The sequence below is a fragment of the Nuphar pumila genome, chromosome 3, assembly GCF_984573655.1.
Source record: "Nuphar pumila chromosome 3, dmNupPumi1.hap1.1, whole genome shotgun sequence".
NCBI lineage: Eukaryota > Viridiplantae > Streptophyta > Magnoliopsida > Nymphaeales > Nymphaeaceae > Nuphar > Nuphar pumila.
Window position 1 is genome coordinate 17,521,094 of NC_143251.1, and position 573,726 is coordinate 18,094,819.

The 573,726-nt window shown below is 39.1% G+C and overlaps 7 protein-coding genes and 2 pseudogenes across 18 annotated transcripts; 4 read left to right on the forward strand and 5 right to left on the reverse strand.

Moving 5' to 3' along the window:
• Positions 1–2,456: 2,456 nt before the first annotated feature.
• Positions 2,457–8,068, forward strand: LOC149842158 (putative LRR receptor-like serine/threonine-protein kinase At2g24230 pseudogene; annotated as a pseudogene). The gene is made up of 2 exons (XR_016431041.1): positions 2,457–5,508; positions 7,813–8,068. The product of XR_016431041.1 is annotated as a putative LRR receptor-like serine/threonine-protein kinase At2g24230 pseudogene (transcript).
• A 19,967-nt stretch (positions 8,069–28,035) lies between these two features.
• LOC149842159 (early nodulin-like protein 12) lies at positions 28,036–28,673 on the forward strand. Its single transcript, XM_090000599.1, has 2 exons — positions 28,036–28,207; positions 28,303–28,673. Exons 1-2 carry the CDS (start codon positions 28,036–28,038, stop codon positions 28,671–28,673), a joined length of 543 nt encoding a protein of 180 aa, XP_089856725.1.
• Positions 28,674–40,188: 11,515 nt separating this feature from the next.
• On the reverse strand, positions 40,189–43,175 carry LOC149842160 (S-adenosylmethionine synthase 3-like). The gene is made up of 2 exons (XM_089998949.1): positions 43,104–43,175; positions 40,189–41,570 (listed from the first exon to the last, which is right to left on the reverse strand). Exon 2 carries the CDS (start codon positions 41,568–41,570, stop codon positions 40,395–40,397), a length of 1,176 nt encoding a protein of 391 aa, XP_089855075.1. The 5' UTR covers positions 43,104–43,175; the 3' UTR covers positions 40,189–40,394.
• A 5,962-nt stretch (positions 43,176–49,137) lies between these two features.
• LOC149842161 (S-adenosylmethionine synthase 1-like) lies at positions 49,138–50,263 on the reverse strand (annotated as a pseudogene).
• A 65,212-nt stretch (positions 50,264–115,475) lies between these two features.
• Positions 115,476–116,328, reverse strand: LOC149842162 (early nodulin-like protein 20). Its single transcript, XM_090001297.1, has 2 exons — positions 116,107–116,328; positions 115,476–116,013 (listed from the first exon to the last, which is right to left on the reverse strand). The coding sequence occupies exons 1-2, from the start codon at positions 116,282–116,284 to the stop codon at positions 115,649–115,651; spliced, it is 543 nt and encodes a 180-aa protein (XP_089857423.1). The 5' UTR covers positions 116,285–116,328; the 3' UTR covers positions 115,476–115,648.
• A 22,397-nt stretch (positions 116,329–138,725) lies between these two features.
• Positions 138,726–185,886, forward strand: RDM4 (RNA-directed DNA methylation 4). 2 transcript variants are annotated; one of them, XM_089998953.1, is made up of 10 exons: positions 138,726–138,949; positions 139,057–139,137; positions 150,798–150,886; positions 152,995–153,066; positions 169,111–169,152; positions 184,383–184,546; positions 184,645–184,760; positions 185,266–185,344; positions 185,488–185,561; positions 185,647–185,886. In XM_089998953.1, the coding sequence occupies exons 1-10, from the start codon at positions 138,796–138,798 to the stop codon at positions 185,784–185,786; spliced, it is 1,011 nt and encodes a 336-aa protein (XP_089855079.1). In that variant the 5' UTR covers positions 138,726–138,795; the 3' UTR covers positions 185,787–185,886. The 2 variants fall into 2 exon arrangements, with proteins under 2 accessions (XP_089855079.1, XP_089855081.1); XM_089998955.1 differs by lacking the exon at positions 185,647–185,886 and having other exon boundaries at positions 185,416–185,555.
• Positions 185,887–204,554: 18,668 nt separating this feature from the next.
• ABCC13 (multidrug resistance-associated protein 11) lies at positions 204,555–460,216 on the forward strand. Of its 9 annotated transcripts, none has more exons than XR_016430764.1 (36): positions 204,555–204,617; positions 205,755–205,795; positions 205,920–206,001; positions 215,300–215,470; positions 215,553–215,684; positions 217,192–217,289; positions 237,125–237,194; positions 255,921–256,175; positions 281,310–281,379; positions 281,862–281,922; positions 325,875–325,962; positions 333,899–334,017; positions 335,420–335,517; positions 335,736–335,802; positions 347,587–347,704; positions 347,819–347,935; positions 348,049–348,129; positions 348,217–348,489; positions 380,044–380,145; positions 380,243–380,310; positions 380,476–380,607; positions 380,695–380,842; positions 390,863–391,137; positions 391,229–391,388; positions 402,717–402,892; positions 402,964–403,075; positions 403,301–403,354; positions 433,885–434,007; positions 441,899–441,997; positions 442,224–442,316; positions 442,418–442,528; positions 442,622–442,764; positions 442,949–443,136; positions 443,266–443,455; positions 448,229–448,396; positions 460,011–460,216. XR_016430764.1 is itself a non-coding variant. In XM_089998956.1 (36 exons), the coding sequence occupies exons 1-36, from the start codon at positions 204,579–204,581 to the stop codon at positions 460,089–460,091; spliced, it is 4,419 nt and encodes a 1,472-aa protein (XP_089855082.1). In that variant the 5' UTR covers positions 204,555–204,578; the 3' UTR covers positions 460,092–460,216. The 9 variants fall into 9 exon arrangements, 6 of the variants coding, with proteins under 6 accessions (XP_089855082.1, XP_089855084.1, XP_089855083.1 ...); XM_089998956.1 differs by having other exon boundaries at positions 442,606–442,764; XM_089998958.1 differs by having other exon boundaries at positions 380,743–380,842; positions 442,606–442,764.
• Positions 460,217–463,312: 3,096 nt separating this feature from the next.
• LOC149842165 (transmembrane 9 superfamily member 8-like) lies at positions 463,313–469,207 on the reverse strand. Its single transcript, XM_089998962.1, has 7 exons — positions 468,986–469,207; positions 465,903–466,067; positions 465,507–465,616; positions 465,318–465,426; positions 465,130–465,242; positions 464,877–465,027; positions 463,313–464,791 (listed from the first exon to the last, which is right to left on the reverse strand). Exons 1-7 carry the CDS (start codon positions 469,103–469,105, stop codon positions 463,634–463,636), a joined length of 1,926 nt encoding a protein of 641 aa, XP_089855088.1. The 5' UTR covers positions 469,106–469,207; the 3' UTR covers positions 463,313–463,633.
• A 15,588-nt stretch (positions 469,208–484,795) lies between these two features.
• On the reverse strand, positions 484,796–550,179 carry LOC149842166 (uncharacterized). Of its 2 annotated transcripts, none has more exons than XM_089998964.1 (7): positions 549,920–550,179; positions 549,624–549,828; positions 544,003–544,204; positions 543,234–543,427; positions 542,414–542,567; positions 513,060–513,224; positions 484,796–485,124 (listed from the first exon to the last, which is right to left on the reverse strand). In XM_089998964.1, exons 1-7 carry the CDS (start codon positions 550,071–550,073, stop codon positions 484,936–484,938), a joined length of 1,263 nt encoding a protein of 420 aa, XP_089855090.1. In that variant the 5' UTR covers positions 550,074–550,179; the 3' UTR covers positions 484,796–484,935. The 2 variants fall into 2 exon arrangements, with proteins under 2 accessions (XP_089855090.1, XP_089855089.1); XM_089998963.1 differs by lacking the exon at positions 484,796–485,124 and adding an exon at positions 497,448–498,036 and having other exon boundaries at positions 549,920–550,178.
• Between the last annotated feature and the right edge of the window lie 23,547 nt (positions 550,180–573,726).

A 573,726-nucleotide genomic window follows, 5' to 3' on the forward strand; every position in this document is an offset into this window, starting at 1 on the left:
AGTTTAAAATATAATTTTATCGTAAACACCATTAATGCATAATATAATTTTAACTTTTAGCAATTAAGTTTACAAAAAATGATTTGTGGCACTAATTTTTAGTACAACACCATTAACTAGAGTACAACAAACATAGCCTTTACTTTTTTCTTAACAGTGCTGCTTTTTTTGTTCAGTCAAAATCATGGCACCTGATTTTTTCATAAGACAAGACGACTGATTTTCCTTGGTGGCAAATTTCATGGTTCCCGTTTTTTTCCAGTGACAACTTAGATTAGTAGTTTAACCAAGGTGCATAATTTTTCAGGCGATAAAAGGGTAAAATTGTTAAGAAATAAAACAATTGGTTAGGTTTGTCATATTTTGAGTCATGAATTGACCATGCTTGTTATATTTATCAGTCTCTACCAAAAGTGACATCTACGTCTTTGTCAGTAAAGTTTATTATAAGTATTAAAAAACAATGTAGTAAAACTTGCGTTTTCAATCATGTTACAGTTGTGGGAACAGCTCTCATCCTAATAATCAAGACAATCTGACATTTTTTCCAATATGATATTCTCATGTCATAAAAAAGATATATTTTTTTATATACAAAAGTTTTCATATACAAATTTCACACTCGAAAAATTTCTTTTCTTAATTTTTTTTCACTTACAAAAGTACCCTTGTTTTTTCATGCGAAACTGATTCTCATCCTTTTTTTTTTTTGAGGAAAGAAACTGATTCTTATCAAAGCCGCCTTGAAAAACAGGTAGGGCAAATTTGTGTTGCGATATAGATAATACTTTGTTCTTCATTTTACATTTTGTTATTTTGCCCTGCGCACACTAACTGACCAAAGTTCCTTTTTTTCTATCTAAAGAAACCAGCTGACCAAAGTTCTTCGATATGATTTTCAACGTATTATAGTCAGCAGCATATCATATCATGTTCCTTTCTAGCATGACCATTGACTAACACACTCTTTATTTAAGTTATTTATTGCTGCCCCCAACTCTGTCATACGTTACCATCAACTTGAATACTTTTTTCAGATTGGACGTCCAAGGAGGAAGATTGGAAGAAAAGCGTCACGTTGAGCTAACTAAGTGAAAAAAAATCCACTGCTTGATCGCGTCACGTTATGCAGGTGACTTCGCATGCCTGAATTATGTGCTACAATTAAGGAATATAAATTATCCAAGGACGGTGGTCATGTGCTTTGGATGAATAGCTAGTAATGTGGACCGTTGGATCTCCAACGTGTTGCCAATCTGCATAAAGATCGTGTTTGATGGAGGGCCAGGAAAACATGGACCCCACAATAAATAAAATCGAAGCCATCTGGCTTTCCAGGTGGGGGGTGTGGGGTTCTGTCTCACTGACAGCTAGGTTAGGCAGTGCACTGCTCTGCTTAGCAAAAGAGAGTAACCAATTATGCTAAATATGAAAGGCAATCCGGTCATTGAGCAGAAAATCTTTCTGTCATTTTTTGATTTTGTGAAAACCCGTCACGTACTTCCCATACTTAACTGAACTGCTTCCCCTCTTTTTTATTTTTTTTATGTTATTTACATCAACACACTTGTTTTTTTTTTTCACAGTTCAAATTCCAAGAAAACTTATAATTCAAAACCATGCATAGTTTTATTTTCAGTTATTCAGATTCTTACCATTTTGATTGACTGTTTTTACGTAGATGACAAGGAAGAAAAACAGCAGGAACTAAAATGAACAGCAGCACAGTATCAATAAATGTGAGCATATCTACTCAATACTCATACCGTGGTAACTATTCCCTTTAGTTGATAAATTCAAAACTAACCAGTTTTAACTTTTAACCTTATACATATGCTTCTTTTTGTTCATTTCAACCCCCCCCCTCTTTCTCTCTCTATACATGAGGGAAATATGCTTTTTTTTCAAGTAAACTCATGAATTTGAGTCAAAATACAAAAACCTTGTCATGATTTAGATTGTTACAATTTACAAACTAATTGAGGCATGCAGCTGATTAATTATGAAAATTGTTTGGCCATATTTTTTTAAATAACTTTTTTCTCATCACCTCTATACGAATCACAAGAGAGAGAAAAAAGTAAAGAGGAGGTGGAATTTAATAACTGGAGCAAATTTCCTGCGCCGACGATTGAATAAAATCTGACACTTTCACCCGCAGCATGCATGAAGAAATTAAAATCTACCATTATTAGCAACACCATCATCACCAAACTTAGAATATTTCAACTACCCCAATTTAATGCCCTCTTGTACTAAAAGTATCCACCCGCTCTCAACTTTTAAAGGCTGGAAGAAAGAAAAAACACCAAAAATTTTCCTTGGGAGACAAACAAGACAAGATAATCCCCAACCTATTTTTTCCTTTTTTATATTTTTCGAGACGGGCATCCTCCTAATGCGAGACTGGAGATAGGGTTTAGAACATCTCCTCCCCCTCCCCTTCTCTCACCAAAAAGAAACAAAGAAAAATGTGGAGAGACGCAATCAGGGAGAAGAGAGAAGAAAAAAGGAGAAGCGGAAAACCATCATCCTTCTTCTTTGACCTCTCCTTGTTGATCTAATGAGTCAACACTATCTTGCTTAAAAAGGTATTTAGAGATTTGGCAGAGAAAAGGAGTAGGCTTTTTCAAGCAGAAGCCATTCAGATTTTTGTCTAGAGAGAGAGAATAATGGCCTGTTTCTCATTTTTTCTGTGGCATTTTCCGGTCTCTCTGCTGACCCTTTTCGCTGGCGTTTATGCTTTGGAAGTGCCCAATACAGATGGGTTCTTCGTTACTTCCTTCTTTCAGAAGATGGGCTTCTCTCACTCGGGACTCCGCAACGAGAACTACCAGGACGACCCGGCGGTGTGCTCGCAGAAAGGGGTGGTTTTCTGTGGGGAGGGAGGGCGGGTGACGAGGCTCGTGGCCTCCGGTTTCGGCCTCTCCGGCCCCATTCCGGACACCACCGTCGGAAAACTAAACCGCCTCGAGGATTTGGATCTCAGCAACAACTCTATCTCATCGTTCTCGTCGGATCTCTGGGGTTTGGGAGGCAGTCTCAGAAGACTCAATCTCTCCCGCAACTTGGTCTCCGGTGCCCTCCCGAACGACGTGGGGAACCTGGGCTCCCTTCTGGTGCTCGATCTCTCCAATAATAACCTCTCCGGCGAGATTCCGGGGACCTTCAGCTCGCTCTCCGCTCTGCAAGTCCTGAAACTTCAGGGCAACGCCTTCGAGGGGAGGATTCCGGGAGGGGTCGCGAGTTGTGCGTCGCTCGTTTCCCTCGACCTCTCCTCGAATCGGTTGAGCGGGCGAGTTCCCGACGGCTTCGCTTCTTCTTTGGCGAAGCTCACAGAATTGAACCTAGCCAACAACGGAATCGTCGGGAGGGGCTCCGACCTCGTGTTGAAATCTGCCGTCTATCTCAACGTCTCCGGCAATCTGTTCATTGGCTCCGTCGCCGGCGTGTTGTCCCTCCCATCGCTGCAGGTCCTCGACGTGAGCCGCAACCGGTTCCACGGCCACATCTCGCGGGCGCAGGACGGGTGGCCGGCCAACCTGACCTTCGTCGACATGTCGGAGAATCAGCTCAGCGGGGCGATAGTCGCCGCCGGCGGCCGGTCTCTCCGGCACCTCAAACTCGCTCGCAACAGGTTCGCCCGCCAGAGCTTCCCTTCTGCATTGCTGGAGCTTTCCGGCCTGCAAGTGCTGAACCTATCGAGAACGGGCCTTATTGGGGACCTGCCCTCCGGCGGGGAGCTTGCCAACCTGAGCGGCCTCGCTGTGCTGGATCTTTCGAGCAATTTCATCGCCGGAAGGATTCCCGATGGTTTGGAGGAACTTGCCCATCTGAACCGCCTCGACCTTTCGTGGAACAATCTCTCCGGAGAGATACCGTTGCCCCTCCAAGAGAAGCTGCCCAAGATGGCGGGATTCAACTTTTCATACAATTCCAAGCTCAGCATCTGCTCCCCCACCTTCTTGCCCCAGTTTTTCCCGCTCTCTTTCCTCGGCCTGTCCAGGGGTATCTGCCCGATTGCGGTGAATCCGAGCGCCCCAAAAACGATGGCGGACAGGGCGACTACGAAACACAGAGGACTGAAGCTTGCCGTGGCTGTAGTTTTGGCCGCAGTTTGTTTCATTGTGGGCTTGGTCTGCTTGGCTTTTGCTTGTAGAAGAAAATCCAGGCCGTGGGCTGTGAAGCAAGTCTCTTTCAGGGAAGAGCAGCCGAGCGCTTCGGGACCATTCTCGTTTCAGACGGACTCCATGACCTGGGTTGCAGACGTTACGGTCCCGACCTCCGTCCCCGTGATCATGTTCGAGAAGCCGCTGCTCAATTTCTCATTTGCCGACCTTCTGATTGCAACTTCCAATTTCGATCGAGGTACATTGCTAGCAGAAGGGAGATACGGTCCCGTTTACAGGGGCATTCTGCCAGGAGGGATTCATGTGGCCGTCAAGGTTCTGGTGAATTCGTCGTCGATCGACGACGAGGAGGTGGCTCAGGAGCTCGAGCGAATCGGCAGGATCAAGCATCCCAATCTTGTTCCATTGACTGGTTACTGCTTGGCAGGGGAGCAGAGGATAGCGATCTATGAGTTCATGGATCACGGGAACCTCCACCGATGGCTTCACGATCTCCCCATTGGGACTCAGATTACAGAAGATTGGAGCAATGATACTTGGGAGGAAGACGATGGAGATCGGCAGGAAGGCCTTCCCACCACATGGCGATTCAGGCACAGAGTTGCATTGGGCACAGCCAGGGCCCTTGCTTACCTTCATCATGGATGCTTCCCTCAGATCATTCATAGGGATGTAAAAGCTAGCAGCATCTACTTGGATCCTTCGTTGGAACCCAGATTATCAGACTTTGGTCTGTCCAAGATCGCCAAGATCGATCTCAAGTCCGAGGCTTCGTCCGCAGCATCGTCTGGTTATCTACCTCCCGAGCTGGCTCAGTCGGAAACGTACGACTCTGTGACCCCGAAATCCGACGTTTACGGATTCGGAGTCATTCTCTTCGAGTTGATTACGGGAAGGAAGCCTGTCGGCGATGAGTACCCCGATCAAGGGGATTCCAATTTGGTGAATTGGGTCAGGGATCTTGTGAGGAAGAATGATGCCTCGAGGGCCATCGATCCGAAGATTGCAGAGACTGGATCGAAGGTGCAAATGGTGGAAGGGCTGAGGGTTGGGTATCTATGTACTGCAGATTTGCCTTCGAAGAGGCCTAGCATGCAGCAAGTGGTTGGGCTTCTGAAAGATATCGAGCCCGTTGCAGATAAATGAAGAGGCGTGATGGTTTTTGTTGGAAAACAGGCTCCTCCAAGGTATTTTCCCACCATTGGAAGGCGTTTTGAGGCCGATCGCAGGTAGGGAAGAAATGGGGAAGTGGGAAGAAGAGTGTGGGAACCAAGCATGAAAATCTTTCTCTGGAAGACAGAGGGACCCTTATCGATTATAAGAGATGCCCCCTTCCCGCTTTTGGCTACTGCTGATTTTGTGCATCAATCGGGACGAGGTATGGGAAAACCTTGAGCCTCTCCCACTTCCCTTTCGTTTTCTTGATGGGTGTTTTTTGTGATGGGAGAAATTGTACAGTCGTTAGTAAATTTTGGCAATTTTTTTTCTATTACTGTTCCTTCCATTTGCTTGTGACAAAAAAGACTGATCTGGAAACGGATAATTTTTTTTTTATAATCCATGGAAACCCCCACCCCATCACCGACCTCTCATTGGCTGGCGTCCAGTTGGTAAAACCCTAGAGGTTCCTCCTGCGGAGTATTTCGACCTTTCTGCGATCGGCCTATTGGAAAACTGATGGCAACTTTGATGTTCTGCCTTCTCACTGGTCCATTATCTTCATAGTGTGTCAAGGATGGTGTAACAGCTTGAAAATTCAATTCCGTTTACATGAAGGTTTTCATAAATTTTGTGTTAGCATATGGTTTTGGAAAATTTATCAAAATTTACTTTATATCAGCATGATTAGTAGTATCATTGATTTTAAGGGAACCCGCCGGAAAACCACCACACCTGCCAGAATCCAATGCCTCAGACCCCCCTTCTACTTTGTCCACTGCCGCTCCCATCCAGCGGCTAATGTCGAGTCCTCCTGATCGTCAGAATGTCCGTGACTCGGACCTCTTTGCTTCTCTAATCCCCGTCCTTCCTCCTCTTCTCTTCTCTCGTGATTGGCGAAAATTTAAAGTGGAACGAATGGGGTGCGTCGGATTGTGATAGTAACGTCGAAGCTTTGATGAATGCTCTCTCTCCCTCTCACAGTAAACCTGGGCTGAGAGTATACTCAAGGGAGATGAAGTGCCACGTTTGGCTCCCTCCTCTGTTATCTGCGTTTGGTTCCCTCATCTGTCTGGTGTGCGTGCAGATGAAGGTGAAAATAGTGTTGTAAATGACCTTCAGAAAGTGATGTTACTTCTCAGATTTTCTCTGTGTATCTTGAGTAAGTCGTTTCCTTCTTATAAGGGAGAGATAAGGCCTGCGATTTCACCCTTGTTACTTAGCTCTCTATGGGACTCATAAAAAATCAATAATTGTTTCATTGATTTGAGTTTATAGGTTCAAGCATGCTTCATATAGACAAGGCCCTTTAATGGGCATTTTCACGAGTTAGAGAGAGAGAGAGTGAGCCCACCTCTCTTCTCAGCGGATGAGACTCCGTGAAACATGGCCACCATGGTCATGTATGACCAACATCTCCTACTTGGTCATGTGAAACAAAACATGATGCAGGATTTTACCTTCTATTATTGGATTTTTTTTTCTTGCATCTATATTCTAGTAATGAGTTATATATTTTAGTTAATCATTCATCTATATGTCTTATCAACATATTATCCAACATATCTTAATTCATACATGATATATTTTTTTTAAAATATTTTTTTTTGATATGCCCTTTGTTAAAGGATTAATAATCATATCAGATATAGGTAAGTAACTGACTTTGATTTCATTCATTTCAATTATATCATGAATATAATGGTACTTTATCATTATATGTTTACTTTTAGAATTGTCCGCTCTACTCTTCGTAAGAGAGACGACAACTTGGTTATCATAATAAATTTAGACTGACACATTGGTTATATCATGTTTCAAATAATTAATGAAGCGACTTATCCGAATGACAAATCTGACAGCGGTATTGCATGCAATATATTCTACTTCCTGAGTATGTTGAGCTACATAACCTTGTTTTTTATAAAACTAAAAAACTGGTCTTTCTTCGAAGAGAAAAACATATCCATAAGTAGATTTAATATCATCTCTGCCTCCTGCAAAGTCACTAATTCACTAATTCGAGAAAAGGGAAAAAGTTTTTTTTTAAGTTTTATTATTACTTTTTTCTTATTGACCCAGTCTTACCTGGCACAGGCTCCGATTTGGGGTTTGTGTTCTCCTCTTATATTTTATTTGGGGTCTGTGTTCTCCTCTTATATTTTAAGAACAAGGTTCACCTGATTTCAGCGACCCACTGTGTTTGTGTTTTTTGCCGATCCTTTAATATCTAATGCAAACCCTAGATGGGGTCCGTGTTCTATATTATTATTTTTATTTATATAAGAGATCTTAAAAAAAAAGGTGAAAGGTTTTTGACTTGCAAGGGTTTTCCCTCAATAAAAGAAATGATCGATAAAAAAAAAGTTTATTATTAGGCAGACTCAATTCAAAGCTCTATCTCTCCTTTATTTTTTTTATTTTTTATTTATTTTTAAATACAAATACAAGGGTACGATTTCTCTGATATGCCTTATAAACAAAGATCACTGACCTTTTTTTTTGTTGATTTTCATTTTTTCAGTGACTTTGATCAATGACTCATGGCTCCGAGCGTCATATGGCGATTCAGAGTTGGCACTGCCATGGCAAAGAAAATAAATCGATGGGCTTCCCTGCATCTATCTCGCAGGAAGAGCTGCCACTCAAAGCTTGGCCTCCATCTGGACAAGGACCTATTTCTTTGTCTATCAAGAGTACTATGTAGACGCATCCACAAGGGGACGTTGCTCATCTCAGATCGGCATGTGCTGGTAGTTAATGATATATGTGCTTCCACATACCCTTCTTCTTCTCACATGTGATGGCCGCCAATGATGGATGGTTTGTCATCATGTTAGATAACACAGGAGACACATGGCTCTCCTCTCATGTGTGCAACAATCCTCTGCCTTGATTAGGGATGGTGACTGGTGGTGCAGTAGGTGCAGAGAGCGGATCCTGTAAAACGCCAACCTCTATGGACTCAGCTAGATTTCGTAAAATCCTTTTTAAATTCATTTAAAAGATGTAGGACGCTCATTTCAAGCCTCAGTCGTCCTCTACAAGAAGGTAAAACAAAAGCAAGTAATGATCTCCGCAGCTCAAAGTTTTCTATCAAAAAAGCTTCAAATTCAATATTTTAACTCCTCGTGAAACCAGATATGTAAGCAAGATCGAGTATGTATGAACACTTACGAAACAAATTAAATATAGAAATTAAAATAGATGAATAAACAAGCTGATTGATTTGAAAATCATTTTTTTCTAACTTTGGGGTTTGTTTGTCCTTTATGCAATGATTGACTTTTCTTCCTCGACAACACTTCCACTTAGTGTATGACAATTAAAGGATCAGAAATGAGACAAAGTTAGGGCTCCTTCTCTCTATATTCAACATTAAAAAAAAATTCAAATAATTAAGGTTTTCGCAGTCAAACTCCTGTTCATAAGAATCATGGATGTTTATAAGAATCATGGATGAGATATAGATTAAGGTTTTTTTTAGATTTGAATCCAACCCAAATGAATATGCGCTAATCTCAATCAGAGATGAGGTTCATAGAGTTCTCTTTGGAAAAGACATCTAAAACTAATAGGATAAGATAGGGATAACATTCGATGTACAGGATGGCAAAGTGGTTTGCCATCCCACGAACGGACGACAAAGGCACATTGTTGTCCCAATGCTTGAAAGAGGAAAACAAGATGGGACGACAAAACGTTTTGTCATCCTGCCACTGGACGGCAAACACAGTTTTTTGTCACAACACTGTATGGCAAACTATCACTGGATGGCAAACCACGTTTGTTGTTTTCACATGCTTTGTCATTATGATATTGGATGACAAACAGGGTTTGCCGTCCTACACTAGATGGCAAACCCCGAAAAATGGGTAACTAGTTTTATTTTGGGTATTTTGCCATTTTGGTTGGACTTTCTAAAATTCTAAGAATTACACTTCATTTTTGAGGTTTTTGTTAAACTAGGATAGAAAATGATTAGGTTTTAAGATTTCTTTCAAAAGCACTTTACAACAATATAATCATTTGAGCATCTTAAAAAAATTGTGAAAGTTGATGCTTTTTCAATCTTTCAATCCCAAGGGATAATGCTCAAATCTATTTGCAAGTCGGATCTCATACTTGTTCCTAAACATAATGGATGCAATGACAGAAATGGGGTACAGGCCAATTTTCCCTATTGGTATTGTTTATAAGATTTTCGACAAGGTGCTTGCTAGTCGCCTACAGAAAATTATAGACAAAGTGGTTAGCCCTTCTCAATCTGCTTTCATCCCGGGTTGTAGAATGCAAGATTGTGTAGTCCTAGCTTCGAAGATTATTCATAGTGTATCCACTTCAAGAAAATCAACATTCATGCTCAAAGTTAACTTCACTAAGGCTTTTGATTGCATCTCTTGGGAGTACCTGTTGCAAGCCTTGGAAGCCACAGGGTTTGGCCAGCTGTGGGTCAAGTGGATGAGGGTGCTTATTTGCCATGCATACGTCAGTGTTTGCTTGAACGGTGAGAGAGGCCTCCTTTTCACGTTAATTGTGGGTTGAGTCTGGGTTGTCCTCTTTCACCACTCCTCTTCAATCTAGCAGTTGAAGAAGTGGCAACGATATTCAGACTAGTCTGGAGACTGAGGTTGGGTTTTTTCATCCAGGACATTTCAGGTTTTACCTTTTCCATCTTTAGGTTTGCTGATAATATTTTAATATTTGGGGAAGCTTCTGTTGAACAGATGAGTGGGTAGCCCTTATTTTGAAAGCATTTGGTCTTATTTTAGAGTTGATTATAAATGAAGCTTAAGTGCTCTGTTTCTTTGTTTAACGCCACCTATGTCAGATGGGTGCAGGTGCGGGCCACTTTCAAAAAACTTGGGTGCAGGGGTGTGGCAAATATATATATAGTTCAAAAGTTAGACATAAACGATCCTGGGTGCGATCAACACACTCAGGGTCAGGTTAACCACATCGGGTGCTGCACCGGCACGTGCACACGCATCATGTCGATGTGAGTGCGGCACCCAATTGGCCGAGTCCCTGTGACATAGAACACCACTAAGCAACTTAAGGTGGTGACATCCTTCATCTTTAGATGCTCTAATGGTCACCTTCATCTTTAGATGCTCTAATGTCCATCAAAGCAACTCTTTGTAAGCTGGTTGTGGAATCCATCAAGAAACTACTGCAATCTTGGAAGACTAGGTATATATCTTTTTTTCGGGCCGTGTTGTAGTGATTAGGCATGTTCTAAAGAGTATACCAACATATTTTATGTCCGTTTATACAACAAAAAACAGCAACAACTACGCCTTCATCCCAAAACAATTGGGGTCAGCGATATGAACCAAAAAAAAAATCATTATGGGTCTTCCACATGAATCCTTCTCCTCCAATCATTTCTATCTAATGCCATGTCCTCGGTGAGGTTCAAAGCATTCATATCCTTTCCTATCATCTTCATCCAAGTCTTATTATGCTTACCCCGACATCTTTTAACTAATATATTTTCTCATTTTATGTCCGTTTATATGATCCTTAAAAATGTTGTTAAAGAGCTGGACCAGATCCTACATAAATTTTTGTACCCCTTATTTGCAGAAGTCGGCCCTTATTAGGTGGAATCAAGTGAACGTTTTCACTGATAGAAGAGGCTTGGGGATTAGATCGTTCTTTGAAATGAATCTTAGCCTTATCGGGAAGTGGTGGTGGGAACTTATTAACAGCCTCCTTTTGCAAGTGCAAGTACCAGCTTTGCAGGGACCCTTTTGCTTGGAATTTGGACAGGTCAGCTCGATTGGGCTCTCAGATCTGGGGAGCATGGTGAAGGACATGGCCCTTGTTTAGGGAGCGGCTCACAATAACACAAGATAGTGGCGTCGCTCATGGGCCCATCACGTTTCCTTAGCATTCTTATAGTTCTCCCTTAAGAAACTCGGCATGGACGTAGTCTCCCAATGTTGCCTTTGGGGGGCTGGGCCAATTCCTTGATCCAAGGTACTTGCGTGGGTTTATTATCTTGGACAGGATTCAAACACAAGCTAACCTTTGTTTGAGCATCCCCCGAGTGCTTGCTACCTCTCTTGGAATTCAGAAGAAACTACAACCCATCTATTTTGGCTCTGTTCAAAATCACTTTGTCCAAGCTTGGCTTCAGCTCCGAGCCTAGCTTGTAAGGCGTTGTCCGAACTCGGCTCAGTTCCGAGCCAATCTTAAACAAGATTTATTTAAAAAAAAAATTTGTAAAGGAGGGATTGATTTAACAAGATTTATTTAAAAAGATTTTTTTTACAAAGGAGGAATTTGATACCCCAACATCCTTAGCATTAACTAAGGGACCTACTATTAAGCCAAAACATATCTTTTGATTATTATTACTGAAAAAATTTCTATACATACTAAAAATTCTTGACAGAAAAAGGCACAGAAGGCAAAATTCAAATCCAACATGTTCTTAATAAAGACTAATGCCCTAGCCATTACAGAAACAATGCAATTCTGAATTTTTTTGCAAAGATATTATATATATGAAGGTTTGCAATGAACCAAGCCTTATCGAGGTGGACAGGTTGTTCAAACTCGGCTTGATAGCTCGTTCGAGCTTCATACAGCGGTTCAAGCTTGGCTTATTTACAAAACAAACGAGCTCGAGCTGAACTTTAACTGAACCACCTCGGTTCAGTGTGCATCCCTAACCACTGCTACGTCCACCGTAATCATGGTCATCATCTTCTTCTTTAGCAGCCACCATCATTATCATCCACACATGCTCTCTCTTTCTCTCTCTCTCTCAAATTCTTTTGTCATCATCGACATAGCCACCCATCACCTTATTCACCACTATCATCATCACCCTCTCTCTCTCTCTCTCCACTGTGTGCTCAGCCATGGATTTTTTCTTTTTACCCAGAGAAATCGCTCCCGGTGCAGAGACCCAGTTGTGCTGACTCAGCATGCCATACTTATGGTCTTTGTCCATGTCAGCATAAAACTCCGAGGGCTTACTCGACCCAAGGAGTCGCCAAGCTTCAGCTTAGGCAGGGGATGATGCCCATGAGATTTGAATCTAAACTGCCCTTCAAACGGCCTTGGCCTCATCCCACCATACCAAACCCCTTAGGTCCTTCATTCCTTCTTGAGTAAACTAGTCCTCCCCCCCAAACCCAAACCCAAAAACAAAATCCATCAATTTTTCCTGACTAGAGCTTCTACATTGATGGATATATCTTAGTAAACAATATGCAATACAGTAGCTTAAAAAGAAACACCCCATCCACGAAACATAACCAAGATATAGATCGGGGCTTCCTTGATTAAAGAGTCAAAAAAGAATCCACAACGTTGAAAAACCAATTGAAATTATAGCTCATATATGGAGTATCCCATATGTAGCTTTTTGTATGATGCATCCATACACCCTCAACATATCCAAAATACAGCTCACTGTGGAGTTGTTTGAAATGGTCCGTCATAGGGATCTCTCCCAACAACTCTAAAGATGAAAACATGGAATAATTCCAAAAGATAGTCAACCATTGCATATCTTTGATTGTGAATTTGGGCTCATCGAAACCAACATAGTAACTGCTTCTGAAACAGTAAATCCGGAAGTGGGGGAAATGGATTGAGAAATATCCTGAGAGAGAGAGAGAGAAGCGACAGGAGGATATGGAAGATGAATATGTAGAATCATGTAAACGTCCACTAGGATTTTTTGAGCAAGATGATTAATGTCGACCGGAGATTTTCGAAAAAGGGCATCGTTGCGCACCATCCAAACGAACCACTAAGTGATAAACAACCACGACCTCCAGATTAACCGCCACCGCTTAAAGAGAGAGAGAGAGTTACTAACCCATTTATTCACTATGTGATGGTGGAACCATTTTCAGTATCCTAATACACACAAACCGAGCCAACTTAATTTAATTGTAAAAATTTTGTATCTTGGATATATATATATATATATATATAGTAGTGAACTTAAAACACCACCCTGGGCTGCCAGAGTGGCAGTAGGCTTGGGGAGAAGGTGCTGACTCTTCATCCCAGGTTCGATTCCCACTAGGTGTGCGGGGACCTTTGATTGGTGGGCTCTTTAAGAGCTTAGATGTGGGTGACTCCATCCAGGGTTTACCTGGTTCTCCTTCGTCATAAATAAATAAACGAATTTACCTTGTTGATCGATGCAATCGCCTTGAATCCTTTTGATGACCTAATAAACCTATCCCGTTGAAGGCTGCTATTGTAGGGCCCACTTGCTTTCAAGAGATTGGTTAATTCGGTTCCAGGTCTCCAGAGTGAACCAACCCAGTTTGGTTCTAAAGAAATGCAAGGCCAATGTCGACCAATCTAGTCGAATAAAGCAGCCTCAGTCTGGAATTGTAGCACATGGACTTATCACACTTACACATGGATCTAGATTCAAATGAAGGATAAACCGATCTAGCTGGATCATGACCGACTTTTATGAGTTTTCTCATAGAAAAAATTAAGTGGAACCTTGAGCCTTACTTTGAGGGGCTCCTTAAGGGTGAGTTTGAATCGAAGAATGCACCCGAGCAGGGACAGACCGTCCATTGATCGGGTGCTGTCCCGTTTGATACGCAAGGCGAGCAACATCCTGAACAGCACTCAGCACGTCCTGCATGTTCAACGCCTTGTAAAGCGTCTGCACAACGACTGGCCAGTCCAGGACAAACACCATGCCTACATGGCGTTTGTTATGCAAATGCAAACATGCAAAAATGAAATATGTGATTACGCAGGCACCCTCCTTGATTCTCTGCACCATATGGGATTCAAGTGTGGCTGGATCCAAGAACTGATTTGTTTTTATTCGAAGAAACCGCTTCAGGATCAGAGACCTAGTCGCGCTGGCTCTGCGCTCGTTGATGTGTAAAAAACAGGAATTAGCAGCGGTTTCTGACCACCATGAATTTTCTGAGCGAAAAAAAGACTTTTAGCGTCGCTGATTGCGCATGCCATCAGCAAAGAGTTCAACGTTACGGGTTACTCTAAAGATAATTAATTGTTATACAAACTTAATTTTTATGAAATCCAACTTCAACAAATTCCATAATTATACCAAAACCAACATTAGCAAGGCCATAGATGACCATTGAAACATAAAAATATTCAAAGACACAAGAATGAGTACAGTTTGTTAAACAAAAAATTTATAATCACAATAACGTATATAACAAAATGAAAATAATCAATGACGTAACATATTGAACTATGCAAATATAGAATCGCATATAATATCCAAGTAAAAGTAATAAGATGTCATTTACCAAAAAACAATAAAACTCGATCAATGTAATGAAGAAAATCATTAAAACCATTTACTAAACACTTAAGAATCATCACTCTTCCTATGCAACTAGGGCTGGTAAATGAACCCATCGAGCAGCTAGTGACTCAGCTCAATTCAGCTAGTCATGAACTCGTTTGTGATCAGTTTGTATAGCCGGTGAACGGAGCCTTGAGCAACCCAATAGGTTAAAAGAGTTGAGCCCGTACACATGGTGTTCGACTTGGCATAGAAGAGCGAGAGGGTGGTGTATGTTCACCCCCGATGATTCACTGAATCCCACGTCTGTGTTCGGGGGTCCCAAAAAGCACCACGTATATAAGCACATGAGGCTCATATTCTCGTGTATATTGACATCACTCATCATTGGAGTTTGGTTCGGTTGCAAAGACTTAAGTACCCTTTCTTGCTATTCTTGCCATAAAATGATGGTTTGAGAAAATGACAAAAATGTCCTTCATTCAAAAAAGGAAAACAAACGGTTCAAAAAAAGGACAAACATGTCCATCCAGAAAGTCGAGGATGATGTTGACTCTTCAAAGTCTATACAGCGAAACAAACCTTAGCCGACGATCCGATGGTGATCCGGCGAAACGATAGTGAGCCGACGATCCGATGGTCATCCGACGAAATGAACCTGAGCCATCAAAAATGTCTGTTTGAACTTTTCATTGTCATCTTCTTCTTCTTCCTTCTCTGTAAAACACTGTAAAACCCTCTCTCTCTCTAGAGAAAAAATCAATGAAGGCAAAGAGTTCCCCCTAGAGAAGGTCATGAACATCAACCCTCTCACTCTCTCTCTCTTATCTTTCTACTTCTGTGCACATCCAACAGATGATCCTACATTGCTCCATCAAACACCGATTGACCTGCACACTGACTGTAGCATCGTTCAACTTGATTCGTTGTGAAGCCTGATTCAAAGTTTTTGCCCTTACAGGAGAGGGGTTTGGGGGCTTCTCCTAGCGTGGGTAGCATCGTTCAACTTGATTCGTTGTGAAGCCTGATTTAGAGTTTTTGCCCTTACAAGAGGGGGGTCCGAAGGCTCCCCCCGGCGCGGGTCCCGCAATGATTTATAGTGTTATCCAGCCTTTCAACAATGATTTGTAGTATCTTCTGCAAATCACTATAGTGATTTATAATATTTTTGTGTCTCTAACGAGCCCCACAACGATTTATAGTGTTGTTGGATCTCACTATAGCGATTTGTAGTGTCTTTCGCAAATCACTATAACGATTTGTGGTGTTATTCAGTAAGCAAATCGCTACCCAAATTAGGACCAACTTGTCAGGGCCATATCTCCCTAACCAGAGGTCATATTCTAAATCTGTAAAAAGTGGTGTTTTCGTTATTGAGTCTAGTTTATTTCTGTAAATTTTTAGCAATTTTTATTGTCATTTTATTCCCCATTTTAACTAAAAACCAGGCCCATGTGCAACTCAAATAACACAGAATAATAGGGGTAAAAACTCTAAATCAGGCACCACAATTTATCAAGTTGAACGATGCTATCCACGCTGGGAGGAGCCCTCAAACCCTACTCCTATAAGGCCAAAAACTCTGAATCAAGCTCCACAACTCATCAAGTTGAATAATGCTACCCACGCTGGGAGGAGCCCTCAGACCCTCCTTCTGTAAAGGTAAAAACTCTGAATCAGGTTCCACAACTCTTCAAGTTGAATGATGCTACCCACGCTGGGAGGAGCCCCCAAACCCCTCTTCTATAAGGGTAAAAACTCTGAATCAGGATCCACAACTCATTTAGTTGAATGATGCTACCCACGTTGGGAGGAGCCCCCAAACCATCCTCCTGTAAGGGTAAAAACTCTGAATCAGGCTCCACAACAGTCAATGTGCAGGTCAGTCGGTGCTTGATGAAGAAATGTAGGATCTTCTGCTGGATGTGCACAGAAGCAGAAAGAGAAGGGAGAGAGAGAAAGAGAGAGGGTTAATGTCCATGGCCTCCTCAAGGAGAGATTTCTTTCTCAGATAATCCTGCAGTGCAGAGATTGGGTCTTAAATAATCATCTTCGGGGCACTTAAGTCTTTACAATGACTCTTTTTCTAGAATCGTTATTTTTTTTTGCACCAATGGAGGAGATGGTACTTAAGTTTTTGCAATCGCATCAAACTCCAATGCTAATTAATGCTGACAAACATGGGAATACGAGATGCACAGACTTAAATACGTGGTGCTTCTTGGGACCCCCGAGCATGAGATGCCATGTTCGGGGGGGACATATAACCTGCTTCGCAGGAGAGCTCATATAGATGAAATATATATATATATATATATATATATATATATATATATATATATATATATATAAAATAAATTTTTAGTGTAATATACATATAAAAGAATGCATTGAATATATGTATACAAAGAGAATGATGCACAGAAAATATATACATACAATATACAATATGAATTATTAAGTGTAATATATAAAAAATATACGATTTAAGTATGATATTATATATATATATCTATATATAAAGAGAGAGAGAGAGAGAGAGTAATGGGTAGGGAAGAAATGACCGGTGCTAAATGAGTTTTTCAAGGTTTTATTATTATTTTTTAATTCTGAGTGATCTATGTACTTGATTTTATAAGGTTCAGATCTTAAAGTTTTTTATTCTGACACGTGTGAGTTTTTATAAGGTGCAAAAAAACAACAGTCTAAAATCTTTGTAAATTTTTGTGGCTCCAATATCATTTTTTGCTTTGAAAACACATGATCCAGGTATGGGTCCCTCATAAATCGACCATGCCCAACACATTTACGGGGTCAAAACTGCAAAAAAAACACCCAAAACAGAAAAATCCATTCAGTAAGTATAAATTTGGCACCTACCCATTTCTTTCTCTCTCTCTCTCTCTCTCTCTCTCTCTCTATATATATATATATATATATATATATATATATATAGAGAGAGAGAGAGAGAGAGAGAGAGAGAGAGAGAGAGTGGCAGTTGCCTGACCACTTTCGTGCCTAAACGCTTATCAGATAAATCTCGCTGAAACACCTTTAGCGTCAACAAAAAAGTCATTGCTAAAGGTCTAGTACCTTTAGCGATAACTTTTGTCGCTGCTAAAATTCTGACACCTTTAACGGAGACCTTTTTGTCGCCGCTACAAGTGTTTCAGTGGGGATTTTTTTAGCGTGCGCCCATGTCAGGCAGCAACCACCTCACGCTTTTTGTGCTTACCGCATGCCTACCAAGTTTGGATAGGGGTTTTCAGAATGTTTTTAAAAAATCTAACCCTACAGATGTGTTATGCATGATCAATGTACTAGGAAATCACACTTGGGATCATGTTTTTTGAGAAAAAAATGATTTTTTAAGCATTGAATATTTTTTAAAATTAAAGATAGATAATTTTTTAATCTTATAAAAACCTAACTTGGTGGTGGAATCTGACGATCCAAAAACAGATTCTCACACAATCAAGCATGTAGTTCACATCTTTATGATCAGATTTTAGGAAAAATAAAAGCAATCTTTCCAAAGCTTGACATGCATGCGGTAGGCACAAAAAAATGATTGGCACCACACTTGGATATATATATATATATATATATATATATATATATATATATATCCAAGTGTGGATTCCTCGTAAATGGTTCATGCCCAACACATTTATGGGATCGAAACTGCCAAAAACACACTGAAAAAGCAGAAAAAACCCATTTAGCTAGTTTCATTTAGCACGGACCCATTACTCTCTCTCTCTCTCTCTCTCTCTCTCTCTCTCTATATATATATATATATATATATATATATATATATATATATATATATATATATATATATATATATAACCGGAAATGTTTTCACACGAGCTAACTCATGTTCTGCTCGAGCTTGGCTCAGCTATGCACAAACACGAGCTGAAGGACGACATCATTCCACTGGTAAACGAACTGTTCATGAACATGCCCTCTTGGGTTTGTTCTACTGGTAAACAAACATGTTCGGCTCGTTTACCAGTCCTATCTGCAACCATCCGCACAGGTGGCATCGTCCAGATAAGAAGATGCAATAAAAGACAAATAAAATCTCTGCCAGGGAATCTCTCGATAAATTTGAAAAAAGTGAGAATATTGACATAAATAAAATCTAAAACATAAAAAAATTCACAAGCACATAAAGAAAAAAGTGGAGATATTAAGACTATATAAAAACATTAATATCGTGTTAGTATCACAATAAAATATAATAAATAAAGCAGAAAAAATCACAAGCAATAAAAAAGTGAGAATATTGAATATGGCTACAATCATCTAGTAGGGATGACTTACGAATATCAACCTAGAGAAATGGATAGGAACCCTTTTCTGATTTGATGAATAAGTCTATTCTTAAGCGTAGTCAATCACCAAAAAATATGTAAATGGGTTGGATCTTCAATTCAGTTCCATTGGATCCAGATAATACTTACTTGAATCAGGGTCAGATAAAGGTTGCGTCTAGTGAGACTCGGGTCGCCCGGTAAATAATTATTTTGAAACCGAGCCATGACCAGATTTAACCTGACCCATTTTGCTTACTCTACAAGCCGAATGCGTTGGATTCGTTTTCAGCGGATCTGACGCCACAGCCCACAGACGACAGGGTGTCAGATCCGGCGCCTCAGCGGTAGGATTCTACTATGATATCCAAAGCTGAATCCGGATCTATACTTTCTTTGAAATTCGGATTCAGTGTCGGGTCAAACTTGACCCGAACCTTACCCAACCCACAAATTGCCAAATGGATATTGAACCAAGGCCAACCCTCTACTTAAAAGTAAGGGTGTCAACTGGTCGAATCCGGATCAGATTTGAAGTACTGATATCAGATCTGGATTCAAGTCTAGTCCGACCCACCATAAGAGAAACCGTGTCGGGGCCTATAAAGATGAACCAAACCTGTACCATACCCAATAAAATAATATTTTTTATCTTATATAAGTTGAAAAACTACAGATCCTAATCGGACCTCAGGTAGGGCACGAGTTTAGCGCAAGCCATACCTGACTTCATATATTAATTTAATCTGATTCTTTTAGTTCGACCCGGACCTCCTTCATCACCAACCCCTGATCTTATAGGGCGCGTTTGATGGTGCATCCCGCGCATCACGCGGTACGAAAAACACAAAAATAACACAAATTTTGACAAATGTTGGACACAGGTAACGCCGTCCGCCACATCCATAATAATGTGAATTTTTTCTTCCGTCCCTCTGTTACCAATAGAATAGGGACGGGGAACAAATAGCGACCCTCACTCTCTCTCTCTCTCTCCTGTGCAGCGGCTAGAGGGGCGGAGGCAAGGCTGACAGCGAGATTGGTTTCGTCCTTCTTCCTCATCACGATCAAACCCCTTCCCCCCTCCTTTTCTTGCCCTAAATTATGTCTGTTTCCCCGATTTCTCTGCCAATTTCAGCCATATGTTGCCGGATTTTTCTATCGTCTGCCGTTACTCTCGAACGCCATGTTGCCGATCGCTTTTGATCTTCCTGATCTCTTCCATCTGCGAAAGGTTTGAGGATGGCCGCCAGAAATGTTGATTTGCCAGACGATCTCCTTGTGGTGAAAGCCCCGGACAACGCCTGGATTGCAAAAGGTGATTTAGTTTTTTTTAGGATTTTGGAATAAATAAAGTGGGATTATTCTGGCAATGAATTATGAGGTTTTGTCCATTAAATTATCTACAACAACCCTTCATTCCAAAACAATTGGGTCGGCGATATAAACCAAAAAAGAAAATCATTCTAAGTCTTCCACATGAATCCTTCTCCTCCAATCATTTCTATCAAATGCCATGTCCTCGGTGAGGTTCAAAGCATTCGTATCCTTTCCTATCATCGCCATCCAAGTCTTCTTAGGCCTACTCCGACCACTTTTAACTAATATATTTTTTCATTTCTCCATCCTTTTAACTGGAGCATCATTATGCCTTTATCGAATATGTTCAAACCACCGTAAATTATTCTCTCTCATCTTATTTTCAATGGATGCAACACCTACCTTCTTACGTATCTTCTCATTTTGAATCTTATCTTTTATTGTATTTCCACACATTCATCTAAGCATACACATCTCAGCTACACTCATTTTTTAAAAATGATGTCTCTTGGTTGCCCAACATTCCGTACCATATAGTAAAATGAGCCTAATTGTCGTCCTATAAAACTTTTCCTTCAACCGCAATGGCATTTTCGATTGCACAACACTTTAGTTGCACTTTTCCATTTCATCCACCCAACCTTTATCCTATGATTTACATCTCCATCAATTTCTCCTTACTTTTCAATGATAGATCCCAAATATTTGAAACAGTCATCCACCGATATTTCTTGCTCACCAAGCTTCACTACACTTCCATCACTACTTCGTTACTTACTAAACTGACATTCCATATATTTTGCCTTACTCTTACTCAACTTAAAACTTCTTGCTTCCAATATCTGTCTCCATACTTTTAACTTAGCATTAACCCCAGCTCTAGACTCATTAATCAAAACAATATCATCAGCAAACAACATACACCACGACACATTTTCTTGAATTGATCTCGTAAGCTCATCCATCACTATAGCAAATAGGAAAGGGCTTAATGCAAATCCTTGATGTAACCCAACCGTTATAGGAAAATTGGTTGTCACCCCTCCACAAGTGCGGACATTGGTTACTACTCCTTCGTACATATCTTTAATTATACTAATGTACTTGAGAGAAACACCTTTCTTCATCATTGTCCACCAGAGAACATCCCTAGGTACTCTATTGTATGCCTTCTCCAAATCAATAAAAACCGTATGCAAATCTTTGTTCCTCTCTCTATATCTCTCAGTAAGTTGTCTAAGAAGATGTATAGCTTCTATAGTTGATCTTCCAGGCATAAAACCAAATTGATTCTCCGATATCATGACAACCTTCCTCAACCTATACTCAATCACCCTCTCCCAAAGTTTCATAGTATGACTCATGAGTTTTATACCATGATAGTTTGTGCAATCTTGTATACCACCATTATTCTTATATAAAGGCACCAAAGTACTCTTCCTACACTCATTAGGCATCTTATTTGTCAGCCAAATCTTGTTAAAAAAATTTGTCAACCATTCTAAACCTTTCTCACCCAAGCATTTTCAAGCCTTGATAGGTATACCATCTGGGCCAACTGTCCTTCTTAATTTCATTTTCTTCAAAGCCTCTGCAATTTCTTTCTTTTGAATCTTGCGCATGAAGTCACGAATCATCTCATGAAAAGGAATGGAGAAGTCTCCAAGATCCTGAGCATGACTTCCATTAAATAGCTTATCAAAATAATCTTTTCATCTCTCCTTAATCTCCTCATCTTTGACTAAAACCCTTTACGTTTCATCTTTGATATATCTAACCATACCCAGATCCCTCGATTTCCTATCTCTCATCTTTGCAAGCCTATAAATATCCTTCTTGCTCTTTTTGGTATCCAACTTGTCATAAACCTCCTTATATACCTTATCCCTCACGTTTCGAACTACTTTTTTAGCTTCCTTCTTTGCTATCATATACTTCTCCAAATTCTCATTATCATGACTCTTAGATTTCTATAACACTTTCTTTTAACCTTAATAGCTAATTTGATATCCTCGTTCCACCATGATGTATCTTTACCTAGCGGTGCACCGCCTTTAGACTCACCCAATACCTCCTTAGCCACATTTCTCATGCCACCCGCTATCTTATTCCACTTTAATTCTGAATCCTTCTCGAGACACCAATCGGCTTCCTTGACTACCTGCTCTACAAAAATTCATTGTTTAGCTCCTTTCAGTGCCCACCACTTAATTCTAGGATTATCCTATGTCAATCCCTTTTGCGGCATTTTTAAATTCTAAGATCTAAAATTAAGACTATGTTGTGTAGCTATACTTTCTCCCTGTATAACCTTACAATCAATGCAACAACCCCTATCTCTCTTTCTAAGTAGAAAAAAATCTATCTGACTCGTATTAACCCCACTTTTAAATGTTATTAGATGAGACTCATTCTTCCTAAACCAAATGTTTGCTAAGATCATATCATAGGACAAACTAAAATCTAAAATCATTTCTCTACTTTCGTTTCTTTCTCCTATACCATAGCCTCCATGGATACTCTCAAATTTATCTCTACTAATGCCTACATGTCCATTAAGGTCATCGACGATGAAAAGCTTTTCTCCATAAGATATCCCTTGTACTACTCCATCTAAATCTTTCCAAAATTAACGCTTAATGGAATCATCTAAACCTAAGGTGCATAAACACTAATAATATTAATAATATTCGTACCTAATACTAATTTAATAAGTAAATTCCTATCACCCTTCCTACGAACCTCAACTACATTATCTACAAACTCACGACCAATAACAATCCCTACTCCATTCTTATTTCTATTTATTCATGTATACCAAATCTTATATCCCTAAGGTTCTATCACTTTTGCTTTCTCACCTACCCATTTGGTCTCTTGTAGACATAAAATATTCATCTTTCTCCTACACATAACATCTACTAACTCTACCAACTTACCAGTTAAAGACCCTATGTTCCAAGTGGCTAACCTAATTTTATGGTCTTGAAATATCTTCTTTACCCCCACCCGTCCAACAAAGTGAGGGAACATTTGCCTATTTGACACCACACTCGGGCGCCGGTGTGATGCGTTGCTTCTGGGCGACGACCTAAGAACCCTTGCCCATTTATCACTGCCTCCGGGCCTATAGAGTACAGCACGACGCTCAGTAGGGAATGCCCCAACGAAATTCTCATATTGGTTCATATTCATAGGGTGTGACTAAGTTTTTATGCTGGTTGTCACTGGCCTACCGCAACCCTCCTCCTTTATCCGGGCTTGGGACCGAAAATGTATAACTAAACAGTTATACACAGGCGGAGTTGTCGATTAAATTATCTATTATCGATAACATGTAAAAAATATTAATTATGAATTGTTATTTAAGATTTTTACTAAGTTCAAAATCTATTTTTGAGTTTGGACCCATATGAGAATCCAAATTTGAATATATTCTCGTTGGGTTTAGATCCTTACTAGGATTTAAAAAAAAGATAAAAATAATTTCTGGATCTGGATCCATTTAGACCCAAATAGGCTTCTTTGATGGATGCCTAAACCCACTTGGGATTGGGGTTGGATCCAAGTGGACGCAAACCCAATCCAAAACCTCACACTAAAACCCATGTTGATTTGGGTCCAAATGAGATTGAAAACCCAAACTCTCACTCACACCCTTATATAACCCACTTGGATCGAGTCCAAATGGGACCCAAACCCCAACATTCCCCTCGCTTAAACCTCTCATCACCTTATGATTTGGGGTTGGATCCAAATGGATCCACCCCACTCCGAACATCACACCATCCATCACCCGTCATCCCCTCACTTCCCCATCTTAAGGAGTTGAACGCTTCTCTCCTATGTACTCTCATCACCACTTTTAGCCACCCTAAACCCCATTACACCCCCCCCCCCCCTTTCCTCACCTGCCATGTACCCCACTCTCTCCCCGTGCCTATAAAAGGTACCTCTCACCTCCTTTACTCTCTACACTCCCACCTATCTTTCTCTCTCTCTTTACTTCTTTACAAGAGCTCACCAAGCTTTCTCACTCTCGTATTCACGAGGACACCCAACTGGGTGCTTCTACCTCCGCCGTCCACCATTTTGGCGGAACATTTGGAGTAGCCGCCACCTTATGCCATGTTTCGTTCCACCTCATTGAGCTACACCGATTTATTTTAGGTAGGTTTTTTTATGCAAATTGCATAGGGTTATGAGATATTAAACTACACTTTTTCTTGTATGCAGATCTTACACATCACCTCGAGCAACATTTCAGTTTAAATATTAGTTTTAAAGGAGATAACCAAGGTTGCGAAGCACAAGAGTCGACTCTTACAGGCCAGGGTTGACCCCCTATTGCTTTAAAGAGTCACTATTCATGCTCGAGGGTTGACACCTATTTTTTAAGGGTCAACCCCTGCAATGTATTATGTGAACTTGGACTAGTGAGGGTCGACCCCTATTGTGTACTGTGTGAACCTGGACTAGTGAGGGTCGACCCTTGTTTTTAAAGGGTTGACCCTTGTGTTTTGTTGTTTTCTGAAACCCACGAGGGTCGACCCCTGGGGTTGACTGTTGCTGGGTGTTGACCCTTGACACATGAGGGTCGACATCTGTTTCTTGGGGGCCGACTCTTGCTGAGTCAAAAGTTGATCTTTGAGTGTCTGGGTCGACTCTTGCTCAGCAAGAGTCAATCCCATAACCTTGTGAGTCGACTCTTGATTCTAGGGGTGTCGACTCTTGTGTATTAAATGTTGGATTATTCGATGTTTGGCTATTTTTTCTTGATGAACAATGTTATATGAATTGTCATGTTGAAAAAAAAAACCCTGAAATAAAAGTTAATTTTTCTGAACAAGGTGGACCCTATGTTCTGAAAGAGTTGACCCCTGAGACGTGTCAACTCTTTTGAATAAAGAGCCGACCCTCAACATTGTATGTGTCGACTCTTCTGAAAAGAGAGAGTCGCCCCCCTTACCTAATAGTCGGCCCCATTGTATGTGTCGACTCTTTTGAATCATAATTACCCTAGAGGAGTAATAGAGTTATTGAATCCAAAATTTACCTAATAGTACAGGGCACATGTAATGACAAAATCCTATAATAATAACCCTGAACCCATTCAGATTTATAGTCTACTTGGAGATGTAGGTGGTATAAGCCTCAAGTGACACTATTATGATTTATAAAAGCATGGCGTTCAAATGATCTATAGTCACTCAAAGGTTAGGAAAGCGGGGCTATTAATGTGTCCTAGGTGATCGATCTTCAACTACTTTAGTTAGTACAAGATGCATCATAATTCTTGTTATTCCTTTGTGTAAGCTATCTCTCGACCATGGGTTGTCTGCTTTGGACCCCGGGCAGTTAAACCTTCAGAAAATCTAAACACCCAAAATATTCTCTTCTGTTGCGTCATGTATCATTGAATACCTGAAGGAACTGTAACTAAGAGAAACAAAATCCTTCTTGAACACATCTTTTATGAAAACATGCTTGAAAATACCATATAGATAAGTATACTTGTTGTGTTGTTTTCATTCCATATCTACCAAGCTAATTATTCTCGTGAATATTTGTATTAGAAAAATGTGATGAGATGTATGTTTTAATGTTATATAATTTCTTACAAATTTGGTGTATATACTTGTTAGGTTCTCACAAGTCTGGCCCTTTAAAGGGAATACATGTGAGGAATGACATACTGAGCAGTGCAAACTCGGATGCGAGGCAGGGATGTTGAACCAGGACTTCTAAGCTTGTTAAATTTTTTGAACACTGGATTGTATAAACCTTTCATCCCTTTTATTTTGGAATGACATCGATTTTGCTCGAATTGTCCTTGTTTTACTTACGAGCATTTAAATTACTTTGATTTGTTGAAAAACAGTTTGGTTATGGTTTATAATAGAATCCTAGTGGATAGACCGAAATCCAAGCCTTACGGAGGAATTTGATTCAGGCCTACGTGGTTCACACCTGTAACTTGCCCGAAGTTTGCTAACTTAAAGCCAATAAATGATTTTCGTTGTGCTATAAAATTTGATTTCTAAACCAATGGTTTAATTTTTTTTGAATTTTCCAAGTTAGAGATTTTGAACTATTACAATTTCTCTTTATTTTTGTTATACTTTGGAACCATTTGATGTGGAAAGGTTGCCAGCGTATTTGATCTTTAATGAGCAGAAAATTCGTGTTTGCATCTGATTTTTAGGGTTTCAGTTGTCATTCTGTGATCATTTTTGTTTAGATGTCACGCAAGAAATTCGCGTTTCCTTCCATTTTGGTCATTTTTTTCCTTTTTTGTTTAGGTTATGGTTCTTTAGCCTGTGCTGCTTTGGACGCTTTTGCGGTGTTTGAGGTTCTCATGATTTTTTTTTATTTGCCAAAGTTTGTAAAAATGTCAATCTTCTTTGAGGTATTTGTGATGATATCTTGCTTTTATTTTGAATTGGGCATGAAATTTGCGTATTTTACATTGAATATGACATGTTAAAATCTAATTTGTGATGATATCTTCTTTGAGGTATTTTTATAATTAGATATAATATAACACTTATTAAAACATTTATATATAAAAAAATATCAATTCTTATATATTTTTTCAATTACTCAAATTTTAACCATTTTTAAATTTTTAGATCTAATCTAATATTTGTATTGAAAGTTAAAATCCATAATAAACATGTTAAAAACACTCGTATGGTTAGATGGATCGAGTCATACAATCCAAAACCAAGTAATCTGACCTATTATCCATGACTATCTAAGTTGTTTTGCACAGCGTTATCAAACAACGAACATTTGAAGCACAACATCCGAGTAAGGTCCAAACATTAGGCTTGGTACAGTTATTACAGAACGAAAACAACCAATGTTTTATTCTGGCTCTTTTATTCATTTTCTCCCATTCTGGACAACCCATCAAATATACCCATAAGAGAGTGTTTGAATCTCCACACGCAGAACACATTGAGTGCAGGCCCCACGTGCCTCCATATACACTAGCAAACGCTGGACGTGGTAATGCTGATTTGGTGTATCCTGACGCTGTTCCATGCCCCCTGACAATGGTATATCGACAGAAACTGACAATAAAAATAAAAAAGTTTTTTTTAATGGTGCATAGACAGCACTGGACAGCGCATCCTGGAATTGCGCAAACAGTACCGGACAGGATGCGCTGTCCTGTACACCGGGTTTATTACGGGTTAGATCCCGGTCAAACCAGACCCGTTTACACCCCTAATTACAAGCATGTCATCAATAATATGAAAAAGGGACAAAAAGTACCATGATGACAAGAGAGATGATCCAGAAGTCAAGCTCTGATCAGCAGGGCTGCAGCTCACCGCTGGTCAGAGGACGTTCTGGAGTTAAAATGAAAGTGAAGGACATACTTAGAAAGAAACCACACTGGGTTCTTAAACGGCAGCAAAGACTTTATGGACTTGATTTTCAAACTCAACCAGAAATAAAGAAAATGATCTTCCACTTGCATCTACAAGAATGTCGGTTATGCTTTGGATCCCAAACGTTTGAACGTTGAAAAAAAAAAGTTTCTCAAAATTCGCACCCCACAATAACATTAAAAGTAACGCCTGACACGCGTTGCGTAACCGCAGCCTCGTGTCACCAAGCCCAACGGGTATCCGAACCTAAACCAACGGCTACCTCGACTTTAAGAGCACTATGGGCCTCCCCTCTCTCCACTCATCAAACACCCCCCAACCCTCTCTCTCTCTCTCTCACGCTCTCTTTGAAGTTCTGCTCGAGGGAAGACCGCCCGTTTCTGCAAAAAACCATTTTCTTCAAAATGGCTTCCAGATGCATGGCTATGTGTTTTTCCCTCACCATCCTCCTCCTCCTCTTCTGCTCCTCCTCTGAAGCTCGCCAAATCCCAGTTGGTGGCAAAAACAGCTCCTGGTCGATCCCATCTTCTTCTAAGCTGACCCTGAACGAATGGGCCGAGCAAACCCGGTTCCAAATCGGCGACGTGCTTGGTATTTCCATTATTCCAATATTTCGTCTTTCTCACCAATTCTGAATCCCCTTTCAGCCTTTCTGACGATTCTTTGTTGTGCTTTCTCTGGTGCAGTGTGGAGGTACAACCCCCAGCAGGACTCCGTGCTGCAGGTGACCCAGAAGGACTACCAGAACTGTAACACCTCGAGCCCGATCGCCTCGCACAGCGACGGGAACACCACCGTGACGCTGGATCGGTCTGGCTCCTTCTACTTTATCAGCGGAGCCAAGGGGAACTGCGAGAAGGGGGAGAAGCTCGTCGTGGTGGTGCTGTCGCCGCGGGGTGGAGCGTCGGAGGCTCCCGCAGCTGCGCCGGCGTCGGAGACTCCGGCAACCCCTCCGATCTCTGCTGCGGCTTCTTCTGGCTTGTTTGGTTTCGGGCGCGGCCTGCTGGCGTCGTGCTTTGCTTTGGTTGCTGGCTTGATGGGGCTGCTGGCTATCTGAGGAGAGAGAGACAAAGATGATTGTTCTTCCTCAACCTTTCTATGTTTGGTCGCACATTGGTTTAATTCTTTTTTTGTTTTGTTTTCCCTTTTCTTTTGTTGGCGACGGTAGTGGGAATTTTGTTGGATTTTCTTCCCTTTGAAGAAGGTGTTTTGTGTGTGATTATGTGTGTGTGTGTGTGATTAGTTCATTTATTTGAAATCTCTCTCTCTCTCTCTCTCTCAGATACAATGACAAACTATTCAGAAGCTCAAAAAATTTTGATTTGCAGTATTTTTTATTGTCTAGGTCTAGGTATGACAGTTTTCTCTCTCGTCATTTTCAGCTTGGGGGGATCACAAACGTTGTAATTTGGATGCCACATTTACATGGCTTTGTGCATCAGCTTCCGTAATAAAGTTTAATGGAACAAGAAAGAAAAGAAAAAGTGGAAGAACCTTTACCACCCCCAACAGAGTTGCTTTAGTTTCCACTTTCCACCACTTTTACCTTTTGGCAGGTGCCAAAAGAAAGATTTAAAACAGAGGTCCCCAATGCAAATGCAGCTTTGGAACAAGAAAGAAAAGATTTAATGGAACAAGAAAGAAAAGAAAAATAATTTTCTAGGAAAGAAAAGAAAAAGTGGAAGACAAGACACCTTTACCACCCCCAACAGAGTTGCTTTAGTTTCCACTTTCCACCACTTTTACCTTTTGCAGGTGCCAAAAGAAAGATTTAAAACAGAGGTCCCCAATGCAAATGCAGCTTTGGGAAGTCCCCATCTGTGAGATGTGTACACACAACTTTGATGTGTGTTTCATAAAAAAAGCTGCATCTGTGTCAGATATTCTATAGAAAAAGTTAAAACAGCGAGTGGTTTTCTGTGGAGGGGAAAGTTAATCTAGAAACGGGGACTCAAAGGCGGTCCTTGCATGAATGAAACACACTCACAGTATGGAGGTCAAAACAGGATCAGTCGTCTCCTGGATGTGGCCTCATATGACGAGAATATAATTAAAAAAGCAAATTTTGCTACAGGGAATAGCATATTAAAACTATCAAACCATTCATACACTCACATACGAACACGAATATAACGTGGTTCGATCCTTAGATACGCCCACGGTCTGTTAAACTTTCTGTGGGTTGAGATTGAGATGTGAGAGGTTATGATACAATAGATTGATTATGTCCAGTTTGGTCTGTCTCTACACGTTTTATCACATTAAGACTTATCTAGAACACTCTTTTAATAACACGTCATTTTTTTTTTCTAACGTCATTTTTTTTTTGCTAGTTATTATGGCTAACAATTGCCTCTCCTGACTTTGCTTTTCATTGGACTCACCAACGTGGACTCATCAACGTGTGGACTCTTAACTACTACAGAACTTGGATAACTTAACTTCTATATGGTGATTTGGATTGGCGCTTTAGTGGCTCTAATTCAGATTACTTTTAACATCCTCCCACAAGTTGAATGACATCTGAACCCATTCAGCTTAGCACGAAGCAGAGAAAATTTGGTTGTAAGTGGCAAGTTGATGAGCGAAAGAGATATAAGAAGATTTGCCACATGATTGCGGATGGAATGAACATCGATGTCAATGTTGGATAACTTAACTTCTATATGGTGATTTGGATTGGCGCTTTAGTGGCTCTAATTCAGATTACTTTTAACATCCTCCCACAAGTTGAATGACATCTGAACCCATTCAGCTTAGCACGAAGCAGAGAAAATTTGGTTGTAAGTGGCAAGTTGATGAGCGAAAGAGATATAAGAAGATTTGCCACATGATTGCGGATGGAATGAACATCGATGTCAATGTATTTCATGCGATTGTGAAACACAGGATTGGCTGACAAATACGAGGCACCAATGTTGTTGCACCACAGAGTGGGGGAAACAAGTATTGGACAAAGATCGATATTCAACTTCGATGCTAGAGTGGGCTATCTTATTCTGTTTGGGAGCTGACCAAGATATCAAAGTGCATCCCAAAAAATTGCAGAGCCCCAATAGATTTTCCATCATCAACATTCCCAGCTCAGTCCGCATCAGAGAATGCAGAGATGGGAAAATTAGGATTCTCGAGGAGCAGACAGAAGTCCATAAGTTAAAGTTTGCTTGATGTAACGCAGAATTCATTCCACCGCGGTCCAGTGAACAGAAGTTTTCTAGCACACCTTGTTAACCGCAAATGTCAGGTCCGATCGGGTTAGGGTGAAATACTGCAAAGCACTCACAACCTGGCAATACTGGGTTGGCTCGACCATGGGATCACCATCCTGAGCAGAAAGTTTGGTAGATGAGACCATCGGTGTTCAGATAGGTTTGGATCCAGACATGTTCATACGATCCAACTCATCTACCATGTATTTCTACTGAGACAAATAGAGAAATCAGAAGTACCAATAGCTTCAATTTTCAAAAAATAATGCAACAGATCTAGATCTTTGAGGGCAAACTCCCATGCTAATTGAAAAATAATTTAGTCTAGATACCCTGTAGAACTGCATCCACATAAATGAGTATAGACCTGAATGAACAAAGATGTATAAACTCAAGAACTCACAAAGCCAATACTGAGAAGAAATGAACTTAACCGTTGGTACCATATGTGGGGAGTCTGCTTGAGACCATAGAGTACTTCGTGTAGGTAGGTAATGAGGATTGAAAAAATCTTGTGGTTGAGACATGTAAACCTCTTTCTAGAGGATGTCATAAAGGAAAGAAGCATTATACACATCAAGTTGACGAATGGACCACCCCAAAAAAACACAATAGAAGGTTTTCAAAGTAATCGATCTCTTATTCTTGACTATAACCTTTAGCCACTAAGCAGGCTTTATATCACTCCAAGGTCCCAGCCCATCGTTTAACCTTAAAGATCAATTTGCATCCAATAATATTAGTGTGGGACGTGAGAGAAACAAGACTCTAGGTGCCATTTTGTAACGGAGCATTGAATTCGTTAGACATGGCTTTACGCCAGTGGAAAATTTATGTGCCTAAGAGAAGCAGGTGGGTTCACGGTCCTGATGAAGTTCAGTACGAAGAATCATAGGTATAAGGTATATGGTCACAAAAAGTTTTGGGTTTAAGAGAACCGGTTTGGGAATGGGTCATCATAGAATGAGTCCGCACAAGGGGCAGATCCAAAGTAGTGAAAACGAGAGCAAGTGAGGGAGTTGGCGGTGGTGGAGGGGCCAAGACCGGTTTAGGGGGACTTGATTCTAACACATGAATAGGAGATAGAAGGGTCCAAACTGGTCGGTACAAGTTGAGGTGGGGGAACCGGTAGAGAGAAAGGAGGCTAATTAGGTAGAGGTCGTGGAATAATAGGGAGTGACATGCTGATTGTGGATGGGGTGAGGAAAGGAAAAACTTGTTCATCAAAGTGAACATTGCGACTAATAAAGATTTTCTTGGTCACAGGGTCAAGACAGAAATACGCCTTGTGTTGACTACTGTATCCCAAAAACACACATTTAGTGCTCCAAAATTATAATTTGTGGTAATTAACAGGACACAAGCAAGTATAACACGCACATCCAATAATTTTAGGAAAGTTGTAGTCAGGGATGGTATGAAACAAAGTTTGATAATGAGATTTTTTGTGTGTGACACTTGACGGGAGTCTATTGATTAGGTAAATCGCAGTGAGAAACACATAATCCCAAAATTTGTGAGGTAAGCTAGCTTGAGCTAGGAGAGTGAGCCCGGTTTTCATAATGTGTCGGTGTTTGCGCCTAACGCAACCATTTTGCTCATGTGTGTGAGGGCAAGTGACAATGTGTTCAATACCACAAGCGCGTTGATCTTGCACCCAAGTTTATTTTCAACAAGCTTTTGAAAAATTTGAAAATAAAAAAAACTTGAGACTTCCTTTTAATAAGAAATATTCAAGTAAATCTAGAAAATGAATCCACAAAGTTAACATAATATAAATGGTCCCAACTACCTAAAAATGAAGCAGGTCCCCAAACATCAGAATAAATCAAATCAAGTGGTCGGTCAATTATATGCATAGACGATTCAAAGGGTAGAGCATGACTTTTACCCTTTTGACATGCCTCACAAACAAAATTGTTATTATTGTGCAAAAAAGAAAGACTATATCTACTCAAAATCTGATGGACTAAATGAAAAGCAGGGTGACCCAGTCGTTTGTGTCACTGTTCAACAGAAGTAAACTCTTTGACATAGGCCAATGCAAGAGAAGAACTCAAAGTTGGATGCACTTTGTTGGTGTTTACTTGTATAGACCATGATCATTGGTACCCTACAAAAGAGTTTTCCCCGTTTTGTGATCCTTAACATAACACCTATCAGAGTGAAATTCATGAAATACATCATTGTCTTTACTAAATTTTTGAACGGATAATAAATTTTGAGTAATTGTAGGAACATGCAAAATGTCATTCAGAAGAAATTTAGATTGAGAATAATCAATACTAAATTCCCAACATGGTGAATCTGTAAGGTAGATCCATTACCAATTTTGACATAGTCATGTCCTTGATACTCTGACTGAGGAAGAGGTTGTTCAGATCTGTAGTAACATGATGAGTAGTGCCAAAATCAAGAAACCATGCTTTATTGTCTACATGATCCATCACAGTAGCATGATGGGCTTCAGGGATAACTGAGTCTTTTTTAAACTTAGGCACTGTATCCTTGTTTCTTGCAAGCTTGTCATGTAGTACGATATTGTGCTGCAATATGACCTTGATTACCACATGAATGACATATAATCAGGTTTGCCAAAGTGATCGTGTTACCTTTGTTTTGTCCTGTCCTATTGGAGTTATGACCTCCCCCCTCTTCCTCTTGAATTGAAAAACTGATTTTGGGAAGGACGATTTCCCTAAAGTTGATTTGGATTGGGATGTCTAAAAGTCAGGTTGGCCATAGGGGGTTTTGGTGCTTCAAGTTCATACAAATGGGTTTCATGAACCAATAACATCCTCAATAAATCTTCAGAGAAAATATGATCATCTCTCATGTTTAATATAGTTCTAAGGGATCCATATACACTCATAGGAAATCCCACACAAATATGCATATGAAGATCATCATTAGAAACAGGTTTGTTTGCTATTGCAAGTTGATGGGCAATACACTTGACTTTATAAAAGAAACTGGTTATATTGTCAAACCCCTTTTCAGGTTTTGCGGTTGGGACTTCAGCTGTTGAACCCGAGCTTTGGAGTGAGCAACATAAGTTTTTCTTAGTCTCTTACACATACTATATGAAGTGGTTAATCCGACTATTGGACAGTGAATTATGTCGGATAACAATGACAGGATCCAGCTTAATAGAAGCTTATCCATTCTTTTCCATTCAATGAACTCAGGATTTTTCTTAACCTATTTGCCAAGCTCACTTCTATATTCTTTTAAAAAAGGTTTTGACCCATCAACAAATCTCGTGAGATTGTAAATTTTCAATAGCGGGATGAATTGAGATTCCCACAACAGAAATGTGTATATAGACAATTTTATTGACAAGAAATGTTGAAGACTCCTATGAATAGGCACAAAAGGAAAGGGATTGTTCAAACCTGCTACAATATTTTTGTTTTTAGCCATGATGGTTGATGCAAAACAAGAGAGGACATTGTGCTAAAAGATGCTCATAGAAACTGATTAGGAGGGATGACATGGTTGATGAAGAACACAACTTCGATGAAGGGAGCACTCAATATGATCAAGAGATCAAATTGTCTCTGATACCATATTAAAACTATCAAACCGTTCATACACACACACACGAACACGAATATAATGTGGTTCAATCTTTAGAAGGATCTATGTCCATGATTTGGGAAAACTCTCTCTATCTCTCTCAATAATGTGTGTTGAGATGAGAGGTTCCTTAAATGGTTTAACACATGATACAATCGATTAAATATTTTCAGTTTGATTGATCTCTCTATATGTTTTTCCACATTAGACTTATCTAGAACACTCTTTAAAAACAAGTCGTTACTTATAGATAACAATTGTCTCTCTTAACTTTGCTTCTCATTGGACTCATCAACGTGTGGACTCTTAACTGTTGCATAACTCTTGGATAACTCAACTTTTATATGGTGATTTGGATATGTATCGATTCCTCATGAGTGGCTCTAATCATGATCTGGATTATCCTGAACATGGAAGGACAACGGTCCTAGAACAAATTACTTGGTCCAAACTGAATGGTTATAAACAAAGTAACACAATACAGAATGACACGTCCATAATGCCTCAAGCAGGGCTAGGACCTCAGAACTTATCACGAGGATGTCACTCATCATTGGACGTAAAGGTATCTTTAGAACCGAAAATCTCTAGCCGTAAATCAACTTATTACGACTAAATAAGATCGGTCCAAACAACTACAATTCATTTGGGAATTGAATGTGCATGAGCTTGTATAAATAAACATCATGTTTATGTTGTACACGTTTTCTCTTGTTCTCATTCCTTCTAACAAATTGAGCATCAATGTCTGCAATGAAATCTTTAAAACTAGAATTCTCTGGCTGTAAATCAGCTTATTACGACGAAATAATATAAGTCCAAACAACCACAATTCATTTGGGAATGAAACATGCATGAGCTTGTATATAAGCATCATGTTTATGGTGTACACGTTTTATCTTGTTCTCATTCCTTCTAACAAATTGATTATCCAACATGGTTGTGGTTGCATGTGCACACATCCCCCTCCCATGACCTAACGTATAATCCAAATAGTGTTGGCCTAGCTCAAGTTTGCAGTGGGGCCAACCATAGGCTTACCGAAACTTTTGATAGCAAAATGAATATCAATTATCTAGTAAGTAGCAGTTGGATACTATCAAGCAAGAACTATATGATAAACATCACATAAAGATAAAATGGCCCATCAATGAAGATAATTACACCACTTGGCTATGAATGTGACCATCACAGTAACCAAGAAGTCTATCTTCATCACCAGGTGTGTAACAATCTCAACTCATCCTCGTAAAAAGTGATTTTTTTTAAAACAATTGCAAAAACCAAAAACCAAAGATCCAGGGCATCACAGACTTAACTTCCAAACCGCAAGTTATCTTTATATTGAACCAACCAATCAAATAACAAACTTTTTTAATCAATAAATCAATGTCTGTGAACAAAATTAAATTAAAGAGTGAAATCACATAGCCACATTGTCTAGAAATAACAGAAGTCACGTGATCACACAGGCTCCTTTTGGCAGTCATTCCTATCACTGAGCCCTAGGTCCTGAGAAAAACATTAAAAATACTGAGTAAGAACCAAAGATTCTTTGTATGAATTCATCTAAAAAGATAAACAGATAAGAAAAAAACATAAATCAAATTCATGAAAAATATTCAAAGGAATATAAGAATAACAACCTCACAATTCATTTACCATTCAAGCATCTAAAAGTAAGTATCATGGAATAATAATTTCTCACATGAAACAGCATAAGTAAGAATGCAAGAACTAATGTAGAACAATAAAGATGCATGACTCAGTGCATATGCATGAACAAATTATTAAGTTATTATAATAGTTTTTTTTTGCATGCATGTCCCTATTAAATGCACATAAGTTTAGTTTTACTTCTTATTAAACTCATGGATACTCAAAATGGGCACAACAAATTCTGAAGTCCCAGTAGTAGCTTAACACACAATTTGTATTATATTACCAGGTTTCACACTTGTTCCTCAATCGATATCAGGAATCAATACTATCCATCAAAACATTAGAAATCAACATCTAATGTTGGGATACCAAGAAAATCAACATCCACTCATGCTACTTTCTTGGTATACCAATAACAACAACTATCTCACGACACCACCCCCAAGCAAAGTAGCTGAAATCTTCATAAAACTATAGCCTGAAGGTGAACCACCATATCGGATTTAGGGACACAAATGCACATAAAGTTTTAGTATCCTCACGATTTTCCCAAAATCGTCATCCAGTATTCCCACACTGTGGAAGGGACATCCATGAAGAAAATTAATTACATTGTTTATCTCTTTAACAAAAGTCAAGTTCTTTACACAAGAATTGTTTTGCAAATCAATATACAAAACCCAATACGAGACCTGACCCGTTATAATTTGACAGTACAATTAAATTAGAAGCCAATAATTTTATAATGAATTTTATAATGCATAAAATAAATCTTGGAACAATACATGCTCCTGGCTCACATGGCCTATAGTGGTTCACATCTGACCACCAATGCATCTTGAGAAAAAACCTCAATGAACATGCACACACAGTTATTCAAACATGTCCATAACGCATATTCATACACACACAACGAGAATGTACATATAAAACAATTTGCATATACATACAAACAAATGCTTGCAACATAAAATTTTCATGATCCAACATATGTATGAACTCTCAAATGTACACATAATCATATTCAAGCATGTAATAAATTTCATGAGTTTCCATGTGTAAGACATAAGCATGATAGTCCAATGCATATCATAACCAATATACACTTTTGTCATTCACATGCAACAAATATGGGCATACTACAAGGCTCGGGATACAAAACATACCCACCGAGTCACAACTATGCAACCACAATACACAAAACAACATTAATATGTTGTTGACAACATGTTTCTCATGCAGAAACATGTAGCCAAAGGCAATGGACACTGGACAATAATGCACATAAATGTGCAACATTGTTTTGTACTACAACAGTCCACTGAAAATAAATAAATCACATGTATAATGATGTTGGGCAGACCTTACACAAGTCAACTTAATGGCCATGAATAAAAAAAAATTGATTTGAATAGTCGGTTTTGGAAGACCAACCCCCAAGCACTCGACTAACACACTTAAAGTGACCTGGACAGATCTAAACCAAAATTGTCCACGCTATGTGCATCGGTAGATTGGTTCAGATCTGCAGGTGAATATAGCTGACACTGCCCCATATATATATATATATATATATATATACAACCAGCTCTCAAAAAGTTTTTGCACAACCAACAAAACTTCAGCATAACTGTTATGAATGTTGGTCGCTCAAACCAAGTGCATAAACAAACAACACTGATGTTGAAATCAAGTGCAGAAAAATAGCAGTTATGAATAGAAATTAATATGCAGCACAACATAGTTATGAACAAAAACATGCAGTTACAAATCGACAATGTGCACAATTATGAAAATCAACAACATCATGTAAACAAGTCTGATCAATATATATTCGAGTATGGTCAGCACCCAATACAACATGTATTTGGGTATGATCAACACCTGAAAATAGTGTATTTTTGGGTTTGGTTAGCACCCAATACAACATATATTCGAGTTTGATCAGTCACCCAAAAATAGTATATTTTCGTGTTTGGTCAACACCCAAAACAACATGTAATCGGGTCTGATCAGTCACCCAAAAATAGTGCATTTTCGACAGTCATTGATTGCCAGCACATATATAAATACGTCTTAATGACAATCTTAAGAACATAGTTATTTCAGTTCAGATTTTCATTGAAGAAAACAGTTTATTAACAGTGTAATGGGACCTGTGATGGGTCTGGTTTACAGTCTTAAAACATGCAAATACGCATATTTGTTATTTTTTTAACACTAAAGCACACAAATTAGATTTCAACTATAAAACACAAAATCAGAAATTGTGTTTATGCCAAAGAAATCAATGGCTGATCTAACAACACACACACACACACACACACACACACACACACACATATATATATATATATATATATATATATATATATATATATATATATATATATATATATATATATATATATATATATATATATATATATATATATATATATATATATATATATATATATATATATATATATATATTTGTATTCAAGCTCAAACATTTACTTTTTTCACTAAAAAACTCACATAAACCTGATTTAGACTATTTCTCTCTGTTCGAATCAAGAGAGGAACCCGTACCTTTGATCGAAGATGAAAAAAGAGTGAAAAAATATCGTCGGATGCCCGGAACAAAAGGAGATCCTATTCCCTCCTCCTCCTCCTTCTCCTTCTTCTTCTTCTTGTTCTTTCTTTCCCTTTTTTCCTTTCTCTCTCCTCTCCCACGAGTTTCCCTCTCTTTCTCTCTTTTATTTTTTTTGTGTTATATAGTTGGTAGATTTCTCTAGAGGGTGACACCCCTCTAGAGTCCCCTCATTCGGTTAGGAGATAGAGTTCTACTAGTGTAAAACTCTATCTCTAACCACTTTTCCTTTTTAACATTTTTTTTTTATTATCCCCAACCATATTTAGGGTTTTCTAGAGGACGACGCTCCTCTAGAATCTCATAATTAGGTGGAGTTCTACAAATATGACACTTCTCCATTATCCATAAAATAAAAATTCATAATTTATTAATTATTAATATTTTATTATTTAAGTATTAATAATAAGTTTCAAGAATGTTTTAGAGGGTATCTTCCACGTTTGTGAGTCTTTTTAACATGGGATTTACTCAATTTAATCTTTTATAATGAATTTAAAACTTTAAATGAGTTGGGCTTGAATTTTAGATCTGGATCCGGATCCAAGATCAATCCCTATCTAATATCCATATGGGTCTCACCCTAGACCAGATCCTAATTAATATGGGTCATGAACTGGGTCAAGATCCATAACAACTTGGATCAAACATATCTGATCCAATCCGATTCAATCCAGAACTTGTCACATTGAGGCGGGTTATTTTTGAAAAAACATGATTTTCTGGGCAACCATAGCCCAAATTCAAAAAACTAAAATATCAATGTTTTCAGAATTTCAAGACGCATCTAATGATATATTACCTGATTTTTGCCTTCAAATTTTTCTTGAATTTAACCCAAATTTTGCTCAATTTTAAAGGTTAAAAACAAAAAGTTTTACCAAATCTTATTTGTCTCATTTTGGTCTTGTCAATTGGTCTTGGTCCATGCCCAGACTCAGCTAATGCCACCTAAAATCGAAGATTTCAATCAACTTGCAAAATACTTAGCCAAATTTTCAGAAATTTTAGAATAGAAAAACACACGAGTATTCAAAAAAGATTTTTGCATCATAGGGGGAGTGTTCACATGCATAACACTACATGTATGGATGTCTATGAACACTTGAAAATTTCTTTTTCTTTTTTTCTTTTTAAAAGACTGAACACCTGAAAATTTCAAACCATCATTTTATCCATTCACCAGCTCCAGTATTGGTTACATCTCAAAACTTAAAAACATAGAAATTCTCTCAGGAAATCTATAAAAACTCGAACACTTTGGTTGGCCATGAATATCCATCAAGGAATTACAATCGTTAAAGAAGGTACAATTTGACCTTTCAACCTCATTCCATAAGGGAAGAAATTCAGGCAATTATAGTGCAATATGCAATAAATTAAGATGGCTACGTGCTATTGAGAATCCTAATCATTGACAAGGATAAGAATCTATATAGATTCATAACAAACTACAAAGAACCTACAGACTTGACAAAGACAGAACATTATAATGTTGAAATTTGATCTTCTATTTAATTTTGAGTTTGGTTGCACAAATCTCTTTCAATATGCTTTAGTTGCAAATGGAGAATCCCAATTGCATGATTATTCTCACAAAATACTCAGACGAAAACATAGATAAAAATAGGAAAAGAAAATGACAAAGAGGTTGTATGAACTAATAAGCACCGTGTCATTGAAGTATTGCAATTTATCCTTTTAACCACTTGAGCAGCTTAGTTGTCTCCCATGTGAAGTCTGGATCATCACGGCCAAAGTGCCCATAAGCAGCAGTTTTTTGGTACCTGAAATTGCCCCCTCTCTTCAAATCCAAATTGATAGCAATCATGCCTGGCCGGAAATCAAAATTCTCCTTGATCAGTGTGAGTATGTCCTTATCTGGGATATTCCCTGTCTTGTAAGTATCCACAAATACTGACAGTGGCTCGGGCACCCCTATGGCATACGAGACCTGAACTATGCAACGACGAGCTAGGCCTGAAGCAACCACACTCTTTGCTGCCTGCCTGACTATATAGGCACCACTTCTGTCCACCTTGGTAGGGTCCTTGCCTGAGAATGCACCACCCCCATGAGCACCCCACCCTCCATAGGTGTCAATTATGATCTTCCTCCCTGTAAGCCCAGCATCACCATGGGGTCCTCCAATGACAAATCTGCCAGATGGGTTCAGATGAAATATGGTCCTTTCATCAAGGTACTTTGATGGGACCACAGGCTTGATCACATGCTCCTTCAAATCTGTTGCTATCTTCTGGTTTGTCACAGACTCATCATGCTGTGTGGAGATAAGAACTGTGTGGACTCTCAGTGGGATCATGGCACCTCCTTCGTTTCTGTACTCAACAGTGACTTGTGTCTTCCCATCAGGCCTCAGCCATGGGCAGGTGCCGTTCTTCCTCACTTCAGTGAGTCTTGCACCAAGCTTTGTGGCTAACACATGGGTGAGAGGCATGAGTTCAGGAGTCTCATCTGTGGCGTATCCGAACATGTGGCCCTGATCACCTGCACCAATCTCCTCTGGCCTCTTGGTGAGATGCCCATGCACACCTTGAGCAATATCTGGGCTCTGCTGCTCAATGTTCACAAGGACGTTGCAGTTGTCGGCATCCAGGCCAACTTCTGCAGAGACGAAGCCTATCTCTCTACATGTGTCTCTAACGATCTTTTCATAGTTGATTTGACCCTTGGTTGTGATCTCTCCAAAGACCATGACCATGTTGGTCTTGGTGCATGTCTCGCATGCTACCTTGCTGTCTGGATCTTGTTCCAAGCAGGCGTCGAGGATGGCATCTGAGATCTGATCACACAGCTTGTCAGGATGACCCTCGTTTACAGACTCTGAGGTGAAGAGGAAAGTGTCCATCTGCAGCGGCCAAAATTGTTGACAGTCAGAAAAAACTGATGCAAATGAGAAGCTTTTGAGTGTTATATGCTACACGGGAATCATGATTCATAAAAAGTGGAATCAGAATCATCAAGAATCACGAATCCCAATGATGGGAAACTCAATCACATGATATGAGAAGGGAAACTCAATCATATGATATGAGAACCTCAATTCTCGTGTCTGGGAATCCCGATTCTTTCAAGAATCCATATTCTCATGAATTGAGAATCTGGATTTCATGACTGGGAATCCTAACTTCTCTTTTAGACCGCACGAGAATCATGATTTGTAAAAAGCGGACTGGGAAACTCAATTCGAGGATATGATAATCTCGATTCTCCTGACTGGGAAACCTGACTTTTTCAAGAATTCATTTTAAAAAAAAAACTTTGTTAAAAAATCGTGATTCCCTCAGAAATCTCGGTTCATTTAAGAATTCTGATTCATATGCCCATGTAATTTTACATCACTTCCTAAAGGATTCCTTATGTTGGACCGCTTCCAACTTGCTTCTCTCGACCTCAATCATGATTTCATGCGATTTCCCATTCCCACTCTGGTAACTACAAACATTAGATGCATACGCTTTTATAAAGAAGGTTGAGCAAAAGTAAGAAAATAAAGTTGACAAGTAAACAAGGAAATTTCAATTAAGGTCTTTGCCCTTCATCTCAACCTCCTGGCAGATATTTAGCATTTATAGAAAAGAGAACAAAATAGAGTTCATGAGCGAAGAAGGATATTCAACTAAAGAAGTCGGCCAAAGAGAACACTACTACTCTGTTTGTTCTGGTTTATTTGTGTTATGTTCCTCACCTCTGTGATGGACAGTGAAACTTGGTTGCTGGTGTTGATCAAGGACAGATTACCTCATATGGAGAGCATCTAATGTTAGTTGGTGGCATTGAAAGCACACAGTGACAGTAATGCTCTGTTTTCAGTTGTGATCTGCCTATGTTCTGTTATTTACAACCGTCTTGGACAGAGAAAGTTAGTTGCAAGGATGATATCCATCATTTATGTGTCATTCGACATGCGGAAAGAGAAATTAGTTTGGGGTGCTTCCCATGGACCAATTGTAGCAGACATATGGAGATTTTATCAAAGGATAGTTTTAGAATATATGAACCAGGGTAGGAGAGAGAGAGAGAGAGAGAGAGAGAGAGAGAGAGAGAGAGAGAGAGAGAGAGATGTAAATACAAAAGTAAATTTCAAGATATTGCGATTCTAACCAACAAATAACCAAACAATTGCATGACATAAGCAAATAACCATAAACAGCAGGGAGAAAAAAAAAAGCTTCATCTATTGAAGAGGGACTAAAGTAGGTTTAACTCTACTGGGCCATTAGTCAAATTGGCTTGGTTCAGCACGTCAAACACAATGAAACTTGAAGTTGAGCCAAGCCAACCCAGTCCAATCGGAGTCTTTGAGACTTGATTGGTCAAATCACTATGTGGGGACTTTGAACTCTATGAGTCTACAAAAGGTTAAGGGAAAAGTGTATACCTTCAACAAGCCTGTGTGAAATAAGTACAAATTGAGCTCAGGTAGGAGATTGTGGAGGATGGTGGATGAGGAGGAAGCTGGAGAAGAATGAGTTATTTATAGCTTCTTCTTTGCTCATCAACACTATGAATGGGGGGTTGGTATTCTACCAACCATGCAAGGCCACGTTGTGCAGTCGGCCCTCACTCGCTTTGACTTGTATTCTACACAAATGTGAAGGTGGTTTTTGGTGGAAAGTGGTGGCCCAAGGGGTTTGTTGGGAGGGTTGGTGGATCGATGGAGATCCTGCACATAGTGACAAAAGTTTAAACAGCAATATATCGGCAGCCCAAAAACTTGCGAGAAACAGATTTTTTTTGAAAAACTCGAATTGTTAATCTTAAAAAATAAAAATCTATAAAAAATACAAATAAAATTTACTTAAAAATAGAAATACATGATTTTTTCACAAAAAAATAACGTAAATAACACGTTTAAAGCTTGTATTTTGAATATATCGTGAGAAGTTACTGTTTAAAATGTTTAGATAATTTCTCAGGATATTTTCATGAGATTTTGATAAATTTCACGATATTTGTCATTATGATCATGCCATGGTGGGTTATTCTCTTTTCTCTCCATTTTTTTCCTTTTTATTTGGGTTATTTGTATAAACTTGTTGGTGCATGTAGATGGTGCCATGGTGAATTATTAAAATTTTTTTATTCCAGTAATTTATATACTCTTGACAAATTTTATATTTAACCACCTCATTTCTTCAACATTGAAGATAAACGCTTACCTATTCAAGAAATTGCTTACGTGACCACCTAAGTTACTAACTTGAAACTTGTTAACTCTCAAAGTAACTCTTTTAACATTTCTCTTCTTTAAATTATTGCATCTCACTTTTGTAGCTCCTCATTTATTTAGCTACAATCAGAAGCAGAGCTACATACTGGGTTAGGGTGGGCAAGTGCCCACCATGACCTGGAAATCCCCAATAAAGGGGTTTGGGTCAGGGTCGGTAGTGTCCATCCTGACCCGAATGTTGTGCCTCTCTCTCTCTCTCTCTCTCTCTCTCTCTCTCTCTCTCTCTCTCTATATATATATATATATATATATATATATATATATATATATATATATATCCACCCTAATTTGAGGAATTTCTTGAAAAGATAAGTATATATTTTAAATATTTAGAAACTGAGATGGCTAAACATAAATTCACCGTATAAGCCGCAGATTCAAATTACTTTTTTTTTATTGTCACTACACATGGTAAATATGATTATGTTACCAATAGCTAGGGCTGGTTAAATGAGCTGAGTTTGCCAGTTAAATGAAACCAACTCGAGCTGGCTTATTTACAGAAACTTTTTTTTTTAGCTAAAAGTAATAGCATTATTAAACTGTAGGTTGGTCCAAAGCTGAAAGCAATAAAACTTATTGCTTGCAAACAAAAAACTTCATTCATATATTCTCTACGTTATATTAAATGATATAAGATATATATGATGCGAACAAACACAAAGTAATCTACAAGATAATGAGAACATGAAACGAGAGAAGACGCGATATTTACGCGGTTCGACACTCAGGCCTATGCCCATAAAAGCTAAAAATCTACCATCAAGATGATTAGGGATGGGCAGTGGGGCGGGGCGGGGGACAAGGTCTCCACCCCCACCCCGCCTCAAGATTAGAACCCCCATCCCCACGTCCATCCCCGGCGGGGATGGATTTTAACCTCCAACCCCGCCTTCATCCCCGTTCATGTCCTCCATCCCCGGTTCAAACAGGGATGAGGCGGGGCGGGGATATTGTGGGGAAAAGTGACGGGGACGGGTCGGGGCGGGAATGAGACGGGGTGGGGATATTGTGGGGAAAAGTGTACGTCCATCCCCGCCTCTATCCCCGAACGGGGATGGATTTTAACCTTCGTCCCCGCCTCCATCCCCGGTCCAAACGGGGCGTGGCAGGGCGGGGCCCCGCTTTCCCCCGGTATACTGCCATCCCTAAAGATGATAGGAAATACAATAGCGATATGCAGCTATAGATATGAAAAATTAGAAAAATAAAAAACTAGTCAGTATATGTTAAATAACACTTATTAATCAGCTTAACTCCTTTTTTTTCTAATGAGTAAACACCTAATTTATTGAGAGTAAAAAAAAAAGAAACATGGAACCATAACCACATAGCCAGTGTGATCAAATGGCCTGATTGCAGGATAATGCCATGGAGGAAGTAGGTCCACCTCTAAGAACATGTCTTTATCATTGATTGACTGTTTCAGAACACGCCTTACAAAGATTTTTTTTTCTGTGAAAGAAGACAGGACATGGGGCCAGCTTGGGCCCGTTCATCTTAGATTGATGAATGATCGCTGCAGCTGGCCGCCCTTGTTGGACATGACACCTAACGCAATTGTAATGGCAAGGCCACCAACTCTACGGATTACAGCCCACCAAAGTTGAACTGCTTTCTCTCTCTCTCGTATCCCATCGGCAACCTGAAATGCAACTCTTCAAAAGGTTCAGATTAAAATAACGGCCCGACAATCATCCTACATTTTCGTTGCTGGTAGACTTACTCTCATCAAACACGTTTTAACTACTATGTCAGAATTCTTTATGTCTATTTTTTTTATGCCTATGGGGGTCAATAAGAAGCTCTCTCAGTTGTTGATGAATTTTCTTTGGTCTGGGCGAAGTACCAACAACAAGCGCCACCTGATGGGTTGGGAATCTCTAATGCTTCCTCAGAATAGGGCGGAGTTGGGGATTCTGGATTCCAGGTTAAAAAGTATTGTTTTCGTCGTGAAGCAAAGTTGGCTTGCGCACCAACCGGGGTCCCCATGTGCAAGCTTTCTTCTTGCTAAATACGGATCGGTTGGATCGTTGTTTGTTGACCACCGCGCGATTCGGCAAACCGTTTCGCAGTTGCGTCGCTCATGGATCCAAGCTTAGTTTGTCGCTTTTTCTAATGAGGGAGACGATGTCTCTCATGTCCAATTGTTTCGCCGCACTCTCGCCCCTAACGACTCTTTCCGCACAAGAGCTTGCTACCTTTCTCTCCTTCTTTCGGGGGCGGATTGGTTCCCTGTGCGCCTTATCTGGGGCAAGGGACCTACTCCTCGATCGCGTTTCCTAGCATGGATAATCTTTCATGAACGGGTGCAGATAGACAACTTTCTTAAATCTATCAGTTTTCATCTTCCCAGTAAATATGTTCCGTGTGAGGCAACCGAAGAATCTGCGTTTCACCTTTTCTGGGAGTGCCTTATTTTTCAAATTAAACCTCTTTAAGGTTACCTGAAATAAGCCTGTCGTTACCGTGCGCCAAGAGTCGTTCATTATAGACCTTTTTTGGGGTCCTCAGCCAGTTCGTAGTTGCAAGCACTGGCGAATTATTTGGAGAACGTGGCTTCTCTGGACTTGGTGGGCTGTGTGGATGACTCGCAACAATGCCATTTTTTGGCAAGTTTCGGCAGTTTTCAATAAATTGGTGAATTGTATTTTGACAGATGTGTACGCCATTTTGTGCATTACCATACCCGATCTTCAGCGCTTTTTGTAGCCTTGGACCCCCTCTGAACGAGGCTGATCTAGCCTAATTTTTGTTTATTTTTGTTCTTAGTTTTGTTTCTGTGCTCTCGGTCTGTCTGGGGCCTGTTTTGCGTTGCCACCGGGTTCAATGTTTGTTGACTCTTTTCGTAATGTTGATGTTTATAGTTCGTCTCTCTCTCTCTCTCTCTCTCTCTCTCTCTCTCTCTCTCTCTCTCTCTCTCTCTCTCTCTCTCTCTCTCTCTCGGGATGGTGCTAAATGAAATATGCTATTGGATTTAAGGTATTTTTTTTCAAAATTCCAACCGTATATATATATGGGTTTATATTTGGTACAAATGAATATACCTGCAATCTAGTTTGAATCTCATGATACGAGTTGTTTCAACATGTTTGATTTAGTAGGAATTGACTCTTAGGTCATGTTTTTTTGACGAAAATATGTTTTTATGATTAAAAAAGATTGATGGTTTCGTAGCCGTTGATTTTTGGATCGCTAAAAAAACCTCCTTACAGGAATGATTCTGGAGATTCAAAAGTAGGTCCGTAATAAACTAAATATGTGGCTTACATCTATGGTGTTAGATGTGGGAAAACAACCAAACAAAGGGGAGCACCCCATTTGCTAGGTAGTTTGCACAAGTAATTGTAGCTAATCTTTATATATATATATATATATATATATATATATATATATATATATATATATATATATATATATATATATATATATATATATATATGAGTTAATCTAACATCAAAAGTCTCAACCTCACTACAGGTACACCTGAATTTGGTGAGCTACTTACTATCCCAAGTTGTGTTTAACATTAGATGAATTTAACATTGTTAAAATAACTAAAATACTATTGAGAAAAATGGTATTTTTAAAATACATGGTTACTTTTTTTAGTATATATATATATATATATATATATATATATATATATATATATATATATATATATATATATATATATATATATGTGTGTGTGTGTGTGTGTGTGTGTGTGTGTGTGTTCATGAACTTCCATGTGATATAGATAAACATATTTCAAGTGCTGTTTAGTATTTCTAACCTTAAACATTTGTCCAACATGATTTATTTGCTAGGAATTTGGCTGTTAGATCATGATTTATCGGTGGCAAGATATGATTTTATGAGCCTGAAATTTATAAAAATTCAGAGTCACCAATATTTGAAGCCTCATAAAAACCTGCCCACACTTCATGATTGGATGAGCCAAAAGCCCATTCTTACTAAACAGATTATATGTCATTGTGTAGGGTCAGATTCCAAAAAAAGAAAAGGTGAAAAGATTGGAAAATCAAGAGATCAAATCTCACTCTCTCTTACCAACGGGGCTCCACTTGTCAGATAGGAGCAGCTGGTGCACGTCACCTTGTGTTGGGACGTTGCAAGTTTGAATCCCAGTGGTGTCATTGTATAACTATTGTATAACTGGTAGGGGTTAGCCTAACCCCAACTTGCCTTTCAAAATCTCTCTCTCTCTCTCTCTCTCTCTCTCTCTCTCTCTCTCTATATATATATATATATATATATATATAGTGAGGATTTGTGTAAACATTTGACCACATTTTCAATGAGTGCATATATCAAGTCACTTGCTCCATGCCATCCATCTATGCGATGAACAACATCCCAAATACCATATATGAATTGTTTTTCAGCCGTTCATTTTGCAAACCTTAGATCAATTCATCTAGAGCATCAAAGCTCTAAAAATAAAGGTAGGACCTATTTAGAAGATGCCATGAACGGCTTCTCAAATATCGTATATATGAACTATTTTTCAGCCCTACATTTTGTAAAGCTTAGATGCCATTCATCTAAGAGCATCAACAGCTCTAAAAATAGAAAGCAGGACGGACCCATTGAGAAGATGACGAGTCAAACTTCCGGATCCCAACGAGGCCCACCTGAAGAAGATACTAAAAGGTATTTTAGTATATGAAGACAAAAACGAAAAATTGAAAATAAAATTTATTGATGGAGCTCAGAAATGGTTTCGTTCATCATTCAGATCGGATAAGCGTAGAGAGAACTCAACTCCACCAGAACGCCAATTTCTTCACAGCCCGAAATGAATCACATATATTTTGCTTTATAAAAATTGTAGTCTTTTATAAAATCGTCGATATGGGACTACTGTTTCTTTCAAGTTCTGGACACAGGTCACTCAAAATCAAGTATGGAAATTAATTAATGTGGAGAAATATTGTTGCAAGCATACTCTTTAAATAGCATGTTCATCAATTCCATCTTGTCATTAAATTCATAGTCTGAACAGACTGGTTTTCTCAGCATAACACTCTTTCAATAGACTCAGCCAAATGCAGAATTCAGCTGCATAATTACTCTCACAATAGAATCAAGCGAAAAAAAAGCACTAAATAGGAAAAGAAAATGACATGGAGGTTGTATGAACCAAAAAGCATTATGCATCCTTAAAGCATTGCAGTTAGGCTTTTCCCCACTTGAGCAGCTTAACAGTCTCCCATGTGAAGTCTGGATCATCACGTCCAAAGGGACCATAAGCAGCAGTTTTTTGGTACCTGAAATTGACCCCTCTCTTCAGATCTAAATTGATAGCAATCATGCCTGGCCTGAAATCAAAGTTCTTCTTGATCAAACCAAGTATATCCTTATCTGAGATCTTCCCTGTCTCGTAAGTATCCACAAATACTGAGGCTCAGGCACCCCTATTGCATATGAGACCTGAACTATACAACAACGAGCCAGGCCCGAAGCAACCACTCTTTGCTGCCTGCCTGACTATATAGGCACCACCTCCATGAGCACCCCACCCTCCATAGGTGTCAATTATGATCTTCCTCCCTGTAAGCCCAGCATCACCATGGGGTCCCCAATGACAAATCTACCAGATGGGTTCAGATGAAATATAGTTCTTTTATCAAGGTACTTTGATGGGACCACATGCTTGATCGCATGCTCCTTCAAATCTGCTGCTATCTTCTGGTTTGTCACAGACTCATCATGTTGTGTGGTGATAAGAACTGTGTGGACTCTCAGTGGGATCATGGCACCTCCTTCGTTTCTGTACTCAACAGTGACTTTTGTCTTCCTATCAGGCCTCAGCCATGGGCAGGTGTCATTCTTCCTCACTTCAGTGAGTCTTGCACCAAGCTTTGTGGCTAACACATGGGTGAGAGGCATGAGTTCAGGAGTCTCATCTGTGGCGTATCTGAACATGTGGCCTTGATCACGTGCACCAATTTCCTCTGGCCTCTTGGTGAGATGCCCATGCACACCTTGAGCAATATCTGGGCTCTGCTGCTCAATGTTCACAAGGGCGTTGCAGTGTCGGCATCCAGGCCAACTTCTGCAGAGACGAAGCCTATCTCTCAACATGTGTCTCTAACGATCTTTTTGTAGTTGATTTGACCCTTGGTTGTGATCTCTCCAAAGACCATGACCATGTTGGTCTTAGTGCATGTCTAGCATGCTACCTTGCTGTCTGGGTCTTGTTCCAAGCATGGGTTGAGGTTGGCATTTGAGATCTGATCACACGGCTTGTTAGGATGACCCTCGTTTACAGACTCTGAGGTGAAGAGGAAAGTGTCCATCTGCAATGGCCAAAATTGTTGACAGTCAGAAAAAACTGATGCAAATAGCTTTTGATTTTTTTTAGACCCTAGTTACCAGAATATCGCTTATGCTACATGGGAATCATCACCAAGAATCATGAATCTCAGAGTTACTGAAAGAGATAAGTGGCAAACTTGCTTCCTGAATACTCACTTAAGAAGTGTGATACTCCTCGTTTCAGAAACTTGATGAGAACCTCAATTCCCCAATACTTCTCTTATGCTTTGTCTATTCTTCTAATATGTTCTCTTGCTCAACTTTTCATGTTTTTTTTTGTATTTTCTCTCACTCTTCTCACTCACTTTCATGTGCTTTCCTTAAATTGATAGTCATCTTTTTTAGATTTTGTTAAAAATTTAATTCTTACACTAAAAAAAAATGAAATGTAATATTAGTCACTTTTATTTTAGTTTTTATTTGTGTTTCAATTTGATTTGATTCTCATTCAATTCTTATATTTCTTTTTTTCTATTCTTCATTTCTCACTTCCGCTTCCTTTATCATTTCCTGCTTCTGCTTTCTAGTCTAGCAACCTTGTGGAAAACTCAATCACATGATATGAGAATCTTAGTTCTTATTCTTTCAAGAATCCCTTTTCTCATAAACTTAGAATCTATTTCATGACTGGGAATCCTAACTTCTCTATTCAGAAATTGTGATTCTTTCATAAATATCCATTCATTTAAGAATTTTGATTCTTATGCTGATCTAATTTTACATGTTGCTTTTAAATGATTTCTTATAAACAACAACCCGAGGTAGGACATATACCCATTTGTAGACCTCCGATCATGTGGGCACCCAACCCAGACAACATCAGTATAACCGGCCAACTCATTCTTTTTAGATCTGAATATTTGAAGACCCAAATTGATAGTCTCCTTCAGATATCTCACGATGTGTTTCACCATAGACCAATGAACTTCTTTTGGATCATGCATAAATTGACATGCGTTATTTATAACATATAATATATCAAGTCTCGTAAACATCATATATTGAAGAGCCCCTACCACACTGCGATATTTAATTGGATCCTCGAGGTTTTCGCAGTTGTAGTAGTGGAGATAGGTTCACAACTTTCAATTCATGTTCTAACAAGAAAATCATATATGTATTTCCTTTGGGTAAGTAAAATCTCAAGATTATTCTTGACAACTTCTATTTCCAAATCAAATTTTTGATAGAGAATTCTAAGTCAAACCTGTAGATTAGCCATTGAACTATGGTTGTGAACTTATTGTTATTATTATATCATCAACATACACCAACACATATAAAGTCACATCTTGAGTCATTTAAAAATAAGGATGTGTCGGCCTTAAAGCTATTGAAACCCAATTTTTCAAGACACAAACTTAGCCTTTCAAGCTAAGCTCTTGGTGCATGCTTTAACACATAGAGAGCACAATTTAGCTTGCAAACATAATGTGAAACTTGTTTATTTTCAAAACCAGGAGGCTAATCCATATATACTTCTTCTTTTAAAAATTCATGCAAAAGGCATTATTAACATTGAGTTGATGTATAACCTAGTTATGATTTGTAGCTATTGAGAGAACCATACGCACATTCGTGGGTTTGACAACAAGACTATAGGTCTCAAAATAGTCTATTCCCTCTTGTTGACTATAAACCTTCGCCACTAAACGGGCTTTGTACCTGGCTATGGTTTCATCCACATGTTTCTTGATTTTGTAAACCTACTTACACCAACCTTTATTGGATGTTTTTTAGGTAGAACTCACGTCCAGGTGTTATTTTTAAAAAGGGCAGCATATTCCTCCTTCGTGGCCAAACATCATTTTTTTTAACCGATTCTTCTTGAGTCAATTGGGTAAGGAGACAAAGACCAAAAAAATAAGGTGACGAGTCTACATTCCTAACTTTTAATGATCCAATCTTGATTTCTAGTTACCTTCGGGTGAGTCCATCCATGGACAAGTTGGACAAGCTGTTCAACATGAGCATCATTAGAACTGTTATTATCATGACAATCATTTATGATTTCATGTTCAGTAACATCATCCCCATGACCATCATCATCACAATTGTGATCCTCATCATTAACATGGTTACAAGAGGATTTAACAGACTGATCAAGGTAATCTTGATCTTGGCTTGGCATTAAGACTGAGTGAGCAATGGATGACACAGTTGAAGGATAACCAGTTGGTTGTCATGATGAGTGTTAATTTTAGGATCAATATTGACAGCAGACACGAGTTGAGAGGTCAAACTGATAACAGACATGGAAGAAGTTTCCTTTCTCAACTACTTCGACACCTCTTCACTAGTGACCGGATCTCGAGTTTCCGCAAACAAAAATTTAGCCTCATCAAACAACACATGTCAAGAAATATATGTTTGTTTTGAAACAGGGTCAAAACATAAAGCACCCTTATAAGAAGAACCAACATCAATAAACACACATGCCTTGGACTTGGGATTCAACTTCAAGTTATTGTAAGGCACAAGATAAGGATAACTTGTGCTTCCAAAAAAATTATTTGATCATAACTGGGTCTTTTTCCAATCAACGGTTCATATGGAGTTCGTGTGCCTGCATTAGGATTGGGTAAGAAATTGATCACGTGTACGGCATACTGAAAAGCATCTACCCAAAAAATAGGTTCCAAAGAAGTATAAAACATCATATATAGCCCACTTTCAGTAATGTGTTTATGCTTTCTTTTCATAATTTTATTTTGTTGTGGTGTGTGAGGATAGGTTATCCATCTCTTTATTTTATAGTGATTCAAAACATTATCAAAATCGTTATTTACAAATTCGCCTCCTCCATCATTATGAAATATTTTAATAGAATGGCCCACTTATTTCTTTACCAAAGGAAACAACCAAGAAAACCTCTAGTCCTAGATGATTTATAAAAGAGCATTGGAAGAATGATCAACTTTATTAAAAGGACTCTTATGCATTTTACCAATCATGCACGTAGAGCATAAATTACCATCATCACTGTCAAAATAGTTCAAATAATTGTTTTGCTTTAAAATAAATAAAATCTTTTGAGCTGGACGGTGAAGCCTAGCATGCAAAACTTGAAAAGATAAAAGTTTTTTCACTTCATATGCCACATTGGCTTGATTTAAGAGGTCCTTGAGCATTGGCCAAACATACATCCCGGCCTTAATCTATCCACTTTGGATTATTTTTCCTTTCTGACAATCCTTCACATAAAAACCAAGAGGATGGAACTCAAAAAAATATTGTAATCCTTGGCAAACTTGGAAACAGAGATTAGATTTTTTTCACGTTTGACACATGTAATACATTCTTTAAGAAAATAGAATTATTTTTAGAAGGTAAGAAAACATTATCGATTCCAGATATAAGTATATGGTTACCATTCACCACCATTATTCTTTCTGTACCATGATAATCTTCCTTGTTAGTGAGATTTGAATCATCACCGGTTATATGATGGGATGCTCTACTGTCTGGGTACCAATTTGGGTCCACCATATTGTTTAAAGTCATAGCTGCGAAGGCTTTCGGTATGTTATAACACTGCCGAACCGTATGATTTTTTCTTCTATAGAACTGACAAGTGACTTGAAAATCACCATGATTTTCAGCATTGGATTTATCTTGTTGGCCTCCTTCATTATGGTAGTAGTTTTGATTTCTACAACCATAGTTTTTATTTCGGCCATAACCATAACCACGGTAAAAGTTTTTACAACCTCTTCTCTTTTGGCTAAAGAAAGTTGTGGTAGTATTTTGATCATTGCTTGGAGGCTTAGGGGCTAAGAGTTGCATCCTCTTTTCTTGATTCAATAGCATTTCATACATATCAAAGAAAACTGAAAGAGGAGTCATAGTCGTAACCGTAGTCACGGAGCTCTCATATTCAGACAATAGTACATTGAGAGTAAAACTAATGAGATCATTATCAGAGACTTGTTCAACTATAACACTTAATGAATTTGCCATAAATTTAACTTCATTCAGATAATCAACCATTGATTTCACACCCTTTTTGATATTTTGCAACTCTCTCTTGAGTTGTAAGATTCTTAAACTAGAATGAGAATATGACTGTTCTAATGTAACTCATGCTTCCCGAGCCGTTGGTATGCGGATAGTCTGAGAAAGAATAGATTCACATATCATTGCTTTGATCCAACTTAAAGCAAGTTAATCTGCCCTTTTCCAAACCGTGAACTCTGAATTTTGAGTTTGTGATGAATCGGCACCTTGGATGACCTGGGTATGGGCCTGAGACGTTTCATAAACATATTTTATCAAGTATTAATTAGAGTACATGACATATTCAATCTACAAATAATTGTTGCAATTGAGCTTGATGGAGACAGCTCGAAAAGGCATTCCATTGAATAGCTTGGTTGCGAGAAAGGGATCCTAAGTTCATCGATGAAGATGTCATTGGCTCTGATACCATGAAAGAAGAGATCGAGCTCTCAGAGATATCTGACTCATACACTATTCAAACAAAAACTTTAATCAAAGACGCACACAAGGCTTTCAATTTTTAAGCAATAGCCTACATCCATTAACGTGAGTAGGAGTTTTCTTTAAAGAGTTGATCTTTTAATTACAAAGGAAGAGAGATCTCTTATCAGAATTGGATATCCTTAAACCAAGGCACTTATCTTGGAAACAAGATTTACATTTTAGACTTTCCTTTGAAGGAAGAGTTGTATTTTTACAAAACTCTTTGACACTTTTATCCTTGTTTTTTTGGTTGTTTCCATTTACACGAACTTGCTTAAAATTCAATTCTTTCCTGAGAAGTCCTGGACCAATTAGTTTCTGAACTCGACCAATATATGTACCTGGATAGTGCGGATCTGAACCTTTTTCATTATGTTCTTGAAAAGATAGGCGTATATCTTAGATATTTGAAAACTGAAGTGGCTAAAAACAAAAAATCACCTTACATTTTTAACTAGTTTGAACGAATGCTTTATGGGGCAAACACAAGTTGAACCACAAGCAATTCGACTTATTCTCCAGCCCTACCAAGGATCTCTAACATGACCAAACCTCAAAATTCGTTTTGGTCCTTAATATTAGTGGATCTCTTATTTTTCAAGTTTGTTGGCCAATGGAACCTGACCAAACTTTAGCCAGATTCACGTGTAGGCTTAGGGCTGAAGCTTAATTCAGTACAGACCCAACCAAAAATCTTGAGAACATCGGATTCTAGACTTGAGCCAGGCCCTTGATGGACTCATGAATAGAATTTGCAGAAATTTTGAAATTAAGATTTGAGAAAAGTAGAACACCCTACTCCATGGAAGAGATAGGAACATGGAACTAAAACTACATCACTGATCAAATCGCATCATTGTAGGATAATGCCATGGTGGAATTTGGAAGTCTTCTTAGCACTTGGTCTACGTCTAATAACATGTCATTTTCATTGATGGCGACTCTTTCCAAACACCCTCCTCACCAAGACGTGGGGCCAGCTTGAATCGTTCATCTTAGATTGATGGATGATCGCGGACGCCCATGTTGGACATGGCACCAAATGCACGTGGGCAAGGCCACCAACTCCACTGCCTCCAGCCCACCAGTTTTGTTTTTTTATAGCAAGATGAGGTTAGGCATGCAGAGCCCCACCAGTTAAGCAACGGTTTTGAAACTCCAACTCCCTGAAGGTCAACCAACATGCTCTATCCTCTATCCTATTGGCTTTGAACGATTGGGGGCTCGCTTTCGCCCTTCGTCGCCAAGGTGCCTCTGTTGCCCTGCCTTTTCGCTTATCTTTTCGTGTGTTCTTCTCTTTATCGGAGGCCTTCGCGTCCTGCCTCGCCGCCGGATCACTGCTGGCTCGTGATGTCGGGCGATTCCTCAGAGCTGTTAGGGTGGAATCTCTTCAGGCATGCTCGGTTTGCGCCACTCTTCGGGCTCCGTTTTTCTTCCGTAGGCCGCCCAGCTCGATCGACGGTCGGGGCTGGCAGGAGGTGAAAGCTACCTGGCAGCGGTCTTTCCAAAAAACGCTTTCTCGTTCTCGTCTATCAAAGGCGAAGCCGGGTGACTGGTGGTGCGCGGGTTGCCTTTCGCTCAACTTTCGCAGGCGTCGTGCTTGCCTCCATTGCGCCTCGTTGTTTCAGTCTCGGCGGCACCCAGTGCTCAGGCACTCGTGGGCGGTAGTCCCTCCTCCCTCCATCAGACGAGCCTCTTCGCGAGGTATGCACCACCCTCGCAAAGCTTCATTCGCGCCTTGGGTCCAAATCGGTATCTTGGAAGATCCTTCGTCGTCATTTTTGGGATTCAAGATCGGCTCCGTTTGGGTGTCGATGCGTCCGTCAACAGCTGCACCGATGTCTTTCGCAGGGAAGCATTTCAATCTCAACCATCTTTGTCATGTCCGTACATGTGGCTCGCCTGCCATCTTGGGTCGGGACAGTTGCTGCTCTGCTGTGTCGGGCCCGCCTGTCTATTGTGCTGCCTCCGTCTTTGAGGGTCCCGCGTCCGGTGACTTTTGCAGCCAGGGAGTGCTTGCGACATGCTCGGGGGTGCAGGCGGCATGCTCTGAGGTGCCTGTGTTTTATCCGTCCTTCTCTCCTCAGCGTAGATCGGGGATGCAAGTCGCGTGCTCTGGGGTGCCTTCGATTTATTCTCCTTTTTTTGTTCGACGAAGGTACTTTTTCTCTTCTTTCGCTCTTTTTGATGTGCGAAGAGTTGTTAAGGCCATAGGTGAGGCAAGCAGGCTCTCCCCGATTCTTTCATCGAGATCTCGCCTCTCCTTGTCTTGGTGGTCGTGCTGGCCACTCGGTTTTCAAGCCGTACAGAGATCGGTGGATAGCGTGGGGCCCTTTATCGACGTTGCGAGGTCTTCTTGGGTGAGCAGGGATTTTCTTCGTCCGCTGTTGTCATCTTGCTCTCCTTCGGGGGCATTGGGGTTCGGGCCACCGCGGCTCCTTGGCGGTGTTTGTGCTCCTGTGTCGGCTGGGGGCTTTTTGCAGCCTCGGGGTGCGAGTCTGCTGGCATCATCATCATCATCTGTTGTATCTTCCATTCTGGGCTCGTTGTTCGAAGTGGGGCAGGCTTTCAGGTGGAATGGCAGGTGTGACGAGGCATCTTGGCCTCAATCAGGAAGATGTTGGCTGTCGTGGCTTCTCGGGTGGTCTGAGTATTGGGCTATGTTGTTGCGGATCCTGTTGGTGGATCCTTTCTTCGAGCGTGTTCGGGATCGGGGACCGTCAGGTGTCGCCTTGGCGTCTAAGGATACTCTATGCCTCTCGGCAGGTGCATCATCCTATATTTCGTTTGCTTCGACCTATGGGGCATCTGAGCTTGGGCCTTTCTCGCGAAAGAGGTCTCATCTCTCGGAGGACTCTCTCCTTGCTCGGGCCCACAGGTCTTCTTCTTCCGGAGTCCCGATCCGACAGTGTTTTTTCTTCAAGCTGGTTGATGGACTTTCAGTCTTGGTTTCGTCTATCTCCATCGAGTGCATCGTCTATCCGATTCGCCTGGTCTCCATCAGTTTGGTAAGTGCCCCTCTGTTTGTCGGGTATTGCAGGACGTCGTTTGCATTGAACACCTCCTCTTTCATTCGGGAGGGCGACTTCGCAGGCCTGGAGGGCTCCCCAAACTTGGTCTATCCGTCAATTGCGGGTTCGTCATCTAGGAGTGGTCAACTCTCATCCTTTTTGGGTTTGTCTGTGGACGATGCAGCTCGGCGGCTCAAGCTTGCGCTTTCCCAAGCCCAGCTACTCAGCGTCGACTCTGTTATGCGTGAGTCCTTTGCCGCGATCGCAGATCGTTTACCGACCTTGGTCGCGGATGATGGGCGTATCTCGTCCATCATCTCTCCATCTCCTTCGGTCGAGGGGTTATCTCTTCCTGGGTGGGGTGGTCCCCCAATTAGGAGTCATCGTCGACCTTCGCTATCTCCTTCCGACGAGTCTGGGGTCTCTCCTAGGCGGTCTGTGAGGATCCGCACTCCTCAGGTATTTCCAGACTTTCAATTATGAAGATCTTGTGTTGGAATATTCGGGGACTGAATTGCCCCACCAAACGTCTTTTCCTAGCGAGTTGGATCCGTCAAGAAAAGCCTGACCTTATTGCAATTTGTGAAACGAAGATGGCAGATATCTCGAGCTCCGTCGTCTCCAAAATCTGGCGTGGTGCAGATTTCGTCTTCAAGCCTGCGACTCATTATGCGGGAGGCATCCTCATCCTCGGGAAACATTCTCTAGCCTTTCAACGGGTGGACGAAGGTACATTTTCCATATCCATCACTCTTCCCTTACCTCCTCAGAATATTTCAGCAGTGGTCACTATGGTGTATGGTCCCCACCGTCAAAGCCGTCGGGAGGAGTTTTGGTTGGACTTAAATCGGGTAATTGCTTCATTTGGGGACCAACATATTATCATGGGAGATTTCAACTGCCTTTTGTCTCCTATCGATTCTAGCATTCCGGTTAATTTCTCGGCTTCTATGAGGGGCTTCCAAAACTTTATTCAGACGAACCGGTTGTACCACGTTCCCCATGTTGGTGAAGCTTTCTCGTGGTCTAATCGACGATCTACCCCGTGCTTCCGTCTGCTAGACAGGGTGCTCGTTTCGTCAGAGCTGTTGAGTTCTATTAATGACATCTCTTGTTGCCTTCTTCCTCCATCTGTCTCAGACCATAGTCAGATTGTTATCAGATGGGGTCAAGGCTTCACCAGCGATAGATCCTTTAGATTTGAGCAATGGTGGCTTAAGGAGGCGGGCTTTGAGTCGTTAGTCATTCAATCTTGGAATAGACCTTGCTTTGCAGTCTGGGCGGCTACAAGATGCATGGTTAAGCTTTTTCGACTATCCCGCGATATCAAATCTTGGCTTATCTCCAATAGAATAAGCAAATTCCAAAATCTGGGGGATTGGGAACGAGAGCTGACTTCTATCAATCAGTCTCTCTTGGATACGTCCTATATGAATGCATCAGATATTGAATGTCTCATTGCTAGATCGACCGAGCTGACTCTTCTAGTGCAATCGTGGCATCTAAAGGATGAGATTCGTTGGAAGCAGCGGTCAAGGGTGACTTGGCTTAAAGCAGGTGACGGGAATACAAGGTTCTTTCATTCTTTAGCGTCTCACAGGCATCGAAGACATGTGATTCACACTCTGTATATCAATAGTGTCTCCTTTTCGGGCGATCAGGTAATCAATGTTGTCTCCAACTATTTTTCTAACCTGTATTCCTGCAACCAAGCTGTAGGTGGCAATATGGGTTCAACATATTTTTTGGCCATGGATCGAGCGCTATCCAACTCGATTCAGGGGTTGTTCACCGAAGAAGAAATCGTCTCGGCGGTGCGGGAGTCGTCTGGGTGGAAAGCTCCAGGATTTGATGGGTATCCTGTGAATTTCTTTCGCATATTCTGGCAATGCGTTAAGAGTGACATTCTTAGTGTCTTCGCTGAGTTTCATCGTAATGGCCGATTGCCGGTTCACTCTCACCTAGCAATTGTGTTGCTCATTCCTAAGGAGGAAGCCACATCAGATATCTCGCGATTTAGACCTATATCAGTGTTAGGGAGTTTATATCGCATTATCGCCAAGGTCTTAGCTAACAGGATGCGGTCAATTGCTCCTAGGATTTTTTCGGAGGCACAGTTCGCCTTCATTCCTAACAGAAGACTTCAACATTCCTTCATTCTGGCCACAGAAGTGTTGCACTCTCTCAAGATCAGCGGGGGGGCCTTTTTCACTCTGAAGCTTGACTTTCATAAAGCCTACGACTCGGTTCATTGGTCGTTCCTCTTCAACACGTTGGCAAACTTGGGCTTCGGTAGGCGTTTCTCTAGCTGGGTGCATGAGCTGGTAACCAATGCCCAATCACAGTTTCAGATCAATGGGGTCAAAGGAAAACAGTTCAAACTTGGTCGTAGTCTTCGACAAGGATGTCCTCTGTCTCCGTTACTCTTTAACGTTGTCTCTGAAGGCCTGGTGGTTTTGGTTAAGAGGGCAGTGGAGGGTGATCTCATTGAATCTCTCGGTATTCAAGAGTGTCGTAGTCAGATCCTGACCTACGCTGATGACATAATTATCTTCGGAAGGGCCTCCATCCAACAAATGTTAAGATTCAAGCTTGTCCTTCTTTTTTTCCAATCGTTGTCAGGTCTATCCTTGAACTACGAGAAGTGTTGTCTATCCATGGTCAACGCCCCTACATCAATGTTGGACATGGGCCAGCGGATATTCGGATGCTCGGTTTCGGATAACTCTTTTTCTTATCTGGGTCTGCTGCTTCAAATCAGTCGTGTATCAACGGCAGCCTGGAGCACCACTATCCAAAGGGTTCAGAAAAAAATATCGGGCTGGCAAGCGTCCTACCTTTCTATCGCGGGTAGACTAACTCTCATCAAGCACGTTCTTTCTGCTATGACAGAATTTTTTATGTCTATGTTCCTCATGCCTATGGGGGTTAGTAAGAAGATAGCTCAGATAGTGACACACTTCCTGTGGTATGGGCGAGGTTGCAAAAACAAGCGCCATCTAATAGGGTGGGACACTCTTCGACTTCCCCCAAATAGGGGGGGTTTGGGAATCAAGGATCTCCGGCTGAGGAGTATGATTCTTGTCGTGAAGCAGAGCTGGCTGGCACAACAACCTGGGTCTCCGTGTGCAAGCGTGCTTCTAGCTAAATACGGTGGTGTGGAATCATTGGTGGGGGCCACAAGCGTGCGTCAGCGAACTATGTCTAAGCTTCGGCGGTCATGGATCCAAGCATGGTCTGCAGTTCTGTCACATAATGGCAATGTTGACTCGCAATCTCAGTTCTTTGGTCGTAACCTAGCTCTGAACGGATCTTTCCGCTCAAAAGAAGGGTACCTCGCGCTCCTTCCGTCGGGGGTGGACCGGTTCCCGACGAACCTGATCTGGGGCAAGGGTCCCACTCCGAGATCATGTTTCCTGGCTTGGCTAATCTTACACGATCGGGTGCAGACTGACAACTTCCTCAAATCCATCGGATATCATTTGCCGAGTAAATGTGTGTTGTGTGAGGCGGCTGAAGAATCTGCCTTTCACCTTTTTTGGGAGTGCTCTGTCTTTCAAAACATCTTTAAGGTGACTTGAAATAAGCCGGGGGTCAGCGTGCGCCAGGAATCGTTCGCCAACGATTTGTTGTGGGGTCCTCAACAAGTTCGTCATTGCAACAAATGGCGTATTATTTGGCGAACTTGGATTCTCTCGTCATGGTGGGCCGTATGGATGACTCGCAACAACGATATTTTTCGGCATATTCCGGCAGTGTTCAACAAAATGGTGAACCTTATTTTGGCGGACGTATACGCCATTCTCCACATCAACATCCATGATCTGCAACACCATCTGCCTCCAGGGACCATTCATGATCCAGGATGATGCTCGTCGCCTAACTGTATTTGTTTCTTGTTTCTTTCTTCCTTCTCTCCTTGCATCTCTACTTTTCTTTTTTCCTTTTTTGGGGCTCCTTGGCATGTCTTGGGCCCGTGTTTGGTTACCCGGTAGGTTCAATGTTGGTTGAACCTGTTTTTGTATCGTAATGTTGATGGTTATAGTTCGGCTCTCTCTCTCTATATATATATATATAGATGTACCAAGAAATATGAAAAAACAATAAAAAATGTTACGATTTTTTTCTAAGGGTAATGTTTGCTACCCTCGTGGGTACTAGCAAAAAATTATAATATTTTTTATTTTTTTCATTTTTTTTACACATTTGACTCTTTAGATGTAATCTACATATTAAGTTTAGTGGAAACTGATGTTTGGGCAGATTTTAGGAAGGTTGAAAAATCAACGGCCTAGAATGTACCAAATTTTCAAACCTTGAAACATATTTTTACGTCAAAAAGCATGATTTAAAGATCAATTTCTATTATTTTAACTATGTTGAATACATCCATGAAGACAGATTTGATCAAAACAACCTCTCCCTGTGAGTTTCAATTAGGGGGTCCTTACCCACGAGGCTAGCTAATGTTGTCTTTTTTTTATCATATATTTATTTATTTATGAGTGATTCTTTTTATTTTTTAGAATTTGACCTTGTGGATGTGATCTACATGGTTTGTGTAGCGAGAATTAGCTTTTACATCATCTGATTGTGACTTGTGGGCAGGTTACTATAGTGTTTTAAATATCAATGGCTTAGAATTTTTATAAAATTTAAAGCTTATAAAATCATATTTTTCTTCAAAAACATGATTCAGCAATTGATTTTTGGCAAATGAATTATGCTGAAAACATCTCTTTTTAAATGCATTGTGGGCCATCGATCTTTCATGTTTAGAAAAACATGCCTATATATGACATATTTCTTATTAAATAAATTATAATATGAGGTCTGACCAAAGCACTGGAGTTGGTTGTAGATTTTAGACCTTTCTTTGGTTGGACAGTCCCCCTTTACTATATATATATATATATATATATATATATATATATATATATATATATATCATCTTGGTGCCTATGTGCATATGGTATCAATGAGTTAAACTAACAATATCTTGTTGCTCTTATTTTTTAAAGTGAATCTCATCCCAAAATTATGATCTGCATGGTGTGTTTGGTGGGGATTAACTTGTGAGTTACCAAAATCTAGTATCTTTCAGGATTTTTTTGGTGATTCAAAAATTAATGGTTGTAAATGTACCAAATTTTTATGACTTACAAAGAGTTCTTTTATACATGTTCTAAATATGGATCTCTAACAAATTGCCTATGTTAAAGACATCTACATGGATGGATCGAGTCAAAACCACTTATCTTTGAGTGTTTGTGTGTATACGAGTCTTCTATCTTCTCTATCTCCAACACACCATACACAAATATGGGGTAAAACTGTATTACATTCCAATAGTACTTTAGAATAGATGGAGTTTTTTTTTTTTTCCAGTTTTCACAGTTTTTTGAAGAAAACGTGTTTAAATAGAGTTTTGCTAACTCCGAGAGCTTACCCCTCATTCCTAGGGAGTCGTCAAGCTTCGGCTTACGCAGAGGGGTGAGGCCCATGGGATTTGAACCTAGACTGCCGGTACAAACGGTCTAGCCCCATCCCACTACGGCAAACTGTTAGCTTCTACTCTTCACGGAAAATTTCTTTAGAAACAACAAAAAGTAAGGTTTATATATTTTTGGAGTGCTTTTCTATATTTGATATATAATTTTTATGATACAGCATGAAATAACCAAGATACTGCAATTCTAGCAATCAAATAACCAAACCAATGCTTGAAATGAGCAAATGACCTTAGATACTGAAAAAAAAAACTTTCAGAGGGCACGTTTGATTGACTGGACAAATGCTTCCTGGGCGCGAAAGGGAGTGTTTGCCCTGGAGATGAGATCAAAGGAGTGCCAAAGTGCCATGGCTAAGCATAGCCAATCACATGATATCATTATATAGGGCCCACAGCTACACAGTAATTAATGTGATTGGCTGTGTCGAATAGTCATGGCACTTAGCCGCTCTCTCAATCCCTGCTGGTTTGCCCAGATGCCCCCGCCTTTGAAACGCACGGATAAGCAGGACAAAACACATCCCTTGTCACGCTTTAATGCATCAGCACGGAGCGCAAACGCTACCTCATGTGTCCGGGTGGTGTTTGTCCCAGGAATCAAACACCCCTGAGTGAACAGGGAATTCCTACTTCAAATTGGCTCGGTTCAGCACGTCAATGACACCTCAAACAGAATCATATTTCTGATCCAAGCTCACCCCCATCTAAGACTCCTTGTGGGTGGGCCAATTAAGTGAACCATTTCTCGGCGAGGTCTATTCTGTTTTTCTTTTTTAATGTTATCGTCATATATGATTAACATGGTCAGCTTAGCAACAGCTAGGACTGGTAAAGAAGCTGATTAAGATTCGAGGAAAAGAAAAAGAAATTACCATGTTATCTGGTGATTATTGAAATGTTTATGTTAAAGAACACTTATATATCAGTTTAGGTCCTTTTGTTTTTTGTTCCCTAATTTTTTATTTTTTATTTGTATTTGCATTAATTCTTCGAGCTGTGTTTGGGTTAGGTTGGGGTTGGCTTTTGTCAGATCAATTTTTTCATCAAATGTAAAAGTTAAACCCAAACCCAACTCGATTTTATTCGAATCTGGTTGTGGATCAAGGCATGACTGAAATTGGTGGACCGATGGGAGTTAATCGATTCAGGTACTAAACAGGTGGGTTATAAACGAGTCGGGTCTTAAATAGATCCATCTTTTAAATGGGTCTATAAATTAGATTCAAACACTACCCAATTTTATATTCAGGTCTGAGTATGACTGAAATTGGTAGGCACATAGGGTTAACTGGTTGGGATATAAATCGGGTCAGGTTTAATAGACTACATGCCTAATTTAATTCAGGTTCTAGCTTGGGTCTGGGTATGAGTAACATTACGAGTTAAATGAGTGGGAGTATACATCGGGTGGGGTTTTGACACAAACCTGCTTTTAATCAAGTTACCCTTTATTCTTTAATAAACTTAAAATACAAAAGCAAACTTTAGTATAAACACGTGTAAATTAAAAAGCTTATTGGATTAACACTGATAATGTTTATATACAAGAATAGGTAGCAAATCCGTTATGAAATAGGTTCGGGTTTGTGCTCGATTCTAGTGATGGGTCAGGTTCCAAATGGGTTGGGTTTGGGTCAGGTATATGTTGAGGTGTGAATGTATTGGAGTTCTTATTTCAGGTATAGTAAAATCATTTGGATCGGACCCAACAGGGGCTCCGTTTGTTTGGTAGGATTTGTTATTGCACGTCACCATGTGTTGGGACATTGCAAGTTCAAAACTCAATGGTGTGTTGTGTAACTGGTGAGTCTAATTAACCCCAGCTTGCCTTTCAAAAAACAAAAATCATTTGGGTCGGTGTAAAAATGGGTCAAGTATGGAACATGTTCTGTTTGGTTCATGTAGAAACTGTATAGACCCATTTGGTTCAGGTACACATGCTTGTGGGTCTATATTTTTCATACCCAAGAGCTCACCCATTTTTTAAGTGGGTCCAGATTTTAATCCCAACCCGAGCCCATAGGTCTATCAAGATTGGGTTGGGTCGAGTCTAATCGGTTCATGGCATTAGGTTGGGTCTGATATACAGGACCCAGTTACACCCCTAGCTCTAGGGCACGCTCTTAATAATAAACATGTTTTGCAAGAGTAACGCTAGGCATTGGCTTTATGTGGTAGGGAAACAGGGAGTTATTGGGCCTTTCTCTAGCCTTTCTTAGGTCAGATATTTGGATCGTCAGATTAGTTTGAATAAGGTCTTTAACATGATGGATCCAGGTGAATCTGTATCTGGTCCAACCTTGCATCCAGTTGCTCTCAATGCAAAAAGAAGGAAAAGGAAGTAGGGTAAGATATTGGGTCTCGGTTTGCGAAGCACAAACTGGGCTTCTTATTGGCTCAAGAGAACTCAACCTAGAAGAGTCCAGACACCAATGTAGTTCAAATGGATCTGGGTCAGATCACAAAGGACACCCAATCCATTAGGACCCCATTAGAAGCGTCTTTGACTGTCCATGCTCACTACTATATAAATAAACACTCCAAAATTTTCAGGTCTATTTCGAACACCTCCCCTTTCACAGATGCCGACCCTCTGTAGTATAGTGTAAGATTCTAACCCCTAGGTTTGTCCCAATTGGTGTAATCTCACCCCCCTTTTTATCAATAAAATTACTATTTTACCCCTAGGTCACCTTAGACTAGGGGTGGCAATCGGGTCGGGTTGGCGGATTGGGTCGACGGGTTGGCGGGTCAGCATACCTCAACACGAACCCGACCTGTTTATTAAACGGGTCGGCTATGGCAAACACGAACCCAACCCATTTATTAAACGGGTAACCCGGTTGGCGGGCGGGTTGGCGGGTTGGGTCATCTTTCTGGGGACGTTGGTGCAGTTCCTCACGCAGATCGGGAAGAAGGCCTGGCCTTTAACAAGGTTGTCCCAGATCCTCCCGCAACTCCTCCAAGTAAGGAGACTGTAGTCGTCGATCGTCTTCTGGATGTCTCCAGTGAAACTGTTCTTGCTGAGGTCGAGGAAAGTCAAGTTGGAGCAGTTTGACAGGGTTGAAGGGATCTCAGGGAGGAAGTTGTTGGTTCCCAGGATCAGCACTTTGAGATCCCCCAGAGTTTCGATCTTCGTCGGGATCCTGCCAGAGAGTTTGTTGCTCCACAGGTCCACAAGTTCCAAGCCATGACACCTCGCGATCTCCGGCAGGATCGTACCCATGATCGTGTTCTCCGATATATCCAACATAGTTAGCCCGCACCCGCCGACGAATATCTCTGGCGATAACTTGTCAGAAACATTGTTTTCTGCCAGGGAGAACTCCGTGAGACAGTCGAACCCCTGCCACAGCTGCCCGGTGAACCTGTTTGTGCTGAGGTCGAGGGACTGATGCCCGACACACCCATCGAAGCAGCCGAGTATATCGCCGGAGAAGTGGTTGGACGAGAGGTCAACGGTGACGAGACTGCCACAGCTGGGTGAAAAGCTCGACTTGATCCCCCACTCTGAGCCAGTTCACCGAGATGTCGAGCGTCTTGAGGTTCACCAGCCCATAGACGTGGAGCTCTCCCTCGAAGATGTTGTAGGAGAGATTCAGGTAGCAGAGGGTGGCACCCTAGTCGAGATCGATGGGAATCCGTCCGCTGAGGGCGTTGCCAGAGAGGTCGAGGGAGTCGAGCGCGGTGAGCGAAGAGAAGCGCAGGTAGAGCTCACCCCGAGACGTGGACTAGGAGAGGTCGATCCCAGTCACACGTCCCCCTAAGCACGTGACTCCCTGCCAATGGCAAGGTGACACATCGTCCTCCTTCCACGCCTCGTACTTCCTGCGGTTCGCCGTGTTATTCAGGCTGAGGAACCTCTTGAGGCCTAACCCGTTTATTAAATGGGTAAACCGGGTTGGTGGGTTGGCATACCCTTAACACGAACCCGACCCATTTAATAAACGGGTTAAGCGGGTCGACACGTTTATGACACAAACCCATTTAAGCCAAACCCGAACCCGGCTAAGAAGCGTGTTGGCGGGTCGGGTCAGATTTTGCCACCCTTACCTTAGACCCTCATCAGTTAGATCCAACCAAGCTCATTTTAAGTTTAGAAGAGTTAAAATGTCCATCATTTCTAGCTCACCTGAGCTCACTATGAGTGAACTTAGTTCATTTCAGCTAAATTTGGTTCATCCCGTGAAATGAGCTCATTTCTGGCTCAAATTCTAGTCAATTATTCTGGAGTCAGTCAATTTCAGTCAATCATGTTCCCCTGCGTCTAACTTGAGCTCACCTGGAGTTCAAGTGGTCCAGTTTCAGTTCAAATTTGTTTCCCATATTGTTGGAGTTCACTTTAGTCCAATTCAGCTGAAATTAAGTTAATCCCAACTAGGATTCAGTTTGTCCGAGCTTCAGAATTAGTTCACCTCAGTATAATTAAATATTATCTCAGCTCAAACCCAGTACTCACTTAACTCTACAGTGAATTCTTACCATTTTGTTGAGAATTGTGTCATTTTTCAATCATCTGGTCAGAGAACCTAGTGGAGTCAGTGTCATTTTAGTTCACTCGAGTTCAGAAACACAGTTCAATCCAGTTTTAGTCAGTTCAAACCTCACTGTCCAAGTGTCACTCTTTACCCTGTAGGGGAAAAATCATTTCTTGATCATTTTATTTAGAACATCAATTTTGTCAATCCTCTGAGCTGGGACAATTTTCAATCTGGACTCGGATCAATCCCTTTATCTGATATTCTAACTATATCTGAGATCCAATTGATATTTCAATTTGGACATCGAATCTAATACCAGATCCGATATCCATTCTCTATCCTGAACCTGCATCTTCTATTCAATTCATTCTATTATCCATATCCAGAGTCCAATTTATTTTCTAAACCGGAATTATCTTATCAGAATTCCCAATTCTATCTTTGATCCAGAATCCAGCTTATTCTTTTCATCATCCAGGATCCATTTAAAGTGTTTCATCTTTGATTCAGGATCTTTCATCATTTTCAAACATGGATCCAGATTCATTGTTTGAGATCTAGATCCATTTGTCATTTTAAAATTTCCTATCCAAATCCAAATCTTTTGCTAATTTCAAACTTGGGATTCAAAATTGATCTTTTAAATCTAAAACCCAGTGTTGTACATTTGATTTTTTTGAAATGCTTTTCAGAAAAATATTTTTTTAATATGTCAGATCTGGATTCAGATCAAATTTCGATTTGGATTTTTTATCAAACTCGAGTTTCAAAATGGATCTTAGATCCAATTTATTCTAGAAGGGACCAACCTGGGTGGCGTCACCTATGAATTCCCATTTTTATTTTGTTTTGATTATTTCAGAATTCCAGTTGATTTAGGACTCTATTCTTGTTTTTAACTTTTAGCTTTATTTTCATTTGTTTTTAAACCTTTAAAAAACCTTTATTTACTATTTTAAAAAACTAAATGTGGGGCCCACCTAGGTGGTGCCACATTTGGATTTGTTTCAATAGAGTTTCAAATGGTTTGAAGTTTGAAAAGTCAAAAAGTTAAAAGTGGATTCAATTAGGAAAATCACTCCCCTAATTTTCCCTAATTAAATGATAATTAAGCTAATTATGATCCCTATCTTTAGTTAAAAAATTTTATAAATAGGGTACAAGGGGTGGACATCCAACTCATCACTCTCTCTCTCTCTCTCTCTCTCTCTCTCTCTCTCTCTCTCTCTCTCTCTCTCTCTCTCTCTCCCTTGCAGCCCTTTAGCTTAAGCTCCCCCAAGCCCAAGGTAAACCCTCTTTTTCTTTTTTCTTATTTTGTTTTCTTTTCTAAGGTGCCACCCCCCTCTTTTCTTCTTTCCTTCTTTTTTTTTCGTGTGATATCATCATGGATCGATTCAGCTACAGGTAAACCCTTGTTGTCCATATCTTTCTTTCGTGTTTTTGATGATTGGGTATCGATCTTATTTCAACCACACAAAAGAATAAGATCTGATCTCTCATAGATCGAATCTTTCTTTCTCACGGCTACATTAAAGCAAAATCTCATGTCGTTCTATTTTTTGTATTTTTTTACCTATTTTATATGCATGTTAGGCTTAGTTTTTTACATTATTTTATCCATAAAAACATTGAAAAATATTGCATCTATGCTTTCTTTTATGTTTTAGGCATGTTACATCAAGTTCTTGAATTTCCTTTAACAGCCTTGCGCGAATCTTGATTATGGCCACACATTAACAATGTTATTTCATGTGTATTTTTTTGTCGTTTAGATCTAAATTTTTTATGAGGGTTAGATACATGTGTTTCCACAAATCTGGTAAAATTTTGTGATTTTTGGGCATCAGATAGCCCTTTGATAAATTCAAGAACCGAAACCTATTTTCTGCACTGTCAAAACGCTATGCAGAATCAGGAGCAACTTGCTGGAGTCATATCTCCCACACCGAAGATCATATTTTAGATCCGTAAAATGTGGCATCTTTTTATGTGTATCTAGTTTATTCTGTATAATTTTTGTAATTTTTTACGATCGTTTACTATTTTATTTTCACCCAACAACAAAATCTGTTTTTCTTGGACCGTCAGGCACGGTTCAGATTCTGGACCATCTTGCCAGAGCGATATCTCCCTCACCGGAGATCTTTTTTATGAAATGTAAAAAGTGACTGATTTATATAGTTTCTATGATGTTATTTTTATGAATTTTGACTATTGTTTACTATTTCTTGAAACTTGAAACCAGAATTTGCTTTTCTTGAATTGTCAAGCACGATTCAGATCTTGAACCATCTTGCTGGAGTGATTTCTCCCTAACCTGAGATGATCTCTCTGATCCGTAAAAAATGATCTCTCCTTTTACATGTCTAGTTTCTTTTGTGTAATTTTTATGATTTTTGAAGGTCGTTTAATATTTTATTTTAATCCAAAATTGGGGTCTATTTTTCTTGATTCGTTAAGCGTTGGCCAGAATCAAGTGCATCTTGTCAGAATTGTATCTCCCTAACCAGAGATTTTTTTTTATATGCAAAAAGCACTATCTTCATTGATATGTTTAGATTATCTTTGTCAAATTTCATAAATTATTATCTCTATTTGATATTTTGTTCTGGTCTGACACCGTGATAGGTACAGAATAGCATGTTTATTAGTTTATTTTCTTTTTTTATTTAATATTTATTTCTTAAATAATTCTAAAACTAAATTTTAGATTGTATGATGTTTTTAGGATTGTTAGTAGTGTCCATGTCAATTTTTATAATTTTTAGAAGTCATTTGATATGTTATTTAGTTGTTTCTCAAAAATTGGATGCCCGTAGAGTTCCGTTTTGCTGAAACACGGGAAAATTTAATATTTTTGTATTTATTTCATTATTTTTATGAATTGTTTTCATGATTTCAGACTTTGATCATGTCAGGGTTCTCTCCACCCAATTTGGCATCATTTTAAATCTGTTTGATCCCTAGATTAAACATATTTCAAAGATCTTTTCTGAAAACCCTGATTTTAACTCTGTTCTGCAATTAATATCAATTTTCAAGAGTATTTTGGTTATTATGCCCTCAATTCCAAATTTTTAACTTTATTATTAGTTTAATTTCATATTTTATTAAATCATGCATCATCTTTTAGTTTATTTAGAATTTTTATTTTATTAATGCATGAGAAAAGGCTTATATCTGAATAAATCTTTCAATTTCCAGATATTGTTAGATAAATCCTGAAAAGCTTATATTTTTCTACTAACATATTTGCTAATTTTGCAGGAAAACTCAAGATAGTATTCTCTTTATTTTTTCTTTATTTTATTATTCAATTATTCAATGTAAATTGTAATCAAGTACAAAAAATAGTAGAAATTTACTTTTTCTGTATAGATTAGAGTTGCATTTGCATATAGTTTATTTTTTTAATATTAATTATTATGGTTGGTGATTCATATGCATATTTCAAATTCTACAATGGTCAACACGAATGGCACGTGCACCTTCTTCTAAGAAGTTAATAAACTTAGTAGAGTTCGTATTTATGTCCATAGTAAGAATACGAATGAAACTTAGATTTATCATCTTCTTTTAAGTTACAAATATCCTACACTCTTAGGCTATCTTCAAAAATCATTGCATATTTCCAACACTTTTATTTCAAAACTCTCTTTTTAGGATTTAATGATATATATTCAAAGCATATTCGTGGCCATAGTCAGGGATATGTTGCGAATTTATTTTATTCAAACTCTATAAGGCACAAAAGCCTCTTTTATACAAAATAAATTTCTGAAACAAAGGGGGATTTCTCAATGATTTTTCTCAAATCCTTTTTTTAAAAAGAGTTTTTACAAACGGCATCCATGCATCATTTAGATTTAGGTTACATAATTTAGACTTAGACTCTAAAAATCTTGTGCCCAATCTATTTCTCTCTTCAGAAAATTGATTTTCTCAAAATATATCCTTTCTAAAAGTATTTTTCAACAATTCCAAGCATGCATTGTATTTTCAAACAATATTTTCTAAAAAATTATAAAAAATGTATGATTCTTTGTGCATTCTAGGACTTAGAATAATTTTTTTAGACAGTTAAGCAAGCAAGGCACAATGTTTGATCCTTAGTTCGATTATCCCTGGTTATGGCTCCAGGAATGGTTGATCCTCGCACCGGCAAGCGAGTCTCATTCTCTCTCAATTTCTCTATATTTTCAAAACGGAAGTGAGTTTTTCTTAAATCTTTTCAAAATATCAGTTGACTTGCGAAAGTAAAATTTTGCATGATAACAAGTACCTACTCCCACATACTAGAAATCATGGTCGTAGGTTGTATCCTCTCAATTAAATCTTATGGATATACCAATGGGGGGCTTCACTTGTTCGGTAGAAGCAGCTAGTGCACGTCACCTTGTGTTAGGATGTTACAGGTTCAAAACCTAATGGTATAGTTGTATAACTGATAAGGGTCTGCATAACCCCAGCTTGTCTTTCAAAAAATATTAAACTTTATGGATGTACTCAACATAGTTTATTTGATAAGAATCATACTTAGGACGATGTTTTTTGGACATAAAAATAGGATTTTTTAAGTCATGAAATTTGATACATTGTGAACCATTGATTTTTAAAGATCTTAAAAAACATACATGTATACACTACAATCACATGATCCAAAACTTGTTTTCTACTAAATAATGTTTATAGATCAACAAAAAAGGTTTAAGAAATTTGAAAATCTAAAGTTTCTATTAGGTGGGAGTAGGTACTCCAGGTGCACCTTATAGAAACTTTAGATTTTCAAATTTTCTCAAACTTTTGATATGATCTATAAGCATTATTTAGTAGAAAACAAGTTTTGGATCAAGTGATTGTAGCATACATGTATATTTTTTAAGTCCCTTATCAACAGATCGCAGTGTATCAAAATTTCATAACTTAAAAAATCTTATTTTTATGTTCAAAAAACATGATCCAAAGTATGATGCCTATCAAATAAACTATGTTGAGTACATCCTTATCATTACCAATAAATAAATTTAGTTATTTATTTATTCTTTCTTTCTTCCTAACATACACAATGCATGTACATTTTATATTGTATAAAAAACGTGCAAAATTTCGCATTCTTATCCATGCACAAAATTGTATGCACAAGTTCACAGGTTCTTTGGTTTGGTTTTCGTTTTGGGGTGTTAGTTAACTGGTTTTTATTTTGGGTTCTTTGCTCTACATTTTGTTCATAATCTTTAATAAAAGTAGGGGACCTTCTCCCTCAGCGGGTTCCTTATTCAAAAAAGAAAAACAGGGTCACAAGTTCAAAACCCACTAGTAGCGTCCCTTGCCACAAGGTCGAAGCTGGGTAGTACTCTCTGGTCGGCAAGAGGGATCTCAAGAGTTTTACCAACCGGAGGCTAGCCAATGTACGATGGGATTTTCCAAAAAAAGTTTTAGTTTTGAAACATGAAACAAATAGAAAGAGCGATCGAGTTTGTCCAAAAAATCGTACAAGTCAACGAGCCTCACCGGTCTCGATGACCAGTTTGGGGTATGACTTCGACCGAGTCAACCCTCTTAGTTTGCCACTCATGCTTGGAGCATTCAACAGTCAATATCATCTTTATTGGTGTTAATGGAAAAAAGGTACTCGCATAAGGCGAATGTTTTATAAAAGATAGTCCTATATCGAAGCATTTACAAATTATCTAACCTTTTATAATATGATGTTCTTTAGTTTAACATTGAGCGGTGAAGAAGATGGCGTTCCCCTGGTAAAGAGTTCCACCACGCTTGTCTGATTTGGTTGACTGTATTAAAACGCTTCTGAGCTCTTACCTTTTTATTATTATGTTATTTTGTGTCTTCTCCGCCCTTATGTCTAGATATTAGAAACAATGTCGATGCAAACTTCGATTGCCCTGATTTCTTTCCTTTTTCTTCGGTTGTTTTTTATTAATCCAACAAACAGAGACTGCAAGCTGACAAAAGAAAAAGATTGTTTTTTTTCACTTTCGTTGGTTTTGGGTTATAGATTGTATCTAGTCTTCATCACACTACCATCGGTCTTCTATTTATAGTGAGATATGTTAGGAGGTTCATAATGGGCATGCGTAGATAGTTATGCGACCTTGTGTCTTATAACCCCCAAAACTAAATGTTGTCCCTTGATGTGCCCATGTCAATACGGGTCACATACAAGTTGGATTTGATTCATTCCAATCCAAAAAATCCAACAGGTAATGGATAGTGAAAAATAATCATGACAAGAGCGATTAACCAAGAGGTGGGTGGTGAGATGGTTGGTGGTGGTGATGGTGAGATAGTGGTAGGATGTGGTGAGATGGGTGGTGAAGAGTGAAGCTCACTATTTTCCTTTGGATAGGAAACATTTATCAGTGGGGAGGTGGAGGAATGTTAATTTTTTATTTAAAAAATATAATTTTTAGAAAAAAACTTTCTGAAAGAGAATTTGGACATAAAATTTTAGATACATTTATTTTTAAATAGTGTTTCAATTCCAACTAGATAACCAAACACCACAAAGAAACTTACAATCATCATCCATAAGAACCCAAACAACCTTTTATTTATGAATTAAGAATTAATTTCAAAGACAGTGTTCTACGCAACAGACATTAAAGTAGCAACTAACTAAAATAAAAGAACTGAAAAGAACAGTAGAACTAAACGACAAAAAGAAAGAGTCACTTTGTATACTAGTGAAGCTGTCAAGAACCAAGTGTGACTCTCGTACCCTTCTAGTAGCTGCCAACTTTACTGATCACTTGACTCTGTGAAAAAACAATAAAGTAGGTTGTCAAAACCGAAATCTTGAGCACAACTACTTCTTAGTGAAATAGGTGAGACAAAGGGTCAAGATAAGATATCATGCAACATTTGAGGGAATACATTCACGACAGTTTATAGCATTTAAGAAATTTTTCATGCAACAGTTATAAGTGTTAAGCATGCAAAAACATTAAAGGAGTAACAAGTAACAAAATTTTAACATGCAATAAGAAGTAAACATTACACACTCATCATCACGTAATGATTGAGAGAATAATTAAAATATACATGATCTAATGCATAACAGGAAAATGCATGATTTTTGTGCGATTCATGAATTCTTTTGTTATCTTTCATTTAAGTTCTCAATTTTTCTCTATGCATGCCCTATTAAATGCATACAACTTTAAGTTTCTCTTTTTAATTATCATTGCCCGCGGATACACCAAACGGGTACAATCCCCGAGGTCAAGTTAGGTCCTCAAGGTAGCTTAGCACACAATTTGTATTTTATTACTGGGTTTCAAACTTAGCCCTCGACCGAACCACCTTCGGAACATTAGACCTCCACATCTAATGTCGGGGACACAAGAGACACCCCACACTCACATGTGTCACTTTCTTGGTACCAAAACAATAATTGTATCAAACACACCACCCTCAGTTAAAGTGGCGGACTCTTCTTAAAACTGTAGCCAGAAAAAGGGATCTCAATATCGGGTTCAGGGGACAAAATAAAGCACACGTAGTTTTTGTATCCTCACAGTCTCCCCAAGACCGGATCTCTAAGATCCCCATTCTCCAGATGGGAGATCTTAGAATGTATATTATACTGTTCTTACTTTTTATCTTTTATTAAAAGTTAATTCTTTAAGTTTTGCAATACCATATGCAAAAAGTAAAAGCAAAAGCTCGCATTCACCCCTATAAGAATCCTTTTGGGACTCCAGACCGTGAAGACAACTAGAACAGTGTAGTAGTGTGCAATACCAACATGTGTGGTAGGGGTGGCAAAACCTGACACGACCGGCCAACCCGACCCGCCAACCCGCCTCTTAGGCGGGTTTGGGTTGGGCTTAAGCCAACCCGTTTAATAAACGGGTCGACCCACCTAACCCGTTTATTAAACAGGTCGGGTTCGGGTTGGGGGTATGCCAACCCGCCAACCCGGCTGACCCGTTTAATAAACGGGTTAGGCGGGCGGGTCAACCCGCCAACCAGTTTGCCAACCCGCCAACCCGTCGACTCGCTAACCCGACCCGCCAACCTGACCCACGAACCTGAGAACCCGTTTACCCGACCCAACCCATTTATTAAATGGGTTGGCAGGTCGTGTCGGGTTACCCGTTTATTAAACGGGTCGGGTTCGTGTTTACCACAGCCGACCCGTTTAATAAACGGGTTGGGTTCGGCTTGAGGTATGCTGACCCGCCAACCCGTCGGGTCGACCCGCCAACCCGTCGGGTCGACCCGCCAACCCTACACGATTGCCACCTCTAATGTGTGGTTTAAGTGATGCAATAAAACATATAAGAAAAACAACCAAGTCCACGGTTGTCCGGGCCAGTGATGATTCATTAGGCCATCGATGCATCACACAACAAAACCAAAGTGATGTGTTATATAACATCAGACTAACATGCCAAATGTATGTGTGCCCATGCAAAATGAAGTCAATCATAAGCATGCAATTTTTTACATCATATGCATTTTTGTCATGTGTATTTCCTGCATTCATACACACGTATTCATGTCAATGCATACTCCCTTTAAGTGTGTGTGCACGTGAACAAAACTATTTATTATGCATGTCCATGTTAGGTGAAATCTCAATCATTTAGCATTTACATAACAACATAATTTTCATGATTTAATGCATAACTAATAGCATTACATGTGTCATATTTAAGTTCGGCATGTATAGAATTCACCTTTCTCTCTTTTGTCCAACAGTAATATTTTGCGCATCCTTAAACTACTGGTCGGGTAGGACGCTCCCAGACTAGACAACCTGCTGGTCGGCTAGTCATAACAACTCAACCAAATGGACCTGCCAACCAGTCCAACCGAATCCCTGGCTATATCACCCCATACCCCTATGCTTCGAATATAACTTTCAAGCACATTTATGGTAAATCAACAATTAACAGGGTATGAAGATATAATTATGTACATTAGTTTGACTATCAATGCTTAAATAAAAGCAGAGATAAATTAGGTGCAAAGAAAGTGTAACCATCAGTATTACAAGTACATACATGATTAACCAGAAAGCGAATGCCCGTGGGCCAGCGTTAAACCCCCATATAATTTTTTTTTCACCAAACTATCCAGCCCATACACAACATACAAATTTTCTTTGCTGAAACCAATAAAAATACCGAAATACAAATAGGTAACGGTGGAAATCGTAAATCCACTGCTCCTCCATGGATTTTCATCCAAAGATTGCATGGAACCAAATCTCCACCTGATTTCTCGTCTGTGTCAAGAAGAAGAACCCGTACCTTAAAACCGATGCTTGAAAGAAAAACTCAAAAATGCTGATGGTGAGGAATGACTCAGTCTAGCGTCGTCGGAGTGTCTGCCAAGCACAGAAAAGAGGTCACCACAAGTGAAATGCAACCCTAGCCTGGGTTGCTAGTCTGAGCTAGGCACCGAGTCGACGAGCACCGAGCAAGAATATTGAGGGCGTCGACTAGGCCCCCAATAGAGCCACACTCGGTTGGACTCCAACCGAGCTGAGATTGGCTCAAAAAAAAGGAAAGGGTGGGGTTAAGCAGACCCTACCCGATTACTAGTCAACTTACCACTGGGTTTCAAATTTGCAATGTGCGGTTAAGCGGACCCCTACCAGTTTTATAACTATACTATTGGGTTTTGAACCTTCCACGTCCCAACACAAGGTGGCGTGCACCACCTGCTCCTACCAACCACATGGAGCCCCCGTTGGGTCTCCTCGAAAGAGGGGGGATCAAGCAGAGGAAAACCCTGCCTGTTGGCCGGAACCGAGGGGAAAAAGGGGAGGCAGAGCCCCCCAGCCCTAGCCCCCCTAACGGGCCACAAAGGAGGGGTCAAGGGCGACAGAGGCCACCGGCCACCTGCCGACCCTTGGCAGGGCTCCAGGAAAAAGGAAGAGCGATGGGAGGGGAAGAATCATCACAGGGGAGGTGTCGGCTCCCTGTCGACCTCCCAGTGACCTCCGATAGGCAAAGAGAGGAGGCACACGACAAGGGGGTCATCGGCCTCCTGTGGGTTCCCCAACAACCAACTTAGAGGAAAGGGGAAAAAGTTGTCGTAGGGGGTGCCGTCGGCTCCCTGTCGACCTCGCTGCGACCTCAGAGAGGCAAAAAAGGGGGACTGCCAAGACCAACGGCCTCCCGCCGGTCCCTCGGCAGAGCATAGAGGCACCAACGAGGGGAAAAGGAAATCATCGCAGGGAGGCCTGTCGGCATCCCGGCGATCGCGGCTCAGAGAAGAATTGCAGCAGGGAGCAATCATCGGCCTCCCGACGCATGCAGAAGAGGGAGTTAAGGGAGAAGACAGAGGGACGAAGAGGGGAAGCATACCTGTATCTTGCCGGCACCGTCGGTTGTTGCACGCAAGGAGGCGAACGATAGGGAGGGGGGAGAGGAGTTGCGCGTGAGGGCCTCCTCTCCCTCTGCATTGCTTAATAGGAAGGCACAGGGGAAAGGGGGGAGATTGTGGCCCCGTCGATTACGGGGAGCCCCTTTCGTGTGAGGCGACTATAGGGAGGAAGGGGAAAAAAATTCGGGGCCAGGGTTACGGATCCAAGTCGGGTCCGACCTGGCTTCCAAATTTTTTTTAACACTAATTTTTACACCCTAACTTAGTGGACTGGGGATCGGGTGAAACACCTAGCTCTCAGGAAACTCGAATGTCCACGGAGCTTGTACCACCTACCCTCTCCAAGGTAAACCATGGGTATCTTAACATACACAGTATTTCATGTGTACCTAGAGCTCAAAAAAATCAGTAATCATACGCCTTCTTCCGGGTGTACCCAGAATCTCGAAGGTGTTATATTTATGTTTTATTTAACCTTTTCTTTATAACCATGTGCGAGCCATCGCACCACGAGGGGTCCGGTAACATACACCATCTTTCAGGTGTACCCAGAGCCTCACAACTATATGAATTTTCATACATTTTTACTCTTTGTTTAATTTTGTGTGCGAGCCATCGCACCACAGAGGATTTCCAAAATCCCGAACCCGCAATTGGGTTCGAACATTGTATGCATCTTACCATTTGAGGGGGCTCATAAGTATCGACTATATATATATATATATATATATATATATATATATATATATATATATATATATATATATATATATATATATATATATATATCAGAATTCGGCTTGACCCGAAGCCCATATTTTAACATTTGTTTTCTAAGCTAGGGCATACGCATTCGTACTCACGCGCTATACCATCCATGTGGCATGGTTTGCTTGATATATATATATATATATATATATATATATATATATATATATATATATATATATATATATATATATATATATATATATCTTCATGCGTACTTTTAATAAAAGACTTATTGCACCAAATCAAGCTGCCCTGAGCCCTTTTGTACCATGGCCTCGTGACTGCCACCTCCAGGTAGCGCCATCAACGAAAGGCACTATCCGTCGCTAGCGCTCGGTGAGGAGCCCGACTACCACACCTATGTGTGCCGGCCCAACAAGCACCCGAAGAGGAGTTTTTTCTCTCCCGACCCTTCTGCACCAATGTTAGTTGTGCAACGCCATCTTCGACACAGCTGGTCGCGATAAACCTCTATGGGTCGACTGATCAACACCACAGTGACCTGCGCCACTGCTGCCGCCTATCCAAGGTATGCAGCCCACTGCTTGGTTGTTGTTGATCAACCAGAGGCTGCGAAATAACCAATAGCAGCCTAGATGAAGATGACCAATAGGGTCGACTTGGTTCACGATCATGGGTGTAACCGGAACGAGGCTGGGGTCAAGCCGACCCCAACCCAAACACATGTAATTTTTTTTTTTGATAGAGGCTCTGCTGGCTACAACAGCCCCCTTACAGGTCTGCAGCCTGCAAAGCCAGCGTCCCATAGTTTGGGTCAGCAGCGTGCCCACAGCTCCTGCACATGACGACAATGCCAGCACCACCAACCTACCTACCGCGTACCTGGGTTAACGCAGGTCGATGGGAGGCAGGCCGGTTATGGCTGGAGCTGAACGGTCCAGCCCATTACATTTCATTCAACGGTCCAATAGGACCAGGGGTAGATATTCAAAATACCCCCATCCAATTTACTAAAATCGGTAGATGACTGTTACAACAGATTTTTTTTTTTCATAACTATTTAATCATGCTCAACATGCTAACAGTGTCTTTTTCTCAGCTATAGATGATTAACAGGTTTAACATGCATACATGAAATCAGATTTTTTTTTGTTTGGTTTATGTATTGAACTATGGGTGTGTAGAAATTATGCACTTAGGTATCATCTGATCAACATGTATATGATAAACAACATAAGAGGACTTAGCTATGAAATGAATCTGGACCTACACTATGTATCAAACAGCATCATAGATTTATTCATGCTTTCAACATGCATGTAAAGTTAAAAAAAAATAGAACTACACCAATGTGGTGATTGTTGGTGTCCCTTTCTATTGAAGTCGGACAACCCAACTACATCGATGTGGTGATGGTTGGTGTCCCTTTCTAATGAAGCAGAACAACCCATGCCCCATCATGCCTCATGACGCCGACCACCCCCGTGTTGACATTGTCATCTATCGTCAAATCGACAACACTACAACAAATTTGTGCCGCAGAGCATCTAACACGTACATATAAAATAAAATACTCCTTACTTTTTTGGAGTTTCGAGATGGCAATGGCTACGCTTCTCCTTTTTTATGGAGCAACACGTTGTCACGAAGAGGAAGACCTTCATTGTCCAGAAATGGTGGTCGAGCACAAGAGAGAGAGAGAGAGAGTAGGGTTTAGAAAATCGTGTTTCACGATTTCTAAATTTCCTTCCTATTTTATCTCCACCTTCTTAGGTGGATTTTCAAATCTTAAACTCAAGTGCATCTCCCTCAATCCCACGATTTTTTGGTGGAATCATCTCCTCTTTCGATAATGCCCCTCACTCCATGTAATAAATTTTCTAACTTCCACCATTTTTTTTCTCTACAGTGGTACCCCTCATCCCATGATACATGGGATTCTCCGAATTTTTTTTGGCAAAGTGAGAGGAGTAGCAACTCCTCTCACGGTTTTGGTGGAGAGAGACTAAAATATAGGGCTTCTTTTGAGCCCACATTTTACCTTTTTCAACAAGGTAAAAATCGTAGGTGGTTTGTGCAAAAAGACTTCACGCAGAGGGGGTTTTGAATCGTGGTTAACCACCAGAGGGGCAACAAACCCCACCACTTGTGATATCTTTAATTTCATTATGAAGAGTGCAGAATTAATTGTATTTAACCTATTTGGTTTAAATTTGATTTCCATGTAAAAAGGGAAAATGTTTTTCCTTTCTACATGGGCACATAGTGGGTTTTGAACTAGGGTTGTCTCACAACTAGGCAATACCTCTTGCCATAACACCACTTCACCTCTTGTTGTTTGATTTAGCATAATTAATTTTTATATGCTCACTCGGGACATTTCCCTATTTGGCGGATTTTTGTGTTTCCATGCGGGCTTTCTTGATTTTTTTTCTCATCTCCGCACTAACTTACCTTTAATATGTTTCAAATCTCACACTATAATCCTGGAATATTCAAATTCTTTGAATTAACCTCACGAACCGGGCCGATTTTTTTATTGTTGTCTTTAGAGAAATCAATAGGATTATTCATTTTCAAGAGATGAACAGTAGCAATGGTTTGATGCCCAAGTCACTCATGCCACGTTTCTTTGGAGATTTTCTTAATCTAATTAGCAAGGCAAACTAAAAGACCTTGATCCAACGTGTAGAGGCCTCCTCTCTTATTCCCTGTCACCACTATCATGTTCGTTGGATTGTCCTTTATGACACAATCAGAGGCAAGGAATTCAAAATTATATGGCAGATTAGTAGTAAGCTGACTCACTGATAAAAGATCTTTTTTAATTTTTGGGACATATAAAACTTTTCTCAAAGTAATGGACGACGGTTATAAATTGATTTTTGTGTCACCCATGTAAGAAATGGTTAGTTTTTCTCCATTCCCAACCAAAACACAATCATGTCCATATCTTCTAAGGTTAAATAACTTACCGATATTACCTGTCATATGCGAACTAGCATCGGTATCCGAAAATCAATCTGAATCTTGACTATCGACAACAGTCAAGGCAACAAGGGCATGAGGGATCTCTTCAGATTGGTAAGCATAGTTGAACCGATTGAAACAGTTTATGGCGGAGTAGTTTTTCATGTTGCAAATTTGAAAAATAACATTTTCAAAAAAAATTCCTTTGAACCACTGGATGCACTTTGATTTGGATCATTGGAGTGTTGATTTGGATTTTGACCCTTCTTGTCATTTTCTTTAGGACCACTCTTAGGCCCCTTATTATTATTATTATTATTAAATTTCTGATTTTCCTTCTTCTTAGCAACATTTTGTTGGGCATAAAATGTCACTTGTTGGTTTTTATAAGTTTCCTTCATTTTGTTTCTGCCCTCGTCACTCTAGAGCAAAGGTATAACCTTTGTGTATGAAGGGATGAGAGGCTTGAGCTTGGATGTAACAAAAGACTCATAACCTTGACCAAGCTCCTAAAGAAGCCAAAATACTCTAGCTCTATCCTCACCCGGCTTCCTAATAGTAGCAAGATCATCACATAGGCTTTTAAACTTGCTTATGTAGTCAGTTAAAGGATCATTACCTTTCTTTAGAGAGGTGATCTGCTGCATCAGATGAAACTCCTGCTCTTGAGAGTCTTGGGCAAATGCATCATCAAGAGCGGTCCAGATTTTTCTCGATGTGTTCAATCTTACAATCAAGCCAAGAACGCTCTCATAAAGAGTCCCTGTGATCCATTCTCTAAGGAGTCGATTGGATCTTCACCATGCGAGGTATGTAGGATTCAGTACTTCCAAAGCTTCAAAATTCTCCTGAGGAGCCTGCTTGATAGTAGGCTTAGGTGTGACAATCTCTCCATTGAGAAATTTGTGAAGATCATGGCTCTTAACAAGATCAAGGATCTGAGTCTTCCACAACAAGAAGTTGTGATTTAGCTTCAGTGTCACAAAATTAGACACATTCAAGGTCGTCGGATAGGGAAACAAGGGGGTTGCTGCATTGGAGGAGAAAGATGTCATGATAAAAATTCATGCAAAATACAGAAAAACACCAGAAAATGAGTGATTGTACCTCACTTGAATTGATGCTTTGATACCATAAAGAGAAAAGAGAGAGAACAACAAGCGATTAACGTGGCTCAGTCAGAGACCTACATCCACGGTCTGAAGAAGGCCCTTTCTTTTCTATATCTTATCACTGAGTTACAAGAGACTTATATAGACTAAAGGCATGAAAAAATATGTCAATGTGCAAGAGGAGAGATACGACAACCCCTAATTGATGCCATTTTTGGATTTTGAAACTAATGCAAAGTTGTCTTAGTCAACCCTCTATGATCCTGATTTTGGTAAGACAAAACATTGGCCTCTTTTGTTAAGAAATTTTGATTATTTCCATGTGCTGCAATTTCTTGAGAGACTTACCTTTGCTGGATACTTTTTTGTTTCCTTAACTTGCCTTATTGTTGAGCATGACAGAATCAATCTCACCTTGTTTGAGATTTTCTTTGTCTTTGTTGGCCATATCAAGATCATTAGGATCATTCTTGCCTTGCTCACCTTCTCTAGAATTCCCTGAATTATTCTTTCCTTGTTTTTCATGTTGATTGAGTTGTATCTTTCCTTTTGCTCTTCACGTTGATTGAGTTGTAACTTGTAGTCAGGTTGCATCTTTCCTACTTCTTCACGTTAGGAAGCCTGATTTTGAATTTTAAGATTAGACTTTTCTTCATTGGCAGATTCTTTCTTAATACCAAGGTGGACAAAAGTGGTGCCTATATAGTCAGGCAGGCAGCAAAGAGTGTGGCTGCTTTCAGAGCAGGTTATCTGTTTCCCCCCGAATAGGGCAGTTAGCTACATCTCATGTTCGGGGGTCCCAAAGAGCACCACGTATGTAAGCATGTGTGTCTCGTATCCCCATGTTTGTCAGCATTAATTAGCGTTGGAGTTTGATGCGATTGCAAAGACTTAAGTACCCTCTCCTCCATTGGTGCCAAAAAAAAGATGATTCTTGAAAAGGAGTGATTGTAAAGACTTAAGTGCCCCGAAGATGATTATTTAAGACCCAGTCTCTGCACTGCAGGATTATCTGAGAAAGAAATCCCCCCTGGAGGAGGCCATGAACATCAACCCTCTCACTCTCTCTCTCCCTTCTATTTCTGCTTCTATGCACATCCAACAGAAGATCTTACATTGCTCCATCAAGCACCGGCTGACTTGCACATTGATTGTTGTGGAGCCTAATTCAGAGTTTTTACCCTTATAGGAGGAGGGTTTGGGGGCTCCTCCCAGCATGGGTAGCATCATTCAACTAAATGAGTTGTAGATCCTGATTCAGAGTTTTTACCCTTACAGAAGAGGGGTCTGGGGGCTCCTCCCAACGTGGGTAGCATCATTCAACTTGAAGAGTTGTGGAGTCTGATTCAGAGTTTTTACCCTTACAGAAAGGGGGGTCTGAGGGCTCCTCCCAGCGTGGGTAGCATCATTCAACTTGATGAGTTGTGGTGTCTGATTCTGAGTTTTTGCCCTTATAGGAGGAGGGTTTGGGGGCTCCTCTCAGCGTGGATAGCATCATTCAACTTGATGAGTTGTGGAGTCTGATTCTGAGTTTTTTTCCTTATAGGAGGAGGGTTTGGGGGCTCCTCCCAGCGTGGATAGCATCGTTCAACTTGATGAGTTATGAAGCTTGATTTAGAGTTTTTGCCCTTATAGGAGAAGGGTTTGGGGGCTCCTCTCAGCGTGGGTAGCATCGTTCAACTTGATTCATTGTGGAGCCTGATTTAGAGTTTTTGCCCTTACAAGAGGGGGGTCCAGGGGCTCCCCCCAGCACGGGTCCCGGGTGTCATGGTAAAAAAAATGCATAGGGTATCGTGGTGAGAAAGTTATATTTTTGTTCCAAGCAAGGTTGGAAGAAATCAATGGAAAATCCAACAAGGAGCATGCCAGAATCAAGATGTGGATGTCAAGCGAGAATGGTGTTGTCAACTCAAATAACATAGAATAATAGGGGTCTGGTTTTTAGTTAAAATAGGAAATGAAATGACAATAGAAATCACTGAAAATTTACAGAAATAAACTAGACTCAATAACAAAGACACCACTTTTTACGGATTTGGAATATGACCTTCGGTTAGGGAGATATGACCCTGACAAGTTGGTCCTAATTCGGGTAGTGATTTACAGCGATTTGCTTACTGAATAACACTACAAATCGCTATAGTGTTTCGTTGGCATCTGCGCTGGGGGGGAGCCCCCGGACCCCCCTTCTGTAAAGGCAAAAACTCTAAATCAGGCTCCACAACACATCAAGTTGAATGATGTTACCCACGCTGGGAAGAGCCCCCAAACCCCTTCTGTAAGGGCAAAAACTATGAATCAGGCTCCACAACTCATCAAGTTGAATGATGCTACAGTCAGTGTGCAGGTCAGTCGGTGTTTGATGGAGCAATATAGGATCGTCTGTTGGATGTGCACAGAAGTAGAGAGAGAATAGAGAGAGGGTTTTACAGTGTTTTACGGAGAAGGAAGAAGAAGAAGATGACGATGAAATGTTCAAACAGACATTTTTGATGGCTCAGGTTTGTTTCGTCGGATGACCATCGGATCGCCGGCTCACCATCGGATCGTCGACTCACCATCGTTTCGCCGGATTACCATCGCGAAACGATTAAGGTTCGTTTCGCTGGGTAGACTTTGAAGAGTCAACATCATCCTTGACTTTCTGGATGGAGGACATGTTTGTCCTTTTTTTGAACTGTTTGTTTTTTCTTTTTTGAATGAAGGGCATTTTTGTCATTTTCTCAAACCATCACTTTATGAGAAGAATAGCAAGAAAGGGTACTTAAGTCTTTGCAACAACACCAGAGTCTGATGCAAAGTTATGTCAACATACACGGGAATACGAGCCCCATGTGCTTATATACGTGGTGCTCATTCAAAGCCCCGAACACGGACGTGGGATTCAGTGAATCATCGGGAGGGAACATACACCACCCTCTCGGCTGCTTTAGGCCTGGCTCGTTGTTGCATAGTTCAGGTCTCAAACGCAATCGGGGTGGTGTCTGAGCCACTCTCAGTATTTCTGCATACTAACAAGACAGAAAAGATCCCATATAAGGACATACTCACTCTGATCAAGGAGAACTTTGATTTTAGGCCTGATTGCTATCAATTTGGATATGAAGAAAAGTGACAATTTCAGGTACCAAAAGAGTGTTGCTAATAGGCACCTTGGACGTGATAATCCAGACTTCACATGGGAGACTATTAAGCTTCTCAAGTAGGGAAAAGCCTTACTGCAATGCTTCAAGGATGCATAATGCTTATTGGATCATAAAAGCTCCATGTCATTTTCTTTGCTTTTTTTTCTTGAGACTATTGTGAGACTAATTATGCAGCTGGATTATGCATTTGGCTGTCTATTGAAAATGGGTTATGTTTAGAAAACCAGTTTGTTTTTCAGACTATGAATTTAATGACAAGATGGAAAGAACATACTAATTAAAGAGAAAGCTTGCAACTGTATTTCTCCATACTAATTGTGTTCCATACTTAATTTTGAGTGACATGTGTCCACTGTTTCGAGCCCAACATTAACTTCCTTCATGGCGTTTGAGTCATTGACGCGATAGCAGAAGTTGAAAGAAACATTAATAATCCCATATCAAAGCCGTTTAGAAATTGGCTGGTGGAGGTGAGTTCTCTTTATGCTTGTCCTATTTAGTGACGATTAAAACCGCTTTTGAGCTCAAACATAATTTTTATTTTCTCTTTTCGTTCTTGTCTTCTTATGCCTTTTAGTATCTTCTTCTGGTGTTCTGATGCTCTCGTGTTTTGAATCTTCTGATGTCGTTCATTCATGCGATGAACGACATTTCATATTTTTTTAAAGCCGTTGACACTCTCGATAAACTATTATATGTGATACAAACGATAGGAAAAGCATTCCTAGGACTTGCAAATTTGATACACAAACAAAAAACTAGGGGATTAGCAAAAATAAATAAACGGATTCGTTACTAAAATAACTAAGAAAGGGAAAATAATAACAGGCCAATTATTTTCATAAAAAAAAAAACTCAAAATCCAATTCATAACTCTCGTACACTTATTGTAACAAAAGGTTTCTAATTCTTTTCTACTTTTAAAATGATAGTTTCTATTTCTGATATACTTTAATTGAAATATAATAATTATATTAGATAGTAGGGATGTAAGCAGATTGGATATTTATCTGATTCTCAACTGACCCAAGGTAATTCATGTTGGAAAATAAAGTGTCTCTTCCCAAGCATCATACCTTATGGTACAATGCATGGTGACCTTTCGGAGGTATCCCTTAGATACCTATATATAACACATAATGGGCAGTGGTGTAAGAGGGGAATTTGAAGGCTTACAGAGATCGGTCTCTACTCATCCACTGCTTAAAGGCTTGTACTCATCAACAGGAGTAGTTTGGTTGAGGAGATCATTTGTCTCTCACATCAGCACAATGGCAGGGACAAGTATGTGGCTCTATCCCTTTATATATGTGTTACACAATGTGTATGCTCCATTGATTCTTCACATTATGGTATTAAAGTCAAGATTCCCCATACGGTTTTCCCCATTGCCTTTTTTTTTCCTCTCTTTATTTCTGTTAAAATAGAAAAAGGAAAAAACAGAAACCGGCGTGCCCATTTTTTTTGGACTGGGTCCATTTCTGGAATCAATTCTGACTCAGATCCTTTTGGATTTGAGTCAGATCCAGTTGGACCCAACACAAACAGAGACCCAATTTAACTGAACCAGGTCAGATTGCTCATCTCGGGAATCAAACCATTTTAGTTTGAAACATGAGTCGACGACTCAGCTCAAATCATTTCCCCTTTTCTTCTGTCCCGACCGACTGCATCTGTTGTCAGTCATCGTCGGGATACTGTTTTTGTAAAAAAAAAATTTATTTTAGAGAGGCGAGGGCTTTACGGCCAAGAACGCTGAATCTGGGGTCACCGTGGGTTTACACCGAGGGGAGGAGAGTGCTATCGCCGTCTAGCGACATGCGACATGCAACACTCGAGGAAAGTCGAACAGTTGGGAGTTTTGTCGGTGCTAGGTTCTGTCTGTGGATCGTCGAATCCATTGCCTTTGTTGCATCCGTCGGGACCATCGACCACCAAAAGCCACCATTTTTTTTGGTCGAAGGTCTTCTGCACCTTTTGGATCTGCCCTTTGTAGGTCAATCAAACCTGCCAGAGACACCGGTAGGTTGGGGTCGAGGAGCGACGCCAGGAAAAAAAATTCAGAGTTGCTTTGCACCCCCCCTGTCGGAGACGCCAGTTGCTGGTGGTCCGACTATCGCCCATCGCCTGCCATTTTTTGGTCAGCGGGTTTCTCCCGTTTCTCTCTCTCTCTCAGAAGTTTCAAGGGAATGAAAAGAGAAACCCTAACGGGTTTTATTTAACCCTATGGATCGGGTCTGGAGTTTGCAGACCCGATCTGGGATCCTATCCATACCCGCAACCCAGATTCATTAAGTTTTCTGGATTCAGGTCTGCCACTATTACCGACCCAGATCCATTAAGTTTACAGATCCTGGGTTGGCCGAGCACTTCGAGATTCAAATCCAAGACCCAGATCCATTTGGTTTTCGGATCTCAGGTCCTCAGATTCTTTCAAATTCAGATTTGTTACTCAGATCCATTAGGTATCGGATCATGGAGCCCTGAGTAATACCCATTTTAAGACCTGGTACCCGAATCCATTTGGATTTCGAATCCCTGGTACTGTTTCTCATTGAATCCGACCCGATCTCGTTCACGTTCCGAAATAGTTTGTTCCATGTTGTTCGGAACAAGATGTTCTTCTGTTTGGAACTGGACAAATTGGTTCCAGAACTAGTTCATCAGGTTTTGACCGGTTCTGGGATTGATTCTTTGCGTTCTGAGACCGGTTCGTGACAGTACAGAACCAGTTCGAGGAGTTTGAGGGTCGGTTCATTGTTTTCTAGGACTGGTTCTACCTATTCCAGTCTGATTCATTGTATTTTGGACCAGTTCAAAGCTTTTTTAGACTGATTCAAGGGTTTTCTAGACTGATTCACTATTTTTCTGATCGATTCAGAGGCCATTTTCACTAGTTCACCATGTTCTTTAATATCTTTTATGAATAAAATGACCGGTTTGAATGATTTTGGTGTCGGTTCAATGTTTTTTGGGGCTTTCTTGGACCATTTTGGAGTATCATTATGATTGATTCATTTAGTTTTAGAATCAATTAATGAGGTTTAAGCACATTTCATATATAACACTTAGTTTATTTAACACACATTATGTTATGATGCATGATGTTTCATTTATGCTTTAGAAATATGTATTTTTTGTATATTATATGGATAATATTGACATAAAGTATGATATTTGAATTTTGATTAAGATATATTTGTAATCACCAAAGTCATCAAATGTATTCTTAATTAAGTTATTTTGTACCAATAATGAAATGAGTCAATATTGGAATTGTACCAGACTTAATGAAATGATGGACTGCCCAAAAGTAGTGATGTCATGTTCAAAGTATAGTACGATAAAATGAAAAAAATGTATCCTAGCACATGAAACATGTCGAACCCAAAGGTGACATGTCGACTTGTCTCTAACTACATGTCTTTTCAATTTTGTCAAATAGTGGAAGACGAAGTGCATTTGCGTGTTATGGGTACTCACCAAAGTGGGATCATAATGACCCCTAACACTTGCCTAGAAAAGTGTAAATGATAAAGAGGTCTTATTATTGCATTTACTTTTTCAAATCTCGAATGTGCATGAATATTTATGAATGTTCTTTTGTCATTACAATGTCCAATTCTTTGGTTCATGATGGTCCAAGTTATATATCATTTCTAGATGGAACGAGTTTTAAATGTACAATTCACATTAGGTTATATGGATCTAGATTTAGCTCTGTGCTGAGCCTGCATCGTTAACTAACAATAACATAAAATTGATTTTGATAAGTGAGAGCGCTCAAATATACTTACAGTCGCCATGCCAGCAGCATAAAACTCCAAAGTTAGTACCCCTGCCCCAGGGTTGCTTAGAGGGGCGATGTCGATGAGAATCCAAACTTGACTACCCGTCTAGAAGCCAAGGCCCCACCCCACTACGCCAACCCCCCTTGGGGTTACTGATGTGGTCACTTTATCCATAATAAGTTCTCGGCCCATCTAACATGATCAAACCCGTTTTAATTTTGTTTTGGTTATTAATATTAGTGGGATTCTCTTATTTTTCAAGATTGTTGGGTGATAGAACCTAATCAAACTTTGACCAGGTTCTTGTGCAGGTCAGGGGTGAAACTTCACTCACTGCAGAGTGAGCCAAATATTCTGGAGCTCAGCCTAGAGCTTGATGTACTCATAAAAAGAACTTTGTGCAGTAAAATTTTGAATTAAGATTCGAGGAAAAGAAAAAGAAATTACCATGTTATCTGGTGATTTAAAGAACACTTATATATCAGTTTAGGTCCTTTTGTTTTTTGTTCCCTAATTTGTTTTTTTTGTATTTGCATTAATTCTTCGAGCTGTGTTTGGGTTAGGTTGGGGTTGGCTTTTGTCAGATCAATTTTTTCATCAAGTGTAAAAGTTAAACCCAAACCCAACTCGATTTTATTCGAATCTGGTTGTGGATCAAGGCATGACTGAAATTGGTGGACCGATGGGAGTTAATCGATTCAGGTACTAAACAGGTGGGTTATAAACGAGTCGGGTCTTAAATAGATCCATCTTTTAAATGGGTCTATAAATTAGATTCAAACACTACCCAATTTTATATTCAGGTCTGAGTATGGCTGAAATTGGTAGGCACATAGGGTTAACTGGTTGGGATATAAATCGGGTCAGGTTTAATAGACTTCATGCCTAATTTGATTCAGGTTCTAGCTCGGATCTTTGTATGAGTAAGATTAGGAGTTAAATGAGTGGGAGTATACATCGGGTGGGGTTTTGACACAAACCTGCTTTTAATCAAGTTACCCTTTATTCTTTAATAAACTTAAAATACAAATGCAAACTTTAGTATAAACACGTGTAAATTAAAAAGCTTATTGGATTAACACTGATAATGTTTATATACAAGAATAGGTAGCAAATCCGTTATGAAATAGGTTCGGGTTTGTGCTCGATTCTAGTGATGGGTCAGGCTCCAAATGGGTTGGGTTTGGTTCAGGTATATGTTGAGGTGTGAATGTATTGGAGTTCTTCTTATTTCAAGTATAGTAAAATCGTTTGGGTCGGACCCAACAGGGGCTAGGTTTGTTTGGTAGGAGCTGTTATTGCACGTCACCATGTGTTGGGACGTTGCACGTTCAAAACCCAATGGTATGTTCTGTAACTGGTGGGGGTCTAATTAACCCCAGCTTGCCTTTCAAAAAAAAAATCATTTGGGTCGTTGTAAAAACGGTTCAAGTATGAAACATGTTCTGTTTGGTTCATGTAGAAACCGTATAGACCCATTTGATTCAGGTACACATGGTTGCGGGTCTATATTTTTCATACCCAAGAGCTCACCCATTTTTTAAGTGGGTCCAGATTTTAATCCCAACCCGAGCCCATAGGACTATCAAGATCAGGTTGGGTCGGGTCTAATCGGTTCATGGCATTAGGTTGGGTCAGATATACGGGACCCAGTTACACCCCTAGATCTAGGGCACGCCCTTACTAATAAACATGTTTTGCAAGAGTAACGCTAGGCTTTCGGTTTATGTGGCAGGGAAACAGGGAGTTATTGGGCCCTTTTCTCTAGCCTTTCTTACGTCTGATATTTGGATCGTCAGATTAGTTTGAATAAGGTCTTTAACATGATGGATCCAGGTGCATCTGTATCTGGTCCAACCTTGCATCCAGTTGCTCTCAATACAAAAAAGAAGGAAAAGCAGGTAGGGTAAGATATTGGGTCTTGGTCCGCGAAGCACAAACTGGGCTTCTTATTGGCTCAAGAGAACTCAACCTAGAAGAGTCCAGACACCAATGTAGTTCAAATGGATCTGGGTCAGGTCACAAAGTACACCCAACCCATTAGGACCCCATTAGAAGCATCTGTGACTGTTCATGCTCACTACTACATAAATAAAGAGTAATGCTATAGGGTGCTCCGGGAGTACCTACTCCCACATACTAGAAATCATGGTCGTAGGTTGCATCCTTTCAATTAAATCTTATGGATATACCAATGGGGGGCTTCGCTAGTCCAGTAGGAGCAGCAAGTGCACGTCACCTTGTGTTGGGACTTTTCCTAATGGTATAGTTGTATAACTGGTAAGGGTCTGCATAACCCCCAGCTTGCCTTTCAAAAAAAAAATTAAACCTTATGGATGTACTCAACATAGTTTATTTGATAGGAATTATACTTTGGATCATGTTTTTTGGACATAAAAATAGGATTTTTTTAAGTCATGAAATTTGATACATTGTGAACCATTGATTTTTAAAGGTCTTAAAAACATACATGTATACTACAATCACATGATCCAAAACTTGTTTTCTACTAAATAATGCCTATAGATCAACAAAAAAAGTTTAAGAAATTTGGAAATCTAAAGTTTCTATTAGGTGGGAGTAGGTACTCCAGGTGCACCTTATAGAAACTTTAGATTTTCAAATTTTCTCAAACTTTTGATATGATCTATAAGCATTATTTAGTAGAAAACAAGTTTTGGATCATGTGATTGTAGCATACATGTATATTTTTTAAGTCCCTTATCAACAGATCGCAGTGTATCAAAATTTCATAACTTAAAAAATCTTATTTTTATGTTCAAAAAACATGATCCAAAGTATGATGCCTATCAAATAAACTATGTTGAGTACATCCTTATCATTACCAATAAATAAATAAATAAATTTAGTTATTTATTTATTCTTTCTTTCTTCCAAACAAACACAATGCATGTACATTTTTTATTGTATAAAAAACATGCAAAATTTCGCATTCTTTTCCATGCACAAAATTGTATGCACAAGTTCACAGGTTATTTGGTTTGGTTTTCGTTTTGGGGTGTTAGTTAACTGGTTTTTATTTTGGGTTCTTTGCTCTACATTTTGTTCATAATCTTTAATAAAAGTAGGGGACCTTCTCCCTCAGCGGGTTCCTTATTCAAAATAAAAAACAGGGTCACAAGTTCAAAACCCACTAGTAGCGTCCCTTGCCACAAGGTCGAAGCTGGGTAGTACTCTCTGGTCGGCAAGAGGGATCTCAAGAGTTTTACCAACCGGAGGCTAGCCAATGTACGATGGGATTTTCCAAAAAAAGTTTTAGTTTTGAAACTTGAAACAAATAGAAAGAGAGAATCGAGTTTGTCCAGAAATCGTACAAGTCACCGAACCTCATTGGTCTCGATGACCAGTTTGGGGTATGACTTCGACCGAGTCAACTCTCTTAGTTTGCCACTCATGCTTGGAGCATTCAACAGTCAATATCATCTTTATTGGTGTTAATGGAAAAAAGGTACTCGCATAAGGCGAATGTTTTATAAAAGATAGTCCTATATCGAAGCATTTACAAATTATCTAACCTTTTATAAAATGATTTTCTTTCATTAAACATCGAGCGGTGAAGAAGATGGCGTTCCCGTGGTAAAGAGTTCCACCACGCTTGTCTGATTTGGTTGACTGTATTAAAACGCTTCTGAGCTCTTACTATTTTATTATTATGTTGTTTTGTGTCTTCTCCGCCCCTTATTTCTTCGGTTGTTTTTTATTAAAATCCAACCTTATACATGTTTTGTTCACGACTTGTAAAAAAGCACGATTCAAAGCATCTGTAGTTCTGTACCATAACACAATCTATGAAAAGCGCACGATTTAAACTCTACCCACTCTTTCCCCGTCAGAGGTTTTTGGTAAATGTCACCGTGGCGTTTGATGCGAGAGTGCAAGATGACAAAAGAAAAATATAATTTTTTGTCACTTTCGTTGGGTTTGGGTTAGACTGTATCCAGAAAAAAGAATATTTTTTTATGAAAGGTTTTGAAATGATAACTTTTCTAAATGAAAAGTTTTTACTTGTTTGTTCTGTAGCATAAGAAAAACAGAATGAGAAAATGTGAAAAAAATGAGAAAGCGAGTCGATCAGCCCTTTCTCAAAGAGCGATGGTCGACCATGCTCAAGAGAGAGAGAGAGATCTAAAAAATGGTCGTGGGTGAACAATTGCCCTAATGCAAAAAGAAATTTTGAAAGAAAAAATTTCTTCACTTGGGAGGGGGGGTGGGGGATTTTTCCTATCAAAAATCAAACTTTTCTTTTAAAATTTTTCTCTCATTTGGAACAATTGTCTACCTGCAGCTGTAGAGGTGGAAACAGTAAAACTGAAAGGGGGCTCTACTGCCTCCACAGCCACCGACGGCTGGCCTCAGACGACTAACGGCCATCGTCCTCCGCCATCCACCGACTATGAACAACCGGCCAAAGGGCCTGCTTTGGTCGATTGTGGCTATTTACAACCACAGTCACCAGCAGCCCCCTACGGCTGCCACCGGCAGCCATGGCAGCCATCGATGACAGCTGGCCTCAAGCGGCCAGCCACCACCTATCGCAGCAGGGCCTCATCCGGCCACCTAACAGCAGCAGCTCGCAACTGATGGTGGCGTGGGGCTCCAGTTATCCGACTGAGAACCTATATCTTGCTCATTGACGGCGACCATTGCCAGCCTCCGTGGGGAGATAGGGACTGCGGCCAACCGTAGGTGGTGTGTCGCCGATCAACGCCTCCCCCTACCATCGACTTTCCAAACACCGAACGAGAATCTGGTGAAGGAGAAGAGATGACTGCCGACATAATTTTTCAATGAGCATAGCATGGATGCTAGTGCACCCACACCCCGAGCATACGCAGCGGAAGCATGGTGTGGGCACATAACCCAATGTTAGTATAAATGGATAGTGAAAGAGCTACTTACCGAAAGAGGCTATGGACGATCTGAACAATGCTTTGGTAGAAATGGGTGGTTGGCGTTCTCCTCAATCAATCGACGCTCTCAATGAGCTCAGGCTACAATGTCGAAAAATGAAGAAGACTCCAGAACCCCAAACAGAGTGAGAGAATCGGTTTAACGTATGTAGTCTTCATCACACTACCGTCACTCTGCTATTTATAATGAGATATGTTAGGAGGTTCATAGTGGGCATGCATAGACAGTTATGAGACCTCATGTCTTATAACCCCCAAAACTGAGAGGCCTCTCCTGTGTTGTCCCTTGATGTGCCCATGTCAATACGGGTCACATACAAGTTGGATCTGATGCAATCCAATCCAAAAAAATCCAACGGATGATGGATAGTGAAAATTTATCTTAACGAGGGTGATTCACAGAGAGGTGGGTAATGGTGGGTGGTGAGATAGTGGGTGGTGGTAGGATGCGGTGAGATCGGTGGTGAAGAGTGAACCTTACTATTTTCTTTTGGGTAGAAAGATTTCTCAGTGGGAAGGTGGTGGAATGTTAATTTTTTTTTAAAAAAAATATAATTTTTAGAAAAACTTTCTTAAAGAGATTATATTTTTTTTTGGAAAGGTCAGAAAAATTGTACGGATTTTAAATTTTGTATCACTTTTCTTACATCTTTCCCACTTTCAAACGTGCCCTTAGACTCCATCCTCACCTGATGGCTGATAATGAACATTTTTATCTGTTTGGTTCCCCAATTAGGCTTGACTATATTTATTTTGACCACGGCCCATATTCCAACATGTATTATCCGGTTCTAACAATTTAGATCGGATTCAGTTCGGAATCAGGTCACAGCTCTGACCCATTTGCATCTCTAGTATTGGAGGGCTGGAAGCCAACCCCACCACTTGTACATATCTCACACCTATAAAGCCCACTGGGTCACTTTAGTGGATGAGCGAGCATATATAGTGCTAGCCTCGGTGTGGCTTATTTAGGCAAATAAACGAGGCTAAGCTGAGCCTTGACGAACCGCAGGGCGAATTTTCCACGAATTCTTCAGATTTTATGGCAGCCCCACCGACTACCAGCGCCATTTTTTTTTATCTTTTGGATGCTTATAAAGAAAACTTTTGAAACATGATACAAGTTAGACGACAGAACGAACTGAATCGGTCCAAAAATTGCATTAGATACCGAGTTTTGGGTTGAGGTCCGAAACATGATGGATTTTTTTTTCTTTTGAAAGGTAATCAAACACACGCCAAGTGACTTGTGTACATGCTAAGGTTTTCACATTATCAAAAAAGAAAAATATCAGTATATAAAATAGTAAGTTTTAGTTTTCTCAAATCTTAATTCAAAATTCTTCTGTGAAAATTCTATTTATGAGTCCATGAAGGGCCTGGCTCAAGTCTAGAATCCGTTGTTTTTTAAAGATTTTTGGTTGTCTATACTGAATTAAGCTTCAGCCTAAACCTACACGTGAATCGCAAAAGCTTGGTCAGGTTCCATTGGCCAATGAACTTGAAAAATAAGAGATCCACTAATATTAAGCACTAAACAAATTTGGAGGTTTGGTCATGTTAGAGATCCACATAAGCTGTTGGTAGGCCTGGAAAATAAGTTGCTCAACTTGTGTTTTGACTCGTAAAGAATTCGTTCAAACTTTTGAAATAGGCTCAACAAGCCATAGTTGAACAATAGGTGTTCAACTCAGTTCAGCTTGTTTCATATAAACTTGTGTAGGATATTTTAGATACATTGTTGTGGGTTTCTTGAATTCTGGAGCTTTTTTCCTTTTTTGAAAGGCAAGCTGGGGTTAGGCAGACCCCTACCAGAACAGCCCCTCGATCCATGTGGCAGAGGGATTCGATCCTGGGCCTTCAGCTTGACACAAGACCCTGCTTACCACATGGGATACACCTCGGTATTTATGAATGATTACTCTGCAATATTGCAGCTGAGGAATAGTTATAGAGACTAAAAGTTAAATGTAACTATTATCAACAATTAATAAGGATATTGCACTTTACGTCTGCTGTCTGTTATCCAGATCCTGATTTTTCTAGGCCGATTGTGGGCGATGAGGGATTTGAACCCCTGACACTAAGGTTCGTAGTCATGTGCTCTAATCCTTTGAGCTATAAGCCCTACCCCGTCTTTGCTGAATTCATTCTAGGATTACCAAAAGGAACCTTCTTTTTCCTCAGCCATTTGATTTCGGAGTACGTAAGCATATGTGAAAGCATGTTTCTCTCTACTCCATGAGAACGAAGTGTTGTTCTGAGGTGTGAAGTGAGAAAGAGAATGTTATAATTAGAGGATGGGGATTATGCTGCTTCGTTTTTGTTAGATCTCTGTTAGGATCTTCCAAAAATCATAGTTTTATGTGTTATGTGAGATCTAAACCATTGGATATATTTATCATTGCTTATTTATTAAAAATAAACTTTGTTTTGAATTGATTTGATGCGAAAATGTAAATTCTTATCATCAAATTTTAGTGCAATGTCAACCATTGAATTTTTTACCTCTTTAAAATACATATGCGAAGATATTTAATAAAGAACATGTTTTTAATGAATAAACACATCTAATGGGTATGATCTATAGTATAAAACATCTAAAAGTAAACATATCTTTAGGGTCTTATAACAGTGAGCATATATAAACTCTCTCTCTCTCTCTCTCTCTCTCTCTCTCTCTCTCTCTCTCTATATATATATATATATATATATATATATATATATATATATATATATATATATATATATATATATATATATATATATATATATATATATATATATATATATATATAGTCACCTTCTTTTGGAGTGGGTATGAGGATTTTCTTGGTGTATTGGAGATTAAAAAACAGATAATTTTTCTTGGATGCTCTTGACGATGGACGCTATCCATGGGCACATCTTGGCAGATGTATTTCAAATGATGGTTGCTTCCTTTTAACGGGGAGAATATATCCTACTTGTGGCTCATATTCCTTGTGACAATATCTTAGTGCAGTGGAAAGGATTATGGGAGAGTGAAGCAACCTGGGAGAAAACATTCAGCATGAGGAAGCATCACTCTGATCAAGGGGAACTTTGATTTCAGGCCAGGCATGATTACTATCAATTTGGATATGAAGAGAGGGGGCAATTTGAGGTACCAAAAGAGTGCTGCTTGTGGGCAATTTGGACGTGATGATCCATACTTCACATGGGAGACTGTTAAGCTTCTCAAGTAGGGAAAAGCCTAACTGCAATAATTCAAGGATGCATCATGCTTATTGGATCATACAACCTCCATGCCATTTACTTTGATTTTTTTTTTTGAGAATATTGTGAGACTAATTATGCAGCTGGATTCTGCAGTTGGCTGTCTATTGAAAGCGAGTTATGTTGAGAAAACCAGTCAGACACTACAAGAAAAATGTTAATTAGCGACAAAAATTTAAGATGAATTATTTTTGTCTTAAATTTTCGATGGATTAGCTAGAGAAAACTAGTTGTCCTTAAAATTGAAATTAGTTGCGAAATTAATGACAAAAAAATTTGTCTCAAAATCCACCGCTAATTAGTAATGGATTAGCGACAGAACAAATATGTCTCAAAATTTGTCGCTAATTAGCAACAGATTAGCGACGAAAATATTTTGTCTCAAAAGCCATCGCTAATTAGCGACGGATTCACGACAGAAAAATTTCATCTCTAATTTGTAGTCGAACATTCATATTGGTTGCCATGTTGGCAATCCGTGTGCGGCAATGTTCTACCAATCGGAGCATTGAGCACCTCAAACCTATATAAGTATATCGTCATCTTCTGGTTCTCCATCGTCGGTGTCCCGATCGCATAAGGCTGAGCCCGTCATCCTCGTCGCCGACGACAATGAGTCTGAGAACACCTGTTGGTAGGAGCTCTCGCTAGTCCCGATCTAGCTCCCTCCACCACCACTTGATCGTCTCTGCCTGCTTCGTTGATGTCTCGCGGGCCTCAGCGCACCTGCGTCACACCTCTGCAATTGGCCATCGCTTCCCTCGTTACTGCAGATCGATAAGCAGCTCTTCGTCGGGCACTTCTCCATTGATTCCAGCAAGACCACCGAGTTGGAGAGGTCCATTGGTGATGATCCGTCTTCATCTCTCGGCTTCGCTCGTTCCTTGAGGTCGGTGGTGACCCATTTCAGATCATTGGTGTCTCCGAGATCCCATGGCGGATAGGCCAATTGCTCCAAATCCTGCAGCATCAAGCATTCGGCCACGATCCTCGACAACCCGGTATCGAGGGGCGGCCCCTCGTCGATCAAAAATGCCCTACCCTCATCGTCGATCAGGCCAGAGACGTCGACCAACCTGAGTTTCCAAAGGTTGGGGCACCCTCCAGCGAGTACCCTCAATCCCCGATCCAGTGACTCTGGTGACAACCGCCTAACCTCGCCAAGAAGCCGGCCAAAAATATCAAAATTCGACCAATCGAGGGGGATGGTGACCATGTTGTGGGTGAGCACCAACCCCCAATTGCAGGTGGGTGTCCTCTTGATGCAACCATTGATCAGGTCCACATCTGTGAGGTTGGGAAACCTGGAAACAAGCCTGCCATGTTCTAGAAAGTTTCAATCACAGAGCTTTAATGATTTTACTGAACGAAGAAAGAAAAGAGCAAGGAAATTTTTTTAATTTTTAATTTTGTTTTATTTTGCGATGGATTAGCGACGGATAATATCCGTCGCTAATATTCATTGTTAATTTAGCAACGAATCAGGGACGGATATTTATTTGTCGCAAAACCAAATTTAGTGATGAACTCGCGACGGGTCATGTCATTCGTTAATCCGTAGCAAATTAGCAACGAAAGTAGCAACAGATCAGTTTTGTCGCTAATTAGGGATCAAGAAATTACCATGAATGCTATTCATCGTTAATTCATCGTCAATCCATCGCTAAAGCAAATTTACGACGGATTAGCATCCGTCGCTAATACACATTTTTCTTGTAGTGAGACTATGAATTTAATGACAAGATAGAAAGAAGAACCTCTAATTAAAGAGAAAGCTTGCAATTGTATTTCTCCGTACTAATTAAGTTTCATACTTAATTTTCAGTGACCTCTGTCCGCTGTTTAGAGCCCAACATTATCTTTCTTCATGGCGTTTGAGTCATTAACGCGAGAGCAGAAGTTGAAAGAAACATTAATAATCCTATATCGAAGGTTTCATAAAAGATTGCACTTCTTATAAATCAAGATGCAGCGTAACATTAATCGAGCGGTGAAGAAAATGGCGTGCTGGTGGAGTTGAGTTCCCTCCACACCTGTCCTATTTCGTGACGACCCAAAGCGCTTCTGAGCTCATTCATACTTTTTATTTCTCTTTCCATTTTTGTCTTCTTATGCCTGTTAGTATCTTCTTCTGGAGTTCTGATGCTCTCGTGTTCTGAATCTTCTGATGCCGTACATTCATGCGATGAACGGCATCCCAAATTTTTTTAAAGCCGTTGACACTCTAGATGAACGGATCATGTGTGATGCAAACGACAGGAAAAGCATTCCTTGGACTTGCAATTCCGATACACAAAAAAAACTAGGGGAATAGCGAAAATAAATAAACTGATTGGTTAATAAAATAACTAAGAAAGGGAAAATAATAAACAAGAAAATGATAACAGGCCAGTTATTTCAATAAAAAAACTCAAAATCCAATTCATAAATCCCGAACTCTTATTGTAACTAAAGGTTTCTAATTCTTCTCTACTTTTAAAATGATAGTTTTTATTTCTGATATACTTTAATTTAAATATAATAATTATATTAGATAGTAGGGATGTAAGCAGATTGGATATTTATCTGATTCTTAACAGACCCAAGGTAATTCAAGCTTATATGATCCATTAAAGTGAGGTATGCTTTATAAACGGGTCAGACACAAAAAACAATCAGATTCAGTCAGCTCCGGATCAAAATCAGATTAATACATGGAGTAATAACTAGGACCAACCCAACCTGTTTTATATATTTTACAAGAAAACATATATACTTAACCTATTTTCTGTGGATCCAATGTCGAAGGAAGTCTAATCAGCCATATTCAGCACTGTATCATGTGTTTCAAGTCCGACCTAAAGCCAGAAACCGCCGGACCCACTCATTGAAGTCTGGATCCAATATCAGGTCGACCCATTTGCAACCCTTTTAGATAGTGAAAGAAATTAATTTCAAGTGGTAGTCACAAATATGGCCACCTCTTTCCAAAATAAAACAATAAAATCAGAATATTTTCAAAAGATAATATTATTACCGAGAAAAACAGGATATTATTAAACATCACCTACTTTGAAAATATCATGGCTTTAACCAAATATTAAAATACAAAAAAAAACGTTTTCCTATATTCTTATAATATCTACATTTTTAATTTTTATATATTTATGTAAAATGTTATCTTTCCCAAGATCCTCATGAGAAAATGCACTTTTAAAAAATAATATGATGAAGACCTTAGACGCGATGAAGGGTGGTTTAATCACAACCTCTAGCTTTTCACTCTTTTGATTTCTATATTTCAGATATTCACGATGCTATGTAAATCTGACTCCTAAATCCCTTCTTATAAACCTAAAAGGGCATTGGATTGAGGCATGTCCAATAGAGAAGTGTCTCTTCAACTCAAGGATTGCATCCTTTGGATTCACAATTACTTGTTTCTTGGGAGATCGGAGGTGGCCGTCTCCAACGATTACCTTATGGCTATATATTTTCAACATCTCCCACTAAGCCATAAAGGACAATTTGTACTATCAAGTTAATTATTTAATTATGGGACATAACTCACGTGCTATGAAATTATCTCATGATATTAGTTATTATGCTAATTATTATCAATATACTTCTCATAGACACGTAGAATTTTATATTCATCCTAAACTTGCCATTCTATGCACAAAACAATTTTTTATAATATCTTAGACTTACTATTATTAAGATATATAAATTTTTATGTTAATATGCATATTAATGATTGAGACTTATTCACATACACTCTGAATTTTTTAAGACAACATGAGGTCTTTTACTAGCATATCACCATCACGATCTATAAGGCATGACTATCTCATGTAAATATATTAAACTTTAAATCATTCTTTTATCTTAACCTTTAATGCAAATAATGCATCAAACTTATGCATTCAAAATCTTAATAAAACAACCAAACATATACTCTTATCTAGAGTACCACCATGATGAATTTTCATCATGTTTTTGTTCATCCATCACATATTGACAACGTTATTTTATCTCATATAATCAATTCTTCATGAAGCTCATATGTATAAATTGGTCAACTAGGGTCTCTTATGACTCTTCCATAACCTTAAGACATCTTGCACCAATATTATAAATAGTTTATACTAAGTTAATATAACATATCTTAATTTATAGATAACAGTTATATGCACATTAGCGAAAAATATTCATTACTTGTAAGGATTCATGACGAATATACATATCACTTTTACTTGTAATCCAAACTCTCACTATCCATTTTCATCATTCAAAACATAAAAAAAAATCAATATTATGTGAATTTTCATACATACATTTTTTATTTATCACATATTTACAAAATTTGTTCTAATCAGGCATATCGCCTCCTTATTATTTTTTATCGATATATATTCAGATCCAAATCATAATGAATTAGACTATCTAATCCATGTTGCACATCATGCATAAGCCTTATGATATTCAAATAGTTTTTTATACAACAAACCATTTAAACAACATCATTAATTATGATTATTTATCATCACTGCCAATCAAGTATTCACATGTAAAAGCGAAACTGAATTGCACTCTCATTTTTTCCATACATATTACTTTATCAATGCAAAACATCACATGTTAAACAATGTATTATTTTTTAGGGCAAAATATAAGTTCTTTAGTCAAAGTCAATTTGATATGAATTAGATCCAAACCTGATGTAAGATTTTTTTCTATCTCATAACACTAAATATGTCAAAGGTTGTAAACATATTTTACAAGGCTCTTGACATATCAAAACTCAAATAAACACATGAACTTTTAAAATATTAGTTTAGATCCGTATATAGATCTAAGAGCAAGTTCAACTGATTCAATTCATATCTGAATTTGACTTACGATATTCTCATCAAGCCAAGCAAGATATGCATCAAGTTTATATCAAAATACAACCATGTATCATACAGAAGTTGACTTATCGTCTAAATCCATATCATTATCATCTAAGTCGAATGGATATAATATCATATTCAAATATATAACATATCTACTTGTTTATGCATTCAATCATGGGTCATACAATTCACTTGAGATGTTATCATCAAGTTAAAATTGGATCTTCATGCAAGGCTAGATAGCTCAAGCAAAACCACGGGTTATATAGGATTTGATTATAGTCTAAAATCATTATATATGTGAATATAAATATATCAAACATCCAACTATTCAAATCCATCACATAATTTTGTATTAAATTATAGACAATTCACCCCAAAGGGGTTTGGTTTAGGTTCAAATTCCATGGGTGTCACCCCTTGTGCAAGTTGAAGCGTGGTGACTCCCTGGGAGCAAGGGATAAGCCTACAGAGTTTTACACTACTAGGATAGTGATCGTAACTATGGTAAGCAGAACCAGTGCAGCTAGGTCTCTAATCTTGGGGGTGGTTTCTCACTGTAAATATAAAAAAAATATCATAAAAAAATCATAAAACATAACCCTCAAAATAGTTTTGAATCTCATTATGTTATTCTAAATTTTACATATCCACATCAATTTGAGATATTATTATCAAGACATTCAAAATAGGCTTGATACAAGCACAGAATATTGCAATTCTATGAATTTGAACTAATTATGTATCAAGTTCATTAATTATGAGTCATTATATTTTGACTATAGTCATAATTCATACATAATTAGGCTCAGAACTTATCTAATTTTACCTTATTTAAATTCATCATAAATTTTGAATTAAATTGAATTCATGTATCAATAGGATCTAAGCATGGATCACCAATAAAGCATATCTAACAAAACATGCAGTGAAAAAAACATAAAGCAATCATGGATCTCATATTGTCAATATGGATCCATATCCTACAAGATACTCTTTTGATCTAACATAAAATTTAGACCACGACTATTCACAATACATGGGTAAGTAAAAACATTCTTTACTTTCATTATGCTTATTCTGATCCATCTTTAAACTTACTTGTGTGGGTAAGTATCTTGACTAGATCCTAATATATATTGCATGAGTTTTAGCCAAAATTTCAGTTTCTAATTTACATGGGCAAACACATGAGATCTAACTCATTCATCAATATTAGTTACATTGACTAGATCTAACCAATATAATCAAGATTAATTACCATTCATTTGAACCAACCAATGTGGATGGTTAAGAGGAATTCAATTAGATCAAATTGGATTCACTTTGGTTTATCTAATTCAAACCAAGAAGATCTAATCCTCAAGGGCTGAATTCAATCTAGTCCAACTTGACCAAACATATTCAACTAGATCAATCTGTATCAACTAGGTCTATTTAAATCCAATCTGATTTGACTGAATCTAATTCAGTTCATACAATCTCGAGCAATCTATTAAGGTCTATCTAGATTGAATCATCAGAATGGGTCTAAGTAAACTTGCAATGATTCTTATTCAATCACAATAAGCATAATTGAGCCTCATTCAAACAGATTTTATATTCAATACATCAAGTTTGAACTAATATGTTGAATCCATACCAATTCAGTATGAGTTGCATGAGTCAAATAAGTTTGATCAGATCTTTTTAAGTTCAACCACATCCCCACATATCCAATTTAGTGTAAATAGGTCCAAACAAGATTCACTAGATATGATATGATGTAACCTTGAACTAACTCAACCAATATTGGATCTATCATGTTCAAAACTGAGTCATCAATACTCCCAATTTTACATGACCTAATCTAAATGGATCAAATATAATTCATCATGTCTGATTAAGACCGATCATTTTATTGATCTAAACTGCATCACCTTGACATAATCTAAAATAGTTTCACATGATATATCCAATTTGGTTACTAATATAATTCAATGGTTATGATTATGTTCGGTTTTATATCAATATATATACAATCCAATCTAAAATGCATGATTGATCCAAAATAATGAAATTAATCAAAGCTCAATAAGGTGTTTTAATTTTGATGAATGATTACCTAAGTTGTTCATTAAGACCAACCCAATTGCACATATGTTACATCCACAATGCATCTCATCAATCCATTCATCTCATTTTGGGCTAGGATACTTAAGCATATGAAATTTTTTCATAGTATGCAATTGCAAATCCTATATTTGATGACTCATTCTCATTATAATTCATTAAGATACTTGAATAAATATTTCCTTAACACCATAATATAAAAGAAAAACTTTTAACACATAATCTTGTATAAGCACCCATCAATTAATCCTATTAAAATACCAAACAGGAGCATGTTGCATCATATAAAACATAATATGGATTTGATTATAATATATTTCACTAATTGTTTAAGGTTTGGTTAATCACATATATGAACCCAAATCTAACAAGATACATACTCACAATCAATTATATTCTAGTTCAATATTGGTTGTCTTACTAAAACTATGATTATTTTGTTTGTCATTTTGCCTAAACATACATAAACATTGGGATTAATAAAACGATATGTCAATTTGTAATTCTCAAAATATATCCTACCAAAATAATCAATTTAAATGTTTTGTGTTTCTATTCTAGTCAAGGCATGCAACACGAACCTCTAAATGTAAAAAAATAAACAAATAAAACTAAGTTACATGCAATTTCATCAAAATAAAGCACTATGAGGTTTTTTTTAAAACAAAACCACTTTTTTATCATATCAGAAAAGTCATAAGGTTGTTCTAAGCCAAACCTTTGAGCAATAATTTTGAAACTTTCTAAGTTAAACGTTTTTTTGTAATATCAAAAAAGTTAGAATCCTTTGTGTGCAAAAAATATCAAACAAAAACCATGAAACTGCAAATATGGATGTTTTTTTAGTTAAACAAAAAGTTACGAGCACCTTTATGTAATTTTTGAAAAACAAGGAGTCTATTTTGAAAAATGACAGACTCAAGCTCTGTCTTGGAAAATTCCATAATATAATATTGTTTATGGAATTTCCATACAGAGGGTCATAAACATAATAAGCATTAATTTTATGGACTTTAACAGTAAATATCATATTAAATAGTATTAAACTACTTTTAAAAGAAAAAATTGAGGTTTCTCGACCCTTCTGCTCCTACAACCGACTTTCAGAAACCCTAAACCCTTCTCCCTTTTTTCTGACAATGAGACTCCCTCAAGACTAGTTGCTCATCGATGGCACACAATCTTAGAGGTAGAGAACAGGGTTCTCTCACCTCGACTTGAGATAATTAAGCCACCTCAACTGCTTCAGTCAATTTTGATCGAGAATGAGGATTGTTCCTAGTTTTTTTGGTGTGCTTGTTCTGAATGACCAGTTGGCGGTTTCAACTGAGGTTGCTTCCTCCTCTAATACGTTGACCTTTTCGATGAGGCCCCTCTCTTTCTCTATTATGGTTCTTCTCTTTTTTAGGGTTTTCCCCTTTTATGCAAACAGGTAACGTACTGTTACTAGTGGTTTTCATATTACTTCAGGACTCTACTTGGAGTTCTTGCTCGTAAGCGATACATAGTGACTTCCAACGATGCATAGAGATTTTTTTTTCTCATATTTGGTCACATCCTTCTTTTCTTTGATTTTTTTTAATGCAAAGATAAAGAAGGTAGGATTGTGTCGCCAAAGAGACTTTAACAACGCTTTCCCGATGGCCGAGTCCAGCGATCATCGGCCACCAAAAATTGGGTACATATTAGTACCCTTATGTGATTTCAGTACTCACTCTTTGTAAATCAAAATAATTTAAAGGGTACATACTAGTACCCTTATGTGAGCACCAATAGGGTGGGGAACCGCCTCGCTCTGATACTACTGTAAGAACTTAGACATGTAGAATGTCAGACCCATGTTGAAGGGTATACACTATTATGCAAGAACTCGCCAAGGACAATGTTTTGATCATAAGCTCAATTCTTTTACTCTTTTGATTTATATATTTCAAAAATTAAGTAACACATTGCAGTTGTTGTAAATCTGGCTCTTAAGGCTCTTCTTGTAAACATGAAAAAAACCTAAATTAGGACATGTCTAATGAAAAAAATCTCCTTTCAACTCAAGGGGTTGCATCCCTTGGATTCACAATTACTAGTTTGTTACTTATTTCTTGGGAGACATGTAACCTTTGGATATGGCCCTCATCAATTGTTACCTTATCGCCATACATTCCCAATAAACAAGATTTTTTCCTTTCCATATTCTCTCGAGAATGAGAATTGTGACTATGTTTCAAATGCTTGTTTCAACATGAAAATGGATCTGGATCTTTGTTAAAGGATTTGAATCCCACACAATGATTGGGCATATAAAAATATAAACAGTTAATATAAGGACCACCAATTTCCAATCTAAGACCAAATTTTGACTTTAATAAACAACTGCAAATGTAATAAACTTGGTTTCGGATTAGTGGGAAACATATTCAAACCAATCTCCTCGTATACACCATATTTTTAATTTTTTTTCTTTTTTTTTAATACTTTTGTTAGGTGATGCAAATCGGCATATGTAAGATAAGGTGATTGGAAAGAGAATGTAATGAGGAGAATTCGTGGTTTAGGATTTCAGTGTATAATAACTTTTTTTTTAAAAATTCTAGCTGAGATTAGGCAGACCCCTGCCAGTTATACAACTATAACATTGGATTTTGAACCTACCAGACAAGTGGAGCCCCCCCGCCCCATTGGTCAATGATAGTAATAATTACTTCTTATGATTGAGGGCAATTTATGAGAGGGTATTATGTGTTCTCCCAGAAACACACATTTGTGTGTTTCAGTGTGTATGAAAGAATATCTTGGGACCCACAATAATTCATATGCCAATGTTGCCCACGATAGCTTTATAATAAAATAACATATAAAAAAGGTAGATATGCTTTTGTCGGAAATGTCCTCCTGTATGCCCACGATAGTCATTGTTATATGCATCTTGAATAAATCATAGTAAATGTATGCGCTGGCTAACGTAAATTGATATTTTGCTCATGACAGTGTTGAGCATATCAACTAGTTGCAGTGAAGATGTTGTATCTCAATCATTGGAAAGTCATGGAGCAACAGACATTTGTACTATCAATGCACCTGAAGAAGTGAATATGTGCACTAATGATGCACATGATAAGAAAAGTGCAGGCATTGGATTCACTCTGGACATGAATATTTCAGCCGACGAAATGCAATTCGATAATGAGGTAGACGATTATGACAGTGCACTTGACAAAGGTGCAGGCACCTCAAGCCTACATGATAGTACACTTGACTATGTTCCCGTAGAGGGAATGCAGTTTAATAATGAGGAAGCTGCATACAAATTTTACATTGATTATGCCTTAAAACTTGGCTTCAGTGTTAAAAGGTAATCTTGGGCAAAAAATGCACAAGGTGTCGTAGTGAGAAAGGCATGTTTGTTTTATTTGTTAATATCGATTTGTAAGTAATTATGCTGAGTTTTTGTATCGATTTGTAATATATGTTGCCATATGTACATCGATTTGTAAGATTTTATGTATTTTGTAGAGTCAATTTGTAAGCTATTATGCTGAATTTCCGTATTGATTTGTAATATATTATGCAATATGGATATCGATTTGTAAGATATTATGTGTTTTCTAGTATCGATTTCGTTCACAAAGAAAGAGTTTTTGGATGAAGCCATTTTCATGAATAGCGAGCCACAAAAATAAAATTGTTAATATTTTTTTGGATCACCATTCATGAAAATGGTTTTATTCAAAAAGCTATGGAACACAGGAATGGCGTGTGAATTCTGTTTAATAATGTATCATTCACATGTATAAATCATTGTAATATGTATATTGTTGTCTGATCTAGCCTACAGAGTTACAATTTTGATATCATAGGTAAATCGTTGTTGCTCAGTGCTTATATAATCAGTGAAAATCATTGTCGCATCTAGCCTTCACATATACAAATCGCTATACATAAACTGTAGTTGAATCGTTGCTTAAAAACCATACTTCATAGTTGGAAAAATATATGCCTAATCTTTGATATACTTCATGATAAATATGCTACAGTCAGTATCATTATTCACTCAGTATATGCAATGTATTGCAAGTCGCAGTTGTAGTAACATTCTACTCATTTGTGAGATATTGTTTTGTTTGTTAATATCGATTTGTAAGCTATTATGCTGAATTTTCGTATCAATTTATAATATATTTTGCCATATATACATCGATTTATAAGATTTAATGTGTTTTGCAAAGTCGATTTGTAAGCTATTATGCTAAATTTTTTATCGATTTGTAATATATTATGTGATATGGATATCAATCTGTAAGATATTATGTGTTTTCTAGTATCAATTTTGTTCATAAAGACAAACAAAGATATATCGTTGTCACGGTAGCTGCTTAAATTGATTTATACTTTACTAAGTCTAAACATCGTGTCGATTTGGGTACACATGCGTAAAACCCTGCAAAATATAAAAACCTAATATAGATATATATAAAACCCGACCCAACTCGACCCAACCCATTGTCCAAGTGTAAAACCCTAGTCTATTTAACCTCTCTTCCTCTTTTCTGCGGCAGCGCAGCTTCTTCTTCTTCTTCTTTGTTCTCCTCTGCCTTCAGTTTCTTCTTCTTCTTGTCTTTCTTTGACATTTCCCTCAAACGCATATCTATCTTTTAGATACTCTCATTTTTACAGAAGAGATCACCAAAACATCCATATCGTTCATCATCGAGTTCATTTCCTGCTGCAAAGTGATTCTATGTGTAGCTGCGGATACATCATTTTTAAGAAAATGAGCTCATTAGTAATGGTAGTCCATTGTACCATTTTTCTCAGACTAAGATGATTCTTAGAGGCTCTAGCATTAGTGCACTCTTGAGAATATGCTTCACAAACTTCAGCTCAGGCACTATCCCTTTGAAGGAGCCGATGAGCTACATCATAAATCGCTTTTACATATTTGTCTTTGATATACTTCATGACAAATATGTAAAAGCAATTTACGATATACTTCTCACAAATCGATACTAGAAAACACATAATATCTTTCAAATCGATATACGACAATTCAGCATAATATATTACAGATCGATATTAACAAACAAAATAATATCACACAAATCGACACTATGAAACACATAATATCTTACAAATCGATATATGGCAATTCAGCATAATATATTACAAATCGATATTAACAACCAAAACAATATCTCAAAACATGTGTGCCATATTATATCAATTTTTAAGATATGTCGATTTGCAAGATATTTGTATTATGATTTTGAAACGTGTGCCTCCGGAATTTACATTGTTACGATTTACGTGCTTAAGGTGGCGATTTGAGTATTCAAAACACATGTGCCAGGTGTGTAATTTTGGTTTACAGTTGAGGTTTAGGGTTTTAGTGTTTAGGGCTTAGGGTTAGGGTTTTAGGGTTTGGGGTTTAGGGTTAGGGTTTAGGTTTATGGTTTAGGGATTAGAGTTTAGGGTTTAGGGTTTAGGGTTAGGGTTTAGGTTTAGGTTACGGTTTAGGTTTAGGTTAGGGTTTAGGGCTTAGAGTTTAGGGTTAAAGGGTTTAGGGTTTAGGGTTTAGGTTTAGGGTTTAATAATATATTAAGGGTTTAGGGTTTAGCGTTAGGGTTTAGTAAGATATTAAGGGCTTAGGGTTTAGCGTTAGGGTTTAGTAAGATATTAAGGGTTTAGGGTTAGGGTTTAGGGTTTAGGGTTTAGGTCTAGGGTTTAGGTCTAGGGTTTAGGGGCTTAGGTTTAGGGTTTTTGGTTTAGGGTTTAGGTCTAGGGTTTAGGGGTTTAGGGTTTATGATTCGGGTTTAGGTTTTAGGGTTTAGGGTTAGGGTATATGGGTTTAGGGTTTATGGGTTTAGTAATATATTATGGGTTTAGGGTTTAGCATTTGGGGTTAGTAAGATATTAAGGGTTTAGGGTTTAGGGTTAGGGTTTACTAAGATATTAAGGGTCTAGGGTTTAGGGTTAAGTATAGTAATATATTATGTGATATGTGTATTGATTGGTAAAATATTAAGTGCTTTCTAGTATCGATTTGTTAGATATTTGTAGTATGTAATTGAAACCTATGCGTGAGGAATTTATATTGTAGCGACATGAGGTGGTCATTTGCATGTTCAAATCGTTGCTCATTTAGCGATTTCTATGAAAATTGCTTCAACACGTCGTACATGTAATTAAATAGTTGTCACGTGAATCGCTATCGTCAACAAGTATAAATCACTATTGCATCAAACGTATAAATCATTCTGCTTTAAACATAAATAATAAATCATAATCTCATTGTTCATTATATTTTGGTACTTTACATAATCCTCATATATATCGGATTGGCGGATGATTGGTGACGGGTGAGGTGGGAGAAAGAGAAACTTTGGGCGTGGGATGCGGGGTGGGAGGCACAACATCGACAAGAAGGGATGGTGGTGGTTGGAGGCTGAGAAGTTGGGAGGCACATGAGGCGTCCTTGCTTCTTAGAGTTGCCACAGGTGACTTATGTGGTGGCATTGCGGTTGTCCTCTTCATTTCAGACATCATTATCGTCGGAAAGAGAAAGAGAGAGAGAGGGCGGTTGGAGAGTGATAAGAGGAAATGTGTCTAAAAAAGCCAGTGTGATATAGCCGTTACAGACAGAAAATAAAATATTGTGGCTTTTCTCCCCTGCCAATTCAAAATTTTAAATCGATGTCATGTTCTCAACGGACAACACATAAATTTAACCACATCATTATATGTTACAACCGCCTCCCCAACTATATATTATTACAAATTATCACATTCGTTACACAATCACCAACATTACAAGTCACTGCAATATTTGGCTTCATAAGTAAATATCGTAGTACAATTTAGCAAAATTAAGTACAAATTGAGGTAACTTTATAATTACACATTGCTACTGTATCAAACATATAAATTGTTGTTGCTTCAAACATACAAATCGTTGTACAAATTGCACCCTTCATAAGCACATATCGTTGTAACGTTTTGGCTTTATAACTAAACATCGTAGTACGATTTAGCAAACTTAAGTACAAATCGTGGTAACTTCATAAATCATAAATACACATGACTATTGCTTCAAACGTATAAATCGTTGCTGCATCGAACGTACAAATTGTTGCTTCAAACATACAAATCGTTGTATAAATCGAACCCTTCATAAGTACATATCGTTGTAAATCATAAATCGCTACTCATTAAATGTATAAATCGTTGCTGCTTTAAATATATAAATCATGAATCATAAATCACTACTGCTTAAAACATATAAATCGTTGCTACATAGAATAAATCACTACTGCATTTAATGTATAAATCATTGTTAAATTCAAACTTACAAATCATTGTAGAAATTTAGCCTTCATAAGTACATATTGTTGTAATGTTTGGCCTTCATAAGAACAAATCGTGCTAACTGTTTTTCGACGCCCAGAAGGTGGATATGTACAAATCGATTTATTTCAGTATGAAAATAGGTGTTATTTATCATGAACAGTACAACCAGTTGTAAGATTTAGCATTCAATTTATAAATCGATTTGTTTACATAAAATTCACTAAAAGGACATAAGTTTTGCTAATTCGACAGTGGAGGAGAAACATCTAGAAGATAGATGCAGCCGATGGTGGGAACGGTGCTCCAAAATTGCTCTGACGGCAGCAGACGACAAAAAGGGGTGCTTCGACGACAGCAGACGATGGCAAAGGGGTGCTCTGGCGGCAGCAGCCGACGACAAAGGGTGCTCCCACGGCAGCAGCCGACGTCAAAGGCTGCATCATCAAAGGGAGCTCCTGTTACATCAGATGGTGCATCGTCAAAGGGTGATTCAGAACTATAAGGGATAACCCTTTCTGGCGGGAGGACATTTCGGTCCTTTACTCAAAACATCATTTTATGGCGCTAATGGCGGAAAAGGGTACCTAGGTCTTTGCAAATGCATCGGACTCCGATGCTAAGTGATGCTGACACACACGGGGAAATGAGCCCCACATGCTTACATACGTGGTGCTCATTCAGACCCGACAACACGCACCTGCGTGTTGGGGTGTGTGTGTGTGTGGGGTGGGGGGGGGGGAGATATAACCTGCTTAGGTAATTTATATATAGGCACCTAAAGTGTGATAAAATTATGCCTAGACATTCAAATATTTAAGATAAATGGTTAACTTTATATGAAATTGCTCTGGTGATTGTCTGAGTTATTTTTATTTCGCTTAATTTTAGTTCCCTCTTAAAAAATGATAGTTTTAAACTCTCTTTTATAAATTATTCAATTTTTGGCTTTCAGGTTTTCTAATTAACCGTAATCAAGGACGAATAAGTAATTTAAGAAAGTTAAAGTAACATGGGAGGCCAACTGAGTAATATTTAGAAAAATCTAAGCATTTTTTCTGTGGGCCACTAGATTATGTTAAACCTAAAATATGCACCGAGCCTAAACTAGGCATTTTTTACTTTTTTTTTCAGAAATATGCATATGTGTTTGGCACAGTCTATTTGCCAGGAATCAACTTTTAGGTCTTGTTTTATAACGAAAGAAACTGTAATCTTCGGATGCTTGAATGTTTACGAAAATTCTAAATCATTGATTTTCAAGCCTTAAAAATTCTTCGCATCGAAATTCTAGATCACATTCGTATTGTAAAATTTAAGAGAAAAACAAAAAAGTCATAAAAAATCCTTGTTCACACTCTGGTTGCGATAGTTCCAATCAACAAATTCTAGTGGCACTTTCTTCTAAATATTTGAAACCTGAGGCGGTTAAATATATATATATATATATATATATATATATATATTATATATATATATTTATTTATTTATTTATTTTTATTTTTATTTTTTTTTTACGACGAGAAACCTTGGCTGAAGCTAGGAAAAGCCGGGGTGAGGCCCCACGACCACCACATTTTGCGCGCTGAAAGCTACGGACAAAATTGACCATATGCTAAGTAGGTATATTTGGATTATCTTTTAGCATGTTTTTGCAAGCACTTGTGTTTCAAACTCAAATAGAGTGACGTGCGCATCATGTGATATTTGCCGATGGTATCGGATGCTTATCTAGTAAGAGCAACTCATGAACTTAACCAAGTTCAAGGGACCTCAAGAATTCAAAAACTCCTTTGCCGCAAAGCTGAGCTGGTGGTTTTGCCCCATTGTCCCAAAAAAAGTAATAATATTGGATGCAGTTTTACCACTACACTGACTTTGAATTATACCATCCACCACCAATTTAGAGAGCACCTGATCTGCCAAATCACTTTAAGTGATTTGGCATCCTCACTAGGGGGTGTCAACGGGATGAGTTTGATTTGGACCCAGTGGAACCAGACTTGGATCCAATTTGTGAGTATGATCTTCTTATTTATTACCATACCCAAACCCTATAGGGTTTGGTTCGGGTCGGATCTGGGTAAACGCCGACCCATTGATACTCCTAATCTTCACCATCCACTAATCGCATAAAAACAATGGGGTCCTTGTGGGATGAAGCAATGGACGGTGAAAATGTCAAAATCATTTAGGGTTTGTTTGGAATCTGATAGTTAGGATGGGCGTTTATGAATTTGGAATGAGAAGTAAGGCCCTTTCTCCTTTGTATTTACACCAAAGAATGGATTTGGCAGCTGCCACTTATTCAAATGCATAAACCCATGTGATTCCATCCAGCTACCAGGTTCCAAACAGGGCCTTAAGTGATTTGAGGGATCACTTTATCTGCTCTCACCAATTTCTATTGCCAACATTTTAGGTTATGCTCATGCTAGGTTGGCTTTTATTTTTTTTCCCTATAGTCAAGCTAGGTTGCTTCTACATAACCATTTTTTACTAAATTAATACGAATTAAATTAATATGAAAGGTTGAAAGTTGAAACAATGTTGACATGGTAGCTTATAATAAGCTACTTTATGGCAAGTTTTCCCTACAACTAGTTTGCTGAATATGATAAGATATAGGTGACTTGCTAGGTGCTAGTTTCTAGTTGCTATCCTTCTCAAGTCAAGGGATGCTCCTTCCCTTCAATTGTGCCTAATTTCATTCAGGCTTTGCTTGAGATCTTACAATCTTAAAAGAACGGCGATATTTTGAAAATATCGCTTTTTTATCTGGGCATTAAGGAGAATTCAGTTAAAAGGTTGGAGAAATGGAAAAATATATTAGTTAAAAGAGGTCGGGGTAGGCCTAGGAAGACTTGGATGGAGATGATAGGAAAGGATATGAATGCTTTGAACCTCACCGAGGACATGGCGTTGGATAGAAATGATTGGAGGAAAAGGATGCATGTGAAAGACCCAAAATGAATTTCTTTTTTGGTTCATATCGCTGACCCCAATTGTTTTGGGATGAAGGCGTAGTTGTTGTTGTTGTTTGTTGTATTAAGGAGAATCCCATTGACAGAAAAAGCATTTGGGTAATTTCACGTTACGGTAACATAAAAAAAATGCCGGTACAACTTGTTTCTAGCCTTACAGCTGTTCAAAGATCAACCGCCCTTTAAAAAAGAAGAAAAGGACACTACAACCCCTACATAAAGAGATAAATGCCACATGTGTCCTCACCCAACAGAAGGTCGGTTTTATCAAAGCAAGCCGCCGGATCCAGCCCAGGCGAGCACGGCGGAGACGGCGAGCGACGCGACAGGGGCGAGCCATCCTCCGGCTCTCCTCCACCGCGAGAGGGACGATCCGGCGGCGGATTTAGTGGAGGCGGTGCCGTTGGGCGGAGAGCCGGCGGTGGGGAGGTTGTGGACGAGGACGGTGATCTTCATGCCGGACAAGCACATGCCGTTGCCGCAGATGAAGTAGTAGCGCTTGGACTGGTTGAGTTCGATGAAATCCTTGCCGCTGCTCCAGTTCCCAAGAGCCCCCTCCGTCGTGCAGTTGTCGTACCCCGTCTCGTTCACCATGTACACGTTGTACTGCCCCGTCTTCGGGTACCGGAACGCTGAAAACACACACAGAAGAGAGAGAGAAAGAGAGAGAAGAGGGTTAGGGAGAGGTATACGGAGGAAAGAAAGGGGTGGTTTGGGTAACTTACAGATCTCATCGCCCACGTAGAAGGTCTGGTTAGCGGCCCAGGCGGTGAAGTTGACACCGGAGTTCCAGCCACTGTTGGCTCCCACAATGTGGTCGGTGGCGAGGGAAATATGGGGATTTTCGAGGATGAGGAGGGCAACGAGGAGGAGCAGCAGGGAGCCGAGGGGGCGGAGATCCATGGGGCTCCTTCTAGAGGATTCTCTGTTTCTCTCTTTCCTTTTGTGGGAGGGAGAAAGACGGGACGGGAGAGTATAATGTATAAAAGCGACGATTGAGTGAAGTGGGGGAGGGAAGTACATTCCCAAAACTGCCCTCTGGTTTTCACGACCAGGATGAAAATTAAACGGCCTCTTTTTTTAATCTCGAAGAAAGACAAAAAATGATTTTGAAAACAAGTTCCGAAAGGACGTTTTGCCACGTGTAACAGCAAAAAGCTACGGAACCATTGAGCTAGAAACCGTTGGTGCATTTTATGGAGAAAAAAATTTCTTGGGTGCAAGATGTAGTATCGAAGGCTCAATCTGACCAGGTAGATGTGTTCAACATGATTTGTTGAGTGAACATTGGATCTCGAATGGTCTTTTTTTTATTATAAAAATATTATATTTTAAGTTTCCGAGTTTTTTTTTTTGTAAACTCGTTGAAAAATCTGCTTTTATGTTTTTCAAGCTGCGTTTAGGCAGACCCCTACCAGATATCTCTTAAGCCCCATGTGGCAGAGGGGTTCGAACCTGACCCCACTTACCACATGCTCGGTAATCTGCTTGCACGTTACAATCACATGATTTTAAACCCATTTTCTACATGGTATATCACATTTATAAGGTCTATTAAACCCATTTTTAAATTTTTTGAGAAGAGGATGAAAGAACATTGACAAACGATGGTTAAGGTCTATTAAATATGTTTTGTGCATAGTCAAATTTGTTCATTTTTTATCCGTGTCATGGGGTACTCCAACGTACCTACGTGTCATGTTATTTATGATTTTTTTATAGTGAAAATTACAGGAAATGGCATGCCCACCTGTAGTTTTAGTAGTGTCCTTATGACAACTTTTTGCTAAAGAGTACCACATTTTCAGGAAGTGTTAAGTGATTGTTGGCAGTCAAGTCGTTTTGGGATTGCACTCTGCAAAATGATTGGTAAAAGTTATTTTTATTGGAATAAACAAGCTAGAGCCCTAAACATACATTTGACCTAAGGGCGTGTTTTTATTGTTTGTTCGTGATTGAATGAAACAGCATAATATAATAGACAAAATGCATGTCATGTTTGTTTCATAAGAACTGTACTAATTTCAATGATTGTTTCGATTGCACAAAAAGTTGTGTTACTTATGTTTATGTGATGCAGGATTAATAATGATCCATTTGAATCTAATTTAGTTTAGAGCTTTTTATTTGAATTGTTTATTTAGTATTGTATTTTTATGTAATAAATCTATCTCGTATCCAAAGTAGACTTAGGGTTTAGTGTGATAAGTACTCATTATAAGGATTTATGAGGGACACCGAAGAGTTTGATCACCAACTGATGTAAACTGAGAGGGCTTGATTTGCAATAAAATAGTGTTTTATACTACTACTGAATTTGTGCTACGAAAGAAGAAAAAATAAAAAATTAGAAGAAATAATTCATACACTCAAGAAAAATACTAATTTCATTCATCAAACTCTTCAGTGTCCCTTAAAAGTTCCTATAATAAGTTTTTATAGGAAAACTGAGTAAACCCTAGGTCTACTTTGAATTTGACATAGATCCATTACATAAAAAAACCGATAGTAAATAAGAAATTCAAATAAAAAACTTTAAATTAAATTAGATCCAAATGAATCTTTATCGACCCGAAGTCTTCGGCTCCTCTCTTGCACCATTCTCCCTGAATTAGAAAAAGACTTGCCCTCAAGTCTTAACCCGCTTATGCTTCTTCCGATTGCGCTCTAGCTGTAATATATACTTATTTATTGGATCCTCTGGAAGACATAGATATGCTAGTACTGGTGTGATCTGACCTGAAGAGTGCTCTAAGTCTGAAATAAAGAACTAATCCTCCACTGGCTGGTGGAGCATGTAACCAAATGGGTCTCCGTGTATAACATCACTCAAACCAGAAAGATCCATCTTAGGATGCACTTGGATCCAAGTAGAATCAACAAGATCCAAGTTAATTTTAATAGGATCCAAATGGGTTATGGTAGGTCCATGGTCAAATGGATGGGTTAGTTCAAGTTGAATTGGATCTGATATGAGTTGGGATGGATTTGTTTCATAGGTCCGATTCGGGTTTGGCTGGCTTGGATAATGGGCTTGGTAAAGATTTGGTTGGATTATGATCGGATCAGAAATATATTGATTCGTCGAACCTAGAATGGGTTGGGTCAGACATTGTATCAAAGTTTGATGAGGATAGGTGTCGTTTAACCTTGATCCAGATCTAAAATATGTATGGGTCTGATTTTGACCCCAGTCTAGTTAGAAACTGAAGTTTCATTCGGGTCCGAGTAGGTCTAGTTTGGGCTTTGGATCGGATAACTCGTACCAAAATCAAAGCATTGGGCCCAATCCAGAGGTGGGACCCCTTGGGCCGAACCCACAAGACCCAGAAATAGTTAAAAATTAGTCTGAATCCGAACCCAAAATGCCCAGAAATGGGTTATGTGGAGGATAATCGGGTTGTGCAATGGTTCCTGAGACGAACCGGTTACAAGAACCTGTTTGGCCCACTGTCCCACCCAGACCCGGGTTTTGTATAGAACACCCAGGTTCTGTAGAGAACACCTGAGTTGGTTCATCCCACTTTCTCATGGGGTGCCCTGATCGTTTCAGGAAACAGTGGGAGGGTTTCTTGAAATGACCTAGGCAGGCGGTGGCTCCCGTCCACCGCCGTCGAAATTAGTGGCTGCTTGGGAAGGGATAGCCCTCGTCGGCTAGTCCTGTTTGGCAAAAACTTGTCAAACAGTGACTGGCCATCGATGGGGACTCCCACAGACATTCTTTTTGTCAATCTTAGGGTTGACAGGACGGTGAAGCGAGGTCCACCGTTGACCACCCTTGATGGTGGGGTGGGTCCCCGTCGGCCTACGCCCCCTGGCAGAGAGGTGTTGGGTGAGTCGAAGGCGACAGGGGGGCTGGTTAAAGTTGTGTTGGTGGTGGTCGTTGGTGGGGGAGCAAGGGAAGGAAGGGTTGAGGCCCTCCTCCTCTGATTTCTTGCACCATGAAGGAGGTTGAACTTGCACCTGACGATCAACAGCGCAATGTCGGTGCTCACCAGAGCACCCTCTCTGCTGAACACCAGCTTTAGATCGATGAGCGTTGATTGATGGGCGAAACCCTGTGAAAATAACAAGACAGGGAGCGTACCTGGATTCACCATTGTCAGTGTAGGTAGTTCGGCGTTCTCCTCAGCCGGTCGACGCCCACAATGAGCCCAGGCCTAATGTCGACGGTGAGCAGGACCCGTTCTGTTGCGCCTGAATGCAGAAGTGAATTAGGGCAGGATATGGCTATGAACTCTCATCAACTTCGTAGCCCCTAATCCCATATTTATAATGGAGAATTGGGCAGTTACGTGAATGTGGTCTCTCCACATTCACGTAACTCCCACCCACTACCTCCATTATTCAGTCACTTACGTGACCCACTAACATGGTGTCAAACCGGGTCAGACTGCGGGTTGGACCCGTAACCCATAATGTCCAACATTCTCCCACTTGACCCATTGACACCAAAAGTGTACTAAATCGAGGTGTATATCGTTATCTCGATTCAATTCTTCATGTGGGTTCACATGCCACCCTTTATCACAAGGATGAATCGTATGAGTCAAGGATATGAACACCCCTTTGTGAAATGTCATATTTCCTTGTACTACACTACAATTCACCTTCAGTGCTTAGGCATGTAAAGAAATTACCTTTATGAATAGGTTGGTCTCTTACCTATTCTATTGGTCCTTTAATATTGTTATTCTGCTATTCTCTCTAACCCATATGAGAGATCATTTATGCAAAATCAACAATAACTCAAAACCTTAGAGAATCAAAACATAAACACAAATGTGATTACATAATGTATTGTCATACATCAGAAGGAATCAAAAAAGACCCATCCCCTTTACATGTTGGGAATACAATCCCGGTGCTAGCTCTTTAGTAAGGGGATCCACAGTCATTTCCTTCGTCCCAATTGTATCAATACATACTAGATGATTCTCAGTCCTTTCTTTAACAACAAAATATTTTAACTCCATGTGTCGACACGATGTTGAGCTCTTGTTGTTATTTGAAAAGGACACGGCTGCTTCATTATCACAAAAGATCTTTAGTGGTCTCTCAATAGAGTCCAGTATACCAAGACCCATAATGAAGTTCCTTATCCAAATAGCCTGTGACGAAGTCTCGTATAGAGCAATAAATTCCGCCTCCATGGTATGAGCAGCAGTGGTAAACTGCTTTCCGCTTCTCCATGAGACAGCACCACCCGCTAGAAGGAAAATGTATCCAGTAGTGGATTTTCAACTGACAATACATCCTCCTAAGTCTGCATCAGAGTATCCAATGACCTCTAGGTGGTCAACTTTCCTGTAGGTCAACATATAGTCTTTCGTTCCTTGTAAATAGCGCATGACCTTCTTCGCTGTCTTCCAGTGCGCAATGCCTGGATTTGACTGATATCTACCAAGCATTCCCACAGCAAATGCTATATCAGGTCGAGTGCAGGTCTGCGCATACTGTAAACTCCCAACTGCTGAAGCATATGGGACAGCATCCATCTGAGCCTTCGCAATATCATCCTGAGGACAGTCCTTCAAGCTCAATTTATCCCCTTTCACTATAGGTGCCGAACTAGGAGAACAATTCTCCATCCCATATATTTTAAGAACCTTAAGGATATAGGATTTCTGAGATAGGCCAAGGACACCCTTAGTTCTGTTACGACGGATCTCGATTCCAAGGACATAAGTGGCCTCACCCATGTCTTTCATATCGAAATGAGAGGAAAGAAAGTCTTTTGTTTCATGTAAAAGACTCAAATCATCAGTTGCAAGAAGAATATCGTCAACATATGAAACCAAAATTATGAACTTACTCTCACTAGTCTTAATGTAAATACACTGATCAACAATGTTTTCAGTGAATCTAAAGTTCATTATTACCTGATTGAACTTCTTATACCATTGGCGGGAGGCCTGTTTAAGTCCATAAATTGACTTATTCAATTTGCAAACTAAGTTATTTGAGTCATCTATACTGAAACCAGAAGGTTGTTGCATGTATACCTCCTCATCCAGATCCCCATTCAGGAAGGCAGTTTTCGCATCCATCTGATGTAGCTCTAAATCAAAATGAGCTATGAGGGCCATGATTATCCTTAATGAATCTTTAGTTGAGACAGGAGAAAAAGTCTCATTATAATCAATGCCCTTTATCTGTGTGAAACCTTTTACAACAAGCCTAGCCTTGTACCTCTCCACATGACCTTTAGAGTCTGTTTTGGTTTTGTAAACCCATTTACAACTTACAGGTCTAACTCCATCAGGTCGAGGTACAAGATCCCACACTTGGTTCTTTGCCATAGAGTCAAGCTCTTCTTTTATGGCATTGATCCAATGTGTTGATCTTTCACTTTCAATGGCTTCTGCAAATGTGAAGGGATCTTCATCAATGTCTATGAAATCATTTGACTCTTGTAAATACACCACATAGTCCGGATGGATAGCAGATTTCCTAATTCTAGTGGACCTCCATACAGGTGCTACAGGTGGTTCAAAATGAGCCTCTGTATCCTGTTGTAGTTGTATATCCTCATCAACAATCGGATCTAGTTCGGATTGATGTTCATTGACTAGACTTTCTCTTATATTACTCGAAGGAACAATGATAGAGAAAATCGGGTCATTAACCTCAGCAGGTGTAGAACCTGAATCCTGCATTTCCTCAAAATCAATATTTTGAGATGCATCTATACCAATAGAACCATTCTCAAGAAATCTTGCTTTATCTGTTTCCACTATCTGTGGTGTATGAGATGGACAATAAAACCTAAAGCCTTTCGATCTTTCTGGATAACCAATGAAGAAACCACTAGTTGTCCTAGGATCAAAAGCTTTTATATGTGGGTTATACAATTTAGCTTCTACTGGACATCCTCATATGTGCATATATGACAAAGAAGGTTTTCTACCTGTCCATAACTCGTAAAGAGTCTTTTGAACAGCCTTCGTAGGAACCTTATTCAAAATATGCACTGCAGTCCTAAGAGCTTCACCCCACAAGGTTAAAGGAAGGTTTGAGTGATTCAACATCGCTCGAACCATTTCTTTAAGCGTACGGTTTCTCCTCTCAGCTACACCATTCTGATAAGCACTACCAGGCATGGTATACTGAGGTACAATGCCTTCCTCTCTTAGAAATTGTGCTAATGGACCTTCCTTTTGTCCCATCTCAGTTAAACGACCATAATATTCGCCACCTCTATCTGACCTGACAACCTTAATAACTTCACCGGTTTGTTTCTCTACTTCTTTCTTGAAGTCCTTAAAAACCTGAAAGACTTCTGATTTTTCAGATAATAAGTAGAGATACATATACCGTGAGTAATCGTCTATAAAGGTAACAAAATACTTTTAACCCGTATAACACGGTGAAAAAGGGCCGCAGACATCCGTATGCATTATCTCTAACTTTCCATTGCTGCGTTTGGCATCTTTCTTATATGTGTTAGACTACTTAGACTTTATGCAGTCAACACATGGCTCTATATTCGTAAAATCAAGGGATCCAAGGATTCCCTCTTTCACGAGTCTTTGGACTCTCTCTTTCGATATATGTCCTAACCTCCGATGCCAAAGCAAATAGGATTGATCATTCTTTAGACCACGTTTATTGTCAATCATTGTGTTCTCAATGGAGTGAGATTCCTGAATTTGGAGTTTGGTTCTTAATCGATACAAACCATCACACATATATGTATAACCTATATTCATTGAATTTTTCATAATAATAAGTTCAGATTTTTCAAATTTAAACACAAAATCAAACTTATCAAGTTTTGAAATTGAAATTAGGCTCCGACTATAAGATGAAACATAAAATGTATCAACCAAATCCAACATGAATCCCGACTCCAACACAATTCTGCAGGTCCCAACGCTCTTGACATGCGAACGCATCTTATTTCCTGAGAAGATGCTTCTTTCATGCTCCGTTGGTTCCCTTTTGTTCAGAAATGCCTGTAAAGAGTTGGCAATGTGCACCGTGGCACCAGAATCAATCCACCAACTATGCAATGGAACATGAATTAAATTGCACTCATGAGAAACGAATGACTTATTACCTTTATTTTCAAGCCATTTCTTGAACTTCAAACAATCCACCTTCTTATGCCCTTTCTTTTTGCAGAAGAAACACTTTATAGAAGAGCCACCAAACTGGGATTTGGCTTTCGCCTGAGAGTTTGAACTCTCCCTACTGGCTCTCTTCTGATTCTTCCTTTTGAAGGAGCTTTTCTTTGGCCTTGTCCTCTGTTTATCCTTATGAGAGGCCATATGTGCACTTGGCACCCTCTCACCCTTCAATCTCTCCTCTTCCTCAACACACTTACTCATGAGGTCATTAAAAGACCACTCATCATTATGTGTGTTGTAGAAGATTTTAAAGGGTCCATACTCAGTAGGTAACGAGGTTAAGATCAGATGGACTAAAAACGAGTCAGAGATGGTGAACTTCATGTCATTCAGTTGAGTCGCAATATTCCTCATTTCCAAAATGTGCTGTCGGATGTGACTGTCACCAGCATATTTCATAGACACTAATTTGGACATGAGGGTACTGGCCCTTGCCTTATTAGAAATGACGAATTGAGCCTCAATGGCTCCCAGAAATTCTTTCACAGTCCTACAGTGAGGAATAGCGCCTCGAATGTTCTTAGCCACCCGAGATTGCAAAAGCAACAAGCTAAGTCTGTTCGAGCGCTCCCACTTCTCAGAGGCAGCCTTCTGATCGGTTGTACTCTGCTCTGTAAGAGTAGGAGGTTCGTCAATTCTAAGGGCCAGATCTAAATCCATATAGCCCAAAGTGAATAACACAATTTCTTTCCAATCAGAAAAATTTGATCCGTCTAAGATAGGGATACTACTAGAATCGTCGATATGGAAGGAACCTGATAAATCAAAGGAACAAAAAAATGGAAAAATGTTACTATTATTGCTCAAAAGAGACTCGTGTTGAAAAGGTAAAAGTGAGACTCTTTATTTTCACCTTTTCTGAGACAAGCATAATTGAGCCATTATCGTTTCACTTTGGTGAAAACGATAATACTCATAATTGCTTTGTCTCTTCAATTCTCAAGGAATTGACTTCAGTTGGTGAAACTAGTAGATCATGAATCCAGAGGCAATTCAGCACTGTACCTTTGGGTACGAACATGCTTCATGGGCTGGAATACACATCTACTATTACACCCTGTGTAAATTTGGAACACAACGACCTACCTTTAGGTAGAATCGATGTTTCATAAATTCACACACAATCATAATTACGAATCTTAATACGGTCCAAAGAATCCTCAATTAACACGACTCATATCACTTTGGTGATTCATGAATCGGTTAATCAAAATCTTTTACCGAAAATCCTATTCGTATTATGGAGCACACCCATGCACACATTTTAATGCATGTATATTCATGACATAATATCAGTTCATACTACAACACAAATGCATAAACTAATTGTCATAAATTTAGTTATAATTCATGCTTAAAATTATCATGCATAACTTAACCAACGCTAAATATATGAATTAACATGCATAAGTCATGCATTATTCAAAATAAATACTTTATAAAGCATAAAAATAACAAAAGCATGCTCATATGGGTAAAACCCAGAGTCCTCATGCAGAAACCGGTCTAAAAACACTCTGAACCGGTCTGAAACCGCCCCGAACCGATCATCTAAGGGTCCGAACCGGTTCTGAACCTTATAAACCGATACTTAATATGAACAAAAGATCATAAAACCCAATAACCGTATGCCAAAATCCCTGTATTTCTTTATATTTATGAAAACAGAGTCTCAGCATCCCGGAACCGGTGAAAAACTGGAAAGAACCGGTCAAAAATGGCGCCGAACCGGTTCCGGAAGGGGTCAGATCAGGTTCCTGATCCGATTCAGTCTCAATAGTGTTTGGATCCTGTTTTTATGGATCCAACCCAGTTTCAAATGGGATCCGGGTCTGACCCGACCCATACTTAATACGGGTCGGACCCGGCCCGAACCAAAACCCGGGTTAGACTCGGTCCGAAACAGGCCCGGGTCGGACCCGGTCCAAAACAGATACCGGGTTCGACCCAGTCCAAAATGGATACCGGGTTCGACGCGGTTCAGACCGGATACCGGGTTCGACCCGGTCCAACATGGACCCGGGTACGACCCGGTTCAAACCGAATACCGGGTTCGACCCGGTCCAACATGGACCCGGGTATGACCCGGTCCTATATGGACCCGGGTATGACCCGGTCCTACATGGACCCGGGTATGACCCGGTCCAAACCGGACCCCAGGTACGACCCGGTCCCTTATGGACCCGGGGTCGACCCAGTTCTTAATGGGTCCGGATCGGACCCGTTCCAGAATGGATCTGGATCGGACCCGATGTAAATGGAGACCCGACCCTTTTTCGGATCAGACCCAGACCCGGTCCCATTATGGGTCCGGGTTAGATCCAAAAAAAATAATAGCAGGCCCGATCCATTTCGAGTTTGGATCGGGCCTGATATCGGGTCTTCACACGGGACCCGATCCGGTCCCCAGATTGAAATTAAATAGAAACCCGATGGGTTTCTGTTTGAAATTTCAGGGAAACTGAAAAGGGTTTCCGCCCTTTTCGGTTCCACGGCGACCCACGTCGCCGTAACGGCGACTGACGCCGGTTGCCGGCGACCGGCGTCACCCCACGGTGACGTCGGTCTGGCGACAACCCCCTCGATAGAAGACGTCGCCCCACGGTGATGATGGTGGCTGCCATCCGATGGCTGAAGTGCACGGCAGCGCCTGCCAGTCCGGAGGCAGCCCCGGCAACATCAGCAAGGATGCTGCCGATCAATGGCTGCCCTTGCCGGCAAAAAGCCCCACGGCGTGACCCCGGCGAAACCCACCTCCTCCCCGACGACAGGTAAGGGTTAAAAGAGATTTTTTTTTATTGTCGGCCTCTCGCCCGATGACGAAAAAGGAAAACAGAGAGAAAAGGGGGTTTTTAAACCCCTTTTCTACATCTGCCGATGCAGTTTCAGGCGAGGGCACCGGCGTTAATCCCGGCGACGGCAAAAACCTCCCTGCAGCCCAACGGCCACACGTTTTGCCTGAACCGGGAATTGATGTCGCCCTTTTCTGTGACAATAGTCGGTGAAGACTGTCGCCCTACAGCGACAGTCTGCGGCTTACCGGTGGTTGTCACCCCACGGCAACTCCAACGCCGCTAAAACGTCGTTACAGCCTACACGGCCACGCGCAGCGGAAATGCGTGGTGTCTGTGGGCCCATAACCCATTGATGGGCGAAACCCTGTGAAAATAACAAGACAGGGAGCGTACCTGGATTCGCCATTGTCAGTGTAGGTAGTTCGGCGTTCTCCTCAGCCGGTCGACGCCCACAATGAGCCCAGGCCTAATGTCGACGGTGAGCAGGACCCGTTCTGCTGCGCCTGAATGCAGAAGTGAATTAGGGCAGGATATGGCTATGAACTCTCATCAACTTCGTAGCCCTTAATCCCATATTTATAATGGAGAATTGGGCAGTTACGTGAATGTAGTCTCTCCACATTCACGTAACTCCCACCCACTACCTCCATTATTCAGTCACTTACGTGACCCACTAACATGGTGTCAAACCGGGTCAGACTGCGGGTTGGACCCGTAACCCATAATGTCCAACATTGATGCCACATCATCGATATCTTTTGGGTGGTTCTCCTCTTCCACTGGCTGCTTATCTATATGCCATTCAAAACAATCGAACGATTGATCCATCTTCGTAAATCGATGATTCAATGTGTTTTGCATTAGATGTGTCTTCTGAGTGATCAACGAGACATCTTCACTTGGTCAAAAAAATATTGTCCTCAATAATATTGCTTCTTTGGGTGGATCTTGGCTTTCCACCGTGATTTCTTTCATGTTTTTTTTATTTTCGCTTTTCGATATCGTAATGATGACGCCTCTTAAAATCAATAGGATCATCCCTCGAATGAAATTGAGATGAAGAATTGATTTTAGGTTGTGTGAACAACTTGGACATGTATGGATAATGAGTAGGGCAAGTTCATTTTGGATGGTACAACTCGATATGCCCCACCATATGCGTGTTTTAACATGTTTATTATGGATTTTAACTTCAAATATGAATCTTATATTTTTTTAAAAACTAGAAATATTTAAAATTTGGGTAATTTGAGAAAAATAAGAATTGCTATTTTTTTATATTTAAATACTTTATTTTAGCCCTGAATATGTATCTCAAACTAGATCCAAGTGCAAAAAAATGTTTAATTTTTTAAAATTTTGAGAAAAAGTATGAATTCATATTTTTATATACAAATACAAAAAGCATAAATACATAATAAAACCCTAAGATCATTATATCAAGTATGCCAAAAAGAATTTAAAATCCAAGGCATCTAGGTGCGCCTATAATGGATCATTGCAATTAACACTAATCCTTGAGCTCCCATCACTATCCCACTCAACAACATTGGTGACGGTTATTGAGTCAAAGGTGTGTTGCAGTTTCCCTCAATGCCCTCGTGCTCTTTGCTATGTAGCAACAATCTTGTTGTCAAAACACTGCATTTTAAATGGAGTTGGCAGCCCTCGGCACCATTCACCACAATAAGAGGACATTGGGTGAGCCTACAAGTGCTTTGCACACTTACCTATGTGGGTCAGTTAAGGCATTCAAAAAAAAAATTAAAGGAAAGAGTAAACTATATTTTATTAATTCAGAAATAGTACATAGCTTAGATCATAAAAATTGTGCATGAACACTTTCAGTCTTTTCTCTATTTTTGTGGGCATTTTATAAACTGACATGAAATGAGAGGGCAACGCCTATACCACTGACTTAATAAGGGTGAGCCTTGATAAAATCCCTATGTAATTCACTAGCAATGTCCTGAATGATGATGCCTTGTATCTTGCTAGCAAGGACTTTAGATAGAATGTGGTATAGGTCCCCTAGGATGAAGATTGGAGGAGATATCCATTGCATCAGACACCTTAGAGATAATAACCATCTCAGATCGACCGAACACCTTCAACATGTTGGCATTGTGACAGAACTCTGCGAAGAAAAGTTATAAAATCGGACAGTTCTAAAACCATAAAAAGAATTCCACGGGATATCCATCGAGTCCTAGGGACTTAATGCAAGAGAGGGCCGAGACCGCGTCATGTATTTCCACCAGTTGGAATGGGGATTCCAGGGTCGAAGCCTGTGCTTGAGTCAAGTGTGCATCATATATGGATCCGCCAAGGGCAGTAGTCACGCCGAAGATTCGGCGAAAATAAGAGGTGATGGTCAGAAGCAGATGGGGACCCTCAGTGGCAGTCTCCTAAATTTGCATGAACTCATGCATGTTGGTGACGCTTCATGTCTGAAGCATATTTATGGAAAAAATGGGTGTTATGGTACCCATAATTAAGCCAGAGCACCCAGGAATGTTGGTGCCATTTTTGCTCTTATATAATAAGCCATTCCTTGATGTCGACAATGAGATCCTTCGTAGAGTCCCCTCGCCCTGTCGTGTTCCTATTAACCAAGACCAATGATTATGAAATGCAAGCAATTCAGACTCTCAGCCTTAAATTAGGTGGAACTTTGAGACACGATGTTACCTGAGCCATAGCCTAGTGTCCCCGCGAAGGCAAAAAAGCTTCTGCTTTAGATGAGAAGTCGCTCAGGTCCGTGCTACCTGTATCAAATTAAATTAAAATAATTCAAAAAAAATCATAAAAAACATTCTAGAGATCTTTTTCACATTTTTAGATTTTCTGAAATATCCGGTAACACTCACCCAGAAGGCTGTATCCATAAGTAATTTGAGTATTTCATATTCGCCCTTGGTGCACGCAGCAAGAGGGGATGTGCTGGTATCGGGTTAGTAGGAGGGAATGAGGGTTGTACACTTGTACGATGAAGACGAAAGTTGAGTCCCACACCGAACATCAAGGCAAAGAGGGAAGGAGAATGATGGCAAGAGGGTGGGGTCGGGATGATGGGTGTCAAGCAGAGGGCCAGCAGGTCCCACCTGCTAGGGAATTGTAAGTCCCTCTGTTCGGCACAGGCAAGGGTAGGGGTTTCAAGGTAGGTGCATAACATGGCGCAATCAGGGGAGACGAGAGGGGTGAAGTGGATAGGTCGTAGGGGATAGGTAAGTCCGGAGTCTGTGTCGAAATAGGCCCAACTAGATCCATGAAAAATCCCAAATGAGGGTCAAGGCTAGGGGCACAAAGAGGCTCAATCCAATGATTATGGATGAGGTACTTGGGGAGGGTAAGGTCATTGTCCCCTCGTGGAAGACCACTAACCCCCTCGAGACAAACACCAACCTAGGACAGTCCGAAATTCAGGGCCATATGGGCAGCGTCCCACCTTGACCTGGGTCAGGATTCGTGTCTGATCCGGGTTATAGGCCGAACAACAAGCGAAGAACCTCAGTGTCCTGCACCACCACCACCCTGGAAATCGGCCACGGAGAAGACGTAGGTGACGTAGGAGGTGCAGGAAGCGGCAACAGCGATGGTCGGGTTGGTGGGGCACTCGGCCCCAACAAAAGAGTAGGCGTCAGTGACACACTACAGCCATGGCAGTTGATTGGTACCCATTGTGAACCCACAATGAAGCTCATGGTGTGCGCATCAACCGAATACATGGTGTTAAGGGGGTTGAAAGAAACCCTAAGGTCGTTGGCGGCGTGTGTGACAAGGCAGGAACGAGAAGGCGACAATGTGTTGTAACACAAGCTAAAAACCAAGGCGGAAACCTAGACTCAAGATGACGACAAAGGTTGTTCCGACGACAACAGACGACGGTAAAGGGTGCATCGTCAAAGGGAGCTCTTGTTCCAGCAGATGGTGCAAAAGTTTACTGCTTAGGGCGAAAACGAAACGTTTGAACTTTGAAGAGTTAACATCATCCTCGACTTTCTAGATAGAGGACATTTTTGTCATTTTCTTGAATCATCATTTCTCTTTTTTGGATGGAGGACATTTTTGTCCTTTTCTCAAACCATCGTTTCATGGCGAGAATGGCGAAAAAGGGTACTTAAGTCTTTGCAACCGCATCAGACTCTGATGTTAAGTGATGCCGATACACACGAAAATATGAGCTCCATGTGCTTATGTGACGCTCATTCGGACCCTCGAACACGCACGGTAGCAAATAGTGCGTCTTTGGGGGAGAACACGCAACACCCTTCCAGTTTCTACTAAACTTAATAAGTAAATCACACGGGACATATATGCAAAAGAAAAAAAATCAAAATATTGCATTTTTTCACTAGATGGTTCTTTACCCACGAGGGTAGCAAACATTACCCCCGAATAAAGTAACTAGAAATTAACCCATATCAGGGCTATTTCAAAACTCTTAGATCTCATCTATGTATAGATGAGGAATTTTACTCCGGAGTGAATCACACTTCCTATTTTGATAAGCACCTAATTAAGAAAATATTATAATTCTAATAAACTTCTAAAATCTGGTAAAGGATTAATTATATAAATCCAATATCCATTACACAAGTCCCAAATGAAGGGAAAGAATCTAAACTAGAAAATGGATCCAAACAGATCCTATAAACACAGATAGTATCTTGCTTGCGCTGTGCACCATTACTGCATAACATCAAGGACATAAAATGGTCGCTGGAGTTTCATGCATAAAACCTACACCCAAGCTCAATACATAGGCAGCTTGATCTTTACAATTTGATGTTTGTGACTTAATCATATCAAGATATGGTTTTGATTTATCACTTTTTATTGGACCATGTTTCTGATTGGCACATTGTGTCTAAAACGAATTCGCTCAACCAATTCCATGAACAAACTTGTGTTGGATTAACCACCACTATTTACGTGGTGGTTATTCACCACGATTTACGTGGTGGTTTTCCACGATGTGGATTCATCCCCACATCAGGGATGATCTCTTCTGATAAACCTGCATAGGATCAAGGGGGAACGGTTACGCAAACTGTTTCCCACCCTATGCCCTATATAAGAGGGTGTCATGAGCGGCCCTCATTAAGGTGAAATACAGAGAAATCGAGAGAGAGGGTTTTCTTCCAAGTTCTTACCTCTCCATACAGTTGATTTCCATCAAGAGGGAAGAGGTCTACTCACCGGTTGCATAAGGGAATCTGCGCTCGTGGTGGCTACAACCCGGCTGAGCGGAGATAACCCTTTTGGCCTGAACGACCATCATCCTCCCGTAACGATCTCCTCTGCTCCAGTCGAACCCCACCTCCGTTAATAGCAACCGACAATGGCTGCCTTGGCTACACAACACTTCCCATGTATTTTATTGTTTTACATAACAGTTTCTCTGGTTTTTCCCTGTCACAGGGGAGGCGATCCCAGACAACCCAACAATGGCTTATGGGCCCACACCCCGCATCCGCTGCGCGGGGTGTGTTTCTGGTCGTCTGGCTGCGCAGATCGTCGTGGGACGATGCTGCAGCTGGTCGCTGGCACCGGCGACTATAGTCGTTGGGCAAAAAAAAAGATGGACTTACCTCAATTTTTGAGGGGTTTTCAATCGGGCAGGGTGTGTCGGCTGCCCGTGGCCTCCTTCTTCTTCATCTGGTGTTGCAGAGCCGACACTACTATCGTCGGTGACTATCGAGTCGTCGGAGCATGGCAGCATGCCTGACAATGGTTGGTTTTGCCCCACTGTCGAAAGAAAGTGATCGTTGGGTCACTAACGGTGGTGGAACTACACCTTTTGCCTTCAGATCACCAGCAATCGTCGGATTGTCGAACCGCCGGGGCCGACGACGGCTTCTTCCTCTGTAACCGGAGAAGAAAAATGAAATAGGGCTTGAAAACCCTATTTCATGTTTCAGTCCTCTTTTAAAGTCTTCGGTTCATGTTCAATCTATGAACCAGACCCGCCACACCTGAATCTGATCCATAAAGTTTTATGGATTGGATCCGGGATAAAGTTATTAAAATAGTCAGGTCTGATAAAGGCAGCGAATATTATAGTAGGTTTACTGAGATAGGGCAAAGGGAATGACCATTAGCGCGATTTCTAAAAGAAGAAGGCATTGTGCCTCAATATACCATGCCTGGTAGTGCCTATCAGAATGATGTAGCTGAAAGGAGAAATCGAACGCTTAAGAAAATGGTCAGAGCTATGTTGAATTATTCAACACTTCCCATTAAGTTGTGGGTTGAAGCCTTAAGGACAACTATGCATATTTTAAATAAGATACCTATAAAATTTGTACATAAAACTCCTTATGAGTTGTGGACAGGCAGAAAACCATCTTTGTCTTATATGCACATATGGAGATGTCCTGCAGAGGCTAAGTTGTATAACCCCCACATTAAAGCCTTTGATCCAAGAACAACCAGTGGATATTTTATTGGTTATCCAGAAAAATCAAAAGGATATAGGTTTTATTGCCCATCTCACTCACCATAGATTGTTAAAATGGATAAGACAAAATTCCTTGAAGATGGTTCAGAGGGATTAAGTGCAGTTCAAAACCTTAGTTTTGAGGAAATACAGGATCCAGTTTCGTCACCTGTTAAGAAAAACACCGAAAGATATTGTATTATTATTCCTAATGATGAGGTGGTTGATCATTTTGTTGTTGATGCACAAATCCAAAGTGAACCTATTATGGACAATGCGAAAGAGCATGAATAGGATGATCAGGTTCAATCTGAACCTGAAGAACGACCTGTTTGAAGATCCACAAGGATTAGGAGATGTGTTATACATCCTGATTATATGGTGTACCTTCAGGAGACTGATGATTTCATAGATATGGATGATGACCTGTTGACTTTTATGGAAGCTGTGAAAAACAAATAATCTAAACACTTGATAGAAGCCATGAAAGAAGAGTTAGACTTTATGGCTAAAAATCAAGTGTGGGATCTTGTCAAGTTACCTAAGGGAGTAAATCCCGTAGGGTGTAATTGGGTCTTTAAGATCAAGGACTCCAAAGATAACATAGAGAGACATAAAGAAAGATTGGTTGCTAAAGGATTCACCCAGATGAAGGACATTGACTATAATGAGACATTTTCTCTTGTCTCAGCTAAAGAGTCAATGAAGATAATTTTGACCATTGTAGCTCATTATAACTTGAAGCTACACCAGATGGATGTGAAAACAACGTTTCTCAACGAGGATATGAATGAAGAGGTATGTATGGATCAACCTCTTGGTTTCTCTGAAAATGATTGTCTGGTTTGCAAGCTCAACAAATCAATATATGGACTTAAACAGACCTCCCACCAGTGGTATATTAAATTTTTTCAAGACATTATGACTTTCGGGTTTACAGAAAATATTATTGATTAATGTATATACCTTAAGAAAAGTGGGAATAAGTTCATTATATTGATGTTGTATGTGGATGACATTTTACTTGCAACCAACGATATAAAGTTCCTTTCAGACACAAAACAGTTTCTTGCATCACATTTTGATATGAAAGATATAGGTGAGGTTGCTTATGTTCTTAGCATTGAGATCCGTCGAGACAGAACAAAAGATTTTTTGGACCTCTCCTAGAGATCCTATATAGATAAGGTGTTAAAACGATATGGGATGGAGAATTATTCTTCTAGTTCAACACCCATATCAAAAGGTGACAAGCTGAGCCTAAAGAATTGTCCACAGGACGATATTAACAAAGCACAGATGAGTGCTTATTCATGTGCATCCGTTGTTGGCAACTTACAATACGCGTAAACATGTTCTCGACCAAATATTTCTTTTGCAGTAGGGTTGCTTGGCAGATTTCAGTTTAACTCAGGTTTACCCCATTGGAAGTCTGCCAAGAAAGTCTTGCGGTACTTGCAAGGGATAAAAGATTATATGTTGATGTATCATAAAGTTGATCACCTCGAGGTCATTGGCTACTCAGATGCGGACTTAGGAGGATGCCTTGATAGTAGAAAATCTACTACTGGGTACGTCTTCTTACTTGCTGGGGACGCGATCTCTTGGAGGAGTGAGAAGCAGACGACCACTGCTGCCCGCACTATAGAGACATAATTCATAACATTGTACGAGACTACCTCGTAGGCTATATGGTTAAATAACTTCATATCACAATTAAATGTGGTTGATTCCATTGGGAAGCCACTGAAGGTCTACTGCGATAATGAAGTTGCAGTGTCCTTTTCGAACAACAATAAAAGTACTATGTCATGTAAGCATATAGAATTGGAGTATTTTATTGTTAAAGAAAGGACGGAGAATCATTTAATGCATATTGTTAATATTGGTACCAAAGAGATTATCGTTGATACTCTTACTAAAGGACTAGCACCAGGATTATATTCTTAACATGTAATGAGAATGAGCTTGTTAAACTCTTTTTGACATATGCATATAAATAAAGTGATCACTTTCAGTTCATGATTCTCAATATTTTTGTTGTTAATCTCATAAGGATTAGAGATTCAACTAAGGACCTATAGAATAGAATAAAAAAACTATTTTATTCATCAAGTTATTCCCATAAGGTTTTCTGGTTAAAAGGTTTATGGTCGGATCAAGTGGGAGAATGTTGGATTAACCACCACGATTTACGTGGTGGTTATTCACGATGTGGATTCATCCCTATATCAGGGATGATCTCTTTCGATAAACCTGCATAGGATCAAGGGGGAACAGTTACACAAACCGTTCCCCACCCTATGCTTTATATAAGAGGGTATCATGAGCGACCCTCATTAAGGTGAAATACTGGGAAATTGAGAGAGAGGATTTTCTTTCAAGTTCTTACCTCTCCATACAGTCGATTTTCATCAAGAAGGAAGATGTCTACTCACTGGCTGCCTAAGGGAGTCTGCGCTCGTGGTGGCTGCAGCCCGGCTGAGCGGAGATAACCCTTTTGGCCTGGACGACCATCATCCTCCAGCAACGATCTCCTATGCTCAAGTCGAACCCCACATCCATCAATAGCAGCCGACAATGATTGCCTCAGGTACGTAGCACTCCCCTTGTGTTTTACTGTTTTACATAAGAGTTTCTTTGGTTTTGCCCTATCACAGGGGAGGCGATCCCGGATGACCCAACAACTTGCACATTACCTCGATGATTGCATGCACACACAAATACAGGTATAAAAAAATATAGCTCAAAACACTTTCAAAGATGTGAGGGCCAATTAAATATTTTGTAAATATTTTGTATTCTTTTATTCAAAAAACATAGCAATTATGATAGGATGAGAAATTTCGTTTGTGACATGGGCTTTGCCAAGAAAAAGGCTATTCTTTGTATTGGACATCCAAGATATCAACTGAACATGGTGATATATTTCCAGTGGGCACTTACAAATGAATTCGATGCGCATAACATGAATACATGCAAAAACTTAAACTCTTTTTCTTTATTTTTACTCAGAGAAACAGCCTCAGGAACATGGGTCTAATCGTGCTGGCTCTGTCTGGCGTACTTACAGCCATTGTCCCAGCAGCGTAAAACCGTGAACTTGACCCCCCAACACTTCAACTCATGTTTGAAAGCCAGAAAGATGTAGGAAAAGTGATGCAAAGTGGAAAATCAGTACTGATTTTATGACCTTTCCAAACGATTTTTTCACTGAGATTTTTTCTAAAAAGTACACTTTTTATAGGAAGCATTTCTCCATGGGGGGAGGAACTTTTCCTACCAAGAGAAAAATTATTTTTAACTCCCCACCAAACCACCATCCTCCTCCTCTCTCTCATATTTTTCACATTTTCCCACTGTTTTTTTCATGCTACACAAATTCTTTTGAAAAACTTCTCATATCAAACCTCTGGTTGGCAAAACTTTTTTTTCCAATACTAGTTTTTCTCTCTTTCAAACCTGCCATTATAAATGCCAGTTTTGTTTCTCATGTGTGATTGTTTTGGTTTCCCCACAAAGCTTCACTTTGTTTGAAAGCTGTTACCAATTTCTGGAAATGCCAATTCTCGCTGGAATCTTATGAGAGCTTCCCAATCAAGACACTTGAACACCAAGTTTTTAGCTAGATCTCTTATTTGTGAAAACATGAATTTGCCATTTATGTCCCAGCTACCAAGGCATAAAGCACAGCATAAACTTAGATCAACAAAACATGATTTGATGAACTAACGAAGCTAGGTCTAGAGGATCCGAATATTAGTTGGATCTGAAATCTGGTTTGAATGCCCATAAACTTACAGTGGATCCATGTCCAAATCCAACCAATGCGTGGGCTTGGTCGACCGACAGATCCAGTTTTATATCCAACGGACACCTCTGCTATTTGTGTGAAAAAATGGGGTTTGGCCTGTAAATCGCAATATATAGGCTTTATCCATCCAGACCTGGAAATGCCAAAGCTACACAAACTTCAACCTGAGCCAACCCAGCACAAATACCCAAGTTGTCAGTATCGTTTCAAATTGGCCTGAATCGGTCAATTCGTCTCGTATTGTCAGAAAATCGATACGAAACTGACCTGATTCTGCTTATTTTTAAGTAAGTCCCTGTTCGAAAGCATGTTGCCGGAGTATTTATAGTGTAATTGGAAACAATTATCTGATTTGGCACTCATCTCACGGATTTGGCTGCGGTTTGGGAGGAGTTAGAGCGAGTCAACATTTTAGGCTAAGAATCAGTTGACTCCAACTCCTTCAAAATACTCAGTTGAACTCTTCTTAAAAAGAGGAGGTATTTGCAACTCCTTAAATCACAAGGATTGTGGTGGGTTCTTATATTTTCCATCATTCAAAATTTTTATTCCGTTTAGTTCAGTAAATCTTTTATTCACCTATTTTACCTCAATAAACAATAAGATTTTATTTCAGTAAATCCTAAATTTTATGTTATACATACTATGAATACATAATATATATATATATATATATATATATATATATATATATGAGCTAAGGCCTAATTTATAGGCCCTAGCCAAACCCAAATACCATGCTAGGGGTTCCCAAACATTAGGGTAAATCTTAAAACTGGTTTAAAATAGTTTTTAAATTTTAATAGTTTTTAATACTTTTTATGAAACATGTCATTTCTCGGTTGAAAGTTGGCTGATTCAGTTCTATTCAGCCCCAATTCGGAGTTGCCCAATTCCCTGAATCTATTTGAATTCAGGGTCCAAGACGATTCTTACAACTTTGCATATATACCTCTAAGCCTGATGCCAGTCTCTAGTGGAAGCCATGGGTTGCCCTGTGAGTCATATGAGCCCTAATCTGAACCTTCCCAGGTCGAGAAACCGGACAAGGGCTTTATATGACCCATTTACACCTTTGACACTTTTTCTTATACAGGCAGCTATGTTTGGATTCGGGAGTTCAGTGGAATTAGAATCCAAATTCAATAAGGCTGTGCTTGTAAGTAGGGGCGGCAAAACCTGACATGACCCGCCAACCCGCCTCTTAGGCAGGTTCGGGTTGGGCTTAAGCCAACCCGTTTAATAAACGGGTCAACCCGCCTAACCCGTTTATTAAACGGGTCGGGTTCGGGTTCGGGTTGGGGTATGCCAACCCGCCAACCCGGCTGACCCGTTTAATAAATGGGCCAACCCGCCGATCCGCCAACCTGCCAACCCGACCCACCAACCCGCCAACCCGTTTTCCCGACCCAACCCATTTATTAAACGGGTTGGCGGGTCATGTCGGGTTACCCGTTTATTAAATAGGTCGGGTTAGTGTTTGCCACAGCCGACCTGTTTAATAAATGGGTCGGGTTCGGGTTGAGGTATGCTGACACGCCAACCCGACCCCATTGCCACCCCTGCTTGTAAGGTATTTGAAAGGTTATGAATGGAGTTGAGGAAAATCAAATCACAGGAATTCAAGGGTTGGTTTTGAAGAAAAATGTAGATTCTGTTGTTCTGTTTGGAAGCGCTAGGAACTCAATTAAGCGAGTTTGGACATTTTGTGTTCATGCGGATGCGTGACACCTCTTTCATAGAAACACTTGCACGTCGGAATCCTTTTTGAATGAAGAGTTGTAAATACCTCTTCATTCATAAAGAAGTTGAAAATAATGAAAATCAGGGATTTGGGAGCTCATTCCTAACAGATATTTTATGACTCCTTCAAATCCATTTTTCCAAACAGCAGGCAAATACATTGTAAAGGCTTAACTGCCTGTAACTGCTTCCGATGACCTCACATCCCCTCTGATGCCATCCTCCCAAACACAACCTAAGTTTCCTTTTACAGCTAGAAAATTGGCAAAGGATATGGTGGGATTAGATTCCAACCTAACAGAAAATTCCGAACCAAACAGACCACAGAAAACGAAGGGCATTTTAGTCTTTCCACCAGGGGGAGGAAAAGAGGGCTCGTATATAGCAATATTTCGAACTCCTTGGCTTCTCTCTCTCTCTCCTTAAAAAAAACTTGGATTGATCGCGTGGGGGCTTTGGTTTTCTGTGTCAGAGAGACGATCCTTCCAATGGAAGTCGGGGAGAGCTCGTCTGGTGGTGGTGGTGATGGCGGCAGCGTTGCTGTTGTGTCCTCTTCTTCATCCTCTGTGGTTGACAAGAATGGAAAGGCTGTGGTTGTTAGGGTCAAGAGGAAACGTGCCCAAGCTCCCATCGAGGCCTTCTGTTGAGTCGATTTCTCCCTCCCTTTTAACTGTGCAAAATTTTAGGCCAATTCGAGTTCTCTCTCTCTCTCTCTCCTCCAATATTATCTTTGTTATTTGCTTTGGTAGGGCTGGAAATCAATGAAAGGACGCAGAAGAGAGCTGCACTTGATCTCAGCAATTTGACGATCTCAGAGTCTGGAGATGCAGGTAGGCTCTTCCCTGCACTGATTTCAGAAAGAATATGGATTTCTTTTTCACAAATTTAAACTTGGGTTTGTGGGATTAAACTTTATTTGCATTAGGAATATTGTGGTGCATTGCCTTTATTTAAAGTACTCAATGTTTGCGTATGTATTCCTGTTTGTGTGTCGGAGAGCTGCTCTTTCACATCAAATTTACAAATCTGACAAATTTAAAACAGACTTGTGAGTAGATGCACAGAAACTCTGTTATAGCCATTTATGTACATTCAATGTACTCTACGGATAGGGGAATACATAGAGTTAAACATAGTAAAATAAGGAGTTGAAAGATTTCAATGAAATTATTTGCTTGGAAATTTCCAGAATTGCTAATCATAGGTTCTTTTCTCCATTTGAACAATAGGGCGATTATGCTCGTTACTAGACTCGTGGAAGAGATGAAATATAAGCAAGGTAATTGTCTGACATAAATCTGATCTAGGATCTACAGGAAAATTCTACTGGAACTACAACTTATCTATGAAAAACAAGAAATAAGAAGGAAATTGCAAGAAGAAAAACAGAAATAAGCTGAAAATTAAGGGAAAAGAGAATAACTGATTTCATATTCCATTCAACTCTGATTTGACATCTAACCTCATTCCTTTTAAAGATGAAGGTTTCCTAATTCTAAAAAAAATAAACTGCCTATTAAGTAACCTTCTAAAAAGATTAAACTTATCCTAAAATATGGATATGATATAATGATCTAAATGCAAAAATGTCCTAAATAGAAAATAAAGATCTAAAATACAAATGGATCCAAATGGACCCGGGTCTTCTACTCCGCTCCTGCATCATTCTCTTTGGGTTGGAGAAGACTTGGCCTAAAGTATGGATCCCGCGAGTGTTTCTTCCAATCTCGTTCCACCCTGCAGATTATGGACCCACAATATTGAATTGGGTTTGTACTTTGTTGTAGAAGCTGAATGGACCAAACAGGGTTTGCCCAACGTGTATACTGAAGCTCGAAACATTCTTTCTGAACCATCCAAAATCATCACGTGTGTCTTCATACTGGTCTGGATCGAACGGATCTGGAGCAAAGGGTTGAGATAAAATCTGGATCCACTTAGAAGGAATCTCATCCATAGGTAACCATGGAAATCCATACTGATCCATTTTGAGCGATTCTAAGGTCTTGAATGGGTTTGGGTTAACGACTATGTCACCTGGGTACGGGTACGGGTACAGAGGGTATGACACGACAATTCCAAAAAATGTGGGTACAGGGACACGGCTAAATATATACTGAAAATTATATTATATATCTAAAATATATACTGAAAATATATGTTATGTATCTAAAATATATATTATATATTGAACATATAATATAATATAATATAATATAGGACACGGCAAATGCCGTGTCCAGGTACCAGTACCCGTGTCGACACGGGTACGGCACCCTAAGTGCTGTGTCGCAGTAACATAGGTTAACGAAGATGGGTATAAGATGGTTCTGGATTTGGTCATGGGTATAAGGCACTTTTGAAGATTTTTATTTTAGCGATATTTTGAAAATATTGTGAGATTTTTCCAATATTATTGGATACCTTAAAATATCAGAATTTCTAGCGATATTTTCAAAATATCACCAATATTGGTGACACTGGTATGACGATAGTAAAGGAAGCACTTTGAAAGTTATTATAGGTTTTCAATGTACATCTAAATAAATGTTTACAAAATTATAAACATGATCTTGGCAGTGACAACTAATTCATAAAACTACCACATTGCTTTTAAGAGTTATAATATCATGGAAAATTGTTTTATACACACATATATACGCCCACTGATTCAAGCAATGAGATCTAGATGAAATTGTTCATGAAGTTATATTGATTTGGATAGTTTCCTTATAGTCATATGGGTGCATGAGTTTAAGAAAATTATTAGGTGAATTCTCTGAGAAGAGCATAGTATCTGTTGAAATATAAACTGTACTAATGCATAGGAGGTTGTTATACGTTAACAAAATTAGTACTGAAAATAACTGATTGTCTGGTATGGAATGAACTTCCCATCTTATGATGGAGTCAATTCCACCATGATGTTTTGGGTATACACATCAATTGAAATAAACTATCATATATTTTATTAATCAATCTTGACTTCTGCTTGTTGTTGATAATATTTGTGTGAGAGGAAGAATGAGAACAAACCTCAATCTTCACCAGATATAATGCTCATGTGTTGCATCTGGATCATATCCTAGTTATACATAGGAAAGAAGTTTTGTTCTCATTTGATTCAAAATATGCTTGTGTAGTCCATGAGGTTCACATAGATTGAATATATTTGGTGGTAGTAGTCATACAAAGGATAGAAGGCAGAAGCAAACAATTTTTTTAAAATTGTGGGATGATTTCGTTCAATTGGCCTAGGCGAGGGAACCGCTAGGGTGTTTACTAACATTAAAAGAGTTTTATAGTATGTAGAGAATGAGTCAGTTCCATAAACCATAAAAAGGGTCTATATGTTATGGCATTAGGGCCCAAATCCTAGATATTACTTGGTTCCTATTCAACCTAGGTCTCAACTAGGGAACCCTGAATCACAAATTCTAGTACACACACATGACACAAGATTTATGTACTTTGGTGTTATGCACATATCCACGAGCAGGGTTTGAAATTGATTTTATTAATATGAAATCAAGCACCAAGATTTACAATAGATAGAAATATAGAATAAGCAAACTAAGACAAATAAAAACAACCACACATGTCCTTCGCTCTACAAATAGGATCAATGCTTGCAACCTTAAAATACACACATCTTCTTTTCTATTTGTCCACGAACCAGCCAAAGTTTGGCTTTATCTTTCTTGTTTTCAATGAGAAAAAAACCCTAGCACATCTTCTCTTTTTGTTTTTCTTGGTAATGGAAGCCAAAAACAAAAACACCCCTAATAACCCTAGCATCTTTCCCTAAAAAATACAAATCCCTACCATAAAAAAAGAGTTCACATTTTGATCTGTTCTTTGTGTATTATTAGCCTGAATTTGGCTATAGTACTGTCCTCCTCTTTGTATGGATAGAGGCTTATGGATTATAGTCTAGGGACTGCAAGTTATAGATCAACCGAAACGATTAGATGTCAATTTGGGCCTAACCTGAATTGGATACTAGTGCTGCAATATAAAAATGTTCTTGTTCTTTTGGTAAAGAAGAAAACTGAAGATAAGAGAAAGTTAGGAAATTTCAACTTCGGATATGCTCCATGCTATGTCACATAGACACTTTACTTAGCGTGTGTATCCTGTGTTGACAGAACATAATCACAAACACACACACGTGTGTGTATGTATGCATGTATGTATAGGAAAAATATTTGCTACTAATGAAGGCATGAAACCATTGAGTAGAAAATTAGAAATCACCTTGTTTTCAAAACCTTTTGACTTTTTTGTAGATCAGACCTTACAGATGTGATCTACATAGCTTGTTTAGTAGAAATGGGTTTTAAATCATGTGATTATAGCATGTGAGTAGGATTTTCAAGGACATAAAAAATCAATGGCCCATAATATTGCAAAAATTCATGGCTCAAAACATCATGTTCTTATGTCAAAAAATTATGGTCCAAGGTCCAACTCTTAGCAAACAAACCATGTTCCATGTTGAATACATCTGTGGTTGAATTGAGTTGGTACAACTTGCACCTATGATTTCCTTCTCATTAGTTTCATATACATATGCATGTGATTATGTATGTGTATACACACAAACATGAAACTATTGAGGCAAAAATCATAGGTGTGGGCAGGGGTGCCCACCTTGACCCAAAAACTTTCCCAATTGTTCAAGGTGGGCAGTGCCCACTAGGGATGGCAGTGGGGCGGGGCGGGGGACAAGGTCTCCACCCCCGCCCCGCCTCAAGATTAGAACCTCTATCCCCGCCTCCATCCCCGGCGGGGATGGATTTTAACCTCCACCCCTGCCTTCATCCCTGTTTCATGTCCTTTATCCCCGATTCAAATGGGGATGAGGCGGGGCGGGGCGGGGTGGGGATGAGGCGGCGATGAGGTTGGGATCGTGGCGGGGCCGAGCGGGGAAAAGGGTACGTCCATCCCCGAACGGGGATGGATTTTAACCTTCGTCCCCGCCTCCATCCCCGTTTCATACCCTTCATCCCCGGTCCAAACGGGGCAAGGCGGGGGCAGGGCCCCGCTTTCGCTCGGTCCACTGCCATCCCTAGTGCCCACTCTGACCCAAGAAAACGTTAGGTTAGGGTGGCAATTCCAACCATGACCCTATGAAAGGTTGGGTCAGGGTGGGTGAAATGGAATGAGGATCTTCCAAACACGAACTAAGATCCGTAAGAAAGAATGTCTTAAAATGACACTTAAGCATAACCCTTAAAAAAGGGTATAAAAGGAAACAAAGAGAATAAAATATATTCTTTATTGAAGCGGAAAAACACAATGCTTAAGAAGCATAGGAATAATTTTACAAGAGGGGTTGCACCCCTATATATACAAGTTTGAAAAGGGAAAAAGAGGAGAGCTCTTAAGGAGCTCTCCTTGTAGCTGTTGGAATGGTCTAACTGTTAGAAATGTGACCGTTGGACCATTCCAATAATTACCTTTCTAGTTAAGTTCCAAGTGGAACTTAACTAGATAAGGTTAGTCTAGTTCTATTAGAACTCGACACTAAAAAATACAGAAAAATAAAATAAAATTACAAATATATATATATAATAATAATAATATAAATATTATTATTATACATATGTTTTACATTTTAACACTCCCCCTCAAACTTATGGTACAATGAGCGAAAGTTTGTCTAACAGGAAGTGAAAACGAGGAGCAGCGAGAAGCTTTGTAAAGAAATCTGTTAACTGATATTCTGAAGTAACATATGGCAAATCAATTGTCCCATGTAGATATTCCTCTCTGACGTAGTGATAATCCATTTTGATGTGTTTTGTGCATTCGTAGAATGTTCTGTTATTTGCAATGTAGATCGCACTTTTGTTGTCACAACACATTTGTGAAGCTTTTGTTGCTTCAGCTCCCATGTCAGCAAGCAGACGCCGGAGCCAAACTACTTTTATGGTCATGGTTGCCATGACTCTGTATTCAGCTTCGATGGATGATAGAGAGACCTTTTGCTATATTTTGCACCTCCACGAGATTAATAATTCACTTAAGAAGAAATAAAAACCAGTGGTTGAGTGTCTGTTATTGGGATTACCTCCCCAATCAGCATCAGTATATGCAATTAAATCAAGGGAGGAGGAGGAAGACAAGAAAAGTCCCTGTGAAAGAGAGGACTGAATGTATCTGATAATACGCATGACTGCTCCCATATGAACAAAGGTGGGAGCGTGTTGAAACTGGCTTGTAGTGCGAACAACATGTGCTATGTCTGGTTTGGTAATGAATAGATAGGAAAGTGCTCCGACAAGCTGTTTGTAAGGGGTAGGATCTGCAAGAAGTTCTCCATCATCAATCTTCATTTTAACATTCACAACTTCTAGAGTGTCTACTTTCTTGTCATCAGTAATACCAGACCTGAAAACAATGTCAAAAGCAAATTTAGTTTGAGACAATAAATATCCTCTAGGAGAATAGGCAACTTCAATGCCTAAAAAATATCTCAATAAGCCTAAATCAGTCATTTCAAAGTGAGATTTAAGAAATGTTTTGATCGTTTCAACTCCCTGTTTATCGTTTCCGGTGATGATCATATCATCCACATAGAGAAGAAGCACAATGATTTCTGCATCAGAATTCTTAATAAACAAAGCAGTGTCAGTTAAACAAAATTGAAAACCAATATCAATCATAACCCGATTAAACCTATCATACCAAGCTTTTGGTGCTTGTTTAAGTCCATAAAGGGTTTTTTCTAAGCGAAGGACTTTACCCTTAGGAATACTGAAACCTGGAGGGGGTTCCATGTATACTTCTTCAACTAGCTTTCCATTTAGAAATGCATTTTTGGCATCCATTTGAAAGATGAACCATTTCTTGATGGAGGCTAAGGCAATTAAGGTTCTGACTGTTGTCATATAAGCCACAGGGGCAAAGGTTTCTTCATGATCAATGTCATATTCTTGGGCATACCCTTTGGCTACTAATCGGGCTTTATATTTTTCAAGGGTGTCATCACTCTTGGTTTTAATTTTATAAACCCATCGACATTGTATAGTTTTCTTGTCTGGAGGAAGATCTTGAATAGTTCATGTAGAAGCCTTTTCGAGTGCATCTAATTCAGCTTTCATGGCTTCTATCCATTTGACATCATTTTTTGCTTGAAGATATGTAGATGGTTCTTTGTATGAGTGAATTAATGCAATGATTGCCCTATACGTAGGTGAGGACTCGTATGACACAAACTTTCATGGAGGCCTCGAGACTCGGGATGACCGTCTAGTTGGAATGTCAGAATATCTTTCAAGTGCACATGGAAGATAGGCTCTCGTCGCCTGGAGTACTGTATACTAGTGTCTTTATGAACTTCTTCATTGTCAACATTATGATCAAGATCAATAATTCCTTGATCATTATCAAAGTTATAGTCAATATCATATTAATCAGATTTTGATGTCAGATCTAACAAAAAAGAATACTCAGTGACTTCCTTTGGTTTTTCAAAATCAAAGAAGCTCTCCTTTTCGAGAAAGGAAACATTTCTAGACACATATAATCTATTATTTTTGAGGTCAAAACACCTATAACCTTTTTTATTTTCAGCATATCCTAAAAAGGCACAAGTAATCACACGAGGAGAAAGTTTATCATTTTTGTCGGTAAAAATGAAACACTTGCATCCAAATATTCTCAGTATAGAGTAATCTTGAGAAACGTTCATAAGTTTTTCAATGAGAGTTATATTTTGCAAAGAAGAGGATGACATCCTATTAATCAGATAGGTGACCGTTAAGGCAACTTCTGCCCAAAAATCTTTTGGGACTTGATTTGCCATTAATAAAGTCCTAGTGGTTTTCATAATATGACGATGTTTACGTTCTGCCAGCCTATTTTGTTGTGGTGTGTATGGACAAGACCTTTGATGTATGATGCCATGTAAATTAAGATAATTTTTAAAATCTGTGGATAAAAATTTTCTCCCTGAATCTGTGCGAAAAATAGTAATATCATTTTGAAACTTGTTTTTAACCATATTATGAAATGTTTGAAAGTATGAAAATACTTCAGACTTATGTTTAAGAAAGTAAATCCACGTATGTCGGAAAAAATCATCGACAAAAATAACGTAATAAGCAAGTCCTCCTTTAGAAATTACTGGTGTAGGACCCCAAACATTCGAGTGTACTAATTCAAGTGGTCTTGAAGAGATAAAAGTTTTGTTCTCAAATGGTAATCTTTTCATTTTGCCAAGAATACAGTCTTTACAATCAAATGATTCAGAGTTAGAAAATTTCTCTAGATTTGGAAAATGTTGGATTCTGGCTATATGTGGATGACCAAGTCTTTTATGCCACAGTTCCAACTCAATTTTCTGAATGTTATAGCAAAAGACATTCTTCAGCATTTTCAAAAAATCTATGTAATAGAGTCCTCCTTCTCTATGGCCTTCCCCAGTCAGCTTTCCTGACTGGCGATCCTGAACCCAACAACCATGAGAAGAAAAAGAAATATTACACCCATAATCAGATAATTGAGATATAAATAAAAGATTTAAATTTAATTTGGGAATATATCTAACTTCTGGGATAGAAAATTTCTTAGTTTTATAATTTTTTCAAAATTTTCCATTCCTTCTATTTCAAGAGAAGTTCCATCAGCTGTAAAAACTTTTGACACACTTATTTTATTTTTAACACATTCAGATAGACTTTGATTATTTGGGGTCATATGGAAAGAAGCACCAGAGTCAAGGAGATAAAGAAAGTTACATGGATCAAAAAAAGATGAGGCAACTGCGCCAGTTGAAGCTTCAGATGAAGAGGAGGCTCCTTTGATGAGAGGTTGGAGAATCTCCATTAGTTGAGCTATGGAAACTGGTGCATCCTGATCTTTGGGCTCCGATCCGGCAATCACAACTCTTTTCTCTCTCAGCTCCTTAAACTTGGGACATTGTGGCCTGTAATGTTCAGGTTCATGACAATGATGGCAAATAACCTTTTTCTTGTCATAGTCACCACTTTGTCGGTTAAAATGAGGAGGTCTATAAGATCGTATATGATTCCCCGGTCTAGATACAACTAGAACAGAATCATCTTCAGTCTTTGGAGTATTCTTCTTGATTCTATTTTCTTCCATAGTTAATTCCTCTATAGTATCGACAATAGAGGGAACTTATCCCTGATGAAGAAGGGCCGACTTAGTCGATTCGAATTTCGGTCATAGACCGTTTATAAATTGATAAAAGTGCTCCATGTCAAGTTGCTTTTGCCGGAGCTCAATGACCTCGAGACAATGCCATTTTGGCTCTAAAATAGCCAATTCACCCCAAAGTTTCGATAGTTCATTATAGTGTTCACGTATAGTTTTATCACCTTGGGTCATTGATCTCACTCTTTCTTGAAGATTGCACACATGTGCAATATCTTTTAGGGAATACATATTCTTGAGATATTCTCATGCCTTATCGGTATGCTCAAACTTGGCGAGACTAGAGCATTTCTTTATGTCAACACTACTAATTAGCCATGAAATAATTTTAGCATGCACTATTCGCCATTCCTTTCAATTTTTTTCAAAGTTGGCTAAGGCTTTGCTTTTCTCCTCTTCGGTTAAGAGAACTTCTTTATCACCTTCTATTTTGGTGAGGACAAGTTTAGGTTCCGAATCAGAACCATCTACTATGCCCCATAAGCCTTTTCTCCATATGTGGTGCTTCATTATTGAAGCCCACATTACATAATTTGTGTCGTTTAGCTTCATGGGTATGATGGTGATTTTATCTTGATTATCCATCTTTTACAAAGGTGATAAAAGGAGAAAGAAAAGAAATAAAGAGGAAGAGAGAGTAAAAAAAAGCAAATGCAAGATTTTGATGCAATGAGCCTTCCCCTTTTCTCCTTTCTTCAAAAGGGGCTTCAAAGAACCCAACCAAGGTGATAAAACGCCTTTGTAAGCTTGGCATAGAAAACGAGGCAAGAAATCCTCGCGACGTAGGATGAACCTTGCTTTGATACCATGAAATGGAATGAGGATCTTCCAAACACGAACTAAGATCCGTAAGAAAGAGTGTCTTAAAAAGACACTTAAGCATAACCCTTAAAAAAGGGTATAAAAAGAAACAAAAGAGAATAAAATATATTCTTTATTGAAGCGGAAAAACACAATGCTTAAGAAGCATAGGAATAATTTTACAAGAGGGGCTGCACCCCTATATATACAAGTTTGAAAAGGGAAGAAGAGGAGATCTCTTAAGGAGCTCTCCTTGTAGCACAAAAGGACAGATAATGGATGAGGATGGATTTGAAGAAGTGTCTCTTATGAAAAAAAACTTTCTTGTTCCTATACCAAGATGCATGTGAACAAGGAATATTTCTACTAGCAGTTTGAGTTTTGCCTCCTTTTTAGTTACTGACCAATTGATAGAGAGAAACATTAAAGATAGTTTTTTTAGTATTCTTATGTGATCATTCCCTTGATCTATGTGAATTGATATCAATGCAATAGGAAAATCTTAAGATGCATATGAATATCATAGTGCAGACAATCACATTGTATGATGTAACAATATACTTGACTTTCTTCCACCTTTTCTTTTTAGTGTATGTTTGTGCCTACCCTAGTTTAGATTCCTGGCTCCTCCCCTGGGTGTAAGCTGCGTCTAATAGTTTTGTGTGTGTGCATATATATATGGGTGCTTCTATGGTGGTACATGCTTGATCTACATAGATCTAAGCTCCAAATGAAAAATCTAGCCTTTGGATCATGTTTAGCATGTTCTATTTACTATTTCCATGTATTAAAGTTGACTGAAATATGATGTTTTATACCATTTCTAGACCACCCTTATTTTCATGAATTATGATTTGTTGATTTTTAGTGCCTCAAAAAATAGGATCTTATGATGCATTAGACATGATAAAACCTTATAACAAAGTAAATGAACCATGCTAAACACATCTCTCCGGTTAGATCTACCATTTGGTGGCTAGATCCATACAAACAAGTGTGTACCACCATATGGTATCATGGTACAGAACCACCTTATATTTTCCAAATATATATATATGGCAGGGGGGGGGGAGAGATGCAAACATGATAAATGTGTTTTTTGGGGCTTTTTTTCATTTTATTTTTAAACTCTGACTGTACAGATGTGATCTATGTACTTGATTTTATAGGTATCAGTTCTTGGAGCATTCTATTCCAATAGGGGAGAGAGAGAGAGAGGGAGAGAGAGGCAAACATGATAAATGGTTTTTTTTGGGCTTTTTTTGTTTTATTTTTAAACTCAGACTGTACAGGTGTGATCTGTGTACTTAATTTTATAGGTATCAGCTCTTGGAGCATTCTATTCCGACACATTGGTGGGCTTTTATATTGTTTGGAAAAAACAAGTCCAAAATCTTTGTAAAATTTTTAGGCTCCAAATATCAGTTTTTTTTCATCAAAAACACATGTTTCAGGTGATGATTCATAGCAAATCGAGCCAAACACATCTATGGGGTCAAATTGTGAAAAAGGCACTGGAAATGCTAAAAAAACCATTTAGTATGTTTGCATCACTCACTCTCTATCTATATGGATTTATCTAACATTAATTTAGTTGTATTTAACATTAGATGCATTCAACTTGAAATAACCAAAATGTCTTTAAAATTAATGGCATTTTTTAAAAAATCTATTACCATTTTTCGGGTTAAAAAAATAACTTTGACTTTTCATGTTTAAAATTTTTAAGTACACTTTACTTTTTTGAAAAAGGTGTTTGACTTTTTATTTCCCTCCAAATCCAAAAGACTCGTAATGCTACAGAAAGTAACCATGCATTTTAAAAAATGCTATTACTTTCAAGGGTATTTTGGTTATTTTAATGGAATGTATCTGATGTTAAATACAATTACTTTATTGTTAGATCACACACACACACACATATATATATATATATATATATATATATATATATATATATATATATATATATATATATAAAGGAAATGAAAACCTACAAAATGGACACCGTGCCAAGTGAAACATGATATTGGATTTACGATGTTTTTCTTTTTTAATTCCTACCCCTTAGATGTGTTCAACATGATTAATTTACTAGAAATCGATACTTGAGTCATGCATTTTGGATATAAAAAATGGTATTTAGAGCCTCAAAATTTTGTGAAAATGACATGCCGATGATTTTTGAAACCTTATAAAACCCTATCCATGCATTGGAATCAAATGCTCCAAGAAGTGATTCCTATAAAAACAAGCATATAGATCACATCTGTATGGTCAGAATTTTGGAAAAAACTCTGAAAATATGATAGCATGTTTTATTTAGCATTGTTCCCATTTTGTGGCTTTCCAGTTCCCTATATATATGATATGTGTTTGTATGTTGAAAATTACATTATATACCTTGCATGTTCCTTTCCTAGCTGCATCTTTTGTGTTTCAGGTTGATTCTCTTTCATTTATCTTACTCTTAAATTGCATCGTGATGTTGTTGGAATACTAGGGGTTTTGAAGAACAAAATGTACCTAGTTCGGCACGTGGAAACAGTACGGAGTTCAGACGAGGTCAAAGATATCTTGCAATCAGTCATGGTCAGTGCATCTTCTCATCATGGCTTTTCTTTAACCACTTCATACACACTGAAAGATAATTAATGTTTTAAGAGTATATGTCGAACAAATAGAAAGTAATCCACAATCTCTCAAAGCAAATGAACTGAAAATGCTATTTCAGATGCAATTTGATTCTAAGATTAGTGATTACTAATATTTGTATTTGTATTTGTATTTGTATTTGTATTTGTGTTCGTGTTCGTGTTCGTGTTCGTGTTCGTGTTCGTGTTCGTGTTCGTGTTCGTGTTCGTGTTCGTATTCGTATTCGTATTCGTATTCGTATTTGTATTTGTATTTGTATTTGTATTTGTATTTGTATTTGTATTTGTATTTGTATTTGTATTTGTATTTGTATTTGTATTTGTATTTGTTGTGAGCCCATATTCTTTTGTCCTTTCACTCGATATAGTCCTATCTTGTTGTAGGCACAAACCTTTGGATTCGATCTAATGAAATAGTCTCATAAAAATCAGCTTAGTTCAATTCATTATAGTTGCATCACAATTTTTAGCTGCTCCAACTGTTTGTTTCTGTTGTCATGGTAAATATTTTTCTCATTACTTTTTATATTTTCTTGCTTTTTAGATATTTTAAATAGAATTTTTACTTTATACAGTATTTTATTTGTAAAATATATACAAAATAGAAAAATTCCCGAGCCATCTGAGTTGACTCATCCAGTCACGAGTCCAGACCCTAAACCGTTTTTTGTCCTAGCCACCGGTTGGGCCAACTATGGTTTTGAGTCTTTTGACATTTCATCACATAATGGTTTAATCATTCATAGTCATTACTATTTCCTTCCTAAAAAAGATAATGGTATTACTATTCTATCTGCATGGTATTAGTAATCATGTTTAGGCATTGTTTGGGAGATCTAAATGTTGCTACTTTGGGTTTTGTAACTGATCCCTCGTAAACCATAAATATGGCTTGCTCTAATTACTGCATCACATTGGGAAAAGAAAGAAATAATTAGTAGTTATTATACATCAGGAAACAAGGAGAGAGAGAGAGAGAGACATGAGCTCAACTGTCACCCCCTTCACCGTTTCCTTCTTAAATACTCATGACCAACTGGGCTGAGTCATAGTTTATTAACCGGTTTACAACACGTTGAAGCTGGGCTTGGGTAAAAAATGAGTTAATCCCAACTCGTAACCCAGTTGGGTGCCAACTCGAACCGAGTCAGGTGGTCTGACTTGGTGAGGTCTGACTCGGTTCGAGTTGGCCAACTATGGTCAAAATAACCCCTTATTGGAAGGAATTATAATGAAGAAACCTTTTTTTCTAAGGACTAAAATGTTAAATATATCAATAGTGGTGGCTACAGGATCCATATATAGTTTGTCTTGGGTCTAATCTATGTGGTGAGATCTGGTTTTGGTTTTAGACAGATTGTGCAAATCCCAGAATCTATTTTCTTAATGTGCATGCTGGTGGGCAAATATACTGTTAGTTTAAATCCAACCCAAATTTGCAAGTTCATTGTCATGGCTTGATTTCCCATGATGCACAATAGACATGAAATGGCAGATCATACCTACCTTCCCATCGTACAAAACCATGCGAAGATAGTTCATGTGAATCCAAGTCATGTGATTGATGTGTATTGAGTTATTCACAAACCTGATAATACATCCAACCAACTTCTTTCAATACATGGCACTGTTTCTCATGGTGAAAAACAAGCAGAAAATGGTAGATCATAATAAAGGATTTCTTGTATGTGAAGCAAAAAGAGTTGAAGTTGAAGAGAAGGAGAAGGTTGCTGCTGTTGTGGAAAGAGACCCCAAAAGCTGACTGCTGGGGCATCCAGTTATCCTTTATATAATGACAATAATGCCCTTTGAATCCAAAATAAGAGCATGTGGCACTTTAACATGGCAATTTACATCAACCATTACAAATATTTAACTCATCTTATCAATATTCACTGATCTTTATCATAATATATAATGAATAAAATGCCCCTATCATGATAAATTATGAAAATGTCCCTGCACATCCATCTCTTTGTTTTAAGTGCATATACACAATCCTTGAACTCATTATCTAATTTAGCTTGTTGGGTCTTTGTCAAACAGCCAGATTCTAATGACGCGATGGCACTTAGAAAAAAGTTGGAAGAGAGAAGGCAGGCTTTCAAGCAAGGAAAAGTAAGTTCTTGTTCACTACAAAATTGTGCACCTCTCATGTGTGCAAAATTTTATTATTTCATCATTGCAATTGTAATCACTTGTTTTTTGCTCCACTTTTCTTATCTCAAGTAGGGGCATATGGAGGTATACTTGGTGCTATATTTATTTCTTCTTTATGCATAGTATTTTTTTCTGTATGAACTTAGAGGATGAATCAACCTCTATTAATTTTGTTATAACTGATATCTTGTGATGAACCAGAATATAAGCAAACAAGAAGAAGAGGTTGAGGATTGGTGCTGTTGTTTCTTCTATTCCAATGATTCCCAATGAGAGATCACGGACTGCAGTCCTTCACATTATATAGAAAACAATACACGATACAAGGGAGCTTTCCATGTTTTCCCATAATACAAACTTTACAAAATAGCAATCACAAAGGGCAATATTGGAAACAATAATAAGGAAATAAAATACATAATAGGAAACACAACATAACAAGGAAACCAGGGTAACGTCAACTGTATTGGATCTAGGTTTTGGATTTGGATCCAAAACCTATCTAATATTGTTATCTCTCAATAGGCTCCCTCAAGTTGTACATGGTAATCACCATGGACAACTTAGAGTTCAAATGCCAAAACCTTTGCTTTGTCAACCCATTGGTAAAGAGATCTGCAATCTAATTTTATGAACTGATGAATCTGGCTTCAAGTTCACCATCTTCAATTTTACTTATGAAGAAGTGTTGATCAATTTCTATATGCTTGGTCTTTACATGATAAACAAGATGCTATGAGATTTTGATGGCACTGTGATTGTCACAAAATAAAATTGATCTAAGGACTGTCTCATCTAGTTCATGTAACAAACTTATTGTCCATGCCAACTCTGAAGTTGTTGTCATTAGCTCGGTATTCAGCTTTAGTACTTGATCGAACTATCGCCCTTTGTTTATGACTTGACCAAGAAACTAGATTATCTCCAACAAACATACTGTAACGCCCTGAAATTTTAACCCATTTTTTTTAAGATTTTTTTTATATAACAGCGGAAACAACCATTTCATTGGGTTAAGCATTCAGGCGCATTACAGGAGTGTAACAACATTTATTTTATTCTAAATAAATAATGACATCGGAGTTTCCAAATAACAGGAATAATAATAAATTGAAATTTAATATGAGATTGTCCCGGGAACACAACAAATCAAGCATCTCGATCAGCACTCCATCCCGCAACCGCTCTAGATATTCTACTCTTCACCTGAAAATGGTAAATTAATTGGAATTAGACTACAACTGTCTAAGTAGATAATTATTGTAAATTTGACAAATATACTAATTAACAAGTATGCAAGAGATTTGTTTAATTACATGTAATAATGCATAATACTAAACATAGCATAAGAATATGAACATGACTAAACTGCTGCACATTGTCACATTAAGTTTCTAATTAGTATATATAAACACTAACATGATCAATCAACAATCACAAGAATAAAGAATTTATTTCATGCTAAGTTAACTAATGACAAGTGAAAACGCAAGGTAAATAACATGAACTAAAGTACTACATCAACAATTTCTAAGAATCTAACTAACATATGTGAACAATAGCATACTCAAATCAAACTCATAGATATACTAAATTTATTTTATGCTAATTTAAACAATCACATGCTAAAGTAACTATTAACATGTTAAAGTGCAAACCTGTCAACTCTCTGCTCAACTGATGTACACAAGATATTTTTAGTTAGCGTTTTTCTTTAATTATCCCACGAGTACACGCGGGCCAAGGCAACCATTTCAGAAGAGAACATTCGGGGGTTTATTATTCATTGGTGTTTTATTAACCCGAATATTCTAACTGAAACTGTAAATCTTAAGGGAGCGGTTAATAACCGAGAGAACCTCCCAAAGGCCTAAAATGTAATACCCGTGAATTTTATCAGACAAATAAACTTGAAATTTAGGTCGTTAAGCTGGTACGAGGTTATTTTATTGTTTTAATTGTTTATTCGTAATTGGATCGCGGATAACCTATTTGGATCTTCAATGTTGGATTCCTAATATCCTGTTTAGCACCCTGATATCCCATTCAGATCTTAGATATCGGATCACGAGCCTTAAATTGAATATTTAATAATAGATTGGATCCTTAAAGTAAGTCGGATTTTAATGAGAAAATTTCTACAACACTTTAGTGGGAATTGGTATAGCTTAAGGCGATGTTCGGATCCAAAATATTGCATTTGGATCTTCGATATCTGAACTTCAATATTAATCTGGATCCTTGTATCGAAACCATAAGGATCAATGTACATTTAGTGGGATCCATAATAATTCATTTGGATCCATAGTTCCAAATCAGAGTATGATCAAAACTTCGGATTCCTGGATCCGGATTTATTAAAAGGATTTACGAAGCACAATGGATCCTAGACCCATAATAAGTTATGCCAATTTTTGGTTAACGTAAATGGATCCATATTAACCTATGAAAGACCCACAAGAACGTATCGAAGAATAAACCAAATGTATTAAGAATATAGTATTTTAAAGCTTGTAATATTTTGAATCCTCAGACGGATCCAAATTGCCCAACTGGGTGGTTTCATTAAAGATTTGGGTTGCGGGTCTCGGTGGTGGCCAAACCAAAACCGTACCCAATTGGGGTGTAATATATATATAAAAGTTAGTAACAATAGTACAAAATATAAATAAATATATATGGATCCACAGTTGGATCCGTATGGGTTCAAATTGCGCACCCAAATCGTAGGCAAACTACGGATACACACTGCAGTTGGATCGTGGGTCACGGACCCGATCCCAAGCCGTGCCCCCCCCCCCCCCCCCCCGAGCATGTTACGTGGAAAAAAAAATGAACCCTGGTTGGATTCGGATCCGACCCAGACCCGTTAGGGTTAAAGCTGAGGGGCAAGAGTTCTTCTCCCCTCTCGTGCGCCACACTCTCCCTTTACGAAAAAAAAGGGAAACCCTTTTTCGGATTTCCTGAAATGCACCCCTTGTGATTTAAAAACACGCTGGGGAGAGGAGGCCTCACCCCGTAGCCCCTCTCCTCCACTTTCTCTCTCGTTCCCCCTCTTTGTTGCATCTCCAACGAGCCCTGCACAATCCCTCCCCCACAGCCGTCGACGACCGTGCCCATCGGCGACCCACGACCAAGCACCACTGTCGGCCAACGTTCCCTTCTCCGGTAGCCTTGCCAGTGACCCCCCAACAGCGTCAGCCTCCTCCTCTCTCCGGACAAGGTAGGATTCTGATAGTTTTTCTTGTTAAGTATCGCATGAATCCGGGTGGGATGTGGGGGTTTTGACATGAAAAGAATGTAGGATTTCCTGTTTTTCTTCTTTAGGGTTCTCATCTGTCGAGAGATGTGGGTGGGTTCCGTGAATGGCAACACGAATTGTTATTTTGGGGATTTTCAATTCCGGTTTTGTGGTTGCTAGAAATACTCAGTGAAAAGGAGATTTGGGGGTACCTTTCGATTTTTGCAAACCGAGCTGACTTCGGCAGCTATGAAAATCCGAGTGAATGGAGGCAGGGAATCCGAAATCCCAAATCTGCAATTTTGGGGATTTCAGATTTTCCTGACAGAAGGGTTTGGGTCCCTGTTATGAACTATAGAAAAACAAAAAAAAATGTGTGAATCGCGTACACGTGAATACTTAGACTTAAACCCATGAACAATAATGCAGTTCATATTATAGTTTTATTTCAGTTTTCTTTTGGTATCCATCTGGTAGTTTTTGATGTGATGGTCTTATTAGTATTCCCTGAATTTTAGAAGTGTTGCTTCTATCTTACAGTAACATTAACATCATCGTATGACTGATATTTAGCTTCTCAGTACACTCTGTGCACTTATTGAATTATAAATGTTATGGTACACTAGTATAAGAATTTGGTAGTTCCGGTTAAACAAATTTTTGTGATCTCAAGGATCATGCAAATATGTGTTGTGTCTGTGCATGTCAATGCATAAAAGATATTCTCGCCCACATATGAACTATTGCGTTCTTTCCTTCAGAGAAAAAAAGGAGATTAGCAGTCTGCATGTTTTTTTATTGGGCTAGATTGTTTTTCTGTATTATTTGCAATGTCACGTCATTACTTGTATGATCTGTTACTTAATTCCTACATATGAATACCAACAGTATGTGCCGAGTTCTGTATTCAGACATACTTTGAATGGTTATGTGTCGTGTTCTGCAGTATGGATATAAGTTGAAAATCTTATTTTCCTGTAAATGAAATGAGCAGCAAATGTTGTGATTCTACATAGATTTGTTGTACTTAAATGTTATTTCTTTTTACATACTAATACAAACATAAGGTGCTTGTGTTCTACTTTTGGATGATCTTTAAAGTGCTATTCCCGCCATTGAATGTGTGCCAATAGGTTATTTAAGAAAAGATTGCCCTTATATGGTGGAACATTAAAATTTTGGCCAATATATATGAGATTGATCTGTTGGTTGCCGGATGTATGCTCTGAAGGGTGTGTTTTCAATTGTAAACCCGTAATCGAACTGTGGTTTAGGTGGCAGGTTACGTGAAAAATCTAGTCTGCAAATTAGATGAAATGAAATCTAGAATCCTTTTATAGGATTTGCCTTGTAACATGATCATGTCCTGCGTAAATTGTTTAAAGCACATTTGCTTATTCATTCTATTTAATACATAAAATGTAAATTCTCATTAGGATCTAGCTATTACAATACATGAAATCAAATTTACAACTCCAAATAATGTTCCCTGCAAAACAACTGGGTTAATATGAAAATAGAGGAAAAATTGCATATATCACATGAAGGTCAATGGTAAAATGTTCATATGCCAAGATATATATGATGGAGTGATATATATAGATATATGTGTATATGCATATATATGGATATACATATATGAGTATATATATATTAATAGCTTGTGAAGACATATGGGTATATAGACATATATATGTATATGTATCTGTATATATGTACAGAACATCTAAAATCCATTCAGAATTTTGCTTTTGGGTGAATGAAAAAAATGTGCATTTACTCAATTTTCATAGAGATTCAGCAAATATGTAAAATAACAAGTGTGTAAATATTGGAGAAGAGACCAGTGCATTGATGGTAGATGAGGGTGAGCATGTAAAATGAACATACAGCTGTGATGAATGCTGGATATGCAGGTTTTTGCAGAGATAAAACTGGGAAATGGATGCTTGTAAGATAGTGGATGCAGGGTATAGCCTAGGTGGAAGGGGTATGGAGCTGTTGATGCTGAAAGGTGGAAAGAGATGTGCTGTGCAGCAGTGAAGTGTTAGTGAGGTGGTGGGGTTGGTGTAGCAGCTGTGAAAGGATGATATGCTACAAATGGTAGCAAAGGGGATGGTAAATGGCAGAAGTGGAATGAAAGGAAAGTAGTGATATGTGTATTGTTACCATGAAGGCAACAAATGTAATAGATAGAATATGCACAGGATAAAGGGTGATGAATGAGGTCACAGTAGCCACTGTGCATGATTATGTCTAAAAGTGCTCTAAAGGTAAAAAGTCACATCAGCCATGGGCTGTTATGAATGTGAGGTTATAAGTGGTAATGGAAATGATGCTGCTGGGAAATGGAGCTGTGACAACTAAGGTGTTTATAGCGCCAAATGTTGGCATGTTAGCAGGGCACTGAAGAGGTGATGTATAACAGATGGCCGGTGGCAAGGGGTAAACAACGAGTGTAGTAGTGAAGTGCTGTACACAGGAAAGTATAGGTGCCGCTGGATGCTATTGGGTGCTGATAGTGAAGTGGAAAATATAGGAATGAAGGGTATAGTTGGTACTAAATGCTAGCCGTAAGTTACAGCAGGCATTAAAGTTAATGTCTACATTGAGTTGGGCCCAATATGGCTAGATGCCATGATGAATAGTGTTACCTACAGGAAGACACAACTATATGACAGGTTAAGTGAATGAATGTGAAGGGTAATATGGGGTGTAAGGGTATTGACACAAAAAAAATGATATTAAGCCTAATATGCTTGGAATGCAAGTGATGACATGATTGGTGATGATGCAAGGTGTGTAGTGGGGTGCGAAGTGGGGAAAACATTGTGTATTGAGTGAGTGCATAGATGGGTATGTCAGAGGTTACAATAAAATACATAATTTCCACTTCTTCATGGTTCTAAAGTCTGCTCATGATAACAATGGGAACTTGTAACAAAAGCCAATGGTTACCATTAACAATGCCAGATATATAAAGGCACATGTTGTCTCTCTTGTCTGCAATATCTGTATCCTTGACTTTATTCAGCTCTTCATCTCTGATTTCATCAGTGGCAGCATCATGCTTTGATGAAGAAGGTCCAACACTAATATTAGTTTCTTTGGGGCTAGACTGGTGGTTACTGCTGCAAATCTTTAAATATTTCATCTACTTGAAAACTCTTGGATCAAGAGGATCAGTTATGGTACACCAAATGTACAGGGAGTATACATTCATGACCAGAAGGATGTGGAGTAGTTATAACAGATGGTGACAACAGGTACTATATGCAAATGCTGAAGGTAATGCAGGAATCAAATTAACAGCCAAGAAAGTGGGCATTGTTGGCACTTTCATATTTGAATTCAACAGTTGATGGATGTGATGGCAAAGGAAAATAAGGGTGCTAAACTTCTTGAAGTATATTTTTCCCATGTCTTTGTGCATCAAACAAAAAGGTAGATGCCGGGACAAAAGACAGTGCATATTACCTGAATGTGACTAACTTCGAGAAACAAAAACTTTCATTCACAATTGGCGTTGGCAACTCAACTGAAAGAATGCTGAGAATTTTTTTCTCTGCAATTTATAGAGAGGCATAATTCCAAGGAGATGGAAGCATATTCTAATGACTACTGCAGTGGCCTCACATAACAATAATCTACTCGTCTCTTCCTCAGATCCCACCACCCTGCATGTGGAATAAAATTTTGTGAAAATTTCTGACGAGTTGTACAGGTACTCGCATAATGTGTTTGGGAGGAGATTGGTGAGACCATCCTCAACTATCTCGGAAAATTGGATCAAATGAATGCCTAAGATCCGTTCATTATCATGCACAATATGGATCTTTCCTCCCTTACTCTTCAGCTCCTCTATGTCTTTACCAGACTTCCTTATAATAGAACAAATACGAGCATGTGCATAAAGAAGGTATACAACAGTATTTCCTCGAACATCCAATATCTGGTTAAAACTAAATGTGTAATTAGTCAGCCTATTATTCTTCAAGTCAGCGTACCTGAATCCAAAACGCAGACGATCCAAGAGACCAAAACCTTGAAGTTTAGAAGATGCGTATTCTGTATTTTAGAGAAATCAGGTGAATGGGACCTAAAAAGCCTGCCCTCAGCAACTATAAACAAGACAATGGCATGGTTAATCAAATCCTGATATGCAGCGAAAGGGGAATTACAAATTCAGAGAGTGTCTATTGGAACTGATGTGACACAATCAAGCTAAAAGCTTATGTAAAATAAAAAGATGAAAACAAAAATTATAATAAACGACATGAACAGAGAGTAGATCGCGACGTTGATCTCTGCATACTTGACCTTGACAATATTGCATCAATCACAGCTTGGCTCATTGGCGATTCCAGTCTTATGATTTTATGACAAGGAATACTGGGTGGCGGGGTGATCCACCTTCAGTTATTAGAGCTTCATAACATAATCCATAATGAAGTTCACGATAGACTATTCACGATGGACTTTTCACGATAGATCAGAATGGATCTAGGTGATTATCACTCAAACCAACTAAAATAAAAAAAAGAAAAGGAAAAAAAGAAGAAAAAAAAAAGAAAAAAAGAGAAATCATAACACAAAATGATGGCGAAGAAGCAGGTGAAATAAAGATGAATCGGATGTAAATACTGAATTTCTGAAGAAACAAATAGGAGGAGAACCAAAACATAGAACAGATGCCATACAAACTGATGTACAGAGTAAAAAAAAAATCACCGAAAACAGAATCCACTGATGCAAAAGCTTACCTGATGCAGAAAAAAAAAAAACGATCCAACACACTGGAACAAAATATAACAATGACACTCAAATAGACCTGCGATATAACACTTTTTGCATTTGAAACCTTAGGTTAACACTATAGCACTTTCGACTTTGCATCAAAAGTCAGAGCGGTCAGCGATGCTCAAACAGATCAAAAAGGGGAATTAGAGTCTGTCACCTGGACGAACCATCGTGATCAGATCTCATATAGAACTAATGGTGACTAACATGGGGTGTTTATGAAAAGTATGCAGGGATTAATGGTGAAATGGTTATATATAGGAAAACAGTTATAAACCAGATATATGACGCATTATGCTGTGTATATAATGAAGGAATGTAGTGCACGAATGGGTGCTATACACAAGACCGATGCTGTGAATGCAAAAGCAGAGGCTACCTATGAAGTAAAAGCAAGATGCAAATGCAATATGAACGATGGGATGTACAATGCGTTAATTTAAAGACACACGAATGAAAAAGAATCGTAAAACAGCAAATGAGAAAGATCTAATGTAATTACAGTTAAAATGTAGGAATAGGAGAATACCAACTTCAGCAACATGAACAAATATTCAGAGGCGTATATAAGCAAGGGAAATTCGATAATAAACTACAAAAGAAAAATTAACAGAATGTTGGAATAGAAATATTCCGGTGATATCGCCGTATGTAGGCCAACACTGCTATACGCAGATTGGCGCTACCAGTAGGCTTGCTGTAAAAATAAGGAAGAATAAACCAGAGAATTCGTGCAAAATAGAAAGGAGGAATGAAAGGGAATAAGAGGAGAATCACTTACTGTGGGTTTTGCAAGAATCCTGGAAATCGGAGAGGGGAAGCTCCCTCTTCTACGGTGGGGACTCTCTTCTTCTGAAGGAATCGAGGGGAGCCACCAGGGGAGGAGGAACCAGGAACTAGAGAGAGGTACGTGGTATGGAGAGATCGAAAATGGATGCCCCCCTAGAAAATGGATGGGGGGTCTCTTCTTAAAGGGAGCAATGGATGATTCGAGAGAAACCTGTTGAAGATGGAAGGTGAAGAATAGAGGGGTCAGTTTGAGATCGACGATGGAGAGAGGAGAAGAGGGAGGCGCGGGAGCAAACCGTTGGAATTTTCCCCTTTTTCCATAAAGGATGTCCTCTTTTAGGAAATTTTTTGAAAAATGGTTTAAAAATGAGGTTTTTAGGAAAAAATAACTTAGAAAGCTTCAAAAAACCATTTGTTTTCCTCGTAATAAATTTTTTTTTTCAATTTTTTTTTTGTTTTTGTGTTATTTTTCCATTTTTTGTATTTTTAGAATAAAATCCTAAGATTTGCGAGAAAACAAAGATTAAAAGCTGTTTTTTTTGTATTTTTGCAAAATATTTACAGAAGAGAGTTTTTCTGAGAATTCAAAGCTATTTCTCTGAAAAATTCTTTAAAAAGTGAATTTTGACCCAGAATTTGAGGTGATATTCGAGGTTTGGACCTCGAATCGAGAAAATATAAAATAGTGGATCCAAATGGGTGCCGAATGAGCTATTTGAGCCATTCAGAAGATGTTTTTGGTATTTTATAATTTCAATTTGTAAATTGAGTAACGAGGCTCAAATTTGGACCTTAAACACCGGGTTCGGTTCCGAAATCGAGTTTGAATGAAATTTGATCTAGAAAATTTGAAGAACAACTGAAAATTAGCTTTGATTTTCTCAGAAAATGGGGTCAGGGGCAAAAAGGTCTTTTTTATAAAATTTTGAAAAATTTGGGGTGTTCACAATGTCTTCATGGATCCTTGATTCGTGAGTCTTCTTTCATATGACACCTCATGAGAATGGTCTATATGATTTATGCACTAACTCAAAAACTACCTATGTTTCCACTACCGATGGAACATTTTTGCAAATTAAAAGTATTGAAACCTTAAATTCTTTTCAAAATTTTTGTGTACCAAAAGTTAGGGTTCCACAACTAAATTTAAATATTTTTTCTGTTTCTTAAATTTTCGATCATGGATGTAAAATCTCCTCTTCTAAGGGTTGTTCCGTGCAGGATTTTTGGTCCGGAAAGCAGATTGGGCAAGGCCATATGTGGGGAGATTTCTACTTAATGAATTATCTAAATCTTTCTTCAAATTCTATTTGTAATTATGTTCAAGATAAGGATATCGAAACTTGCCATAAAAGACTTGGACATCCATGTTACTCAAAGATGTATCTTCTTCCTTTTGAAAAAAAAAATTGTAATGAAAGAGATTTAATTTGCAAATATTATATCTTTGGAAAGATGAAATCCATCCATTTTCCTAATATAACTTTTGTCTCTAAGAGACTATTTAAATTAGTGCATTCGGATGTTTTGGGACCTTCTCCCATCGTATCAAAAGGAGGATATTCATATTATGTTACTTTTATTGATGATTTCACTAAATATGTGTGGATCTACTTAACTTCAAATCTGATGTGTTCTTTTTAAAAAAAAAATCATATGATTGTCAAAAATCAATTTCAAATCAATATTTATATTCTTATATCTGATCCAGGTAGTGAATACTTATCAAAGTGAGTTTCAAAATTATTTAGAACAAAATGGGATTTGTCACCAAAAGTTATGTCCTAAAACTCTCCAATAAAATATGGATTAGTCGAAAGAAAACATAGGCATATTATAGAAACCACTAGAACACTACTTATTTCTAAAGATATTCCAAAAGGTTTTTTGGGCCGAGCCCGCTCTAACATCAACGTATTTGATAAATAAAATGACCTCGTCATTCTTAAATAATGTATCTCCTTATGAAAAATTATTTGAAAGAACACCTGATTTCAAGCGGTTGCGAATTTTTGTTGTAAGTGTTTTGTACTCTTACATAAAAGAGATAAATTGTATCCAAAAGCTATTGAATGTGTATTCATGAGTTATGGAGAAAACCAAAAAAGATATAGATGTTTTAACTCTAAGAGTAACAAACTACATGTTTTTAAAGATCTAACTTTTTTAGAAAATGAAAATGGTTTTGAGAGAACCAAGGAAAACAAGAAAGTAAATTATTCTTTTCTATTTGACCTCTTGCCACAAGAAGAGTTGACTTCTTGTGATGATTCTTTGAATGATAACGGTGATAATACCTTGAATGATAATGAAAATTGTGATAATATTGTGCATTCAGATGATGAAAATGCAATATCGCCTATAAAAAATGATGATATTATTGATAAACCCATACAAATATAAAAGCGGCGTGAGCAAATGAATCCTCTAAATGCTTTAGAAAAATATTCACAAAATTCGTCTTTAAAAGAAACCTCACTTAGAAGATTCATTCATGTCTCCAACCCACTAAGTAGGTTTATATCTTATGACACATTGACACCAAATTATAGAGCATGTATAATAGCTTTACATTCTTATCATGGACCATTGCATTATAATGAAGCAAAAAATCTTCCACAATGGGTTGAAGCAGTGAATAACAACAACAACAACAACAACTACAACTACGCCTTCATCCCAAAACAATTGGGGTCGGCGATATGAACCAAAAAAGAAAATCATTCTGGGTCTTCCACATGAATCCTTCTCCTCCAATCATTTTTATCCAATGCCATGTCCTCGGTGAGGTTCAAAGCATTCATATCCTTTCCTATCACCTCCATCCATGTCTTCCTAGGTCTACCCCGACCTCTTTTAACTAATATATTTTCCCATTTCTCCATCCTTCTAACTGGAGCATCATTAGGCCTTCGCCGAATATGTCCAAACCACTGTAAACGATTCTCTCTCATCTTATTTTCAATGGGTGCAACGCCTACCTTCTTACGTATCTCCTCGTTCTGAATCTTATCTTTTATTGTATTTCCACACATCCATCTCAGCATACGCATCTCAGCTGCACTCATTTTTTGAATATGATGTCTCTTGGCAGCCCAACATTCCGTAAATCCCTTGAAAAGGCTAAAACATGAGAAATAGTTTTGTTACCCATAGGGAAGAGATTTATAGGATGTAGATGGGTTTTAAGGTTAAAACCAAGAGTGATGGGACTGCAAAAAGATATAAAGTTAGGTTAGTTGCCAAAGGGTACTCTCAAGAATATGTAATTAACTATGAAGAAACTTTTGCCCCAATAGCTAGAATGACTAGTGTTAGGACATTCATAGTTGTTGCATATATTAAAAAATGGCCCATATACCAACTAGATGTTAAAAATGTTTTTCTAAATGGTAAATTAAATGAGGTTTATATGGATCCTCCGTCGGGGTTTTGTATTGAAAAGGCAAAATCTTAAACTTAAAAAAAACTTTGTATGGTCTGAAACAAACTTTTAAAGCTTGGCATGATAAATTTAGTAATGTAATGACTCATCTGGGTTTTCATTCTTGCTATACTGATATTGTTCTTTTTGTTAAAAATAATGTTCTAAAGTTGTTATTTCTTCTACTTTATATAGACGGTATGATTATCACCGGAAGTGATAAGCAGGGAGTTAGTGATATTAAAAATATTTTAAAAGAAATTTTTGATATGTCTGATTTAGGCTTTTTAAGATATTTCTTAGGTATTGAAGATGTGTACTCTCTCAGAGGGTACATTTTTCTCAAATGAAACTTGTTGATATTTGTACTAAGTCTGACATTACGGATGATAAAAAAATATAAACCCCAGAAGTGATTAATGTTAAATTAAGGCTAGAAGATAGGACACTGCTTGAAGATCCTAAACCTTACTGCCAACTAGTTGGATCACTCACTTACTTGTCTATCACTTGGCCAGACATAGCTCATGCAATTCACTTGGTGAACCAGTTTCAGCCTTAGTTGTTTAAGGCGCTAGGCGAAGCCTAGGCGGTGAGCCCTCTAAATAGCCTGGGCGAGGCCTAGGTGGGGCCTAAGCGGTCTAGGCAATACCCCAAATAAGAAAAAAAAAAAAAATACAAATATGTAAACAAACTATTAAAATTAATAACAAACATGTATACAACATAAAATCAATCAATAACAAAACAAAATATGTCGTTGAGCGCTATAAGACAATTATATTAAATAACTTGCTTAATACATTGTCCAGCACAAAACATTTAACATTTACCATTTAACAACACAATACATTTAACTAAACATAGAGGTCAAAAACATGTCTATATATTAAAGTCATCTTCATTCTTCACTAGCAAACTTCATTTCAACGATTTCCTTCATTTATTGCATCGTTTAGTGTATTGAGATGATGATAGTGGGTCATCTTCATCTTCTTAATTAGGGACCACCTCTGGCAATTTCTGCCCCACAAATGTTGCATGTACTTGTGTCTTTCTCTCATCATCTTCTCTAAAACTAGTAAGAATCTCAATACGAATATCCGAATGAATGCTATGTGTACATAAGTTTATCTCTATTCTTGTCAAAAAAGACACTTGATATGTTGTTTGATACCTATATTTAGAGATGGGAAAAGAGCCACCTGGCCATAAGTTTCTACTTTGTAGCTTCAGCTTGATACTTAACTGAATCACCTCACCAATGCCAAGTTTTAGTAAAAGAGGATGTCCAATCCAAGTGTTGGTCCAGAATTTGTTTTCTCTACAATTCCTGGTTCTCCATGACACTCTATTCCTTATCTCATTCCACCTTTTCAAAATCCCTCTCCATCGTAAGATAATAACCAAGCCAATGAAGGTTTGGATGCAGCCATTTAGCTTTGGCATAGGCCAAGATGTCAATCAGAATTTGCATATGAATTATTTGAGGACTCACTTTCCGGCTCTTGAAGGTAACCAAACTAACCACCAGCTTCAAATGGTGTGTCATCCTTTGCTCCTACAAATTCTTTCAAGTTATTTTGTCCTTCTTGCTACTCAGTTTTTAATCATCCAAAATCTGATGCAACTCCAGCCGATCAGTTACCTCTTCCTCAAGGTTTCTATGGAATGTGATGTTGTAGCCTCCATTAGGTAGCCGGCACTCTCACACACGACATTCAGGCTGCTTCACAATGGAGTAGGGAATTTGCCTGCCAATGCTGATTGTTCACACCAAATGTCTATCCAGAATTTCAGGCTTGAACCATCTGCCTATGATGCCGTTGTAAAATTCTTGCTTGCTGGTGTTGGCCCATTTCTAAGAACATATGGTGACCTGATATTTTGTTTTTAGGAATCTAGTCCATGGGTTACCCATTACGCATAACTCCCTTCACCACTTCACTAGCAGAACTAGAGCCTTAGCCCCTAAATCCCAATCCGACTTTATCTCAAGGCAGTGACAATGTTGGAATAGAAGCTATTATGCACTTGGTGATCATCATGTTACCAGCAAAAGAGTGGTATTTAGCGGTCCACCCTTGGATTCTCTGTAACTTGGTTTTGACTTCCTACCCTATGGAGATATCTCACATAACACTTACTGGGTTGAGAAGCCAAAGTAGTCACTTGGCATACCTCATGCCCACATCCATATTTACAAGTAGCCACTTCGGATGATCCAGGTGGGTCTAGGACTAATCCGGATCATCATTTGGGTCCATAAAGAGAACAAACTGACACATGCAACTTCAACAGACCATAACCTTGTCATCCAATATCGGAATTTGATGATTCTTGAGCCTTGGAAAGCTTATTTTGATGGATGCAGCTGGAAAATGATCGGAGATTGTTTTGCTGCTGTTTTCGGGCCCATCTGAGCTCATTTAGTGGGTTGAACAGGCAAGTCAAAGTTTTACATACTATATATTAGTAAAGTTTGACCAAGACTTATCTCCTTATCCGAGAAGAGTTCAAAGGCGATTCAAAAAGCAAAGTGGATGTAGTCAATGAGTTCTACACATATATGGACTCATAATTTGAATATGTAACTTGCCTAATGGGATAAGAATTCTCCTTTGTAATTAGTAGCAGGATCCCACCCTAATTAGGAAAGAAAAGAATAGGCTAATTAGAAGGCGGGGTACCCACTAGTATAAATAAGGTTCCATGTATCAAAGCAAACATGGTGAGAGTTTTGGAGATTAATGAAAGCAAAGAGGGTCTCAATGCCCTACTTTCAATTTTTCCCAATTTTATTGTGAATCTTCTTTTGATTTTTCTATCTTTTTGTGATCCGGTTTGAGAGGATTTGAGGAAGAGATTTTTCCTCCTAGTTTCGGATTATCGGACAAGCCGGTCAGTTCTGGACACAGTCATAGCACATTCTTCCTCATTACCTGAAACCATTGTGAGAGTTTAGAATAAGCCATAATCTCATTATTTGCATTGTGGAATCTGTCTTAAAAATGAGGAGAAAATTCGTGAATTGAACTAAAGATATGTTTCCAAGCCTGATAAGGTGATGCCTTCAATAAACTTGACCTCTCTTGCTTTCTTCAGCAGAACCGCCAACTCTTCACATGCTTTGCTGAAAAGATACCATGATAGTTGGGCATCCTTCCTCAGATTCCTCTTGATGATGAAAGGGGCGTGTTCTGAACCATTGATAGAAATGGTTAGAGAGGCATTAGAAATTAGGTTGAGATTCTTGTTAACCATTTACTCCCAAGCCCATTTGCAACATATAATCCTATAGATATTCCCACCAAATGGAGTCAAAACTCAAGCTTTTTCCAGATCCATTTTGAGTAAAAATGCAGGCTTATTTCATTGGTCATCAAAGCACACTCTTTGTACAGGTCTCCATTTTGAGTAGAAACTCAATCTTCTCCCTAGAGCTCAATAATGTTATTGTTTGTAACTTTGTACAGGTCTTTTTGGTCCAGTTTTAAGGAAATTGACAGGATCAAGTGGTTCAATGCACTATAGTCATTGCTCCAACTTTTGTTATTGTTTGTTAAGTTTCACTTATTGAATTGAGCGCCATCTTTCTCCAGTGAGACTTCATATTTCTTTTTTGAACTTGCCTACAACTTTGTGCTTATTCATCATATTTCCTAGTTTCCATGTGTACTTTTAGTTTAGATTGTTCATAATTCATGTGATCTACTCTTATTTACATTTCTTTTTGTGATGCATACAGATTCAGGATCGTGTATTGTCAACAGCTAGAAAAAATCATGAGGTACTTTATTTTCTGTGATGTATAGTGTCTTCACCAATTCTATCCGCTGTTCTAATTGTGCTTTTGTGAAACATTGATCGGGTTGCTCACTTATTCATTTATCGATCTTGCAGTCTGTGTTGTCCTAAATTTTGTTTTAGATTTGATCTTGTATCCTTCATGTTAGGAAGCCAATATATAAACCACCAGGGACATTATGGTCTTTCTAATTATGAATGGCAGAGTTGTAAGTATTATTAGTTATTATGTTAAGCTGGTTGTCCCTCATGGGATATGGGTTGTAATCAAATGGAAAATGATGCCCCATAAATTAAAACACTAACTAGGGTAAGTAGTTATGCATATAGTAATAAAGGTGCTGCCCTCTATGGGCAGTCTTTTCATTCAAGAGTGCTGAATTTCCTCTTCTCATTCTTCTTGCTTCTTTCTTTCTCTCTCACATTGGCTATGGTGCAGGTCAGACTTCAAGTGTTTTCACTTCATGGATAATTTCAAATCACAACTTGGATTGGGATCTGTGGCAGTTGTGAGTTCAATTGCTTCTCAAGTGAGCTGAGACTGTTGTTGGTGCATGAATATACAGCAGGCAGTTGCTTGGTTCAACTTATCTTCATTATGGAATGAGACAATTGGATTTAGTTCCTGGGATCCTGTCCATGTTTCATATGAACTTGTCACTTGGGATCAATGCACAAATTCTTGGTTCCTTTGTTGTTACTAGACATGATAGTCAATGATTGACATGGTAATTGACTTGTCTAATATTGGGATTTTTTTATAGTCTTACAAACCTTTTTGCACTTGGCCGTATCTTTTCTGTGGAGGTGTGTTGTAAACCAGAGCTAGGATTTCAAGATGCACAAATTCAATTGCTGAGCTCTATTAATTTCATTCACCATATTTTATTGAAAAAGAAAAAGTTCAGTATGCCATTAGACAATATATTACTGGTAGAACATTTATGACAATTGATAATTACCATCCCACCATGGTAAAGCACCTTTGACAGATGGCAGTTAAAGAGGATAAAGATGGTAATTTTAACTTGGAACCCTCTATGATTAGTTCTTACCCATAAACCCTAATTACCAGGGATAATTTCAGCTGTTTCTTCATTGAACCTTGGTAAAAAAATCATTACTACTTGGCTATCCCCAGTTTTAGAGTCCAAACTTATATTACACTCAGGGATACTGCTCCATAATCTTAGGAATGTGCCTCCATTTGAAAACCCTACTTCTAGGAGCTCTACCTAAAAACGAACTTATCATTACCCTGTTCTTCCTTAACCCTTTGGAAGTTATCTCAACACCCTCCTTGCTTATAGACTTCTGTGCGTGCCTTTACATATCCCATAGCCTTCCAAACCCATATTCAAATCTAGTCTTACCTATCCTAGCTAAAAGGCAAAAAATGTAAAATATGAAATATAAAATAATATATATTTATATATAACACCCCCTCAAACTTACGGTGTCACAACCAAAAGTTTGTTAAGGAGAAAATGAAATCTCAAGGATGGAAGACCTTTGGTGAAGAAATCTGCCAATTGATGCGTCGAGGTCACATATGGCAATGAAATGTCTTCTTAAAAAACTCTTCACAAGTATAATAATAATCCATCTCTATATATTTGGTTCTCTCATGAAATGTGTGATACATAATCTTGAAGGTTCCGCTATATGAACTCTCATGTCTTGTAATAGTTGCCTCAACCACAATAGTTCCGAAGTAGTAGTTGTCATAACCCGATACTCCACTTTGATCAATGATAGGGACACCTTTTGTTGCTTTTTGTACTTTCATAAAATCAGTGAATCATTTACAAGCATACAAAAATTTGTGGTTGAGCATGGTTCATTTGGGTATTCTCTCCATTAAGAATCAATATATGCAATTAAGTTTAGGGGAGAAGTAGAGGATAATAAAAGCCTTTTACTAATAGATGTGTTAATATATCTAACTATTTGTAATTCAACACTCATATAAATAATGATATGTGTATGTTTAAATTGACTGGTTGTGTGGTAATTGAAAGATAAGAACTCAAACTAATTGTTGATAAGGTGTTGGGTTCTCTAACGGTTCCCCATCATCACGCCTCATTTTGGCATTTATTATCATAGAAGTATCCACTCTTGTCATCTATTATTCGTGACTTGACAATAATATCTGCTGCAAACTTAGTTTGAGATAATAAGTAACTACGAAGAGAAAAGGCCATCTCAGTTCTGAAGAAATAACATAATTATCCTAAATTAGTCATTTGAAAGCTTTTTTAAAAACCATTTTAATATTATCTACTTCTCTTGTAACGACCCCAACTCATCCCCGTTGAAAAGTGAATTTTTTTATTTTTTTTTAAACAATTGCAGAAATCATATCCAGAGATTCGGTGCCTTACAGACATAACACAATTCAAACGACAAGGGATCTTACATTAACCATCAACCAAACTAAAATAACTTTATTCATCAATAATTCAAGTTTAAAAACATAATCAAATAAATATCCAAAATTATAGAGTCATACTGTCTCAAACAAAATATCACAAAGTAGTCACGCAACCTCGTAAGCCCCGTATAGCAGCTGTCCTGATCACTGGGCTTCAAGGTCTGTGAAAAACATAAAGCGCACAGCGTCAGAATCAAAGATCCTGCATACGAATTTCTCTAAAGATACAAATAGGCAAGAAAATCATAAATCAAATCCATGCAACATTTTTAGAGGAACATAACTATAACTATCTCATAATCTAGATAGTCATTCATACATTTAAGGACAATTATCATGCAACAACATTATATCACATGTAAAAGAACAGGTAAGGATGTATGAACTAATGCCGAAAAGTTATTATGCATAATATCAATGCACATGCATAACTTATTAACTTATTATCAGAGTTTTTTTATATGCATGTCCCTATTAAATGCACATAAATTTAGTTTCACTTTTCATTAAAACAAGTGGATACTCAAAATGGGCACAACAAATTCCCGAAGTTCATGATAGGTTCTCATAGTTTAACACATAATTTATATTTTATTACTGCGTTTCACACTTGGCTTTCAACCGATATCAAGAATCAATATCATCCATCAGAACATTAGAAATCAACATCTAATATCGGGATACTAGAGAAATCAATATTGACTGATGCCACTTTTTTGGTATACCAATAACAACAGTTGTGTCTACACACCACTCCAGGCAAAGTGGCAGAATCTCCCTAAAATCGTGGTCGGGAAGCAAACCACCATATCGGGTTCAGGGGGACAATCGCACACGGAGTTTTAGTATCCTCACGGTTTTCCAAAACCGCCATCCAGGATTCCCACATTGTGGAAGAGACATCCAGGAAGAGAACATTAATTACACTTTTTTTATCTTTTTTACCTTTTTATCAAAAGGCAGATTCTTTCCAAAAGATTAGTTTTGCAAATCAACATGCAAAATACAACACGAGACCTTTGCCCGATGGATTTTGCAATGCATAAAATAAAACTTAGAGCAACACATGTTTGTGGCTCATATGGCCTACAGTGGTTCATATCTGACCACTGGTGCATCTTATGCAAAAACTACCATCACACAATTATCCAAACGTGTCCAAAAATGCACATTAATTCATACACAATACGAATGTACATTAATAAACAATTTACATATGCATATAAACACATGCCTACAATATACGTTTTTATTTTCATGATTCATCTGATGCATATCATGTAAACGTTCACATGATCATGCTAATGCAACAACAATGTAAATTTCAGAATTTACGTGTTCACTATATGCATATTTAGGCCAGTATAATATTAAATTTCATGAGCATATGTAAACAACCACATCTTTACCAAATTCGGGCATGCTCGGGTTACCAATCAAAACATACCGGGTCCGAAGCTATGCTGCCTTGTACATGGGATAGCACTAAGATCTCATTGGCAATCGGTTGGGCTAGGCAAAACCATCTCAGCCCCAACCGACAACCATATGTTGTCTCATATTGATTTCTGCACATATGTGGTGTATTTTTATGACACTTAACCATATAAAAATTTTGTGACATTTTATGACACATGAACAGTCACATAAAAGCATGCATAATTAGTCACATAACATGTTTTTAGTAACCTTCATAAGGCATGATAGTCCTGTATAAGTGTGCATAATCGTCATATAGAAGCATGCATTATGTAACATTTTATAAAGCATGAACAGTTTTATCATGACATACATGAACTGTCACATGATTATGCGTTTAAGGAGCCTTATAATTTGTCATGTAATAGTCTGAAAATCAATTATATGATAGGTTGAAATTTTTGTTATGTAACAGGCTATAAATTGACTATATGACAGGCTGAAAATCTGCCATATATCAGGCCAAGAATTCGGTCATGCACAGGCCAAAAAATCAGTTATATAATAGGCCAAAAAAAATCAAACTTATGACGGTTCATGTGGCAACAACAAAACAAGTCACATTCAATCTAACCGTGGCAGTATAATCTTAACTTAGAGTTCAAGATGAAACTTTAAAGGTGGTTTTGATGTTGGCCTGAATGACATCAAACAAAGTTGGATAGGGGTCCTAGCCGATGACAATCGGCTGGGCAAAAACCCACTGACATCAGCCCCATTTCATCATATTATTATTATTTTTGTTTGTGTTTGAGTCTACCCCAGCTGACTGCAGTCGGCTGGGGTGTACCACATGAGATCTGCCCAGTTGACTGCAGTCAGCTGGGCTTGACAGGCTTAGAAACTGCTTAGCCGACTGCAGTCGACTGGGCATGACAGATTATAAAATATGCTCAGTTGGTTGGGCATATCAGTGTCCCGTATTTTTTTTTTAACCCTGCCTAGCTGACTGGGCGTGTGTACTGGAGAAACTGCTCAGCCGACTGCTGTCGACTTGGCTGTTCACGGTCCATAAAAAAAACTGTTTTGAAATAAATTTGAAAATCAATCCTAAAACCAGAATTTACGAAATTTGGGTTTTGGTGACACTATGTGCAACAAGAACAGTCTTATATCATGCATTAAACATTTATATTAATATGTTATATGACCAATCCGAACACTTGTGATGCCACAGGCCGAAAACTAGTCATATACAGGCCAAGAACCGACCATATAACAGGCCAAAATTTTAGTCATGTGCAGGCGCCATAAATCAGCTACATGACAGGCCAAAATTGTAGTAATGTAATAGGCAAAAGTCTGTCATGTAACCTGCAAAAAATCTGGCTATGTGACATGCTGAAAATCTGTCACATAACAGGCCAAAAATTCAGTCATTCACATCCGCAGATTTGGACCAGATCTGCACGTCTGTGAGGTTCGTCAGATCTGTCCAGATTTGTTCACCATTGCAGTGGGCAGATCTGTCCCTGCACATGGTAGGACAGATCTGCCCTTGTGAACAGTGGAACAAATCTAACTATATACACCCAAAACCGAAACATTGTGCACAGGCTAAAAGAATAAAACTTATGGACTGTTTTAATATTTCATATATATATATATATACCTAGTAAAATTGGATTCTCATTATTTTCTTCTTTTTCCATTCCACTAAAAACATTACATAAACCTCAGCTATGCTATTTCTCCTCATTTGAATCAAGAGAGAAGCCCGTACCTTTGTTTGGAGTTTAAAAAATACCAAAAAATATTGGATGACCGGAGAAGAAGAAAGATTTCTTCCTCCTTTTTCTTTCCTCCTCTCTCTCTCTCTCTCTCTCTCTCTCTCTCTCTTCCTTTTTTTTTTGAATTTTTATAATGGGGGGCCCTCTAGAGGGTGATGCCTGTTAAAATGTAAACTGTAATGCATATAATACATATATATTATTTAATATTATTATTATATTTTTCTTTTTATTATTTTCTTTTTCTATTTTCCTTTATTTTCTTTTTTAGCATCTAGTTCAATAGGAACTAGATATTTGATCCAGACAAGTTTATGTTGGAACTTGACTGAGCAATAGTTGTTGGACTCTAGTCTAACGGCTATAATAAGAGGCGTTGGACTAGAGTCCAACGTCTCTTTTGGAGAGCTCAAAATGAGCTCTCCTCTCTCTTCCACTTTTTTGTATATATAGGGGTGAACCCCTTCAATGTAAGAGATAATGCTTCTTAAGCATTTTGTGCATGAATAAAGTATTATTTATTTTTCAAGTGTTCTTCCTTTTATACCCTTTCAAGGGTCATGCTTGTAGTGTCTTCAATACACACTTGTTTGTGAGTTATTCGTGCATTTGTGGAAGACCATCATTTCATTACATGGTATCAAAGCTACGGAATCCTTAGATCTTGAAGTGCTTCCACCTCGATTTTTGTAGCACATTTACAAAAAGGTGTTTCATCACTTTGTTCTTAGCTTAAGAAAAATTGTTTGGAGAAAGGACTTGTGCTACAAAAAATGGTTTTGTATCCTCTCTCTTATTCCCTTGTCTACTCTTTTTCTTTCTTTCTCTCATCCTATCTATTTCTCTCTTACCCTTGTAAAAGATGGATGACAATGATAAGATCACCATCATTCCTATGAAGCTAAATGATACTATGTAATGTGGGCTTCGATTATGAAGCACCACATTTGAGGAAAAGGTTTATGGGGTATAGTGGATGGTTCTGATTCGGAATCTAAACTATCTCTTACCAAGAAAGATGGTGATAAAGAGGTTTCTCTAACAGAGGAAGAGAGTAAGGCGTTAGCCACTTATGAAAGGAAATGGAAAGAGTGGAGGATAGGATATGCAAAAATTATGTCATGGCTAATCAATAGCGTAAACATTAAAAAATGCTCTAGTCTAGCTAAGTTTGAGCATGCCGATAAGGCTTGGGAATACCTCAAAAACATGTATTCCCTTAAAAATATTGCACATGTGTGCAATTTACACGACAAAGTTCGGATAATGACTGAAAAAGATAAAACTATTTAAGAATATTACAATGAGTTGTCCGAACTTTGGGAAGAGTTGGATCTTCTTGAGCTCAAATGGCATTGTGCTGAAGATATCGAGTTTCGCCAAAAGCAACTCGATATGGAACATTTCTATCAATTTTTGAATGGTCTAAGGCTGGAGTTTGAATCCACCAAATCAGCCATTTTACATCGTAGAAAAAATTGTTCTATTGTTGATACTATAGAAGAGCTCATTATGGAGGAAAATAGACTTAGAAAAAGTACTCCAAAAGTTGATGATGACTTAGTTTTAGCTGTGTCTAGATCGAAGAATCATATTCGTACTTACAAGCCGCCTCATTTTGGAAGGCAAAACGGTGACTTTGATAAAAGAAAAGTCATTTGTCATCATTTTCATGAACTTGTATCTATAGGCCTCAATGTCCAAAGTTAAAAAGAAGAGAAGAAAGAAGAGTTGCATTTGTTGAATCCGAGTGAAAAGATCAAGATGCACCTGTATCTATGGCTCAACTTATGAAAATCCTTCAGCCTCTTCTCAAAGGGGTATCCTCCTCAACTGGAGCGGTTGTTGCATCTTTCTCCGGTCCAGGTAACTTTCTTTGGCTTTAAGATTCTGGTGCTTCTTTTCACATGACCCCAAATGTTAATAGTCTATCCGAATGCCTTAAAAACAACTCAAGTGTGTCAAAAGTTTTTACAGCCGATGGCACATCTCTTGAAGTAAAATGAATAAGATGTTTTAAAAATCTTCAAAAATCTAAAAAAAAAATTATCCCAGAAGTTAGATCCCTAAACTTAATTTGAATATCTTATTTATCTCGCAAATATCTGACTATGAATGTAATATTTCCTTCTCTTCTCATGGTTGTTGGGTACAGGATCGCCAGTGAGGGAAGCTGATTGGGAAAGACTATAGAGAAGGAGGACTCTATTACATGAACTTTTTGGAATTACCCAAGAATGCATTTTGTTATAATGTTCAGAAATTAGAATTGGATTTATGGCACAAAAGACTTGGCCATCCTCATATGTCTAAAATTTAATATTTTCCAAGTTTGAAAAAATTTTGTAATTCTGAAAATTTTTCTTGTAAAGACTGCATTCTTGGCAAAATGAAAAGGTTACCATTTCTTAGTAGAACTTTTGTTTCTTCACGACCACTTGAGTTAATACATTCGGATGTTTGGGGCCCCGCACCAGTTATTTCCAAAGGTGGTTATATATATTGTCATTTTTGTTGATGACTTTTCTAGACATACTTAGATTTATTTTCTTAAACATAAATCTGAAGTCTTTGCTAACTTCTAAATATTTCATAAAATGGTTAAAAATAAGTTTCAAAATGATATTTTCATTTTTCGCACTGATTTATAGGGTGAGTTTATATCCAACGAATTCAAAGACTATCTCAATTTACATGGTATTATGTATCAAAGATCATGTCCACACACTCCACAGCAGAATGGCCTAGCCGAATGCAAACATCGGCACATTATGGAAACTGCTAGGACCTTGCTAATTACAAATCAGGTTTCAAAAAGTTTTTGGGCTGAGGTTGTCCTAACTGCCACCTACCTCATCAATAGGATACCATCTTTCTCATTAAAGAATACAACTCCAATAGAAAAACTTGTTAATTTAACTTCAGATTATTCTAAATTAAGAGTCTTTAGATGCAAATGTTTTGTTTTCACCAACAAAAATGACAAACTCTCTCCTCGTGCAATCTCATGTGCCTTTTTAGGATATGTTGATAATAAAAAAGGCTACAAGTGTTTCGGTTTTCAAAATGACAAATTATATGTGTCAAGAAATGTATCCTTTTTTTTAAAAGAAAGCTTCTTTGAATTTGAAAAATCCATGGATGTCACTGAATACTCGTTTTTAATTTATCCAACTTCAAAATTCAATGAATGTGATTTTGAATGTGACCTTGACAATGATCAAAGTCCTATTGCTCTTGAAAATGATGATAATGAAGAGCAAATCCATAAGGATGTTAGTCTACAATATTCAAGACGTAGAGAGCAAAATCTTTCATGTGCATTACAAAAATACTCCAAAGTTCCATCCAGAAGAACATCTAGAATCTCTAGACCTCCTGACAAATTTGTCTTACGAATCTTTTTCACCCACATATAGGGTAGTCATTACATTAATACTATCATATGTTGAACCATCATCCTAGTCTCAAGCCAAAAATCATATAGAATGGATAGAAGCCATGAAAATAGAATTGGATGCATTAGAAAAGGCCAACACCTAGACGATCCAAGATATCCCTCCATGTAAGAAACCTATAGGTTGTAGGTGAGTATACAAAAAACCAAAAGTGATGGGACTTTGGAAAGATATAAGGCCCGTTTAGTGGAAAAAGGATATGTCCAAGAGTATGATATCGATTATGAAGAAACATTTGCTCCTATGGCCCGTATGACCACTTTTAGAACTTTAATAGCCTTGGCCTCTATTAGAAAATGACCTATCTTTCAATTAGATGTCAAAAATGTTTTTCTGAATGGGAATCTCATTGAAGAAGTATACATGAAAGCCCTGCCCGGTATTAGTATCCCTAAGGGTAAAGCTTTTCGTCTAGAAAAGACTCTTTATGGTCTTAAACAGTCTCCAAAAGCCTGGTATGACTGATTTAGTCATGTTATGTTTGATATTGGTTTTCAATCTTGTTTAACTGACACTGCTTTGTTTGTTAAGAAATCTAATGCAGGCATCATTATTCTTCTTCTCTATGTGGATGATATGATCATCACCGGAGGCGATAAACAGGGAGTTGCAAATATCAAATCTCTTCTTAAAACTCACTTTGAAATGATTGATTTAGGTTTATTAAGATATTTTTTAGGCATTGAAGTTGATTATTCTCCTCGGGGGTATTTGATATCTAAATCTAAATTTGCTCTTGATATTGTTTTCAGGTTTGGAATTACAAATGATAAAAAAGTGGACACTCTAGAAGTTGTGAATGTTAAAATGAAAATTGATGATGGAGAACTTCTTGATGATCCTACTCCTTATAGACAGCTTATTGGAGTTCTTTCTTATCTTTTCATTACTAGGCCAGATATAGCTCATGCGGTTTATACAACCAGTCAGTTTTAGCATGCTCCCACCTTTGTGCATATGGGAGCAGTTTTGCGTATTATTAGATTCTTAAAATCCTCTCTTTCACGATGACTCTTCTTGCTTGCTTCATCTTCATTTAATTTAATTGCATGTATTGATGCTGACCGGGAAGGTGATCCCAATAATAGGCACTCAACTACTAGTTTTTTTGTGTTCCTAGGTGAAGCCTTAATTTCGTGGAGGTGCAAGAAGCAACAGATCTCTCTTTCCTCCACCGAAGTTGAATACAGAGCCATGGCAACCACCACTATGGAGGTTGTTTGGCTCAGACAATTGCTAGTGGATATGGGAGCTGAAGCAATGCAAACTTCAAAGATGTGTTGTGACAACAAAAGTGTGATCTACATTGCAAGCAACCAGACATTCCATGAGCACACTAAACACATTGAGATGGACTGTCACTATGTCATAGATAAATACTTGCATAGAACCATTGATCTGCCATATGTTACATCAGAATATCATTAGCAAACTTCTTCACCAAGCCTCTCGTTGCTCCTAGATTTCACTTCTTCGACAAACTTTCGCTCATTGTACCATAAGTTTGAGGGGGAGTGTTAAAATGTAAATTGTAATACATATAATACATATATATTATTTAATATTATTATTATATTTTTCCTTTTATTATTTTCTTTTTCTAGTTTCCTTTATTTTCTTTTTTAGCATCTAGTTCAATAGGAACTAGATATTTTGGAACTTGACTGTGCAATAACTGTTGGACTAGAGTCCAACAGCTATAGTAAGTCATTGGACTAGAGTCCAACGTCTCTTTTGGAGAGCTCAAAATGAGCTCTCCTCTCTCTTCCACTTTTTTGTATGTATAGGGGTGAACCCCTTCAATGTAAGAAATAATGCTTCGCATTTTGTACATGAATAAAGTATTATTTATTTTTCAAGTGTTCTTCCTTTTATACCCTTTCAAGGGTCATGCTTGTAGTGTCTCTGATAGACACTTGTTTGTGAGTTATTTGTGCATTTGTGGAAGACCACCATTTCATTACAACGCCCCTCCCCCCCCCTCTTTGGAATCCCATATGGGTTGGAGATAGAGCTTTCCCATATGAGACTCTATCTCCAACCTCTTTTCCTAATCCCATTCAAAGATTTTTGTTGACTTTTCTAACTTCTACTTCTTTCTTTTTTTTCTTTACTTATTTGCTTTCTTTCTTGTTTACCCAACCAAATTGGGCTCTTTTAGAGACCCCACCATTTGGTAACTACTTTATTAACAAAAATTCAGAATTAATTAATTTTTAATATTAATTTAATTAATTAATAAATATCCAAAAAAATTCAAAAGGTGCCTTGTCCCTCTATGAGTCTTTTTAACTCTAATTTTCTTTAAATTAAACCTTTATACTGAATTTAAAGCTTTAATTTCGTTGGACATGGATTTTGGATCTAGATCTGGATCTAAGATCCAAATTCATATCCAATATCCATATGGATCCTGAACTGGTTAAGATCCTAATTAATATGGGTCTTAGAATGATGCCAAATTTGTATTAACTTGGATCATATGGATCGGATCGGATCGGATATGATCCAACCCAGACCTGGTCTCATTGAGACGGTTTTTTTTTAAAAAAAAATGAGATTTTCGAGCCAACCGTAGCCCGAATTCAGGAAAATAAGATATTGTTGAATTTAGCATTTCGAGGCACATCTAATGATGTATAACTTGAAATTCGCCTTCGAATTTTGCTTGAATTTAACCCGAATTTTGCTTGATTTTAAAGGTCAAAAATAAAAGTTTTTATCATATCTTGTTTGGCCCGTTTAGGTATTGTCAATGAGACCTGGGCCAAACCCAAACTCAATGGACGCCACCTAAATTTGAGGATTTATCGATTTTTCTACAACACTTAGCCAAAATCTCAAAAGTCTTTGAATTTAACTAAATGTAAAAACACACGATATACCAGGAGAAAGTGTAGCTACACAACATAGAGTCTTAATTTTAGATCTTAGAATTAGACAATGCCGCAAAAGGGATAGACATAGGATAGATCCTAGAATTAAGTGGTGGGCACTGAAAGGAGCTAAACAAGGAATGTTTGTAGAGCAGGTAGTTAAGGAAGTTGATTGGTGTCTCGAGGAGGATTCAGAATCAATGTGGAATAAGATAGCGGGTGGTATGAGAAAAGTAGCTAAGGAGGTATTGGGTGAGTCTAAAGGCGGTGCACCACTAGGTAAGGATACATCATGGTGGAACGAGGATGTCAAATTAGCTATTAAGGTTAAAGAGAGAGTGTTATAGAAATCTAAGTAAGAGTCGTGATAATGAGAATTTGGAGAAGTATATGATAGCAAAGAAGGAAGCTAAAAAAGTTGTTCGAAACGCGAGGGCTAAGGTATATAAGGAGGTTTATGACAAGTTGGATACCAAAGAAGGCGAGAAGGATATTTATAGGCTTGCAAAGATGAGAGATAGGAAATCGAAGGATTTGGGTATGGTTAGATGTATCAAAGATGAAACGCAAAGGGTTTTAGTCAAAGATGAGGAGATTAAGGAGAGATGGAAAGATTATTTTGATAAGCTATTTAATGATAGTCATGCTCAAGATCTTGGAGACTTCTCCATTCCTTTTCATGAGATAAATCGTGACTTCATGCGCAAGATTCAAAAGAAAGAAATTGCAGAGGCTTTGAAGAAAATGAAATCAAGAAGGGCAGTTGGCCCAGATGGTATACCTATCGAGGCTTGGAAATGCTTGGGAGAGAAAGGTTTAGAATGGTTGACAAATCTTTTTAACTTGATTTGGCGAACAAATAAGATGCCTAATGAGTGGAGGAAGAGTACTTTGGTGCCTTTATATAAGAATAAGGGTGATATACAAGATTGCACAAACTATCGTGGTATAAAACTCATGAGTCATACTATGAAACTTTGGGAGAGGGTGATTGAGTCTAGGTTGAGGAAGGTTGTCATGATATCGGAGAATCAATTTGGTTTTATGCCTGGAAGATCAACTATGGAAGCTATACATCTTCTTAGACAACTTATTGAAAGATATAGAGAGAGGAACAAAGATTTGCATATGGTTTTTATTGATTTAGAGAAGGCATACGATAGAGTACCTAGGGACGTTCTCTGGTGGACAATAATGAAGAAAGGTGTTTCTCTCAAGTACATTAGTATAATTAAAGATATGTATGAAGGAGTAGTAACCAATGTCCGCACTTGTGGAGGGGTGACAACCAATTTTCCGATAACGGTTGGGTTACATCAAGGATCTGCTTTAAGCCCTTTCCTATTTGCGATAGTGATGGATGAGCTTACGAGATCAATTCAAGAAAATGTACCGTGGTGTATGTTGTTTGCTGATGATATTGTTTTGATTGATGAGTCTAGAGCTGGGGTTAATGCTAAGTTAGAATTATGGAGACAGACATTGGAAGCTAGAGGTTTTAAGTTGAGTAAGAGTAAGACTAAATATATGGAATGTCGGTTTAGTAAGCAACGAAGTAGTGATGGGAGTGTAGTGAAGCTTGGTGAGCAAGATATACCGGTGAATGATTATTTCAAATATTTGGGATCCATCATTCAAAAGTATGGAGAAATTGATGGAGATGTAAATCATAGGATAAAGGTTGGGTGGATGAAATGGAAAAGTGCTATTGGAGTGCTGTGCGATCGTAGAATGCCATTGCGGTTGAAGGGAAAGTTTTATAGGACGACTATTAGACCCGCTTTACTATATGGTACGGAATATTGGGCTGCCAAGAGACATCATATTCAAAAAATGAGTGTAGCTGAGATGCGGATGCTTAGATGGATGTGTGGAAATACAATAAAAGATAAGATTCGGAACGAAGAGATACGTAAGAAGGTAGGTGTTGCACCCATTGAAAATAAGATGCGAGAGAATCGTTTACGGTGGTTTGGACATATTCGGCGAAGGCCTAATGATGCTCCAGTTAGAAGGTTGGAGAAATGGGAAAATATATTAGTTAAAAGAGGTCGGGGTAGGCCTAGGAAGACTTGGATGGAGATGATAGGAAAGGATATGAATGCTTTGAACCTCACCGAGGACATGGCGTTGGATAGAAATGATTGGAGGAAAAGGATTCATGTGGAAGACCCAAAATGAATTTCTTTTTTGGTTCATATCGCTGACCCCAATTGTTTTGGGATGAAGGCGTAGTTGTTGTTGTTTGTTGTTGTTGTAAAAACACACGATATTACATCTCTTTTATCTTTTCTCGATGATAATCATGTCATTTAAGTATAGTAGCTAAATGATGTGCATCAAAATTCTTAATAAGCAAAGCAATGTTAGTAAAACAAGACTTGAAACCAAGTTTTTTCATCAAACCGCCAAATATATCATTAGGCTTTTGGGTTTTGTTTTAAGCCATGTAAAGCTTTGCATAAACAAAAAAGCTTACCTTTAGAGAGGTCTAGACTTAGTGGGGCCTCCATGTGCACTTCCCAGAGTTACTAGTCGAGGAAGCGGGAGCGGGAAGCTATACGGGAAGCGGGAGCGGGAAGTGAGGCACTTTCAAAAATTTAGGAAGCGTGGAAGCGTGGGACCACTTAGAAGAAAATTATGAACCGTCTCGGAAGCGACCTAGGAAGCGAACCGGAAGCGAGGGGGAAGAGTGGGGGAAGCGCGCTTCCCAAAAAAAGGGAGGACGCTTCCCCACGCGTTTCGGAAGCACGACATTTCGCGCTTCCGAAGCGCGTATCGGGGAAGCGCGCTTCCCCTTACGCCTAGGCGCTTCTGGTAACTCTGGCACTTCCTCATTTAAATCACCATTAAGGAAAGCATACTGAGCAGTGACTGATAAGATGCTTGCCATTCTTGTTCTCAGCGAGAAATCCAAATAATTGTGGATATATGATCTCAATGCTCATAGGATCTTTATGGAGACTGTTTTGTAATTGGATGTTTTTTAACCAACATTATTAGAACTTTAATCCCTTTATGCTCATTTTCTGTATTTCTGCCATACCTATGTATAATTTTCCTTTTTTCTTCTGTGATTACTGATTTTTTCTGTTTCCTTTTGGGATTCCTGATTTTACTAATGTTATCTTCTACTGATGGTAAGCTAGAGCAGACTTTGGTAAGAAAATAAAAAAGTGCCCATAGAGATGTGCAACTTGTTTCGTCAGCATGCTGTTTTGTGTTTCTCCCAGGATCTTTCAAAAACTGCCCGATTTGAACAAATATGGAAGAGCCGCCGTAAAGGATCCAAAGAGCAAAATGATGATGGTTCAGTGCACAACCACTGTCAACTCTATGATATTGTACGTGTTGATGATGAGGAAATGCATGACATTTCAATGCAAGAGGAGAGTAGGTAATCTGGGAAATATTATTCTACATTGTCTATTTTTATATTTTTAGAACATGGGTTACCACCTCCAATTGTTGCAATTAGAACCAGTTTTTATGCAGGACTGCCTCCTCAGATTGTAACGAGATGCTTAGTTACCTTCCCTTGTTAAGGGAGTTTATTCCTTCTGCTGCTAAAGAAATTGAAGCTGACATAATGGCATATGCATCAAACCAAGGTCCTTTCCATCCTTCCAAAATCCTACACGTAGTGCTGTCAAAATTTTTGAGTAGTACCTAACTTAATCCTTCAGAATATCAGAAGTTTTTTGGTTTTCTTTTTGCAATAGGTTCAATTTAACATGAATTCCTTCCAGACTTTTACTTAGAAATTGCTTGGCATTGGTTTTCAACTGAAGAAATAAACCCAGTATTTGTCCAGGTGCAGTTACAGTTTGAATACGTATAAGTATTTAACATTGTTATTCATCTTGTTGAGAATAGCACCCATGTGTCAGGTGTTTTCTGCCTTTCATCTTTGTAACGTGTATGTATCTGGATGGCTGAGGATCTTAGTGTGTTCCCTTCCTTTTCAGAACATCTTGTGTACGTCAAAGGCCTCTACCTTGGTTAAGCAATCAACTACCAAGATGCAGTGCCACATTTAAAAGTTGTGTGCGTCTGTGAGGAAGGGATGATTTATTTATTGCTTTGTGTAACGCTAACATCTCCAATGGCTGACAGATGATTATGAATATGATCTTTATACTGTAGAGGACGATGCAAAATTAGACTACCACGATGCTTCTTGCAGTTATCCTCTGTAAGAAACTCCCACTACCCCCCTCCCTCTCTCTCTCTCTCTCTAAAATGTGTATCTGCTATCTACTTCAGGGATCAAGTTGAGGATGATGATTTTTTCTATGACAATCCACTGGGCTCTGACTATGAAACTGTCTGATTCAGGGTTCAAGTCGAGGATGATGACTTTTGCTATGACAAGCCACTGGGCTCTGACTATGAAACGGACGATTCAAATGGTAGTTGCATAATCATTTCTATTAATCTGATGTCCTGCCACTTGAAACAGCTGTTTACTTACGTTTTCAAGTGCATGGTCTGCAGCTGAAGACAACCCCCTATTTGATTATCCTGACGAACCATCAGAGGATGAATATGGCAGTAATGATACTTCATGCCCTTCAGAAGATTCTGACGGTGTTAATGACCGAGAGGATAGTGATGATGACTACTATGGTGGGTAAAAGGAATTTGTTAGATTCAAATATTGATGAGGATATCTTGTATCTCAATTGCCAACTCAGTTTCTGCTGTCGAGAAAGATATTTACTCAGTTTCACCGAAGGTTGTAAGTATCGTATCATTACCTGTATCGGTCGGGCCCAAAGTTACACTGTATCATATCGTACTTATTGTAAAATTTTAATAAAAAAAATTACAAAAAAATCAAAAAAATAGAAAAAAATAGAAAAAATTAGCATAAATTATAAAAAATTATGTCATATAAAACACTGATGAATTGCACAAAATACAACCATAAATTCACATATGAAGACAACTACATAATTTAAGTTAATAGCAAACCATGCAACTGATAAGTGATAACTGACAATATAAATAAAAGACAACTGTATAATTTAAATTTTAAACACAATCAAAGCCATACATTTAACCAATAAAAAATTCATGATAACTAAAAACATTACATTTAACCAACCTCTTACATGCCAATCTTCATTTCTAAAGTTCTAAAACTCTAAAGTTAAACTATAAAGATACTAAAACTAAATTATTTTCTAGGATCATAGTATTTTCTCAGTTCTACATTCAATTGTCGTTCGATGATCTTTTTATGTTGGGCATTTTTTTTTGCAAGTGGGTCATCATCATCATCATCTTCAGAATCTGGAGTAATGGTTGGAAGTGCTTCATTTTTGTATTTTTGCAAAATTCTCCTTTGAGTTTTTTTTATTTCAGCAACAACATCAGCACAAAAAATTGCAGAATAAATGGAGAATGGCATTGACGCACATTTTGATCTTGACTTGCAATATGTTGCTTAAATCTATGCAACCCACCTTTAATAATAACACTACAAAACAAACATCTCAAATTCAATGGTAATCCTAGTCGTGGTACATCATAATACTTCTGCAGGATCATCAACGTGAAGACGACATCGAAATCTAAAATAAAACAAAATCAATTAAAAAACTCAATAAAAAGTAAAAAATAAAAAAGCATTAACACACATTTTTTCAAAAACACTCAATAAAAAACCAAGAATAGTGATTTTATATATTAACCCACTTGAGTGAAAAAAATGATGAAAATGCATTCTTAATAAAATCGCAAAAGCCCTCTCTCTTATGCACGAATCAGCCCCAAAATTGATCTTACTGAACTTAGAGTGTGTGGGTTCCCTTCTAACGAACTCTAGACGTATGAAAAACTTTTAAACCCAAAATAAAAAAAGACAACTTTCGATTTTTTTTAAATGTGGCAACACTGCATCATACGATACATGAGTGTACCGCACGATACACCCGATATGGATACGTTATATATCGCAAAAAACAAAAGTAACGATGTGTATACAACCATGGTTTCACCTATTTTTTTGTATTCATATCCAATCTATTATGAAAATGTCCATGCTATGGGTTGTTAATTACATGAGTTGTTTTGGAGGAACCTTATTGTCAATTGGCCATAGTTGATGCGCTGCCAAATACTGTCTGCATTTGTAAAACTTTCTTCATTTTGTTCAAAAGGTACTCTCTTATTGAACTCCTTAAGAGAGCACAATTTCATAAAAAGTGCTGATCCTGAAACAAATGTCTCCTTAAGAAATCATTTTCCTCAACACCAACCAGCATTTTGTTTGTAGCAGAGGGCCTAATTCACTCCAGAAGAATCACTTGGCCTGCAGAGCAAGAAGATATTGGCCAATTCATGATCAACTGGGGCTTATCATGTGGCAAGAATTAGCATAGATCTGAAGAATGATCAATTAAAAATGAAGAAAGTTGGATCTATAGCCATGGCAGGATTTATGGAATTTCTCTGAAATTCTGGAATCGGTTTATCATGCTGGATGCACTGGGTGGATGTCTACACTTTTATTGATCAATGTTGTTTAAGTCTCCAAATTTAGATTTTAGCTGTGGATAGAGTTCTAAGAATGAGTCCCCAAATAGAGGACAAATTAACATGGTAAATCACATGAATGTGTTTTATGCATATGTGCATGATTTTCTGCTTTGCATTTTGTCGTGTACATCTTTTGTGTTTATTAGACATTACATTGCCATCATGTGTAAAACATACAAAAGTAATTCTGAAAATGATCATACTTTATGGGTAATTTGACCCTGTTCTTTAAAAATCTTACAATTTTTTATATTCTCTTGATGTCTAAAATCATAAATATTTGACATTGTTAGGACCATTTTACCCTTTGCAATTGCGAATTTAGGTTTTTTGCGATAAAATTGTACCAACCATCGGACAACACCCACTTAAATACAGAATAAAAGTTTTTTTATACGAATTTAGATCTCATGAACTCGCATAAATTTATTTGTGAAATTTTGGTGAAATTGAAACCATAAAAATCGTAAATATCTTGCTCTTTCACATATAATAAAATATTTTGCATAAATATATTTGCAAAACATCTCATAAATATCTTATTGTTTTGCATATATGTTTCGAAATCACATAAATTTATGTGTGAAACACTTATCACTAATTTTGCAAATAGCTTACTTTTTTGCATATATAGCGTGCTCTTGCATGAAGTTAATTGTGAATCTCTAGATATTGCAAATACCTCACTTAAATATTTTTGAAACTATAACAAATATGTGATATTTTTTATTTTTGTTAATTTTAAAATCATATATAAATCCGCAGTGGTCTCTAACCCGCTTATTTTCGTATAATTTAAAGGTTTTTTTGTCTTTTCTGCTCAACCAGTGGTACCCAACCTACTTTCTTTTCGACAACTAATTTCGGCAACTATTTTCAACTCATTTGCATATATCATACTTATTTGCATATACGTTTTAAAATCTCGTGAAGTATATTTGCAAAAATTCTACTGATCGGCAAAAATCGGGCAGTTTTGGAAAACTATTTCTTTATGTATAGACAAGTAAATATGATTAACATAAAACTAAATAGAGCTAGTTTGCACGAAATGAGATAACTTGAAGTTTAACAATTACAAAGTTGTATTCAATATATGAGCTTCATTACAATGTTATAGTCAAAGTTTAACTTGATCATTAAATTACAAAGTTTAACTTGATCCGTATGCTTTTTCATTGCCTTTCGCACTCTTAGAAATCCTTTTTTTCATGTGCTTGTAGAACTTGGATCATACAATTCCTTATATATGTGACATCTTGCTGGAAATAACCTTTTATTAGCAAACAACTAACTACAACAAACATCTCAAACTAGTAAACAACGGACATATAAATACATACCTATGTGAAGTTTAATCTTTAGTTCTTGCCCAAGTATTGCAAATACTGTATGACAAATATACGATAATCATACTTATAAAATGAGAAAATTCCAAGTAAAAATATGTACATGTGAGTTAACAAACAATTGCAAAGTAATTATCCATTCTCTTGTTGAGGAATACCCTCAATCCTCTACGTTGTTCAATCTTTCTAACACTCAAACCCAAATTACAGTAAAAAAATTAACCTGCATCGTATATACACGAAAAAGAGATAACAAACATAAAAAAAAGGGAGATAACAAGCATACATAAAAAATTGGGAGTATATTATTAAGTTATGTTATTATCATGTTTTTTGAGGTTTTTATCTACTAAATATGTATTCGGCATAAAAATGTACAACCTGAAGTCCTTTTTCTTTATGTCCATTTTCAAATAACCCAATGTTTGTTGCCCCAGTTGAAAAGAATTAAGAGTTGTAATATAAATCTAGTGTAATGTTGTTGTGCATATGAAAAATTATATATAAATATGCAAAGTAGTGTAAAAACATTTATGAAGTTACAACGACAACGATATATCTTTGTTAGTCTTTGTGAACAAAATTGATTTGTATTTATAAAGTTACATCAATTTATATCGTTGAATTATTCGCGATTTGTTCTTACTAAGTCTATACATCGTGTGGCTTTGTTTATGAACGATTTATTCTTGGACAATACCGGATGTTGTAGAGGCCCTCCCATACAATATGGATGATACAGTTTATATATAATGATTTGTATATGTGAAGGCTAGATGAGAAAATGATTTTCACTAATTGTATAAACACTGAGTTCACATACAATTCCCGGTTTTCATTATTTTCACTAACTACGGTTTATACATGTGAATGATACATATTACAATAATTTATACATGTGAAAGATATATTATTAAATAGAGTTCTATTTTTAATACATGTGAAAGATACAGTTCTATTTTTGTGACTCACGATTCATGAAAATGACTTCATTCAAAAACTCTTTCTTAATAAGACCATCCAGTGTATAAGCATATTCACCTCCTATTTTGTTAAACAATTAACAAATCGGACAATGTGAAAATTGGGTCATGCAAAGAGGCAAGACAACTAACTTTATGGTAAGACTTAAACAGAATTCACACGTGATTCCTGTATTCCATAGCTCGCTTTCAAATTGATCTCAGTATGTCATGAAATAGAACAATATAAGACACTATATTAAGTTTTACAAGAAATACAAACATCCTCCCAACATTGATTACATACTAAAAGACTTGTAAAACTGAAGCTATCATTCTAGAAAAAATGGTCGGGAGGATTGAAGGTTACAATGTTGGGTATTGATGCATGTTGAAAATTACGTCCTTAGGGTATTGTTGCATGTTGGAAATTACACAAGTTAAATATTGCTTCACGTAATGCAATTTACATGGAAAGCAATATAATTTCTTACATACCTATTCATGCGAAGGGCTTGGTTGCTTTTGCTTAGAGGTTGGTTGTTTCTTAGACCTTTTCTTGTGAACCAATTCTAGTCCACCCTTTGTCCTCCGACGACTGTGATCAGAGGCATATTTTTTTTTATACCCTTTGCTAGGTGAATTTTTTCATCATAATCTACAATGTTCACTCTTGACTTGTTGAAGATGATGTTTACGCTTCAGCGCAATTTCTCAGGAGTGTCAAGGGAAGCATGATTTTCACCTCCGTTGTTCGCTACCATTTTCTTCGACTGGTCTTCATGAGCTGCAACAGACTGATGGTGAATTAACTGTACGTTTTCAAGTAACTCCCTTGATGCTTTTCTCATGCATACATAGGTTTCTTCACTTTTTGATGCCAAATCTGCAACATGCATAAATGACCTACACAGCTGTTGGTAACGGGAGGATGTGTGGCACTTCTCATCAACACCAAACTGAGTGACATTATCTATATTCATCAGTTCAATCTTTGTTTGTCTCCTCCATCTTCGCATTAAATATGACATAGGTATTTCTCGTATCTTCTCTTCACTAAGTGTCTTTAATGCATGACGACATAAAATACCTTTGAATTCACACTTTTTGCACGTACATTCAACTATTTCGTTGTCAATATTGCATGTAACATGTGCTTATTACTTTTTCTGATGCTCTTCACCATCCCATACAATATGGTATTTGTGCATATTCTTGGTTTGCACGCATCCTTCTATGTCGCAATTCATGACCTGTATAACCTCCTTAATTCATTCAAATACAGTTAGTGTATACAAATCTACATGTCACATCAATATTTTCATGCACAAAGTTATAGGGCATGTATTGAAGCATTTCACATCTTGTTCAAGCTCATTCTGTCTAAGACCATTTACAAGTAATTCATATTATTCCATGAAGCGAAACATTGTTAAACATGAATACAGGGTTTTCTTTAGTGTGGCATGCATAGATTTTGCTCTTTGTGTGCTTATCATACCTGCATAAAAGTATCGTCTTCTATATGACAATGCCCACTTCTCTTTTTATGCATAAAAATTTTGTAACCACAAACAGTCTTCAAGGTCGTATATCTGAATAATCTCCTCACAATCAGATATAAAGGTGATTTCGTCTACGCTCTCAAGTACACACCTAGTAAACTTTTTGTCAAACCCTATCTTCTGATTAAATATATGTCCTATGTTCTTTGCTGCATTTTGAAAAATATGCCACAAACATAGGTGATGATGTGCATCTGGCTACACATGAGACATTGCAGTTGCAATTGCGTGAACATCATCTATAAGTACAGTTTTAGGTTGCTTCTCATTCATTGCCTGTGTAAATACTCTGAACAACCACTCAAAGCTTTCCTTAGTCTGGTCATATAAAAAAACGCCGCCTAATATACAACTTTGTGAGTGATGGTTCACTCAGACAAATTGCGCAAATGGCCACTGTTCAGTATTAATCTTCACTGTCGTATAAAAAATAAGAACAGCATTGAAGCATTCATAATCTACTCTTGACTTTGAATCTATCCAAAACATATTCACAACATATCCATCTTCATCCAGTTGCATTGCACTAAAGAAACCACGGTCAATGCTTGATTTCTTCTGTAAGTAATCAATCAAAGAACATATTTCTCTATTCTTCATGTTATATGTCATCTTTCTTCTCAAGTGGTTTCTTAGATTCATAGGTGTGAATGGCACATTCTTGGAACCATCATCTATGTGCGCAAACAAATTGTATATCTTCCTTGGTGCAATGCCGACGCTATCAACTATTTCAGCAATTGCAACATACGCTTCAGTTACTTTACGATGTGACCTTAACATAAGAGTCATAAATGAAACAGATAAATCATTATTATGATCATTGATTAAAGTACGAACTACGTAGTTCTCATTCAGAAGTCTTCTTAACACCATTCTCATTGGACATCTACATCTTGATTCCGGCATGCTCCTTATTGAATTTCCACTTGACTTCTTCCAACCTTCCTTAGAACAAACGTATGTCTTGCTCACCACGACACCCTGTGCACTTTTTGACCAAGAATACCTTCTAACACTGAAACCAAATTTTAAGGCATAATCATTGTAAAATTTATATGCAGCATCCTCATTATTAAACTGCATTCCTTCTACGGAAACAGAGTCAGGTGTACTATCATGTACATTCCCAGTGCATACACCTTTATCAAGTGTATTGTCACGATCATCTACCTTATTTTTGAATTGCATTTCTTCTGCTGGAACATTCAAGTCAAGAGTGAATCCAATGTTTGCACCCTTGTTATCAAGTGCATCATTAGTGCACATGTTCACTTTTTCAGGTGCATCATTAATCAAATGTTCACTTCTCCATATCTTTCAAATAATTGAGATAGATCATCCTCTTTATAACCAGATGATAAGCTCACAGTTGTTATAAGCAAGATATCAATTTGTGTTAGCAAGCGCATACATTTACTATGATTTATTCAAGATGCATATAACAACAGATACCGATAAGGTTAAGCAAGTCGAAAAAATGATTGAATGAATCACAATATAAAAGCAACGGTGATTTGTTATTTGTTTAAACTATGCATCGAGTTGTTACTTACCATGCCAATAAAAGAAACAATTTGTCGTATATGTGCATTGACGATAACGATTTAATTATATCTATGATGTTGTGAAGTGATTTCAATAGAAATCGCTAAATGAGCAGCGATTTGAATACGAAAATCACCACCGCAAGCGCGTAATAATGTATTTCTTCATGCACACGTTTTAAAAGTCTTTCTACAAATATCATACAAATCGATACTAGAAAACGCATAATATCTTACAAATCGATATACATATCGCATAATATATTACAAATCGATACAGCAATTCAACATAATAGCTTACAAATCGACACTACAAAACACATAATATCTTACAAATCGATATGCATATCGCAAATATATTACAAATCGATACAGAAATTCAGCATAATAGCTTACAAATCGATATTAACAAACAAAACAATATCTCACAAATCGGTAGTATGTTATTACAACTGCGATTTGCGATAGATTGCATATATTGAGTGAATGGAGGATACTGGATGGGGTAGAGGCCCTTCCTCGCATTTGTAAACAAGCATTCTTGCCAACAGGTCCTAGCGTCTTACAAATATCGTTAAGTTTTCAACCATCGAAAGGACAAGATCCACCTGCAATAACAAAACAATGCTTTAATGATACTCACGACGACATACGCTCTTCAACGATAGCATGATGACATAAAAAGGTACTCACGATGCCTTAATGGCACTTGTTGAAATATTTGTGCGTCATTACTTTCTTCCATAATGCCTAACAACAACGAAAAAGAAAAGAAGATTGTAAAAAGAGATGACCGACAAATGCCCTATGACGCCCACCAATGATCGAACTAGTCAATCGTGAACCCGAAAATGTTTTGTAACGCAAGGTAGGAACGAGAAAGCGGTAATGTGTTGTAACACAAGCTAAAAACCAAGGCGGGAACCTCGACTCGAGACGATGGCAAAGGCTGCTACTCCGGTGGCAAAGTTTGTGTCGTCAAAGGGAGCTCTTGTTATAGCTAATGGTACGAAAATTTATTAGGGCAAAAATGGAACGTTTGGACTTTGAAGAGTTAACATCATCCTCGACTTTCTGGATGGAGGACATTTTTATCCTTTTCTCAAAACGTCGTTTTTTTTTTGAATGAAGGATATTTTTGTCATTTTCTCGAACAATCGTTTCATGCCGAGAATAGCAGGAAAAAGTACTTAAGTTTTTGCAACCGCACCGGACTCTGATGCTAAGTGATGCCGACACACACGAGAATACGAGCCCCATGTGCAGTGTGGCTAACGGGAGAACACGCACCACCCTAATTCATGAGTCATGAGCACATCACTTCTCTGTCTTTTATGGTTGAAAAAAAAAAGTAGTCATGAATACGAGCAAATGACACCCTCATCACACTCAGTCATCAGGATGACTAAAAGCACCTAGTTCCAAAAACAAACTATTATCAAATTCTGAAAAGTTTGTCCTTTATTTCTTTCTATTGTTTGTTTCACTAGTCTAGTGAGCATTATAAAGTTCTTTTGCAATGACTAGCTAGTGGGTGGTCACAATCTCATATGCAGCTTTTCTAAAAGCAAAGCTTTTCTAAAAGAACATGGGCATTCTCTTTGCAGAAAAAGTTTAAAAAAAAAAGGCACTCCTTTAGCCTTTAGGATATTGCATGTACGTTGTCTGCCATGAGAGACGCATTAATGCGTTCGGAGCCAAAAAAGTGTAATTGATAAGGATCAGTGGTCAGTATCGAGTTGAATAGACCCAGACCTGACCCGACCCAGACCTGACCCGACCCAGTCCAAGGAGCAAGTTGGGCTAGCTAGCCGCAGGTCTGGACCAAATATCTTTTAAATGGAACCTGGGCCAACCTGACCTAAGCCCGGTTTGACTACAGACGCATTGAGCGTTGCAGGTCTTGGCCCCGACCGAGGCTCAACCATGCGCGATCAGTGCTGAGTTCCGCAAGTGATGGATCATGCCCTTTCCAGGAGGCCATTTGTTTTAGTAATGGGGGCAAATGAAACGGGTTCACCGTGTGAAACACAACAATTTAATACGAAATTGTTTCACTCCGACAGGAAAATGCCCTTTTTCATAAGAAAATGTCATTGATTTGAGTGAGCCAAATGAGCCCTAATTGGTCTAGCCCCTCTAGGGTTCAGATTCAGGTTTTTTCAACAGAAGTTGGATAGTCAAATAGTTCCGTTCATTTGATGGGCACGACTCCTGAGCATCTCGCCAATCTAAAGGAAAGTCACGAGTTCGAAACCCATGAATATACGTCCTTTGATACAAGAACTAAGTTAGCTTACTTTCTCGTTGGAAAGAAGACCAGGAATTTGGATTTTTTGTACGAATGAGCTGGCGAATGAGTGAGGTGGTTTCAATGTTGTCAGTATCAACCTTAACAGAGCTGAATCGCCCGATATGTATCATACCTGCAGAAAATCGATAAAGAACAGGCCTGAATCGGCTAATTTTCAAATAAATCAAAAATTAATTTAAAATGTTTTTTTAATGTTTTTTTTAACACTTATCATTTTCAGGTTAAAAGTTGGGATGTGATTCAGCTCTGAATCGTTATTGCCCGATTTACGTAAAACGATTCAGGGCCCGAGACGATACTGACAACATTGGGTGGTTTTGCCCCAATTATTCAAAAAAATACCAACTCGGGGGAGGGGGGAGAAAAACAAACAAACGACTCGTCTCAAGGACCAGCCGATTTGAGAATCGGTTTTGGTGGTTGTCAGAGAATTTATGCTCGAATGAAAGAGACAGAACAACTAATACTGTCACAACTGCACCAAGTCGAGGGCATTGAATAAGGCTGCTTCATCGTCAAAGAACCCCCACGGCCCCAAGGGCTACAAAAAGAAAATGACGAAATTCTCCTCATTGTATAAAACAATGTGGATTTGGACCAAGATCATGAACTCCCATAACTTCAAAGAAAATGCGGTCATGAACTTGTTCATTTTCGTATCCATCTGTAGAAGTGAAACAAGCAGACTGGCGATCAAAAACACAAACTACATCATATAATTAATGCAAAAATAACGATTATTGTCCAAGGCCAAGGGTGAAAAAAGATTGTTGGACCTGATAGAGCCACGCTGTCTTTACTGTGAGGAGTGTCCTCCCAACCTTGGCTATACTAGTAGCAGGTCAACTTAGTATGTGGACCAAGAAAACCAAGTCAACTTGGTGCTCATACTCGAGCTTGTCAAAATAATGAGAATCGCTTGTTGGCTGACTAATCAACCTTCACGGCTGGAATGAAAGCAAAAGAATTAATGATATAAAGAGACTTGCTATTTTGAAAGGCAAGTTCAATTATGATTGGTCAAAAATGGCCCAAGTTGGCATGCTAGAAGGGCTTGATACTTTGAAGTATTCCTAGTTAAACTTAAAACCATAGTTGCAAGAGTAAGAAGGTGCATGAAGCCTAGAGAGTATAGAAAGCATAAAAAGAAGCAAGTGAAAAAGCAATAATAGAAGTAACTACAAATTAACCCCCAAAAGACTCCCTTTAATGATTCATCTAGGCAACCCATAGTAAGACTCTTAACATGTCTAGGCAAGGCTAAGCAAGGTAAAGTTGGATCATGTTTGTTGAGCCAGGTCTTGAAAGGTAGGGTGGGCATATTGAGCCAGTACAGCAACAAGGAAGGCTCTTGTATCAGGAACCCGGACCAGTTGACCCTTGGCCAATGGCCCAAGCAGTTGCATACTCAAGCATTCTGTAGAACAAGACAAGGACACATTGATACCATAGTTATCTATCAAAACGCATTTGAAAATGCTGCCACGTTGGTCATTTATTGCATAACCGTACGTACCAATCTCTTTTATTACATTAATAAATAATTCGTGTAATTAAGAAACCAATATGACCCTATATCTTTTTTTGAAGAAACCTTATGAGAATATCTTTATGAATTTTGCATATGCTTGTGAAATGATTGAATGTTCAATGTCTTTTCATATTTTTTTGATTTTTTTGCACATTAAACTCTACGGACGTGATCTATATGGTTTGTTTAGTCATAAACAAGTTTTTCGTCATTTGATTGTAGTTTTCCAAGATTTCAAAAATAATAGCCCGCAACACACCAAAATTTGACGACTTAAAAATCGCAATCCCAAATTGTGATTCCTAACAAATGAATTGCACCATATGCACTTGTGGAGTCAAATTAATCAGAAAATGGCATAAATAACACATTTTTCAAAATGCCCATAATTTTTTATATCAGCTCATGTCCAAATTAGCAAATGCCCTACTTCTTTAAGATCTTTTTACCTTTTGCACCAACGCACCTCTTGAGGTTCACATGATATATCGGTATGCTCCTCTAGTATCACAAAGTCTCACTGATCTGTAGATTCACACAAAATTTTTTTTTGCAAACCTCACGAAGTTCGCATAACTAAATTTGTGAACCTCATGTAACTAAAACGTGCATAACTTCGCAAATACTGACTAAATTCACAGACACACACACACACACACATATATATATATATATATATATATATATATAATAAGTTTGCACTCTAAAATGACCATCGCAAATAAAGTATTAAATTCACATATATAGTACGACATTCGTGAGATACCATGCAAACCTCTTTTCATTAACTGATCCTCAAGAAGATATGCAAATATGTGTGATCTGTGCATATAACATGTTGCGGATTTTCGTTAAGTTCACACTAAAAAACAATCATCGCAAATAAGGTACTAGCATTCGAATTTTCAGAAATTCGCATGTTTGTTGAATCATATATAAAGTTTTCTTTTTTTGTTTATGGAAAAAAACATTAACCCTTTTCCCTCTAAAACTCTCAACATTTTACCTCTCCCCTTGTGGTGATTCCCGTAAAAAAATTTATTGCATTCCGACGAGGTTAAAGTATCCTTCTCATCGACACCCCCCCTAGTTAGGTTGAAAGGTGAGTTCCTTACAAATAATACATATATATATATATATATATATATATATATATATATTTCATTTCATACTTTTTTTTATAGATATGAACATTTAATAGCCCCATGGATATTTGTGTTTGATTGTTGTTGTATATGTTTTTTGTATTTTATTTAATATTTACCATTAGATTTACAATTTAGGGTTTACTACGTTTAGGTTTTTTTCATAAATATATATTTGTTTGTGTTGTAGATGATTTATGTTTTTTTGCTTGTCCTTTAGTTAATATTCAGTGTATATGGATGGTCTTTTCTTACGTGCTATTTTCATTAGATGAATGATATGTTACGTAGTTAGTGTAGACATTTAATGATGACCTCTAAAAAAGTTAATATATACTACTATCGTACGAATCACCTTACTTGAAGATCTATAGTGGTTTAAAAAAATAGTAGCTATAAGAAATTTGTAGTTTTGATGTTACGTAAAACCGGATATGTGGAAGAGTCAATGATCCTTCAATATAGTTGTTCTCCAAAATTAGATGGCCAACATATATGGATAGATGTCTTGGATGATGATGATGTTGAATCGATGCTATTTAATGGCGAGGTTTACTTAGTTGCTCGCAAAGTTAAAAAGGTTGTTGCTTTCGGAATTAAACAAGAAGTAGTTGATGAATGAAATAATAAAAATCCTATGAAGAATGTGCATCCATCTCCGACACTATCTATCGAGCTCAATCATTTGTCAAACATCCAACTGTTCCAAACAGTGAACAATATTAATGTCACAAACATTGAGTTCAGGCACACGGAGGGCATGCAGTTGCCCAAACTAATTAGGGATATATATGTTCAACGTGCAGGCAATAAAAAACTTTCATGAAGAATTGATATTGTAGATGATCATATGATCCTTTTAGAGGATATGGAACCACGTGGGCAAACCATTGTTAGTGATATCTAAGTAGTCAATAAAGAACTTCAACGAAGAATTGATGTTATACATGATTAGATGATTCTTGCAGTAATGTGGATGACATCTAGCCTTTTAGGACAGATTATATCTAGCCTACTCTGTGCATTATAGTAAGAAGGATCACCAAGTGAGTAATTTTTCTTATTTGACTCTTTCTGTTGTTTTACAACATCAGCAGATGATGTGGGTGTGGCCCCCTCCGAGATAGTTTTCTCCATCGCCATATTGTTATAAAAAAATCATAATTTCCTACAATAACAAAACAAAAAATATAGTTAAACATGTGGGCAATAGAGACAACACAAAGATTATTGATAAAGCATTGCAAAAAGTAAACATAATAGCCTATTGACAATACAAGTGTTTGAATCGTTAAGAAAAAAAAACAATGTTTCATAATCATGTTTATAATACAAGATACATAACATATAAACAACCAAATTGGAGCATAGAGGCATATGAATCGTTGAGAAAATAAATGATTTAGGATAACTAGTATGACACTCACACATAAATGATTTAATAAAAAAAAATAGAATAGGCTACTGAACATGCAAAGATAACTTGAAAACTATACAATTCTTCCACAAAATAACTAATGCATACTAATGTTTCAAAAAATAACTTACTTAAGTCATTGTTTAAAAATAATAATTGTTTCAACCATTAAAGATATGCTAAATGAAAAAACTCGCCGTCAATGATTCAAAAAAACTCGACAATGAAGTGTTGTTGATGAATCACAAAAAAAAGTTGCAGAAAACTGTCGTCGAAGGAAGTTCATTGGAGATGACAAAAAACTCTAGTTTATGCGAAAATAACCTTGGGATGTTGACATACGTTTTTTAAAATCGAAGGGTTGCATTTAATGCTTATACAAAAATCTAAAAACAAGAAGGAAATTCAAACTGTATTCATCCCCAATATTTATGATGTTTCGGCAAATCCACGTATAAATATCATATTCGCAATGACTTATTTGTGAAGTTAGTACCTTATTTGCAATGGTCGTTATGGACTATGAACTTCATACCCAAAATCTTGAACTTGTAAATTTTAGGAAAATTTTAAAATTTTAATGATCAATCTTTTTTCAGAGTTGAAAAATGATAATTCAACGGAATACAATGTTGGAAAAGAACAAGTCGGCGAACCTTAGGCGGATTACAGGCAAATTTTCATCCAACAAATTAGGTCTCAAAATGTCTTGGATTTGAATCCACATTTCCATACATTTATTCAAAACCATGAATATTGAAAACAAGGTTTTAGGTAGAAAGAGTTATTACAAAAGCCCTTATACAAAATTATAAAAAAATGTGTTCAAGAGAGAATAACAGAGAAAGTGGTGTTTTGATATCATTGCATTATCGTACCATCGCCTGCAACATCAGTCCATTTGTCACTTGTATCCCATAAAATGGGTCAAACTCATGAAAGCCTGGTAGGTGCATTGGTATCATACATCAAAACAAGACTAATATATGCACTAACATATTTTACATTATTCGGTTTCAAGAGAAGCAAAGTGAACATCATAATCTTGTTTCGATAATTAATAACCTGTGGGTACTCACAAGACAATACGTACAAACAATTGCGACCGTTCGAGGGTTTATTATTTCATATATTTTAATACCCCATATGACTAGCTGAATCTGCTCCAAAAAAGGATGGTATAAAGATCGAGAGAGAATTTCTCAGCAGCTACTTGTAAACGGGAGATGCATTCAAACTTTTGTAGAAGTCAATGGGATATACCTCTAAGAATAATATTTGGTAGCGCAGTCCCCTAACTCTAATGACTAGAGACGCTCAGCCATTGTTACTCGAGGAGCATAGTTATTAACAACTTGTCCATCAGAGTTTATACCTCCCATCATCTCTCTTTATAGAACCAAATGATGAATGAGTATGTCAGGTCTTATTTTATCTAACAACTCATTCAATATGCTCTGGTTTTTTAAACCCAAATCTAGCATCTTACCTGTGAAGGCAATAATCTCTGTTTATATAATTTTCTATAACATGATGCATTATTGCACTACGAGGTTATCATAAACCTTTAGTATATTCATCATCGTACTAGCATGTCGTGCATATCTGATAGTACTACAATAATGAGAACGATATTAGTTTCCCAGAAAGAAACTCAAACACAACATTAAAAATCACGATATCCCGCGCCTTAGGCTTGAGAATCTCTTAGTCATTCCTGATACAGAAAAGATAGACTTGATGTACGTATCACTGAAGGCTATGTAGTTGAAGTCTTTTTGTTATGTTGGTTTGAAGAGAAAACTCAATTGCAAATTCCTGAGTCATGCCAATCTCAACTTATTTTATGGTTCGAACCAAGTTGAAAAGGTGTTTTGAAGAACACCCCAATGCTAAAGAGTTGTCCGATAAGCACGAATGCGACAATATTGATGCATGCTAGCACGGGAGCCTTGTTTTATACGTAGGATAAGCGGCGCATGTGAATGTTGAATATCGTGAATATGCGAACACAAAACACTTGTTTTATTTTTTGAGACAACGGAGCATGCGAGCTTGAAATCTCGCATATAGATTATTTTAAAATTGAGTTTCAACAATGATACGCAAATCCACATATTTAAATAAGTAAATACTGACATAATATAAAGTAAGTAGGAGTACACAAAACTGCGTACTCAAAATAGATGAGTGCATAATTGAAATAGAGTAAAAGTACTAAAAATTGTGTACCCTATATAATTTTATATATGTATATAGGTGTTACGGGCCTACTTCTTCATTAGACTTGCGCGGTGCGACAATCCTTCCTTACCGCATCAAGCCTTTCAGTCGCTCACTTGCCGTTGCGAAAGCTTTGGTAATTGAGAGTGTAAGAGAGCGAGAGAATAGAGAGAAAGAAAAATCACAATCACTCGAAAGCAATCACAACGAGGGTGAACAAAAGAAATCTCTTTGCATTTACATCCATTCACATTTTTGCCTAAGAGCACATTATAGTTCAAATCTACGGGCCGACCCTTCAGGGTATTTATCAATCTAAACCAAAGTACATGGGTGGCCCAGAGAAAGTTGCAAGTGACTCGACACTTTACATCAAGACTCAACCAAAGAAAATTAGACTCCAGATACAACTGTACAAAGTAGGTCGCAGGGAAACAAGCTTCCCCCTTCAAACCATGCACCGCCCTTAGTGCCATGTGCTTTGTGGTAGGCCCTGACTTCGACTGGATAGCGGCTCTTCATCCGAAATGTTGGCTCCCACGTCGGCGTCTCCTCCCACTGCACCAAATACTTCTTCACTTCGCCCAAGTAGTTGACCTTGTGACGAAAGATCTTGCTGAGACGCTTCTCGACCCATTGTGTTGACGGGGCCCTCTGCAGGATAGGAGTGTATTTTGGCATGCTATGTTCCATATCCCTCTCGTCTGCATGAAGTGCTTTTAGGTTAAACACGTGGAACATTAGGTGCACCTTGAAGTTTGGGGGCAGGTTCAACTTGTACGCTAGGTTGCCCACTTTCTTGATGATGGTGAATGGTCCCTCGTACTTCTTGATCAGTCTGTGGTGTCATCCCAAAAAGATGCCTGTATGATCTGGGTAGAGTTTCACCAACACCTGATCCCCAACACGGAACCCAGCAGGACGACGGTGTTTATCCGCCCATTTCTTCATCCTCTTGGTCGCATTATAAATAAATGAGTTCGCCAACTCAGTCTGCTCATGCCAATCTCGAACAAACTGATAGGCAAGGGATGGCCTTCCCTTCTCGTTCAGTTGTCTGCGCAGCTCATTTAATTCAGCCGACCCCATGCGATATGAGACCATGGTAGGGGGCCTTGCTTCAAGGGTCAACCCTAACTTGTAGCCGACCTCGCATCTTCGCGGCAGACGCTTCGACAGTTCCGGAGGCATCACTCCCCAAAACTCAGCCAATAGTATAACACCCCAAAATCTAGGACTTGTAACTTTTTATGAAAAGTTTGAAAGCTTTGTAATCATTCATTTATCAGAGTTTTTAAATAGTGTTTCAACATAAAATAATGTTTGACATAACAAGTCAATGAACCTTGGGTGCATTACAGCGCAAACTTTCGTTCACAAACAAATTTGAAACTCCATACATCTAAGAAAATAAATGCATTTTTTAATAGTTTAAGACTTGTACAGAAGAGAGATTTTCAAAAAAACCTTTATGCAAATTTATTGAAGTGTTCTTAGGAGCGAAACGTCAGAGAAAAAGCCTCATCTTGATATTATCACGTTATCATGCCATCACAGTCCGAAACGTCACATGCCCATAAAATGGGTTAGTTTCACGAAAAACTGATAGGTGCACAAGTGAGACAATATGGAACTAAAATAAACAATTATAACAAGTAATGAGTTATGTCTAGCATGATTAATAGCCTACACAATTGAACAAGTACTTCTAAAATGAACAATTGAGTATGCAAACAAATAAAGGTTTTCAATGTGAGCAATTAATTATAAAGTCGAGTGATCTATCAACTATCATAAGGTAAGAGTTCATTCAATACAAGACGCGCATGATTTCACGGCAAGTAATTAAATTAATTATAAAATGTAAGCAATTACACCATAAGCAGTTCTATTAATCACAAGGCGTAATCCATAAGCTATAAGTAATTGCAACATAAGCAGTTCATTTAATCATAAGATATAAGCAACTTATAAGACAAGTAGTTATATTAGTCGTGGTTGTAAATAGTTCATAGAATAAGAGTTGTACGCAATCATATTAGTCATAAGAGACTCGAGCCAACAAGTGTTGTGAATAAAATATTTATTGTTTCGATATTAGCTGGCTTTGCGGGTACAGATAAGGCACGATCCGTAGAAACATACTAGATCAATCCGAGGACGGTCAATGACCAAGAGAGGATTGCCCAAAGGCCACTTGTTCAAAAGATGCTTTTGTAGAAGTGCCTGAAGCTACATTTTGTAGTTCATTTTTTCTAACTCTGATGACTGGAGAAGTCTAATCTTTTGCCCGAAATATTGTGCGAACCTAAGGAAGTTTGCTCTTATGAAGGGTAAAAAGGTTGTAAAAAGTCATGCATTTGTGCATTTGGACATGAGGCGAATCTCAAAAATTGTGAGCCATTTCAGGAAATTCATCATTTTTTGTGGTATAGTATGATCATTTTTTGTAAATTAATGAGTTTGTTTTTATTAGAGAGTATGACACGATCAAGTGTAGCCAATATTTTCCCTATATAGAGGGCTTATGTTTGGTACAGTTTGTACCATACTTTATAGCAAGAAGTCATGGGCTTTGTCTGGTCAAACGGACCCCAATCCAAACCTAGTCCTTCGCACGTCCATATCCTACCTGTTGTATGTGAGCGTGGTGATCCATATCCAACCCGTACAAGCAAAAGCACTGGGTCAAAGGGCATTTCAGTCAACTCACAATTTCAACTCCACGTCCGTCATCTTGACCCTGTCCAACGGATAGTTTCGTCATCCTATCGTCTAGATGAATCGCCACTCCTTCGGTTTTGTTGATTTCGCGCGCTGAACTCGCAAGATGCCGTTCCCTGCGTCCATTTGCCCTCGGACTCCCAACGTAAGCAAGAAAAGAGTCCTTCCTTCCTGGAAATCTCTGAGTTATTCTCTTTTCTAGGTTTTTTTCTGATAAAAGTTTTTCGTTTGTTTTCTTTTTCCTTTTCATTCACCATCCTTGCTTATATCTTTCGTCAAAAGTTTCTGATTTTCTTGGTTCTGTTTTTGATGCATAATTGGATACTTGAACATGTTATCGAGGTTCTTGATTTTGGTTAAAACAGTCTAAGGAGAAAGCGTTTATGTTGAACGGATTATGAATTGATGGACTGAAATAGTGGAAACGGTTGCTGTCTGCAAATAGGGAGCTATAGAGGAAGCTATTTCTGCGTTTGTAGGGTTTAGCGGGTTCGTTGTTACGGAACTGTTGGGTTTCGAGATGGTTCTTGTTCCACCAAGTTTGTTTCACCGGAATTTCTACAAGTTGAGTTTGAAAATCTTGTTCCAATTTGTGCTTGGAAGGCTTTTTAGTAGATTATTAAGCAGGAGATTGATTTATGGAGTAATGAAGGTCCTCGAAAAGGGGATCGGAAGAAGATTGGACTTATGTTTGAAACTCGGGCTCGACCTGATTTTTTGGGTGGTTTGATGGTGAATATGTTTTGAAACTTGTGAAGACCGGACATCACTATCAAGCTCACTCACCAACCAAGCACTTCCCTTTCTTTTTACTCTTCTTGCCTTTCCTTCACACATTGAGGGCGTTGAGCCCTATCATAGAGGCTTAATCCCTTTCAAAGTGTTCAGTGCTCGTTGTAGTACTTATTTAAGGAACCACCACCTTGTTTACACTTTTGGATCCTACCCATGAATCAGTAAAGATGTAAATTCTCATGCACTTTTTATTCCACCTTAATTTCCTACTCTGTCAAGTTGTTATGATACTTTCCGCACCATCTAGAAATCAAGGCTGTGTGAATTCTGTCGCTACTGCCACATCTTAGGGTATTTAATAGAGGAAAATTTCTATCATAACGTTAATAATTCTCCAGCAATTGTACAGTTCACATTTGCAATTTGCTTGTGCTTTTGTCTGTAATTTTTCATCTTTTAGCCGTTTTTTTCCTGTAAGCAATGCATTGTATCTCTGTCTAAAACTGCTGTTTACCTGATAATTGCTATGTTCTTTCTTAACTCATAGGTGTGGGATGTAATGGGCTTCTCAACATGCTTTGGAGATATATATCCTTTGCTTTTTGTATGTCACTTGTAATCTTTGCTAGATATTCTAACTTATGTTGGGAGCTAAGATATTTCGCCATGATATAATGCCATCAAAGTTTTTATTTTCCTTGACACATTGCACAGCATTTGGTTTTGGTGGAAATATGTTGACCCTTTTTCTTCTGGCTGTTCTTGTTCTGAGATGCACTCATTTAAAGGATCGGGTATCATCTCTTCTTTTAGACTTTGTGCAGCTCTAATATCTTTTTCTTATTGAGTTTCTAATTCATATAAAGTGTATTGTGTAATGTACAGTAGCTGATTCCATTGTGAGGTTATCTTTACCAGAAAGGCTACTGCTGTAGTTGAACAACTTTCAAGATTTGTTAAGGTGTACTTTCAATTATGAAGGACCTCATGTTCACTATAATTTTTCTTCATAGTGTCTGTTGATGAGGGTTTATTAGTAATATGTTGCTGAGCCAATGTTGAGCTTGCTAGGCTAACCCAATATAAGTCATGAGTCTTCCAAGCCAGCTATAGTGTCAATTTGTATGCAACTTATATACATTCACCATTGCAAACTTTGATTTTAGTATAGTTCTACTTTATGTGAAATCTTGTTCACTTATTTTTTATTTAGGGTAGAATTGGAAAATTATTGGAGCAATTCCTTGCATGCTCAACAAAATAATCTAGAAGCTATTTCGCATGGGTACATATCCACAAGTAACAAAGTAGATCTTATAGTGTTGAACATATCCACAATTCCTTGAAACTGCAACCCATATGAACTAATTTGGGAGCACCCTGTAACCCAACTTACTACTTTAACTTCATAAGCTTTACCAAGTGCCATTGCCAGTAATGAGCCTATCATCTACATAGCGTAGAAGTAACATGTGTATGCATAGAGTAAAGAATGAAAGAACGAAAGGTGATAATAACTTTGTTCAAAGGGGATAAATGTCACAACTGAAACTAAGTTTCTCAAACCAAGCTCAAGGGGCTTTCTTAAGCCCACATAATGTTCACCAAAGTACATAGAGTGTAATGACCCCAAACTGACCCTCAAAAAAATGCAAATTTTTTTTAACGAATAAATGATTTTAAATAATTGCGGAAAGGTAACCCCATGCATCTGAGGCACATTACAGTTTTTATATCCAGCAAACCAACATCCATTCCAAACATAAATTTATTCACCCCATAAATTTAAATTGAATGTAATTAACTCAATAAATCAAATTCCAAGTTCAATAAGTTCCCAAAAACATTAGACTCCTACAACGGTCAGAATCTGGTCCACCAAATTAGAAACCGTCGCTCCCTCCAGCAAGCCGGTCCTGCCATCACTTTGCTCAACTAGTATGAACTTCAATACCTGAAAAAAGATAAAAAAAAGGTAAGAACCAAAGTTCTCGTACGAGACTCTCTCAAAATCCAACAGTAAGAAAAGAGACATATATCAAATCAAACATAAGTTTAAGAGGGCCTTAAAACCCAACTCATGCCTAAAACAAGCTTGCAATATAAACCAAAGTAATTCAGGCAGTCAAAATCATATACTACACAACTCATTGTGGATGCATGAACCAATGCAACTTTCATGAATGACTTTTTTATTTAATTATCAAACATATTTTTTGAATGCATGCCCATACTTAATGCAACACATTTAAGTTTCATCTTGCATAAAACCCGCAGATACTAAAACCGGGTCAAATCTCGATGTCTAAGGTAGTCCTCAGTTTGTACCTTAACCACAAAATTGTATTTTATTAATTGGATCTCACACATGTCTTTCGATCAACATCGAAGAATCGTCACCCTAAATCGGAATATTAGGAATCATCACTAATGTCAGGACGACAAAGGCATCATCACCCTTCGACGCCACTTTCTTGGTATACCAATAACTGCAGCTGAGTTAGACAATACCACCCCCAGGCAAAGTGATGAAAGTTCCTTACAACCGTGGCTAGAAACACTAACCACTCATTGGGTTCTTGGGGTAAACAATGCACACAACGATCAATATCCTCATGGTCTCTCATGACCGTCATCAAAGCATCCCACCATTTCAGAGGATAACCAAGGAAAAACAATTAATTACATTGTTTGGTCTCTTATAACGTTCTTAATTAATTAAGGGTTCTTCATACAAGAACAACATGCAAATCAACATACATTATCTGATCGGGCCTTTACCCCCGTTAATTTTAACAGTGTAATACTTATGCTACATTGAAATTAACTCAGAAGCATTATAAAACAATGTATCAATGCATTTCCAATTCATTATTTTAAGAACAACGCTAGGCTCACATGTGGTTCAACCAAAACCACTATACAATTTAATACACTTAAATAACATCACAATTTAAGTGAACACTAAACTCACATAAACAAGAGAATACTGATTTGCATTCACATTAATTTCACCTGAAACAAACATGCTGATGCATATTCATGACTAAAAATTGAATGCACATTGTAATAAAACTCAGATACCTATCCCAGCCGAAAATAGGATTGATAACATGATTGAAAACCAGATTTTATAACGGACTACGATAAGAGATTTTATAACAGGCTAAGATCAGATTCTATAACATACTAAAACCAGATTTTTTTACTTTAATTAATTCAAACTTACATTATTTTATAAAACTTGGATTTGTATTCAACCTAAAGCCAGATTTAAGCCCACTCTTAAACTCTTAATTTAAAGTTTGTTCAATTAGATTCTAAAATCAGTAGTTTAGTTTAAGATTCAGCCCAAAAGTTAATTTCCTAATGGTAAAAAAAATCAGATTTTTTGTCCAGTTACTTACATTTCAAATTTGTATTAAATCTGAGGCCAGATTTTGAAATCGAACAAAACTCATGTTTTAATAGTCGACTGCAAAATTTACATCACGTTTTAAATGAGACTTCAAGTTCTTGTATTAAATCTAGACCTTTAAGCCTTCAACTATATGTATTTCTGATTTAAAACCTACTCGACTTAAATCTGACATAAAAATACAGATTTAATACTAACCAAAACCAATCAGATTTAATTGAATCAACTAAAAACTCAGATTACTAATAAATTTCCAAACCAGATTTGACCAATCAATGCCGCTTCAGATTTATTAAATTCTGGGCAAAACCGATTTGGATTTGTCAGAAAAACTCAGGTTTTTATCTCTTCAAAATACCAGATTTAATTGGATAAGATAAATTTAGATTTAGTTAAATCTAAAATCAGATTTTATAGCTTAAATTCCAACTTAGATTTAATGCATAAAAATCCAGGTTTGCTTACCCAAACTAAATCTCAGATTTAACGTGTATTTAAATCCTCCCATTTTCACAAATCCAAAACCTAGCGTAAATACTCAATATAAACGAAATTTGAAACATGGCATGAACAACAGTTTAAAGCTTGTCAGGATACGACAAAACACAAAATAAACAATGTGGGCGTGCATCCAAGAATTATTTTAACCTGAATCAAAGCATGCGTAAATCCAGAATATATATACAACTAACTCCAAACGTCAGATCTTATTCATTTAAACAAAACTGGTTCAGGCTAATAAAACCCAAAGAAAATGCAGATAAATAACCAAACTTTACATTAACCAAGGCTATGTAGGACGATAATTTGACCATGCTTAAATAAAATATGTAAATCGTGATATCAAAATCTGCAAAGGTTATATGCTGCTTCTAATAACAGTCGATATGAGTAAGTAAAGAAGATAAATCATATGTGCGTGCATAAAAGAAAAAACATTGATATAGGATAATCCGAGTCTATACAGAATACCCATGGTGTAACGCCCCCAAAATCCCAGACTTGTAACTTTTTAGGAAAATTTCGAAAGTTTTGTAATCAATTATTTTTCAGAGTTTAAAATAGCAGTTCAGCAGAAAAATGGTGTTTGAAATGACAAGTCAACGGACCTTTGGGCACATTACAGGCGAACTTTCCTTTACACCACAGATTTTTAACTCCGTACATTCATTAAGACTAAATAGATTCAAAATGAGGTTTTAGAGTTTCTACGAAAAGGAAAATTTCAAAGAAACCTTTATACCAAAATACAAAAATGTTCTCAAGAGCGAAACGTTAGGAAAATAGTCTCATCTTGATATCATCACGTCATCATGCCATCGCTTGCGGTTCCAACCTAATCATCACCTGTACCCATGAAACAGGTCAAATTGATAAAAATCTGATAGGTGCATAGATATCAAAATTCAGAACAAAACTAACATATACGTTGTCCCTTACGTGATGTGTTATTCAACATAAGTAAAATAAACATGATAACTTTGTTTCAATATTAACTGCCCGGGGGTTTGTTATGCTATGTATTTTGATACCCCGGACAACTAGCTGAGTCCCCTCCTAAGGGGACGACCAATGACAGAGAGAGAATTCCACAGAGACCACTCGGTTAAGGGGATGCATCCATACTTCTACAGAAGTCATTGAGACCTACCACCTAGGATAATTCTTGATAGCTCAGTCCCCTAACTCCGATGACTGGGGACACCGAGTCATTTGCTCGAGGAGTATAATTGTTAACAACCTGTCCATCGGAGTTTTTGTACCATCCCATCCTCTCTTTTGACAGAACCATAACGACAAATGAGTATGTCAGGTTCTATTTTAACTGACGATCCATTCTACATGCTCTAGCCTTTCAAACCAACTCTAGCATCTTGCCTGTGAAAGCGATGATCACCATTTATGTGATTTACTTTTCATCATTGTGCATTTGCATGCTACGAGGTTACCATAAACCTCTCATCCAATCATCATAGTACTAATATACCGCGCATATCTGGTAGTACCCTTACGATGAAAGGGTATCAGTTTCTCAGAAAGAAACCCCAACATCATTTAGAAATTTCAATGTTCCATTTATCACTATTTATGTGGTTTCTTTTTTATCATTTTATATTTGCATGCTACGAGATTACCATAAATCTCTCATCCAATCATCATAGTACTAACATGCTACACATGTCTGATAGTACTGCTATGATGAAAGGAGTATCGGTTTCTAAAAAAGAAACCTTAACTTTGTTTAGAAAATCTCAACGTCCCATGCTCTAGACTGGGGATATCTGAGTCATTTTTGGATATCAAACAAAAGATGGTACATACCTCTTAGGGCTACGCAGGGTTGAGGGAAAGACTTGGTTGCGAATAAGCAACCGCCAGATATTCGTTTTCGCTTTTCAAAATAATGAATATTACAAGCATTGAAATCTCGCATGAAATTCCCTTTTTCTTTAAAGACTTGGCGAGCATGTGCAATTCTGCATCTTTAAATGCAAGCCTAATGCAAGATAGGCTGGAGTACACAAAACTGTGTGCCTTACAAAGTTATTTTTATATGTATATATAATACATATATATCAAAACATAAGTCTCTGCACATTGCAGCGCGATGGTAATGTAAATGACATAAAACAAGACTAGATGTGTGAAACCACACATCGAGCTAAATAAACTGCGTAAGCGATTCACGATATACACAACCGTACATCGACTAAATAAAATGCGTAAGCAGTGCACGATGTACGAAACCGTACATCAGCCAAATAAATATTATAAGCAGTAGCCTGTGCACGTAACAACGCGACGACAAAGTAAATGACATAACGCTAGACTCGATGTGCTAAACCACACATCGAGCTAAATAAACTGCGTAAGTGATACACGATGTACGGAACCGTATATCGGCTAAGTAAATTGCATAAGCATTAGCCTGTGCACGTAACAACACGACGACAAAGTAAATGACATGAATTTAAATGGACAAGAATGCGCAAAAAATATGTATATATATATATACGTATAAGTTAGAAATATTTTGTCATTTGTCCTCGTATGCAACTTTTCTCTACCTTATAGATGGTAAGATTCACTAACGATTCTGAGCGTAGGTTATCAAGGGCTCGTGGTTTGGTGCATGTGCCACGACCATTGCGCCGATGGGGTGCACTAAAAAATATTTCTTTTCGTGTTGCGAAAGAATGATAAAAAAGTTTTAATTTAATATAATAAGCAATGCTCGTGTCGTAAGGGCCAAATCCGAACCCAAACCCAGCTCGAGCCGACGGGACCGAGCTGGGCTTGGAGGAATCGAATTAGACTCGGCGCACACGAGTCGGCTTGGGTTACGAGGCTGACTTGGGTTGTGCTCGGTGATAGCCGAGCTGGGTTTGGCCCCCAAACAAGATAGGACCGTGCCTAGGCTTGGTCCTCCTACTGAGAGAACCGGGCTGGGCTCGTTTCAAACCAAGCTTAGCTTGGTAGGCTGACCCAGGTGAAGTCGACATGGGAGGTCGACAAGGGAGGTGATTGCCTGACAGAAGGGGCGACAGGGGAGCGATCTCAGCCACCCGTTGTCGGTAGTCCCTACCATAGCAGCAACAACCATAGGCTGCTGCTGGAAATCGAGAAGGAAGAGGGTGCGGGGCATCCTCTTTCCTGGCAAGCCAGAGCCACCACCTGCTGGTGGCTCTCGTCAGCAGTCACAAACAGAGAAATGAGAGAGAGAGGCGCATCGCAGACCTGCTTTGAGCACACTAATTTCTTGAAAGTAACAGTACCAGAGGCACGACTCAGCTAGTTAAGGCCAGGAACACATCGCCTGTAGAAGGGATGAGACAACCGGTGCACACCCAGAGGCGGGCCGGTCGTACCCCGATCCCGAAAGCCAACATAATAGGACCAAAATCCTGTGTTGTTATCCCATGCTAATGTATGCAGAGCGTAGGCCTGCCTCAGGCTGGGCGGCCTGCCCGAATCAGAGAAGAAGGGGGAGTGGCCAGGGTGGTCGGTGTCGGTAAGGCACATAGGCCGGTGCGGGTGGCACTTGGTGGTTGCTACCGTCAGCAGGGAAGGGGTCGGATGACATCTTCTGTGAAAAGGGGTGGGGGGGGGGGGGAAGAAGATGAAAGAAAGAGGGAGAGAGAGTGACAAAGGGGCAGGAGGGTGGCGCCCTCTTGCTGACAACAGAGAGAATGAGCGAGGGTGAGAGAGCAACAACTGAACAGGGAGGGGGAGGGAAACAAAAGAGGAAGAAGAAAAAATAGGGACGGGGAGGGAACATACCTGAGGGGGGGAGGAGGTTGCGCCGGCATGACTCAGGCGAGTGTCGGGAGGGTTGGGGTCGTGCACCGACGTGACTCAGGCGAGGGAGGTGGTGTCGCATCGGGGGACTCGGGTTGTGCTCTGGCAAGGTGTAGGGAAGAGCGAGGTGAGTCGGGTGAGGGAGAGTCGGGGAGAGAGAAGCATGAGGGTCTGAGTTGCGTTAAAAAGAAACCCCCCCATGTGGGGGGTTTAAATAGGCTAATCGAGGGGGGGGCGCACCCGAATCCGATCGGATCCAACTTGGATCCAAACCTTTTTTTCTTCTTCCAAAAACACGAGTCTTACACATGGTTCAACAATTAGATTCATATCTCACGATTTCTGAAAACCCATGACATGCATATGCAGACATAATAAACTAGCATGCATGAACAAATCTAATAAACTAACCAGCATGAGCAGATTTAATAAACTAACATGCATGAGTCAACGTCAGCATACCCCCACGATTTTTATAAAAAGACAAACCATGCTTAGCACCAAAAATAATCAAAACGTTAGATAAACATGAAAGCATAAATTTAATTCGAACCCGGGCAACAGAGGAATAAAGTCAGATTTTCTTTTAGACGATTAGCCCAAGTCCAACAAAAACTTGCATATACCCACGACAATTTTCCTCTTTTTTATATTCTAAAGATTCCAATAAGAACACATATATTAAAACAAAATTTCTGTTATAAGATCGTGCTTTCTTTAAACCTTATGCTAAATTTGACCCATGCTACCTTCCTAGCACAACGAATCAAGAGAGGGAACCATACCTTATTGCTATTGATTGATCTCCGAAGAAGAAGAAAAATATGATGATGGAGATGAAGAAGAGGCACAATTCAGCCTGCTCTTGTACCGATCACGCTGCCCTTGCCCTCTCTCTCGTCACCCTTCTCTCTTCCTCTCTATCGCAATCCTCTCTTTCTCTCCTTGTTACCCTCTCTTTTCTTCTTTTAAGAGAGAGGAAAGGAGACCCCTTCCTCTTATAGAGGAAACGTCCCCCTCCCCCCCTCCCCTCTTTTTCTGTAAACCCTTAGGAAAATATGACATTTCCTATTTAGTTCTAAAACTTGTTTATTTTTATAAAACTACCCTCTCTAAAATTCCCTAATTAGCTTCTAAATTTATAATACTTACTTTGGACCTTGGATCTTCTCCACACGGTCCACGACCCACTCTTAAGATCCACGCATATGCTAATCCCCTAAAATACATTTAAATAATATTATTTATTATTTACTACAGAAATTGTTTATAATGTTATTAATTGATTTTTTTTTGCCTGGAAAATTATGAGATATTACATTAAGTCTATCATTTGGGAAAATCAGCAAGTACATAGAGTCTCTCTTGTAAATCTCCATTTAGAAAGACACTACATCATTTACTCCAACGAGAGTTTGAACAATCATCATATGTGCTACAAAGGCAAAGGTCCCAACAAAATCAATTACAATTTGTTGATTATAGTTTTTGGTTACAAATACGATGTTTGCTTTGTTTTACTTTGTATCTCGTAGCAGTCTTTCTAGAAAGAAGCAAAAACAATTGCAATGAATGTATGCTATTAAGTGTAGCTAGTCTTTTTAACATAGGTTGCTGCCCTTCAATTTTTTTAGTCAAATTTATATGATTGAGCTTTAACATCAAAATATCAAAGGCAAAGAAGGATATGAGCAGAGAGACAATCTACATAACAAAGATGTCCAATATCTAAATAAGATGTTTTTTTTCCAATTTTTCATAAAAAGATATAATTTTAGAAAACATGCTAATATTTTCATGGTTGAATGAGCTTTCCAAAGATAGTGCAAGCTAGGAAGGGAAATTTTGTAGTACTTGGGTGTTGGTCAACAAAGAAGTGATAGAAGAAGGTGCATGCAATTATGATGCATATGAGAACAAAGGATAGGACAAACTGTTTGCATTAGAACAAGCTTAGACATAGCCCTAGTACATGAAAAAATTGAGTATCATTTGACATAACATGGGCCTGTTATGAAGAGATCTGAAACAACACTAGTACAAAGGTGTGATGATACACTTGTTGAAGGAATGGGGGAAGGGGTAAACTGATAAAGACTTGTGAAGAGTAATATTAGACATAGAAAATTGAGGAGTGACACAAACTTTAGCTTTAGTTCACAGAGAGTGCATAGATGAGACAAACCATGATATGAAGAGGTGGTTGTGAAGGACTTATTTTTGGCAGATATCAAGGTTAAATAATACAGGTTTTTATTTATTTTTATCTCTCAGTGCACTAGATAATCCTTTTCTTCGTTTACAGGTGGTTCAGACATATGCAGAAATTCAATGCTGTATCGACTAATCATATGTTTCCCTATTTGGTTTTGTAGGTCGCACACACATGTATATTGGGGAAAGTGAAATGGTGTTTACTTAGTTTATCTTGTTTGGAAATTCTTTTGCCTTTGTGTTATATGCTGTTTCTTTTGAAGGAAAATTTTCAAGGCCAAGCTATCAAGTATTGCCAATGGCTTTACAACTGTTCTCAGTTAATTGCATGGGTATTTATCTTTGCCACAATTTGGAAGCTTTTAGAGAATAATGGGTTAAAACTTCTTATGATATTTTTCTTGTGAATTGCAGGTAGCTATTGCGCTGACCGTGGATTCTAGACTATGTTGCCATGTACTTCACAATCGAATTTTGTGTTTTTGGTGCATTGTGAAGCCTTTCATGGAGCTTCCTCAATTTTATGCTGCTTTATGCTCACTGGAGGTATCTTTTAGTTTGTAAGTTTTAGCTCTAAATAATGGTTTATTGGACTATGTATATAGAACCACCTCCTTAAATCATTCTTATTGAAGAAATCTTTGTTAGTTAGGCGTTATTGTCTATGTCACAGGGACATGCTATTTTGGTGGTGTCCCTGGTAACATGACCGGACATACTCAGGCATGATGATACAAACACTAACATGTATAATGTTATTTTGATATTTTTAATAATTTTGAATGACTTTAAATAGTATTTTACTAAAATGCATTTTATGTGCTAAAATATCAAAAAATAGTTTTTTATTGATTAAAAAAATCCATGTCCTCATGTCCTTTTTTCGAACAGTTTTTGAATTTGCATGTTGTACATGCATCACGTGTTGAGTTGTACCTGTGTCTTTGTGACATAGGTTATTGTTATACTTGTACCTGAGGACTCTTTTGTATTCTAGTTAAGTCACCCATTATGGAGGGAAAGTGTGCAATATGTAAGCATTTCCAACCTTGTTTTGTAATCACCCCAAGGATTCCTCCTCAAGTTAAGGTTTTCATGGTATTAGAGTGTCCGCTGGTGTGATCAAGGATTAGTGTCTTATTCTCCAGTCCATTTCAATCTTTAATCCCTTCTTGCTCCATTTTTTGTGTTTGATCTCATTGTCCCATCTTCATACCCTTTATCAGCCCTATTCCCATCTTCTCAGATCTGCTCCTGTAGTGTCCAGTAAGGCTTTCTGCCTGATCCAAATTTGAATCTGAATCTGGATTTTGTGCAGTTGATCCAAATCCGAGTCGCAATCCGAATAAGATCTGATGATGAAAGATTGAATCCGTGCCCAAAATATATGTGGTGATACTGGATTCGATAAAAGAAGACCAAAATCAAGCATTTTACATTTATGTGCAAGCGGATCATATTTGTTTCGAACCCAACATAGATCTGATATAAAACACTGATCGGAAACCAAACATGATACAAATGTGTAAATCTGACCGGACTACTCTTTTGGATCTCTCAAAAGATGACCCAAATGCGTAAATCTGACCGCAATACTCTTTTGGATCTTACTTTAATGATCCATATCCATAATAATGATTTTGTGCCTTATGTCGGAAGGTTCCTTTATTGGTGATCTTCCATGCCTTACTTTTTTTCCTTTTTCTCTGTAGAAAAAAGCCTTACATATGAATTTGCATATTATTTTAAAATCTGGCCACCAAGGTACCATTCTTTTTTGAACATGGTTGGCGTTGCTTCTGTAATTTCTATCATGTTTATGAGATTTGACCATCTTTGGGACAATATTGCCATGTGAAATTGTGGACAGTATTACGTTACTTGCTAGTTGCTGCTATATCCTCTGTTTTCCAGTCTGAAGAACATCTGATTCATGACAGTTTCTACACTATAAAATAGTGTTGCTGTTATATAGTTTTTTCTTGCAATAATGAAGTGAAATTTCATACACTTATATATTTGTTCTAATGTAATGAGAACTTTGTTGTGGCAGGTGCTGTATACATTGAAGTATGGCTGTTCTCTTCTAGCCACAATTGTATTTGTTATCTTTCTGAACATAATTAGAATGGACGATGGCCCTAGAACAAGGTATTGATTCAGCATTTTGTTTTTCAGATTGTTATCTCTTATTTACTGATCTTGTTGTACAGATTGTGCTTTTTCACATCTTATACCGTAATACCTATTATTGATCAAATGTATAGTATATTTGAGAGTGGAGGAATAAAGGAAGCAAGAAATAATGAAGGGTACAATTGAAGGTGAGAGAACGACTAATCTAAAAGTGTGAAGTAGTCTCATTTTAGGTTTATAAAAGAACAACATATGATATCCTATATATTCATACAAAGAAACACAACCTTGGCATAATACAACTGCGAAGGACGAATATGATGAATCTGTCTTTATCTGCATGTTGGAGAAATATCAGTAATGATCAAAGTCAGTAGCAAGTTTAATACAAACCTTTGCTATTGTCTTGTATTTTCTCATGCATAGAAGCAAAGTTTTCAATATGCTAACCATGCGAATAGAAAATAAGTTTCTATCCTCTCAGAAGAAAATTAGCAATCCTCTTCTACTGGGTTGTTTTTATTAGCGTGAGGCTGGATCTGGATCAGGATCCAAATCCATATTGTTTATTATTATTTTTCTTCTTGACCTAAATGCCCCTCCTTAGTATTCTTTGTATCATATGCAAATGGGGGTATTTTCGGTATGTAACTTATCACAGGTTAATATAAAAGAAAAGCAAGAGGCACGATTTCCCATATAGGGATTCGTGTGTTTTCAGCCCCATATGTTGTTTTCTTTTCTCTCTGCAGGGAACTCAGAAACCCTAATTCTAACATGGTATCAGAGCCATGATCCAGAGCAGGATTGGTAAATCTTTGTGACCCTCAAGATCTGATTTTTCTTTGTCCAGGTAATCATCTATTCTCTTCAACTTCTTCTTCTCCTTCAAAGTTTCTTCAAATTGGACCTTTCTTCTCAAATCTGCATTTATTTCCTCTCATTATTCTTGATTCCCATAAATATTACTTGTTTTTTCTTCTCTTAAATTTTTGGGTCACATTCCTCTAAAAAAAAGTGTTTGGATCTTTATCTTCCTAACACGTTACTCTCTCTCAAAACGGCTTGGGTCACATTTTTGTCTAAATAATACAAACAAACTTGTTTGGTATTATTGCTTCCTATTCTATTTCTTTTTAATTGAATCTGATTCCTTTGCATCACACGATATTTGATATTTGACTATGGTGTGATCGCAACCCAACATCGATATCGATATGTTGGTTTGCTGAAAAATATTCTTGGTGATTACTGGTAATCATGGAGTTCTGGTTTAATCTGATCCCGAAAAAAGAAAAAAATTTGTGGCTTATTGTGTGACGTTTTTGCTTGTTATCATTTCCTGCACGTGATTTGTCATGTGATATCATCTTTTTTATTATCATCCGTAGCCGTGGTTTTATCGTTTGTGCTCATGGTTTTATTGTTTCATACTCGTGGTTTATCGTTCGGTCTTGTTTCTTTTCATTTATCTCTCATGGATCCAAATTCTTCTCAAGGATCTATCTCTGCCAATTTTCTTAGTCAATTGATCTCTGAAAATCTCAATAACCCCAACTTCCTTACCGAGAAAAGGCAAATCATTCCTTTTATTAGGAGCCAAGATCTTGTTGGTCACTTAGATGGATCAGTAGCTGCTCCACCTGAGTTTCTTTTGCAGGAAGTTAAAGATGACAAAGGGGCTATCACTGCAACTAGAACAGTTAGTAATCTAGATTACACCATCTGGATGAACCAGGGAAGTGAATAGGTTGCATGCCAAAGAACAGGGATATACAAATTGAGAAAAAAGGTAATGCACTCGTCACCTCATGTCTACTTCGATCCCTAGTATCTGAAGAACATTTATGTATCTTCAAACAGTCAAGAAAGTGTAGGAGGCAGTGGCCGCTGCATATTTAAGATTTTTTTTTTTAAGGAATATTAGCTACCAGATAATATTAGACAATATTACAGAGAAAGTACTATAGGATGAATTATGTTATTTCATCAAAATAGATTGTCGGCACATGTCAAGAAGAAAACTTGAGAAATTTGATCCAATGTTTTAAAACTCAGTGAATCAGCTTGTTGACTTGTCTGACTTGGCCCGGCTCATCCACTTGCTGGGTTAGCCCAGTGAATGGATTTGAGAACCAGCAAAACTAGGTAAGACTCGGCCAAGTCACAGCTTGAGCATAATATTGAGAGAGAGAGAGAGAGAGAGAGAGAGAGAGAGAGAGAGAGAGAGCATCCAAATGCCCTTAAGAAATCACTGGAATTGATATTCTTCCCTAGCATAAACGGCTTGGTTAGTGGAAAAGTAGATAATGATAGAAGGTAATTTTCTGTGGAACAGTTTTAACAATAATGTTAAAACTAATTCTAGAACTAAAAGTTTTTTGTGCTTTTGTGCCATTTTGGAATTTTGTGACTGAAGAAACAAAGATGTAATGAAGAGATAGATTGAGGATGGAAAAAAGTGTTAAAATATGTATATATAAATATGTATATATATATATACATATATTCTTCATTTCTCAATTCAAATACCCGATAGGGGTATTTTTGTAATTCCCTATGTACTTTTTCACTTTTAGGTTTTTCTTTTTATTTTTAATCATTGTAATAGGACCACTAGGGGCCCCACTTTCTAGTTGTTGGGGCCCCAACGGTCATTAATATGACTGTTGAGGCTCCCAACGACTAGAAGGGAGCCCCTATGTTGTCCCTCTCTCTACCTTTTCTCCTCTATAAAAAGAGGGCTCTCCCTCTTGCATTGTAAAGGTTTTTTCAGCCCACTTTTTCTTTTTTGCCTTTAAGGCACTTTACCCCTTAGTGGGTTATTTGCGCCTTGTTTGACTCTTTTAAAGAGTTCGTTGGATCATTGGTGCTTCTGCTATTTTCATTGCATGGTATCAAAGTCATTGGATTTTCTATATTCTTGAAAGATCTTTGGAGCTCTTCATATTCTATCCTTCCCGTCATCAATGGAGCATGAATCAAGAGTTGAGCTCTCCTTCAAACTCGATGGCGCAAACTATCTTATATGGGCATCGGCTATGAAAAATCATCTAAGAGGTAAGAAGTTGTGGGGCTTTATGATGGGCACCACTCTTGAACCCACCTTAAAGCTCACCAAAATTGAAGGAGGCCTTGAGAGAGCTCTAGATGGTGATAACCGCATCGAAGCCATTGATGAGCACCAATCCAAGGTAGAAGATTGGGAAAGTAACCATGCCAAGATTTTGGCATGGTTCATGAACAATGTTGATATTAAAAATTGTGCCAACATTGCTAAATTTAGGAGAGCCAATGAAGAATGGTTCTTCCTTAAGGGTATGTATACTAAAAAAGATCTAGCTAGACAATTTTTTTGACAAGAAAAAAATTAGATCTACAAGATAAGAGGACATGAGTGTCCGTGATTATTTTAGTGCTATAACCCCTCTTTGGGATGAGCTCGCTCTTCTTGAACCCAAATGGGTGGCTTCAGAAGATATTGAGCTTAAAAGAGAACAAATTGAAAAGGAGCATTTCTTTCAATTTTTTCATGGGCTTAGGCCCGAATTTGAACAAGTTAGGGCATCTCTTCTTCATAGAAGTAAAGCCTTACCTATTGAAGATGCTCTTGCCGAAGTATGTCAAGAGGAAACTTGTCTTGGCATAAATCTTAAGAATGGTGAAATTTTAGCCGTTACTAGGCTGGGAACAAATGTTAAAGCTTATAGACCGCCCAATTTTTCAAAAAATAATGGGTATAGAAAGGCGGTGATTTGTCACTATTGTAATGAACCGGGGCATATTAAGCCGGTTTGTCCTAAGCTTAAAGGAAAGGTGGCCGTGGTTGAAGAAAACACTCCAAAGAATGAAGAAAATATCAACGAAGGAGATATCAACGAGACCCTTTGCCAAATTTCTGAAGTCCTCCAACATCTTTTCAAGACTTCTTCAACATCTACTTCTGGAGCCTCCATAGCCTATTCATCATCACCTCCAGGTATGTTGGTAGTAGACTCCGATGCTTCCCTTCATATGACATCTCATAAAAATTCTCTTTCGAATGTTTTTTCCGACCCTATACATCTTTAAAAATTGAAAGTATCAAAACACTTGACTTGAAATCCTCTCAATTTTTTTTTGTCCCTAAAGTAAGAGTTGTTCCGAAAGTCAACTTAAATCTTTTTTTGGTCTCTCAAATTACCGATGAAGCTGATTGGGCAAGGCCATAGGAGGGGCGATCTTTATTACATGGATTTTTTGTCTCTTCCATTAAAGTCATTTTGTAATTTTGTAAATGTCAAAAGTATTAAAGTTTGGCATAAGAGACTTCATCATCCGAATTTTTTAAAGATGTCTCTTTTTCCTTTTTTGGACAATACTTGTAAAGACAAACACATGACTTGTAAAGATTGCATTTTTGGAAAATCTAAAGCTATTCCATTTCCTGAAAGAAATTATGTTTCCACACGACCGTTCGAACTTGTTCATTCTGATGTATGGGGTCCTTCTCGTGTTATATCCAAAGGAGGCTTCTCATATTATGTTGTCTTTGTTGATGATTTTACTCTATTTACATGGATTTACTTCCTAAATCGTAAATCTGAGATTTTCTTTTTTTTTTTTCAAAAAATTTCATGCAATGGTTAAAAATCTTTTTTTAGGAAACCTTTCAATTCTTAGATCTGACTCGGGAGGTGAATACATGTCCAATGATTTTCAAACATTTTTGAAAGAAAATAAATTTTTTCATCGACGTTCTTGTCCAAACACTCCGCAACAAAATGGTCTTGCGGAAAGAAAGCATAAACACATAATAGAGACAACAAGAACTCTATTAGTTTCCAAAAATATTTCAAAATCTTTTTGGGCCGAAACTATTCTGACGTCAACATATTTAATTAATAGAATACTTTCAACTTCTTTGAAAAATATTTCTCCATTTGAAAAGCTTTACAATATGTCTCCCGACTATAAAAGACTAAGAGTTTTTAGATGTAAGTGTTTTGTTCTAACTCACAAGAAGGATAAACTTTCTTGAAGGGAAATTGAATGTATTTTCTTAAGATATGGCGAAAAACAAAAAGGTTACCGCTGCTTTGACTTACTAAATAACAAACTTATATCTCAAAAAATGACACTTTTCTAGAAGAAGAAAATGTTTTTTTGCATAACCTAAATGAAAATATTGATTATTCCTTTTTGTTTGACTTGTTACCTCAAGAAAAATGCATTGATAATCATGTTGAATCTATTGATCCTCCTGAAGTTGTCATTAAAGATCATATCGAACCTCAAAATAATGAGCAACATGATTTACATGAAAATCTAAATGAAAATATAACAAGTCACACACAAGTTTATACTAGAAGAAATGAAAGTAATCGTCCTTCTTTTGAAAAATTCTATCAAAATGAATCGTTAGAAGAATTCTCTCAAAGAAGATCAAATCGTATTTCTAAAATACCTAATAGATTTGTATCTTATGATTCTTTTTCTCCTAATTTTCGAGCTTGTTTGTTAGCTCTTCATTCTTTTCATGAACCATCCCATTATAATGATGCCAAACAATATGCTCATTGGAATGAAGCAATGCAACTTGAACTTAATGTACTTAACAAAGCACAAACTTGGGAAATCATTGATTCTTCTAATAGCAAGAAACCCATTGGATGTAGATGGGTTTTTAAAGTAAAAACTAAAAGTGATGGTTCTTTAGAAAAATTTAAGGCTCGATTAGTAGCCAAAGGATATGCCCAAGAATATGGGGTGGATTATGATGAGACTTTTGCCCCTGTTGCTCTAATGACTAGTCTTCGAACCCTTATTGCAATAACCTCTATTAAAAAACGACTCATTTTTCAACTTGATGTCAAGAATGCCTTTTTAAATGGAGAGCTGGGTGAAAAAGTCTATATGGAATCACCTCCTGGTATGAATTTAAATGGAAAAATCTTGAAATTGAAAAAGGCATTATATGGCCTTAAACAAACCCCCAAAGCTTGGTATGACAAGTTTAGTAATTGATTAATCAAATTGGGTTTTATTTCTTGTTATACTGACACTGCTCTTTTTGTTAAGAAAAAAAGTGACTCCATTGTTATTCTACTTCTGTATGTTAATTATATGATCATCACTGAAAGTGACAAAAATGTAGTAAATGATGTTAAAACTATGCTAAAGAAAACTTTTGATATGTTTGACTTGGGGTTTTTGAGATATTTTTTAGGAATTGAAGTGACATATTCTCCTCGAGGATACATTTTATCTCAAATGAAGTTAGCAGCAAACATCTGTACCAAATCAGGAGTTTCAGATGAAAAGAAAGTTGAAACTCCTAAAGTTATAAACGCAAAGTTGAGACTTAAGGATGATGTTCTTCTTGAGGATCCTACTCCCTATCGACAATTAATTGTGTAACGCCCCAAATTTCAAACTTGCGAATCTTTTCAGAAAAACAGGCAAGAGACTAGAAATATCTCTTTCCTTCAGAGTTTGTTTATGAAATCAACAGAAGATTTTTCTTTTGTTAAATCAGAAGGCAAACTGACAACTTTGGGCACGTTAGCTAAAAGAACCAAAACTCACAAAATTAGGGTATCTTAAGGAAAATCCGTTACAAACCCAAAGCGTCCAGGACGAGAGCTAAGAGCAGGAGGAAGAAGTCCTAAAGCCATCTTACAATCGCGCCATCACCCGTGGTGTACTTAATCATCACCTGTACCCATAGAATGAGTTAGTTTCGCGAAAAACTAGTAGGTGCACAAGAGAGACTACATGAAACTGAATTAAATACATTTAATTCAGTATGTTGAGCAGTTTAAAGCGGATATGCAGTTAAACAGGTAAGCAGTACAACAAGGTAAGCAGTGCAAACAGGTAAGTAGTGCAAACGCGTAAGTAGTGCAAAACGTAGCAAGAACGATTCATTTGATCGTAAGATATGAACTACCACACAACAAACTTGTTCTCGTTTCTAGAACGGGGTCTCTGCATCTAATCATTATCAGGACATCGTTTGTCGCTCTCACTATTTCTAACAAACTCTTTGTCCTGAACAACCTTAAACTATTCTCATCTCTCAAGGCCTTACGCGACCACCTGTCACCGATTAGGACTCACTAAGGCGTCATGCTTTCTCCGAAAAGCCCACCCTTCCGTAGAAGGTCCAAAATATGATCATGATCTAAAATCGCTAAAGATCTGATTCTCACATCAGGGATCAACATGTAATCATGCTAAAGCAGAAAGCCAAAATCTCAAACAATCTCAGAAGATCATCACAGCTCACCATAACTTTTTATGGTAAGCAAAAACACAAGATCCACGTCGGATCGCTCGGTCCGGGAGATATACGACCTGACAAGGAATTACCGCCCTAGAGGGTATACCTGATATTGGACCATACACTTCCTCACAGGAGTTCACCGACTTTGCGGCTACCCGTTCGTGGACAGTATACATCCTCACAGAGATTCTACCGCTTTAGCCGGATTACCCGATCTGAGAAATGTACAACCTCACAAGGAATTCTGCCCTAGATGGTATACCTGGTCTTGGACCATACACTTCCTCACAGGAGTTCACCGTCTTTGCAGCTACCCGTTCGTGGACAATGTACTTCCCCACAGAGATTCTACCACTCTAGCCGGGTCACCTCATCTGGGAAATGTACAACCTCATAAGGAATTCCGCCCTAGATGGTATACCTGGTCTTGGACCATACACTTCCTCACAGGAGTTCACCGTCTTTGCGGCTACCCGTTCGTGGACAATGTACATCCTCACAGAGAATCTACCACTCTAGCCGGTTACCTGATCTTGATCATACACGCCCTCGCAGATAATCCTTTGGAGATCAGGTCCTCAACAGACACCCTACTCAGTGATACATGCATCAATACAGTCGACTGCTCCGAACAATTGACCGCTCTTGGGTCAGCAACCACAATATGGGCACAAGCATGTATATCAGCAATATGCATCGTATCACTTCACATAGTAAAACAAAACACAGGGTCATACATTCCTCCAATAAGGTTCCATGAACCATGAACATATTATCGCATACTTCCAACATTCTTATCGTGTGGCATAACAATCACATCACATAAAAGTATAAAATCCTACGCATCGTATTATTGCTACAAGGAACATTGCAATCCTCAAATAGGACCTCAAAGCATGCGTAAACGACAACACGAGAACATGCAGATATGGCAATCCAGCTGATTCTATAGGCGAAGAGTAACTAACTCTATCCGCCAACCAAACAAAACAATTGAATAAGACAAACACTCACAACAATGCTCGTAATACATACAATTACCATCAAATGGCTCAGTCCATCAGCAAGTAATTAAATTAATCGTAAGGCATAAACCATTGCATCACAAGCCATTCATAAGCAATCATACGACAACAATTATATCACAATATGTAAGCAGCTTATAAGACAAGCGGCCACATTAATCCTAGTTGCCACCAGTTCGTAGATTACGAGTTGTATGCAATCACATCAATCATAAGAGATGCAAGCCAACAAGTGCTACGTTACAATAAGCACCAACCAGTTCGACCAAGGGATAAAACAAGTCACATGCTAATATGTAGCAATTGGCATAATGCTATTATTATAAGCATTTAACTAGTATGAGAAGCTAGATGTTACTTAGCAAAGAACTGCGTAAGCAGTTTAGCAAACTAGAGTAACGCCTCAACAGGTGGGTACAACTCAACGAGTAGCATACTGAACTACCGAGCAAGCAAGCAATCGACCAGTGTGAACAAACTTTATGTTTCGATATGACTGGCCTGCGGGTATGCGTAGGCAAAACGTAGAAACAACTGAGACTAGTTCAGGCGTCTATTATTCTATGTATTTTCAATAACCCGAATAGCTAGTTGAGTCCGCTCCAAAGGGGACGACTTTAGCCAAGAGAGGATTCCCCAGAGGCTGATAAGCAGTGCCATGGATGCATCCAACTTCTGCAGAAGTGTTGAGCTAACTATTGTAGCCCCTTTCCCCTTAACTCCAATGACCGGGGAGGCCGGATCATTGCCCGTGGGGTGATTGTTAACAACTTGTCCATTGGAGTTTTGTATCGCTCTGTCCTCTCCCTTGACAGAACAACCAAAAGCGAATGGGTGCATTAGGGGTTGCTTAACTAACGACCCATCCTATGTTGTGGTCTTTAAACCACTCAAGCATCTTGCCTGTGAAGGGGAATGTGAGGCCATTTATGTGATTACAACATTGTGCATTTAGCACTGTTTGAGGTCGCACGACCGTCTCATCCGATCATCACACTACTAGACGTGTCGTGCACGACTACAAGTACTCTAGGATGAAGGGGGTATAGCTCCTCAATAGAAGCCTCAACAGGAGTGTTTCACAAAGGCATAATGTTTATCTTTTGAAACAACAGTACCTTGTGCCAACATTATGCATGCGATTTTCTAGAATCTTATCAGCTATCAGGGTATCTACATGCCTCGCATGACTCGATACCGACCTCGATAGACGGGATATAAGTTTCTCAACAGAACCTTTGCTAAGTAGTTCGCTCGAACCCCAACTTGTATGCAGTACTGCATACTCGAAGAGTCAGGATCCTTGTAAGGTATCCCTCTCCTTAGACGAGGATGTAACGCTAGCTCCCAACTCAACTCTCGTCGCAAGAGAGAGAGTGGTAAATGCCCCTTGCATCCTCCACAAGGATGACTTTAAGCCATACGCAAAGAGCAAGAACCTGCACGTCATCTGCAATAGCAAGGCAATACCAACACATATGCAAAAGCAAGAGCCTAGGCGCAAAGCGCGACAAGAAGGTAAATGCGGTAAGCAGAAGTGCAACGCTAAACCTCGACGCGATGCGTGACAGCAAGTAAAAACTGTAAGCAGAAGTGCAACGCAAGATCTCGACGCGATGCGCGACGACAAGTAAAGACAGATAGAAGGTAAAGGGCAAGGATCGCGAAACCGCGTCCTTGAGTGAAGTGCATACTCGTATATATATATATATATTCATTTAATGATCATTTTTAGTTTAATTGAACTTAATTTAATTATCCAAGTCTTCCGTGCAATCTTCCCCTACCTTGAGGGGTGACGGTACTCGTATGTCAACTACATAGGTAAGCACGAGCTCAAGCCATGAAGGGCAAGCATGATCCACCGTTCAACCTGTGATGCTAAAAAGGTTAGCATGCCAAAATACAAATGAGAAGTGGGTCCGGTAAGACCTGCAACAGTACCGGACCCCGATACGAGGGTAGGCAGGGAGCTCAACTCCCTGCAGAATGCAGAAGAGCAACAGAGACAGCAAGATAAGGCAGAGGGGCGAAACCCCCTACCAGAAAACAAACAAGGTGAAGGGGGCAATGGTCCCCGCCAACGTTGAAGAAATGCCAGACAGGGTCGAATAACCCTTACTGCCGAAGAACAGATGCAGGCGACAGGGGGCGTCGCCCCTGTCGACAAAGGACAGGCAGGGCTCCAGCCCCTGCCGACCTACCAGAAATGACAGGCAGGGGCTTTAGCCCTTGCCGATCCAAAAGTTTCAGGCGACAGGGGTGATGCCCCTGTCGTCCTGCCAAAAGACGATAGGTAGGGGCCACAACCCCTACCGGCCAAAGGTAACAGTGTAATAACCAATCTTTTTTTTTTTAAAGTTTGGATTCGGGTCGGATCAGGACCCGGACCCGACCCGGACCCGAATGGAGGCACCGCCTCCCGTGTTTTTAACACAGGGAGGCAGGGGTTTCAAAGAGAACCCCCGCCCCCTTCTTCCTCTCTCGTTCTCTCTCCCCGATTCTCCCTCGTCTTCGGTGATTTGCCGAAGAGGACTGTTAGGCTGTCGCCGGCGACAACCCCCCTCTGCGACCACGCCGACGCTGCCGCCACCTGCGACCTGCCACCGACGCCGCCGCTGCCGCTGCCGCCGTCGGCGACCACCAGGTACGCCCTCTTTTCCTCGCAGTCTCTTCTCTCTCTCCCTCACCTCTCTCTGTGGCCACGGGAGGGGTCAAATCCCCTCCCTGTGCCCCCTTTTTAGCAGGGGAGGGGCACGACACTCCTCCCTGCCTCTTGTTACGGCAGAGGAGGGGTTCGGCCCCCTTCTCTCTACTGCTCTCTGTTACGGCAGAGGAGGGGTTCGGCCCCCTCCTCTCTACTCCCTCTGTCACGGCAGGGGAGGGGCCGAGCCCCTCCTCCCTGCCTCCTGTTACGGCAGAGGAGGGGTTCGGCCCCCTCCTCTCTGCTCCCTCTGTCACGGTAGGGGAGGGGCCGAGCCCCTCCTCCCTGCCTCCTGTTACGGCAGAGGAGGGGTTCGCCCCCCTCCTCTCTGTGCCCTCTGTCAAGGCAGGGGAGGGGCCGAGCCCTTCCTCCCTGCCTCCTGTTACGACTGAGGAGGGGCTCGGCCCCCTCCTCTCTGTGTCCTCTGTCAAGGCAGGGGAGGGGCCGAGCCCTTCCTCCCTGCCTCCTGTTACGGCAGAGGAGGGGCTCGTCCCCCTCCTCTCTGTCCCCTCTGTCACGGCAAGGGAGCGGTCGAGCCCCTCCTCTCTGCTCCCTTTTAGGCAGGGGAGGGGCTGAGCCCCCTCCCTGCCCTTTCGTTTGGCAGGGGAGGGGCTGAGCCCCCTCCCTGCTCTTTGTTTTGACGGGGGAGGGGGTTGAGCCCCTCCCTGCTCTTTGTTACGGCAAGGGAGGGGGCCGAGCCCTCCCTGTGCCTCTTTTCTCGTTAGGCAGGGGCATCGCCCCTGCCTTCGCTGTTTTTCGGCAGGCCGGGGCAAGCCCCCTCGCCTCACTTTTTATTGGCATCGGGCGGGCCTCCGTTCGTTGTTGAAAGGCAACGTGCGGCCTCCTGCTTCCCCCTTAGTGGCTGGCAGGGAAGGGCCTCGCTTCCTTGCCCTCTTGGCTGGCAGGGAAGGGCCTCGCTTCCTTGCCCTCTTGGCTGGCAGGGCGAAGCCTCCCTCGTTGTCTTCTTCGGGCAAGGGTGCGACCCCCTGCCTCCCCGTTGTTCGCTGACAGCATGTCAGCAGGGGCTCGTGGCCCTGCCCCTGCTTCTTGCGCTTATGGCAGGTGCGCATGTGCACAATGCCCCTGCCTTTGCTTCCCTTAGGTCAGGACGATGATAGTGCCCCTCACTTTCTATTTTGGTATTAGCTTGCTAAGATCGTTATTTTTGCAGCTCGTACGACGGACCCTGCTCGCGCTCCGCAACCCGAGCCGTCAATCACGTACATCCACAGACAACAGCAAGCTTGCAACTCTCAAAGGTAGGGAAAGATTGCACAAAAGACTTGGACAATTGAATTGAGTTTAATTAACTAAAAAGGACAATTAAATAAATATATATGCATATATATATCATATATATTTATACGAGTACACATTTAACTCAAGGACGCGATTTCGCGATCCTTGCCCTTTACTTTACCGTTGCGCATCACGCACAGGTTTTGTGTTGCACTCCTGTTTACAGTTCCTTTACTTTGTCGTTGCGCATCGTGCAAAGGTTCTGCGTTGCACTCCTGCTTACAGTCTTTACTTGTCGTCGCGCGTTGTGCGAGGGTTTGCGTTGCACTTCTGCTTACCGCCTTTACTTTGCCGTTGCGCCTAGGCTCTTGCTTTTGCATATGTGTTGGTATTGCATTGCTTTTGCAGATGACGTGCAGGTTCTTGCTCTTTGCGTATGCCTTAAAGGCATCCTCGTGGAGGATGCAAGAGACATCTATCACTCACTCTTGCGACAAGAGTTCAGTTGGGAGCTGGCGATACACCTCCGTTTAAGGAGAGGGATACCTCGCAAGGATCCTGGCTCTTCGTGTGCGCAGTCCTGCAGAGTCGACTTGAGATTTTAGGGAGCTGCGCAAAAACATCAAAGACTAGTCCAAATCGAAGCATTTGGAAGGATGTGACTAGCTGGCTTTGCTCGCCTTCTTGGCTTATCTCGGGTGATCCCGAATTGGGGGTTCGAGCGAACTTCTTAGCGGGTGTTCTGTTGAGAAACCCGTATCCCGTCTATCGAGGTCGGTATCGAGTCATGCGAGACATGTAGATACTCCGATAGCGGATGTGATTCGAGATAATCACATGCATAATGTTGCCATAAAGTACTGTTGTTTCAAAAGATAAAGTAAAGTTGATAAACTTTACATCTTTGTGAAACACTCCTGTTAAGGCTTCTATTGAGGAGCTATACCCCCTTCATCCTAGAGTACTTGTAGTCGTGCACGACACGTCTAGTACTGCGATGATCGGATGAGACGGTCGTGCGACCTCGAACAACGCTAAATGCAAAATGCTGTAATCACATAAATGGCCTCACATTCGCCTTCACAAGCAAGATGCTCGAGTGGTTTAAATACCACAGCATAGAATGGGTCGTTAGTTAAGCAACCCTTAACGCACCCGTTCGCTTCTGGTTATCTGTCAAGGGAGAGGACAGATCGGTACAAAAACTCCAATGGACAGGTTGTTAACAAGCACCCCACGGGCAAAGATCCGGCCTCCCCAGTCATTGGAGTTAGGGGATAGGGGCTACACAAGTTAGCTCAACACTTCTGCAGAAGTTGGATGCATCCGTGACACTGCTTTTCAGCCTCTGGGGAATCCTCTCTCGGCTAATGCCGTCCCCTTTAGAGCGGACTCAACTAGCTATTCGGGTTATCGAAAATACATAGAATAACAGACGCCCGAACTAGTCTCAGTTGTTTGTATGTTTTGCCTGCGCGTACCCGCAGGCCAGTAATTATCAAAACATAAGGTCTGTTCACACTGGTCATGGGTCGTGAGATTCACTTGCACTACGGATTCGCTTGCACTACTGATTCACTTGCACTACTGATTCACTTGCACTACTGCTTCGCTTGCACTACTAATTCGCATGCTTGCTCGATAGTTCAGTATCCTACTCGTTGAACTGTGCACGCCTGTCAAGGCGTTATTCTAGTTGGTTAAACTGCTTACGCAGTTCTTTGCGGAGTAATAAGGAGTTTCTCATGCTAGTTAAATGCTTATAATAATAGCATTATACCAGTTGCTACATATTAGCATGTGACTTGCTTTATCCCTTGGTCGAACTGTTTGGTGCTTATTGTAGCGTAGCACTTGTTGGCTTGCATCTCTTATGATTGATGTGATTGCATACAGCTCGTAATCTACGAACTGGTGGCAACTAGGATTGATGTGGCCACTTGTCTTATAAGTTGCTTACATAGTGTGATATAACTGTTGCCGTATGATTGCTTATGAATGACTTGTGATGTAATGGTTTATGCCTTACAATTAATTTAATTTTAATTACTTGTTGATGGACTGAGCCATTTTATGGTAATTATATGTTTTACGAGCATTGTTATGAGTGCTTGTCTTATTCATTTATTTTGTTTGGCTGACGGGTAGAGTTAGTTACCCTTCGCCCATAGAATCAACTGAATTGCCATATTTGTGCGTTCTCATGTGTCGTTTACACATACTTTGAGGGCCTATTTGAGGATTGCAATATTCCTTATGGCAATAACACGATGCGTAGGATATTATGCTTCTATGTGAAGTGATACGATGCACATTGCTGATATGAATGCTTGTGCCTATATTGTGGCTACTGACATCGAGAGTAGTAAACTGTTCAGAGCAGTCGATTAATGATGCATGCATCACTGAGTAGGGCGTCTGTCGAGGACCTGATCTCCAAAGGATTATCTGCGAGGGTGTGTATGATCAAGACCAGGTACCCGGTTAGAGTGGTAGATTCTCGGTGAGGATGTACACTGTCCACGAACGGGTAACCGCAAAGACGGTGAACTCCTGTGAGGAAGTGTATGGTCCAAGACCAGATATACCATCTAGGGCGGAATTCCTTGTGAGGTGATACATTTCCCAGACCAGGTGATCCAGCGTTGTTCTTGTCGTTTGTATTAGTGGCTTTTGACCCCGAGAGTGGTCATTTGTGTTGATACGTGTATCACAATGATTTTCATTAGATATGGCATTTGGTGGGGATCAACTTCCCAAAGGTTTCGCTGTGTGGGTATGTATGATCAAGATCAGGTGACCCGGCTAGAGCGGTAAATCTTTGTGAGGATGTACACTGTCCACGAACGGGTAGCCGCAAAGACGGTGAACTCCTGTGAGGAAGTGTATGGTCCAGGACCAAGTATACCCTCTAGGGCGGTAATTCCTTGTCAGGTCGTATATCTCCCGGACCGAGCGATCCGATGTGGATCTTGTGTTTTTGCTTACCATAGAAAGTTATGGTGAGTTGCGACGATCTTCTGAGATTGTTTGTGATAGCCAACTATGAATTCATAGTTTCGACTTTCTGTTTTAGCATGATTACATGCTTGACTCAGGTGAGAATCAGATCGTTAACGATTTGAGTTAGTGATCATGTTTTGGACCTTCTACGGAAGGGTGAGCTTTTCTGAGAAGTATGATGCCTTAGTGAGTCATAACAGGTGGCAGTTGGCCGCGTAAGGTTTTGAGAGATGAGAATAGGTTAAGGTTGTTCAGGACAACGCGTTTGTTAGAAGTAGTGAGCGACAAACGATGTCCTGATGGTGATTAGATGTTGTGACCTCGTTCTAGGAACGAGAACAAGCTAGTTGCGTGGTGGTTCACAGCCTACGATCAATTGAATCGTATGCTGCGTTTGTCAGTTGCACTGCTTACTTGCTTTGAACTGCTTACTGTTTGCACTACTTACGCATTTGCACTGCTTACTCGCTTGCCCTACTTATTCGCTTGTACTACTTACGCGTTTGCATTGCTTACCTGTTTAACTGCTTATCTGCTTTAAATTGCGTAACCTACTGAATTAAATGTACTTAATTCAGTTTCCTGTTAGTCTCTCCTGTGCACCTACTAGTTTTTCGCAAAACTAACCCATTCTATGGGTACAGGTGATGATTAGGTACACTACGGCGATGGCGCGATTGCGAGATGACTTCAAGACTTCTTCTTTCTGCTCTTAGCTCGCGTCCTGGACGCTTGGGTTTGTATCGGATTTCCCTTAGGATATCCGAATCTTGTGAGTTTTGGTTCTTTTAGCTAACGTACCCAAAGTTGTCAGCTTGCCTTATGATTTATCAAAGAAAAATCTTCCGCTGATTTCATAAACAAACTCTGAAGGAAAGAGATATTTCTAGTCTCTTGCCTGTTTTTCTGAAAATGTTCGCAAGTTTGAAATTTGGGGCGTTACAAACAGAGAGAGTGAGGGGCAGGGGCTGGAAACCCCTGCCAGTCGATCAACAATAGGCGGCAGGGGGGCATCACCCCCTACCAACCAGTCGGACACAGGCGACAGGGGGCGTCGCCCCTGCCGGCCTGCCGAGTGAAAAGGAGAGAAGAAGAAGATGATGGTGCAGGGAGGGGGCTCGACCCCTCCCCTGACCAAAAGAGGCAGCAGGGAGGGTTCGACCCTCCCCTGCCGTAATGAGATGCAGGGAGCAGGGAGGGGAGCTCGACCCCCCCCCCCCCCCTGTCGTAACAACACATAGGGAGGGGCTCGACCCCTCCCCTGCTAACAGAGGCATCAGGAGGGGGCTGGGCCCCTCCCTCGCAAAACTCATCGCAGGGAGGGGGCTCTGCCCCGTCCCTGCGATTTGAAGGCAGCAAGGACGGGGCTTTGCCCCTCCCTTGCGATTGAGGGAGGCAGGGAGGTGGCTCAGCCCCTCCCTGCGCAACAGAGAAGTAAGGGAGAGAGAGAGAGACGGACGAAGGAGGAGTGTACCTGGAGGGTCACCAGAGCGAAAGGCAATGGCGGTGCTGCCGATGCCTTCACAGAAGAGGGAAGAAGGTGGTGGCCGACGCGTGGGGGGAAAAGGGGCTCCTCGACGTTGGGATTTCGGCGAGATGCGATGCCGGACGCGGAGCGCCGATGGAGAAGCCGCCGGTACGCAGGGTCAGACGAGAGAGGGGGGGCAACAGGGAGGCGGTGAGGGGGTTTCAGGGAGAGAGAACGAGAGAGGAAGAAGGGGGCGGGGGTTCTCTTTGAAACCTCTGCCTCGCTGTCTTCAAAAGACACGGGAGGCGGTGCCTCCCCTTTGGGTTCGTGTCGGGTCCGGATCCGACCTGAATCCAAGCCCTTTTTTTCCCCGTCATTACAGATTGGATCCCTTACTTATCCATCACCCGTTCAGATATTGCTCATGCAGTTCATCAATTTTAGCATGCTCCTACTACAGTTCACATGGCGGCCGTGATGCGAGTTGTGCGATACATTAAGAGCACCATTTCCAAAGGGCTTTTCTTATCCTCTTCTTCATCTCTTGAATTAACTGCTTTGCTGAATATCGGGCCATAGCGATGACAACTATAAAAATTGTGTGACTTAAAAGTCTCCTCTGTGACATGAACGTTCTCATTTCTTCTTCCACCAAGATGTGTTGTGATAACAAGAGCGCAATTTGCATCGCAAACAATCATACATTCCACGAGCGTACCAAGTATATTGAAATGGATAGTCACTATGTTCGAGACGAATTTCTCAAAGGAACCATCACACTACCATATGTTACTTCAGAATATCAGTTGGCTGATTTCTTCACCAAAGCGCTTCCAACTCTGTGTTTTTTGTTTCTTCTTGGCAAACTTTCGGTCTTCTCCCCGTAAAGTTTGAGGAGGCGTGTTAAAATATGTATATATATATATATATATATTCTTCATTTCTCAATTCAAATACCTGATAGGGGTATTTTTGTAATTCCTCATGTACTCTTTTACTTATAGGTTTTTTTTGCTTTTCTTTCTTCTTTTTTCCTTTTTATTTTTAATCATTGTAATATGACCACTAGGGGCCCCACCTTCTAGTCGTTGGGAGCCCCAACGGTCATTATGACCGTTGGGGCTCCCAACGACTAAAAGGGAGCCCCTATGTGGTCCCTCTCTCTACCTTTTCTCCTCTATAAAAAGAGGGCTCTCCCTCTTGCATTGTAAGGGTTTTTTCAGCCCACCTTTTCTCTCTAATATATTTTTGCCTTTAAGGCACTTTACCCCTTAGTGGGTTATTTGCGCACTTTACGTGCTTGTGTTCTTGGCTCCTTGTTTGACTCTTTTAAAGAGTTCGTTGGATCATTGGTGCTTCTGCTATTTTCATTACAAAAAGGTAGAAAAATGATTTGGCAAATATAAAAAGTCTTCCATGACAGAGATGCTTTGGAACAGCTTTTTGCTTACATGACCAACTTCTGTTAATGGAAAAAATAAATGACTGTTGCTCATGTATTCCTGTCATATGTAAGATGTGATTGTGGTTTACCTATAATATCTGGAATTGGGGATGACAACAGACACACAATAGGAGGAGCTTGGAGCTTCTATCTCAACTGCAGAAGAATCCTGCTACTATAATTTTACCAGTACATGCAAAGCTTTAGTAGTGCTGACAGAAGTGCATTAGAAAGGTTCAGTCAGGTTTATGATTTGAAAATACATGATTTAATGGTTAAAATTGTGATCAGTTGTTTCATTTTGCAAACACATTTAATTTTAAAAGTCTGCAGTCTTAAGTGACTGAAAGATAATTGGAACCAAGTCTTTGAGACTACCATTTATATGTCAAGAAGAAAAACCAGTTGAGTTGAATTTACGTGTCTGATTATGCATGGCCTGTATGATAGGTTCATGAATAGATGTCAGTGAAAGCAGAAGAGGAGACCATGCTTTTGTGCTTATTGTATCTTGATCTTTTCTTCAACAGCATTGATCACATAAAATCTTGACTCTTTTTCTTGGCTATATAGTTGCTTTCTCGTCCGTTTTGATCTTCAAAGAAGCAGATATGGTGAGAATCTTTGCTCTCAGTTACAGAATCTATGATTATCCTCTATCCTCCTCTTATCTGGCAACATTTCATAGATTTCCAGATATGCTGCTTCCAAGATTAGCTGCAGTTGCAATTGGATTTAACAATGTTGAACTTCATCTGAAGCGAAATATCTTGCTTTCCATAATCTTAAAGGGGGTTATGATCAGCTATATTCTTCAACTTTTCATCTTTGTCATTTAAGAATGGTAGCTATGAGATTTGAAACATTATTTTCATCACTGGCAAAATATAAGGTTGTGCAGCAATGTTTGATGGAAATTCTGAACGAGTTTATAAGCAAAGCAGGGGTTATCATATACAATACAAGTCTAGATGATAGAATACATCTTAAAACAAAAAGCGCCCCCTTTGGAGAAAAAGAGACCATACATAGAATAATTTCAAACATAAAAGTACAAAGCAAGTGTTGGCATAAGTGGAAAACTATCTGAAAATAAGTACTCGTACACTACAAAAGAAAAATGCACACCGACTATGTAGATCCTGTTCTTGCTACATGGATGCCTGACTATGAATATCAGCAGTCAGTTCTAAAAACATAGTTCAAGAAACAAAACAACCACTATACATTGGGTTTTATCCAAGAAATGTCAAGAAATCTGAATTACTCAAGAGCTAAAAAGCATGAGAAGTTATGTGTGCTACCGTGTTAATGAAAATAGAAAACACAATAAAGGGAGTTTCATGCTTTATTTCAAGGCAATAAGTTCACAAGCTGAAGAAATTAGAGGCAAATTAGGACAGCCTGAGGCTTGCTCTGAGCAAAGTCCTGAATAAATTAAACTAAACGACCTGACCCATTTATGTGGAAATGGAACAAAGTAACTGATATCTCTTCTTAAACTTAGTTTTTTTATTTAATTAATTTTATAGTATTTTCTCTCTATATTTCGATCTATGTAATCATTTCCTCTAAAATGGGATCATTAAGGACCAATCACACATTGAGTTGTGAGTTTATATTACGTGTTTAAATGTAAAATTGCTTCCTGTACTCTCACTATCATATCTTGATTTTTTGAATATTTGCTTCTCTTCCAGGAATCTTGGCTTGTTAGAAGAGGCACTTATCCCATCTGAAGATCTAGAGGAAAATCTTCAAGTAGATAAAGTATATATTTCTAGAGATGTTACATATTTCTACATTTTTGTTAAATTTATATGTTTACAAATTAGCGAAGTTTTTCTTTCCGTAAAGAACTCAGAGTTAATAACACATCTCTAGAGAAACTAGAGCACAAATCAATTCCAAGAACGACATGTAGGAATGTGAGTTTACTGTGTAGTCGCTTGTGTCATGTGAACCTGTGACAATCTATCTACCAGCATATTAGCATATTACATCATAAACAGAATTATTGATGTCAAATCCTTTTATTTTTGCTTTATGCCTTTTTCAGATATGATGATTCATCAATCATTACAGTTGGGACTGGACATAGAATGATTGTAGAATAATGGGAATCATGTATGCACTGTTCCTACGGTTTTGATGTGGATTTTTTAATACCTCTGTGCCTTTGTATAAGGTTATCCTTTCTCTTTGTTCACTTAGATCACATATACAGTGTCAGATTGAGTCGAAACAACTTGCACCTATGAGTTTCAACTCATTGATACTGTACACATGTCTACACCAAAGACTTCCCCCTACCAACCCCCTAACACACACACACACACACACACACACACACACAATCTCTTTCACCGTGGTGCTACCCAGCTGCTTTCCAGCTTCAGCTCATCTTTTAGTCATGGCAAGGGCCTGGAAACTGAATAGTGCCCTCTGATAAGGACGATGCCCTCATAATATATTTTGGTCATGCTTGTGGCCAAATTCTTGCTAGAAAGGCCTTTTCTCTTTTCCTTTTGTGGCGACAACCAAGGATAGAAGCATGACTCCACAGTTTTTGTCTGTTGACAATGATGAAGAGATGTTTCTGGCCAAAAAATGGATGAGATAAACAAAACTCGAAGATAGAATGTTACAACTGTTGAGGTGTAACAAGGAGGTGGTGCTGCCTTTGTTGGACTGCACCATTCCCCATTATTTTTTGGCCATCACTTCAGTGGGAAACATTGAAGTGAGAGGTCATCAATTGTTTGCTTGCATATGATTGGGTTTCAAGTTGTGCACACTCCTTATGGATACAATGTAATATCTTGATTCTTGATCCTAAGACCTCATCTTTATACATATCTTTGCCTACAAAGGTCTGAATAAACATCTCTTGTCTACATATAATGACTCTCAAAACAAGTGTATCACTGACTAGAACAAGAGCATAATCACAATGCCAACGATGGGCTAAAATCACATACGAAGGTGTGAATAAATATCTTTTGTTTATATATAATGACACTAAAAGGTCAAGTGTATCAACGACTAGATCTAAGTGTATAATCATAATGTTACTAATGGGCTAAAAATACACAAAAGTGTGAACAAACATTTCTTGTCTACATAAAATGATACTTAAATAAGAAGCATAATAGGAGAAAACACAAAAGGTAAGAGAGCTTGTAATGAAAACAAACTAATGCCATCAATTTGTACAATGTTTCGAAAGACCATGGTTTCAAAAATAGATAGCTATCATAAATAAATATAATTATGAGCATCCAACATAATAATGACCAAATAAACAAATGAGTGATACAATACACTCATAAAATCAAAGATCAAACAACCGTCAGTTAGAGCCAAACTATAAGTTAACAATCTAAACTGACATAAATGAGATGCACGCAACTCACCCCCACAAACAAACTCTGGTTCAACAATAACAAGGCCAAGAAAAATGATGCATCATATAAAAAAATTCTGCGATGGACACAAAAAAATGCCATAAGAAGGCAATAAATACTCACGAAAATCATTTTCTAAGTAAGTGAGTTCAAATATAAGAATAGAATTGAAAGAACAAAGTTTCAAATCAAATCTAATAACGATAAATGAAAAACTTAGATTGAATATAGTGCAATCATATGCACAACAAGATGTCAATTGATGCAATCATATGCAATGCAATCATAAGCATCGTAAATATAAGCAAGCTATATAAAGAGATAGCTCAATCTAGATTATAAGTCTACTATGATACGATCAATGCCATATATCATTAAAGAGGAATAAAAACATATATAGAGATTCTCAAAGAATCATATAGAAAACCAAGTGCATACACAAGTATAACTAATATAGATACTCACAAAGAGATTAAAACAATTCATGTATATGCAATAATCTAAATAACTTAAGGCTATATATCTTATACAAAAGACATGCATAAGAACAAATTTAAGCATATATGCAGGCGATAGATTTAAGGCACTAAGGGCACAATAAGTTTTATATTTTATAAATAACAAGTATGCAATGAATCAAGAGTCTTTAATCAAGGACACACGTCCACCAAAGATCTAAGTGGATAAACACGTCCATCAATAATAGACAAGTACTAAAGTGAACGATGAGGGAAACACTTATAACACCCACAAAGGGAAAACACAAAGAAGTTTCTCATGATTCTCAACCTAATATGTTATTAAAAACTAAGTGTTCAATATAAACATAATATTTAAATCCGGTGCAAAACATGTAAGATAATGTTCATTAAAGAGCCATGAGACTAAGAAAATAACATAATCATAAGGACCACAAAAAGCGCAACAAGAGAAACACCCAATATCATAACTATTGTCCCAAAAAAAACCCATAAAAGGCATTTATTAAAGTGAATGACTTTCCATAAGAAATTATGCTTAATACCTTATGCACGAATAAACAATCTTATTCATCATGTAAGGCAATTATAAGTGCTTAAGGATCAAATATCAATATAAAAATTATTTTTTCATAAGCTAAATCATAATTTGTAAGACTGTATATGCTAATTTTAATACACCAAAAGTAGAGAGAAAAATTTAAACCAAGTTTAAGCCAAATTTCATAAGATCATACTTATAAATACATACAACACCATTATTTTAAAATTTCTTGAATTATTTTTAAATATATGACAATTTTTCAAGAAAGAATAAAACAAAGTTCTATAATAGAACAAAAGCCAATAAATGGTCAAGCATACAAAATTGTATACATATATATCAAATAAAACAAGTTTTTGAAAAATTAAGATTCAAACATGATTTCAAAAAACATACATATATCTTGTTTCATAAGATTAAACAAATAAACCTTATAAGAATAAGTCCAACAATAATAAAAAAAAATTCAAAGCTTTTTTTGTTTTAATAAAAAGAGGCAAACATATATATATATATATATATATATATATATATATATATATATATATAGATTAAAGAAAATATGTAATGCCCCATAATTTCAACTTGTAATTAAGGAAAATATTTAGAGAAGACCTTTCAACATTCAAAGTTTTGATTTCAAAAGTCAGCGGAAACATATTTTCCTTTGAAAGAGGAACAAGTTGACGATTCTGGGCGCATTAACACAAGAACCAGCAAAATTATTCTTAGCAAAATAGTTAGCGAGCAAAAGGTATATTTCACTGATAGAATTTCAGTCTGTACAAAATTAAGGGTTTTTCCCCATGAGCAAAAGTACAAAGCCAAAATAGGTAGTCAGTATGCCAGTAAGAAGAGTGAGGTCTCGAGCCATGTTGCATCGTGCCACTGGTTGTCTGAAGAATCTAATCGTCACTTGCACCCATAACATGGGTAGGTACGCAAAAGACAATAAGGAACAAAAGCTAATGCAAAGCATGCTCACAGGATAAGCAATTATAGAAATTAATGACAAAATTAACTACGCGTGCAAATATTCATGATCAATTGATTCTACAGGCAGACAACAACTAGCTAAAACAAAATAACTAACACAGGATGAAATTAAGCATAGTAAGCAATTATGAATCTCAAGGTGTGTAACTAAACAGTAGTGTGATCAAGATATTTTTAGTTTCGATATTAACTGGCCTGTGGGTACTCACAGACGCAAAACGTAGAAACAACCAAGACCGGTCCGGGGGTTTATTATGCTATGTATTTTATGATACCCCAGATAACTGATTGAGTCCGCTCCTAAGGGGACAACCAATGTCTGAGAGAGAATTTCCCAAAGGCATTCGTGACTTATGGATGCATCCAACTTCTGCAGAAGTGCCTGGAAACTACCACATAGGATAATTATGGTAGTCCCTTTCCCATAACTTTGATGACTGGGGAAGCCGAATCATTTGCCCATCGGGGGACCCTCCCTGCCTGACGGAGAAACACAGCGGCAGGAGGGCTCCGCTCCGTGACTGGCGGAAAATAAAAGAGGCAGGGGGCAGAACCCCCTGCCTGCCGAAAAATAAAAGAGGCAGGGGGCGGAGCCCCATTGCCTGCCAGAAAAATTACAGAGGCGGGGGCTTCACCTCCTTCCTGACGGAAACATTACAGAGGAAGGGGGCTCTGCCCCCTGCCTGACGAAAAACCCGAGCGACGAGCCCCCTGCTTGACGAAAAACCCGAGCGGCAGGGGTCTCGGCCTCTGCCTGCCGAAAAGCCCGAACGGCAAGGCCGAGGCCCTTGCCAGACGGGAGGAGGCAGGGCGTCGCCCTGCCTATCGGAAAGCCCAGAGCGGCAGGGGCCGAGGCCCCTGCCTGTCGAGAGGACCGAAGAGGAAAAAGACAGTGAGAGGGGAAGGGGTTACCTGAAGACTGGCGCAGTGTAGCCGGCATCGGGGCCGCGGTGGCCGGAAATGCGGAACGAGAGGGCGAGGTCGGGTGTTGTCATCGATGGCGGTGGTCGGGAAAAGGCGAAGAGAGAGAGAGAGAGAGAGAGAGAGAGAGAGAGAGAGAGAGAGAGAGAGAGAGAGTCGGGCGAGGTCGCCGGTGAGGCTGCCAGAGAGGGGGAAATGTAAGGCGATGGTGGAGCCCGACCATGGGTTGCTGGGAAGGAAAAGGCCTGTCGGTCGGTGGGTCGCCAGAGCCCAAGGGCGAAGAGGGCGAGGGAGGAAAGAGAGCCAGACGGGGAGGAGGGAGAGTGCGGCGAGGGGTTTTGCCCCTTGTTGACTCGGCCTGCGTCTTTTTAAAGATGTAGGCTCAAACCTTCTTGAACCCTAATCGGGTTCGGGTCCAGGTCGGACAAGTCGGCCGAATCTGATACGTTGGACCCGGATTCGAACCGAGTCCGACACGTTTTTTTTTGGGTTTTACAAAATAAGTGCTTCCTCATGCATAATGCATGAAAAAGATAACACAAGAAGTACTTAAAGATATAAGATACATACCAGGTCAAGTTTTTCCTTGAATCCAAGCCACACAATGATCATGAATCCTTCACGAAGTACTAACTCGAAGCAAAGAATACCAAGACTCAAAAGAGGCAAAATGCCAAAAAGAAATTCTTGGTTATGATACCATGTAATGAAATAATAGAAAATACAAAAACAATGCCACTAAGGGCTTTACAAGATCACGATCACAAGAGTACGTAAGCACAAACCAATGTCACTAAGGCCTTACAAGATCACAATAATAATGTGCACAATCATAAGTCCACTATAGGACAAAGCAATAGCCAACAAGGGGCAACAACACACGCACTAAGTGCATGTAACACATTAAGGAACTAAATAGAAAACCACAAAATATAAAAAATATTCATCTTTATTGAACATAAATGCTTAAGAGAAGCATCGGTTACAAGAGAGGGGTTGGAGAGCATGGGGTCTATTGGGGAAATCCCAATAGAGTCATTGGGAGCTCCCAACGGTCACAAATGTGACCGTTGAAGAGCCCCCAACGACTCTATGGTGTTTTGACCATATAGCCCATGCTCTTTACAAAAAATCCATTAAATAAAAAGATAAAAAATAAATAAGAGAAAAACTATTCCTAATGAACAGTACTATTACACGGTACAACAACAACAACAACAACTACGCCTTCATCCCAAAACAATATGGGTTGGCGATATGAACCAACAAAGAAAATCATTCTGGGTCTTCCACATGAATCCTTCTCCTCCAATGATTTCTATCCAATGCCATGTCCTCGATGAGGTTCAAAGCATTCATATCTTTTCCTATCATCTCCATCCAAGTCTTCCTAGGCCTACCCCGACCTCTTTTAACTAATATATTTTCCCATTTCTCCATCCTTCTAACTGGAGCATCATTAGACCTTCGTCGAATATGTCCAAACCACCGTAAACGATTCTCTCTCATCTTATTTTCAATGGGTGCAACACCTACCTTCTTACGTATCTCCGCGTTCCGAATCTTATCTTTTATTGTATTTCCACACATCCATCTAAGCATACGCATCTCAGCTATACTCATTTTTTGAATATGATGTCTCTTGGCAGCCCAACATTCCGTACCATGTAGTAAAGCGGGCCTAATAGTCGTCCTATAAAACTTTTCCTTCAACCGCAATGGTATTCTACGATCGCACTACACTCAACCTTTATCCTATGATTTACATCTCCATCAATTTCTCTATACTTTTGAACGATAGATCCCAAATATTTGAAACAATCATCCACCGGTATTTCTTGCTCACCAAGCTTCACTACACTCCCATCACTACTTTGTTGCTTACTAAACCGACATTCCATATGTAGAAGGTAAGGTGAGATGCGTAGAAACCGAGAGAGAGAGAGAGAGAGAGAGAGAGAGAGAGAGAGAGAGAGAGAGAGAGAGAGAGAGAGAGAGAGAGAGAGAGAGAGATGGCTGCATAATAAGAGAACTCGTTAAAATGAATTAGGGCTAATCTCTATATTAAATAGAGATAGTCCAAGGAACAAAATTACACCCAGGTCCCTCATTAAATATTAAGATTCAAATAACCTCTAGTTTAGAAAAACTTAGTTTAGAAAAACTTATTTACTAAAAGCCTCTTACTCTCAACACTCCCCCTCAAGCTGGAGCATAGATATCAATCATGCTCAGCTTGTCACAACATTTTGAGAAATTTGGTCTTGCCAGGGCTTTGATAAAAACATCAGCTACTTGATCTTCGGAAGATACATGATCGGTGCAGATATACCCAGCCTGAACCAAGTCGCGAACATAGTGATAGTCAACTTCAATATGTTTAGTCCTTTCATGAAACACTGGGTTGTTGGCAATATATGTAGCAGCCCTATTGTCACACATCATCAACATAGGTAGGGATACTTTCTCCTGAAGTTCGGTCAAGACTGATTTTACCCACATAATCTCAGCTGCAGTCTGGGCCATTACTCGGTATTCAGATTCAGCACTCGACCTGGCTACAACGGTTTGTTTCTTACTCCTCCAGGTAACAAGATTTCCTCCCACAAACACACAAAATCCAGATGTTGACTTCCTATCTTCAACAGATCCTGCATAATCTACGTCAGTGTAAGCAACAACGTCCAAAGATGGATTTCGTTGAAACAACAGACCTTTACCAGGAGATGCCTTTAAGTACCGAAGAACCATCATAGCTGCATCCCAGTGAATTTTTGTAGGTTTGTCCATGAACTGACTGATTTTACTTACAGCTAATGAAATGTCAGGTCTAGTAACAGTCACATATAGCAACTTACCCACCAAGGATCTAAAGCTGGCACTATCCACATACTCAGACTTCTCATTGAACATGTGAGTTTTGGGATCCATTGGAATATTAGCTGGCTTAGCTCATAGCATTCCAGTCTCTTTTAATAAGTCCAACACATACTTTCTTTGAGACAACACTAAGCCCTCTTTGTTTCTTGCAACTTCGATACCCAGAAAATATCGAAGGTGACCAAGATCTTTAGTAACAAAGTGTTTCTGAAGATGATCTTTTGTGGCAGAAATATCTTGGGCACTGCTACCTGTTAATATGATGTCATCGACATATACCACCATAACAACAATTCCAGCACTGGTTTTCTTGATAAACAAGGAGTGATCTGAAGCTGACCTGACAAAGCCAAAACTCGACATTACCTCAAATAATTTGTGAAACCATGCCCGCAGACTCTGCTTCAGGCCATAAATGGCCTTCTTCAACTTGCACACCTTCTGACACTCCCCCTGAACCTCGAAGCCTGGGGGTTGTTGCATGTAGACAGTTTCATTCAAATCCCCATACAAAAAGGCATTCTTGACATCCAACTGAAACAGGGGCCATCCATGGTGCACAGCAACAGAAAGAACGAGACGAATAGTGCCAAGACGAGCAACTGAGGAGAAAGTTTCAAAAAAGTCAACACCATACGTCTGAGTGTAGCCTTTTGCAACCAACCGGGCTTTGTATCGTTCAATCGACCCATCCGAGTTATATTTAATGCTATATACCCATTTGCAGCCTACAATATCTGCATCTGTGGGAGGATCAACCAAGTCCCAAGTGCTTCGAGACTATAGGGCATCCATCTCATCACACATAGCCTGCATCCAGTTGGAGTCGACTAGAGCTTGACTGTGATGAAGCAGAACAAAGGAGGCAGACAGAGCAAAAATAAAATTCTTCATAGATGCCCCAAGATTAACTTCTGATACAAATTGCGAGATGGGATAAAGAGTGCACTGTCTCTTTCCCTTGCGCAGAGCAATGGGAAGATCATCATCAGATGTAGGGACAACAGTATGCTCAGAAATACTTACCTGAGGAGAAGGAGGTGATGGCGACATGGAGGTAGGAGGAACTCTGTGAGTGTATACTATGGGAGGGTTTCGGAAGCGAGACACACCTGACGATGGAGACAAGGACTGAGGAGAAAGCGACTCTAACAGAAAGGGAGGAATCGACAGAGGAAGGATATCACCAAGGCTCTCCTGTAGTCTTGGAGTAGTACTTGAAAAATAAGGAATAGACTCAAAGAAGGTAACGTCCGCACTGACATACTCTTTATGAGATATAGGGTCATAGCAACAATATCCTTTTCGGTTCTTAGGATACCCAAGGAAAACACATTTAATAGACTGCGCAACAAGTTTATCTCGATCAGGACCCAACTTATGCACAAAACACACACATCCAAAAACTTTAGGGGGGATAGAAAAGAGAGGAGCCTCTGGATGGAGAATTTGAATTGGGATATGGTCTTCAACAGAGCTTGACGACATGCGATTTATAAGAAACCCGGCTGTCAAAACCGCATCGCCCAGCAGGCATATTGGATTGAATCATAAGGCACCGAGCAACATTAAGGATTTGTCTATGTTTCCTCTCAGCCACCCCATTTTGCTGGGAGGTATGGGGACATGTAAATTGAGGTTGAATCCCATTAACAGAGTAGAATTGAAATAAGTCTTTGGATTTGAACTCAAGAGCATTATCAGTGCGATCAATTTTAACACATACGTCAAATTGAGTTTTTATCTCTGCAATTAAAGATTTAAGAATGACAGGACCTTGAGACCGATCTTTTAACAGGAACACCCACGATAGCCTTGAGAAGTCATAAACAATAACTAGATAATAACGACACTGAGACCTATTCGGAATCCTACTCGGACCCCACACATCTACATGAAGAAGATCAAACAATCCTTGACTTGACGGACTCTGACTGGAGGGAAAAGAGCTTCGACAATGTTTTCCCAATTGACATGTTTCACACTGAAAAGAAACTGAGGGAGGTATATGAGGAATGACACGCCGAAGTTTTGTCACTGGAAGGTGACCCAAACGATGATGCCACAATAGAGGACTTGAGGATGATGTAACAACAGAATAGGCCGAAACCTCTGATTGGTGTAGGAAATACAGACCACCTTCCTCATAGCCGCCACCAATCCTTCTCCCTGTCAGCAAGTCCTGAAAGGTGCACCCCATAGGATAAAAAATCACTCTACAATTCAAATATTTTGTCATTCGACTAACGGATAATAAATTCTGTGGAAACGAAGGAGCATGAAGAACATGCGACAATTGAAGAGTAGGGGTAATAGACATGTTTCCCTGCCCTACAATTGGGGAAGAGCTACCATCAGCAAGACGTACCCCTTTTTGACCAGTCACAGGTTTTAAACTCAAAAAGTTACTCGAATTTCCGCACCTGACCAGTGGCTCCAGAATCAATGATCCACCTACCACCTTGACCAGATGGGCCATCACCTGTCGAACACACAACCTCCGCAACAGAAGACTTCAAATTGGATGATCGTAAAGCAAGGAGCTCGTCATATTCAGGCCTGCTAAGAGTTACATAATCATTGGAAGAATCTGCATCTGATTTAACCACTTGAGCCATAATATAAACTAATGGGCTTGATTCACAAAATGCAGGAGCAACCACACGCGCACACCCACAATCAACTACGAACCCGACTATATCAAGTTTTGACTTTACCAATGAAATCTGAGAAACACGACCTTCGACTGTTCAGATCCAAACTTCAAATATAATTTTAAAGAAACTTGACCAAAACCTTCCACCTCAACCAAGGATGGCTATAGGCTGCAAATCAAGATCACACATCCAACACGACATAGCGTGTGTTACCATCACCCATCAGCCACTACTACAACCAGTAGCAGTACTCAACACAAAATCCCACGATAAAAGAAACGATTCCCACAAACAGAATATTTTTTAACACAGCAGGGAATCACGCCTACTGATTCCAAAAAAAAATTATATTAACATGTTGCTACCATGCCTGCTGAGTTAAAAAGATCACGACACAACACCCAGTTGCTTGCTGAGTTAAAAAGATCACGACACAGCACCCAGATGCACAACCGACAATAATATGAGCACGCAGAGACTGCTTTCAAGCCTGCTGAGTCAAAAAGATCACGACACAACACCCAGCTGCTTGCTGAGTCAAAAAAAATCATGACACAACACCCAGATGCACGACCAACAATAATATGAGCACGCAGAGACTGCTTTCAAGCCTGCTGAAAAAAAAATCACGACACAACACCCTGCTGCTTGCTGAGTCAAAAAGATCACGACACAACACCCAGATGCACGACCAATCAATACTATGAGCACGCAGAGACTAGAAATCACGACAGCTGCTCACCAAATAGATTCTGAGCACAACCAGCGATAACATGAGCACGATTTTTTTTTTCAACTCACGACAACTGCTCCCAGCCATATACATCATGACAGCCAAAACACAATCAGTTTCACGACTTTTGCATAACACTTGTACTTATCAACATGGATAAATGTATTCACGACAGCTGCTCCCAGCCATATAGATCACGACAGCCAAAATAAAATCAGTTTCACGACTTTTGCACAACACTCGTACTTATCAACATGGATATAGATATTCACCATAACCATTAGATCTGATTACAGATCTGAGTCATGACATTTGTCAGATCTCAGATCTGTATCACTTATTTCAAAACAAAGATCGATCACACCTTTTCCGTAATCACTCGAACTTGGCGCAGGGCACGAGATCACGCTCCCAAGATCGACTGCTCTGATACCATGTAGAAGGTAAGGTGAGATGCGTAGAAACCGAGAGAGAGAGAGAGAGAGAGAGAGAAAGAGAGAGAGAGAGAGAGAGAGAGAGAGAGAGAGAGAGAGAGAGAGAGAGAGAGAGACGGCTGCACAATAAGAGAACTCGTTAAAATGAATTAGGGCTAATCTCTATATTAAATAGAGATAGTCCAAGGAACAAAATTACACCTAGGTCCCTCATTAAATATTAAGATTCAAATAACCTCTAGTTTAGAAAAACTTATTTACTAAAAGCTTCTTAGTCTCAACACCATATATTCTGTCTTACTCTTACTCAACTTAAAACCTTTTGCTTCCAATGTCTGTCTCCATAATTCTAACTTAGCATTAACCCTAGCTCTAGACTCATCAATCAAAACAATATCATCAGCAAACAACATACACCACGACACATTTTCTTGAATTGATCTCGTAAGCTCATCCATCACTATAGCAAATAGGAAAGGGCTTAAAGCAGATCCTTGATGTAACCCAACCGTTATAGGAAAATTGGTTGTCACCCCTCTACATGTGCGGACATTGGTTACTACTTCTTCATACATATCGTTAATTATACTAATGTACTTGAGATAAACACCTTTCTTCATCATTGTCCACCAGAGAACGTCCCTAGGTACTCTATTGTATGACTTCTCCAAATCAATAAAAACTATATGCAAATCTTTGTTCCTCTCTCTATTTCTCTCAATAAGTTGTCTAAGAAGATGTATAGCTTCCATAGTTGATCTTCCAGGCATAAAACCAAATTGATTCTCCGATATCATGACAACCTTCCTCAACCTAGACTCAATCACCCTCTCCCAAAGTTTCATAGTATGACTTATGAGTTTTATACCATAATAGTTTGTGTAATCTTGTATATCACCCTTATTCTTATATATAGGCACCAACGTACTCTTCCTCCACTCATTAGGCATCTTATTTGTCCGCCAAATCTTGTTAAAAAGATTTGTCAACCATTCTAAACTTTTCTCTCCCAAGCATTTCCAAGCCTCGATAGGTATACCATCTAGGCCAACTGCCCTTCTTGATTTCATATTCTTCAAAGCCTCTGCAATTTCTTTCTTTTGAATCTTGCGCATGAAGTCACAATTCATCTCATGAAAAGGAATGGACAAGTCTCCAAGATCCTGAGCATGACTTCCATTAAATAGCTTATCAAAATAATCTTTCCATCTCTCTTAATCTCCTCATCTTTGACTAAAACCCTTTGTGTTTAATCTTTGATACATCTAACCATACCCAGATCCCTTGATTTCCTATCTCTCATCTTTGCAAGCCTATAAATATCCTTCTCGCCTTCTTTGGTATCCAACTTGTCATAAACCTCCTTATATACCTTATCCTTCGCGTTTCGAACTACTTTTTTAGCTTCCTTCTTTGCTATCATATACTTTTCCAAATTGTCATTATCACGACTCTTACTTAGATTTCTATAACACTCTCTTTTAACCTTAATAGTTAATTTGACATCCTCGTTCCACCATGATGTATCCTTACCTAGCGGTGCACCGCCTTTAGACTCACCCAATACCTCCTTAGCCACCTTTCTCATGCCACCCGCTATCTTATTCCACATTGATTCTGAATCCTCCTCGAGACACCGATCAACTTCCTTAACTACCTGCTCTACAAACATTCCTTGTTTAGCTCCTTTCAGTGCCCACTACTTAATAATAGGATCTATCCTATGTCTATCCCTGTTGCGGCATTGTCTAATTCTAAGATCTAAAATTAAGACTCTATGTTGTGTAGCTACACTTTCTCCCCATATAACCATACAATCGATACAACAACCCCTATCTCTCTTTCTAAGTAGGAAAAAAATCTATCTGACTCGTATTAACCCCACTTTTAAATGTTACTAGGTGAGACTCCCTCTTCTTAAACCAAGTGTTTGCTAAGATCATATCATAGGACAAACCAAAATCTAAAATCCTTTCTCCACTTTCGTTTCTTTCTCCTATACCATAACCTCCATGGATACTCTAAAATCCATCCCTACTAAAGCCTACATGTCCATTAAGGTCACCGCCGATGAAAAGCTTCCCTTGTACTACTCCATCTAAATCTTCCCGAAATTGATGCTTAATGGAATCATCTAAACCTACTTGAGGTGCATAAACACTAATAATATTAATAATATCCGTACCTAATACTAATTTAATAAGTAAAATCCTATCACCCTTCCTGCGCACCTCAACTACATTATCTATAAACTCACGACTCATAACAATCCCTACTCCATTCCTATTTATATTTATTCCTGCATACCAAATCTTATATCCCAAAGGTTCTATCACTTTGGCCTTCTCACCTACCCATTTGGTCTCTTGTAGACATAAAATATCAATCTTTCTCCTACACATAACATCTACTAACTCTACCAACTTACCAGTTAAAGACCCTTTGTTCCAAGTGGCTAACCTAATTTTATGGTCTTGGACTAACTTCTTTACCCCCACCCGTCCAACAAAGTGAGAGAACCCTTGCCTATTTGACACCACACCCGGGCGCCGGTGTGACGCGTCGCTTTCGGGTGACGACCTAGCAACCCTTGCCCATTTATCACTGCCTCTGGGCCTATAGAGTACAACGCGTACCTTAGTAGGGAACACCCCAACAAAATTCTCATATTGGTTCATATTCATAGGGTATGACTAAGTTTTTACGCTGGCTGTCACTGGCCTACCGCAACCCTCCTCCTTTATCCGGGCTTGGGACCGGCGGTGTATAACTAAACAGTTAATGTTATACACAGGCGGAGTTAGTACTATTATGCAGTAAAATAACAAAAATACTCCTAGAGTGTATTTACCCATTACATCATTATATATATATATATGTACAATATGAAACAAAATTGTATGTATGACAATACATGCATATATAATACATGTATAACTTAACATATAAACCATAAAAGCCCTTAATTTACAAATGCATGCTAAATGTATTATGTTCTATCAATAACATAATCATATATACTTACACTCAATGATCCATTTTGATGTGTATGGTCCACTAACTAGTATCTTTTTGGTACATCAATGGTATATTTCAATATGCATGGTCCACTCATATGGAGTGTCTTTTTGTTTCCTTGTATGGAATCAAATATGAAACGTTTTATCACATTAGATAAAGGGTGATAATATGCAAAGAGTGACTACCATATTTGCTGGTAGGTCTTTGACTTTTTGGTGCACTTTACAGTGGTAAAGGTGATGGTTCAATGTTTTTCACTAAACATTAGAGGAAACTTTTAGGGTGCTTTGGTAGTTGCTTGGGAATCCGTGAATTACCAAGAAAAATGCTTGTGCAGTGTAACGCCCCGAAATTTTAACCCAGATTTTTGAGGATTTTTTTTAATGCGGAAACAACTAATAATTCTAGGGTTAAGCATTTCAGAACGATACAGGAAGGTAAAAGCAAACCACACCATTTATTTTTATTTCAATAATAATAGAATCCAACATTAGAGTTTTCACATTATGAGTCTCAAAATAAAATTTTCAATCCGAAAGAAAGTAGGACTGCCAGGGAACAAGTAGATCAAGTCTTGGTCAGCGCCTCATCCCGCGTCACTCATAGAACTACTCTGTGCCTGAAAATGATAAAATTTTTAGGAATTAGACTACCACGTCTAAGTAGGAAAGACTGTACTCTTAATGTAGGCATGTCATGAATCTAGTATGTGATGTGTGAATTTTTTCAGCCTATTAAGAATCGCACAAAGCAGACTATGCATCAGCAGTAACAGACATATATCTAAGCAAGCATACAGATTATACAACAGTTATAATTAAGCTATTTAAACATTTTATGCAACGACAACAATTAAACAAGGCATTAAGCAATTAAAACATTTTATGCAACACAATAATAGTCATGTATAACATTCGTGTAGTAGTCCCAATACGAATTTGATTATCTCATATCTACACATTGCAGGACGTCATTTTTTCACAAGCTCAGAACATGCTGGAAGAATATAAACCGGTCTCCCTAGTAACTTCACTCACGGTGATACCTAACATGTTCTAATTTATGTTTATCTTGTCTTATCCCGTGGGTACACACGGGCCGAGGCAACCATCACAGAAAAGAACGTTCGGGGGTATATTATTCAAAGTTGTTTTATTAACCCGAACATTCTAACTGTGATTGAAATCCCAAGGGAGCGGCCAGTGACCGAGAGAAACTCCCAAAGGCCAAACCAAAAACATGATGCATCCCTAACTTCTGCAGAAGAACAAAGAGCTACCACCTAAGACATATTGGTAGTTCGAGTCCCCCAACTTTGAGGACTGGGGACCAACGAGTCACTTTAGCTCGAAACAGTAAACATGTCCCCGGAGCTTTGTACCACCTACCCTCTCCAAGGTAAGCCCGAAACTGAGTGAGTTAATCTTTTCATTTAATTTATTTCCCGAAGTACAGGGCATTTACCCAACTTCCTTCTACTACCACAGGAGTAGAATTCCCAACCTTAGTCAATTCACCAAGGGTATAGAACAGTTCCAATCCTTTGTCATATTGATTGCATAACCCACCCAAAGTGCTCCGGTGCCTTTAACCCAGTCAAGCAACAATATTATATTTTCATTTTCATGTGGATTCACATCATAACTTCGATGGCCTATGCAAGACCCTCAATACACTGACTGGACATTCATATGTCCACAACAAACCGACCCATAGATTCGGTTGTCGAATTATTATTATTATTATTATTGATTTATTCTTTAATAGTAAATTGCCGCCACACCTCCATGTATAAAAAAAAAGTGGCATGTATTTAAAAGCTCGGCCAACAAGCAAAGACACGGTTGGTGTCTTGAGATTCAGTGACACTACTATATACATTTCTCTCAATACACTCTCATTTGAACATTCCACAAGATATGCAGTTTTTTTTTTTTCATTTGATACTTTCAGCAATTATGTAGGGTCTGACAATAGTACCTCAGAAAAATACACAGTTTCACATGCATAGGAACATTGACGAATAAGCCTCTAAATGGCCATTCGAACCTTCTAGATGATGTACACATAATAAACATTGGAATATTTTAAGGAATATGAAATTGACCATCATAAATTATGCAACAACTAAATATCAATTTATCTCTCAAGTTACTATGCAGTGAACACCAAAATTTGCATGCAGCTTAATATGCAACTAATCCTCAATTTAAATTTACCAGTTACTATGCAGCTTAATATGCAATTAAACATCCATTTAAATTTACAAGTTACTATGCAGTTTAATATGCAACTAAACATCAATTAAAATTACTAGTTACTATGCAACTTAATATGTAACTAAATATCAATGTAAATTTACAAGTTACTATGCAGTTTAATATATAACTAATCATCAGTTTAAATTACTATGCATACGGTTGCTGATATACTCATTTCCTAGCTTGAATGTGCAAGTCTATGAATCTGTGCTTAACTATTCAGTCTAGAGATCTCATTAAAAATATGAATCTTAAGCAGGTTACAGTGAAACCTTATTTCAACAACTAGACCTAAAGAAACATTCTAACTATGTGTTTCCCTGTACAGCTGGGTAGAATATAGCCATTGCGTAAATGGAAGAAAATCATCATTTCATGAAAGTAGCCAACCTAAAAGTGTCAGTTTTTGCATTAACACAGCATAACATAATCAATATGTTACTTGTCGACCATAAGGTGCTACTACAGTCAAGCAAGTAATAACAATTACAATAATTCAAACACAACTGGATGTTCCTACCGGCAAATCAACATCCAACAGGAATTTCGTTTTTATGATCAGCGATAAGATGGCTGTTGGAGATATTAAGACCCAAATTTCAGAATTTAACAATTGTCATAAATATAGCCGATTACCCTTAATTTTATTTTTTTTTGAAATAAAAAATCAGCACATGCAAAAAGGATGGAAACAGAATCTAATGACCAACATGAAAAGAACGAACTCCTCGATTATGAGTTTTTATACATCCAGAAATCAGACTTTCTTTAACATAAGATTGAGCTAGAAAACTCAAAATTCGAGTTTATTCCATGCTAAGATTGAAAAACCCCCAAATCTAAAATGATTTCACGCAGTCATCGGAAAAACCCCCAAATGCAAACCCCAATTTATGCGATAATAAGCTTTCTTTCTTGACCAACCCACATACCCGGATGCACTCAACACCAAACAATAAAAGTACTGAACTCCTACCATTTTCCGGCGAAGGTGTTGCGGCAGCCACGAGAGGAGGTCGGCGTCTCCTGACAAGTCTTCGAACAGCAGGCCAAAGCACGGAGGGTGATCCGAGGGTTAGAGAGATAGAGAGAGAGAGAAAATGGGATAGTGAGAGAGGGAGAAAGAGGGGTTCGGGGGTCCCCCTTTGTAAGTGGGTGGCCTCCCGAAAAGGGAGGAAATCCTACCTTCTCGGCAGCTGCGGTGTGCTCCCCCACCTCCCCATCTCTTGACGCGTTAGGGTTCCACTGAACCCTAACTCTCGATATGTCGGGGGAGGGGTTTTTCTCCCCTTTTGTTATGTTTATCGGGCAACCCATATCGGGTTGCCCCCCCCTTTTTATCCCTCCCTGTATTAAAATTTTACAGGGAGTGGGTCGGGTCCGGGTCCGACCCCCGACCCGCGATGCTGGATCCAATTGCGATTTGGATCCGGGTCGCGTGAATAGCAGTGGATCCAGGGGTTGGATCCACTTGGGTGCAACAGTGGATTTGAAAAATTTATTATTAGTTATTTATTTATATAGTATTACTAAAATACTCTAATATGCACATTTTTCTTTTGGATCCGGTAACCGATCCCAGGCCCAATTCACGTTAATTAAATAAATATGTATATATATATAAATATAATTTCTTTATGCTGCATAAAATTTGCGATTATTACATGCAGACCATTGGTCATTGGCTTTGTCATCCTAATTAGAGCATGCTGTGATTTACGAAGGCAACAAACGACAAGAACAAGTGTCTAGACAAAAATCACGCTAATTGATTGAGTAAAAACAACTATCTATAATGCGGTGGGAGCATGATTACAGGCATCACCATGCCTTAAGAGCTTATCATGAAATTCAATGTTAACAATACATCAGTTGTGCATTCTAGTTAACTATAGTCTTTGTGAAACAACTTAATGATATTTAGTTTAACTAGAACAATGTTCTGTATACCATTATTTTCTATTCTTGATGGCTAATGATTGGGTTGAGTCCATTTCCTCTGCTTCAAATAGAGGTTTAGCTGCTTGTACACTTTCTTTCATACGTCTGATGTAGATGCAGCTTACTTTGTTCGTTTCTTATAATTGGTTTGATGGTTCTTTTGTAAATTAAGTATAGTAATATGTGTTTATTCTAGATTGCTAAAATTTCTTTTGTATATAGGATGGTAAGGGTCTCAGCTATTGGCATCTCCTCACCTTTAAATTTGTCAACCCAATGCTACAATGTGGATCTACAAAACAACTTGACTTTGGGGATTTAATCCAATTGCCTATTGAGCTGAATCCCTCTACTTGTCACGATACGTTATGGCAAACCTGGATCTCTGAACAGAGAAAGAATTTTGCTCACGCATCCCTATTTAAAGTTATTTGTTTGGCATATGGCTGGCCCTATTTGAAACTTGGGGTGCTAAAGGTATTTGCATCTTTTCATTGTGATTTTTCATTCATGTGAAACAAAGGCTCCAACTTGCTGCTTCTCGTTATTGTGCTACATGTGAAAATTAGTTGACTTTAGTGTAATATGTTCTTTAACAAATACCACTATTCTGTAATATAAATTAATACCACTAAAAGTGCAGCTCTGAGTATTCTTTTGCCTATGAGACATTATTCATTGATCTGAAAATGATAAGATATTTCTTTGCCAGTTTCATGGTTTCAATGCAAATTTTTGGATGCAAGTTGTCAAAATTTTTAGAGAATGCATTTAGTGTAATAGTTAATAACACATATTTGCCTGCTGTCTATTTTAAGAATGTACATATAGTAATAAAATAGAAATTGGGTAATATTATTTGATCCTCTTATCATATGCATTGAGCAGTAAAAATACATAAAATATGATATTCCATCAAACTCATCAAACATTAAGAAGGGATAGAATATGGTGAATTTCATATCAAACTATCTTATTCTCTCTCATTACCTTATAGTAATACAGATATTGAACAGTTGATTACAATAGAGAGGGTTTTGGTAGCTATGGAAAGGAAGTGGATGAGATTCTCGGTAATCTCAAGTGGTTACTGCAAGATAAAAACAGGTCTATGGGTGTTCAAGAGGTGCCCACTCAAGATCCCTAAAGAAGATTACATCAGGAATGATAAATAAAAAGAATACAAGAGAGTCAGAGAATCGGTCAATTAATGATGGAGGGATAGTGGACTTCCTACCTTTTGTTTGAGTGAGAAGTCCTCTTTGAAAAATATCAGAAATCATTTGCTGGTAGAGATCATGCACTGTTATGTTTGTTTGTTTGTTTTTTCATAAGTCAACAACAAGACCTGTACACCTAAATCAGTGGGGTGATACCTTTGAATTTTGTGCAAGGTTGTGGAGAGTGATTCTGTGTTGTCTATGACTGACAGGTAACCTACCATTTAAGAGGTACATCTTTTCACTAGAAACCCTTATAATGATTTATGAGCCAAAGGAACTGAAGCAAGTTTGCTGTCATTGGTCTTTTCTCTTCTCACTTGTTTAATTGTGCCTTTTTGTCTTTTTATCAGAGCAAATATTAAATGCTAATATGTGACCTGTCTCAGTGGCTTTCACTAATTTAGACAATTACTTGCAACAGTAACACAATGGAGAAATTACATAATGGCTGAACCTTCAAATTTTATGGTCAACATACAACAAACAACAACAACAACTACGCCTACATCCCAAAACAATTGGGGTCGGCGATATGAACCAAAAAAGAAAATCATTCTAGGTCTTCCACATGAATCCTTCTCCTCTAATCATTTCTATCCAATGCCATGTCCTCGGTGAGGTTCAAAGCATTCATATCCTTTCCTATTACCTCCATCCATGTCTTCCTAGGCCTACCCCGACCTCTTTTAACTAATATATTTTCCCATTTCTCCATCCTTCTAACTGGAGCATCATTAGGCCTTCGCCGAATATGTCCAAACCACCGTAAATGATTCTCTCTCATCTTATTTTCAATGGGTGCAACGCCTACCTTCTTACGTATCTCCTCGTTCCGAATCTTATCTTTTATTGTATTTCCACACATCCATCTAAGCATACGCATTTCAACTACACTCATTTTTTGAATATGATGTCTCTTGACAACCCAACATTCCATACCATATAGTAAAGCGGGCCTAATAGTCGTCCTATAAAACTTTCCCTTCAACCACAATAGCATTCTACGATTGCACAACACTCCAGTTGCACTCTTCCATTTCATCCACCCAACCTTTATCCTATGATTTACATCTCCATCAATTTCTCCATACTTTGAATGATAGATCCCAAATATTTGAAACAATCATCCACCGATATTTCTTGCTCACCAAGCTTCACTACACTCCCATCACTACTTCGTTGCTTACTAAACCGACATTCCATGTATTCTGTCTTACTCTTACTCAACTTAAAAACTCTTGCTTCCAATGTCTGTTTCCATAATTCTAACTTAGAATTAACCCCAGCTCTAGACTCATCAATCAAAACAATATCATCAGCAAACAACATACACCACGTCACATTTTCTTGAATTGATCTCGTAAGCTCATCCATCACTATAGCAAATAGGAAAGGGCTTAAAGCAGATCCTTGATGTAACCCAACCGTTATAGGAAAATTGGTTGTCACCCCTCCACAAGTGCGGACATTGGTTACTACTCCTTCTTACATATCGTTAATTATACTAATGTACTTGAGAGAAACACCTTTCTTCATCATTGTCCACCAGAGAACTTCCCTAGGTACTCTATCGTATGTCTTCTCCAAATCAATAAAAACCATATGCAAATCTTTGTTCCTCTTTTTAGTTCTCTCAATAAGTTGTCTAAGAAGATGTATAGCTTCCATAGTTGATCTTCCAGGCATAAAACCAAATTGATTCTCTGATATCTTGACAACCTTCCTCAACCTAGACTCAATCACCTTCTCCCAAAGTTTTATAGTATGACTCATGAGTTTTATACCGCGATAGTTTGTGCAATCTTCCAGGCACCAAAGTACTCTTCCTCCACTCATTAGGCATCTTATTTGTCCGCCAAATCTTGTTAAAAAGATTTGTCAACCATTCTAATCCTTTCTCTCCCAAGCATTTCCAAGCCTCGATAGGTATACCATCTGGGCCAACTGCCCTTCTTGATTTCATATTCTTCAAAGCCTCTGCAATTTCTTTCTTTTGAATCTTGCGCATGAAGTCACAATTCATCTCATGAAAATGAATGGACAAGTCTCCAAGATCCTGAGCATGACTTCCATTAAATAGCTTATCAAAATAATCTTTCCATCTCTCCTTAATCTCCTCATCTTTGACTAAAACCCTTTGTGTTTAATCTTTGATACATCTAACCATACCCAGATCCCTTGATTTCCTATCTCTCATCTTTGCAAGCCTATAAATATCCTTCTCACCCTCTTTGGTATCCAACTTGTCATAAACCTCCTTATATACCTTATCCCTCACATTCCGAATTACTTTTTTAGCTTCCTTCTTTGCTATCATATACTTCTTCAAATTCTCATTATCACGACTCTTACTTAGATTTCGATAACACTCTCTTTTAACCTTAATAGCTAATTTGAGATCCTTGTTCCACCACGATGTATCCTTACCTAGCGGTGCACCGCCTTTAGACTCACCAATACCTCCTTAGCCACCTTTCTCATGCCACCCGCTATCTTATTCCATATTGATTCTGAATCCTCCTCGAGACAACAATCAACTTCCTTAACTACCTGCTCTACAAACATTCCTTGTTTAGCTCCTTTCTGTGCCCACCACTTAATTCTAGGATTTATCCTATGTCTATTCCTTTTGCGACATTGTCTAATTCTAAGATCTAAAATTAAGACTCTATGTTGTGTAGCTACACTTTCTCCCGGTATAACCTTTCAATTGATGCAACAACCCCTATCTCTCTTTCTAAGTAGGAACAAATCTATCTGACTCGTATTAACCCCACTTTTAAATGTTACTAGGTGAGACTCCCTTTTCTTAAACCAAGTTTTTGCTAAGATCATATCATAAGACAAACCAAAATCTAAAATCCTTTCTCCACTTTCGTTTCTTTCTCCTATACCATAGCCTCCATGGATACTCTCAAATCCATCCCTACTAATACCTACATGCCCATTAAGGTCACCGCCGATGAAAAGCCTTTCTCCATAAGATATCCCTTGTACTACTCCATATAAATCTTCCCAAAATTGGCGCTTAATTGAATCATCTAAGCCTACTTGAGGTACATAAACACTAATACTATTAATAATATCCGTACCTAATACTAATTTAATAAGTAAAATCCTGTCACCCTTCCTACGGACCTAAACTACATTATCTATAAATTCACGACTCGTAACAATCCCTACTCCATTCCTATTCCCATTTATTCCTGTATAATAAATCTTATATCCCCAAGGTTCTATCACTTTTGCTTTCTCACCTACCCATTTGGTCTCTTATAGACATAAAATATCAATCTTTCTCCTACATATAAAATCTACTAACTCTACCAACTTACCAGTTAAAGACCCTATGTTCCAAGTGGCTAACCTAATTTTATGGTCTTGGACTAACTTCTTTACCCCCACCCGTCCAACAAAGTGAGGGAACCCTTGCCTATTTGACACCACACCCAAGTGCCGGTGTGACGCATCGCTTCCGGCCGACGACCTAGCAACCCTTGCCCATTTATCATTGCCTCCGGGCCTATAGAGTACAGCGCGTCGCTCAGTAGGGAACACACACCCCAACGAAATTCTCATATTGGTTCATATTCATAGGGTATGACTAAGTTTTTATGCTGGCTGTCACAGGCCTACCACAACCCTCCTCCTTTATCCGGGCTTGGGATCGACAGTGTATAATTAAACAGTTATACACAGGCGGAGTTAAATTTTATGGTCAACATAATGGAACAAAATACATCTTATACCTAATGCATTTTTGATGCTAGAATATCATATGCACATGACTGGTTAGAAAACTAAGTACTGGTACCTTTTAAGTGGCATCCTTGTATTATAATCTGTTGCTAATGATGGAACAAATTAGTTGACAGGGCCTTAGAGCATTACTGGCTTTTCTTCCATTGTCGTTTTCTTCTTTGTTTTCATTCTACCTCCTTTGTATCAATCTTAGTATTTTCAGCCAAGCTTAGGAGTGAGCAATTGACTCTCATTTGGAGGTGCTGACTGTTCATTGCATGGTGAGCTGTATGGAGGGAAAGGAATAACCACACCTTTAGGAAGTTTTTTTCAAACGCCATGTTAAATTGTACATATATATATATTTGTATATATGGTATTGTATATATGTATATGTACATATGGATATATATGTACTTGTATATACATATTATATGTATATACTTTTTCTCTTGTAATATATTGGGAGAGAGTGAAACTGTTTTGGCTTTGTCCCCAACGGCTAGAAATTCTAGCCGTTGGAGCAAGTCAAATCAGTTTGACTTGCTCCAACGGCTAGAATTTCTAGTAGTTGGGAGCTTCTCTCCCACTTAGTAATGCTCTCTCTCTTTTCTACTCCTCTCTCCTCCTCCTCTTGTGTATAAATAGGGGTGTTCTCCCCATTGTAACATATGCTCTTTGGCAGATTCTATTCATTGAATAATATATTTTTTATAGTGTGCCTTGTTGTGTATCCTCTTTTGTGGGATTTGTGAGTGTGTTCTTTAGAACACGTGTGGTTCCCTTTGTGGGATTTTTGAGTATGTTCATTGGAGAACACTTTTGTTATTCACTCAAGTTGAATATTGGTGGACACTTGGTTCATAATTGAAGATTCCTTGATTCTTTACGGGGTACCAGAGCTTGGCTCTTTCCTTTTGCTCATTTAAGTATTCTTGGTAAAGACATTGGTGGAGTGGTTCGTGAGATCGTGATTGTGCAAGTGCTTGTAGATCGTGATCGTGTTCGTGCATCATTTGAAGATTCAAGTGATTGTGGTGAAGTGCTCGTGTTTCATTCCTTTTGTTTTATTTTTTTCTTCTCTCTTCTCTTTATCCCTCTCTCTACCTATTCCTTGTAAAATGGGTGACAATGAAAATGTCACCATTAAACCCATAAAACTCAATGATTTTAACTATGTAACATGGGTTTCTATTATGAAGCACTTCATTTGGGGAAAAGGGTTGTGGGGACTAGTAGATGAGTCCGATCCGAAACCCAAGCTAGTTCTCACCAAGGTAGAAGATGAGAAAGAGATTCTACTTACTAAAAGTGAAAAAATCAAAGCCATTACCAACTATGAGAAGAAGTGAAAAGAATGGAGAATGAGACATGCCAAAATCATGTCTTGGCTTATTAGCAGTGTGGATATTAAAAAATGCTAGCCTTGCAAAATTTGAACATGCAAACAAGGATTGGGAGTACCTCAAGAGAATGTATTCTCTTAAAGACATTGTACATGTGTGTAATGTGCAAGACAAAGTTCAGACTATGACCCAAGGTGAAAAAAGTATTAGAGAATACCATAATGACTTGTCCAAACTTTGGGAAAAATTGACTCTTTTGGAGCCAAAATGGCATTGCCCTGAAGATATTGAACTCCGTAAAAACAAATAGATGTTGAGCATTTTTATTAATTTATCAACGGTTTAAGACCAAAATTTGAAGCCACTAAGTCTATTCTTCTTCATTAAATAAAAGTTCCCTTGATTGAAGACACTATAGAAGAGCTGAGCATAGAGGAAAATAGGTTGAAAAAGCATGTGACAAGAAATGAATATGACTCAGTCTCGGCCATTTTTAGATCAAAAAGTTATGTTTGTGCATATTAACCACCTTACTATAGAAAACAAGGAAATGACCATGATAAAAAGAAAGTCGTTTGTTATTATTGTCGTGAATCGGGATACACTAAACCCCAATGTCCTAAACTAAAATGGACATTTGAAAAGAAGGTTGCTTCGGTTGACTCTCCACTAGAACCAAGGGACATTCCCACATCCCAAGAATCATCCATTGGAAGCATGCTTCTAGCTCAACTAGTGGAAGCACTTCAACCTCTTCTCAACGGAGCATCGTCTTCAACTGGAGCCGTTGTTTCACCTTTTTCTGACGCCGATAAATTTTCTTGGCTTCTCGATTCTGGTACATCATTTCACATGACCCCAAACCATGTTATATTGTCCAAATATCATAACAACTCAAGTGTGTTAAATGTTTTTACGACCGATGGTACATTTCTTCAAATTGAAGGTATAGGGAATTTTAAAAAAGAATCTTCAAAATCTAAAGATTTTTTATTCCAAAACTTTGACACATTCCTAAGTTAAATCTAAATCATTTATTTGTATCTCAAATATCCGATTATGATTGTAATATTTCTTTCTCTTCAAATGAATGTTTGGTGCCCTGATTGCCAATCAGGGAAGCTGACTCAGCAAGGCCATAGAGAAGGAGGGCTATACTATATGGATTTTTTAGAGATACGTAAAGATGTTTTTTGTTGTAATATCAAAAAATTATATTTGAATGTATGGCATAAAAAATTGTGACATTCAAATATATCAAAAATCCAATATTTTTAAAATTAAATTTTTTTTGTTATCTCAATGATTTCTATTCTTAAGATTGTGTTCTTAGAAGAATGAAGAGATTACCATTCAATGATATAACTTTTGTTTCATCTGGACCACTTGAGTTCGTTCGTTCAGATGTTCGAGATCCACCACCCATATTATCTAAAGGCGGATATGCATACTATGTCATATTCGTGGATAATTTTACTAGACACATTTTGATATGCTTAAGCATAAATCTGAAGTTTTTTTTCACTTTTAATTTTTTTTTGAAAATGAAATTTCTATACTTCGTACTGATTCAGGAGAAGAATTTATATCAAATGATTTTAAAGATTATCTTAAACTTCATGGCATCACTCATCAAAGATCTTGTCCTCACACACCACAACAAAATGGTTTAGCCGAAGGAAAACATAGGCACATCATTGAAACTTTAAGAACCTTGCTTATTCATAGTCACATGCTTAATATTTTTTGAGCAGAAGTTGTCTTGACATCTGTTTATCTTATAAATAGAATGCTTTCATCCTTTTTACAAAATATTTTACCTATTAAAAAACTTCTTAAACTCTCCCTTGACTATACTAGATTTTGAATTTTTGGTTGCAAATGATTTGTATTAACCAACAAAAATGACAAGTTTTCTTATAAAGCTATTCCTTGTACCCTTCTTAGTCATGCCGACAACCAAAAGGGATAGTGCTATGATCCTAAAATTGGAAAATTGTATATTTCTAAAAATGTAGCCTTTTTGGATTTTTTTATAGAGATCAAGCTAAGGAAGTGTAAAACCTGAAAAAAAATTTGATTCGGGTTGGATCTGGACCCAACCTGAGGCCACCGCCTCTCGTGCCTTCTAAAGACAGCGAGGCAGGGGAGGGGTTTCAAAGAGAAACCCCCCTTTCCCCTTTCCCCTCTCGCTCTCTCGTCTCTCTCTCCCCCGACCGTCTCTCCCACTCTCGCGTTTGCCGAGTAGCCACCACCGGCGACCCCCTCCGACAAGCTCCTCTCCGGCGAGCTCCCTCTGACAACCCCCAGGTACGCACTCTCCTCTTCCCCTTTTCTTTTCTTTCTCTTCTGTCCCCCCTCCTTTTTTTTTCCTCGGAGAGCCGACAGGAGGCCGATGGCCCCCTGTTGTGCTTTCCCCCTCCCTCTCTGTGTTTTCTTCATGCCAGGGAGGGGTTGAGCCCCCTCCCTGCGTTCTCTTGTTGCAGGGAAGGGGAAAAGCCCTTCTTTGCACTCCCAGTGGCTAAGGGAGGGGTCGAGCCCCCCGCCCTATGCCACTATTGGGAGGGGAGGGGTCTAGCCCCCCGCCCTGCTCCTTACTCTCTGTGTGGCCACAGGAGCGGTCAAACCCCCTCCTTGTGCCCACTTTTAGCAGGAGAAGGGCCGAGCCCCTCCCTGCTCCTTGTATCGGCAAGGGAGGGAGTCAAGCCCTTCCCTCATCCCTACTCCTATTGATGACAGGGGTGGGGGGGGGGGGGTCGAGCCCCTCCCTGCTCCCTTTGACGGCAGGGGAGGGGGTCCAGCCCCTCCCTGCTCTCCTTTTTTCGGCAGGGCAGGGGTCGAGCCCCTCCATGCACCGTCGTTATTAAGGGGAGGGGTCGAGCCCCCTCCCTGTTCTCTCTCCTTTGGCGTCAGTTTGCGTGTTCGACAGGCAGGGGCGAAGCCTCCTGCCTCTCCCTTTGTGTCTAGCGGACAAGGGCCTCGCTCTTGCCTCTTTCCTCTTTCGGCAAGCAAGGCGAAGCCCTGGCCTCCCTCGTTGCCTTCATCAGGCAGGGGTGCCGCCCCCTGCCTCCCCGTGGTTGCTGACAGTAGGTCAGCAGGGGCTCGCAGCCCCTGCCCCTGCTTCTTTCGTGTTCAGCAGGTTCGCAGGGGCACGGTGCCTCTGCCTCTGCTTCTTTCACGTCAGGACAACGGCAACACCCCTGTCCTCTTTACCTTTCTGATTGAGATAGCATGTTGACGTCTCGCTTTTGCAGCTCGTACGATGGATCCCGCTCGCGCCCCACGACTCAAGCCGTCAATCGCTTACACCCGCAGACACCAACAATCTCGCAACTCTCCAAGGTAGGGGAAGATTGCACAGAGGACTTGGACAATTGAATTGAGTTCAATTAACTAAAAAGGATAATTAAATAAATATATTTGCATATATATATATTTATACGAGTACGCATTTAACTTAAGGACGCGGTTTCACGATCCTTGTTCTTTACTTTCTGTCATGTCTTTACTTTGTCGCTGCGCTTTGCGCCCAGGCTCTTGCTTTTGCAAATGTTTCGTTACTGCCTTGCCATTGCAGATGACACTCAGGTTTTCGCTCATTGCATGTGCTATAAAGGCATCCTCGTGGAGGATCGAGTCATGCGAGGCATGTAGATACCCCGATAGCAGATGAGATTCTAGAAAATCGTATGCCAAATGTTGGTACAAGCTGGTGGCTGTTTCAAAAGATAAAGAATGTCAAAAATAAAGTTTGAGAAACATTACATTTTTGTGAAACACTTTTGTTGAGGCTCCTATTGAGGAACTATACCCCTTTCATCCTAGAGTACTTGTAGTTGTGCACTACACGCTAGTACTGCGATGATCGGATGATACGGTCGTGCGACCTCGAACAGTGCTAAATGCACAATGTTGTAAACACATAAAAATGGGATCGCCTTCACAGGTATGTTGCTCGTTTGGTCAAAAGACCAGAGCATATAGAATGAGTCGTCAATTAATTTACCCCTGACGCACTCATTCGCTTCTTGTAGTCTATCAAGGGAGAGGACAGAGCGGTACACACTTCAATGGACAGGTTGTTAACAACCACCCCACGAGCAAAAATCCGACCTCCCCAGTCATTGGAGTTAAGGGAAGGGACTACCAGACATTATCTTAGGTGGTAGATCCCATGAACTTCTGCAGAAGTTGGATGCATCCGTTGCCAAGTACCTGCCTTTGGGGAATCCTCTCTCGGCTAAAGCCGTCCCCTTAGGAGCAGATTCAACTAGCTATTCGGGCTATTGAAAATACATAGAATAACAGTCGCCCGAACTAGTCTCAGTTGTTTCTATGATTTGTCTGTGCATACCCGCAGGCCAGTAATATCGAAACATAAGTCTGTTTACACTGGTTGATGGGTCATAAGACTTTCGTGTGTTTTGGGTATGTATTTTTGTCAAGTAAAGGCTTATCGATGAAATTATGTATATGACTTTGGTATCTCCGAGATTCTTATGATTATGATGCTTTTTTTAGTAAATGACATGTCACGCCTATATGGTTGTATTGCAGAAGATTGCATTATGATTGTTTGTGTGAATATATCATACCTGTATAACATGATTGATAAGTATCATGAATATGTGATTAAAATATCTTGAAGATATGTGCTTGAGTTACGTGCTAGAAAGGTCGAATGCGATGTGCTTTGAGATAAGAATTGTGAATGCATATGATGATGAAAGGATTTGAATATTTGCACATATAACTTGAATCCTATATAAATTTATTGAACTACGTAGAAGTTATATATTTTGATGTTTAGATGATTCATATTATTTAATCTGCGTGTTCTCATATGTATAAAACTCATACTTTGTTTATGCATGCTTTGATGTCCTATTTGAGGAATGCAATGTTCTTTTGGCAATGATACAATGCGTAGTATAATATGCTTCTGTATGATGTGATTGAAATGCCAGGTGATAAGAAATGTTGAAAGCATGCGATAAATGTTCATGGTTCATGGAACCTTATTGGAGGAATGTGTGATCTTATGTTTTGATTTACCATGTGAAGTGATACGATGCATATTGCTGGTATACATGGTTGTGCTCATATTGGTGGCTACTGACCCCAAGAGCAGTAAATTGTTCGGAGCAGTCGATTGTATTGATGCATGTATCACTGAGTATGGTATCTGTTGATGACCTGATCTCCAAAGGATTATCTGCGTGGGTGTGTATGATTAAGATCAGGTGACCCGGCTAGAGCGGTAGAATCTCTGTGAGGATATACACTGTCCAAGAGCGGGTAGCCGCAAAGACGGTGAACTCCTGTGAGGAAGTGTATTGTCCAAGACCATGTATACCATCTAGGGCGGTAATTCCTTGTGAGCTTGTACATTTCTCAGACTAGGTGATCCATCGTTGATCTTGTTAATTATAGTAGTGACTATCGACCCTGAGAGCGGTCATTTGTGTTGATACGTGTATCACAATAATTTTCATTGAATATGACATTTGTTGAGGATCGGGTTCCCAAAGGATTCTCTGTGAGGGTATGTATAATCAAGATCTGGTAAATCAGCTAGGGTGGTAGATTCTCTGTGAGGATGTACACTGTCCAAGAGCGAGTAGTCGCAAAGACGATGAACTCCTGTGAGGAAGTGTATTGTCCAAGACCAGGTGTACCATCTAGGGCGGTAATTCCTTGTGAGGTCGTATATTTCCCAGACCAAGCGATCCGACGTGGAACTTGTGAATTTTGATTACCATAAAAAGTTATGGTGAGTTGTGATGATCTTCTGAGATTGATTGAAATAGCCAGTTATGAATCTATAATTTTGACTTTATGTTTTAGCATGATTATATCCTGAACCCAAATGTGAGAATCAGATCTTTATTGATTTTAGATTATGTTTTGGATCTTTTATGGAAGGGTAGGTTTTTCTGAGAAAGTATGACGCCTTAAGTGAATCATAACAGGTGACAGTTGGCCGCGTAAGGCCTTGAGAGATGGGAATAAATTAAGGTTGATCAAGACAAAGAGTTTGTTAGAAATAGTGAGGGCGACAAACGATGACCTGATAATGATTAAATGCAGAGACCCCGTTCAAGGAACAAAAAAAAGCTAGTTGCATGGTAGTTCACAGTTTACGTTCAAATGAATCGTCATGTTGCGTTTGACAGTTGCGCTGCTTATTTGCTTTGAACTGCTTACTTGCTTTGAATCGTCTACCTGTTTTGAACGACTTACCTGTTTAACTACATATCTACTTTAAACTGCTTAGCATGCTGAATTAAATGCTCTTAATTCAGTTTCCTGTAGTCTCTCTTGTGCACCTACTAGTTTTTCGCGAAACTAGTCCATTCTATGGGTACAAGTGATGATTAGGTACACCACGGGCGATGACGCGATTGCAAGATAGATTCAAGATTTCCTTTTTCCTGCTCTTAGCTCGCGTCCTAGACGTTTTTTGGGTTTTGTAACGGATTTTTCTTGGGATATCCGAATTTTGTACTATTTGGGAGCTTCTTTTAATGAAAGTGGCTCTTCCAAGTGTTTTGCAAGTAACGTGGATTGTGAGTTTTGGTTCTTTTAGCTAATGTGCCCAAAGTTGTCAACTTGCCTTTCTAAATTCAACAAAAAAATTATTTTTCGCTGATTTCATAAACAAACTCTGAAAGGAAAGAGATTTTCTTTTAGTCTTTTGCTTGTTTTCTGAAAAGTTCGCAAGTTTGAAATTTTGGGGCGTTACAGCGCTTTTATTTGATCTTGGTTCCAACCAAGATATCGATGATTGTGATTGTAACGATGATTTTGAAAATGTCATTGAATTAAGAGATAAGGAGTCTCTTAATGAAGCTACTCAGGGTGATCAAACTTGTTTACAATACTCTAGACGAAAATGTTCTAAACCTCCATGTGCACTTGAAAAAATCTCTAATTTAAATAAAGAACTGCAAACTAGGAAATCATCTACAGTTTCAAAGCCTCCATCAAAATTTGTTTCATATGATTCTTTTTCGTCTAAATATCAAGCATGCATAGCCTCAATTCACTCATATGTTGAACCATCTTATCATCAAGCCAAAGAGTACTCCAAATGGGTTAAAGCCATGAAGATAAAACTAGATGCATTAGAAAAAACTCAAACTTGGTCCATTCAAAATCTTCTTCAGGAAGTAGATGGGTATACAAGATAAAAATCAAGAGTGATGGGACTCTTGACACATATAAAGCTAGGCTAGTTGCCAAAGGATATGTACCCGAATATATAGATTATGAAGAAACCTTCACGGTTAGAACCCTCATTGCAATTGCTTCAATTAAAAATTGGTTTATATACCAAATGGATGTCAACAATGCCTTCTTGAATGGCAATCTTATGAAAGAAGTGTAACGCCCCAAAAATCCCAGAATTATAACTTTTAGGAAAATTTTTAAAGCCTTGTAATCATTCATTTATTAGAGTTTTAAATAGTAATTCAGCGGAAAATGGTATTTTTGAAACAAGTCAATGGACCTTGGGCGTATTACAGTGCCAACTTTTCTTTAGACAACGGATTTGAAACTCCGTAAATTCATTAAACCCAAATAGATTCTAAAATGCATTTTTAGTAATTTAGAGTTTATACAAAAGAGAAATTTTCAAGAAAACCTTTATGAAAAATTATAGAGATGTCCTCAGGAGTGAAACGTCAGAGAAATAGTCTAATCTTGATACCATCACGTCATCATGCATGCCATTTTAACATGATAAGCTACTTTACCAAGTAATAAACTATATCTTAGTATGAGCAACTGATTACACAAGCAAATAAGCAGTTAATTATTACAAGATAAGCAGTTCATAATCACAAGATATAAGCACTTAATTAACATAGATAAACAATTAATTAACACAAGAGGCTCAATCACAAGTATTGTGGATAAAGCTAATATATGCATTAAATGCATTCATGATACGCAATTCAATAAGTTAACGTGAACAAATCTAGATTCGACAAGTAATATGAACTAATCTAGATTCAACAATAATGTGAGCAAGATAACTTTTGTTTCGATACTAGCTGGCCTTGCGGGTACGCAGAAGGCACGACATGTAGAAACAACTGAGACTAGTTCGAGGGTCTATTGTGCTATGTATTTTCATTACCCCGAATAGCTAGTTGAGTCCACTCCTAAGGGGACGACCAATGACTGAGAGAGAATTCTTCGAAGGCATTCGTAGACAATGGATGCATCCTACTTCTGCAGAACTCTATGAGATCTATCACCTAGGATAATTTTTTATAGTTCCGTCCCTTAACTCTGATGACTAGGGACACCGAGTCATTTGCCCGAGGGGTGGTTGTTAACAACCTGTCCATTGAAATTTTGTTCCAATCCATCATCTCCCTTATGAAAATAGCGAGTCGAATGGGTGCGTCAAATGTTATTTAACTGAAGACCCATTCTATGTGCTCTGGTCTTTCAACCCACTCGAGCATCTTACCCGTGAAAGCAAACATCACCATTATATGATTTCAACAATCTGCCATCATACATTTCGAGGTTACCACAGACCTCTCATCCTACTCATCATAGTACAAACATATCGTACCTATCTAAAAGTACGACTACGATGAGAGGGGTATTGGTCTCTCAAAAGAAACCCTAACTGTAATATGTTGCAAAAATAAACAATGTAATAATTCTAGTTTAAATTTGACAACCTCTGGTCCTTTAAAACAATACGAGCATATTGCCTGTGGAGGCGAACATTATCATTATGTGATTACAATAAACTGCCCATCACACGTTTCGAGGTTACCACAGACCTCTTATCCTACTCATTGTAGTACAAACATACTATACCTGTCTAAAAGTACGACTACAATGAAAGATGTATGCATTTCTCAAAAGAAACCCCAACAACATTGTTTCGCAAAAGAAGTGATACAACAAATATTTAGTTTGACAAGATCGTCTTTTAACCACTTGAACAACATTATGTAAAATGTAGGATACGAGATTGTTACGGATCTTTCATCTAATATATCACAACATCAGCTGTAACGACCCCAACTCATACCCGTGAAAAAGTGGTCATTTTTTTTACAGGTGCAAAAATATTCTCAGAGATCAGAGCCTTTACAGTACAACACATCCACAACCACAAGGGATCTTATACTTATCTTTCAAACCAACCCAAACCAAACTTTATTTAATTAAAGTACATATAGTATGAGACATAAACAAATGAAATGTAAATAAAGTAAGAAGAAGAGCCACACTGTCCAAAAGGGTCTGCCAAGCAATCGTGTGGTCCCCTCGTAACTCCTCTCAAAAGCAAGTCGCCTCACTGGGCATCTGAGGCTGTGAAAAACACAAAAGTAGGGGTGTCAGAATTCAAGGAATCCTGCGTACGAATCCTTCTAATGAAATAAAAAAAAAACATAAATAAAATTCATACAATATTTTAGAGGGATGCAATTATAACAAGTTTATAACTCAATTAACTATTCATGCAATAGGGAACAATTATTAAGCATAAGGGGACAATTCAATAAACAACATGGACCAAACAATAAAGATATTTAACATGCATTAGAGAACAAACATCATTCATTCACCAATATATCACAATTAAGGAAACAAGTAAAGATGCATGATCTAGTGCATATCTGAAATATGCATGATTTCTATGTACTTGCATGAATAGATTATTAATTTTTATTGGAGTATTCTTTTCATATGCATGTCCCTATTAAATGCATACAATTTAAGTTTCTCTTTTTAATTACCGTTGCCCGCTGATACTCCAAACGGGTAAAAGTTTTTGAGGTCTAGTAGAGTCCCCAGGGTAACTTAGTACACATGTATTTTATTACTGGGTTCCAAACTTAGCCCTCGACCGATATCAGGAATCAACACTATCCATCGGAATATTGAAAATCAACAACCAATGTCGGGATACTATGAAAATCAATAACCATAATGTCATTTTCTTGGTATACCAAAACAACAACTGTGTCTACGCACTACTCCCAGGCAAAGTGACAGATTCTCCCTAAAACCGTGGCCAGGAGAAGAACCTCAATATCGGGTTCAGGGGCAACAACAACGCACAAAGTTTTAATATCCTCACGGTTCTCCAAAACCGCAATGTCCAAGATTCCCATATTATAGAAGGGACATCAAGGAAACGTAGATTACACTGTTTTTAAATTTTTTTTATCTTGTTATTAATTTATCTCTTTTAATTTTGCAATTCAGCATGCAAAATTAATAACATAAGTTTGCAAATGAACATCGAAGCTCTTCACGGGACCACAACTTGTGGCAACATAGAACAGTGCAATAAGAACAATAATATCACATTTGATTTTTGCAATGCATAAAACAACTAAAACAAAGAGCAACACATGCTCAAGGCTCATACAACCCATGATGATCCATTTTGATCATCTATGCATTCATATGCAAAAATCATGAATAACATGCCACTATGCATTCACTTCATATGCTTTCAAATGCACATTCACACATATATTAAACAAGGATGTGCATAGATAAAACTTTCATATGCATTCACTTACATATTCGTGCATGATACAAGTCTCTTTCATGAGTCCTTTCATGTCCAAATACGAATGAATATGCAATTGTATATAAGCAAAACAACAAAAAATTTAGAACTTTTGCACATGGCAGCAAGATGTACAAGTTGACAACATTGCATTAGGGACATGGTCATGCATAGCTAATTCCTCACAAGCATGTGAAACTCACTTCTAGCAGGAGCATAACCAAAGAAACCATTACAACCAAAGAAACCATTACAGGCGAAATCTAGAAGTTTAGTGCACTTAATTAAAATTTCAAGAACATAATACAACATATCAACTATGCCCAAATTTGAACATTACATCCACCTAGTCCGATTCACGGTCCGTATTAAAACTTTTAAAACATGCACAATCATAAATTTGCAGTCACTACATATGATTTTTTTTTTCCAGATTTCTAATTCAGTACAAACCCCAAGTTTCCTTTTTTTTTTGTAAGACATAGTCCAACACTCAGCCGTGTAGCTACACAACATAGAGTCTTAATTTTAGATCTTAGAATTAGACAATGCTGCAAAAGGGATAGACATAGGATAGATCCTAGAATTAAGTGGTGGGCACTAAAAGGAGCTAAACAAAGAATGTTTGTAGAGCAGATAGTTAAGGAAGCTGATTGGTGTCTCGAGGAGGATTCAGACTCAATGTGGAATAAGATAGCGGGTGGCATGAGAAAGGTGGCTAAGGAGGTATTGGGTGAGTCTAAAGGCGGTGCAACGCTAGGTAAGGATACATCATGGTGGAACAAGGATGTCAAATTAGCTATTAAGGTTAAAAGAGAGTGTTATAAAAATTTAAGTAAGAGTCGTGATAATGAGAATTTGGAGAAGTATATGATAGCAAAGAAGGAAGCTAAAAAAGTAGTTTGAAACGCGAGAGATAAGATATATAAGGAGGTTTATGACAAGTTGGATACCAAAGAGGGCGAGAAGGATATTTATAGGCTTGCAAAGATGAGAGATAAAAAATCGAGTAATTTGGGTATGATTAGATGTATCAAAGATGAAACACAAAGGGTTTTAGTCAAAGATGAGGAGATTAAGGATAGATGGAAAAATTATTTTGATAAGCTATTTAATGGAAGTCATGCTTAGGATCTTGGAGACTTGTCCATTCCTTTTCATGAGATGAATCATGACTTCATGCGCAAGATTCAAAAGAAAGAAATTGCAGATGCTTTGAAGAAAATGAAATCAAGGAGGGCAGTTGGCCTAGAGGCTTGGAAATGCTTGGGAGAGAAAGGTTTAGAATGGTTGACAAATCTTTTTAACAAGATTTGGCGGACAAATAAGATGCCTAATGAGTGGAGGAAGAGTACTTTGGTGCCTCTATATAAGAATAAGGGTGATATACAAGATTGCACAAACTATCGTGGTATAAAACTCATGAGTCATACTATGAAACTTTGGGAGAGGGTGATTGAGTTTAGGTTGAGGAAGGTTGTCATGATATCGGAGAATCAATTTGGTTTTATGCTTGAAAGATATAGAGAGAGGAAGCTATACATCTTCTTAGACAACTTATTGAGAGATATAGAGAGAGGAACAAAGATTTGCTTATGGTTTTTATTGATTTGGAGAAGGCATACGATAGAGTACATAGGGAAGTTCTCTGGTGGACAATGATGAAGAAAGGTGTTTCTCTCAAGTACATTAGTATAATTAAGGATATGTATGAAGGAGTAGTAACCAATGTCCGCACTTGTGGAGGGGTGACAACCAATTTTCCTATAACGATTGGGTTACATCAAGGATCTGCTTTAAGCCCTTTCCTATTTGCTATAGTGATGGATGAGCTTACGAGATCAATTCAAGAAAATGTGCCGTGGTGTATGTTGTTTGCTGATGATATTGTTTTGATTGATGAGTCTAGATCTGGGGTTAATGCTAAGTTAGAATTATGGAGACAGACATTGGAAGCAAGAGGTTTTAAGTTGAGTAAGAGTAAGACAGAATATATGGAATGTCGGTTTAGTAAGCAACAAAGTAGTGATGAGAGTGTAGTGAAGCTTGGTGAGCAAGAAATACCAGTGGATGATTGTTTTAAATATTTGGGATCTATCATTCAAAAGTATAGAGAAATTGATGGAGATGTAAATCATAGGATAAAGGTTGGGTGGATGAAATGGAAAAGTGCAACTGGAGTGTTGTGCGATCGTAGAATGCCATCGCGGTTGAAGGGAAAGTTTTATAGGACGACTATTATGCTCGCTTTACTATATGGTACAAAATGTTGGGCTGCCAAGAGACATCATATTCAAAAAATGAGTGTAGCTGAGATGCGTATGCTTAGATGGATGTGTGGAAATACAATAAAAGATAAGATTCAGAACGAGGAGATACATAAGAAGGTAGGCGTTGCACCCATTGAAAATAAGATGAAAGAGAATCGTTTACAGTGGTTTGGACATATTCGGCGAAGGCCTAATGATGATCCAGTTGGAAGGATGGAGAAATGGGAAAATATATTAGTTAAAAGGGGTCGGGGTAGGCCTAGGAAGACTTGGATCGAGATGATAGGAAAGGATATGAATGCTTTGAACCTCACCGAGGACATGGCATTTGATAGAAATGATTGGAGGAGAAGGATTCATGTGGAAGATCCTGAATGATTTTCTTTGTTGGTTCATATCGCCGACCCCAATTGTTTTGGGATGAAGGCGTAGTTGTTGTTGTTGTTGTAGTCCAGCACCCAGTCGACCCAGTAGTCTGGGGCTTGGGTCTAGCCCAACCAACTGGCTCGACTGGGCCTGGCAGGGTACCACACAACCCAAGCTGGGCCTGTGCACCGCCTGCCAGTCAACCCAAACCACGGAAAAGGTTTGTTGTATGCCTCTAACGCAAAGATAAACAACCCATAGAGTTTTGAAGTAAATAACGAGGTTAGAGAAAAGATGAATAGCAATGAACTGAAGAAAGAAAAGATGTCTGCCTGTCCTACTGTAAATGGACACACCTATACCATGGACTGATCTGCAGAAACATCTTTGGCAACGACCACTAAGCTGAAATATGATGCATATCTGAATTTGATTCTTCAAAAATTAAGATGTCTAATAGAGATAAACAAAGGAGAAAATTTCCAGCAGCAAGTTTAATTAATTTCAGTAGTAGGATTCAAAGTCAGACCTAGTTAAGCTGCAAATCATTTACATGGGTGCAGCCTGTCAATTTCAGTTCAAGGAAAATCTGATTTCCCAAATTGGAAATTTGATCGAATCTACTGTGGCCAAGAAATGAACCTTAGAAAGTTTCTGAATTGGGACAACACCATGTTGACTAAGCTCCTAACTGACTGAGCCTAGACTACCTTGTTTGATAGGTTTGGAGTCATATACGACTGATCTACATGTTCACATTATCTAATCATGCTTTGTACAGCTTAACCAAGTGGTTCTAAAGGCATATATCAAAGGTTAAGATCTAAAGTGTGTGCAGCCAAGTCAAACAGATTCAGAATTGATTTTAAAATCCACTTCTACAAAAACCCCATTACATAAATCCCTTTATCATGAAATATGCCATTAAACATACCATCCCATCATGGTAAAAATTCTGTTTTAATATAAAAACAATTATAAACAGCAAATATGCATAAACAAAACAAAATACATCTACATGCAAATCGCAACACACTTTGCTTTTCAAAACCTCAAAACCCTAGATATGTGTCACATTAGATATATCTCTACTTACATGTATATTTTTGTTCCAAAATAAATTTCGAAAAGAAGGAAATACATTGATTTCCACCATGAATCTTAAATTTTCAGATTTACTCTTTTCTCATGGGTTTCAACTAAAACATTGCATGAAAATCGAATCTATGCTCTTTTTCTCATCCGAAACAAGAGAAAGGCCCGTACCTTACGCAAAGATCGGAAATAAATATGGATTTGATGGTGAAAACGATGGATGATCGGAGAAAAAGCTCCATTTTTCTTCCTCTTCCTCTCCTTTCCTTTCTTTCCCTCTTTCTCTTTTTTTCCCTTCTCTTTCTCTTTTTTTTTTGATCTATTTATAAGGTTCTAGGGTTGGGGGGGGATGCCCCCCCCCCCCTCTAGATCGGTTGGAGAAGAGAGTGCAGACCCATCTCTTCTCTCTTAGAGTTCCGAAAATTTTGAAACTCTCCAAGTTGACTTTTTCAAAGTTTTATTTCATTTGAAACTCTATGTTTCTTAAAGCTTCTTAGATGCTTCTAGGTGTGTTTAAAGGATCTACTGAGAGTCCTAAACAAATGTCAAATTAAATTTTCGGAATTAAATTAATTAATTAGTTATTTAATATTAAATAATAAATGAATTCCCAAAAGCTTCCAAAATTTCCAAATTAACTTGGGAGGCTTCTTAACATTATTTAACTCCAAATTAAAGGTTTCTAATGAATTTAAAGTTGGAAAAATCGTTGGGCATGGATTTGGATCCAAATCCAAAATCCAAATCCAACTCCAAAAAAATCCAAATAGGTCTTGAGATGGATCAATACCAGATTAATATGGGTCTTGGATAGAGTCCAAATCCATATTAATTTGGATCAAATTCATCAGTTCCAGTCCGATCCAAATCCAGATCCAAACCGACAAACTGCTTATTTTTCGAAAGAAAATGATTTTCGGGCCAATCGTATCCCGGATCAAGGAAAATAAAATATCGTTACGCTAAAAAATTCGAGACGCATCCAACGATATATAACTCGAATTTCGCTTTCGAAATTCGCCCAAAAAAAACCTACATTTCGCTCGAATTTAAAAGTTAAGGATAAAACTCTTTCTCATGTTTTAAGTGGCTCGTTTAGGCATTGACAACGAGACCTGGGTCAAGCCCAGACTCAAAAGCATTGGCCTAAAATCGAGATTTTACCGATTTTTCTTCTATACTTAGTTAAATTTGAGATTTGCTAAGTCTGAAAATATGTGATATTACATCAGCATGTTGCGCATGTCTTGCGATACTACTAATGATACAAGTTTCTCTGCAGAAACCTCGCCCAAACACATGCCCATGCCCCTAATCGGGGTTATCCGAGTTGTATCGGAATCTCAAACCGCAATTGTAAAACACTTTTCTCAAATGTGCCGACTTGGGAAAACTTAGTTGTTATTTCGCAACCTATAGGCTCTCAAACTTTACTTTGCAAAACTGTATATTTGGAAAGCTTGATTCATGAAAAGAAATCCTTTTCTTAAGAATTTTAGTGCTCACGTGCAAACCTGTATCTTTAAAAAAAGAGCATAAATAGAATACGCTGTAACCAAATATCTTATTTTGACATGATTTATCCTTCAAACCGTGGGTACAATATTGTGTAACTCGCACGAAACAAGATCGTCACAGATCTCTCATCCGTCTATCGCAGTATCTGTATGCTGCGCATATCTTGCGATACCCCGTTTTGATAAACGAGGTAAGGGTTTCTCAACAGAACTACACCCAAACACATGCTCGTGCCCCTAATCGGGGTTATCCGAGTCGTATAAGATATGCAAACCAAAGTAGTAAAAACACTTCTCCCAAATACGTCGATTTGGGAGACTTGGTTGCAATCTCGCAAAAGGAAGGGCTTTCAAATTCTGCTTTACAAAACTACGCATTTGAAAAAATGGATTCGTGTAAGGAATCCCCTTTTTAGAGAACTGAAGTGCATAAGTGCGATTCACATCTTTTTTTAAAACAAATGAGCGAAATGTGATAAACTCAAGGTTGTACTTATGTAAGTGCAAATCATCAAAATGCGAGCCCGTGCACATTACAGCACGACGACAAGGTGTAAGCAATACTCGTTGTGCGAAACCGTGCATTGAGCGCAAAAATGTGTAAGCAGTGTAAGAGGTACGAAATCGTACCCCAGCCAAATAAATACACAAGCAAAGAAGAAGACAACAGAGGGAAGGAGGGAGAGGGGTTACCTGAGAGGTGACTGGGGTGGGGGAGCCCAGGGACGCCGACGACAAAGAGGGACTCAGGCAGGGTCGTGTGCCGGCGAGAAGGTCTGGCGAAGGGGGTAGTCGGGTCCCGTCGGCAAGGTGGGTCTCTGGGTCGAGCAGGGGTATCGTGGAGAGAGAAGACAAAGCGGTGGGAGAGAGAGAGAGAGAGCGAGAAGGTCGGGGTTCGCTCGCAGGGGGAGAGGTGGCCGGAGAAGGGGTGTCGGTCGGGGTTAGGTGCCCGACGAGGGGGCGTCAGGCAAGGTTGCCGGAGAGGGAGGGCGGTCGGGCGAGGTGGGAGAAGAGGGAGCTGCGGCGGGAGGGGTTTTCCCTTTTCGTAAAAGGGAGACCCCTCCCCTGCGTTCTTATAAAGAACACCCGAGGGGGGGGGGGGTTAGGGTTGGATCCGGATCCAACCCGAGCCTAATGATTTTTTTTTTTCAAAAAAATGTGGGTTTTATAAGAAGTGTACATGAAGGCACTTTCAGTTATGTATATACCTCAAGGAAATGATCTTTGCCTGCATAAGGCATTATATGGTTTGAAACAAGCTCCCAAAATTTGATATGATAGATTTAGCATTGTTATGTTTGATATTGGCTTTAGATCCTATGTAACTGACACTGCTTTATTTGTTAAGAATTCTGATGCAGGTATTGTCATTCTACTTCTCTATGTTGATGATATGAAAATCACTAGAGACGACACACAGGGAGGTCAACATATTAAAAATATTCTTAAAACTAGTTTTGAAATGACTGATTTGGGTACGTTACTTTCTAGGAATAGAAGTTGCTTATTTTCCTAGAGGGTATTTATTATCTTAGTCTAAGTTTGCTTCTGATATTGTTCTCTCTGGAATATCAGATGATAAGAAGGTTGACATTCCTAAAGTAATGAATGTCAAGATGAAAATTGATGATAAGGAGCCTCTAAATAATCCAACTCCCTATAAACAACTTATAAGAGCTCTTTTCTACTTGACTATTACTAGACCTGATATAGCAGACATACACATCTAGTCAATTTCAGCACCCTCCAACATTTGTTCATATAGAAGTTGTTTTGTGTATTATTAGATATCTTAAAAATAGAAGATATCTTAAAAATTCTATTTTTAGAGGCTTGTTTATGTCCTTCTGCATTAATTTTACTTGCATATACACACATAGTGATCCTAATAATGGACACTTAACCACTGGTTTTTATGTTTTCTTAAGTGAACCATTGATCGCATGGAGGCATAAAAAGCAATAGAAGGTCCCTCTTTCCTCAATTGAAGCGGAGTACCAGCCATGACTACCACTACAATGGAGGTGGTGTGGCTGAGAAGATTGTTGGATGATATGGGAATCAAGATTCTAGGAGCTTCAAAGATGTGCTGCAGTAACAAGAGTGCTATTTACATTACCAACAACAATACTTTTCACGAAAGGACAAAGCACATCGAGATGGACTACCATTATGTTCGAGAGGAATATCTTCAAAGAACTATTGATTTGCCTTATGTCACATCAGAGTACCAGTTGACAGATTTTTTTACCAAACCTGTCTCTGCTCTTAGGTTTCACTTCCTTTTAGGCAAACTTTCAGTTATCCTGCCATCAATTTAAGGGAGAGAGTTAAATTGTACATATATTATGTATATATGGTATTGTATATATGTATATATATACTTGTATAATATATATTATATATATATATATATTTTCATATATAAATATATATAATATATTATTGGGAGAGAGTCAAACTGTTATGACTTTGTCCCCAACGGCTAGAAGGTTCTAGCCGTTGGATCAAGTCAAATCAGTTTGATGCTCCGAATGGCTAGAATTTCTAGCAATTGGGAGCTTCTCTCTCTCTCTCTCTCTTTTCTCCTTCTCTTTCCTCCTCCTCTTGTGTATAAATAGGGCTGTTCTCCCCTTTGTAATATATGCTTTTTGGCACATTCTATTCATTGAATAAAATATATTTTTAATATTGTGTGCCTTGTTGTATATCCCCTTTTGTGGGATTTGTGAGTGTGTTCCTTGGAGAACACTTTTGTTATTCACTCAAGTTGAATATTGGTGGACACTTGGTTCGTAATTGAAGACTCCTTGATTTTTTACTCGCCATAAGTACCACAAGGCTATTCATATTGATGTTTTTTGTGCCACTACTAGGTGGCCTAGTCAATCTATCTTGGTTGGGACCTTGTTTCCCTATAAACTGAGCAATGTTACTGCACTCAGTGGTCTGGCACATTGTCACCTTGCATGTGGATACAGATTTGTACTCTATTTCTATATCTAAATATTTCCTTATTTCCAAGAAAATCATCTAAATATTATGAATAATACAAATAATATTTTCATAATATGATTTTATTTTGTGACTAAAATAATACATATGATGGAAAATCAGTACATCCTTTTCACCATTGAATAAGGAAAACTTTAGTACTTGTAGAAACCATTTGGGCAATATGAAATTATGTTCATGTGGTAAGGCTTATCAATGCTACTTATCATTCTATTCGGTTATGATAAAGAGGGAAAGGATGTTGAAAGATAGAAATATATAAAAAAAATAGTGCAATTTCTTTTTCAATGAGCATCATCATGTCTTGAATTGTCTGATAGCAGTAAACCAAGCTGGGATCGTGCACTCATTGTTCGTGCTTTCGTATTGCACAATGTTGATTGTTCGTATATGCTGCATTTTTTCTTCATACAGTGTTCACATGTCACCATTACCAAGATATTTAACATTGTGATCTGATGGATGCATTTTCCCCAGGTACTGAATGATTCGGTCGGTTTCTTGGGACCATTGCTTCTTAATAAATTAATTTGGTTCCTACAAGAAGGTCTGCCTAGAAAAGCTTTCATGGTGCATTTGTCCATTATCAATATTAACTTGATCAGTTCTCTATTTAATTGTGATCATTGTGAACTTAGGCACTTTATATGAAGTGCATAATGGCCATTGTTTAAATTTCCATTAACAGATGCAGTGTTTCTTAAGGGCGCGTTTGACGCCGCCTGGACAAGCCAGGCAGCATTTGTTCAGAACGCGCCAGTAGCACCATAGGGTGTGGGATTGGCGTGTCCCTTAATATCTAACACAGAAGAACGAAGCGGTCCGCTTTGTTTCGCGTTTCAAACATGGCACAATCCCACACAGGGCCACGGTGTACCTGCCGTGTGGGATTGTTCCGCGAATCAAACACGCCCTAAGCTGACATTTCTGTTCCAGTTGTAAAGCTATGATGGTGATTCACATGGTGGATATTAACGTAATTAAATTATTTGGTGTAATGTAATGATTCTTTTGTTCTTTTTTTCTCAGGTTCCACAAAGTTGGATGGATTTGCATATGCTTTCTTACTAGGTCTTTCATTTGTCTTCAAGTAATTCCTTTTCTTCTGCTGGCAGAAATGGCTTTCTATTTCTTGAGATATAGCTGTGCTTTATTTTATATTTCATAAGGGCTTTGTGATGTTTGTGACATAGATCTAAGGGAAATGGAAAACTTAGTGTCTTTGTTTGCTATGTATATTTACGACCAGATTAATGGGTGATGGTGTCTGTGAATCAAGATTCTTGGACTTAGGAAGGGTTTGATATCTCTTGTTTATTTTATGCTTCTTGATTAACTGGTATTCTTCCAAATCTCTATCACGGTGTCAAACATGTGGAGTTAATGTTCACAACCATTCAAGAATGATGAAAACCAATGTTTCTCGGGCATACTTGAATATCTTCCAAAATCATTTTTTTGGGAATATGTGGCCATGTTTGTATTTTTACATGAATATATGATGCTTGCAATATACCTGCTTGAAAGCGGAGTGCCTGTAGAATGTACTGGTCATGTCATCAACACAGTACTGGAATGATATTCGATACACTGTGTGTCCTGAAAATGTTCATATATATATATATATATATATATATATATATATATATATATATATAGAGAGAGAGAGAGAGAGAGAGAGAGAGAGAGCATATTAATGATTTATATGTAATTTTTCTTTTCTCTTACCTTTGTCTTATATCATAAGTTATGTGCTAGGGTAGGTAGATTTTTTTTTCCTTTATAAGCTCGAGTGGCTGGCCATTAGAGAGTCCAACTGCTAGCTATACTAGCAGTTAGGACTCCCCAACAGCTAGCTCTTTTTGGCTTGTTTATATAGAGGGGCTATGCCCCATTTCATATATGCATCTTGCTTGCATTTGATGTATAATAAAATCATTTATTTTTTATGAGTTTTGACTGCTCTTTGTGACTGTCAGTGATTTAGCTCACTTTATTTCAAGATCTTTGTAAATATTGTTTGTGGATTTCTCCAAAAAGGTTTGAACTTTTACTTTGTACCATTGTTCCTTACATGGCATCAAAGCTATATGCTATTCAATCTTTGGGACTTTGCTCGTGCTCTTCCTGTTTATGGTGCCAATTTCGGAGGAGCTTCTCTGCCTTCATCCTTTGTGTTTGTGGTGCCAATCTTGTTGGAGCCCCTTTTCTTTCATTTTTCTCTTCTTTCATCCTTCTTCCTTGTGCCTTCTTATTCTCTTCATTATGGCTGATAAGGAGCCCATTGTCATGCTTTCGTTCAAGCTTAATGGCTCCAATTACTTGAGGTGGGCTGCCGCCATGGAGAACCACATTGTGAGTATGAGTCTTTGGGATATGTTGAAGCACCCATGACCGAACCCCAACACAAACTTAGTAAGATGGAATGTGTCCAAGTTAAAATTCTTAATGGAAAAGAAAATGACAAAACGATTCAAAAGTTTGAAAAGAAAATGATTGACTGGAGAATGGAGAATGCCAAATCTTGTCTTGGTTCATGAATAGTATGGATCTTTTCATTTGCACCAATCCTGACAAGTTCAAGAAGGCAAGTGAAGCATGTCAGTTCCTTAAAGGAATAAACATGCAAAGGGACCTTGTTTATAAGTATTTTCAAGAAAAATTATTGAGACATGATTGAGTTTGGGTCTGGATCCATGATTCGATTCTTGTGTAAAGGGTTATGTTGTAATGTGTTTGTAATATGTTTTTACTTTCCATTATTATCCCATTTCTATTATTTTTTATGTATATTAGTTCAAGGGTGTTTTTCTACTAGTACCATTGTTATTAGTTTCTTTTTAATAGAGAAAGCATTCACATGATCTCTCTTATTGGGAATCGTGCAGCATTTGCAGCCTCTTGACTATTGATCTTTGTTCTTTCTCATGCATCATGATTCTGGTGTGAACCCAAGGCTCAATATGATCTTATATATATATATGTATATATATAAAACTTAACACTTTCCCTGAAACTTATGGTGTGATATACCAAATTTGGAAATACAAAAAAAGAATCATTGGAAGCTATGTCACAGACCCGCGTCGACGCGACTCGACGTGGGTGCGGTCAACCCGATCCTGGGTGCGTTGACCGCACCCAGGATCATTTAGGTCTATTTTTTTTTTTTGATTTTTTTTTTTTAAAAATTTGCCCAAATGGGCTGCGATTTTTTTTTAAAAAAAAATTATGCAGCAGCTGTCTGTCAACTGCTGACAGCTGCAGCAGCTGTTCTGTCAGCAGCTGATAACTGCGAAATTTGAAAAAACCCGCGTGTTCCCCCGACCCCCTTTATATATATATATTTTACATTTTTGCCCCTGCCGCACCCCTGCACCCTACACCCTGGTTTTTTGGAAGTGCCGAATCCCCGCACCCGCACCCGCACCCGCACCCGCGTCCGCACCCATGTGACATAGATTGGAAGGATTCAAGCCTTCAAGTGTCTTTAATGGAAATCTCCATCTTTATGACGCATTAGAGAATTTTGCAAATACATGTCTTCATTAGTGATTATCCCCAAACGCCTCCATTAGCTATCTCCATCTTCATGGTATGATGCATTGAAGATATTTTTTTCTTGATCCATCGCATCTTTAAGAACCTGTAGAGAGCACAAAACAAAAGTTTCAGCTACACAAAAGAAAATATTTTAACCAAATAGTTATAAGGTTTTAAACAAGAAAAAATTCCTCAGCAAGATTTTCTAAAAATTTGAGCAGCACCTGCTCTATTTTTTTACGAAAAACCTAGAAATTATTTTGGAAATTTTAACAAAAGTTTCCCTAATTTAAAATGATAAATTTAAGGAATCTTCTAAAAATTTTGAAAAAGCTTATGCTATATTAGTATGGAAGTTTAAAAAATATTTCTGAAAATTTTGCCAGAACCTCCCCTATGCGGGAACATAAATAGACTAAAATTTTGGCAACATCACCGCATTTTATTCCTTAAAAAAATCCCTAAGGTTCAAGAGAGAGTTAGGAGGTCCTCATAATTTTAAGTTTTTTAGAAACATTAGTAATAATTCAAGCAAGAAGAGCATGCCTCAAAGATAATTTTTTATAAAATCAACATTAGACAATCATAAACCCAAAATCAACTTATTTTTTGAGAAAACATAAATATTGATCACAAACGAATTTAATTACTAAAGAACATATAAATTATCAAGAAGAGATAAACAATCATACATTAATAATATCCCAAAGCTTTAGAAAATCACTTAAAATAAAACAAATCATCAACTACATGCATATAAAGTATAATAATTCAAAAAAAAAAGATCCCTTAAGAAAAGGAGTTAATTAAATTTATGCATACAATAATGTGATCAATATAATACCAAACATATGTATATGAAATTAAAGCATATTTAATGCACATAATAATGAATGAGAGCAATCTCACAAATCACAACCCATTATGATTCACTCACACAACCTAGAATAGGTTTAAGCACAGCGGACTAAATAACAAACTTAATATATATATATATATATATATATATATATATATATATATATATATATATATATATATATATATATATATATATGAAATGCACATAAGATGTATGAAATTTTATCAATAAACATTTTTACATACAAGGAAAAACAAGTATAAAAAAGGTTTAGAAATTTCATGTTGAGATTCTTTAAAAATCCCATATAACAAAATGAATGATATTTACAAATCTCAGCAATAGATCAACCACTACAGGAAATCACCTCACTAGACCTCCAAACCTCAATATTCAAGTCTATCAGCTACTAGAACAAGAGCACATATGGGCTAAACAAACACACAAAATGTGTGAATAACCAATGGGTGCACGTAACTCACCACATTGAAAAAAAATCTCTTCTCTACATAAAATGACACTCAAAATTCAAGTGTATCAACTACTAGAACAAGAGCACAATACCAATGCCACTTGTGGGCTAAACAATCACACTTTAAACAAACACACAAAAAGTGTGAATAACCAATGGGTGCACATAACTCACTACATTGAAAAACATCTCTTGTCTACATAAAATGACACTTAAATAAAAGGAATAATAGGAGAAAACAAATGAGGTAAGAGAGCTTATAATGAAAAAAAAAACTAATGTTACCAAGAAGAATAAGGATACCAATTTTAACAATCTTTCGAAATACTATGGTTTCAAAAATAGATAGTCATCACAGATAAACATAATTATAAGCATCCAATATAATAATAATGGTCAAATAAACAGATGAGTGATACAACACACTCAATGAACCAAAGATCAAACAACTGTCAGTTAGAGTTGAACTATAAGCCAACAATCTAAACTGACAAAAAATGAGATGCATACAACTCACACCAACAAATATCTTCGGTTCAACAAAACCAATATGGATCTAGAGGCCAATCAACTATCAATCAGATCCAAGACTAGTGTCAATAGAACACTCATCAACTTTGATAATTGCAGACTAATAAGATAACTTGAGGTGTGTAATAAAGTAAGCGGAAATAGATAGGAGAAATGCTAAAGCATACCCAATGTCCTAAAAAGGACAACCACAAATGCAATAGCAATGAACAAATCCTTGAAGGACAAATACTGTAAAACCCGAAAAAAATAAAAATAAAAATACATCTTGGATTCGGGTCGGATCTGGACCCAACTCGGACCCAATGGAGGCACCGCCTCCCTCGTGCCTTCTAAAGACAGCGAGGCAGGAGAGGGGTTGCGAAACCCCTTCCCCTCTTTGCTCTCTCGTTTCTCTCCCGATCGACCCCCCCTACAGATCTTGCATTCGACGAGCACGACCACCGGCATCCCACCACCGACGACCCTCCTCCCCTCGGTGAGCTCTCTGGCGACCTCTAGGTACGCACCCTTTCCCCTCGTTCTTCTTCTCCTTTTCCCTCTACCGCCTCCTCTTCCTCTTTTCTTTTCTTCTCCCTTCCGTTGACAGACAGGGGCAAAAGCCCCTTCCTGTCGGTCTTTTACAACAAGGAAGGGTCGTTTGGCAGGGGCTTTAGCCCCTACCAGTTTGCCGACAGGTCTGCAGGGGTAAAACCCTTGCCGCCTCTGAGAAGGGTTCTGACAGGGGGTTTTGGGGCCCCTGCTTGCCCTTTTGTCTTCACCAGGGAGGGTCGAGATCCCTCCCTGTCTCCCTTTTCACAGGGAGGGTCGAGCCCCTCCCCGTTTCCCTATTTAGGTGCACGGGGGAGGGTCTGACCCTCCCTGCCTCTATTTATCGTAGGGAGGGGCTCGAGCCCTCCCTGCCTTCGATCTTCGCAGGGGAGGGCTCAACCCTCCCTGCCTTCGTAGTACGTAGGAGGGGTCGAGCTCCCTCCTTACTCTCTCTAGTTTCTGGGAGGGGTCGAGCCCCGTCCCTGCTCCTTGTGCTCCCTGCGACCAAGGGAGGGGTCAAACCCCTTCCCTGCACCATCTTTAGTAGGGGAGGGGCCCAACCTCCTCCCTGCTCCCTGTTACGGCAGGGGAGGGGGTCGAGCCCCTCCCTGCATCCCCATTGTTTAGGGGAGGGGTTGAGCCCCCTCTTCTCTGGCGTCAGGCAGGGGCTTCGCCCCCTGCCTCTTTGCGTATTCGGCAGGCAGGGGTGAAGCCCCTTGCCTCCCCCTTTTTGATCAACGGGCAGGGGCCTCGCCCCTGCCTCCTTGCATGCTTGTCAGACAGGGGTGAAGCCCCCTGCCTCCCCTTTATTGTTGACAGGCAGGGGCTTTGCCCCTACCTCTGTTCTACTTTGTCAGGCAGGGGCGCAGCCCTGCCTGCCCTCGCTTTCTGAGGGCAGGGGTGTAACCCCCTGCCTCCTCGTAGTTTGCTGACATTAGGTCAGCAGGGGCTCGCAGCCCCTGCCCCTGCTTTTTGCGCTTATAGCAGGTGCGCAAGGGCACGATGCCCCTGCCTTTGCTTTCTTCACGATAGGTCCGCGACAGTGCCCCCGACCTTCTGTTTTTGGTGTTAGCTTGCTAAGACTGTCGCTTTTGCAGCTCGTACGATGGATCCCACTTGCGCTCTGTGACCTGAGTCGTCAATCGTTTATACCCGCAGGCGCCAACAAGCTTGCAACTCCCCAAGGTAGGGGAAGATTGCACGGAGGACTTGGACAATTGAATTGAGTTCAATTAACTAAAAAAGGACAATTAAATAAATATATATGCATATATATATATCATATATATTTATACGAGTACGCATATAACTCAAGGATGCGGTTTCACGATCCTTGTCCTTTACTTTCTGTCATGTCTTTCCTTTGTCGTCGCGCTTTGCGCTCAGGCTTTTGCTTTTGCAAATGTTTCATTACTGCCTTGCCATTGTAGATAACGCTCAGGTTTTCGCTCATTGCATTTGCTATAAAGGTATCCTCGTGGAGGATGCAAAGGCATTTACCACTCTCCCTCTTGCGATAAGAGTTGAGTTGGGAGCTTAACGATACATCCTCGTCTAAGGAGAGGGATCCCTAGTAGGGATCCTGGCTTTTCGAGTGAGCGGTCCTGCAATGTAGACTTGAGAATTTAGGGAGCTGCGTAAAAGCATCAAAGACTGCCCAAATCGAAGTATTTGGAAGGATGTGATTGACTGGTTCTGTTCGTCTATTCGACATATCTCGGGTAACTCCGAATTAGGGTTTGAGCGAACTTCTTAGCGGGGGTTCTGTTGAGAAACAGATATCCCGTTCATTGAGGCCGGTATCGAGTTATGCGAGGCATGTAGATACCCCGATAGCAGATGAGATTCTAGAAAATCACATGCCAAATGTTGGCACAAGCTGTTGGCTGTTTCAAAAGATAAAGAATGTCAAAAGTAAAGTTTGAGAAAGATTACATCTTTGTGAAACACTTTTGTTGGGGCTCCTATTGAGGAACTATACCCCTTTCATCCTAGAGTACTTGTAGTTGTGCACTACATGCTAGTACTGCGATGATCGGAGAGACGGTCGTGCGACCTCGAACAATGCTAAATGCACAATGTTGTAAACACATAAAAATGGGATCGCCTTCACAGGTATGTTGCTCGTTTGGTCAAAAGACCAGAGCATATAGAATGAGTCGTCAATTAATTTACCCTTGACGTACTCATTCGCTTCTTGTAGTCTGTCAAGGGAGAGGACAGAGCGGTACACACTCCAATGGACAGGTTGTTAACAACCACCCCACGGGCAAAGGTCTGGCCTTCCCAGTCATTGGAGTTAGGGGAAGGGACTACCAGACATTATCCTAGGTGGTAGATCCCATGGACTTCTGCAGAAGTTGGATGCATCCGTTGCCAAGTACCTGCCTTTGGGGAATCCCCTCTCGGCTAAAGCCGTCCCCTTAGGAGGGGACTCAATTAGCTATTCGGGTTATTGAAAATACATAGAATAACAAACACCCGAACTAGTCTCAGTTGTTTCTACGATTTGTCTGCGTGTACCCGCAGGCCAGTAATATCGAAACATAAAGTCTGTTCACACTGGTTGATGGGTCATGAAACTTGATTATTGCGTGGTAGTTCACAGCTTACGATCAAATGAATCGTCATGCTGCGTTTGACAGTTGCATTGCTTACTTGCTTTGAACTGCTTACCTGTTTAACTGCATATCTGCTTTAAACTCCTTAGCATACTGAATTAAATGTACTTAATTCAGTTTTCTGTAGTCTCTCTTGTGCACCTACTAGTTTTTTGCGAAACTAACCCATTCTATGGGTACAGGTGATGATTAGGTACACCACGGGCGATGGCTTCAAGATTTCTTCTTTCTGCTCTTAGCTCGCGTCCTGTACGTTTTTGAGTTTTGTAATGGATATTCTTTGGGATATTCAAATTTTGTACTATTTGAGATTTTTTTTAATGAAAGTTGCTTTTCCAAGTGTTTTGCAAGTAGCATGGATTGTGAGTTTTGGTTCTTTTAGCTAACGTGCTAAAAGTTGTCATCTTACCTTTCTGAATTTAACAAAAGAATAGTCTTCCGCTGATTTCATAAGCAAACTCTGAAAGGAAAGAGATTTTTTATGGTCTTTTGCCTGTTTTCTGAAAGGTTCGCAAGTTTGAAATTTTGGGGCATTACATGAGGATTTCCATTCATTACCATGCATAAGGGTTGTAAACAACCACACTTAGAGAAATCCGGAAACTTTCATACACAACAGAACTTGTTTCCAGATTTCCATAATCATGAGCATCACCGAAAGATCAAGTATTCAAGTTGGCCCTTATACATGAACTGAGCATACAGCTATTTATGAAAATCTGAATATTTTGTTACACATGTAACTTTAACATTCAGGTCGCACTTTCAACCCTCTAAACGCAGCATATACATTTTTTTTTCTTAAAAAAAATACAGAATCCTGCCCAGCCGACTCGGCTGGGCTCCAAAAAGCCTGGCAGACCGGGCCAACTATCCTGGTTCAGCTGGGCCAGCTGCCTTGACAGAATGTGGCCAGGTCTACCTCACAGGTATGCATATATATGCATACTTGAAATCTGTCAAGCATGTTGAAGTTTCACTTTTAGCATGGGATAAAAACCAAAACGTATACACTTACCAAAACTGAAAATTTCAAGCATTACTGAGTGTTCATATATATATATTAAAGGGCCTTAACACCCAGTCAGCTCGATCCAGATCAAGCCCAGCCGACCCTGGTCGGCTGGGTCGGGTCTGGTCAGACCGCAGCTGGGCCTGGCAGGAGGGCTGCCAGGCCTATGCCAGTCCAGCCAAAAGGCTGGCCTGGGCCTGTCAGAACCCTGCCAGCTCAGCCGAGGCCACTCGGTTGGGCCTGACAGACCGAGCACCAGCCCGGCCTGGGCCTGCGTAAATGCTGTCGGGGGCTGGCAATCAGCCGAGCCCCACATGGCTGGCTGCTAGCCAGTCCAAAACAGAGAGAGTGTCTCTGTTTTTTTTTGTAAGGGTGCCCAGACCTGTCTGTAGCCCTTACCAAAAAGAGGTTAAATATCTTTTTTTTTTGTAGCCACCTGCTGCCCGGCCTAGCCCACTCGGCTGGGCCCTGCAGCACCAAGTCAGACCTGTCAGAACAGGCCCGGCGATGCTGGGCAAGGTGGCCCGGTCGGGCCATAAAGCCCTCAAACCTTCCAAATAACTCTTTTTCTCATTTTTTTTTCTTTTCAACTTGTACAGACCCAGAAATCTGTGTATGCTTTGATTTGCATGGATACTGTCAAGCATGCGTTCATACAAGCTTCAAAACTTATAAACAAGCATGGACATCAGAACACATGTTAAGATTTATTAACTACAATTATTGATACACGAACTTTGATGAAGAATGTGTTGAATCTATCAGGCCTAGATTCAATTTGAGAGAGAGAGAGAGAGAGAGAGAGAGAGAGAGAGAGTTCTCTCGATTCATTAACCCTAATCACCTATTTAAAGAGGTGATTAGGTGGAACAAAAATTACAAGTAGGCATACGAAATTATGCTTAATTACGTATGACCACCCCAAGACTTATGAATATTACTTTTAACACTCCCACTCAAGCTTGGGCATATATATCTATCATGATCAGCTTGCTGCAACATCTTGAGAAACTTGCACTTGCGAGAGGCTTGGTGAAGACGTCTGCAACTTGGTCTTTAGGCGTCACATGACTAGTAGAAATATACCCCACCTGTACTAAGTCACGTATATAGTGACAATCAACTTCAATGTCTTTCGTTCTCTCATGAAAAACTGAATTGTTAGTTATATAGGTAGCTGCTTGATTATCACACATCATCAACATTGGGGATGGAATCATCACTTGTAGATCTTTTAGTATAGACCTAACCCACATCATTTCAGCAACTGTTTGAGCCATAGCTCTATATTCTGATTCAGCACTGGAACGAGCTACCACAGTTTGTTTTTTACTTCTCCAAGTAATTAAGTTTCCTCCGTCAAACACGCAGAACCCTGTGGTGGACTTTCTATCATCGTTGGCCCCTCATAGTCTGCATCTGAGTATGCAATTATATCAAGGTCGGAGTTTTGTTCATATAGCAATCCCTTTCCAGGAGAGGATTTCAAATACCTGAGAATCATCATAGCTGTATGCCAATGCACTAGAGTAGGTTTGTCCATGAATTGGCTTATCTTGCTCACGGCTAAGGAGATATCTGGCCTTGTTATAGTGACATAAAAGTTTACCAACCAAGGATCTAAAACTTCTACTGTCAAAAGGTTCTGCTTCTTTATCATACATATGCAGTTTAGGATCCATTGGTATATTGGCTGGTTTGGCGCCTAACATTTCTGTTTCCTGCAGTAGGTCAAGTACATACTTTCTTTGTGATAGAACTAACCCCTCACTGTTTCTTGCCACCTCTATGCCCAAGAAATATCTAAGAGAACCGAGATCTTTTGTGACAAAGTGCTTCTGAAGATGAATCTTTGTGTCTGAGATGTCCTTTGAACTACTCGCTGTAAGAATTATATCATCTACATATACAACCATAACCACAATACCAGCGGAGGTTTTCTTGATAAACAAGGAGTGATCTGAAGATGACTTGTTAAAGCCAAATGCAGACATAATTTCAAATAACTTCTGAAACCATGCACGAGGACTTTGTTTAAGACCATATATAGCCTTCTTTAGTTTGCACACCTTGCTACACTCCCCCTGAACATCAAACCCGGGAGGTTGCTGCATGTACACAGTCCCAGACAAATCTCTATATAAGAAGGCGTTTTCACATCTAACTGACATAAACTCCATCCATAATGAACAACTACAGATATGACCAACTGAATAGTCCAAAGATGGGCTACTGGAGAAAATGTCTCAAAGAAGTCAACTTCATATGTTTGAGTATACCCTTTAGCGACTAACTGGGCCTTATACCTTTCAATTGAGTCATCCGAGTTATACTTAATGGTGTAGACCTACTTACATCCAACGATATCTGTATCAGTGGGAAGAACAACCAAATCCCATGTATCGCATGAGAGCAAGGCATCCATCTTAACCTGCATCGCTTGCTTCCACTTAGGATCTAATAACGCTTGATGATGATTAAGTGGGACAAAAGTGGCAGATAAAGCAGAGATAAAATTCCTCAAGTGAACCCCAAGCCGTGCCTCAGTAACAAACTTGGAGATAGGATGTAATGTGCATTGTCTTTTACCTTTTCTGAGAGCAATAGGTTTGTCATCATCAACATTAGACATCTCAATATTTTCAGGAGAACTCACTTCTGAAGAAGGCGGTAGTGTAGGTGCAGATTCAGGTGGTGATCTGCGAGTGTACACCAGAGGAGGATCATGATACCGAGCAAATGTGGGAGACTGAGAATGAGAGATAGTCTTAGAAAACGACTCCAAGGGAAAATGAGGAATGGGAAGAGGCAGGGCATCACCTTGTTCAACATGCAGTCTGGATGCAGTGGTAGAAAAATAAGGAACAGATTCAAAGAAAGATATATCTGCACTAACATACTCTCGACGGGAGATGGGATCATAACACCGGTAGCCTTTTTGATTTTTTGGATATCCAAGGAATACACACTTGATGGCTTGGGCAGATAATTTATCACGGTTAGGTCCAAGTTTATGAACAAAGGATACACATCCAAATACTTTGGGAGAAATCGGGAACAAAGGAGCATTAGGATAGAGAATTTGCAAAGGGATTTGTTCTTCCAAAGATGAAGACGACATACGATTAATGAGATAACAAGCAGTGAGAATAGCATCCCCCCAGTATGAGGGTGGCATATTTGATTGCAACATAAGAGTGTGAGCTACATCTAGAAGATGCTTATGTTTTCTCTCAGGAACGCCATTTTGCTGAGATGCATGGGCACAAGTAGTTTGAGGACGAATGCCACGATTTCGATAAAATTGTAACAATTCATTGGACTTGAACTCGAGAGCATTATCCGTGCGGATAATCTTGACGAGAGAATGAAACTGAGTCTTTATTTCAATGATTAAAGACATAAGAATGGAGGCAACCTCCGACCTTTCTTTTATTAAGAAAATCCATGACAATCTGGAAAAATCATCAACAATAACTAAGTAATAACGACACAGAGACCGACTAGGTACTCTACTAGATCCCCATACATCAACATGCAAAATCTCAAACATTGCTTGACTCGATGGACTCTGACGAGAAGGAAAGGAGCTTCTGTGATGTTTGCCCAATTGACAGGCGTCACACTGAAATGAATCAGATGGAGAAATCTGAGGAATAAGTCTACGAAGCTTTGGCAAAGGAACATGATCAAGACGAAGATGCCACTGATAGCTACTGAAAGATGGCTCAGACACAGAATTCATGGATCCAACCGGCTGATGTAAATAATAGACACCACCCTCCTCATGGCCTCCACCAATCCTCTTCCCCGTCAGCAAGTCCTGAAAAATATAACACACATGATCAAATATCACCCTACAATTATATTAGAATGTGAAATATGGATTGGATATGGATCCGATAAAGGATCCATATCCATTCACGAGTTTTGCTTTAGTTGTGTTATAATGTAACATGTGTTACTAACAAGGGGCACTTTTGTCCTTGTAAAAAGATCTTTGTAACCCTATTAAGACTAATGAAACACTAGTGCAGCAATAAGAAAGATTGACTGCCGATTTCTGAAACCTCTTCTCTTCCCCTCCTTTTCTCACACTTTCTGCAGATCACGTCAGTTTATTAGCAGATTTATCATGGTATCAGAGCAGGGTTAATCTTGTGGGTGATGAATACATAAGGCTCGTGCCTGGTCAGCGTGAAAAAGTTGGCAGTTCGTAGATCTGAAAGCAGGCTGCTCAGCGTGAACAACTTCTGACAGATCGTGAACAACTTCTGACAGATCTGAAAATCGCAGATCTGAAACCTCCTTTCCTCTATTTCACAGAGCCCCTTTTTCAGCGTGAACAGTCTTCCAAATCACGTGCCTCCTTTCTTGCTGGTTAGCGTGAACAATCTTCCAAATCACATACCTGCCTGGTCATTCCTTTTTGCGTGAAAGTTGGTAGGTCACGCAAGGTTTTCCTCCTTTTTTTTTCTGTTATTTACATTTCTTTAAATGTCGATCTGTTTCTTTTCTTCCATTGTTCTGCAAATCTGAAATACTTTCAGAAAATATCCCTTTTAGCGTGAAAGTTGGTAGGTCACACAACCTTTGTTTTTCCTCCTTCTCTCTCTGTTATTACCTTGTAAATCTGAAATACTTTCAGATTTATAATCTTTGCTTATCCTTCTTCCCTCACTGTCGCAAATCTAAAAGTGGCGACAGATCTGCCATCAATTCTTTCTCCCATTTCTAAAGATCATTGTCTGATTTAAGCCTCTTCTATTCCTCGCAGATCTGAAATCCCTTCAGATCTGCTATTCTATCTTTGTCCTTCGGCACTTTCAGCCCCATAAAGTCAAGTTCAATACTGCTGCCATTCTCAAATCCATTTCCTTCGACCTACTTATTTTCATTTATCTTAATTCTTTGTTAGCCTTTTATTCTATCAATGGATTCTTCAGGGAATTCAGGTCTCTCTTCCAGTTTCTTAGGGCAGTTAGTGTCAGAAAAGTTAACTACCAACAACTATTTGACTTGGAAGAGACAGATTGTCCCTTTCATTCGGAGTCAAGATCTTTCAAGTCACTTGGATGGATCGACTCCAATGCCTCCAGAATTTATCACAATCGAAGCCAAAGAGGATGGAGGATTGCCAAATATTATTCGCAACCCTGTTTTTGTTGCTTGGATGAAGCGTGATCAGACACTCGTCGCATATATCACCTCCACATTGTCACAAGAAGTCTTGATCTCCATTCCTGATAATTGCACCTCTAAGGTTTTGTGGGATGCTTTAGCTCAGACCTACTCTCAGATATCAGAGGCTAAAGTGCTGTTTCTTAAACGTGAATTTCAAATGTTAAAAAAGGGTGCAATGAGCATTATTGAATTCTTAAATCAAGTCAAAAGCATCACAGATCAATTAGCTATGGTTGGATATCCAGTCTCAGATAAAGAAAAGGTGCAGCAAACACTGAATGCCCTGGGATCAGAATATCATGTTCTTGTTACATCCTTATTATGCTTGCCTACGTTGCTCTCCTTTGAGGAATTACGCGCCAAACTTTTTCAGTAGGACAACCATCTACGCATGAGGTTCTTGCCACAAGGGTGATAGCTGATCGTGCACGAGGAGTACGTGGCAGAGGCAAGGGAAATCCAATCCAGGGTGGACGTGGGATTCTACCTACACCAAATTCTAATGTCAATTTTTCAAAGAATATTCCCACATGCTTTCAGTGCAACAAGCGAGGTCATATCAAGGCCAACTGCTGGTTCAACCCACAAAATCAGAATAGAATGCAAAACGCCAGAAATGTTGGTATATCAGAAACTGCAGGTACATTTCGAGTCAGTGAAGATGCTAAGGATCTCCTTCTATTTGCTATGGCCAACTTGAATCTCAAGCAAAATGATGATGGAATATGGTATGTTGACTCTGGGGCAGCAACCCATGTCACTGGTAATGCAGGTAAGTTCTCTACTCTGACTCCCTATTTTGGAAAATCTAATATTGTAACCGGAGATGGGACTCACCACCCTATTTCAAACATAGGCAATGTCGTCATTCCTTTGTCTAAGTCATCTATTCCTTTATCTGATGTTGTTCATGCACCAAATATAAATAAAAATATTGTATCTGTTTCCAAGCTTGTTGATTCTACCAATTCTTCTGTGGAATTTACTCCTACTTTTGTCTTTGTCAAGGATCTTCAAACGAAGGAGATGTTCGCTAAAGGAGAGCGACGTGGAGACATGTATGTCTTTAATGAAGATCCAGCCTCCAGTGTCCTGAAGCCCTAGTCTGATCTCGTCTCCAAAAGTGTCCTAAGTACATCCAAGTGTAATAAGTCAGATCTCTGGCATTCTCGTCTTGGTCATTGTAATCAAGTCTTTATTGAAAAGTTAGTGTCCAATGGTCTTCTTTCGGAGTCTACTTCACCTTCATTGAGGAATAAAATATGTCTCAGTTGTCAGGTCTGCAAAAGTCATGTACTTCCTTTTCATCAAATAAATAAAAGAACTTCTATACCTTTTGAAATAATATGTTCAGATGTTTGGGGCCCATCTCCTAATCCTTATCTTCTGGAAGTAAATATTATGTATCCTTTATTGACAGTTTCTCTCGTTTTATCTGGATATTCTTTATGAAACACAAATCAGAGGTCTTTTCCATTTTCCGTCACTTTCATGCCTATGTTAAAAATCAATTCTCTCAAAATATCCAAATTCTCCAATGTGATGGAGGTGGTGAGTATTCCTCCAAAGAATTTTTAGATTTTCTCCAAGATAATGGGATGCATTGTATAGTTTCTTGCCCGTACACTCAACAACAAAATGGAATTGCTGTAACGCCCCAAATTTCAAACTTGCGAACCTTTTCAGAAAAAAACAGGCAAGAGACTAGAAATATCTCTTTCCTTCAGAGTTGGTTTATGAAATCAGCGGAAGATTTTTCTTTCATAAATCATAAGGCAAGCTGACAGCTCTGGGCACGTTAGCTAAAAGAACCAAAACGCACAAAAATTCGGATATCCTAAGGGAAATCCGATACAAACCCAAGCGTCCAGGATGCGAGCTAAGAGCAGGAAGAAGAAGTCTTGAAGCCATCTTGCAATCGCGCCATCGCCCGTAGAGTACTTAAACATCACCTGTACCCATAAAATGGGTTAGTTTCGCGAAAAACTAGTAGGTGCACAAGAGAGACTAACAGGAAACTGAATTAAGTACATTTAATTCAGTAGGCTACGCAGTTTAAAGCAGATATGCAGTTAAACAGGTAAGCAATGCAAGCAGGTGAATAGTGCAAACACGTAAGCAGTACAAGCGAATAAGGCGTGCGAGCGAGTAAGTAGTGCAAACAGTAAGCAGTTCAACGCAAGTAAGCAGTGCAACTGACCAACGCAGCATACGATCCATTTGATCGTAAGCTGTGAACTACTACGCAACAAGCTTGTCCTCGTTCCTAGAACGAGGTCTCTACATCTAATTACCACCAGGACATCTACTTCTAACCAACGCTTTGTCCTGAACGACCTTAATCTATCCTCATCTCTCAAAGTCTTACGCGGCTAACCGTCACCGGTTATGACGCACTAAGGCGTCATACCTTCTCAGAAAAGCTCACCCTTCCGTAGAAGGTCCAAAACATGATCACTAACTCAAATAGCTAACGATGTGATTCTCACACCTGAGTCAAGCATGTAATCATGCTAAAACAGAAAGCCGAAACTATGAATTCATAGTTGGCTATCACAAACAATCTCAGAAGATCGTCACAGCTCACCATAACTTTTTATGGTAAGCAAAAACACAAGATCCACGTCAGATCGTTCGGTCCGAGAGATATACGACCGGACAAGGAATTACCACCCTAGAGGGTATACCTGATCTTGGACCCTACACTTCCTCACAGGAGTTCACCGTCTTTGCGGCTACCCGTTCGTGGACAGTGTACATCCTCACAAAGATCTCCCACTCTAGCCGGGTCACCTGATCTGGGAAAAGTATAACCTCACAGCGAAACCTTTGGGAGATCAGTCCCAAACAAATGCCATATCCAATGAAAATCATTGCGATACACACATCCACACAAATGACCGCTCTCAGGGTCGATAGCCACTAATACAAACAACAAGATCAACGCCCGGATCACCTGGTCCGGGACATGTATAATCTCACAAGGAATTTCGCCCTAGATGGTATACCTGGTCTTGGACCATACACGCCCTCGCAGATAATCCTTTGGAGATCAGGTGCTCGACAGACACCCCACTCAGTGATGCATGCATCAATAATCGACTGCTCTAAACCATTGACCGCCTCGGGGTCGGTAGCCACAATATAGGCACAAGCATTCATATCAGCAATGTGCATCGTATCACTTCACATAGAAGCATAATATCCTACGCATCGTGTTATTGCCACAAGGAATATTGCAATCCTCAAATAGGCCCTCAAAGTATGTGTAAACGACACATGAGAACGCACAAATATGGCAATTCAGTTGATTCTATGGGCGAAGGGTAACTAACTCTACCCGTCAGCCAAACAAAACAACTGAATAAGACAAACACTCATAACAATGCTCGTAAAACATATAATTACCATAAAATGGCTCAGTCCATGAACAAGTAATTAAATTAATCGTAAGGCATAAACCATTACATCACAAGCCATTCATAAGCAATCATACGACAACAGTTATTTCACAATATGTAAGCAGCTTATAAGACAAGCGGCCACATCAATCCTAGTTGCCACCAGTTCGTAGATTACGAGCTGTATGCAATCACATCAATCATAAGAGATGCAAGCCAACAAGTGCTACGCTACAATAAGCATCAAACAGTTCGACCAAGGGATAAAGCAAGTCACATGCTAATATGTAGCAACTGGTATAATGCTATTATTATAAGCATTTAACTAGTATGAGAAACTCCTTATTACTCCGCAAAGAACTGCGTAAGCAGTTTAACCAACTAGAGTAACGCCTTCACAAGCGTGCACAGCTCAACGAGTAGCATACTGAACTATCGAGCAAGCAAGCGAATTAGTAGTGCAGGCGAAGCAGTAGTGCAAGCGAATCAGTAGTGCAAGCGAATCTCACGACTCAACGACCAGTGTGAACAGACCTTATGTTTCGATAATTACGAACCTGCGGGTACGCGCAGGCAAAACGTAACACCTACTGAAACTATTTCGGGCGTCTGTTATTCTATGTATTTTCAATAACCCGAATAGCTAGTTGAGTTCGCTCCAAATGGACGGCTTTAGCCGAGAGAGGATTCCTCCAAGGAGGCTGTGCCACAGACGCATCCAACTTCTGCAGAAGTGTTGAGCTAACTAATGTAGCGCCTTTCCCCTAACTCCAATGACTGGGGAGGCCGGATCGTTGCCCGTAGTGTGGTTGTTAACAACCTGTCCATTGGAGTTTGTACTACTCTGTCCTCTCCCTTGATAGACACAAAGAAGCGAATAGGTACGTTAGGGGTTGCTTAACTAACGACCCATTCTATGCTGTGGTATTTAAACCACTCGAGCATCTTGCCTGTGAAGGCGAATGTGAGGCCATTTATGTGATTACAGCATTGTGCATTTAGCACTATCCGAGGTCGCACGACCGTCTCATCCGATCATCGCAGTACTAGACGTGTCGTGCACGACTACAAGTACTCTAGGATGAAGGGGGTATAGCTCCTCAATAGAAGCCTCAACAGGAGTGTTTCACAAAGATGTAAAGTTTATCAACTTTACTCTATCTTTTGAAACAACAGGACCTTGTGCCAACATGATGCATGTGATTATCTCGAATCACATCTGCTATCGGGGTATCTACATGTCTCGCATGACTCGATACCAGCCTCGATAGACGGGATACGGGTTTCTCAACAGAACACCCGCTAAGAAGTTCGCTTGAACCCCCAATTCGGGATCACCCGAGATATGCCAAAAAGGTGAGCAGAACCGACCAGTCACATCCTTCCAAATGCTTCGATTTGGAGCAGTCTTTGATGCTTTTGCGCAGCTCCCTTAAACCTCAAGTCGACTCTGCAGGACTGCACACACGAAGAGCCAGGATCCTTGCGAGGTATCCCTCTCCTTAGACGAGGATGTGCCGCTCGCTCCCGACTGAACTCTTGTCTCAAGAGGGAGAGGGGTAAATGCCCCTTGCATCCTACAAGAGGATGCCTTTAAAGCATACGCAAAGAGCAAGGACCTGCACCTCTGCAATAGCAAGGCAATACCAACACATGCAAAAGCAAGAGCCTAGCGCAAAGCGCGACGACAAAGTAAAGATTGTAAACAGAAGTGCAACGCATATCCTTCGCGCGATGCGCGACGACAAGGATCGCGAAACCGCGTCCTTGAATTAAATGTGTACTCGTATAAATATATATATATTTCTATATATATATATTTAATGGTCCCTTTTTAGTTAATTGAATTTAATTCAATTGTCCAAGTCTTCTGTGCAATCTTCCTTTACCTTAAGGGGTGACGGACCTCGTATTGCAGCTGTGTAGGTAAGCACGATCTCAAGCCATAAAGAGCGAGCAAAATCCACCGTTCAACCTGTGATGCTAAAAAGGTTAGCATGCCAAAATACAAATGAGAAGTGGGTCTGGTAAGACCTGCAGCAGTACCGGACCTCGATACGAGGGTAGGCAGGGAGCTCAGCTCTCTGCAGAAGAGGGACAGAGGTAGCAAGGCCTCCTGCCTACAGGTGGCAGAGGCAGGAACGCTGCATCCGACAGACAAGGGTGCCAGAGGCAGGGGCCTCAGCCCTGCTTGGCAGCAACAACAGAGGCAGGGAGCAAGAGCTCCCTGTCTGCCAGCACAAAGAAAGGTAGGGGAGGGAACAGAGGCTCCCTGCCACGCCTGCTGTAACAAGGCACGGGGGAAACACCCCCTCTCAGAACACGAGACAGGGGCGCAACCCCCTGTCGGCAGCAAGAACAAGGCAAGAGGGCAAAGCCCCTTGTCGGAGAACAAATAAGATGCAGGGGGCAAGCCCCTGCTCGAAAACAGGAAAGCAGGGGGGCTTCGCCCCCTGCCAGCAAAACGCAGGAGGCCGGGGGACAGAACCTCCTGCCGAGGAGCAACAGGCGAGCTGGGGGGGGCTCCGCCCCCTGCCGGGACAACAACATAATGCAGGGGGTGAAGCCCTCTGCCGAAAAAACAAGAGCAACGACAGGGGGGCCTCGCCCCTTGCCGGGAAACAAAAGAAGGTAGGAGGCTTGTCCCCTACCGAACACAGAATGAGGTAGGGAGGCAAAGCCCCCCCCGACAGAGGACCCCAAGAGGCAGGGGTGAAACCCCTGCCGAAAAACAACAGGGGGGTTGAGCCCCCCTGTCGACCCACTGCAAAGAGGCAGGGGGTTTTTGCCCCCTGTCGACAAGAGGCGATAGGGGGCTCAGCCCCCCTGTCGACCAACTGCAAAGGGGCAGGGGGTAACCCCCTACCGACAAGAGGCGACAGGGGGCTCAGCCCCCCTGTCGACCAATTTCAAAAAGGCAGGGGGGGGTAACCCCCTGCCGACAAGAGGCGACAGGGGGCTCAACCCCCCTGTCGACCTACCCTACACAAAGGAGGAGGAGAGGGGAGGGTTTACCTCTGAAGATCGCAGCAACGGGGTCGTCGAAGGGGTTCTCGGGAACAGGGGAACAATGGCGGCTGGAAGGATGTCGATGACTTCGATCGCCGGCAGTAGCAAATGTGGAGGGCCGACAGCGAGTTGTCGGCGTCGGCTCGAAGAGGAGAAAGGCCGACGGGAGCAGAAAAAGGGGATCGGGGCTCACCGGAGCTTAGAGGCTGTCGTCAGCGTCAGTCGCCGGCTGACGAAGGTCGCCGTCGAGGTCTGCAACAACCCAGACAAGGGTGGCGGCCGACGGCGAGTCGTCGGCGTTCTGAGACACAGGAGACAGCGAGGGGTTTTTGCGAAGAGGTGGCCGGCAACGAGTGGCCGACGTCGGTGGCCGCAGGGAGGATCGCTGGTCGTCGGGGAGGCTTGCCGGACTGAGAAAATGGAAGAGACGAAAGGGCGAAAGGGGGAGTCGGTCGGGGAAGAGAGACCGAGAGACGAGAGGGGGAAGGAGGTTTCGAGAGCCTCCCCCCTTCGTCGTTGCGTGCTTTTAAAAGCACGCAGCCGACTAACTTACCCGGGTCAAATCCGGGTCCGGATCCCGTCCGGATCCAAAAAAATTTCTTTTTATCCGATTATTACAATTGCTGAACGTAAACACAGACATATTGTAGAAAGTGCAATGAGTATGATGCATGGGAGTAACTTACCCATTAGTCTTTGGACTGAAGCTTTTCACACTGCCACTCGTGATAAACCGTCTTCCTATGCCTATTCTTGAAAATCAATCTCTCTATTATGTTCTCTTTGGTGCACATCCCGATTATAATGAGTTACGAGTTTTTGGATGCACATGTTATGTTCATATTGACAAATCCATGAGGACTAAATTCTAGGACAAAGCCTCTATATGCCAATTTGTAGGTTATGCAGATGAACACAAGGGTTACAGATGCTATGATCCTGCCAGTAAGAAGATTAGAATTTCCAGAAATGTTGTTTTTGATGAAAACAATTTTATGAGAAAAGAAGCGGAGTTCAACTGGTATAATGCTATTATTATAAGCATTTAACTAGTATGAGAAACTCCTTATTACTCCGCAAAGAACTGCGTAAGTAGTTTAACCAACTAGAGTAACGCCTTCACAGGCGTGCACAGCTCAACGAGTAGCATACTGAACTATCGAGCAAGCAAGCGAATTAGTAGTGCAGGCGAAGCAGTAGTGCAAGTGAATCAGTAGTGCAAGTGAATCTCACGACTCAACGACCAGTGTGAACAGACCTTATGTTTCGATAATTACGAACCTGCGGGTACGCGCAGGCAAAACGTAGAACCTACTGAAACTATTTCGGGCGTCTGTTATTCTATGTATTTTCAATAACCCGAATAGCTAGTTGAGTTCGCTCCAAAGGGACGTATTTAGCCGAGAGAGGATTCCTCAAAGGAGGCTGTGCCACAGACGCATCCAACTTCTGCACAAGTGTTGAGCTAACTAATGTCGCCCCTTTCCCCTAACTCTAATGACTGGGGAGGCGGATCGTTGTCCGTAGTATGGTTGTTAACAACCTGTCCATTGGAGTTTGTACTGCTCTGTCCTCTCCCTATACAGACACAAAGAAGCGAATAGGTACGTTAGGGGTTGCTTAACTAACGACCCATTCTATGCTGTGGTATTTAAACCACTCGAGCATCTTGCCTGTGAAGGCGAATGTGAGGCCATTTATGTGATTACAGCATTGTGCATTTAGCACTATCCGAGGTCGCACGGCCGTCTCATCCGATCATCGCAGTACTAGACGTGTTGTGCACGACTACAAGTACTCTAGGATGAAGGGGGTATAGCTCCTCAATAGAAGCCTCAACAGGAGTGTTTCACAAAGATGTAAAGTTTATCAACTTTACTCTATCTTTTGAAACAACAGGACCTTGTGCCAACATGATGCATGTGATTATCTCGAATCACATCTGCTATCGGGGTATCTACATGTCTCGCATGACTCGATACCGACCTCGATAGACGGGATACGGGTTTCTCAACAGAACACCCGCTAAGAAGTTCGCTCGAACCCCCAATTCGGGATCACCCGAGATAAGCCAAGAAGGCGAGCAAAGCCAGCCAGTCACATCCTTCCAAATGCTTCAATTTGGAACAGTCTTTGATGCTTTTGCGTTGCTCCCGACTGAACTCTTGTCGCAAGAGGGAGAGGGGTAAATGCCCCTTGCATCCTCCACAAGGATGCCTTTAAAGCATACGCAAAGAGCAAGGACCTGCACCTCTGCAATAGCAAGGCAATACCAACACATATGCAAAAGCAAGAGCCTAGCGCAAAGCGCGACGACAAAGTAAAGATTGTAAACAGAAGTGCAACGCATATCCTTCACGCGATGCGCGACGACAAGGTAAAGGACAAGGATCGCTAAACCGCGTCCTTGAGTTAAATGTGTACTCGTATAAATATATATATATATATATTTCTATATATATATATTTAATGGTCCCTTTTTAGTTAATTGAACTTAATTCAATTGTCCAAGTCTTCTGTGCAATCTTCCTTTACCTTAAGGGGTGACGGACCTCGTCTGCCAGCTGTGTAGGTAAGCACGATCTCAAGCCATAAAGAGCGAGCAGAATCCACCGTTCAACCTGTGATGCTAAAAAGGTTAGCATGCCAAAATACAAATGAGAAGTGGGTCTGGTAAGACCTGCAGCAGTACCGGACCCCGATACGAGGGTAGGCAGGGAGCTCAGCTCTCTGCAGAAGAGGGATAGAGGTAGCAAGGCCTCCTGCCTACAGGTGGCAGAGGCAGGAACGCTGCATCCGACAGACAAGGGTGCCAGAGGCAGGGCCGCTGCATCCCACAGACAAGGGTGCCAGAGGCAGGGGCCTCAGCCCTGCTTGGCAGCAACAGCAGAGGCAGGGAGCAAGAGCTCCCTGTCTGCCAGCACAAAGAAAGGTAGGGGAGGGAACAGAGGCTCCCTGCCACGCCTGCTGCAACAAGGCAGGGGGGAAACACCCCCTCTCAGAACACGAGACAGGGGAGCAACCCCCTGTCGGCAGCAAGAACAAGGCAAGGGGGCAAAGCCCCTTGCCGGAGAACAAATAAGATGCAGGGGGCAAGCCCCTGCTCGAAAACAGGAAAGCAGGGGGGCTTCGCCCCCTGCCAGCAAAAAGCAGGAGGCCGGGGGACAGAACCTCCTGCCGAGGTGTGAAAACACGTGAGAGAGAGAGAGAGAGAGAGAGAGAGAGAGAGAGAGAGAGAGAGAGAGAGAGAGAGAGAGAGAGAGAGAGAGAGAGAGAGAGAGAGAGAGAAAAGAACCTTTTGAGAAGTCGGCAGCATGTTGAATATCTGTTGCTGCGCCAGTACCTTTATTGCTATAGGGTTACAAATTACCTTTTACAGGGACAAAACTGCCCCTTATAAGTAACACATGTTACATAATAATACAACTAAAGCAAAACTCGTGGATGGATATGGATCCGATATCAGATCCATATCCAATTCATATTCCACATTCTAATACCCTCCCTCAAGTTGTGCATGGGGTTGAACCATGTGCAACTTGTTCTTCAGATACCAGAAGCGATGACTTGTAAGACCTTTTGTAAACATATCGGCAACTTGGTCTTCTGAAGGCACATAAACTGGTTGAATCTCTTTGTCGGCTATCTTTTGTCTGATGAAATGTTGATCGATTTCAATATGTTTAGTCCGACTGTGATGAACAAGATTGAATGCAATTTGTATAGCACTTCTATTATCACACATAAGTGTCGAATTTGAGATATCCTCTCCCATCTCTGTAAGAAGATGCCTAATCCAGGTCACTTCTGCTGTGGTAGCTGCCATAGATCTATACTCTGCCTCTGTGCTATATCTTGCCACAACCTTCTGTTTTCTGCTACTCCATGAGATAAGATTTCTTCCAATGAAAACACAGTATCCTGAAACAGACCTCCTCTCATCTGGATCCCCTGCCCAGTCTGCATCTGTATAGGCCAGTATGTCATGCTTCGGTGATTTCCATGAAGATTGAGTATATGTGAGTCCATCACCCACCGTTCCTTTTAGGTAGCGAAGGATGCGTTTGACAGCATCCATGTGACCAGTCTTTGGTTCATGCATGAATTGAGATACTTGATTGACAGAATACACAATGTCTGGTCTAGTGAAGGTAAGGTATTGTAACATACCTACTAAACTCCGATACTTGACTGCATCAGGATATAACTCACCATCACAAATACTGAGCCTTTGGTTAACAACACTGGGTGTGGGTAGAGGTTTACAATCTGTCATTCCTGCTTTAGCTAGAAGATCAAGAGTGTATTTATGTTGAGTTAATGACATGTTATCACCTTGTCTATCTACCTCTACTCCAAGAAAATATCTCAGCTCCCCAAGGTCTTTCATTTTGAACCGCATACTCAATAGAACTTTGATTCGCTGAATGTGGTCTGGAGCGTTACCAGTGATAACAATATCATCAACGTATATGAGTAAGAAAACCACAGTGGTATCGTTCCTATATATGAACAAAGAATGATCAAGTTGGGAACGAAAGAAACCATGTTTATGGATTTCTAAGGAAAAACTTTCAAACCATGACCTAGAAGCTTGCTTCAATCCATACAAAGCTCTGGTTAACTTGCATACATATTCTTTTGGGCTTCCCTCTGCATAACCTTGAGGCTGCTCCATATAGACTTCTTCCTTTAAGTCCCCATGAAGGAATGCATTCTTAACATCAAGCTGACTGAGGATCCACCCATGTTCAATTGCCCGGCCAAGTATAATGCGAATAGTTCCCATTTTCACCACTGGGCTGAATGTCTCATCATAATCCTGACCATATTCTTGAGTGAAACCCTTGGCCACAAGACGCGCCTTGTACCGTTCAATGCTACCATCCGGTTTATATTTAATTTTATAAACCCATTTGGAACCAACAACATTTTTGTCTGGAGGACGGTTAACTATCTCCCATGTTCGACATTCATGTAGTGCCTCGATCTCCTCATTCATCGCTTCAATCCATTTGTTGGATTGGATAGCTTGATGAAAACCAAGTGGTTCATCATGTTTTTCAATCTGGGATAGAAAGATCTGAAAGTCCATAGAAAAGTTGTCATAACTAACCCACTTTTCAATAGGATGCCTTATCCTGCCTGATCTTGTTGGTGCTTCTCTGTCATTAGACGATGCAATGTGTTCTTCAGTAGGTACATTCGTTTGCTCTCTAGATCTCCTGGTATACACATTTCCTTTGTATCTTAGACACTCTGCTTGTGATGCATCATCTGAAACTGTCTCACCATGTATGCTTTCAGGAGACAGAATAGTATGCTCGTCAGCATGTGAAATAAGTTCAGCACTAAGCCATGGATCATACCAATTAACAACTGAATCAGTAGGTTCACGATTGGCATCTGTTTCTTTTCCCAGAAAATTACTCTCATCAAAAACATTTCTGGAAATTCTAATCTTCTTATTGGCAGGATCATAGCATCTGTAACCCTTGTGTTCATCTGCATAACCTACAAATTGGCATATAGAGGCTTTGTCTTGGAATTTAGTTCTCATGGATTTGTCAATATGAACATAACATGTGCATCAAAAAACTCGTAACTCATTATAATCGGGATGTGCACCAAAGAGAACATAATAGGGAGATTGATTTTCAAGGATAGGCATGGGAAGGCGGTTTATCACATGAGTGGCAGTGTGAAAGGCTTCTGACCAAAGACTAATGGGTAAGTTACTCTCATGCATCATACTCATTGCACTTTCCACAATATGTCTGTGTTTACGTTCAGCAATTCCATTTTGTTGTGGAGTGTACGGGCAAGAAACTCTACGATGCATCCCATTATCTTGGAGAAAATCTAAAAATTCTTTAGAGGAATACTCACCACCTCCATCACATTGGAGAATTTGGATATTTTGGGAGAATTGATTTTTAAATAGGCATGAAAGTGACGGAAAATGGAAAAAACCTCTGATTTGTGTTTCATAAAGAATATCCAGGTAAAACGAGAGAAACTGTCAATAAAGGATACATAGTATTTACTTCCAGAAGAGGAAGTATTAGGAGCTGGGCCCCAAACATCTGAACATATTATCTCAAAAGGCATAAAAGCTCTTTTATTTATTTGATGAAAGGGAAGTACATGACTTTTGCAGACCTGACAACTGGGACATATTTTATTCCTCAATAAAGGTGAAACAGACTCCGAAAGAAGACCATTGGACACTAACTTTTCAATAAAGACTTGATTACAATGACCAAAACGAGAATGCCAGAGATCTGACTTATTACACTTGGATGTACTTAGGACACTTTTGGAGACGAGATCAGACTAGGGCTTCAGGACACTGGAGGCTGGATCTTCATTAAAGACATACATGTCTCCACGTCGCTCTCCTTTAGCGAACATCTCCTTCGTTTGAAGATCCTTGACAAAGACAAAAGTAGGAGTAAATTCCACAGAAGAATTGGTAGAATCAACAAGCTTGGAAACAGATACAATATTTTTCTTTATATTTGGTGCATGAACAACATCAGATAAAGGAATGAATGACTTAGACAAAGGAATGACGACATTGCCTATGTTCGAAATAGGGTGGTGAGTCCCATCTCCGGTTACAATATTAGATTTTCCAAAATAGGGAGTCATAGTAGAGAACTTACCTGCATTACCAGTAACATGGGTTGCTGCCCCAGAGTCAACATACCATATTCCATCATCATTTTGCTTCAGATTCAAGTTGGCCATAGCGGATAGAAGGAGATCCTTAGCATCTTCACTGACTCGGAACGTACCTGCAGTTCCTGATGTACCAACATTTCTGGTATTTTGCATTCTATTCCGATTTTGTGGGTTGAACCAGCAGTTAGCCTTGATATGACCTCGCTTGTTGCACTGATAGCATGTGGGAACATTCTTTGAAAAGCTGGCATTAGAATTTGGTGTAGGTAGTATCCCATGTCCACCCTGAATTGGATTTCCCTTGCCTCTGCCACGCCCTCCCCGTGTACGATCAGCAAACATCCCTGTGACAAGAATCTCATGCGTAGATGATTGCCCTGCTGAAGCATCAGATATGCTTTTCAAAGACATCTCGTATTGGAAGAGTTTAGCACGTAATTCCTCAAAACTGGGCAACGAAGGCAAGCATAATAAAGAAGTGACAAGTACATGATACTCTGATCCCAGGGCATTAAGTGTTTGTTGCACCTTTTCTTTATCGGACACTGGATATCCAACAAGGGCTAATTGATCTGTGATGCTTTTGACTTGATTTAAAAATTCAATAATGGTCATTGCTCCCTTCTTTAAAAGCTGAAATTCACGCTTGAGAAACAACACCTTAGCCTCTGATATCTGAGAGTAGGTTTGAGCTAAAGTTTTCCACAATACTTTAGATGTGCAATTATCAGGGATAGAAATCAAAACTTCTTGCGACAGTGTAGAAGTGATATATGCGACGAGGGCCTGATCACGTTTCATCCAAGCAGTAAATACAGGATTGCGAATGGTGCTTGTCATTGGTCCATCCCCTTTTTCTTCGGTCGTGACAAATTGCGGAGGTATTTGAGTAGAACCATCCAAGTGACCTGAAAGATCTTGACTGCGAATAAAAGGGGTAATCTGCCTTTTCCAAGTCAAATAGTTATTTGTATTCAGTTTTTCCGAAACCAGTTGCCCCAGGAATTTGGAGGAAAGACTAGAATTGCCTGAAGAATCCATTTGTGGACTTATGACAGAAATGTGGCAGAAAACAAAGAATAGATTGACGCAGCTTATGACAAAAATCGGTACCAGAAGAAATGAAAACAGTGAATGAATAAAAAAAAGAAGTGACCAACTGTAAATGAATGAAGTAGAAGAAGGGACCTGCAGTATGTGAATTAAGAGGACAAATTCAGCCTCTTTGTGTAAGCTGTGAATGAATGAAGAAGAAGAAATGACCAACTGTGAATGAATGAAGTAAAAGGAGAGACCTGCAGTTGCTGTGTGAATTAAGAAAATGAAGTGCAGTTGCTGTGTGTGAATTAGGAGGAATAAACAAGAAAGGCTACAGCAGTTGCTGTGTGTGGATTAAAACAAACAACCACAGCAGTTGCTGTGTATGAATTAAGAGGAATAAGAAAAGGAGACAAACAAATCAAGTAGCAGACGCTGACAAAAATGAATAGGGGAAGAATAGAACCTGATTCACGTGAACTAATTCACGTTGAACTGATTCACGTTGACCTGATTCACGTGAACTGATTCACGTTGCTGAGGAAGACAGACGTGAGGAAGACAGATCCACGAGTTCTGGAAGAAACGAGGAGAACTCGACCTTTGCTGCAGCAGATCTTGGCGTGTACCCGTGAACTGATGTCGAGGGATAGGATTTGGCTGTTCACGTTGCTGAGGAAGACCCTTTTTCACCCAGGAATACAGCGTGCTCTGATACCATGTGAAAACACGTGAGAGAGAGAGAGAGAGAGAGAGAGAGAGAGAGAGAGAGAGAGAAAAGAACCTTTTGAGAAGTCGGCAGCCTGTTGAATATCTGTTGCTGCGCCAGTACCTTTATTGCTATAGGGTTACAAATTACCTTTTACAGGGACAAAACTGCCCCTTATAAGTAACACATGTTACATAATAATACAACTAAAGCAAAACTCGTGGATGGATATGGATCCGATATCGGATCCATATCCAATTCATATTCCACATTCTAATACGAGGAGCAACATGCGAGCAGGGGGGGGGCTCCGCCCCCTGCCGGGACAACAACATAAGGCAGGGGGTGAAGCCCTCTGCCGAAAAAACAAGAGCAACCATAGCGGGGCCTCGCCCCCTGCCGGGAAACAAAAGAAGGTAGGAGGCTTGTCCCCTACCGAACACAGAATGAGGTAGGGAGGCAAAGCCCCCCCCCCCCGGACAGAGGACCCCAAGAGGCAGGGGTTTCACCCCCTGTCGACAAGAGGCGATAGGGGGGCTCAGCCCCCCTGTCGACCCACTGCAAAGAGGCATGGGGGTTTTACCCCCTGTCGACAAGAGGCGATAGGGGGCTCAGCCCCCCTGTCGACCAACTGCAAAGGGGCAGGGGGTAACCCCCTACCGACAAGAGGCGACAGGGGGCTCAGCCCCCCTGTCGACCAATTTCAAAAAGGCAGGGGGGGTAACCCCCTGCCGACAAGAGGCGACAGGGGGCTCAACCCCCCTGTCGACCTACCCTACACAAAGGAGGAGGAGAGGGGAGGGTTTACCTCCGAAGATCGCAGCAACGGGGTCGTCGAAGGGGTTCTCAGGAACAGGGGAACAATGGCGGCTGGAAGGATGTCGATGACTTCGATCGCCGGCAACAGCAAATGTGGAGGGCCGACAGCGAGTTGTCGGCGTCGGCTCGAAGAGGAGAAAGGCCGACAGGAGCAGAAAAAGGGGATCGGGGCTCACCGGAGCTTAGAGGCTGTCGTCAGCGTCAGTCGCCGGCTGACGAAGGTCGTCGTCGAGGTCTGCAACAACCCAGACAAGGGTGGCGGTCGACGGCGAGTCGCCGGCGTTCTGAGACACAGGAGACAACGAGGGGTTTTTGCGAAGAGGTGGCCGGCAACGAGTGGCCGACGTCGGTGGCTGCAGGGAGGATCGCTGGTCGTCGGGGAGGCTTGCCGGACTGAGAAAATGGAAGAGACGAAAGGGCGAAAGGGGGAGTCGGTCGGGGAAGAGAGACCGAGAGACGAGAGGGGGAAGGAGGTTTCGAGAGCCTCCCCCCTTCGTCGCTGCGTGCTTTTAAAAGCACGCAGCCGACTAACTTACCCGGGTCAAATCCGGGTCCGGATCCGGCCCGGATCCAAAAAAATTTCTTTTTATCCGATTATTACAATTGCTGAACGTAAACACAGACATATTGTAGAAAGTGCAATGAATATGATGCATGGGAGTAACTTACCCATTAGTCTTTGGACTGAAGCTTTTCACACTGCCACTCATGTGATAAACCGTCTTCCTATGCCTCTTCTTGAAAATCAATCTCTCTATTATGTTCTCTTTGGTGCACATCCCGATTATAATGAGTTACGAGTTTTTGGATGCACATGTTATGTTCATATTGACAAATCCATGAGGACTAAATTCTAGGACAAAGCCTCTATATGCCAATTTGTAGGTTATGCAGATGAACACAAGGGTTACAGATGCTATGATCCTGCCAGTAAGAAGATTAGAATTTCCAGAAATGTTGTTTTTGATGAAAACAATTTTATGAGAAAAGAAGCGGAGTTCAATCGTGAACCTACTGGTGCAGTTGATAATTGGTATAATCCATGGCTTAGTACTGAACTTATTTCACATGCTGCCGAGCATACTGTTCTGTCTCTTGAAAGCATACATGGTGAGACAGTTTCAGATAATACATCACCAGCAGAGTGTCTGAGATACAAAGGAAATGTGTATACCAGGAGATCTAGAGAGCAAACGAATGTACCTGCTGAAGAACACATTGCATTGTCTAATGACAGAGAAGCACCAAGAAGATCAGGCAGGATAAGGCATCCTATTGAAAAATGGGTTAGTTATGACAACTTTTCTATGGACTTTCAGATTTTTCTATCCCAGATTGAAAAACATGATGAACCACTTGGTTTTCATCAAGCTATCCAATCCAACAAATGGATTGAAGCGATGAATGAGGAGATCGAGGCACTTTATGAGTGTCGAACATGGGAGATAGTTGGCCGTCCTCCAGACAAAAATGCTGTTGGTTCCAAATGGGTTTATAAAATTAAATATAAACCGGATGGTAGCATTGAACGGTACAAGGCGCGTCTCATGGCCAAGGGTTTCACTCAAGAATATGGTCAGGATTATGATGAGACATTCACCCCAGTGGTGAAAATGGGAACTATTCGCATTATACTTGGCCTGGCAATTGAACATGGGTGGATTCTCAGTCAGCTTGATGTTAAGAATGCATTCCTTCATGGGGACTTAAAGGAAGAGGTCTATATGGAGCAGCCTCAAGGTTATGCAGAGGGAAGCCCAAAAGAATATGTATGCAAGTTAACTAGAGCTTTGTATGGATTGAAGCAAGCTTCTAGGTCATGGTTTGAAAGCTTTTCCTTAGAAATCCATAAACATGGTTTCTTTCGTTCCCAACTTGACCATTCTCTGTTCATATATAGGAACGGTGACAATATGGTTTTCTTACTCATATACGTTGATGATATTGTTATCACTGGTAACGCTCCAGACCACATTCAGCGAATCAAAGTTCTATTGAGTATGCGGTTCAAAATGAAAGACCTTGGGGAGCTGAGATATTTTCTTGGAGTAGAGGTAGATAGACAAGGTGATAAAATGTCATTAACTCAACATAAATACACTCTTGATCTTCTGGCTAAAGCAGGAATGACAAATTGTAAACCTCTACCCACACCCAGTGTTGTTAACCAAAGGCTCAGTATTTGTGATGGTGAGTTATATCCTGATGCAGTCAAGTATTGAAGTTTAGTAGGTATGCTACAATACCTTACCTTCACTAGACCAGACATTGTGTATTCTGTCAATCAAGTATCTCAATTCATGCATGAACCAAAGACTGGTCACATGGATGCTGTCAAACGCATCCTTCCCTATCTAAAAGGAACGGTGGGTGATGGACTCACATATACTCAATGTTCATGGAAATCACCAAAACATGACATACTGGCCTATACAGATGCAGACTGGGCAGGGGATCCAGATGAGAGGAGGTCTGTTTCAGGATACTGTGTTTTCATTGGGAGAAATCTTGTCTCATGGAGTAGCAGAAAACAGAAGGTTGTGGCAAGATCTAGCACAGAGGCAGAGTATAGATCTATGGCAGCTACCACAGCAAAAGTGACCTGGATTAGGCATCTTCTTACAGAGATGGGAGAGGATATCTCAAATTCGACACTTATTTGTGATAATAGAAGTGCTATACAAATTGCATTCAATCCTGTTCATCACAGTCGGACTAAACATATTGAAATCGATCAACATTTCATCAGACAAAAGATAGCCGACAAAGAGATTCAACCAGTTTATGTGCCTTCAGAAGACCAAGTTGCCGATATGTTTACAAAAGGTCTTACAAGTCACCGCTTCTGGTATCTGAAGAACAAGTTGCACATGGTTCAACCCCATGCACAACTTGAGGGAGGGTATTAGAATGTGAAATATGGATTGGATATGGATTCGATAAAGGATCCATATCCATTCACGAGTTTTGCTTTAGTTGTGTTATAATGTAACATGCGTTACTAACAAGGGGCACTTTTGTCCTTGTAAAAAGATCTTTGTAACCCTATTAAGACTAATGAAACACTAGTGCAGCAATAAAAAAGATTGATTGCCGATTTCTGAAACTTCTTCTCTTCCCCTCCTTTTCTCACACTTTCTGCAGATCACGTCAGTTTATTAGCAGATTTATCAAATTATTCTCCTTAGCAATACAACTAACAGATAGTAAGTTCTGAGAAAATGAAGGAGCATGAAGGACATTAGTCAATTTAAGTGTGGGGGATATAGGAATGTTTCCTTGGCCTACAACAGGAGAAGATCTCCCATCAACAAGTATAACATTGCGAGGTTCTGCAATAGGATGTAGCTTAGAAAAATTATGGGAAGCCCCACACAGGTGTCTAGAGGCACCTAAATCAATAATCCATCTACTACCTTGATAACTCAGGCTATCACCTGTAGAGCATGCCACATCAACAATAGGCATAGGAGCACTCGAACTAGGAAGCCGGTGAGACACCAATTCATCATAGTCTGCACGACTGAGAATCACCGAATCGCTGGAGGAGGTAGTGGGGTTCTCTGCCTCGAGTTTAACAACTTGAGCCTTGGATGCATTCGGTTTAGGTGATGGGATAGGAGGTCAACCAGTCTTATCCCAGCACCTATCTTCAGGATGTCCAAGTTTACCATAATATGTACATTGAAGTCTTCCTCTACTTCATGTACTGTGTCCTCGACCTCTTCCTCGAAAATTCAAGAAAGTACCTCTTCCACGACTTGAGGTGATTGCTAGGGCAGATGCTTGTGATTCAGATTGAGTTTGAGGAAGAGTGATGACAAGCCTACTCAGACGATTATATGCTTCTGCAGGAGTAAGAACCAGAGTTACCAGTCGAGGAAGCGGGAGCGGGAAGCGATACGGGAAGCGGGAGCGTGAAGCGAGGCACTTTCAAAAATTTAGGAAGCGGGGAAGCGTGGGACCACTTAGAAGAAAATTCCGAACCGTCTCGGAAACGACCTAGGAAGCAAACCGGAAGCGACCTAGGAAGCGAACCGGAAGCGAGGGGAAGCGAAAAAATGGAAAAAATGGGGAAGCGAGGGGGAAGCGTGGGGGAAACGTGGGGGAAGCGCGCTTTGGGAAGCGCGCTTCCCATAAAAGGGGGACGCGCTTCCCATAAAAGGGAAGCACGCTTCCCAAAAAAGGGGGACGCTTCCCCTCACGCTTCGGAAGCGCGACGTTTCGCGCTTCCGAAGTGCGCTTCGGGGAAGCGCGCTTCCCTTTTTGCCTAGGCGCTTCCGGTAACTCTGGTATGAACATCAGAACTAGTTAGCATTTGGACTTTGGCAACTGAGAATTCCGATGACAACCCTGTAAGAAAACGGGCAACCATAGTCTGCTCCTGATGGATCTTCTGTTTGGTGCAACATAAGGGTATGTGTGCATTTAGCCTCTCAAAAGCAGATTTAACTGAGGCATAGTATTAGGCTAAAGTCTGATCTCCTTACTGCAACTGATAAATCTCCTGTTCAACTTGTAGAATACGACTCACATTAGTTTCATGAGAATATGTATCACGGAGATTGTCCCACATTTGTTTAGCTGAGGTGTAATAAATCAGTCCATCAACTATATATGGTTGTACACTGTTCATTATCCATGACATCACGATGTCATTGTCTTCATCCCAGGTGATATATTTTTCTATACTTTGTTTCCATATCAGAATAGTGATCAGATCACTACCACGACAACAAAATATTAAACAACGACTATCAACTTCGAGATTAGAACAACTACCATTTAATCTTCCAAAGCAATGATCTGATCGCAGACATTCAACAACGACTGATCACTATTTTTAGATCTGATCGCCGACTGCAATAGTTCAACTGCAACACAACAACAACAACAACTACGCCTTCATCCCAAAACAATTGGGGTCAGCGATATGAACCAAAAAAGAAATTCATTTTGGGTCTTCCACATGAATCCTTTTCCTCCAATCATTTCTATCCAATGCCATGTCCTCGGTGAGGTTCAAAGCATTCATATCCTTTCCTATCATCTCCATCCAAGTCTTCCTAGGCCTACCCCGACCTCTTTTAACTAATATATTTTCCCATTTCTCCAACCTTCTAACTGGAGCATCATTAGGCCTTCGCTGAATATGTCCAAACCACCGTAAACGATTCTCTCGCATCTTATTTTCAATGGGTGCAACACCTACCTTCTTACGTATCTCCTCGTTCCGAATCTTATCTTTTATTGTATTTCTGCACATCCATCTAAGCATCCGCATCTCAGCTACACTCATTTTTTGAATATGATGTCTCTTGGCAGCCCAACATTCCGTACCATATAGTAAAGCGGGTCTAATAGTCGTCCTATAAAACTTTCCCTTCAACCGCAATGGCATTCTACGATCGCACAGCACTCCAGTTGCACTTTTCCATTTCATCCACCCAACCTTTATCCTATGATTTACATCTCCATCAATTTCTCCATACTTTTGAATGATGGATCCCAAATATTTGAAATAATCATTCACCGGTATTTCTTGCTCACCAAGCTTCACTACACTCCCATCACTACTTCGTTGCTTACTAAACCGACATTCCATATATTCAGTCTTACTCTTACTCAACTTAAAACCTCTAGCTTCCAATGTCTGTCTCCATAATTCTAACTTAGCATTAACCCCAGCTCTAGACTCATCAATCAAAACAATATCATCAGCAAACAACATACACCACGGTACATTTTCTTGAATTGATCTCGTAAGCTCATCCATCACTATCGCAAATAGGAAAGGGCTTAAAGCAGATCCTTGATGTAACCCAACCGTTATCGGAAAATTGGTTGTCACCCCTCCACAAGTGCGGACATTGGTTACTACTCCTTCATACATATCTTTAATTATACTAATGTACTTGAGAGAAACACCTTTCTTCATCATTGTCCACCAGAGAACGTCCCTAGGTACTCTATCGTAAGCCTTCTCTAAATCAATAAAAACCATATGCAAATCTTTGTTCCTCTCACTATATCTTTCAATAAGTTGTCTAAGAAGATGTATAGCTTCCATAGTTGATCTTCCAGGCATAAAACCAAACTGATTCTCCGATATCATGACAATCTTCCTCAACCTAGACTCAATCACCCTCTCCCAAAGTTTCATAGTATGACTCATGAGTTTTATACCACGATAGTTTGTGCAATCTTGTATATCACCCTTATTCTTATATAAAGGCACCAAAGTACTCTTCCTCCACTCATTAGGCATCTTATTAGTTCGCCAAATCAAGTTAAAAAGATTTGTCAACCATTCTAAACCTTTCTCTCCCAAGCATTTCCAAGCCTCGATAGGTATACCATCTGGGCCAACTGCCCTTCTTGATTTCATTTTCTTCAAAGCTTCTGCAATTTCTTTCTTTTGAATCTTGCGCATGAAGTCACGATTTATCTCATGAAAAGGAATGGAGAAGTCTCCAAGATCTTGAGCATGACTATCATTAAAAAGCTTATCAAAATAATCTTTCCATCTCTCCTTAATCTCCTCATCTTTGACTAAAACCCTTTGTGTTTCATCTTTGATACATCTAACCATACCCAAATCCTTCGATTTCCTATCTCTCATCTTTGCAAGCCAATAAATATCCTTCTCGCCTTCTTTGGTATCCAACTTGTCATAAACCTCCTTATATACCTTAGCCCTCGCGTTTCGAACAACTTTTTTAGCTTCCTTCTTTGCTATCATATACTTCTCGAAATTCTCATTATCACGACTCTTACTTAGATTTCTATAACACTCTCTTTTAACCTTAATAGCTAATTTGACATCCTCGTTCCACCATGATGTATCCTTACCTAGTGGTGCACCGCCTTTAGACTCACCCAATACCTCCTTAGCCACTTTCCTCATGCCACCCGCTATCTTATTCCACATTGATTCTGAATCCTCCTCGAGACACCAATCAACTTCTTTAACTACCTGCTCTACAAACATTCCTTGTTTAGCTCCTTTCAGTGCCCACCACTTAATTCTAGGATCTATCCTATGTCTATCTCTTTTGCGGCATTGTCTAATTCTAAGATCTAAAATTAAGACTCTATGTTGTGTAGCTACACTTTCTCCCGGTATAACCTTACAATCGATGCAACAACCCCTATCTCTCTTTCTAAGTAGGAAAAAAATCTATCTGACTCGTATTAACCCCACTTTTAAATGTTACTAAGTGAGACTCCCTCTTCCTAAACCAAGTGTTTGCTAAGATCATATCATAGGACAAACAAAAATCTAAAATCCTTTCTCCACTTTCATTTCTTTCTCCTATACCATAGCCTCCATGGATACTCTCAAATCCATCCCTACTAATGCCTACATGTCCATTAAGGTCACCGCCGATGAAAAGCTTTTCTCCATAAGATATCCCTTGTACTACTCCATCTAAATCTTCCCAAAATTGATGCTTAATGGAATCATCTAAACCTACTTGAGGTGCATAAACACTAATAATATTAATAATATCCGTACCTAATACTAATTTAATAAGTAAAATTCTATCACCCTTCCTACGGACCTCCACTACATTATCTATAAACTGACGACTCATAACAATCCCTACTCCATTCCTTTTTCTATTTATTCCTGTATACCAAATCTTATATCCCCAAGGTTCTATCACTTTAGCTTTCTCACCTACCCATTTGGTCTCTTGAAGACATAAAATATCAATCTTTCTCCTACACATAACATCTACTAACTCTACCAACTTAACAGTTAAAGACCCTATGTTCCAAGTGGCTAACCTAATTTTATGGTCTTGGACTAACTTCTTTACCCCCACCCGTCCAACAAAGTGAGGGAACCCTTGCCTATTTGACACCACACCCGGGCGCCGGTGTGACGCGTCGCTTCTGGGCGACGACCTAGCAACCCTTGCCCATTTATCACTGCCTCCGGGCCTAGAGAGTACAGCGCGTCGCTCAGTAGGGAACGCCCCAACGAAATTCTCATATTGGTTCATTTTCATAAGATATGACAAAGTTTTTATGCTGGCTGTCACAGGCCTACCGCAACCCTCCTCCTTTATCCGGGCTTGGGACCGGCAGTGTATAACTAAACAGTTATACACAGGCGGAGTTGCAATAGTTCAACTGCATCCATTAAAAATATTTTAAACCCAAGATGATGTCAATCCGATCTAACTGTGATCTATGATTTTTTTCTCGATCCAGACACGATCTACAACCAGCAGCTGCAGTGTCTTCAAGCCACAATCAGTTCACGATTTCAGCAGCTTCTCCACGATCAACACCAGCAAATGATCACGATCGACAAGTGACCTCCACACCAGCAGAAGGAAACACGATCACAGAAGCAACACACGACCTGCACTGCTCACGACAGCACGTCACCAGCAGTAGGAACATGATCACAACAGCACAAAATTTTTTTTTATCTACAACAGCAGCGTCATCCGATCCACGACATCCTGTCCTTCTTCACGATCAGCGGCAACAACGTCATCCCAGAAGGGAGACCCCCTCTGATACCATGTTGAATCTGTCAGCCCTAGATTCGATTTCAGAGAGAGAGAGAGAGAGAGAGAGAGAGAGAGAGAGAGAGAGAGTTCTCTCAATTCATTAACCCTAATCACCTATTTAAAGAGGTGATTAGGTGGAACAAAAATTACAAGTAGGCATACGTAATTATGCTTAATTACTTATGACCACCCCAAGACTTATGAATATTACTTTTAACAAAATGCATGCATATCAAGATATTTTATCAATATTATCATGCATCTAACAGTCCATAATACGGACCATCCATGAAAATCGATGTTCGCCCAAAAGAAGGCTGTAAATGAACACTTACACCCTAAAAAAAATTCTGATTGACCATGTACAAAAATTTATTCATTTGAAACGATGAAAGAATCGAAACCCCTTTGTGGAAATCGATAATATCATGATACAAGCGCATACAAGCTATTCTTATTATGATATAAATTCTGTTTTTTTTTACATAAAAGACAGCATACACCGTTTTTTTTTTAAAAGGGTGAATGAAATCGAAAATGAATCCATGAATCCTCTTTCATGTATTATAGAGTAGGCATATGGATCTATTCCTTTTTCTATGGATTTACATCTAAATCATGCATGAAAAATCTATCTACATTCGATTTCCCACTTAATTCAATAGAGGAGACCCACACCTTTGCAAAAATTGAAAAAGAATAAGAAAATGAAGGTTGGATGGCTGGAGAAGAGGGCTCTCCCTTCTTCTTCCTGCTTCTCTTTCTCTTTCTCTCTCTCTCTTTTCCTTTTTCTTTCTTTCGCTTTCTCTTTTTTTTACCTCTTAAATAAAGTGAGAGGGAAATGATGCCCCCCCTTCTCCAGCCCTCTTTAGATGGGTTGGAGAGGGAGAGCTTCCCTCTTGGGCCCTCTCCACTTTCCTTTCTTCAAAATTTTCCAAATTTCAAAATTTGACTTTTTGGTAGTTTTCATTTTTCTTTAGAGCTCTTTCTTAAAAACTTCTCAAGCCTTATTAGTCATGAGTAAGGACTCTTTAAGAAGTCCAAAACCAACCCTAATTAAAAATTCAGAATTGATATTATTTAATTATTTAATTATTAATTAATTAAAAATATCTAAAAACGTCCAAAAATAACCAAATTAACCCTAAAGGCTTATTAACCTTAATAAAACTCAAATTAAGGCTTTATATTGAATTTAAAGCTGAAAAAATGTTGGTCTTGGATTTGGATCTGAATCCAAGATCCAAACCCATACCCAAAAAAAAAATTGGAGCAAGACCTGGATCAAATCCAGATGTGAGTAGTACCTAAATAGAACCCAAATCCATAAAAATTCGGATCCAACTCTAGATCCATTTCGACAAACTGCTCAATTTTCAGAAAAAAACGTGATTTCTAGGCAAACCAGAACTTGAATTTTGGAAAACAAAATATCGTTGCGCTCAGAATTTTGAGACGCATCCAACGATATATTGCACACATATAAAATTCTGAATTTTGCCCAAAAATAACCCGAATTTCGCTTGAATTTAAAGGTAGAAAATAAATTTTTTTATCTCGTTTCCATTGGCTCACCTCGACCTTGTCGATGAGACCTGGGTCAAGCCCAGACTCAAAGACATCAGTCTAAAAATCGAGCCTCAAACGATTTTTCTCCCATACTTAACCAAATTTTCGACAAAAATCAAATTTAACTAAGTATGCAAATACGCCACAACAACAAACAACAACAACAACGCCTTCATCCCAAACAATTGGGGTTGGCGATATGAACCAACAAAGAAAATCATTCTGGGTCTTCCATATGAATCCTTCTCCTCCAATCATTTCTATCCAATGCCATGTCCTCGATGAGGTTCAAAGCAGTCATATCCTTTCCTATCATCTCCATCCAAGTCTTCCTAGGCCTACACCGACCTCTTTTAACTAATATATTTTCCCATTTCTCCATCCTTCTAACTGTAGCATCATTAGGCCTTCGCCGAATATGTCCAAACCAGCATAAACGATTCTCTCTCATCTTATTTTCAATGGGTGCAATGCCTACCTTCTTACGTATCTCCTTGTTTCGAATCTTATCTTTTATTGTATTCCCACACATCCATCTCAGCATACGCATCTCAGCTACACTCATTTTTTAAATATGATGTCTCTTGGCAGCCCAACATTCTGTACCATATAGTAAAGCGGGCCTAATAGTCGTCCTATAAAACTTTTCCTTCAACCGCAATGACATTCTATGATCGCATAATACTCCAGTTGCACTTTTCCATTTCATCCACCCAACCTTTATCCTATGATTTACATCTCCATCAATTTCTCCATACTTTTGAATGATAGATCCCAAATATTTGAAACAGTCATCCACCTGTATTTCTTGCTCACCAAGCTTCACTACACTCGCATCACTACTTCGTTGCTTACTAAATCGACATTCCATGTATTCTGTCTTAGTCTTACTCAACTTAAAACCTCTTGCTTCCAATGTCTGTCTCCATAATTCTAGCTTAGCATTAACCCCAACTCTAGACCCATCAATCAAAACAATATCATCAGCAAACAACATACACCATGACACATTTTCTTGAATTGATCTCGTAAGCTCATCCATCACTATAGCAAATAGGAAAGGGCTTAAAGTAGATCCTTGATGTAACCCAACCGTTATAGGAAAATTGGTTGTCACCCCTCCACAAGTATGCAAATAAGCCATGTTACATTAATGGTCACATCTATTAGACTTTGAAGTCAAATCTATCAAGAATGAATATTCGGTTACTTCTTTGGCCTTTTCAAAATAAAAAATCTTTCTTTTTCCAAGAACGATACATTTCTTGATACAAACAATTTTTCATTTTTACTATCAAAACACCTATAACCTTTTTGGTTATCTGCATAACCTAAGAAAGCACAAGAAATGGCACGGGGAGAGAGTTTATCATTCTTGTTAGTGAAGACAAAACATTTGCATCAAAAAACTCTTTAGTAATCAGGAGATAATTTAACAAGTTTTTCAATTGGGATTATATATTTCAAAGAAGAAACTGACATTCGGTTAATGAGATAGGTAGCATTTAGGGTTGCTTCAGCCCAAAACCCTTTTGGTATTTGGTTTGTTATCAATAAGGTCTTAGTAGTTTCCATAATGTGTTTGTGTTTTCGTTCAGCCAAATCATTTTTTGTGGTGTGTAAGGGCAAGATCTTTGATGTGTGATGTCATATAAATTGAGATAATCTTTAAATTCTTTTGACAAAAATTCTTCTCCTGATTTGGTGCGAAAAGTGAAAATATCATTTTGGAATTTATTTTTAGCCATTTTGTGAAATGTAAAAAGACCTTTGATTTGTGTTTAAGGAAGTAGATCTAAGTATGCCTAGAGAAATCATCAACAAAAATTACATAATATATATATATATATATATATATATATATATATATATATATTTATATCTGCCTTTTGATATGACTCGTGCGGGACCCCAAACATCCAAATGTATTAACTTAGGTGGCTTAGATAAAACAAAAGTTCTATCATGAAATGGTAATCTCTTCATTTTACCAAGAATATAATCTTTACAAGCAAAATTTTCAGAATTGCAAAATTTTTCTAAACTTGGAAAGTGTTGGATTTTGGATATATGAGTATGACCAAGTCTTTTGTGCTATAGATCCAAATCCAATTTCTGAACATTATAACAAAAAACATTCTTGGGTAATTCCAAAAAATTCATATTGTAGAGTCCTTCTCTATGCTCTTTCCCAATCAGCTTCCCTGATCGACGATCCTGTACCCAACAACCATGAGAATAAAAGGAGATGTTACACCCATAATCAGATATTTGAGAGAGATAAAAGATTTAAATTTACTTTGGGAATATATCTAACTTTTGGGATAAAAAATTTTTGGAGTTTTGAAAATTTTCAAAATTTCCTATTCCTTTTATTTCAAGAGATGTACCATCAACTGTAAAAACATTTGACAAACTTGAGTTATTATGATATTCAGATAAACTATTATTATTTGGGATTATATGAAAAAAAGCACCAGAGTCAAGAAGCCAATGAGAGTTACCAGAATCGGAAAATGATGAAACAACTGCTCCGGTTGAGGCTTCAGTTGAAGAAGATGCTCCTTTGAGGAGAGATTGAAGAATTTTCATTAGTTGTGCCATAGATATGAGTGCATCTTGATTGCCTTGGTCTTTTGATTCTTGTGATGAATCGACTGATGCAACTTTCTTTTCATCTCTTCTCTTTAATTTTGGACATTGAGGCCTATAATATCCCAGTTCATGACAATGGTGACAAACCACTTTCCTTTTGTTATAATCATTGCCTTGTCTACCGAAATGAGATGGCCTATAAGTGCGTATATAGTTCCCCGGTCTAGATACAGCTAGAACGGAATCCTCTTTGTTTTTTGGAGTATTCTTTTTTTAGCCTATTTTCCTCCATAGTTAATTCCTCAATAGTATCAACAATACAGTGAACTTTTCCTCTATGTAGAAGAGTCAATTTTGTTGTTTCAAATTCCGGCCTCAAACCATTTACAAATTGGTAAAAGTGTTCCATATCGAGTTATTTTTGGCGAAGCTCGATATCTTCGGGATAATGCCACTTTGGCTCAAGAAGAGCAACTCTTCCTAAAGTTCTGACAATTCATTATAGTATTCTCTAATACTTTTGTCCCTTTGGGTCATAGTTCACACATTGTCATGTAAATCACGCACATGTGCAATGTCTTTAAGGGAATATATATTTCTAAGATATTTCCAAGCCTTATTGGCATGCTGAAACTTTGCAAGACTAGAGCATTTCTTGATATCCACACTATTAATTAGTCAAAACATGATCTTGACATGCCCCATCTTCCATTCTTTTCACCTTTTCTCATACGTAGCTAATACCTTAGTTTTCTCTCATTTCGTGAGAGGTACCTCTTTCTCATTTTCAATTTTTGTAACAATTAGTTTTGGTTCTGAATCAGAACCATCTACTAAACCTTGTAACTCATTCCCCAAATGTGGTGCTTCATAATTGAAGCCCATATCACATAATTGGTAACATTTAGTTTTATGGGCATGATGGTGACTTTATCATTGTCATCCATTCTTACAATGGTGAAGAAGAGAGAAAGGAAATGAGAAGAAAAAATAAAGAAGAGGAAAATATGAGAGAAAGAAGAAGGTGCAAGAGCACAATAATGATTCCACGATCTTGAGTAGTCAACAATCTTTCAAACCACTTCTTTCTTCAACTATGTAGGCACAAGAGTACTTGAATTACGAATAAGGAGACAAATCAACTTCTTGCTAAAAATAACACAAAAAACGAGACAACAACTTTTCAAGATCTGGAAGCTTCCAAGCTCTGATACTATGTAAGGAAATGAGGATCTTCCACGAAAGCACAAATGCTTGCAACAAGTGTATGTTAAAGACACCTTAATCATAACCCACAAAAGGGCACAAATGAGAGAACTCAAAAAGAAAAATAATAAACTTATTTCATTCTAATAAAATGCTTAAGAAGCATAGACACAATGAGAGGGGAGTTACCCCTATTTATATACATAAAAGAGAGGGAGAGAAGCGCCTTTAGAAGGCTCCCAAAAGAGTCGTTGGAGCTAGTCCAACGGCTCTATTTGTAGCCGTTGGACTAGCTCTAACGTCTGTTCAAACTAGTCAAAAGGTTGACTAGTTCGAGTCTAGTTCAAAATGAACTAGACAGCCTAAAAGAACAAAAATAAATAAATAAAGAAAAGAAAAGAAAAAGAAAAATATAAAAATATAAAAAGTATATAAATATATTATATATAATTATACATGTATGTATATACACTTTTTAACACATTCATCAAATATGAATGGCCTTCATTTATTTCCTAATAGTAGTAGAAAGTAAATATTTTGTGCCAACCTGCACCTAGTAACCTTTCTTGCTAGTGTTACTCTATACAATATTTTACATTTGTTCCTTATATAAAATGAGTACCCTTTTTTGACCTTTTAGTCTGCAAATGGACCATAGTGTGTTTATGTACTTACTGATTCTCATCTGTTCTACTCATTGCTCCTTGAATTGGTTTCAGGTCTTTTTTGGATACACAATACACCTTTCAACTTGCAAAACTTAAGCTGAAGCTAAGAGCAAGTATAATGGCGATTGTCTATCAGAAGGTAATTACCATTTTTACTGTAGTTCTAAAACCTGATGTCTTTGAACATGAAAACACAAAAACCTGCTGTCTTTCACCTGTGCGTGTAAGTATTGGCTTATTTAGGAGTTGAGTGGTGGAATTCGTGTCACTGTGTCCCTAAAGACAGAGCCTTAATGTTGATATGTAAGAAATTATGTTCCAGGAAACAATAATATCTTTTCTTCTCAATTACTATTGGAAATTTTGCATTCAATTACTATTAGGAATGGTTATGCAATATAATAGTACAGGATCCACAAAATGTCTTGTACCTTTTCAATTTGCAGTTAGCAGTACAAAACGGCTGGTCCTAAATATGTCTTTTGTCCAACTTACCATTGACTGGATTGTCTAATATGATATATATTCTCTCTGTTAATATCATTAAGGTGCATCATGTATCAAAAGACCACTATGAATATCAGATATTATCTCTGCAGTCTTTGTTTTTCCAAAACATTGCTATGTAGGAACTTTACCTACTAGTTTGTAAAAACACGGGATGCCATCAGTCAGATGACATAAGTTATAACTCATGCTATTGAAAAGATAACGTCAGTTTTCTTTTGTATGTATCTTGGACTGGATCCTTAAGATCCAGATCCAATCATTTATGCTTAATATTCCAGACGTCACTTGTAGGTGGACATGTTATAATTTTTTAATTATTGTTAAGGGTAAACTTGCTATAGTGATGGATGAGCTTACGAGATCAATTCAAGAAAATGTGTCATGGTGTATGTTGTTTGCTTATGATATTGTTTTGATTGATGAGTCTAGAGCTGGGGTTAATGCTAAGTTAGAATTATGGAGAAAGACATTGGAAGCAAGAGGTTTTAAGTTGAGTAAGAGTAAGACAGAATACATGGAATGTCGATTTAGTAAGCAACGAAATAGAGATGGGAGTGTAGTGAAGCTTGGTGAGCAAGAAATACCAGTGGATGATTCTTTCAAATATTTGGGATCTATCATTCAAAAGTATGGAGAAATTGATGGAGATGTAAATCATAGGATAAAGGTTGGGTGGATGAAATGGAAAAGTGCAACTGCAGTGTTGTGCGATCGTAGAATGCCATTGCGGTTGAAGGAAAATTTTTATAGGACGACTATTAGGCCCGCTTTACTATATGGTACGGAATGTTGGGCTGCCAAGAGACATCATATTCAAAAAGTGAGTGTAGCTGAGATGCGTATGCTGAGATGGATGTGTGGAAATACAATAAAAGATAAGATTCGGAACGAGGAGATACGTAAGAAGGTAGGCGTTGCACCCATTGAAAATAAGATGAGAGAGAATCGTTTACGGTGGTTTGGACATATTCGGCGAAGGCCTAATGATGCTCCAGTTGGAAGAATGGAGAAATGGGAAAATATATTAGTTAAAAGAGGTCGAGGTAGGCCTAGGAAGACATGGATGGAGATGATAGGAAAGGATATGAATGCTTTGAACCTCACCGAGGACATGGCATTGGATAGAAATGATTGGAGGAGAAGGATTCATGTGGAAGACCCAGAATGATTTTCTTTTTTGGTTCATATCGCCGACCCCAATTGTTTTGGGATGAAGGCATAGTTGTTGTTGTTGTTGTTGTATTGTTAAGGGTAAACTTCTACCCTAATATGTCTTGTAATACCTATATGTTCAATGAGAAAGGACGCCCAGCGTGCGTGTTCCCTCTCTGTTTCGTGTATTCCTCTTTTCCTATTGTCTTTCTGTTTTCTACAGGTAAAAGATTGGAGATCTGAAAATCTGACATGGTATCAGAGCACGTTAGATCTGGGCATGAACGTGATTTCCAGAAGGTATGACTGAAGAGACTCTTTATTCTCTAAGTCAAAAAATTTCTTCCGCAGTCTTGTCTCTCTTCCATTAAACCTTTATTAAAAATTTCCACGTCCTAAAATCCTTCCTCTTCTCTGTTCTCTTTTGCCTGTTTTTTTTTTCTGCGACAGTTTTGCTCTATCTTTTCGTTTCAGCCTGACACATATCTGTTTTTGACTTCAGATCTGTATCGTTCCAGGCTGTCGCAACCCTATTTTTTTTCTGATCTATAGTTCTCTTCCTGGGTCAGATCTCCAGATCTGGAACTGTGAATCCCAGATCTGAAATCATTGCTTTTTGCATCTATATTCCCCTTCACTGAATATCGTTCCTCTATCTTAACGTTTTCTGCATTTCTATTTCTGCTGAGTCAAAAGATCACCAGATCTAATTATTATCAAATCTGCCTGTCACCCCATCCTGTTTTCTTTCTCAAAACAAAAACAAAAAGGCTCTAAGGAGGCAGCTCAGATACTTCTTTGTTTTTTGCTGCACTTAACGACTGATTGAAAGTTTTTTTTAAAAGGGTTCCAACTGTTTTGTCAGGAATCTGTCTAGTTCAAAAACAAAAAAAAAACAAAGGAAAATCGAGAACCACAGCTCGATATATTGAAGTGCAGCATCTCTCTCAATTCTTTTCCCTTTCCAATATTCTTTTATCTACTATGGATTTCCCTGCTGCACAGTCCAGTCTTTCTGCGAGTTTCCTTAACCAACTTGTGTCTGAAAAACTACACACTTCCAATTTTTTGACCTGGAAAAGACAAATAATTCCTTTTATAAGGAGTCAGGGTCTCCTCCATCATCTTGATGGATCCGTGCCAGCCCCTCCAGAATTTGTATCTCGTGAAGATAATGATGACAAAGGGGTAACATCTACTATTCTCATTTTGAACCCAGAATACCTTAGTTTGGAAAAAACGGGATCAGTTGCTTGTGGCCTATATCACTTCGACCCTATCGCAGGAAGTTCTCATTGCCATTCCAGATGATTGCACAACTGCACAGTTATGAGACAGATTGGTTCACACATATTCTCAAATTTCAGAGGCTCGAGTGGTATTCCTTAAGCGTGAGTTTCAGATGATGAGAAAGGATTCTTTGACCGTCATGGCATATTTGAATAAAATGAAAAGCGTAGCTGATTAGTTAGCCATCATTGGATGCTTCGTTAGTGATAAGGACATGGTTCAACAGATTTTGAATGGATTGGGGGCTGATTATCATGTTCTTACAACTTCATTGCTGTGTTTGCCTGAATTACCAAAGTTTGAGGATTACGTGCTAAGTTGATACAGTATGAGATGTCATTGAAGGGTTTGCCACAGGAATCTCATACACAAGGAAACAATCAGGAGGTTCTTGCTACAGGAGTCAACTATGGACGAGGGAGAGGAGGATATGGTTTTCGAGGACAGGGTAGAAACACATCAGGGGGACGTGGGCTTTTACCCACTCCTAATGCTCTTCTGAATTCTCAAGGACAGAGAAACGTTCCTACATGCTACATATGCAACAAAAGGTGTCATGTTAAGGCCAACTGTTGGTTTAATTCGCATAATAAAGGGAATCGCCAGCAAGGAGAGCATAAGAAAGGGACTGAACCGAATGGAGAATTAAAAGAATTGCTCATGTCAGCTCTAACAGCGTTGAATTTAAATTAGAATGAGCAGGGAACATGGTATGTTGATTCTGGGGCAGCAACCTATGTTACTGGAGACGCAGGTAAGCTTCTTAATCCTATTTCTTATTCTGGTAGAAACTGTGTAGTCACTGGGGATGGATCCCATCACTCTATTTCTCATGTTGAAAATTCGGTTATCCCTATGTCAAAGTCCGTTCTCAAACTTTCCAGTGTTCTTCATGCCCCAAATATTAAAAAGAATATTGTTTTTGTTTCCAAGCTTGTTGATGATAATCATGTCTCTGTTTAATTCACTCCTCCTTCTGTTCATGTGAAGGATCTTCATTCGAAGAAAACATTCGTTGAAGGCAAGCGACAGGGTAACATGTACGTTTTCAAGAGGATCCTCCTGCATGTCGTCAGCCAATCAGTAATGCCTTGAAGCCTCCGTCTGTGTCTTCCCTTGTCTCATCTGATTTTGTTTTCAGTATCTCAGATTGTAATAAGCCATATCTATGGCATGGTCAATTGGGTCACAGTGGTGGTCATTTTGTTAAAAAGCTTGTCACTAATAATCTTATTCCTAGTAAGAGTCTGAGTCTTGAAAAGAATAAACAAAAATGTTTTAGTTGTCAACTATGTAAGAGCCATGTGCTCCCTTTTCATACTATCAATAAAAGAGCTTCAAGGCCTTTTAAAATTGTTTGTTCTGATGTCTGGGGACCTGCTCCAGTCAATTCTTGTTCTGGTACTCGATATTATCTCATTTTTATTGATAGCTATTCTCGTTATACGTGGATATTTTTCATGAAGCATAAGTTAGAAACTTTCTCCTTGTTTCAAAGATTTCACTCTTTTGTCAAGAACCAATTCTTCGAAAATATTCAGTATCTACAATCCGATGGGGGAGGTGAATTTTCTTCTAGTGACTTTATTAGTTTTCTCCAGAAAAATGGAATAGGAAGAAAGGTGTCCTGCCCACACACCCCTTAACAAAATAGAATTGCTGAGAGGAAGCACCGACACATTGTGGAAATGGCAATGAGCATGATGCACGATAGTAATTTACCCATAAATTTATGGACGAAAGCCTTCCATATTGCAATTCATATTATAAATAGATTATCGATGAATATTTTGGAAAATAAATCTCCATATTTTTACTCTACATGGAGTCCATCCCAATTACCATGATCTACGTGTGTTTGGATGTGTTTGCTATGTTCATGTTGACAGCTCATTAAGGCACAAATTTCAAGATAATGCTCTAAAGTGTAGATTTGTAGGATATGTAGATCACTACAAGGCTTACAGGTGTTATGATCCAAGGACAAAGCGCATCAAAGTCTCTAGACATGTCATTTTTGATGAGGTGAATTTTGATTCTCATCCAGGCTTCACAGATTCATCGTCGAGTGCCTGTTGAATTCTACTATCCATGGTTGAGCTCAGAATTATTTACTGAAGCCGATATCAGTTGTCCTGCAGAATGTAGGCAGGTAACAAAGAGAGTTGAACAACATGACAATTTGAGTCACCAGGAAAATGCAGAAGCCTCACCACAACCCGGCAAGTACAAGGACATTGTATATACTCGACGAGAACTGCACAGGCCAACAACCTATGTCACACGGACTCGGCTAAGGAGGTGCCGCACCCGAGTCGACACGCCCCGACACGGGTGCGGACTCGGGTGCGGCTTCGGACTCGGCCCGGACTCGGTCAACGCCGAGTCGGATTCGGTCAACGAGTCCAGGCCGAGTCCGTCCACATTTTGGACTCGGTCAACTTTGACCGAGTCCAAAAATGTCCCTAAAAAACTAATTTTTTATATTTTTTATTTAAAAAAATATATATAAAAAAAGGCACAGTGCAGATTGTGACTGTGCTGCGTGACTGTGACTGTGCACAGTCACAAACTGTGCACAGTCTTTGCAGTGTGCACAGTGCACAGTCTGTGACTGTGCACAGACACACAGACTGTGCTGTCAGCTGTGGCATTTTAAAAATAAAATAAAATTATATATATATATATATATATATATATATATATATATATATATATATATATTTTTTTTTTTTTGCCGAGTCCCCGTGTCCAAAAATTTTAAAATTGTGTCGCACCTGTGTCGCACCCGCACCCGCACCCGCACCCGCACCCATGTGACATAGCCAACGACCAATATGCTTGGTCATGCATCCTCATAAAATTCTGATCTTAGAAAGTCCAATCGAATTCGACATCCAGTTGAGAGATGGGTTAGTTACGAGAATTTCTCCATGGATTTTCGATTATTTTTAACTGCTTTGGACAAAGAGGATGAACCCATTACCTTTCACCAAGCAACACATTCTAGACGGTGGGTTGAGGCCACGAATGATGAGATGGAGGCACTACATGAGTGTGGAACTTGGGAGATTGTTCCAAGACCATCAAATAGAAATGTTGTTGGGTCAAAATGGGTATACAAAGTCAAATACAAGCCAGATGGCACCATTGAAAGATATAAGGCGAGGCTTGTGACCAAAGGCTTCACCTAAGAATATGGACTAGATTATGATGAAACTTTTAGTCCTGTTATAAAGATAGGGACAATTCAACTTATTCTCTCTCTAGCCGTTGAGCATGGATGGGCACTAAGCCAACTTGATGTTAAAAATGCCTTTCTTCACGGTGATCTAAAGGAGGAAGTTTACATGGAGCAACCCACAGGATATGCTGAAGGAGATCAACAAAGGTATGCATGTAAGTTAAGAGGGGCAATTTATGGATTGAAACAAGCATCACGTTCTTGGTTTGACAGTTTTTCGGTAGCAATACAGAAGCACAATTTTTCACGATCACTCTTAGATCATTCTCTGTTTATATTTAGACAGGGAGATGTAATCACCTTGCTGCTCATATATGTTGATGATATTGTTATTACTAGGAACTCTAGAGATCATATTGAAAAGGTCAAACAACTTCTAAGTCAAAGGTTTAAGATAAAAGACTTAGGGGAGCTACGGTATTTTCTTGGAATTGAGGTTGACAGAAAATCAAATGCCCTAAGTCTCACTCAACACAAGTACACCATGGATATCTTAACAAAGGCAAGTATGGAAGAATGTAAATCTCTGAACACTCCATGCATCCTTCACCAGAAGTTAAGCTCAAAAGATGGAGATTTATATGAAGATCCTACACGATATCGAAGCTTGGTTGGCATGCTCCAGTATCTCACTTTTACTTGACCTGGCATAGTTTACTCGGTCAATCAGGTCTCATAATTTATGCATGAACCCAGGGTAGGGCATATGGAAGCCATTAAAAGGATCCTTCGATATTTAAAAGGGACGATTGGAGATGGTCTTCTGTATAAACCGAGCCTGTCAAGAACGACCAAACATGAGATTGTTGTCTATAATGATGCTGATTGGGGAGGAGATCCAGTTGAACGAAAGTCAATTTCAGGTTATTGTATTTATATTGGGCTGAACTTAATATCATGGAGCAGTAGAAAACAAAAGGTTGTTGCAAGATCAAGTACAGAAACCGAATATAGATCAATGGCTGCTGCCACTGCTGAAGCCACTTGTATCAGACATATATTGAACGAAAGTCAATTTCACGAACACTCTTATTGTGTGACAATCAGAGTGCGATTAATATGTCTTTCAACGCCATTCATCATAGTCAGGCTAAACATATTGAAATAGACAAGCATTTTGTGAGGCAAAAGGTAGAAGACAAGGAGGTTGAACCTCAATTTGTGAGAACTGAAGATCAAGTTGCAGACTTATTCACCAAAGGGTTAACGAAGGACAAGTTTTGGATACAAAAAGGCAAGTTGTCCATGGTACAAGGCCACGTACAACTTGAGGGAGGGTGAAAAGATAACGTCAGTTTTCTTTTGTATGTATCTTGGACTGGATCCTTAAGATCCAGATCCAATCATTTATGCTTAATATTCCAGACGTCACTTGTAGGTGGACATGTTATAATTTTTTAATTATTGTTAAGGGTAAACTTGTACCCTAATATGTCTTGTAATACCTATATATTCAATCAGAAAGGACGCCCAGCGTGCGTGTTCCCTCTCTGTTTTGTGTATTCCTTTTTTCCTATTGTCTTTCTGTCTTCTACAGGTAAAAGATTGGAGATCTGAAAATCTGACAGCTATATGATTCAATTATTGATTTTTTTCTGGGCCATTTTGCTTGACAGATTTATGAATTTGTTTATGGACATTTTTGTACTCTGCTAATGGGTATCATGGGCACTGCTTTAAAATTGGATTCTTTTTCTTTTTTTTTTTTTTTTTTTTTGAGAGTAAGCTTCATTTACTTGTATTTTCCTTCGTGCAGTAACTTGTGTTGGATGTATGAGTATTATTGATTCTTCACCAAAGCAGTTGGTTTTGGGGTTTTGGATTTGATTATTTTTTATAGGCTTTCTCTAATGGTTTTCTTTTCATGTTTAATTTGCAGTGCCTTGCAATAACGATGGCAGAGTGTTCAAACTTTTCTGAGGGGGAAATTCAAACACTAATGTCTATTGATGCTGATAGGACAGTGAACCTGTGCAACAGTTTTCATGATTTGTGGAGGTAAGCATCAACATTGGCCGATGTATGATTAACATAATTTTTCTTTTGCTTACCCTCCATTTGTAAAAATAGTAGATAGGTTGTGTCTAGGGACATCCAATATTTTCATATTCATGATGTATTGTTTTTGTAAATATGTATAGTTAGTCTTTTTTTGTCATTCTTTATTCATGTTAGAGGCATTCTAGTGCTTGTCTAATTTTTTGCTTTGTGACCTCATGTTATCATTTATAGGTCATGAACTATGATTCAAGATTGAAGTAGTTTAGAGTTAGGACAATTGATTGTATGGTTTTATTCTGTTTGATATATTAGATGATTTGTGTTTTTCTTATGTCATGAATGTTATCTACTGCTTATTATCTTGGTTCTTGGGTGTTTTTATGTGTTTGATTTTTTTTTCATGAAGGACAGGGAAACCACCCTCGGGATCAGAGACCTAGTCGCGTTGGCTAAGTCTGCCATACTTACGGTCGCTTTCCTGATGGTGTAAACCCGTGGTGCACCCCTTGCCCCCAGGAAGTAGCCCAGCTTTGGCTGAGTAAGGGATAAGCAAGGGCTTACCCCTTGACTTTTATCCCTTGCCCTCATTAATGCAAGGGGTTTGGCACTTATGGGAATGGAACTCTGACCACCAGTCTAGTGCCCAAGGCCCCTTCCACTGCACCAAACCCCTTGGGGCTTGTGGTTGATTGTTATTTGTTATTAATATTTTGGCTTGGTTTTGTAGATAAAAGCATTGTTTCTTACATTCTACATATTTTGGATTTTTTGGCATTTTTTATTTGTTTGAACTTTTTTTTACAAAATCTTTATGATTTGTCATATGAATATGATACATATCCTTTTTTGGGTCCAGCTGATATGGGCATCAATATGCTTTTTACAACTTTGATTAGTTTCCCTAGGTTCTAGTGTTTCCAGAGTGAGACAATTGCATCTAAAAACTTTTAGAAGGATTTATAAAACCAGAGGCTAGCTTCAGGATTTGAAATCCCAAGTGCCAGAAAGAATTCTATTAATCAAGTGTAGAACACAAAATACAATATCTAAACACCAGGTGTCATGGATCATACTTTTATGTGCATTGATGTTTCCTGTATCATATAGGAAATAATTGTGTACTCTGCTAGGTTACACACACATATAATAGATGCATTGATTGATAGATGAACTGTATATATCTTTAGCTGACCTGTTCTTTGTTTCCCTGAAACGAGTAGCATAATCTTTTGTTCATCTTCTCCATCCGTCAAATCCTGTGTTTGACTTGGTCTACTTTATTCTTCAAAATCCATTTTGATTTAACAAGATAATGTAGCATTTTGTTGTGCTTCATTTGTTACTGTTGCACATTATCAATCACTTGACTTGGTGCACCTTATTTTGTTTGTGGTTTTAGCCTACCATTGCAAATTGGTGTAGCTCTCTTTCTCTTATACACACAAGTCAAAGTTGCATTTGTTTCTGGAATCGCAATAACCATTTTGCTAATACCAGGTATGTAGTTGAACTTTAAAGTGGGTGTAAGAATGCTTAATTATAGGGTTCATAGTTCTTTGCACCTAATTTTCTAGTGGCTAATCTACTTATTGGCGTGTTGGATTACGTTCTCCAAATATCACAAAAATACAGTGAAGTGGCTAGTATAAGCTGATGTAATATTCTTTCCTTATTTTATCACCTTTGCCAGATTTGGGCCTTTTTATTATTTGCAGTGAATCGATGGATTTCTGGGTTGATTGCAAATGCAACAGAGCAAATGATGAAACAGAAGGATGAAAGGTGTGTGTTTGGCTTGAGTTATTGTGAATACGAACTAGAAGAACACCCATACGACACATAGATGCTCATTTCCAGTTTTCTCAATCTTGAATTGTATTTCTAGAATATTAGAAAATAATGGAAATCCACCATAAAATTCAAAGGATGACTAAATGGCCCTAAGAACCTTAATAAACTACAGTCATGTTATAAATAAAATTAATAACTAAAATTGCCTTCCATTACTACCTACATACAAGAATATCCATATTCTTTTCCTCTGCACCCCCCCTCCTGCTCTTGAACTTTACATGCATCGAGAGCATGAGGACTTTGGACTTTTGGTGAGATATATCAATTATCCTTAACTTGCACATAATCTCTTCAAGTCTGGACATGCTTACAGCTTTAGTGAGGATGACTGCAAGTTGAAGATGAGATCTCACATCTGTAACTGTTTGGCTTCGACTCTCTCTTATAAAGTGAATCTATATCTATATGCATCTCACATCTGTAACTGTTTGGCTTCGACTTTCTCTCATGATAAATTATGTTAGAGGTTATCCAGATGGTTGTTTTCTGTAACTAGACGAGGTAACTGGAGTTTTTACATTTATTTCTATCTTTATGAGTAATGATATTAACCAACCTTTCACACATACCAAGTGCCAAAGGTTGGAATCTGGATTGGATCAAAATCCATATCCAAATTAAAAATTTCTTTTTATTTTTTATAAAACAAAAAAAATCAAAATTTTAACCATTTTTTCCCTAAAAAGGGAGGGTGGAGATAGAGCCTTTCTTCTCCCTTATTAGTGAGAGGGCCCCACCTTCATTAATGAAAAAAGGGAAGTTGCATAAAGTGCCTCCCTCTCATTTTTCAAAAAAATAAGGGGGCTGTTGTACCCAAACCCTTCATAAATGGAAAAGGGGGCTACTATACCCAAACACCCCATTAATGAAAAACGGGGCTGCTGTACCCAATCCCATTTTCACCCTCTCAATTTTTTGAAAATGGATCAAAGGAAGAGAGGGAATCTCCCTTCATATTAGAGAGGGCTCCCCCTCATTAATGAGGGGAGTGCTCATTTACAAAAAAAGGGCACAATTCCCTATGACCCTTTCCTCCCTCTCATATATAAAAAAGAGAGGAGGGGTTACAAAAACCCCTTTCCCTGTTTCCTCTCTCTCTCTGTTGTCCATATATGTTTTAAAGTGTCAAACACTTGACACTCGATGTCCAGATTTCTAACACTTCTGCCTTAATGGCTTGTCGGTGATATGTTCAGGCGTGTCTGTGTTCATGTCAGTATTCAGATGTGTTGACACCGACACTTCAGCCTAGTTGAAGTGTCCATGTAACACGGCACTAAACGCTAGATTCAGATACCACAACTTGTTTTTACTCTTCTATGAAAACCAAATTTCCTCCAACCGATATAGGTTGGCATGAAGTAGATCATCGATCTTCCAAGGAGCCTGCCCAAACATCAATATACACTTCAATATTGAAGTGTCCATGGTTTGTGTACAAGATCCCTTTCTCTGGCTTTCGTTTCAAGTATCTCAACGTACAATCCACGACCATCATATGTGCAATAGTAGGAGCATGCATGCATTGACAAACTACACTCACTACATAAGATATATCAGGCCTAGAAAAATGGTAAGATAGAATATCTCACCCACAAGTTTTTGATATCTTCCAATATCTTCAAACCTTTTCCCATCATTGGGCTTAACATATGATTTTGTTCAACTGGGCTGTCAATGCTTTTTCACCTTAGTATTCTAGTTTTTTTTGAGATAGGAGAATTCATTTCTTGGAAGTAAGCACCTGTATACACAAGAAATACTGAAGCGGCCCATGGTTTTTTATGTCAAAGAATTTGTGTAGGTATCCTTTTAGATTTGAGATCTCTTCAATGCCGTCACTTATGATCACAACATCATCAATCCAATTATTTTCTTAGTCGCAAGGTCCTGAAAAACTCAATGGTCAGGTGGAAAAGCTATGATCATTTAAGGGTTTTTATCAAAGAACTCCCAGAAATGAGATTAACAGGAAATGCAGGATATGTAGCATTGAGGGTAAATTAAACATAGAGGGTGGTAACTGGTAACATGTCTTTTTTGCAACATAGATCAGTGCCACCTGAGTCAATAATCCATTTTCTACAAGGAAAGAAGGTAAGATGCCTTTACCTGGAGTAGTATGCGAAGAATGGGCTAAGGTCACCAAATAGGATATTGGCATCAACTTATAATCTTCACATCCAATTCTTCAACATGTTTCCTCAAGTATTTTAGCACCTTTTCTTTGAGAAGCATCTAAACTAGACGAGTACAAGATGCTACTTCTTTTAACATTCGATCTTCCATCATGGACTTGTTGAAAATGAATGTACATATATATATATTTATATGTATATATTTACATATATATATATATAGTTATATGTAATATAACTAGATTGTAACTAGGATTAGATTTTTTAGTTTTTGCTTTTTAGTTTTGAACTAGTCAACATTAGTTGATTAGTCAACATAGGGAGTTGTTGGGCTCCCAACGTCTCTATTTAGAGCCATTGGGACCCCAACGACTCTCTATGAGTCTCCTTCTCATTATGTATAAATATGGGGCAAAGCCCTTCTTTAATGCATTCTTCTTGCATGGTCTTGATCAATAAAATATTATTTTTTATTCCTTGTGTTTGCCTCTTTAGTGGGTGTTTGTGTGTGAGCCCTTTTTGTAGCTTGTGAGTGTTCTTTTGGTACTTTGGTGGAATTCTTTGAATGTCCACCTTGTTCTCTTGGTGAATATATTTTGGAGAATCTTGTTTCTTTTCATGGTATCAAAGCTTGGAGATCAAGCTGATTTTTGGTGCTTTGGGAAGCGTGCCATTCAAGATTTTGAATAGATAGTCTCTTTTGCAAAATTTATTCAAGTGCTTGTGAGATTGTTGTGTCCTCTTGGTGGTGGAGTGCTCGTGTGTTCGTGATCTTCATTAGAGGTGCTCTCTTGGTGGTGGAGTGTTTGTGTTCTTCATTGGAGGTGCTCTCTTGGTGGTGGAGTGCTCGTGATACTTTTTTATTATCTCCTCTCTTTTCTTATATTCTTTCTCTTAGCCCTTGTCAACATGGATGCCAATAATAATGTCACCCTAAAACCCATCAAACTCAATGACAAACTTTGTAACATGGGCTTCAATAATGAAGCATTTCGTATGAAGAAAGGGTTGTGGGGATTAGTGGATGGGTCGGATTTAGAACCCAAACTAATCCTTACTAAGATAGAAGGAGAAAAGGAGGTACCCCTTACGGAGGCGAAAAAACCAAAGTTATGGCCACATGAGAAAAAATTGGAAGAATGGAGAATGAGGCATGCCAAGATTGTCTCTGCTCATTAGTAGTGTTGATATCAAGAAGTGCTCGAGTCTAGCTAAATTTGAACATGGAAACAAAGCATGAGATTATCTCAAGAGAATGTATTCTCTTAAAGATATTGCTTATATTAGCAACTTATAAGATAAAGTATGCACTATGACTCAAGGAGAAAAAATATTAGAGAATACTTTAGTGAGTTGTCTAATCTTTAGAATGAGTTAGCTCTTCTTGAGCCACAGTGGCATTGTCTCGAAGACCTAAAACTCTGTCAAAGACAAATTGAAGCAGAGCATTTCTATCAATTCATCATTGGTCTAAGACCGGAGTTTGAGTCTACCAAATTGGCTCTTCTTCATAGAGGAAAAGTTTCTTCTATTGAAGATACTATTGAAGAGCTAAATATGGAGGAAAATAGACTAAAAAAGAAGATATCTAAAGAAGATGACTCGGTTCTAGCTGTGTCTAAACCGGGAAACCATATCCATGCCTACAAACCACAATATTATGGGAGACCAAACAATGATAACTATAGAAAACAAGACAATGAGTTTGAGAAGAAAAAAATTATTTCTTATTTTTGGCGTGAATCGGGACATGTCAAGACATATTGTCCTAAATTAAAGAGGCCATATGAGAGGAAGGTAGCATTGGTTGCACAAGAGTCAAGTGAGCTCAAAGTTACACAATAATCAAACATTGAGAGCATGTCCTTGACTCAACTTATAGAAGCTCTCCAACCTCTTTTCAAAGGAGCTTCATCAACTGGAGCTACGGTCTCTTCTTTTGGCATCTCTGACCCCGGTAAGGCTCTTTGGCTTCTTGACTCAGGCACGTCGTTTCATATGACACCAAATAGTTATCATTGATGCGAAGAATGACACTCATGTGAATCGTTGTGAGAGCATGTTGAAATTGACTGGCAATATGAATCACACCTAACAAATTAGGTCATGTGATGCTAAGATACATCAACGAGCCCACCAATTGTCTGTAAGGAGTAAGATTGGTCAGAGGAATCCCGTCATCGATCTTCATTTTCGAGCCCACTATTTCAGGAGTTTCATAAATTTTGTCATCTGAGATTCCTAACCTGTCAATAATCTCACAAACAAGTTTAGTTTGAGATAGAAAATAACCACGTTGGGAGTAAGCAACCTCAATACTCAAGAAATATGTCAGAAACCCTAAATCTGCCATTTCAAATTTCGAAGTCAAGACAAATTTAATGTTCTTGACTCCTTTGACATCATCACCTGTTATTTACATATCATCAACATATAATAATAATATGACAATACCTTCATCGTATTTTCTGGTAAATAAGGCAATATCTGTATAACATGAAGAAAAATCATTTTCTAACATTACATTGTTAAATCTGTCATACCAAGCTTTGGGAGCCTGTTTTAACCCATAAAGAGCTTTTTGAAGACGAAGAACTTCATCTTTAGGAATTTTCATACCTGGTGGAGCATCCATATAAACTTTTTCATTAAGGTCACCATTTAGAAAATCATTTTTACATCCATTTGAAAAATATTCTATTTTTTAATAGATGCAATAGTGATAAGACATCTGACTGTAACCATCCGTGCTACAGGTGCAAATGTCTCTTCATAATCAATTCCATATTCTTGACCATTATGCCCTTTCGCGACCAAGCGAGCTTTGTACCTCTATAGAGATCCATCGCTCTTAGTTTTAACTTTAAACACCCAACGACAACCTATAGTTTTCTTTCCAGAAGGTAGAGTTTGAAATTCCCATGTGTAGCTTTTCTAAGGGGTTTGAGTTTATTTTCTATAGCTTCTTGCCATTCGAGACAGTTTTTTGCTTCCCTAAAATTTCTTGGTTCAAAATAAGAATGAATGACACTAAGACAAGCTCTATATTTAGGTGAAAAAAGTCAAAAGAGACAAATCTTGTTGGAGGCTTCCTATTTCTTTCAGATCGTCTGGTGTCGTGTGTGGGAATAGAATCACTATATTGCTCAATTGCACTTCTGAAAGTATTTCTATCTCTACGCAAATAGGTTATTGGGTCATTTGTTGTTTTGTCTTCTTGAGTACTTGATGAGTCAAAGTTATTAATGTCTGCTTCATTGTCATTATCATGCTTTGATGATATTTCATCATCACTAGTCATATCATCATTACTAGATAATAGTTCAAATAAGAAAGAATAGTCGACATTTTCGTGATGAGAATCATTCTTTTCAAAACCACTCTCATTTTTTAAAAACGTCACATTTCTTGAAACATATAACTTATCATTTTTAAAATCGTAGCAACGAAAACCTTTTTGAGTCTCGGAATATCCAAGAAAGGCACATGGAATAGCTTTAGGTGAAAATTTATCATTCTTATCTGTAAGAACAAAACATTTGCAACCAAAAAATCACAATCTTTTATAATCTGGTTCCCTTTTATATAGGTTTTCAAAAGGAAATATTTTACCCAAATTTCTAGATAAACGATTGATAAGATAAACAGATGCAAGAGCCGCTTCGGCCCAAAAGTTTTTTGGAATATTTTTTGAGCTATAAGAAGAGTTTGAGTGTTTCAATGATATGCCTATGTTTTCTTTCGGCCAACCCATTTTGTTGAGGGGTTTTAGGACATGATCTTTGATGAACAATACCACTATCTTCAAGGTACTTCTTGAATTCATTTGAGAGATACTCTCCTCCAGAATCAGTTATAAATATTTTTAATTCGCTATTAAACTGATTTTTGATCATTACATGATACGATTTAAAGCATGAAAAAACTTCATGCTTATGTCTAAGAAATATATCCAAGAGTACCTAGAAAAATCATCTACAAAAATCACATAATAGGCAAACCCTCCTTTTGAAACAACAGGTGCTGGTCCCCAAACATCCGAATGAATAATTTCGAAAGGTTTAGAAGTAAACATGGATCTTTGTTCAAAAGGGATACTTCTCATCTATGTCATATGGGTGCGGGTGCGGGGATGCGGCACTTCCAAAAAACCCGGGTGCGGGGGTGCGACAGGAGCAAAAATGTAAAAAAAAATTATATATATATATATATATATATAATTTTGAAGTTTTAACAGTTTAACATTTAACAGTTAACATTGTCATAATATCATTCATCATGCATGCAGTATATCAACCTAAATATCAAATTATCAATCAAATAAGTAAATGCTCCCACCTCTGTTTTCCTCATTTTTTGCTCACGTTGATCCTGCAAGTCGAATACCAAATATAGCTTCAATGGAACAAATAAACAGACCCCATAAAGTGAATGCCAAATATAGCTCAATGGAACAAATAAACATATCTTATAAGCCGAATACCAGATATAGTTCTCAATGCAACAAATAAACACATTACTATAAGCCGATTACCAAAAATAGCTCAATGGAACAAATAAACAAAGCGGTCAAAACTCTAAACAAATTCAACATCCCATAATATAACCAACAAATCACCACATGCACCCCACATTCATAAAAGAGCTAAGCATAAAGCTTGAATATTAAACAATCAAAGAAAGAACATACGAAAAGAGGAGAAGGAGGGGGGAGGGAAGGGGATGAGTTTTTACTTCATAGTGGCAGGTCCGCAACTGCACTGAACGCAATGGCTAGCAGTAATGGCGTAGCTCCCGTTCGCGATGATCAATCCGACGTCGGAAGCGTATCTCGGAAACCCAGAAGTACAAGCTACATTCAATTCAAACCCCAAAATTTTCACCGAGAGAATACACAAAAGGGACTATACTCTCTCAGGAAAAACGAGAAAGAAATCAAGGAAAACAAAACGAGAGCGACTGGAACATGCCAAGGGGACGACGAGGATGTCTCCGGGGGCGATGGCGGGGGAGCCCATGGCATTGACGACCTTGAGGTCGGAGAGGGTGGTGTTGTACCTGGCAGCGATGGTCGGGAGGGTGTCGGGAGGCTGGACGACGTAGGACAGGTAGACGACGGGGAGGTCGTTATCGGAGGAGTTGAAGCAGGCGCAGGGGAGGGGGATCTTGAGGGGCTGGCCGAGGTCGATGAGGGTGGTGGCGGAGATGCCCCTCACCTGTTGAAAACAGAGGGAGCGAGAGGGGGGGCTCGACCCCTCCCCTGCTGACCCAACAAGAGAGCGAGAGGGTGCAGGGGGGGGGGGGGCTCGGCCCCTCCCCTGCCGACACAAGAAGAGAGCGCGAGAGGGTACGTACCTGCGAAAGGAGAGCAGGAGCCTGGGAGGTGGAGCTGGGGCGTCGGTAGGAGAGAGGAGAGATTAGGGGCAATTTTTTTTTTGCCCTAATCCTCCTTTTTATCGAGATTTTTTTTAACGCCAAAAAGTGGACAAAAATGACCCTGGGTGCATTGACCGCACCCGGTGCCGCACCTGCACGTGCACCCGCGTCGCATCGCATCGACGCGGGTGCGACACCTGTTTTGTGGAGTCCTTGTGACTTGGCTTCTCATTTTTCCAAGAATGCAATCTTTACAAGAGAATGTATCTTTATAAAAAATTTTAGCAAAATGTAAATAAGATAACTTGGTGATATTGGGATGACCAAGTCTTTTGTGCCAAACATTTATATCTTTATGTTGGACAACATTACAAAAAGAAGTTTTAGGAACTTGAAGAGAATCTATATAATATAAGTCTCCCTTCCTAGAGCCTTCTCCAATCAATTTCTCGGACCAGCAATCCTGTTATAAACATTTATCAGAAGAAAATTTAACATCACATCCATGGTCCGAGAGTTGGGAAACAGAGAGAAGGTTCAAGTTTAATTTTGGTATAAATCTAATTTTAGGAATGAAAAAGTTTTGAGTTTCAAAATTCTCAACTCCTTTAATTTCAAGAGAAGTCCCATCAACGATAGAAACAAAAGATGGAGAACTATTTTTTGAATATTCGGAAAGAGAATACATGTTTGGGGACATGAAAAGACGCATCCGAATCCAAAAGCCAAGAAGTTTTACCTGGAGGAGAGAAGGAAGACACGACGGCTCCCGAGATGGCTCCCTTGAGAAGAGGTTGAAGAGCCTCTATAATTTGGTTTAGAGAAAGAGCTCCACTTGAAGAGGTCTCCTCCTTTTGCGGTGGAGAGGTGGTGGCCATGACTAATAATTTCTTCCACTTGGGGCAAACGGGTTTGATATGCCCCGATTCTTTACAAAAATGGCAAATAATTTTGCTATAATCCTTTTTTCCACTTTGTCCACCATTTCCTCCTTGATTTTGATTCTTAAAATGAGGGGGATGATAGGCCCTCAAATTGTTTCTGGGCCTAGACACCGTATTGACCCCATTATTGTCTTTGAAATTGGATGGAACCGTAAGCACATTAGACCCTTGCTTACTTATGCCCATCCAGATTTCTTCTCCACTTAATTTGGTGAGAACATCCTCAAGGGAAGGAGTAAAAGATGACAAAAGAGAAGACCTTATTTGCTCAAATTCGGGCCTTAGCCTATTCAAAAAATTGAAGAATCAATCTTCTTCTAATTGTTTGTGTCGAAGTTCAATCGCCTCTCTACTCCATTTTGGTTCGAGCATAGCAAGCTCATCCCAAATGGAAGAAAGTTCGGCGAAATATTCCCTAATGATCATTTCGCCTTGAAGAAGAGTTAGAGCCTTCTTTTGAAGATAATATTTATGGGACAAGTTCCTAGAAGTATACATTTTCTCAAGAAACTCCCATGCTTGAGAAACTTTTTTGAATTTGATAATATTTGCGTTGATTTTGGTCTCAACGGAAGAAAAAATCCAAGACAATATTTTAAAATTCTTCATTTCCCATTCATCATGCTTTTTCGAATATTTCTCAAGGGCTTTGGTTCTCCATCAAGGTGATTTTTGGTTCCGGTTACAGGATTGTGCCTTTCACGTAACCCCAAAGACCTTTTCCTTTTATGTGAGCCTCCATGTTTCTGTCCCAAACGTGATAGCTGGAGCCATTGAGTTTAAAACCAAGAGAGAAGTGAGACTTTTTTTACCCATTAGAGAGGAAAGATGAAAGAAGGAACACGTACCGCAACAAGATTTTTAGATCTTACTTGTCGTAAAGCCCTTCTAAAATAATGAAGGAAGAGACGCCTCCACTCCAATATTCAAGAAGCCAAAGGCACGTTTTTCGAGGCACTCAAAAAATGACGAATCACACAATCTTCAATCTTTAACCAAGCTTTGATACCATGTAAAATTGTCTTCAATGAGACAATACACATACAAATGCTAAATCCTCACAAGAGATGTGCACAAAAGGCACTCAAAGAACACTTGAACTAATATGCACAAAGGCATAAAACAACACGAACATGCACAAAGGCATGTAATGCCACAATATATTAGAAAAATGGAAATGCTTGAGCTCTCAAGCTTGAATACAACAAAGGGGAAATACCCCTATTTATTAGGAGTCAAAAGGAGGCCTTGGAGGGGCCTCCAACATAGTCGTTGGAGCCCCTCCAACAGTCACAAATGTGACCGTTGGAGGGGTCCAACGACTATATTGCCCCCCCCCCCCAAGGTTTGACCAAATAAAAAAAAGAAAATAATAAAAAAGAGAAAGAAAATAAAGAAAAGAAATAGCAAAAAAATAAATACAACATATTCCTATTGGAATATGCGCAAAATGAAAAAGACAAAAATACGCTTGTCGGGTTTTATAAGATTTACTATATATATAATTATACATATATATAGATACATTTGCATATATACATGGTATATATGTAAATGTATCTCTCTCTATATATATGTATAAATATATATATTCATACAAATATGAGACTACATTTTAACAGGGGACACCAGGGACCACCCACCTATAAGTGCCACTTTTCTTGGTATACCAAAACATAAGTTGTGTCTACACACCACCCCCAGGCAAAGTGGCAGACTCTTCTTAAAATCGTTGTCAGAAAAAAGAACCTCAATATCGGGTTAGGGGCAATAACAATGCACACAGAGTTTTTGTATCCTCGTGGTTTCTCCAAAACCGTAACTCCAAGAGTCCCGTACTCTCGACGAGACATCTTAGAAAGTACATTACACTGTTCTTTTATTTTCATTAGATTATTATTACCCCATTTTTTTAATTTGCAACTCAGCATGCAAACAAAGGCAACAACTCAGATCTACCCCTGCTAGAGCCATCACGGGACTCTCGCCCGTGGAAACATATAGAACAGTGCAAAATATTAATGTGATTTTTGCGATGCATTTAGAATAAATAAATGAGCAAATCACAGCTCGAAGCCCACCCGACCCACGATGATTTCATATATACCAATTTAACCAATTAAAAATGTGCATGGAATATAGCATCCATATGCATGTATTTGCCATTCCATGTGCAAGTGTATTAAGTCTGGTCATTTATGCATATGCTTTTATGCAATTCATATACTTATGACAAGTGCACGCTTTCACTAAATGCACCATATTCACGTCATTGCATACTTCTACCTGTGAACATTCATGCAACCGTGTACCTGAAAACCCTCATAAATTTCATGTATACTCAAGCATTGGAAACACACTTCATATTAACTTTTTACTTAGGTCATATCTCATCAAGGCAAGTGAAAAATCACATTCACAATCTAAATGAGAATCAAAATGCATGCTTACAACAAAATTTGAAAATCTTATGACGAAGCCGAACCCATTCGCTCTAGGTTTGCACATGCATTGATAACAATATGGAAGTAACATAATACTAAAAACATGTCGTGTGAAGCTAGAACATGTGAATAGGGCATTTCCATTTTCGGCACGTGCTCAACTCAGAATGCACACCTTTTATGGCTAATCCTGTTTCATAACTCCCTGTCAACACATCATCTTTAGTCTTAAGTCTGAACGTTGTCAACTCAGTTGAAACTAATGGCAATCTTCCTTGGAGGCAACAGAAAAAGGTTCCAACTTTGATTCTCCTGAGGGCATTACATCTTATCATAGCTTGCTTCTATTTTGGTCATGAGATGTCTTCTTTGTATGATTATGGTTTAATATAGGGATAGACTAGAGCAAGAGAGAGCAAGAAAGGCTGGATGTTTTGTAGAAAATCTGGATGAGGGGTTGAGTGTTTAGAATCACAGTGTGTCTCAGATGATTGTGCACATCAGGTGTTGTAGACTTGTGGGCTCAATGATGAAAAATACTCACCTTTCAATTGTTCATAGCTATGTTTGAAGTGGTTGCACACTTTGTATTTTTGTAACTCCTGACTAATTCCCTCCTTTTTCTTATGCAATTCATGGGTACTTTTGTTAGGTTCTGATGATGCCACACTATGTCATTAGTTTTGTTTGAATACTTGAATGAAGAATTTTATTTTTCCTTTTATCATCCTGATGATCTTTATCGTTGTTGATCATTGATTATTGAGTTTACTTCTGTACTTTTCCTGTTTCTGACATAGCTCTGTTCAGAATACGACGGGCTGGAGAGCTTTTAGCATATATTAGAACTTTGAAGATGTATTCCTGGGAGCTCCTATTTGCTGACAGGCTGATGGAAGCTAGAGAACTTGAAGTGAAACATCTATCTGTATGTAACTAATCATATTCTTGCTTGGGTAAAATCTTTTTCTTTATTTGAATTTTACATTTTGACTTTGTCCATATTAAATGGCCTCAAATTTTTATTCTTCTATGCCAACAGACTCGCAAGTATTTGGATGCATGGTGTGTATTCTTTTGGGCCACAACTCCAACATTTTTCTCGCTTTTTACCTTTGGTCTTTTCACTTTGCTTGGGCATCCACTCAATGCTGCTACTGTAAGAAGGATGACCTTTTACTCCTGATAATCTTATTTTAAATGCTTAATTCATGTCTTTTGTCATTTATCTTGTGGTTCGTACATAAACTTTTCATCATGATTCTTTTGCAGGTGTTTACATGTGTTGCATTGTTTAATACTTTAATTTCTCCATTAAATTCATTTCCTTGGGTGATTAACGGTTTGATTGATGTGAGTTGATCTCATGTTTCACAAGTATTACCTACTATATACTCCCCTGCCGTGGCCAGGTCTAACTTCTTATGAAATGCATTGCAGGCAGTAATATCCACTAGGAGGCTGAGCAGATTCCTCTGTTGTTCCAGTCCCTTTCCTGAGCAAAGAGAGCGATCCTTTGGCCAGTTTGGAAGGACAGTTGGTTCATGTGCAGATCCTTATAGAAATCAGCAAAACGATATTCATAAGAATATGGCAGTCGTGATCAATGATGCTAATTGTATTTGGTCAAGCAACAAAAGTGAGGAGAATATGGTCTTGAATCATATAACTGTTGACATTCCTTATGGTTTCCTTGTTGCTGTTGTTGGAGAGGTTTGTTCCTATATTTGTTGCTTGCCTTTTTATGAGTTCATCTCATCGTAGGAAATCAAGTTGTACATTTCTCTGCATGTTTCTGTTAACTTGTGTAGATATATGAATGTATATGTATATGTGTTGATATACATAATGTATATATATCCTTTGGATTTCTATGTATTTTTCTTTCTCTTTGTAATAGGTCATGCCCATTAGGGAGCATTCCCTTCATCACTACGTTGCTTTACAAAGTTTGATTCGGTGAAATGAGAAGGCTTATAGGTATTAGTGTTGGCTCCGGATCTTAAGATGGCACACATTATCCTTGACTTCTGGGCTCGGACATTGTTTTCAACATCGTCTCTTCCATGCAAACTTCGGCCAAGACTTCATATAGAGGTGGTGGCTCATCTTTGTTACAGTGGGTAATGGTGACCCTTGTTAATATTTGGGTCCAAGGCCTTGCATAAATTGAAAGAATTTCTCTTCTAATTTAGACGAGCATCATTAAATGTATCCCAAATAGGCTCAAACTTAGTCATTTGGTCACAAAGTCTTTTCAAAGATCCATAGTATTCTCTCACACTCTTGTCATCTTGTTTACAATTATGGATCTTGTTGCGAACTTCTAATTTATGGACACCATCCTTTTGAGTGTAGCTTTGTTTGATAAATGTCCAAGCTTCATCCGCTCTCTCAAATTCAAGAATGTTCTCACATGGTTTCTCACATATGCTTCTGATGCAACCTTCAAAGGGCTGTGATGAGATCAGTGAAGACTCGGCTTGTCGAGTCTCACTCCAGTTTCCACGCTACCTTGATGAAGGCTGGACAGGCACGACTGTGCATAATCGGATGCTGAACAGTCTTATAAAGCAATAACTCTCACCCAAAAGATGAGTGAAACTGATCTTATTAAATACTCAAAGTCTCTGGCAGATTACTGATAAACAAGTGAATAAAGAATGAAGAGAACTACGAACTGTGATAAAAGTAACGAATGAAAGGAACAAAAGAAAAAAAACAAGGCTGCTGAGGAAAGAAAAGACGCTGTCGTTATTCTCCAAAAACTGCCTCACGCAGCCCTAGGTTGTGCTTTTTTAAAGATGGTCACTGGATCCGGGTCTGGACCCGGACCCGAGAAGTCTTCAATTCTAGACTGGATCGGTGCTGAGCCGGGTCTTCCCTTTTCTGGAGTAGGTGTGCGTTATCTTCCTGCATCGAGTCAACTCATCTGGGGTCGGACCTTGCTGCTGGGTCCGATCGTCCATTCCCACTGGTGGATCGGGTTCCCTGGCCGTGCCAGGGTCACTTGGTACTGGTACTGGTACCGCCTGCTCTGCATCATTCTCCCCTGGTTGGGAAGAAGTCGGCTCCGACGACTTGTTGTCTCCACAGTAAGCATATAGATCAGACACATTGAAAATTGGGGAAATGTTCCAATTGGGAGGCAGTTCTATAAGTTAGGCATTCGACCCTAAACGTCGTAGGACCTAGAAGGGACCATATTTCTTAGGACTCAGTTTATTATAGGTGCCCACGGGAAAACGCTCAGGACGCAGGTAGACCCAAACAAGCTGACCGACTTGAAACTGAATGTCGCGACGACCTTGGTCAACGAAGGCTTTGTACGCTTTGTAACTCTCAATGAGTTTGGCCCGGACTTGCCTATGTATATCACGCATGTATTCAACAACATCAAAGGCGTCTGGGGCGGGGTCAGGGAGACTGGACACTGGAGCTAGATCGACGACATGAGTGGGCGACCGACCATAAACCACTTGAAAAGGAGACTTGCCTGTGGACCTATTGATGGAACTATTATACGCAAACTCGGCTTGAGGCAAGACTAGATCCCAGGTTTTAACATTTTCCCCTACTAGGCTCCTTAACAAGTTTCCTAAGGTGCGGTTCACAACTTCGGTTTGGCCATCGGTTTGGGGGTGATACGCACTACTGAACTGAAGCTTGGTCTTCAACAAAGCCCATAACGATTTCCAAAAATGACTCATAAAACGCGTGTCACGATCAGAAGTGATTGTGTGGGGTAAACCATGGAAGCGAGCGACGTCCTTGAAATAATAGGACGCTACTAAAGAGGCATCGGTGGTTCGCTTACACGGGACGAAAATAGCCATTTTGGAGAACCGATCAACCACGACTAAAATTGAATCAAAACGACGTGGCGTTCTTGGGAGGCCCACGATAAAATCCATGGATACGTGCTCCCACGGTCGTTCAGGAATGGGTAATGGAGTATACAGACCACTATTCTGACGATGACCCTTGGACACTTGACACACATGACACCCTTGGATGAACTTGACAACATCTTTGCACATTTTAGGCCAAAAGTATCGTTCATCTAACAGAGCGAACGTCTTATCATGCCCGAAATGCCCTGCTAACCCTCCTTCATGTAATTCAGAAATCAACTGAAGCCTAAGGGAGAAATCAGACACACATAATTTGTTCCCACGGAAGAGGTAACCATTATGAATACTAAAACGGGGGTCGAGGGTGCGATCAGAAGAAATGCACCCCTCCCAGACTTGTTGAAAATCCGGGTTCGTGGGATATAACTCTTTGCATTGTTCGAACCCTACGACCTGCACTGACATAGTCATCAGGATGCTGTTTTTCCTGCTAAGAGCGTCAACCACCTTGTTGAGGGTACCAGATTGATGGCGAATTGAAAAGGTGTACTCTTGCAAGAAGCTGACCCACTTAGCATGACGAGCACTCAACTTCTTTTGACTATTCAGATACTTAAATGCCTCATGGTCCGTGTACAAGACAAATTCCTTATAAATGAGATAATGTCTCCAATAACGAAGAGCTTGTACAACAGCATAAAACTCAACATCATACGTGGAATACTGACACCTGACATGTGTCAGCTTCTCACTAAAGAAGGCAATAGGTTTGCGATTCTGACTCAAGACTGCGCCAATTCCCACCTTGGAGGTGTCACACTCAACCTCAAAGACAACACTAAAATCAGGAAGGGCTAAGACAGGGGCACTGGTCATTTTCTCTTTGATGATAGAAAAGGCTTTTGCCGCAGCAAGCGTCCACTGAAAACTAGTACCCTTGAGGCACTCCGTGATGGGGGCCATGAGGGTGCTGAAATTTCTCACGAAACGTCGGTAAAAAGTGGCCAAGTCGTGAAAACTACGGATCTCTCCAATAGTCTTTGGGACAGGCCAATCGACAATCGCACGAACCTTCGCGGGGTCTGCCTTAACTCCATCAGATGACACAATAAAGCCTAGGAAAACAACACTGGACGTCATGAACTCACACTTCGTCGCATTGACATACAATTTTTCTCTCCTTGAAATTTCTAAGACCTGACGCAGGTGACTCAAATGGTCCGACAAAGACGAACTATAGATAAAAATATCATCGAAATATACCACGACAAATTTCCCTATACAAGGACGTAGCACTTGGGTCATCATATTCATGAAAGTACTTGGGCATTGGATAACCCAAACGGCATGACTAACCATTCGTACAACCCATCACGTGTCTTGAATGCCGTCTTCCACTCATCCCCCTCTCGGATACGAATCTGGTGATACCCACTTTTTAAATCGATTTTGGAGAAAATGGAAGCACCAGCCAACATATCAAACATATCATCCAAACGAGGGATGGGAAAACGGTATTTGACAGTTATGTGGTTTATGGCTCGACTATCCACACACATGCGCATGGACCCATCCTTCTTAGGGGTGAGCAAGGCGGGTACTGCGCAAGGGCTCACACTTTCACGAATAAAGCCCTTTTACAGTAACTCCTGGACCTGCCTTAATAACTCGGCATGCTCGGAGGGGTTCATACGATACGCGGGGAGATTGGGAAGACTCGACCCTGGCACAAAATCAATAGCATGCTGCACGACACGCATGGAAGGAAGACCATCTGGAAGGTCATCCGGCATAATGTCGCTAAACTCTTCAATAAGGGGTTTGATGTCCGTAGGAACTGGTAATGACGTACTCACTGAGGGTTTAGCCACTACAGCATAACAATAACCATCCTCCTGACATTGGTTCAAGAAAGACCGATAGGATAGTCCGGCCAGTCGGGGAACTCGCTCAGGCTTATCTACCGTGGGAAACCCCATCTCCTTGATGGGGAGAAGGATTATCTTATGACCTTTAAAGATGAACGAGTACGTGTTCCTACGGCCACCATGAATGGTTTTACGATCAAACTGCCAAGGACGTCCCAACAGGATATGACATGCACTCATAGGGGCCACATCACACCACACCTCGTCGTGGTAGTGCTCCCCCATGGAGAATCGGACTAAACAACGTTGGGTGATGGGAACCTCGTTTCCCTTTTTGAACCATGCCATCTTGTAGGGGTGAGACAGTTTCTCGGTTCTCAGGTTCAAGGTAGACACAACACTCTCGGACACCATGTTCTCACAAGCATCAGTGTCGATAATAACATCACATGCGTGACCCTCACAGTTGCATCGGGTTCTAAAGATGTTGTTCCGTAGCCATTCGGCAGGGGTCGACTCACGAGGTGCGGTCAGGACATGACGAATGGATAATAGATTGTCGACATTGCCGTCGAACTCTACGACTTCCCTCTCATCCTCATCCTCGCCCAAGGACTCACTCTCACTCTCGGATGCTGACTCCACAATACCTTCGACGAGATGGGTGTTTTTGGCCACAGTGGGACACCTAGATGCGACATGCCCTAGCTCCTGACACCTAAAACAACAGATGGTAGACTCACTAGGTTTGGTTTTAGACCGGGTATTGAATGCGGGTTCGGACGGATCAGGTTTGCTAAATTCCGCTCTAGGGGTAGACTTTGAGTCCTCCTTCCTAGGGGAGCTCGCTCCCCTAGTTGGAAAACTCGACTTGGGTCGACTCGACTGGTCACTACGGGAGGTCCTATATTCCTGCCTCCGTCTCAACTTTTCCTCAACGTTCATGGCATAACTGCTGGCCTGATCTAATGTCTCAACCGTGATACAGCTGAAGTCGTCAGAAATAACAGGACGGAGACCAAAGACGTACCTCGTGACCTGTTGGCAGGCAGTTTCCTCGATCTGCACCCATAGAGAAAGACGATGGAACTCGGCAGTGTACTCCGCCACAGTACGAGTGCCCTGACGCAGGGTTAGATACTCCTTATAAGCTCTCTCAGCGTGATCCGAAGGCACGAATTTTGATTGCATCAGTCTTTGCATCTCCTCCCACGACTGTACGCGCCCTAGCCCCTGCCGCTCCCTCGATCGCTGCAACTCCACCCACCATGTCTGTGCTAACCCTCTCAACCGAGTGGACGCTAAAGAGACACGACGGTGCTCTGCTACGGTGTGGTAGTCAAAGAAAAACTGTACGGCATATGACCAGTCAAAGAACTGCTCGGCGTCGAATCGTCCTGCAAACTCCGGAAGGTCCAGTTTCACTCCATACGTGGAGGGATGCTCCGCTGCTCTCTGTTGTCGAGCCTCCACCATTCCTGCAGGATACTCACTCCAGAACGCGTCGTCGTTCCAAGCTGCTTCATCGTCCTCTATGCGGTACTGTTCGCCGGGATGCTGGTGCTGACGGACTCCACCGAGGGGTGGTCGACGCTCAGGTCGCGCCGCTCCCTGCTGAAATTGTCGCGGCCGGGTTTGCCCGCGGGCGGGCGCCGCCTGTGGCTGTCGCTGTGGTACTGGTATGTAAGGGGGTCCTACTAAAGGTGGGGGGTTGGGTTGGGCCTCTGGCTCTAAGTAGGTAGGAAAGGGGGAGTAAGGGTTTGGGTTAGGATAAGGGTGTAAGGTCGGGCGAGGTACTGGGTTTTGGATCGGGAAGGGGTTATTGGGTTGGTTAGAGTTTGGGTATCTAGTTGGGTTGGGGTAGGGCTGGGATGGTTCGCCCGACTGGATATGGATCGGGCCTAATCCTAAACTATTCGTCGGACCCAGATTCGGGTAGGCTGGATCGGGGATCGAGTTGTGGGGATAAAAGGTTTTGTTCGAACTCGATCCACGGTCCATATGAGTATGGGTCTGGTTTTGACCCGACTCAAGATCAAGCTGGAGTTCCGTCCAGGTCTGATACAAGCTCGGGTCGGTATGGGATCCATGTTGGGTTTCAAACATCACGGGTTGGGTCGGATTCGGAGCGAACTGCGAACCAAACCCAACTGGGTAGGCTGGGTATGGGGCTGCCAGACCCGGACCCGCTCCTGAGAACCCAAAGGGTGGTCCTCGGTAATCGAATCCGGACCCGAATAAAATAACCTCCTGACCGGTCCTTGAGGGTTCATGTCCGGACCACAGGGGATCGGTCCCCTTAGTTTTCGAGCTGTCGGCAACCACAACCCCGCGCGCAGGTGCCAGGAGGGTTGACAGACCCCTCCCTGCACGAACTGATGCGGGCACACCCACGGCCTGAGTTGGTGTCAAACCCAGGTCTTGCAGGCCAGGTCCAGCCTGCATTACCAAGTGCGTGGGTCGATGCCAGGCCTGCTGGTTTGCGCCAGTGAGGGGAGGATCTCCAAAAGGTCCCGGGGTCGGCTGCATCGCAGTCCCACCAGAGTTCAGGGGGGGTGTACCTTGCTGACGCACTTCTCGACAGACGGTCCGGCGCAGGCCTTCTCCAAAACCCTCCTGAGTCACCGCAGGCTGGGGACCCACTTGGGCTGTTTCGTTCATGGCAGCCGTGAGGATACCAGCGTCGCCCACAGGGGCCTCCACTGGTTGGGTCGTCGCCGGGTTCGATCCTGGGGTCGATTCAATGGCGACGAGTCGACAGTCAATCCCGTCCATCCTCTTTGTGATTCCAGCCATCTCCCGGTTCAGGCGCAGCATATTCTCCTGCATCTTTGTCATCATCTCCATCATGCGCATCATTGGGTCCTCGGTAATGACTTCGTCCCGTTCCTTGCCGCATGCTGGGTCGTCCCTCGTCTCTTGAGCCATGCGGCTGCTGACGGAGGATGCCCGGGCTTTGATACCACGTTGATGCAACCTTCAAAGGGCTGTGATGAGATCAGTGAAGACTCGGCTTGTCGAGTCTCACTCCAGTTTCCACGCTACCTTGATGAAGGCTGGACAGGCACGACTGTGCGTAATCGGATGCTGAAGAGTCTTATAAAGCAATAACTCTCACCCAAAAGATGAGTGAAACTGATCTTATTAAATACTCAAAGTCTCTGGCAGATTACTGATGAACAAGTGAATGAAGAATGAAGAGAACTACGAACTGTGATAAAAGTAACGAATGAAAGGAACAAAAGAAAAAAAACAAGGCTGCTGAGGAAAGAAAAGACGCTGTCGTTATTCTCCAAAAACTGCCTCACGCAGCCCTAGGTTGTGCTTTTTTAAAGATGGTCACTGGATCCGGGTCCGGGTCTCAATTCTGGACTGGATCGGTGCTGAGCCGGGTCTTCCCTTTTCTGGAGTAGGTGCGCGTTATCTTCCTGCATCGATTCAACTCACCTGGGGTCGGACCCTGCTGCTGGGTCCGATCGTCCATTCCCACTGGTGGATCGGGTTCCCTGGCCGTGCCAGGGTCACCTGGTACTGGTACTGGTACCGCCTGCTTTGCATCAGCTTCCAATAAATTGAGAGAGAACTTTGGCATGACCTACTTCCCATGCTTTATATTCATTTTTATAATCTGAGAGAGCCTTTTTTCTCACTTTCCCTTTAAGATATTCTTCTTTAGTCTCACCATCTTCTCCCATAATATTTTTGGTGAAAATAAGTTGAGGTTCCGGTGTGAAATCATCAATTAAGTGCCATAGTTCTTTTTCCACTAGGATTTGTTTTGCCGTGGTGGCCCACATGTTGTAGTTGGTCTCATCAAATTTGATGAGAACAACGGTTACAACTTCTTTGTCTACCATGGAGGTAAAGAAAAAGATAGAGAGAAAATAGAGAATAGAAGGAGAGAAGAAGAAAAGATAAAGAAACTTGATGGCACACTTCTTAAAGCAACAAACGGATGCTTCTCCGATCTTTATGGTCCACCACACAATCTTCAAGAACACAATACAATGATAGAGCACCAAGGCTCTGATACCATGTAATGGAATGGAAAATGCACAATAAGGTGCCTCTTATGAGCTTACAATCATTTAGAGAGAACACAAGCAAGACCACTTATAGCGGTTGGGAGCATCCCAACAGCTATAATGGTCAATGACCATTAAACCCTTACAAGGAAAATAAAAGACATAAACAAGAGAATAAAAATAAGAACATACAAAGGACTAAAGTGTCCCTAGTGGACACAATCTATTACATGGACTAAAAGACCAAAAATACCCCTAATGGGTATAACCTATTACAATGACAATGTATATATATATATATATAAATCCTAATATATACAATTTAACAAGTCTAACATCTAGTCCCACTAGCCTCTCTTGTGGTGTATGCTGCCTATAAATATGGGTTCTTCCCATATGTTGTGTAATGACCCCAACTCATCCCCGTTGAAAAGTGGATTTTTTTTTAAACAAATGTGGAAACCATACCCAGAGATCCGGTGCCTTACAGACATAACACAATCCAAACCACAAGGGATCTTACATTAACCATCAACCAACTAAAATAACTTTATTCATCAATAACTCAAGTTTAAGAACATTAATCAAATAAATATCAATAAAAATAGAGCCACACTGTCCCAAAACAAAATGTCAAAACCGTCACGCAAATTTCATAGACTCCCTATGGCAGTTGGTCTCATCATTGGGCTTTAGAGGCTCTGAAAAACATAAAGAACATAGGGTCAGAATCATAGATGTTGCGTACGAATTTCTCTAACAATTCAAATAGGCAAGAAAAACATAAATCAAATTCATGTAACATTTTTAGAGAAACATAACTACAACAATTTCATAATTCAAATAACCATTTATTCATTTGAGAACAATTATTATGCAACAATCAATATATCACATGTAAGAGAACATGTAAGGATGCATGAACTAATGCAGAACAATTAATATTGTAGGATATCAGTGCATATGCATGAATAACTTAATACCAGAGTTTTCTTTTGTATACATATCCCTATTAAATGCACATAAATTTTAGTTTCACTTTTCATTAAAACTCGCTGATACTCAAAACATGCACAACAATTCTTGAAGTTCAAGATAGGTTATCGGTTGTAGCTTAACACACAATTTGTATTTTATTACTGGGTTTCACACTTGACCCTCGGTCGATATCAGGAATCAACACCATCCATCAGAACATTAGAAATCAATATCTAATGTCGGGACAATAGGAAAATCAACATCCACTAATGCTACTTTCTTGGTATACCAATAACAACAGTTGTGTCTACACACCACCCCCGGACAAAGTGGCGGAAAGTCCTTAAAACCGTTGCTGGGCGGTGAAACACAATATCGGGTTCAGGGGCACAATCGCACAAAGAGTTTTAGTATCCTTACGATTCCCCAAAACCGCCATCCAGGATTCCCACACTGTGGAAGGGACATCTAGAAAGAAATATTAATTACGTTTTGTCTCTTTTATCTTTTTATCAAAGACAGGTTCTTTAAAAAAGATTTGTTTTGCAAATCAACATGCAAAACACAACACGGGACCCTGGCCCGTCTCAATATTTGACAGTGCAATTAATTAGGAAAACCAATAAATTTATATAGATTTTTGCAATGCATTCAACAAAGCTTAGAGCAACACCTACTTGCGGCTCACATGGCCTACAGTGGTTCACATTAGATGTAACGACCCCAACTCGTACTGTAACGCCCCAAAAATCCAGGACTTGTAACTTTTAGAATAGTTTAAAAAGCTTTGAAATCATACGATTATCAGAGTTTAAATAGTACTTCAGCGGAAAATGATATTTTTAAAACCACAAGTCAATGGACCTTGAGCGCATTACAGCGTAAACTTTCCTTTATCGAATTCCGCACAACTATTAAAATCAAATGGTTTCGAAATGCAGTTTCAATAATTGAGAATTTGTTCATGGGATTTTACAACTCATTTGTTGAAACCAAAAAGAAGTTTACTAAAACAGTTTTAGTAACTCAAGGTTTAATTAAAAGAGAATTTTTGAAATACACTTCATATCAAATTTACCAACATGTCCTCAGGAGCGAAACGTCAGGGAAAAAGCTCTATCTTGATCTCATCACGCCATCGTGCCATCGCAGACTGTATCACCTATACATCACCTGCCCATAAAATGGGTCAGTTTCACTAAAAACTGGTAGGTGCACATACAGGACAATATAGAACATAATTGAGCAGAATAATTTAATATGTCAAATAGACAGACAATTATATAGCAATTTAATTTCAACAGATTCATGGAGTAACTATCATGAGCAAAATGTTAAAACTATTACAAGCATTTCACTGGCATAAGTAGGCTAATTATTATAAGCAAAGCATTGCATAAGCAAGCAAAATACGATGCTACATCAACCATACACACAATTTCATAAGTATTGAAACTCGTTGCCTGCTATAACTTTCATACGTGCATAACTCAACAAATTGTGTGATCGAATTTAAATTATGTTTCGATATTAACTGGCCAAGTGGGTACGCACAAGACACGACTCTAGAAACAACCTAGACTGATCCAGAGGTTTATTATGCTATGTATTTTAAGATAACCCGGATAGCTGACTGAGTCCGCACCTAAGGGGACGGTCAGTGACCAAGAGAGAAATTCCCAAAGCAGCATAAACAATGGATGCATCCCGAACATGGAGAGCTACCACCTAGGATAATTATGGTAGTCTCTTTCCCCTAACTCCGATGACTGGGGAAGCCGAGTCTTTTGCTCGTAACTGCCATTAATGGTTTGTCCATCGAAGTTTTTGTACCTTCCCGTCCTCTCTCCTGACAGGAGTCAGCGGTTCGAATGAATACATCAGGGGTAGTTAACTGAAGACCCATTCTACATACTCTGGTCTTTCGACCCAACTCGAGTATCTTGCCGGTGAAGGCGAAAATCATCACTTATTTAGGTGATCTCAGCATTTTGTTATTTGCACTCATCAAGGTTGCCACAACCTACTCATCCAATCATCGCAACGTAAGAAGACGTACTTGTCAAAAAGTACGGATGTACTTGTCAAAAGTACGACTACGATAAAAGGGATATGGTTTCACCAAAGAAACCCCAACAGATATTATCTGCATAAGAAGTAACACAACACAATTTGACAAGATAAGTCTTGAATTCATTTCAACAATATTTTGCATATTTCATGATACAAGGTCGTCTCGGATCTCTCGTCCGATCAACAAAGTACTTAGCATGTTGCATGTCTAAAAGTACGCTATACCAAAAAAAAAAAAGGGTGCATAGGCTTCTCAAAGAAACACCCAACACACAACTTCATAACGATCCAAAGAATATAGGAGTGCTCGTTTGACACGATTCATGCTTAAAAGCCGCAATACCACATTGAGTCATTCACACAAGGCACATCACTATCAATCTTGCATCCAAAATTTATCTTAGTATTGACATGATTCGCACGACATGCGACACTAGATTGATAAATGAAGAATGGGTCCTTCAACAGAACCCCACTCATTCATAGGCTCATGCCCCTGATTGGGGTTATTCGGATTGGGTCGCAACTCGAATCGGGGTTATAAAATATTTCTCCCAAGTGTGTGGACCTGGGAGGGCCCAAACGTGACTTCGCAATCCAACAGGACTTAAAACTTGACTTTGCAAAAGCTGTGCATTTTGAAGAGCACTGGGTTTGCAGAAGGAAACCCTCTTTAAAAGAACTATAACGCACAAGCCCAACTTCTAGTGTTTTGAAAACAACTGAAATCAGGTTAGGCACAAGATTACATTTATGTAAGTACATATTTACCATAAATGTGAGCATATGCAGGTTATAACATGACAACAAGCAACTCTCGACTTGCGATGCCGCACATCGAGCGAAAAACACATAAGTAACACACGAGGTACCAAAACCATACCTTGACCACTTAGATAGGCAAACACATAAGGTCATAGGTAATACACGAGACACAAAGTCGTACCTCACTCAACGGAAACATGCAAACAAAAATGTATGCAAGCAAACAAGGGCATATGTACTTCAAGAAGTATGAAACCACACCTAAAACTCATAAGCAACTATGCAAAATAATGATCGAAGAATGAAATTGTACATCAACTCATAGGAACGTACATGTAAGTATATATGCAAGCAATTAAGAAGCAATATAAATCTCGACTCATAAATATGCAGACCAGAAAATGTGCAATGCAGAAGCAATATAAATCTAAGTACATCTAGCATGGACATCTTAATTATTTCAACTTAATTAGGTTCATCAATTGCCCCTCGTGTGACTTTATCCTACCTCGGGATGTCGTGCAGCTGTGTACGTCTACGGGTGTGGATCATACGAGGGTCGGGCCGCAGAGCGAGAATTGGACTCGTTGTGTAAATATGCAAGAGTGTGAAATATTCAATTATGCTAATATAATTAATGGTGCGACGGGGGCAAGGGTAGAATTAGGCGATAGGAGACTTCGGCCCCTTCATGACCGAACAACAAATGGCAGGGGCCTTGGTCCCTGCCTGACGAAATAGCTGACAGGGAGTGAGACCTTGACAGTCGAAGACAGCGAGGCGACAGGGGACGAGCCCTTGCCGACGGCACTAAGGCACAGCAGCGAAGCGGCAGGGGGAAAAGCCCCTGCCAACGACAGTGAATCGACGGGGGGGGGCAGCCCCTGCCGACGGCAGCGAATCGACAGGGGTCGAGCCCCTGCCGATGGCGACGATTCGACAGGGGTCGAGCCCCTGCCGACGGTGGCGAATCGGCAGGGGTCGAGCCCCTGCCGATGGCAGCAAATCAGCAGCCCCTGCCGAAGAGAGAGGGATCGGGGCGGCAGGAGCCATCAGCCTCCTGCCGATCCCTTCGCAGGTCATGGCAGAGGGGAGGGTGACAGGGGCCAAAGGCCCCTGTCGGGCTTGAAAAGAAATGGCAGGGGCCATCGGCCCCTGCTGGGTTTTAAAAGAAGAGGGGCAGGGGTCGATGGCCCCTGCCGGAGGGTAAGCAGAGAGAGAGAGAGACACAGGGGAGAGGGGGTGTCGCAGGGACCATTGGTCCCCTGCCGTCACTCCGGCGATCCCCCAGAGAAAAAAAAGGGGACGACAGTGTCCCCGTAGGCCACCTGTCAGGCCTCCGATGGGCACAGGGGAGGTGGGAGGCGCGGCAGGGGTCGTGCGCCGCCTGTCGGCCTCCCGGCGAGGTGACAGAGAGGGGGGTGAGGGGGAGAAGAGGGAGGAGACGACATACCTGGGAAGAGGCCGGCGTCGTCGATCGGCGTCGGCGTGGGTTGCAGCAGCGGCGGCACTGGAGGTGTGCGCAGGGAAGAAGGAGACGCAAGGGGGAGGTGTGCCTACCCTTGTCCTCCACTAGTGCTCTTAAAGAGCTCGGGGGAGGAGGCGTGAAATCGGGAAACCCCGATTTCCATCCTTATTGGGTCGAAAAAAGGGGGTTGCGGCGCACAAGGGAAAGGGTTTTTCTCAAAACCCTTTCTCCTGTGTCGGGTTTTAAAACCCTAACGATGACGAGCCTGGGTCGGGTCCGAACCCGACCCGGCCCGGGTCCGATTTTTTTTTTCAAGTGGGTTTTACACGTACCCATGAAAAAGTGACATTTTTTTTTAAACAAGTGCGGAAACGTTTCCAAAGACCCGAGGCCTTTACAGTTACAACACATTCACAACAACAAAGGATATTATACTCATCTTTCAAACCAAACCAAATCAAATTTTATTTAATTAAAGTCTATGTCACACGGACTCGGCTAGGGAGGCGCCGCACCCGAGTTGACACGCCCCGACACGGGTGCGGCTTCGGACACGGCCGAGTCTGTAACGCCCCAAAATCTTAACCCAGATTTTTGAAGATTTTTTTTTTTAATACAGCGGAAACCAATCTTACCATAGGGCTAAGCATTCCAGAACATTACAGGTGGAGCAAGACCAAAACATTCTTTTCATTTTAAGATCAATGAAAATTAAGATCAGAGTCCTCACACTATTCTTAGAACAGTAAATCCAAAATCTCGATCGAAGCCTCATCCCGCAGCCGCTCATAACTCCAATTCTTCACCTGAAATTTATAGGAATTAGACTACAACTGTCTAAGTAGGAAATCCGTAACTTTTAATGTGGTACATCATGAATCCATTATGTGATATGGGGGTCAAGTATGATGTTCAGTATATACCAAAAATAAACAAAGGTATATACTATGACAATCAACAATTTATCAGAAGTTAACTGACAGGTAACATTAATAGCAGTATTTATATATATCCCACCACCACAATATGAATCCACACAATTATTCAAAAAAATGCAATTATGACAATTCATAATTCAGGTACGTATTCACACCACAAGGTACATCCATTATGCATAAAGAAACATTAAACCATACCATGATGCACAATTTTAGTACAACAAGACATTTAACATACATTGAAAGTTAAACATCACGCATCCACCAAAGATATAACAATTAAGAAAAACAGATAATGTATGCATGTTCTAATGCATAACAGGAAAATGCATGACTTATGTGTAATGCATGAATCCTCTTATTATCTTTCCTTAAGTTTCCTTTTCTATATGCATGCCCTATTAAATGCATACAATTTAAGTTTCTCTTTTTAATTACCGTTGCCCGCGGATACACCAAACGGGTACAAACCTTGAGGTCAAGTAGGTTCCCAGGGTAGCTTAACACACAATTTGTATTTTATTACTGGGTTCCAACTTAGCCCTCGACCGATATCAGGAAACAACACCATCCATCGGAACATTAGACCTCCACATCTAATGTCGGGGACACAAGGGACACCCCACGCCCACAAGGGCCACTTCCTTGGTACCAAAACAAACTCACAGCTGTAACCAACACACCACTCCCGGGTAAAGTGGCGGACTCTCCCTAAAACCGTGGCCAGGAGAAAGAACCTCAATATCGGGTTCAGGGGACAAAATTACAGCACACGAAGTTTTTGTATCCTCACAGTCTCCCCAAGACCGGATTTCTAAGATTCTCATACTCCAGATGAGATATCCCAGAGCGTATATTACACTGTTCTTATTCATTATCTTTTTATTATGAGCCAATTAATGAGTTTTGCAGTTCCACATGCAAAAACAAGGCAAAAGCTCGCATCAACCTCTGCGAGAACCATCACGAGACTCCAGCCCGTGGAAACACATCGAACAGTGCAATATAGAACAATAATATAAAGTATGATTTTTGCGATGCATTTAAACAATTAAAGAAAAAGCAAACCCAAGCTCAAGGCTCTCCAGGCCTGTGATGATTCATCTAGACCATCCTTGCATCGTATGCAAAAATCATAACAACTTGCAATGTATGCAATAATACCAACATGATTCCAAATGCACATTCATTCATACCATGTTAACAATGTGCATAAGCTTCCACAATCATATACATGTGTTCACCATCCATGTGTAAGTGCTTTCATGTAATCACTTAACACACATGCATTCATCCATCATCCATAAGCACATAAGGACATTTATACCTGATTTTACATGCTAAACACACATCGATTTTGTGTATGCACATGTACTCAAAACAAATCCATAAATGCACGATAAATAAACAAGTTCCATCAATATAGGCACAGGAAACCTTTTCATGTGTTAACATCCACACACATGAACATAACCCAGATTCAGCAATTGAAACTTCAAGGCTGCACCCATTCATATCATGTATGCGCCTATATCAAAACAACTTTGCCATGACCTATTAATAGACATCAAATACCACACATGTTACAAACTATAAAGCATGCTAACATGTGCCAAATGCATGTGCACTCATGCAACCCTAACACAACCATAAGCATGTCATATCTCAATCATATGCATCTTCACTACGTGTGTCACCTACATCATATACACGTATTAACCAATGCATATCTCTTTTGAGTGTGGGGGTGTACATGTAAAATTTCATATCCACATCAAGCATACATGCTCAAATAAAAATGTTAATAACTGAACCATGATCACCTTCATGATTGCACAATCGGTATATTGAAAGGCTAAGATAACATTTTTCATATACATCCGACAGAAAGATGAGTTTCTGCATATGCTAGGGACGATAGTCGCTTTACCAATCCCGAACCCGCTATCCTCCTAGCTAAACATCCAACTAATTCCCAAAATTTTCTTGTCATATGTTATACCCATTGCTCCCCATATACTAAACATGAGTACCCATCATAGTTATCTATATGATAAATATGACTCAGTTGCTCTGTTAACAAAAGTATCATATAACTTAAGATTTTGTTCTAACCGATTTGTTTCCAGCTAAATATCTTTTCAAAAATAGCAATTAAGCTATCCTGAAATTTGTGGTAAACTATCTTTTTGCTAACAACTGTTCAATATAGAATGCAGTTAAACACAGAATCAGTTCAGAAACACACCTCGGTGGAATTTAAAAGAAATATAACATTTTATGCATAAGAGTGCAGTATCTAATCGAACTAATTTTTAAAGAAAACAGATAACATGTTACTTCTTCAGCCAGATTCAATAATCAGTCACAACCAAAATAAGATGAGATCTGATAACAGCTCAAAATCTGCCAATATTCAGTTCATTGATGAAATGAAATAATCTCTTACATACAGCTAATGTCCACTATTAGAATTAAACCAATAACCCTATCAAGAACGACTGAGCATGCAATAGGTGTGCTTTTTTGACCGACCCACAACACACACGAGATACAATCAACCCCAAACAAGAAAGTGCAGAAATCCTACCTTTTCTGGTGCTTTTTCCGACGATCGGAGACAGCTATCGCAAGACGATGGTCGGCCGACTCCGGTTGCTTCTGCCGCCGTGAAGGGCGCGATCGGGAGGCTGCTGTCGATGGTCGGCCTGTTGTTTCCACAGTTGCGATGCCGGTCCGGCGAGGAGATGTGGTTGTCGCGGTTGGCGAGGTCGCCGGCATCGATTGCTCCACTGTGAGGGAGCCGAGAGAGGTGGAACGAGAGAAAGAGAGCGTGAGAGAAAGAGGGCGAGACCCTCTCCCTTCCCTTTTATCGAGCGAAGGCTCTCCCTCAGCGAAAGGTGGAGTCGGTTACGCCCTCTGTAACCTCCCCCTCCCCTTTCGATTTTGCAAGAATCGTGCCCTAGGCACGATTCTTGTTTTTGGGTGTTTTATAAAATAAAGCCCGGGTCGGAACCGCGATGTCGGGTCCGCTATTATAGTGGATCTGGGTCGGCAATGCGTGGCGGATCTACATGGATCTGGGTCATCCGTGAGTGACAGATCCACATGGAGCCGGGTAATGGATCCATTTTTGGAGCTGATTGTCTCCAATGTGGGTCCAAACCCAAATCACCCACTACCTTATATGGATCCTGGTAATGGATCCTAGGCCCAAAACGCATAAATTCTACTTAATTGCATAAAAATTCGCATAAAATATTCGGTTATTACAGAGTCCGTCCTTGTTTTGGACTCGGTCAACGTTGACTGAGTCCAAAAATATCCATTTTTAGGGCAAAAAACAAAAAGAAATGATCTTTTTATATATTTTTAATATATATATATATATATATATATATATATATATATATATATATATATATATATATATATATATATATATATATAGCATGAGTCTCAAGTATAAGCCCCAGAAAAAAAAATTTTGGGGGGCGCTGCCCCCTTACGCCCCCCCCCCCCCCTAGACCCTCGCCCGCACCGGGGGGAGCCCTCGGACCCCCCTTTTTGCAAGGGCAAAAATACAATTTGCAAAGTTTGTAAAAACACTCATGTTGGTGCCAAACTTTAGAGGACAATACCCACATATATGCACACACTGGATATATTATATATATATATATATATATATATATATATATTTAAAAAAATATTTATATATATAGCCGAGTCCCCGTGTCCAAAATTTTTTAAATTGTGCCACACCCGCACCCATGTTACATAGATTAAAGTGCATATAGTCTGAGACATAAGCAAATAAAATGTAAATTAAGCAAAAAAAAGAGTCACGTTGTCAAAAAGAATTTGCCAAGCAATCGTGTGGTCCCCTCGTAGCTCCTTTTAAAAGCAAGTCGCCTCACTAAGCATCTAAGGGTAGGGGTGTCTGAATCCAAAGAATTATGTGCATGAATCCCTCTAATGAACCAAATAAGTAAAAAGAATACAAATAAGATTCATGCAATATTTTAGAGAGATACAATTATGACAAATTTATAACTCAAATGACTTTATGCAATGAAAAATAATTATTAAACAACAAGGACCACAAATTAAGCAATAAAGATATTTTACATGCATAAAAGAACAAACATCATGCATTCACCAATATATCATAATTTAGGGAACAAGTAAATATGCATGATCTAATGCATAGTAGGAATATGCATGATTTCAGTGCAATGCATGAATACATTATTAACTTTTATCAGAGTTTTCTTTTCATATGCATGTCCCTATTAGATGAACACAATTTAAGTTCCTCTTTTTAATTACCATTGCCCGCGGATACTCCAAACGAGTAAAAGTTTTCAAGATCAAGTAGGGTTTTTAGGGTAACTTAGCATACAAGTTGTATTTTATTACTGAATTCCAAACTTAGCTCTCGATTGATATCAGGAATCAACAACCACAATGTCACTTTTTTGGTATAACAAAACAGTAGTTGTGTCTACACACCACCCCCAAGCAAAGTGGCGGACTCTCCTTAAAATCGTAGTTACGAGAAAAACCTCAATATCGTGTTCGGGGGCAACAACAACGCAAATGGAGTTTTAGTATTCTCACATTTCCCCAAAACCGCAATGTCCAAGATTCACGTACTATAGAAGGGACATCAAGAAAACATAAATTACACTGATCTCTTTACTTGTTATTAATATCAATTTCTATTATTTGCAATTCACCATGTATAATTGATAACATAAGCTCGCATATCTACATACGAAGCTCTTCACAGTCCACCCGTAGCATCCATAGAACAGTGTAATTTGAATCACACTATCAAATGTGATCTTTGCAATGCATAAACAAGTAAAAGAACACACCGGCTCAAGGCTGCCACAACCTATGATGATCCATCTTGATCATCTATGCATTCATATGCAAAAATCTTAAGAAACATGCCAATGCACTCTTTTCATATCACATGCCTTTCGATGCACAATCATGAATGACAATTTAGAGATGTGCATGAAATAATAATATTCATATGCATACACATGAGTTCACATAATCATGTTAATTACATGTTTTCATTCAATACACATTCCTTTCAAATGCATGCTTTTATTCATAACTCTATTCACTTTCAAATGCATGTTTTTATTCATAACTCTATTCAATTAAACATTGTAAGCACTCATGCCACTGTGTACATGAAAAAACGTACCAAATTCATGTATGCACATGCATAGGGAACAACTATGCATTAACACCACACACATACATGACATAACAAGCATAAGCATGTAAGAAATTTCACTCTTTTGCATGCATGAGGCCACAACTAATACCAACAGCAAAATCTAAAAATTTGCATGACTGAAAATTTCACATGCTAAGTTAATCTTCATATATGCATAAACTGATCATGCAATGCACTGTAATGAAATAAGCGGAAGTAACCAAGAATGCTAAAGCATTCACTATGTCCCACACGGACAAGTGCAACAAGCACAAGAGAGAAAATCCACTAAGGGATATACAAAGGGCCTTATAAAAAGGCTACACACATGAAAAATAATATCACTATTATTGAAGAGGAGCTCTCAAGAGCAATACCACATACATGGGGGGTTCCCCCTATTTATAAGAAGAGGAGACCAAAGGGGCTCCCAATAGAGTCGTTGGGGGCCCCAACGACTCCATTGTGGGGCCCCTTTTCGGTATCCAAAAAATACAAAAATAAAATTAAAAGGAAAAATAAAAAATAGTGAAATACGAGAAACAAAATAAGTACCCCTATGGGGTACTTTGTGAAAGGACCATAATACCCCTATCGGGTATTATGGTATTATTACATATGTTTTAACACCCCCCCTCAAACTTTACGGGGGAATGACCGAAAGTTTGCCAAGGAGGAACAAGAAGCGAGGAGCAGGCAGGGCTTTGGTGAAGAAATCGGCAAGTTGATATTCTGAAGTGACATATGGCAGTGTTACTGTCCCACGAAGATATTCATCACGTACATACTGACAGTCCATTTCAATATGTTTCGTCCTCTCATGGAAAGTGTGGTTGCTGGCAATGTAGATAGCACTTTTGTTGTCGCAACAAAGCTTCGAAGCCCCGGTAATTTCGACTCCCATATCTTGAAGAAGACTTCGAAGCCACACCAGCTCCATTGTAGTGGTTGCCATAGCCCTGTATTCTGCTTCAGTAGAAGACAATGAGACTTTCTGCTGTTTCTTGCACCTCCAAGCAATTAGCGAATCTCCTAGGAACACACAAAAGCCAGTAGTTGAGATTCGATCATTTGGGTTTCCTCCCCAGTCAGCATCAGTATAAGCTAGTAAATCTAAGGAAGAGATTGAGGATAGGAATAGCCCTTTAGTCAAAGTATTTTTAATATATCGAATGATCCGGAGCACAACACTCATATGCACAGATGTAGGAGCATGCTGAAATTGGCTTGCAGAGTGCACAGCATGAGCAATATCGGGCCTGGTGATAGTCAGATAGGTGAGGGAGCCTATGAGTTGCCTGTAGGGCGTAGGATCATCCAGCATAACTCCATCCTCCAGTCGTAGTTTAGCATTGATAACCTCGGGAGTCTCCACCTTTTTATCATCTGAAATCCCAGATTTGGAACATATGTTGGCAGCAAGCTTCATCTGTGACAGTATATACCCTCGAGGAGAGTATGCAACTTCTATACCAAGAAAGTACCTGAGAAAACCCAGATCAGACATATCAAAATTATGTTTTAACATATTTTTAACTTTAAGAATACAGCTTTCATCATTGCCAGTGATGATCATATCATCAACATAAAGCAGAAGGATGATGATACTATTACCTGCATTTTTAACAAAAAGAGCAGTGTCAGTATAACATGAGCGAAATCCCAATTGTAACATGATAGCACTAAATCTATCATACCAAGCCTTAGGGGCTTGTTTAAGACCATATAAGGCTTTTAATAACCGAAGGGTTTGACCTTGATTAACACTGATTCCCGGCGGAGGGTCCATATATACTTCTTCATTCAACTGACCATTAAGAAAGGCATTTTTAACATCTAATTGGAATATAGGCCATTTCTTAGATGATGCTACCGCAATTAAAGTTCTAACGCTTGTCATGCGAGCCACGGGAGCAAAAGTCTCCTCATAATCGATGCCATATTCTTGTGAGTATCCCTTAGCAACTAATCTAGCTTTATAGCGCTCTAGGGAACCATCACTTTTTGTTTTGACTTTGTAGACCCATCGACATCCTATAGCTTTCTTATTTGGAGGAAGGTGAACTATTTCTCAAGTTTTAGCTTTATTTAAAGCATCTAGTTCAACTTTCATTGCTTCAACCCAATGAGGTATACTTTTTGCTTGATTATAATGGGAGGGTTCATAGTAAGAATGCAAGGCTATTAGACAAGCTCTATATTTAGGTGAAAGAGTTTCATATGAGACAAACCTATTAGGTGGAATTGATTCTCTAGAAGAACGCCTAAGGGAGGTTTCTTCTAGGGGTTCATTAAGCCGCAAGAATTTTTCTAAAGCACTAATAGGTTGGGCTTCCTCACGCCGAGTGTATACTTGGAGATTGTCACCATTAGTTGGTGATACATCATCATCATGAGAATCATGAGTATTTTCTAAAATTTCCGGATGACTCAAAGAGTCATCATTTGAATCTTCTAAAAGATCATTGATAAACATATAATCAATTTCATTTGATTTTTCCAATATGTCAAATCCATTTTCATCTTCTAAAAAGGTTACATCTTTGGAGACAAATAACTTATTGTTTTTATGATCAAAGCATCTATAGCCTTTTTGATTTTCACCATATCCTAAAAATACACATTCTATTGCTTTAGGTGACAATTTATCTCTTTTATGTAAAAGAACAAAGCATTTACACCCAAAAATCCGAAGACGATTATAGTCGGGTGTCATATTAAAAAGTTTTTCATAAGGAGAGATATTATTCAATTTTGAAGATGGCATCATATTGATTAAGTAGGTGGAGGTTAACACGGCTTCGGCCCAAAAATTTTTAGGAATATTTTTAGAAATGAGTAAGGATCTAGTGGTTTCCAAAATATGCCTATGTTTTCTTTCCGCTAGACCGTTTTGTTGAGGAGTTCTTGGGCAAGATTTTTTATGACAAATGCCATGTTGTTTTAGATATGCTTGAAAATCATTTGATAAGTACTCTCCACCCGAATCGGATCTAAGAATGGATATTTGACTTTGAAATTGATTTTGAATTTTTGCATGGAATTCTTTAAAGAAGTTAAAAACTTCCGATTTAAAGTTAAGAAAATAAATCCATACATATCTAGTATAATCATCAATAAAAGTAACATAATATGAATAACCACCTTTAGATAGAACCGGAGATGGCCCCCAAACATCGGAATGCACCAATTCAAAAGGTCTTGTTGTCACAAAGGATCTAATAGGAAAAGGAGTAGACTTCATTTTGCCAAAAATGCAATCTTTGCAATTGATATCTTTTTCTTTACAAAACTTGTGTCCAAAAGGAAAAAGATACATTTTAGAGTAACTTGGATGTCCAAGCCTTTTATGCCAAGTTTCAATATTTTTGTCTTGGACATAAGTACAAAATGAGGTATTTGGAAGTATTAAATTATCCATAAAATAAAGGTCGCCCTTCATATGGCCTTGCCCAATCCGCTTCCCGGACCGGAGATCCTGCACAAAGCACCCTTGGGATGAGAAAGATATTTCACATCCATGGTCGGCTATTTGAGAAACGGAAAAGAGGTTAAGATTTAATTTTGGAACTATTCTAACTTTTGGTACAAGGAACATTTGAACATTTTTAGAATCAAGAGTTCCAACACCATTTATTTTGAGAAAAGTTCCATCGGCCGTAGAGACACAAGACATTTTTGAATTGGTGTGCACATTGGTTAATGCATTTTCATGAGGGGTCATGTGAAAAGAAGCTCCGGAATCTAAAATCCAAGAGTACGTACCGGGAGGTGATGATGAGGCAATGGCGGCACCGGAGGTGGAAGAAGTGACCTTTAAAATTTGTTGAAGAGCCAAGGAGATTTGTCCAAGAGTATCTTTGAGATCCCCGTTCTTGCCGTCATCTTCTTTGGTGGTGGATTCTTCAACGGAAGCCACCTTTGGCTTGAATGCTGCATTTAGCTTTGGGCAAACGGGTTTAATATGTCCCGGCTCATAACAATGGTGACATATAATCATTTTTCTTCCACCACTCCCTTGCTTACCAAAATGAGGTGGTTTGTATGTTTTAACATGATTGCCGGGTTTAGATACGGCAAGAACTTCCTCTATGCTTTTACCCATGCTATGCCTAGTCTCTTCTTGAGTAATCTCGGCAATAGCTTCTTCTAAGGGAGGAAACGTGGATCTATGGAGAAGTGAGGATCTCACTTGTTCAAATTCGGGACGAAGCCCAAATAAAAATTGAAACAATCTATCTTGTTCCATTTGTTTTTGTCTTAGAACCACATCCTCCATAGATACCCATTTAGGCTCTAAAAGAGCCAATTCATCCCACAAAGGATTTAGAGCACTATAGTAATCTTGTATGCTCATGTCTCCTTGTTTTGTGGTTCTTACTTTTTCTTGCAAGAAATAAGCTCTTGCAAGATCCTTTTGGGTAAACATACCCTTCATAAAAAACCAAGCTTCATTTGCCCGACGGAATTTTGCAATATTTGCACATACCTTAAGTTCGACATTATTCATAAACCATGCTAGGATTTTTGCATGGTTGCTCTCCCAATCTTCCATTTGATGATTATAATCTTCAATGGCCTTGAGACGAGCATCGTCTTCAAGTGCTTTCTCTTGATCTCCTTCCATCTTTGTGAGCTTAAGTTGGGGTTCCGGAACGGTTCCCATTACATAACCCCAAAGCTTCTTGCTTTTGAGATTATTCTCCATTGCGGATGCCCACATCATGTAATTTTTTCCATTGAGTTTGAATGATAGATCGATCTTGACTTCCATTGCTACACAAGGAAGATGTGAGAAAGAAAGGAAGTAGAGAGAGACAAGATTTTACCTTTAGAAGATCTTATGGCTCTGATACCATGTAATGAAATAAGCGGAAGTAACCAAGAATGCTAAAGCATTCACTGTGTCCCACACGGACAAGTGCAACAAGCACAAGAGAGAAAATCCACTAAGGGATATACAAAGGGCCTTATAAAAAGGCTACACACATGAAAAATAATATCACTATTATTGAAGAGGAGCTCTCAAGAGCAATACCACATACATGGGGGGTTCCCCCTATTTATAAGAAGAGGAGACCAAAGGGGCTCCCAATAGAGTCGTTGGGAGCCCCCAACGGTCACATATGTGACCGTTGGGGGCCCCAACGACTCCATTGTGGGGCCCCTTTTCGGTATCCAAAAAATACAAAAATAAAATTAAAAAGAAAAATAAAAAATAGTGAAATACGAGAAACAAAATAAGTACCCCTATGGGGTACTTTGTGAAATGACCATAATACCCCTATCGGGTATTATGGTATTATTACATATGTTTTAACATGCACATGGACAGATCTAGGCCTTTAAGCTTGCACAATATATATATATATATATATATATATATATATATATATATATATATATATTCAAAACATATTTACATGAGTGCAGTGATGTTTAGTCCACATGCTTTTCATGAATTCAAATGTACATAATCATGCATAAGCATCCTTATCATTAGGTATGCATATTTACAAGCAGGTTGTTTACAGGTATGCACGTATACTCACCTTTGGAATCACGTACACTCAGATTCATAAAGCAAACCATATGCTAATACAATGATTATCCTTTGTTTACACAAAAACATACATGCACTCCACGATTTTGCCTTAAAATTTCCAGATTTCACGTGCCTTAAATCTGGGCCAGATTTGCACATACTTCAAACATGGCAAATCTGTCCCGATTTAGGGTTCCACGATGTCAAGCATAAAAATATAAATTTCCTTCAAAAATAAAGTTCGAAAAAGAGGGATATCAAACACCAATTGGAGTAAATATCTAGATCCACTCCTTTTCTATGTATTTTTACCAAAATATTGCATGGAATCCAAATCCATGCTCCTTTTCTCGTTTGAAACAAGAGAGAAACCCATACTTTGATCATGAATTGAAAAGAAAACAAGAACGATGGTGGAAAACACTGGACGATCGAAGAAGGAGCCTCCTTCCTCTTCCTCTCTATTCTCTCTCTTTTATTTTTTCCCTCTCTCCCTTTCTCTTTCTTTTCCTTTTTTTTATTTATAAATAAGCCAAGAGGGGGGGATGCCCCCCCTTCTCCCGCCCCTTCTAGATGGGCTGGAGAAGAGAGTGCAGCCCATTATGGCTCTCTTCTTTCACTCAAATTCCCGATTTTTTCGAAACTCTCTAAGTGTTGAATTTTCCAATTTGAGTGTTTTTAAAAGTCTTTCTTAAAGCTTCTAAGGCATGAACAAGGGCTCTATAAAGAGTCCTAAACACTCTAAAAAAAATAAATCTCGAAATTAATTAATTAGTTAATTAATTATTAATAAATAAAAAATACCTAGAAGCTTCCAAAAGTTATTGTATTGAACTAAAACACTTCTTAAGTGATTTTACATGGTTTTAAGGGCTCTACTTAAAGTCCTAAACCAAAACTTAAATCAAATTTCGAAATTGAAATCAATTGATTAATTAATTAATTATTAATTGTTAATTGTTAATTAATTAATAAATATCTAGAAATTTCCAAAGGTTATTTTAATAACATAAAAGACTTCTTAACACTAAATAACTCCAATTTAAAGCTATCTAATGAATTTAAAATTTGGAAATTCGATGGGCATGGATTTTGGTCTGGATCTAGATCTAAGATCCAAATCCATCTCAAAAATCCAAATGGGTCTTGGGCTAGATTAATATGGGTCTTGGATAGAGTCCAAATCCATATTAATTTGGATCAAATCCACTCTGATCCAAATTCGGATCTGAACCGACAAACTGCTTCTTTTTCAAAAAAATGCGATTTTCGGGCCAACCGTAGCCCGAATCAAGGAAATTAAAATATCATTACACTCAGAATTTCGAGACGCATCCAACTATATATAACTTGAATTTCGCTTCCGAAATTCGCCTGAAAATAACTCTAATTTCGTTCGAATTTCGCTTGAATTTGAAGGTCGAAAATAAAACTTTTTCTCACATTTTGAGTGGCTCGTTTAAGCCTTGACAATGAGACCTAGGCCAAGCCCAGACTCAAAAACATCGGCCTAAAATCGAGAATCTACCGATTTTTCTTCTATACTTAGCCAAATTTTCGAAAATCTCCAATTTAACTGTGTAAAAATACGAGATATTACATTAGACCACTGATGCACCTTATGCAAAACCACAATGAGCATGCAACTTATGCAATTATTCAACATGCTCACAAATGCAAATTCATGCACACATAATAAGAATGTACATGTATAATAATTTCATATGCATATGAACACACGCTTGGAACATATATCTTGTTCTCATATTTTGTATCATGCATATCATTCAAGCATGCTCATGACTATGTTGATGCAACAATCAACAAACCTCGAAATTCATGTGTTTATAATATGCATGTTTATGCTAACAATGTATTCAATTTTATGAGCACATGTGAAGCACAACTAATTTTGCCGCCTTAAGCAAGCTCGGGATATCATTCAAAACATACCGAGCCCACGTTTATGCTGCCCTCATGCACAGGACAACATTAGCATGGTAGCCACATAAAAAAACATGCCTAACAGTTACATGAAAGCATGCATCACATTCACATGAAAACATGCATAACAATTCAATCATAAAAATACATAATTAGGACATGGGCGAAAACACACAAATCTGACTATTCAACATGCATAAATCTGCACATTCAACATGCCTAAATCTGAACATTCAATCTGAATATTCAACATGTAAAAATATGAACATGTAACATGTGTAAATCTGAATATCGAACATGTAATATGTAAAAATTTGAATATTTAACATGTAAAAATCAGCATATGGGACATGTATAAATTTGAACATTCGACATGTATAAATCTGGATTTTTAACATGTATGAATCTAAGCATCTAATCATGGGATATATATATATATAGCCTTTCTTTTTTTATTTTTTGACAATTGCCCAACCGATTGCGGTCGGCTGGGCGTACTAGTTTATGAATCTGCCCAGCTGACTCAGCAGTTTTAGAAATTGCCCAGCCGACTTCTGGTCGGCTGGGCTTAACATCTTTAGGATCTGCCCATATATGTTGGGTCTGACCAGTACCCGAACATAGTACATTTTCGGGTCTGGTCAGCACTCAGTTCTGCACAAAGTTTGGGTCTGATCTGTACCTGAAATTAGTCAATTCTTCGGGTCTGATCAACACCCATCCCTACGCATGACAGGGGTCTGATCAACACCCATCCCTATGCCTGACAGGGGTCTGATCAGCACCCGAAATCAGTCAGTTTTCGGGTCTGATTAGCACCCCATAACGTCACGCATAGTACAAAAAAAAAAGAAAGCATTCAATATGATATTTCACAGGAAACCCATTCGATAGACAGTATCTTAATAGCACGTTTCATATGACAGATCAAAGAAGACAGAAAAGGAACATATATATATATATATATATATATATATATATATATATATATATATATATATATATATATATATATATTCGACTATCATAAACAGCATGCGGGGGATCTAACATTGGATTCACATGCACCCATCAATACGCATATCTAGACCTGATCTGTGCACCCCCTTAAAATCGGTAGATCTGTCCACAAGCACAGTGGGACAGATCTGTCCAGATTTGCCCTTTTGAACAGTGGGATAGATTCCATTATGTTCACAAAAATCAACATCCTGCATTGTCATTCTGTATTTTTATTTCATGTATATATAAATATATATACGCATAGACGTATATATATCAATATATATATATATACATCTATTGGTAGGGAACGACAAGACGTCATCTCATATGCATATATGTATATAAATATATAGAAACATAACCATTGTAACGTTATGTATGCATATATTACATATTTTAAATTGGATTCTCATTCTTTCTTTCTTTTCCCTTTCCACGAAAAACATTACATAGAATTTACTTACAATACTTCTTCCCGTTCGAGTCGAGAGAGGAACCCGTACCTTTTTCGAAGCTCAAAAACGACCGGAAAATCTCGGATGACCGGAGAGGAAGAAGGCTTCTCCTCCTTCTTTTCCTCTTATTCTTCTCTTCTCTTCTCTTCCTCTCCCACGTTTTCTCTTCTCTCTCTCTCTCTCCCCCTCTCTTTCTTTCTTTCTTTCTTCTTTCTTTTTTTGTAGTTTATATACTAGAGAGGGTCTCTAGAGGGTGATACCACCCCCTCTAGGGTTTATCATATGAGGGATGGAGATAGAATTTCCATATGGAATTCTATCTCCAACCTACTTTCCTAATTTTTTCTACATTTTTTTCATTTGTTGACTTTTCCAACTCTTTCCTCTTTCAAACACTTACCACTTTTCTTTTTTTCTTTTTTTATAGTAACTACAAGACTCTTCTAGAGAACCCTAATTACTTTTTAACTACCTTATCTGGAATTTTTGAAATTTAGTACAACAACAACAACGCCTTCATCCCAAACAATTGGGGTTGGCGATATGAACCAACAAAGAAAATCAATCTGGGTCTTCCACATGAATCCTTCTCCTCCAATCATTTCTATCCAATGCCATGTCCTCGGTGAGGTTCAAAGCAGTCATATCCTTTCCTATCATCTCCATCCAAGTCTTCCTAGGCCTACACCGACCTCTTTTAACTAATATATTTTCCCATTTCTCCATCCTTCTAACTGGAGCATCATTAGGCCTTCGCCGAATATGTCCAAACCACCGTAAACGATTCTCTCTCATCTTATTTTCAATGGGTGCAACACCTACCTTCTTACGTATCTCCTCGTTCTGAATCTTATCTTTTATTGTATTTCCACACATCCATCTAAGCATACGCATCTCAGCTACACTCATTTTTTGAATATGATGTCTCTTGGCAGCCCAACATTCTGTACCATATAGTAAAGCGGGCCTAATAGTCGTCCTATAAAACTTTCCCTTCAACCGCAATGGCATTCTACGATCGCACAATACTCCAGTTGCACTTTTCCATTTCATCCACCCAACCTTTATCCTATGATTTACATCTCCATCAATTTCTCCATACTTTTGAATGATAGATCCCAAATATTTGAAACAATCATCCACCGGTATTTCTTGCTCACCAAGCTTCACTACACTCCCATCACTACTTCGTTGCTTACTAAACCGACATTCCATTTATTCTGTTTTACTCTTACTCAACTTAAAACCTCTTGCTTCCAATGTCTGTCTCCATAATTCTAACTTAGCATTAACCCCAGCTCTAGACTCATCAATCAAAACGATTTCATCAGCAAACAACATACACCATGACACATTTTCTTGAATTGATCTCATAAGCTCATCCATTATTATAGCAAATAGGAAAGGGCTTAAAGCAGATCCTTGATGTAACCCAACCGTTATAGGAAAATTGGTTGTCATCCCTCCACAAGTGCGGACATTGGTTACTACTCCTTCATACATATCCTTAATTATACTAATGCACTTGAGAGAAACACCTTTCTTCATCATTGTCCACTAGAGAACGTCCCTAGGTACTCTATCGTATGCCTTTTCCAAATCAATAAAAACCATATGCAAATCTTTGTTCCTCTCTCTATTTCTCTCAATAAGTTGTCTAAGAAGATGTATAGCTTTCATAGTTGATCTTCAAGGCATAAAACCAAATTGATTCTCCGATATCATGACAACCTTCCTCAACCTAGACTCAATCACCCTCTCCCAAATTTTTGAAATCTAGTAATTTTAATATTAAAATAATTAATTATTTATAAATTAGTAATTATCCAAAAAATTCCAGAAGGTGTCTTATCCCTCTAGGGGTCTTTTTAACTTTAAATTTTCTTAATTTAAACTTGTATTTTAAATTTAAAACTTTAATTTCGCTGGATCTGGATTTTGAATCTAGATCTATATCCAAAATCCATATGGATCTTGAACTGGATCAGATCCTAATTAATATTGGTTTTGAAATGAGTCAAGATCCATATTAACTTAGACCATACGGATTGGATCCGGTTCGATTCAACCCAGACTCGGTCCCATCGAGACGAACCTTTTTTGAAAAAATATGATGTTTGGGCGAACTGTAGGCCGAATTCAGAAAAATAAAATATCGTTGAACTCAGAATTTTGAGGCGCATCTAATGATATATAACTCGAATTTTGCCTCGGAATTTCGCCTAAATTTAACCCATATTTATCTTGAATTTTGCTTGATTTTAAAGGTCAAAAATAAAAGTTTTTATCACATTTCAGTTGGCTCGTTTAGGTCTTGTAAATGAGACCTAAACTAAACCCAAACTCAAATATCCTAATCTAGCATCGGGCATTTTACCGATGTTTCTACAACACGGCCAATTTTTCAGAAATTTCAAAGTTTAACACAGTATAAAAACATACGATATTACATGTGATGCTTGTCTCAAGCACTCTCCTTGTCAATATATTTATTTTTTATGTTGTTGTTCTTGCCCATTACTAGCTTTGTGATCTTGTTTTGTATTGGCCCATAAATGGCTCTTTGTTTGTGCACACTTTTTTATGCTTGTAAGCCCAAAAGTGGCATTTATTTGTGCACTTTTACATTTAATTACAATTACAACTATGCCCCTACTACATATTTTCATAAAAGGTATCCTATGCATGTTTAAAAATGCATTTGAACATATGTACATATTCTCAATAGGACAAGTTTGTCCATTTCTCTTTACTTATACTTACTCTGTTACATTTGTTTGTTCACTGTTTTACCAGTTGATTAAATAGTTTCCACTTTTACAAGCTCCCTATTTTTGCTATGAATTATTCTGTCAAATTTACTGTTGTAAGTTTGTGATGTCTCAGACTATTTTCGGTTAGTATTTTATGCAGCTTTCTGTCAGTTTATCTTGTTCTATATTAATTTTGTTTTTTTGGTTTTTCTGGGTGAAAAGGATAAATTAAGTGGTGATATTTCTAATTAGTTAGGAAGTAGTGGGTTATGAATGGATTTTCTATGGTTTCATGCTGTCAATTTTAATTCACTTTTTATTCATAAACAAGGGCCACATTGTCTCATTATTCAGGTTGGTTCTGGGAAGTCATCTTTACTAAATGCCATTCTAGGAGAGATGCAGCTTGTCCATGGTTCAATATGCTCTCGTGGAACGGTAGCATATGCTTCACAGGTTCAATGGTTTTGTGTATAGCATATCCTCATGTCATTATTCTGAAAATATGAAGCAAATACTTCTGCTGATATTCGTTAAATGATCTTGATTATAGATTCCATGGGTTCTATCAGGAACAGTTCGAGACAATATCTTGTTTGGAAAACAATATATTGCAAAAAGGTTTGCAAGGAGTTGAAATTTTACATCTGCTTTCTGGATACATAAGAACCATATCTTTCTGGCTGGCTAGTGAATATTTTGATATCAATTATTTAGCTTTGCTATATATGATTTTCTTATTTGCAATCTTGATCATTTGAACCTTCAATTCACACATTGTAACAGATATAATGATGTAGTTCGTGCCTGTGCTCTAGATTTTGATATTAGTTTAATGGTTGGAGGTGATCATGCACATGTTGGGGAGAAGGGGGTAAAGTTATCAGGTGGACAGCGTGCACGCCTGGCACTTGCGAGGTAGCATCTTCTGTTTCAGAGGCATATCTGTGTAATCCATGTGAGACAGTTTGAAGTGTGTAAGATGACATTTTTAAGTATATGCAGGGCTATTTATCATGGTGCTGATATATATTTGCTCGATGATGTACTCAGTGCTGTCGATACACAAGTAGCCAGCTGGATTGTACAGAATGCTATCCTGGGTCCCCTGATGAACCAGAAATCACGTATTTTGTGTACCCATAATGCTCAGGTTTTTTTTCTTCCAATATTTCTGTAACTTCTATTGCTTTCAAACTTTACTCCTAGACTCTTCTGATGAATTATCATGTATAAATCAAGACAGATGATGCATGAATGCATTTTCATGACCTCAAGGAGTTGTTACTAGTGGATGGTGGACTCTAATGGCTAACCTGTAATGTTGCACATGGGCTCATAGAATGTCAAAAACTTCCAATATAGAGCTAGTTATTATGTATTGGATGTCTAAAAGAAAATTCATATTAGGATTTATACATGGATTTATTAATATATTTGTAGTTGCTGTCGGAAATTGGATCTTAATGAGATAAAAAGTTCTAGTAATCTCTCAGGACACTCTTGGCCTTTCTAGCTTCGTGTGTTGTACTTATAGGGAAGCTGGTACCATGTATGTAAACTACATGTCAAAATTGGGAAATAGTATGGATGTGCAAATGTTACAAAATTTGTGATTCTCAGCTCAAATTGTCTTGCATAACTACCTTTCAGTTTCAAGATAGAAAACTGCTGTTTTAGATCTACTGCAAAGCTTGTTATAGCTTCTCTGTTCAAGATGCTTCAAAATTTATTCCTGGAATCACCAAATTATGTTGTCAAAGCACTGCTGCTTGTTAAACTGAAGAATAGATTACTAAAAAATCTCTTTGCGAGATCTTACATAATAGCTGCATGGAGTTGGTTGCATTCTGTTGTTTCTTTTCCAAACTCAGATGATACTTAATGATAGCTTACCACATCGACTGGCACACCTTGCAAAGATATAAAGCCAAGTTAAAATTCAGATTAGCACAATTCTGGCTTCAAAGTCTTTTTATACAGGATGTGGTCTGTATGATTGGCATGAGAGGTTAGCTGTTGGATGTGAGTCTGCATAGAATTATCACTGGTTAATGTGATCTGGACGAAGTTTGTTCAGTGTTAAGCTACAGTTTCTGTTCCCTTTCTTCTTCCTTTTTCCACTTGTTCTTTATTTTCTTTGGGTTATCACCCATTATGCTTTTTGGCTCTCAGTTTTACATCTTTAGGGATACCTGTAAAAACCTAAAAAAAAAGGGCTTGGATTCAGGTCGGATCCGGACCCTGACCCAACGGAGGCACCGCCTCTCGTGCTTTCTAAAGACAGCGAGGCAAGGGAGGGGTTTCAAATAGAAACCCCCTTTCCCCTCTCGCTCTCTCGTTTCTCTCTGTACACTCTCTCCCTCGACCACCTCTCCCACTCTCCTTGCTTTCGCCGAGCAGCGGCCTCCGGCGACACACACATGCCAGCGACCTCCCTTCGGCGACCTCCAAGTATGCACCCTTTTTCTCTTCTTCTTCTCCTTTTTCTTCCGTCTCTCTCTCCCTCACTTCTCCGTTTGCGCAGGGAGGGGTTGAGCCACATCCCTGCGTCTCTCAATCGCAAGGGAGGGGCAAAGCCCCCTCCTTGCTGCCTTAAATCGCAGGGGAGGGGCAAAGCCCCCTCCCTGCGATGTGCTTTGCGAGGGAGGGGGCTCAGGGGAGGGGTCGAGCCCCTCCCTGCGTGCCGTATTTGGCGGGGGAGGGGTCGAGCCCCCTCCCTACGCCTCCTTTTGGCAGGGGAGGGGTCGAGCCCTCCCTGTGCTCCCTGCGGCCAAGTGAGGGGTCAAACCCCCTCCCTGCACCATCTTTAGCAGGGGAGGGGCCCAGCCTCCTCCCTGCACCCTTTTACGGCAGGGGAGGGGGTCGAGCCCCTCCCTGCTCCCTTTTTCCGGTAGGGGAGGGGTTGAGCCCCCTCCCTGCACCCTCGTTGTTCAGGGGAGGGGATGCGACCCTCCGTGCACCTTCCATCGACAGTGAAGGGGTGGAGCCCACTCCCTTTACCTCCTGTATGCAAGGGAGGGGCTGAGTCCCTTCCCTGCGTACCCTTTGGCTGGGATGGGGCCAAGCCCCTCCCTGTGCACTCGTTTTGCAGGGTAGGGGCCGAGCCCCCTCCCTACGCCTTCTCCTTCTAGTAGGCAGGGGCGTCGCCCCTGCCTCCGCTAATTTTGACTGGCAGGGGTGAAGCCCCCTGCCTCCTTGCTCCTTCAGCAGGCAAGGGTGAAGCCCCCTGCCTCTCTTGTTTTTGTTAGGCAGGGGCGAGCACAACCCCTGCCTAGTCTCATTTTCGGAAGGCAGGGGTGCAACTCCTGCCTCTGTCTGATTTTTCGGAAGGCAAGGGCGCAACCCCTGCCTCTGCTTGAACCGTCGACAGGTAGGGGTGCAACCCTTTGCCTCCTCGTTGTTTGCTGACAGCAGGTCAGTAGGGGCTCACGGCTCCTGCCCCTGTTTCTTTCGCGTTCAGCAGGTTTGCAGGGACACGATGCCTCTGCCTCTACTTCTTTCACATCAGGACAGTGGCAACGCTCCTATCATCTCTACCTTTCTAATTGAGATAGCATGTTGATGTCTTGCTTTTGCAGTTCGTACGACGGATCCCGCTCGTGCCTCGCGACCCGACCCGTTAATCGCTTACACCCGCAGACGCCAACAAGCTCGCAACTCCTCAAGGTAGGGGAAGATTGTAATAACCTTAATTTTTAAGTTTTTATTTAAATATATTATGATATATATTTCATAACAATGTGATTTGGGCTCGGGATCCAAGTCGCGGATCCGGGATCCATAAAGGGGTCTTTATATATATATTTATCTCGTAAAACATATATGTAATTACATAAGTGCAAAAATTTTCAATTTGGCGAATTATTTAAGAAATAACTACGTATATAATGTATGTATGGGCTTGGGATCCACATTTCAGATCCGATACCCAGATAGGATCCATATAGATATAGGTAAAATACCCTATATATTCGTATATGGGATTAAATATATATATAAGAATATATAATATATGAGTATTTTTAGGGGATCCACGATTGGATCCAATCCATGGATCCATACCTAGTGGAATGCAAGAGTCCGGTCGGGTTTGGACCTTGAGCCGCAGGTCGCAGACCCGGACCCGGCCCTCCCGTTAAAAGAAAAGAATAAATAAGATTTAATTTAAAGGCAGGAAAGCTTTTGGACCCGGGTCGGACCCGACCCAGATCCATAACCCGATAGGGTTTTTAAAACCCTATATCGGGCTGCAGCCTTTTTAAAAATTGGGGAAGAGCAAGAATCGTGCCTAGGGCACGATTCTGCTGTTTCTAAAGAGGAAGGAAGGAAGGGGGGGTCGGCTGGCGTAACCGATCCCCACCAATCTCGGCATGGAAAGGGGGGGGATCAGCCGATAAAAGGGAAGGGAGAGGGGGTCTCTCCCTCGTCTCCCTCGTTTTCTCTCTTCCCGCGTCTCTCTCTCTTTCTCTCTTCCCTCTTCCCTCGTCCCTCTCTCTTTCGGACTGTGTGGGCACGTTTTGGGGAGGTGGAGGTCGCCGGAAAACAACACCCACCGCAGCCACGGTGGGTACCCCTGTCACAGCAGCCGCAAGGGACGCGCCTACAGTTTCCGATCGCCGGTAAAATCGCCGAAAAACCAGCGAAAAAGGTACGGGTTTTCTTTTGGGTTAAATGAGGAAAACGAACATGGATTCGATTTCCATGAAGTATTTTAGTGTAGAACTATGTGGGTGAGTAAATCTAAGCATTTACTCTACAATCCATTGATGAAATCCATGTGTTTCATGGTCTTTTGTTTTAGGTTATTTGAAACAACGTACATATGAATGCATTCTTATAGTAAAACAGAATTTTTATCTGTGCAAAATTGGGATTGTCATGTGTGTGCCCATGGTGATGTTAATTTTCTTTGAAGAACCCATGTTGCCGATTAGTAAGACATGTAAATCTGGAAATAAGGCAAAAAAAAAAAAAACTTTGGTGAACGTATGTTTATGACTGATATTTTATTTCATGACATGGCTATGAACTTTGTAAATATGTGTATACTTGAGTTATGTGAGCATACATGCTGTTCTGAAACTATTTAGGAAATTTGGTATGCTGTCAAAAAAAAAAAAACATATTTTAATGTGGGCTGTTGGCCGCAGTAGGGTGCCTGGCAGCCCAACCGAGCTGGGCTCGGTTGGGGCAGCTGTCGGCCCTGCCAGGCCAACCAAGGGCAGGCCTATTGCAGGTCTAACAGGCATGCCAGGCCAGCCAATCGGCTGGTACGCTTGGCAGCCTTTGGCAGACATTTTACACAAGGCATTTTCTAGGCACATTTGAGTCTGTTTCAGTTTATGCATAAAATTTTCAAATATGAATGAGACTCACCATCCACTTAGTGAAAAAATTTAACTGCATGAGTATTATCTATCTTGACATATGGGCAATATTTCTTTAGGATTTGAGATACAGTATGTTTATGTGCTTTCAGTTGAGAACATTGGTGTTGAGTGGTATGTTTATCCCCTTTGGAGTACTTGTAGAAAAAGTCTGGATGCAAAGGCCTATGCAAGCCTGTGGGGCTATGAAGTGTACCCACAATAGTTGTCATAGTTTCGTGTCAGGTGTGCATGATTGGTCATGGTGAATGTCATTGGAGCACCTCGTTTTAGATCACATATTAAAAAGTAGCAGTTTTGGAAACAAATGGGTTGATCTATTGTGCAGGACTGACCTGGCACTGATACTTATTTCCCATCGGTTTTATAGTGCATGTTCCCAGTTTATGTTATTCATAATCTTTTATTTTGTTTGAGTCAGGAATTTATCTCTACATGTTTATTTTATTCGATTGGCATGGTTATTTCCTGTTTTATGTGGTTGTCTCATATTTTTCTAATTTGTTTCTTGAATTTGTTTTGTACATTAATGTCAAAGGCTAAGTTGCATTATTTCTCTAGACATATAGCATTTTTTTTTTCTGTATGGTTCATACTTATTCGTTGTTAACTTAAATCCTTCCTTAAACATCATAGGATGGATGCTGGTCAGGCTGAACCAGACCCATCTTCGTACCAGCTGGACACCTGGCAGCCCAGCCGAGTGGGTCGGTTGGGGCATGCCAGGCCCTGTCAGGCCTAGTCCAACCCGGTTGGACTGGTGCAAGCTGGGCAGCATTCTGCCAGGCCTTAGCAGGGTGCTCACTGGCCCAGCTGGGCGTGTATGGTGACTGCCAAGCTCAGCCGACCGAGTAGGCTGGGCTGGAGCCGAGTCCCAGCCGACTGTTTGTCAGCTGGGTGCTGGGGCAGTCTCCCGTTTAAAAACACACACATATATATATATATATATATATATATATATATATATATATATATATATATATATATATATATATATATATATATATATATATATATATATATATATACATCTATGTATATATATATATAAAATATATATGCAGTTTGGTATTGGACAGACCCAAATTCTCTGTTTATGAAAAATGAATTGGTTAGGCTATGCCTGCAAATATTTCAGATTATGTTAAGTGTATTGAGCTTAATCATATGCACACAAAAGGGGTGCTTTTCCTTATGTGAATGAACTTGTTGTGTGATACTTATTTAAAATTGTTGTTGCAAGCAGGCTTACTTGTGCAGGTACATATACGAAATTTAGGTGCTTTTACAAGATCAAAATAGCATGAGTGTTCGTATGTTTTAACTGAAATAATTCATTAATGAAATCATGCATTTGGCAGGGATTGTGCAATGAATGAAAGTATGCATTGCATTGTTGGTGTGGAAACTCGTGCTCATGTATTAAAATATTATTGATTTTGGTCGCAGAAGAATGTGCATTGAAAAGTGTGTGATAAGAATGCATAAGTGACATACTCTTGATGATTTTTGCTTATGAAGGCATTGATGGTCATTTGCATCATAAGGGGCTGGGTGAGCCTCGAGAACCAGTTGTTCTCTATTTTAGTTATTTTTGGTGCATTGCAACAAATCAAATGTGATATTATTTTACTGCACTGTTCTATGTTGTCACGGGTTGTGGTCCCGTGAAAAGCTTAGCATGCTGATGTGCAAGCTTATATTATTAATTCTGCATGTAAATTTGCAAATGTAAAAGGAAATGAATTAATAACCAGATAAAAGAAAATAAAGAACAGTGTAATTCACTTTCTCCTTGATGTCCCTGCTTTAGCGTGGGAATCTTGGATATTGCGGTTTAGGGGAAACCGTGAGGATACAAAAACTCCGTGTGCGTTTTGTTGCCCCTGAACCCGATATTGAGGTTCTTCTCCTGGCCACGGTTTTAGGGAGAATCCGCCACTTTACCCGGGAGTGGTGTGTTGGTCACAGCTGTGAGTTTGTTTTGGTATACCAAGAAAGTGGCGCCAGTGGATGCTGTTTTCCCTGGTGTCCCCGACTTTGGATGTTGTTTTCCAAGGTTCCGATGGATGGTGCTGTTTCCTGATATCGGTCGAGGGCTAAGTTTGGAACCCGGTAACAAAATACAAATTGTGTGTGAAGCTACCCCGGGAACCCTACTTAACCTCGGGGATTGTACCCGTTTGGTGTATCCGCGGGCCACTGTAATTAAAAAGAGGAACTTAAGGATGTGTGCATTTAATAGGACATGCATATGGAAAGAGGAAAACTTAAATGGAAGATAATAAATGGTTCATGCATTGCACACAAATCATTCATATTCCTGCTATGCATTAGTTCATGCATATTTACCTGTTCAGTTAGTTGTTTATGTTGATCATTGTATGATGTTGATCTATTTTACATTTAATTGCCTTATTGATTAAGTTATGATCAATGTTGCATATTTCGTGTTCCCTCCTGTTAACTGTTTAATTATGCATGAATGGTTAATTGACTTAAGAATTGAGTATAATTGTATTCCTCAAAATATTACATGGATCTTATTTATGCTCTTTTTCTTATTTGATTCATTAGGGAAACCTGTACGCAGAATTCTTCGGATTTCTGACCCTCTTATTTTATTGGTTTTTCCCAGGCACAGGTATCAGTGAAGTCGACTAGCTTCTGAGAGATACGAGGGTCACATTTGTTTCAGACGACTTCACTTACGGACAGAGTGGCTCTACTGTTATTTTCTTTTAGTTCTTCTAATTTCCTGCAGTTTGATATTTCATTTTTGACATGGAACATATTACTCTTATGGATTCATTAATAAAAGAATTCAGTGGATTGGTTATGATTGATAAATGTAAGTTGCTTTGTGGTGTGTGGTTATCCAACTGAAATTGGAACTGTAGGGACCCCAGGTCTCTGGGAAGTTTTCCGCGACTCTTTTAAAAAAAAAAAAAATATTCCGCATTTTTCAAAGGTAGGAGTTGGGGTCGTTACAAAGATTGCACGGAGGACTTGGACAATTGAATTAAGTTTAATTAACTAAAAAGGAGAATTAAATAAATATATATGCATATATATATATATATATTTATACGAGTACTCATTTAACTCAAGGACGCGGTTTTGCGATCCTTGTCCTTTACTTTCTGTCATGTCTTTACTTTGCTGTTACGCTCCACGCTCTGGCTTTGCGTTTGCACTTTTGTTCACAGTCTTTACTTTGTCGTCACGCTATACGCCCAGACTCTCGTTTTTGCAAATGTTTCGTTACTGTCTTGCCATTGCAGATGCCGCTCAAGTTTTCGCTTATTGCATGTGCCATAAAGGCATCCTCATTGAGGATGCAAGGGGCATTTACCGCTCTCTCTCTTGCGATTAGAGTTGAGTCAGGGGCTTAACGATGCATCCTCGTCTAAGGAGAGGGATCCCTAGCAGGGATCCTGACTTTTCGAGTGAGCGGTCCTGCAATGTAGACTTGAGAATTTAGGGAGCTGCGCAAAAGCATCAAAGACTGCCCAAATCGAAGTATTTGGAAGGACGTGATTGACTGATTCTGTTCGTTTATTCGATATATCTCGGGTAACCCCGAATTAGGGCTTGAGCGAACTTCTTAGCTGGGGTTCTGTTGAGAAACTCGTATCCCGTTCATCGAGGCCGGTATCGAGTCATGCGAGGCATGTAGATACCCTGATAGCGGATGAGATTCTAGAAAATCGCATGCCAAATGTTGGCACAAGTTGTTGGCTGTTTTAAAAGATAAATAATGTCAAAAGTAAAGTTTGAGAAACATTACATATTTGTGAAACACTTTTGTTGAGGCTCTTATTGAGGAACTATACCCCTTTTATCCTAGAGTACTTATAGTCGTGCACTACACGCTAGTACTGCGATGATCGGATGAGACGGTCGTCCAACCTCGAACAGTGCTAAATGCGCAATGTTGTAAACACATAAAAATGGGATCGTCTTTATAGGTAAGATGCTCATTTGGTCAAAAGACTAGAGCATATAGAATGAGTTGTCAGTTAATTTACCCCTGACGCACTCATTCACTTCTTGTAGTCTGTCAAAAGAGGACAGAGCGGTACACCCTCCAATGGACACATTGTTAATAACCACTCTACGGGCAAAGATCCTGCCTCCCCAGTCATTGGAGTTAAGGGAAGGGACTACCAGACATTATCCTAGGTGGTAGATCCTATGGACTTCTGCAGAAGTTGGATGCATCCGTTGTCAAGTACCTGCCTTTGGGGAATCCTCTCTCGGCTAAAGCCGTTCTCTTAGGAGCGGACTCAACTAGCTATTCGGGTTATTGAAAATACATAGAATAACAGACGCCCGAACTAGTCTTAGTTGTTTCTACGATTTATCTGCGCATACCCACAGGCCAGTAATATCGAAACATAAAGTCTGTTCATATTGGTTGATGGGTCATAAGACTTTCTAGTTGCGTGGTAGTTCACAACTTACGATCAAATGAATCGTCATGTTGCGTTTGACAGTTGCACTGCTTACTTGCTTTGAAGTGCTTACCTGCTTTGAACTGCTTACCTGTTTAACTGTTGATCTGTTTTAAATTGCTTAGCATGCTGAATTAAATGCTCTTAATTCAGTTTTCTGTAGTCTCTCTTGTGCACTTACTAGTTTTTCGCGAAACTAACTCATTCTATGAGTACAGGTAATGATTAGGTACAATACGGGTGATGGCAAGATGACTTCAAGATTTTTTTTTCCTGCTCTTAGCTCGCGTCCTGGACGTTTTTGAGTTTTGTCACGGATTTTCCTTTGGATATCCGAATTTGGTATTATTTGGGATCTTCTTTAAATGAAAGTGGATTTTCCAAGTGTTTTGCAAGTATCATGTGTAGTGAGTTTTGGTTCTTTTAGCTAATGTGCCCAAAGTTGTCAACTTGACTTTTTGAATTTAACAAAAGAATAGTCTTCTGCTGATTTCATAAACAAACTCTGAAAGAAAACAAATTTTTCTAGTCTCTTGCCTGTTTTCTGAAAGGTTCGCAAGTTTGAAATTTTGGGGCGTTACAATACCTGTTGCAACTGGATCCAGGATCCAATTTTTTGTTTGTATATAGGTAGATAAGGATATTTGAGTCTTTTATTCTTTGTTGACCATTGTAAATTAACAAGGACCGTTAACCAGTGTAATTAGCAAGAACATATTTGTCCTATTTTGTTTCTAACTGTTGTAATGGGGCCTATTTAAGGACCAACAACATTTACTATTCAATCAATGAAAACTATTTATTCTTCTCAACCTGGTCTCTTGTTCTGCTGCACTGATACGGTATCAGAGCAAAGGACACCTGAATGAGAGAATTTTTTTTGCCGGACAACAATATACTTCTTGAAGGTTCTGGTTCTGGCTGAGATTCACAAGCTCAGCATCTGGTTCAGCTGAGTACTGCTGGAGCTTTAGAGAAGTCTCAACAACTGGTCATTGCTTAGAGTAATTTTGTTTGGGTTCATCTAAATCTGGTAATCTGTTAATTTTGAGACTTTCAATTCATCTGACCCAGACAGAATTTGTAGAAGAATCTGGTGGATTTTGTGAAATTCAACAATTTAGTTTCTCCAATTGATCACTGGGGAAAATTGACCCATTATTTAGTGAATGGTATAACCACATTTTGTTGATGATTTCTTAAATTCAGCACTTTCATTATAATGTTCATGTTAGGATTTTATTGTTCTTCTGAAATCTTTTATGTTTTAGTTTGTTTTGTCCATGTATTCTGTAAAACATGAATTATTTTTTTCTTATTATGCAGACAATTTCTTCTGCTGACATGGTTATAGTTATGGATAGAGGGCATATTAGGTGGTCGGGAAGTTTAGCTGACTTCGTACTTTCCTCATTTGCAACTCGTTCTCTAACAAACATTGAGATCTGTGCTCAAAAGAAAAGCATCATGGAAAGTGCCAGGATAACTAACCAGACACTAGAATCAGAAATAAATTCTATGGCTGAATCCTTGGAAGAAGTAACGGAAACAGTAGAGGAAGAACTCCGGAAAGTGGGTAAAGTTGAATTTTCTGTATACAAGTGAGTGCGTAAATTTTGCAATATATCTTATATCTATCTATTACAGTTAGAACTGATTATGTGAAATTTCTTTCATTCTTTGCTTTTCTAGGAGTTATGCCAAATTCGCTGGCCTGCCAGTTGCTGTGGTTATCTGTTTGTCTGTATTTTTAATGCAAGCATCACGAAATGGCAATGATTTTTGGCTAACGCATTGGGTTGACACTTATTCATGGAGTCATCAGTCGAAGCCATCTGTGCATTTTTACCTGGTATGTGACATTTCGGATAGCAGAATTGCTATAGCATTCATGGCCATCCAAATGGACAAGATAATATAGATTTCATGGCGATGCTGTTTCAGAAAGCTTTGCAAGTTTGCAGTATATATTTCCAAGATCAGGTTGACATTATTTAACTATCGGTCATAGTCCAAAAAGTTGTGGCTGTTGATGATTAGTGCAAAAATACAGTTTATATTATAAAAGGTATGTGAGAAAAAACATGTATGCACCAAAGAGATAGATAACGCTTTACAAAACAATTTTGCATAACCTTGATTGTCACCATTATTTTTTTATGTCAAAAGACATGATTGGGACATAGATAATGCATCAAAATGATTTCAACAATTTTGGAATATCAAATTTTCTAAGTTCTTGACACTAACAACCATATTTAGGACAATGTTTAAGGAAATATCATTTCCATGAAGTGTTGGATTTCTTGTATCTTTCCTTGATAATCAAAAAGTTTAGATGTTGGTTTCTTGATATTGGAATATATAGGTCATAGTCTTGAGGACCTCACCTTTTCTGCCAAAAATGCAACCAAATAAGCCCCTGTTATGTGTTGCTGCCATTGGAACAAATACACAAAATTTCAGATATTTTGAAATTCTTTGTTCTCCAAACTCCAAAGTCTATCCAGAACTGTCACATTCATACAGGTGTGGTCATGTAACATGGGTGCTTCTGCTCACCCCCCAACCCCCAAAAGCACATGTCACACCTGCGCGTATATAACATAGGTGAAAAATGGTTCAAAGTTAAAAACTAAAACTTTAAAAAATTTATTGAATAATTATAAATGTTATCATGCATTCTATGGAGTGTGTGTAGGAAAAGGGTAATGTCGAATGCGACTTCCATCGGATGTGCCATTGTGCACCAGGTGTTGCACAAAAACACCCTTTAGCACTGACTGCCACTGAAGACTTTTTTTCACAATATGTGTGTGTACGGACACACACACACACACACACACACACACACCTCACCCAAGGTTCTTGAGAATGTTGTGTATCAAAATGTGAAGAAAAGCGGGAGTTTTATCTCAAATGCTCAAAAAAAGGAGTTGTGAAGATCTTTTACTTCAACCTTTCTCGCACAAATTTGGCCTCTTACATGTGAACTCCAAAAATCCCCAAAAAACCACTCTTGAAAGTTGAAACCCTCAAAACCCTCACACATTCTCTCTCACATACACAACAATGTGTAAAGGTGTAAAAAATGACCCCTAAGCATTTATAGGGTCCAGACAAAAAGGGTCAGACCCCTTAAAAATTCCAAAGGAATCAAATCAGTGCTAAAAAAATATCGGTATACGTATGATATATCACTGCATCATAAGATAGATACAATACAGGGCAGATACAACCCTGAAACTAGGCTTTAGGGTTGTATTTGTTAAGACATATGTAATAATATGTAATAATACATCTATATATATATATAAATATAGATGTATTTACCATAATACCCGATAGGGGTATTATGGTCTTTTCACAAGTACCCAATAGGGGTACTTGTTTTATTTCTTTTATTTTACTGTCTTTTATTTTTTGTTTTTTTGTTTTTAAATGTATTTGGGATACCAAAAAGGGGCCCCACAATGGAGTCGTTGGGGCCCCCAACGGTCACAATTCTGACCGTTGGGGGCTCCCAACGACTCTATTGGGAGCCCCCTTTGGTCTCCCTTCTCTTATAAATAGGGGGAACCCCCCTTGTATTTGGCATGGCTCTTAGAGAGCTCCTCTTCAATAAAAGAAATATTCTTTTATGTGTGTAGCCTTATTATAAGGCCCTTCGTATATCCCTTAGTGGATTTTCTCTCTTGTGCTTGTTTCATTTGTTCGTGTTGGACATTGTGAATGCTTTGGCATTCTTAAATTCTTCCGCATACTTCATTACATGGTATCAGAGCCATACGATCTTCTAAGGTAAAATCGTGTCTCTCTCTACTTCCTTTCTTTCTCACATCTTCATTTTGTAGCAATGGAAGTCAAGATCGATCTATCATTCAAACTCAATGGGAAAAAATACATGATGTGGGCATCCGCAATGGAGAATAATCTCAAAGGCAAGAAGCTTTGGGGTTATGTAATGGGAACCGTTCCGGAACCCCAACTTAAGCTCACAAAGATGGAAGGAGATCAAGAGAAAGCACTTGAAGGTGATGCTCGTCTCAAGGCCATTGAAGATTATAATCACCCAAAGGAAGATTGGGAGAGCAACCATGCAAAAATCCTAGCATGGTTTATGAATAATGTCGAACTCAAGGTATGTGCAAATATTGCAAAATTCCGCCGGGCAAATGAAGCTTGGTTTTTTATGAAGGGTATGTTTACCCAAAAGGATCTTGCAAGAGCTTATTTTTTGCAAGAAAAAGTAAGAACCACAAAACAAGGTGACATGAGCATACAAGTTTATTATAGTGCTCTAAATCCTTTGTGGGATGAATTGGCTCTTTTAGAGCCTAAATGGGTGGCTATGGAGGATGTGGTACTAAGACAAAAACAAATGGAACAAGATAGATTGTTTCAATTTTTATTTGGGCTTCGTCCCGAATTTGAACAAGTTAGATCCTCACTTCTCCATAGATCTACGTTTCCTCCCTTAGAAGAGGCTATTGCCGAGATTACTCAAGAAGAGACTAGGCATAGCATGGGTAAAAGCATAGAGGAAGTTCTTGCCGTATCTAAACCCGGCAATTATGTTAAAACATACAAACCACCTCATTTTGGTAAGCAAGGGAGTGGTGGAAGAAAAATGATTATATGTCATCATTGTTATGAGCCGGGACATATTAAACCCGTTTGCCCAAAACTAAATGGGGCATTCAAGCCAAAGGTGGCTTCCGTTGAAGAATCATCCACCAAAGAAGATGACGGCAAGAACGGGGATCTCAAAGATACTCTTGGACAAATCTCCTTGGCTCTCCAACAAATTCTAAAGGCTACTTCTTCCACCTCCGGTGCCGCCATTGCCTCATCATCACCTCCCGGTACGTACTCTTGGATTTTAGATTCCGGAGCCTCTTTTCACATGACTCCTCATGAAAATGCATTAACCAATGTGCATACCAATTCAAAAATATCTTGTATCTCTACGGCCGATGGAACTTTTCTTAAAATAAATGGTATTGGAACTCTTGATTCTAAAAATGTTCAAAATTTTCTTGTTCCAAAAGTTAGAATAGTTCCTAAATTAAATCTTAACCTCTTTTCCGTTTCTCAAATAGCCGACCATGGATGTGAAATATCTTTCTCATCCCAAGGGTGCTTTGTGCAGGATCTCCGGTCCGGGAAGCGGATTGGGCAAGGCCATAGGAAGGGAGACCTTTATTTTATGGATAACTTAATACTTCCAAATACCTCATTTTGTACTTATGTCCAAGACAAAAATATTGAAACTTGGCATAAAAGGCTTGGACATCCAAGTTACTCTAAAATGTATCTTTTTCCTTTTGGAAACAAGTTTTGTAAAGAAAAAGATATCAATTGCAAAGATTGCATTTTTGGAAAAATGAAGTCTACTCCTTTTCCTATTAGAACCTTTGTGACAACAAGACCTTTTGAATTGGTGCATTCCGATGTATGGGGACCATCTCCGGTTCTATCCAAAGGTGGTTATTCGTATTATGTTACTTTTATTGATGATTATACTAGATATGTATGGATTTATTTTCTTAACTTTAAATCGGAAGTTTTTAACTTCTTCAAAGAATTTCATGCAAAAGTTCAAAATCAATTTCAAAGTCAAATATCCATTCTTAGATCCGATTCGGGTGGAGAGTACTTATCAAATGATTTTCAATCATATCTAAAACAACATGGCATTTGTCATCAAAAATCTTGCCCAAGAACTCCTCAACAAAACGGTCTAGCGGAAAGAAAACATAGACATATTTTAGAAACCACTAGATCCTTACTTATTTCTAAAAATATTTCTGAAAGTTTTTGGGCCGAAGCCGTGTTAACCTCCACCTATTTAATCAATAGGATGCCATCTTCAAAATTGAACCATATCTCTCCTTATGAAAAACTTTTCAATATGACACCCGACTACAATCGTCTTCGTATTTTTGGGTGTAAATGCTTTGTTCTTTTACATAAAAGAGACAAATTGTCACCTAAAGCAATAGAATGCGTATTTTTAGGATATGGTGAAAATCAAAAGGGCTATAGATGCTTTGACTATAAGAACAATAAATTATTTGTCTCCAAAGATGTGACCTTTTTAGAAGATGAAAATGGATTTGAAATTTTGGAAAAACCAAATGAAATTGTTTATATGTTTATCAATGATCTTTTAGAAGACTCAAATGATGACCTTTTGAGTCATCCGGAATTTTTAGAAAATACTCATGATAATGGTGTATCACCAACTAATGGTGACAATCTCCAAGTATACACTCGGCGTGAGGAAGCACAACCTATTAGTGCTTTAGAAAAATTCTTGCGGCTTAATGAACCCCTAGAAGAAACCTCCCTTAGGCGTTCTTCTAGAGAATCAATTCCACCTAATAGGTTTGTCTCATATGAAACTCTCTCACCTAAATATAGAGCTTGTCTAATTGTCTTGCATTCTTACTATGAACCTTCCCACTATAATCAAGCAAAAAATATTCCTCATTGGGTTGAAGCAATGAAAGTTTAACTAGATGCTTTAAATAAGGCTAAAACTTGGGAAATAGTTCACCTTCCTCCAAATAAAAAAGTTATAGGATGTCGATGGGTCTACAAAGTCAAAACAAAAAGTGATGGTTCCCTAGAACGTTATAAAGCTAGATTAGTTGCTAAGGGATATTCACAAGAATATGACATCGATTATGAGGAGACTTTTGCCCCTGTGGCTCGCATGACAAGCGTTAAAACTCTAATAGCGGTAGCATCATCTAAGAAATGGCCTATATTTCAATTAGATGTTAAAAATGCCTTTCTTAATGGTCAGTTGAATGAAGAAGTATATATGGACCCTTCGCCGGGAATTAATGTTAACCAAGGTCAAACTCTTCGGTTATTAAAAGCTTTATATGGTCTTAAACAAGCCCCTAAGGCTTGGTATGATAGATTTAGTGCTATCATGTTAAAATTGGGATTTCGTTCATGTTATACTGACACTGCTCTTTTTGTTAAACGTGCAGGTAATAGTATCATCATCCTTCTACTTTATGTTGATGATATGATCATCACTGGCAATGATGAAAGTGGTGTTTTTAATGTTAAAAATATGTTAAAACATAATTTTGATATGTCTGATCTGGGTTTTCTCAGGTACTTTCTTGGTATAGAAGTAGCATACTCTCCTCGAGGGTATATATTGTCACAGATGAAGCTTACTGCAGACATATGTTCCAAATCTGGGATTTCAGATGACAAAAAGGTGGAGACTACCGAGGTTATCAATGCTAAACTTCGACTGGAGGATGGAGTTCTGCTGGATGATCCTACGCCCTACAGGCAACTCATTGGCTCCCTCACCTATCTGACTATCACCAGGCCGGATATTGCTCATGCTGTGCACTCTGCAAGCCAATTTCAGCATGCTCCTACATCTGTGTATATGAGTGTTCCTACATCTGTGCATATGAGTGTTGTGCTCCGGATCATTCGATACATCAAAAATACTTTGACTAAAGGGCTATTCCTATCCTCACTGTAACGCCTCGAAATTTAAACCCAGATTTTTGAGGATTTTCTTTTTTGAAGCGGAAACAACAAATGATTCCAGGGTTAAGCATTTCAGAACGATACAGGAAGGTAAAAGCAAACCACACCATTTATTTTTATTTCAATAATAATCGAATCCAACATCAGAGTTTTCACATTATGAATCTCAAACTAAAATTTCCAATCTGAAAGAAAGTAGGATCGCCAGGGAACAAATAGATCAAGTCTTGGTCAGCGCCTCATCCCGCATTGCTCATAGAGTTACTCTGTGCCTTAAAATGATAAAAGTTATAGGAATTAGACTACCACGTCTAAGTAGAAAAACTGTAATTATTCTTGCAAGTAGATCATGTGTCAGGTGTGTGATGTGAGTGTCGTATTTGATTTTCAGTTTAAACATAAACACATAAGGAAGTCGATGCAACAACAATAACAGACATATATCTAAGTAGAAGGGTAGATTACGTAACAGTTATACTTAAGCACGAAAAGCATTTTATGCAACTACAACAATTAAGCAAGTAAGGTATTAAGCAATTAAAGCATATTCTGTAACAGAACTTACACTAACATGAATAACATCTATATAACATTCATAATATGAATTCAATTAACTAATATATGCACAGTTTAGGATGTTGTTTCATCATAAGCACCGAATATAAAGCATGATGAAAGAGTATGCAAATGTCTCTTTAATGACTCCAACACAGTGATACCTAACTGTTCTAGTTGATGTTTATCTTCTCTTATCCCACGGGTACACGCGGGCCAAGGCAACCATCTCAGAAGAAAACGTTCGGGGGTGTATTATTCAAGGGTATTTTATTAACCCGAACATTCTAACTGAGACTGAAATCCCAAGGGAGCGGTCAATGACCGAGAGAAACTCCCAAAGGTCAAAACCAAAGCAGGATGCATCCCTAACTTCTGCAGAAGAACAAAAGAGCTACCACCTAGGATATATTGGTAGTCTGGGTCCCCCAACTCTGAGGATTGGGACCAACGAGTCGCTTTACGCTCGAAACCAAAACACGAGTCCGCAGAGTTTTGTACCACCTACCCTCTCCAAGGTAAGCCCGAATTTGAGTGGGTTAATCTTTTCATTTAATAAATTTCCCGAAGTACAGGGCATTTCCCCAACTTCCTTCTACTACCACGGCAGTAGAATTCCCAACCTTAGTCATTTTACCAAGGGTATAGAACAGTTCCCATCCTTTGTCGTATTGATTGCATAACCCACTCAAAGTGCTCTGGTGCCTTTAAATCAGTCAAGCACAAAAGTTATTATTTAATTTCTTTACCAATATACTTGAACCAGCCCACGTACCTTCATTAGGTACTTAACCCGTATCGCCCATTGGGCAAGGTTTCCCAAACAATCCCCTAGCAGGAGGGGATAACCCTGACTAACTTAATCATTTACCCATTTAGTTTACCACTAGATTATTTTCTTTCAATTCACAATGCACCAAGGAAAAAAAATTCACATAATCTGAGTACATGCAATACACAATGTCAATACATAACCTCTCTTTGATATGTCTCACTCAATTTCTACATAAAGAGATCAAGGATTTATCTTAAGAGTTGAAAACTATCATTGAGCCTAAAACAAGCAACCTCACAGTCCTTAAAATTAACTCCTAATAATTTATGTCAGTAAGAAGTTCCAGCCACTATCTTGAATGCCAGCTCTCCAATTGTCATTGCTTTTAACAGAACAACATGTTGATACAAAGGTACGCAATATCCAATAATAGCTAAAGAATGAGCCGCAGATGAGCTAATTTGATTACTGTACTTATTCAGCAACTACATATATGTTTTCGTGCAATACCAGGTACAATCAAATAGGGCATAATCTGAACATATAAGTGCGCAATGTAAAATCAAAAACATGTATATGTGCGATTTATGAAATAGAATATAACAGAAAACCTCTACTCTGTGTTGGGCATGAAGTAACATATAACCAGAACTCGAGCAGGGCCTGTACTTTGATTTAAAAATGAATTAAATGAAAACACTGGAATTAAGCATGCATTCTACATTTATCGATCAGATGACAAAAGGTCACAAGGCTTGTACATCTGCCTGCAGTATCGCACAATGATTCATCAATTGAAAACACTAAACTTACGCATGCATTTCAGGTTAACTAATTAGAATATACCAATGTATGCAGTTATCATAAACTAATTAGAATATCTCAATGCGAGCAGTTATTGTTAACTAAATTGAACGAATCAATATAAACAGTTGTTGTTAACCAATTAGAATATATCGATGTATGCAGTTAATGTTAACTAATGGGAATACAATAAGACAAAGCCCGGTTTATATGTGAAAACCCAAATAAAACTTATTAATTAAGTACACAACTCTAATTAAAATTATGTAATCTGATTGAGTGCCCTCTCTGTACGTTATCAACAAGCTAATAATCCTACTAGTTAATCATTTGGTTTAGTAATAACAATATCTCATGTACGGATCCCTTTTTTTTTTGTAATTTAGCATGCAGGGTTTTCACAACAGCCAAGACGCCATTCACATTATGCCTAGAGGATATGCATATGAGCCACCATTTCCCACAATTCATGTTATTTAAGCCCACCATAAGAACCAGATTTCTAAAATGCAGAAAATAAGGGATTCACATTCAAAAGAACAAAATGTAAGAACCACATAACCTATGGGTCATCTGTATGACATATTTAGCTAACAAAAGAGGATATATTACTAAATCATATCAGATGTAATTAACCATTTTCCCCTTCTTCTTCTTTTCAAAACAATCTGAAACCCTCAAATCGTAGATTTGGGGTTTTCGGTTTGGGGGTGGCAGACAACCCCAAATTGGGGATTCCCCCCCCCCCCCACAAATCGACCGATTTGGGTTTTGGACAACCCACATCCCACCCAATCCATGATCGACCCGAAAATTTTTTTTACAGAAACCCTACCATTTTCCGGCGAAGTTGTTGCGGCAGCTACGAGAGGAGGTCGGTTGCGTCTCCTGACAGGGCTTCGAATAGCAGGCCCGAGCTCGGGGGGGGGGGGCGATCCGAGGGTTAGAGAGAGAGAGAATGGGATAGTGAGAGAGAGAGGTTCGGGGGTCCCCTTTTGTAGGAGGGTGGCCACCCGAAAAGGAAGGAAGCTCCTCCTCCTCCCGGCGGCTGCGATCTCCCCCAACTCCCATACTCTTTGCGTGTTAGGGTTCAGCTGAACCCTAACACCCGATATATCGGGGGAGAAGGTTTCCCCCCCCCCCCCCCCTTGCATTTTTATCGGGTTGCCCCTTAATTTTTATTTTTAACCTCCACTTGTTTCCTTTTGCAGGGTGTGGGCTGGGTCCGGGTCCGAACCGCGACGCTGGACCCGGTAGCGATTTGGATCCGGGGAATTAAAAAAAATGTGGATCTGGGTCGCGTGAATATTAGTGGATCCATGGGTTGGATCCACTTGGGTCCAACGATGGATTCGACAAGTTTATTTGCTATTATACTTTAATACCCATATATTTTTTTTCTTTTTGAATTCGGGTAACGGATCTTAGGCCCAAATCATGCTAATTATAAAATATATATATATACACAAAGTTTCTAGGTAATTGTATAAAATTTGCGATTATTACACTCACTCTCTTCCTTAGACTTACTGGCTTATACTGATGCTGACTGGGGAGGAAACCCAAATGATTGAATCTCAACTACTGGCTTTTGTGTTTTCCTAGGAGATTCACTAATTGCTTGGAGGTGCAAGAAACAACAGAAAGTCTCATTGTCTTCTACTGAAGCAGAATACAGGGCTATGACAACTACTACAATGGAGCTTGTGTGGCTTTGAAGTCTTCTTCAAGATATGGGAGTCGAAATTACCGGTGCTTCGAAGCTTTGTTGCGACAACAAAAGTGCCATCTACATTGCCAGCAACCACACCTTTCATGAGAGGACTAAGCATATTGAAATGGACTGTCACTATGTACGTGATGAATATCTTCGTGGGACAGTTACACTACCATATGTCACTTCAGAATATCAACTTGCAGATTTCTTTACCAAAGCCCTGCCTGCTCCTCGCTTCTTGTTCCTTCTTGGCAAACTTTCGGTCATTTCCCCGTAAAGTTTGAGGGGGGGTGTTAAGACATATGTAATAATATGTAATAATACATCTATATATATATATATATAAATAGATGTATTTACCATAATACCCGATAGGGGTATTATGGTCTTTTCACAAGTACCCAATATGGGTACTTGTTTTATTTCTTTTATTTTACTGTCTTTTATTTTTTGTTTTTTTATTTTTAAATGTATTTTGGGATACCGAAAAGGGGCCCCACAATGGAGTCGTTGGGCCCCCCAACGGTCACAATTGTGACCGTTGGGGGCTCCCAACGACTCTATTGGGAGCCCCCTTTGGTCTCCCTTCTCTTATAAATAGGGGGAACCCCCCTTGTATTTGGCATGGCTCTTAGAGAGCTCCTCTTCAATAAAAGAAATATTCTTTTATGTGTGTAGCCTTATTATAAGGCCCTTCGTATATCCCTTAGTGGATTTTCTCTCTTGTGCTGGTTTCATTTGTCCGTGTTGGACATTGTGAATGCTTTGGCATTCTTAAATTCTTCCGCATACTTCATTACAGTATTGACCCTGGGCTGTTAAATTCTCATACTGTATCGTATCATATGCATTATTTATAACTATGGCTAAGTGAAGTGTCTTTGTGAAGATATCACTACTCCCAATCTCATCTCTCATTCTACCATCTCTATACTCTTTTTTTTCTCCTATTTGTTTCTCTCGTCTCTTCTACACTTCTTCAAATCCCCTTCCATTCACCCCACTAACCTTCTAAGAACCTTAAGCACACAAGAAAGAACATATGGACCCAACACTCAAAAAAGATGTACAAACAATCCCAAAAGCTGTGTCACAGGAACACTGGTTTTTCATTTTACCCACATAGGTCTCTTAAGACACACATACTTGGTCATGGATAATGGTCAAAAGTTGCCATGTGCCCCCAAACCCTAATAAGCATACTTGTGTGAGTGTATTCATTTCTCTGTGGGTTGGTAAAATGTTCAGTACAATTTCATTCTTGCTGATGCTTCATCTTCCACATGAACATGGATATTGTAATGTACGTCTTTGTTACTTTGTTTGTTTTTGGTTGCTGCTCGTATGTTTTGCTGTCTGTATAGAGGTTGTATGCTAGCGACCCTTGACATGGGATGTCGGTTGCAGATTGTGGTTGTGACTGTACATCCGAAACTGATAAATTATGCTGCATGCTATAGATTTAAGTTGCATTCATCATTCATATTACCCTGTGGTTGTCATTGTTGCATTTATTCCTTAAGATGGCAACTTGGTGATTTGAATTTTTAACATTTTGAGTTATTAATTTATTGATTATAACAGTTTGTATTTATATCCTTTTGTCCTAGTTTGATGAAACAGCCATGCCGCTGATTGAATGTTGCTCAACTGCATTATAGAAGAAGCACAGCTCAACTCAATTACAGCTGTGCCCTTAAAAATTAGAGAGCAGAATGTTTGACTACTGAAGATATTTCGAACTTTGTTCCTTACTTTCTGTATTTCATATTTTCTAACAATTTGTTTCTATGTAGGTTGTACTATGCATATTTGCTGCTGTAAATTCTGTATTGACTTTGGTGAGGGCGTTTTCATTTTCTTATGGGGGTTTACGTGCTGCAATGCAGGTGCATAATAAGCTTTTGAACAAGCTTATGAATGCGCCTGTCCATTTCTTTGACCAAAACTCAAGTGGAAGAATACTGAACAGGTGAATATATGGGTATTTTTCTCAAATCCTTGTGCTATAGTTAACACATTTGTTGGCTGTTCATGTTGCAGGTTTTCTTCTGATCAGTATGCAATTGATGATTCTCTTCCCTTTATTCTTAACATTCTTTTAGCAAATTTCTTTAGCCTACTGGGTGTTGTAATTGTTCTATCTTATGTACAGGTACTGCCGAGTTTCCGAGTACTAAGCATTAGAAATGTGTATATTCTACATTTTAATGTTTTTGAACTCTAGAGATTGCTAGTTTTAGCTATTAGTATTTCCTGCTGTGTTAATAATGGGTTTTTTTGTTATTTTATTCTGCTATATTTTGCCTTTAGTTATTGTTGGCGTAAGTATAGTTTGTGCAATCAAAATTCCGTGCTTAGTCAGTGATGGTCTTTGCAGATCTTCTTTATTCTTCTACTCTTGCCATTCTGGTATATATACAGCAAATTGCAGGTACCTATCCACTATATTTTGCTTGTAAGTTTTCTTTATTTTCTTAAACAATTTAGCATTGAAGATGTTCTTTTTTTGTCTTGTGTTTATTAAATAAGCTGCCATCATGTTGCACTACTTTTGAACTGAATATTTCTGTTTCTCACTTAATTTAAGATTTGTTTTCCTCCACAAGTAAAAGATATGGATCTAGGAGTGTTGGATCATTGAATCTTCTATATACAATCTAAGGAGAAGAAACTAATTACTCAGAAGAGACTTTTCCTGCATGTGTCAGATTGATCTTTGTTCAACTTATGATAAATGCCAGGAGACCTTCTTTTACATGAATATTTAGGTATTTGAGGGTCGCTATCATTTTGTTCATAGGCCACTCTTGGCCTAGTGAGTGTGTAAGATCCGACTCCCTTAAAAAAGAAAAAAAAATGGATCCCGGTTGGATCCGACTGGATCCAACCCGAATCCAAACCCGGCAACCCCCCCCCCCTCTGTTGTTTCTCTCTCCCCGATCCCCTGCTCTCCTCGTTCTCTCCCCCTCTCTGCGTAACCTCCGACCATTGCCAGAGCTGGAGCCCTCCCTACTTCTGCTATGGCAGGGGAGGGGCGTTACCCCTTCCCTGTCTCTCTTTTCTCGTCTCAGCAGACAAGGGACACCGCCCCTCCCTGTTTCCTTTTTTTTTAGCAGGGGAGGGGCAACCCCCTTGCTCTCCCTTTTTCCGGCCGGCAGGCAGGGGAGACGCCCCTGCCTCCTGTTTTCCGGCAGGCAGGGGCGATGCCCTTGCCTCCTCCTTTTCCGGCCAGCAGACAGGGGCACCGACCCCCTGCCTTCACCTCTCTCCTCTCGCGGCTAGCCGAGCTCTGCTAACCTCGGCCCCCTGCGACGAAAACATGATACCAAAAGCATGTACTGTTTTAAAAAGAGTTCCATTGTTTTTAATTGCGCAGTACAACAAACCCTTAGTGCACCCCATCGATGCAACGAATTTTACGCGTGCCCTGAGGCACGAACCATTTATCACCTACGCCCGAAAACATCAGCAAAACCGACATTCTCCAAGGTAGGGAAAAGTTGCACAAAGGACAATGGATAGACAAATCTTAAAACTTGTAAATTAAATATATATATATATATTATATACATTATGCATTTAATTCAAGGGCGCGATTTCGCAATCCTTGTCCTCTTTTCTTTATGTCATTTACTTTGTCGCCGCGCTATCACGTGCACAGGCTACTACTTACCCATTTATTTAGCCGATGTACGGTTTTGTACCTCGTGCACTGCTTACACAATTTATTTAACTTGATGTGTGGTTTCGCACATCAAGTACTATATGTCATTTACTTTAGTGTCATGCTATCGTGCACAGGCTACTGCTTACGCATTTATTTAGTCGAGGTACAGTTTTGTACCTCGTGCACTGCTTACGCAGTTATTTAGCCGAGGTACGGTTTTGTACCTCGTGCACTGCTTACGTATTTATTTAGCTCAATGTGCGGTTTCGCACATCGAGTCTTGCTTTATACATTGTTGTCGCGCTATAACGTGCACAGGCCTGCATTATGCAATATATGTATTATTTGTACATATATGCAATCTCGTAAGATTCACAATTGCGTATTCCTTCCTACCCTGTAGCTTGCTTGCGCTTTTACAAAAAACACGGATTTTTGCATGGGTGCTAAAACTTTAAAGAAAAAGGTTTTCTTGCAAGAATCCAGCATTCAAATATGTGTGGTTTTGAAAAGCAAAATCGAGCACTTGAAGGTTGCCTAATTGCAACCAAGTTTTTGCCAAACCGGCATGATAGGAGGAAATGTTTTAACTTCGGTTTAATATCCAATATGATTCGGATATCCCCGGTTGAGAGCATGAGAATGTGTTTGGTTGGGGTTTCTTTTAAGAAACCCATACCCCTTTTATCGTAAGCAGCATCGCGAGACATACGCATCATGTTGATACTACGATAATTGGATGAGAGATTCGTGGTGATGTCGTATCGTGCAAATTGCACAATGATATAAAAATAGTTGGAAAGACCAAATCATATCATACTAAACTAAAATGGTTACATTGTTTCTTTTACGAAACATTGGAGTTGGGGTTTCTTTTGAGAAATCGATACCCCTCATTTTGTAGTAGTACTATCAGACATGCACGACATGTTAGTACTATGGTGATTGGATGAGAGGTTTATGGTAACCTCGAAGTGTGCAAAAAGCATTTTGTTGAAATCATATAATGGTGATGATCGCCTTCACGGGCAAGATGCTCGAGCTGGTTTGAAAGACCAGAGCATGTAGATCCGTCAAGGGAGAGGTTGGGATGATACAAAAACTTCGATGGATAGGTTGTTAACAACCACCCCTTGGGCAAATGACTCAGTGTCCCCAGTCATCGGAGTTAGGGGACGAAACTACCAAAAATTATCCTAGGTTGTAGATCGCATGAAAATCTGCAGAAGTTGGATGCATCATTTGCCATGAATGCCTTTGAGGAATCCTTTCTCGGTCACCGACCGTGCCCTTAGGAACAGACTCAGCTAGTTGTTCGGGGTATCAAAAATACATAGCATAATAAACCTCTAGACAATTTCTCCATACTTTTGAAGTATATGATAGCAAAGAAGGAAGCTAAAAAAGTTGTTCGAAACGCGAGGGCTAAGGTATATAAGGAGGTTTATGACAAGTTGGATACCAAAGAAGGCGAGAAGGATATTTATAGGCTTGCAAAGATGAGAGATAGGAAATCGAAGGATTTGGGTATGGTTAGATGTATCAAAGATGAAACGCAAAGGGTTTTAGTCAAAGATGAGGAGATTAAGGAGAGATGGAAAGATTATTTTGATAAGCTATTTAATGATAGTCATGCTCAAGATCTTGGAGACTTCTCCATTCCTTTTCATGAGATAAATCGTGACTTCATGCGCAAGATTCAAAAGAAAGAAATTGCAGAGGCTTTGAAGAAAATGAAATCAAGAAGGGCAGTTGGCCCAGATGGTATACCTATCGAGGCTTGGAAATGCTTGGGAGAGAAAGGTTTAGAATGGTTGACAAATCTTTTTAACTTGATTTGGCGAACAAATAAGATGCCTAATGAGTGGAGGAAGAGTACTTTGGTGCCTTTATATAAGAATAAGGGTGATATACAAGATTGCACAAACTATCGTGGTATAAAACTCATGAGTCATACTATGAAACTTTGGGAGAGGGTGATTGAGTCTAGGTTGAGGAAGGTTGTCATGATATCGGAGAATCAATTTGGTTTTATGCCTGGAAGATCAACTATGGAAGCTATACATCTTCTTAGACAACTTATTGAAAGATATAGAGAGAGGAACAAAGATTTGCATATGGTTTTTATTGATTTAGAGAAGGCATACGATAGAGTACCTAGGGACGTTCTCTGGTGGACAATGATGAAGAAAGGTGTTTCTCTCAAGTACATTAGTATAATTAAAGATATGTATGAAGGAGTAGTAACCAATGTCCGCACTTGTGGAGGGGTGACAACCAATTTTCCGATAATGGTTGGGTTACATCAAGGATCTGCTTTAAGCCCTTTCCTTTTTGCGATAGTGATGGATGAGCTTACGAGATCAATTCAAGAAAATGTACCGTGGTGTATGTTGTTTGCTGATGATATTGTTTTGATTGATGAGTCTAGAGCTGGGGTTAATGCTAAGTTAGAATTATGGAGACAGACATTGGAAGCTAGAGGTTTTAAGTTGAGTAAGAGTAAGACTGAATATATGGAATGTCGGTTTAGTAAGCAACAAAGTAGGGATGGGAGTGTAGTGAAGCTTGGTGAGCAAGATATACCGGTGAATGATTATTTCAAATATTTGGGATCCATCATTCAAAAGTATGGAGAAATTGATGGAGATGTAAATCATAGGATAAAGGTTGGGTGGATGAAATGGAAAAGTGCTACTGGAGTGCTGTGCGATCGTAGAATGCCATTGCGGTTGAAGGGAAAGTTTTATAGGACGACTATTAGACCCGCTTTACTATATGGTACGGAATGTTGGGCTGCCAAGAGACATCATATTCAAAAAATGAGTGTAGCTGAGATGCGGATGCTTAGATGGATGTGTGGAAATACAATAAAAGATAAGATTCGGAACGAAGAGATACGTAAGAAGGTAGGTGTTGCACCCATTGAAAATAAGATGCGAGAGAATCGTTTACGGTGGTTTGGACATATTCGGCGAAGGCCTAATGATGCTCCAGTTAAAAGGTTGGAGAAATGGGAAAATATATTAGTTAAAAGAGGTCGGGGTAGGTCTAGGAAGACTTGGATGGAGATGATAGGAAAGGATATGAATGCTTTGAACCTCACCGAGGACATGGCGTTGGATAGAAATGATTGGAGGAAAAGGATTCATGTGGAAGACCCAAAATGAATTTCTTTTTTGGTTCATATCGCTGACCCCAATTGTTTTGGGTTGAAGGCGTAGTTGTTGTTGTTGTTTGTTGTAATAAACCTCTAGACAATCTCAGTTGTTTCTACATTTCGCTCATGTGCGTACCCGCAGGACAACTAATATCGAAACAAAGTTATCTTGTTCACTTATGTTGAATTGCATATCGTGTATGAAATAAATGCATATGTTAGATTTGTTCTAAATTGTTACTTGGTGTTTTGTGTATTATCCCATGTTGGGTTTGTAATAGTGCATGTGCACTTTGTTTTTGTATTTTTGCATACTTCATTACATGGTATCAGAGCCATACTACTCTTGAAATTATGGAGGGTGCCAACAAGTGTTTGTGTAACAACCCCAAACTAGCCCTCAAAAATTTTGTAGATTTTTTTTTAAATGAATCAATAATTTCAAAATATTGCTGAAAGATACTCGTCATCACTGAGCTTCAATACCTGAAAAGGTTTTAAGAAAACGAGTAAGAACCAAAGTTCTCGTACGAGACCCTTTCGAAATCCAACAGTAGGAAATATAACATAAATCAAACCAAATATAAGTTTAAGAGGGACTTAACAAATAATTCATACTTAAAATAGACTTACAATATAAACCGGTTTAATTTAAATCAACATAAACCACATGACACATAAACATTTAGGGATGCATGAACCAATGCAACTTGCATGAATGACTTTTTAATTTAATTATCAAGTATTGCTTTTGAATGCATGTCCCTACTTAATGCAACACATTTAAGTTTCATATTATACAAAACCCGTGGATAGTAAAAATGGGCCAAATCCTGAGGTCCTAGGCATTCCCTGGTGCTATCTTATCACACAGTTGTATTTTATTAACTGGATCTCATACATGTCCCTCGACCGATATCGAGAATCATCACCCTAAATCAAAACATTAAGAATCATCACCTAATGTCGGGATGATAAGAGCATCATCACCCTTCGACGCCACTTTTCTTGATTTACCAATTTCTCCAGTTGAGTCAACAACACCACCTCCAGGAAAAATGGTGGAAGTTTCCTACAACTATGGCTAGAATCACGAACCACTCATCGGGTTCTTGGGGAAAGCATTGCACATAACATTGAGTATCCTTACGGTCCTCCATGACCGCCAACCAAGGATCCCACCATTTCAGAGGGAACCAAGGAAGAACAATTATTACACTGTTTAGTCTCTTTTACCATTCTTAATTCATTAAAGGTTATTTACAAGAACAATTATGTAAATGAACATGTATTATCTAATTGAGCCATTGTCCCATTAATTTCAAAAATGTAATACACATACTACTTCTAAATTAACTCAGAAGCATAATAAAACAATATTGCAATGCATTTAAGACTTCCCATTTCAAGAACAACACACAAGCATCTGGCCTTCAAAGGCTCGCAAGTGATCTAACTAAAACCGCTATGCAAATATAATATGCTTAAATAACATTGCAAATTCAAGTGAACACCAATCACACATAAATAAAAGAATACCAATTCGTATTTAGAATACTTTTGTAACGCCCCAAAATTTCAAACTTGTGAACCTTTCAGAAAACAGGCAAGAGACTAGAAGAAAATCTCTTTCTTTTTAGAGTTTGTTTATGTAATCAGCGGAAGATAATTCTTTTGTTGAATTTAGAAAGGCAAGCTGACAACTTTGGGCACGTTAGCTGAAAGAACCAAAACTCACTACACATGATACATACAAAACACTTGGAAAATCCACTTTCATTTAAAGAAGTTCCCAAATAGTACAAAATTCGGATATCCAAAGGAAAATTCGTGACAAAACCCAAAAACGTCCAGGACACGAGCTAAGAGCAGAAAAAAGAAATCTTGAAGCCATCGCGCCATCGCGCCATCGCTCGTGGTGTACCTAATCATCACATGTACTCATAGAATGGGTTAATTCGCGATAAACTAGTAGGTGCACAAGAGAGACTACAGGAAACTGAATTAAGAGCATTTAATTCAGCATGCTAAGCAGTTTAAAACAGATCAACAGTTAAACAGGTAAGCAGTTCAAAGCAGGTAAGCACTTCAAAGCAAGTAAGCAGTGCAACTGTCAAACGCAACATGACGTATCATTTGATCGTAAGTTGTGAACTACCACGCAACTAGCAAGTCTTATGACCCATCAACCAATATGAACAAACTTTATGTTTCGATATTACTGGCCTGTGGGTACGCGCAGACAAATCGTAGAAACAACTGAGACTAGTTCGGGTGTCTGTTATTCTATGTATTTTCAATAACCCGAATAGCTAGTTGAGTTCGCTCCTAAGAGAACGGCTTTAGCCGAGAGAGGATTCCCCAAAGGCAGGTACTTGACAACGGATGCATCCAACTTCTGCAGAAATCCATAGGATCTACCACTTAGGATAATGTCTGGTATTCCCTTCCCCTAACTCCAATGACTGGGGAGGCCGAATCTTTGCCCGTAGGGTGGTTATTAACAACGTGTCCATTGGAGGGCGTACCGCTCTGTCCTCTTTTGACAGACTACAAGAAGTGAATGAGTGCGTCAGGGGTAAATTAATTGACGACTCATTCTATATGCTCTAGTCTTTTGACCAAATGAGCATCTTACCTATAAAGACGATCCCATTTTTATATGTTTACAACATTGCGCATTTAGCACTGTTCGAGGTCGCACGACCGTCTCATCTGATCATCGCAGTACTAGCATGTAGTGCACGACTACAAGTACTCTAGGATGAAAGGGGTATAGTTCCTCAATAAGAGCCTCAACAAAAGTGTTTCACAAAGATGTAATGTTTCTCAAACTTTACTTTTGACATTATTTATCTTTTGAAACAACCAACAACTTGTGCCTACATTTGGCATGCAATTTTCTAGAATCTCATCCGCTATCGTGGTATCTACATGCCTCGCATGACTCGTTATCGACCTTGATGAACGAGATACGGGTTTCTCAACAGAACTCCCGCTAAGAAGTTCGCTCAAGCCCCAATTTGGGGTTACCCGAGATATGTCAAATAGACGAACAGAACCAGCCAATCACATCATTCCTAATACTTCGATTTGGGCAGTCTTTGATGCTTTTGCGCAGCTCCCTAAATTCTCAAGTCTACTTTACAGGACTGCTCTCTCGAAAAGCCAGGATCCCTGCTAGGGATCTCTCTCCTTGGACGTGGATGTATTGTTAAGCCCCCGACTCAACTCTAATCGCAAGAGGGAGAGCGGTAAATGCCTCTTGCATCCTCCATGAGGATGCCTTTATGGCACATGCAATGAGCGAAAACTTGAGCGTCATCTGCAATGGCAAGGCACTAACGAAACATTTGCAAAAGAGCCTGGGCGCAAAGCGCGACGGCAAAGTAAAGACTGTAAGCAGGAGTGCAAACGCAAAGCCTGGGCGCAAAGCGCGACGGCAAAAGAAAGACTGAAAGAAGGAATGCGTAAGCGAAGCCTAGGCGCAAAACGCGGCGGCAAACGAAAGACATGACAAAGTAGATGACAAGGATCGCGAAACTGCGTCCTTGAGTTAAATGCGTACTCATATAAATATATATATATATATATATATATATATATATATATATATATATATATTTATTTATTTAATTATCCTTTTTAGTTAATTGAACTCAATTCAATTGTCCAAGACCTCCATGCAATCTTCCCTTACCTTGGGGAGTTACGAGATTGCTAGCGTCTGCGGGTGTAAGTGATTGACGTCTCGAGCTGCGGGGCGCGAGCTAGATCCGTCGTACGAGCTGCAAATGCGAGACGTCAACATGCTATCTCAATCTTAAAAGTAGAGAAGACAGGGGCGTTGCCGCTGTTCTGTCTTAAAAGAAGCAGAGGTTGGGGTAGCGTGCCTCTGCGAACATGCTTTCAGTGTAAGAAGCAGGGGCAGTGTAACGCCCCAAAATTTTGAACTTGCAAACTTTTAGAAAATAGGAAAGAGACTAGAAAAAATCTTTTTCCTTTCAAAGTTTGTTTATGAAATCAGCAGAAGACTATTCTTTTGTTGAGTTTAAAAAGGCAAGCTAACAACTTTGGGCACGTTAGCTAAAAGAACCAAAAAGTACACAATTCAGATATCCAAAGGAAAACCTGTGACAAAACCCCAAAACATCCAGGACGCGAGCTAAGAACAGGAAGAGGAAATCTTGAAGCCATCTTGCAATCGCGTCATCGCCCGTGGTGTACCTAATCATCACATGTACCCATAGAATGAGTTAGTTTCGCGGAAAACTAGTTGGTGCACAAGAGAGACTACAGGAAACTGAATTAAGAGCATTTAATTCAGCATGCTAAACAGTTTAAAGCAGATCGACAGTTAAACAGGTAAGCCGTATCAAAACAAGTAAGCAGTTCAAAACAAGTAAGCAGTGCAACTGTCAAACGCAGCATGATGATTCATTTGATCGTAAGCTGTGAACTACCACGCAACAAGCTTGTTTTCGTTCCTAGAACAGGGTCTCTGCATTTAATCATTATCAGGTCATCGTTTGTCGTTGTCACTCGTTCTAACAAACTTTTTGTCCTGAACAACCTTAATTTATTCCCATCTCTTAAGGCCTTACACGGCCAATTGTCACCTGTTATGACTCGCTTAAGGCGTCATAATTTCTTAGAAAAACCTACCCTTCCATAGAAGCTCCAAAACATGATCATGATCTAAAATCAATAAAGATATGATTCTCACATCTGAGTCCTGCATGAAATCATGCTATAACAGAACGCCAAATCTATAAATTCATAATTGGCTATCAATATCAATCTCAGAAGATTATCACTATTAAATTATGTATATATAAATATATATTTATACATATACTTATATGTATAAATACGTATATATATAAGTATATATACATATATGTATATATATACATATTTCTATTTTGTTTTCTTGTACCCAAAAAACCTGATAGGGGTATTTTGGTAAATCCCCATGTAATCTTTTTTTTTGTATTTTTCCTTTTCTCTCTTTTTTTACCTTTTCTTTTTCTTTTTTTTCTTTTTTCTTTTTCATATTGTAAGACCACAAGGGGCCCCAACGGTCATATTTATGACTGTTGGGGCTCCCAACGACTAGATGGGAGCCCCCTTGTGGTCCCTCTTCTTTAGTTTCCTCCTCTATAAATAGAGGAGGCTCTCTCTTGTATTGTAATGGGTTTTTCACCCTCTTCTTTTTTTCTTCAATAATATCCAACTTATGACTTTTAGGCACTTTTCCCTTTAGTGGGTTTTGTATACACTTTTAGTGTTTGTGTTCTTGGTTCTTGGCATCACTCTTTTAAAAGAGTGGTTTGCTTTATTGGTGCTTCCGCCCATTACATGGTATCAAAGCAAGGTTGGTGATCGTGTCTTTCTTCTTGTTGGTGCCTTGGGACGCATGCCTCTCAATTTTGTTTGAAAAAAGAAAGGCTATTTTTTGCATTCATACAGCACGAATCTAAAGTGGCGCTCTCTTTTAAGCTCAATGGATCCAATTACCTCACGTGGGCCTCCGCTATGGAAAATCATCTAAGAGGTAAGAAGCTTTGGAATTTTGTTATGGGAACTACTCCTAAACCCTTTCTTGTTCTCACAAAAAATGAAAGTGGAGTTGAAAAAGCTTTAGATGGTGATGAACACATCAAAGCTATTAATGATCACCAATCCAAAGTAGAGGATTGGGAAAGTAACCATACCAAAATCTTGGCATGGTTCATGAAGAATGTTGACCTCAAAAATTGTGCCAACATTGCTAAATTTAGAAGAGCCAATGAGGCATGGTTCTTTCTTAAGGGTATGTATACCCAAAAAGATCTAGCTAGACAAATTTTTTGTCAAGAAAAAATTAGATCCACTAGACAAGTGGATATGAGTGTTCGTGACTATTTTAGTGCCCTAACCCCTCTTTGGGATGAGCTTGCTCTTCTTGAGCCTAAGTGGGTGGCTCCGGAAGATGTTGAGTTAAGAAGAGAACAAATTGAAAAAGAACATTTCTTCCAATTTCTCCATGAGCTTAGGTCGGAATTTGAACAAGTTAGGGCATCCCTTCTTCATAGAAGTAAAGCCTTACCTATTGAAGATGCTTTTGCCGAAGTATGCTAAGAGGAAACTCGTCTTGGCATAAGTATTAAGAGTGATGAAATTTTAGCCGTTACTAGGCCCGAATCAAATATAAAAGCTTATAGACCTCCTCATTTTAACAAAAATAATGGATATAGAAAGTGAGTGATTTGTCATTATTGTAATGAACTATGTCACAGGGATTCGGCTAGCAGGGTGCTGCACCCGCGTCGACGCGACTCGACGCAGGTTCGGGTTCGGGTGCGGCATCGGGTGCGGTCAACCCGATCCTGGGTGCGTTGACCGCACCCAGGATCATTTAGGTCCATTTGTTTTTTGGATTTTTTAAAAAAAAAAATTGCCCTGTGAAATGGGCTGCGAATTTGAATTTTTTTTTAAAAAAAATCTGTTGTCAGGGCCCTGACAGACAGCTGCTGTCTGTCAGGGCTGACAGGCCGCTGCTGTCTGTCTTTAAAAAAAATCTGCCTGTCAGGGCTGACAGACAGCTGCTGACAGACACCTGCTGTCAGCTGCTGACAGCAGCTGACAGCAGAAAAACCCTGATCCCCTTATATATATATATATATATATATATATATATATATATATATATATATATATTTTTTTTTTTTTTTTTTACATTTTTGCCCCTGCCGCACCCCCGCACCCGAGTTTTTTGGAAGTGCCGAATCCCCGCACCCGCACCCGCGCCCGCACCCGCACCCATGTGACATAGGTAATGAACTGTTGCATATTAAGTCGGTGTGTCCTAAGCTTAAAGGAAAAGTGGCCACGGTTGGAGAAAATTCTCCAAAGAAGGAAGAAGAAAATATCAAAGGAGGAGATATCAAAGAAACTCTTAGCCATATTTCTGAAGTTCTCCAATATTTTCTCAAAACTACTTTATCTTCAACATCGGAAGTCGTTGTAGCCTATTCTTCATCACCTCCAGGTATATGGATTTTAGACTCCAGTGCTTCTTTTCATATGACATCTCATAAAACCTCTCTTTCTAATGTCTTTGCCGAACCCATATCCTCTTATGTTTCAAACCGATGGGACATCTTTAAAAATCGAAAGTATTGGAACTCTTGATTTAAAAACCTCTCAAAAATTTTATGTTCCTAAAGTAAGGGTTGTTCCAAAAGTTAATCTAAATATTTTTTCCGTATCTCAAATTACAGATCATGGATGCCAAGTCTCTTTCTCACCTAAAGATTGCACCGTGCAGGATCTCCAGTCAGGGAAGCTGATTGTGCAAGGCCATAGGAGGGGCGATCTTTATTTTATAGATTTTTTGACTCTTCCATCCAAGTCATTTTGTAACTTTGTAAACGACAAAAGTATTGAAGTTTGGCATGAGAGACTTGGTCATCCAAGTTTTGTTAAAATGTCTCTTTTTCCTTTTTTGGACAATACTTGTAAAGTCAAACACATGACTTGTAAAGATTGCATTTTTGGGAAATCTAAAGCTATTCCATTTCCTCAAAGAAATTATGTCACCACTCTGCCATTTGAAATTGTTCATTCCGATGTATGGGGACCTTCCCCTATTTTATTCAAAGGAGGTTTTTCATATTATGTGATCTTTATTGATGATTTCACTCGATTTACTTGGATTTACTTCCTAAATCGCAAATCCGACGTTTTTTCTTTGTTTAAAGAATTTCATGCAATGGTTAAAAACCAATTTCTAGGAAACTTATCCACCCTTAGATCCGATTCGGGAGGCGAATATATGTCCAATGAATTTCAAATGTACTTAAAAGAAAACAGAATTTGTCATCAACGTTCTTGTCCTAACACTCCTCAAAAAATGGTCTTGCGTAAAGAAAACATAGACACATAATAGAAACCGCAAGAACTTTACTTATTTCCAAGAATATTCCCAAATCCTTTTGGGCCGAAGCGGTTCTAACCTCAATATATTTAATCAATAGAACACCATCTTCCGCTTTGAAAAATCTTTCTCCATTTGAAAAACTTTATAATATGTCTTCCGACTACTAAAGACTAAGATTTTTTTGATGTAAATGTTATGTTCTAACTTACAAAAATGATAAACTTTCCTTAAAGGCAATAGAATGTATTTTCTTAGGTTATGGCGAAAAACAAAAAGGCTATCGATGTTTTGATCTATTAAATAACAAACTCTACGTCTCAAAAGATGTTACTTTCTTAGAAAAAGAAAATGGTTTTTCGCATAAACCAAATGAACATGTTGATTATTCTTTTTTGTTTGACTTATTGTCTCAAGAAACAAACATAGATGATCATGTTGAAAATATCGAACCTTGTGAAGAACATATTGAACCCCCGGTTAATGAGCAACATGACCTTCATGAAAACTTAAATGAAAATATACCAAATCACACACAAGTTTATTCCAGGAGAAATGAAAGTAATTCTCCTTGCGATCTTGAGAAATTTTCTTAAAATGAGTCAATTGAAGAATTCTCTCAAAGAAGATCAAATCGTATTTCTAAAATACCTAATAGATTTGTATCTTATGATTCTTTTTCTCTAAATTTTCGAGCTTGTTAGCTTGCTATTCACTCTTTCTATGAACTATCTCACTATAATGATGCTAAGCAGTATGCTCATTGGAATGAAGCAATGAAACTTGAACTAAATGCACTTGAAAATGCTCAAACATGGGAAATCATTGACCCTCCAAATGGCAAGAAACCCATAGGATGTAGATGGGTTTTCAAAGTAAAAACTAAAAGCGATGGTTCTTTAGAAAGATTTAAGGCTCAATTAGTAGTCAAAGGATATGCCCAAGAATTTGGGGTGGATTATGATGAGACGTTTGCCCCTGTTGCTCGCATGACTAGTGTGCGAACTCTTATTGCAAAAGTGTCCATTAAAAAGTGGCCTATCTTTCAACTTGGCTTTAAGAATGCCTTTTTAAATGGAAATTTGAGTGAAGAAGTTTATATGGAACCACCTCCGGGTATGAATTTAAATGGTAAAATTTTAAAATTAAAAAAGGTTTTATATGGACTTAAGCAAGCTCCTAAAGCTTGGTATGACAAGTTTAGTAATGTAGTAATCAATTTGGGATTTATTTCTTGTTATACTGATACTGCTCTTTCTGTTAATAAAACAGGTGACTTCATTGTTATTCTACTTTTGTATGTTGATGATATGATCATCACTGAGAGTGACAAAAAGGGGGTAAATGATGTCAAGTTCATGTTAAAGAAAACTTTTGATATGTCTGACCTTGGATTTTTGGGATATTTTTTAGGTATTGAAGTGGCTTACTCCTCCCGAGGATACATTCTATCTCAAATGAAATTAGCAGCAGACATTTGTACCAAGTCAGGAGTATCTGATGAAAAGAAAGTTGAAACTTCTGAAGTTATCAATGCAAAACTGAGACGTGAGGATGGTGTTCTACTTGAGGATCCAATCCCCTATCGTCAATTAATTGGATCTCTTACCTATTTATCCATCACCCGTCCGGATATAGCTCATGCGGTCATGCTGCAAGCTAGTTTCAGCATGCGCCTACTTCAGTTCACATGGCGGCCGTGATGCGAATTGTGCGATACATCAATAATACCATCTCCAAAGGGTTTTTCTTATCCTCTTCCTCATCTCTTGATTTAACTACTTTTACGGATGCTGACTGGGGAGGAAATCCCAATGATCGTATCTCAACTACTGGTTTTTGCATTTTTTTATGTGAATCTCTCATTTCGTGGATATGCAAGAAGCAACAAAAGGTCTCACTATCATCCACTGAAGCTGAATATCGGGCCATGGCAATGACAACTATGGAAATCGTATGGCTTAGAAGTTTCCTTGGTGACATGGGCGTCCTCATTTCCTCCTCTACCAAGCTGTGATGTGATAACAAAAGTGCGATCTATATTGCAAGCAATCATACTTTTCACGAGCGGACAAAGCATATCGAAATGGATTGACATTATGTTCGAGACGAATATCTCAGAGGAACTATCACATTACCATATGTTACTTCAGAATATCAACTGGCTGACTTCTTCACCAAAGCGCTTCCAACTCCATGATTTATGTTTTTTCTTAGCAAACTTTTGGTCTTCTCCTCGTAAAGTTTGAGGAGACGTGTTAAATTATGTATATATAAATATATATATATATATATATACATGGAATGTCGGTTTAGTAAGCAACGAAGTAGTGATGGGAGTGTAGTGAAGCTTGGTGAGCAAGAAATACCGGTGGATGATTGTTTCAAATATTTAGAATCTATCATTCAAAAGTATGGAGAAATTGATGGAGATGTAAATCATAGGATAAAGGTTGGGTGGATGAAATATAAAAGTGCAACTGGAGTGTTGTGTGATCGTAGAATGCCATTGCGGTTGAAGGAAAAGTTTTATAGGACGACTATTAGGCCCGCTTTACTATATGGTACGAAATGTTGGGCTGCCAAGAGACATCATATTCAAAAAATGAGTGTAGCTGAGATGCGTATGCTTAGATGGATGTGTTGAAATACAATAAAAGATAAGATTCGGAACGAGGAGATATGTAAGAAGGTAGGCGTTGCACCCATTGAAAATAAGATGAGAGAGAATCGTTTACGGTGGTTTGGACATATTCGGCGAAGGCCTAATGATGCTCCAGTTAGAAGGATGGAGAAATGGGAAAATATATTAGTTAAAAGAGGTTGGGGTAGGCCTAGGAAGACTTGGAAGGAGATGATAGGAAAGGATATGAATGCTTTGAACCTCACCGAGGACATGGCATTGGATAGAAATGATTGGAGGAGAAGGATTCATGTGGAAGACCCAGAATGATTTTCTTTTTTGGTTCATATCGCCGACCCCAATTATTTTGGGATGAAAGCGTAGTTGTTGTTGTTGTATATGTATATGTATACATATTTCTTTTTTGTTTTCTTATACCCCAAAAATCCGATAGGGGTATTTTGGTAAATCCCCATGTAATCTTTTTCTTTTTGTATTTTTCCTTCTCTCTTTTTTTACCTTTTCTTTTTCTTCTTTTTCTTCTTTTTCTTCTTTTTCTTTTTCTTCTTTTTTGTTTTTTATATTGTAAGACCACAAGGGGCCCCACTCATCTAGTCGTTGGGGCCCCAACGGTTATATTTATGACCGTTGGGGCTCCCAACGACTAGATGGGGAGCCCCCTTGTGGTCCCTCCTCTTTAGTTTCCTCCTCTATAAATAGAGGAGGCTCTCTCTTGTATTGTAATGGGTTTTTCACCCTCTTCTTTCTTTCTTCAATAATATCAAACTTATGACCTTTTGGTACTTTTCTCTTTAGTGGGTTTTGTATACACTTTTAGTGTTTGTGTTCTTGGTTCTTGGCATCACTCTTCTAAAAGAGTGGTTTGCTTTATTGGTGCTTCCGCCCTTTTCATTACATATCACAGCTCACCATAGCTTTTTATGGTAATCAAAATCACAAGTTTCATGTCGGATTGCTTGGTCTGGGAAATGTACGACCTCACAAGGAAATTATTGCCCTAGATGGTATACCTTGTCTTGGACCATACACTTTCTCACAGGAGTTCACCGTCTTTGCGGCTACCCACTCGTGGACAATGTACATCCTCACAGAGAATCTACCACTCTAGCCGGTTACCAGATCTTGATCATACATAACCTCACAGAGAATCCTTTGAGAAACCCGATCCTCAACAAATGCCATATCCAATAAAAAATTATTGTGATACATGCACCAACACAAATGACTGCTCTCAGGGTCGATAGCCACTATTATAATTAACAAGATCAACGCCGAATCACCTTGTCTGGGAAATGTACAACCTCACAAGGAATTACCGCCCTAGATGGTATACTCGGTCTTGGACCATACACTTCCTCACAGGAGTTCACCGTCTTTATGGCTACCCGCTCGTGGACAGTATACATCCTCACAGAGAATCTACCACCCTAGCTGGGTCATCTGGTCTTGATCATACACGCCCTCGCAGATAATTCTTTGGAGATCAGGTCCTCAACAGATACCATACCCATTGATACATGCATCAATACAATCGACTGCTCCAAACAATTGACCGCTCTTGGGCTCTGTACCCACCAATATGGGCACAAACATGTATATCAGCAATAGGCATCGTATCACTTCACATGGTAAAACAAATCACAAGATCACAGATTCCCCCAATAAGGTTCCATGAACCATGAACATTTATCGCATGCTTTTGACATTTCTTATCACGTCACATATCAATCACATCATACAAAAGCATATAATAATACGCATCGTATCATTGCCACAAGGAACATTGCATTCCTCAAATAGGACCTCAAAGCATGCATAAACAACATATGAGAACATGCAGATTACATAATATGAATCAACTAAACATCAACATATGTAATTCCTACGTAGTTCAATAAATTTACAAAGGATTCAAGTTATATATGCATGTAAGACAATTCAGATCATTGCATCATCATATGCATTCACAATTCTTATCTCAAAGCACATCACATTCGACCTTTCTAGTGTGTAACTCACGCACATATCTTCAAGGCATTTCAATTAAATCAAGATACTTAACAATCATGTTATACAGGTATGCTATATTCACTTAGGCAATCATAACGCAATTCTCTGCAATAAGACTATGTAGGCGTGATGTATCATTCACCTAAATAGTCTAAACTAATCATTTGTCGGTGTGATATGTCATCCACCTATATGCTAACATAAGCATCATAATCATAAGAATCTCGAGGACACATAAAGTCATACGTAATTTCATCGATAAGCTTTTACTCGACAAAAAAATACGTAACCAAAACACACGAAAGTCTTATGACCCATCAACCAATGTGAACAGACTTTATGTTTCAATATTACTGGCCTGCGGGTACGCACAGACAAAAACGTAGAAACAACGGAGAGAGAGCGGCACCATTGGGAGTCCCAACAAGGTGTCGTTGGGCTCCCAACGGTCACAATTGTGACCGTTGGGGGTCCAACGACTCTTTGTTGGGGCCCCCAATGTGGGTGCATTTAATGCACAAAAAAAGAAAATAAAAAATAAGAAAAAGAAAAAAAAATGGAAAAAAGGAAAAAGGTAAAAGGTAAAAAATACTACAATGCCCCTATTGGGCGAATTTACAGAAATACCCCTTATCGGGTATGGATGAATATACCTATATATATAAATATATTGATTACATGTATTTTAACAAAATTATCTCCCAAGGCAATTGAATGTGTCTTTATGGTATATGGAGAAACACAAAAAGGATATAGATGTTTTGATTCTAAAAATAACAAACTTTATTTGTCCAAGGATGTGACTTTCTTAGAAAAAGAAAATGGTTTTGATAAATAAAGTAACAAAGAAGTATCCTGACACTACTCTCTTTGTTAAGAATAGAGGTACAAATATTATGATATCATTGTTATATGTTGATGACATGATAATTACAAGAAGTGATAAAAAGTGAATTAGTGAAATTAAATTTGTTTTAAAAGAAAATTTTGATATGTCTGATCTTGTTTTTTTGAAATATTTCTTAGGTATTGGGGTTGCATATTCTCCCATAAAATATATCTTATCATAGAGATGAAGCTGACATTTGTGCTAAGTCAAGGATTTCTGACGACAAAGTGGAAACTCCAGAGGTTGTCAATGCAAAGTTAAGACTTGAAGATGGGACTTTTCTTGAATATCCTACACCGTATAGACAGTTGATCGGATCCCTCACCTACCTATCCATTACCAGACCCGACATAGCCCATGTGATTCATGCAGTCAGTCAGTCACAGTATGCTCCAACGACTGTGCACATGAGTGCAGTGTTAAGGATTATTCGATACATTAAAAACTCAATCAGCAAAGGGATTTTTCTATCCTCATCCTCCTCTTTAAATGTGTTGATTTATATTGATGCTGATTGGGGGGAAACCCTAATGATAGAATCTCAACTACTGGTTTTTGTGTCTTTTTAGAAGATTTTATAATTTTGTGGAGGTGCAAGAAGCAACAAAAAATATCTTCGTCTTAAACTGAAGCTGAATATCATACAATGGCTATGACAACAATGAAGCTTGTGTGGCTAAGAAGTCTTCTTAAAGACATGGGAGTGATCATCTCAAATCCTTCGAAGATGAGTTGCGATAATAAGAATGAAATCTACATTGTAAGCAACCATACCTTCCATGAGTAAACCAAACACATTAAGATGGACTGTCATTATATATGCGATGAATATCTGGGAGGAACTATTGAGTTGTCGTATGTTACATCGGAGCACCAACTTACAGATTTCTTTACTAAAGCTCTTGTTGCACCTCAGTTTATTTTTCTCTTTAACAAACTTTCAGTAATTCACCGTAAGTTAGAGGGGGTGTTAAAATATATACATACATATTTATTTATTTATTATGTAATAAGTAATACCTACCAGGGATATTTTCATCTTTTTATACATTTTAATAGTTGTTGTTCACTAGGGACATTTTTGTAGTTTTATCATTTTTCTTCTTTTTTAGTATTTAGGATATTATGTAGGGGCTCTATGGTCATTGAGACCATAGAGTCGTTGGAGGCTCTCAACGGTAGCATTGATGACCTTTGGGAGCTCTCAATGTGTAACGCCCCAAATTTCAAACTTGCGAACCTTTTCAGAAAACAGGCAAGAGACTAGAAATATCTCTTTCCTTCAGAGTTTGTTTATGAATTCAGCGAAAGACTATTCTTTTGTTAAATTCAGAAAAGCAAGCTGACAACTTTGGGCGCGTTAGCTAAAAGAACCAAAATGCACAAACCATGCTACTTGCAAGACACTTGGAAAAGCCACTTCCATTAAAAGAAGTTTCTAAATAGTACAAAATTCGGATATCCCAAGTAAATCCGTTACAAAACCCCAAACGTCCAGGACACGAGCTAAGAGCAGGAAGAAGAAAGTCTTGAAGCCATCTTGCCATCGCGTCATCGCCCGTGGTGTACCTAAACATCACTTGTACCCATAGAATGTGTTAGTTTCGCGAAAAACTAGTAGGTGCACAAGAGAGACTACAGGAAACTGAATTATGTACATTTAATTCAGTATGCTAAGCAGTTTAAAGCAGATATGTAGTTAAACAGGTAAGCAGTGCAAGCGAGTAAGTAGTGCAAGTGCGTAAGTAGTGCAAGCGAGTAAGTAGTGCAAACGAGTAAGCAGTGCAAACGCGTAAGCAGCACAACTGTCAAAACGTAGCAAGACGATTCATTTGATCGTAAGCTGTGAACTACCACGCAACAAGCAAGTCTCACGACCCAACAACCAATGTGAACAGACTTTATGTTTTCATATTGCTGGCCTGCGGGTACGCGCAGGCAAAACATAGAAACAACTGAGACTAGTTCGGGCGTCTGTTATTCTATGTATTTTTAATAACCCGAATAGCTAGTTGAGTCCGCTCCTAAAGAGACGGCTTGAGTCGAGAGAGCATTCCCCAAAGACAGGTAAGCAGTGCCACGGATGCATCCAACTTCTGCAGAAGTGTTGAGCTAACTATTGTAGCCCCTTTCCCCTAACTCGAATGACTGGGAAGGCCGGATCATTGCCCGTGGGGTGGTTGTTAACAACCTGTCCATTGGAGTTTTTTACCGCTCTGTCCTCTCCCTTGACAGACAACAAGAAGCGAATGAGTGTGTTGGGGGTTGCTTAACTAACGACGCATTCTATGCTGTGGTCTTTAAACCACTCGAGAATCTTGCCTATGAAAGCGAATCAGTCATCATTTAAGTTATTACATCATTGTGCATTTAGCACTATTCGAGGTCGCACGACCGTCTCATCCGATCATCGTAGTACTAGCGTGTAGTGCACGACTACAAGTACTCTAGGATGAAGGGGGTATAGCTCCTCAATAGGAGCCTGAACAGGAGTGTTTCATAAAGATGTAATGTTTATCAAACTTTACTTTTGACATTCTTTATCTTTTGAAACAGCTAGCAGTTTTTGCCAATATTTGGCATGCGATTTTCTAGAATCTCATCCGCTATCGGGGTATCTACATGCCTTGCATGATTCGATACCGGTCTCGATAGACGGGATACGGGTTTCTCAACAGAACCCTCGCTAAGAAGTTCGCTCGAACCTCAAATCGTCTGCAGGACTGCGTACTCAAAGAACCTGAATCCCTGCTAGGGATCCCTCTCCTTCGACGATGATGAATCACTAAGCTCCTGACTGAACTCTTGTCGCAAGAGGGAGAGCAGTAAATGCCTCTTGCATCCTCCACGATGATGCCTCTAAAGCGTATGCAATGAGCGAAAACCTGAGCGTCATCTGTAATAGCAAGGCAGTAACAACATATATGCAAAAGCAAGAGCTTGAGCGCAAAGCGCGATGGCAAAGTAAAGACTGTAAGCAGGAGTACAACGAAAGGCCTCGACACAATGCGCGACGGGTAAGTAAAGACTGTAAGCAGGAGTGCAATGAAAGGCCTCGACGCAATGCACGATGACAATAAAAGACATGACAGAAAGTAAAGGACAAGGATCGTGAAATCGCATCCTTGAGTTAAGTGCATACTCGTATAAATATATATATTTGTATATATATATTTATTTAATGATCGTTTTTAGTTTAATTGAAATTCATTCAATTATCCAAGTCATCCGTGCAATCTTCCCCTACCTCAGAGAGTTGCAAGCTTGCTGGCGTCTACGGGTGTAAACGATTGACGGCTCAGGTCGCGGAGCGCGAGCGGAATCCGTCGTAACTGCAAATATGCGATATTAACATGCAACCAAGACAAAAGCAAAAACAAGAAGACTCAACTTCTCTGATACATAGGGCTGGGGTAGGGCCGAACGACTCTTGCCGCCAAAAGAACAGGTGCAGGGGCCATCAGCCCCCGCTGGTTATTTAAAAAGGCAGGGGCCTTCTGCCCCTGTTGGAAAGGTACAAAGGGCAGGGGCCGATGGGCCCTACTGGAACAACAAAAAGGGATAGTAAAAGGGGCAGGGGCCTTTGGCCCTTGCTGGAACAGTAAAAAGGGGCAGGGCCGATGGCCCCTGCCATGAAAATGAGCAGAGAGAGAGAGAGGCGCAGGTGCCAACAGCCCCCCTACGGCTTTTGGGAGAGGTGGCAGGGGGGCAAAGGCCCCTGTCGGTTTTCTTAACAGGGAAACAAGACAGGGCACAAGAACAGGGAGCGGAGCCCCCCCTGTCAACCAGCGGTGACGGTAGGGGGCTTCGACCCCCTGTCGACCAACCAAGGACAGTGGCAGGGAAGAGAGAGACTGCTGCCGGCAAAACAGGAAGGATAGGGGGAGTGGAGCCCCCTGTCGATGAGCCAAACGAGAAGGAAGAGAGGGGGAGAGGAGAGAAAATAGGAGAAAAAGAGTGAAGTCATACCTGGTGGTCGCCGGTGGCGGCGGAGGGAGTCGCCGGTGGCGGTGGTTCATCGACGGTCGCCTGTGTCACTCCCGACAGTAGGAGAGCCGAGAGAGATGCAGGGAGGAGACGAGAGAGAATCGGGGGGCGGGAGAGTGCAGAGAGCGACGAGAGAGAGTCAGTGAGGGAGAGAGTCGAGGGAGCGTGAGGGTGAGAGAGAAGAGACGAGAGAGCAAAGAGGGGAAAGGGAGGTTTCAATAACCTCCCCTTCTTTGCCTCGCTGTCTTTAAGAGACAGCGAGGGAGGCGGTGCCTCAGTTGGGTTCGGGTCGGGTCCGGATCCGACCCGAATCCAAAGTCAGTTAATTTTTTTTTTTTAGTTTTACATCCTACCCTCCTTAAAAATAATTTTGTTCGCAAAATTTCTATTGCATATATTGGTCAGAATACAAGTTAGGGTATTTTTCTCTAATATCAGACTTAGGCTCCCATGTACATTCATTTGTTCCATGGTGTTGCCAACGTACTTTTACAAGAGAAATCGTTTTTTATCTGAGCACTTGGTCTTGACGATCAACGACTGCCACAGGTCTTTCCTCGAACGTCAAGTCTTTTTGGATATCCACATCATCGTAATGAATGATGTGCGATGGGTCGTGAACGTATCTTCTCAACACAGATACATGGAAGATGTTGTGGATCTGAGCGTACTGAGGAGGCAGCGCAACACGGTAAGCCGCCTCACTGATCCGATCCGGGATCTCAAAAGGTCCGACGAATCGGGTTCTCAGCTTTCCCTTCTTCCCGAACCGGAAAACGCTCTTAGTAGGAGATACTTTAACAAAAACCATATCTCCCGTTGAGAACACGAGCTCTCTACGTCAATGATCGGTGTAACACTTCTGCTGACTTTATGCGGTACGTCGACGTTTCCTGATCATCTGCACTTGTTGAGTATAGTGTTGTAGCACTATTGGTGAACCCTGCGTCCGTTCACCAACCTCGTCCCAGTAGACAAGTTATCGACAAAGCTTCCCGTACAAGACTTCGTACGGGGCCATACCGATGCTCGCATGATAACTGTTATTATACGCAAATTCTGCCAATTCAGTATGAGAGTCCCATTCTCCCTTCCAGTTCATCATACAAGCTCGCAACATGTCCTCCAAAGTCTGAATCGTGCATTCAGACCGTCCGTCGGTCTGAGGGTGGAAGGCATTGCTGAATTTCAGTTTTGTGCTCAGGGCCAACTGCAGCTTCCCTCAAAACCTGGAGGTAAACCTCGGGTCACGATCGGAGATGATTGACACAGGAACACCGTGCAATCTCACAATCTCCCTGACATAGAGGTCTGCCAAGCTGTCCAATGACTGACTGAGCCGTATAGGGAGGAAATGCGTCGATTTAGTGAGTCGATTCATGATCACCCAAATCGCATCGTGTTTCCTCCGCGTCCTCGGCAAACCGACGATGAAGTATATTGTGATATCCTCCCACTTCCATTGTGGAATCTCCATCTGCTGCATCACTCCGCCTGGTCGTTGGTTTTCGATCTTAACCTGTTGGCAAGTCAAGCACTTTGAAACGTACTCGTCTACGTCTCGCTTCATTCCGCTCCACCAATACCTGTGCTGCAAATCTTTGAACAGCTTCGTGCCGCCCGGGTGAATCGTGTACTTGAACTTGTGGGCTTCTGCGAGAATCTCTTCTCTCAAAATAGGATCTTCTGGCACCCAGAGACGATCCTTATGCCATACACTTCCTTCCTCACTCAGACGGAAGGAGGTATCGGCCCGCTGCGCTAGAGCCTTCAGCTTTTCGTATTGCGCATCGATCTTCTGACTGACAAAGATCTTTGACAATAGCTCAGGTTGGGCTACCATGCTGGAAAGACTGATCGAATCTTGAGTGACCGCAAATGGTTCCCACGATATCAGATCCTCGATCAGCTTCCACCCAGCGAATAACAAATTAATGGAAATGCTGGGAGACTTGCGGCTCAGAGCGTCGACTACGATGTTCGCCTTTCCTGAGTGGTAGGACAAGGTAAAGTCGTAATCCTTGAGGAATTTCAGCCAACGCCGCTGCCTCATATTCAGCTCCTTCTGCGAGAACAAAAATTTTAGGCTCTTATGATCTGTAAAAGCCTCCAACTGCTCCCCGTACAAATAGTGTTGTCATATCTTCAATGCAAAGACCACCGCTGCTAACTCCAAATCATGAGTTGGATAATTCTTCTCATGTATTTTAAGTTGGCGCGATGCATAGGCGATCACTCTATCATTCTGCATTAAGACGCAACTCAAGCCTGTCCCGAAAGCGTCGGTGTAAGTTACGAAGCCGCCTTGACCCGAAGGTAAGGCTAGAATAGGAGCAGTCGTAAGACGTTCTTTCAACATCTGAAAACTGCTCTCGCACTTGTCGTCCCACACGAACTTAGTTTCTTTCTTCAAGAGCTTCGTCATAGGTAGAGAGATCTTAGAAAAGTCCTGGATAAATTTTCTGAAATACCCAGCTAATCCAAGAAAACTCCGGATGTCACGAACATTCCTCGGCTACTGCCAACTGAGTACAACCTCTATCTTCGCTGGATCCACGGACACATTTTCCTTGGAGATAATATGTCCCCAAAACATGATCTCCTCGAGCCAAAACTCGCACTTAGAGTACTTAGCGAACAAACGCTTTTTTCGCAAGGTTTCGAGAATAACTCTCAAGTGCTCACGATGTTGCTCCTAGCTCTTTGAATACACCAGGATGTCGTCAATGAACACGATCACGAAGGTGTCTAAGAAGGGTTTGAACACCCTATTCATGAGATTCATGAACGCTGCAGGAGCGTTAGTGAGTCCAAAGGGCATGACCATAAATTCGTAATGCCCATACCTGGTCCAGAAGGTCGTCTTGGAGATATCATCTCCCTTAATTCTGAGCTGATGGTACCCAGATCTAAGGTCGATCTTTGAGAAGATCTTGACCCTCTACAACTGGTCTAACAGATCCTCGATGTATGGCAACGGGAACTTATTCTTTATTGTTGCTTGGTTGAACATCTGATAATTGATGCACAACCGCAATGATCCATTCTTCTTTTTCACGAACAAGACAGGAGCTCCCCAGGGCGAGACGCTGGGGTGGATGAATCCCTGATCCATCAACTCCTGTAACTGCTTCTTGAGCTCTTCAAGCTCGATTGACGCCATCCGATATGGAGCCTTAGAAATTGGAGCAGTACTCGGCAGCAACTCGATGCTGAACTGAACCTCACGAGGTGGAGGAAGGCTTAGCAGTTCCTCCAGAAAGACGTCTGAAAAATCTCGAACAACCTCCAAGTCTCCCAACGGGACTCGCGTCGGCTCAGACTGGACGACACTGACCAAAAAGACAGTGCATCCCTTCTTTAAGTAGCTTCGCGCCTTTAGCAACGAAATCAACTTGCTCGCCCGAACGGGTTTCACGATCTTAAATTCCACCTTGGGCATTCTTGGTGGAGATAAGACAATCCTGTTATCTTGGCAGAAAATCTTGGCATGATACTTGTGCAGCCAATCCATTCCTAGGATGACGTCAAATTCCGTCATCACTAGCAGGATAGCACAAGCCGGTAAATGTCGATCTGCCAAGACTACGTCCAACTCTGGTACGTAGGCCGCACAAATAGTGTTTTTCCCAATCGTGTTATACACTTCAAGGGTATTACGCAAGGGTTTTACAGGTATGTGCAAAAACTCGGCAAAATTTACCTAAATAAAAGGGTGTGTGGCACCATAATCAAAAAGCATAAAAGTCGCTTGGTTAGCGACAAAAAGGGTAACTTGCACTAGGTCGCCCTTGGTCAACTGCTCGGCCTTGGCGGTGTAGACGCATCCAGATGATGCCCTCCTTTGACCGCTCGACTGCGGTTGTGGCGACTGATACTGATGTCGCTGCTGTAGTGGCCGAGGGAGCAGAGGTGCTCCGCTGTTCTGCTTGGAGTTATAAGCTTCCTTTTTGCGGCAATCGCGGGCATAGTGGTCCATCTTGCCACAATATAGGCATCCGCCTGTCTCGAGCAGGCGCGCCTGCCCATAGTGAGATCGTCGGCATCCGGGGCATACATTCCAGTCTACTGCCTGGCTGAAGGGTTGCCCTGAGGCCGTTGACGCTTCGAAGGAGGATACCGTTTCTTTCCTCCTTCGCTCTTTATAGGAAGGAACAACCGTTTGCCTGGGCCGTCGGAAGGTATTTTCGGCTCACCACCCGCAGCGGGTGGCTTCCTGCCCTGAGTACTCCTAGAGCGCTCCCAAGCTTCACTCAAGAGGGTGGCGACAGCAACTGCCGCAGAGAAGGTCGAGGGCATGTTGGTTAGGACCCGATACATGAGCCCCTCTTTCAGTCTCTGAATAAACTTTTTTGCCCGCTCATGATCATCAGCGAAAAGATTTGGGCAGTAGGGTTTTAAACTCTGGAATTTGGCGATATAATCCGTCAAACTCGAATTGCCCTGGCTGAGCTCCAAGAACTCCACCTTCTTCTTCTCCCTCGCATGAGGCGAGAAGTAGTTCTCCAAGAAAGCCTTTTTGAAAGCTTCTCAAGGAATGAGAGAAATTCCCGGAAACTGCACACCCCAGGCCATGTCCCACCAACTGCGGGCATTGTCCTTCAGCCTGAAGGTCCCGAATAACGTCTTCTTACCATCAGGGACTGACAAGACCTCAAACACTCGTTCAACCTCCTTCACCCAGTTATCGGCCATGTCTGGGTCGGGCTTGCCGTCGAAGGTCAGGGGGTCAAGCTTCAAAAAATTCTCATACGTCACTGCGGTATGCGAGCTCGGCTCAGGAACGGGCGTTGGTTCTCTTTGTGAATGAATCTGGTCTCGCATAGCCGCTGCCAAGGAACTTAGGGAATCCATCACGAATCCCTGTTGATCTGACCATTCGTCAACAGACTCTTTATTTGAGTTCCTTACCATCCTTGAAGTAAACAAGGAATACCAAAAATTAGAAATTTCAGGAAGCTCGTAATAAAAGCCAAAAACATAAGTACTATTCATGCTTAACATGAGTAGTTTACAAAAACCCAGCAATGCTGGTACATAAACAGAACGTGTCAAGTCTCTTAGCTTAACAAGGCAAAAATACACCTACTAAGCAAGAGGAAAGGTATACTCACAGTGCGATGCGGATGCTCAATGGTCAAGAATCTTTGCTTCCCTTAGATCTGATACCAAGTTGTAACGCCCCAAATTTCAAACTTGCGAACATTTTCAGAAAACAAGCAAGCGACTAGAAATATCTCTTTTCTTTAGAGTTTGTTTATGAAATCAGCAGAAGACTATTCTTTTGTTAAATTCAGAAAGACAAGCTAAAAACTTTGGGTGCGTTAGCTAAAAGAACCAAAACGCACAAACCATGCTACTTGCAAGACGCTTGGAAAAGCCACTTCCATTAAAAGAAGTTTCCAAATAGTACAAAATTCAGATATCCCAAGGAAAATCCGTTACAAAACCCAAAACGTACAGGACACGAACTAAGAGCAGGAAGAAGAAAGTCTTGAAGCCATCGCACCATCGCCCGTGGTGTACCTAAACATCACTTGTACCCATAGAATGCGTTAGTTTCACGAAAAACTAGTAGGTGCACAAGAAAGACTACATGAAATTGAATTATGTACATCTAATTCAGTATGCTAAGCAGTTTAAAGCAGATATGCAATTAAACAGGTAAGTAGTGCGAGCGAGTAAATAGTGCAAGCGCGTAAGTAGTGCAAGCGATTAAGCAGTGCAAATGCGTAAGCAACACAACTGTCAAAACGTAGCAAGACGATTCATTTGATCGTAAGCTGTGAACTACCATGCAACAAGCAAGTCTCACGACCCAACAACCAGTGTGAACAAACTTTATGTTTCGATATTACTGGCCTGCGGGTACGCGCATGCAAAACATAGAAACAACTGAGACTAGTTCGGGCGTCTGTTATTCTATGTATTTTCAATAACCCGAATAGCTAGTTGAGTCCGCTCCTAAAGGGACGACTTAAGCCAAGAGAGCATTCCTCAAAGGCAGGTAAGAAGTGCCACAGATGCATCCAACTTCTGCAGAAGTGTTGAGCTAACTATTGTAGCCCCTTTCCTCTAACTCTAATGCCTGGGGAGGCCGGATCATTGCCCGTGGGGTGGTTGTTAACAACCTGTCCATTGGAGTTTTTTACCGCTCTGTCCTCTCCCTTGACAGACAACAAGAAGTGAATGGGTGCGTTAGAGGTGGCTTAACTAACGACCCATTCTATGTTGTGGTCTTTAAACCACTCGAGCATCTTGCCTGTGAAGGTGAATCAGTCACCATTTAAGTGATTGCAGCATTGTGCATTTAGCACTATTCGAGGTCGCACGACCGTCTCATCCGATCATCGCAGTACTAGCGTGTAGTGCACGACTACAAGTACTCTAGGATGAAGGGGGTATAGCTCCTCAATAGGAGCCTGAACAGGAGTGTTTCATAAAGATGTAATGTTTATCAAACTTTACTTTTGACATTCTTTATCTTTTGAAACAGCTAGCAGTTTTTGCCAATATTTGGCATGCGATTTTCTAGAATCTCATCCGCTATCGGGGTATCTACATGCCTTGCATGATTCGATACCGGTCTCGATAGACGGGATACGGGTTTCTCAACAGAACCCTCGCTAAGAAGTTCGCTCGAACCTCAACTCGTCTGCAGGACTGCGTACTCAAAGAACCTGAATCCCTGCTAGGGATCCCTCTCCTTCGACGATGATGAATCACTAAGCTCCTGACTGAACTCTTGTCGCAAGAGGGAGAGCAGTAAATGCCTCTTGCATCCTCCACGAGGATGCCTCTAAAGCGTATACAATGAGCGAAAACCTGAGTGTGATCTGCAATAGAATGCAGTAACAACACATGCAAAAGCAAGAACCTGGGCGCAAAGCGCGACGACAAAGTAAAGACGGTAAGCAGGAGCGCAACGAAAGGCCTCGACGCAATGCGCGACAGGCAAGTAAAGACTGTAAGCAGGAGTGCAACGAAAGGCCTCGACGTAATGCGCGACAGCAAGTAAAGACATGACAGAAAGTAAAGGACAAAGATCGCGAAACCTTGTCCTTGAGTTAAGTGCATACTCGTTTAAATATATATTTATATATATATATATATTTTTATATATATATATATATATATATATATTTAATGGTCGTTTTTAGTTTAATTGAACTTAATTCAATTATCCAAGTCCTTCGTGCAATCTTCTCCTACCTCGGAGAGTTGCAAGCTTGCTGGCGTCTGTGGGTGTAAACGATTGACGGCTCGAGTCGCGGAGCGCAAGTAGAATCTGTTGTAACTACAAATATGCGATATTAACATGCAACCAAGACGAAAGCAAAAACAAGGAGAAGACTCAACTTCTCTGATACATAGGGTTGGGGCTGGGCCGAACGACTCTTGCCGCCAAAAAAACAGGTGCAGGGGCCATCAGCCCCCGCTGGTTATTTAAAAAGGCAGGGGGCCATCGGCCGCTGCTGGAAAAGTACAAAGGGCAGGGGCCGATGGCCCCTGCTAGAACAGCAAAAGGGCAGCGGCCCCTGCGAGGAAAATGAGCAGAGAGAGAGAGGCGCACGAGCCAACAGCCTCCCTGCGGCTTTTGGGAGAGGAGGCAGGGGCCAAAGGCCCCTATCGGTTTTTTAGAGGAATAGGGAGCGGAGCCCCCTTGTCAACCAGGGGTGACGGCAAGGGGCTTCGACCCCCTGTCGACCAACCAAGGACAGTGGCAGGGGAGAGAGAGACCCCGTGTCGGCAAAACAGGAGGGATAGGGGGAGCGGAGCCCCCCTGTCGATGAGCCAAACGAGAAGGAAGAGAGGGGGAGAGGAGAGAAAACAGGAGATAAAGAGAGAAGTCGTACCTGGTGGTCGCCGACAGCGGCGAAGGGAGTCGCCGGTGGCGGTGGTTCGTCGACGGCCGCCTGCGTCGCTCCCGATAGTAGGAGAGTCGAGAGAGATGCAGGGAGGAGACGAGAGAGAATCGGGGGGCGGAGAGTGCAGAGAGCGACGAGAGAGAGTCGGTGAGGGAGAGGGTCGAGGGAGCGTGAGGGTGAGAGAGAAGAGACGAGAGAGCAAGGAGGGGAAAGGGAGGTTTCGAGAACCTCCCCCCCTTTGCCTCGCTGTCTTTAAGAGGCAGCGAGGGAGGCAGTGCCTCAATTGGGTCCGAGTTGGTCCGGGTTCGGATCCGACCCGAATCCAAAGTCATTTAAAAAATTTTTTTTTGAGTTTTACACAATGACTCCTTTGGGAGCTCCCACTTCATGTGTAGCCTATATATATGGGACCTCTTGTCCTCATTTGTTCAATGCTTCTCTTAAGCATTTTATGTGCAACAAAGGATATATTTTTTATGTTGTTGGGTTGATCTTTTTGACTCTTTGAAGTCTTGTATGCACTTTGTGCTTGTATAGTGCTTTAGTGCTTTCTGTATTATCCCATATTGGGTTTGTAATAATGCATGTGCACTTTGTTTTTTCTATTTCCGCATACTTCACTACACTTTCAAGGTTAGATGTATTAGTGGCACATGCATGGTCTATGATATCTTGTTCAAAACCTTTGAATAGGAACTTCAGATGCATTTCTGGTGTTCTCTTTGTTGATATGATTATGTCCTTTCTCTGGAGATGAACAATTGACAACCTCTTGGTCTGATACGCTAATATATTTTTACTTTTTCCTTTTGCAGTTCTATTATCGATGTACATCTCGCGAGCTGCGAAGGCTTGACAATGTCTCCCGCTCCCCTATCTATGCATCTTTTACAGAGACATTGGATGGATCTCCAACTATAAGAGCATTCTTGGCAGAGGTATACATATCAAGTCTGGATGAGTTGTTCTTGCAGTCATATTGTTCCATTTTTTTTTCTAAATCATTTTGTAAGTACTTTTTCCAGTGGTCATAATATTTTTGTTATCTCCGATAATGTAGCATATCACCTTCTATACATACACGCATGTACACATGCACACATCTACATACATGCATGGGGAAATGTGCAAAGTTTCTTGGAATTTTTGCCCTGTGAAGGCGTATAGAAGTGGAAGGAGAAGGGGATGATAAGACAACAGAAACCAGCAAAGTTGTCCCTTTAGGGGTCTGACATTTTCAATTATCAAGAGGAGTCACATTAAAGTTTAAACTACAAAAATATCACTATATACAATAATAACGAAGACACACACCCCAATCTAACTTGAAAGACAAAATAACCCCTGCGCTTAATACACAAGTACAACATAAACACAAGTTATTCTCAACACTCCCCCTCAAGCTATAAATGGGTGAGAACCATGGACTATTTGCTCTTCAAAAGACAATGCCTAGTGATTGACAATGATTTAGTACCCACAACTTGATATTCTCCTTGAATAAATAATGATTGTATGTCTTTGTCGTCAACCTTTTTTGCGAACAAAACACTAGTCAAAATAGAAAAATGTCTAGCAGTGAGGATGCCCCATCTGTTAAGACTCTTAATATAATAGGGTTAGATGAAGAGATAACAAAAATACCTTACACAACGTATATACTTTCTTAATGTAGAGGCAATGAAAAAACAGAATATTTTTACACTATTGCCATGAATGAGATATAATGTGGGGTTGTCAACTGCATGCTTTTGGTTGCCGATAAACCTGGCATGGCTGAATATTGCAGAAATGCCACTGGATGCTAGAACAGTCCCAGAAGTGCTGAAACATTATCTCTAATGCTTTACTCTAATCGTTAGTAGGCTCACATCAACTAGCGAAAATCCTGAGGCCCAAATCTCCACACCTGGCCCTCATCTATGCTCTGGTACCATCTCTAGGAATGTTATTATACATTTTGAGAGTATTAGAGATGCTAGTAGTGCAACAACTAGTTCAAACAAGATATAATATATATATATATATATATATATATATATATATATATATATATTATAATATCATTATATATTATATAATATATGTACAAAGGATATACATATATTTGTATACATGTATATACGTATGTACAAACAAGTATATATATATATATCAAATATTAACAGTCTCCAGATACTAGTGTTATTTATAAAATTATGTGAGACAAATACCAAAGTGTTATTTATGTAATATACTAGGGATGCAAACAGATTGGATCCGGATCAGCTAAATACATGGGAAAGTCGGATCAGGTTGGAACAGCCAAAAATCATAAAAGTGGCATACTGGATCTGGTCTGTTTGCATCTCTATAGCATACTGAAATTCTAAACTCATTCACTTGTACCGTGGTTATTGGCATTAATGTATTTATGCAAGTATTTTTAGAAAATTTTATTGCTATTGTTGTACAAATGTGTTACCTCATGTAAGTTCATTCAGTCAATAAATTGAATAAAGTAAAGGGTTTTCATTTCATCAATGAGTCTGATAGTTTGGAAGTTTCAGATTAGTACAATAGTTACAATGTTATATAGACAGAGTATAGTTAAGTTATTGCTTATTTACCTTCTAATAATAATGAAATTGTGCATGGCATCATTCAACCATAACTGAAAAAGATATAAGCTTATTGGCAAGAATGGAAAATGTATAAATTTATCGGCAACAAAGACACTATTGTTATACCTAAGACTTTTTTTCCCGTGGATGCAATAACAATTAGGCCTTGTTTGTTTCATGCTATACACGGATACTCCATTTTGACTCCCGTTCTGTATCCCCTTGTATATTAGTTACATTGAAAACTTCATAAAAATGGCCATATCCTCATATCTTCAATTGTACCTGTAACGCCCCAAAATCGTGGACTTGAAACCTTTTATGAGAAAGGTTGAAAACTTTGAAATCAATCATTTATCAGAGTTTGAAACAGAAGTTCAGCGGAAGATCAGGTTTAAAATAGCAAATCCCTAGACTTTGGGCGCATTACAACACAAATGCAATCTTCCCCTTATAAACTGATTTGCAATTCGAATATATATTTTATTGAAATGAAAAGAATAACCACGTTTTGGTAATACAGTTTTAGTAATTCAGAGTTCTAATCAGAATAAATACTTTCAAAGAAACTTTATACCATATCTATGAAAAGTGTCCCCAGGAGCGCAACGTCATAAAAGGGGCCTTGCCACGACATCGTGCCATCGCAAGCTGTATAGCCTGTTCACCACCTGCCCATGAAATGGGTCAGTCCCACAACAGACTAGTAGGGGTGCAAAAGGCAAGAAAGTACAAATGCTGCAATAAGCAAGATATCTGCTAGATCAAGCAGGAAAAAGCAAGACTAGCAGACCTAACCAAACGTACTGTGTAGTAAGCAAAGCTCTAGTAAGGCAAATAGCTACATACAAGAGCAGTAAGGATCATAGTGCTAAACAAGCAACTATAGCAATCCAACAGATACTATAGATGAAGAGTAACTAACTTATCCACCAGTCAAACAAAGCAATTGCATAAGACAAGCATTTATAACAATGCTCGCCATGCATACAAGTACCATTGGATGGATCAGTCCATCGGCAAATAACTACATTAATTGTAAGGCACAAGCTATTGCATCAGAAGCAATTCATAAGCTACATATAATAAGCAATCATACGGTAGCAGTTATATCACAATATGTAACAACTAGCATAATGCTAGTATTATAAGCAACTGACTAGTAATGAGAAGCTAGTTATCATTGAGCAAAGAACTGCGTAAGCAGTTTAACCAACTAGAGTAACGCCTCGACAGGCATACATAGCTCAACGAGTAGCGTACCGAACTACCTAGCTAACAAGCAAGCAAGCAATGCACGTCATAACACGCATATCTAATAATCATGTGTGTGAGTTATATCTTGTCTCATTATGAGTTCGTCGTTGTGGGTACGCACAAGGCAAAACGTAGAAACAATCAGAATTGATTCGGGGGTTCATTATGCTATGTATTTTATTATACCCCGAATGACTGACTGAGTCCGCTCATAAGGGGACGGCCAGTGACCAAGAGAGTAAATCCCCAAAGGCAAACAAAGGCCCAATGGATGCGCATCCGAACTTCTGCATAAGTGGCCTGAAGGATTTTCCCTAACCTCCGATAACTGGGGAAGTCGGATCTTTGCCCGAGATTGCCATTAATGACTGTCCATCGGAGTTTTGTATCATCCATCATCTCTCTTAATGAACCGTCCCGAATGAGCACGATGGAGGGTTTTTTAACCGCCGTCCCATTCTACATGCTCTGGTCTTTCGACCCACTCGAGCATCTTGCCTGTGAAGGCGCATGATTATTATTTAGGTGAATTATACGCGTCATTGCGCGTTCGAGGCAACCACACACCTCTCATTCTACTCACCGCAGTACGCAACGTACCTGTTCGAAAGTACAACCACGATAAGAGGGGTCAACTCATAGTGAGGGTAGAAACATCACTCTTGTGATCTCAAACGTGTGCCATTGCACGTTCGAGGTAGACATAGACCTTTCATCCTACTCATCGTAGTACGCAACGTACCTGTTCAAAAGTACAACAACGATGAGAGGGGTAAGGATCTCTCACAGGAAATCCCTCAACACTTCTGCTTTACAGAAGTCACAGTGAACTCATTCAAGTTCCAACATATCGTGCTCGGGTCCTTTAGACAATCGCAAGCATTTTGCCTATTAGGCGAATATCAACATAGCAGGATCTAGCTTAAAGTGTCAATACACGTTTAGAGGTTACTACAGACCTCTCGTCCTGCTCTTCGTAGTCCAAACATATCGTACGTGACTAAGGATACAACTATAAGAGGAGGTACATGGATTCCTCATAAGAAATCCAACAACAATACATTCACGAAGGAAGGAAGGCGCTACTATCTTGGTTGGACCAGAAAGCCTAGAACTAGGTCTCGCATTAGAAGTGATGTAACGCCAATCTAGCGATGGCGCAAGTACCTCAATAGGATTCCCGCCCTACTCGTGCAGAGACTCCTAAGCAATGTTATTTGAATCGTATCGGATAGACGAACTGAGGTTGCAACACACTTCCCCCAAATACATCGACTTGGGGGAACCATCCGCTATCTCTACTTTACAAAGCTATACATCTTTGAAAATAGGTTTGCACCTAAATCATCTTTGGAGAACTGAAATGCATAAGTGTGTGTCGTGACTTTTTAAGACAAGTGAAACAATATACACTATACACTCGAAACTACACTCAAGGAGTGCAAGCTGGCAAAGGACAAACCCGTGCACATACCAATACAATGAAAAAACAAGGGGCAAGACTCGATGTGCGAAGCTGCACCGCGAGGGTAGAACGCTAGAGCTACACACGAGGTATGAAATCATACCTCAATCATCGAAACACACAAGCAGGCAACTGCGTAAGCAACTCACGAGGTATGAGATCCTATACTGACTAAGCAAGTGTAAAGGACGACTCACGAGGCATGGGGTTTCACCTTGATTAAATGACAAGCGTAAGCAAGTAAAGAAGCATACGACAGAGATAAGAATACATGCATGAGCAAGGCATATACACGAAGTGTGGCAGCAAGGTAAAGACGAAAACATACAAAAGTAAGTGCGACAGCCAACATCACAGCAATAGAAAAGTAAAGTACGAAGAGTAAAGCAAGTAGCATGGCGCATAAAGCGCAGGGCAATAAGTAAATGCAAGAAAGTAAAGTGCGAAAACGTAACGGAGGACCAGGATTGCATCCTGGAGAACAAGGCAGACATATACAAGTAAATGTCATGGCGCAAAGCGCGGAGCAGCAAAAAAGTAAAGTACGAAAAAGTAGAGAGGACAAGGATCACGAAACCGCGTCCTTGAGTTAAAAGACATGAATGAAAAGCCTGGGCATATATAGCGCGGCAGCAACAGAAAAGAAAGTGCAAGAAAGTAAAGAGGACAAAGATCGCGAAACTGCGTCCTTGAAGGTAAAGACATACATATATATATATATATATTATACGTATACACATATCATCCTCTTTTAGTTATCTTTTCTTATTTTAGCATTTATCTGTTCATTGTCCTTTCACGCAAGAATCCCTTACCTTAAGGGGTTGCGGGTCCGCGTACGCCAGCGGCGTAGGCAAACAAGAGCTCGAGCCACAGAGGGCGAGCTAGATCCACCGTTCAACCTACAATGCTTGGAACGTTAGTATATGCCGTAATATAAACGAGAAGCGGGTCCGGTAAGGCCTGCAATGGTACCAAACACGAGAATAGGCAGGGAGCTTAGCTCCCTACGGAGAAGCAACAAAGGAAGCAAGGCCTCTCGCAGGCTGCAGTGCCAAAGGCAGGGGCCTCAGCCCTGCCTGGCAACAACAACAGAGGCAGGGAGCTGCTCCCTGTCTGCCAGCACAAAGAGCAGGGGAGGGAGCAGAGGCTCCCTGCCACACCTGCCGCAACAAGGCAGGGGGGAACACCCCCTGCCAAAACACGAGACAGGACAGCAAGAACAAGGCAAGGGGGCAAAACCCCTTGCCGGAGAACAACCGAGGTGCAGGGGGCTTCGCTCCCTGTTGGGAAACCAAAGGAGGCAGGGGGCAGAACCCCCTGCCGAGAAGCAACAAGAGTGCAGGGGGGCTCCGCCCCCTGCATGGAAAACGACTGAAAGCAGGGGGGCCTTGCCCCCTGCCGGCAAACAAAAGAAGGCAGGGGGGCGAAGCCCCCTGCCGAGAAGTAAAACAAAGGCAGGGGAGGCCTCGCCCCCTGCCGGGAAACAAAAGAAGGCAGGAGGGCGAAGCCCCCTGCCGAGAAGCAAAACAAAGGCAGGGGGACCTCGCCCCCTACCGAGAAACAAAAGAAGGCAGGAGGGCGAAGCCCCCTGCCGAGAAGCAAAACAAAGGCAGGGGGACCTCGGCCCCCTACCGAGAAACACAGATCAGGGGGGCGAGGCCCCCTGCCGAATACAGGATGGGGGTAGGGGGCAGAGCCCCCTAACAGAGGACCATAGGAGGCACGGTGGCAAAATCCTATGCCGAAAAACCACCAAGCGACAGGGGGTAGAGCCCCCTGTCGACGAGAGGCGACGACAGGGGGCTCAGCCCCCCTGTCGACCAACTGCAAAAAGTCAGGGCGGGGGGGGTAACCCCCTGCCGACAAGAGGTGACGTCAGGGGGCTCAGCCCCCTGTCGACCAACCCCTCACAAAGGAAAAGAAGAGAAGAGGGTTTATACCTCAGAGGACCGCAGCAACGGGGGAGTCGTCGGTGGCTGGAAGGAACGGGAGACCGCCGATCGAAAGGTCGAGGTAACGGGGGTTGTCGGGGTCAACAGCGTCAGCCTCCAACGAAGGGGGGTGTCTGCCAAGGTGGGTGCTAGAACGCGAGCATAGACGAGCGCAGCAGCGGACGTCGGCTGAGCTGCCTCGGCAAGGGTGGCGATGATCGGGAACAGAGGGTGCCTGACGACGGCGCTCGACGGGAAACACAGCAAAGAAGGAGCAAACGGTGGCTGATGGCGAGTCGCTGATGCCAGCTCGAAGAGTGAGGTGGCCAGCGACGGGTCAGGAAAGGCGTCAGGGACAGGGAGTCGCCGACGCTCAGAGATCGTCGAGGCTCGAAGGTTTCCGTCAGCGTCGGTCGTCGGCTGTTGAAGGTCGGTAGCTACGAGGAACTCAGGCAGCTAGGGTCGTCGGGTTGTCTGCTGAGGCAATCGACGTAAGAGAAGAGAGGAGGCAGAGAGGGTTGCCGAAGCTCGAAGGTCACCGACGTCGGCCTCGATCGCTGGCGTCCTATGACACAGGGGACGAAGAGAGGGGTTCTCGGGTCGTCGATGCACGTAAGTCACTGTGGCTCCGATCGTTGGCGTCTGCCAACAGGCTGCCGGAGACGGGAGGCAGAGAGGAGGTGGTCGGAGGCACGATCGTAGGCGGTTGCAACACCCAGGACGAAGGCGATGGCCGGCAGCGAGTCACCGGCGTCGATGGCCGCAGAGAGGGACGGAGACGGGAGAGGTAGAGAGAGAGTGGCGAGGGGGTTTTACCCCTCGCCCGACTGAGCCTGCATCTTTTTAAAGATGCAGTCGCTCGAATGTTCGAGAAACCAGGGTCGGTCAGGCTCGGGTCCGGTTCGGACCCGGATCCGGGCCCCACACAACGGACCAAACCTCGACACGTGCAGGGCACATGTATGACACGATTTTTTTTTCAGGGCTTTACAGTACCCATGTGACATAGGTTTCATGCAACTTACATGGGAAAGGGTTGGGTTGGTAATCCTGATGTAATTCTTTCCTACCATGAATGGAATATGGTCCTTTTTATTGGAACTTTGTTCCTATTTATTTTGAAAGTTCCGTGCTGTTAGAAGTGGGCACCAGTTTTTCCCACCTCCTTCCACTTTTTGTGTAAATCCTTTTATAACTTCCCCCCCATGAAAGCTTTCACATAGGAGGGCTAAGCTGGCAGGGTTTTTTTAGAAATCTGTGCCCATTCCCATGTAAAGCATTTCATTTACATTGGAATGAAACAAACAAGGCCTTAGATTTTTCCCAGAAAAGATTGTGCCACTAAAGTTATTGGCAAGAAAGACACTATTGTTATACCTAAGATTTTTTTTCCCTGTGGCTGCTGTAACACTTGGATCTTTCCCAGAAAAGATTGTGCCACTTCTTTTCATATTTCAATTTTTGTTTTTGTTTTTCCTCTTTTTTCTTTTTTTCTTCCCTTCAGACATATCACTGCACCGTTTTATCATTTGGATTATCAATCTGGTTTCTGTTGCTTGAAAATAAGCAGGAAAAGTTCATGGTCCAGTTCATTGAGTTGATTATGCTTTATCAGAAAACTAGTTATTCAGAGGTAACTGCAAGCCTGTGGCTTTCATTGCGCCTCCAGGTATGACTTTGAATTCTTTTACTAAATTATACCATGCTTTCTGATAATTGTATTATTATACTTTTCTCTTTTAACTAAAGAGTTGAAAATATTCATTTTGAAGCCTTCCATTCCTTTTCTTTTCCCTGGTCTTCTGTGTGCTTGTTTTTCATGTCTGTGCTCATCTCTGTTAAATTATTATGTGGCATATTGATGAAATATGGTTTTTCCAAATGCAATATACCAGTTGCTTGCAGCATTTATAATATCATTTATTGCTGTAATGGCTGTCCTTGGTCATTGTGGTGGTCTTCCTTTTAATTTAGGCACTCCTGGGCTGGTAAGCATCTCATATGCTCTCTGTTTCTAGCATAACTGTTAATGTTCTTTAATCTTCATGTTGCTTATATACATAATTGGAGGTTATATACATCGTTTTAGGTAGGATTGGCCCTCTCATATGCTGCTCCAGTTGTAACTCTGCTAAGCAGTTACCTGGCTAGTTTTACAGAAACAGAGAAGGAGATGGTTTCAGTTGAAAGGATAATTCAGGTAGGTTCGGGGGCTTTATTTTCGTCTCCCACTGACATATCAGAGTATGCTATTAGTATTTAAAGTACCTTGTCTAGTACATGGATATTGCAGAGGAAGTCCACGGTGGCATAACAACCAGTGCAGATTGGCCTGTGAATGGACATATTGAATTTGACAACGTTACACTGAGATATATGCTATCTTTGCCTCCAGCACTGCAAAATGTGTCGTTTTCTGTCCCTGCAGGAAATCAGGTTAGTACTCATTAAAGGAGATTCTACAACATGTATTTGATATCAGCATAATGACATTGTTATAATTTATGTAACCGAGATTTGAGAGAATACACCAATAACAAATTCTACCATTGATCTCTTGATGTTTCTCTACCATGACTATCCACATGGCCAATGCTGTGACTGATTTACTGGAGGTCAGGTTGGAATTGTTGGAAGAACTGGTGCTGGTAAATCTAGTGTGCTGAATGCTCTATTTCGCCTTAATCCTATCTGTGAGGGGCGCATCTTATTGGATGGTGTAGATTTAGCTTCTGTTGCTGTAAGGGGACTTCGCTCAAATCTTGCAGTTGTTCCACAAAGTCCGTTTTTGTTTGAAGGGACTTTAAGGTATCAGTCACCCTTTAAAATTTGACACATGAATCATAATACCGCGCTTTTCTCTTCTTCTTTTTTATTCTCTTGGCTTTCAAAGGTTTACTTCTCATGTATAGTGAAAATAGTTGTTTTATTTGTCAGAGACAACCTAGATCCTTCCAAGGTGGCAAATGACTCAGATATATGGCAAGTGCTTCAGAAATGCCATATTAAAGAGGCCATAGAAGCTGCAGGAGGACTGGAAATTCAAGTAAAAGAGGCTGGTACATCATTATCTCTTGGCCAGCGGCAACTTATTTGTCTTGCTCGTGCACTGCTCAAATCTTCTAAGGTGAAACTCTGTCAAATTCAGTGCTGTAGATTGTTGTTTCTCCTGCATAAAGTAAAATAAGCTGTTTAACAAAGTAAAATCTGGTGTTTATATTATGTGATTCTTTCCTTTTGTGTACAAACAAATTGTCACTTATCAAATATTTGTTCTCTCACTTACCAAAACAATCTTAGTTTCAATTAATCAAATCATTATTCTGATCAGACATTTTTTCCTGTCTGATGCAAAGAATAGGATTTGAGCCTAAAATATAGTCGCCAATATTGATCTTGCGTTAGTATCAAAACTCAGAAGGGATTGTCTTAAGATTTAAAGATAAGTGGTTTTCTATGAACAACCTTTAGAATTTTTGAACTAAAATAATAAAATTTTGAAAATACACTTTTTGAAATGTTAGAATTTTCTTTTATCATATATATTTATTCTTTTTCTCAAAGGCCGATTAAATGCACAGTAGATTCAAACATACACTAATATTAGTGGTTATGCTGCAAGAATAGCAAATCCTTGTCCCAAAACCTTTAATTGAATCCATTCAATTCCTTTCACTGATCTCTCTCTAAGTTTTGATACTACCATTTTGAACTCTTCTAAAATTTTCATCATCACCTATGTCACAGGGATTCGGCTAGTAGGGTGCCGCACCCGCATCGACGCGACTCGACGCGGGTGCGAGTGCGGGTGCGGTACCGGGTGCGGTCAACCCGATCTTGGGTGCGTTGACCACACCCAGGATCATTTAGGTCCATTTTTTTTTTGGATTTTTTTTTTTAAAATTTGCCCTATGAAATGGGCTACGGAATTTAAAAAAAAATCTGCTGACAGCTGCTGCTCTTGTTTTATAAAGGGGCACTTTTAAAACCATCTAAAATTGAAGAGCCTTTTCAATCCAGATCCTTCTTTTTCGTAAAGGATTTTCTCTCTCCATAATAAATGATAATGATGGTGGTAGCCTTGCTGGCTATTAGTATTCACTGTTCTCCTGACGAGATGGGTGCTCTAGCTGTAGCCTTGTGTAGACCTCTCTTTTCCACATGTCCAATCCAATAAATTTCTTTTAGCTGTCGTGCAACTGTATATAAAATGAAATTTGAAGAATCCTATGGCGTGGCAGTGGAGTTGTAGGCCTCATGAAGACTCTCTCTCCAACAAACCACATCAAACCTTGCGCTTATATTTTTTTTCGTGAAGACCAGGGAATTTCAGACATGATTGAATCATGACAGTCAGCAGAACACAGCAGGCTGGGTCAATCGGATTGCCAATCCTTTCGTTTCATCAATTTTGTCCCGTTGCCTCAAAGTACACAACAAGCAGAATGTGGGTAACGAGTCTTCAAACAAACACACCAGCAAAAAAAATTGGACCCCCAACCCGCGTCGGGGGAACTCCCGGACCCCCTTATATATATATATATATATATATATATATATATATATATATATATATATATATATATATATATATATATATATATATATATATATATTGCATTTTTGCCCTGCCGCACCCCCGCACCTGGGTTTTTTGGAAGTGCCGAATCCCCGCATCCACACCCATGTGACATAGATCATCACTTAAAATACTCTTCAATTTCATTATTGCTCCTTCATCGACTCTTTTTCTTATGTTCAGCAATCCAGATATTTTAAGAACCATGCTTTAACAGTGGTTATCAAATCAAGTTTCTCAATCTTTTCTTGAGCTTAGCTCTATAAAAGCTCTGCCGAACTCAATCTTGAATCTGTCAATACAAGCCCAAGCAGGGATCTTGAGTTTGATAAAGTGATCAACCATCTCAAGCAGCATCGGGCTTGGTGTAGTTCATGAAATTAAGGAAATGTTTATATGGCCACTGCCTATGTTGATAAAAGCAAGATTTATCTTTTGACGTCTCTACCCTTGAATCAAAACTTTTCAATTGACAAGTTGGCTTCTTATAGCTTGATAGCTTGTTTTGCTTATGAGGCTGCTATGCTATTTTGGCTTATATTTGTAATGAAATAAGAACCAGGCAATGGAATTGTAACGACCCCAAACTGACCCTCGGAAAAATGCAATTTTTTTTTAATGAATACATGTTTTAAATCATTGCGGAAAGACAATCCATGGATCTGGGGCACATTACGAATTTTATATTCACCAAACCAACAACCATTCCAAAACATAAATTTATTTAAAAATCCATAAATTTAAACTGAATATATTTGACTTAATAAGACATGGATGGAGGTGATAGGAAAGGATATGAATGCTTTGAACCTCTCCGAGGACATGGCATTGGATAGAAATGATTGGAGGAGAAGGATTCATGTGGTAGACCCAGAATGATTTTCTTTTTTGGTTTATATCGCCGACCCCAATTGTTTTGGGATGAAGGCGTAGTTTTTTTTTTATATTTGACTTAATAACCCAATTTAAAATTCCATAAGTTCCAAAAACAATCAACTCCTATAGCAGTTAGAATCCGGGCTACCAAATCATAAATCCTCGTTCTTTCCAGCAAGCCGGTCCCTCTATCACTTTGCTCAGCTAAGATTGAGCCTCAGCACCTGAAAAAGGTTTTTAAAAAACAGGGTAAAAAGTGAAGTTTTTATACGAGACCCTCTCAAAATCCAAAAATAACGAAAGAAGCATACTTCAAATCAAACATAAGTTTAAGAAAGCCTTAAAGCATAATTCTCAATTAAAAAAGACTTGCAATATACACCAACTTAATTTAAGGCAACCAAAAATCACAGGTCACATAACCAATGTTGATGCATGAACTAAAGAACAATCGATGCATGAATCAATGCAACTTTCATAAGTGGCTTTTTAATCTAATTATTAATCATCTCTTTTGAATACATGTCCATACTTAGTGCAACACTTTTAGGTTTCGTCTTGCATAAAATCTGCGGATGCTAAAAATGGGTTAAAATCCCGAGGTTCAAGGCAGTCTCCAGTTTGTATCTTAATCAAACAATTGTATTTTATTAACTGGGTCCCACATATGTCCCTAGACCAATATCAGGAATCATCACCCTAAGTCGGAACATTAGGAATCATCACCTAATGTCAAGACGACAAGGGCATCATCACCCTTCGACGTCACTTTTCTTGGTATACTAATAACTGCAGCTAAGTCAGACAACACCACTCCTAAGCAAAGTGGTGGAAGTTTCCTACAATCGTGGTTAGGAACAAGAACCACCTAACATGTTCTTGGGGTAAATGGTGCACACGGCGTTCAGTATCCTCACGGTCTTCTCATGACCGCCATCCAAGGATCCCACCATTTTAGATGGCAACCAAGGAAAAAAAAAATAATTATATTGTTTAGGTCTTTTATATCTTTCATAAATTATTAAGGGTTCTTCACACAAGAACAACATGCATTATCCGATTTGGGCCTTCACCCCATTCGGTCATAATATTGTGGCATATGTGAAATTAAATCATAAGCATTTTAAATCATCATGTCAACGCATTCCAAAAAAAAAATTTATTTCGGCGCAACAAGGATCACCTATGTACTCTACTTCCAAATCTTAATGGCGATCAGATCATCACCCCAACCACAAACTGAAAATATTCTTTAGCAATGACTATCTACTTCAAGATTGAATTTTTTTTTTTAGCAAAGATGACCAACTTCAAGACTGGAACACCTACCAGTTAATCTTCACAATAATGATCTGATCACCGACGTTTTTCTTATGCAACACGATGATCAGACACAGACCCACAAGCAGATCATGATCCATAGCATCCAAACCTTCTTCACGCTTCCTGATCAGCAGCAGCGTCATCAGATCCATGGCATCTGGTCCTTCTTCACGATCAGCGGCAGCCTCATCACCACGATCAACACCAGCACACGATCACAGTCGGCAAGTGACCTCAACACCAGCTGGGAGAAACACGATCACGATAGCAACACGCAAACACCACTGGTCACGACAGTACAGTAACGGTCACAACACCAGCACGCACGACTTGCACTGCTCACGACAGCACGTCACCAGCAGTGGGAACATGATCACGGCAGCACAAAAAAAAAATTAATCTACAGCAGCAGCGTCATCCCAGAAGGGAGACCCGCTCTGATACCATGTTGATTTCAGTCAACTCTAGATTGTATTTTAGAGAGACGAGAGAAAGAGAGATGGACGAGAGAGAGAGAGAGAGAGATACTTCATTAACCCTAATCACCTATTTAAATAGGTGATTAGGTGGAACGAGATTACAAGTAGGCATATGTAATTATACAAAATTACGTATGACCACCCCAAGATTTATGAATATTAAAATTTAACACTTTAACACAAACCATGTAAATCACTTGTAAGGCTAGATTCACAAAAAGATGTGAAAAACATGGTGTTTTTACTAGATGCTACATACTATTGACAGTTGCAAATATTTGCCCCATATATGCATGACACAAAAGTATGTACCCAGATCACATTAACTACAGCTAAAAGCACAAGTGCCTTAAGTCCATATAAAAACAAACATGAACATTCAGCCTCAAGCTGGGCCAAAGATGTTGATCGTCCTTGCAGGTGGCATCTGTTAGCATTGAATTTTGAATAACCTTAGTAAATGCTCATTCATCAATAATAAAAGAGTAAATCATCCTTTTTCCTACCACAACCATGCAATCTTTCATGTGCTGCCCATTTTCCAAAATAATCAATCACCTCTTTCCTCACCAGTTTTATTATTTTCTTCTCTTTATCAGCGCCATTCCTGTGATTAACAAAAAAAATTCAAATTGATATGCAGGTGCTTTGCTTGGATGAGTGCACAGCAAATATTGACTTTCAAACTGCATCCACATTGCAGAAGACCATCTCCTATGAATGCAAAGGCATTACAGTGCTTACAATAGCACACCGAATTTCTACCATGTTGAACATGGACAATGTTTTAATTCTGGACCAAGGGATACTGGTAAGAGTAGCCATTTATGTTAATGTCACTTTTGAAACTATTTTCCCTTATTGCTGGTTTATTCCATTTGAACCTTCATGCAACATAAAATGGTTTATTGATTTTCATTTTTATTTTATTTGGTGTATGTGAGTTGTTATATTAGCTTGTCCAAGTTCCAATTTATGATTTCATTTCTTTGGCCTTGTTTGAGAGTTATCAAAACATGGCAGTTTTGTAGAGATAGGGATCAGTTTCAGAAAACCCACTAGCATTTTGTGGTAACTATACCTTTTTAATGAGAACATGTTTGTCCTGTACTGACTGACCTGATTTCTTTGTAGTTTTGACAAAGGATACATTAATTTTGATCTCATTGTTGTTGCAAGTTATGAATAGGAAGAATCTAATTTTTAACCTCAGGGTTTTACAGTTTGTCATGAATCTGAATGGATTTTATTTGTGTACATAGTAGTAACTATATGTTTTCAGCATACTTATATTCTTCTCAGGATACTTATATTCTCCTCCTTGATCAATCATGTTCTCTCTTGTTTTCCCTCTCTTATCTTTATTGTTCTTTTTCCTTACCTATCGCTTGTTTGTTTTCTCTTCTTCATTTTTCTTTATGAATCTTGGTTTCTTTTGCTGCAAGTTATCTTATTTTTCCATCTCTTTTCTATAGAAGTCTTCATCCTAAAGGTACTTTCTTCCACAAGATCTTGTATTTCTGCAGAACTTGTTCTGCACTTTTCTAGCCATAATCTTTGATTCAGTTCAGATCTGCCTTTGTTTGGGTGATGTCATCTCATGACATCATCACCTTGGGAATCGTAGAGCATGACCCTGGAGCTCATATTGACCCAGATTGCAGCAGTTGCTGCTGCATAACTGAATGCCTATGCTTGAAAAAACAGAAGGAAAAGGGGAGTCACTATCTATCTTTTGGGTCAACTGACATTGATTTTATTACACGATGGCTTCTTCTTGTAATAATTCTTCCTCTTCCAATTCTCTGACATTTCTTGAAGCTAATATCAAATTGATTTCCTCCAATTATATTGTTTGGAAAAGGGTAGTATTACCCTATGTAATCCAAGTTTACCACTGAGATTATTGAAAAGTTTGACATTACATATGAAAAGATGGTGGATACTCTTAAAGTTATGAATGCAAAGATGAAAATCGATGATGGAAGACCCCACTCCTTATCGGCAGATTATTGGGGCTCTTACCAATTTAATGATCACCCGACTTGATATTTTTCATGCAGTGCATACAACAAGCCAATTTCAACATTCTTCTACAACTGAGCACGAGTGTTGTTATGCACATTATTAGATATTTACAATTTTTTGTCTCTAAAGGATTCTTTTTGTCTTCCTCTTTTTCACTTGAATTAATTGCATATACTGATTCTGGCTGGAAAGGAGACCCTAACGATAGGCGCTCAACTACCAATTTTTTGTGTTTATAGGTGATTCACTGGTATCCTGAAAATGCATGAAACAACAGATGTCTCTATCGTCAACGAAAGCGGAGTATCGCACTATGACCACCACGACATATGAAATCGTGTGGTTGAGAAGATTAATGGAGGACATGGGGATGCATTTGCAATCACCTTCAAGGTTGTGTTGTGACAACAAAGGTGTCATTTACATAGCCGACAATCATACATTCCATGAACGTACCAAGCACATCAAGATGGATTGTCACTATGTTCATGAAGAATATCTTAAGAAGACTATTATCCTGCCCTATATTGCATCGAAATTCCAGCTAGCTGACTTCTTCACAAAAGCATTTTCATCTTCTCAATTTTACTTCTTACTTGACAAACTTTCAGGGATCACATTGTAAGTTTGAAGGAGAGTGTTAAGTTGTATCATATGTATATATGATCATATATGTATATACATACAAAGTATATATATATAAATATATATAGATAGATAGATAGATAGATATGATACATATGTTCATGTCATTGTAATAGGTAATACCCAATAGGTGTATTTCAATCTTTTCGATGTATAGGTTGTGCCCACTAAGGGCACTAGTGTATTTGTATATTTTTAGTTTCCTTTATTTATTTATTTTGTTTTGTAAGTTCTTGTTTTTGTAATGGACAATATTGTCATTTCCCAAATATAGTTGTTGGGATGCTCCCAACAACTATATTGGCTCTCCTTTGTGTATATATAGGGATGTTTCCCCTTAGATGGGAATTTCTTTCTCAATCACCCAATTTCTCAATAATATTAATTATTTTTACTTGTGATTCAAGCCCATAAGTGGCTTATGTGTACGAGTTTTGTATTGACCCATAAGTGGTCATTGTGTTCTTGTAAGCCCATAAGAGTCATCTATTTGTATCTTTTGCTCTTTCATTACAGGAGGGAGGTCCAACTATACTCTCTCTCTCTCTCTCTCTCTCTCTCTCTCTCTCTCTCTCTCTCTCTCTCTCTCTCTCTCTCTAAGAGAGTGAGAGAGAAAAAGAGAGGATTGGCCTAACGGCTAGTTGGAGGAAGGTGTAAGACTCGTGCATTAAAAAAAAGTTTTGGATCCAGAACTGGATCCAGGTCGCAGGACCCACCTCCCGTGTTCTATTTAAACCCCCACAGGGGGGTGGTTTCTTTTAAGAACACCCGAAACCCCCCTGAGCCACCTCTGCTCACCTCCGAGCCCCCAACTCCCGACTCGTCGGCGCACCCTCTTGTCTCCCTCTCTCGCTCGTCGGAGCCCCTCCTCACGCCAGTGCAACTCTCTCTCTCTCTCTCTCTCTCTCTCTCTCTCTCTCTCTCTCTCTCTCTCTCTCTCTCTCTCTCTCTCTCTCTCTCTCTCTCTCTCTCTCTCTCTCTCTCTCTCTCGGCTCCTTGTCATTCATGTCAGAGCTGCCTGAAGCCTCAGGTAAGTCGCTCTTCCCTACTCCCTCTGCCTCTCTTTCTTTCCCTCTTCTTCCTCTGCTTTCTCAGAGGACAACAGCAGTCGCTGGCTGTTGGGTGCTGACCCTGTGGGGCGGCAGAAGCCTCCACCCACTCCCCCTTCTCTAATTCCGGCAAGCCGCCCGCCTGACCCCCCTCTCCTCCCCCATTCCTTCTCCCTCTCTTCCCTTTCTTCTGTCGGCAAAACCAGAGCCACCACTGCTGGTGGCTCTGGCTTGCCAAGAGGGAGGGTGCCAAGCACTCCCCTTTGCTTTTGTTCTTTTTCCTGCCAACCAGGTGGGGCGGCTGAGGCCGCCACCCACCTTCCGATTTGAGACAGGGACCCTCGTGCCCAGCCTTCTGGCCAATGGAACGGGGGAAAGGTTTCATGTGAACGATATTTGCATATGGATTAGTCGATCCTAAGAGGCAGGGGAAGGTCTTTGGATAGCATGGATCACGTGAACCTCGTTAGATAATTGGGTTAAAATTCCCAAACCGGGCTTGGGCAACACTCGGTTTCCCTTTTTTTTTCTCTTCCCTATTTTTGTCAAGCTGAGCCCCGACAGGGCCAGCCTCTGTTAACACCCCCCCCCCCCCTTCTTTGTTGAAGGACCGAGCAGAGAGCTCGGACCTATCTCATAACTGGGACCAGGTCGGGCTCAGCTTGACCACCGAGCCCACCCCCTCCCGTTGGTCGCGTAGCCAGCTGAGCTAAGCTCGGCTAGGACCGAGCTCAACTCAGTCCTTGCTTTCAGATCGAGCTGGCTTAGTTAGCAAACTGAGCCTGGCTCAGTCGAACTTTACCCCCTACCTCTTTTACTGAGCCTGGCTCGGTCTAGTCGGCTCGAACTAGGTTCGGGTTCGACCCCTGCGACACAAGCGTCACTTATTTTGTTAAATTAAGTTATTGCATTGTTCTTTTCGTAGTATGATAAAATATCTTTTAGTGCACTACATCGGCGCAACGGAGGCGACATGCTTACCAAGGCATGAGCCCTTGAAAACCTACACTCGGAATTGTCAGCGAGTTCGACCATCTCTGAGGTAGGGAAAAGTTGCATACAAGGACAAATGACGAAATACTTCTAACTTATACATATTATATATATACATATATAGATATATATGCTTTTAACTCAAGGAAGCAATTTTTTGTATTTTTGTCCATTTAAAATTGTCATTTACTTTACCATCGCGTTGTTACGTACACAGGCTACTACTTACGCAATTTATTTAGCCGATGTATGGTTTCGTATATTGTGTATTGCTTACGCAATTTATTTAGCCAATATACGGTTTCATACATCGTGTATTGCTTACGCAATTTATTTAGCCGTTGTAAGGTTTTGTACATCGTGCGTCGCTTACGCAATTTATTTAACTCGATGTGTGGTTTCACACATCGGGTCTTGCTTTGTGTCATTTACTTTGCCGCCACGCTGTAATATGCACAGGCTTACGCTTTATTATATATTTATTCTATATACATATATATATGACTTTATAAGGTACGCATACTCATGCCTACTTCAGATTATGCGTACATTTTAAAGACGCAGAATTGTGCATCCTCACCAAGTCTCTATTTTTAAAAGGTTTTCACATGCGAGATTTCAAAGCTCGTAATGTTTGTTGTCTCGAAAAGCAAAAACAAGTATTTGGCTCTTACGTATTCGCAATCGAGACTTTCCCTCAAACCTGCGAAACAGAAAGGCTTCGACTACGTAGCCCTATGTGGTACGTACGTTTGGTCTGTTGTTTTGGTATTTAAAATGACTCGGATATTCTCCGGTCTAAGGCACGGAACATTGAAATTTTTAAAGTGATGTTGGGGTTTCTTTCTGAGAAATCGATATCCCTCTCATCATAGTGGTACTATCAGACATGCACGGCATGTTAGTACTACAATGATTAGATGAGAGGTTTATGGTAGCCTCGTAGCGTGAAAATGCACAATGATTAAAGGAAAATCACATAAATAGTGATGATCACCTTTACAGGCAAGGTTATCGATTTGGTTTGAAAGACCGGAGCATGTAAAATGGGTTGTTAGTTAAAAAAGAACCTGACATACCCATTCGTCCATTTGGTTCCATCAAAAGAGAGAATGGGATGATACAAAAACTCTGATGGACAGGTTGTTAACAACTACACTCCTCGAGTAGCAATGACTCGGTGTCCCTGATCATCGGAGTTAGGGGATTGGGCTACCAAAAATTATCTTAAGTGGTAGGTCCCAATGACTTCTACAGAAGTATGGATGAATCCCCTTGAACAATGACCTCTACAGAGTAGACTCAACTAGTTGTTCGGGGTATTAAAATTCATGGAATAACAAACCCCCATGTAGTCTCAGTTATTTTTACATTTTTTTTTACCCTCAAGACACGTAATTATCGAAATAAGATTATCATGCTCATTTTGTTTATTCTGAACTGCACATCACGAAAGAAACAATGTATCTGTTAATTTTGTTCTGAATTTTGATATCTATGCGCCTACTAGATTTTTATAAGTCTAACATGTTTTATAGGGTATAGGTGATGATTAGGTCGGTATGACAGGCGATGGCGCGATGACGTGATGATATCAAGATCCCACTCTTTCTCTTACGTTTCGTTTCTGAGCACGTTTTGAAATTTTGTATAAGGGTTTTCTTTGAAAATTCCTCTTTTGTATAAACTTTAAATTATCAAAAACCTTTTTTTAAATCTATATGGTTTCAATGCTTATACGGTGATGTAAATCTATTGTGTAAAGGAAAGTTCACCTGTAATGCACCTAACCGTTGACTTGTTATTTCAAACACCATTTTTCACTGAACTGCCATTTTAAACTCTGAAAAAGGATTGATTATAAAGCTTTCAAATTTTTCCTAAAAAGTTACAAGTTCGGAATTTTGGGGTGTTATAAAAGGTCTAATGGTTAGTTGGTCAAAACAGTTTGATAGAAAAAGAAAAATATAAAAATACAAATACAAATGAAAATTCCTATTCTGCCCCTAAAAGCATAAATTGAGTATACTTAATCTAAAGACTAAATACCTAATAGGTATACCAAGGATATACCTAAAATACAAAAAAATTATAAATAATTACAAATACAACGAAAGCACCGAAAAGTATACCAAAAATACCTTTGCCTCTAATAAAGATATTGCATTTTTAAATTTTATAAGAATTGTATTATGATATAAGATTTGTATTTTAATCTAATTAAAATAGGTCAACTATGATATTATTATAGGAACATAATGTTAAATCATGTTGTATATGTTAGTTAATATATATATATATATATATATGTGTGTGTGTGTGTGTATATATACCTGTGTACAAATGTAATAGGTACTGCCCATTAGAGGCAGATTTGACTTTCTTTATTTTTCCTTTTTTTTATTTCTTTTTCTTTCTTTATTTTAGGTTTGGGCTTTTTGGTCAAAAGACCATAGAGCCGTTGGGGAGCTCCCAATGGCTCTATGGGCCCCTTCTAAAGTCCTTGTATTGTCTATTATATAGGGGATTTTGTCCCCTCTTTGATGTATTCTTAGCTTAAGCATTTTATGAATACAAACATTATTATTATTTTTTACTTGTGAGCTCTCTTTGATTCAATTTTATGAGTGTTTTGTGGCTCTTTGTATTTTCCCATTAGTGTCCTTTGTTTTAGCCTTGTGTGGCTTTGTATGTATGTACACTTTGTACTCTTTTAGCCCTTAGTGGCATTTACTTGTGCACACTTTAGACTTTCATTACACATAATTCATTGTTTATATAATTATATGTTTTGCTAGTAAAAGTTCAATTCCCATGTTAAAAATTTAAAGTCCTTGGCAGTGCGCTGCTTATGGTAAGGGAGGCAAATTTTAGAAGCACTTGGCTTTCAACTTACAAAAAGGTTCCAGAGAAGCGAGCTTTCAAAGATAGGTAGAAGCTTCTAGTAACCATGGTCTAGCCTGGGTCAAAGCTCAAGAATAAAGCCTAAATCTGGCAGTGCCTGACCAGGCCATAGACTGCCTGTAGGCCACCACAACCTGATGCCAAACCCTCTTCACATTCAAACATATTAGACTGGATGATAATTTAACCAAATTGAGATTTTAACTAGATCATGATATTCAATTGCACTGCACCTGATATGGCATATGCACAATGGTTAGTCTTAGAAAGTTGGTATCATTATGTAACAAAATCAAGAATTATCTCTGATCTGGCAGTCATTGTAATATCTTGTATTTTTCCATGATTTTTAAAACCGATAAATATTTTTTTTAATTATAGATTTAATTAATTGATAAAATCATGGGAAAATATATTATTTTATAGGTGACGTCAACTGAGTTTGGGCGTGGCCCAGAGCCCACTGACAAGACCTAGTTAAGCTAATTATAGTTTGAGAATTTTTTTGTTTTTAACCTTTAAATTCGAGCAAAATTCAGGTATGTACACCGTTAGATGTGCCTCGGAGTATTGATCGCGTTGGAGGCCTGTTTTTTCAAATTCGGATTATGGTTGGCCTGAAAATTGCATTTTTCAAAAATGTCTTGCCTCTATTTTTGCCTTTTTCTAGATCGAATCCGACTGGATCCACTTTGTCTCATCTAAGTTAATATGGATCTGGACCCAATCCAGGATCCATATTGACTAGAATCTAGTCCAGGTAGGATCCATATCTTGATCTGAGATCCATCAATGGCCAATTTAAAATGTTAAAATCAACTTTAAATTAAAAGAGAATGAGGTAGTACAACTCTACCCCATAGAGACTTCCAGAGGGGGGTGACACCCTATGAAATATTCTTAGAATATTATATTAAATAAAATATTTAATAATTAAATAAAATAAAATATTTAAGTAAAGGATAATGTAGAGTTCTACATGAATTAGAACTCTATTTAATAAAGGCTCTCTAGAGGGAACGTCACCCTATCTAGAAGCCATTAAATTAAAATAAGAAAATAAAAATAAGATAAAAGTATTAGAAAACATATAAAGAGGGTAGATCTCTCCCTCTCTCTAGAACCCGTGTTCTAGAGAGAGAGAGAGAGTGAGTTAGAGAAAAAAAGAAAGGAAAACCCCAAAAATCGTGTGGGGAGAGAGAGAAAGAAAAAGAGAAAATAAAAGGAGAAAAAAAGGGAGAAAATTTTGGTTTTCCATACATCCCATTGATTCTTTTCTGGTCTTTTTCCACGTTATGATCAAGTTACGGGTTTCTTTCTAAGTTCTTAAGGGAATAAATAAGTATAAATCTGATTTTATATATAAATATTAGATGAAAAAAGGGCAAATTTGATTCTTTATGTATATATATATATATATATATAAATACATAGTGGAGAATATATATATATATGTAGAGTTATTGTTTTTGTGGATGGCTATTTCTCATATGAATAAAAAAAAGTTGAATATGTATTTATCGATCTATTGATTCATGCATCATACATATTCAGATTTGACAATTTTTCAGTTAAAATAGGCATGTCAATTTCCTGTTTCATGGCCTATGTATAGCAAAAGCATTTATGATGCATAAAAATCAGACTTAGTAATTTTTATTGTTCATACCATGGAATATATATATGGTTTTGTATATGTTCAGATTTTCGGTCATGCATTAAGGCACATGTATTTGGGTTTGTTGGCTTTATTAATTCGCATATAAAAATATGCATGAAATTTTAGATTATCAATTTTTTATATTTATATAGCTGGATATACATGCTTGCCAATTTCCTTTTTGTTGGCCATTCATGCTGAATATATATATATATATATATATATATATATATATATATATATATGTATATATTGCCCTATCGACCCTTTTGATCATATAGCTGAATACGTGCATATAGCCATGTGTGATGAGTTTTTTTTTAGCATTATTTCTAAAAGAAAATTTTAATGTATTCAATTATGTTGGAAGTCTCGTGCATACCGATCTGCACATGTGGACTGATCTATCAACTGCAAGTGTCGACAGATCTGTCGACTGCATGTGTCGACGGACTTGGTCCAGATCTTTCAAGTTTCCCATGTAGGCAAATCTGATCAGACTTTCCGATTTTTCTTATGTGTGCAATTTGATCAGACTTGCCGATTTTCTTTTTGTGTACAAATCTTATCAGACTTGCAGAGTTTTGTTTATGTATGCAAATCTTATCAGACTTGCTGACTCTTACTTGTATGCAATCTGATCAGACTTGCTGATTTTTATATGTAAGTAAATCTTATTAGACTTGCCGAGTTTTGCATGTATGCAAATCTAATCAGACTTGGCAAGTTTTGTTTGTATGCAAATTTTATCATACTTGCTTACTTTATATGTATGCAAATCTGATCTGACTTGCCGAGTTTCATGGGTACGTAAATCTGATCAGTTTCGCCAAGTTTAGGCAAACTGTTATGGATCAGATCTATCGAGTTTATGCATTAGGCAGATCTGGTCCAGATCTACCGAATGGATGATTGATTGATTTGTGAATTCATATCAGCCTCAATTGTTGGCCCGATAAGAAATTTTTGCATAGTTGAATTAATACCTGAATTTGATCATGTTTAAGATTGATATATGCATTTTTTTTAAATGATACATAAACATAATTCTGATTTGATTGACTTGTTGTGCATATCATACACATGAATTTGAAACTTATTTGATGTTTGCATAAATATGGCCATATGCATGTTTGGATGTTTATGCATGGAATTGATCATGTTAATGTGTTCTGTGAGCATCGATTGGCATGTGTATGCGTTTGGTTTCATATGCATTCATTTATATGTTTAAATATTCATTGTGAACATGTTTTGAAACAAGGTGTGTATTGCATGTTCACTAAAATTTTGCAAAAGATGCATAAATCACTTTTGAGATGTATTGGTGGTCAGATGTGAACCACTGCGGGCCGTGTAGGCCAAGAGCATGTGTTACTTCAATTGATGTTCATTTTATTTATGCATTGCAAAATTTATTTTATGAAAATTATTGGTTTTTCGAAATTAATTGCATTGTTAAATCGTGCAGGCTAGGTTCCAAAGTTGGTTTTGCATGTGGATTTGCAAAACGGTTCTTGTGTAAAGAACTTGAAATTGTTTAAAAAGGTAAAAGAGACCAAACAGTGTAATTAATTTCTTCCTTGATGTCCCTTTTACAGTGTGGGAATCTTGGATGGCGGTTTTGGAGGACCGTGAGAATACTAAAACTCCGTGTGCGATTGTACCCTTGAATCTGATATAGTGGTTTACCTTCTGACCACAGTTTTAGGAAGATTTCAACCACTTTGCTTGGGGGTGGTGTTGTTAACTCAACTGTAGTTTTTGTATACCAAGAAAGTGGCATTAATGGTTGAGGATTTTCATTGATGTCCCGACATTAGGTGAGGATTCTTGATATCGGTCGAGAAACAAGTGTGAAACCCAGTAATAAAATATAAATTGTGTGTTAATCTACAACTGAGAACCTAACTTGGACTTCGAAAATTTCTACCCATTCGGATTTAAGAAAAAGTGAAAATTAAACTTGTGTGCATTTAATAGGGACATGCATGCAAAAGTAACTCTGATAAATGATTTAATAAGTTATTCATGCATGTTCATTGAATCATGTATATTTACTGTTCAATATTAGTCCATGCATTTATGTTTAATCTGTTTTGCATGATAATTACTGTATGATATTTTATTTAGATGCTTGAATGGTAAGTTGATTGTAGTAAATGTTAATTGTGATATTCCTCTTAAATTTATGCATGAATTTGGTTTATGCTATTTCCTATATTGTTTGGATTTTTAGAGGAATTCGTATAAAGGACTTTGGTTCTTACCCGTTTTCTTAAAATTGTTTTACAGGCTCGGAGGATCAGTGATGTCCTAACTAGCTGGCTAGAGACTACGAGTTGTATGACTGATTTCTAGTTCATGACAGAGTGGCTCTACTGAGATAGACGATTTTTTTGCGTCTAGACTATTTGACATTATTTATTAAGTTAATAAAGTTTGATTTATTCTTCATTTGATTCAATGCACAGTGATTTGTGGTTTGGTATATAAAATATGTGAGGCCCCGGATCCTTGGGTTAGTTTCCACAATAATTAAAAAAAAAATTACACTATTTTTACGAGGGTAAGTTGGGGTCGTTACAGTCATTTTGCAAATGACTTGGTCTCGGTTCTGACCTTTGTCCAATCCAACCAACAATATTTAAAATGTTGATGAGGTTCAGGTTGGTACAAAGACCTGTTCTATGTATTCACATTCCTATCGAGCTTGCTAGATGATGATCTTGAATGCTTCATCTCTTTTCTCTTTTGATTTATATACTCCTTCAACTTTGTATTTCCATATAGAACTCTAGCGTGGCACTAATATCCTAACTCTGTTGTGTCCTGTAATAAATTGCAATTTTGTTTTCTTCAGTCAATTTGAACCTAATTGCAAAATATCGTTTGAAAGAATTTGTCAATGGATCTAGTACCCTCGTTTTTAATGCTTTGCATGCATTTTGACTGCATATGCCATCTAACTAGCGAACGCATCTATCATTACTTCAAAAAGGTTGCACTTTCAATGTCTAGCTTGCGTAGTTTTTTTCCCAACATATTTTAAGGTTATATGATTGAATATAAGGCATGGTAATCTTTTAAGTGATTTTGCACTTCATCTTCTCAATACCTTAACAACTTCCTTTTCTCTATACTAGGTTGAACAGGGAAACCCACAGGCCCTGCTGCAAGATGAGTGCTCCAGATTTTATTCTTTTGCTAAAGCTTCTACTGTGTGATTGGTTGTCATGTTAGGTTTTTGGCTTGTATGCTTTTACATAACAAATATTCTACTGCTTTACTGAGTTCGTTTAAAATATTTCCATTTGGCATTCATTTCCAGAAGGATACTTATTTTGGTCTGAAGATTTCTATTATTTAATGGTGCTGAATTTTTGTGTGGATTTTTTTTTTGGATAGACAAGATGATGTGTGAAAATTATTTGCAACAAAAGTTTGTGTACAAACCCCTCTGGATTACCATGTCACAGATTGTTTGATCTAATCAGATCTCATAGATGGATTCAGAATGTCCAAAATAGTAGGGGTTGGCTTTTTAATAATGTTTTTCAACGAAGAAACATGATTTTATGACCTAGGAAACTACTGCACATTGTAGGCAGTTGATTTTTGAAACCATATGGAAATTTGCCTACTTGTCATAATCAGACAATCTAAGAGCTGATTCCCATTTAGAAAAACATGTACATCACATATGTAAGGTTAGTTTTATGAAAAACAACCAATAAATAAAAAGTACATTTGTTCCTATAAACGACTGACAAATATGGCCCTTATATATATATATATATATATATATATATATATATATATATATATATATATATATATATAATGGGAACGGTTCTAAATGAAACATGCTATTTGATCTTTTGAACTGTGCTGTTTTTATAATTCCCCACTACATGATGTGATCAGTCGTGGGATTATGTTTATTGACTGTAACCAAATTTCCTTGGAGGAATTTCGGACATCACCTATAATGCTTCTTATGTTACCCATCAAGTCAAACTCAAACAGGCTGTTTCATTAGATTCAATTTTTTGAATTAGGATTTATGAATTGGATCCATGTGTCAGCGGCTTCTGGGCTATATTCAGTCCATATATACATCAGATCTTTAGCAGGTGACATTGGAACTAGATGGAGTGTGAATCAATTTGGGTCTATCATAGTTTGGTTTGGGATCAGTTAGCAAGTAATGGTTCTGGCAAGTTCAAAATCAGGGTACAACATCTTTTGTGAAAAAGTCCCCTAAAAATTGAAAGGAAGATTTTTAAGCAGTTTTTCATGTGGCAACGATGTTATATGAACATTTATCCAATGTAATTTCAAAAAAAAAAAAATTTGTGACAAACTCTTTAGCATTTTATGAAGCTAATGATATTGTAACTTAACCAGATCTCTCCCTAATACAACTTTTGTCTTCCTCATTTGGCAGCCAATAGAAAGCAAAAGGAGCATTTGTAGATGCCTAGTTTTTTATGTTCTTGACATGGTTTGATCATGACTTGATGATTAAGAAAATTGGTTTGGTTGTTTATCTTGTATGCCTTGAGTCACTTGGGCATTGCATACATTACATTTTGCGTGGGTCTCACTTGGGCACTCATTGCATACATAGCATACATTCTGCATGGGCCTTTTTCCCTTCCGTATTTACTGTTTGGGGCACTGCTCTTAAGGAATAGAGTTGTCCCCCAGTCCTTTGGAAAAATGGTGATAGGACAGCGGGGAAAGTAGATTAGGATATAATCACCGGTTTTGTATATGCATCCAGAAACAATGTTGACAAATACCTCCTTGGCAATTACGCCTGCAGGAGGAGGCATTTGCCAATCGTGGGAATTAGAGGCCTTGCTTTTTCAGAGCTTCATCCAATTTCAACCTTATATTTTATGTATTTACTTCGCTTAAACTTGCAAATACAATCACGGTGTCTGTATTAAACTGCCATTGCAATACTGGCGCTCCATCATTGTAGGAGCGATCACAGTTAGATGAACACTTACATCTTGAAAATTAGTACAGAAATTCCACATAAACAGAATCAATTGTACCATGCCACCGTAATTTAGGCCAGTTATCTTGAAATGAATCTTTTCAAGGGTGTGTTTGTGTGTGTGGAATGTTTTTTGTCTAAATTACGTGAACTCCAGCATTTTTCTTGGCCCCATCCAGCATCAAATTGAACAGAAATTAGTAGTGGTATCAGTCACAACAATGGGTTTTCAATTGGCCAAATCAAGTCTAAAATTGACCTGTCATATTATATGTAGGCTACAGCATGGCCGAATATTGGCCAAGGACGTCTGGCCCTTCAAGATTTGATGTCACCATTGTTAGATAATGTTGTGTCCTCTAATGGCTGTCAATGGGTCGTATCAGACCTGAACCCAACTTTTCATTGTTTTCGAGTATAGGTATTAAAACGCCGAGTCGAACTCAAACCAGACAATATATAGGCCAGATGTGATGTGCCTTTTATCTGACCCAACTCCAGTATTTAATGAGTACGTTTTAGAACTATATATTCTCAGTACTCTTTAAATTACATGGGAAAGGTTTGGGCTTCGATTTTCTCGACTTAAGACATAATCTGAACCTGCTAGGCAAGTTCCTGTACAACTTCATGAGTAGTGTGTCAAAGCCATTGACGGCCCTAATTCATATATACTCAAAGTGTGTAAATAATGTTTATCCAATACGCACGCCCTCCCCAAACAAACCCTCCTATAGAAGGGTTGAATATACATACTTTGTAAGGGATTCTTGCCTAATAAATCTTCCAACGAAATACTCAAAAAAGAAAAACAAGCTCAAATCTCTAATTAATAGATTTTTTTATTTTTTAATAATACAGAATAATCATAAAGTTACAATAAGAAAAAAGGTAATGTGGATTGCATTTCTAAAAAGATGTTGGTAGCCCAGTTTTAAACAATTGACCGTAAAGTACAGCAGGCATAGCCAGCACGATTAGGTCTCTACTTCGGGGGGTGGTTTCCCTGTTCCTCATAAAAAACAATTGACATTATAGCCCAAAAAGTTGTCTTTTTTATATTTTAATAAAAAGCATTTTTTGCACCCAAATACCCTTGAATCAAATTACCCACAGACAGCGAATCCACAAGAGTAGCTAGCCTTTGGAAAAAGATAAGAAAACAATGTTGCATGCAGTTGAAAACATTATCCTCGATTTTACTGAAGGCTTCAAATATACGACAGCTATTCCTTCAGGATCTCTATCCATTACATGCCAAAAATTCAGCAAATAACTCATTGTGACTTGAATACATTCTACAAGGCTGAATAGGGAACTCTCATGCATCAAGCAAGGATCAATCAAATATACCGATGAACATAAGTTACTAAAAAAAAGAAATGACTGAGTTGGACGGTTGCAGCTTGTCGCTCATGTAATTTTTCAATGTTTCAAGCCAACCTGTTAAATTTTTTGCTTCATTCTGCAAAAGCCAAAGCCAAAATAGTCCATATAACTATCCAATTGTAAGAACAATTTCGTTCTTGAATAATAGTTACAATAACAGTAAAAAAAAGGGGGGGAAATTAATCCTTTTTGGGCTACCGCAGAAAAGGCTCAAGGCTAGACCAATGGCAAGCAGCATTAAATGAGACTAATAACATAAAATCCATCCCAGATGCTCTACTAGACGTGGAAGAGGGGCACAGGATCGACCACATCCAAGATGCTTAGCCACATACTACTACTAAAAGGAGACACTGCAATAACCGCCAATCAATCTATCTTCACAGATGAATATATGAGCCTTGTGAACCAGAAGCAAGCATAAAAGCCAATGGTGCCTGTTAGCACGAAGAAGGCGTACGAGACAATAAGCATATGCCCAAAATACAACACGCCAGAGATTGGCTTCGTGATCTCGAGCTTCGTAAAAAAGTAGAACGTGGCATACAGAAAGAGATAGAGAGCTGAAGATCCAGAAGTCAAGTAGGCCCTCCACCACCACAGGTAGTCCTCGCTACATAGTTGAAAGTAGCAAAGCACAATAGTAATCTCGGCGCAGGTGACGATGAGGATAAGAAAAACTATGAAGAGGAAGCCGAAGATGTAATAGAATTGGTGAAACCAAATAGATGTGAGAATGAAGAATATCTCAATGAAAACAGCTCCAAACGGAAGTATGCCTCCTATCAAAATTGAGAAGACGGGATTCATATACCATGCCTGTTCGGGGATCTGTCTAGGAATCTTGTTTGTCTTCACTGGATCTTCAATAGCAGGTTTCTTGAATCCTATATAGCTCCCAGCAAATACAAGGGGCACAGATATACCAAACCAGAGGAAGACCAATGCAAACATGGTTCCAAACGGGACAGCACCCGAAGATTTCTCTCCCCAGATGAGTGCATTTAAGATGAAGAAGATAGTAAAGACAACTCCAGGAAACATAAAAGCAGTCTTGAGAGTGTTTTTCTTCCATTCTGTTCCCTTGAACATCTTATAGATACGGGAGGAAGAGTAACCTGCAAATAAGCCCATGAAGGCCCAAAGCAGAAGCATTGCAGTCATCAAACCACCTCGGTTTGATGGAGAGAGGAATCCGAGCATAGCAAAGATCATCGTAACAAGTATCATTCCAAAGAACTGCACTCCTGTTCCAATATACACGCATAGCAGGTCAGAGTTGTTTGGTGGCCTGAAGACATCCCCATGTACCAATTTCCACCCTGTTTCTTCTTGAGCTTCTTCTTGTGTCTCTAACTGGTTGTACTTGGAAATGTCACGGTACAAGGTCCGAAGCATGATCATTGCCACCATTCCAGAAAGGAAGAGAACAATCATTAAAGAATTGACGATAGAAAACCAATGGATTTGATCATCAGTCATCAAAAGGTATGTATCCCATCGAGAGGCCCACTTAACTGGACTCTCCTGCAAAATCAATGTGATAAAGAAAAGTGTAAGGAAATTAACCAGGCTATAGAACTGTGTCGCTTATCAAGTATTGGATCCCTACCTGGAAATCCACATCATACGTGAATATGATTTCCTTGTTTTCTTCAACTTCTTGAGGAGAATCATTCTCTGAAACAAATCGTTGAGCATGTGGATTGCATGTTGACAAGGTAATCTGTTCGCTCCATTCACCTTCATACTCATGCTTAACACTGCACAGATCAATAAGATCAAGAAATAAGTCACATGCCAACGTACGTACACATTTTTATTGGAAATACTTCAAAGATAAATGTTTTAACAACTCTACTGACCTGTAAGGCTTGACCTCAAACCCAACTATTCTTGCAGTATCTATTGCCACGTCCTTGTGGTACTTTACAGTAAAATGAAGATGATTGTGGATAAAGTGTCTTTCTTCAGTAGTCTGCATGAATAAACCAGGCCTTATTGTCCCAAATCAAGTAGAAAACATGAATGGTGGCCTCTGAAGCCTACTTACTCCTGAGTACTGGCCTCTGAAGCCTACTGGAAAACCATGTTGATATATGATAGTAGATTCCTGATCTGGTCGTTTAATTGGAACAACCAAGGGAAGATTGTCCAGAATCCTGTTTTGCGCAGATGCACTTTAATGTATAATTGCTTGGAACCAGGAAAATGTTCAAGGGCTAAGAAAAGTGCAGCTTACATGTTAACCCGATACTCGTCATCTATTTTTTCCTTGAAGTACTTTGCATCCTTTACAGTCAGTACTTTCCTGCATGCAACTTTGCAACTCTGTGGCTCCCTCATGTTAAACTGGAAAAAGGTATCACGGTCATGTACCAAAAAGCTAATGATGGCTCGTCATCAAAAGGGAAATGATTGCACGACCATTATCTTCAATTGAAAAAAATGAACCCCCAAAACCAGTATGACAGGTACGACAGTTTTCACCCAAAATCATGTGTTCTTTTAATACCCAAAGCACCAATGACTTTGTACATGTGGCAGCAGGCTACTGCTAGCTCAATTTTAGATTTTATGTACCATTAGAAAAAATTAACTTGAAATAAGTAGAGATAGATGGAGACAAATAGCACACCACATAAACAGAGTTTTCAATTCTATCACCACGAAGAACTTCACCAAGATTCTCAGTACTGTCTATTATCTTCTCCGGTGCACAGTAAGGAAGAGAATAATATGAATAAGGAAGCTGAGTTTTTGTAGATGTCAGCTTGTTTACTTTCACCTTGAGCTCACTTCCCTGCAAATACAACATGTTCATCACGCTATAGTAAAGGAAAAGACTGAAGCAAGAACCACCACATGCAGTAACACATATTTCTGTTCTGATCTACAAGAGGATCAATAAGCATAACAAAAAAACACTTGAAAAGTGAACAAGCAGAGGATCTCACCACTAAAGGTTACTAAATCACATTGTAATTGTGATTCCCCATGCTAATGTAAATAGGGAACCAGTTATAGTTATCATTAAGTGCCAGCTCCAAGATTACTGTAAAAAACAACTTTACAAATAGGGAACCAGTTATGGTTATCATTAAGTGCCAGCTCCAAGATTACTCTCAAAGACAACTTTCAAAGTTCCCGAACCTTTACAGAAATCTGTTAATCTCATGACAGATTCTATCTAATAAGTTGTATAGTAAAAGGATCAGGACTATAAAATACATAGATTTATCCTTGTCTTCTCTTTCTTTTCCTTCTTTCCGAAGCATAACCAATGGTTAGAACTTAGAACAAACTAAAGGCAAAATAGTTAATCAGGATACAGTCATTGTGCTTAGGTCTTTGTGTGATACATACCGAGGTACCTCCATCTAGTTAATATTCTAGCACTGTCACCTACATGGATTTCATAGCCAAATATCATTTTGAATAACGAAAAAGACATAAACTTTTCCTCAATAAAAAGTTATATAAATGTTTCCTTTTACTTTGTCACAAATATTGTTATCAGGAAAATATCGACAAGGAAAAATCTCACAATATTGTGAAAAACTAGATTTTCTGGGATTATCTTTAGAAAATACAGGTATATAAAAAACATATAATACAAAGAAAATTATAAATAATATAAAAAACCCAGCAAAAAGTGTATTATGTTGTTTATATCATGTTTTTCTTATATAATATCGGCCTTTAAAAATATTGCAACAAAATTGTGTGATATATTGAAAAGATATTTGGGAATACGCTTTTACTAATTTTAATAAATTATGTCACTATTATGATAAAAATCAAATTTTCCAGAAAATTCATCCTATTGCTTATAATATAAATCACTACAAGTAACCATATCTTAGCACACAAAGCTGACCTCCATCAACACAAGTTTGATTTGGATCCACTTAAGACTAGGTTGGACATACACATTAGATAGGGTTTGACCCGTACCTATCCGCAAGGAATTTAACAGATTGTTCTTAGAATCTTCCACTCAGCAGCTATGTGCATCTACAGATGAGAAAGAGGAAAGGAAGAAGGGAGGACACAAGATCGGCTGCACGTTAGGACCCAAAAACCTCACTGATGGATGTCCTCTGTACTTCTTAGCATATATCTGTTAAGGCTTGGTAATTTACCAAAATACCACTATTATAAAAGTGATACTGTAAGTGTACTCATTAATTATAATTACAAAACAACATAACAAGTGAAATTATACTACAGGCATGCCATTGGGCTAGTGCATATTTCCTACATTCCTCATCAAACTGAGAATGCTCTATGACCAGGGAGACCAGAAATTTTGACACATAAACAACAATCAAGAAAATGTGAAACTAAAAATTTATCCATAGGCTTTTTTCAGGAGGCAGACAGTTCCATGAGAACTATTCCAATGTCACTTACAGGAATAATTGGGAAAAAGATTTGCAACTCAAATGGCTGCTAGTCATACATCTAAATTTAAGATACATGTACAAAATGAATAACATGAAAACTATAGACGAGATAATCAATATAAATTAACCATGAAAGTAGGTCGCAGTTGAAATGTTCTCGTCTAAAAAATGATCAAAACAAAAAAACAGTGGAAGTTGCCGAAAGTTCCAAATCAGAAGAAGCACTGCTCCACAAGGAATCATGGATACAACAAGATAGTAGGTCCTTCGGCGTTAATCCCATGAGATTTATCTATTCTGTCAAACCAATGTATAAAAACCATAAATTTGCAATATAATACATATCCGCTCAAAAGAAATATTAGAACAACATAATCACAAAAACAGGCATGAAATATAAGTTAAAGATTGCCACAAATTAGCTGAAAGAAAATCGCATCATCTTTTCTCTTCTTTCTTCTCTCTCGCTTTGTGACAGCTAAGAGATGGGTACCCCAATTCCAAATGGCAACCAACACCCTTGTGGACAAATCCAAAATTTACGAATCCTGGTTGGCCGGTACAACCCCAACTCCAACTCCAAACTTAAAAAAAAATCAGATGGCCAGTTAACAAAGTAAATCGGACGATTGATCTCAAACTACGAGATGGGTGGCACCGAAAACTAACTAAAGTGATAGATTTCCCGAGATGACAAAACAAGCAACATATGTATAGGACTCGCATAAACTAGACCAAGTTCTTCCATAAATTCATTGCGTCATATGTATTACAGTCTTTAAAACCTAAATCTCAAGCAGATCTAATAACTAAAGCATCTCCGGCTTATTATGGTACACTTGAAATCGCTAACCAAGTATAAGCAAAACACATACACTGAATCTGTTTTTTTTTGCACCATGTAATACAGAATAACTCAAAGGGATTCATTTGACGTCTGCTCTCTACATCTCTAACACAGACACACACACACATCCAAAATAGTCCAATGACCGAAGTAAACCCTAATTTTTCGGAACAAGACACTTCATAAAAACCTTCAACAAATATCTCCACCAAACAGGACCAAACATGCAATCATTGTTTTCCGAACATACTCTGGGGAACACAATAAGAAAACCCTTCGTAGGCACAGAAACTCAACAAAACGCAAGGAACAGAATCAGATCTACTAAAAACACGTCGGATCGATCAAATCAGGGCTGAAAAACAACGACATCTAGAGCTAAAATCACAAACGCAGTTCGAGAAGATCCAGAATCTTGAACGAGGGAAAGGGGTAGGGGGGCGGGTAAAAAGCAAAAACCAGAACCTTTTCGAAATCTTCGGGAGCGACGCCCGGGAGGTAGAAGGAACGGACTCCACCGATCAGGCAGTGCATGAGGAGGATCGGCATCCACAGACGCACAGCGACGGATCGGCGGGTCGCCATGAGAGAGAGAGAGAGAGAGAGAGAGAGAGAGAGAGAGAGAGAGAGAACAAGGACAGAGGGAAGGGAGTGCGAGAGCGGGTTTTATGGGAGAAAGAGAGATCCAGATTCCAGTTTGAACGAGACGCGAGAGAGAGAGAGAGAGAGAGTAGAAGAAAAGAATAAAATGAAAAAGGAATGGTCCCCATGTTTATATTTTAATAAAAATATTGTGACATTTTGCATTTTGTCACTGTGGTACAAATCAATGTTGTTAAAATTGATCCGAATCGATCCAGATTGACTAATTCAAATCGAATCAGTTATTTGTCAAAACAATATGGGGTCAATTCGAAACCCCCATAAAAAATCGACCGACTTTTTGTTGATTTGGGTCGATTCTGCCTTGAATCGATTCACTCACATTTTTTTATGAAAAATAAATTTAATAAAAAACCAGCTTTAAAAAGTTAAAAAACGATTCAGATATATCCAATTTAAACCGATTTTATTGTTTTAATGAAAAAACCCATTCATATAGTCAACCGCTTTTAACAACCTGGTTATCAACTCCCTTCAAAAGCCATATATGGAGTATGGAGTACTAAACAACAAAGAAATTCATCTCACATTATCATGTACAAATTGAAACTTGTTTCACATGCTTTATTATTTCAAAAAATGAAAACTACAAATTTTAGTGTAGTTTTGCTATGGTTGGTTCTTAATAGTTCTTATAAACTTAAAAGTATACTGCATATTAATAAAATGTAAATGAAATAAAGTGAACTTTAGAGCTATAAATTGAAGGATGGCGTAGCAGAGGCACGTAGCAGCAGAAGAAGCGAGAGGAGTTCGAGCAAGAGCAAGAGGAGAAGAAGAAGGTTTGTGTGTTTTAGGCTTGACAAGGTTTGCTTCAAGAGGCTTTTTCTTGTGTTGTTCACACACTCGACTGCTGAGCATGTCCTCCTTTTATAACTTTCATCTCTCGGTTTTCTTTTGGCTCAGCTTTGCAGATAATCTCAGCGAGATTGTTGGAACGGGCATTAAACAAAAATGATTTTCTAAAAGTTTATTTGAAATTGGTTTTGATAACTGCCCAAGCATATCCACGAACAGACCCTTGTTCGTGGATATGCCGAGATGTGCGGATAATGGTCACACATCCCAACATCTCTCACTTGGCCATATATCTGTCGGCTTTGATTCTACTATTGTGGGCTTTTCATTCAATGATTATAGATTTTTCATAAGAATTTGCCTTGTAATCACAAGTATCTTAATCCCATATGTGCCACATGTTTTGTGAACAGATCCTCAGGGATCCCTTTCGTAAGAGGATCTTCTACCATGCCTGATGATGGTAGATAATCAACAGTTATCTCATTTTGTTCAATCATATCATGTATATAGTGGTAAAAAAAGCTTTTAGAGCTATCTGCTCCACTTTTCATCAAAGAGATAGCAGCCTGATTGTTACAAAAAAGGTGTACAGGTTCAAATACATGATCTAGTTTTAAATCACAGATGAACATTCTAATCCACACTGCAAAGGTTGTGGCTACATTACAAGCAATATACTCAGCTTCCTGAGTATGCAGGGCCACACAACCTTGCTTTTTACACGACTAGGCTACTGCACCTCCTCCAAATAGGAAGATATAGCCAGAGGTAGACTTACTGTCATCTTTGCATCCTGCAAAGTCATCTGAGTACCCGATCAAATCAAGTTTGTCAGATTGAAAACTCAACTGTAATCCTTTTGAGCCTTTCAAATATCAAAAAATTCTTTTGACAGACTGCCAGTGAGGCCAACTAGGATTACTTTGATATCTGCTAACAAGACCTACTGCAAAACTTATATCAGGTCTTGTACAGAGCATAACGTACATTAAGCTTTCAACAGCCTCAGCATAAGGCACATCTAGTCTTTGTTGGTTTTCTCTTGGACAATCACTTTTGCTTAAGTTCACCCCTTTAGCAACCAGAGTCCCAATGGGTTTCGAGTCATGCATTCTATATTTCTTTAAAATATAGTCAATATATCTTTCTTGACTCAAGTTGAGAATTTTTATTCTCGATTTCTGGTAATTTTGATTCCCAAAATGTATAAAGCTTCACCCATATCTTTCATTTTGAAGTTGGTATACAACCAACTCTTTGTATTGACTATCATATTATTATCATTTGCAGTCAACAATATATCATCAACATAAAGAGATAAAATGCAAAAGTGACTCCCACTTTTCCAGACATATCATATCCAATCTTGGTTATTACTTTATGAAAAACCAAATACCACTGTCTCGGTGATTGCTTAAGCCCATACAAGGATTTTTTTAACTTGTATACTTTATCATTATCTGTGACATATCCTTCTGGCTGAAACATATAAATGGTTTCTTTTAAGTCATCATTCGAGAAAGCAGTTTTTACATCCATCTGCTACACATCTAGATTATAATGAGCTGCTATGGATAATATTATCCTAATGGATGCAAACTTAGCAACTGGTGAGTAGGTTTCAGTGTAATCAACACCTTCCCTTTGGGAAAAACCTTTGGCTACCAGTCTTGCTTTGAATTTGTCTATTGACCCATCAGCCTTGTACTTCTTTTTAAGAACCCATTTACAACCGACTGGTTTTCTTCCTTCAGGAAGATCAGTTAATTCCCAAACTTGATTCTTTTCAATGGATTCTATTTCTTCATCCATAACCTTTTTTCATTCTGTTGCTTCATGTGATTTAATAGCATCAGAATATGATAGATTGTCGGTCATTTCATCTATATCTACTGAATAGCATAACTCTTCAGTCAGATACACATAATAATCATCCAGATAGGATAAAGGAGCTTTAGTCCTCTTATGACCGCTTAAACTTTGAGAAGTAGAGGAGCTTGGATCAGTTGGTTCATTGCCTGACTGATCCACAGTTGGTTCATTGCTAAACTGTTCATCTTGATCATCAAAATCATCTAGTAAATCAAAGAGATCCTCAATAGGATCACTAGATTCATTGTTGAGTCCTTCTAGGAACTCAACATCTCCACTCTCAATCAGTCCCAACCTTTTGTTGTATGACCTGTAGCCTTTTGATCCTTTAGGATATCCGATAACAATACCTCTAATAGATCTATTGTCCAACTTATCCATAGTTGGATCCAAGATCTTAGCAACCCCATCTCCTAAGATGGCTCAAATTTGGTTTCATACCCGTCCAGCTTTCATACAAAGTTGTTGGGACAGCTTTGCAGGGCACTCTATTCAGGGTATACATTGTTGAATTTATGGCTTCACCCCAAAAAACTTTGAGTAATTGTGCTCCTGCCAACATGGTCCTAACCATGTTCAAGAGGGTTCTATTGCACCTCTCTGCAACACCATTTTGTTGTGGTGCTCTTGGCATGGTTCTTTACATGTTAATGCCAAGATCTTTACAAAATTCACAAAACTCATTCGATGTGTATTCACCTCCCCTGTCTCACCTAATTATTTTAATATATCTTCTAAGTTGTCTCTCAACTTCGCTTTTATATTCTTTAAATTTTTTAAGAGCTTCTTATTTATGCGTAATCATGTATAAGTAGTCGTATCTTGAGAAATCATCAATAAATGTTATAAAATATAACATTCCGATGTGAGTTTGAACTTTAAATGGTCCACAAATATCAGTATAAATTATTTCTAACAATTCTTTAGCACGTACAACATTTGATGGAAAAGGTTTCCTAGTCATTTTCTCATATATACAAGTTTCACATTTTTCAAAGTGTGATTCATTAAACGTAGTAATTATTCCTTATTGTGCTAAATTTTTCATTTTCTTTATGCTTATATGTCCAAGTCTTTTATGTCATGCATTTATATCAATGTTAAAGACAATATCAATATAAGTGGAAACTGATTCTTTATTATCACATAGCTTAAACATACAATGTTCTTTGACAAAAGTTCCTTCAAATATGACTCTGCTATGTTTTCTTATTATGACTTTTCCAGGAATGAATCTGACATCAAAACTTTTTCCAGTCAATGTCGGGACAGAAACTAAGTTCCTCCTCATTGAGGGTACATAAAGAACTTCATTAAGAAGGACACTTGTTCCACCTACATTAAGTCTATAAGACCCAATTCCATGTACATCACAATAGGTGTTATTTCTCATGTATACCTTGTGTTCTCCTGAACCTAATTCTTTCATGTTTACAGATCCATTTGTGGTTTTAGCTATGTGTTGGGTTGATCCAGAATCAACCCACCATCCTAAGAGTTCCTCGTTTGCAAAGAGGCATTCAGACACCACGCAGACAACTTCTTTATTATCAGGTCTTCTTTTGTTGTTCTGTTTCTCATGTTGTCCATTGTTCCTGTTGAAGGTCTTTGTCTTTCAGTTCCTTTGGATGTGTCTCATCTTTCCACATTTGAAGCACTTTACTTGGGGTCCATTTCTCTAAGGCCTTCTAAAGTTTATGTCATGTCCTTTATTGAACTTGTTGTTTCCTTTTCCTTTAAAGTTATTGTTGTTTCTTTTAAAGGGTACTTGATTGTTGGATGGGACATCTTGAGCTATCATGAATTCTGACTTTTTGTCTTTAGCTATGTGTTCTTGTTCTATTGTCAGTTGCAGAGGTAACTCATTAGGGTTTAGACTTTTAGTATTCAGTCTAAGTGTTGTGGTTACCATCCTCCAAGATACAGGTAGACTATTCAAGATAGTTGAGATTTGCATCCTATCAGGTATCACGTTTCAGCTATTGCTAAGTCTTTTGCCATGACCATCATACGGTTCACATGATCTACTACGTTGTCTGACTCTTTCATTTTATATGAATTGTATTGTTCTAATAGCAGTTAAACGTGTACTTCGGATGTAGTATCATATTTAGATCCAATTGCTTCCATCATTTCATTAGTTGTTTTATAGTCTTCAAAGACTCTAATCAGGTCATCATCCATATATGTTAGCATAATTGTTCTATCTATAAGATCATCTCTTAAATATTTTTCATATTTTTCTTTCTCCTCTTTTGACTCTATTTCTCTGGGATTTTCTATTTGTTTGTGTAATACATATTCCAAACCCTCAAGTGTAAGAGCTAAAGGTATTCTTCTTTTTCAGATTAAAAAATGTGTTCCATTTAACTTGTCAGTTTTGGCAAGTTCAGAAGCACACACACACGGCTCGTCATCTTGTCATGCTTTTGTATATTTTAATTTATAGCAATTTATTTATTGTTATTATATTTTATTTATTTTATTATTATTATTATTTTTTTTTTTGTTAAGAAACGAAATAGTAAACCATGAATCAGTATCGACCTATAAAATGTTACACCGAGAAAATAAGAATAAAAAATAATAATAATAAGCGGTCTTTAGCCAAAATTATGAAAAAATATTAATACTAAAACAGAAAAGCATGTTTCTATAAATTTAAACATTCTCGGGCTTTATAATGGAATTCTGGTAAAATCAAACACACAAACCTCTTTTAGAAAATATTTTTAAAAAAAGTATGCAGGTTAAAATTTTAAAAATTATAACAGGTTTTTTAAATAACCCGCAAAACAGAGAAGCAATATTATATTTTTGCACCACAGGGTATAAATACCCTAAAGTCGACTGAAAATTTTATTTTTCATTCAACTTTCTCTCTCTTCTCTCAAAAGTTCGCCAGAGATGTCAAACTCCTCTTTCGAGTTTCTGGCCAGGAATTCCGACGGAAAGCTCTGCCGAGTGTTTGGGTCGGTGCTCCCAGCTCAGATTTATCTCTGAGAAAAAACCCAAACCAAACTGGTAGTCGGACGACCGACTTTCAATGTTTTTCTTTTCCCAGGATTTTCTCAAATGAGTTTTCTGGTATACTTTTGTTTTGTTTTGCCTTTTCAGGAACGTCGGTGGATATCTTTCCTACCGGTTACAGATTTAGATAAGGAGAGAGAGAGAGAGAGAACAGGAAAAGTTGGTCAAAGGTCGGGGCCGCTGATAAAATAGCAGTGGTCGCCGGAAAAGAAAACCGACGGCAGATCAACGAAGGATAGTGTTTCTTTTTTTTTATTTGATTTGTATTCTTATTGTAGATTACTATAGATGAAAATAAAAAAAAAATCTCACATATATGATTATTTTCAGATACATAGAAGCAGCACATAACTCAGAAGGGTCTCTGCTCTTAGAGTCCCTCAAGCAAAAAAAAAATTTATGTGTTTGTGCAGATTTACAGTCACAAAAAAAAAGAGGGCTTCCTGAAGCCCGACTAACCTATCACGCTTTCCTTGCAGGTTTCGATAGGCGGAAGAAGAATGATGCAGCAGACTCCAAGGATCTCAACTATGCTTTGATACCAATGAAGGATGGCGCAGCAAAAGAAGCGAGAGGAGTTCGAGCAAGAGCAAGAGGAGAAGAAGAAGAAGGTTCAGTTGTTTTAGGCTTGACAAGGTTTGCTTCGAGAGGCTTTTTCTTGTGTTGTTCACACGAGCATGTCCCCCTTTTATAACTTTCATCTCTCGGTTTCTCTTTGGCTCAGCTTTGCAGATAAGCTCAACGAGATTGTTGGAACCGGCATTAAACAAAAACGGTTTTCTAAAAGTTTATTTGAAATTAGTTTTGATAACTTTCCAGGCATATCCACGAACGGGCCCTTGTTTGTGGATATGCCGAGATGTGCGGGCACATCCCAACATAAATGACTTTATGTGCTCATTATGTATAAAAATTGTATACATAATACCCCTCTCATCTTCTTTTTAGCATAAATTGCAAATTATTTAGGTGTGAATTCATTTGGGTTTGCAAAGCTAAATTAGTCTTTTGATAATTGTGCATGATGAAATTAAATATAAGTAAACACACTAATTATTACATAACTTTGTATAAAATAAATGATAAGGTATTATTTTTCACAAAATAATACAATTTTATTAGAAACTCATAATATCAAGTTTTTCTGTAAACCATAGCTACACGGACTTATGTGAAGCCAATACCTTTGAGCATGTTTTTTTTTTCTTTTAGATTTTACTTCTGGGGCTGAAACTTGAAAATTGGAAGTGTGTTCCTGATGGTTTTGTTAATGCCACTCATGTCCCTACAGTTTGGCAAGACCGTTAATGGGTCAGATTCGGGGATGGGTCCGATCGTTCTGGCATTGAATCTGACGTCTGAACAGTTTTTGAGGATCTATTCGGGTCGGACATGATCCAGCTTTCTCTGGTTCGGTTTACTAATACACACACTATCTAAGATCGATCCAAGTAGACTATTGGACCTGTTCCTGAAAGTCCAGATCCGGTTACTATAAGGCTAGTCAATATTCTTTTAGGCCAGCAACCAGTGCCGGACTGAGTTGAGCCCATGTCTGCTCCTTACGGATTCTTTTTTTTCTTTTGAGAAAGAAAGAAAGAAAGATAATAAAATAATAAAAGCTTGGTGAAAAAATAATGAAAGTTCCTTATGGATCCTCAGGATGTCCAATTAAGGATCTGGATCTGGCTGGATAGACCTAATAAGTTGTCTAGGCACCAGTATGTAAACTACCCATAAATAAGCATAAACAATATTGACTTATGTGAGGAAGTCGTTACTGGATCTATGCCTGCCCAAGACATGACAAATATGACCCGGTTCTCACTAACAAATCAGAAGACCCAACAAGCCATTTGGACCCAGGATCGAATCGTTGGACCAGTTGGAGCTGCACTATCTTAAGCAAGGGATGTTGGGTTCGAATCCCACTGAGGGAAACCTCTATTTGACTGTATTAAAATTATTGAAAAAAAAAATCATGAGAGTCCTACTTGGTGGATCTTTGTCTTGGACATGTGGATCCGAGCAACTGACAATTGATAGCCCTAACATTGTCCGTCTTCAATCAGTTCGGAGAGCCAATTTCACCTCCATATTTGACTAGGTATCAATAAATTAGATTAATAATTGAATTCGGATTTGGTTTGTGATCTGATAACCCAATTCGATGGACATCTTATTTTAATGGATATTCCAATCTGATAACATGTATTTAATAGGATTCACTATTACCTTTTCTCCATCTGAATTCAAATCTGCTTAGCTAATAAGCTAATATTCGGATCTGCTATTGGTCACATCTGACCCGAATCCGAGCCGTTTACATCCCTATTCAGGTACCAACTTACCTTGTAGGTAAAATCCCCATGTTTCCAAATTGACACACATAAGGACACCTGCGTATTGAACTAGAAAACAACATGGCCAATTTGACAAAAAGCTTATGTAGAATTTGGATTTGTATTCAAATTCAGATTTTAAATATATCAGAACCGAATCCAGGTTCAATCCGATTTCTGACTGGAATCTGAACCGTTTGCATTCCTGTTAAATGTTAATAGCTTACAACCAAAAAATACCCCAATCCAAAAGTTGGGCAAATTTCCTGATTCAGTGCCACCTTTTACCTAACATTAATTTTTATGTCAGATACCAACCTTTCCCAAATCACAAATCCCAGACTTATTGTTTCTCAAAAAGTGCCAAACAAGAACATCTGGTTAACCTCCTCCATACAAAAGGTGGGAAACTTTTGTAGAGTTCATATTTTGCCTCTATTAGAATCACATAATGGGTTGGTGGAGAAAAAGAAGGGGTGAAATGCATTTCCGTTATTTTACAACATTTTACTTTTGTTTAGGACAGTGATAGCTCCTTCACGTCATACTGGTGTTAGGCATTATCAAAGAAACTTAGGTTTGTATCAGAAAGTTCAGAAAGGAGACCACTTTATGAAATTATACACAAAATGTGAGCCTCTAAATAAAAATCTCCCTAAAATTAGCCGTTACGATAATGGAACCCACAAGCCTGTCACTTGTCAAGATATATGGTAGGTATGGATTGTTAGGTTAGGTCACAACTGCCACCGTTGAGGGCCGTTAGATGGGTCCCACATTTTTTTTTCGGAGCAATTGATGCCCTGAATATCGGCATCTAAGGTTTTCAAAATGAACGGCTGAAAAAGTAGTTCCCCCATGTTAATTGGGATGCCGTTCATCGCATGGATGAACGGCGCCAGAGCAAGCACTGACGGGTACGCACTGTACTTTTATAATAACTGCTCTATCTGTTATTAGTATGTCACATAATAATTTAGATATATTGCAGTACAGTTTTTGAGTTGTGTGAAAATGGCGACTTTTTTAATAATTTATAGAGGCATCTCTTTCTCTTGTATTCTACTTTTTTTTTTTAAATGGAAACCATTTCTTGATTTTTTTTTTTTATATTTACTTGGAGAAACCGTCCTAGACCCCTTGCCCCCCAACGAGTCACCGCGCTTCGGCTTGCGCAAGGGGTGTCCCCCATGAGATTTGAACCTAGACCACATGCCTAGCAACCTAGGCTCCATCCCGCTATGCCAAACCCCTTTGGGGCTTACCCATCTCTTGATTTAATTTAAGTCTTCGGCCATATATTAGGTTACATAATTGACTGAACTTGGAGAAACCATCAGCACTTTTTGTAAGTCTAATCTGTATCAAACAGTCTCAATATGAATTAGCTGTGGCGAGTCAACACTTGCTTTCTTTGTCAGTCCCAACCCCTTCATTTAGATGGACCCACACTCAGGAAATCTACCAACATCCTATAGCAGACAATCTACAACAACCTTATTCTAAATAATTTGAAAAGCAACCCCTTACCATATTTTATTGAAATAATTATTTCCTTCACTTTTTTTCTTTTTTCTTTTTACAATGCAAGCTCAACCTGCTTTGCTTAGTATGACAATGATTTTTTAAATTGCAATTAACTTATTTAAAGACTTAAAGTGGCTATCACGTGTGATTGGTAGGCTTGGACATCCGTACGGTGCAGATGGTTTTAGTTTCCCATGTTTGTTCATAGTTTATTTAGTAGAAAGCATGTACTAGCTTATAGAATTTTTTATGTTTATACACGGTTAAAAAGCAATTTAAGAAATAAGAACCCATAATGCAACTAAATTTTATAATAAAATTTTCAGATTTTTTGTTGAAATATTTGGACACAAAGGCACGTTTCATAGTAAACAATCAATGATAAAAAACACATGTCCACGTTCATATTAAGTAAAATCTCATCTGTAAAATTGAAAACTAAAACCGTCTATACCATACAGACCTCCACACCTACCAATCACAGTGGTTATTACTATTTAACTATTGCATTGCTAAAACATCGTTTTGTGATAAGGGTACTTATCACCTTTTCACTTCCACAGCTGTAGGATGGCAGCTGCTTGGCTGACCTTGGAGTGTTTGATCTCCATCCAGAGAGAGACTGCCATCTATTGCTGAGAATCTCTTTTTTCCATAAGCAAACAAAGAAGCCAATAGCCCCGAGGGGGGTTGGCGTAGTGGGCTGGGGCCTTGGCTACTAGACAGGCAGTCAAGGTTCAATTCTCATAGGTGTAACGAAGTATGCAAAGAATGCTTAAAAGGCATCCACAATGTCCAACAATAGACAAAAACACAAAGAGGATGATAGCCAAGTCCACTATGGGACAATACACATAAGCTTTAAAAAAAGCACAAGCTAAAATATAAAATCTCTTTATTGAGAGAGAGAGAGCACTAAGGCTTGAAGAAATACAAGGGGATACACCCCTATTTATACAAATGAAATGGGATAAAAAAATGAGGCCAAAAGGGGGCTCCCAAAGAGTCGTTGGGAGCCCCCAACGACTCTATTGTGGGGCCCCTATTTGGCATGAAATAAAATAACACAAATAAAAAAATAGAAAATAAAAAAAACAAAAAATAATTGTTTAATAAAACAACTGTAAAAAGACTATAATACCTCTATCAGGTATTATAGTATTATATATGCATTAATACATATGATTTAACACCCCCCTCAAACTTTACGGGGAGATGACCGAAAGTTTGCCAAGGAGAAACATGAAGCGAGGAGCGGGAAGAGCTTTAGTGAAAAAATCTATTAACTAGTATTCTGATGTAACATATAGCAGTGTAACTGTTCCACGTAGATACTCATCGCGAATATAGTGGCAGTCAATTTCGATATGTTTGGTCAATTCATAGAAGGTGTGATTGCTGACAATATAAATTGTACTTTTGTTGTCACAGCAAAGCTTTGAAGCTCTAGTAATTGCAACTAGGGATGGCAGTGGGGCGGGGCGGGGGACAAGGTTTCCACCCCCACCCCGCCTCAAAATTTTATCCTCCACCCCCGCCCCGCCTCGGCGGCGGGGATGGATTTTATCTTCCACCCCCGCCTCCATCCCCGTTTCATACCCTTCATCCCCGGTCCAAACGGGGATGAGGCGGGGCGGGGCGGGGATATTGCGGGGAAAAGTGGTTGGGGCGGGGATGAGGCGGGGATCGTGGCGGGGCGGGGAAAAGTGCACATCCACCCCCGCCCCGCCTCCGCGGCGGGGATGGATTTTATCCTCCACCCCCGCCTCCATCCCCGTTTCATACCCTTCATCCCCGGTCCAAACGGGGCGAGGCGGGGCCCCACTTTCCCCCGGTCCACTGCCATCCCTAATTGCAACCCCCATATCTTTAAGAAGACTTTGAAGCCAAACAAGTTTCATTCTAGTGGTTGTCATATCCCGGTATTCAGCTTCAGTAGATGATAGTGAGACTTTTTTTTGCTTCTTGCATCTCCAAGCAATTAAAGAATCTCTTAAAAAGACATAAAAGCTAGTAGTTGATATTTTATTATTAGGATTACCTCCCCAATCTGCATCAGTATAGGCAAGCAAATTTAATAAAGAAGATGATGATAGAAATAGCCATTTAGTTATGGTGTTCTTGAGGTATCGGATGACCCGAAGCACAACACTCGTATGCATAGTTGTAGGAGCATGCTGAAATTGACTAGCAGAGTGAACAACGTGAGCGATGTCAGGTCTGATGATAGTGAGATATGTGAGAGATCCAATGAGTTGTCTGTAGGGTGTGAGATCTTTTAGAAGAACCTCATCCTCCAACCTTAATTTTGTATTTATTACTTTTGAAGTCTCCACCTTTTTATCATCTAAAATGCCAGACTTGGTACATATATCTGAAGCAAGCTTCATTTGTGACAAAATATATCCTTGAAGAGAATATGCAACTTCAATACCAAGAAAATATCTAAGAAACCTAAGTAAGACATGTCAAAGCTATCTTTTAGCATATTTTTAACATTAACAATATTATTTTGATAATTTCCTGTGATAATCATGTCATCAACATAAAGTAATAAGATAACAATATTCATCCCTACACTTTTCACAAAAAGAACAGTGTCAGTATAACAGAAACGAAATTTCAATTTAATCATGATATCACTAAATCGATCATACCAAGCCTTGGGAGTTTGCTTAAGACCATATAAAGCTTTTAAAAGTTTAACGGTTTGACCTTGGCCAATGTTAACTCCGGGTAGCGAATCCATATATACTTCTTCATTTAAATTCTTATTTAAAAATGCATTTTTCACATCGAATCGATATATGTCATTTTTTGGTTGATGCGACAACTTTTAAGGTTCTAACACTTGTCATTCTGGCTACAGAAGCAAATGTTTCCTCGTAGTCAATCACATATTCTTGTGAATATTCCTTAGCAGCTAATCTAGCTTTATATCTTTTTAAGGATCCATCGCTTTTGGTTTTAACCTTAAAGACCCATCAGCATCCAATAGGCTTTTTATGTGAAGGTAGTTTGACTATTTCCCAAGTATTGACCTTTTTCAAGTCATCTAATTCTATCTTCATGGCATCAACTCAATGTGGTATAGTTTTAGCTTGATTATAATGAGCAGGTTCATAATATGAATGTAGTGTTATCAAATAAGCTCGATAATTAGGTGCAAGGGACTCATATGACATAAACCGATTGGGAGGAATTGATTCTCTAGAAGATCTCCTAACATGAGTTTCTTTCAAAGATTCAGTAAGTTGAGAAAACTTTTCCAATGCACTAATAGGCCTTTCTTGTTCTCTTCGGGTATAAACATTAATATTTTCATTACTAATATCACTATTACATGGTGAGATATCAATATTGGATAAATCACAAGTATCCTCTATATTTTCAGGATGATTTATAGAATCATCACATATATCATCTACAAGGTCATGCAAAAATAGGTAGTCAATCTCATTTTGTTTATCTAGTTCTTCAAATTCATTCTCGTCTTCCAAAAAAGTTACGTCTTTTGAAACATATAGTTTGTTATTTTTGAAATCAAAACACTTATAGCCTTTTTTATTTTCTTCGTAGCCTAAAAAGACATACTCAATCGCCTTTGGGGATAACTTATCTCTCTTATGTAAGAGGACAAAACATTTACAACCAAAGATATGAAGGCGATTGAAGTTGGAAGAAAATTTAAAAAGTTTTTCATAAGGAGAGACATTCTTTAGTTTAGAAGGCATTCTATTGATTAAATATGTTGAGGTCAAGACGGCTTCGACCCAAAATAAAATTGGAATATTTTTAGAAATAAGCAATGTTCTAACAGTTTCAATAATATCTTATCTTTTCTTTTCGCTAGGCAATTTTGTTGTGGAGTTCTAGGGCATGATTTTTTATGACAAATGCCATTTAGTTTTAAATAATTTTAGAATTCGGTAGATAAATATTCTCTATCGGAATCAGATCTAAGAATTGATATATTGCTTTAAAATTGATTTTGCATTTTCATATGAAACTCTTTAAAGAAGGAAAATACTTTCAATTTATGACTAAGAAAATAAATCCAAACATATCTAGTAAAGCCATCTATGAAAGTGACATAGTAAGAGTAACCACCTTTAAACATGACCGGAGATGGACCCCAAACATCCGAGTGCATCAATTTAAAAGGTCTTGTAGAAAGAAAAGTTTTAGTGAGAAATGGAACAGACTTCATTTTCCCCAAAATGCAATCTTTGCAATTAATGTCTTTTTTCTTACAAAATTTGTTTTCAAATGAAAAAAGATACATTTTTTAATAACTTGGATGTTCAAGTCTTTTATGTCAAGTTTTCATGCTTTTATCTTGGACATAAGTACAAAAAGATTTTATAGGAAGGTTTAGGTGATCCATATAGTAGAGGTCCCTCTTCCTATGCCCTTGTCCAATCCGCATTCGGGACTGGAGATCTTGCACAAAGCATCCATTAGATGAGAAAGAAATTTCATATCCATAGTCGGCGATTTGGGAAACAAAAAACATATTTAAATTTAGTTTTGGAATAACTCAAACTTTTGAAACAAAAAGATTTGGAGAATTTTTAGAGTTAAGTGTTCCTATACTTGTGATTTTTAAAAAGGTTCCATCAGCCGTGGAAACACATGAACTTTTTAAATTGGTGCATACATTGGTTAATGCATTCTCATGTGGGGTCATATGAAAAGATGCTCTGGAGTCTAAGATCCAAGAATACGTAACGGGAGACAAAGTAGATGCAATGGCCGCACCCGATGTGAAGGAAGTGGCTTTGAGAATTTGTTGTAGAGCCATAAAGATTTAACCAAGAGTTTCTTTGAGGTCGCCGCTCTTGCCATCATCTTCTTTGGTGGTGGATTCTTCAAGGGAAGTCACATTTTGCTTGAATGTTCCATTTAGCTTGGGGCAAGCGGGTTTAATGTGAACCCACCTCATAACAATGATGACATATAATCATTTTTTTTTCTCCACTATAGTTTCCGTGTTTTCCAAAGTGGGGTGGTTTATAGGTTTTGACATTGTTGACGGGTTTGGATACGGCAAGCACTTCATCAATATTCTTACTCATGCCAAGCCTAATTTTCTCTTGTCTCATTTTGGCTATGGCATCTTCTATTGGAGGAAAAATAGACCTATGGAGAAGTGATGACCTCACTTGTTCAAATTCGGGGCGTAGCCCAAAAAAAATTTGAAATAATTGATCTTGTTCCATTTGTTTTTGTCTTAGTTCAACATCCTCTATAGCAACCCATTTTGGCTCTAAAAGTGCCAACTTATCACATAGTGAGTTAAATGCACTATAGTAATCTTGTATACTCGAATCACCTTGTTTGGTGGTTCTAATCTTTTCTTGCAAAAAATATGCTCTTGCAAGGTCTTTTTGGGTATACATACCCTTCATAAAGAACCAAGCCTCATTGGCTCGGTGAAATTTAGCTATACTTGCACATACCTTGAGTTCGACATTGTTCATGAACCAAGCAAGAATCTTGGCGTGACTGCTTTCCCAATCTCCAACTTTCCTCTGATGATTTTCAATGGCTTTGAGGCGAGCATCTCCCTTAAGAGCCTTTTCTTGGTCTCCTTCAATCTTGGTAAGCTGTAATTGGGGTTTCGGAATAGAACCCATTACATAACCCCAAAGTTTTTTACCTTTGAGGTTGTTTTCCATTGTCGATGCCCACATCATGTAGTTATTCACATTGAGCTTGAAGGATAGATCGATTTTGGCTTCCATAATGCCACCAAAGTGTTTGAAGAAAAAGGACAATGACTAAAGAGATGAATGTCACACCTTTGCTTCTATGAACCGAATGGCTCTGATACCATGTAACGAAGTATACTGAAAGATAAAAAATGCTAAAAAGGCATTCACAATGTCCAACAATGGATAAAAACACAAAAAAGATGATAGCCAAGTCTATTATTGGACAATACACACAAGTTTTAAGAAAAGCACAAGCTAAAATATAAAATCTCTTTAGTGAGAGAGAGTGTAACGCCCCAAAAGTTCAACTTGAGATAAGAAAATTTAAATGAAATTCCCTTTGAAAGTCAGAGTTTGCAGCGAAGATTTTCAGTGATACAAGAGGTTTTCAATAAAAAGCACAAGTCGATTCTTCTTAGTACGTTATCCAAAAGATCCAACAAAAATCCATTTCCCAACTGAATCAGACAGTGAACAAAAAGATAGAAAAGATTTTATCTAAAAAAGGTTTAGCTTGTACAGAACACGGGTCATCCACCCTAAAAACAAAAGTACAAAACCCAAAGCAAAATAGCCAGAATGTCAACAAGAGAGGTGAGGCCTTGATCATGTAGCATTGCACTGCCGCCTGTGAGGAGAGCCTACCTGTCACCTACACCCATAAAAATGGAGTCAGTCCTGTAAAAACTGGTAGGTGCGCAAAAAAAACAAGAATAACAACAACTAATCTAAAGCATGCTCATATCTAAGCAGATAGAACCTTATGATAGAAACTGGTGCAACAGGCAGAAAGAAGTGACTAGCCAAGATTGTAGCAAAGCTAACATAAGTATCATCATGAGCATAATCAGGTTAATCGTATAGTGATAACCAATCTAACTATAATCAGTTGCAACAAGGCTAATCATGCATACTTTTTAACTATCACAAGTAGCAAGGTAAAACGTGCAGTCAGGCTCAAAAGCAAAGAACTATTGTGACATCACTAAAGTGACAATCAAATAATATTGTGAGCATGTCATATTTTGTTCTGATTATTAGTTGGTCATTGTGGGTACGCACAAGGCATGAAACGTAGAAACAACCGAGATCGATTCGAGGGTCCATTATGCTATGTATTTTATTATGCCCCGAATGACTGGCCGAGTCCGCTCCTAAGGGGATGGCCAATGGCCAAGAGAGTAAGTCCCCAAAGGCGGACAAGGCATATGGATGCATCCAACTTCTGCAGAAGTGTCAGGCGACTACCACCTACGATACTTATGGTAGCCCCATTTTCCCTACCTCCGATGACTGATAAAATCGAGTCTTTGCTCGAAATAGCCATTATTGGTCTGACCATAAGAGTTTTTGTACCATCCATCCTCTCCGATGATGAACCATCCCGAACAAATATGATGAGGGGTTTTTTTTCATCGTGGCCTTGTTCTATATACCCTGGTCTATTCGACCCACTTGAGCATCTTGCCTGTGAAGGCGCATGATTACTATTTAATGAATGTCCACAATTATGCTTTATTGCATGCCATGAGGTTTATCCACCTCGTGTTACTCATCGTAGTATCACACATCATCGTCAAGGGATGCGACTACGATGATAGCCAAGGGCCACAAGGAGGTACCCAAAACAAGCTCAAACAAATCAGCATTCTTAAGAAAAATCTGGGCAACAAAGGCAATGGTATAACCGCAATTTATATGACGTAGGCAAGAAATAAAGCAGTAAGAGCATAAACAAGCAAGTCAAGAACAAAGCCAAGGCGCGTAAAACGCAGGGCAACAGAAAATAAAGTGCTGAAAAGTAAATATCCAAGGCCCATAAAGCGAGGGGCGACAGAAAGTAAAGTGCTGAAAAGTAAATAGCCAAGGCGCATGAAGCGCAGGGCGACAAAAAGTAAAGTACTGAAAAGTAAATAGCCAAGGCGCATAAAGCGCGGGGCGATAAAAAGTAAAGTGCTGAAAAGTAAATAGCCAAGGCGCATAAAACGCGGGGCGATAGAAAGTAAAGTGTTGAAAAGTAAATAGGACAAGGATCACGAAACCGCGTCCTTGAGTTAAAGGCAAAAAATCAAGCCTAGGTACATAAAGCGCGGCGGCAACAGAAAGATAAAGAGGACAAGGTTCTCGAAACCGCGTCCTTGAGTTAAAGAACGTACATATATAACTTATATGTATACGTATATAATCGTCATCTTACTCGATTATCTTTTCTTTAGTTAGTTTTGTTCATTCAAGGTCCTTTTACGCAACTTTCCCCTACCTTGGGGGGTTGCAAGTTCCCGAACACCTGCGGGCGTAAGTGCGAAAGGTCTCGGGCCACGGGACACGAGTGTGCTCCGTCGTGCAACCTGCAAGCGCAAAAAGGTTAGCGTGAAAGCCAAAGTCAGAAACGGGTCTGGCAACACCTGCAACAGTACCGAACCACTAAGACAGGCAGGGAGCTCTGCTCTCTACGAGAAGGCAGTGGAGGGAGCAAGACAAGGGGGACATGGGGAGCAGAGCCCCTTGTCAACAAGAAAAGAGGGACAGGGGGAACAGAGCCCCCTGTCGACACAGCAGATGGCAGGGAGGAGTGGAGACCCCCTGCCGACACAACGAATGGCAGGGGGACGGAGCCCCCTGCTGACACAACAAAACGAGAAGGGACGGGGGTTTTACCTGGGAGCTATCGACGACGACTCTGGTGTCACCGGCAGACGCAGAGGAAAAAGCGGTGGCGTCAGGGACGTCGGCCGAGGTCGTCGAAACGAAAGGTGGAGGCGGTGGGTCGTTGGCGCCCACGCAGCAGAGAAAGGAAGAAGGTGGTGGCCGACGGCTTCAGTCGTCGGCGCTCGCTCGAAGGGGTTGATGACCACACCTAGGAGGACAACGGTTGGAGTCCGTCAGCGCGATCATCGGAGAGAAGAGGTGGCCGACGAGTTTGGTCGTCGGCAACCGAGTTTGGTGGCCGCAGCGGGAGGAGATGGGAGGAGCAGAGAGGAGAGAGAACGGGCGAGGGCTTTTGCCTCTCGCCCGAGGCGCCTGTGCCTTTTTAAAGGCACAGGCTTCTCGAATAATCAAGAAGCCAGGTCCGGGCTGGGCTCAGATCCGGATCCAGCTCGAATCTGACACCGCAGATAGATTGAGGCACGTATCTGACACGTGCCTAGCGTGTGTCTGACACGTGCCTAGCGCGTGTCCGACACGTGCCTAGCGCGTGTCCGACACGTGCCTAGCGCGTGTCCGACACATGCCTAGCGCATGTCCGACATGTGTCAGACTCATTTTTTTAAGTGGCCTTTACATTCTTCCCTCCTTAAAAGAATTTGGTCCGTGAAATTTTATTGCAATCGAAGTTGGGAATACAATTCGGGGTATTTCTCTCTGATATCAGCGTCGGGTTCCCAAGTACATTCATCAATGCCATGATGTTGTCATCGAACCTTTACAAAAGGTATCGTCCTTGATCTCGTCACTCGATCGCGATAATCAACAATCTCTATCAGCTTTTTCTCGAAGGTCAGGTCATCGCGAATATCAATGTTGTCAAAACAAATGATGTGGGATGGATCGTGGACGTACTTCCTCAGCGTGGACACATGAAAGACGTGAATCTGAGCATATTGAGGGGGTAACACCACACAATAGGCTGCCTCACCAACCCATCCTAAAATCTCAAAAGGCCCAACATATCTGGGACTTAACTTTCCCTTCTTTCTGAAACGAAAAACACTCTTTGTCGGAGATACTTTAACAAACACCATATCTCCAACAATGAAAGAAAGTTCACAACAGCGATGATCGGCATAACTCTTCCGCTGACTCTGCGCCAAATAAAGCCATTCTTGAATCCGATATACCTGTTGTGTATAGTGTTGAAGCACGATGGGTGAATCAAGCCTTCGCTCACCTACCTCATCCCAGTATACTGGTGCTCGACACGGCCTTCCATACAAGGCTTCATAAGGAGCTATGCCGATACTAGCGTGGTAGCTATTGTTGTACGTAAATTCTGCTAAACTGACGTGGGAATCTCATTTCTCCTTCCAATCTATCATACAAGCTCGTAGCATGTCTTTTAGAGTCTGTATAGTGCGCTCTGACTGTCCATCAGTCTGAGGATGGAAGGCAGTGCTAAACTTTAGTTGGGTAGCCAATGCTTGCTGAAGTTGTCCCCAAAATCTCGAGGTGAACCTTGGATCACGATCGGATATGATAGAGGTCGGCACACCGTGCAATCGCATGATCTCTCGGATATATATATCTGTTAGGCTGTCCAGCGATTGACCGAGACGAAAAGGCAAAAGTGCACTGATTTGGTGAGTCGATCGACAATTACCCAAATCGCATCGTGCTTTCTCCTTGTCCTAGGCAAACTGATAACGAAATCCATAGTAATATCTTTCCATTTCCATAGCGGAATATCCATCTGCTGCATGACTCCACCCGATCGTTGGTGCTCGATTTTGACCTGCTGGCAAGTCAAACATCTTGAAACGAACTCCGCTACCTCACGCTTCATGCCGCTCCACCAATAATTCCGCTACAGATCCTTGAACATCTTTGTACCCCCTGGATGGATGGTGTACCTGGACCTGTGTGCTTCAGTCAAGATTTTGTTCTTCAGGACGGGATCATTAGAGACCCAAAGACGATCTTTGAACCATATATTACCATCTTCCCTTAGACGAAAGGGAGTATCATCCTGTGCTGCTCTTGTCTTCAACCCTTCGTAGAGTCAATCATCCCTCTGTCCGGCAATAATTCTGGCGGACAAATCTAAGTGGACCATGAGATTTGACAAACGTAACGAGCCTGCTGAGGAAGCGAAAGGTTTCCACGAGATAAAGACCTCGATCATCTTCCATTCAACAGCTAACGCGCTAACCAAGACCCTAAAAGATTTACGACTGAGGGAATCTGCCGTAATGTTTGCATTTTTGGGGTGATAGGAGAGGGAGAAATCGTAGTCCTTAAGGAACTCGAGTCATCGTCGTTGACGCATATTTAGTTCCTTCTGGGAGAAAATGTATTTGAGACTCTGGTGGTCAATAAAGGCTTCGAACTGTACTCCGTACAAATAATGTCGTCATATCTTCAACACGAAGACTATGGCGGCTAACTCTAAATCGTGCGTCAGATAATTCCTTTCGTGTGGCTTAAGCTGACGAGAGGCATACACTATCACCCTACCATTTTGCATAAGAACACCACCAAGGCCCGTACCTGAGGCATCAGTGTAAATCACGAATCCTTCCTGGCCAGAAGGCAAGGCCAGGATAGGGGAAGTAGTAAGCTTCTCTTTTAAAGACCGAAAACTTGCCTCACAACTATCGCCCCAAACGAACTTGGTCTCTTTCTTCAACAACTTGGTCCTTAGCTGAGCAATCTTGGAGAAGTCATGGATAAACCTTGGGTAGTACCCAGCTAACCTAAGAAAACTTTGAATATCGCGAACATTTCTCGGTTGCTGCCAGCTCAACACAGCCTCAACCTTTGCAGGATCTACGGACACTCCTTCCTTCGAAATGACGTATCCCAGAAACATTACCTCTTCGAGCCACAACTCACATTTCGAGTACTTGGCAAACAGGTGCTCCCTTCGCAGGGTCTCTAAGACAATGCTCAAATGTTATCAATGTTGCTCCCAACTTTCTGAGTATACCAGGATGTCGTCAATGAACACGATCGCAAAAGTATCTAAAAAAAACCTGAACACCCTGTTCATAAGATCCATAAAAGTCGTTGGGGCATTCGTGAGTCCAAAAGGCATAACAGTGAACTCATAATGCCCGTATCGAGTTCGAAAGGCCATTTTTGAAATATCATTCTCCTTGATCTGGAGCTGATGATATCTGAATCTAAGATCAATCTTTGAGAAGATCCTGGCTTTCTGCAGTTGATCGAATAGGTCCTCAATTTGTGGTAGCGAGTATTTATTCTTGATCGTGGCTTGGTTGAGCATCCGATAATCGATGCACAACCTCAAATACCCATCCTTCTTTTTAACAAATAAGACAGGGGCTCTCCAAGGCGACACACTAGGGTGAATGAAACCCCTAAACCAAAAGCTTCTGAAGTTGCTTCTTGAGTTCCTCAAGCTTCACAGGCGCCATACGATATGAGGCCTTCGAGATTGATGCAGTACCGGGCAACAAATCAATACAAAACTCCACCTCTCGGGGAGGAGGAAGACCTGACAACTCCTGGGGGGAAACATCTGGGTAATCACGTACTACGTCCAACTTGCCAAGGAGAGTCAGTGTCGTAACTGATTGAATAACTCTTACAAGAAAGGCAATACATCCTTTACGCAAGAAACTCTGCACCTTTAGTGTTGAAATCATCTTGGTCTCGCGCATCGATCTCGAAATTCAAAATTCCACCGTTAGAAAGCTTGGAGGAGACAAAACAATTTTGCCCTCGCGGCACAAGACCTTGGCATGGTATTTGTGCAACCAATCCATGCCTAGGATAACGTCAAACTCAGTCATTTTGAGTAAAATGGCACAAGCAGGTAAGTGTCGCTCTGCCACGATTACGTCTAATTCTGGCAAGTATGCGGCACAAACCGTATTCTTCCCAATGGGGTTGTATACGTCTAAGGCGGAGTCCAACCAAGATACAGGTAATTGTAATTGTGCAGCAAAACTTATAAAAATAAACGTATGGGTGGCACCATAATAAAAAAGAATGAAAGTTGCTCGATCTGAAACTAAGATCGTACCTTGCACGAGATCCCCCTTTGTCAGCTGCTCGATTGTAGCAGTATAAACTCATCCAGGTGCTTTCATTACATCGCTAGTTTGCGGTTGCGTCTACTGCGGTGCCTGCTACTGCAGTTGGGGAGGCTGGGATGCACCACTAGCTTGCCTAAGGTCATCTGTCGCCTTCTTGCGACAATCTCGAATGTAATGGCCCATCTTGCCACAATGTAAGCAGCCACCTGTTTCGCGGGGATAGGGCTGACCGACATGCGATCCCCCGCACCTTCTGCAGGTACCTCTAGAGGGTTGTCGTGGTTATGGACGATATTGGTTTCACAGTCTCTTTGCTGGAGGACCCAACTGCTTCACTCCCTCGTTCTTGATGGACAAAAACGGTTGATTTCCTTCCTCGATCTTGACGGGCAGAAATGGTTGCTTAGCCTGGACGTGGGGCTGAACCTTCTTCCGATCGCCACCTGCCGCAGGTGGCCTCCTGGCCTGAATGCACTTCGTATGCTCCCAGTCCTCATTGAGAAAGGCGGTTGTTTCAACAGCCGCAGAGAAGGTTGCAGGCATACTCGTAAGAACCTTAGGTCTCAGCCCTTCCTTCAGGCCACTCACGTTCGTCTTCAAAAAGATTGGGACAGTGACGCTCCAACTGCTTAAATTTTGCTACGTACTCGCTCAATGATATGTTGCCCTGGCATAGTTCCAAGAACTCAATCTTCTTTTTCTCCTTCGCATGAGGGGGAAAATAATGATCAAGGAACGCCTTTTTGAAGGTCTCCCAAGGCACCACCCCCATGCTAGGGAATCACATCTTTCGAGTGGTATCCCACCAAACATGTGCCTCGTCCTTCAGCCGAAAGGACCCAAACAAAGTCTTCTTCTCATTGGGGACTGAGAGGACCTCGAAAACTCGTTCAATCTCGCTGACTCAATACTATGTTGCGTCCGGGTCCACTCCACTGGAGAAAATCGGAGGGTCCAACTTAAAAAAAAATCTCAAAAGTGACCCTCTGCTCAAAGGAAGGAGCCTGATCCCTCTACGCAACCACCTTACTCCGAATTGCTTCTGCCAACGAATTGAGAGAATCCATAATGAATCCCCTACGCTTGAACCCGTCTTTGGTCGAATCCTCGTTCGACTGTCGCGCCATCCTTAACAGTAAACATAATGTACAAGTCATAATGCACCAAGACTGATAAGAAAAACAAAATACTTTATAAATCCTTAAGTCATTACATATACAAAATCCCAGCGATGCTGGTGCACAAGCGAAAAAGAAGAACTTATCCACACTGGAGTCCGCAGACTCCCCTACAAAAACTGAACAAAATAGTGCAAGCACTATCTCCCTCTAGGGACGGTTGAATTGTCGAAGGTACTCCCTTTTATCACTCGTGCGCCTAAACCTGCGTCGAGGGGTGAAAGGAAGTGGCTCATTGCAAGGAGTCTCTACTCTATACAGCGACGTCGAAGGCATGTAGTCAGGTGAGCCTGAACCGCTCGTAGTCGAATCCAAAATGTTTATCGAAGAATCAACATGCAGTGGGGGCACAGGGCCCTCCGGGATCACTGGGGGCAATGGCCGCTCGAGGATCACCAAAGGTAGATCTGACATATTCAGGTCTGGGATGGCAGCTTCAGCAGAATCCTGGGCCGCAAAAGCCTTATCGTGCTCCACCTTAAAGAGACAAGAGTCTAGGGTGTGCACCAACTCACCACAAAAGACACACTCAACTGGGACCTCGAGAGGACCATCACTCTTTGATGCTTCTGGCGTAGCCTACTGATTCGCCTGAATTTGCGTAGGTATATGCCCGCCCATCCAAGCATAAACTGAGGACCAAGTTGCTGCCAACAGTATCTGGAAATCTGACAGTAGAGGAATACTCATCTCATCCGTAAAGGTCGGTGGGGGTGGGCGGTTAGCCCAGTAATCCTCCCAGGACACCCTAAGTCATCCCCTTTCTACAAAGAGGCCCCTACCCCTAACCGAACGAGCACACATTCTTCGTGCACCTCTGCCATGACAGCCACTAGGACCAGCCGACGGATCCATCAGACAAAAGTACTGATCAAAGCAAACATAATACTTTAGTTTATCAAATCCAAATATCTAATGATAACAAAGGTATACTTACAGTGCGGTGGAATGCTCGATGATTGAGGCTCAACACTTCTCGTTCTGGCTCTGATACCAAAAGTTATAACGCCCTAAAAGTTCGACTTGAGATAAGAAAATTTAAATGAAATTCCCTTTGAAAGTCAGAGTTTGCAGTGAAGATTTTCAATGATACAAGAGGTTTTCAATAAAAAGCACAAGTTGATTCTTCTAAGTACGTTAGCCAAAAGATCCAACAAAAACCCATTTCCCAACTGAATCAGATAGTGAACAAAAAGATAAAAAAAAAAATTTATCTGAAAAAGGTTTATCTTGTACAGAACACGGGTCATCCACCCTAAAAACAAAAGTACAAAACCCAAAGCAAAATAGCCAGAATGCCAACAAGAGAGGTGAGGCCTTGATCATGTAGCATTGTACCGCCGCCTGTGAGGAGAGCCTACCCGTCACCTACACCCATAAAAATTGGGTCAGACCTGTAAAAACTGGCAGGTGCAAAAAAAGAACAAGAAGAACAACTAATCTAAAGCATGCTCATATCTAAGCATATAGAACCTTATGATAGAAACTGGTGCAACAGACAGAAAGAAGTGACTAGCCAAGATTATAGCAAAGATAACATAAGTATCATCATGAGCATAACCAGGATAATCATACAGTAATAACCAATCTAACTGTAATCAGTTGCAACAAGGCTAAACGTGCATACTTTTTAACTATCACAAGTAGCAAAACAGTAGCAAGGTAAAACGTGCAGTCAGGCTCAAAAGCAAAGAACTGTTGTGACATCACCAATGTGCCAATCAAATAATACTGTGAGCATATCATATTTTGTTCTGATTATTAGCTGACCATTGTGGGTACACACAAGGAATGAAACGTAAAAACAGCCGAGATCAATTCGGGGGTCCATTATGCTATGTATTTTATTATGCCCCGAATGACTGACTGAGTCCGCTCCTAAGGGGACGGCTAGTGGCCAAGAGAGTAAGTCCCCAAAGGCGAACAGGGCCTATGGATGCATCCAACTTCTGCAGAAGTGTCAGGCGACTACCACCTAGGATACTTATGGTAGCCCCATTTTCCCTACCTCCGATGACTAGCAAAAATGAGCCTTTGCTCGAAATAGCCATTATTGGCCTGACCATCAGAATTTTTGTACCATCCATCCTCTCCCTTGATGAACCATCCCGAACAAGTACGACGAGGGTTTTTTCTTCATCGTAGCCTTGTTCTATATGCCCTAGTCTATTCGACTCACTTCAGCATCTTGCCTATGAAGGCGCATGATTACTATTTAATGAATGTCCATAATTATGCTTTATTGCATACCATGAGGTTTATCCACCTTGTGTTGCTCATCGTAGTATCACACATCATCGCCAAGGGATGCGACTACGATGATAGCCAAGGGCCACAAGGAGGTACCCAAAACAAGCTCAAACATATCAGCATTCTCGAGAAAAACCTGGGCAACAGAGGCAATGGTATAACCGCAATTTATATGACGTAGGCAATAAATAAAGCAGTAAGAGCGTAAACAAGCAAGTCAATAACAAATCCAAGGCGCGTAAAGCGCAGGGTAACAAAAAGTAAAGTGCTGAAAAGTAAATAGTCAAGGCGCATAAAGTGCAGGGCGACAGAAAGTAAAGTGCCGAAAAGTAAATAGCCAAGGCATATAAAGCGCAGGGCGACAGAAAGTAAAGTACTGAAAAGTAAATAACCAAGGCGCATAAAGCACAGGGCGAAAAAAAGTAAAGTGCTGAAAAGTAAATAGCCAAGGCGCATAAAGCATGGGGCAACAGAAAGTAAAGTGCTGAAAAGTAAATAGGACAAGGATCGCAAAACCTCGTCCTTGAGTTAAAGGCAGAAAATCAAGCCTAGGCACATAAAGCGCGGTCGCAATAGAAAGATAAAGTGCAGAAAGATAAAGAGGACAAGGTTCGTAAAACCGCGTCCTTGAGTTAAAAGAACGTACATATATAACTTATATATATACATATATAATCGTCCTCTTATTCGATTATCTTTTCTTTAGTTAGTTTTATTCGTTTAAGGTCCTTTTACGCAACTTTCTCCAACCTTGGGGGGTTGCGAGTTCCCGAACGCCTGCGGGCGTAGGTGCGAAAAGCCTCGAGCCACGGCTTAGCGTGAAAGCCAAAGTCAGAAATGGGTCCGGCAACACATGAAATGGTACCAGACCACTAAGACAGACAGGGAGCTCTACTCTCTACGAGAAGGCAATGGAGAGCGCAAGACAAGGGGGACAGGGGGAGCAAAGCCCCCTGTCAACAAGAAAAGAGGGACAGGGGGAACAGAGCCCTCTGTCGACATAGTAGATGGCAAGGGGCTCTGCCCCCCTACCAACAACAAAAGAGGGACAGGGGGAACAGAGCCCCCTGTCGACACAGCAGATGGCAGGGGGCTCCGCCCCCCTGCCGACAACCAAAGAGGGACAAAGGGAACAAAGCTCCCTGTCGACACAGTAGATGGCAAGGGGCTCTGCCCCCCTGTCGGCAACCAAAGAGGGACAGGGGAATGGAGCCCCCTGTCGACACAGCAGATGGCAGGGGGCTCTACCCCCCTGCCAGCAACCAAAGAGGGACATGGGGAACGGAGCCCCCTGTCGACACAACAGATGGCAGGGGGAGCGGAGACCCCCTGCCGACACAACGAATGGCAGGGGGATGGAGCCCCCTGCCGACACAGCAAAATGAGAAAGGACAGAGGTTTTACCTGGGAGCTACCGGCGATGACTCTGGTGTCACCGACAGACACAGAGGAAAAAGGGGTGGCGTCGGGGACGTCAACCGAGGTCGTTGGAATGAAAGGTGGAGGCGGTGGGTCGTTGGCGCCCACGCAGAAGAGAAAGGAAGAAGGTGGTGGCCGGCAGCTTCAGTCGTCAACGCTCGCTCGAAGGGGTTGACGACCACACCTAGGAGGACGGTGGCTGGAGGCCGTCAGCGCGATCGTCAGAGAGAAGAGGTGGCCGACAAGTTCAGTCGCCGGCAACCGAGGTTGGTGGCCGCAGCGGGAGGAGACAAGAGGAGCAGAGAGGAGAGAGAACGGGCGAGGGCTTTTGCCCCTCGCTCGAGGTGCCTGTGCCTTTTTAAAGGCACAAGTTTCTCGAATAATCGAGAAGCCGGGTCCAGGCTGGGCTCGGATCCGGGTCCAGCTTAGATCCGACACCGTAGACCGATTGAGGCATGTGTCCGACATGTGCCTAGCGCATGTCTGACACGTGTCAGACTCATTTTTTTTAAGTGGACTTTACAGAGAGAGAGAGCACTAAGGTTTGAAGAAATACAAGAGGATACACCCCTATTTATACAAATGAAATGGGATAAAAAAAATGAGGCCAAAAGGGGGCTCCCAAAGAGTCGTTGGGATCCCCCAACAGTCACATTTGTGACCATTGGGGTGGCCCAACAACTCTATTGTGAGGCCCCTATTTGGCGTGAAATAAAATAACAAAAAGAAAAACAGAAAATAAAGAAAACAAAAGATAGTTGTTTAATAAAACAACTGTGAAAAGACTATAATACCCCTATCAGGTATTATAGTATTTATATTTATATTTATATTTATATTTATATTTATATTTATATTTATAGATAAATATATATATGAATTAATACATATGATTTAACAATAGGCATCACCCCTCCGTGCAAGCCAATGCTTAGCATAGGCCCCTGAGGCAGGGGTCCTAGCCTCAAAGTTTTACGCTGCCGGCACGATGACCATAGGTATGGCAGGCTGAGCCAACGTGACCAGGTCTTCGTGCCGGGTGCAGTTTCTTTGGGTTATAAATTTTAAAAAAAACAAAGAAGCGAATAGTCTTTGCCACTATAAGGATGCAATTGTCTTGCAGTTTTGCCCTTGGTCCAATCTGGATCTAAAGCCTAAACCATACGGAAGGATATGGGTGAACCATATCCGAACCCAGGTCTGGATCCAACCTCATGGGGTTGGTGATGTGCTTATAGTTTACAACACATCATGAAATAAAGCAAACCATTGAATCATGATTGTTTCGCTCCTTAGATGCTAATTATTTACTTAGAAGCCTTGAGGTAACTTGAAAATGAATCAAAATAGAAATGTCACAAGCTTCTTGTCTCAAGATTTTCCATTGCAATTCACCCCTGCAAAGTCAATCAATTGGAATATAATTAAGATCGTGCAAAATCAAGAACCTGGATCTTGAAAAGTATCTCTGGAGGAAACAAACATGAAATAATGTTAATTATTTTCCAATGCATTTGTTGTTGGAGATGAGTGACATTTTGTTTAATCTGTCATCCAAGGCCTGACTAGGGGTTCAACTGGAACAGCATATGGTGAATTCCAGTCTGCATCAAAGATCTCTTGCAGCTGAGCAACAATGGCAGGATGATAAGTGCCAAAGCTCACACCTGCTGTTGTAAAAAAGTAGTCCCATAATAGATTGCTGGTCCCAATGTGAGCACGCACATCACTAACCACATATTTTCCATGGTTTACCCTAGAGTAAGCTGGATAAATATTTCCAGTCTTTTTCCCTTGCTTAATTGCTGCTCCAGTCATGTTGAATCCAGGCACCTTGTAGTACCTCACCTCTACTTTACCTGCACATCTGTTGTATCTTGAAGAGGCACAGAGAATGTTGCTGTAGAGCAGGGACTTCAAGTACTGGTCTGTGTTGGCGATGTTGTGTGCCCAATAGGCCACCAGAATCTTTACTGTTGCTTGCTTGGAGAAAACCACCTGTTTTTATAACCTTTGTTACAGAGGCTAAACACAAGCCCGAAGAATATACCAGCAACTGGCCAGAAAAATGAAAAGGGCTGAGCAGCGTGTGACAAGGATTACAACAGAAATATAGCCAGAAACTGAAGCTGCGAATATTGGATTCCTTACCTTCTATTTTTTCTAGTAGTTTTCTTATCTCAAATTTAGCTAGACACGTAATTGCAGTTATCCCTTAAAGGACATCAAGTGATTCCTCACTATTGATGCCTTTTGATATCAGTTATGTTTTTGCTGATCAAAAGGCACATACTTGATGAGCTTTTCCAATAAGGTTGATAATGACAAGTACAGGATAATGCAGAAAAGGCTCTTCCCACAAAGGCTGCATATTTGGTGGAAGCTCCAAAAAGGAGAATCAAATCCAGATAAGGACTCACATCAGGTAAAAGAGTTCCAGAGGAGATCCAAAACCTGTCTTATGCAAAGTACATAAAATAAAACAGATGTTCAATACAGTCATAACAGGAACTGGACAGATTGGTTCCAGATCCAGTGTATTTTATCCAAGTGGACACATTATGATGAGCATTGACAAAGCTTACAGTAGAAAAAAATGCCCTCACCATTACATCTTTCTTTATTGATATGTTCATCATCGTCAGCTAGAATATCAAAGGATGCACAATAAATAGTTCATGATAAATTAATATTGAAAATAGCAATTTATGAACATAAAACATAATTAGTTTTTTATTCTTTTTTAAGCAATATACTCTCTTCTGATGTAGAGTTAGATGGCTGGGGGTGTTTTTAATGAAATACAAAAACACAAGAAGATGCCACTTATGAGCTTACAAGAACACAAGAGCACAGTGTCCACTTATGGGTCAATACAAGAGCACATACAAATGAGCCACTTATGGGCTTCAATCACAAGTAAAAAATAAAGAATATCATTGCCAAAGAATGCTTGAAAAAACATAATACAATAAGGAGATTACTCCCCTTTATATAGAGAAGAGGGTCCTCAAGAGCCATTGAGAACCACCCCAACGACTATAAATATAGTCTTTGGGGGAGATCCCAACAGCTCTAGATGCTAAGGACATAATCTATTATGTCCTTAGCTGAAAAAGAAAACACAAATAAAAAAAATAAAAAGAAAATAAAAAAGTACTAAAGTGCCGCTAATGAGTACAACTTATTACATAATATGAAATGACAAAAATACCCTTAATAGGTATTACCTATTGCAAGTACAAGAAATATATATAAACACATATTTATATGTATATATATACACAACCATATTATATAGGTATATACACTTATATATATATATATATATACACAATTTAACAATCCCCTTCAAACTTAAGGTTCAATCACCGAAAGTTTGTCAAGTAAAAAATGAAACTGGGGAGAAGGAAGTGCCTTTGTGAAGAAGTCAGCTAGCTAAAATTCTAAAGCTACATATGGCAGGATGATAGACTTCTTGAGATACTCTTCACAAAGATAGTGGCAATCCATCTCGATATGCTTGGTCCTTTCATGAAAGGTGTGATTTCTAGTTATGTAATTGGTGCTTTTATTATCACAACATAACTGTGAGGGTAACTACATAAACACTTTCATGTTTTTTAACAATCTTCTCAATCACACGATTTCAGATGTCGTGGTGGTCATGGCGGGATACTCAACTTCAGTTGATGATAACAATACTTTTTCCAATGTTGTAAGTATCGCACTGTATCATATGATACAGGATGTATCGTAAGATACATGTCTGACACACTTTAAAAGGGCTGAAACTCGATTTTTTAATTTTGGGTTTTAAATACCTCCCTAGAGACAATTCTCTCATTTGTGTAGATACCTTTAGAGGAGAACCTACATACCCTAAGAGGCATGAGAGCGATTTGGGGGCTGATTCATGCGTAAGGGAGAGGGATTTTACGGATTTCTCACGTAAGAGTACATTTCCATCATTTTTTCACTCAAGAGAGTGAGCTAATGCAAAAAATCTGTATCCTTTGCTTCCCATCGAATTTTTTGGGGAAAAATGACATCAAATGATGCACTCAAGTAGTGAGTGAAAACTGATTGAAAATCAAGTGCAATTATTGTCATCATATTGTTTCGAGTGGTATCTCTCGGTTGAAGCATCATTTAGCTAGTACACATCATATTGTTGCCCTTTGCATGTTAAGGGATTATCCGGATGTCGTGAAATGGCAATGCCGGCAGCTACTCACTGGTCTGAGAGAAAAAAGACAAGAAAAATATGTGTGAGGCAAAAATGGGGTGTGTGTAGCCTTGGGAGGATGTGTATGATGAAGATGAGCTCTCTACTTCTTATCCTACAACCCCTAGCATAACATCTAGAGAAGAAGAAGAAGATAATGATGATGATGATTGTGGTTATATTTTCTAAGCTTGGTTATTTAATACAAGTGTTCATAAACTTGATTATTTTTTTTTTGTTTATATAATATGAAAGTATGTCTTATGACATGTTCTTAATTGCAAGATATTTAATATTTTGTATTGTTCTTGTAAGATGTGTGTGCAATATAATCTATATTAGTTAATGTTTATGATGTCTTATGCAGCTCATAGAGACATAAATGCTTTATATGTGATTTTATGGTTGTATTTTGTGCAATTCATAATTTTTCATGTGTTATGATTTTTTTAAAATTTATGCTATTTTTTTATTTTTCTTGATTTTTTAGAAATATTTTATTAAAAAATTATAATTTTTACGATATATATCTATCTTTGGATCAACCGATACTCGTAATGATACACTACTTACAACCTCGCTTTTTTATGCTTCTTGCATTTTCAAGACACCAACGAATCACTTATAAACACACAAAAACTCGTAGTTGAGCGTATATCATTAGGATCTCATCCTTAGTCAGAGTCGGTATATGCAATTAATTCAAGTGGAGAGGAGGAAGACAAAACAATTTCTTTATAAACAGAATTTTGTAAATATTTAATAATGCGCATAACAACACTCATGTGCACAGTTGCAGAATGTTAAAATTGGCTTGATGTATGCATTGCATGAGAAATGTCAAGTCGGGTCATCGTTAAATAGGTAAGAGCCCCAATCATCTATCGATAAGAAATGGGGTCATCCAAGGGGGTCCCATCATCAATTTTCATCTTTACGTTGATAACTTCAGGAGTATCCACCCTCTTTTTATAAAAAATGCCAAACTTGTCAATAATCTCAGAGGTAAACTTTAATTGAGTTAGAAAATAACTACAAGAGAAATATGCTACCTCAATCACTAAAAAATATTGAAGGAAACCTAGATCAGTCATTTCAAAACTTTGTTTCAAAATATTTTTTATATAACTTCAAGTTTTATCTCCTCCAGTAATGATTATATCATCAACGTAGAGAAGAAGAATATCAACACCTGTATCTGAGTGTTTAACAAACATAGCGGTGTCAGTATAATAAGACTTAAAACCAAGTTTAATCATAATAGAGCTAAATCTATCATACCAGGCCTTAGGAGCGTATTTCAAATCATACAAAGCTTTAGGTAAATAAAAAACCTTTCCTGCTGAAATTTCATATCCTGGTGGAGGATCCATATATACTTCTTTTAAATCACAATTTAAAAATGCATTTTTGACATCCATATGATAGATATGCCAATTCTTAATGGAAGCTACAACTACAAGAGTTCAGACAAAGGTCATTCTAGTTACTGATGCAAAGGTTTTGTCATAATCTATTCCATATTCCTGGGAGCTTTATATCTTTCAAGGGAGCTATCACTCTTAGTTTTAACCTTATATACCCATCTACAACCTAAGGAATTTTTTCTCTTAGGTAATTCTATCATTTGTCATATGTTCATAGCCTTTATCCATTTAAGATGGGTTTTAGCTTGTTTATAAGAATTGGGTTCGAAATAAGAAAAGATTTTGGCTAGGCATGCCTATATTGAGGGGAAAAGGACTCAGAAAATAAATCTATCTGGGAGTCTAGATTCCCTAGCGGCCTTCCTAGGTCCTTGAGACTCAAGACTAGAATATTTGTCTTAGGCATTGGGTTGACTATCATTGCTCCTTTTGTTGTATTAAAGGATAGAATGGTTACCTCTATCTACATCAGGGATCACATCACTAGGAGTATTTAGTTGAGGTTCTACATTCAAACTATCAATACTTAAAGAATCTTCTTTATCTTTAGGAAGTAATTCAAACAATAAAGAATAATTACTAGCTTTCTTAGGCACATTTTGATAAAAAAAACTTTTTTTTCAAAAATATCACATTTCTAAAAATATATAGTTTATCATTATGAAGATCATAATATCTAAATCCTTTTTTGGTTTCTTCATATCCAAGAAAAACACAAGGAATCACACCAGGAGACAATTTGTCATTTTTATTGGTAAAAACAAAACATTTTCATCCAAAAGGTCTCAATATAGAGAAATCATATGAAGTTTTACAAAGTTTTTCAAGAGGGATAATGTTTTGAAGCTTGACAGAGGGAATACGATTTATAAGATAAACAACGGTAAGAGCGGCTTCAACCCAAAATTTATTTGGGACATTTTTTGAAATGAGAAGGGTTTTAGTAGTTTCTATGATATGCCTATGTTTTCTTTTTGCCAAACTGTTTTGTTGAGTATAAGCACAAGATCTTTGGTGAACAATTTCATTTAGTTCTAAATACTTTTTGAAATCATTTGACATAAACTCTCCTCCTGAATCAGAATGAAAATAGAAACATTGGACTCAAATAGATTTTTGAATAAGTTATGAAAGGATTTAAAATTTTCAAATACTTCATGTTTGTACCTAAGAAAGTAGATCTATGTGTATCGAGAATAATCATCAACAAAGATTATATAATAAGCATATCTACATTTAGATACAATTGGCGTCATACCCCATACATCTGAATGCATTAATTCAAGTGGTTTAGTAGCAAAAAAAGTTCTCTCTTAAAAGGGAATGACATTCATTTTTCCAAGGATACAATCAATGTAATCAAATTTTTTCATTACAAAATTTTCTCAAATTAAGTATATTGAACATTTTAGATATGCTAGGATGACCTAGCCTTTGATGCCACAAAAAAATATCCAAGTCATGAATTATTATAACAAAAAGTATTTTTGAGAATTATCAAGTGAATGATTATTTCAAATATTTGGGATCCATCATTCAAAAGTATGGAGAAATTGATGGAGATGTAAATCATAGGATAAAGGTTGGGTGGATGAAATGGAAAAGTGCTACTGGAGTGCTGTGCGATCGTAGAATGCCATTGCGGTTGAAGGGAAAGTTTTATAGGACGACTATTAGACCCGCTTTACTATATGGTACGGAATGTTGGGCTGCCAAGAGACATCATATTCAAAAAATGAGTGTAGCTGAGATGCGGATGCTTAGATGGATGTGTGGAAATACAATAAAAGATAAGATTCGGAACGAAGAGATACGTAAGAAGGTAGGTGTTGCACCCATTGAAAATAAGATGCGAGAGAATCGTTTACGGTGGTTTGGACATATTCGGCGAAGGCCTAATGATGCTCCAGTTAGAAGGTTGGAGAAATGGGAAAATATATTAGTTAAAAGAGGTCGGGGTAGGCCTAGGAAGACTTGGATGGAGATGATAGGAAAGGATATGAATGCTTTGAACCTCACCGAGGACATGGCGTTGGATAGAAATGATTGGAGGAAAAGGATTCATGTGGAAGACCCAAAATGAATTCCTTTTTTGGTTCATATCGCTGACCCCAATTGTTTTGGGATGAAGGCGTAGTTGTTGTTGTATCAAGTGATCCATATAGTAGAGATCTCCTTCTCTGTGGCCTTCCCCAATCTGCATCTGCACCAAACATTGGTCCAATGAAAATGATACTCTACAACCATAATTGGCTATTTGAGAAATGAAAATAAGATTTAAATTGGGTTTTGGGACAAATGTAATTTTTTGTATAGAAAAATTTGAAGAATTTTTAAAATCACCAATCCCTTTTATATCAAGAGAAGAGCCATGAGTGGTAAAAACATTAGATCTACTTGAATTATTTCTACATTTGGAAATTAGTTGATTATGAGGGATCATATGGAAAGAAACATCAGAGTCCAAGAGCCAAGAAATTTTACCTGGAAGAGAAGAAGAAGATAAAACGACACCCGTGATGAAAGGTGATGAATATTTGAGAAGCAGTTGTAGAGCCTCAACCAATTGGGATAACTGTAATGCCCCCAAATCCCTAACTTGTAATCTTTTAGGAAAAATTTAGATGCTTTGCAATCAATTCTTTTTCAGAGTTTAAAATGGCAGTTCAGCGAAAAAATAGTGTTTGAAATAACAAGTCAACAGATCTTGAGCACATTACAGGCAAACTTTCCTTTACATAATAGATTTGTATCTCCGTATAAGCATTGAAACCACATAGATTCAAAACAAGGTTTTTGATAATTAAAGTTTATACAAAAGAGGAATTTCAAAAGAAAACCCTTATGCAGAATTACAAAATGTGGTCGGGAACGAAACATCAGAGAAAGTGTGAAATCTTGAGATCATCACATCATCGCGTCATTGCTTGTCGTAATGACCTAATCATCACCTATACCCCATAAAATAGGTCAGACTTATAAAAATCTTGTAGGTGCATAGATATCAAAATTCAAAACAAGACTAACATATATGTTGTTCCTTTCGTGATATGCAGTTCAAAATAAGCAAAATAAACATGATAATCTTGTTTTGATAATTACCTGTCTTAAAGGTATGCACAGGAAAAACATAAAAACAACTGAGACTGGGTTTGTTATTTCATGCATTTTAATACCCGGGACTGTTAAAATATATGTACCTATATATATATATACCCGACTAGGGGTATTTCTGTAATTTTGCCCAACAGGGGCATTTAAGTCTTTTTCATGATTTCCTTCTTTTTTTCCTTTTATTATTTTTATTTTCCTTTTTAATCTTATTGTACATGCATTAAATGCAAGTTGCATTGGGGGTCCCAACCAAGAGTCGTTGGACCCCCAACGACTCCTTGTTGCCCCCCCCCCCCCCAATGCTCACTCCTCACTTTTCTCGCAGTCACTCCCTCACTCTCTTGTCTATAAATAAAGGGGTAGACCCCTTTGCATTGTAAGGCTTCTTGAAGCCCATTTCTTGCTTTTTTAACATTTTTATGTTTGCAAGTCATTGTTGGCTTTTGTGTATGTCCATTATGGATTTGTTCTTTGCATTCTATGTGTGAATGTCCATTTTAGAACATTGTATTTATTTTCACATATTTCATTACATGGTATCTGAGCAAGGTTTATGCTCTTGATTTTTGCTATAACTAGTTGATTAGTTATAGTTTGCATATTGTATTTCTCTTTCTTGGTTTGTCATCCTTTCTTGAGCTCTAATGGAAGGAGAACAAAAGATCGATCTCTCCTTCAAACTTAATGGTACCAACTATATGATGTGGGTCGCCGCAGATGTAGATATTGTAGGCTGCAAATGGGTATATAGCATTAAATATAACTTGGATGGGTCGATTGAACGGTACAAAGCCCGGTTGGTTGCAAAAGGCTATACTCAGACTTATGGTGTTGACTTTTTTGAAACTTTTTCCCCAGCTGCTCGTCTTGGCACTATTCGTCTTGTTCTTTCTGTTGTTGTGCACCATGGATGACCCCTGTTTCAGTTGGATGTCAAGAATGCCTTTTTGTATGGGGATTTGCATGAAACTGTCTACATGTAACAACCCCCAGACTTCGAGGTTCAGGGGGAGTGTCAGAAGGTGTGCAAGTTGAAGAAGGCTATTTATGGCCTGAAGCAGAGCCCTCGGGCATGGTTTCACAAATTATTTGAGGTAATGTCGAGTTTTGGATTTGTCAGGTCAGCTTCAGATCACTCCTTGTTTATCAAGAAAACCAGTACTGGAATTGTTGTTATGGTGGTATATGTCGATGACATCATATTAACAGGGAGCAGTGCCCAAGATATTTCTGCAACAAAAGATCATCTTCAGAAACACTTTGTTACTGAAGATCTTGGTCACCTTCGATATTTTCTGGGTATCGAGGTTGCAAGAAACAAAGAGGGCTTAGTGTTGTCTCAAAGAAAGTATGTGTTGGACTTATTAAAAGAGACTGGAATGCTAGGAGCTAAGCCAGCTAACATTCCAATGGATCCCAAAACTCACATGTTCGATGAGAAGTCTGACTATGTGGATAGTGTCAGCTTTAGATCCTTGGTGGGTAAGTTGTTATATGTGATTGTTACTAGACCTAACATTTCATTAGCCGTGAGTAAAATCAGTCAGTTCATGGACAAACCTACAAAAGTTCACTGGGATGCAGCTATGATGGTTCTTCGGTACTTAAAGTCATCTCCTAGTAAAGGTTTGTTGTTTAAACAAAATCCCTCCTTGGACGTTGTTGCTTACTCTGACGCAGATTATGCGGGGTATGTTGAAGATAGAAAGTCAATATCTGGATTTTGTGTGTTTGTGGGAGGAAATCTTGTTACCTGGAGGAGTAAGAAACAAACCGTTATAGCCAGGTCGAGTGTTGAATCTGAATACCGAGCGATGGCCCAGACCGTAACTGAGATTATGTGGGTAAAATCAGTTTTGACTGAGCTTCAGGAGAAAGTATCCCTACCTATGTTGATGATGTGTGACAATAGGGCTGCTACATATATTGCCAACAACCCAGTGTTTCATGAAAGGACTAAACATATTGAAGTTGACTGTCACTATGTTCGCGACTTGGTTCAGACTGGGTATATCTGTACCGATCATGTATCTTCCGAAGATCAAGTAGCTGATGTTTTTACCAAAGCCCTGGCGAGGCCGAGTTTCTCTCAGTGTTGTGACAAACTGAGCATGATTGATATCTATGCTCCAGCTTGAGGGAGAGTGTTGAGACATGCCTATAAGGGCATTTTGGGTTTGCGTATTATTATATATTGTGTGAGGGGTATTTTGTAATTTGGTGCTCACGTGTAATCTCTATTTAAGTAGAGATTAAACCCTAATATCATGATGAGACTCTCTCTCTCTCTCTCTCTCTCTCTCTCCCTGTGTGCTCCATTAAAGTTGTAACAGTTATCAATGCAAAGTTGAGGTTGGAAGATGGAACTCTTCTCGAAGATCTCACTCCCTACAGCCAACTCGTTGGGTCTCTGACATACTTGTCCATCACTTGGCCAGACATAGCTCATACAGTTCGCTCAGTCAGTCAGTTTCAACATGCACCTACAACCGTGCACATGAGTGCAATCTTAAGAATCATCAGATACATTAAAAATACTATAACTAAGGGAGTTTTTCTTTCCTCTTCTTCATCACTTGATTTAATTGCTTATATTGATGCTGATTGGGGAGGAAATCCCAATGATAGAGTCTCAACTATTGGTTTCTGTATATTCTTAGGTGACTGATTTCTTGGAGATGAAAGAAGCAACAAAAAGTATCGTTGTCCTCAACGGAAGCGGAATATCGTGCAATGGCTACTACAACCATGGAGTTTGTGTGGCTTAGAAGTCTCCTCAGTGATATGGGCATAATCATCTCTACACCTTCGAAGATGTGTTGTGACAATAAAAGTGTCATTTACATCGCAAGCAATCACACCTTCCATGAGCGTACTAAACATATTGAGATGGACTGCCACTATGTTCGTGATGAATATCTAAGAGGGACTATAGCCTTGCCATATGTTACATCTGAATACCAGTTGGCAGACTTCTTCACCAAAGCTTTTGTTGCTCCTCGTTTTATGTTCCTTCTCAACAAGCTTTCGGTCATGTCCCCATAAAGCTTGAGGGAGGGTATTAAAATATATGTACTCATATATATATATTATACAATCATACCTAACCAGGGGTATTTCTGTAATTCTGCCCAATAGGGGCATTTCAATCTTTTTCATGATTTCCTTCTTTTTCTTTTTTTCCTTTTATTATTTTTATTTTTCTTTTTAATCTTATTGTACATGCATTAAATGCATGTTGCATTGGGGGACCCAACCAAGAGTCATTGGACCCCCAACGGTCATATTTGTGACTATTGGGGGCCCAACGACTCCTTGTTGGCCCCCCCAATGCTCACTCCTTCTCACTTTTCTCCCACTCTCTCCCTCACTCTCTTGTCTATAAATAAAGGGGTAGACCCCTTTGCATTGTTAGGCTTCTTGAAGCCCATTTATTGCTTTTATAACATTTTTATGTTTGCAAGTCATTGTTGGCTTTTATGTATGTCCATTGTGGATTTGATCTTTACATTCTATGTGTGAATGTCCATTTTAGGACATTGTATTTATTTCTACATATTTCATTACACAGACAACTAGCTGAGTCCACTCCTAAGGGGATGACCAATAACCGAGAGAGAATTTCCCAGAGGCCACTTTTTCAAGGGGATGCATCTAAACTTTTGCAGAAGTCATTGGAACCTACCACCTAGGATAATTTTTTGGTAGCCCAGCCCCCAAACTCTGATGACTGGAGACACTGAGTCATTGCTACTCGAAGAGCGTAATTGTTAACAACCTGTCTATCAAAGTTTTTGTATCATCCTATCCTCTCTCTTGATGAAACCAAAGAGACAAATGGGTATGTTAGGTTCTATTTTAACTGACGACCCATTCTACATGCTCTGGTCTTTCAAACCAAATCTAGCATCTTGCCTGTGAAGGCAATCATCACCATTTATGTGATTTTCCTTTAATCATCGTGCATTTTCACGCTATAAGGTTACCATAAACCTTCCGTCCAATCATCGTAGTACTAACATAAGCATATCTGATAGTACCGCTACGATGAGAGGGATATTGGTTTCTTGAAAAGAAACCCCAACTTTTATTTAGAAATTTCAATGTTTCGTACTTTAGACCAGAGAATATTCGGGTCATTTCGGATACCAAAGAGAAGGACCAGACGTATGTACCACCTAGGGCTACATAGTCAAAGCCTTTCGGTTACGCAGGTTTGAGGGAAAAACTCAATTGCGAAAATGCAAACGCCAAATACTTGTTTTGCTTTTTGAGACAATGAATAAAACGAGCTTGCAATTTCACAGGTGAAATCCTTTTAAAAAATAAAGACTTGGCGAGGATGCACAAATCTACATCTTTAAATACACGCGTAATCTGAAGTAGGCAGGAGTACGCATACCTTATAAGGTTATATATATATATATATATATATATATATATATATATATATATATATATATATATATATATATGTATATATATAATACATATATAGTAAAGCATAAGCTTGTGCACATTGCAGCGCAACGACAAAGTAAGTGACATAAAGCAAGACCCGATGTGCAAAACCGTACATCGAGCTAAATAAATTGCGTAAGCAATACACGATGTACGTAACCGTACATCGGCTAAATAAATTGTATAAACAATGCACGATGTACGAAGTTGTACATGGGCTAAATAAATTGTGTAAGCAATGCACGATATATGAAACCGTACATCAGCTAAATAAATTGCATAAGCAGGAGCTGGTGTACATTATAACATAGCGGCAAAGTAAATGACATAATTTTAAATAGACAAAAATACGCAAAACCACGTCCTTGAGTTAAAAGCATATATATATATATATATATATATATATATATATATATATATATATATATATATATATATATATATATATATATATATATATATATATATATATATATATATGTGTGTGTGTGTGTGTGTGTGTGTGTATATACACGTATAAGTTAGAAGTATTTTGTCATTTGTCTTTGTATGCAACTTTTCCCTACCTTGGAGATGGTCAGACTCGCTGACGATTTCGATAGCAAGTTTTTAAGGGCTCATGCCTTGGTAAGTGTGTTGTGTCCATTATGCCGGCATGGAGCACTAAAAATATTATGTTGCGTTGCATAAAGGCTGGTATTAAAGCCTTATAGTGATGATGATTGCATTACAGGGGTCAAACCCAAACTCAGTTTGAGTTGACCGGACCAATTCGGGCTCAGTACAAGAGGCGGAGGGGGTAAAGCTCGACTGAGCCAAGTTCAGTTTGCTAACTGAGCCAGCTTGATCTAAAAGCGAAGACTGAGATGAGCTTGGTTCTAGCTGAGCTTAGCCCAACTGGCTAAGTGACCAATGAGAGGGGGTGGGCTCGGTGGTCAGGCCGAGCCCGACCTAGTCCCAACTTTGCGACAAGACCAAGCCTTGCTCGGTCCTTCGGCAAAGGGAGGGGGCTGACAGGGGGCTACAAGGGAGCTACAGGGGACTCGACACCCCCTATCGACTGTCCCTGTAAAGTAGCAGCAGCCTATGGTTGCTGCTGAAAAAAGAGAAGAGGGTGTTGGGCACCCTCTGTCCTAGCAGGCGGAGCCAGAGCCACCATTGCAGGTGGCTCTGGTCAATCTTTAACGCTAAGAGAAAAGAAAAGGGGAGGGTGCTCGACACCCTTTCTTTAGGCCAACAGGGACGGTGAAGGGCGAAAAGGCGGCACCCAAGTGGTGCCGCCACCTCAAAAAGGGGAGCAGCGACACCCAAGTGGTGCCACTGCTTCTGGCAAGGTGGCGGCACTATCGAGAAGGAGAGGGAAGAGAGAGAGAGAGCAGCACCCTCCTACTGGCAACTGAGAGAGGTAAGAGAGAGAGGCAGTGTACCTGAGGGGGGAAGCAGGGCCTCCGTGCGCCGACGAGAGGGAGAAGATGAGGGGGGGGGGGGAGGGGGGGTAGAGGTGAGAGGGTCAGGGTTCGAGCAAAGTCGAGAGAGAGGGGAGGGGGGTTTTCTCGTTTCGAAAAAAGAACCTCCCCCTGGAGGTTTAAGTAGCCCACGAGGAGGCGGGGGGGGGTCTGTGACCCAGATATGGGTTGGATCTAGATCCAACCTACATCCAAATCCTTATTTAAAAAAAAAAAAAGCACGAGTATTACAATAACGGAATGGTTCCAACAGATTTGGAATCTCCATTGGTCACATTCTTATCCTCATATGATGCATCTATGCCCAGTGCTCTTCACTCATTTTTTCCTTTAAATCCGAGGCAATAAGGCTTAATGTGGCCCAATTTTCCACAATTATGACAAATAATCTTCTTCCTTCCTTCGTCATTATGTGCTAAGACTAATGGGTCTTTGAACTGCCAACACATTATCTTTAAGCTACTTGGGTTCCGTCATGGTCTTTAACCTAGTTTCTTTCATACATACTTCGACCAAAACTTCATGAAGAGGTGGAGACTCATCTTTCTCACGATGAGTGATAGTGACCCTTGCATGTTCAAAATTGGGTCTAAGGCCTCGCATAAATTGAAAAAAAAATCTTCTAAGATTTGTTTTTTTTTCTTAGAGGAGCATATCATTGGGTGTGTCCCAAATAGGCTCTAACTTGATTTGATCCCAAAGCCTTTTTAAAGCTCCGTAATATTATCACACACTTTTGTCACATTTCGTACATTTATAAATTTTATTTTGTATTTTCCATTTATGAGTTGCATCTTTTTTAGTGTAGGTATGCTTGATAAAAGTCTAAGCTTCATCCACTCTCTCAAACTCTAAAATGTTCTCACATGGTTTCTCACACATGCTCGCCATGAAAAGAGAGAACTTTAGCATGACCTACTTCCCATGCTTTATAGGCATTCTTGTATTCTAAGAGAGCCTTATCTCTCTCTTTTCCTTTAAGAGTCTCCTCTTTAGTCATACCATCATCTCCCAACAACTTTAGTAAGAACAGGTTGAGGTTTCGGAGTAGAACCATCAACCAAGTGCCATAGCTCCTTACTACAAATTTTTTTACCACGGTGGCCTACATGTTGTAGTTGGTCCCATCAAATTTGATGAGAATAACAGTTATAACTTCCTTGTCGGCTATGAAAGTAAAGAAAAAGATAGAGAGAAAGGAGGGAGAGGAAGAAAAGATTGAATAAAGTAGATAGCACACTTACTGAAGCAACGAACCGGCGCTCATCCGTCTTCAAATACAAATTTTAATAGGAGAGAACCAAGGCTCTGATACCATGTAATGAAATACAAAAACACAAGTAGATGCCTCTTATAGGCTTACGAGAACACAAGAGCACAAATGACCACTTATCGGTCAATACAAAAGCATATACAAATGGGCCACTTATGGGCTTGAATCATAAGTAAAAATTAAAGAATATTATTGCCAAATAATGCTTGAGAAAGCATAATTCAAGAAGGGGATTACTCCCATTTATATAGAGAAGAGTGGCATCAAGAGCCATTGAGAACCACCCCAACGACTATAAATATAGACGTTGGGGTGATCCCAATGGCTCTACATGCTAAGGACTATTATGTCCTTAGCTGAAAAATAAAAGACAAAAATAAGAAAAAAATAGAAAAGTACTAAAGTGCCCCCAATGAGCACAGCCTATTACACAATGTGCCCCTAATGGGTATTACCTATTACAAGTACAAGAAAAGAAAAAAAATATATATATATACATATACATATTTATATGTATATGTATACAGCCATATACCTATATATGTACAATTTAACATGTTTTTCTTCAGGTGCTCAATCTTCTTTTGACATCTGAAACTTATGTTTTAGAAACAATCACCCAGAGAAATTCAGCCTATAGATTATAGATTAAGCTTCTACATGCAAACATGGGAAAAGATGAATATCAAGGAGTCATAATACATTCATGACGGATCATAAAACATTTAATTCTACTAATCCTTTTGATAAAGAATGCCTTTAATGTTAGGATGCTTCCTATGCAAAGATCTTGTATGAATCTGTATTATCATCAGTATTCATGTTTCACTGAAAGTTAAAAAGGAGAAATGTTATCTCGCCAAGACATTAACCTTACACACCAGTTGCAGTCTCTCTCTCTCTCTCTCTCTCTCTCTCTCTCTCTCTCTCTCTCTCTCTCTCTCTCTCTCTCTCTACACACACACACACATTATCCTAGGCAAAGAGAAGATCGCTGCTTCTCCAAGGTAATGTAAGAAAGAAAATCCTTAAAATAAAAGAATGGTAATTACCTCTGATATTGCAGATGAAAGAGATGACCAGTAAACAGCTTGTTTCAGATACTGTGATTGACCGAGCCAGTCCATTGAACTAATTCTAACAGTTCCTCTAAAATGTGCAGATTTAATTGTGCCAATCCATGCTTGCTCATCAGACTGGAATTTCCCAAATGAGAGCTGCAGCAGACAAGTACAAAATATGAGGCAGTCTAATAGAACATGCAAGTGATGACTGAAGAACTGGAAGGGATGTTGTGCATATACAAGCTGCGCCAATGACACTTTATGCAAGAAACAGTTGCAATGATTATCTTGTATAATCTCAAAAGGTTAAAGGAATTCAATTTAATAAAACTCTAGCAAATTTATCACTGAAATCTGTTTGTATTTCCATAACAAATATTAGAGATATAATGCAGAAAAATTGACACCTATTAAGTACAGGACATTTAAGTATACAGCGGCAAGTTAAAATGGCATGCAATAAACATACATAGGTATTATCGTGAATTCACATTTCTTGCTCTAATATACATGGCATGCCATCATTCCCAGAGTAGATAATTTCCTTGTCTCTCTTCTTTCTCCCTTCTAATGCAGGGCATGAATCTTGACACAAGGATTTGATATGGTATCGAAGATAAGGCTAGAGGCAAGTCACTAGTCAAGCTTAAAGCTCCTAATATCACCATACCTCCTCTATCTTCTTCTTTTATTTTCTCCTATTCCTTTTTTTTTCTTCTTTTCTCTTCAATTCTCCATTTTTTTCCTTTATTTATTTTATTTCCTTCTTTTGATCCTTTATTTTTGTTTTACATCTTATCACAATCAGATTTGGGATCAGTTCTAATGTCCTCCATCACGTATGAAAATCCATCTTGTTTATTTACTTTCAGAAAAAGAAAGTATCAATCTCTTTCACAGATTGTAAAACTGACCTGAAATTCCAGATCAGGCCAATCAGTTTCTGTCAACAAAGGCACCATATGGTTGAATTTGTTAAAATGTAAACTGCAATATATATATATATATATTATTTAATATTATTATATTTTCTTTTATTATTTTCTTTTTCTATTTTTTCTATTTTCTTTTTTAGCATCTAGTTCAATAGAAACTAGATATTTTGATCCAGTCAAGTTCCTGTTGGAACTTGACTGTGCAAGTAGCTGTTGGAATGTAGTCCAACAGCTATAATAAATGTTGTTGGACTATAGTCCAACAGCTATAATAAATGCTGTTGGACTATAGTCCAACAGCTATAATAATAAATGTTGTTGGACTGTAGTCCAACAGCTATATTAAGAGACGTTGGAATCCAACGTCTCTTTTTGGAGAGCTCAAAATGAGCTCTCCTCTCTCTCCCATTGTTTTGTATTTATAGGGGTGAACCCCTTCAATGTAAATAACCATGCTTCTTAAGCATTTTGTTCATGAATAAAGTATTATTTATTTTTCAAGTGTTCTTCCCTTTATACCCTTTCAAGGGTCATGCTTGTAGTGTCTCCAATAGACACTTGTTTGTGAGTTATTTGTGCATTTGTTGAAGACCACCATTTCATTACATGGTATCAAAGCTACGAAATCCTTAGATCTTGAAGTGCTTCCGCCTCGATTTCCGTGCCACATTTACAAAAGGTGTTTCATCACCTTGTTCTTGGCTCAAGAAGATTTGTTTGAAGAAAGGCGAACTTGTGCTACAAAAAAAAATTTGGTTTTGTATCCTCTCTTATTCCTTTGTCTACTCTTTTTCTTTTCTTTTTATTTTTCTCTCTCTCTCTCTCCTCCTATTTATTCCTCTCTTACCCTTGTAAAAGATGGATGACAATGATAAGATCACCATCATTCCTATGAAGCTAAATGATACTAACTATGTAATGTGGGCTTCGATTATGAAGCACCACATTTGGGGAAAAGGTTTATGGGGTATAGTGGATGGTTCCGATTTGGAACCTAAACTATCTCTTACCAAGAAAGAGGGTGATAAAGAGGTTCCTCTAACGGAAGAAGAGAAGAGTAAGGCGTTAGCCACTTATGAAAAGAAATGGAAAGAATGGAGGATAGGACATGCAAAAATTATGTCATGGCTCATCAATAGCATAGACATTAAAAAATGCTCTAGTCTAGCTAAGTTTGAGCATGCCGATAAGGCTTGGGAATACCTCAAAAACATGTATTCCCTTAAAGATATTGCACATGTATGCAATTTACAAGATAAAGTTCGGACAATGACTCAAAAAGATAAAACTATTCGAGAATATTATAATGAGTTGTCCGAACTTTGGGAAGAGTTGGCTCTTCTTGAGCCCAAATGGCATTGTGCCGAAGACATCGAGCTTCGTCAAAAGCAACTCGATATGGAACATTTCTATCAATTTGTGAATGGTCTAAGGCCGGAGTTTGAATCCACCAAATCGGCCCTTTTACATCGTGGAAAAATTCCTTCTATTGTTGATACTATAGAAGAGCTCACTATGGAGGAAAATAGACTTAGAAAAAGTACTCCAAAAGTTGATGATGACTCCGTTTTAGCTGTATCTAGACCGGGGAATCATACTCGTACTTACAAGCCGCCTCATTTTGGAAGGCAAAACGGCGACTTTGATAAAAAAAAAAGTTATTTGTCATTATTGTCATGAACCGGGGCACTATAGGCCTCAATGTCCAAAGTTAAAAAGAAGAGAAGAAAAAAGAGTTGCATCTGTTGAATCTGAGTCAAAAGATCAAGATGCACCTGTGTCTATGGCTCAACTGATGGAAATCCTTCAACCTCTTCTCAAAGGGGTATCCTCCTCAACCGAAGCCTCAACTGGAGCGGCAGTTGCATCTTTCTCCGGTCCAGGTAACTTTCCTTGGCTTTTAGATTCTGGTGCTTCTTTTCATATGACCCCAAATGTTAATAGTCTATCCGAATGTCTTAAAAATGACTCAAGTGTGTCAAAGGTTTTTACAGCCGATGGCACATCTCTCGAAGTAAAAGGAATAGGATGTTTTGAAAATCTTCAAAAATCCAAAAGATTTTTTATCCCAGAAGTTAGATATATCCCTAAACTTAATTTGAATCTCTTATCTGTCTCGCAAATATCTGATTATGGATGTAATATCTCCTTCTCTTCTCATGGTTGCTGGGTACAGGATCGCCAGTCAAGGAAGCTGATTGGGGAAGGCCATAGAGAAGGAGGACTTTATTACATGGACTTTTTGGAATTACCCAAGAATGCATTTTGTTATAATATTCAGAAATTAGAATTGGATTTATGGCACAAAAGGCTTGGCCATCCTCATATGTCTAAAATTCAATATTTTCCAAGTTTGGAAAAATTTTGTAATTCTGAAAATTTTTCTTGTAAAGACTGCATTCTTGGCAAAATGAAAAGGTTACCATTTTGTAAACACCCCAAATTTTCCACATCCATTCTCAAACAATCCTCCTCAGGCAGTGCCAACCCTGTTAGGTCAATGTAGGAGTCAAACCCCGAGTCAGTTTCAGAAAATCACCATTTTACCCATTTTCATTAGGAAAATTACCATTTTACCCCTAGGTCATCCCAGACCCCAGTCAGTCGGAGTCAACCAAGCTCATTGGTCAGTTCAGGACAGTTAAAATATCAGTCATCTCAAGCTCATCTGAGCTCACAATGAACAGACCATTTTCATTTCTGACCATTCCTGCCAAAATGGGATCATTTCTTCAAAAATGAGCTCATTTCTCACTCGAATCCAAGCCAATTGTCTCCAAGTCAGTCATTCTCAGTCAGTCATGTTTCCCAGAGTCTAACTTGAGCTCACCAGAAGTTCAAACACTCCAGTTTCAGTACAAAACCATTTCCAAGTGTCTAGGAGCCCATTTTGGTCCATTTTAGCTCTTCTAGCTGAAATTGAGCCAAGTTTAGTCAGTTGAGCTAGTGTTTGAGCCTCGATTTTAGTTCACCTCAGTATTAATGACCTTTGTTTCAGCTCAAGTTCATAATTCACTTCACTCCAGTGATCATTCCGTACCATTTCTCTAAAAATGGCAGCTTTTCTTGAAAATTCAGTCGAAAAGGTCAGTTGAGTCAGTGCCTAGTCAGTTCATTTGAGTTCTGAAACTCTAAAACTCAGCTCAATCTAGCTCATCTCAGTTCAATCCAGCTCGAACTTCAATTTTCAGTGTCACTCTGACCCAGTAGAGTCCCGAAAACCATTTCTTGAGCTATTTTGCAAATTTTATCAATTTTAATGCTTTTTAAACTGGTACAAGTGTCAATCGGGGTGTGACATCCAAAATTCTTTATTCAAGGTTAGCATTTCGCATAACATTTCATGTCATTTCTCATCATTTCATATAATTTCTCAGCATTTCATAACATTTCATCACATTTCATTTCATTTTCGAAGTCCAGAACTCCAGTTTTATAAATTTCAATCCAGATCGAGTTTTAAAAGCTTTCAGAAATCAATTTCAAACCCCGGGTTTCCAAAATTAACATTTTTACCCTCGGGAGTCTAAATTTGGAAATATTTTCTCACGAGAAATAATCAGGATTTATTTCAAACTCAAATTTTTGAATTCTACACTGAATTTGCTTCGCAACGAGCTATTAAACTTCAAAATCCGAGCTCGTTTCAAAAACTGCCAAAAATAGCTCGTTTCGTCTAGAAACTTTCTGAAAAGACTATTTTACCCCTCTAATCGTCAAAATGAATTTTAGAATCAAAATTTGGACCCGCTCTGAGATGGCCCATTCATTTACAATTCTCTTTTATTAAAAAAAAAAAAATAATTGTGTTTCTTTTCAATTTTCTTTTTATTTTTTTGTGTATTTTTATTATTATTTTATTTTATTTTGTGAGGTGGGACCCACAAGGTGGTCACCCAAACCTCCAGCCTCCTCTCCTTTCCCTTTCCTCCTTCCTTTCTTTCCTTCTTTCTTTCTTTTCTTTCTTTCTTCTTCCTTTTTCTTTTCTTTCTTTCTTTCTTTCTTTATTTCCTCCTTTCTTTCCTCTCTCTCCACTCACGTATGGTTCTTCCAGCCCCCTCTTCTTTTTCTTTCCTTTTCCTTCTTCCCCTCTTCTTTCCTTTTCCTTCCCTTCCTTCTTTCCCCTTTCTTCCTTACTCCCTTTCCATTTCTTCCAAAGCAAAAGGGCTGCAGCCATTGACGTAGAGTCATTCATCAAAGCCATCTAATATTATTAGAAACTTAGGGTTTAGATTATTAAAACCTAAGTTATCAAAAACAAAAGAGAAAAAACAAAAAAAAAGAACTACGGCGGCCTCCCCATCTCTCTCTCTCTCTCTCTCTCTCTCTCTCTCTCTCTTTTGAGTTGCAGCCTCCATGGCTGCATTTTCAAGCTTTCTTCAGCCGCTCCCTCTTGCATCTCTTTGAAGTCCAACATCTTCAAATCTCACAGCACCACCAAGGAGCTTCTCTCTCCAGCCAAGGCAGCAACATCTCCAGCTCTTCAACACCATCAACCACCTTCAACCTACGGTTCCAGCAGGCTTTGGAGTAGCGTCTACCCCTTTGAAGCCTCCATTGTTGCAGCTCTTCTTGCTGCATCTCCATCCAGCCAACAGTCACCAGCAACTTCTTTCTTCGTGACAGCCACTGCAGCCACCACATAAGACACCAGCCATGGCTCCTCCTCCACGCCTAGCCGGTTCAAGCCACCATCTGCTTCAACAAACAGCTGCAGCCTCCACCTTGCTTCAGCCGGTCTCCACTTGGAAGCATCACCTTCAAGCTCCCAGCCAACAGCCACACCTCCCTCACGCCTGGCAGCAGCTGCTCCACATCCAAGCCATCCCCATCTTCCAGCCCTCTCTCAAGGTAAAGTGTTGCTTTACCCTTTGGCTTTCATTTTTTTTTTTTTAAGATATTTATCACATGGTTTATTTAAACACAACGTGAGATCAGACCAAAGCTGGTTTCATATTGTTGAAAACTCTCATTTAATCTCTCTCTCTATATATATATATATACATATATATATATAGATAAATACAAAACTTGTGCTTTATGTGTAGGCTAAAAAATGAAAAGATCCGTCCACTCAATGGATCGAATCTCTCATTTTGGAGAGCCAATATTAAATTGATCATATCCTCCTCGATTTAGGTTTTAGTTTTATGATTCATGTCATCTTATGTTTGCATGCACTTAGATTAATTCGTTTTGCTAGTTATTTCGTTTCATATATGAACCATGCTTTACTTAGTTTAAAATTTGTAAAATTTTAGTTTTTAGACAAAGTCCATACAGCAATTTATGTGATTTTATGCATTTAAAAATTTTGTAAATTTTAGAGTAGTTAGGTTTACATGTCTTTGTTGTACTGTCAAAACTTTGATTCAATTCGGGTTTCGGAACCTTTCTAAACCAACCAAACTCTAAATCGGGTTTTCTGTCATCCAAAAATTTCAATTCCTGCTTTAGCAGACAAAAACCTTCGGATTCACCCTTATGTGGGATTCGAATCATTCTATAAAAATCACAGTGGATTCAAGATTGAATCTACTAATGATCTGGAAATTTTGAGCTTTTTCCAGTAAGTTTTGACCTTTGTCAAAAATCGGATTTCCCAGACCCCTGGGAAAATTTTGATTTTCCTGTGTCAGGGTACAGACATATCCTAATACATCGAGTCTGTTCAATCTATAGCCTGTCTGCAAAAACTTTCAACATGAAAGTTGTTCCTAACATGATTTCCTGTCATTTCCCAAAATTTGGGAAGTTTTGGATCTGTTTCATTATTTTTCCCGGATTTTCTCTTTCTGTCTAACAGATTCCAATGTCCAGAAATTCCAGAGATTTAGGTCTCTGATAATAGTGTGGCCTTTTCCAAACCGTAACCCGAATCCTAACAGTGTCAAAATATCAAATCTTCCTCTGTTTGTCAGGGACATTTTCCCACAATTTCAGCCATTTTCCCATCGGTCTGCTATTTTTCCCATATTTTCTACCAAAACCTATCTGTTTCCTTCATTTACTAGAGTCGCCGGATTCCGATCCGACTTGCCGGAGTGGTACAGCTCCGACCATAGGTCAAAACCAGAAAGTGTCAAAGGAACAAATCCTTGTCTTACTGTACTCTGTCATCCCATAAAATTTGGGAAATTTTTATGGAAGTTTGATATCCTAAATCTCCTTTAGAATCAATATTTTAGGCAAAAATCATAAAATTTAGGGTTTTTATTTGAATTTTCATATTTAAAAGTACAAAAAAAATAGATTTTCGAGCTCCATTATGTTTCTAGGGTTATTTTAGGTGTCCATGCCAAATTTGGTTTAATTCCAAGTTCATTTGCTCCATGTGTTAGTTTATCTTTAAATTCAGAAGCGAAAATCAAGCGAAAATCAGGTTAAATTCGATATTTTATGATATTTTCGCCATTTTAGGGTTTTTATCATGTACATAAGCATGTAGAATCATATTAGGGTTAATTTTAATCTCCTTTGCATTTCATATTTTTCAATTTTGCAAAATTTATTTCAGAAAACCCTGGTTTCAAGGCCATAGTCTTGTTATTGGGGCTATTTTGGTCATTTTGACCTAAATTTCGAAATTTCAATTTCTAATTCTCCCAAAATTTCATGCATATCATCATATTTCATCATATTATGTTTGATTTATTTCATTTTATTTTCAAATTTCCAAAATTTACAAAAATTCTTTCAGAAAACCCTGATTTCAAGGTCATCAGGGGTATTTTGGTCATTTTGACCCCAATTTCGAATTTTCAAGTTTATTTTCGAAATTTATTCATTATTCATCATGTTTATATCAAAGGGGGTATGATTTTGGGTTTATATCTGAATAATATCCGATAATTTCCCATATTTTCGGATAAATTCAGAAAAACCTACATTTTTGTGCTAACCTTGTTTTCTAGTTTTGCAGGAATATTCAAGAAGAAGATTTTATTTTCTTATTTTATTTCAATTCAATGTAACATCAAATGTAATAATTTGGAATAAGAGTTACATTTCTGCTTAGAATAGGGCTGCATTGCATATAGTTTAATTTATGCAAATTTTAATATGTGATGTATGATTCATGCATATTTGTTTCAAATTCACTATGGTTTACACGAATGGCACGTGCACAAGCTTTTATGGAGTTTATAAACTCGGTGGGATTCGTATTTATGGCCATAGTCAGAATACGAAGAAAACCAAGATTTATGATCTTCGTATTAGCCACATTCAGCCTACACACTTAGGCTAACTTCAAAATGCACTGCATTTTTCAAAGTTTTAAAAGGATTTCCCAATTCCTCAATGAAATTCCCTTTTCAAATTCATATTCATTCATTCATATCATTCAAATTGCATTATTTCAAACTCATTTTCCAATTTCAATTTCAGAAAATTCAATTTTCTCAAGAATTTCCAAGTCTTTCTCAGGATCTGATTTTCTCAAAATCCTAAGTTTTCAAATGACATTTCAAAGCATTTCCCAAGTTCAAATCAAGATTTTCCTATGTTTTCAAATTCTCAAATTTCAAAATCCCAAGTTTTTAGAAATTTATTTTCTCATATTTTCCAGTTTTCTTGAGAATTCATTTTCCATTTCAAAAGTCATTTTCCAATAAATTTCTTGATTTTCTCAGAATTCTCAAATCTATTTTCTCAGAAAAGCAATTCCAAATTTCAAAATCGATTTTCTAAAGTTCAAATTTTCCTGAGAAATCACTTTCCAATGCAAATTTCTGATTTCCAATAAAATTCAATGATTTTCCCAGGAATTCCATTTTCAAGCATTTTCCAGTCCTTTTCTAAATGCATTTCAATTTTCCAAAGCAAACATCATATTTTCTCAAACTTGCATTATTTTCAAAATTCCATAGCACAAGCCTGATTCTCTGTGCATTCTAGGAAAAATAGAGCATAATTTAGATATTTGAGTCAAGTTAAAGCACGTAATTGATCCTTGGTTCAATTACCCCTGGTAAAGGCGTCAGGAACGGTTGAACCTCGTACCGACAGGCGGATCCCATTCCATGGAATTTTCCCGCAAATTTTCAAAACGGAGGCGAGTAAATTTTCAAAACTTTGGTCGAGTTTGACTCGCGAAATTCTTTTCTCTCTCGCAAGGGAGGGGAAAAATTTTGCGATGATAACAGGTTTGGCGACCGTGATGGGACCTGTCTTCGCCTGATCAATTATTTGCTTTAACTTAGCTCAATTATCAAAATTAGGCTCTATGGAATGTCAGCTTTTAATTTCTGATATCATGTGAACCTAGGAGCCTAGACTTGAACCCAGCTGACATGGATTGCATATAGACTAGGCATGGTTTGGTAGGACCATATTGAGGAGAATTATGCATGCTCACATAGACTTAGGTCTGAAATACAACACTCCTCAATCTAGGACTTGTATGAAAACAATGTTTGCTTCTTCAAAAGTTTTCAAAATTCTATCTCTTTAGGACTTAGAGCCCTCTGTTTGCCTGCATGTGATCATATTTCAAAAACCACCCCACCTATGTCTACCCGGTCTTCACGTTGCTGGGCTCTCTTCTAGAACCATAGTTCGGGACAGAGCCTCACAACTGGGCCACTTATTTGGGCTAACGCCCCCCTGCCACGTACCAAGGGCCATAGTCCAACGTATATCGGCAGGCGCTCAAGGATGTTGGGAAAACACAAGCCTAGTACCGGAGATGAATTTTTATGCCACGTACATCGAACCTCGGTTCGAGTATATCGGCATAGCATGATTGGACACAGTTGATCTGAGCCTAGAGTCAGGATTAGGGTCCTAAAGCTCTTTCAAAATTGATGCATTTAGAGTCAGCTTCTTAGGGAATGCTGTATGTGCATAATTGTTTGTAATTGAATGTATGATAGTTACTTTCGCCTTATTTTTTTCATATTTTTTTTTCAATTTTTCCAAAATACCGAACAATTTTCCAAAATACCTCATTTTCCATCTTTTGTGAAATATCTCCTTTTTCTCAAAAACCCTGGATGATTTTTCTAAATTATCCACCTTTTCTTCAAAACTCCAGGAGATTTTCCATTCTTTCGTTCCTCTGGACTTCGAATTTCCAGCTTTCATTTTATCCTGCCTGCAATTTTCAAAATTCTTGTATTTTTCCAAAGTCTAATTCCAGTCTTCTTGTCCCTAAGTCCAATGGCATCTAGTCAGCTCGATTCTGTTTTTTCTGAGGGTCACATCTCCTACGAGGTGCGACAAAGTCTTCCTGAGCATCGATCTCTTAGCACCGGACCCTTCTTCCCCCGGTGGTACTATGTCTGGTTCAAAAATTTCTCTCGTATGTTTCCGGACCACTTGAGCGATTGTGGGTTGGAATTGGCATCTGCAGTGGGAAAGTTGACAGTCAACGGCAATCTGATTCATGCACTGGCAGAGCGGTGGAATCCGCGCACTTGCACATTCTGGTTCCCGTGAGGCGAGATGACACTACTGATGAATGAATTTTCAGAGATTATGGGACTGCCTGAGCCAGCCGGTCAACCTGGAGATCCGTTAGAGCAGCAGTTTCTGATCAATGTCAAGGGTCTGGACCCCAAAGATGTCGTAGCTCGCATGACAGGGCGCAAGTCTTGGCCGCTGATTGAAGAAAATGGGAATGAGTACGTGAGTCTGATCGAGATCTACCGACAGTATGGAGAATTCGCAGAAGTCAGCTCGTTGTCCAGGACAGCTCGAGAGAGAATTCAACATGCGATGGTTTTGTGTACTGTGGGACTTACTTTCTTTCCGAATGGACAAAATTATGTGGATGTCAGAATAGTTCAACTTTTGAGAAGATGGGGAAGTCGACAGACCAGCCGTCTCTCGATAGCCATGGCCGCGCTTGCTTTTCTATACAGAGGACTGACCCGCTTCACACTTGGAGAGTCCATCCTAGTCGAGGGATGTACCTATGCTTTTCAGTCTTGGTTCCTTCAGCATGTACCGACCAGAGCTAGTTCATTCAGATACAACGGCAAGGAGCTCCTTCCAGTTGCGCGGTACCGATTCCTGATCGACTATCTGCAGGAAGAAGAAGTGGTGTGAGACTATTTTGATCGAGAATTATCACCTCCCAGATACACCTATACATATGGCAAGAGATTCAAGCTACTTGGCCCATTTTCCTGTACCTACTACTATCCAGAGTGATGCATCAGACAATTCTCTCAGAGACAAAAGCGCGTAGAAGCTCGGCTACTATCAGGGGTTATGCCAAAGTTTGACCTTACATCAGCACAATGGTCTGAAACATACCATTCTGCCATATATGGCTGGGATTCTTTCATTATTCTCACTCTCTTCCTTGGTCCTCGTGTCTCTATTGATCGTTAAGAGTGGTGACAGACTGTCTATATACTCCCTCTTTCTCAAGTCCACTATTGATGCAATCATATTTTTCCTTCAATAAAGAAAAAAAAATCCTTCAATTTTCATTCTATCATGGTTTGATAACCTCGCCTAGGTGACAAGGCATATTTGCAGTTGTTCGTTCTCCTTGTAAAGAATGACAACATAATTGTCGTGACTCCAGCGGCGACCCAATCCCTAGTAATGGGATGTTCTTTCAATTATCTATCAAATTCTCATCAAATATTTTTACTATATTCATTTCTATCTTGAATCTTCATCATCGAAATTTAATCATCCATTCTACAAAGAGCATCAGTATTCCCAAGTGGTTCAGATCAGATCAAGCAAGAAGACACCACTGTATCAGGGCATCAGTGATTTTAGAAGCAGGCAAGAAGAAATGGATTCTCCAAGATCTGCCAGAAGACAGAGTTTGAATGATAGGGATGGCATTGATTCTACTACATATCAGATGTTCAAGAAAATGATGATTAGGATGATGTCTGAGCAAGCTAAGGACTGTTTCAGAAAGGCTCCCATAAAAAAGAAGACATCTGTCTCCTTCTCTTAGAATATCACTGGTAAGAGTAACGAGCGATTTGGCATGTGTCTGCCCGATATTTTATTATTGCCGACGTCCTCTATCATCATGGATTCAGTTCTAAATATTTCAGATGCCTAGACGAAGATGAAGCCAAAGAAGTTGTCCAGGAGGTACACGAAGGCATTTGCAGTAGACTCATCGGCTACCAAACTCTTATCAAGCAAATCATCCGGGCATGATCTTATTGGAAGACTATGCAGCAAGATTGCTACCAGTTTGTGAAGAAGTGTGCTCTATGCCAGATACATGCACCTTCTATTCATGCGCCAGCAACATATTTGCGAATCGCCATCTCTCCATGGCTATTTTCTATGTGGGCCTTTGATGTTGTGGGCCCCATCACTCATGCTTCAAACAGCTACAAATATTTTCTTGCCGCAACAGAATATTTCACTAAATGGGTCGAAGCTATCACTTTGCGTATAATAGAAGGTCGACACATGGTCTTATTCATCCACAAGAATATTGTTGTTTCGGCATACCGCACGATATCGTGTCAGACAATGAGAGTCATTTCAAGAATAAGAGAATGAGGACATTTGACTTAAAGTTCAGAATTCAGCATCGTTTCTCCGCTCCGTATTATCCTCAAAGGAATGGTCAGGCAGAGGCCACCAATAAGATTCTGATTCGAATCTTGGAGCGAACCTTGGAAACAGGCCATAATTGGCATGAGAAGATCCATGATGCATTATGGGCATACAGAATCACCATTTGTACTCCAACTAATGCTACTTCGTCAGAACTTGTCTACGGAACTGAAGTAGTACTGCCTCTACATGTTCATAAACATGCCTTGAAGTTCGCATCACTGCTGAAGTTATCGCTTGATCAGTATTAGCAGCAGCGACTGGTACAACTTGATTTGCTCAATAAAAGAAGACTCAGAGCAGTAGAGCATGCTCAATCATATCGTCAGAGGATAGCCAGGCAATATGCAAAATTTGTCATTCAAAGGAAATTCTGAGTCAATGATCTAGTGATCAGATCAACGACCTATCTCAAGCACCGCCCGGGTGGCAAATGGTCATCGAATTGGGAAGGGCCCTATATTGTCGAGGAAGCATTACCTCACAATTCATATATGTTCATCAATGCCGATGGTGTGGAATTATCAGACCCCATCAATGCTCAACATTTGAAAATTTTCTATACTTAAATCCTCTATTCCATCCTTTGTAATTCCTCAATATATTTTCCTCAATAATGGTCAAATCCTTCTTTCCCAGTTACACTGGGGCATTATTTTAAAATTTGTCTTCAAAACATTATGTATGCAGGCAGGATCAAACAAATCTCTCATTTTGCATACATGTGCATTCATTTACATCATTTTGCATACATTTGCATTCATTTACATTTACATGCATTCATTTGCATCCATTTACATTCATTTGCATCAAATTCACTTCCCCTTCAGGTTAAGGGATAAACCTGAGTTTCCCTTTTAGGTTAAGGGATAAACCTGAACTTCCCCTTCAGGTTAAGGGATAAACCTGAACTCCCCCTTCAGGTTAAGGGATAAATCCTGAGACCCCGACAGTTGTCCAAGTCGTCGTGAGGGTGAAGACTGAAAATCTTCTATCAAAATCAATTAGTAAATTCTCAAAAATCCAGTGTTCGTGCTGGAAAGATTTTCAAAATCCAGGGTTCGTGCTGGTAAAAATTTTCTAAATCCAGTGTTTGTGCTGGTAAATTTTCAAAAATCCAGTGTTCGTGCTGGTAAGATTTTCAAAATCCAAGGTTCGTGCTGGTAAATTCTTCTAAATCCAGTGCTCGTATTGGTAATCTCTCAAAATCCAGTGCTCGTATTGGTAATCTCCCAAAATCCAGCGTTCGTACTGGTAATCTTTCAAAACGTAATGCTTGTACTGGTACGTTTTCAAAATCCAGTGCTCGTACTGGTACCCTTTAAAAATCTAACACTCGTGTTGGTGTCTTGCCCATTGGTCGCGTTATTCGATCTCTTAGGTGCAGTCTTCACGATGACCTTTCATCAGAATTCAAGTTCAATATTAATTATGTCAATTTCGACCTTCGAGTCATCCAATTTCTATCCCCGTTCAGGATAAGGGGATAATCCTGAAACCGTTCATAGAAGCAATCCAAGTCTATATAATAGTCCTCGTTCTTCATTGAACTGATAGTGTTCCAAGTGAACTGATAGTCGTTCTTCATTGAACTGATAATATTCCAAGCGAACTGATAGTCGTTCTTCATCGAACTGATAGTGTTCTAAGCGAACTGATAGTCGTTCTTCATTGAACTGATAGTGTTCCAAGTGAACTGATAGTCGTTCTTCATTGAACTGATAGTGTTCCAAATGAACCAATGTCGTTCGTAGGCTGAATACCTATCGAACCAATGTCGTTCCTAGTGAACCAATGTCGTTCTCAATTGAACCAATGTTGTTTGTAGGCTGAATACCTATCGAACCCATGTCGTTCCTAGTGAACCAATGTCGTTCTTAATTGAACCAATGTCGTTCGTAGGCTGAATACCTATCGAACCCATGCCGTTCCTAGTGAACCAATGTCGTTCTCAATTGAACCAATGTTGTTCGTAGGCTGAATACCTATCGAACCCATGTTGTTCCTAGTGAACCAATGTCGTTCTTAATTGAACCAATGTCGTTCGTAGGCTGAATACCTATCGAACCCATGTCGTTCCTAGTGAACCAATGTCGTTCTTAATTGAACCAATGTCGTTCGTAGGCTGAATACCTATCGAACCCATGTCGTTCCTAGTGAACCAATGTCGTTCTCAATTGAACCAATGTTGTTCGTAGGCTGAATACCTATCGAACCCATGTCGTTCCTAGTGAACCAATGTCGTTCTCAATTGAACCAATGTTGTTCGTAGGCTGAATACCTATCGAACCCATGTTGTTCCTAGTGAACCAATGTTGTTCTTAATTGAACCAATGTCGTTCGTAGGCTGAATACCTATCGAACCCATGTCGTTCCTAGTGAACCAATGTCGTTCTCAATTGAACCAATGTTGTTCGTAGGCTGAATACCTATCGAACCCATGTTGTTCCTAGTGAACCAATGTCGTTCTCAATTGAACCAATGTCGTTCTTAGGCTGAATCCCTATCGAACCCATGTCGTTCCTAGTGAACCAATGTCGTTCTCAATTGAACCAATGTCGTTCTTAGGCTGAATCCCTATTGAACCCAGGTCGAACCCCTGCGAAACCAATGCCGTTCTCAATAGAACCAATGTCGTTCTTAGGAGGAATCCCTATAGAACCCATGTCATTCTCAGTAAACCAATTCACAATTTTGACCTTTTTAGCCAATCAATTTCCAATTTCCAATTTCCAATTTCCAATTTCCAATTTCCAATTTCCAATTTCTAATTTCCAATTTCCAATTTCCAATTATCAATTTCCAATTTCCAATTTCCAATTTCCAATTTCCAATTTCCAATTTCCAATTTCAAATATCAAATTTCAAAATTCCAATTTCCAAAATTTGACCCTTTTGGTCATCCAATACCAATTCCAATAAATTTCTCTTGCGAGAGACCCTTTTTATAGGGAGAGTTCGAGGGAGCTCGTTCTTTTCGCATGCTATCCTTTGTTCACCTAGCCCCTTTTCAGGGAGAGTTTGAAGGGACTCGTGTCTATGTGAACCGTTTGCAAAACAAATTTCCAATTCCATACAAGGAACCCTTAATTCAGGGAGAGCTTCGACGGAAGCTCGCTTTCCTTATGACCGCAATTTCAAACTAGGCCATTTCATCATGAAGGACCCTCTTCTCAGGGAGAGTGTGATGGACTCGTTCCTTCATGACCAATTCACCGACCTCATCATTACCGGCCCCCTTTCCATAAGAGAAGCCTAATGTTAGGAAGTTTTGACGAAAGCTTAATTTCTCTTCGAAAGTTCGTTTTGCAAACACCTCCTCTTCAGGGAAGAGAGGAGTAATTCCTATTTCCAATTTCTGAATCTTCTCCTTTGGGGAAAGGAGAAGAATTTTTTTTGTCATGGGTGCGTTGCGTTGTGCTTCAGATGCTCGCTCTCACCGAGGATTTCAAGAACATTTTGCCAATTTGTCATTAAATATTTGTTGATTTCAAAATTTTTACTGTACAAAAACATTACCTCAGAATACCTTCAGTATTATCTCTGAAAGGTGAAAGCTTTCGTGAAAAAGGATTCAAAATTCAAATTCTTTCTATTAGCCGACCAAAAGGATGAAGAATAAATCCTCGATATGGCCAGCAAAGGAAATTCAATGTTGTTGCAAAGCCATAAGTGATCGGTATTGATCGCAGTCAATGGCACATTTTTAAAGATCATTCTTGGAAAATAAAGCAGTCAAAATATCCTGGGTGATACAGAAAAATCCATTCAATCCCTATATCTCCTCAATCACCTAAAACTGCAATTAAATATCTGCAAAAGGGATCTCTCAACTGTCGTCAAGATGAAGGCGAATTAGGCGAGTAGACCCCCGGGGCCAAAGAAGATTTGAATCATCTCCAAGATGACGGAGTTTGTGACGGATCCTTCCAGGGAAAGTTCAGAGCACCGTCAAGATGAAGGCGACTGCGATGAGCCTCCCGACAAACCCTAAAGGATATTTAATTTCTGCTATCATCAAGAGATTTCCAACCAAAGAGCCAATAACCGTCAATATAATCCCTGAGAGAAAAGAAGGATCGGAACATCTCTGAGATGAAGGAGTTTGTGACGTACCCTTCTAAAAAAAAAAAAGAGAGAGAAAAGTCAAGACATCTCCAAAATGAAGGATGATGTAATCTCCAAAAACCCAAGAGAGCTCTAATTCTGCCAAAAAAAAAATAGTAGGCAGAAAGATCGTCATGAGAAAGAATTCCAGGATATCAGACTGCCAAAGAATCCTCTTTAAATTTTGTGAAATTCTATTATCAATATTCTTTCACAAATTGCTTTCACAATATCAAGAATACTCTCTTTTCTGCTCATATCAGGGAAATTGATAGCTTCCTTGAAAGAAAGCCAATTGCAAGCAATTTGAATTCGAATCTTGATTTTACGAAGTTAAGCCCAATCGGAGATAATACTTCAGGAAGAAAAGAGGGAATATTTTCAAAGCAATGTGCATCACTTTCAATTATTTCGAATCAACAATAATTTTCAACATTTTGACAATATTTTCTAGCTATCCTGGCGTGAAGCGAGAGCTTGAGGTTCATCTTTGGTGCATCCTGACATCAGTTGTTATCCCTTTTAAGGACTTGATAACGGGAGTTTTCAAGATTCCTTCCCTTCTGTTGGTATAATCTGAGCGCATGGGCTCTCGGATTCGCACACTTCCCTGTGTCCCCACTGTCCCACCATAGATAGTCCAATTTCGGCTTGAGGTTAAGCCACCAATCATTTTCTCGCAAAAGGTCACCAATTTCAAAAGTTATTTAGTCTCAGCAATGAGGCGCCCAAAATCAAACCCCTTTTCAAACTTTAGGGACCCCAATTTCCTTCTTTTTGCAAAACCCCTATCGGATTCATTGTGCGGAAATCCGAAGGTGCCATCACGGTCTCTTCTTTCAAGGATTCCGTTCATTTTCTACCCGATCAGGTTAAGGGTATAAACCTGGGCCTCCTTTGATGAGGTATTTCATTTTCTGCCCAATCAGGATAAGGGTACAAACCTGAGCCTCCTTTGATGAGGTATTTCATTTTCTGCCCAATCAGGATAAGGGTACAAACCTGAGCCTCCTTTGATGAGGTATTTCATTTTCTGCCCAATCAGGATAAGGGTACAAACCTGAGCCTCCTTTGATGAGGTATTTCATTTTCCGCCCAATCAGGATAAGGGTACAAACCTGAGCCTCCTTTGATGAGGTATTTCATTTTTCTGCCCAATCAGGATAAGGGTACAAACCTGAGCCTCCTTTGATGAGGTATTTCATTTTCCGCCCAATCAGGATAAGGGTGCAAACCTGAGCCTCCTTTGATGAGGTATTTCATTTCCCGCCCAATCAGGATAAGGGTACAAACCTGAGCCTCATTCTGATGAGGTATCTCATTTTCCGGTCACGTTAAGGGTACAAACCTGAGCCTCCTTTGATGAGGTATTTCATTTTCCGCCCAATCAGGATAAGGGTGCAAACCTGAGCCTCCTTTGATGAGGTATTTCATTTCCCGCCCAATCAGGATAAGGGTACAAACCTGAGCCTCATTTTGATGAGGTATCTCATTTTCCGCCCAATCAGGATAAGGGTACAAACCTGAGCCTCCTCGGATGAGGTATTTCATTTTCTGCCCAATCAGGATAAGGGTACAAACCTGAGCCCCCTCGGATGAGGTATTTCATTTTCCGCCCAATCAGGATAAGGGTACAAACCTGAGCCTCATTTTGATGAGGTATTTCATTTCCCGGTCAGGTTAAGGGTTAAACCTGAGCTTCGTTTCTACACGAGGTATTTCATGTCCCATCCAGGTTAAGGGAAAAAACCTGAATCTCACTTTTTTGAAGTAAATTTCTCTTCTTCATTCTTCATTTCATATCTACCATTTTCATCAAGGCTAATCTCTTCATACCCAGTCAGATCCATCAAACTGGGGCATTTTTATGGTCAAATTTGGTGTGTTTTTCTTTGCCACTAAGCTCGTCTTCAAGCCGGCTTAGTAGCAAAGAGGGGCATCTGTAAACACCCCAAATTTTCCACATCCATTCTCAAACAATCCTCCTCAGGCAGTGCCAACCCTGTTAGGTCAATGTAGGAGTCAAACCCCGAGTCAGTTTCAGAAAATCACCATTTTACCCATTTTCATTAGGAAAATTACCATTTTACCCCTAGGTCATCCCAGACCCCAGTCAGTCGGAGTCAACCAAGCTCATTGGTCAGTTCAGGACAGTTAAAATATCAGTCATCTCAAGCTCATCTGAGCTCACAATGAACAGGCCATTTTCATTTCTGACCATTCCTGCCAAAATGGGATCATTTCTTCAAAAATGAGCTCATTTCTCACTCGAATCCAAGCCAATTGTCTCCAAGTCAGTCATTCTCAGTCAGTCATGTTTCCCAGAGTCTAACTTGAGCTCACCAGAAGTTCAAACACTCCAGTTTCAGTACAAAACCATTTCCAAGTGTCTAGGAGCCCATTTTGGTCCATTTTAGCTCTTCTAGCTGAAATTGAGCCAAGTTTAGTCAGTTGAGCTAGTGTTTGAGCCTCGATTTTAGTTCACCTCAGTATTAATGACCTTTGTTTCAGCTCAAGTTCATAATTCACTTCACTCCAGTGATCATTCCGTACCATTTCTCTAAAAATGGCAGCTTTTCTTGAAAATTCAGTCGAAAAGGTCAGTTGAGTCAGTGCCTAGTCAGTTCATTTGAGTTCTGAAACTCTAAAACTCAGCTCAATCTAGCTCATCTCAGTTCAATCCAGCTCGAACTTCAATTTTCAGTGTCACTCTGACCCAGTAGAGTCCCGAAAACCATTTCTTGAGCTATTTTGCAAATTTTATCAATTTTAATGCTTTTTAAACTGGTACAAGTGTCAATCGGGGTGTGACATCCAAAATTCTTTATTCAAGGTTAGCATTTCGCATAACATTTCATGTCATTTCTCATCATTTCATATAATTTCTCAGCATTTCATAACATTTCATCACATTTCATTTCATTTTCGAAGTCCAGAACTCCAGTTTTATAAATTTCAATCCAGATCGAGTTTTAAAAGCTTTCAGAAATCAATTTCAAACCCCGGGTTTCCAAAATTAACATTTTTACCCCCGGGAGTCTAAATTTGGAAATATTTTCTCACGAGAAATAATCAGGATTTATTTCAAACTCAAATTTTTGAATTCTACACTGAATTTGCTTCGCAACGAGCTATTAAACTTCAAAATCCGAGCTCGTTTCAAAAACTGCCAAAAATAGCTCGTTTCGTCTAGAAACTTTCTGAAAAGACTATTTTACCCCTCTAATCGTCAAAATGAATTTTAGAATCAAAATTTGGACCCGCTCTGAGATGGCCCATTCATTTACAATTCTCTTTTATTAAAAAAAAAAATAATTGTGTTTCTTTTCAATTTTCTTTTTATTTTTTTGTGTATTTTTATTATTATTTTATTTTATTTTGTGAGGTGGGACCCACAAGGTGGTCACCCAAACCTCCAGCCTCCTCTCCTTTCCCTTTCCTCCTTCCTTTCTTTCCTTCTTTCTTTCTTTTCTTTCTTTCTTCTTCCTTTTTCTTTTCTTTCTTTCTTTCTTTCTTTATTTCCTCCTTTCTTTCCTCTCTCTCCACTCACGTATGGTTCTTCCAGCCCCCTCTTCTTTTTCTTTCCTTTTCCTTCTTCCCCTCTTCTTTCCTTTTCCTTCCCTTCCTTCTTTCCCCTTTCTTCCTTACTCCCTTTCCATTTCTTCCAAAGCAAAAGGGCTGCAGCCATTGACGTAGAGTCATTCATCAAAGCCATCTAATATTATTAGAAACTTAGGGTTTAGATTATTAAAACCTAAGTTATCAAAAACAAAAGAGAAAAAACAAAAAAAAAGAACTACGGCGGCCTCCCCATCTCTCTCTCTCTCTCTCTCTCTCTCTCTCTCTCTCTTTTGAGTTGCAGCCTCCATGGCTGCATTTTCAAGCTTTCTTCAGCCGCTCCCTCTTGCATCTCTTTGAAGTCCAACATCTTCAAATCTCACAGCACCACCAAGGAGCTTCTCTCTCCAGCCAAGGCAGCAACATCTCCAGCTCTTCAACACCATCAACCACCTTCAACCTACGGTTCCAGCAGGCTTTGGAGTAGCGTCTACCCCTTTGAAGCCTCCATTGTTGCAGCTCTTCTTGCTGCATCTCCATCCAGCCAACAGTCACCAGCAACTTCTTTCTTCGTGACAGCCACTGCAGCCACCACATAAGACACCAGCCATGGCTCCTCCTCCACGCCTAGCCGGTTCAAGCCACCATCTGCTTCAACAAACAGCTGCAGCCTCCACCTTGCTTCAGCCGGTCTCCACTTGGAAGCATCACCTTCAAGCTCCCAGCCAACAGCCACACCTCCCTCACGCCTGGCAGCAGCTGCTCCACATCCAAGCCATCCCCATCTTCCAGCCCTCTCTCAAGGTAAAGTGTTGCTTTACCCTTTGGCTTTCATTTTTTTTTTTTTAAGATATTTATCACATGGTTTATTTAAACACAACGTGAGATCAGACCAAAGCTGGTTTCATATTGTTGAAAACTCTCATTTAATCTCTCTCTCTCTATATATATATATACATATATATATATAGATAAATACAAAACTTGTGCTTTATGTGTAGGCTAAAAAATGAAAAGATCCGTCCACTCAATGGATCGAATCTCTCATTTTGGAGAGCCAATATTAAATTGATCATATCCTCCTCGATTTAGGTTTTAGTTTTATGATTCATGTCATCTTATGTTTGCATGCACTTAGATTAATTCGTTTTGCTAGTTATTTCGTTTCATATATGAACCATGCTTTACTTAGTTTAAAATTTGTAAAATTTTAGTTTTTAGACAAAGTCCATACAGCAATTTATGTGATTTTATGCATTTAAAAATTTTGTAAATTTTAGAGTAGTTAGGTTTACATGTCTTTGTTGTACTGTCAAAACTTTGATTCAATTCGGGTTTCGGAACCTTTCTAAACCAACCAAACTCTAAATCGGGTTTTCTGTCATCCAAAAATTTCAATTCCTGCTTTAGCAGACAAAAACCTTCGGATTCACCCTTATGTGGGATTCGAATCATTCTATAAAAATCACAGTGGATTCAAGATTGAATCTACTAATGATCTGGAAATTTTGAGCTTTTTCCAGTAAGTTTTGACCTTTGTCAAAAATCGGATTTCCCAGACCCCTGGGAAAATTTTGATTTTCCTGTGTCAGGGTACAGACATATCCTAATACATCGAGTCTGTTCAATCTATAGCCTGTCTGCAAAAACTTTCAACATGAAAGTTGTTCCTAACATGATTTCCTGTCATTTCCCAAAATTTGGGAAGTTTTGGATCTGTTTCATTATTTTTCCCGGATTTTCTCTTTCTGTCTAACAGATTCCAATGTCCAGAAATTCCAGAGATTTAGGTCTCTGATAATAGTGTGGCCTTTTCCAAACCGTAACCCGAATCCTAACAGTGTCAAAATATCAAATCTTCCTCTGTTTGTCAGGGACATTTTCCCACAATTTCAGCCATTTTCCCATCGGTCTGCTATTTTTCCCATATTTTCTACCAAAACCTATCTGTTTCCTTCATTTACTAGAGTCGCCGGATTCCGATCCGACTTGCCGGAGTGGTACAGCTCCGACCATAGGTCAAAACCAGAAAGTGTCAAAGGAACAAATCCTTGTCTTACTGTACTCTGTCATCCCATAAAATTTGGGAAATTTTTATGGAAGTTTGATATCCTAAATCTCCTTTAGAATCAATATTTTAGGCAAAAATCATAAAATTTAGGGTTTTTATTTGAATTTTCATATTTAAAAGTACAAAAAAAATAGATTTTCGAGCTCCATTATGTTTCTAGGGTTATTTTAGGTGTCCATGCCAAATTTGGTTTAATTCCAAGTTCATTTGCTCCATGTGTTAGTTTATCTTTAAATTCAGAAGCGAAAATCAAGCGAAAATCAGGTTAAATTCGATATTTTATGATATTTTCGCCATTTTAGGGTTTTTATCATGTACATAAGCATGTAGAATCATATTAGGGTTAATTTTAATCTCCTTTGCATTTCATATTTTTCAATTTTGCAAAATTTATTTCAGAAAACCCTGGTTTCAAGGCCATAGTCTTGTTATTGGGGCTATTTTGGTCATTTTGACCTAAATTTCGAAATTTCAATTTCTAATTCTCCCAAAATTTCATGCATATCATCATATTTCATCATATTATGTTTGATTTATTTCATTTTATTTTCAAATTTCCAAAATTTACAAAAATTCTTTCAGAAAACCCTGATTTCAAGGTCATCAGGGGTATTTTGGTCATTTTGACCCCAATTTCGAATTTTCAAGTTTATTTTCGAAATTTATTCATTATTCATCATGTTTATATCAAAGGGGGTATGATTTTGGGTTTATATCTGAATAATATCCGATAATTTCCCATATTTTCGGATAAATTCAGAAAAACCTACATTTTTGTGCTAACCTTGTTTTCTAGTTTTGCAGGAATATTCAAGAAGAAGATTTTATTTTCTTATTTTATTTCAATTCAATGTAACATCAAATGTAATAATTTGGAATAAGAGTTACATTTCTGCTTAGAATAGGGTTGCATTGCATATAGTTTAATTTATGCAAATTTTAATATGTGATGTATGATTCATGCATATTTGTTTCAAATTCACTATGGTTTACACGAATGGCACGTGCACAAGCTTTTATGGAGTTTATAAACTCGGTGGGATTCGTATTTATGGCCATAGTCAGAATACGAAGAAAACCAAGATTTATGATCTTCGTATTAGCCACATTCAGCCTACACACTTAGGCTAACTTCAAAATGCACTGCATTTTTCAAAGTTTTAAAAGGATTTCCCAATTCCTCAATGAAATTCCCTTTTCAAATTCATATTCATTCATTCATATCATTCAAATTGCATTATTTCAAACTCATTTTCCAATTTCAATTTCAGAAAATTCAATTTTCTCAAGAATTTCCAAGTCTTTCTCAGGATCTGATTTTCTCAAAATCCTAAGTTTTCAAATGACATTTCAAAGCATTTCCCAAGTTCAAATCAAGATTTTCCTATGTTTTCAAATTCTCAAATTTCAAAATCCCAAGTTTTTAGAAATTTATTTTCTCATATTTTCCAGTTTTCTTGAGAATTCATTTTCCATTTCAAAAGTCATTTTCCAATAAATTTCTTGATTTTCTCAGAATTCTCAAATCTATTTTCTCAGAAAAGCAATTCCAAATTTCAAAATCGATTTTCTAAAGTTCAAATTTTCCTGAGAAATCACTTTCCAATGCAAATTTCTGATTTCCAATAAAATTCAATGATTTTCCCAGGAATTCCATTTTCAAGCATTTTCCAGTCCTTTTCTAAATGCATTTCAATTTTCCAAAGCAAACATCATATTTTCTCAAACTTGCATTATTTTCAAAATTCCATAGCACAAGCCTGATTCTCTGTGCATTCTAGGAAAAATAGAGCATAATTTAGATATTTGAGTCAAGTTAAAGCACGTAATTGATCCTTGGTTCAATTACCTCTGGTAAAGGCGCCAGGAACGGTTGAACCTCGTACCGACAGGCGGATCCCATTCCATGGAATTTTCCCGCAAATTTTCAAAACGGAGGCGAGTAAATTTTCAAAACAATTTTCAAAACTTTGGTCGAGTTTGACTCGCGAAATTCTTTTCTCTCTCGCAAGGGAGGGGAAAAATTTTGCGATGATAACACATTTCTTAGTAGAACTTTTGTTTCCTCACGACCACTTGAGTTAATACATTCGGATGTTTGGGGCCCCGCACCAGTTATTTCCAAAGGTGGTTATACATATTATGTCATTTTTGTTGATGACTTTTCTAGACATACTTGGATTTATTTTCTTAAACATAAATCTGATGTCTTTGCTAACTTCCAAATATTTCATAAAATGGTTAAAAATAAGTTTCAAAATGATATTTCTGTTTTTCGCACTGATTCAGGGGGAGAATTTATGTCCAACGAATTCAAAGACTATCTCAATTTACATGGTATTACACATCAAAGATCATGTCCACACACTCCACAACAGAATGGCCTAGCCGAACGCAAACATCGGCACATTATGGAAACTACTAGGACATTGCTAATTGCAAATCAAGTTCCAAAAAGTTTTTGGGCTGAAGCGGTCCTAACTGCCACCTACCTCATTAATAGGATGCCATCTTCCTCATTAAAGAATACAACTCCAATAGAAAAGCTTGTTAATTTAACTCCAGATTATTCTAGATTAAGAGTCTTTGGATGCAAATGTTTTGTTTTCACCAACAGAAATGATAAACTCTCTCCTCGTGCAATCCCATGTGCCTTTTTAGGATATGCTGATAATCAAAAAGGCTACAGGTGTTTCGATTTTCAAAATGACAAATTATATGTGTCAAGAAATGTATCTTTTTTGGAAAAAGAAAGCTTCTTTGAATTTGAAAAATCCAAGGATGTCACTGAATACTCGTTTTTAATTGATCCAACTTCAAAATCCAATGAATGTGATGTTGGATATGACCTTGACAATGATCAAAGTCCTATTGTTGTTGAAAATGATGATAATGAAGAGCAAATCCATAGGGATGTTAGTCTACAATATTCAAGACGTAGAGAGCAAAATCTTTCATGTGCATTACAAAAATACTCTGAAGTCCCACCTAGAAGAACGTCTAGAATCTCTAAACCTCCAGAAAAATTTGTGTCTTATGAATCTTTTTCACCCACGTATAGGGCCGCCATTACATTAATACAATCATATGTTGAACCATCATCCTATTCTCAAGCAAAAAATCATATAGAATGGATAGAAGCCATGAAAATAGAATTGGATGCACTAGAAAAGGCCAATACTTGGACGATACAAGATATTCCTCTGGGTAAGAAACCTATAGGTTGTAGGTGGGTATACAAAGTCAAAACCAAAAGTGATGGGACCCTGGAAAGATATAAGGCCCGTTTAGTAGCAAAAGGATATGCCCAAGAGTATGGCATCGATTATGAAGAAACATTTGCTCCTGTGGCCCGTATGACCACTGTTAGAACTTTAATAGCCTTGGCCTCCATTAGAACATGGCCTATCTTTCAATTAGATGTCAAAAATGCTTTCCTGAATGGGAATCTCGTTGAAGAAGTATACATGGAAGCCCCACCTGGTATTAGTATCCCTAAGGGTAAAGCTCTTCGTCTAGAAAAAGCTCTTTATGGTCTTAAACAGGCTCCAAAAGCCTGGTATGACCGATTTAGTCATGTTATGCTTGATATTGGTTTTCAACCTTGTTTAACTGACACTGCTTTGTTTGTTAAGAAATCTGATGCAGGCATCATTATTCTTCTTCTCTATGTGGACGATATGATCATCACCGGAGGCGACAAACAGGGAGTTGCAAATATCAAATCTCTTCTTAAAACTCACTTTGAAATGACTGACTTAGGTTTATTAAGATATTTTTTAGGCATTGAAGTTGCTTATTCCCCTCGGGGGTATTTGATATCTCAATCTAAATTTGCTCTTGATATCGTTTCCAGGTCTGGAATTACAGATGATAAGAAAGTAGACACTCCAGAAGTTGTCAATGTTAAAATGAAAATTGATGATGGAGAACTTCTTGATGATCCTACTCCTTATAGACAACTTGTTGGAGCTCTTTCTTATCTTTCCATTACTAGGCCAGATATAACTCATGCGGTTCATACAGTTAGTCAGTTTCAGCATGCTCCCACCTCCGTGCACATGGGAGCGATTTTGCGTATTATTAGATACTTAAAATCCTCTCTTTCACGAGGACTCTTCTTGTCTGCTTCATCTTCATTAAATTTAATTGCATATACTGATGCTGACTGGGGAGGTGATCCCAATAATAGACACTCAACTACTGGTTTTTGTGTGTTCCTAGGTGAAACCTTAATTTCGTGGAGGTGCAAGAAGCAGCAGAAAGTCTCTCTTTCCTCCACCGAAGCTGAATACAGAGCCATGGCAACCACCACTATGGAGGTTGTTTGGCTCAGACGATTGCTAGCAGATATGGGAGCTAAAGCAACGCAAGCTTCAAAGATGTGCTGTGACAACAAAAGTGCGATCTACATTGCAAGCAACCGGACATTCCATGAGCGCACTAAACACATTGAGATGGACTGTCACTATGTCAGAGAGGAATACTTACATGGAACCATTGATCTGCCATATGTTACATCAGAATATCAATTAGCAGACTTCTTCACCAAGCCTCTCGCTGCTCCCAGATTTCACTTCCTCTTAGACAAACTTTCGCTCATTGTACCGTAAGTTTGAAAGGAAGTGTTAAAATGTAAACTGCAATATATATATATATATATATATATATTATTTAATATTATTATATTTTCTTTTATTATTTTCTTTTTCTATTTTTTCTATTTTCTTTTTTAGCATCTAGTTCAATAGAAACTAGATATTTTGATCCAGTCAAGTTCCTGTTGGAACTTGACTGTGCAAGTAGCTGTTGGACTGTAGTCCAACAGCTATAATAAATGTTGTTGGACTATAGTCCAACAGCTATAATAAATGCTGTTGGACTATAGTCCAACAGCTATAATAATAAATGTTGTTGGACTGTAGTCCAACAGCTATATTAAGAGACGTTGGAATCCAACGTCTCTTTTTTGAGAGCTCAAAATGAGCTCTCCTCTCTCTCCCATTGTTTTGTATATATAGGGGTGAACCCCTTCAATGTAAATAACCATGCTTCTTAAGCATTTTGTTCATGAATAAAGTATTATTTATTTTTCAAGTGTTCTTCCCTTTATACCCTTTCAAGGGTCATGCTTGTAGTGTCTCCAATAGACACTTGTTTGTGAGTTATTTGTGCATTTGTTGAAGACCACCATTTCATTACAGAATTTAGCATCTAACGAAGTTGAAAACCATATATTCCTTCGTTGCTCCTTGCACAGCCATTATCCCAATTAATTTTCTTGAAAAAAAAAACTGATATCCTGTTTGAATCTTGTTTCATATTTCATTGTACTTGTGGCTTTGGGTTCATCATCATCCATATATTCTTAATTCTTTGCTCAGCTTGTGATTGAATCTTGATTTCATGACATGGAAAAGCAAATTATTTCTTTTATTAGTAGTCATAACTTGATAGGGTACCTTGATGGATTTGATCTTGATCATCAAGAATTCATGCAGAAAGAGGATGCAAAGAAAGGAGCTTCCAATCAAGAGTCACTAATTTCTAGTTCAAAGTACATCAGCCAGCATAAGAATGGTTAATAAGTGATGGAGTATATCACTACTATTCTTTTTCGTGAGGTATTGGCTCATATTCCTGCTAGTAGAGTCACTACAATTGAGCAGTTTTTTTTTTCAATAAGCTAAACTTTAGCAGGTTTTGCACACTGATAGCAGCCCAGCCCAAGACATTCATGTTGCACTATTTAGTGTTTTCTTTTACTTGGATCTGGATATCCCTGTTAGATAAATGGGTCTGCTGATCCATGTGGGTGTATAGAGAATAAGGGATAATTCAGACCTTTGCAAATAAGGTCAGTAGAGGCATTAGAAAGGAGAGGCAGGGGCAATTCAGGCAAGAATTCAAATTAATGTGCTTTATGGAGGCATTTTTGTCCTCCACTGGGTTTCATGCCCTTTTATGGGCAAAATGGGATTTGAGGAGAGAGGATCTCTCCTGGATATGGACGGCTAACCTGGGCCTCCCATTTGAACATTTGAATTTGCCTCTTTTTCTATAAAAGGCTCATGTAATCTAGCATTTGATTAGATCTGAATAAGAGTTATCTTTTGAGAGGTTTATTTCCCTTTCTTGGCCTACTTTCCTAGTAAAATAGGTCTCCTTCCTTGGAAGGAGAAGACTCCCTAACCCCACTTTGCATTATCCCCCTTCTCTCTCTCTCTCACAATCCCACATCTCACACCACCTAGTTCTCTCTCTCTCTCTCTCTCTCTCTCTCTCTCTCTCTCTCTCTCTCTCTCTCTCTCTCTCATATTCCATCCTTCCCACTCCCTCTCTCCCATCTCCCTCTCATGCTCCTGACTTCCTCATCAGCCCTCACACCACCCTAGCATCCTTTCTACCCAGTGCCTTCCCCTGCACATCCCTATTGTTGCCACCCCCATCCTGGTGACCTTCCCTGGTCGGCTCCTATGATCCAGCGTACTCTGACCCCAGTGTTGCAACCCACTTCGCATAGCTATCACACACACAATTTGAACATATTTTAACTCCTAAGTATATCATTTGAAGAGTGAATTTAGCGAGTTAACAAGAACAAAATTCCAATGTTATTGATTTCTTCAATCGGATAAAGATGTTTTGCAATCAGCCAGCTGCAATTGTTCTATTTTTTATTGAAAACATATGCATGTAAATTATATGACAGGACATGGTCCAAAACATAAAATGTTTGTGGCTGCATATGCTGGCAAAGTTACTGAACTACTTGAGGAGTAAAACACTATGCTGCTTGAGTATAAAATAATGTTCAACATTTCCTTGCAAAAGAAACAAGTTTCACTTGTTTCAAGAAATTGGTCTTGCTAAAACTAAAGTGTTATGCAGAACAAAGGTAGTTATATTAACCATTTCATTCAGTATGTGACAATCCTGCATCTAATTTTCACCAAAAAAATTCCGAAATGGCAAAATCATACTTGCAAAGATAAAGGAGCTTTTACTCAAAACTAAGAGTAAACAATGATATTAAAAAAGATAAACATGCAATCAATCAGAACCCACACATAAACTTCTCAACTTCCCCAAACACAGATTATGGATCTAATAATTACCTCTGGAGGTGAAAAGGAAACATAGCTTGAGTGGTGCTGAGAAGTGTTATGATCGTATCCAGGTGTATCCATTGGCACATGAAACATGTAAGGATCTGACAAAGCTGGATAGCCAACAACATGAGGGGTCTTAACAATTCCAGGAAGTGGTGACCTGTATTTTATATAAGGTTAGCAGATTAAAACACAAGACTTCGATAAGATATTCAAGCATGACATTATGGTATATTCCTAGCACAATATCCTTCCCTACTTTTTCAGCAAATTCTTCAATATACATGCCATATAATATACATGAAATTCGTTATGTGAATGCAAACAAGATTGACTTGCACATGGAACATTTCTAACAAAGAACACTATTTAGTTTTACAAAGACTATTTCTCATACCATCTCTCAACTTGCAAAAGAGCAGTTTAAACAAATGGCTTCAAGTTGGCCCATTTATTTGTGTAAAAATTAATCAGGGAACATATATATTTTTAAAGATTAATCATTACAAATACTGGAAACTATATGAGATGACATCGAAAAGGGGTCTAACTGTATTAAATACCATTTTCTTTGACATTACGAATACCAAGTTACAGTTTTCAAGCAAATGAATCATTCCCTTGCAAATGAATGATACGAAATACACCAAGGGAATGATTCATTCAGCACAACTTAGCAACCCTAAATACTCAAGGATATGAAAGGGGGCATGTTGGACATATTAGAAACAGTATTCGTAAAATGAGCATGCCTCTGTTAAGAAGACAATAGTATGAGTTCAAATCGCCATGAATGTAATGAAACTAATACACATGAGTAGTGTACCTGCATCTCTCGCGAGCATTCACAAAATGTGACCAGCATGGGACATTTCTGTGAACTTGCCACTCACTGTCCCAAATTCTTTTAGAGTATGTGGAAGAATTCAAAGAGGCAAGTTGAATGAGGTTCTGAAAGTAGATCTCAACTTTCTTTGCTATAGGTTGGCAATTTACAAGATAAACTCCAACCTCTTTCACCTAACATATGATTATCCATCAAAAAACATATTACTAACACACGATCGTGTGGAAATTGCAAACTATCCCATTAAAATAGCTCACTCATGCAAAAGCATTAATCCGATTGAAATTAAGCATGCAGGTTAGTATGACAGGGAAAACAACAAGAGAAAATCAACAATAAAAGGAAGGCATGAAAGATGGACATTCAGACAAAAGAGTTGATTTTCTTTATCAATATCTTTTTGTTAATAATGCAACGATAAGAATAATAGCCAGGTTGACGCATTTCAAGCCTGAATTATGTATCACTCCATGATTCATCTTCAGTAAAATCCAGTTGAAAGCAACATAATGCTCATTCACGTTGACAGCAAATTCATGATTTTTTGACATGATATAAGTTGCAGTAGTGAGCGCTTTTCCATGTTTACTATTCTTTTGAATAAAGAAAGTGAAAAAAAAAGAAAATAGCACTACGGTAGAGGTTAGCATTAGTTGTGCCAAGGATATTGAGATGCAAGCAGCAGATTTAGGTAATGAGATTGATAGAAGGAATCCTTGATAAAAAGACCACATATTAATTGAGGTACCTGAGTAAGAGACTTCCAGTCATTGTTGGCAGATCCAATATAAATGTCTTTTCCATCTGCTATCCACACTTTGGCGTGCACAATACCAGATCCCCACCAATCACCAAGCAATAAAGTAACGTTTTCTACATTAGGCCTCCCAGAAGCTAGTTCGGATGATTCATTACAATAATCTGGATAAACTCCAGAGTGCTGCACAATCCTATTTAAAAGGTTATTACTATCCTGGAAGCCATATATATTTATTAGAATTCAAAAAGGATAATATTATTCTTTTTTAACATTCAAGCTGAATCCTATGGAATTTCTATCAAGATGTTCAACAATAATTTGAAAACTATGCATGAGAACTTGAGTATCTATATTAATGAATTTTACTTGTCTAAAAGAAAAGCATTTTCCACATCAAATCTTCAGGAACACCCTTTTTATGCTTGGAAACTCCCCAGGTTTGCTTTGTCACCGTTACTGCTACAGTGCTACTATATTTGAGGGTCTCTCCCTTTACAAGGTACCAATTCTTTTACATTTCATGATAAGTTAAATCCGAAATACTTGGGTGATTTTGGTGAAGCAAAATCTGATCTTTCATTTGTCTATATTCACTGCAGTCCTGCCACATTTAGACTCCAAGTTAGACAATTAGCACGCCATACAAAATCCATTATTGACAAGAATATGTTCCTCGTTCAGCCACAACAAAAAACTCCGCCTGTGTATAACTGTTTAGTTATACACTGCCGGTCCCAAGCCCGGATAAAGGAGGAGGGTTGCGGTAGGCCTGTGACAGCCAGCATAAAAACTTAGTCATACTCTATGAATATGAACCAATATGAGAATTTCGTTGGGGCGTTCCCTACTGAGCGACGCGCTGTACTCTATAGGCCCGGAGGCAGTGTTAAATGGGCAAGGGTTGCTAGGTCGTCGCCCGGAAGCGACGCGTCACACCGGCGCCCGGGTGTGGTGTCAAATAGGCAAGGGTTCCCTCACTTTGTTGGACGGGTGGGGGTAAAAAAGTTAGTCCAAGACCATAAAATTAGGTTGGCCACTTGGAACATAGGGTCTTTAACTGGTAAGTTGGTAGAGTTAGTAGATGTTATGTGTAGGAGAAAGATTGATATTTTATGTCTACAAGAGACCAAATGGGTAGGTGAGAAAGCAAAAGTGATAGAACCTTGGGGATATAAGATTTGGTATACAGGAATAAATAGGAATAGGAATGAAGTAGGGATTGTTATGAGTCGTGAGTTTATAGATAATGTAGTTGAGGTCCGTAGGAAGGGTGATAGGATTTTACTTATTAAATTAGTATTAGGTACGGATATTATTAATATTATTAGTGTTTATGCACCTCAAGTAGGTTTAGATGATTCCACTAAGTGTCAATTTTGGGAAGATTTAGATGGAGTAGTACAAGGGATATCTTATGGAGAAAGGCTTTTCATCGGCGGTGACCTTAATGGGCATGTAGGCATTAGTAGGGATGGATTTGAGAGTACCCATGGAGGCTATGGTATAGGAGAAAGAAACGATAGTGGAGAAAGGATTTTAGATTATGGTTTGTCCTATGATATGATCTTAGCAAACACTTGGTTTAGGAAGAGGGAGTCTCACCTAGTAACATTTAAAAGTAGGGTTAATACGAGTCAGATAGATTTTTTCCTACTTAGAAAGAGAGATAGGGGTTGTTGCATCGATTGTAAGGTTATACCGGGAGAAAGTGTAGCTACACAACATAGAGACTTAATTTTAGATCTTAGAATTAGACAATGCCGCAAAAGGGATAGACATAGGATAGATCCTAGAATTAAGTGGTGGGCACTGAAAGGAGCTAAACAAGGAATGTTTGTAGAGCGGGTAGTTAAGGAAGTTGATTGGTGTCTCGAGGAGGATTCAGAATCTATGTGGAATAAGATAGCGGGTGGCATGAGAAAGGTGGTTAAGAAGGTATTGGGTGAGTCTAAAGGCGGTGCACCGCTAGGTAAGGATACATCGTGGTGGAACGAGGATGTCAAATTAGCTATTAAGATTAAAAGAGAGTGTTATAGAAATCTAAGTAAAAGTCGTGATAATGAGAATTTGGAGAAGTATATGATAGCAAAGAAGGAAGCTAAAAAAGTAGTTCGGAACGCGAGGGATAAGGTATATAGGGAGGTTTATGACAAGTTGGATACCAAAGAGGGTGAGAATGATATTTATAGGATTGCAAAAATAAGAGATAAAAAATCGAGGGATCTGGGTATGGTTAGATGTATCAAAGATGAAACGCAAAGGGTTTTAGTCAAAGATAAAGAGATTAAGGAGAGATGGAAAGATTATTTTGATAAGCTATTTAATGAAAGTCATGTTCAGGATCTTGGAGACTTTTCCATTCCTTTTCATGAGATGAATCGTGACTTCATGCGCAAGATTCAAAAGAAAGAAATTGCAGAGGCTTTGAAGAAAATGAAATCAAGAAGGGCAGTTGGCCCAGATGGTATACCTATCGAGGCTTGGAAATGCTTGGGAGAGAAAGGTTTAGAATGGTTGACAAATCTTTTTAACAAGATTTGGCGGACAAATAAGATGTCTAATGAGTGGAGGAAGAGTACTTTGGTGCCTCTATATAAGAATAAGGGTGATATACAAGATTGCACAAACTATCGTGGTATAAAACTCATGAGTCATACTATGAAACTTTGGGAGAGGGTGATTGAGTCTAGGTTGAGGAAGGTTGTCATGATATCGGAGAATCAATTTGGTTTTATGCCTGGAAGATCTACTATGGAAGCTATACATCTTCTTAGACAACTTATTGAGAGAAATAGAGAGAGGAACAAAGATTTGCATATGGTTTTTATTGATTTGGAGAAGGCTTACGATAGAGTACCTAGGGACGTTCTCTGGTGGACAATGATGAAGAAAGGTGTTTCTCTCAAGTACATTAGTATAATTAAAGATATGTATGAAGGAGTAGTAACCAATGTCCGCACTTGTGGAGGGGTGACAACCAATTTTCCTATAAGGGTTGGGTTACATCAAGGATTTGCTTTAAGCCCTTTCCTATTTGCTATAGTGATGGATGAGCTTACGAGATCAATTCAAGAAAATGTGCCGTGGTGTATATTGTTTGCTGATGATATTGTTTTGATTGATGGGTCTAGAGTTGGGGTTAATGCTAAGCTAGAATTATGGAGACAGACATTGGAAGCAAGAGGTTTTAAGTTGAGTAAGACTAAGACAGAATACATGGAATGTCGATTTAGTAAGCAACGAAGTAGTGATGCGAGTGTAGTGAAGCTTGGTGAGCAAGAAATACAGGTGGATGACTGTTTCAAATATTTGGGATCTATCATTCAAAAGTATGGAGAAATTGATGGAGATGTAAATCATAGGATAAAGGTTGGGTGGATGAAATGGAAGAGTGTAACTGGAGTGTTGTGCGATCGTAGAATGCCATTGCGGTTGAAGGGAAAGTTTTATAGGACGACTATTAGGCCCGCTTTACTATATGGTACGGAATGTTGGGCTGCCAAGAGACATCATATTCAAAAAATGAGTGTAGCTGAGATGCGTATGCTGAGATGGATGTGTGGAAATACAATAAAAGATAAGATTCGGAACGAGGAGATACGTAAGAAGGTAGGCATTGCACCCATTGAAAATAAGATGAGAGAGAATCGTTTACGGTGGTTAGGACATATTCGACGAAGGCCTAATGATGCTCCAGTTAGAAGGATGGAGAAATGGGAAAATATATTAGTTAAAAGAGGTCGAGGTAGGCCTAGGAAGACATGGATGGAGGTGATAGGAAAGGATATGAATGCTTTGAACCTCACTGAGGACATGGCATTGGATAGAAATGAATGGAAGAGAAGGATTCTTGTGGAAGACCCAGAATGATTTTCTTTGTTGGTTCATATCGCCGACCCCAATTGTTTTGGGATGAAGGCGTAGTTGTAGTTGTAGTTGTTGTTGTTGTTCAGCCACAACAAAGAGATATACAACAAAGAGTATGTCCCTCTTGGGGCGGCCTGATTGATGATGATGAGTGCAAACTTCAAACTTCATTCTATCGTCAGACACAGCTGACCACGCACAAATCAGTATAATATTGCTCTTTGTGCTACAATGATGCCCCAAGACATGTCAAAAAAAACTCTTTAAATGTGAAAAATGTTGGTGAGGAAAAATCTCCCGTTATTTTAAACAATCTGGTTTTTCTCGAGAAAATCTCAGGAAAAATATTGGCATATATGAAAATATGAAATACAAAATAATATAAAAGATACTATAAAATATCATGTGCTCGTGTATTATGTCAGCCTTTAAATATCACAATAAAATAACGATATTTTCAAAATGTCGGCAATATTTTGGACATAGGTCCCAGGTATTCAACTTAGAGACAATATTGCAATTCTCCCATAAGCCCCAAGTATATCGAGATAATGTTAAAAAAAACTATAAAAAAGGCTAACGTTGTTACAATATTGCCATATTTTGAAAATATCACAACTTTATCCAAATCCAAATCCAAATCCAAATAATCAGATTCGATAGCCAAATCCAGATCCTATTAAAAATCGGATTCAGACTTGGTATTAATGTTGCATTGAATAAGTGTAAATATCGGGTTTTACACTATTCAGGTCTGGATTCGGTTATCTTTTTTATCCAAATCCAAATCTAAGTCTGATTAGTCAGATTAGGTGATGCCTAGATCTGACCCGAATCCCTAGTTGACAACATTGATTTAAACAACTTTAAGATTGTTAGATTTTGTGAAAGAGGGTGAACCCGAATAGAAGGGCGTAAGCAGTTACACGATAAATCACCATGAGCACTTATCCTTTTTGAATGTTTGTTTTCTACTCTTTCCATCAAAGGGTGCTGGATTGAGGTGTGCTCAGAGGAGAAATGCCCCCTTCTACTTGAGGGTTGCTTTCTTTGGATTTATAGTTATTTTCTTGTATCCATTATATATGACAATTCTCAATGATTACCTTATGGCCATATATTCTTAAACAAAATGAGATATAATCTAATAGAAGAGATGGTGACACTTATGATCAATCAAATCGCACTCATGGGTCCAAATCCAGCTCATTCACGCAACTAAGTCTCCCTCAATCTTACTCAGATGCTTGGATATGAATCCTGACTCAGATCTTAACCAGCTGGCTCAACTCTCTCTGTCTCTATCTCTCTCCTCGATGCAAATGAGTTCGATATGGATCAGGTCAGTCTTGACCAGATAATGGATGTAATTTTTAAATATATGGTCCAATATGGATTTGGATCTGACTCTAATCTCATAATGGACTTCAATATCTGGTTAAGACTAGAGATATAAGACCCTGTAGTACTGGATCCTCTAAAAACAGACAAAATCTATTGACTTTAAGTGAAAAAAGATGAGCTATTGACTTTCAAGTGAAAAAGATGAGCTGACCTTGAGGCCAAACCGCATTATCATAATCGGGTTTGGATCCCGCGAGCTTATAACCCAACTTTAATTTAAAATAAAAAATAAAAATGAAAGAAAGATAAGCTGGTGGTTTTAGAACTGCTTCCCGCGTAGATAAAATTAACAATATTGCTTATCCCATTGCTACCCGAACCAGATCAAGGTTTTGTACCTAACGCGGACGTTGCGATCGGCAGCGTCTTCGATCGCTCGGTAAACGGATGCGCCAGCATCAGCCCCGAACCTCTTCATCTCCTCGTCGGAGTAGCCGTAATCTCCAGATTTCGGGTTCTCCGGCGATGCCGCGAACTGCCAGTACTGTACGATCATGTCCAATTTCTCCGTCGCGTTCCCGGCCAGCCACCGGAAAACCTCCTCTGCTCATCAATTTACAAAACACGAGAACGATAACTAAAAAGAAGAAAAAAATGAATCGATGAGCCGGAGAGAGATATAGAGAGGGAGCACCGGTGGAGAGAACGCCGGGCACACGTGCGAGATGGGGCATGTCGGTAGGGATGGATTGGACGAGCCATGCCTTGCACTGTTGAGCGGCCGTGTGGCGGGCAAAGAAGAAGAAGAAGAAGAAGAAGAGGGACGCTTCCGTCTTCTTTTTCATCATCTGTTGTTCCCTTCTCTCCCGTTGATTGATTAATAGAAAGGAGGAAATTTGGGCTTTGCAATGTGGCCCAATAACTCAGACAGGAAAGGGGGAAAGAAAGATGTCTTCGGCCCAATCACTATGATGCTCTTTTATAACTTTTTGGGGTCTTGCGGGAAAAGGAAATAACGGGCTGCAAAAATGGAAGCTACAAGGTTAAATGGCTCCATAATTTTTTTAAAATTTCCATTTAGGGGCTAACCTTTTGCACTTAGGTGTGTTTCTGCATGAAGCCCAAACTTTATGTGACACGTGCCCTTAATGAAGAAGGTTATTCTTGTGAATTGATTTACGATTTAATCCATTAAAAGACAATTAGTAAATACAAACACTTGTTTGGTAGTTTTTAGAAAAGTTTTGCCCTTATTTGGAATTTCAAAAACGTGAGACCCTATTTAAAATTAATGGTAAAAAGTTATCCCTTGAATGAAACTTTCACTTAGAAAAAAAGAACCCTTTTGGATAGTGAAAAGACTCAAGACCCAAGCTAAGGGGTGTCAATCGGTCGGGTTTACCTGGACCAAACCTTATAGGGTCCGAGTATAGTGACAAAAAAGAAGACGTGAATCTAGATCCAAAAGTCAAATTAAGACCCATACATTTTCAATGTAAAAATGATAAAAAAATATTATTTTATCAGTATGGTTCAGGTCTGGTTCATGTAGTTCTTATCGGGTCCGAGTATCCAAACCCAGCAATACATAAAAATGTATCCAATTGGTTAGTTGGATCTAAATTTGGTATTGTATCTTCTCATCTAAATCTGAATTGGACCTTGAATCCAACTAGATAAAATCCTAGCATGTCAGATTCAGTAATGCGCGCATGGGAACAGAATCTGATGCATTAACATCTCTAGATTCGAACCCAAGGTTCTTTGGTCAAAGTTTTGTGACTCTAACCGGTCCAACTATCTTGGTTGACCCTGAATCACGAATGAGATAGCTGAGCGGTTAAGTTGCACTACCATAACCTAGGGCTCTCATTTTCGAAACTCATGGAAGCCATCTACTTACTTGCCGATAAAAAAAGTAATTTACATATAGACATCTAACATATGAAAATTTTCATTTAACTGCCTCAATTTTTCAATATTAAGATAAACGCCTAGCTATCCAACAAATTGCTAATATGAGACCATCTGAAATTACTTTTTTACTCTTAATTGTAGCCAAAAAAAACAAGGAGTTAGAAAAGTGGCATTCAATAATTCAAGGAAAGGGAAAGGTTAAAAGTTATTTTTTAAAAAGTCAATTAGAGTTGGGTAGTATGAAAAAGTAACTCATGCGGTCATACAAGCAATATCTTGAAAAGATATGCTTTTTAACTTAAATATTAAAAAACTAGGGCAGCTAAATGTGATTACGTTAGGCGTCAATGTGTAAAATACGAGAGCAGATCAAGTGATTTGGCATCCTCACCGTCCACAACGTACACAAGGACCATGAGGTCCTTGTGGGATGAAGCAATGGACGGTGAAGATGTCAAATCACTTTCTTAAAGTAAATTACCCAAAGAACAAGGTTTCATACTACAGCTGAGTCAGGAATCCCTATTAGTCACACAGTTATCCCTGTGCTGAACTCTATCTAGGCTCAAGTTGATCCAGTCCAAGTACAATCTCAAAGCATAACATTACTGCATCTAATCTAATAGGATTTTGCATAATCAGATTTGGAAGGGAAAAGCTAAAACCAAATTGAGATCCAACAAACTTAAATAGCTAATTGTATCTGTGTTAAATCTAGCTTCATTTCAGATTCAAATTGGGATTTGGATGTAATACTTTAGCTGAATCTGGAACTGATTATTGCTTCTGAATCTGACTAAATGGATTTGGATTGAGTTGGATATCTGACATAAATCTAAACCATTTACATCGCTAGGCAAAACCCAAATACTTGAAGTTAACTCGACAAATGGTCATTTTATGTGAAAAAATGATAGCTTCAATCTTACAGCCACCTTTTACGTAATCATATTAGGTTTAAGTATTATTACTATGATTTGGATTAGTTTGGGCATTTTTAAGTGTAGAGTGGAAACAGGTTGGAGCATGGCTGATCCATTCTATCCAACCAAGTGAATAATAGGGATCTAGTGCCAACTCTTGTATAAAAACATGGCAAAATATCAGTTTATGTTTTTTTTTTCTTGGTGCTAAGAGAGATTTGGGCTTTAGGTGAGAGGGTTAGATCCAGAATTTTTAGCATCAGAAGAAGAAATGGATCCAATCTGTGTCAAATTGGATTGTGGGCCCAACAAGCAAGTTATACCAAATATGAATTTACATCCTATAGCTAGGACCTACAAAAGTCCACTTTGAAGATAAGCCAAGTTCTACATATACACACAATACTATAGCATGAATTGTATGTGGGTAGGATCTGGATGGATCTTTGATAAGTTCGTTTTTCCCTAATTAGCTTACCAAATTGGATGCTAGTATTGTAAGCACCTGTGACAACCCATTTTAGGCTCTGCTTAGGAGCTGGTGTTGGAGAGGAGATGAAAATGGGTGATGGGAGTAGAGTTGTACAGAGAGATAGATAACCATCTTCACTCTCATCTCCTCCACTCCCATCTCTCAAATATGTTCTCCCAAACACGGCTAGTAAACGAGTCAAATGCGCCCGAAAGGGGTTTGGCATGGTGGGATGGGGCCGAGGCCGCTAGGCAGGCTGTGTAGGTTCAAATCTTGTGTCCATCACCCCTTGCACAAGAGGAAGCGTGGTGACTCCCTTGGGGCAAGGGTTAAGTTTACGGAGTTCTATATGATGAGTTGTGGAGCCTGATTCATTGTTTTTGCCCCTGCAGGAAGGGGGGTCCGGGGGCTCCCCCCGGCGCGGGTCCCGCTGCGTGGTCAGCGGGCGGGGGTCCAGGGGGGGCCGCCCCTGGCGGGGGGTTATAGGGGGGCAGTGCCCCCCCCCCAGAAGAATTTTTTCTGGGGCTTATGTTTGGGACCCGGTTTACAGTGGATCCGACCCGTTTTGGTTAGGGTTAGGGTTGTCGCCTTTGCCTTGTTTATATTCTCGCTTTTCTTTCCAGAGCTTGTAACTGTCTGTGAACACCCCAAATTTTTCAAAGTTTTGTAAAAATGACCTTTTTGCCCCTGACTCTATTTTTTTTAGAAAATCAAAGTGATTTCAAAAGCTAAAACTCAGTCTTTCTTCAGATTTCTGGATTAAATTCCACATTGATATATTCAAATTCAGCTCCGGGTCTGAACTCAGTATTTTAAATCCAAATCTGAGCCCCATTGTCCGATTTCCAAAATAAAATCACAAAAATACCAAAAAAATAATTCTGAAAGGCTCGTGTGGCTCATCCGACACTCTGTTGGATCCTCGGCCCTATATTTCTCAGTTCGAGGTTGTAAACCTCGAATATTTCTCAAAAATTCAGACACAAATCCATTTTCTGAAGAAATTTTCTCAAAATAGCTCTGAAAAATTCCCTTTTGTAAATATTTTACAAAAACATAAAAAAATTAGTTTTAAGTCTTTGATTTCTCGTAAAGCTTTAGGATTTTATTCTAAAAATACAAAAAATAGAAAAATATCACAAAAACCAAAAAAAAAAAATTGGAAAACTACGAGAAAAACAAAATGATTTCTAGCCTTTTGAAGTTAAGTTTTACTAAAAACCCCATTTAAACTTTTTTTTTTTTTTAGAAAAAATTCTTAAAAGGAACCCCTTTTTTAAAATTTTCAAAAAAATTTAGGACCAAATGAGAAGAAGGCCTAACGGCCTTCTGTTATAAAACAGAAGCCACAGGCCTCCGTTGGGGGATCGATCATTCTGGTATCCATTTCCCTCCTCCCTCTCGAAGCTTCATTGCTTCCTCTGCACCGATCGCCTTCCCCCTACTTTCTCTCTTTCCTGTTTCTGCTAATCCCTCTCCTTTCTTCCTCTGGTTCTTCCCCAATCGGCTGAAAGAAGTCAATCCCTACGCAAGGTTACACAATACGAGCAAGCCAGAAGGGCGAATCTCCCCGCTCCATCAAAGAAGGTAAGCGTCGTTCCTTTCCCTTCTTCATTTTCTCTTTTATTTGCCTTTGCTTTCGGTTTCTTATTTCAGGCCCATAAATGCACCATTGAAGGCGTTGAGTTGCTTATGCCAACTTCAACAACTCCCTGTGCAACATTGATAGAATCTCTGCATTCCGACATTGCTTCTGATTGCATGTTTTCCCCATTTTACTTCGATTTCCTACTTTGCTTTAATTTTCCCCTCTTGGTTAATTTTGACCGGTTATGTGTACTTTTTTTTTAATTATTATTATTTCTCGTTCGTTTGTCGCTGAGTTCTGCCGGAGTCCGACAATCGTCCGATCACCTGAGCCGGATAATGTCCCATTGACCATCGATGTGTCAAAATTTTTCTCTCTCTTCGACTTAATCAGATGACTATCCTCTGATTCTCTGGCGACCGTGCTTATTCTGATAGCCGTGTCGCTGGATTGTCTTGCTCAGAATTGTGGGTCGACCCTGCTCCGTCAGAAGTGTCCCCGTCAGTTTTTGTTTTTCGACAACCGTGCTGGTGCTAATAGTCGAGTTGCTGGATTACCTCGATCAATTTCCTGGATAGATGTCGGAATCTCGCCAGATTCCTGTCACAACTGCAATCCAGCCCAATTCTCCCATCGATTTTGTTTGCCGGAATAGTCTCTGCCTCTTTTCTTTTCTTTTTTTCTTCGGCAGCAATACTCGTATTAAGGGTTATATTGTCAAACCATTCCTGGTTTGCGTTAGGATTTTTTTTTCATTGTTTACTTTTGGCAGTCGTTATCGTTATTTCGGGTTAACATATAGTCGGATTGCTATTAATTTTTCTGTGATTCATCATCGTTTTTTTATGTTTTATTTCATGACATCTTCATTTCTTTTCTTAATCCTCTTGGCCTCAACATGACAGAACAGAGTATCGGCATTTGGATAGTTGAGCATCAATATGTCGCAGATACCAGCATCTGTCGTGAGATGCTCTACTTAATCGATCCAAAAAATTTTGATTCGTAATTGATTTATTCTAAAGATGGGCCTTATATCAGTTTTTTTTTTTTGTTTTTTTTTATTTTCTTTTCTTTCTCTTTTTTTTTTTTCTTCTTTCTTTCGTTATTTTGTCTACATTATATTCCAGTTTATGGTTTATGCCATCTTCAATCTTCTTCACTTATTGTAATTCCCAGTTTATATCTAGTTTCTGATGCTCTGTTGGTAATCAATTTGTAATCTATGAATTTTTTTTTTTTGGGTTTCTCGTATACATTAAGGTTTGATCTCCTATTGTTTCCTGATTGCTCTCTGTTAATTAGGGATCACCGGTGATATTTTGATTTTATGCTTTCTCCCCTACTTAGATGTAATCCTTTCATTTTTTTTACTCTATCTGATTCCTCGTTCATTTTGATTAGGAGTTATAAGAACACTCAGAGCTTTTGTAAACCTTGTTCGTATGGCATTATATGCTGGCCCTGTTTCATAACTTCCATCCATACATGTCAATTGCCATGTTCTGGGCAATTTCTTAGATCCGTGGAATAGTGGACTCTGTTATTTTCTTCTGTTTTCAATCAACTTTCTCTGCTACATTTTCTTTCTGAGCATAACCCACCCGTGTTGCTGTTGACATCCTCGTTAGGAACGATATTGGGGGTTGTATAGTCAGACTCATTGCTCAAGACTTGAAATAGCAACAAAACTAACCTTCATTAGCTGATTCACTATATCCCCATTGATCCTTCTGAATTTTGGTCTCTGGTTTACCTGTAATGTCTTATATATCATCTTGCATCAATAGAATATGTGAATCTCAATGATAACCAATTCTCAAAGGGGAAGTTTCCAGCATTCCAACTTACATATATTCTTGAAGTTCCTAGATTTAGCAGTAATGAATCGTGTGGATTCATATCGTTTGAGTTTTTGAGATAGTAGTTCCCTCTCAGGTAACTAACCTGTCAGCAATCAGGTAGCAGGTTGTCGACCTGTTAGCAAACTTCATTTCCGATGAGCTTTTACTGCTCACAGGGATCTTCCTCATATCTGATCTATCAAATAATTCGTTCATTGGAAATCTATCTGTTATTATGAAATGGGAAAGCAATCTGGAATTAGCTGATCTTAGTGAGACCCAGTTAATTGGGTACCCTCCGAAGCCAACAGTCAATGCTTTGAAGCCGAGTTTTTGCTTTGGCAAAAGGAGTCATCAAAGAGGTGTTAGAATATGGTTCGTAGCATGAATTACATCAGAATTGGGCAACCTCATCCTGTGAGAATCTGAAGCTGAGATTTACCAGGCAATTAGGACCATCTCAATAAAAATGCCAGAATATATCAAACATGTTCAAGTGGCAGAAATGGATTGCTGAAACCAGTTTGCACAGATAAATTCATTTTTTTTCTGGTTCGTTGGTTGAAGAGGCACTTACAGAGCATCATTCAAACCAGTGCCTAGGTCTGGCTTCAAATAACAGATTAAATGCCCCAATATCCCTTCCGGTAGTCATCACCTGTATGTTGTTTCTGTTAAGCTATCTGCTGCGTATCTGTGAGTGGTTGTATTTTCCTTATAACATTCATTTGCTGTTAAATACTACTGTCACCCGTTCCTCTGCACCTCACTTGATACAACACATTTTTTTATTTATTTCCTTTCTCTCTGCTAAAATTTTCTGTGTAACTTATCTGTCAGCATCTTCGCCTTTCCGAAACTCCCTTTTCTATTATATAACAGCAGCATTTCTACATCTCAGCATATCCTTACATCATTCCTTTTTTTCTTTTCTTGCATATTTTGTAAACAGATCATGTAGGTTACTCAATCACCATGCATATGGGCATACTAGACCATTCACAAACCTTCCACAAAATTGTGTGGCATTCATCTTATAGTTAATAAATACATTAAACCTCATCCGTCATGCTTCTTTGTATGTCACCTTCATTAATGTTTCTAGTTTCTTATCTACATGTTATATTTGTCATAATCTCATTTTATTTAGTATAAGCATTATAGTTAGATAGATACATTTGCATTTCATTATTTGTATGACCATATGTATGTTAATTTCTGATACAACACTTTCCATCTTTCTTTACATGTTCACATTCTTCGTTTGTGCTAACTCCATTTTTCTTGCAGGGATATGTGAGATGTTTGGTTCTCTCTTTTAGATTAAGTTTTGATTATTTTAGTTTCGATTCTTAAGATTGTAATAGCTAGATGCTAAATGAGAATATTTATATTTCCAGTTCTAGAATAGAATGAATGATCATATAAATATCATGAACCACTTGCTCTTATGTCATTTTCATCTTACTTCTTAAAAAAAACAAATTCACAAATGGAAACACGAATGGCACGTGCACCATTTTTGTAAGAGATAATAAATACTAAGTTGATGATCCACATCAATGGCCATAGTCAGGGTGTGGACAAAACTTAGTATTTTTATCTTTTACAAAATAACACTGGATCCACACTGGATCCATTTTCAAAATCCATCATATTTTCTCAAAAATATTTTCTTTCTTTTATCAGAATTTAACTTAGGATTAACTCAAAATATATACCAATGGCCATAGTCAGGGTATATTGAGAGTTAATTTCATTTTAAATTCTATAAAAGCACCAAATGCGTTTCATTCTTCTCTTGAATTTAAATATAGATTATTATATAATACATTCAATGACCATAGTCAAGGATGTATTATATTTTCAATCTTGTTTTAATTCATTTAAAAGAATGGAATAGCTTTTCAAAAATTCAATTTCAAATTCTTCAAATTCATTCATCATATAGGGTAGAATTGCATCATATTTTCAAAACTTCCTTTTCAAAATTCCAAATGTTTCTTCTTCTTCATCAGATCTTATTCAAATACAATTCTATCTCATTTTTTTTTTTTTAAAGTCCAATTTGGCTTTGAAATTTCCAAATTCAAATCTTTATATTCTTGATTCATTCCAAATTCAAAGCTTCAAATTCAAAGTCCAATTTGACTTTGAAAACTCCAAAATCACTTTATATTCAAACTTCAAATTTCCAACCCAATTCAAAACCCAATTTCAAAGTTCAATTTAACTTTGAAATTATCTTCTGATTTCAAAATTAAGTTCATCCCCTTATCTTCAATCAAGGTTTGGATTTGAATCTCAAGTTTAAATTTGGGTTTCTAAAAAACCCAAATCCATCTTTAAAGGTCCTATTTTGACTTCTCAAAATCCAAACCCAAAGACAAATCCTAGTCTCAACTTGGATCCAAATTTCCAAGTATAAGCTCCATTCCACTTTGGATCTCCCATCACGGATCCGAAGTCCATCTAGGATCCAAATCCTTATTTCACTTTGGATCTCCAATCACAGATCCAAAATTCATTTAGGATCCAGATCCTTGTTCTACCATTGGATATCAGATTCAGATCCAAAATCCAATTCTTAGAATCCAGAGTCCAACCCTATCTTGGATCTCAGATTTCAGATCCAAATATCATCTTGGATTCCGAATCTTGAATCCAACTCCACCAAAATTCCAAATCCAAATTCCACCTTAGTTCCAATCCTTAAAACCAATTCCATTTCATTCTAGATTTCAAACCAAGTTCCCCTTTCAAATCCTAAATTCAACTTTGAATTCTATTCAGAATCTAGATATTGGATTCGGATCTCATCTTGAAAAATCCAACTTTTTAATCAATTCCATTTCTCAATTTTATCCAAATTTCCCAAATTCTATCTTTCCTTTTGATTCAATTCCCTTTTCATTTTCTATTATAATTCAAAGTCAATTTATGACTTTGAAAATTCCTTTTATCTCAAAGTTTCAAGATCATTTTCCAAATCCAGATTCATATTCCCAAGCTCTTGATTATTCTAAAAAAACTTAGAACTTTAATCTTAAGTTCTAAGTTAAAATCATTTATTCACTTTATCAGATTCATCTCAGAAACACTTGAGAATTCTTTAAAATATTTCAAAAAGAGCATACATCTTTGCATTTGCACAAGCATGATTCTTTTTGCATCTAGACTTAGGATAAATACTTAGATGATTTCTTAGCAAAGCAAAAGGCATTAATTTGACCCTTGGTTCGATTACCCCTGGTAAAGGCGCTAGGAACGGTCGAACCTCGTACCGACGAGCGGATCCCGTCTCCCAGTTTTCCCGCAAATATTTCAAAACGGAGGCGAGTTATTTCAAAATATTTTCAAAATTAAGGTCAAGTGAGACCCGCAAAAGAGTTCCTCTTCTCTTCTCTTCTTTCTTTTCTCTTCTCTATTTCTTTTCCGTTCTTTTATCTTTTCTCCTTTCAAAAAGGAGAAAAATAGAGGTTAGAAAAGGAAAAGAGAAGGAAGAGAGAGAAATATTACGAGAGGAAAAATTTTGCGATGATCACAGGTTTGAAAAGGATAAGAGTAATAAGATTTCTCTCTGGGCGGCCGTGGTTTTTTACTCTCTCTCGGATTTAAGGAGAGGTTTTTCCACGTAAATCTGTGTTCTTCTTGTGTTTCGTTAGATTGTTCTTGTTCTTTGTTTCCTTTTGGTTGTTTCTTGCTTGTGGTTTTCCTAACAACTGGTATCAGAGCTAGGTTCGTTGAAGCAAGAATAGAAGAGGGAAAGATAAAGATCGATCGGTTCAATGGTAAGGATTTCGGTTTCTGGAAGATGCAGATCGAGGATCTGCTGTATCAAAAGAAACTGTATCAGCCTCTATCGGGAAAGAAACCGGAGACGATGGGGGAAGAAGAATGGCTATTGTTGGATCGACAAGCCTTAGGTGTGATTCGTCTCACCCTGTCTCGCAATGTTGCGTTTAACATTGCAAATGAGAAGACGATGGCGGCTTTGTCAAACATGTACGAGAAGCCATCCGCCTCTAACAAAGTGTATTTGATGCGACGACTGTTCAATCTGAAGATGGTTGAGGGTGCCTCTGTGACAGATCATATCAATGAGTTCAACACCATCACAAGCCAGTTGAGTTCGGTGAGCATCGATTTCGATGATGAGGTAAAAGCCCTTATTATTCTATCCTCTTTACCCGAGAGTTGGGGTGCGACGGTAACTGCGGTGAGCAATTCGTCTGGCCAGAAGAAGTTAAAACTCTTAGAAATCTGATATATGATTCTCAGTGAGGATATTCGGAGAAAGGAGTCGGGAGAATCCTCAGGCGCTGCCTTGAGTTTCGAAGGCAGAGGAAGAAACTTCCAACGGGGACATAGTTCAAACCATGGTAAGTCAAGGTCAAAGGGAAGGAGTAAGTCGAGACCTCGTGGTGACCTTGTCTGTTGGAACTGCGATAAGAAGGGTCATCTAAAGCGGGATTGCAAAGCCCCTAAGAAGAAGAAGAACCAGGACAACGCTCAGTCTGTGAATGCAACAGTTGAAGAAACTACATGTTTTGAGGACGTTTTGATCTTGAGCGTGGACAGTCCGATCGAGTCATGGATTTTAGACTCAGGTGCATCTTTTCACTCTACTCCGTGCAAAGAGCTTATGCACAATTTTGTGGCCGAAAAGCTTGGTAAGGTTTATTTAGCTGATGATGAGCAGTTAGATATTATGGGGAGGGACGATGTGCATATTAGGACTGCTTCTGGGTCCAAATGGGCATTGCATAATATTCGTTATATACCTGGTTTAAAGAGAAATCTGATTTCAATAGGTCAGTTGGATAGTGCCGGGTATAAAACGGTATTTGGACATGGTTTCTGGAAAATTGTGAAGGGAATCTTGGTTGTTGCACAGGGAAGAAAATTGGGGACCCTGTACATGACTGATAACGACCGAGATATTGTTGCTTCGGTGAGTTCGGAAGTAGATGCTAAGTTGTGGCATTGTAGACTCGGGCACATGAGCGAGAAAGGGATGAAGGTGTTAGCATCAAAGGGACTATTGCCAGACTTGAAGTCTGTACACACTGGTTTCTGTGAGGATTGCGTGTTAGGCAAACAGAAACGGGTCAGTTTCTCAAAGATCGGAAGAGAACCGAGGGCAGAGAAATTGGAATTAGTACACACTGATGTTTGGGGACCAGCCCCTGTTTGTTCCCTTGGAGGCTCACGATACTATGTGACCTTCATTGATGATTCCACTAGAAAGGTATGGGTTTATTTTTTGAAGAATAAATCTGATGTTTTTGCCACTTTTAAGAAGTGGAAAACAGAGGTAGAAAATGAGACCAAGCTGAAAGTGAAGGGGCTACGGTCTGACAATGGAGGGGAGTATGACAGTACAGAGTTCAAAGCATTTTGTGCGGAGAACGGAATTAAAATGAGTCGGACTGTTCCTAACCGACCACAACAGAATGGAGTTGCTGAGAGGATGAATAGAACTCTCAATGAGCGTGCGAGGAGCATGAGACTACACGCAGATTTGCCCAAAGCATTTTGGGCTGATGCTATCAATACTGCAGCCTATCTGATCAACCGGGGTCCTTCAGTCCATTGGATATGAAACTGCCAGAAGAAGAATGGACGGGAAAGAAGGTAAATCTATCTCATTTAAGAATTTTTGGTTGTGTTTCTTATGTACACATTGATTCTGAGAATAGGGATAAGCTAGATGCTAAGGCCCAAAAATGTTACTTCATTGGATATGGTTCTAATTACTTTGGTTATCGTTTCTGGAATGAAGAAAATCGGAAAGTAATAAGAACTAATGATATAACATTTAATGAGAATGTGTTTTACAAAGATAGGTCCAGTGTAAAATCAGAGGGGACAGAAAAACAAGAAGATATGATGAGAGAGATTGACTTGGAGGAAATCTCAATAAATACTCCTGTTGAGAATTCTGATACAATCGAAGTAGACTCTAACGTAGAGCCAACCACTCCTGCATTTGAGTTGAGGAGATCTGTTAGAGTACCTAAACCTTTGACTCGGTATTCTCCATCTTTACACTACTTACTGTTGACTGATTCTGGCGAGCCAGAACATTTTTCTGAGGCAATGCAGGTGAAAGATTCGGTTAAGTGGGAGTTAGCAATGCAAGATGAAATCAAGTCTTTGCAAAAGAATGATACTTGGCTGCTAACCAAATTACCAAAGGGAAAGAAAGCATTGCTGAACAAATGGGTGTACAGAGTGAAAGATGAGTCTGATGGCAGCAAGAGGTACAAGGCAAGATTGGTAGTTAAGGGTTTTCTGCAAAAGGAGAGGATCGACTACACTGAGATATTCTCTCCAGTGGTGAAGTTGACTACCATAAGGACAATTCTTGGTATTGTGGCTGCAGAAAACTTATATCTAGAGCAGTTGGATGTGAAAACTGCTTTTCTCCATGGAGATTTGGAGGAGGAGATTTATATGGTGCAGCCTGAAGGCTTCAAAAGCCAGGGTAAAGGAGACTTGGTGTGTAAACTGCAAAAAAACCTATATGGCTTAAAGCAAGCTCCAAGGCAATGGTACAAAAGGTTTGACACTTTTATGTGTAACTGTGGATTTAGAAGATTCGAGTTGGACCATTGTTGTTACTACAAGAACTTTGGTGAGTCTTACATTATTTTGCTTTTGTATGTAGATGACATGCTTGTTGCAGGTTCTAGCATGCAAGAAATAAACATACTTAAGCGGAAATTGTCAAAAGAGTTTGAGATGAAGGACTTGGGCCCAACAAACCAGATTCTTGGTATGCGGATCACTCGGGATAGAGAGAAGGGAACTCTAAACCTATCACAGGAAAAATATATTGAAAAAGTGTTGGAAAGGTTTAGAGTTCAAGATGCAAAGCCTAGGAGCACCCCGCTGGGAAGTCACTTCAAACTCTCGAAGGAGCAGTCACCAAAAACAGACGAGGAACGAGAGAAAATGGCTAAGGTCCCATATGCCTCAGCCGTTGGCAGTCTCATGTATGCCATGGTGTGTACCAGACCGGATATTGCTTATGCAGTGGGAGTTGTGAGCCGTTATATGGCGGATCCAGGACCAGAGCATTGGGAAGCTGTGAAGTGGATATTGAGATATTTAAAGGGGACATCAGGTATGGCACTTTGTTTCAGTGAGAGAAGTGCAAACTTGCAAGGTTTTGTAGATGCAGACCTTGGTGGAGACGTGGACGGTCGGAAGAGCACTTCTGGATATGTGTTTACATTTGGTAACACCGCGATCAGTTGGATGTCAAGACTTCAGAAATGTGTTGCCCTCTCCACCACAGAAGCTGAATATATTGCTATTTCTGAGGCCAGAAAGGAGATGGTGTGGTTGAAGAATTTTCTGAAAGAGATTGGCAAGGAACAGGACAAAAGTGTTCTCTTCAGTGACAGTCAGAGTGCCTTGTGCCTTGCAAAGAATCCAGTATTTCATTCAAGGACAAAGCACATTCAATTAAAGTATCATTATATTCGAGAGAAGATAAATGATGGGACATTGTCATTAGAGAAGATTCTTGGTGCCGAGAATCCAGCAGATATGTTGACAAAGGGTGTGACCACTGAGAAACTGAGGCTATGCATTGCCTCAGTTGGACTCCTTCAATGAGCATGAGGGAGGGATGTCGTTTCAGAGATTCAGAGGAGAGTTTGGGAAGAAAGACAGTTGGAGAATTTTTTTTGTATCAGTCTCCAAGTGGGAGATTGATGAGTTGTGGAGCCTGATTCACTGTTTTTGCCCCTGCAGGAAGGAGGGTCCGGGGGCTCCCCCCGGCGCGGGTCCCGCTGCGCGGTCAGCGAGCGGGGGTCCAGGGGGGGCCGCCCCTGGCGGGGGGTTATAGGGGGCAGTGCCCCCCCCCCCCCCCCAGAAGAATTTTTTCTGAGGCTTATGTTTGGGACCCGGTTTACAGTGGATCCGACCCGTTTTGGTTAGGGTTGTCGCCCTTGCCTTGTTTATATTCTCGCTTTTCTTTCCAGAGCTTGTAACTGTCTGATAAGAGTAATAAGATTTCTCTCTGGGCGGTCGTGGTCTTTTACTCTCTCTTGGATTTGAGGAGAGGTTTTTCCACGTAAATCTGTGTTCTTCTTGTGTTTCGTTAGATTGTTCTTTGTTTCCTTTTGGTTGTTTCTTGCTCGTGGTTTTCCTAACACTATACTGTCAGGACAATGACCGTAGGTGAGGCAGGCAGAGCCGGTGCAGCTAGGTCTTTGTTCCTGGGGCGGTTTCCACATGTAAATATATATATATAAAAAAAATCAAATGAAATAAATACAAGGTATTCAAACTCAGCCCGTTGTTGTGGGAAACAGAGCCAAGGTCGAGCTCATGTTGAACTCTAGTTAAACAAGCCAAGCTCGAGCTGGCAAGTTTACAAAACATATATATATATATATATATATATATATATATTAAATTTAAAATAAACTATATTCGACCCTAAACCTCCTGTTGAGCCAAGCTCCAATTGATTTATTTACAAAATGAAAAGATTGTTTGAAAGCTGTAAGCAATAGAATTTGAACTATTTCAACCATTTATGCTCTATGATATAAAATATATAACATATATTCGTTACTGGTTAACAAGCTTATATGAGTCAAGCCGAGCGTAGCTTACAAGTGCCCATTGTTCATATTCGTTTGCTAATCCTATTTTGCGATTTCAAATGAGCTCTTTATGAACAAAAAAACTGACTTACAATTATTAATAAAACCGTGCTGGGGCACCAGATCAAACCATGCTGGGGCACGGTGTGTTCATAGCTTTAAGAGGTGGACCACGGTAAGGCAGGGTGGTCGTTGGGCCCCACCCGGAGTTTGCCTTGCTCCGGCAAGGGTTCCTTGTCACAAAAAAAAATACAAACGCAACTCAACCTAACATCTATGTTACATAGATTGGTGTGTGTCCCGGGTCACATAGCCGGACACGCTCAGAGATGATGACATAGACACTGACACATATGGATATTATTTTAATATTATTAACAATATTTATTTATTTCAAATAATACTTCTCCAAAAATATATTTTTATGTATTAGAATTTTAAAAAATCATTTTATTGATTATTACAAAATAATAATCCTTGTCCTCATTCCTCAAGTCCTTTTTTTTTTACAAAATTTTCGAATTTGTGGGCTGTACTAGCGGCGCATGTTGGCCCATACCCACATCTTTGTGATATATTGGTTTTATAAGGTCACTATCAAGTGACAATTCCTGGACCAAGTTTGGATAAGGTTAGGAACCTTCCCTCCATACGCCGGGATGTCAACGGGTCGGATTGGGATGGAAAAAAAATAAAACCGAATTGGACTCAACCTAATTGGGATAGGAAAAGGTAAAACTGAACCCAAATCCCAAGTAGTTTAAAACCCGATATTTACACTCAATCGGATTCAGATCTTATATAGTTTGGTTCGGGTTTTAATCTGATTTGGATTTCAATGCAAAATTAATACTGAATCCGGAGACATTTCTAATCGGATCTGAATTTAGCTGCTGCATCCAACTAATCAGATTCGGGTCAGATATCGGGTTACATCCTACCTGTTGACATCAGTATCCATGGGTTAGTATGCGCTGGGTCCAGATGTTGATATGTCTTGAAATACATTGAGTTTGATTAGACCTAGCTTAGGTAGGACCAAGTGTGGGTTCATGTCGACCTTGTAAAAGCTCACTTTCAATACGTACCATATATGTAAAGATTCCAGAATTTTAACAAAGTTTTAAACCAATCTCCGGTCCACCAACTACTCGAATCTTGTGGATCCGACTTGATTAGCTGTTAGACCCAGTAAGATAGATCTGAAATATATGTACATGTAGGGGTAGGCATCGGGCAGGCCCGACCCAACCCAACCCATGCCTGTTTAGAGCTCGGTCCGGCCCATTTATTAATTGATCAGGTTTTGGCCCAGTTTTTAGCGGGCTCGGATTTGAAGAGCAGCCCATGACCTGGCTCAATGAGTCAATGTTCAATGGGTTGGTCCAGCCCGACTCATACCCATTTGTAGGTTATTTTCCAATGAAGGTCATAATTAATTCCTATAATACCAAAAGCAATGAATTAAATAAAAGATTAATGCACTCATCTAATTATATTTTTATTTATCAAATAATCAATGCAACTAATTAGGTAAATAATAAGTCACCAAGTTACTATGCAGCCAGCTACTAAAAAATTAATTAGGTAGTTCAGACCCATTGGGTCAGCCCGGTAGCCCATAGGCCAACCCGGGCCCAGCCTATTTATAAAACCGACCAGGTTTCAGCCTGGTAACTAACGGGTCAGGGCTTCAAACCTTGACCCAAACCCAGCCCATGGTGGGCTGGGTCAGCTTGGCCCACCGGGATGCCCTGCCCATTGCCCACCCCTGTGTACACATTTATCAAATTCAAGTAGAACAAGCTTGAATCCATTCCACCCATCACCCTCCCCTGGTTCCTAAATTATTTATTTGCCCTTTACTGTAGCTAAATAAATGGAGAGCTACAAAAGTGGCATTCAATAATTTAAAGAAAGGGCAAGGTTAAAAAAAGGTGTTATTTTAAAGAGTTAATTAGAATTAAGTGACAAAAATAACTCAGGATGTAAAGCCCATTTTTAAAAAAAAAAAAAAATCCATGTCGGACACATGTCAGACACGCGCAGGGCACGTGTCAGACATGTGCAGGGTAAGTGTTAGACACGTGTCAAGGTTTGGTCCACCATGTCGGGCCCGACCCGGACCCGAGCCCGACCCGGACCCGAGCCCGACCCGGACCCGGACCCGAGCCCGACCCGGACCCGAGCCCGACAAACGAGGGGCAAAACCCTTGCCCCTTCTCTCTCCTCTACTCTGCCTCCCGTCTTCGACCCCTTCCTTGCAGACGCCGGCGATCAGAGTCATCGACGACCTCTGAGCTCTGGTGAGCCACCCTTCCCTGACACCGTCTCTCTCAAACCACATTATTCAGCATCCTCATTGCCGTCGACCTCCAAGCATCGACAACCCCCCCCCCCCCCCCTTGCCCTTGCCACTCCCTGTCACTGCTCGTCTGGCATGGGAAGTCTCTGCCTCTGCCACTGCTTGTTGTCGATGGACAGCAAGGCCCTGTTAGTGGGTTTTTGCTATTCGAGTAGGCAGGGAACCCATGACACCCTGCCCTACTGCCTTTGTCGTCCTTCTGTAGGGATCTGAGCTCTCTGATTGGGGTCTGGTACTGCTACAGGTCTTACCGAACCTGCTTCTTGTTTGTATTTTGGCATGCTAATGCTTTTTACACTCGTAGGTTGAACGACAAAGCCGACTCACTCTTTGTAGCTTGAGCTCGTGCTTACCTACGCCGCAGGCGTACAAGACCCGCAACCCCTCAAGGTAGGGAATTCTTGCGTAAAAGGACAATGAATGGATAAATGCTAAAATAAGGAAAGATAACTAAAAATGAAAGAGGACGATGACATATGTATACGTATAAAATATATATATGTAAGTCTTTTAACTCAAGGACGCGGTTTCACGATCCTTATCCTCTTTACTTTTCTTGTACTTTTCTTTTTTTTTTGTCGTCGCACTATATGTGCCTAGGCTTTTAATTCATGTCTTTACATTTTATGCCTTTTAATTCAAGAATGTGGTTTCACGATCCTTGTCCTCTTTACCTTTCTGCACTTTGTTTTGTTGTTGCCCCGCGCTTTATGCGTCATGGCTTTTTACTTATCTTTACTTTGTCGTCACACTTTATGTGCCCAGACTTTTGTTGTGCATTTACTTTCTGTACTTTCTTTTTTGTTGTCGTGCGCTTTATGTGCCAAGGCTTTCCTTTGAGTATGCTCTTCTACCTTGCATATTGCTTGCTTGCATGTCTGGTTAACCGAGGTACGGTTTCGTACTTCATGCATTGTCTTGTGTACTCATTTGCTTGTATGTTTGATTTGGCTGATGTACGGTTTCATATCTCATGCATTCTTTTGAGTGTTCATGTATATGCTTGATTGATTAGCTAAGGTACGGTTTTGCACTTTGTGCACTGCTTATGAGATTTTGTGTTTGACACGCAGCTTCACACTTTGCAAATCGATCATACTTTATCATCGGACTGTAACGTGCATGAGCTTGCTCATTGTTGGCTTGCACTCATTGAGTACAGTTTTGAGCATATTTCAACTTGTTCATTTGTCTTAAAAGACACGATGCACACTTATATACTTGGTCCTCCAAAAAGGGATGACTTTTAGGCATCGACCTATTTTTGAAACGTATAGTTTTATAAAACATATTTCAAAAGTCTTTTGTGAGATAGTGGTTGGATCTCCCAAATTGATGCATTTGAGAGAAGTGTTCTACAACTTCTATTTGTGTATCCGATACAACTCGGATAACCCTGTTTAAGGGCATGCGCATGAGATGGGTGAAGGTTCTACTAAGGAACCTGCATCATTGCTAGACCAGTGTTGCATCACCTTTGATGTGAGACCTAGCTATTGGGTTTTTTGGCCAAACTAAGATAGTTGGCGCTTTTTCTTCCTTCACGAGATTATTGCTGATGGATTTCTTCTCAGAAATCCATGCCCTTCTCCTCATAGTCGTACCCTTAGTCATGTACGATATGTTTAGTCTATGAGGAGCAAGATGAGAGGTCTATAGTAACCTCGAGGCATGTTTTGACATTTTTTGTTAAGCATGTAATATCGATGTTAGCCTAACATGCAAGATGCTCGTGACAATCTAAAGGGACCTGAGCATGACAAGTTTGAACTAGAATGGTTATACCATATCTTATCAGTAAAGCATTATTGCGGGGATTTTCTTTTGAGAAATACATGCCCCTCTCATCGTAGTTGTACTTTTGAACAAGTATATTGCGTACTACGATGAGTAGGATAACTTGTTTATGTTTACCTTGAACGTGCAATGACACGTGTTTTGAGATCATCAAAATAATGATGTCTTCACCCTCACTATGAGTTGACCCCTCTCATCACGGTTGTACTTTTGAACAGGTACATTACGTACTTCGGTGAGTAGGATAAGAGGTATGTGGTTGCCTCAAACGTGTAATGGCACGTGTAATTCACATAATGGTGACTATGCGCCTTCACAGGCAAGATGTTCGAGCGGGCATAACGGTCCCAAGCATGTAGAATGGGGTGGCGGTTAAGAAACCCCTGTTGTGCTCGTTTGAAATGGTTTTTAAGAATATAAATATAACCTGCTCACCTTATTATGAGATATGCGTACTGTGACATGACTTGCTTGTTTGCCCCGTAGTTCAGCGTGTATCACTCGTTGAACTATGCACGCCTGTTGTGGCGCTGCTCTAGTTGGTTGAGCTGCTTACGTAGTTTCTTGCTAGTAATAACTAGCTGCTTGTACTAATTAAATGATTATGATAGCATTACGCTAGTTGTAATATATTAGCATGTGACTTGCTTTACTATCGGGTGGAATTGTTCATACTTGTTGTAATATAGCACTTGTCAGCTCACGTCTCTTACGATGAATGTAGCTGCTCACAGCTCGTAATCTACGAACTGTCTATAACTAGAACTAATGCAGTTGTTTGTCTTATTAGCTGCCTACACTCTACGGTTTATATATAACTGTTGTCGTGTGATTGTTTATCACATGTAGCTTATAAACTGCTTGTTGTGCGGGGACTTGCACTTTATGGTTAATATAGTTACTTGTCGATGAACTAAAGAATTTGATGGCTATTGTATGCATTATAAACTTTGTTATGATTGCCTTATTACTCGGCTTATAATGCTTGACTGCTTGGTGGAGTTAGTTACTCTCTACCTGTAGAGTTAGTCAGACTACTACAGTTGTTTACTTTGCTTGTTCATCACTTTGTCTGCTACTACTTTGCTATACTACTTTGCTTTATTAGAGTTTTGCTTGTCATACTCAACAACATGTATGGATAGATCTGCTAGTTTTGCTTCTCCTGTTTAGTTGATAAATTATCTTGCTTATTGCAGTTTTGTTCTTCCTTGTCTTTTGCATCCGTACTAGTTTTTCGCGAAACTGACCCATTTCATGGGTAGGTAGTGGAAAGGTTGAGGCAGCTTGCGATGACACGATGACATGATGAGTTTATGGTGAGACCCCTTTTCTGACGTTTTGCTCCTAAGGACATTTTGGTAAAAATATGGTATAGAGCTTCTTTGAAAGCCTTTCTTTTGAATTAAACTCTGAATTAATAAAATTGTGTTACCAAAACTTTGTTTTTCTTTTTATTTCAATAAATATATATTTGAGTTGCAAATTGGTTTGTAAAGGGAAGTTTGCGTTGTAATGCCCCCAAGATCCAGAGACTTGCTATTTCAAACTTGATTTTTCGTTGAACTCATGTTTTAAACTCTGATAAATAACTGATTTCAAAGCTTTCAACCTTTTTTATAAAAGGTTTCAAGTCCAGAATTTTGGGGCGTTACATAGGAAATCATACAAGTAATTTCTCAAAAGTGTGTTTGTCATAAAACTGAGGCAGCTAAACGTAAATTTGTCATATATATAAATTATCTTCTGGTTTAAGAACAAGTTGACAAATTAATTTTAATAAAAAAAGTTAAAGTGGAATTTAAACAATGGCTTTCAGTGGTAGAACCTAGGAGTGGGTAATAACAGGGCAGCCCAACCATGGACCGAGTTTGGGCCAAGGTCTTAGGCATGTGCCCGTTATGCATCGGGTCAAAACCTGACCCGTTATATACGTGGGCCAGGCCGACCCGCGAGCTACTGTCGGCCCGATGAACCTGAGTTACTTATTAAATTTTTGAATAACATGCAAATTAAAAAATTAACTATTGCATAGTAACTTGGTAATTATTACTATTTACCTAATTAGTTACATTAATTTTATGAAAACTAGAAAGATAATTAATTGGGTGCATGAGAAGTTGAAAATTTGTTAATTATTACTATTTACAAATGAATTCGGGTAAGTTTGTGTTGGACCTGCCCTACTTAACATTGGCTCGTTGAGCTAATGGGCCGAGTTATGGACTACTCTTCAAACCCAAACCCGTCAAGAACCGGACCACACTTAAAGCCTAGTGAGCCGAGCTCTAAACGGGCCGAGCGGACTCAATGCCCACCCTAGTAGAACCACTATTTTGCAAATTTCAAGAAATTAGAACTGTTTACCCTTTTATAAATGCAGATAAAATTGTCTAATGTCTGGACCATTTTGTTTATCACAAAACAAAGCTACCATATATTACCAAATTGTCCTGCGTCGACAAATATATCCAAATTGTAACGTTTTCCATTGCTAAGTCAATCGAAAATTTTATCTTGTTTATATGGACAGCTTGAATATCGATTCCTTATACCAATAAAACATGTTAAATTTTTTGTTGTGATTCTCAACTATAGGTAACCATATCCTTAATGAATACAGAAGCAACAAAGCAAGTGACAGAAAATAGGTAGCAGTTGTCGCCTCTCTCTCTTCCCTCTCATAAATAGGGAACCCTAATCGATTTTCCCTTTACTGTAAAAAAGAAAAAAAGAAAAGGAAAAAAAAGAGGGAAATAAAAAAATAAAAAAGGGGGTTACGTAAAAAAAATTGTTTTTAGATAAAATTATGTTTCAACCTCGATCTTTTTAGTTATTTTTGTTTGTGCCCCTTTATTTTACTGAATAGGGGCCTTTGTTTTTGAGAAATTTCATAAATGGGCCTTCTCTTTGGAAAATACCAAGGAGAGGGTTATATTTTTTGTTTTGTTCAGAATAGTTCTCAAATCTTTCTAAAATTACATAAAACCACCTAAATTTTTGTTTAACTCAGAAATTAGTGAATATTTTGTTTCGTGGTTCAAGTTTGTTGTTCTTACCCAGAACTACCTTCTAACTTTTCTAATTTTACAGAAAAATTCTTCTAGTTTGTGGAATACCTCCCAAAACTTTATGTAGACAAGTGTGAATATGGATTTGATCAAGCTAGTACAAGTAGTTTCTTATAAACATCGATAGATCCAGTAATTTTTTTTAACCCACTTATGATTCACTTTAGATCTCTACCTTGATATGAGAGATGTTGGTTTTTATCATGAATTTGTCTTTCGACCCTGAAATATTGTGTTTGCATATTATTTTTTATATGCTTTAACATTTTATTCATGGTTTGGGTCATATTATATTTGGATCCAGTATGGTTTGTATTGATCCAGTTTTTACATGGATTAAGTTTAATTGGACTAAAAACTATTAGATTTGATGTTTAGATCAGGATTGGATCTAATGTTTGGATCTAATAAGGTGACAAACCTAGTTTGATCTAGTAAAACAATACTTGATTTGGTTGAACTTGTATGAATTTGGATAGATCAAATTAATTGAGTATAGATCCCGTTGGATTAGTTTTTCGATCTAGACAATGCTATTGGATCTTGTTAAACTTAAATGAATCTAAATATATCCAGTTAATAAGATATGGATTTAGATTTGATCCAGGTTTTGTGTTGTATCTGGATAGTAAAATACTGACAATTATGTGATATGAAACTAGTTTTGATCCAATATTTATCTAGATAGTATCGAGATCAGATATTGGATCTAATAATTACATATTCTATATGGGTCTTAGTTTAACTTAGATAGATCTAGATAAGTATAGTATTGGATGTAAGAAAAAGAATGTTTGTATCCTTATGTTCTATATTCAAATGGATCAACATCTCAAGACGGATTTGGATATAGACTCATACAGATACAATGGATTTGGATTTAGATTTTTTTAGTAGATCCAGTAATGGATCTTAACTAATATGTTCACAAACTTGTGGATTGATTAAAGGCTTGAAATTGACTTATCATGTCTGGCATGTCTAAATGGTAATGAGATAACTTTCATTGGATATGGATATATTGCATATCCAAATATTTTTCATGCATTAGAAGCTTACGCAGTGTATGCAATATATCGATATTCATATGACTATTTTTTTATGTGAATATATCGATCCAAAATGACTAGGTGGTGATTTACTTTATAAGAATTTAAGCATGTTGCATGTGATAATGCACATGGACAGTGAATGTATGGACTATGGTGAAAGTTTTGAAAAGTGAGAGTATTTACTGTGTTTGACAAATCGTACTTTATTATAGATCTATGAATATATAAAATTCATAGTACTTCACGATGAAGGGGATCTCCTCAGCTACTGATTCTCATTACAACATCTCCCTCTCATGGAAGTAGAGGATCCGATGGCAACATGGGTCCTCAAGATAGCAGAGGTCTGGCAGAGGAGCATCCTCCTTAGCAGCCCCCCCTCATCACAAATCGTCGCCGCCAACAGTGGTGCATGACGGGGTTCCACCACCTTCTAGTGGCAGCTTAGTCGGTGGTTGAAGTTGGTCTTCTGGTGGAGGAGGAACAACCAGATGGGGGATGCAGAGGGGCATAGACAGTCAATGTTTTTTGCCTCTAATGCAACCTTCTCATGCAACATCATGATCAAATGTTGGACATGAGCTCTAAGTTGCAAGACCTCATGTTAGAGTGAGGCAACATGAGCCTTTTTCTTCTTGAGGGCATGCATTATCTTGGGGTTGGGACGATGCCATAATGGAGGCGCCTCCACTTTAGCTTCTTCGAGAACCATCACTTGCCGCCAACAATGGCTCCTACACGAACTAGTTGTACACAAGTTAGCGAAGGCGGAGGCGAAGCGAGTAGATCCCAAGCATCAAGTCTACCATGCTTCGCACGAGTCCGCTGATGAGTCGAAGCTCTGC

Bases quoted from the DNA above. Each gene is read 5' to 3' on its own strand.
- LOC149842165 (XM_089998962.1), bottom strand. From the start codon at position 469,105: ATGGCGACCCGCCGATCCGTCGCTGTGCGTCTGTGGATGCCGATCCTC. The intron at 465,617-465,902 runs GTGTGCTATTTG...ACCTTTTTCCAG, and splicing joins TTGAAAACTCTGTTTATGTG to TTTAACATGAGGGAGCCACA. The intron at 465,243-465,317 runs GTAAGTAGGCTT...TTATTCATGCAG, and splicing joins TCAGAGGCCAGTACTCAGGA to ACTACTGAAGAAAGACACTT.
- LOC149842162 (XM_090001297.1), bottom strand. From the start codon at position 116,284: ATGGATCTCCGCCCCCTCGGCTCCCTGCTGCTCCTCCTCGTTGCCCTC. The intron at 116,014-116,106 runs GTAAGTTACCCA...GTGTGTTTTCAG, and splicing joins CTACGTGGGCGATGAGATCT to CGTTCCGGTACCCGAAGACG.
- ABCC13 (XM_089998956.1), top strand. From the start codon at position 204,579: ATGCCGTTCCCTGCGTCCATTTGCCCTCGGACTCCCAAC. The intron at 237,195-255,920 runs GTATATATTTCT...TTTTGTATATAG, and splicing joins AAAATCTTCAAGTAGATAAA to GATGGTAAGGGTCTCAGCTA. The intron at 442,765-442,948 runs GTTAGTACTCAT...ACTGGAGGTCAG, and splicing joins CTGTCCCTGCAGGAAATCAG to GTTGGAATTGTTGGAAGAAC.
- RDM4 (XM_089998953.1), top strand. From the start codon at position 138,796: ATGGAAGTCGGGGAGAGCTCGTCTGGTGGTGGTGGTGATGGCGGCAGC. The intron at 138,950-139,056 runs GTTGAGTCGATT...TTGCTTTGGTAG, and splicing joins AGCTCCCATCGAGGCCTTCT to GGCTGGAAATCAATGAAAGG. The intron at 184,547-184,644 runs GTAATCTGGGAA...GTTTTTATGCAG, and splicing joins TCAATGCAAGAGGAGAGTAG to GACTGCCTCCTCAGATTGTA.
- LOC149842166 (XM_089998963.1), bottom strand. From the start codon at position 550,073: ATGATGAAAAAGAAGACGGAAGCGTCCCTCTTCTTCTTCTTCTTCTTC. The intron at 543,428-544,002 runs GTACCTCAATTA...ATCATATGTTAG, and splicing joins ACTGGAAGTCTCTTACTCAG to GTGAAAGAGGTTGGAGTTTA. The intron at 498,037-513,059 runs GTAATTACCATT...TTATAAAAACAG, and splicing joins TTTCATCTGCAATATCAGAG to GTGGTTTTCTCCAAGCAAGC.
- LOC149842159 (XM_090000599.1), top strand. From the start codon at position 28,036: ATGGCTATGTGTTTTTCCCTCACCATCCTCCTCCTCCTCTTCTGCTCC. The intron at 28,208-28,302 runs GTATTTCCATTA...TCTCTGGTGCAG, and splicing joins CCAAATCGGCGACGTGCTTG to TGTGGAGGTACAACCCCCAG.
- LOC149842160 (XM_089998949.1), bottom strand. From the start codon at position 41,570: ATGGACACTTTCCTCTTCACCTCAGAGTCTGTAAACGAGGGTCATCCT.